This window comes from Globicephala melas, chromosome 5 (genome assembly GCF_963455315.2).
Source record: "Globicephala melas chromosome 5, mGloMel1.2, whole genome shotgun sequence".
Taxonomy (NCBI): Eukaryota; Metazoa; Chordata; class Mammalia; order Artiodactyla; family Delphinidae; genus Globicephala; species Globicephala melas.
Genome location: NC_083318.1, coordinates 126,748,804 through 127,325,519, shown reverse-complemented (window position 1 = coordinate 127,325,519; position 576,716 = coordinate 126,748,804). Strand labels below are relative to the sequence as shown.

General features: G+C 37.9%; 4 protein-coding genes and 1 long non-coding RNA gene across 13 annotated transcripts in view; 3 read left to right on the top strand and 2 right to left on the bottom strand.

The window, feature by feature from the left end:
- GRID2 (glutamate ionotropic receptor delta type subunit 2) overlaps positions 1-152,778 on the top strand; it is a 1,390,615-nt gene extending 1,237,837 nt beyond the window's left edge. For 2 of the 3 annotated variants that reach the window (XM_060299787.1, XM_030865662.2), the window contains 2 exons: positions 114,026-114,266; positions 116,955-120,764. In XM_060299787.1, coding sequence (XP_060155770.1) covers positions 114,026-114,266; positions 116,955-117,377 — 664 coding nt within the window. In that variant the 3' untranslated portion in view covers positions 117,378-120,764. Of the gene's footprint in view, positions 1-114,025; positions 114,267-116,954; positions 120,765-143,758; positions 143,817-149,125 lie in introns of those variants that run through there. The other variant, XM_060299788.1, reaches the window with a different exon arrangement.
- Positions 152,779-169,445: 16,667 nt separating this feature from the next.
- ATOH1 (atonal bHLH transcription factor 1) lies at positions 169,446-170,540 on the top strand. The gene has a single exon (XM_030865783.2). It carries the CDS (start codon positions 169,482-169,484, stop codon positions 170,538-170,540), a length of 1,059 nt encoding a protein of 352 aa, XP_030721643.1. The 5' UTR covers positions 169,446-169,481.
- Positions 170,541-266,720: 96,180 nt separating this feature from the next.
- LOC115858086 (uncharacterized) lies at positions 266,721-439,156 on the bottom strand. Its single transcript, XR_009564122.1, has 4 exons — positions 438,719-439,156; positions 431,012-431,101; positions 294,642-294,729; positions 266,721-266,993 (listed from the first exon to the last, which is right to left on the bottom strand). It is a non-coding gene; the product is annotated as an uncharacterized lncRNA (long non-coding RNA).
- SMARCAD1 (SNF2 related chromatin remodeling ATPase with DExD box 1) lies at positions 438,852-509,661 on the top strand. 7 transcript variants are annotated; one of them, XR_011377491.1, is made up of 24 exons: positions 438,852-438,978; positions 439,595-439,833; positions 454,860-455,037; positions 462,275-462,446; positions 465,471-465,537; positions 470,042-470,145; positions 477,148-477,249; positions 478,233-478,314; positions 479,796-480,187; positions 488,931-489,130; positions 494,674-494,764; positions 497,261-497,360; positions 498,122-498,181; positions 498,291-498,366; positions 499,114-499,249; positions 499,790-499,927; positions 501,107-501,202; positions 501,299-501,416; positions 501,614-501,735; positions 502,781-502,969; positions 503,532-503,650; positions 504,540-504,722; positions 505,644-505,765; positions 507,441-509,661. XR_011377491.1 is itself a non-coding variant. In XM_070045610.1 (24 exons), exons 2-24 carry the CDS (start codon positions 439,644-439,646, stop codon positions 507,500-507,502), a joined length of 3,084 nt encoding a protein of 1,027 aa, XP_069901711.1. In that variant the 5' UTR covers positions 438,852-438,978; positions 439,595-439,643; the 3' UTR covers positions 507,503-509,657. The 7 variants fall into 7 exon arrangements, 6 of the variants coding, with proteins under 6 accessions (XP_069901711.1, XP_030721517.1, XP_030721516.1 ...); XM_070045610.1 differs by lacking the exon at positions 505,644-505,765 and adding an exon at positions 505,841-505,950 and having other exon boundaries at positions 470,045-470,145; positions 507,441-509,657; XM_030865657.2 differs by lacking the exon at positions 505,644-505,765 and adding an exon at positions 505,841-505,950 and having other exon boundaries at positions 507,441-509,657.
- Positions 509,662-513,255: 3,594 nt separating this feature from the next.
- On the bottom strand, positions 513,256-541,961 carry HPGDS (hematopoietic prostaglandin D synthase). Its single transcript, XM_030865655.2, has 5 exons — positions 541,829-541,961; positions 535,084-535,176; positions 529,699-529,808; positions 524,849-524,947; positions 513,256-513,543 (listed from the first exon to the last, which is right to left on the bottom strand). The coding sequence occupies exons 1-5, from the start codon at positions 541,959-541,961 to the stop codon at positions 513,379-513,381; spliced, it is 600 nt and encodes a 199-aa protein (XP_030721515.1). The 3' UTR covers positions 513,256-513,378.
- Positions 541,962-576,716: the final 34,755 nt, after the last annotated feature.

Here is a 576,716-nt window from a genome sequence, read left to right as displayed (position 1 = left end):
TCTCACACACCAGATAGTATTTTTTTAATTATATATACAGTTGACCCTTGAACAACATGGGTGTGAACTGCTCAGGCCCACTCATACACGGATTTTTTTTAATAGTACATACTATAGTACTACATGATTCACTGTTGGTTGAATCCAGGGATGCAGAATGGCAGACATGGAGGAACCTCAGATAAGGAGGAACCTAGGATACCCCTATAACATAAGTTACATGCAAATTTGCTACTATGAGGAAGGTCAGCACTGCTAACCCCACATTGTTCAAGGGTCAACTGTATATACCAACACTTACACACACGCACGCGCGCACACACATACACAGTGCTAAAACCAACTGATTTCATCACATTCACATTCTCTGTTCTAGATCAAGAAAAATAGATAGTTTAGATGCACATGTTTATATAAAGTAAGAAAATACGTTTGAGGAGCTGCAAAACCAGAGGGAACATTGAAGGTTCACTTTCAAAGGGAGATAATAGAAGAAAATACTAATATATGTTTATACATATATTTTTATTTAAGACAATAATATACATTTTAACATTTAAATGAAGGAAATCATTTTCTTTTCTCATGTAATATGCATATATTAAACAAGGAATAGCCTCTGGAAACCACTGAAAAGAATGTACTATTCATATTTCAAAGCAATCCCCCTTTAAAACATTTGTTTTAAATTTAGAATGCTGAATTTAGGGAACTTCAATGAAAGAGAAAAAGTGAGGTAGCTTTTTTGTCACTTTTCTCTGTTTCCTGAATCCTGATGGAGCTATTTTTATGACTAACATCCTGTGGGGTTTACCAATCACTCTGACTGCTGCTTCCAGTGGAGAACCAAAGTGATTTACATTTATTGCAGTATTTGGTCTAAATAAATGGAGGTATAAGTACCGTTGATGATATTTCCAGTATGTGAATATTTCAAAAATATTTATCATATATGCTACTATATGATTTGAGATTAGTTTTATTAATCTTGCAAAGCAGTAGCGAAATTTTACGAAAATGACAAGACTTTACCCTTAAGCACATAACATTCTCACTGCTGAACACAAACTCAGCCATCAGGCAGTGCAATCTCATGGAGTAGATTCTGAAGTGTTAACGTGATTCTGTTTTCCTTGTACTTACATCATACAGCATTTGGGGAACACTTCATCCAAGGTACAAGAGAGTACCGTTTATAAACAAGAATCTTCATTAGACTTTTTTGAGAAAAGTACTGAGGTACAGAGAAGATACATGACTAGTGCAAGACACAAAGCAGTATTTCAGCTGGATAATGAGTGTGCGACATTGGACCAAGCTGCTTTGCAGGAAGCAAGTTGGATTAGCTGTTAGATTAGATTTGTGCTGTTTCTAGATCTGAGTAAGTATCATTTCATTCAAAAGGCAGTTGTTTTCAAAAAGCATAGTTATTGTAGTGGTATAAATTAGGTGAGACTAAAGGCTGAGTTTATAACACAACATGGCAGAACTTAAAAGGTTAAATGTGTATTGCACTTCAAAGCACACATTCATGCACACACGTGGATGCACACACACTCAGGCACACACACACACACACACACACCCTCCAGAGTCAATTATAAGCCTCTCTCAAAAACACTCTTATTCCATTATACTTACATCACAGTTTTTCTATTCAAACGACCCATTTTACTCACCAGACTCAGCCCCAAGACATTTTTTACTGTTTTAAAAATTCAGTCTCCTTTTATTTTTATTTTTTTGCGGTATGCGGGCCTCTCACTGTTGTGGCCTCTCCCGTTGCGGAGCACAGGCTCCGGACACGCAGGCTCAGCGGCCATGGCTCACGGGCCCAGCCGCCCTGCGGCATGTGGGATCTTCCCGGACCAGGGCACGAACCCGTGTCCCCTGCATCGGCAGGCGGACTCTCAACCACTGCGCCACCAGGGAAGCCCTCAATCTCCTTTTAAAGGGAAAATTTGATATCATTGAGGATAATCAAAAATGTGCTACTTTTTTTATAGACCCTTAAAATACTGTAAGCATAGTAACAACATGGGAATAAGCACATGAGCTCCCATGATAACTATGTTGATAGAAGAAACAATTCATGAGACATGAATGCGACTCTGGCATGCATTTAGATAAACTCCCTAATTTTGCATATGTGAAACCAGGAAGGGAATTTGGGTGACTTGCCCACAGTCTAACCCTTGGTCAGGACATGCCCTGGGGATGACAAGTCCAGGCTGCCAGTCCAGTGTTCCATCCTACCCTGTTCTGTCAGTTCTCTTTGTTAAAAATTTTTAGCTCTAAAATTTATTAGTAAAATAAATGTTTTAAGAAGCACATTTATATCTTACATAAAGGAGCCAGGGATATTACTTAGTAAATACATTTAACAACTAGTACATCAGACTCAGCGCCAAGACATTTTTTACTGTTTTAAAAATTCAATCTCCTTTTATTTTTACTTTTTTATTTTTTTGCGGTACGTTGGCCTCTCACTGTTGTGGCCTTTCCCGTTGCAGAGCACAGGCTCCGGACGCACAGGCTCAGCGGCCGTGGCTCACGGGCCCAGCCGCTCTGCGGCACATGGGATCCACCCGGACCGGGGCACGAACCCGTGTCCCCTGCATCAGCTTTTTAAATTATCACTACTTTATAGACATGCAGAAAAAGTAGCACAAGTGACGGATAGAACGCTATGGATTATGTTATCCTTAACTTACAGAGAAACTATACTATAGCCTAAGATAATAGTTAACATTCATTAAAGGCTTACTATGAGCCAACCAGGTGCTACCTAAGTGCCCTAACTATACTAAGTCATTCAATCCTCCTAATAACTATAAAAGGTAAATACCATGATTAACTTCCTTTTACAGATGAGGAAACTGAGTAACAGAAAAGCTGAGCAGTTTTCCAAGGACATAAAGCTAATAAGTTGCAGAGCCAGGTTTGAACTCATGCTGTCAAACACCGTAATGCCGTAGTTCCCACTCCCACTTCCCTAAACACACACACCCCCGTGTGCACCATGGTAGCAAGCATCCAAAGTGCCTTCATGCTGCTCCTGGAGCTGCCTTCTCTCACATTAAGATACTGAATGGCATTTTAGTTCCCCTGAAATTCAGGTAACTTTCAGAATCTTAAACAGCACGCCAGCAGAGTCTCCCATTATGCTGAGGGGGCAGATCCATTTGCAACTGAAGCTGCCTTGCATCAGCTGATCAGAAGTAAACAGTACAAGTATTGAAAATTGAAAGCTGTGGGAGGATACTGTAATTGTTTTCCCTCCCTTTTATCTTGTTTTGCTACAAATAGCTTAAGACTATACTTGGCCAAAACTTTAATTCTTCCTTCATGGAGGTTTTCATTCATCATGACTTTTTAATGGGAGGAATCCATAATTGCCTTTTATCCATCTCATTTCATAGTTCTTTAAGCAGCTAGAAAAAAACTAACTTCATAATTGGCCAGATTGACTAATCACATGTTGAATGCTAACTAATATGAAACAGAGCCTACAGTCATGCCTCGGTATCCACAAGGGATTGGTTACAGGACCCCCATGGATACCAAAATCCATGGATGCCCAAGTCCCTTATGTAAAATGGCATAATATTTTCAAATAACCTACACACATCCTCCCATATACTTTCTTTTTTTCTTTTTTTCTGCATACTTTAACTCATCTCAGGATTACTTATAATACCTAATACAATGTAGATGCTATGTAAATAGTTGTAAATACAATGTAAATGCTATGTAAATAGTTGCTGGCATACAACTAATTCAAGTTTTGATTTGGGGAACTTCCTGAAATTTATTTCCAAATATTTTTAATCTTTGGTTGGTTGAATCCGTGGGTGTAGAATACAGAAGGCTGGCTGTACTATTTCTGGAACTAAATTATGGCTAAGATAAAAATATAAGATTTCCATATGGAATAATATTTATGAGTCTATGTAGTCCAGAATAATATCTAACAGAGGCAACAATGATTCTTGTTTTAATGAGTATAGTTCCTTGCTTTAACTTCAAACAGAAATATACCTCAAAGCGTGCATTCACCTTTTTTCTTGATAATCCATTCTATACCTGTCACTTTATGAAGCTATTTATGTTTGAAATAATGTTAGTGACTATTTTAAATGATTGAAATTCAACATGTTTTTATTTTACATATTACTGGTCTCAGAAAATGTATATAAAAATTGTGCCTTGATGATGTTCTTACCAATGTTCCATGGTAAGACAGGGAGATATGATGGGAGGAGCCAGCACCCTGAAACTAAGTGTGGTGGGATTTCTGTTCCGATAAGGTTTTCAGTCTTTTTCCAAAATAATCTTTTTTATAGTAATATTTTTATTCTGATGATTTTAGTCAACTTTTTGTTTCTTTTCTATTAATTAACCAAGATCTATGTAGCACTCCCTATAAAAGTCAGCATGACCCTTCTGGGCAGTCTCTCATATTCTTTGAGCTAATCAACACCAATTTTACTAATATGAATCTCTTCTGTGTTTTTTAGCAACTGCAGAAATTTGTCAAACAGATTACCTCCCAGCCAAAATATATTCAGTAGAGCGTTGCTGAGTACTTCATTAAGACTGATGAGATAGGACAGAGCAGAACCCAGGGGCTCTGAATATCAGGGCAAGCTGTGTGGATTATGATATGGAGAGACATCGAAGAAATCAGTATAAAGACTAACCAGAATCAGAAGTGTGCTTTCTGATCAGTCTAGAAAGAATGTACGCAATGCAATAAAAAAGGAATTAACTAGAAAGGAGGATGCCAGTAGGAAGCCATTACTATATCTATAATATAAGCTCCAAGAAGGTAGGGGCTTTTGTCTGCTTTATTCAGAGGTTTATTCCAAGCGTCTACAAGAAAGCCTACCACATAGCAGATGTTTGATAAATATTAGTTGAATGAATGGGTGAATGAATCACTAAGGAAAAGTAAAAGACACGAACTAAAGACAATAGAAATGGCAGGAAACAGAGAGACATTGTAGGGGTGATGTTGGCTATTGGCTAGACACAGAGTTGAAGGAAAGGGAAACCAAACATGATTTTGAAATCCTTAGCCTTGCCCCAGATTGGAGATGGGGAAGTTATTCTCAGAAAAGAAGCCAGGAGCAAAAACTGATTTGAAAGTGGAAGTGCTCATTTTGATCTAGACGTGTTGAGTCTGAGACACTGGACAGTGGTGCATCCATACAGGGAAATGTAGAGACTCTGACAGACAAATGACAGTGCGGGGTGAGAGCTTGAGGGAGAGGCTGGAAGGATAGATACAGATTTGGACAAACTCTCCATTAAGATAATGAAAGCCAGAGACATAGCCCATGGAAAGGACATAGAGATAAGGAAAAAAAGGTTGAGGCCAAAACTTGCTTTCAAATGTTCCTTTTTTGCTTTTTTCTCCTTTCCATTCCACAGTCACTATCCTAATTGAATCTCAGCACACTGTGTCACGATTATCCCTTTCTCTCCAAACCTACCCAAATCTTATGCATTCTGTGGTTTCCAACTCCTGACCCATCCTCAGCATAAGTCTTCCTAGCAAATTCAGCTCTAATCAAGCCCTTCATTGTGTTTCTATATTTTATCTTCTCTGTACCACATATGTCACTTTTTTGTTAATCATTTCTTGTGTTCATACTTCTTCAAATATGTTCTAAGTTCTTAGCTTGCAAAAAAATTGCAAAACTTATGCCTTTTTAAAATTTTTCCATAATAAATAGTTATGTAGTACATATTCAACAGGTTCTTAAGTAATGTTTCAGGGGGGAAATATAGTCCTACTCTCACTTGCAATTACTAACACAAGCAACTTACTAGAGAATAGGAATAATGTTTATTCATTCAACCAACAAATATTTGTTGAGCAGCTTAGTGCTTGATACTGTTTTGTTTTTCTAGAGATAAAATAGTGAAAAAGATTAACAGGTTTTGCTTTCCTGGAGCTTACATTATTCTGGAGAGTTGAAGGAGGAAACATACGATAATAAGAGAACAAAGAAATTGGATAATTTCTTTTTGGAAAACATGCAATAAAGAAAATATAACTCAGACAGATAATAAAGATGGATCAGTATGGGTCACAGAAAACCTTTCTAGGGAGGCAATGTTTAATTACGTTCTTGAATGTAAAGTGTGTAGGGAGAGTATTCTGTGCGTAGGTAACAACAAATATGAAAGCTCTGAAGTTAGAAACAGCTTGGAATGTTTAAAGAATGACAAGGAGTCCATGGTGGCTCAGAGTGAACAAACAAGAGAATAGTATGAAAGGAGATTGAAGAATTAGTTGAGCCCAGTTGTATTATAGAACCTTGAGAAAACATAGTAAAGACTACAAATGTTTTCCAAATAAGAAAGGCAAGCCATTGGAATTTTTCAAAGAGGAGTATTTATTACCCCTAGTTGTTAAAATAAAGAAAAAAATATGGTGGGAGGGAGGCCAGTAGAGGCAGTGAACAAAAGTGAATGTAGGAAGATAAGTTAGGACTAGTAAAGATAGTCCAGGAGAGAGATGATGGTGGTCGTTCTAGGGTAGTATAACTGAGATGGGGAAGAGTGACAGGTTCCTGCCTTTCGTAGCTATAAGACTCATAGGACTGGCAAATGGTATGAATGTGATGGGGGAGGCAAAGGGAGGAATCAGTATAACTTTTTCTTCTGAACAAATAAGTGGTACCATTAACTGACTTGGTCAAGCATGAACCAAAAGTAAGTTAAAAACCAGAAGAATTAAGACTTTGGCCTTGGGTTTGGTAAGCTTGATGATATTAAACTGGAACTTAGCTTTTTGTGAAATTTAGGAAAGAAGACAAAATAATAAGAATTCCAGTTTGACAGGTAGAAGGTGCTAGTTATGAAAGACATACACTGGTTGAATTACATTTGGGTTTGATGATTTCAGAGATTACTTCAGTCGTAATTAGAAAAAGATGCTTAAATGATTTGTGATATCCACTGAAATGGGTGGGAAAAGAATAGAAGCAGAAAAAGATAGTCAACTTTTATAAAGATACTAAAATCTAGTAATAACAATAGAAAGTGATTTACTTATATAAACTCCAAGTTACATTTTCTTAAGGAAAGAAATTTATCTCACATAGCAAGACGTCTAGCAGTAGATGTCTTCAAATGTGGTTGATTCGGAGGTTCAGCGAGGGCAGTGTTTTCAAGGACCAAGGCTCTTTCCACCTCTCCACTCTCCATCCTTGGTGGAGTGAGATAAGACTGTCCTCAGACTGACCTGCCTTGTGATGAAGGAGGCTTACGCAGCAATAGGGACAATGTGCTTCCCTGTTTCCATTCAGAAGAAGAGAATGAGCAATCTCTCCTCTCAAGCATGAAAACAAATCTGTCCCTTCTGCTTAATTAGTTCATCTTAGGTCATATTTTTACCCCTGGAGTGAGCAGATCCCCTTGAGAACATATACTCATAGCTCAGACTGTCTGTCTAATAGGGTGGAAGGGATGCTGGAGAGTCAACTCTAATGTCCCTTACAGCAAATCTGAAAGAAGAATTAACAGATACTGGAGAATATAAGGAACAAAAGAGAAAGAATCAATACCCATACTACCCATAATAATACTATCGTTTATTGCACATCTGTTTTGTGCTGGTCATTCTTCTAAATCTTTCCTATACACTGACCCGTTTAATCTTCACAACACCCCAAGAGATAGGTGCTATTATCACCTCATTGTACAGTCAAGGAAACTGACATGTAGAAGCATTAAGTAAACCGCTCACGTTGTCGTTAATAAATGGCTGAACTGGGATTTGAACCCTGGCTCTGGAGGTCATGCCCTTAAACAGAAAGAGGTGTGATACCATAGACTCAACTGGAAAACTGTAAATAGGAACATGGGAAGGGGAGCCCCATGGAAAGGAAGAGTAGGCTATTCGTTTTACACGTGTTGAATTTGTAGTGACATCAAGAGTTCTACCTGAAAACTGTTGAAAGTATGAAAGGAGATTGGATAAACTGGAGAAGAGAGATGTAAATTTAGGATTTATCAATACAAAGGAAAAAGGGGGAAAAAATCAAGACCTAATATGTGCAGCCAAAAGAAATCCAAGCCCCGAGGGTTGTTATTGATTGTTGATTTCCTTCCACTTCAACAACCAAGAGTTCTTCCTAAACAGCCAGCGTCACTTTGTGTAACCGCTGTATTGATCATATCACACATTTTTTTTTTACAATATAAAAACTGTATATATTTAAAGTATACAGTTTAGGTTTTGACATATACACCTGTGGAACCATCACCACAGTTAAGATAATGAAGAAAAAATTTTTTAAAGTAGCACTAGGAAAGAAGTGACTTGAAAAGTGCCTAGTGAGTAATGATGGCAAATGACGCCGTCTCTATAACCTCAGAATCTACACCAGTCCTGAAACAGAGTTGGTGCTTGATAACTGTTTCTTAAATGAGTACAGGAACTGCTGCTCTAGACTGCCTGCACCATGTTCATGGTTTTCTGTAACGGCGGTTCTCAAACTTGAGCAAGCATCCAGATTCCCTGGTGGGCCTGATAAAACACAGATTTCTGGGCCCCGGCCCCAGAGTGTCTGACTCAGGAGGTGTGCATAATTTACATTGCTAACAAGTTCCAGCGGAAGCTTTTGCTGCTACTTCATAGAGTGAGTCCTCACTTGGGGCCCTGCTTCTCTAATACACGGGCTCTGACAGCCTTGTTGTGTACTATTCTCATTCTCTCCCTTGCATCTTTTGTCCTGCCTCTTTACTCTATTCCCCCTTTTTCCATTGTTGATCTTCATATTCAATCATGTACAAATCACTTACAATCTGTATTATCTCATTTGATTCTTGTAAAACCTCACTGAGGGAAGGATTATTGTAGCTATTTTATAGATTAAGGAACTAGGGTTTAGAGAGCACAAAGGAAAAATACTTTGGTGTTGACTCTATAAACCTAAATTATATAGTGGGATGACCAGTTAAAGTTATAACGTCTTTTTGCACTTCTTCCTCACTTCCACTTGTTGATTTCCTTCCACTTCAACAACCAAGAGCTCTTCCTAAACAGCCAACGTCACTTTTTGTAACTGCTGTATTGATCATATCACACAAGTTTTTTTTTTACAATATAAAAACTATATATTTAAAGTATACAGTTTAGGTTTGACATATACACCTCTGGAACCATCACCACAATTAAGATAATGAAGAAAATTTTTTTTAAGTAGCACTAAACATACTGCAAAAAGAACACTTGTTTACAATATGAGAGCTGGAATAAGACAAGAGAGCAGGTCTTTGTTGAACCTCAGCTGGGAATACATAGCAGGCAACTTTTTATTTTTAAATCCTTTTGTGGTTGTTCCTTTTGTCTCTCTGGAATCTTTGTTATTAATCAGCTGGTTTCTCTGTAACTTCATCCGGTGTTTTGAACAGTGCTTTGCCTATAGAGACTTAACAAAATAATATTAACTGGTGTATTGGATAGAAGTCTTCCAGATTTTCACCTAAGCCTACCTCCTAATTGGCCATTATCTTTATCCCAATAAAATATTGCAATATCTTATTTCTTTTCTTTTGTTAGCAAAATAACTTCTTGAAAGTAGAAACTTTGCCTCTTATAGTCACTAAATTTTATCCAGTTTGCAAGGAGGGTGACGAAAAATTTACTAATAAAATAGATTTTATTTTTGCTTATAGAAGGAAAACAGCAAGTTCCCTACTATATGTTCAAGGCTATATTCCAGTGTTTTCCCTCTGCATGACATCATAAAGTCCACAGGTCCCTTGTTAACCTAAAATCACATAGCCATAGACTCTTGAAACTACAAGAGTCATAATTTGTCATCGTTTCACAACCATCTTTATCCAGGTCGTGAGGAAACAAAATCCCTGAGATGAGAGATGAATGCGCCATAGTCATAATCTGGCAGAGTTTGAGTTACAGAAAATTCCAGATTTCCCTGCTATCAGTCTTGTGACTTTCTTCTGCCCCTAAAATCCTCATCTAGTTCCAAAACTTTGAGATGTCTGAAGGCAAAGTAGATATGTAAGCTTTGAATCAGGCACTATGAAGACAAAAAGGAAACAGAAGCGATAAAAAGGATCCCATAAGGCGGTTCTTGTCTAACTTCTCCCCACCTCTCCCAACTCATCGTGTACCTCTTTCTTCCCCACTACCTGTATCCCAAGGTACAGGCCTGTTCCTGGTGCCTGCTTCTGCCTCCGGGCCTGCATTCCTGCACTCACCTCTTCTTTAACTCCTACTCTACTCCCCGCCTCAGTTTAAATGGCCTGCTCATAGGTGAGATCCAGTCTCTTTTGTCAACTTCAGGTGCCTTTCCACAAACAGATACCAGCTCTGAACAGATGTTCACTGGCCCATTGTAAAGTGAAAAAAAAAAAGGGGGGTGGACAATGTAGTCAAATCTTAACTCAATGAATTCAGTTTAAAGAGTTGTCTTTTGTTCTGAGATTATATCCATCTTATATTTGGAGAATTAAATGTCCTATCATTTAGGAAATGAGCACAGATTTCTTTTAATGTCCTCACTTAAAATAAAAATTGAGCAGCCTTGGTCAAATCCCCTAAATACTTACTTTCTGAAATTTAAAAGTCAGAATTGCATATCCCTTACTCAAAATGACTGTGGAGGAGCAAAGGTGGGGAAGAGAGACCAAAAAAACCATAATAAATATGTAAGCAACTTGTACACAACCCTCAGTCTTATTTCCTTTTTAAAGCAACTCAGTGCTTTAAAAACTCAGAACTGTTTCACGGTACTATGTGAAACGCAGGCGTTTCTAAGCCGATGCTGCTGACTGCTTTCACATTCCTTACATTTAAAACAAAAATTCCTTTGGGATGTTTTATGCAGAATTCTGTGTCCTACTTTAAATCTAAGAACTTTTTGTACACAACAGAGAGGCTCCACAATGAAACACCTGGTCAATAGCAGTTTTGAATTCTTAAGCTGTCCTTTCTTTTGTATTTTTACACTTTGGAAATCCATGCAACTGCTGTTAGGCAGAACATGGAATGGGGGACCTTGCATTAACTCAGTATTCCCAATTGTATGCCTATTTCGATACAGTCACACCACAGGACCAATATGAAAAATAAGTTTAAAATGCAATAAAAATGTTAAGGAATTTCCTGGCGGTTCAGTGGTTAGGACACAGCACTTTCACTGCCAGGGCCTGGGGTTGGATCCCTGGTTGGGAACTAAGATCCTGCAAGCCATGCGGTGTGGCCAAAAAAATAAATAAAATACAATAAAAATTTTAAAGTTAACCTAAAAGGAAAATTCATGCTGAAATCAGTGGAATTAGCCATATATGGTATACCTAATATGTTTCAAGTTAATGTAAATTGATTTGAAAAGAGAAGAAAAAAAACGCAAACTAGCAATGCTTCATTCCATTCAACAAGTGTTTATTAACCACCTGCTGTGTGCCAGACACTATGGTAAGCAGTGGATCTATAGCTGTGAACTACACACAGTCCCAGCCTCCAAGCTGCTTACTCTCTAGAAGGAAAGGTAAAAAAGTAAAAGGAATCTTTTCTGTTCAGTGTGATTTGTGTTCTGGGCACACAGGCAATAAATATAGAATTCTGGTGAAATGTATCAGGAAGGGGAAACGGATGCTGAACAATTTAAAGAGCAATTGAATTCGGTTGATATTATGGGCTGAATTGTGTCTTCCCAAAACTCCTTTGTTTCGGTTCTAATCCCCAGTACCTCAGAATGTGATTGCATTTGAAGATAAGGTAATTACGGTTAAGTGAAGTCACTAGGGCAAGCGCAATCCAATCTGATTGATGACCTCATAAGAAGAGGAGATTAGGACTCAAACACATACAGGAAAGACCATATGAAGATACAGTAGAGAAGCCATCTACCAGCCAAGGAGAGAGGCCTCAGAAGAAATCAACCCTGCTGACTCCTTGATCTAGGACTTCTAGTCTTCAGAACTACAAGAAAATTAATTTCTGTGGCTTAAGCCCCCCAGTCTTTGGTACTTTGTTATGGCAGCCCTAGCAGATTAATACAGTTGCTGAAATAAAGTACATACTATACGACAGAAGGAACAGGAGGAAGAGGCACCCTGTGGACTGAATGTGACTGAGGGAGTGGCAGCAAAGGAGCCTAGCGAGGTGCACGGGGGGTCACTGGGGGGAAATCTCCGCCACCTCCGCCACGGCCTGAGAAGCCTAGTCAAAGAGTTGAGGCTCCATCCTGAGGGTGACAGGACCCCATCAGAGGCTTTTCACGTGAGATTAGGTATAAAAATCTTACATTTTATAAACTGTACTCTGCCTGCTGTGTTGATTATTGATTATCTGGAAGCAAGACTCTAGCAGCTGAGAGACCAATATGAAATTTATTGCAGTAATCCAAATGAGAGATGATAGTGACCTAAAATACATTGAAATGGAGAAAAAAGTAATCTTGTGACATGAAAGAACAAAGTGGAGCAAAACAAACAAAAACAGCTATAGGACAAAAGATGAGGACAAAGATGTTAGAACAATCTCTGGGCCTCCTCCACAACTATCACATTTCCACCCCAGTGGTTAAGTCTTCTCAAAGTAGCCACATTTACACTGGCAGAGAAGGCAAATTCCATTTTTATGAGGTAATATATTTGGCAACATCTCCTAAGGCACCTGCCAACACCAGTGTATCTCAGGCTTGGACTCTTGAACTCTGAGATCTGAGAACACTAAATTCATTCACACTTCTAAAAAGAACATGGATTGAGGCATATTCTATAATATCTATATTTATAACACTGCCCAGCAGTGTTCTGTTTTGTATGTGTGAAAATTGCCAATGGAATGTTCACGAACCCTCTTAATGTGTACCTCTAACCTTGACACCCCTGAGGAATAATAAGCTACGTTCTAAATATATAGTTAGCTAAGAGAAAGAAGTAGAGGGGAAGAGAGAAGAGGAAGGTGGGAAAATGGGGGAAAAGAGAGAGAGGTTTCTGGCTTGGGGTGTTTTTTTTTTGTTTTCCACGATTTGACTGCTTTGTCAGGCTCTCTCTAAACAGCCTACTTTTAGTGCAAAAGGATGTGGCTTATCTCTTGGATGAGAGTCCAGTCCCTGCAGAACCTAGATGAAATTGATGTTTCTGATTTTATTAGGAGCTTTGCACGAGGGTAAACAGGAGTTAGCAAGAAATAATGTAAAGTCAGCGAGTCTCAACACATGTGAAAACTTTATTTGCCATCTCTGCAATGTTCAAATATTAGAAGGATTTATTTTTATTATCCGTTTCTTCAACGTACTCCATTTTAAATGTCAGTTAGCTTTTAAAAATAAGGATACGTTTTAGCAAATTGCCTTTTTCTTTTATTTCCTGGGTGTTCCTTAATAAGTGGGTTTATTGTAGCGCAGACGTCTGTCTGTCCAGCAGCCAGCCTGAAACATCCTGTGTTCAGTGATCACATCCTCTCTCATCATATTTCCCAACTGCCCCTTAGTGCTTTGTCTTCTTCTTCAACACTGTGTGACTTCCCAAACCAGAAGGTTTTCAAGGGAACATCACTTCATTGTGCTTCCTGAGGAAGCCCAAGCACAAAGAAATGATAAAGCTCTGGCCCCTGCTTTATTCATAAAACACTTTGCAAAGTCCATTTAGTAATTTGCCATTGTAACCACTGGCACCCAGGGCTTTCAGGGCCCGCTTCTGACACTGTATTTAGTTCATTCTTTGACTGTTCAGCTAAAAACTTCCATTTGTATGCATTTATTCTGCTTCACACATTATGTTATCAGTCACTTTCAATATTTCAAAGTCACAGCAGGCTTTTTCTGACACACATTTGTCAGAATGAACGGCCTTGATTGCTATTATTATAGACTACAGTGCCTGAGTAAGGGGAAAAGCATATATAGTACCAGAATATTGAAACTGCCTGATAAAACAATAGAGATACGAGAGAATAAAAATAGAATAAATGCATATAAATGGATGCTTTAAAAGGCCAGGAAAATGTAGGATTATAAAGTAGGCATATAGAGTTTAAAACCCATGAAGAAAAATGTAACAAAATATTTTTTGAAGAAGATAAGGAACCGATTGAAAGTCTCACTGTCCCAGTGTCGGCAGATTAAGTGGATATCACAAACTTCTCTTCAGTAATCAGGGATTCAAATAGGCTCAGTTGTGGATGCTGCTTTTGAATTTTAGCATGAAATCTACTACTGAATAACAAAGAACTTTAAAAAATACATGCTTCAACCAAAAATAAATTTAATGAAAGCTATAAGGAACGAACTGGAACTCCAGACCCATTACTGCTTTACTGTTCTTGATAGACTACTAAGCATATCACCCAGCAGAAGACCTGTGTCCTATTTGCCTGCACGTTACTTCACTTTTTGTCTTTAACAAGACTTCAGAACTGCATACTAAAGAAGAATCATGGAAATCTATTTTAGAGGCACAGAACACCAGTATCTAGGGGTGGGCCTCCTTAGAAATCCTTAAATTTCAAGTCACATAAAAACTGAAATAAAAAATAAGCCACGGGCTTCCCTGGTGGCACAGTGGTTGAGAGTCCGCCTGCCGAGGCAGGGGACACGGGTTCGTGCCCCGGTCCGGGAAGATACCACATACCGCGGAGCGGCTGGGCCCGTGAGCCATGGCCTCTGAGCCTGCGCGTCCGGAGCCTGTGCTCCGCAAGGGGAGAGGCCACAGCAGTGAGAGGCCCGCGTACCGCAAAAAAAAAAAAAAAAAAAAAAAAAGCCACAATAATTAGTATACCAAATATCTTTTCAAAAGTGAATTAATAGAATACAGAAATCTGAAGCATTTTAATTAATGCCAAAGGTGAGAAAAACAGAAAATGCTAAGTTATATTGCTCTTTTCTTTAGGACATTTATATAGGTTTATGAATTTATCTCAGCTCATATATTCCTCAACATATTTTTCTAAGTAGTATTCAAGAAATTATGGTAGATGTAGAAAACGTCCATCTAACAGACCCACAGTTTGGAAACCCAAAATTATAAGAAATTATAAACCACCCCCAAAAAAAGCCAAAAGATCTAGGTCATTATCTGTTTACTCTATTTCCAGAAATAAGCTCTAATTCCTTCTAAAGAAATTATGTTTAATCTGAATGTTACTTAAAGCCCTGAAATGAGGGATTGCTATTTTAATTCTGCTTGAATCCTTATAATTGAATGTCAAAATCACATTTAAAAAAATTTTAGGCAGATTAAATTATTCTAATTCTCTCATCATCTCACCTATTCATTGTCATGAACTTTTTACAAATATTAATAGTTTGGGGTATTTATTATTCTTCAGGGATCATCTAACTATAAGCATAACTCTAGATTTATATGCAGAAAAGATTACAGTGAAATACACACTGATAGAATTCAGAAATTTTTTTTTAATTTGAGAAATATGTTTATTAGCATAATTTCAACATTCATAAATAAGTATTCTATTAAAAGAATACCCACAGATATAGAAAACAAACTTATGGTTACCAAAGGAGAAAAGTGGCAAGGGATAAATTGGAAGTTTGAGATTAACATATGCACACTACTATATATAAAATAGATAACCAACAAGGAGCTACTGTATAGCACAGGGAACTATACTCAATATTGTGTAATAACCCATAAGGGAGAAGAATCTAAAAAAATAGATATATATAACTGAAACACTTTGCTGTACACCTAAAACTAACACAACATTGTATATCAACTACACTTCAATTTAAAAAAATAATAATAAAGCAAAAAAAAAAACCCTGTAGAATATTAAAGTAAGTCTTGAGATTTTAAAATAAAAAAGTCACGATGACTCAGAAAGTTTACATAATATATCATAAAAATATTTTAAATACATAGCTACATAACTTCACTGTATCCAACAAATTTAAAGCATTAACAATTTTGTTAAAATATCTATTTTATTTTATAATAATAAGGATTATTATTTCTATAGGCAATCATTTCTCTCTGAGGGGGAAAAAAAGGTTTACTGCAGTCAGTAGTCATTCTAGTAAAGTGTTTCTCTTCCTAATTAATGTGTTCGGAGGGATAAATATATTCTGTTTACATGCAAAAAATTTAAATTCATTTTCCATTGAAGAACTAAATATTTTCAATCTTAATCACATTCCACAATCTATGGAGATATTAAAAATAACAAGTGCCATAAATTGTGAAGACTGGGGGACTTGAAAAACCCCTAAAATGTATTGTGATTTATTTGTATTAATTAACCCAGTTACTATTTTTGAAAAATCGTTGTCAGCTTAGAATGACTACTAGTGATTGTTATAAATAAAATTAATTTAGTCTGTTCATCAACATGCAGTACCTTTATCAAATAAAACGAAGTATATGCAGAGATTATGCAGTGGAAATTTTAAGGTAAATCACCAATAAACAGAAAATTGAGGTTTTTAGCAGATTTGCTCATTACAAAATTAAATGCCTCATCTGCATACACGTCACACTTTCCACCAACTCATATACCCTCCTTCACACACACACACACACACACACACTGCTCACTACATTCCACACTTCCAGTCATCCAAGTCCCTCCCTATATTTGATTCATAATTACCAAACCAAAAAGGACAGCTCTGAAAAGGCGAGGCAACTAACTCTAGCTGTCATTTCAATAAAAAGTTCAATTTTCATTAGACCTTTTTACACTACCCACTGCTTCAGAAAAGTTCATCTGATCATCTTTGTTCAGGTACTTTTGAAGGTGTGATTTTTCCCATAGATGTGTTACTGCCCCATGTGGAGAAAGGTTTCAGTATATTGTCAGTTGGTGTGCTTTGGGCCTGTGGTATGTATAGAAGTCTGGCCTCTGAATACCTTTATCTAGGGGAATATACATTGAAAACGATAACACCTATTTAAAAATAAGAAATTCTTCTTAACTAGCCCTATCTTCATGTGATATTTTATTCATATTCTTATCCCCTTTCATATACTAATATTTCTTTATAATTCTGTGCTTCTACTTCTTTCTTGTCTTGTATCTTAGTAGAAACTCATTTTAACTTATCCTTGTAGTAATTATAATTATACTTCAATGTGTTTAGAATATTGTAAATCATATATAATGCTTAGGACATTGTATGTGTTTACAGACATTGAGTGAACACTGACATTAACTGTAAATCAACCAAATGACTTTGAACCCATTATGGATGAAGAGATCCCACCAAACCATAAAATTTTTCTGTACTATCAATATTCCATCGTGGCAGTATTTGATTTGGTAGGACAGAAATGCCTTCTACCATAGTGTCTTTCCTGGATGAAAAAAATAAAGATGGCACACTCTTTAATTCAACCATGTACTCAAAGGCTTAAGCACAGATTTAGGGGAAAATATCTGATCTCTCATTTCTAATCACCTCCGCCCCAACTTCAAAGAACTCATATCCAGAGCACTGGTTCTTATTTGTTTGTTTATTTACTGGGATAGAGTTCTTATTCAAAATGTTCTACTTAAGTCTCTCCTTGGGGGACCATCTGGAAGCTACACTGAGGGCGGAAATCTATAGTTGGATTGCCTAAGGTACAAATTTCTTGTAGAACCTAAACAGCTGCCAGTTTACTTTTGAGGGCAATCAGGATGTTCATTAGTAACTGAGTTGAAGTAACTGAGAGGAACTTCATTGGTACCGAGTCAGTGACCTGGATCGCTTTCAGAATAAGCATTGAGCTGAAATGGACGATTCATTTCTACTTCCACTGGGATACTGTACCAAAAGGTTGTGGCTCTTACCTTCTTCTAACAGTGGTAGGGATTTTCAGGAGCAGAAAACAAGGCTTTATGTTTGCCATTTGTATCTCAGGGTAATTTTTTATATGATTTTAAAAGAGCATGAGATAAACCCTGTATTTTAGGCTAACCTATGGGACGGATTCCAACTCCTTCATTTGATAGGTAATTGAAATATGATGACAGTACACTGTGGTGAATCAAAGGTTTCAGAAGTGGAGAAGGAAATTAAAAAATAGATCTGGAGCATGGTCAGTAGAAGTTGGTATACTTCAGTAGTTATTAAAGTGGTGTTAGTATTGAGTATTGAAATAATACCACTTTAATAATTTTAATAGCAAAAGCCTATATAGGGCATATGATAGCCAGGCACTATTCAAAAAGCTTTATGTATTTTGTCCTCACAACTACCCTATTTTACAGATGAAAAAGCTGGAGATTACAAAGAGGTTAAGTGACTTTCCCAAGATCATACAAGTAGTACGTGATAGAACTGGTATTTAAACCTTGACAAGTCTGCCTCCAGAGTCAGTGCTCTTAATCACTGTACTCTATTACTAGTCCGGAAAGCTGGTGAAATAGGCCACCAAGATTATACAGATGGTCCCCAACACAATGGTTCAACTTACCAGTTTTTCAGCTTTACAGTGGTGTAAGCGGTATGCATTCAGTAGAAACCATACTTGGAATTTTGAATTTTGTATCTTCCTGGGCTCTCAATATGCAGTCTGATACCCTCTCGTGATGCTGGGCAGCAACAGCAAACCACAGCTCCCAGTCAGCCATGCATTCATGAGGGTAAACAACCGATACACTTAAAACCATTCTGTACCCATACAACCATTCTGTTTTTCACTTTCAGTACTGTAATCAATAAATTACATGGGATATTCAACACTTTGATACAAAATAGGCTTTGTGTTAGATGATTTTGCCCAACTGTAGCCTAATGTTAAGTGTTCTGAGTATGTTGGATGTATGTCTGAGAAGCTGGAGGTTGAATGAATCACCAATGGCCAATGATTTAATCAGTCATGCCTGTGTAATGAAGCCTTCTTAAAAACCCAAAAGGACAGGGCTTCCAGGTTGGTGAACATGTGCAGATTTGGGGAGAGTGGTGTGCAAAGAGCATGGAATCTCCATGCCCTTTCCCCATACGTTGCCCTGTGCACCTCTTTCATCTGGCTGTCCCTGAGTTACATCCTTTTATACTAAACTGGTGATCCAGTAAGTAAACCATTTCTCTGAGTTCTGTAAGCTACCCTAGCAAATTAATCAAACCCAAGGAGGGGTGTTATTGGAAACTCCAATCTATAGTCAGTCAGTCAGAAGCACAGATGACAACCTGGACTTGCAGTTGGCATCTGAAGGGACACAGGGGCAGTCTTATAAACTGAACCCTTAACGTGAGGAATCTGATGCTATCTCCAGGTAGATAGTGTCAGAATTGAGTTGAATTACAGGACACCCAGCTGGTGTTTGAAAATTGTTTGTTGTTATGGGAAAAACCCACACACACACTAACATCAGAATTGGTGACCAGAATCATTCAGCTGCCTCCAGGGAAAGAATTACTCATAAGGGATGGGGAGTCTCAGCCCAATAGCAACGTCCTCGTTATCAGGGGCCAAGAACAATTTTAGTATTTCACCATACTCAGTCTCCAGTGAATTTTTTCAAATAGGAAATCTGAACCAAGCAAGTAAAATAACTATTTTTACCCAAAATTTGTGCAGGAATTCGAGAGCACATGTTAACAAAGCTTTTCGACCAGTTAACAGAGAATGACACAATGGATAAGGTATTCTCCTCACTTCTATGGAGACCCCAGGGCACTGGAGCATTCAGTGAAACAGAGGCGCTAGCAGACATAAGGCAAAGCCCACCCAACAGCAGTAGCAGACCTCAGAGCAGAGAGACAGTCTAGCACAGCAACCTAGACAGTAGCCTGGCAGCAGCTACTGGGTGGAGGAGGCACATTTATCAGACTTTTAGGTCTGAAGGCCTTAGGATCAGGCAGAAAAATGCAAGAATTGGAGAACTGGCTGCGAAAACTACAGGAGCCCATGGAAAACTTTCACAAGTTATTCCCAAAACGAAAGGAAACTTAAAGATGCTGGAGGTCTCACACTTATGGGTGGGGATGAGCCAGATGACTACTTCTTGTATTCAAAAGTGTTATCACACCTTCATCCCTCGTTGGTATAGGCTGGAAAAAAAAAAAAAAAGACAACAGATTACATATGCATCCACAAATCATTAATCATCTTTTCTGTATATTTTATGGATATGGTCATAATGTCATATTTAACTTAAAAAATGTTATACATACTAAAATTCAGTTTGTCAAAAAGAAATACCTGAAATGAAAAGATAAAATGTTAATTTGATAGATGTCATGCCTTAAAAAGGGGTGATGGATGGAGGGTTATATTCCATTTTTTAAGCTTTTTAGATTTTGCGTTTTGCCATAAATTTCTTCACACTAGATGATTGGCAGACTAGACTAAGACATCAAGAAGAGGAGAGGTAATGAAGATTCATAGGCAGAGTGCAGACCCAAACTTAGCTGAGTCATCAGTGGGAATTTCCATTCCTTTCTCAATCTCTTTTAAATTTTAAATTAGACTTCACTATTAAGAAGACTCGGTACTGAGGATATAGAAACTAATTCTCAAATTGAAAACCTTATCAAGATAAGAGATTTGACCCTTCTGTACTATATGATTTTAAAGGCTATAATGGCCTCTTTTCACAATAGAATCTGATTTACTGAAAAGTAGCTTTAATATATGACTCATTATTTTACATTTACAATACCAGCATTATTATGATAATACTGTCAAAAATAATATCATTGATTCTTCTTTTTATGATCCAGAGTTGGAGGTCTTTGTAAAAAAAAAATGAGGACTCTGGAATAATTAGAGTTGAATTTTAGAACATTATCCATATGAATTATTTCTAACAAAGGGTATTCTCATGTGACAAGCAGGGGAATCTTGTATTTCTAGCTACAATTACTCAGTGGTTTAATGTCAGTTAGAATGCTATCTCAGTCAAAATAGCTCCTATATATGTAAAATTATGGTTATTTCCCAAATTATACTGTTTTTTCAACTGAAGCAATGTTTAAATGCTGTGATTTTGACTTGCCAGGAGGCACAGGTAGTCACATAAACAAGTTTCATATTGAAAGGCAGTGCTTGCAGTCAGAAAAAAAAGAACATTTTCTATAATTTTGTAATGAGAGAAAAAAGTAAGAAAGACTTTAATTCAAATGGATATTTGTGCATTAGAAATTACTGTGGACTAAATAACTTGTTATACACACTACTCATAAAATAGATTACTAATAAGGACCTACTGTATAGCATGGGGAACTCTACTCAATACTGTATAATGGCCTATATGGGAAAAGAATCTAAAAGAGAGTGGATATATGTATAAGTATAACTGATTCACTTTGCTGTACAGCAGAAACTAACACAACATTGTCAGCTATACTCCAATAAAAAATAAATAAATAATTTATTATTTGAGTTGAAACACCTATCAAGAAGTGGGAGAAATACTCTTTATTGAATGGGCCAGTAGCCATGGACCTGCCCCTCAACTTGTAATCAAAAGTTTTTTTTCTTCTTTTGTATTTTTGTTTTTAAACACCTTTATTGGAGTATAATTGCTTTACAATGGTGTGTTAGTTTCTGCTTTATAACAAAGTGAATCAGCTATACATATACATATATCCCCATATCTCCTGCCTGTTGCATCTGCCTCCTACCCTCCCTATCCCACCCCTCTAGGTGGTCCAAAGCACCAAAGTGATCTCCCTGTGCTACGTGGCTGCTTTCTGCTAGATATCTATTTTACATTTGGTAGTGTATATATGTCCATGCCACTCTCTCACTTTGTCCCAGTTTACCATTCCCCCTCCCCATGCCCGCAAGTCCATTCTCGACATCTGCGTTTTTTTTCCTGTCCTGCCTCTAGGTTCTTCAGAACCAATTTTTTTCTTTTTCAGATTCCATGTATATGTGTTAGCATATGGTATGTGTTTTTCTCTTTCTGACTTACTTCACTCTGTATGACATACCCTAGGTCCATCCACCTCACTACAAATAACTCAATTTCATTTCTTTTTATGGCTGAGTAATATTCCATTGTATATATGTGCCACTTCTTCTTTATCCATTCATCTGTCAGTGGACACTTAGGTTACTTCCGTGTCCTGGCTATTGTAAATGGAGCTAAAATGAACATTGTGGTACATGAGTGTTTTTGAATTATAGTTTTCTCAGGGTATATGCCCAGTAGTGGGATTGCTGGGTCGTATGGTAGTTCTATTTATAGTTTTTTAAGGAACCTCCATACTGTTCTCCATAGTGGCTGTATTAATTTACATTCCCACCAAAAGTGCAAGAGGGTTCCCTTTTCTCCACACCTGCTCCAGTATTTACTGTTTGTAGATTTTTTGATGACGGCCATTCTAACTGGTGTCAGGTGTTACCACATTGTAGTTTTGATTTGCATTTCTCTAATAATTAGTGATGTTGAGCATCCTTTCATATGTTTGTTGGCAATCTGTATATCTTTGGAGAAATGTCTGTTTAGGTCTTCTGCCCATTTTTGGATTGGGTTGTTTGGTTTTTTGATATTGAGCTACATGAGCTGCTTGTAAATTTTCAAGATTAATCCTTTGTCAGTTGCTTCATTTGCGAACATTTTCTCCCATTCTGAGAGCTGTCTTTTCGTCTTGTTCATGCTTTCCTTTGCTGTGCAAAAGCGTTTAAGTTTCATTAGGTCCCAGTTGTTTATTTTTGTTTTTATTTCCATTTCTCTAAGAGGTGGGTCAAAAAGGATCTTGCTGTGATTTATATCATTGAGTGTTCTGCCTATGTTTTCCTCTAACTGTTTCATGGTGTCTGGCCATACATTTAGGTCTTTAATCCATTTTGAGTTTATTTTTGTGTATAGTGTTAGAGAGTGTTCTAATTTCTTTCTTTTACATGTAGCTTTCCAGTTTTCCCAGCACCATTTATTGAAGAGGCTGTCTATTCTTCATTGTATAATCTTGCCTCCTTTATCAAAAATAAGGTGACCATATCTGCGTGGGTTTATCTCTGGGCTTTCTATCCTGTTCCATTGATCTATATTTCTGTTTTTGTGCCAGTACCATACTGTCTTGATTACTGTAGCTTTGTAGTATAATCTAAAGTCAGGGAGCCTGATTCCTCCAGCTGCATTTTTGTTTCTCAAGATTGCTTTCGCTATTCGGGGTCTTTTGTGTTTCCATACAAATTGTGAAATTTTTTTTTCTAGTTCTGTGAAAAATGCCACTGGTAGTTTCATAGGGATTGCATTGAATCTGTACATTGCTTTGGCTAGTATGGTCATTTTCACAATGTTGATTATTCCAATACAAGAACATGGTATACCTCTCCATCTGTTTGTATCATCTTTAATTTCTTTCATCAATGTTATACAGTTTTCTGTATACAGGTCTTTTGTCTCCTTAGGTAGGGTTATTCCTAGGTATTTTACTCTTTTTCTTGCAATGGTAAATTGGAGTGTTTCCTTAATTTCTCTTTCAGATTTTTCATCATTAGTGTTTAGGAATGCACGTGATTTCTGTGCATTAATTTTATATCCTCCTACTTTACCAAATTCATTGATTAGCTCTAGTAGTTTTCTGGGAGCATCTTTAGCATTGTTTATGTATAGTATCATGTCATCTGCAAACAGTGACAGCTTTATTTCTTCTTTTCCAGTTTGGATTCCTTTTATTTCTTTTCCTTCTCTGATTGCTGTGGGTAAAAATTCCAAAACTATGTTGAATAATACTGGTGTGAGTGAGCATCCTATCTTGTTCCTGATTTTAGAGGAAACGGTTTCAGTTTTTCATCATTGAGAGCACTGTTGCCTGTGGGTTTGTCATATATGGCCTTTATTATGTTGGGGTAAGTTCCCTCTATGCCTACTTCTGGAAGGTTTTTATCATAAGTGGGTGGTGAATTTTTTCGAAAGCTTTTTCTGCATCTTTGAGATGATCATATAGTTTTTCTCCTTCAGTTTGTTAATAGAGTTTATCACATTGAGTGATTTGTGTATATTGAAGAATCCTTGCATTCCTGAGATAAACCCCACTTGATCATGGTGTATGATCCTTTTAATGTGCTGTTGGATTCTGTTTGCTAGTATTTTGTTGAGGATTTTTGCACCTATGTTCATCAGAGATATTGGCCTGTAGTTTTCTTTCTTTGTGATATCCTTGTATGGTTTTGGTATCAGGGTGATGGTGGCCTCGTAGAATGAGTTTGGGAGTGTTCCTCCCTCTGCTATATTTTGGAAGAGTTTGAGAAGGATAAATGTTTGATAGAATTCGCCTGTGAAGCCATCTGGTCCTGGGCTTTTGTTTGTTGGAAGATTTTTAATCACAGTTCCAATTTCAGTGCTTGTGATTGGTCTGTTCATATTTTCTACTTCTTCCTGATTCAGTCCTGATAGGTTGTGCATTTCTAAGAATTTGTCCATTTCTTCCAGGTTGTCCATTTTATTGGCATAGAGTTGCTTGTAGTAATCTCTCATGATCTTTTTAATTTCTGCAGTGTCAGTTGTTACTTCATTTTCATTTCTAATTCTATTGATTTGAGTTTTCTCCCTTTTTTCTTGATGAGTCTGGCTAATGGTTTATCAATTTTGTTTATCTTCCCAAAGAACCAGCTTTTAGTCATATTGATCTTTGCTATCGTTTCCTTCATTTCTTTTTCATTTATTTCTGATCTGATTTTTATGATTTCTTTCCTTCTGCTACATTGGGGTTTTTTCTTCTTTCTCTAATTGCTTTATGTGCAAGGTTAGGTTGTTTATTTGAGATGTTTCCTGTTTCGTAAGGTAGGATTGTATTGCTATAAACTTCCCTCTTAGAACTGCTTTTGCTGCATCCCATAGATTTTGGATCGTCGTGTCTCCATTGTCATTTGTTTCTAGGTATTTTTTTATTTCCTCTTTGATTTCTTCAGTGATCACTTCGTTATTAAGTAGTGTATTGTTTAGACTCCATGGGTTTGTATTTTTTACAGATCTTTTCCTGTAATTGATATCTAGTCTCATAGCGTTGTGGTCAGAAGAGATACTTGATACAATTTCAGTTTTCTTAAATTTACCAAGGCTTGATTTGTGACCCAAGATGTGATCTATCCTGGAGAATGTTCCATGAGCACTTGAGAAAAATGTGTATTCTGTTGTTTTTGGATGGAATGTCCTATAAGTATCAATTAAGTCCATCTTGTTTAATGTATCATTTAAAGCTTGTGTTTCGTTACTGATTTTCATTTTGGATGATCTGTCCATGGGTGAAAGTGGGGTGTTTAAGTCCCCTACTATGAATGTGCTACTGTTGATTTCCCCTTTTATGGCTGTTAGTAATTGCCTTATGTATTGAGGTGCTCCTATGTTGGGTGCATAAATATTTACAATTGTTATATCTTCTTCTTGGATCGATCCCTTGATCATTATGTAGTGTCCTTCTTTGTCTCTTCTCATAGTGTTTATTTTAAAGTCTATTTTGTCTGATATGAGAATTGCTACTCCAGCTTTCTTTTGGTTTCCATTTGCATGAAATATCTTTTTCCATCTCCTCACTTTCAGTCTGTATGTGTCTCTAGGTCTGAAGTGGGTCTCTTGTAGACCGCAAATATATGGGTCTTGTTTTTGTATCCATTCAGCCAATCTGTGTCTTTTGGTGGGAGCATTTAGTTCATTTACATTTAAGGTAATTATCGATATGTATGTTCCTATTCCCATATTCTTAATTGTTTTGGATTCGTTATTATAGGTCTTTTCCTTTTGTGTTTCTTGCCTAGAGAAGTTCCTTTAGCAGTTGTTGTAGAGCTGGTTTGGTGGTGCTGAACTCTCTCAGCTTTTGCTTGTCTGTAAAGGTTTTAATTTCTCCATCAAATCTGAATGAGATCCTCGCTGGGTAGGGTAATCTTGGTTGCAGGTTTTTCTCCTTCGGCAGTTTCAGTATGTCCTGCCACTCCCTTCTGTCTTGCAGAGTTTCTGCTGAAATATCAGCTGTTAACCTTATGGGGATTCCCTTGTGTGTTATTTGTTGTTTTTCCCTTGCTGCTTTTAATATGTTTTCTTTGTATTTAATTTTTGACAGTTTGATTAATATGTGTCTTGGCGTATTTCTCCTTGGATTTATCCTGTATGGGACTCTCTGTGCTTCCTGGACTTGATTAACTCTTTCCTTTCCCATATTAGGGGAGTTTTCAACTATAATCTCTTCAAATATTTTCTCAGTCCCTTTCTTTTTCTCTTCTTCTTCTGGAACCCCTGTAATTCGAATGCTGGTGCGTTTGATGTTGTCCCAGAGGTCTCTGAGACTGTCCTCAGTTCTCTTCATTCTTTTTTCTTTATTCTGCTCTGCAGTAGTTATTTCCACTATTTTATCTTCCAGGTCACTTATCCGTTCTTCTGCCTCAGTTATTCTGCTATTGATCCCATCTAGAGTATTTTTAATTTCATTTATTGTGTTGTTCATCGTTGTTTCTTTCATCTTTAGTTCTTCTAGGTCCTTGTTAAATGTTTCTTGCATTTTGTCTATTCTATTTCCAAGATTTTGGATCATCTTTACTATCATTACTCTGAATTATTTTTCAGGTAGACTGCCTAGTTCCTCTTCATTTGTTAGGTCTGGTGGGTTTTTATCTTGCTCCTTCATCTGCTGTGTGTTTTTCTGTCTTCTCATTTTGCTTATCTTACTGTGTTTGGGGTCTCCTTTTTGCAGGCTGCAGGTTCGTAGTTCCTGTTGTTTTTGGTGTCTGTCCCCAGTGGCTAAGGTTGGTTCAGTGGGTTGTGTAGGCTTCCTGGTGGAGGGGACTAGTGCCTGTGTTGTGGTGGATGAGGGTGGATCTTGTCTTTCTGGTGGGCAGGTCCACGTCTGGTGGTGTGTTTTGGGGTGTCTGTGGACTTATTATGACTTTAGGCAGCCTCTCTGCTAATGGGTGGGGTTGTGTTCCTGTCTTGCTAGTTGTTTGGCATAGGATGTCCAGCACTGTAGCTTTCTGGTCGTTGAGTGAAGCTGGGTGCTGGTGTTGAGATGGAGATCTCTGGGAGATTTTCGCCGTTTGATATTATGTGGAGCTGGGAGGTCTCTTGTGGACCAGTGTCCTGAAGTTGGCTCTCCGTCCTCAGAGGCACAGCACTGACTCCTGGCTGCTGCACCAAGAGCCTTTCATCCGCATGGCTCAGCATAAAAGGGAGAAAAACTAGAAAGAAAGAATTAGTAGAAGTAGAAAGAAAGGAGGGAAGGGAGGGAGGGAGGAAGGAAGGAGGGAAGGAAGGAAAAAAAGAAAGGAGATAAAGTAAAATAAAATAAAGGTAAAATATAATTAATTATTTTAAAGTTATTAAAATAAAAAAAATATTAAGAGAAAAAAATACAAAAAAAGAACGGACGGATAGAACCCTAGGACAAATGGTGGAAGCAAAGCTATACAGACAAAATCTCACACAGAAGCATACACATACACACTCACAAAAAGAGGAAAAGGGGAAAAAATAATAAATCTTGCTCTCAAAGTCCACCTCCTTAATTTGGGATGATTGGTTGTCTATTCAGGTATTCCACAGCTGCAGGTACATCAAGTTGATTGTGGAGCTTTAATCCGCTGCTCCTGAGGCTGCTGGGAGAGATTTCCCTTTCTCTTCTTTGTTCTCACAGCTCCCAGGGGCTCAGCTTTGGATTTGGCCCCGCCTCTGCGTGTGTCTGTTCTTCGCTCAGACAGGACGGGGTTAAAGGAGCCGCTGATTCGGGAGCTCTGGCTCACTCAAGCCGGGGAGGGGGATGGGGAGGGAGGGGCACGGCGTGCGGGGCGGGCCTGCGGCGGCAGAGGCCGGCGTGACGTTGCACCAGCGTGAGGCACGCCGTGCGTTCTCCCGGAGGAGTTGACCCTGGATCCCGTGACCCTGGCCGAGGCGGGCTGCACAGGCTCCCCGGAATGGGGGTGTGGACAGTGACCTGTGCTCGCATCCAGGCTTCTCGGTGGCGGCAGCAGCAGCCTTGGCGTCTCATGCCCGTCTCTGCGGTCCGCGCTTTTAGCCGCGGCTCGCGCCCGTCTCTGGAGCTCCTTTAAGCAGCGCTCTTAATCCCCTCTCCTCGCGCACCAGGAAACAAAGAGGTAAGAAAAAGTCTCTTGCCTCTTTGGCAGGTCCAGACTTTTCCCCGGACTCCCTCCCGGCTAGCCGTGGCGCAGTAACCCCCTGCAGGCTGTGTTCACGCTGCCAGCCCCAGTCCTCTCCCTGCGCTCAGACCCAAGCCCGAGCCTCAGCTCCCAGCCCCGCCCGCCCCGGCGGGTGAGCAGACAAGCCTCTGGGGCTGGTGAGTGCCGGTCGGCCCTGACCCTCTGTGCGGGAATCTCTCGCTTTGCCCTCTGCACCCGTGTTGCTGCGCTCTCCTACGCGGCTCTGAAGCTCCCCCCTCCGCCATCCGCAGTCTCCGCCCACGAAGGGGCTTCGTAGTGTGTTGAAACTTTTCCTCCTTCGCAGCTCCCTCCCACTGGTGCAGGTGCCGTCACTATTCTTTTGTCTCTGTTTATTCTTTTTTCTTTTGCCCTACCCAGGTACGTGGGGGGTTTCTTGCCTTTTGGGAGGTCTGAGGTCTTCTGCCGGCGTTCAGTAGGTGTTCTGTAGGAGTTGTTCCATGTGTAGATGTATTTCTGGTGTATCTGTGGAGAGGAAGGTGATCTCCGCGTCTTGCTCTTCCGTCATCTTCCCGGAAGCCTCTGGAGTCTCAAATTTTTGAGGAGGACCAGAGCTGACAAGATTCAAAATTAGTACCGGGAATGAGCGGAGATTAAGGTCATTGAAATCGCAGAGATCCAGGCCCAGTCTGGGTGTTCAAATGAGTCATTAACATAGATGTATAAATCTTTTTCTCACTGTTGTGGCCTCTCCCGTTGCGGAGCACAGGCTCCGGACGCGCAGGCCCAGCGGCCACGGCTCACGGGCCCAGCCGCTCCGCGGCATGTGGGATCTTCCCGTGAACCCGTGTTCCCTGCATCGGCAGGCGGACTCTCAACCACTGTGCCACCAGGGAAGCCCCTATTTATTCTTTTTTCTTTTGCCCTCCGCAGTTACGTGGGGGGTTTCTTGCCTTTTGGGAGGTCTGAGGTCTTCTGCCAGCGTTCAGTAGGTGTCTTGTAGGAGTTGTTCCACATGTAGATGTATTTCTGATGTATTTTGGGGGAGGAAGGTGATCTCCATGTCTTACTCCTCTGCCATCTTGCAGGTCTCTCTCTAAACAGAAGTTTCAAAAAATAAGAATCAAATTTTTAAATTATGACTATGTCAAGAGCTGTGAAGGGTCTGAGATTTATCCTACTTGCAAGTACCTAGTTAGCCCTGCCATAGTTGCATAGATACTGACAGAAGACATGAGGCTCCTGGCTCAGAAATGAAGAACTTTATTACTCATGGCAGAGTGAGCAGCATGCGCTTCATGTTTTCAGGTTTTCCTTGCCCCCAAGTCCGATGGAGATAATGCAGACACAGGCCCAGTGGAATACTGCCCACACAGTGGGTTTAGTAATCTCCAGTCTTACACAGACACAAACCTGCCCAAACTTTGCTGAAGAAAGAGACATTATATCTGTTATTCAGTCAGAAAAGAAATCTGCCTCTATGTCCCAAGGCTGTCTGCTAGACAGATATCCATGAAAAGAGTCCAGGACAAAAGGTATCACAAGACATGTTAAAAACGAAATGGAAAATTGCTCCTCAACAAAATATTTTAATAGAACCTCATTATTCACAATTTGGTACTTGAGAATTCCTTTACTGAAATGTATGTGTAATCCTAAAATCAATACTTGCCACACTTTCACATGCAGACCTGGGCAGAGTGGGAAAAAGTTGAGTGGCCTGACACTCAGGTTCCCAGCAAAGGCCAAACAAGGGGACTCACGGCCATCTTGTTTTAGTTCTTATACAGTAAACAAATGTCTTTTCTGTTGTATACTTAGTGTCATGTTCTTTGCATTTTTGTGCACTTTTTTCAGTAATTTTGCTGTTTAAAATGGCCTTGAAGAGTGCTGAAGTACTGTCTAGTATTCCTAAGTACAAGAAGGCTATGGTGTGTCTTATGGAGAAAATAAGTGTGTTAGATAAGCTTCATTCAGGCCTAAGTTATAGTGATGTTGGCAGTGAGTTCGAAGTTAATGAATCGAAAGTATTAAATACGATGTCTTTAAACTGAAACAGTCATAAAACAAGGTTGTGCATTGATCTGTTGACGGAAGCGCTGTGCCCAGAGGCTCACAACATTTTCACATACATTTTCAGGCTCACAATAATCCTGTAGTTCCCCTAGGAATAAGAGTTCAGTATTCACTAACTCAGTGTACGTTGCAACGTTATGGACCATCACTGCTGTGAGTAATGAGAATCAGCTGGACGGTCAGTCACAAATGGCGGCAGCCGCACTTCCACTCTTGCACACTTACAGCCTCAACAAAACAGCAAGAGAGATCTTGTAAAACTTAAGCAAAATCATAGCTCAACTCTGTTCAGATGTTCTCCACTGACTTTCCCCTCTCAGAATCTAAAGCAAACTTATCTCAGTGGTCCTGCAGCATCTTCATTCCGCATCTTGCCTGTGTAGCCTCTGGCTGTAGCTTCTTCCGCTCTCCCCCTTGCTCATTCTGCTTCAGCCACCCTGCTTCCTTGCTGTTTATGGGACAGACAGTTTCCTGCTTCGAGACCTCTGCCCTTACTTTTCCTCTGTCTAGAAAGCTCTTGTTCTTTTTCCAGATATCTAAATCACGTATTCCCTCTTCTCTTTCAGGTCTTTGCTAAAATCTCACCTTCCCATTGAGGCCATCACTGACCAACCTACTTAAAATTGCAAGCGTGTCCCTCCCAACCCTGATACTCCCCATACCCTTTCTCTGCTTTATTGCTCTCCGTGGCACTACCACCATCTGATATAGTATAAATTTACATGTGCATTTGTTCATCTGTATCCTTCCCCAAATATGCAGGGATTATTATTGTCTGTTTTACTCATGGCTGTATACCCAGAACCTAGAACAATGCCTGCCTCACAAGAGATTTTTATTCAATAAGTATTTATTGAGTAAATGAAATAAAAGTCTCTTGGAGTTTTCAGTGACTTTCTTTTTTGCAGTACGGTAAGCTTTACCTTAATCTGCTCCTAAAGAAAGCTCCTGAGAAAATTTCTTCAAAACAGATAAATTAACAGTGAGAGAGGCAGAGCTCAAAAGACTTGCTCAGGCTCAGCAAGGGGAGAAAGCTAATTGGGAAAAGGTAGCAGAGTATTTTCAAGCTGTCTTGAAAAGAGAGGAATGGCAAACCTCTTCATTTTTCACATTGACAAAAAATGTTTTTAGCAGCATGAGAATTGATATTAGTTTTTAAAATAACAATTTAAAAAAAACCCTACTCAGAAAAGTGCTGTTGTCTGTCTAATTTCTTTGTACAATAGTATCAAATCAAACGAATCCCTTATGAAGGAAGAAGAGAGTGCTTTTTCTTTAGAAAACAAAACAATTAGAGTCTAGCTAAACTGCCCACAAAACATGAACTGTTTCATTTAACTAACTGAGAGCACAGCTTAATTCCTAAATAAGGAAGCAATCGCTGTTAATAGAAGGCAAGCCCCTCACAAGCATGTTTCTCTCTGCCCTAAACAGATATGGAGAGAACTCATGGTGCTTCATTCAGCGTGTTGCAGCAGACAGCCACAGATAAAGGGAACAAATACCAGGCGAACTTTGAAAAAGATGGTTTGGTTTGGTGTTAAGGCTAATCCTGAGTTTTCCCATCAGGTGGTTTTCTCATGCTGTTGTAATCCAAATTTCTCCAGACCTCACCAACTGGGGAGTGTAACCAAGGCCACATCATCTATAAGAACTTCAAATTCACTAACCTAATGCCCCACGGAACATAGGACCTCTGGCCTCCCTTCAATGTTTCATGCAGTTATTATATGGGATTCCTTAGGTGGGTTATTTTGGGTGCTCATGAAGAGTCCTCTCAAGACGTTCCACCTGCTAGTGTCCCCCAAACCAACTGAGAGGAGCATTTTGGCTGCCCAAGCTCAAACATAAGAACACACATCAAGGGACTTCCCTGGCAGTCCAGTGGTTAAGACTTTGCCTTCCAATGCAGGGAGTGCAGGTTCGATCCCTGGTCAGGGAGCTAAGATCCCACATGACTTGGGGCCAAAAGGCCAAAACATAAAATAGAAGCAATATTGTAACAAATTCAATAAAGACTTTTTAAAAAAATGGTCCACATCAAAAAAAAAAAAAAGAACGCACATCAACACCAAGGGTATCAACCCTTGAGAGTCAAAGCAGAACCAGTTTTCCCATAGTCCTCACTACCCTGAGCCATGCTGCAGCGCAAGTAAGAATGCTGCTCTTCTGAGCTGGGTCACACTTGGATGTTATGAGAGCAGCACTTCTGTCTGCTTCTGCTGGCAACCTCTCTGTGTAAAGGACTCGAACAGGTATGCATTTTGGCAGACTCAGGAACATGCATACATACATATATACATACATCTGTACATGTATATAATATAATATGACCCTGAAGTAAGAGCTATAAGATATAGACAATGCACTACTGGAAGACAAAAGAGAGGACTCAAGAAGGAAAGGCTTCATGATGGAAGGGGCATATATGTAGACCTCAGTCTATAGGTAGTCTATGTGTATCATTATTATTATTTAATTCATGGCTAGAAAGTCTCTTTCCTCAGTCCCCCTGATCCCTGTATTTCAAGAAGATTTACTTTGGTCTATGCTATTTGGGATAACCTTTTTTCATATATCACCTGGTTTAAAAAATATTTCTGATCAAAAATACCCTGCTTTTATGGAAACTGCATTCTAGTACTCTAAAGAAACTGCATTTATGGAAACTGCATTCTAGTGCTCTAAAGAACAATGATGAAGGGAAGGGGAAAGATGGTAGGGTGAGATGTGGGTCAGTGGTTAATAATTTATATAGAGTGGTCAAAGGTAGACTTTAATTAAGTGACATGCAAACAGAATCCTGAAGACAGTGAAAGGAACAAGACATGTAGATATCTAGGGAAGAGCATTCCAGACACAGGGGCTAGCAATGCAAAGGCCCTGAGGTGGGCATAATTAGCATGCTCAAGGAATAGAAAAGATATAGAGCACGGTGTGTAAGAGGTCAAGTGGTAGGAGTTGCAGTCAAAGAGGTAGCCCAGAGCCAGATCACATACAACTTTATAAGCCAATATCAGGACTTTGCTTTTTTTATAATCTTTTTTTATTGAGATATAATTGACATATTAGTTTCATGTACACAGCATCATTCAACATTTGGATATATCACAAAATGATCACCACCGTGAGTCTAGCTAACATGAATCACCACACATAGCTACAGTTTTTTTCCTTGGGATGAGAACTTTTAAGATCTGCTCTCTTAGCAACTTTCAAATATACAAAACAGTATTTTTTTTTTTATTTGCTGTATGCAGGCCTCTCACTGTTGTGGCCTCTCCCGTTGCAGAGCACAGGCTCCAGACGCGCAGGCCCAGCAGCCATAGCTCACGGGCCCAGCTGCCCTGCGGCATGCGGGATCTTCCCAGACCGGGGCACGAACCCATGTCCCCTGCATCGACAGGTGGACTCTCAACCACTGCGCCACCAGGGAAGCCCCAAAACAGTATTTTTAACTCTAGTCATGATGCTGTGCATTACACCTCCATGACTTTATTTTATAAGTGGAAGTTTGTACCTCTTGACCCCCTTTACCCATTTCACTCACTCCCACTTCCCACCTTTGGCAAGCACCCACTTGATCTGTTCTCTGTATCTATGAGCTCAGTTTTTTTGTTTTGCTTTTTGTTTGTTTCCTTTTTTTTTAGCTTTTATATATAAGTGAGGTCATATAGTATCTGTCTTTCTCTGTTTGACTTATTTCACGTAGCATAATGCCCTCAAGATCCATCCATGTTATCATAAATGGCAAAATTTCATTCTTTTATATGGCTGAATTATATATATATAATTATATATATATTTGTGTATACATATACACAAATATATGTATGTGTGTGTGTGTATATCTATCTCACATTTTCTTTATCCATTCTTCCATTGATGGACACTTAGGTTGTGTCCATATCTTGGCTTTTGTAAATAATGCTGCAGTGAACATGGGGGTACAGATATCTTTTCAAATAAGTGTTTTTATTTTCTTCAGATAAATACCTAGAAGTGGAATTGCTGGATAATATGGATTTTGCATTTACTTTGAGAGAGATAGACATTAGAAAATTTTGAGCAGAGAAATGGTGCTGTCTAAATCAAGGTTTAAAAAGATCACAGTGAATGCTTTGTTATGGCAAACTACAACGGACAAAGTGGAAGCAGGGAGACTGGTTAAGAGGCTTGTGTAACGTATGATAGTGACTTGGATCATAAGGGAAGGGGTGAAGGGTATATAAAGTGGTCTGATGCTGCATAGATAAGACAGAACTTGCTAACAGATTGGATGTGGGGTTTGAAAGAAAGAGAAGAGTCAAGTGTGACTCCAAGGCTGTTGGTCTGAACAACTAGGAGGGTAGAGTTGTCATTTAATGGGATGGGAAACCTACAGGAGGAACGTGCTGGGGCAGATGAAGACATGAAAATAGAGAAATCAGTTCTGGAAAGTAGGATCTTTGAGGCTTTGGAGTTCACCTGATTTGGGTTAGATCTGCTCTTGCTTTGCAGTTCATTAGTTACACAATCTTCAGCATTAACTCAGCTCTTCTGAGGCTCAGTTTCCTCACCTGTATCATGAGGATAATAGAACCCAAGGTGAAGGATAGTTGTTGTGAAGATTCAACAGAGAGCAGATATAAAGTACCTAAAACACAGATTTTAATAGACGCTAAAATACAACAAAACCGTGTGTGTGTGTATAATTCATAAATGGGGTTTATCATAATCTTTGTGAAATTAGGTGTGAGGTTTCTTATGGCACTGTGAGAATTACTTGCGGAAAATTTTCTAAGATTGTGTTTTAATTAGATGAACTCTAAACACTTAAGAAAGGAGATCCTTATCCCGTATCATTCAGTATTTATGTTTATCATAGCAATGTGTCCTTTACTTTTTAGCTCCTTTTCTGGCTTTACTATTCACAGTATGCTGTGCTCTTTCATAGATGTTTTAGTTTTTTTCTCAACTTGGCCAGAAAGCTAAAGTCACTCTGGTAGACTTCTGTACAAACCAGTAAGTGCTCTCTTACAGTAAGTGCTCTCTTGGTTTTATTCTTTTGGAATTTATATAGTGCCTCAGATCACCAAGGCATCAAGATACTATTCTGATTTGTTTGTTTCCTGTTCTCCAAAATTATTAACTTATACCCTCCTTCCTAAACATCTTGTTTACTTTTAAATAGATTATTATTTTATGTTGGATAGTGTCTGGTAGAACTGTCCTGAATTAAAAACTGAGTAAATATCTTTATTCTCAGAAGAAGAGACTGACCTGACATATTTCCCCGACAGGCGATAGGGTTTTGATTCTGGCTCAGTCACTCCATCTCCAACATCAGGGCCTGTCAGCTGCCAGCATTTCCTAGATACGAGTTTCCTCAAACCGCACTTCACTGGGTCCTTACCTCACTCATCCTTCCCACTCGCTCACAAGATACCCTTCAGTTCCATTTAAGGTGGGGTTTTTATACACACCTGTCCTCCATTATTCTCACAAAGCTAGGCCACGGACAGCAGTAAGGACTGCTTCGCTACCTGTGTGTTCCGTCAACTCAAAATCAGTTATTTGTTGTTATGCTTGACACCTAAGTCAGGTGCCAGCAGCGTACCTTTTAAAGCTGTTTTGATAACTCTAAGTGCTCTGAGGTTTACATTCATTAAGTTATTTGAATGTACCACGTTTTTTGTATCTTCCTGAAGATTTCTCCCCTTAAATGTCCATCTTAATTTACTACCATGGCCATATCTGTTTTACCCTTGACCTCACTTTTGAGGTACTCCCTGAATTTACTTGTCACCATACTTTTTATTACTTCTGCCTGAAATATCTCTATTCCTCACCCACGTAAAGTTTTACTCAGTTTCCAAGACTCAGTTCTAATACTGCTTCTTCCTTAAAGTCACTTCATTTGGCACTGACTCACCCCTACTCCACTTATCAGGGTAACTCTTGTAACAGAGTGCTAGTGTGCGTGTCCCCAATTGACCATAAGCCTCCAAAGGGCAGGCACAATAATTTACCAAAAATTCCTTGAATGTAGTAGATGGTCAGTAAATGTCTGTTGACATAATATGCTTCCTTTCTTAATGTGTCTGTATTTTTTATCCGCTTTGTCTTCATTGTCAACATTGTTCTAGCATAAGAGTCCATGTCAGTTTTTTTGCTGCTAAACACAGTTTCAGTAATTCAACAAGTGTGAGCATCTTCTATATGACTTTTAACGAATTTGGACTTAGGAATGCAGTGAATTAATGCATAATCCCTTCCTTAGAGAAGCTTACAGTATGGAAGGAAAAACTGACAAGTAAATAATATATACCATGATGGCAGTGACATTTTTCACAGTGGTATTTGAGCAGCTAAAGAGGTTCAGAGGCTCTCATTATGTGGGGTTTGGGTGAACTGAAGGGTATAATCAATATGTTAAGCACCTAGAACAGCCCTGCATGTGGAAGGCACAGAATAAATGCTGTTTGTTGAATAAATTATATGGTGGCAGCTAAAAGGTAAGTTCAGAGAACAGTAACAGGGCATGGCTGCTGGTGAGGCACTTTCAGTGCACTGTGATGTTGATATGGCTTTCCTGCCTTACTGTAGACCTCAGCTTTCAGTCACTTACACCCTCAGTTGAGGACTCCCTGGGTCTCATCTAAAAAAAATGATGAAAAGAATAAGACTAAATCGTTTCCCAGATGACTAAGATAGCTTCCTTCTAGCAGTTTCCAGAATCTCCCTGCCAAAAACAGCTACCTTTAAAAATGGACCTGCAGCATTAATGTAAGAAAGAAGGAAAGAAACAGTTATTATGAAATCATTTTTAAATATTAGAATACGTCTTCAAATGATTGTCAAAGTTTAGTTTGGTATCAGATGTTCTAATTTTATGTGTAATTATATAAACTTTTCATTCATTAGTTAGTAATTTACTTATTAATTGAACAAACATCTATTGAAAACCTATTATGTGATGATTTCTTTCCCAGGATCCAGAGATACAAAGACAAATAAGATGACCCTTGCCTCCAATTAGCTTATCCCAATGGATTGAAAAGCAAAATAAATAAAACAATTCAGTATATCATTGTAAGAGTTAAGTCAGAGGTGTCCATGGGTTTTTAAATAGAAAAGAAGAGCATCTAAATCAGGCTTGGAGGCAAAAGAAGGGTTTTTTGAAAGAAATGATGTGCTTAAACTGATTGAAGGACAAAGACAGGTTAACGTGACATAACTACTAGACAGTAGAACCGTTTGACCAAGTACATCCAGGTTCCATTATAACAGTTAGATTTTCTTCCTTTTTTAAAATCTGTGCTCTTCCTGGCCTTAAATGATAATCAGCAGGAAACACCTATGGAGAAGACTTATCTCTCCTGCCTTTGAAGAAGCACAATTCTAACATGAAGTACCTTTTATGGGCTTAAATGATCAAAAGAAAAGCCTGCTGAGATGGGTTTCATAGGAGGAGTGGCTTTAAGAGTTGAGAGTCCTAGGATAAACCATCTGTCTGTCACCAGACAGGTGCTATGAAAATAAATCACTGTTACTTCTATTTCCTGAAAATGCACTCTTTTACCAGGTTTTACGTGAATGTACTGATTAATATTTCAGCCATAAAGCTTACAAGGTAACATTCTCATATGAATATCCTAATAGCTTTTATTCTATGACAAAGATGGGATTGAGGAACTGAATTTGAACCACATAACCATTGTTTCTTTTGTTTAAATTCACCACGTGAAATAAGATTTAACATAATACCAGGTAAGACTAGCACAGTGCTTTGAGATGGACTCCAAATATTTCTCACTGAGTAATTTAAAACCAGTGGTATATTGTATGCCTGTTTCTTTTTAAGATAATAAAATGTGGCAATACCTTTCACCTTTATTATCCTTAAGACATTTTCTTAAACTTTAGATGCTTAAAAAATCAACATCTTTCTCTTTATTCTTATACAAACCGGAGACACCATGAATTGTTATGCATTAACTATGGCCAATAATAGCTTTGTAATATTTTAGTGTTCTGCCATCTTCTGGTAATTTTTATAATTCTTCATATACCTAAAGCTTTCGCCTCAAATTTTTTTTTTAAATTTAGTTATTAATTTTGGCTGTGTTGGGTCTTCATTGCCGTGCACAGGCTTTCTCTAGTTGCGGTGAGCGGGGGCTACTCTTTGTTGCGGTGCGCAAGCTTCACATTGCGGTGGCTTCTCTTGCTGTGGAGCACAGGCTGTAGGCACGCAGGCTTCAGTAGTTGTGGCATGTGGGCTCAGTAGTTGTGGCTCGTGAGCTATAGAGCTCAGGCTCAGTAGTTGTGGTGCACGGGCTTAGTTGCTCTGTGGCATGTGGAATCTTCCCGGGCCAGGGCTTGAACCCGTGTCCCTTGCATTGGTAGGCAGATTCTTAACCACTGCGCCACCAGGGAAGCCCTCCCCTCAAATTTTATACACTTCCCTGTCTTTATAAAGAGAATATTTTAATCTGGGATGATCATTATGAAAATGTATTCTTTCACACTGCTTTAATACTATGATACCATTAGGTATTACTGAGATGTACATAATTTTCTCCTACATTCAATGACCTTTGAATTCTTTTATCTGATTTTCATATTGTTGCTTTTTCTTTGCTATCAGACTGTTTGTCCTCACTTTTTATAGTTGGTATTTTCACCTCCCCTTTCAACACTCCCTGTTATAATATGCTATTTCAAATGCAGTTTATTTCAGCAAATGTTAATTGAGGATATACTATGTATAAGTCACTGTATTAAGTGCTGGGTATTCAAAGATAAATAAAACATGGTCTCAGCCTTTAAAGAGCAAAAAAAAAAAATAGAGATGTAAAAAAATAATTACAGTTCTGTGTGAGAATTGCGATGGATTGGATTTTATTCTATGGACAATGTAGTTTGTTTCTCCCAGGCCTTGCCAATGTGGGGTGACCCAAGACAGAACTGAAGGGTTCAACATCAGTGGGCCAGGGAAGAATTCAAAGCAGAGTTGTTTGCAGTGCATCTCCTATAGATAAAGATACCTGCTATAAAAAAAATAAGGATAAACTTGTAAGAATTTTGTCAAAAATCAGGAGAAATTACTCTTAGTAAGATCAAGGACACTATTTTGGTTCATGAGCTTTGCATACTTACTTGTGACCTCTGTTCTGACCACTTGGGGTCTTATTTTGCTAACTTTCTGTTTCTACAGCAGGTACAGAATAGTTTGGAATGCTCTATGAGTGAAATCCCAGTGAGTGAAATGTTAATGCATTTATTGTGAGAATTTGTTTTATATTATACCTATCACATTTTATTATAGCACATCATATTTTATCGTCCTGACCTATCACATATCACTATCACATAGCATTTTCTAATGAGAAAAAAATTCAAAAATATATGAGACATACAGATAGCCTCTGAGTTGATGTGGGGTCATGTTTCTAAATACACTTTCTGTATGAAAAAAATGTGTGTTTATGATAGAATCATATGCTTGAACCTTATAATGCATAGAAAATATGTCTCTCAGCATTAGATAGTCAACCTACCAAAAATTTCTGGTAGCAAACATATTCTTGTCTTTTCATATTTAAAATAGAATTATTTGCATAATGTGTACTATAATAAATATTGGCCAGTTTATTATCATTATCATTCAAAATAACATGCTACCAGACTTACTTTAGAACCCTGATGAAATTCCTACGTATTTTGAAAAAATTTTAGTCCTATGCATGAAATTAACTACACTGTTATTACAGCAAAAAATAATAATGAAACAGTAATATATTCAGTCTTTGAGCTGGCTGAATTTCAATTTAACCTCAAGATTAGACCTCTGTCTACTTCACCCCATTCCCTTGCATAACAGTCACATAACACCCCTACCAGTTAACATCTTTTATTTCACGTAATTATTTTCAAGAGGCTGGGTGGAAAAGGTATACATCAGTTTTTCCAGGTAGTACATATAGTTTGAAGTTACTACCTCTCAAAATTTTTGTATTTCCAGTCCACATTTCTTTTCCTGGGATCCCACCCTCCCTGCACCTCCTCTATTACATGTGCAGATAAGAAAATCACTACTATAAAATTTGAAGATGATTTGGGGCTGGAAAATTTTCGAAGCACTAGTCACTAATTGGCTATTGTGACTGTTTTCAAATCCCAATGAAATGTAATTTCCAGCAGTATAACTTTTTGGTGAACTCTCCAGGATAAACTAGTGGCAAAATGTTACCTTAGTGATTAGAGTCATGTAGAGTTTTTGCATATAAGTTTGCCAAAAATAATGATTTTTTTACATTTACGGCAGTTATCATAAACCATTCTTCCCTTGGGCTTCTTACAGTTCTGGAACAATTATTTATTGGAACCAATGTTGATATGGTTTTGTTCTTCTCAGCCTTAATATCTGATTATGTCAGGAGACTATTTCTATGAACCCCGAAACCCAAGGTGATACTAAGCTGAATTTAAGGAAACTGAGATCCTATAATGAAATCATGTCTCTTAGCATAATACTGTTTCCTGTCCGATAGCAAAGACCCAAGAGGGAGCAGAAAAAGTTATATGGTTTCTAACATACTGATAAAGAGAATAGCAGCTATCAGCAGTGGCCAGACCATCACCGCACTCCACCTGCACCACATAAAAAATCCTGGCCCCATAAGACGTAGCGTCATGATTTATCACAAACAAAACTTTGAATGTCCAGAAGCTGAATTACTTGCTTGTTTAATAAGTGGGTTACACTGATACTTCCACATAATATTCAGAGTCCTAGGGTACTTCAGTGTCTGCTCCTAGAGGCAAGAAAAAGGCTGGTGTAGTAGTCAGGGTTCTCCAGAGAAACAGAATTAATTATATATTAGAGAGATTTTGAAGAATTGGCTCATGCAATTGTGAAGGCTGAGAAGTCACAATATCTGCCATCTGCAAGCTGGAGACCTAGGAAAGCCAGCAGTGTAATTCAGTCCAAGTTCAGAGGCCCGAGAACCAGGGCATCCAATAGTGTAAATCCCACTCCAGGAGAGGAAGATGAGATAGATGTCCCAGCTCAAGCAATGAGGCAGGAACAAAGGCAAATTCCTCCTTCCTCTGCCTTTTTGTTCTATTTAGACCTTCAGTGGACTGGATGATGCCCACCCACATGGGGGGGGGGGAGCAATAACTTTACAGAATCCACTCATTCAAATGCTAGTCTCCTCCAGAAACACATTCACAGACACATCCAGAAATAATATTTTATCTGGGCACCCTGTGGCCAGTCAAGGTGACACATAAAAAATTAACCATCACAGATGGCAAAAGTGAATTCTAGGCAATTCATCCACATGTTTCTACTAAAAACAAGTCTATTTTTATTTATTTTAGATAAACTCATTTTCCACATAGATATCATCTTTAAAAGAATTCACTGCTAATATCATTTGAAAGTCTCTCTGAGTCTATGCAATGGGAACACACCATTAGAACAAACAATATGAAAAAATTAGCAAGAATCAAAATCTTTCAGGCAGACCAGTCTTTGATGAAGGAAGCCCAGTGTGCATTTGCTTTATAATCAAACATTTTAAGAGGGCTTCCCTGGTGGCGCAGTGGTTGAGAGTCCGCCTGCCGATACAGGGGACACAGGTTCGTGCCCCGGTCCAAGAAGATCCCACATGCCGCGGAGCGGCTGGGCCCGTGAGCCATGGCCGCTGAGCCTGTGCGTCCGGAGCCTGTGCTCCGCAACGGGAGAGGCCACAACAGTGAGAGGCCCGCGTACCGCAAAAAAAAAAAAAAAATTCTAAGAGAGTGTGTATGAATATATGAGTAATGAGACCTGAGAAGAAACAATAAGATAGGAATAGAAGGCAATTATTTTGGTTTTGGTTTTGGTTTTGCCATAGAAACTAGGGTAAAAAAATCAAAGTATCCAAGGCAAATACCCCCAATTTGAAACTATACTTCTGAGTCTTTTCATAGGGAAGATGCTGAGACTTTGGCAAAAGGGTATAATAAAACTGCGTTCAGCGTGCCTCATCATGTTTTGCTGTTGCAGAAACTTGTAAGTAGAATGAAGTTCTAAAACCCTGTGTATTGATGAGGAGGGTTTATGTCCAAACTTCAGACGTAGACAATTTGGTGCACATGGAAGGATTTTCCTTTAAGCGTGACAGCCTAAGGAAGTTAAATGTGTTATCCAAAAGGCTTTTCCCCCCAGTTTAAGTATTCAGAAGTCTCAAGACATGAGCTCTACGTTAACTGCATGGCATAGAGGCCTATTACAAACTCGGTCAGCCTCTGCCCAGGGCAGTACAATGGAAAGAACCCTACACTAAGAATACCTGGGTATGAGTTCTGCCACTGCACTTTACTAGTTGTGTGGCCTTGATACGTCATTTGATTTCTCTGAGATGCAGTTTTCCCCTCTCTAAAATTACGGTAATAATTCCTTTCTACCTCACAGAAGTGTTTGTCAAAGTTCAATGGTATTGACATGTACACATTGCTATATTTAAAATGGATAACCAACAAGGTCCTACTGTATAGCACAGGGAACTCTGCTCAATATTCTGTAACAGGCTAATTGGGAAAAGAATTTGAAAAAGAGTAGATACATGTATATGTATGACTGAATCACTTTGATGTACACCTGAACCTAACACAACATTGTTAATCAACTATATTCCAATATAAAATAAAAGTTTAAAAAAAAATTCAATGAGATTAAGAACATGAAAGCTAAATATAAACAGAAAAACAGTATATATTGATATATTAGCTCTTATTAAAATGCGTCAGAGTTCTATTATCCTTAAACCCAAGCAAGAAAGACCCCTGCCCTGAGCCCTGCTCTTTCAAGTCCCCCTTCTGGCCGCCTTTTTGCCACTTTCCTTCCCACCAGTTGAGGAGTTTGCAGAGTCAAGGGGGTATGTCCACCAGAAGCCTATGCATTCCTTCTAGACCATATTCCAAGTATGCAGACCCTATAATTATTTATCCAAACTGTCCTGATCCCATTTTCTGCACCCATAGACCACTTAACCTCAGTCCATTCCCTGAGGGGGAACCATACCACTGGTGCAACTCCCTAGGCCCAAGGGTGGCCAAGGGATGGCTGTCTGTGGGGTGTGGATAGAGGGTGGATGTGCACTTAGCAGGGCCACGTGCATACTGGTAAGGCCCTCACGGTGCAGGAAAGAGCTGGACGTGGAAAGAGAAGGGGGTCGTGAAGCTGCCATTGAAGAACATATTTTAAAATTCGATAGCTTGACATAACTTTAAATATTTAGAAATGCACTATACCAGGCTCTGTTTCTACTTTTGCCTCAAACTCCACAAATATTAACTGTTTCACAGTTACCATCATAAGTCATTTCATGGATTTGCACCGTATTCCCACACATACTTTTTTCTAATTTTAGGACTAATTATTTGTTGTTAAATATTTTACCCTGGAGAAGAAAATATACTACTATGTACTGAAATCTTTTTTGAGTTCTTTAGTCTGGGCAAAATCCCAACCATTTCTCCATTATTATGCCACCTGCTGGGCTCTTGCTTACACTGCAACTGTCTAACCAATGTGTAGGTATGCTGAAGATTTCATACTGGGATGGTGTTGGCGGAGAGACACAATCTTTTTCTCACATCAGCTTGAAAAATAAAAAAATTATAATCTCTTTTTCTTTGGTAGCCAAAGATAACCTCCTTTTTAAAAATGTTGAATATAATAAAAGGATGATAAGGAGACTGCATAGTTAAAGCTTTATACCTAAATCGTCTCTATGTCGAATCTCTGTAATGGTTTTGTGGCTTATCTGTAAATAGCATAGAATACTATTTATCAGCAGAAGAACTAGTTTAAATTACTTTCAGTCTTGATGAAATGTGAAGAGACTGAAGTACACTACACATTGGCGTTTGTACAATTGGCAGCTTGGCAAATAGCGGCAATATCCACCTTCCTGTATTTATCACGTAGTTGACTAGCCCAAGATATTAAACAGAGCAAGTATGTCAGGTAATCAGCTTTTTTCATTAAAATTGATACTATCATTTTTATTCTTCAGTGCTTCCCCGCATCAGGAAGTCCTGTGTATACTAGAAGCGCCCAAAAAATGTGGAAAATCTACTACAAATATTTTGTTAAGCAGAAAATTATTTTAGTTGCCCCTATTTAACTTCAAAGATTATGTCAAAATGTTCAATACCTTTCCATCTCAATGCAAAAACTTCACAATTGTTGCCATATCCTGCCTTTGTACGGAACCTTTTTTTTCCAAGATTGTACTTCCATATCTATTTTCTCATTTTTGCATCGTGACAATCCTACATGTTAAGTAACACATAACACAAACATCTCACAGTCACCTTAATGTTTTCACTAACCATCTCCTATTTTCTTTTTATCCATCATTCCTTGGCAATTGAGCCATTCCAAATAATTCTAATGGATATAGACATCTTCTCTTGTCCAAATCTTTGAGCTGTCTTTTAAACAAGGCCAACTCATACATGAAACAAGCCACAGACATTTGATTAAAAACAGCCTTGGATATTCTAATCCTTTGTTAAGCGATGGTCCACAGGGGTCGCACACTCAAATGCCTCCAAGGAGCAGCAGTTAACGAAACTTACGCAGTGCACCACTAGGCTGTTTTTTTTGGTTTGTTTATTTTTTGTTTTTTTGTTTTTTTTGCGGTACGCGAGCCTCTCACTGCTGTGGCCTCTCCCGTTGCGGAGCACAGGCTCCGGACGCGCAGGCCCAGCGGCCATGGCTCACGGGCCCAGCCGCTCCGTGGCACGTGGGATCTTCCCGGACCGGAGCACGAACTCGTGTCCCCTGCATCGGCAGGCAGACTCTCAACCACTGCGCCACCAGGGAAGCCCCCTAGGCTGTTTTTGTATGCTCAAACTCCACATTTGTCTAGTTATTATATTGCTTTTCAAATTCTTTGGGTAGTACCACATCTCAGAGCACCATCTCGTGACCCCACCCCTTCTAGCTGTCCTTGCCCTCGCCTTTCCTTACATCTCCTTCTTCAACCCTGCATATTTTTCAAACTCATGGCTTTAGGCTTTATCTTCCATTCTGGACTCCAGAACTGTCCCTTGATTCATGCTATATTGGGTTTCTACAGCTTTGACAGTTTGGCTTTTTCAGACAGAATTTGCAATACCCTCTAGCTGCGTTTCTACTTTTGCTTCTAGGTATTGTCCTCTGAAGTACAGAGCCAAAATTAATTACATCTGTCTTAACTACAAGCATCTGGTGGGCCTGCTGTATGCTCTGACCCCCTGTCTACCACCCATGCTTGTGAGAGAAAGATTGATCATCCCAACCCTTACTAAAATCTATCACTACTTTAAGTATTCAGGTTCATTTCCAATTTCCATAGCCAGGCCATGTTTGAATGATATACTTTAGCATATAGCACTCAGGTACAATGGTCTACAGTCTCCAGGATTAATCCTTTTTCTTTAAAAGTAAAAAAATTAATGGGCACAAATTTTGCCCTGTTTTGGGTGTCAAACCCTTTTTCTGTAATCAGTGATCAGTATGAATATATAAGAACTCATTAACATTTCATTCCCTGTTTTGATTTAAATTTAAACTTTCCCATCGTAGATTATCAACAGAATGTCTGATCACATTTGACCTTTCAGGGCATAAAACTTAATTTTTTTCAGATTCCTCTAAATATTATGAAGCATAATAGGTCATCTCACTGTTATCTTTTCTTATGGGAAATTTAATTCATTTAAAGAAAAATGTCCAAATGATATCTCAGTAATCTATGAAGAAGTAAATGAATATATTTTCTTTATTGCCAGTGAGGATCAACAAAACAGATTTGCAATTTTAAAAAATGGTTCACCTATATATTAACTGTATCTCCTATATAATTAGAGCTTTCTTATGCTCAAAATTTCTTAAGGAATGTGTTAGAGATAGATAGTTGGGTGGATAGATAGACTTATCTCAATTTATCAGTATGTTTTATTACATGGGACTTAGATATTACCCTATAATAACTGATAAAAAGGGATCTTTTATATGTAAGATATAATTAATGAAATCAAAGTGGTTTTGGCTAATTTTTCAACTCTTTTAAACATCTCACAGGCAGCATAGACCTATCACATGGCAGGTGTGTGTGTGTGTGTGTTTGTTTCTCTCCTACATATCAAAAGTAGTAACTTGGTTACAGAAGGAGATAAGTCTGGAGTAACTTGGAAAAGACCTTGACTTAAATAACTGAAATTATATCACACTATATAATAGTCTTTTAACAGATAGCCTATCACCTGAAAGTCACTTAGTGCATAATAGTAATTTATGGATAGTAGTTATTAAGAGTAACTTATACCATAATGGTGCCATTTCTGTAAGTTTTTTGTTTTTTGGGGGTTTTTTTGGGTTTTTTTTTGCGGTACACAGGCCTCTCACTGTTGTGGCCTCTCCCGTTGTGGAGCACAGGCTCCAGACGCACAGGCTCAGTGGCCATGGCTCACGGGCCCAGCCGCTCTGCGGCATGTGGGATCTTCCCAGACCGGGGCACAAACCCGTGTCCCCTGCATCGGGAGGCGGACTCTCAACCACTGCGCCACCAGGGAAGCCCTCTGTAAGTATTTTAATAACAAAAGGTATCTGGCTCTTGTAGTTATACTGATAACTGAGATTTATTGAGCACTTACTATGTATTAAATTTAATTTCGTAGCCACCCTCTGAAATAAGTACTATTACTACCCTCTCATTTTGTGGATAAGGATAGTAATAGTACTTATTTCAGAGGGTGGTTCAGTGGATTCAGAGCTCATGTGTATATCCACTCTACTCTCCTATTTTTCAAGAGTGGTGAAAGACTTAAAAGAGAAAGGGGATGGGGTGGGGGGAAATGGCCCATCTCTCAAACTTTGTTTTAAGCATTACTCACTTACTAAGCTTCTAAAGATTTTATACTTGTTCATAGATTATACATGTTATATTTTCAAGGTTAAATTGCAAAGTAAAAATGGTACTGTACAAGCAATAGTAATAGCTTATATTTTCCACCCCAAAGCATTTCCTAACCAGAGGTTGGAAGCACTGTTCACGCATCACTGAAAAATAGCTCCCTTCAACTGAATAATGCTAATATTTATTAGCAATTAATAGCCTCAGACAAGACAGCATTTTCAAATTCAAGAGCAATCTGAAGTAAGCAGAATGTGAATATACCACAGAAGAGTTACCGTATTTCAAAATAAAATGTTCAGCACCTTACACACCACAGTTCCTTAGTATTGATTGCTACTAATGCCAGAGCAGATAGACCAATGGGACTTTTATTTTTATGCGTGAAAATGGTTCTTGAGAACCTGTAACCTTGGACAAATCAATTAACCCTCTATGTTCATGATCCACTTAATGCCAAGAATGTGTTGAGTAAATTAGTGTTTGTAAAAGTATAAAATTCTTAAGCATATGCTAAAATGGAAATGTAAAAAATTAACTTCAGGAACCAAATGGAGCTCAAAATCAATTTTCAGTTTTCTCGAAATTCCTAAACCATCCTATATAACAAAAAGATAGAGTAAATAACTTTGTTAAATTTTTTTGTATATAAAGAAGAAAGTCCTGTGACTTCATTGATGACACTGGAATTTGAGAAATACAGACTCGATGTAGACATGGCAGTCTGACTCTGCTGGTTTTTTATGGCTTCTGTTCACACACAAATGGTAGCCCCTGCCGCCCCCTTACCATGAACAGCACAAATTGTGGGAGCTTGTGACATGGTACAATGATAACCTAAATTTAATTTTTTAACTTTCAAAATAAAATCACTACTAACTGTTTCAGAAGAAAAAACTCTAGATTAAAAACTTAAGAAAATATGATTCAACATATCTCTCCCATTAGTAAGAATATAGATTTCTAACATATTTAAGATAATAAATTTCTAACATTTTTAAGATGTTACCTTTAAAAAGCTCTCTAGTACTTGTTCTCATCAGCATAGCCTTTTCTCCCTGTCTCTTCTTTGACATTTGAATTGTCTACCATTTCCACACATGGGCCTACTCCTATCCTATGTTCTAACCCTGCTCTGCTCTCAAGTCATATCCCACCAAGCATCTGCATTCTTGAAGAATAACTGACGTGTTTTCATGATATTTGAAGCTTTGTCTATTTAAATAAAACAAAGATGTGAGATTCAGAGGAAGTTTTACTCTTTGACTAGAAATCACTGTAAGATTAAAAAAAGCAAGTTTTTAAATATGATCCTATGGGACTAGAAAGATAAACTTAGCCAAAATTTTATTATTATTATTTTTTTAATGGTACGCGGGCCTCTCACTGCCGTGGCCTCTCCCATTGCGGAGCACAGGCTCCAGACGCGCAGGCCCAGCGGCCATGGCTTACGGGCCCAGCCGCTCCGCGGCATGTGGGATCCTCCCGGACCAGGGCACGAACCCATGTCCCCTGCATCGGCAGGTGGACTCAACCACTGCGCCACCAGGGAAGCCCCTAAAATGCTGTACTTTAAAAAGGTAAAATGTAGGGAGTTATGGAGTGGGATGAGCAGTTTGCAGTTTTAAAAAGGGTATTCAGGGAAGGTTTTCTTGACGAGATGGCATGTGAATGAAGTCTTGAAGGAAATGTGGAGGTGGACCTCGCAGACATCCGGCAGAAGAATGTTCCAAACAGGGCTCTCCTAGCGAGTTGGGAGTATATCTAGTGTGCTGAAGATAAAGCAAAGAGACTAGTGCAGCTGGAGCGGAGAGAGCAGGGAAGAAGAGAAGTAGAGGAAGAGATGAGAGGTAATCACGGGCCAGACAGTATGAGGCTGGACCCCTGTAAAAATATTGGCTTTCACTCTGAGTGAAATGCGGAACCACTGTGGGATTTTGAGCACAGAGGAGACATGATCTGGCTGCTGCATTGAAAAAAGGCCGAAAGTGGAAAGGATAGAAGCTGGGAAAACAGTTAGGAGGCTATTGTGATAATCTGGATGAAAGATGATGTTATCTTGGACATGGATAGTACCAGTGGAGATAGTGAGAAGTGCTCAGAGTCTGGATATATTTGAATGTTGATAGCTGATGGGTTGGATGTGGGGTCTGAGAGAGAGAAGTGTGTGATAAGAGAAAGGATGTCTCTCAAGTGTTGCGGTCTTCACACCTGGAAAATGGAGCACTACCAGGAGGCATGGGGAAGACTGCAGGAAGACTGGGTTGTGGTGGGCTGAGGGAGAATGATCAGGAGCTCAGTTTCAGACACAGGAAGTTTGAAATGCCTATTAGAATCCCAATACAGATGTCTTAGGCAGTTGATTAAATAAGCCTGGAGTTCTAGGGAGAGGTCCTAGCTGGAAATATAAACGTGAGAGTTATCAGCAAAAGAGAAGAGGGCCAAGGACTGAGCTCTGAGGCACTCCCACCTTAAGAGGTGAGATCAAAAGTCAGTACAAAGGACACCAAGAAGGACGGCCAGGGAAACAGAAGAAAAACAAGGTGATGTAGCATCCTAGAAGCTAGTTAAAAAAAAAGGAAATTCAAAGAAGGATTGATTTAACGAGTAGGATTTAGAATTGACCACTGGATTGATAATGTGGAAGGGTCACTGTTGTCCTCAACCAGAGAAGTTTTGAAAGAATGGTGGGGATGAAGACCAAACTAGTCTGATTAAAATGAGTTTAAGAGAAAATTGAGATAATAAGTATAGACATATACATAGACAACTTTTTAAAGTATTTCTTTTACAAAAAGGAAGAAATAGGGTGGTAGCTAGAAGGGGAATTGGGATCAAGGATACATTTTAAGATGAAAAATTGCTGATATGTATATATGCTAATGGAAATGATCTCATAGAGAGGGAAAGGCTGATGATGTAGGAGAGGAAAATAATCAGGCAAGAAGAAAATCTTAACAATAAGATGAGGCACTGGCCTTTGATGGAAAGAGTGACACTTCCATATTGTAAGAGAAGGGAAGAAGGGGCATTTATGCAAGTGTAACTGATCTGGATGACAGAAAGATGAAGGAGTCCATATCTGATCGTTTCTTTTTGTCAACGTAGTATAAAATGAGGTCAGCAGTTAAGAACGTGGGGATAAAAAGGGTCTCAAAGATTTGATTATAAAATTTCTATCTCAGAAAGTAGAAACAATCCTACTAAAAAAGTGCAGTATGTTCTTTTCCCCTGTCTATAAAGCCACAGTGTAGATCCCTAAACTTGGTGGAATAGTACTTCACCTTCTGGTAGAGTAGTAATAAGGGTTGTGTTGAGTTTCCTTTGGCCAAAACATATATTTCCAGCTCTATCTCTGCACTCCTAGTTCCAGCCAGGTTATTACTATTACCCGGTTCCGGATCAGGGATCCAACCCGAGCACCGTGTGGTGGAAGCCTGGAGTCCTCACCAATGGACTGCCATGGAAGTCCCCAGAAGACTTTTTTAGACATTTTCTCCTAATCATCCTTTCCCTCCATGAAGATTTTATTTTTTCCCTAATATTTATTTATTTATATATAAATATATATAAATATATTTATATTTATATATAAATATATTTTATATATATATAAATATATAATATTTATTTATTTATAAATAAATATTTATTTATTTAGGGGTAAACACACCATGCTGCCTTTGGTGCCTCCTCATCTAGGCTCTCATGCTCTCCCATCAGACTGGACTGCTGTCCGTCAACAATGCCTTGTCCATCTGGACGTATTCTTCTACTTCTTCCTGTGTGTCCCCGCTGCTACTTGACACATACTTGCTAGAATTAATTGATAATCCTATATTCCTGGCACTATAGAGACATTTTATATATGTTATCTCATTAAATCTTGATAATAACCTCGAAAGGTAGATTATTTTATCCTAATTTTGCAACACATCTCAGTACATTGGCTCAGTAATTCAACATCTTGACACCTTGTGGAAAAGAGGTGGAATACTTTGTTCTACAATAGTGGGAGAGGTAATGTATTCGTTTGCTAGGGCTGCCATACCAAATACTACAGACTGGGTGGCTTAAACAACAGAAATTTTTTTTCTTACAGTTCTGGAAGCTAAAAGTCCAAGATCAAGGTGTTGGCAGGGGTGGATTCTTCTGACGCTTCTCTTCTTGCCTTGTACATGGTTATCTTCTCCCTGTGTCTTCACCTGGTTTTCCCTCTGCACATTCTGTATCCTAACTTAATCTTCTTACAAGGATATCAGCCATATTGGTTTAGGGCCCATCCTAATGACCTCATTTTTTTTTTTTTTTTTTTTTATGCGGTACGCAGGCCTCTAAGTGTTGTGGCCTCTCCCATTGCGGAGCACAGGCTCCGGACGCGCAGGCTCAGCGGCCATGGCTCACGGGCCCAGCCCCTCCGCGGCATGTGGGATCCTCCCAGACCGGGGCACGAACCCGTGTCCCCTGCATCGGCAGGCGGACTCTCAATCACTGCGCCACCAGGGAAGCCCTAATGACCTCATTTTAGCTTAATTCCCTATTTAAAAATACTACCTCCAAATACAGTCACGTTCTAAGGTACAGGGGGTTGTGATTTTAACATGAATTGGGGGGTGGGCACAGTTCAGCCCATAAAGGTGGTAACAGCATGAAAAGTAGAATACTGAAGTATAGTATTGTTATGCTGTAAAATTAGTGTAACAAACTTAGTCACTTACTCTAGCTTGCCGCAAGACCATGAGTCTGTTATTTAGCCTCAGTTTTCTCATCTGTATGATGGATAGAATAATGTTATTGTAGTGGTTAAATACGATCTTTCCATTCTTTATTCTTTCATTCAACAAATGCTTATTGGGAGACTACTGCGTTCCAGACATAGCACTAGATATCTGTGGATGCAAATACCTAATAACTGCCTTAAGGAGCCTCTGGGAAAGAATTCAGTTGTACCACAGTACCTGGCATATGATACGTACTTAATAAGTCGTTTTTGGTAAATATATGATTAACAAATAAATTTGCATATCAAAGGTAGTTTTCCCATTGTTTCTTCTTCCTACTCAACCCATTGCCCTTCCTGTCAGTGGAACTTTATTTCTGTGATACTGCTCTCCCAAGCACTGCTATGCTCTCACTCCTACTTAATCCTGCCCTATTCCCTGGCCACATACCCCCACCAACTTCCTCATTTGTCTCTTCCCCAGAGCCCCCAGAACCTTCTACTCTATTATTATCAAGGTCCCATATATCTTTACTCTTTCACTTCAGTCAGTCTTCTGCCTCCTCATTCTGATTTAAAGCTTACTTCCTACATATGGCGTCTCTTCCTTTGAGGCACTCAAGCACAGGCCTCTGGGTCTTTCAATCCAGACACGAGTGCAGTTTCAATCCTTTACACATCCTCCATTGACTTATCTCCTTGGCCTTAACAATTTTTGAAGCCCGTGACCTTACAGTACAAACACCTGGTCAGACTATTCCTTCCCAATCCTTGTCACCTTCCAGATATTTCTCCATGTTCTAAAGATAACGGTTGTGTGATGAATCAAAATATTTCCTTCTCCTCTTCCATTTTCTTACATGACTTTAATGTTGGTGACCCATTAAACTGTCCTCAGAGTAATGTCATCTCTTTATATCTGGTGACCTTCTTTTTTATTTCACCTCAAGTACTCACACATACATGATAGTATCGTGAATTCTGGGAGATGCTCACCTCCCAGATCTCAAACTCCAAATATTTGTATCAAAGAAATGTCAAAAATGGTGACTGACTGAGTGCTATGAAGGGGCATTGGAGGTTGGAAATACTTTGGTGCATTTTTCGTAAGCGAGGCTCTTAGCCTCAACTTGGTACATTTTTAAAAATTCACCCAGAATTTACCTAACACTGTCTTCATGTGGGACTGGCTTATATTGACATAACTCAGAGTAAATCAAAATGCAGCGAGAGTAATTTATGGTGAGAAGCAAAGAACTAAGCCACAGTGCTTATGTCCAATCACCAATGCACATTTCTTCTGTACAAGTTAAAGAATGACTGCAAGTTTGCTTTTATAACTACTAGAGGAACCAGAGGGAAATGAACCATAATGACCACCATGCTGGAATTAAGTTAGCTTCGTACACCATCTCCTGCCAGGTTCTGTGTTAGATTGTGCTGAGAATCACGAATATGTTGTCATTCTTTGGCTCTGTTTCTCTATCTATATATGTCAGTCCTTCAGCAGACAGTTACTAGAGAAGGGATCAAGCCGGTTGATCAGGAGACAGCTGGAGAGCACTGGAGGAGGAGAAGTGCTCATTCTGCCATTTCTCAGACGTGTGTCCCTCAACAAGTCATTTAACCTTTCCAAGACACTGACCTCCTCAACTGTAAGAAGGAGATAATGCCATCTTCCTCTTACTGGTTATGTGGCCATTTAATGAAATTATTTGGAAATGTGCTGTAATTTTCAGAGCTCAGAGAGGGAGCAAGGAGGTGATTTGGCTATTTCATAAAACTCCTGCAAGGACTCTGAGCCTTTTCCCAAAAAGTTTAACTGTAAAATATCTTAGACAAAACTGTGTGAGGAAATGCAAATACATACTGTCTTTTTACTCTGCTGTTGGGTAATAAAGCCAAATTATAATTAAATACCTTTATGTCTAACCAATTGTTCTTTGGCCACTAGGATAGTTGTACTTCAGAAATAATGAATGAGTCGGGCAACATATTCCAGATTTTTCCCAAAATTACGGAGTATAACCTATTTGAGATGTTACACTGACCACATCTTTCACCATTTTACAACATTCATTCTTTACCTCAGCTGACCCTCACATTTGCCCTCTTCCAACACTGCATTCTCTTCATTTCTTTCCTTTACTTGTCTTGGTACCTCTCTGAAAGTACCACTCCACTTCTACGTCAGCTGTCACCATTTCCTCATTTCACATTCAGTTTCATCCACTCTCAATAATGAACTTCACCACTACTAAAACTTCCCTCTGCAAACACAGAAAGGACTTCCTGATTGTCTCACCCAATGCTGCCTTCGTAGTACTCATGCTGTTTGACATTGCTGCAGGATTTGTTCCTTCTTGAAACTCTCTCCTTTCTTGGCATTTACAGCAATGAATAGAATTGAACTGACACTGACATAAAAGAATGAGTGAGGCTAAAATCTTTGAGATTGTCTTAAAATATTAGTGAAACCTTTCAAATAACTGCCAAATTCCACATCCACTTTTCATATCAAATTTGAAACTAAAAGTGCAGCTGTCCCCCCTCCTGTCAAAACGCCCTCAACATCTTCTGAGATCCTCCTCGAAATGTCAGTTTTAGCCACAAAGCTTTTTCTGTTCCAATTAATCGCTCCCTCTTCTATAATCCCAAATTTTTACTTTTATTGCAAACATATATCATATACCAACTTATAGCATTTTAACTGTGTGTAAATATGACTTCACAGGCTTATACAAAGATCATGCAGATGCAATGCTCTCCAGACTACAGTTACTCAAGAATGAATTTTTGAAGGAAGAACTCAGATTTCACTAACCCATTGTACCTTATTCTTTCTAAGCATTACATTATTCCAAAACCACTAACATTATTGTAAGGAAATGAAGATATGAACCTTAGGACTGTTCAGTGGTTTTATAAATGATCAGCAACTCCACTTTGGATATTTGAAGTACTCTGGGTTTACAGAATTTGGAGACAGATTTTAGTGTGATGATTTTAATGAAAGTGAGTACAAGTACTTCTAACATTTTTAGGATTTCATGACTGAATTAGAGTAAACACTTGTTTCTATAAGCGGTGGGAAACAATTCTTTTCTGAAAAGTTGACTTGTTTGCTGGCTGTCGGTCAAAATCCTTCATGCATTATGGTTGAAGAATGCACATTGATAGGTTCATCATCCTGTTTCTTATGAGCAAGAAACAGAGAGTTTGTAGGCTACATGTCAAGTTTAAGAACGCAGGTTATAATCTAGTGCCAAAAGACAGACATGGCCAATGACTGTCACATTCACTTGAGACTTCAGGGATTTGCTCTGTTGAGTTCATTTTGCACCTAAGTGCTTTCATTAGAAGTCAAGGTGGATTTCTTCCAGGCCAGAATTCAGTTACCGTCCATATTTTAACTTACCATCAAGGGGAAGATGTAGTGACAAATGCTATAGTATATGACTCAATTACTTCAAAAAGAAACACCATTCTTCCTTTATTTTCTATCTAAAAATTGTCTGGGTTCTACTCATATTAGAACTATGCTTACTATAAAAGTTTACAAAATATTTTTGGTCACTGTAGTTTTAAAACTCTTAATTATGCTTTTCCTGTACTGATACATATCCCAGGAAAAGCAATTAGATATTTCATTTCAATTTTTCGCCATATGCTTTTATAAACTACTATATGGATCATTTCACCTCCTGCAAAATGATTATTGGAATCACTTTCATATGCATGTTTGTCTTATTCTGTTACATTTGATATTTATACTAACAACCCATCAATACAGTAAATTAGTACATGTAACTAACAAGCATGTACAAGATTAACTGACTTATAACAACATTTAACAGACCAATACAGCAGCTTGTCTCGGTGGATTTAATAAAGCACACTTATCCACAGTGTCTGAGAAAAACAGAAGAGACTCTCATATATATTTATTATTTACATAATAAGAACATGAAAATACATATGTGAAAGTCAATGTGGGTTCTGTTTCTATTCACAAGAGTGCAATGTGCTAACTGAAGTGATAACTTGAACAGAAGTTTCATTAAAGACAAAGGCACTTTGGTTTTTAGGTTCTGAAATAGGTCTATTAAGAAAGCAAAATTATGCTTAAAGATTAATTAATGATAGACTAACATTATAAAATGTTGTAATGTTACATTGTAGTAAATTTCAACTTCATTAGGAATAAGCTAAGTTTCAAAGGTTTTCATTTTAAACTTTTTGTTTAATGTTTAAAGAAGTCTGTGTTAGTGTGACTTCAAAAGTATTCATCACCGGGTTATTTAAGGGTCACGTTTATAACTGTCCTCTAAGAGAATTCTGTTCAGCAGAAATAAGATGATACGATTTGTTAAAAGCAGATACTTTAGTGGCAGGCAAACCTGGGTTCCAGTCCTACTTCCACCACTTATTGTGTGACTTAAGGGAAGTTCCTAGATCTCCCTAAGGCTTAATTCCCTCACTTGCAAATAAGTGACCATAACAACTCTTGCTTTTAGTGGTTGTTAAGAAAACTATATGAGAAAGTGATAATTAGAGTGACTCTCATGTAAGTATTAGCTTATCTATTTGTCAACACGTTACTATTATCATCTTGTCAATATCTGTTACTGTTATTATTGACATTTATTAATATTAATGCAGCACCAATGAAGAAATAGTCTATCCGAAGAAATACTGCAATAAACACTTGCAAGTATTGCAAGAAATTTAAAGAAATTCTCTTTAAGAAGAGAATTACCTTTTTAAAATATATATACAGAGAGAGAGGGGTGTCTAAGTCAAAGAAGGTGCAGGTAAATCATTTAGAATGTGTTCAGTAGCTTTGGTGAAATAAAAACAATTCAACAGCTAAGACACAATTTGGACATGTCAAAACTGTTAACCTTAATGTAACCCTTTTTTAATGGGTTAATTAAGGTATTGCTACCCTTAAGGAGGGTGAAGTATATGTTCTCTTAAAGTTTCTTAAAGACTGAAATTGTGGGAAGGACAGAGGTGCTGCACGTTTCTTATGCCAGAACTATGCTGGACATTGATTCATCAGGAGAGTCCCACAAGATATTACTGTCTATATTTTGAAAATGAAAACCTGAAGTTCAAAATGGCCACGTAGCTTGCCCAGATGTCACATAGCTGGTCAGTTGAAGAAGCGAACATTAAAACCCAGATTTCTCTAAGCCCTTCATAGTGCTGTCTTTAGCTGTGTGGTAGTATGATTCTGAAGGTGAGAGAACCCTCGTTTTGAGAAGTAGAGTCCTGGAATAGAAAAGTTAAAGATCTGAAGAAGGCTCTTGTGTTTTATTCAAAAAATTTTTTCCATATTACTGGTCCTAATTTATGATGTAAAGTTCAAGGCATTACATGACATTCAAACTTTTCTCTCTTTTGATATGGTACAAAACCTCGTGAACCAGGACTCCAGTATTTCAATATCAGCTAGACATGCATTCTGAAGTATGATGCATGTTATCGGAAGCTAGACTTCTAACTAACTCGGATTCAATGACTTTCTGTATATAAGTCCTCATTCAACTGGATTGAATGTGTCAGGCAGAAGTTTATAGCACAGTGGAAGACAAGAGATTTGTCAGCAGCAAGACTCTAGAAAATCAGCAGGATTAAGTATACTATTTCTTTTAAAAATTATTCAAAGGTAGTTTAAAGTCTGTGCTCTGATTATAATTCCCTCATGTCTCACTTTACATTTGGATAACTTTCAGTTCTCTAAGTGTATGACATTATGAATTACTCTAGTATCTAGTGGGTTTTTCCTGCACTTTCCTAGACAGGAAAGTGGAGAAAATTCTACATATAAACTATATTATACATAGCTTCATTGACATATACTAATAAAACTCGTCCTAACGCTGAAAGGACTTTTCTGTAATTTTTCATTAATATATCTCTTCAGCAATTTCAGTTTCACTATGATGAAATCAGTCTTGAACATTTTAATTAACGCAATTGTCATTTTAAAAAATCACCTTAGAGGGCTTCCCTAGTGGCGCAGTGGTTGAGAGTCCGCCTGCTGAAGCAGGGGACACGGGTTCGTGCCCCAGTCCGGGAAGATCCCACATGCCGCGGAGCGGCTGGGCCCGTAAGCCATGGCCGCTGGGCCTGCGCGTCCGGAGCCTGTGCTCCACAACGGGAGAGGCCGCAACAGTGAGAGGCCCGCGTACCGCAAAAATCACCTTAGAGAACTTCTGAATAAGAAAGATGGCTATTGTAATTTGTGAATGACACAGCTAGAGTGCCAAAGAGTAGCTCATTCCGTGCTTCGTCACTCCTTCTCCGGGGTACATTAACAATGTCTTTTCAAGGGCTTGATTATAGTTTAAAAAGGAGATAATTCTAGGAAGAAAATATTTTTGAAGCAATTCCTCTCTTCTTTTCCTCACCCCCGGCTCCGCGCCCCCAGGCAACTTTATCTAAGTGTTCAGCACATGATCTAAGCACATGAAATAGTCTTGCTGCTTAAGCAAATGAGGCGTTAAGGCTGTTTTGTATTTCTGTGGGTGATCAGTGTTTGTACTGACAGTGCAGCGGTGCCTGCTGCTTGAGATGAGGATAGGAAGGGCGGTTTGGAAGGGGATTGTGGGGTTGCCCCATGATGAATCTGCTTCATCTTCGAGTGACTCCGTATGCTCTTGTGAAGCTACCAATTCTTTCTCTTGCTTTTTTTTCCTTCTCCTTTTAATGCCAAGATGAATTTATCCTGGATTGCTGCTCCAAAAGGCTGACACCATTGAATATGAAGGTGTCATTGGAAAATGAACCATAGCAAATTCTTAGTAAGCAAACTTCACAGAGAGTTATCGTTTTTGACATTTAGATATAGATTTATCCCTAGTGAAAGAAGCTTCTTCCTTCAGTCTATGCATGCTTAGAAGAATAAGGAGTAAAAAGTAATTTGATTGGTATTAAATATATTTTATTCCTTGCTATATTGAGCAATCATATCACATCCCTTCTCTACTTCCATCTACCGGGAAACTTGGAAAAGGAATGATTTGAAATCAAGAACTTTATTTCTGAAAGCGTATGAATGATCTTAGAGCTAAAGCTTACAGTGCTATCTGGAGGAGAGTTAAAATCTGACTTCCATGAAAACTTCCTTGAAATCATTTGTGTGTGGGGAAAAAAAATTATAAACCCTGTAGAATGCATGCTAGAAAAACAATTGCTAAAAATGCACCAAAGGAGTCATTTCAGACTGATTCCTTTTATAAAAATCAGTATATCCCAGGAACTCACTTTCTACATTAGAGCAAGTAATGCTTACAAAGCAATTTTATATTTTCTGACTTAGTTAAAGTAAAGAATGTGGGAATTTGATCTATGATGATTATTACAATTTGTTATCGTTAACACAGAAAAGATATGCCATTTTGTTAAATTCAAGATTATTAACTTTTTTCTCTTTATAAGTCCTTAATAAAAATTCCTCAATGGGTATTGTTTTAAAAATGTATAAGACTGAAAGTGTAAGACATTTTATTAATCTGTATTTTACAAAGGAAACCTATATTTAGAAGTGCATTAAGCAGTCTGACATATAATTTGGTCTTATAGTTCTAGCTGTAAGCAACTTCTATATGGCATTCATTAACTAACTTTATTAGAGTATTCCCAAAGAACAGTCATTCCTTGCCACATTGATGCTATATTAGATGTTTTATTATTAAATTGATTCTTATTTCTCCAAATGAATATTAATAATGTAAACATTTCAAAAGTTTTAACTCTAGGTATATCCTACTCAACGTAATTGACCTGTTATAAATAAACTTCTTGTGAATAGATTCCATACACCAAAGAAGCCTAGATTTAAAGGGATCCTGTATTCAGTTATTTTATAAAACATATAATTATTTTTCATAGTAATTATTAAATTGAATATGTATCTAGTTAGTTTCCCTAAATTTGAATTAATTAGAATATTTTACTCTCATTCACCTACCCATCCATTGCCAAATCCTGTTGATGCTACCTCAGTTATATTTATCAGATCTATCCAAAAAGTGGAGAGAATCAAGTAACAAAAGCCCATGTACTCAGCAGCCTGCTTAAGAAATCGAACATTGTAAATAAAAAGCCTTAACTGTAGTCCTACATGAATCCTCTTCTCCTTTCTCTCCCTAGAGGTAACCTCTATGCTGAATTTGGTGCTTTTCATAGCCATGCATATTTATAAACATGCACTATTTATTAATATATTCATAAACAATGTATTGTGCCTTTGCAAATTGGTACCAAACTGTATACACGGTTGTGCAACTTGTAAATTACTCTTAACATGATGTTTTTGAAATGTATCCATGTTGATATATAGGTAGATCTAGTCCATTTACATTAACAGCTCTGTAGTATTCCAATATAGGAGTGCGTAAGAATGTGCTTATTATTTTATTGATGGGTGCTTGTATTGCTTCCAACTTTTTGCTATTACCATAATGCTGAAATGAACATTCTTGTACTTACGTCCTTTGGCAAGAGTATAAGAGTTTATCTGAGAGAATATACTTGAATTGAAAAGTCTGAGTTCGTGGCAGGCGTTTCTTCAACATTTTGGGCAAATAGCTTCCCAAAGCCTATCAAGAGATACTGCCCCAGTGGTTATGGGAGTAAATTGCTCTTTCATATTGTGCACCCAAGCAAGGATTCTAGACACTGAGCGTATGGCAATAAACCAAATATATAAAACTTTCTGCCTAAGTGGAGCTTGCATTCAAATATGAGTATTAAAGGGTTTGGGACTGACATGTACACACAGCTATATTTAAAATGGATAACCAACAAGGACCTACTGTAGAGCACAGGGAACTCTGCTCAATACTCTGTAATAACCTAAATGGGAAAAGAATTTGAAAAAGAATAGATACATGTATAACTGAATCACTTTGCTGTACACCTGAAACTAACACAACATTGTTCATCACCTGTACTCTAATATAAAATAAATATTTAAAAAAACAGATATGGGTATTAAAGAAATAAAATACATAGTACGTCAAATGGGAGAAGTACTGTAAATAACAATAAAGCAAGAAAGAGGGATAGAGACTGATAGAATGAGAGATGAATCTTTAAATAGATCAGAGAAAACTGTCCTGAGAAAGTGAAAAAAGAAGTAAAGGGGGTAAAGAAAAAACCAAAAATCCTCACTAATATCACTACTACCACACTTTTTAATTTGTGTTAAGTGAAATGGAAGTGAAAAGATTTCTCATTGTGATTTTTAGTTTGGTTTTTTTCTTAGATGGAGCATATTTTCGTATGTTAGTTTTCCATTTGGATTTTCTCTATTGTTAATTGCTTGTTAATTTCTTTACCCAATTTTGTACTGGATTACTTGCCTATTTCTTACTAAATAAGAGAATTCTTTTCATATTTTAGAGATACCATTCCTTTGTTGTTGTTGTTGTTGTGTGTGTGTGTGTGTGTGTGTTGCAAATATCTTCCACCATTTTGTGGTTTAACTCTTCACTCTTTGAGATTATCTTTTCATGCACAGAAGTTCTAATTTTATAGTCATTTCTTTCATTGAATTTATCAATCTTTTCCTTTATGGTTTGTACTTGTGTCTGAAATCCTACCCTATCTTAAATATTTCTTCCAAATAGTCTCATTTTTATTGATCTTTAATCTCTGTAGAATCTATTTTTGAGTACGGTGTGAGATAGTGATCCAATTTAAGTTTTTTTCCATGTGAATAACAAATTATCCTGTCATCGTGGTTACTTTTTTAAAGTACAGATTTTATCTCCACTTAAATGCCATTCGCAGAATTTCTTGACCATTCCTGCTGAGTTGTATCCCACTTTTATGTGCAGCAACACCCTATAATTCTCCTTTTTAGAACTCAAAATGATTTTAAATTATTGATTATTCATTTAATTATTTGTTTCATTTCTAGTTTCACCCTGTCCACTCTCCAAAACTATAAACTTCATGAAGATATAAACCATCTCTTACTTAAAACTATAACCTCAGTCCCAACATGGTACCTAGCTCAGAATAAGTGACTCTAAGTGTGTTCAATGAACACATAAACAAATTTCATTTCAGTAATATGTGAGATTAAAGTTGCATTGATTTCTGGCACCTCAAGTTTTTAATAAGACTGAAAATAACCATAAATTTTCCAATATTTATGTGATCCTGAATAAACTGCCACATGTGGCTAGTGGTGCCCCTATTAGCCAGCGTGGTTCTAGAATTACACTCAAAGTGGTCTTGACCAGCAAAACAGGCACCACCTGCGAGCTTGGTAGAGACACAGAATCTCGGACCTCACCCCAGACCTGCTGAGTTAGAATCTGCATTTTATCAAATCCCCAGGGCTGCATCCCCAGAACACAATGAAGTTTGAGAAACACTGGTTTTGAAGACTTTCAGGTAGCCAGACCACAAGTCAGTATGGCGTGACTACACACCATCTATGTTTCTTTATTGAACATAAACAATTATCAATATGAACAACTTATTTTGGAGGGGGGGGCTCCCACTGGTCCTGTTCTCTTGCAAGTGGCATGGATGAGTGATGAGGTAATCCCTGGTTTGATCCTTAACTGGACCAATTGAGTTCTACCCCATTCAGAGCTTCGTAGTAGGTGCTACAGCGTGAGGGTGAGCAGGTGTTCGCTGGCTGTGTGGACTTCGAGAGAGAGTACTATTTGGGTGTCTGTCACCGATTAGTTGTGTCTCCATGTTGGAGAGCATGAACCCTCTGGGTATATTTCCCCATCTGCAAATAGCATAGTGGTTCTTGGGATTCCTAGCCAGCCTTGTGGTGTTCTCATGAAATGAGCCATATGTAATCAGATGAACCATATATAATAGGATTTGCCCTTTCTTCACTTTCAATTAAAAATTTTTTTTTAAATTTTGAATAGATAATACAGTCGCATGTTGTGACACTCCGAAGATATAAAAGGATATATTGTATAGTGAGAAATAAGACCCAGTCTTCAAAGAGGCATCAATGGTACCAGTTTTCTGGGATTTTTCAAGAGGCAGTTTATGCGCACACCAGGAATTACTTCTGTATGACCTTCCCATCCTCTTCTTACTTAACAAAACCACCTTGCATTTTGCCCTTTCAATTAAAAATGTGCCTCAGACATTGGCCATGTCAATATATAAAGAGTTTCCTCACTTCTTTTTCACAATTACACAATATTCCATTGTATGAATGTACCACAACTTACTTAACCAGGCTGCTCCCAATTTTTATTTCTCATTTTTCCCATTTAACCAGTGATTCAGTGAGTATTTTACATGTGTATGAGGATATCTCATATGTAACTTGTTAATTTAAAGGATTTTATTATAAATACTTGACATTATTAAAAAAAAAAACCTCAGTATAAATATTTGACTTTTTCTTAAAGGCTGCCATTCATATAACTAGGCCTTTCACCCCAACTTGAAAAGAGATGAGAAATACCATAGGTATGCAAGTCAGTAAGGTATGTAAACGCTGTGACCGGAGCAGCGTGTCCCCTGCCTCCCACCTAACCAATGTATCTACATCTACATAACTGTAAATGCACCTCTTTCATTAATTCAAGAGTTTTTTTGACCCCTTGGTTTCTAGAAATCAATAGTCAACTTTCAAATAGAATCAAATGAGTCAAACTTAGGGAAAATTGGGAAATTTTTTCCAGCTAGACAAGGATTCTCTCATGATCCTGGGGGTATTATTTCTTTAGAGTTGGAATAGAATATGCATTAATCTTTCCTTTTCAATAAAGAATATAAGTTCATTTCAGAGCCAGTTGCTCACCATTCTAGCCTAGAGTACATTAAGGTTTCTGGAATTCTGAGCTGTCAATTTTGGACATTTTTAATCTTCTCTTTGAGAGTGTTGCTTCTTTTTCATTTCCTGTCTTTTTAAAAATAGCTGGAGAGTTGAGGTGGGCTTTGTAACTTAAACAAACTTTAAAATAAAATAAAACCTAAGTTGCCCAGTCATTGTTCTAAGCAGTGTGGACAAAATGGTGAAAAAAAGGAACGCAAAATCCCTGCATTGATGACGCTTATATTGTCCCAGAGAGGTACATTATAAAAGAAATAAAATGACCATATTTGATAATGTTAGCTAGTAATAAAAATAAGCAGGGTAATGGGATAGTGACAAGAAGGGTGCTATTTTAGATAGAGCCCCCCATTAGAAGAAGGTATACCTTAGTCGAGAGATTCACTCTGTTTTACTATACAAGGCTCAAGAGCAAATCTTGTGAACAGTCCCAATTCACTTGGATCAAAGCTTCCCATTTAAAGCTCTCATTTAACTCTCTCCTGTTCTCTCTACATTTTTCACACAATTCCATTTTCTCCATGTATATGTTTTTATGAGTTAATACTGAATCCTCAGTCTATATTGGTATCCATGTACTTTGCCATCTTTTCAACCTTCTTACTTCTTAAATATGTGCTCATTTGCATACAGTACATAATTCTGTATACCTGGAGTTATTTAAGTGTGCATATACAAGAGTACAAGAGTAAGCATGTGTACATAAACATGTAGGCAAGAGAAATGGAACTTTGTGAACACACACACATGCATTAGGGATAAGCAATAAGGAAATGGTGAGGAAAACAACTATGCTGAGCTTTGTTGTATATTTCTAAAATAATTATTTAGTAAAATTGAATTATCATTGCAGAGCCAAAACACAATTGAAGCCAGAAGTCAGAAATGTTCCTGTGGGTCAGCTGTGGCTATGCTGTAATCTATGAAAAAAATCACTCCACATATTCCAGACACATAATTAAATATTTCAGCACCACTGTCAACTGAATGTATTATGCACTTAAACAACATTGGGTAAAAAAAACAATAATTAGAATAATAGTATCAGTTTTATGCTGGTCATACTTAATGCAGCTTTTAAATGTTATCTGCTTAAAATAGACAGCCACTACTTAAAATATGTATGAATATGGGCTTCCCTGGTGGCACAGTGGTTGAGAGTCCGCCTGCCGATATAGGGGACGCGGGTTCGTGCCCCGGTCCGGGAAGATCCCACATGCCGCGGAGCGGCTGGGCCCGTGAGCCGTGGCCACTGAGCCTGCGCGTCCGGAGCCTGTGCTCCGCAACGGGAGAGGCCGCAACAGTGAGAGGCCAGCGTACCGAGAAAATAAATAGATAAATTAATTAATTAAATAAAATATGTATGAATACTTTCACCTTTTAAAACCAAGTACATACTTAAATATTAGTATAGCTTTCCCTCTTTCTCTAGTACTAGACTTTCTACCTTGCCTTATATCTACTGAATTTCTCTTCAATTTCAATATGAATTTAAAATCTGTTACTCAGAAAGAATTTACATATACACAATGGAACTTTATAAATGTATTCAACAAAAGGATTGCAGGATCAATGTAATTTTTTTCCTTTAGATTATGACTAATAAAACCTGGTTCAGGTCAAAATAAAACTAAAGTTCTTTTTATCGATACTTAAGAAGTATGCAGTGAAAATTATTCAGTCTCAACTAGATAAAGGATCCTTTACAAAGTGCTTTATCAACTTCAATAATTAAAAGATTTCCTGCTAACTATTCAGTGAGTCTTCTTTGTAAGCTCTGCTTTGCAGAGTCAGTTCTTCCTACCTCTTCCTTTGAAAAGTCTAATTAAATTGGGAAGTTTTTTTTTCTATTCATTCTGTTTTTGCCATATTGGATACAGATACAAAAATGACTAAATTACAATACTGATTCTTTTTTCATTCTTATTCTGTTGGGACTTTATGGGAAGGTAGGAGGAGGTATATTTTCCCAGTTTGAGTTTTTTAAGTTGATCTCTTATTGTCACGTTCAGTGTTAAATATCTTTGGGGTTAATGACGTAATAGGAATGACTTCTTCCCTGATGCCTGTATTGATGCTGTAATAGGTTTTTTAGAATAATTGACTAGTGAAGAATTGAAACTGAACATTCAGAGCCCTTACATTCCCCTTGTGAGCGTTATTTAAGCACTGTTACACTATCTTTTTAAAAAATGTATTTGCTGTAGTGTTAAAAGAAATTTGAATGAAAAAAGTCTACCGTTTTCCTACCTTCCTGACACATTTCTTTATTTTTATGTGTCTATTTATATTCACAAACATATATACTGAAGAGCATCATAATTATATACTTTATCGGTGTTTTGTCTCCTTATTCCAATTATAAATTCTAGGCAGTAACTATCTTTGAAAAGGTGACTTATGTCTTTCATAGAATCAAGTTCTGGGATAAAGAATCCCAGTTATTTTGATTGTTAGAATGGAGGGCAGTTTAAAGGTTAAAGCAATTCAATCATAATTCAATGAGAACATTCTGGGCATTGCTACTTGCTATTTTGAGGGAGTTATAATTATAGAGTAAGAGACAGATATATATGCAAGGGACTCTTCAATGTAAGAAAGAATATGATGGTTGTTAAAACAGAATACAAAGTATTTCAGAAGCGTAGTACTTTGTAGTTGACCCATGTAAAACTTCTGGAAGATTTCAAAATAAAGTACATACAGATTCATGCTTGTATGTGTGCACCTGCATGTATTTCCAGGGGGAAAACTTCATGAATAAAGTTATGGAGACGAAAATGACATTTTCAGTCATGTTTGGACATGGAGAAGGAAGAGAGACATTCTAGCACTCTACCAGTCGCTCTCTATCAGTTAAAGAACTGCTCAAACAGACCTCTGAGAATAGCCATTCTGAATAAAAAGCAATGGAGCAATACTCCATGCTCAAGCAAAGTTCCAGTAATTTAATGGTCAGAAATCTTAAGTTGATGCATTTTAAGGAAAGCCCAGGATATCTCCCTGGATGGTATAGTTTGCTTTAATTTTATTCTAACTTCCATGAGGGCACAGACTTTTTCTCTTTTGTTTATTCTTTCAAAGCACTTAGAACAGTACCTGGTACAGAGTAGGTACTCAATAAATATTGATTAGACAGATTTTGAAATTCCACACAGAAATTTTAGTTTCAATCCATGCCTCATAGTCAACCAAGAAAAACTAAGACAACTGGTAAGAGTCATGGACTGAATTTTTAAAAATAGATTTATAGGAGTCAGTGCAGTACAGAGGATAAAACACAAAACTGGAAGTCAGGACACAGGTTCTACCTTTAATAACCAGCTGTAAAACAGTGGTCAAGTCACTTAATCTCTCTAATATCTCCATCTGACTGACATCCTTTCTGGTTCTCAAATTCTATGAATCTATTCTCAGCCCCATGCATAACTCTTAATTAAAAATTCATAGACGATTACCCAAGCTTTTCGTGCATCAAATTGACCCTGTGCTAAGGATAAATCATTGCTGATCATGGAAGCTTAAATGAGGAAATATAAAAATTCTTTGAAAGCCTTTGGATGATAATATTTATATAAGGTTGAAGGAAATGTGACAGTTCCATTCAGTTATGTAATATTTTTATTTCCCAGAAGTTTGCAACCTTGATAATACATTGCAAATATTTTAGATTAACATAAGCACCTAAAAGAGACAAGAATGTTTACGGTTTATTTTCCTCCCTGTAGATCTAGCTAAATTCTATTGACGTTGGGTTGAACCTACTTAACTCAATCTTCTAAATTTGACAAGAGGAACAGAAGAATTGATGCAAATGTATATGGATTAAGCAAATGCAAGGTTATTTTTCCTAGTCTTGGGTTAGAATAAAACCAAAAGACAATGGTAGAATTTATTTTAATCCAAGGGATTTGTTTTCTTAAATGTGAAAGACTGCTGAATTCTCTAAATCCTAGTCTTTCTATTAATAAAACAAATATTTTTCCCTTGACCATATCAGATCTATTATGGTATTTTGGATTTTCATTCTCCATTCATAGCAGTAGGGCAATTTTCACTCACAAGGCAGTGTTATTATGTATCTTCAGGCAGTGAAAAATTATGAAGTACCAGTCAGATGCATAGGTAAATCCATGGTAAATCAGTCTTAAGATTTACCATGAAACTTAGAGTTTCACCCCACATTTAACAACACAAGTAATAATAATGATGATGTCATATCCATGCATCACTAGACCTACAAACAAATATTAGCTGGGACACCCTCCACCTGGCTCTAATAATCTGGATAAGATGCACAAAAGCCGAGTTACTAACCCAGATACATCGTTCAGTATGCCATGGGCAGTTAGGTCCAGCAGACAGAAAAATCATCTATTCCCGAGCATTCCTGCCTAGCCTGATCGGCTCCCTGAAGTTTGCCATTCACTCTCAGCTACTCTTCCTCTGCTTCATCTGAAACTGTAGATTTCTCTTCCTGGTCTCAGCTGCTGTCTCTATGCCTCAGACTACATGTTTGACTTCCTACTACCACACGTTATTCTTTGGTGAAGTCTGTTTTACCATGGGATCATTAAAGACCACATTTCTCAGAAGGAAATATACCCTGCTTTTGAGTATAACATTTGATTTTAAGGATACAAAGGAACAAAGTCCAGTAGTTGGTTTGGAGAGTTAGAACCCAGCAAAAATAACTGCAAAAAGAAGACAAAAGAACACATAGAAGAACTTTCCAATGCGGGCAGTTCATTCCCTAGTAGTAGCTCTCTGTCTTATCCTAAATAATAGGCAGACTCAATCAACTTTTGGTGCAGTACTAAAGAGGATGGGGAGCAATGATTTGTATCAGTCAAGTCTTTAGACGGTCCAAAAACCTTATCTTCATCTCATCCCCTGCCATAATTTTAGACCAAACATACTAAAGGACTGTATAATTTGCTAATTTCGTTTTACCATCTTTTATTTCCTCTGCTCATCCTCTGAATAGAATAATAATTAGTGAAATTGCCAGGAAGTAAATACAGAACAAGAGAGGGAAATGGCCACGGACGGTTACTGGGCATTTTCTACGCATCAGGCACTGGTGCTGAGGATTTAGGGTACACTGACATTAGGCATCTGCACTCTTCACAGACTGACCTCATTAAAGGAACTGTGCTTGCAGGAGACAAACTGCAAACCCTCTCATGCTTAGTCACCTAAGAATCATCCAAACCTGACCTTTCTTTGTTGCTCAAAGTCAAAAGGGCAAAAAAGAGAAAAGTTTAACCACTTCATAATAATCTCTTAAGACACAGAGTTTCGCGTAAACGTAAGTTACCTCAAACATCTGTACAGCTGCCGAGATAAATGATAGCTTTGATGGGTTTATAGGCCTCCTCGAGTGCTTTGTGTTTACAGACCATAGCAAGAGCAAAGTCGTTGTTTCTTTCCTCCCGGTGAACTGTCTGTGGGATTTACAGGGTGAACACAAGATGTAATGTTTGCATCCTGAGATTTGCCAGTAAAGCAGACTTCAAATCCTTTATTATTCTCCATTTTTTAAAAATTCAGATCATTGCGATTACACTCCATTATTCAATGGAGTCTTACAGGAAACCAAAGACTTTGTTTTCAATGACTGATGACAGTTAAACTTTGTGGAGTCTTAAACTGTATAGTGTATATTTCAGAAGTCTTTCTCAGTATGTTTTACAAGTTGTGGTGGTATTTTTGAACCTAACAAAAATGATTCATGTAGCTCTTAAACTTAGCACAGTTAAAGGGACAGATTGTACCAAAAAAATGTGTAAGTTAGGTAATGTATGGATTGAAGTATCAATAAAAATTGAAGACATTTTTCATAAACTTAAATTCTCTGAATTGGCTGGTTGGAACTTGGTTACTGGGCAATCTGGCAGTAATCACCATGCACTAAAAGTTTTTATATTTCAGGAAAGTCTAGGTTAACAATTGCCAAATATTCAGGTATAATAAAAGAGATAGTTTTTAGTCCTCAGTTTTGAATTAGTCCTCAGTTTTGAAGTCAGGATGCATAGTTTCAAATCCCAACTCCACTGCTGGTGAGCTGTTGATCTTACCAAGTCTTTGATGCTTCAACTCCTTCCTCTGTAAAATGGGGTAATAGTGGTATCTACTCTGTATGGTTGCTCTGAGTAAATTCAGTAGTTTGGCTAGTCAATCAGTGTAACAACAGCAAATGTTTAATACCCGCCTTCTATTTGTCAAGCACTCTCTGAAATACCAAGGATTCCTAGTTGAACAAGACACAAAACTTGTCTCTAGCAGTCATAGACTATAGAATCTTCTCAACTTTTTAAATAAATTTATTTATTTGTTTTTATTTTTGGCTGTGTTAGGTCTTCACTGCTGTGCGCGGGCTTTCTCTAGCTGCAGAGAGCGGGGGCTACTCTTCATTGCGGTGCACGGGCTTCTCATTGTCGTGGCTTCTCTTGTTGCAGAGCATGGGCTCTAGGCATGCAGGCTTCAGTAGTTGTGGCACCCAGGCTCAGTAGTTGTGGCTCGCGGGCTCTAGAGCGCAGGCTCAGTAGTTGTGGCGCATGGAATTAGTTGCTCCACGGCATGTGGGATCTTCCCGGGCCAGGGATTGAACCCGTTTCCCTTGCAATGGCAGCAGGATTCTTAACCACTGCGCCACCAGGGAAGCCCTCAATTTTTATTATACCAACTAAAATAAAAGACTGACAACCAATTAAAGGCAGATCACCCTCTTCACATGTCTGTGATTTGATTTATCTCTTTGAAGGGAGAATCCATTTTAAAGAACTTAGTACCACCAGTTCCAAGACTCTCTGTCAACAGATAAACAGTCCCTCCACTAGAATTAGCCTCCTTGCTAATGGCAGTTTCAAGCAGTAAAAAAAAAAAAAAAAATTACTGTTGACATGTGAATAATGAAGACATGGTATATATTTAAAAGAACCAAAATGGGTCCCACAGAAGTTCGGCTATCATCCAAACTCACTTTGTTTTCAAACTTCTGTAATATTCATAAAGGAGAGATATCCCTGGCTTTAACACACACCCCCATGCTATTTGCAAGAAGCCATGTTCGCCAGGTAAAATGTTCAAGCAGATGCTGGACAGCAGTCTTCCAGAGGCGGAGTAAAGACCATCTCTGCCATGGGAAGGAATGCTAGACGGGGTAGCCAACCTCCCTTACAGAACTAAGATCATGATTTGATGGCCTATAATTTTCATATTGGGTGGTAGGTTTATGCTTTTTAACTTAAATATATGTTGCACATATTCTTTTGTAGGTATCAAATGTTTTATAATAAAAAATTATTTTTTGAGAACATGTATATACCTAACTCATGGAATATACTACTAGGAAGCCATCGAAATAACCCAAAGTTCTCTGTCATTTCTCTGTTCTACAGCCCGTACTGGGTTGTCTCTTGATCCTTTAATCAAAGCCTTGTAATTACCAGGAAAGAGACAGTGTGGATAAAGGAAAGAAAAAGCTGAGAGAGGAGCCAGTGTGGAGATAAGAAGGATGAGAGTTGTTGTTGGTCTAGTTCTCCAGTGGGGGAGGAAGGAGTCATCACTGCAGATGTTCTGGGGTCCCCATGAGAATGTCTGAGAGCTAAAGCAGAGGGCATTTAGGCAGCAACAGGTTTAAAGATCCACTGAATGAAATACCCAAATCCGTTAGTAGATTGTAATCTATGGGCTAGAGATCCAGGATGGGACAAGACTGAAAACCTATAGGTTCAGATATGCAGAAGACCTCTGGATTCCCAGGTATTGCCAGAATCACACCATCTTTGTTTTCCAACCATGTTATCTTTCCTTTTCTATACCATTTCTTCTGCCTGGGACACTCTTTCCTCCTCCCCTGCCCTTTCTTGTTAACACTTACTAATATCATTTCCTAATACATTTCCTCAGAGAAGCATTTTCCAAAGCACCAAGCCAGGCTAGGGGTTTCTTTTGAACGTGCTCTGCAGCACTCTGCACTTTGATTCCTGGTACTCAACCTGCGTGCAAGTAAATGTTCATATTTAACATCTGTCTCTAAAATTGTGTGTGCGCAAGTGACAGGACAGCAGAGACTGTGCTTTCCTATTCACCCCTTGGACCTCTAAGGCCTAATACAGAGCCTGGCAGATAAGAAGTACTCAAGAAGTGTTTATTAAATTTACGAACGATGAGTGAGTGACTGAATGAATAGATGAATAAGTTATCTCTGGGACATCCAAGCAGATATATCTCAGAGAGGGTCAGAATTATCTTTCTGAGCTCAGGAGAGAGATTAGAGCTGGCATTAAAGATTGAAGAGTCACCAGCTTCCAAGAGGTGATGAAATTCATAGGGGAGAGTAAATATAAACCTCCTAGGAAGAGTGAAAGTGCACAAGACTGGAGACAGACAAGGAATGTGGACCCCGTGAAAGTAATTCAGAAACTTGCTCAGAAAGTCTGGTGCAGTCTGGATAGTAGTTAAGAGCTCAGATTGCTTTACTCAAACAGACTGACTTTTAATCCTAGCTCCAGTCCTTACTTTGTGAACCAAGTAAGTGTCAGGAGCTCAGCGAGCTGGAGAGAGCTGAGCTGCCCAGTGTCAAAATAGCTGGTTGAAGCAACAAGCCAAAAATGAGAGTACCAAGTAGCCAAGCCTGTAACATCACTTACTGCAGCAGGGTACGCAAGAGGCCAAATGGAAGAAAGTATGGTCCTTCCTCCCCTCCCCGCCCCTCTCCCATGCCCCCTTCCATTTTCCCACAGGGAAGGGTTCACTAGTCACGGATCGGATAGATCAGCACAGATGCTGGGTCATTTTATGGCTAAAACGTCCCCAAATAAAAGGCTCCCACAGTTTTATGGACCTGGGGGCTGGAGAGAGGGTGAGGAGAAAGGGCTAGGAGTGGAAAAGCATTGAGTAGTGAGTCAGAGTGGTGGACAGTGTCTTCAGGGTGCCCCCTCCTTCCCCCAAAAGGCGGTTTCAGCAGAGAGGCTGGAGGGGGGTCTCCACTGAAGGCCAGAATAAGGGTACTGAGCTAAGAAGGCAGAGATGCAGAAGAGCGTGGCCAGCCAGGCCGGCCTCAGCCCTTGACTGCGCTCCTCTCAGAGGCTACAGTATATTGGCTGGGTACCAGGTCTGGTGTAGAGAGGGCGGCTTTCCTCTGTGAAGCCTGCGAGGTAAAGCCTTCGTTAACTGCCTACGGTTGGCCCCAAAACATGACTCATTGGTGTTTGGCCAGGAGCGAAACTCCTCAGTAAGTTTCTTGAACTCTACGTCTCAGTTTCCTGACCTACACCCGCCTCGTGGATTGTTGCAAAAACTTAGCTGCCTGCCTGACCTCTATGCGGTGCTCCATAGATGAGAACAACATAGGAGCAAGTTAGATGAGAGGGAGTTTACTGGGGCTAAGAGAGAAGAGGCCGAGAAGGTCACGACTGAAAATTATCTGTTCAGTCAACACCAGAGTCATTAGTGCCCTCTGCAGAGTAATTTCCATGCAGTAAAGATGATGAACATCAGAGTGCAAAAAGTGATCAGCAAATAGGAGGTAAGGGAGAAGAGATAGCAAGGACCACTCACAGACTTAGAGAATGAACGTATAGTTACCAGGGCGGAAGGGTGGAGGGAAGGGAGAGTTAAGGGGTTTGGGATTGACATGTACACACGGCTATATTTAAAATGGATAACCAACAAGGACGTACCGTAAGAGCACAGGGAACTCTGCTCAATACTCTGTAGTAACCTAAATGGGAAAAGAATTTGCAAAAGAATAGATACGTGTGTATGTATAACTGAATCACTTTGCTGTACATCTGAAACTAACACAACATTGTAAATCAGCTGTAATACAATATAAAATTAAAAGTTTTAAAAAAGAGAGAGATGGCAACTATCAACTAGTCTGAGGAGATATTGGTAACAGTGAGTGCCTATTTGCAGCTGATGAAGATATACAGGGCAGGGCAGGGAAGAGAAGATGCCCCAGCACTGAGCATGAGGCCCTCTGAGGGGAACCCTGGGGGATGGCAGCTTCTAGTCGTGCAGGGACACAGCCTGGATGTAAGCGCTGGGCCTGCGGTTTGCAGCCTCCTTCCAGATGTGCAGGCTTCCTTTCAGGATCTCCCCACTTACCCTTTATTCCACCTAAATAACCATGCACTTTCCACCGCGACCAGCCCTCTTTCTATTCATCTGCCAACTTTGATCCCACAAAGCCTGAGCTGTGAGAGTCCTTATTCCTATCGGCTCACTGTCTCTATAGCAAGCTTCGCCTCTGCTCAGCAGACTGAGAAAACGTCACAAGTTCATGTTCACGTCAGAATCCAGCAGGGAATGATCTCTTCTCTCCTCCCGCCCTAACCACAAATAAACACTACATAATTTATTACATATTTGTACTTTTTTGAGACTAGAGGCAAACCGTGGTTCATCTCTAAACACTGACCCATCAAGAGAAATTAGCTATTATTCTAAAGAGGCGAAAAAACATCAAATTCCTACTTCGGTACTAAGACTAAAGAAGAATGCTAACATGCATATTGCAGACTTTCCATGGAGGATGTGAATCCGTAGCCTAGTGAGGCCCAGGTAATGGGATTTACTGTACTCTTTATGTGAGAATACTATTTCCAGGGCTTTCAGGTACATTTAGTACAAAGGCTTTTCCTTGTACTAAAATACCGAGAGACACATGAAGCTCAGTAACTCTTAAAGTTGTAGCTTCGATCATCCAGATTTTTGCATGAGAGAGGATGCAGAAGAAAGCAGCAGAACTGCTGTAAACTATTATGTGAAATAATTTAATCACATTCAACTCAGTAGGTCTACGCCTGCTGCCATTCCTTTGCTGATCCTTAAGTAGACTATCATTTTCTGCCTCTACTGTTTACAGGAATACATTTTATTTCAAAAGCAAGGTTTTTCTTGGCACTCAACTCACCCATGACTTTATCGATGAATATTTTTTGATGTTATAACTCAACTCTTTGTGTGGCTGAAATGGCCAAGCCTCTTTTATGTTGTTGTTCTTATTTTTCCCCCGTCAAGCATTCTGACTGCTGCTGTCAAAATCTCATAATAAATGAAGATTTCTCCCACCGTGGACCTCTTATAACCATGGCAACTCCATCAGCAGCTAACGGCCACGTTGCAAACATGCTTTTGAAAAGGACAGCTTCTCACACTGCTGTAGTACAAATGTCCTTTTCTTACCTTTTCTCCATAAGGATGCTAAGAAAACACATCCCAAGTAAACATTTGCTTTCTCATGCACATGTGGGGCTACTTTTTTAAAAAAAATCAAGAAAGTAGAAGAAAAACTACAAATAAAAGAGGAAGATCTCTTGGAAAGTATAGCACTAAAGGGGGAAAAGATGCTGATGGCTTGGCAGCATTAACAACATATTTTTACTATTTTTACAACTGAAATCAATGTGGTTATTCCTAAGATTTTGAGAATCTTTATTGCTGTTACTCCACCGTCAACCAGGGAGGATTTCTAGAATGCTTGTTTTAGATTTCATTTGTCTCTCTGAACAATTGGTCACTTTTAGGTAATGCAACCATGTGCATCTATGTACAGATACTGCTATATCTTGTTTCCATAAGATGGACACTTTTAGGCTCTTCTTTATGCCTTGAAAGAACCCCAGCGTAGAATCAGCATGTGGATCCTTCAGCTTGCCTTGCAAGTGTTCCCACAGTGCCAAAATAGGAATTCCTGCCCAAGCCCCGCTCTCAGACACTCCAAGATGCTCTGGCTTTCTTGTTTATAAGGTAGTCCCAAAACAGTCTATTAGAGAAATTTTCCCTAGATACCTGCTTCTGAAGCAGCCTGCTTATAAAATAAAGGAGGATATTTTCCACTTTAATTTCCCATCATGGAAATATAGACATTTAAATAGATCTCTCTAGCTCTACCTACCTACCAGCCTACCTATCTATCTACCTACTTAATGTCCCATGGAAAGGGACTTCCCCAGATCTCAAAGAATTCAGAGATTGAGGCTGTTTTTCTTTTCAGTTTTCCTTCAACTATCAATAATGATCAATAACTATCCACAGATTAGAACTCAGCATCAGGTTTCCAGATATGGCAGGATTTGTCAGTGCCATCTACACGGATATCTGGTACATTTCATCACTGTAAATAATCATCTCCCTCTGAGGTTTTCAGAATTAAGTGGTCTCTGTAGGGCTGACATAGGAATAAGGATGTCCCAGGCCACAGAGCAAGCAGCAAAGCCAATTTTCATTAACCATTACTACCATTTGAATTTTACCTTACCCCAAACCATTTTTTAACTCTTCCAAAAGGTTTTCTCTCTATGTAAAAGTCCTTTAATCAGTTGAATAGGCTTAAGAGTTAAGACCTCCTTAGATTTGCATCAGAGCTTTGATTCTTTCTGCTGGGAAACTGTGGGCAAGTTATTCAAACTACCTTAATCTCAAGGCATTAATTTGTAAAAACCAGACTGATAATAGTTCTCCCTCAGAGGATAGCTGGGAAGAATAATTGACTTAACACATATGAGAGCACCCAGCTTTGTAACCGAAAGAAACTAAATTCTTCATGAATCATTTTTCCCCTTTCTTTTCCATCATTCCTGACTCTCACTCTCTCCTGTTTCTTAGAAGAACTAGTTATAAGATTAGGTTCATATTCCTTATTTGCTCATCTATTTTATAAGCCACTTTCATAAGTATGTAAAATTATTTGCTTTCTGCTAAGGTAAGATACGTTGAACTGTAGACAGTGCAAGATTGTCAGTGGTGAGTTTTTGGTTTTCCTTAATCAAACAAAACGCTATAAAATTTGATAATATACATAAGATCACTACCATAAAAATCGCACAGCCTTTCTCAAATAAAATTAAATTTGAAATCACAAAACATCGTTTCCTTTTGGAACTGGTTCACCAAGTTTCCGTAGTGGAATGAACTTGGAGAATCCCATCAGTGAAGCCCAGACAACAATCTGTGGTCTGATCTTATTTACCTTGGTGGTGGGAATGTATCAGGCTAGTAAGAAAACAAATTGTAACAAATAAAGATGTCAGGATGCTCTATAGGAGAAGTTTCTTTTACATCTTTTTTAAAGGCAAACTTCGGAGAAAGTTCCACAGAAAACATTGCAAACCATTAATTTTTGCCCTGACAAAGAAACTTTCATCCTTTGGAAGGTAGCAGAATAAATGGGAAGGTTTTAATAAAATATTTTATGTGGCTACAAAAGCAACACTAAACATAAATAAATAAGTCTTTGCCACCAACTCATTTTAAAGTGTTGTCATCCGAGTACAATGATGCTGCAGTATGCAGGTACGGTGTGTAACTTTTGGAAATACCAGTAAAGTCTGAGTTAATGAAATACTCCTGCCTGTCATCCTGAGACTAAGACGCATTATCAAATTGCAAGCAGGTGTTGTCAAATCAGAATCCAGGGCTGCTGGCTCAGTGAGAGGCAAAACCTGAATAATGAGTTTGGAAGGAAAAATATAAAAGAAGACCAAAGGAAAAAGAATGTTCTCTCACTAAGCAAATCGAATCAGTGTACAAAGCCACCATTTCTCTAAATATTCATTTGACTACACAAAGGAATCACTTGTGTTCATCCAGTATTTCCTGGTAGCCTCGGACCTTAGTTAATCAAATAGAATTTTTGCCTTTCTGTCATTACCTCAATCTCCAATACTTAAGACAACCTGAAGAAAGTGATATGTATACAACCAACCAGTTACTTTCCACATGTAACTTTTTTTCATTCAGTGGCCAAATCTTCTGTTGGAAGAAGAAATAAAATCACCAACAATTTATTGAAGTCCTTTTATTTCCTAGATATGGAGCCCTACATAGGACTAGATACAAAACCTAATATTGCTTCTTTGGGAAATGTACTTTTTCCTGCATTAATCAATGTAACCCGGGTTTTGTATAAAAACAATGAAAATGTTCCCATCTCAGATTATGATTTAAAATATAAAAGGCATAAATGATAAGTTCTCTTAGAGAACATAAGCACATTTTCTTCAGAGCAATGTTGGCACTGCCTGATCAATAGAATAATGTTTTCTTCTATATTACGGTAATTCATTTGGTAAAAACAAGGTCAGGATGGGCCAACCCACTTGACTACTATAGTGAAAACCTAAAATTTGTTACTGTGTTCTCAGCTAAGTATTGAGGAACAGTAAACTTTTCCTTTTCTGTCTTTTTTGTTGTTGTTCATGATGACATCCACTGACATATCCCTCACATTCTGTGCACTATGCTTGGAGAGTACCAACTCCACAGAGAATGGGAAAAAGAAAGAGTAGAAAAATTATCTTGCAATTTAGAATAATCTGAGAGCTGAGGTCATATTTCTGTTTTTTCAAAAAAAAAGGATGAAAGGCATTGGTTGTCTAGGGAAAAATTCTGTTTGTTAAACACAATTAGACAGTACTTCCAAAACTTACCTTTCCAAGAGGCTCCTGAGCTTGCTTGTTTTGGCCAAAGTTACACATGACAATGATTAGCTCATAGTAGATACTCGATAAATAATGCATTAATCAGTGAGCATTACCTAATAGAATGTAGTTCATTCTTCAAGACCTAATACAGCACTTACTCTGATGATAGGCACTGCCCTAGGCATCCTATAAATGTCATAAATGTTACTCATATACTCCTTGTAACAGTCCCAGGGGATGTGTTCTATTACTGTCTTCATCTTACAAATGAGGAAAACAGAGCAAAGAGAAGCTGTTTGTCCAAAGCCACACAGCTGATGATAGCTGATGAGAGTCCAAAGCCAGACTTTTGAATTCTGCTTCCTGAGTCAGTGCCTTAATCCCCATTCAGCATGCTGCCTCCGTGTGATGTTTTGCAGGAGTTAGCCCCGTCCAAATTGCAGTTTGATTCACCTATGTTAGGTTCCTGAAAGTTATCTTGGTAGTCATTCAGAATTGTAGTCTAATGGGGCTTCTAAAATAACCACGGATTTCTGTCTTCCCTTTCATGTGATCCTCGCTGCCAGTGGAAAGGATACTGGATTTTTTTTTAGTAGTTTAGGATATTTATATTAAGTCTAAGAGAAATAAGAGCCTGAAGGGAATAGCCCTAATTTTTAGATTGTGTTTATGGTAAATCTATAGGCTGGGTCCTTATTATTGCCCAGATTTGCTCAAAAAAAAAAAAAAATATATATATATATATTTAAATATGTATGTGTGTTTGTGTGTGTGTGTGTGTATGTGTGTATATATATATATATATATATATATATATATATATATGAGCCCCAAAACTGAGACTGTGGATGAACTTTGATTTCAGGAGCTTAGAAGGGCCGCCAGATCATCATCATCATTGAGGTAATAGATTGAGCTTTGGAGTCAGACAAATTTGGGGTTGTATCCTTGCCCTGCCATTTACCATCTTGTGTGGCTTTAGGCACGTTCTTAATTTCTCAGCACCTAATGATCCTTAGCTGTAAAATGGAGATGATAGTGTAATTTCTTAGGGTTATTTGGAGAATTTTATACATGGGTTCATAGTAAAAGCTCAAAAAATGTTACTTCCTTTCCCTTTATAGTGATACTATTATGACTATAATTATCTTTCCAAGTAAAATAAGGGCTTCATGACAAGTTATCTCTGTCTGCAAATTTCCGCAAAGAATTTTTTTAAGATACCAAAGATTTTGCAAGAAGTGACTTTCAATAACTTTCGATATATATGCTCTCTCTATAAGTATAGATCTGTATACAGATATAAGGGACGGAATGGATTGCCATGATCCTACCTTCTACATCTTAAATCTCCACCACTAGATTTGAATCAAACAAAAATACAAATGGTATTATCACCAGAAAGTCACATTTAAAATGTTTGAATTTCCATTAGCATGTTGAACATTAATTAAGCATTCAGGTTATTTAGTTTAGGTAATAGTAAATTTCACCCTGCAAAGGCACTTTTATTAGTGTTTCCCCCCAATGGCCATTGTTTTGAAAGATTTTTCTCTCTCTGGAAAACTGAATGTTTCAGTAATAGTTTAGTTTTTGTTTTTATTCATTGAAATCATATATGCATATATAGTCAGGTTTTTTCTCAGCATAAAACCATAATGTTCCCACACTAAGTTGATATAACTCCAACAAGAAGCAAAGAAACTTGACGTATTTGTTCTTCTTTATAGTCTTTTTGAAGGTTAATTGTTGTACACTCTATTAATTTTTATCAATATTCAGTTTATATCCCTGATGAAAGATTATGTGTCCCAGTCCTGTTAAACTCGGGTGTGGCCATATGACTTGTTTTGGCCAAAAACATGGAACAATTCCAGGTGTAAGGTTTAAGAGGAGAGCCTTGAGCTGAGACCTGAATAGTTAATAGGTATTAGCCAAGCACAGAGTGAAGAGAACTTATTCTAAACCGATGAAATGCCATGTGATAAGCCTTTGGAAAGAGACTGTAAAATTCAAACCTTTATACCAGTGTAATTAGAGAGTTAGAAAGACAGTTGGAGAGTGAGATGGATAAGGCTGCAGAGGTGGCAAGGGAGTCAGATCTCCCAAGCTGGTTGGTCATATCAATGATTTTATATTTTATACCAAGTGCCAATGTGAAGCTATATAAGGGTTATAAGCCTGGCAATAACATATGACTTAGATTTGTAAAGAGCTCTCAGGATTTTGTGTGCAGAGCAAACTGAGAGGGAGATAATGGAACCTTTCAAACTAGATGAAAAGCTAATGTGGTAATCCAGGCTGGAATTGATAGTGGCTTGACCCAGAGCAGTAGCTGTGGAAATGCAAGAAGTGGATGTATTTTAAATATATATAAAAGGGCAGACTTAAAAGATGCTGAGTAGATGTATGCATAATAGACTGATGATAGAATGTACAGATGGAAGAAGAAGGAGTGAAGGATGACTTTGGGGTTCCAGATTAAGCGACTGGGTGGAAGAGACTCCATATATGGCAAAGGGGATGACTTGCAGATGTGCCCAGTTGGAGAAGAAAGTCAAATATATTCAGACTGAGGACATAATGTGGAGAACCCACATTATGGTGCTTAGAGAAGCCATCTGGACAGGGGACAGTTGGTGCTTAGAGAAGCCATCTGGACAGGGGACAACAAATTTGGATTTATAACATGTAGATGGTACTTAACGCTGTGAGAATGAATGAGATGATTTAAAAAGAAAGGACAGAAGAAGAGAACAGAAAGGCACCTGGGACACAGGTCTGAGTAACTCTAATATTTGGTCAGACAGAGAAGGAGAAATGTGACAGGAAGACTGAAAACAATAGAAAGTTTTAATAAAGATGGAGTAATTGCTTCCCACTGGAAAGCACTTAACGTCTTTAGCTCTGAGGCTTTATGATGAGTTTCTTTTCCTAAAGGAGAACAGCCTTCCATAGGTTCTGAGCCACTCAGTCAAGGAGCTGGAGACTGGCCTCAGGGGATGGTGGAGGCGGGGTGGTCACAGCCTTCTCAGTGGGGCTTGGAGAAACTTCAGCTACTTCACAGTTTTTATTTAAGACTAAGACATTTCTTTATTGCCCATGAAGCTTCCTCTATAGAAAAGACATTAACTGTCACTCTGTATGTTTCATTTAACACACTAGTATGCCTAGACTCGGTTTATCTCTTTCTAGACGCTACACCAGCAATTTGGGTCACTTGCACACAGTAGGTACAGTTTCTTCAACTATAGCCTCGTGCTTCATAAAGCGACCTCGGTATAGAAATCACCTTGGTTTTTTCCCCTCACATAGGGTAGATAGTTTCACCTTCCTCAGACTGCAGTTTCCACTCTTCTTATAGTTGCAGATTGCCCTTCTCAACAGGCCTGTAAGAATTCCTAAAGGGGAAAAAACGTGGAGATTATTCCATTTTTAAGCGGTAACAAATTAGATGTGTTGTTTCCAGTCTGGTCACTTAGCTCTCCTTGCCTTGATATAGAGCACATACTTTGAAGGACTCCTAATTTGGAGGAAAAGTAGTCACTCTTCCCTAAAACAATGCCACTTCTCCCATCCTACCCAGTTAAGGGGACAGCACCTACTAACAAACTTATTTCAGGAAATTCAGCCCCTAGGAATCATGTTGGTGATCGCCTCCAACCCTGGCCTAGTTGACTCAGCATGAACACCTCTGATTTTCCCTTGGCTATACTGACTCATTCTCTGCCATAGTCTGCCCTGGCCTCCTTCCCCTAGCCAGGACCCTCAGAGAGTGGAACTCATAATGCCTAATAAATACCAAGAGCTTAACAAATATTAGTTCCCTCCTCTTCTGCCTAGCTGCAAGGCTGCTTGACCTGCTTACTGTCCTAATTCTGAACTGTTATAAATGCTGGTAATAAGGGCCATTCTCAGATTCACTCTTAATATTTAATACTCATAATAACTCTATAAAATTCACCTTCATGAAAATGTCATCCTACCTTCTGTTTAGGCAGAAACTTTCTTGAAAGGAAAGTTTTAAGTTACTCTTGATTGAAGCTTTATTGATTGAAATACCTCAGAGCTCAGGCAGCAACCCTACTTCCCAATAAGCCAGGCGAAATCCTGGGGAGCTGTTGGGAACTGGCCTCTCCACTGTCCACATTCTGGTCAGACTTAGTTCTCTAATCCACGTAGAACAGCTGTCTCCTTTGGCCACTTCTATTGTCCCAGTCACTTTTCTTTCAGAAAAAGACTTTTAGAGATGTTATTCAGGGCCAATCTGGCTATGATCCTAGCCTCAGACCTTTTGAGACAAAGTATATAGATATAAATGTTTATTATTTATGTTACTATCAGACAACAGGTTATCTCATTGGCTATTATGCCTGAATTTTCTTCTTAAAATCAGAAATCACATTTCCCACAGAGTTAGTATACATATATTTCTAATGGGATAGAATAATACAGCCATAATCCACTTTGCTATATAGTATAATGGGAGGGACCAGGGGAAGAAGTTTCGATTCTAAGGACCTGAATTCCAGTCTTGGTTCTATCATATGTTTGTTTGAGTGAAACTTAAGTTTTCAGAGCTTCAGTTCATTTTTCTCTCTCTTCTACTTACCTGAACGGACTGGTTATAAAGCTGAATTAATATATTTGAAAGCAATGAAAATATAAATTACTGATAATTTAGTGATTGTATAGTTTCAGCCAACTACTCCTATATGTTAAGGCTTACTTTAGTTCCTGTTTCAACCACACTTTGCCCAAAAGGAAGAGAATGATCTAGATCAGTGATTCTCACACCTGACTGATTTCACCTGCAAAACTTTAAAATATATAAAGATTCTCAGGCTCTACTTACCAAGGTTTTGATTCAGTGGACATGGATATAGTCCCAGGAGACTATTTTTTTTTTAAAGTTTCTCAAGTAAAATGTTGCAGCTTTTTTGGAAGAAGTTAGCAATGGGTGTTAACATTTTACCCTGAGACCTGGTAATTTTACTTCTAGAAATTTATCCTAGCAATATACTTGAACACGTGTAGAAAGATATACATACAAGGATTTTTACTGCAGCTTTGTTTATACTTTAAAAAACCACTGGATGAAAAAAAAAAAAAAACACCATTGGATGTCCTTCAATAGGAGACTGTTTAAATAAACCATGGCATGTCCGTACAGTTGAATGAAATGCTGACCTTGACAGATGTGCAAGGCTGCATTATTTTTAAATTTTAAAAAGCAAATCATACAACAGCTTTATAATACAGCAGCCTTCTTAGTGAAATGTAAGAAGTGCTTGTAGTGTGTACGTATTCATGTATGGGTTTGTAAGAGACACCCATTGAACTGTTAGTAGAGGTCAAAACTGAGAAATTGGTTTGTGAAAGAAAGCAAAGGAAGTGTAGGACTTCTACTTTTTAATGTTTACATTTCCTTTTATAGTTTTTTCCTTACAGCATAAGAGTATTCCATTAAAAAAAAAAAAAAATCCCAGGTGACTCTGGTGAGCAGTCCCATCCAAACAACTACTGATTAAGAAGCATGTTAATCTCCTCTATCTGTCCTCCTTTATTACTACTCTTATAACTTTTAAGCTATATTATTCATGATGTTCTACATTTTATCATGGTCAGTTTCATCACTCAGCCCTTCCTGAATCTCCCTAGTGTATATCCCAAGTACGAATTTGTTCGTTCATCCAGTTTATGAATATATACCCAGGGCTTTTGCCCAGGAAGTGCCAAGTGCTGTTCAAGGCATTAGCAACAAACCAGACTACACGTCCTGCCCTCGTGAACTGAGAATCCCAACTTCTCCGAGCCTCAGCCCCTTCACCTGGAAAATGGATATATCATTTCAAACATAGTGTATTTTCTCATAGAGTTTTCTGGGGATGAAAGTAAATAATGTGTGTAAAGCAGCATAAAGTCTCACATCATAGAAGTGCTGAGTAATTCTAAGCTGTAGTAATTTTCACTGTTGTCATCATCATTAATTTTTCATGGCCAACTGTTTGATCCATTGTAAATTCTCTGGGGGAAAAAAACGTACAAACACTAAATTTCATATTAAGAATGTTATTGTTGGTGTTGTAAACAATTTGAAGTACATCTGCCCCAGTAAATCACAGCAGATTTTAGAAGGCTTAGTGAAAAACAGAGTAGAAGTCAATTCAGTAAGAGGGGAAACGTTGCCTCTTAGTTATTTAAGGCATTCCTCAGCCACAGAACTCTAATTTCCTTGTTTTAACAAAGTAGATTACACAGCAGAGCCCAATGTGCATTTATAACAACATGTGACATTTTGTTCATGTCAGTGAGGATGAGAATCTCTTTTGGGGGTAAGAATACCAAAGAGCAGTGAGTGACCCCTTAATCCTAATAGCAGATACTCCTATGAGTAGGAACCACAGTTTGTGAAGCTTGGGAAATGAACTTCTCTTTACATTTGCACCTGAACTTAAAAAGTACAAAACATGGGCTAAGCCGGTTTGAGCTTCTCTTTTTGTACTGACTCAGAAGCTAAATGTGGAGCCAGGTTCAACTATCCAATTAAATGTATTGTTTAAAAATGAAAACAATTATAGTGAAACTGAAAATTGCAATTGCTTTAGCTATGTATGTTTGTTTTTCTTTTTTCCTTTTTCGTTTTCATTGTTGTTGACAGAGCTAACTCTTCTTTCAGCAAAGCAAGAAACAGAAAAAAGCATTAAACAGTGATTATTAGTGGACTCTCTGGCACAGCCCCCAGTCAGGTTAGCTGACCCCTGCGCTTACTGCAGGTCCTTGATTGATTCTGTCCACTCTGAAAGGAAACCCCAATAGAACTACTGTGAGAATGTAACAGTGCACCAGAAAATTCTCCATGGAAATATATAGGTCTTTGGTATATTCTAAAAGCTAATATTTAAACTGAGAAAGAATAAAGGATAAGCAATATCCTCAAGTTCATAGGTCATAAAAATTATTTTGTGGGAGTATAAAATACATAACAACACATAACAAATATGTATTGCGTAACAAAATGCCTAGTGCTTGCACTAGGAAATAGCTGCACAAGTGAATACAATGCAATGGCTGCTCTTAAAAAGCAACGCTGTTGCAGCCACAGTCACATAAAGCTGCAGGGTAGGAATGCTTTATTCCGTGCCTTATGTATGGTACCCTAGCTGGGTTACTCTGGTGACTTGGTTGAATAGTAGCCACAAGGCAGGAGAGTCAACTGCAACATGTACAGACCAATATACATTTTATTTTCTACAGATTCTTGAACTTCAGGTTTTACATTTGGGTTGCAGTCTTCTCAAGAACAGTTGTTTCAAGGCATGTGTTCACTGCTGGATTTAGTCTCAGCAGGACTACCAAGATATAAAGAAATATAAAAAATTGAATGAAGACGACCCAAAGCATTTTGGTAGTGTCAGGGAGAAAGACATTTTCCTCATCCCTTCCAGGTTCTTCTGGCTGGCCTAAGAGTTAAATTGACACGAGTCAGATTAACAGAAGAAAATCACACAAAAGCTTAATAACATGTACGTATGGGAGAAACCCAGGAAAACTGAGTAAATAGCCAAAATGGCTGAAACCTTCCCCTTTAATACCAAAAGAGGATGTTAGGATAGTGGTTTGGGACTTCAAAGGGGAGGAAGGCAATTCATATGAAAATGGAAAAGCTAATGTTTGGTGAGCAAGTGTTTGCAGAGCCTCGCAGACACAATGGGATGCAGAGCAGACTCTGATCTCGAGGCCCCGCTAGCCCATATTCTTTGCAGATGTCTCTGGTAATAGGTATATCCCAGGAACAGGCCCTCGATCTGAATTTTTTTAGGCAGTTAGAGGAAAGGTCAAAGTTTCTTCCTGAGTCTTTCGGTCCTTGATTGTTTTCACCTCGAAATAATCTGCACACTAAAGAGACATTTTGAAGTAGCAAAGTTTGCTTCCTGCAGGAATCATGACAATTGTGTTTTATGTTTGGTGTGAATGTTATTTAAACCAATCAATGCAGTATATTGCAACAGATCATTTTCAACTAAGATATTCTTTTCAGACCTTTTCTGTTACACAGTGAGGCTGTTTCATTTGCTTAGTCTAGTGATTAAAATGGGCTTTTGGTCTAGTGGTTATATCCATTGTTATTATTCTATTTGGTCAACTCTGTTTCTCACTTGAAAATTCCCTAAGAAAGTAATGCTCTTTGATAGATGCAAGTGTTGGCAAACAGTCCAGGTTTTTTACAAGGGGATGGAAGAGAGTATTTTTTTACTCTTACCTTGTTTGTGTGTATGTGTGTGGTGTTATGTAAGACAAGAGTCTATCCTTCTCAAGCTACATCGAGCAAAAGGTACATAATCCTTAAAAAAAGAAAAGCAACTGTGACATGACATCCATTAGATCTGATCATAACACTTCTTGAAAGATTTATCCAACGTCCCCTTATTCCACTGAAGTAAAGTTGGAAGCAGTTGTTTAAAAGCATATGTAATTTAATAGGAGGTCAAAACAATGCCTGTCTATAAATAATTTTCTTCTTCCATTCTGCTCAGTTTAACTGTGAAAGAAATTAATTTTTTTAAAGAGTTGGAAGACTGTTCTAAAATATATATCTCCTTCTGACCCCTGGAATTTTCTGAGCAAGTTATTATAGACTCCACACATGACTCCCATGTGTAGCTCTTCTCTCAGCTGTAATATTACATTGGTGTGATTATTTGATTAATGCCAATTCCTGCCCCTCTCCACCAGGGCTAAATGCTTGGTGAGAGCAGGGGCCACATCCTGTTGCCTGTTATTGTTCCCAGCACCAGCTTAGTGCCTAGCGTGTAGTAGCTGCTCAGTGATTACTTGTTAAGTTAACTTTATGCCATATAAGGCACTTTGGAAAAAGTGGGTAATCACCCTTTGACTTAGTTTTACTCTTTTTATAAATCTAATCACCTTATATACACAAAACTGCTGTACATATCTGTTTTTCAAGTAGAGTGTTACATGTAAAATGTCTTAAGTCATTCAGAGAAATCACATACTGAAAACCAAAGTTAATTTCTTATATTATCAAATATAAAATTGATTAAAAACTATCTGATATTTAAAATCATTTATTCTAAAGACATTCCAAAAAATTAAGACACTTTATTAATTTTCACAGTGTCACCATTAGAAAGGTGCTGTCTTTTATGTTGCATAGGAAATGTTTTCTACTGTATTTGGTTATATTGGGTGTTGGATTAGCAGGTTTTCTTGGGTATATGATGTCTAACAACTTAAAAACTGTTTCATAAATGTTTAGAAAAATTTAGAAGTACAAAAAGTATAACCAAAAACATTTATTTGCCATCAAGAAAAGATGATCTGTAAAGTTACTCACAATTTCACCAAAAAAGTGATTGAGTTTATTCTGAAGTCAGAGATGCTGTGAGGGTCTGTATCTATAGTCACCTAAGAACTTGGTAACTGATGTACGTATAGAGTATCATGGGTATCAATCCTGAAAACTCCATAAATTATAAGTGTGGTCAACAGTTAATTTGTGGGATTTTTTTAAGTGTAAATTACTCCTGTGAAAAGCAACATCAATAGAATTTTTTTTTTTTTTTACCCAGAAGTAGTCCGTAAGATTCCACAAACTGAAAGGCAGAATAGAATTTTGGAACAAGAATTTCTCTGCATCCTTCAGATGACTCCTTGGGGAGTATTGAGGAGGCCAGTTGTAATTAGTTGGAACTTCTCTCTGAACAGGATTCCAGAGCCACTTCTGCCAGGGAGAAAAATGCCCAAAGGCATTAAATGATTATAGGACTCTAAACCAAGATTTTGTTTAAAGGCATGTACATAAGCTGGCAAGCATACTTGCCTCTGAACACCCTATGGTTTTTTCATTTCTACTATTCTTAACCCCCCAAAGTAACTTCAATGTATGCCAAATGACCCGTTCCACTTCTTGCAAGGTCTGACATGACGTGGAACCTGACAGAAATGAGGGCATAAGGCAAGGAGGAGTCCTGAATTACTTTTCTTGGTTTTTTGTTGTTTTGTTTTGTTTTCTGTCATGTTAAAGAAAAGGCACAAAGGAAATCATAAATCACTGTGATAAATGCATTGTATCTTCATATTTCGTTGTAGTTGTCAAGAATTCCTGCCAAGTAAATAAATGTTAAGTAAACGAGAGCAACCATTGGATAGGTACAGGTATACTTCAGCTCCAGTCACATTTGGCCCCAACTCAAAGTACTACCTTTGTCCTGGTGGCTTTCTTCACTCTATTAGGTGGGTTAGATAAAGTGGATGGGGGCAGGCATAACCTTTTATTTTTCCTTAATTGTGTGTGTGTGTGTGTGTTTGTGTGTGTGTGTTTCTATCAGAGACAGAGACAAAGAGTGGTGAGGTTTTTAAAGCCATTTCAGCTTCATTTTGATAGTTTTAAATTTGCTCTTTGGTGTCGTTCAAAATGTTCTAGTCTCCTCTGTGATTCACAGCCTTTAGATGTTTTACCATATTAGAAGACAGCTCATCAAAGATGCAAGACATAAAGGAAAAAATCATTTACAAAATAAGATACGGAGTAGGAAGGAGGGAGAGCTGTGGTTGGGGCGATTTTCAAGGGGGAAGATGAAAGTTCAGTGACTGATGGGAAAATAATCACCGTTAGTTCCCAGGCTTCACGGACCTGGCCTGTCCATCACATCTCTGCTTCTTCTCGCTCTTAGAATCAAGTACATGAGGAGGTGGGAGAGGCAGTGGCACTGAGCCTCCTGCAGCTAATGAAGGGACTAGAGAGGCAAACTGAAGCTACTGTCCTAACACCACCATGCTTCCTGGGTGCCTCTCCTTCTCCTGAAATGTTGTGCGCCCTTTCTCTGTGTCTCAAGCTTGGAGCCTCAGTTCAAAAAGCCACCTCCTTTATAACACTCTCTTTGATCACTTTTGCCGAAGTGACCACACCTCCTTCTACAGAACTAAATCATGGTTTGCTTTTGTTGTTGTTGTTTTAGGCTGCACGGTGCAGCTTGCCGTGTCTCGGTTCCCTGACCAGGGATTGAACCTGGGCCATGGCAGTGAAAGCACTGAGTCCTAACCACTGGACCACCAGGGAATTCCCTTGGTTCTTTTTTTTTTTTTTAACATCTTTATTGTGGTATAATTGCTTTACAATGGTGTGTTAGTTTCTGCTTTATAACAAAGTGAATCAGTCATACATAAACATATGTTCCCATATGTCTTCCCTCTTGCATCTCCCTCCCTCCCACCCTCTCCATCCCACCCCTCCAGGCTGTCACAAAGCACCGAGCCAATATCCCTGTGCCATGCGGCTGCTTCCCACTAGCTATCTACCTTACTACGTTTGTTAGTGTGTATATGTCCATGAGTCTCTCTCGCCCTGTCACAGCTCACCCTTCCCCCTCCCCATAACCTCAAGTCCGTTCTCTAGGAGGTCTGCGTCTTTATTCCTGCCTTACCCCTAGGTTCTTCATGACATTTTTTTTTCTTAAATTCCATATATATGTGTTAGCATACGGTATTTGTCTTTTTCTTTCTGACTTACTTCACTCTGTATGACAGACTCTAGGTCTATCCACCTCATTACAAATAGCTCCGTTTCGTTTCTTTTTATGGCTGAGTAATATTCCATTGTATATATGTGCCACATCTTCTTTATCCATTCATCCGATGATGGGCACTTAGGTTGTTTCCATCTCCGGGCTATTGTAAATAGAGCTGCAGTGAACATTTTGGTACATGACTCTTTTTGAATTTTGGTTTTCTCAGGGTATATGCCCAGTAGTGGGATTGCTGGGTCATATGGTAGTTCTATTTGTAGTTTTTTAAGGAACCTCCATACTGTTCTCCATAGTGGCTGAACCAATTCACATTCCCACCAGCAGTGCAAGAGTGTTCCCTTTTCTCCACACCCTCTCCAGCATTTATTTTTTCTAGATTTTTTGATGATGGCCATTCTGACTGGTGTGAGATGATATCTCATTGTAGTTTTGATGTGCATTTCTCTAATGATTAATGATGTTGAGCACTCTTTCATGTGTTTGTTGGCAGTCTGTATATCTTCTTTGGAGAAAAGTCTATTTAGGTCTTCTGCCTATTTTTGGATTGGGTTGTTTGGTTTTTTGTTATTGAGCTGCATGAGCTGCTTGTAAATTTTGGAGATTAATCCTTTGTCAGTTGCTTCATTTGCAAATATTTTCTCCCATTCTGATGGTTGTCTTTTGGTCTTGTTTATGGTTTCCTTTGCTGTGCAAAAGCTTTGAAGTTTCATTAGGTCCCATTTGTTTATTTTTGTTTTTATTTCCATTACTCTAGGAGGTGGGTCAGAAAGGATCTTGCTGTGATTTATGTTATAGAGTGTTCTGCCTATGTTTTCCTCCAAGAGTTTGATAGTTTCTGGCCTTACGTTTAGGTCTTTAATCCATTATGAGCTTATTTTTGTGTATGGTGTTAGGGAGTGATCTAATCTCATACTTTTAAAAGTACCTGTCCAGTTTTCCCAGCACCACTTATTGAAGAGGCTGTCCTTTCTCCACTGTACATTCCTGCCACCTTTATCAAAGATAAGGTGTCCATATGTGCATGGGTTTATCTCTGGGCTTTCTATCCTGTTCCATTGATCTTTCTGTTTTTGTGCCAGTACCATACCATCTTGATAACTGTAGCTTTGTAGTATAGTCTGAAGTCAGGGAGCCTGATTCCTCCAGTTCCTTTTTTCGTTCTCAAGATTGCCTTGGCTATTCGGGGTCTTTTGTGTTTCCATACAAATTGTGAAATTTTTTTTTCTAGTTCTGTGAAAAATGCCAGTGGTAGTTTGATAGGGATTGCATTGAATCTATAGATTGCTTTGGGTAGTAGAGTCATTTTCACAATGTTGATTCTTCCAATCCAAGAACATGGTATATCTCTCCATCTATTTGTATCATCTTTAATTTCTTTCATCAGTGTCTTATAATTTTCTGCATACAGGTCTTTTGTCTCCTTAGGTAGCTTTATTCCTAGATATTTTATTCTTTTTGTTGCAATGGTAAATGGGAGTGTTTTCTTGATTTCACTTTCAGATTTTTCATCATTAGTATATAGGAATGCCAGAGATTTCTGTGCATTAATTTTGTATCCTGCCACTTTACCAAATTCATTGATTAGCTCTAGTAGTTTTCTGGTAGCATCTTTAGGATTCTCTATGTATAGGATCATGTCATCTGCAAACAGTGACAGCTTTACTACTTCTTTTCCGATTTGGATTCCTTTTATTTCCTTTTCTTCTCTGATTGCTGTGGCTAAAACTTCCAAAACTATGTTGACGGTGAGAGTGGGCAAACTTGTCTTGTTCCTGATCTTAGTGGAAATGCTTTCAGTCTTTCACCATTGAGGATGATGTTTGCTGTGGGCTTGTCATATATGGCCTTTATTATGTTGAGGAAAGTTCCCTCTGTGCCTACTTTCTGCAGGGTTTTTATCATAAATGGGTGTTGAATTTTGTCAAAAGCTTTCTCTGCATCTATTGAGATGATCATATGGTTTTTCTCCTTCAATTTGTTAATATGGTGTATCACATTGATAGATTTGCGTATATTGGAGAATCCTTGCATTCCTGGAATAAACCCCACTTGATCATGGTGTATGATCCTTTTAATGTGCTGTTGGATTCCGTTTGCTAGTATTTTGTTGAGGATTTTTGCATCTATGTTCATCAGTGATATTGGCCTGTAGTTTTCTTTCTTTGTGACATCCTTGTCTGGTTTTGGTATCAAGGTGATGGTGGCCTCGTAGAAGGAGTTTGGGAGTGTTCCTCCCTCTGCTATATTTTGGAAGAGTTTGAGAAGGATAGGTGTTAGCTCTTCTCTAAATGTTTGATAGAATTCGCCTGTGAAGCCATCTGGTCCTGGGCTTTTGTTTGTTGGAAGATTTTTAATCACAGTTTCAATTTCAGTGCTTGTGATTGGTCTGTTCATATTTTCTATTTCTTCCTGATTCAGTCTTGGCAGGTTGTGCATTTCTAACAATTTGTCCATTTCTTCCAGGTTGTCCATTTTATTGGCATAGAGTTGCTTGTAGTAATCTCTCATGATCTTCTTTATTTCTGCAGTGTCAGTTGTTACCTCTCCTTTTTCATTTCTAATTCTATTGATTTGAGTCTTCTCCCTTTTTTTCTTGATGAGTCTGGCTAGTGGTTTATCTATTTTATCTTCTCAAAGAACCAGCTTTTAGTTTTATTGATCTTTGCTATTGTTTCCTTCATTTCTTTTTCATTTATTTCTGATCTGATTTTTATGATTTCTTTCCTTCTGCTAGCTTTGGGGTGTTTTTGTTTTTCTTTCTCTAATTGCTTGAGGTGCAAGGTTAGGTTGTTTATTCGAGATGTTTCCTGCTTCTTAAGGTGGGCTTGTATTGCTATAAACTTCCCCCTTAGAACTGCTTTTGCTGCATCCCATAGATTTTGGGTCGTTGTGTCTCCATTGTCATTTGTTTCTAGGTATTTTTTGATTTCCTCTTTGATTTCTTCAGTGATCACTTCATTATTAAGTAGTGTATTGTTTAGCCTCCATGTGTTTGTATTTTTTACAGATCTTTTCCTGTAATTGATATCTAGTCTCATGGCGTTGTGGTCAGAAAAGATACTTGATACAATTTCAATTTTCTTAAATTTACAAGGCTTGATTTGTGACCCAAGATATAATCTATCCTGGAGAATGTTCCATGAGCACTTGAGAAAAATGTGTATTGTTGTTTTTGGATGGAGTGTCCTATAAATATCAATTAAGTCCATCTTGTTTAATGTATCATTTAAAGCTTGTGTTTCCTTATTTATTTTCATTTTGGATGATCTGTCCATGGCTGAAAGTGGGGTGTTTAAGTCCCCTACTATGAATGTGTTACTGTTGATTTCCCCTTTTATAGCTGTTAGTATTTGCCTTATGTATTGAGGTGCTCCTATGTTGGGTGCATAAATATTTACAATTGTTATATCTTCTTCTTGGATCGATCCCTTGATCATAATGTAGTGTCCTTCTTTGTCTCTTTTAATAGTCCTTACTTTAAAGTCTATTTTGTCTGATATGAGAATTGCTACTCCAGCTTTCTTTTGGTTTCCATTTGCATGGAATATCTTTTTCCATCCCCTCACTTTCAGTCTGTATGTGTCTCTAGTTCTGAAGTGGGTCTCTTGTAGACAGCATATACAAGGGTCTTGTTTTTGTATCCATTCAGCTAATCTGTGTCTTTTGATGGGAGCATTTAGTCCATTTACATTTAAGGTAATTATAGATATGTATGTTCCTATTCCCATTTTCTAAATTGTTTTGGGTTCGTTATTATAGGTCTTTTCCTTCTCTTGTGTTTCTTGCCTAGAGAAGATCCTTTAGCATTTGTTGTAAAGCTGGTTTGGTGGTGCTGAATTCTCTCAGCTTTTGCTTGTCTGTAAAGGTTTTAATTTCTCCATCAAATCTGAATGAGATCCTTGCTGGGTAGAGTAGTCTTGGCTGCAGGTTTTTCTCCTTCATCACTTTCAATATGTCCTGCCACTCCTTTCTGGCTTGCAGAGTTTCTGCTGAAAGATCAGCGTTAACCTTATGGGGATTCCCTTGTGTGTTATTTGTTGTTTTTCCCTTGCTGCTTTTAATATGTTTTCTTTGTATTTAATTTTTGACAGTTTGATTAATATGTGTCTTGGCGTATTTCTCCTTGTATTTATCCTGTATGGGACTCTCTGTGCTTCCTGGACTTGATTAACTATTTCCTTTCCCATATTAGGGAAGTTTTCAACTATAATCTCTTCAAATATTTTCTCAGTCCCTTTCTTTTTCTCTTCTTCTTCTGGAACCCCTATAATTCGAATGTTGGTGCGTTTAATGTTGTCCCAGAGGTCTCTGAGACTGTCCTCAGTTCTTTTCATTCTTTTTTCTTTATTCTGCTCTGCAGTAGTTATTTCCACTATTTTATCTTCCAGGTCACTTATCTGTTCTTCTGCCTCAGTTATTCTGCTATTGATCCCATCTAGAGTACTTTTAATTTCATTTATTGTGTTGTTCATCGTTGCTTGTTTCATCTTTAGTTCTTCTAGGTCCTTGTTAACTGTTTCTTGCATTTTGTCCATTCTATTTCCAAGATTTCAGATCATCCTTACTATCATTATTCTGAATTCTTTTTCAGGTAAGCTGCCTATTTCCTCTTCATTTGTTAGGTCTGGTGCATTTTTATCTTGCTCCTTTATCTGCTGTGTGTTTTTCTGTCTTCTCATTTTGCTTATCTTACTGTGTTTGGGGTCTCCTTTTTGCAGACTGCAGGTTCGTAGTTCCCGCTGTTTTTGATGTCTGTCTCCAGTGGCTAAGGTTGATTCAGTGGGTTGTGTAGGCTTCCTGGTGGAGGGGACTAGTGCCTGTGTTGTGGTGGATGAGGCTGGATCTTGTCTCTTAGTGGGCAGGTTCACGTCTGGTGGTGTGTTTTGGGGTGTCTGTGGCCTTACTATGATTTTAGGCAGCTTCTCTGCTAATGGCTGGGGTTGTGTTCCTGTTTTGATAGTTGTTTGGCATAGGTTGTCCAGCACTGTGGCTTGCTGGTCGTTGAGTGAAGCTGGGTGCTGGTGTTAAGATGGAGGTCTCTGGGAGATTTTCGCCGTTTCATATTATGTGGAGCTGGGAGGTCTCTTGTGGACCAGTGTCCTGAAGTTGGCTCTCCTACCTCAGAGGCAGAGCCCTGACTCCTGGCTGGAGCACCAAGAGCCTTTCATCCACACGGCTCAGAATAAAGGAAAAAAAATAAAGGGAATTAGTAAAAGTATGAGGAAAGAAAGAAGGGAAGGAGGGAGGGAGGAAGGAAGGAGGGAAAGAAGGAAAAAAGACAGACAGAAAGAAAGAAGATACAGTAAAAATAAAATAAAGTATAATAAAGTTATTGAATTAAAAAATTCTTATTTAGAAAAAAAAGGGACGGATAGAACCTTAGGACAAATGTTGGAAGCAAAGCTATACAGACAAAATCTTACACAGAAGCATACACATACACCCTCACTAAAAGAGGTAAAGGGGGGAAAAATCATAAATCTTGCTGTCAGAGACCACCTCCTCAATTTCGGATGATTCGTTGTCTAAAGGAGGGAAGGAAGGAAGTAAAGAAAGAAAGAAAGAACAAAGGTAAAGTATAATAACGTTATTAAAATTAAAATTAAGAAAAAAATTTTTTAAAAAAAACCATGGACGGATAGAACCCTAGGACAAATGGTGGAAGCAAGACTATACAGATAAGATCTCACACAGAAGCATACACATACACACTCACAAAAAGAGGAATAGGGAAAAAAATCATAGATCTTGCTCCTAAAGTCCACTTCCTTAATTTGGGATGATTGGTTGTCTATTCAGGTATTCCACAGATGCAGGTACATCAAGTTGATTGTGGAGCTTTAATCCGCTGCTTCTGAGGCTGCTGGGAGAGATTTCCCTTTCTCTTCTTTGTTCTCACAGCTCCCAGGGGCTCAGCTTTGGATTTGGCCCCGCCTCTGCGTGTAGGTCGCTGGAGGGCGTCTGTTTTTTGCTCAGACAGGACGGGGTTAAAGGAGCTGCTGATTCGGGGGCTCTGGCGCACTCAAGCCGGCCGGGAGGGAGGGGCACGGAGTGCGGGGCGGGCCTGCGGCGGCAAAGTCCAGCATGACTTTGCACCAGCCTGAGGCCCGCCGTGCGTTCTCCCGGGGAAGTTGTCCCTGGATCCCGGGACCCTGGCAGTGGCGGGCTGCACAGGCTTCGCGGAAGAGGGGTGTGGAGAGTGACCTGTGCTCGCACACAGGCCCCTTGGTGGCCGCAGCAGCAGCCTTAGCGTCTCCCGCCCGTCCGCGCTTTTAGCCGTGGCTCGCGCCCGTCTCTGGAGCTCCTTTAAGCAGCGTTTTAAACCCCTCTCCTCGCGCACCAGGAAACAAAGAGGGAAGAAAAAGTCTCTTACCTCTTCGGCGGGTGCACACTTTTCCCCGGACTCCCTCCTGGCTAGCCGTGGTGCACGAACCCCTTCAGGCTATGTTCAAGCCGCCAAGCCCAGTCCTCTGCCTGCGCTCAGTCCGAAACCGAAACCCGAGCCTCAGAGCCTCAGCTCGCAGCCCCGCCCGCCCCGGCGGGTGAGCAGACAAGCCTCTCGGGCTGGTGAGTTCCGGTCGGCACCGATCCTCTGTGCGGGAATCTCCCCGCTTTGCCCTCCGCACCCGTTGCTGTGCTCTCCTCCGCGGCTTCGAAGCTCCCCCCTCCGCCTCCCGCAGTCTCCGCCCGCGAAGGGGCTTCCTAGTGTGTGGAAACTTTTCCTCCTTCACAGCTCCCTCCCACTGGTGCAAGTGCCGTCCCTATTCTTTTGTCTCTGTTCTTTTTTTCTTTTGCCCTACCCAGGTACGTGGGGAGTTTCTTGCCTTTTGGGAGGTCTGAGGTCTTCTGCCAGCCTTCAATAGGTGTTCTGTAGTTGTTCCACTTGTAGATGTATTTCTGGTGTATCTGTGGGGAGGAAGGTCATTTCCGCGTCTTACTCTTACGCCATCTTCAAGGTCCCCCCTCCCTTGGTTCTTTAATGAACCTCTACAAGGCTCTCTTTGTGTAGGCTTTGTGTTCTCCTTCCCCTGCCAAAAATAAAACAAACCCCAAAACAACAGTCTTTAAGCTGTATGACCTCACACAAATTACTCCACTTCCGGGCTTCCCTGGTGGTGCAGTGGTTGAGAGTCCGCCTGCCGATGCAGGGGACGTGGGTTCGTGCCCCGGTCCGGGAAGATCCCATGTGCTGCGGAGCAGCTGGGCCCATGAGCCATGGCTGAGCCTGCGCCTGCGCGTCCGGAGCCTGTGCTCCGCAACGGGAGAGGCCACAGCAGTGAGAGGCCCGCGTACCGCAAAAAAAAAAAAAAAAAATTACTCCACTTCCCTGTTCCTGGGTTTCTAAATATACAAAATGTATAAAATCGGTAACAACCTCAGAGGATGGTTTTGAGACTTAACATAAGCGAATCACTATAAAGTGAACAATGCAAGAAACTATGTTATTATTACTGCCTACAGCCAGCTGGTGAGCACATATTCCGTAGTTTCCCTTCCTAAATTTTACCTTTCCTTCAGCGTAATCATGGATGCATCCTATGTGCAAACTACTGTGGTAAGTACTGCCGAGTACATAAAGGTCCCTAACACACCACCACCTGACCTGAGGATCCTGCAATCCTTTGGAAGAAGTAAAACAAGTCACTTTAACGAAAGCCGTTAGAAAATTGTAAGCAAACTTCTAGAGAGAGTTCAGGCGATAGATAAATCAGTGATTTCCCCACACCAGCGTGATCATCAGAATCTCCTGGGGAAAGTGCTGTTTAAAAACATAGATTCCCAGATCCTGGGGAATCCCTAGAATAGTCACGTATATTAATAGCTGGAGGAGATAAAGCCTTTTGGTTAAAAGTAACCTTGACCAAGAGTAAGGATACTTTTTCTAAGAATCAGGGTGAAGGAGGAGTGATGTCATTTAAAAGACATAAGGGCGTTTCTACCCAGTGGCTTAATCTTCCCGATAAAGCAGGAAATAAGGTCCTCTACTGGGAATGAGACAGGTATAAGTGCGGTTCAGGGTTTGGGAATTGTGGAGAAGGTTGGAAGAGTTACCACAGGGGGGTGTGTTACAGGGATAACTAGAGGTGAATAAACTGAGGGTCCATTATGCTGCAATATTTCTTACTGAATTCCCAAGTCCAGTTATACCTGGGCTAAGGTCACTCTTCTCAAGTCCCCAATGCACTGGTATTGTCAATAAAGGTACATCTTTAATATTATGACAAGATTCAAGCATTGTGAATTCTGAGTATCAACTGACAAGCTTGTTTCTTCTGGCCAGTATAAAATTTAAAAATTGATCTCATAAAATATCTAGGAATCAGATTCTCATAAGTAACAATTCTACCCATTATGCTCTCTGTTGCTCTGTGGCTGGCATCTGAATATATGAACTCCCCAAGGGTGAGAATAAGACTTCATAATTAAACCTATGTTAGTGTCGCTTTTCATGTATTTTTCTTTTTTGTGAGTGAACTATTTTATTTCTCTCATTTTTCCACATCAAATTCTCAGTGCTCTAATGGGTCTCCCACAGTTCCAGGCAGTTATTGGTTCTTGGGGGAAAATGCTCCTGTGGTATTATTGATGGCAGCCTTCATGGGAAGGACAGTGATTTACTACGTTGCTCCCTGTGCAGCTGTGAATTTGCTGTACGGTGACAGCCTTCGGTGGCCTCCTTGGTCTCAACTTGACAAGAGACCTAGAGAGTGAGGTAGTTCTATTGAAATGAAAGTGTCCTCACCCCAAAGCACGTTCTGTCCCTCAAACTAAACCCAGGTTGGCAAGAGGTTGGTGGAAACATGGTTAAGAACAAAGTGAATGATGACACTGAAACTGAGGCTGTCCCTGCTGTCTCCACAAGGCCCCTGACCCCTGGCTTGGCCTCCTAAAAGCTTCACGCTGTCACCCTCACTACCTCCCTATTTTCCTAGGCTTTTCACAGCTGCCTGCGTCCTCACCCACAGTCTCAATACTTCACACTCTAACATTCTATGTATTTTCTTGGCTAAACTATCAGAATGAACATTGGACTCTAGGCAGCACTGTGGGAGCGGACTTAGCCCTTGTCTATGTCAGTGCTCATTTCTGAAAAAGAAGGTGGAAACCTAGAGCACGTGGGCTCTACAACGTCATCATAGATGCGCCACATGAGTCTTTATAATAATTACGATGATAGCTACCTGGTATCGAGAACTGAATACATGTCAGATACCATGCTAAGTACTTTGCATAGACAATACAATTTAAGTTTGGAATTATTTCATTAGAAAAACTGAAGCTCAGAGAGGTCATACCACTTTGCCTGTACCTACACAGAAAGTAATGGAACGAGGATTCCACCCAAGTTTGTCTAACTCTAATTACTCATACTCTTAACTACTACACTCTCCCCTTGCAAAAAAATCTCAGTCCTTAAATTGTTTTCCTTCCTTCATATTTCCTAAACCCTTCTCTGTACCTCACTCTCATTCTTTAACTTCTCTTTGATCACCAACCATTTATTATGTCTGTGACTTTCACCCACCCATATTTGCAAATGGTTTTGTAGGTAGAATTCGTATCATCCACTTCTTTTGTACCCACTAAAACACCTAGTGTATTGGTATCCTCAGTTTTTTTTACATAGATCACATCCTTAAATGAAAGTAATAAGACTGGCATGGGGTAGGAGCAGATGACGGGAGAGACTGAATAGTTACCATTGATCTCAGAGGGATGCTGGAACTCAGTCGCCCCGCCATCAATTATTACATATGATCTCCTTGGACGTTTTTTGCTCCACTTCCCATCTGCATGTTTATAGGCAGCCTTTGTCCAGAGCTGAAAGAAAATGGAAGCCAAATGTTAAAAAGAAAATTCAGAAACCTAGGAACTCTGCCCAGTGGTCTTAGGTAATGATCAGTGACATTAAGTGGTAACATCCTCGCTTGTCTCTCTACCATACTCTACCTATGTTGGCCCCAATACCAGCTTATCTTGTTCATGCATCTTAGACAAATTCTTATACGTGAAAGATCCTGGAGGATCTCTAGAGCTCTGTGGACCATCATGTGGACTCACCATCTGTGGACTCACTGAGAGGTAACTTGGCATCTAATGTAACAAGGACTCATTGTAATGTAACAAGGATTCTAACAGAAGCAATCCTTATGTTTTAATTTCCTCTGATTTGTGTTGCAGGTCACGCTTACTGTGAGAACTGGTTACGTGCACAAATGCCCTCTTTCTATTACAACTTCAAAGCACGTTCACTATAGTCTCGTACAGTGTAGCCTCTCCTAGAAAGTAAGCCAACAAGGGTATCAATAACTACAGAGTGGATCTGTTCCTCACATTACCCTTGTTGCTATGGTAGTGTGCCCATTTATTGTGTGTGGAATGCCATTACTTGCAGTGATCTGTATAGCTTGAGTTTTACCTCAGTGATCCCTCTGTCAGAGGGTTTTATCCTTTTTACTCAGCTAGAAACAAATAGACACAGCATAGCATCTTGTATTGTTAAAGATTCTTCACAATTTGCCAACATTCTGATGAATTTAGTTGCTGAAAAATATAACTGGCTATCCAAAAATGGGTAAATTGCACTCCACAATCATTCATCAAGGATCTTAGAAATATTTCAGATCCCCACTTAGCTAGGTTGTTTCCTTTCTAATTGGATTTGGAACAGATATGAAAGGCTGGTTATGTCAGGTTTGGGGTAAAGTAAAGAAATAGCAGGCTTTGCAAATGCCTCCATTTCATCCATACACACACATGGTTATTACAAAACCTATTTCTGCATGAAGAGACAGCCACACAGTCCCTGTGACAATTGTTATCGAGACTGAATGACACTCACTTTTTATCAAGCCTCTTCCCTGAGTTATTGAAGCCTCCCATAATATCATTAAGTAAGTAAACATTGCCGCACATAAAGCTCTTGCTATTACCGTGGAAAATGACAAGCAGCTCTCATGAGCTTGCACAGAAACTGTGGGTGTCAACATCCCTTTCACAACAGCAGCATATCCATGCCATTTCATTTTATCTCGACACCTAGACTCACGGAGAGATAGACTATTTCCTTTACATCTGTTGGCAAATTTTCTTTCTAATAACTGCTGAAAACTTCACTCCAGTAAGCAGTTAGTCCTGCTGGTTGAAGAAAATAGATACATTATCTGAGGTAATAGATAAGTCTCGTTAAGAAGATGGAATAGACTAACTCCCAGCATATCTCCCAGACAGACATGGGAAAGCTAAATTGTGAAACAGAGCAATAACACATCAATTATCCTTTCTGCACGGAATTACATGAGTCTCACTGCTACATAGCATATTATGTTATTTTTTATAAATAACCATTTATATCCAAGTATCTCTGTTTGCTGCCTCATAAAAAAAGACAGCTGTCCTTCTATTCAAATAAGAGTTATTCCTCAAACTACTTAAGGAATCCAAGTATTCTATTTAAAATGTATGTTCCTACTTATTAACATATGCCCAGAGAGTGAGTATTTAGTAGTAGCCTAAAAACAAATGCTACACATCTGATGATATTACAGTTTGAAAGAAAACTGGCTCCTACCAACTAAAGTAAAGCTAGCTATTGGCATTCAAAATAAAGGTTTTAGAGATCTTGTGTTGAATAATGATTTGTAATCAGTTTCAGTAGTTTCTCAGTTTTGTCATATCAGATTATCATGTGTGAATTACTTGAAAACAGTTTCATTTCTTGAGCAATTTAAATATCGCCCTCACACTTGTTTACACAATTAATGTTTACTTGCAAAGGTTTTTTTTAAATATGGCTGTAACATCCCCAACACAGAAATTTCACATCACAGGAGTTAATGGAAGTTTATAAATGAAAACTTTGTTTAATAAAGTAAATGATAAAGTAGAGGGCTTACTTGTTTTCATTTGTGGACTATGTAATGAAAACAAGATAATGACAAAAGAAATGCTTTGCAAATTATAAAGTGATATTTTAAAGAAGAAAGATACTTGTATGTATCCAAGTTTTTAAAACACCTTAGATACTGATAGGGAGAAGAAGCAGCATAAATTCTACAGGTTCTGAGTGTGAGACCAGTTCTATCCCAAACATCATTCAGAGAGAAAAAGGAGAGAAACTGCAGAATTGGAAAGGCCACTGAATAGGAAAGTTGTTCCTAAGTGACAGCTATACTCTGAAATCATGACACTTGCTCCTGTGCTTTGTTTCACAATCCATGCGTATTAGTCAGCCGGGGCTGCTCTAACCAAATACCACAGACTGGGTTGCTTAATCAACAGAAGCTTATTTCTCGTGGTTCTGAAAGCTGGAAGTCCCAGATCAAGGTGCCTACAAGGTAGGTTTCCTTATGAGGCCTCCTAGACAACACTTACTCCAAAGGTTGTCACTATACTGCCCATCGTTCCAAAACCAAAGTTTGGTGACCGTTTTTCACAGTGCCTTTCACTGCCCTTTGGGAATACATAATCACACTGCAGTGGAATCACACAGTAGTGTAATTGCACGTAATCATCCAAGAAAAAGTTCAGGGTTTTTTTCCCGTTTATAGAAATAGCATATTCAGGTTCATGATGGAAAGAAGTTAGAAAGTAGAACTCACTGTCTAAAATGTCTTAAATGAAGAGCCTCATTGTTTTTCTGTGGTTCTAGTCACTCTGAGAAAACTTTATGTTACGTGACTATCGTAATGCTCTCTACTAAAAAAATTAAAACACTTTTTCAGCAGAGCTGGAATAATGCTAAATATAACAAAATACACCTAAAAAGTCTGAATATTTTTTAATCCTTTAGACTTTCCATCTAAATATGGGTAAAACATAGTAAAATTGTACTATTATCAATGATCTAACTCATGGCTGAGAATTTTAATTAACTACACTGAATTTATCCACCAACTTTCATACAAATATACCTTTAGGTTTTTTAAAGTATATATCAGTGTACAACCTCTAAGTTAGAAGATGTTATTTGCATCATAAAAGAATTCACCAGTTAGTTATTAAAGTACCTACTACGAAAACAGGTCTTAGAATAATGAATTCCTTTCATATATTTAAGTTGTTATTCAAATGATCAAAAGTTCAGTGTTGGGCTTCCCTGGTGGCACAGTGGTTGAGAGTCCGCCTGCTGATGCAGGGGACACAGGTTCGTGCCCCAGTCCGGGAAGATCCCACATGGCGCGGAGCGGCTGGGCCCGTGAGCCATGGCCACTGAGCCTGCGCGTCCGGAGCCTGTGCTCCGCAAGGGGAGAGGCCACAACAGTGAGAGGCCCGCGTACCGCAAAAAAAAAAAAAAAAAATTGAAAAAAAAAAAAAAAGTTCAGTGTTTGTTTATGAACATATTCGTGAGAATGTTTGTTCATTCAAAAGTTTTCTTTTCGATAATCTTCTCTCTACTAGGCTGTATCAATCACAATCCTTAGCCACTTACTTACACACAGCGCACACATCAAGACCCCACTTATTTTAAGGTTTAGTTGTCAGGCTCAAAGATATGAAAATATTCATAAAACGTGTACAATACACTAAGCAAAATAAGTTTGACTTTATGACCCTTTTTCATAAACAGGCATTTGAAAGATCTGCGTAAGAAGATTTTTTATTGCCTGAAGAATGACTGTAAGCAGAAATGATCACTGCCAGTTTCTCACTGCAGAATGAAAGAATTTTTCCCCTTTACTCTATAACCTAAATATCACACTGAGCTTAAGGATGATGCTGACATTTTCAAAGATCACCGAAAGTGTTCTCTTTCCAGTTGCAATTATGCCCTCTATCTCAGTGGGAGCCATTGTCGGGTCTTTTCAGCTCTCTAGCATCTTTGTGGCTTGCTTTCATTATCCTGATTATCTATTCATTTGCTGCCCCAGCACTCATTTTATGAAAGATCATGTCTGCCATTTCCATAATGAGTGCTTGACTTTTACTGCCAGCATAAACACATAAAATATACAATAATTAAAGTTTACTAGTCACCAAAGTCTTGAGATCCATCATGTTGCTAATTTGATTTTTCAAGCAATTGCTTCCCTGTGAACAAGGCTGATTTTGCTCCCTTCGGCAGTGCAAGACTTGGGGTGGGAGGACATGACTCTAACCTAGAGAGAGCAATTTGAATGGGCACCATACATGTCAACTTTAAGGTTCGTCTTCAACCAAGTAACTTCTCTATAAAGTAACTCTTAGCACCAACAAAAATCTCATCAACATTTGAACGTAAAACTTATTTTGTGTTGAAGTTTAAATAATGCACAGTTTTCAAAATAGTTACATGTAATTCAATAAGTATTGTACCCTTTACGGGCTATTGTTTAAGGAAAATTTTCATCGGGCTAATAAAAACTATGGAAGTCTGCATAACATAAATTGAAACTTCACAACATGTTGACTTACACTGAGTAAGGACTTACTTATTTTGAACACACTGCCTCGTTCTGATCACATTGGCAAAGTCCCCAAAGTGCCTCATGATAATGAATTCATCTGACGTTTACTGTAATCGCAGACAGATTAATGAGCTCATGTGATATTCATGTGGCTCTCTAGGGACATCAGGATGTGTTACACGAAGTGTAATGTTTGTAAGTGGATACAATGGAATACATGTTATCCAAGGAACTTGAGTAGTCAATTCCTCAGCGAATAAAGTACCAGGAAATAAAGAGGCTGCTTCCAATTATACTGGTTTTCTTTAGGGATGCCAGACATCTTGACAACATATTCAAAAAAAGTACAGGAGCCAGAAGACCTGGGTTTGAGAGCTGGCTGGATTTCTTACCAGCTTTGCGACCTTGGGAAATTTTCTTCACCTCTTAGGCTCAATCTCCTCAGTTTTAAAATGAGAACTTAATAACATCAGCCTTCTTAAAGTTTTAGACAAACATAAAGAGTAGGGCGGGGAGTGGGGAGTGGTCAATCAATCATCCAATCAATCACTATAATTCCTTCCTCACAAGGTTATTTTAAGAAGTAAATCAAATGATATGCAATGTTTTTGATAAATGCCTTATAAACTTTGCAACATTATGCATGCATTTATTATTGTTACTCCTTTGGAAAATAGGTCTTCTGGATAAAGTTTACACTTTATTTCCCATACACAGAAAAATGAATGCCTTAGTTACTGCATAAGGACATGGAACACTGTTTTCTTAATAAGAAAACCAGATCTGACCAATTGACGATTTTATCAAATTATATTTTTCAAATTAGAAAGTGAGATAGCAAACCGAAGCAAGACAGGAAGCTTCTTTTTTATGCAAGTCCCTGTATGTGGCAGTCTTCAACAGTAACTGAGCTTGTAATTAAACCAAGCCCTGTTGATTCGGCCCTGTAGTGGGGAGGTGGGCAGGTCATTTCACCTCACCAGGCAGGAGTTAAATATGAACTCACCGCCCAGATCCCTTCCAGTCATGCTCATTAATCGTCTATAGTAACTCTTTACCAACCCTGAAAAACTTCTAATTAGTTTACAATACTTCTAGACATACATAATTAAAAACCACTTTTATATCTTTTGACTAAAAGAGATAACACCTTTCCTGCCTCATTCAGTTGTCTTACCCATTCTTAGTAAATCATAGTCACTTCCCTGGTATTTCTTTTAGCGGTATAGTATCTGTTCGTATCCTTTTGATTTCAAAATACAGCTTCCATCGCCTGGAAAATGACCCAGCAAATACCTCAGACAACAAATACTACCTGATCTTGAATAATTAAGGCAGTCACTCTTGGAACATGGGTGGTCCCAATTTCAGAATAAATGTTCAGATGCATGTTTTAGGATAATCAGAAAACCAAGGATATCCAAAATTCACTTGAATTATTATACTCTCATTGTTGATATACAGTGTGTATGCCCAATTCTTCCTCAAAATGGTCAAATACAAAATCAACATGATAACTCTGTACTCGTTTAACGGCACACATATTAATAGGAGGCATTACTACATATTATATGTAAATACGGAGCCAAAAGAACTGGAATAAGAGTCAAAACCTCTGGTTTTAAAACAGACTCTGATGCTTTCTAATGATGTGACTTTGGCCAAGTCACTTAAGCCCCTCTGAACGTCTTCGTCATCAGTGAAGTGGAAGCTTGTTGACCTCATGGAGTTATTTGCTATGGGATTTCTAATGTAGTCAGCAACTAGAGCCATCAGACCAAACTTGACTTGGGCCTGTTTCTGTGACTACAAAGGCAGGGTTGAGTAACTGCAACAGAGACCATGTGGCCCTCAAAGTCTAAACCATTGACTGGCCCCTAACAGAAAAGGTTTTCTGACCCCTGCTCTAAAAGGGGATACTTGTGAACTTATGTGAAATGCCATATTCACCTATATGATTTTTTTTCACCTATATGATTTTAAGCAATCACAGTGGATTGGATTTAAGTAAATGGCATTGGGCTCAAGTAACTGGAAGAAATAGTTAAAAGTTCAAATTAAACAAAAGAAATAGCTTCTAATAGCCTCCTTTGGGCTATCTGGTGTTATGGAGGTATTAGATGTTATCAATGAATATTTGTTGTGTCTCATACTCCTAACTGATCCTTTAGAGGTTTTACTCAAGGAAAAAAAACAACAACAAACGCCTGGTTCACAAGAAGTTGACAGAATTCTTTTTTACAACTCTGATGTTGAAGCAGTGGTAACAGGCATGCCAATCAGAGGGCCACCACTTAATCAAACGCTAAATCTGAATCTTTGAGAAGTGTTCTTGCTTCAGTCTAAGTTTACCTAAATTTTCCAAGACCAAAATGAAAGAAGTGATGAGTGAATGAAAAACCTTCTGAGCTGACATTTTTCTGAAAATCCTCTGCGTGCTATTATTAATCCTTCCTCAGTAACCATGGAGAGGAAAATCTTGTGAGCACCCAGCAAATGAATTTAATAATGTGGGTATTCCAGGTCAAAACAGATCCACTCGCTGTGTCAAAAAATACTTTTTTTTCAGTTATTCCCAAATTTCTTTCTCGGTGACAAGTAACATTAACATTATTAAGTAAAGAGACTCCTAAATATTTTTAATTTGGTTACATAAAACTCATAAGTATGTACCACATAAATGTTTTTGAGATGTTACAATAATGTATTTTCATCCTCACCAATCCCCACCTCTGAGTTGCCTCAGTACTTCCAAACTGAAGAAATGCTTGAGGTCTCACATCATAGAGTTTCTATCATTATGTAGCTAAAATTCCCTTTTACTCTGACAGGCCAAGAAGTTTGAAGACCTGGTGTGTAAGAAGGATATCCAGGAAAGAAAAGGAAAGCTGCCCCTCTTCTGGCCAGAGGTTTCCAGTGGAGGGCAAGGGATGGGAGACGGGCAAGAGAAGAGACAGATGTTAGGGAGATTAAAAGCCACAAGGGGGGCTTCCCTGGTGGCGCAGTGGTTGAGAGTCCGCCTGCTGATGCAGGGGACATGGGTTTGTGCCCCAGTCCGGGAGGATCCCACATGCCGCGGAGCGGCTGGGCCCGTGAGCCATGGCCGCTGAGCCAGCGCGTCCGGAGCCTGTGCTCCACAACAGGAGAAGCCACAGCAGTGAAAGGCCCGCGTACCAAAAGGAAAAAGAAAAACCCACAAGGGTAGAAGGCCTGATGCTTCCCTTCCCATTAGAGTTTCTGAACGGAGCTCCCTGGGCCCACCAGCATTTGCACCAACAAAGAAGACCTCAGATAGTTGAGAAGCTAGGGCTGCACATCGGGAAAAAGCAAAGAAAGGTTCAGTCTTCATTCCCAGGCCTCCCTTCCGTCCAAGTGGTAGGAATCCTGAGGTAGAGCACATGGACCACCCTTGGGACCCTCAGTGAGTGACAACGTGACACTGTAGTAGTGTCTAAAGGGCTACAGAATAGTCAGGGGCTGGATGAAGAAAATGGTAGAAGCTGAGAAAGGTGTACAACACCTCAGAGGTCAGGTCAACCGGGAGGAGGCCACAAGCCCTATAGAAGCTAAGAAAGACATTAGCCAAGTTTAGCAGACTTACTGCCTCTGCCGACTTTAGTAGCAGTTACTGTCTAAGGGCTGGGCCCAGGCCCAAGCAACCTCAAAGGAGACCTGCCAGAGCAGATCCAAGGACCAGCAAGAGGCAGAGCTCCCCGCACCAAACACCCACGTAGGAGACCTAATGTCATCCTCCGTGAATCCTGACGCCATCATGGAAAAGAGCAAGGGAAACAGGGAGGAATCAGAAAGGTGGAGTAATTGGTTCAAGTAAATTGGGCTAAAGCTAGAGACATGTTAAATTATTAGTGCTGATTAAATTTTAAATCGTAGAGCTAATTTTAGTTTGGTTCCCACTGCTCAGCCGGCCCATTCCTCCTGAGGAAAATCAATTACGTTCCAGAGAAAAGCTACATTTTCTTTGTACACCCAAATTGTGGTATGAATAAATTTGCAATCACACTACAATTATATCATGTGGTTGGGGGGAACATATTGATGACAGTTTTACTCGGAGTCTTAACAAATCTCTGAAGCGAAAAGAGGTCTTCTCCAAAGAGTTACACATTCGAGGCTGTGTAGAGTAACAGAGGGAAAAGCATCGAGGGACAGACCGGAGTTCCAGCCCCAACTCAACTATTTACTCTGTATCAGTCACTAAGAGAGTCATTTAATCTCTACAGCAGTGCTTCCCGACAGTTGTGTCTTAGATGATGTACTAGAATATTGCTAAAATATTGATCCCTTCGGCCCTCAGAACAGCCAAGGCAGGGCCTGCAGTGGCTGGAGCCCTGGCATTTCACCTCTGGCTGCAGAGAGCCTCTGATTACCCTAGCGTGGTGCGTAACTTATTTTTTGTGTCGAATGTGATGATCTGGAGGAATTATTGTTATCTCTGATTCAGTTTCCTCATCCGTAGATTGAGTGGAGGGAAGTAGAGAGAATAAATGATGTCTTCAGTCTTTTTATTCTAGTAGTTTGTGCTTCTGCGAACATGAGGGGGAATTCCAATTTCAAAAGAATCACAGGAATCCCTACATTACATGGTCTAAAATAAGGAATCCCTGCCCTTATTTTTTTTTAAATTTCTGATTACCCCTAAATTCTTTCCCAGCAGAAGCAACTAAAAAGTCAGCTGGCCTCTAACCAATATCTTTTTTTAAAGCTCAGCAGGAATTTAACTGTAAGAAAATTAACAAAATTAAAAAGGACCCTATAGACTGCTAATTCAAAGGCAAAATCAAAGTTACCTATGTGGGATTAGAAATTTGCATCCATCTTTCAGCAACCTGATTTTTCATAAAAAATTAATTTGAAAATCAGATTCTAGAGTAGTGATTAAGGATGATAAGTGATCAATAATTAATGTAAAAAAATGTAATTCTAACACATAAATGAGGCTTTATCTTCAAAGTAAGTAAAAAGCTTTTCAAGATAAACACCTCAAACCTGTTGAATATTTTTATTTGAATATGAAGGGAGGATCCTTTGCCTCCATGCTCCTTTCCCCTGAAATTTGCTCATTTCTATCAATAAAGAATTTAATGCAGGCAGGATTGATCTATTAGCCATTTTCAAATTGAAGCTAGGTTTTTATGGACTTCTAAGATTTTGCTCTTCAATGAGATTACAAATGTTTTAATACTTCTGGACAAAAGAAGGAAATGCAGTGTTTTGTCAGTGAATCATGAATCATTCACTGACTCATCTGGAAACAGAATTCTCCATTAAGAAGTATGTACCAGGGGCTTCCCTGGTGGCGCAGTGGTTGAGAGTCTGCCTGCCGATGCAGCAGACACGGGTTCGTGCCCCGGTCCGGGAAGATCCCACATGCCGCGGAGCGGCTGGGCTCGTGAGCCATGGCCGCTGAGCCTGGGCGTCTGGAGCCTGTGCTCTGCAACGGGAGAGGCCACAGCAGTGAGAGGCCCGTGTACCGCAAAAAAGAAAAAAGTATGTACCAGAACAGGTCCAGAGACAGAATGGTTGTCACACATGCTGACAATAATAATTCTAGCTTTTGCGTTTTGGTAGCCTACTAAGTGCCAAGCAATGAACAAGATGCTTTTGTTTATGGCCTCATTAATTCTCTCCATAGTAACTCTCCACAGTAAGCGTATAATCACTCTGGGGTAAAATGGTAGGAATTTTTCTGACTACACTCCAAAAAGAGGTTTTACACTTCCAGTTGTTCATCACAGTCTAACATCCAACTTTGTTTCTAATAGTTAAAGTGTTTACAGCACCAAGAAGTTTATACTTTAACGTTTCAAACCCACAGGTTAACCGTAACACTTTGCTCTCTATGAGCAAAGACTGCCATCTTGTGGAAGTTTCACATATAACAAAAACAATCATTACATGGAACTAGAATTTTTCTTTGTACGTGTTAAGAATTTTGCAGCTAGCTTTTTGCATTGTTACACACACACACACACACACCAGTGTTGCTTATAAATTAAAAGGCAAATCTTTCCTTTAAGTGCAATTAAGTCTCTTTTAAACATGCCAGAGCTTCTGAACCTTTGAAAAAAGAATCTCATTAATTATAAGGACTCATCCCATTATTCTTTAAGGCAGTGAATTAGATTTTGCTAAACTTTCTTTATCTAAACCTTAAATAGATTTTTTATATAATAAAGAGGGGGGTGTAGTAAGACCTTTCTGATGGAATTTCCAAGGAGCTTTAGATTGTGTGGTGAAAGTTTATAGCAGAGCTCTGCGCTTAGAGAACACTTTCATTTCCTTCCAACCCTTGTATTCCATGCCAGCCTGGGTTCCCGGAATTTGTTGTGGGCTAGTCAGAGTCTGACTGAGGAATCCTATGGCCCAATTTCTTTGTATTGATATATCCCCAAAGATGAGGTCTCCTGCAGTACCTCAGTCACCTGTGCTTCATGAGATCGACCATATAAAGACATCTTTGTGACATGATGATACTTGAAAGCACATAGAGAAATCTCTTTTCTTTTTCCCCTCAAAAACTCCTACCACCAGCTGAACCTAAACATTTACAATTAAACACATTCTTTGGCCCTTTACCATTTACGGCCTTTGGCCATTTAAGGCCCTTTACTCCTATGAGAATCAAAATGGGTGACACAGAGTATGTGTACTTCAATGATTATTTTTAAAACCAAATTATTTTCCAGGTGTAGAAATAATGACACATCGTAAGTGGTACCAGATACGACCGAGAAGAGAGAGTAAGCAATAATTGTTTCCTGAATGAACATGTGAACTAACGAAAGAATAAATCAGCATGAATTGAGGGTACTGAAATGATTTCAGTGTTGCCCAGGCCATTCTGGCTGGACGTACAGTTGTGGTTTAACATAAATTTTGTACCCAAGGAAATACCTTACATGAAACCACTCTTGAGATGTTTATTGAATGAATAGATGAATAGGAGGGAATGCAATAAAGAAGAAAATAGCATAATGATAAGAAAAAAGTAGAATGTGAGGGTAGAGTTCCTTTACCAAAAACTGTATTGAGCATATTAATATGTGGCTGCTCTGTGTTAGGAAGCATGGAAGATAATGAGAACATATTCTAGAAAGGGAAACAGACATTCATCAAGTAACCACATATAGTAATAAATGATGAGTGCAATGAAGAAAAACTCTTCGACTTCCACAGACAGTGACCAATATAGTGTGGCAAGAATAGGAGGACAGGGAAATTTGGGAGCTCATTTTGTGCCCAGATATATTCTCATTTAGAAGATGCTTCTGTAGTCTCCTTTTATTTTTTACATGTACCTATAAATTCAGATTAAAGAAGAATTCTTTCTTTTAGGGGTGACTATATTTTTTCTTTCAAGATATTCAGTGGTGCCCTGACTAGCTAGATCTTCAGGGAGGCAAATACCTATAGGGTTGGTTTCCTAATGTTATCTGAATGGTATTCATAGATAAGCCAAGCAAGCGACTTTGATGCTGTGATGACGTATGTGTGTGATGGTGCCACACATGCCCACGAGGAGTTGCTCCTTTTGGCTCAAGGCACTATTTCTCAAGTGTATTCCTCAAAATTTTAGCTCCATGGGTTATTAATGTATGTTATTTGGGGAGAAAAACAAGGAAAGGGGAATGAAAGACTAATTTGGGAAATGCTGACTCAAACAATCATACAAATTTTCTTTTCCACAGGTCTTCTCAAAGCCTTTAATAGGCTGCCTTTTTTTTGTAAATTGCCAAGAGGGTGTTTCTCAAAGTTGATGACCACAGGACCCTTTTTTTGCAGAAGCCCTCTGTACTAGTGTCCCTTGGAACACACTTCTGGAAATGCAAGTGACTTTATCTGGATAGGGCTGGGATAAGGGTGAAATGTAATCTGTTAATATTCATCATCATTTTAGTAAAGTCAGTTAATCAAATTTACTGCCCTTTTTGAACAACACACTGAAGGAACAGAACTTTAGACCCATCAATTTCATGAGAAAGACATCCAAGTTGTGGTGGAGGCTCCAGTGCACTGTTAGTCCTGGAATGTCAGCAGGGGGCGCTAGGGCTGAGGCTGCGGGAATACCCAGAGGTAGATGACAGGGACATGTCAAAAAGAGAAAGACAAATATCATGATCTCTCTCATATGCGGAATCAAAAAAAAAAAAAGATACAAAGGAACTTATTTACAAAAGAGAAACAACTCACAGACTTAGAGAACGAACTTATGGTTACGAGGGGAAAGGGGCGGGGCGATAGATTGGGAGTTTGGGACTGACATGTACACACTGCTATATCTAAAACAGTTAACGAACAAGGACCTACTGTATAGCACAGGGAACTCTGCTCAATACTCTGTAATAACCTAAATAGGAAAGAAATTTGAAAAAGAATAGATCCATGCATATGTATAACTGAATCACTTTGCTGCGCACCTGAAACTAACACAACGTTATAAATCAACTATGCTCCAATATCAAATAAAAGTTAAAGACTAACTCCCCATCATAGCCCCTAGGGCTAGTATACTCTCATTTAACTCTGGTTGAATGTCGATTATCATTGAACTCATAGACACGTGGATGACATGAAACCAGTAAAAAAGGTAAATTCATCACTGAAAGTGAGTTATTTACTCCTTCCAGGTAGGCTTAGTTCTCCCCTATAAAGTTTTAAGCAGTCTCTCCCTAAATAATCCAAGCGCCGGGGCAAGAGTGCACATACGGGTCCACATATCCTAAGTGTAACTGTGTAAAACTTGTAAATCAAGCTAAACATTGTTAGGTAAAATATGTTCTCTCCTCTTCTCTTGACAAGTATACCTTCATGACCCCAAGGGAGCCAGGTCTCAGTCTCTAACTGGTGACCAGCTAGGAGTTCTGCATTGACCCAGTGGCACTGGGAGTCAGCCTTCCACCTCCGGCTCTGTCCACACAGTGAGGGTCTCGCACACAGAGGTGTGCGCGCCTGAGCTTGCATGTCGAGTTGTCCACACCCCCCAAACCCCACCCTAGAGACCTGTGTACACCCATGGCTGTGAGATCTGCTCTCAGAAATCACACACAGGAATAGGCTTTTATGAGTCCTGGATGGGCAGGCACTCTGAGCTGTCTGGCCAGGAAGTCCTAGGGAACCGTGGGGATGGTGTGCACTCTGGACAGGCTCATGACCTTGGCCCTGACCATTCTGGCTATGTGAGAAAGGGCACAGCTGGAGAAGGGCCAAAACCAGGCAGGTCTTAGGTAGAGCCCAAGAGTGTTCGGAACTGAGAATAAAACCTCTATGAAAATCATACGTTTTAAAAGCTGCAGTCTTTGCAGTTATCCCCAGACCCTGGGAGTGAATAAAAGAAGGTATTTCTTATGTGAATGTGACCACTTCTGAAAGCCTCTGGTCAACTTTTCTTCTTGTTCTCCAAGGTAAGATTATTTCCCCTTTGGCATTAAAAGGAAACTAGATCAGTTGTGTGAAAAGCCCAAAACGATGTATTTTATCAACTTCAAACTTGTCCCAAGGCTTTCTTCCACACTGTGTTAAATAATAGAAGTCTTTTTAATTGAATTTCTTTGTGTGTAGCATATGCTGGGCGACATTATGCCAGCATCTCGCTCTAAGCAGCAAAACGTTCTTCATAAAAGCATTAAGATCCAGAGCGTCGTTCTGCATGTAGGGAAGGAACACAGAACTGCAGCAGCTTGAAACCACATAAAAACAGTGCCTCTGAAATGTAATTGTAAAATCACGTTGCAGGAAACCGGGGTTGAGGGTAATATTTAGGATTACAGAATGAAACAAAATAAATAAATAAAAATAGAAGAGGTGGGGGAAGACGAAAGGGAAGCAGGGAGGAGGGATGTAAGAAAGAAGGGAGGACGGCGTCGTGGCACAAGTCTGTCTGAAGAATCACTGCAATAATGTTTTGTGTGTCCTCGCATTCCACCTGCAGGCTAATCTCTATATTCATTTCCTCTTGACATCCACCGTCCTTTAGAGACAGGGTTATTAATGGATATGTTGTGGACTGAGGCAATACCTATGTCTGTAATAACACATGGTTGTGTGCTTTACCCCAAGGATCCTGGAGCTTCAGCAGAGTGGTGACATGGACATCCTGAAGCACAAATGGTGGCCCAAGAACGGCCAGTGTGACCTGTACTCCTCAGTGGACACGAAGCAGAAAGGAGGTGCCCTGGACATAAAGAGCTTTGCAGGGGTTTTTTGCATCCTGGCTGCGGGGATCGTCCTCTCCTGCTTTATAGCCATGCTGGAGACGTGGTGGAACAAGAGGAAAGGCTCCAGGGTCCCATCAAAAGAGGTACTTGACTGAAAGCTTCAGCGCCATGTTGAGCCCACAAGTAGGCTGTGCTTCCAGAGAGGTTAATCACAGGGAAGGGGATAATGGGTTGGGGGTGGTCTTTGTTTCTTCTTTCCTTGAAGAGTGAAAGTAAATCTGTGAAATGTAAAAATTGGTAAGACCAGTACCAATTTTCATTTTAAGACATCCCAGATCCATGAAGAGGAGACAATCGTGTTTGAAAGACTGACAATTTCATGAGCCATAATGGGCCTTGAAATTCTCCCAAATCTCAGGATAGACCTTAAGTCCATGATTTTTTTAAGGGCTGTGATTCCCTTGACCAGTTCACAAGGATGCTTATCACGTTAGTTCACATAGTTGTTTAACTTATAGGTAGATTACTTGTGTCTCTGAGATTCGGCCTAAGAAATGCAGTGTTACAGTAAAATAATGAGTTTTCTCTTCACCCCCAGGGACTGCTTCCCTCTGTCTGTCTGTAGACCTATGGAAGTGATCATGTTTTTATAGCTCTTTAATGGCTCTAGGCTTAACAAATCCACACGGTGGAATCTTCTAGAATTCCATAGTCCTCCTTTTCTCACAAGTCAGCTTAACTCCAGGGCCATATTAAAATTTTTCCAGAGCTTTGAAAGAATAATTTCAGAGTTACATGTATCTTTTAAAGTGCCCTGTGCCTTATTTTCATCCAGAAAAAAAAAAATGCGTGTTTATCAGAGACTATCTGAAGTTAAAAATAAACTACTTGATTTATTTATCTTATTTCCATTGGACCAAAAAGGTGAAAAATTTTTTATATAATGAAATCATATTCACTAAAGCTTCACAGATTGAAACGAAAACAACCTGAATTTGCTGAATGATTTGACTTTCTAGATAGTTTCAAAGAACAGCTTTGAACTTTCTGTAACTAGACCTTGGCTAACTGATGCCTAAGCAAATCCTGAGAGGATCTGCTTTACAGCACAAATAAAAATGACTTCTCATTTGCATATGAATTATTGCATGCTAATGTATTCTTTCAAACAGATTGTTTTCTAAAGTTGTCTGAGGATCCTTTCCTGCCACCTTACATGCAAAACTGATCAGCATCATTGATAAGGAAAAGCTTGGCTTAGCGAAGAGAAATCTTAGCTTCCTACCTGAGTGATCATACAGTCTAAATTAGTGGAGTATAAACTAAAAATTAATCAGGTTTTATTGTAGTGTTTTTTTTTTAATGGAATAAACTTCTGGTATCTCTACTGACATTGATTCAATGCAAAAGACCACATTAATGCAACATTATAGCCGAGGCTTCCTATTCTCAAAAATCTGGAAATTAAGGACTCCCCAAGCTCCTTACATTTTGAATTACTATATATGACATTAAATTTTTGCATTATTATATCTGTTGATGGATGACTATATTATAGTTGCTGTGGGAACCATAAAATTTTATCTTTCAACCCTCTAACATCTCAGTGATAATATTGCATTAATGGATATTTTTATTGGATTTTGAAATGAGAAAGGAGAAGGAAGAAAAGTGATGCACATCAAAATATTTTTCACTAAGGAGCACTATAATTGCACAATGAAAAAAATACATCCTCCATTCTAATTCATAGCAGCTAATCCAGATCGTATGAACAAATATTTTCTCCTCTTATGACTAATAGATATTTTTAAATCCTCATAAATTTAATTTATTGAACTTAGTGATAAATAAGACTGATGAAAAGGACAATTTTCTTGCCTGCCACTTTTATTTTTCAAATATTGGGCTTTAATGCTCACTTCTAGTGAAAATCCTAAGGGATTTACGAATTCGTTTCAACTCCAGAAATCTAAGGTGTTATACTCTTTTTCTTCATTAAGCACCTTCTTACTAAGACTCTATTAGTGTAGCTCAAAGCGTCTTTGATTTAGAGGCCATTTAGCATTAACGTGGCCCTAAACTGAAGCTGTCACTCACACGTCATGGCTTGAAGGGGTCTCTAAAGGCTCTCGTGCTGACCTTACAATATTGCCTCATTCAGGTACTAGATAGCTTGAGTGTATGAAGTCCCTCAATCAGAAACTGATTCTCTTGTGTTGAATGTTGCTCTCTGTAGACAATCTCACATATTTCTAGCCTAAAGAGAAATAACACTTTAACAGTCACTAACACTTTAGTGTGAACTAGCATATCAGATAATCTTGTATCACTTAATCTCCAAGAATGGAAAGTTAAGGTTAGGAGAAGGAGTGAAAGGAGCAAGTAGTCAAAGGAACAAAAACACAACTTGGAATGAGACACCCTGAAAAAGGAGGAAGCATGCATAAAGAAGAGGTGGGGAGGGGATGCGTGGCCAAAACCATACTTACTATGTGTATAATTTTGCCTGGGTCTGTCTCTGCTCTTGTAGAAGGCAATCACCCATCTAATTCTCCCATATTTTGTAGTTGCATGTGGCATATGCTCCTTTTAGAACTTTTATTGCAAGAAAAGTATAGATAACCTTATCTCAGAATCCTATTGGTACCCCCAGAACCTAGCACAGTGCCTGGCTCATATTAGGTGCTCAATAAATATTCGTTAAATGAATAAACCCCAAAGTTCAGTTCATTTACCTATCATGTTTGCTGAACTACTTTTTTTTTTTTTTTTTTTAACCATGAAGCTAGTACTGATGAGAACCTTATCTTCTTTTTCTTCATCTCCAGGATGACAAGGAAATTGACCTGGAGCACCTCCATAGACGTGTAAATAGCTTGTGCACAGATGACGACAGCCCCCATAAACAGTTTTCCACCTCGTCAATTGACTTGACCCCTCTGGACATTGACACTTTGCCAACACGACAAGCACTGGAGCAAATCAGTGATTTCAGGAACACTCATATTACCACAACAACCTTTATCCCAGAGCAGATCCAGACTCTTAGCCGTACACTGTCAGCTAAAGCTGCCTCTGGTTTCGCTTTTGGCAACGTGCCTGAGCACCGAACTGGCCCTTTTAGGCACAGGGCACCTAATGGGGGCTTTTTCAGGAGTCCTATAAAAACAATGTCATCTATTCCTTATCAACCAACTCCTACCCTGGGGCTCAATCTGGGTAATGATCCAGACCGAGGCACCTCCATATGAGCACCCAACAAAAGCTCTTCACTGTTTCTTTTGTAGGACTCCCTTTGCAAGGAGCGACTGTAATATTGTGGGACTAACATGGATGTAACATTTTTTTTTTTTAATCAGGAGTATTAGTAACAATTCTAGTTCTTTCTCTCTACCTTCTCCCTCCTCTCTCTCTCCTCTGTTTCTTTCTCTCTTTTCTTCCTGGACATTTCTCTCCACTTTTTTCATTACTCAATTGATTCCCCCAGAAGGTAGTATACTAGGATCCTATTAGTCCGCTTTTCATATACTGTACTTCAAGTATAGGAAACGTGCACTGAGTATACTAACAGTATATGCAGGATTAATTTTACATAAAGGCCTCTTCTGTAACATTTCTCTATTTTTAAAAGTATAATTGCAATAACGTCAGTCTTTTTACATTCTCCTGCTGCATCCATACCATGCTCCACTGCTGCTGAGTGTCCTTTAACTGTGGGCCAAAGGCAACCCCTGCAGTGTTTATAGAATAATCTAAAGACCATTCAGGCCACATAATATGAGAATGCAATTTTGTAGGATTACAAACAAGCCATTAATATGCTAGTCAAGACTACAGTTAAAACTACTCTTGCACTGCAACAGTGCATATGACCTTTATGCGATTGTACAGTATGAAAAGTGTTTTCTTATGTACAGTAAACTTTATCATACGGCAGCAGCCTCTACGGTGTTAAATAAACTAGTATCTCATATATACATATATATGCACCTATATAATGTGTATATATATTCAAAGGAGGCCATTGCTATTGCAATTCATTTAATAAAGCTTTAGTTTAAAACACAAGTGTTGTATACAGGAACTATGTATAGTGCAGGGGGTCTTTTCAGTTAGAAAAGGCAGGTTGCTTTAATGTTATTCTGACTCGCATTGTTTGCCAACAGAGAATATTTTATACTTTTGTTATTAAAACATCCGGGGCGACTTAATATTTGTTCCTAGATGTAACTCATTTGAATAGATTTTTGCATTTGTTATTCAGCACTGTATAAAGCTAACCTTGATAATTTTACTTTTAATTAATTATCTAAATGGAAAATGCTATTAGCTGAACCATGTCCACCACAGCACGGGGAGCTCTATACGAGTTTAAACGTAGATCATGGAAGGTTAATAAATTCTCTTCCAAAGCAGTAAGCCAATCAATACAGCTGTAGTTGGGGAGAGATAGGAGCCCTTAAGAAATATTGATGTGGCCTTAATTACTGTCATACATTACCCTAAAGAAGAAAATAGAGCAACCATACTGGGCTCTCAACTTCAGCCCCTTTTTTTATTCAGTTCTATTTGGAGGAGTTATGTGTTTTTTACATTAGTGCCAAGTGTATAGAAGGATAACAAGAAAAACAGTGCCTCTTTGTGCACAACCCTTTTTAAGGTAGCCTTCTTACCTGTTGGAAATGTAGAATGAACTTTGTTTGTAATCCTTAAATTAAAATGTGGTAAGTAGGAAGCAAGAACTTATCCTGTGTTTTTACGCAGCCATACACTAATTTTAATCAAATTCTTTCCGTGGCTAGGATTGGTATAGGAATCAACCTATGTGATTTGCTTTAGGAGAAATTAAAAAGTATATTCTTAAGGTATATTATACTTTGATGCTAATTCTGTTCTGGGAAGCATCTTGTCCTGTCACTGTTTTTGTACTAAATCTTCAAATATTGTCTACTGTGTAAGGCAGAAAAATTTCTTATCATGCAAAAACCATTTTGTTTCCAGGGTAACAAGTATCTAAGTGCATGCACAACTTGTTCTCCCTTGTAACATTCATGATCTCATTCACGACTCTGATTTTAAGACAAAAAGTCTTTTCAACAAGCTATATAGGGACATACCAGATGTTGCAGTGATTTTAGCTATCAACAAACTGTTAACCATGTACAATATTTAAAATAGGCCTATTTTGATGTATTGCCTATTATACAAATACACAAACCACTTTTTGGAGGCCTCAGTTACGAGTGGCAGAGCTTTCTGTGTATAATTTGTCTAAATAATTTGTCTAATAAAAATGTTTTCTAAACTTGCTCTCATACCATTGAAGTCTTAACTATACAATTTGAAAATGCTTACTCTCTCACAGATAGAACTGACTTTTTCTAAAAATTTATCTTGAATTAATTAAAGCATAAAACACATTAAGTTTTACTAGCAGAACGATGCCATGATGAGCGGCTCTCTAAAAACAGTAGCAAGTGATGTTCTAAACCGATGAAAAACTGCCTTTCTGCTATTTGAGACAGTTTGAACCAACGATACGTCTGTTTTCCTTTTTTGGGAAAGATTTATCCTGTTTCATGTAAACAATGCAGCCATTATAATAATAGCAGGATGAGCGTTTGTTACATTTTACAAAAAGAAAATTAAGGGTAATTATTAAACTTAGAATTGTGTATTAATAATTGCTTTGCTGTTGGCAAAATATTCATCATGCTGAATCTATTAATTTGGAAATTAACTGACTCCAAGATTATTTCTAATAGAGTGTTATTTTCTGCATTTGAACAATATTTAATTCTTCTAGCATTTAACTCACTCAGTGAATATATATCTGAAAATATATTCAATTTAGATTAAATTTCTGCTTTTCTATAATTCCATTAAAATGATTTTTAAATGTTGGATAGGAGGAAGTGTAGAGATCTAGACTATCATCTCCCTCATTTTACAAATAAGAGAACATAAGATGCTAAGAAGCTGTGACTCGTGCAAATGTTTGACAATCTGAGACTTAACACTGAGTCTTTTTTTTAAAACTCTACCATGCTTCAGTCACATCCACGCAGGTCCTAATGGGTTGTGAATTCACTGCAGAGATGGCTCAAGTACAATGCCTCCACCCACTCCTCTCTCGCCAAGTTTAGGCTGCAAATCTCTAGAACCGTCCTTCCTCATGGGGGACCAGTTAGAGCATCTGATTCAACTGCTCCTTTTACAGATGGGAAAGTGAACACCTCAAGCTACGTCAGGTCACAGCTAGTGGCAGAATTCAGGCCGTCCTGCTTCTGCCTGGCGCTCCTTCCTTTAGCCCATTGTTTGCCCTAGTTCTCACCACTTACACCAGCCTTGCTATTTCAGAACAAGACAAACCCCTTATGTCCACGAACGTTTATTCCAGTCAGAGGTCGAACTTATTCCCCTGGTGAATCGTTAAGAGAACTGGTTTTCACGTTCAGCCACATCAGAACTTATGCACAGCTTTGGTTTCATCATACATTAGAAAACTGTAAGAGCGTCTTTCTTCCTCATACACAGCAAGCTACAGGCAATTTGTTGTTTCCTCAATTATGTTATTTTTCATCTCTCTCAGTTTGGGACTGGTTGTCAACTGAATAAATACTTTAAAAAACAGACTTTGCTGAATGGTACTTTGCTTCATCAATTGGAAAAAAAAAGATGAGACAATCCATTTATCCTACATAATACCTTCTAAGCCACACCACTGGATAACAAATTATAAATATTCTATAATCGGAATTTTGGAATGGTGGAACACATGCTGGATTATGGATATAATAAATAAAGCAGCGCTAATAACTTTTGTGCTGGTAAACATAGGTTTTTAACCTTAAATACACATCTCATAATTGATAAAACACAGTGGGCTCACTAGAAATGGGCTTCCTTCTAGAGTGTTTTTATTTCTAAAAACAAATCCTTTATCCAGTCCTTGTGGTCAGATATTAATAAATGGCTAGCCATTATGACATTTTATAAAATCATTTCAACAAAGTTTAGTAAACACCCTCTCACGAGGTAGCATATATGAGCTCCCCTGTGTGGAAATGACTTAACCTGACATTGAAAAATTAGGAGATAAAGCTTTTTAGATTTGATAGATTTAATTCAGTTCTATTAGTGTTTACTGAAAACCTATTATGTAAAGCCACGGTGCTAAGCAGTTACACATCACATAAATGAAGACATACATTTGGGAATGGGTCTGCATGTGTTCTACCACCCAGGCCTTTCCTTGTCCCTCATCAACATGCAGGATACAGAGACCACCTTACAGACTTTCTGAGGTGGCAGAATTAGTCACCCCAAAACAGTACCATCCTCTTTGGGCCTGGGCAATCCAACTGACCGGACCAATCCATCCTGGTAGTTCTCATGAGCTGACTGAGTCTACCTTCCTAGATTCAGATTCCTTCCACAAACAAGACCTGAAAATCTCCCAAAATGCCAGACCATGAGGCCAAAGTTTCAAAAAATGTGAAAAATCACCCTAAGCCACAGGCAAACTGCTACCTAACCCCTTCTCATCCACACCTGCATGCGGCCACATCAGAGTGGCTCCTGCCCTCAGGTGTCCACCTCAGAACGATACACAACCATGTTCCCTCATTTTCTATCCCTGCAGGGCTCAGCCGTTGTGATGGTTAGAGCCATAGGGTTTCAGAAAACTTATTTCCAAGGGACCAAACACAGTAAGTCTCATTCAGGCTACTCTTCAACTTTCATAAACTTTTATTTGTATTGCAAATAAGGCTCCTAGTTGCCATTCCTATCGTTTAAGACGGAGGATACAATGTGACCTAGGATCCCCACGAAAGTCAAGTGTTTTACAGGCTGCTCACCATGAGGACAGCTTCCAACCCACACACGCTTTCAGAAGAACAGAAACGACGTGGCTTTGCTGTATTTTATGGCGCTGCATAGAGGCATGGAGCAGCGACCCCACCTCATGATTCAGCCCACCGGGGGGACAGAAACAGACTAAATGAGCTGCCTCTCCTTTTCTCACCTGGCTTTTCCTAATTTCTACTTTTTCAGTAGTGTTCATTTGTTTCCATGTAATATTAGTAACAAGGCAAAAATTGTTCAAATTTGAGAAAATTTTTCCTATCTAGGACCAAGTGTCATCTTTTGACTGATTCTGCCCATTTCTGGAGTTTCTTCTAGTGGAGACGAGAAACTGGCTGTTTCTTCCGCACATGTTACCTACGTTGTGCTATAGACGTAGCAGTCTAGCCTTTGTGAGGGATGAGGGCCTTTTTTCCTTTCGGAGAAACTCTATCCAGTCCAACCTCAGAATTGGCAGCATGTTCCAAGTTTTAAACTATCTGTGATATGATAGAAAATTCACAAACTTTTTAAGACAACATTAAGTTTCTTTAATTAAAAGCTAATTAAGCTTTAATAGCAGCTGCTTTAGAAGGAGAAGCAGATGTCACAAAATCAAAGTACAGTAAAATGTCAGAACCAGAGAATGGGCAGAAAACATTGCTTTCGATAAATATTTTGCCTGCCACAAGATTTGAAATATAAGTAGGAGGCAAACTTTAATTTTTAAAGTTGTTATATTTTATTTTTATATTGGTGCTACTGAAAAATTTTAGGAATCAGCCTATATCTCTGGCTATTTTTAATTAAAAAAATTAAATATTTGCTTATTCACTGCACAAAAGGTTCATAATGGGGGGGGTTGAGAATTATCCTAATGTGTAATAAAAAAAAAGGTTCAATTTGCAAAAATTTAAGTTATATAAAATGTTTCAGAATCACAGCCTCTTCATGAGGCAAGGGGTACCTATAGCTATTTCATACTAGGTAAATAAGGAGCTGATAGTCGATATTTAATTCCTCTTCAGAATTATATTAAAGTTGATCTTCAAGTTAATGCTAGCCTTCTATTAATATCTGTTTATATAAGTTGGCTATAAAACTTATTTTTAGAAATCAAAGCACTATAAAATTAAGTTGAAAATAAAGGTGTCACATGCCCAGCTGTCTAGTTTGACTTTTCCATTATAAAAATAGTTATTAATACTTAATATGCTCAAATACTTCTATAGGTGATGTTAAAAAACATTTTGAACATTAGTTGTTAGATGAAGTAGAGCTGCGTCATATATCTAATTGACATAATTGACATTAGATATCAAATGCAGAACTTTCATTCACACTTAATGGTTTTTAATGAATATAATACTTCTTTCTAAGTGAACATATTAAGAATAAAAATTAAAAAGAAGCAGTGCAGGGCTTCCCTGGTGGTGCAGTGGTTGAGAGTCTGCCTGCCGAAGCAGGGGGTGCAGGTTCGTGCCCTGGCCTGGGAAGATCCCACATGCTGCGGAGCGGCTGGGCCCATGAGCCATGGCCGCTGAGCCTGTGCGTCCGGAGCCCGTGCTCCGCAAGGGGGGAGAGGCCACAACAGTGAGAGGCAAAAAAAAAAAAAAAAAAGAAGCAGTGCAGCAAGATAGACATGTAACTGGGCCTTCCAGATTCAATTCTGCATAACTAAGCATCTTAAAACTTACTGCTCACTCTGATTTCTCCATGGAAATGTCATGGTAAAAATAATTGCCCATCATCTGAGTAACTCTCACACGTGTAGTCTCCAAAGCTTTTGGTGTGTCCCGTTAACATGGTAAGTCCTATAATACTGCTCAATCACCAGCAAAGAACATATTTTAATTCTTTCCTGTTCATCATCACTAAATGAAGTTTTTAATTCTTACTCCATAATAATGATTTTGTGTCTCTTTTTAAAAAACGAATATTAGTACATAGATATAAACTTTAGTAAGGCTGCGGAGAGAATATTAGGAACAAAACAATCACACAAGATCAATCAGTGCGTTGACTAGCACTACCTGAGCACCTACTATGAGCGAGGCACCTAGGGCAGAGCTTTCCTAAGTAGCATGCCAAGGCACACTCCTGGGCCAGCAAGGGTTCCAGGGTGCTGAGTTACTGGTGGCCCCGTCAATCAGGGTGGTGGAGTGGGCCCCTGGGCTGGAGCTCTGCCCATGTTCTTGTCACTTACAGCCGGACTTTGCTAAGACAGCTTCCAAAGCCGGAGAGACAAAATATACACATTTGAAAAGCTGAATAAAGACTCACGGTTTAAGTAACATCAGAAGACAAGAATATGAAATATTATGATACACAGTACATTTAATTGTCAAATGAGTGCTATCGAGAAAATAGTCTATGAGAAGAGAAGAAGAATGAGGCTGCGTGGCTTGACATGGTTTCATGGAATAAGTAGAAATTTAGCCTAATCATAGAGGAAAGGTCAGAAGAATACACAAGGGCCTCCAAGTGGAGGGTACGGTGCAATCAAAGCACAAGAACAGGAGAGAATGTTCAGAGGAGCAGTAGCCCACGATGTCTGGAATGTGGGTTTCATGTCAGGAAGTATCAGGAAGTAAAGCTCGGGTGAGACTGTGGGAAGCCTGTAGGCTGGCCTCAAGAGATTACACTATATCCGGTTCATTCATTCATGTATGTATTCGACATATGTTCGCTGAGGTTCTGCTGCGTGCAAGACACTATTCTAGGTGCTGGGGATACAACAGTAGACAAGACAGAAATCCCTGCCCTCATGGCATTTACAATCAACTGGAGGAGATAGACAATAAGCAGGATAAATAAGTAAAGTACGTCGTCTATTAGATGATAAGTGCTATAGAGGGAAACAAAGAGGAGGACCAGGAAGGCCAGAGTGAAAGTGGGGCTTTACTATTTGAAATACGGTAGGTAGGGGAGGCCTCACTGGTAAGTTGACATTTGACTGAAGCTTTTTTTGTTTGTTTGCGGTACGCGGGCCTCTCGCTGTTGTGGCCTCTCCCGTTGCGGAGCACAGGCTCCGGACGCGCAGGCTCAGCGGCCATGGCTCACGGGCCCAGCCGCTCCACGGCACGTGGGATCTTCCTGGACCGGGGCACGAACCCGTGTGCCCTGCATCGGCAGGCGGACTCTCAACCACTGCGCCACCAGGGAAGCCCAGCCCCCATTTTGAGTGTTATGGGAGAGTGGCATGTGGTGCCGGTTTCCGGCCACGCCTCCATTGGAATTTCAGCTTCTGAACCGTCAGCTGGTGGTCACAGAGGCTCACGACCTTGGCATGTTGGAGATTTCCATCGTGGGCATTGGGGAGCCACTGAAGATTTTCACTGAAGGAAAAACAGGCTCTTAAAGAGGTGGTTTAAAAAGATTAAGCTGGTAGTAATTCATGGAGTGGAACGGAAAAGAGACCAATTAAAACACGTGTGCAATAGTTCAGGTATGACCTGAACTCTGTGGTAGCCCAAAAAAGGAAGGACGGTGCAGATGGTAGATACATTCTGAAGGAAGAATCAAGAGAATGTAATGATTAACTGAAGACAGAGTATAAAAGAGAAAAATCAAATATGACTGATTTTTCAAATTTAGATGCGAGAAAAGTGGAATAAAATCTACCAAAAAGCGCTGAAGTCAGAAGAATATATTTTTTCTTTTGTTAATCTTCATTTTTTCTTAAGCTGGGAGGTTGAAGTAGAAGACATCACAGAATTGAGAACTGTTTGTTCTCCTTCATGTGAAGCTTGAATACTGGGTTCTTAACAGGTGGAGGGCACCTGAGGCATCATGTAGAGTCCATGGCTTTTTACCTGTGCTCCCCAGGTTCCTCAGGGTTTTCCTCAGGATTTCTGGGGATGCGGCCCTCTGGGCTTCAGTCAGAGCGCTCTGCTTTGATCTATTCACATGTTCGACTTCCGATGATTATTTCTCTCACCCTCCGAATGACGCATTACTGACAGATGACCAAGACCTCAATTCAGATGTTTTCTGAGGCAACCCACTGAAGCATTCAACAATTTTAACTGCCTAATTGTTAGATTATTCTTCTTACAGTTGATCTCTGGATAGTGTCAAAATTTGCCCCCTATCGGTTCTTTGAAATGCTACAGAACAAGCTTCATCCCTTTTTCTCACATGACATTTATCATGTTGCCCACACAGTGAATACCCAAAATTGACCAAACTATGATACAGTGACAGGGACTCAAATACCATAATGGCGGCTTGACATAGACCCAATATCTCCAAAGTCCTACTAAAGAGAGAAAGACCCGGGGCAAAGTTCCCTTGCATTTTAGGCTGGCTAGAACAACCATGGAGCAGACATACCTGAACAGAAATCCAAACATAATGTTCTAAATACAGGCTTGTCTTATAAAAAGAGCAAACTGAAATTAGCCCAAACATTACAAACACCTGCTCTGTGAAACACCTGCCAGTGTACTCGGCACCGTAAGTCAAATCAAATACTTGTGGAACCAACCATGCTTGGTTCCCATAATTGCTGTGTGCTTTTAGTCCTATTTCAAGAGAGTTCAGAAAGCATCGCTAACACAGTTAAGTGAACTGTAAGAGAATAAAAATTTAGGTGTGAAATACTCATCACCAATCCTATCCTTTTTGGGTGTTTAAAAGAAAAAAAAAAGGCGAGCTTTCAGCAAGCAGGTGCCATTGAAAAGACTAGTTTTGTCCTAGATGTTGTCTGCCAGCTTTAGCTCTCTCTCAACACGTAGGTTACGATAATGCTTCCCCTTTAAGAGGTCAAAGGTGATTTCCCAAGTCTAAGGAAAAAAATGCCTTTTATCAAATACAAAACCAGAAATCGGTAGTATGTGCCTTTACAACTTTAGAATAACTCTGGTAAAACCTGTTGTTCAAATTGTTTGAGAATATAATTCTTTGCAATTTACTCTTGCTCCAGTCTCACTTTTAAAGCCATAAATCACACAGTCACACATGTATACAATAATCTTTCTTTCCTCGAAAAGGAAATCGTACACATATGGCGTACACAGGTTATATTAAACATCTACACAGTGTAAGGATTTCAAGGTAGTTTTGCAGAGGCACATTTTCTGAATCACACTAAATAAAATCCATGGCATATATCTTCAGCTAGAATTATTTCAAATGCGGGGAAATTTAATCAATGCTCATCTCAAAATTAAGTTGCCAATTTCTGCCACAATTCCTATCCTTTGCGGGCCAATATTTATGTTCTCCTAAGCATAGCACCCATGCGGAGGGAGGGCATGCCGACCACGTGGAGGCACAGGGCTGGGCTCCATACACGTGTTTCACTCGGTTCTCATAATAACTCTGCAAATTTGCTCTTGCAGATGCTAATTGAACAGTTTAAAAACAAAACGAACGGAACAAAATCTATGACTCTGGAAAGTTAAGTAATTTGGCCAAGAACATACAATTAGTAAGTGACCCAACCAGAATTCAAACCTACAGCTCTCGAACTCGGAAACTCATGCCCTTCCACCACAACGGACTGCTCCTGGGATCAAAGAGAGATGGGAGGGAGGGGGCCATTTTCTGGTCCCTCAGGGCTGCAAAAGGCTTTGTACCCTACGGGGCTCCATAAAAATCAACTGGTCCTCACTAGCTGATACACTTTGGATACAGAAATTTCAAGCAGTAAAGAAAATATTCATAAAAGATGAATATAAATAATGCATGCAGCATAGTTGCCTAGAAAACGTAAACAGATTCCAAGAAAAACCCTGCAAAATTAGCATCTCCACCAGAGTCTGTGCAAAAACCAGCAAACCCGCCCAACCTTCTGCTTACCCTCTTTATCTCTGCTAATGGTGTCAGCGAACTTTCCGGTCTCCTTACCCTCTTTGTTAGAATTCCTGGGCTTCCCTGGTGGCGCAGTGGTTGAGTCCTTCTGCCAACGCAGGGGACACCGGTTCCTGCCCCGGGCCGGGAAGATCCCACACGCCGCGGAGCGGCTGGGCCCGTGAGCCATGGCCGCTGGGCCTGCGCGTCCGGGGCCTGCGCGTCCGGGGCCTGCGCGTCCGGAGGCTGCGCCCGTGAGCCATGGCTGCTGAGCCTGCGCGTCCGGAGCCTGCGCGTCCGGAGGCTGGGCCCGTGAGCCACGGCCGCTCAGCCTGCGCGTCCGGAAGCTGGGCCCGTGAGCCATGGCCGCTGAGCCTGCGCGTCCGGAGCCTGTGCGTCCGGAGGCTGGGCCCGTGAGCCATGGCCGCTGGGCCTGCGCGTCCGGAGCCTGCGCGTCCGGAGGCTGGGCCCGTGAGCCATGGCCGCTGAGCCTGCGCGTCCGGACCCTGTGCTCCGCAACGGGAGAGGCCACAAGAGTGAGAGGCCCGCGTACCGCAAAAAAAAAAAAAAAAAAAGAATTCCTTAAGTGGAAACATTAGAAAAACAAACCCGTATGGAGTCACCTTATATAATGCTCCACTACCTGACCCCCTTTTTTGCAGCCCTACAGCTACTGGACAAGTTTAAGTACATGTTAGCCTCTGTCTGGAAACACTACACTAGGTCTCCCAAGTGTTGCTCTTTTCCAGCTCACCTCCCTCCTACCCACCTTACTAGGTAATCTTACTAAGTGATTTTTCAAGTCAGGCAGCTCCATGATTTAATTTCTTCATGGTATTTCTATGGCCCACAAACCCAAGGCCAAGCACCTTAGCCAAGAATCTCTTCAAGCAGGAAGCATTAAGGCAGCCTTCACAAAGAAGCAATATTTGAGCCAAAGAGGTAGGATTTTGACAATTAGAGATATGAATGTAGGCTGTAAAAGCAATGTGCAAAGATGAAATGGGAAAATACACTTGACAAGTACTGGACCGGGAATAAGGCTATTTGGCTTGAAAGAGGGGGTTTATGGAGACAAACAGAAGATAAGGTAGTTGGTTGATACATTCAACAATTATATTCTGAGAGTTCATTATATACACGACAAGACGCTATGTACCGCAGTACGTATAAACATGCAAGACTCCCAAAGCTATTATGAAGAGATGTCATGTGTATGCGTAACTGCCACATAAGGCAGCGTATAATGTGTTCCATCACAATGATACAACTTATTATAGGAATTCAGAGAAGGGAGAGAAGGTTCTCCCCTAGAAAGCTTTTTATTGAAATACAGTGATTTTAAATTATATACTATAAGTACTTAAAAATAGTCCAGAATGTTTTGTGAATTCAGAAAAAGGCAAGATCTTTTCTCAACAGGGTGATAAAATGTCTTGGTGGAGAAGACAGTTTTGGAACTGGGCTTCAAAAAGAGTATAATTTCTACAAAGTAGAGAAAGACATTCTTAGGTAAAGGGAAAGATATAATCCAGCTCACAGAGGAGGAAAACACAAGATGCATCTGAGAAGGATCCAACACATGGCCCATGAAGAGCAGTAAGGACTTAAGGCCACAGAGCTACAGACATCAAACCCAACTTCCGACCTAATGTTTGAGTCTCATCCCGTTCACAATCTATTCCATTTTTGAACATCTGGGAACATTAGAAATATGACGGTGTTTACAGTCTACTGGGGAAAACAGGCAGGGACAAAAAACTGCAGTAAGTGCTGTCATAATGGAAATGCAGGGTGATTTGCAAACCCCGAGCTGGGATGGGAAAGCTCCCCTGTTGGGATTCCGAGCTAGACCTACAGGGAAACTGAGAGTCAACCAGGCAGAGGAGACCAGGGTCGTTTACACCAGGTGACCAGCATAGACGCAGACCTGAAGCCAGAGGGCAAGATTAGTTCCAGGGACTGAAAGAAGTAGCCTGAGCTGGAACTTAGAGGGAAAGGAGAATATCAAGAGAATAAAATGAAGAAGTAGGGAGCGGGCCTTGAAATGCTTCATAAGCCACCTTAAAGAATTTGTATTTTTAAGGAATAAAATTCTGGGCAACACGAGGGAGTCATTAAAGTGTTTAGAGTGGAGAAGTGACCTGATCATATTCTTATTTTAAAAACCACTTGAGCTGCCCTAGGAGAAAGTTTTGGAGTAGGAAAAGATCTGAGAAAGGTGGACCAGTTAGGAACCTCAAGGGGCAATCAAGGTAGAGTCCTAGTGTCTGGTAGTAGCAGCAGGGAAAGATGGAGGTGGAAAGATCCCAGAGAGAGTTGTGGCAGAAATGGGCCTGGGTGTGGGCTTCAGGTATTTTTTGAAGTATTTAGTATAAGTGAAATCGTTGCACGTAACAAAATCATCCAAGGAGTAAGAGGGTCTAGTTAGCAGAAGATAAGATCTGGGCATAGAACCCTGAGGAGGATGAACATTTGATCAAAAGATGGAAGAGTGTACTAGCTAAACGATCAAGGAAAACACTGTAAGAGTGAGTAGCCGGGTTTCCCTGGTGGCGCAGTGGTTGAGAGTCCACCTGCCGATGCAGGGGACACGGGTTCATGCCCCGGTCCGGGAAGATCCCCCATGCCGTGGAGCGGCTGGGCCCACGAGCCATGGCCGCTGAGCCTGCGCGTCCGGAGCCTGTGCTCCGCAATGGGAGAGGCCACAACAGTGAGAGGCCCGCATACAGCAAAAACAAAAACAAAAACAAACAAACAAAAAAAGGCAAAAAGGAATGAGATCCAGGACATGATTAGTTTTCAATAGGAGAAGGGATACATATTTTACTGTAACTGCATGACAGGGTGAAAGGATGAGTGTGAATGCAAGTAAATGTCTATGTTCGATTGCAGGATGAGAACCCTGTTGGAGTCTAGTTTTCATAAGATAGAGAAGGCAAATCATTGTGAGGGTCATGTGTCAGAGATTTTAGAAGAATAAGGAATGGAGAGCTCGCTAGAGCAACACAGTTGGACGGGTGTACAGCTTTGAGGGCTCAGCTGAGGTTGGGGGCCACGATAAGTCCTGTTCAGTTGTAAGGGGTTTTCTTGGATCATTCTCAGCAGCTTCTGTTTAGCCATAGGAAGACAGAGTTGGATTTAACCACAGCTGCAGATTTCACCTAATTATGAATAAACAGCAGAGCAATGACTCAATGTTACTAAAAAAAAGTTCATCTTAATGGGGTGTCGCAGTGGTCTAAGAAGTATAGAAGGAGGCCATATTAATGAGGGTAAATAATGCTACTTGCTATAAAAAATACCTCCCCCCAATCTCAGTGGCTTAATGTAATAGATTATTTTTTCACTCATATAAAGACCAGGAGAGGGTGGTCTTCCATCTGGCGCTTTAGGGCCGGGTTTGCATCTATCCAGTGGCTCTCATGCCCCAGGACTTTGCACCTCCTATGGACCTTCTGCATCCAGCTTGCAGAACAAGTAGGGAGAGAACACGGAGGATTGTGGGAGTTTTAATGCACCGGCTCTAGAAGTAGCACTCGTCACATCCACTCACAACCCACTGGCTTATCACAGGGCCACATGGAAACAGTTTTGCTAAGCTTCTGCCCTCACTGCCACAGAGGCACAGAGTCAGGTTAGGAAGCTTTGTAGTCCTGAGGCTAAACAAGACAAAAAGCAGTCCAAGTGAAAATGAAAGCACATTGATTTTTCTGAGAAAATCAATAGAATTTGGTGATGACTTAGATCAAGGATGATAAACAAGGTTCTGTCTAAAGCACAACATTAAAAAGAATTATGAGTTTAAAATCTAGGGTCAGTGAGACCTCCCCAAACCATCCTACTGAAAGTTATGACCCCTTCTTCCAACACTTCCCATCTCCTCTTACATGGCTCAGTTCATTTGCGTAGCACGTATGGTTTACTATGTGCCGTGTACTAACACAGTAAGTAATTTACTGACCTGGTATTGTCTTTCTCCTTCTGCTTGAATGTAAGCAAATTGAGGGCAGGCTCTTTCCTCGGTGCCTGAAACAGTGCCGGTGCCTGAAACAGGAGATATTTGGTTTTAAAAATATCATATTTGAAATGAAGGTAAAATATCCAGGTGGATATATTCAGCAAAACACTGAAAATGTAGAACCTGGGTTTAGCCAAAACATTCAGAATTGAAGTCTCCGGATATAAAGATACGAGCCTCAGGATAAGAAGATGGAAAGTCATTCAATGGGCAATGAAATTTTTGTGTAGCCAAATTATATGATCTAAGGGACATTTGAGGATAATTAATCTAGTGGCTTCCTGTTGGATAGAGTAACAATACCGCAACTTAATTCTGTCGAAAAAAAATTATGCCCAAAAGGAAAATCTTTAGTGCATTACTTAAATCAGTATCAGTGTGCTAATATAAGGTGTACCATACACACAAAAGAAATCCAAAACCTGTTTTCTCACAGTTCTGCTGAAAGACAATCAGCATCTCCGCCCTCTTGTGGTGGTTCTGGAGAGACACAGGCTGAGCCTTCAAGGTGCCCTGAATTGAACTGTTCCTTGACCACACAGTGGAAGAACAAATCGTCTTTGTATTATTCTGTATCTGTGTCCTTGGCGAACAGAGAAATCACCTTTTCTCCCTTCACAATCTTTCTCCTCCTCCTATCCGTCCTACCTCCCAAGTAATAGCTAAAACACATGGATAATAATAATACTGGGCAAAAATCTGAGTCAACAAAGTGCAAATGCTGGATGACTTAAAATGTCTATAATTCAAATTTTCAGTAAATAACCATTACATGATTTTTAATTGCTAGTCTAAATGTTTGTTTTTGAATTTCATCTAAATTAGCTATTATGAAACTTAATAGGAAATTAGTAAAAATAGTAATGCCATATTTACATGTAAAAATACTTAGAAATACTGAAGACAATATCCAAGCTCCACACCAACTAACGATTAGGGGCTTTTAATAAAGAAATTGCTAAAGGTTCCAGTGATTGCTTCACTTCATAAAACTGTTAGGCTGATGTTGAGCTAATGCTTCCTCCTATCTCATATACCAAAAGGGAACCTACCCAGTGACCCCAACATGATCGTGGTAAAAATCTATTCTCCAATCCACATACAGGACAAAAAAGTACATTCTTATGATATTTTTGATGTCACATTTTCCCAATTTTCTTCATAAAACATTGAGTGGAATTACAGTAAAACATTCTGTATAACCCCATATTTTTCTATCCCCATTAGAATAATATGGGACATACTGTACTATATTTTTAAAAAATTCAAATAAGACCAGTTTAAGAGCAGTTTTGGAGGGTAATTGTTATATAAAACTTAAATATGCATAGACTTTCCAAAATTGGTAAAATATGAGAATCTGAACCTCTAGAGAATTTTAGAAAATTCCAAACATTTTAACAAATATTAAAAAACTGAACAGTTTCCTTATAAATAATCAAAATATAAACAGCGATTTCCCTTGATTACTTTTTAGAATACACTACAATAAAATGAGCATGGATAATTCAGTATAAGTATCTAAAGTGACTATTTAGAATCTAAGAAAATTAGGTAAAATAAAAACAGTCTTCAGTTTACAAAGTGTTCATTTTCTGAAGTTCATTTACAAGTCACTTATTTTGAACACATGGTATATGATTCCATGGGGGAAAAAAGATATACATAATTGTTGTTTTTTAGGTTAGCCTTCAAAAAATGTTGTTTAACCATTAACATTATTGAAATATTTTTAATAAAATGTTTTAAAGGCATTACTTGTACATTAAATAGGTTCTTGTGCAAAGAGAAAATACAATAATATAAAAGTATAAAATTTTAAATATTTTGAGAATACTGGTATCCTGAGAAAATAGGTTAGTGGCATCATCAAAGACATTGAGTCTAAAGGCTAGGGTTCAAATCCATCATTTGTCAGCTGTGTTACCCAAGGCAAGTTACTCAGTGTCTCTGTGTTTCATTTTTTCATCTATAAAATGAAGATAGTAATAGGACATTCTTCATAGTATCCTGAAAGAACTTAATGTCTGATATTAAATGGAAAGCACTTGAAACCCTTTCCTCATTCACAGTAGGCTCAAAATAGTCTTACAATGTTATTATTCTGTACATATTTCTGTTTAATATAATAATATCTTTTAATTAATAAAAGCACCTGCTAATAGAGTGAAAAATATGGTGAAAGCTAAGACAATTCTTAGCTAAGACAATCTTTCAAGACAATTCTATGGAAGCCAAGAGATGTCAAAATGAAAATACATACACCACTCTGCTGCTTAGAAATTGTGTGCAATGTTGTGAAACTGCAACAGAAAGTTTAACAAATGCATATACTTCTTAAAACATTCAAATTTTAGAAGTAAAAATTTTATTCCAAAGAAAGCAAGCTTTTAAATATGCATTAAATTATCTCACCATGCCTTCAAGGTCAAATTGTCCTTCTGATTATATATTAAAATGTGTTTTATCTTAAACATCTCAGAGCTTTAAGAGCTCAAAGAAGTTTCAGTAACATTATAAAAAAACATATCCAAAGACAAGCTGAAAATCAGGGAGGTAAGCCTGTTTATAGAAGCTCTACCAAACTAACATTGAATTACAGGCTTTTAATGCTTTTAAAAAAAGGGGGCGGGGTCTTTCTATTTTCTATCAATAAAGGAAAAGAAAGACTGCTAACATTAGGAAGATTTTCATTTTTTATGGGTTGAGCCATTAAAAATATGTTCATTCTTCAAATTAAAATAGAAACATAAAAAGAGATGGAGGCAGTTTCTGACACCACAGACCTCTGATGTTAGCTGAAGTAGTGACAAATGCAGGGCTACACTGAGACAGTTCCTTCTTTTTCTTTCTCCAGTCGCTCATTAGGGAAGAGAAAACACTAACTTGCGCTCCTCTCTCATGTTGCGACTCCCTGCTGTCTTCTACAAGGCCAGATGGTGGCGCTGTGGCACCATTTGTCGAGATTTTAACATTGATTCGTTCTTCCATAAGTAACAGCGTTTTGGGAAAAGACTCAAGCCCTCTTTTGAAAAAGAAATTATTTTAAACGTACTTTATTCTTCTCTTTAGCGGTAGGTAAGCCCGACATTTAAGTCCTTTGGTTATTTTATTTTTTACTCTCTTTACAAGGATGTTTCTAAAACGTATAAATATAGTGACCTAGAGTGTACTTCCTAAAAAATTGACTAGGTGGTCATAGGGTATGTCGTTTTTCTCTTAGTGCATGAAAATAAAGATAGAAAGAAACGAATATATTTTGTCCACATTATTTTCAGATACCAATAATTTGGTACAACACCTCCTAACCCCAATCTACTGCCCAAATCTTCAGAAAAAGAAAGACTTTTCTCTTAAAAAATAAAAATAAAAAAAATATTTTTTAAAAATAAACAATTTTAATTCAATCCTCTTTCTAACCTCTCAGCGCTTGGTGGGAATGTTTGTTCCTCCTGACAGTGATGTTATGTGATGCACACATCCCCGCCTCTAAGTGCCCTTAACAGCTGACCTTGCTGATCTCATTCTTCTCGGAAGTCTAGGTTTCATCTAACTTACATCCCAAAGTTGAACAGTGAAAACTAAGTTGGTTGATGCAGAATTGTGAACTGGGCTGTTTTCTTCCCCATTTACGCTACTGTCCATATGCTTCTCCTTTTACCCTTGGCCTGCCCGGGACAAAAATCATGCTGGGCAACCCTACACTACTCCTTTCACCCCACCTCTGATGCCGAATGAAGTGCTGAATAAACAGCAGAAATCAATGCAACTCTTGGTACCAGGTCCAAGCAGACATATTGCAGGTGAAAACTGAAGCCCTAGAAGGAAAACACATTAGAAAAAGGCAATATGCAATTTTAGAGTCTATACAACAAGGCCGTCTGTGACCCATGTTATCTTGGTGAATGAGCGAGGGGAGGGAAGGTTTCACGAGAGCCCCCTATGAGTGCCCAGCTGGACGGGCCACCCTCCATCCACTACCACATCTACTGCTCCAGGGAGGCATTTCAAAGCACTGGGCTTCGGGTTTCACAGATTTTCCCACCTCTTCTAGATAAACTGTGAAGCAAGCTATATGTAATTTAGCTATAGTCTTCTACAACTACTGTTTTAACCTATTTTTTCCTATGGAAATTATATTATTTTCCAAATAAAACCTTATGCTGATTCCCAATATGCCAAACAAAATCAAAGCAGTATTTTCAACATATTTTGTACCTTAAAATTTATGAAATTTACTTATTAAAAAGCAATAAATGAGGAAAATGGTTGACTGTTCTAGACCAAAGTCTAAACATTCAACTTATTTTGGTGTTTTGATGGATCCACAAACAAAAGTAGTATAAGAAAGTGTCTACACCATAAAATTTGAGGGAAGCCATTTCTAACCTGCTTTGACAAAACCCTATTTCCCTATGAGACAAAAAAAAAAAAAAATTACAGTTGGAGTAATTGTATTCTAATAATAAAAATAAAGACATTCATCTATAACACACTTTAAAAGCCACTGTTCTAGAACAATGCCCTGACTTTTTTTTTTTTTTTGCCTTAATTCCATTTTGTTAGGCAATTTCCGATTTCTCCTGTGTTCGGAGTTGGTCATAAATGAGAGAGAATATTTTCCAACTTTGCTCTATGGGAGTTTCAACCACTATTGATGGTTGTCTATAATTTAACATGCCTTTTGAATTTCCATTATCTTAGTTCTAATTGTCTTATGAAATTGTAATACTGAGATGCACTTTAAAAAAATGATTTGAGAGACCATCTTTCCAAATTCCACAATGCTACTGAGTACTTTTGTGAACAGGACACATAATTCAAAAAGAATTTTCTGGTGAACAATGAGGTGGGGCTAAGCCTCAAAGCTTCAGGAGCTCCAAGGATGCAGGAAAAAGGAAAGGAAATATGATGAACGCTAAGTCCCCTCAGCATGCTTTCCTCACCCAGTTTTCTCATCTTGGCACTCTCCTCCAGAGCCTCCAAAATCAAAAGGGGAAAAGTGAGGTGAGAAGAGGGGAAATGCCAACGATCCTGCCTTTTGTTAGGGACCAGTTCTGGTTTCTCATCCTACACTAATGTGGAATTCTTTTAAAAGATAGAGGCTTTCTGATTTTTCCCATCTGCAGAAAAATAAATAATAATATGATTTACCTGGTTGCAGATTTTCTTTAGGGAGGCTGTGAAGAAGATGACAGAATACAATTTGTTTCCCTCATAAATGCTTCTCCAAACTATACAATCAAACAAGCAGAAATTCAATCAGGTTGTCCCTAACCCCGAGCATAAACGATAGGTTCCTTTTTACATGGCAGTGATAACGTCTGCAGAGTTTTATTTCCAAGGAGACAGGGCAGGATTTGCTGCTATGCAGACTGAATAATGTTGGAAGCCAACATCATGTCACATTTTGTGTGCACTTTCCAAAGATTAATCCAAGCGTTACAAATGGGACACAGACCGCCATTGTCCCAGGGACACTTTAATAACCCACACCTACAATATTCAACCTGTTGTTTGCATAGGGACAACTTTGGGACACAGAAACCCACCAGACTGACTTGAGGGAAGGATTCCTGGAGAGGCAGAGGCCCCGGCGCCACAGCACCTCCACATTTCATCCTTCGTGGCAAATGAGTCTGTTTGGAGTTTCTTTATGCTTGAGGATGGGGGTCACGCAGCTCGCTTTCTCCAAAGCACCTCAACAAGCATGCCTTAAATCTGCTGCCTGCTAACTCTGTTTCTTCCTCGCGTTGTACTTTCGGCAGGCTTTGCCAACTTGCGGATAATTTTTGATTTGTTTTGCATCATGCAGCTCAAATTAAGTAACATGGCACATGCCCTCAGGATTTAAAGTGTGCCTGGCCGGTTTCTGCTTTTATTTTTTTTCTCCCCATTCCCCTCCTTTCCTTACAATTCCTGGCATTTGTTGTTCTCCGAGGATATTCTTTGAGAATGGAAGACTCGGGAGAAAGCCTCAGTAGGAAAAGAGTGTGAAAGGTGGATGAGAATTACTCATGATTTCCACATTCCCCGATTCATCATCTTTAAGTACACCCATAAAATACTTCATTACTGTTAGAATCTTATTTACTTTAGAAGAAAATTCTAATGACTCAGTAGATCAGAATTCATAACTAAGCTCTACATTGAGTTTAAAACAGCAGTAACGTATTTTTCACATAAGGTGGTTTTGTACAGAGAGAAATAGTTGAGATTATGAGCAGAATCACAAATAGTTATGATACCTTTAATCCCTAGACATTTTGAACAGTATCAAGAAAATAATTTTTTTCTTTTCATAACACATTAGTATCTTAGTATATGGTAGCATGTCTGTAACAGAGGAAAAAGTTCAAAACCAAGAGGAATTTTTTAAGAAAAATGCCCTAGGGAAACCATATTAAGGCTAAAAGATTTACAGCAGCATCATGAAGATTCTGTGCATGTAGGATACATATAGTACTTATCAAAAGGAAACTATATGCAGTTAACTTAATTTCCACTTTAATAACAGGCTTCCATTATGTGAAAAATGACAAGAGAGGGAAGAGAGAAACTGAAAGCTAGCTGTACGCATTTTGCTCAAGGATTTGCTCCTGCAATTTAAACTTGGTCCTTGTTTAAATAAGTATCAATACGTCTGTAATAATATACCATTCCAAATTTACCTGTAGTGCTTGATGTAATTTTTTTAATTAAGAGTACTGTATTTCTTTAGTATAATATTTTTATTTTATTATCTTTCTTGTAACCAGGTGGTAAGTATAGGCTTCTTCTCCACCTCTGTAAATATTATTAACCTTGAGATATGACAATAATATGATCTACATAGGAAAGCGTGTATGATGCCATCGGTTGAGAGCCTTAAAAGCAAATATATTAATAGCAAGAGTTCGTGTGAAAACCCTGTGTCGACTGTTTCGCTTTTATAAGCTTAGTTTGAGGCGATAACGATACTCGCTGGCGGGGAAAGCGTCGTAGGAGCGTGTTCGGGTTTGCTCCGTGTCTCCCAAGGCTGCAGTAGAGCTGCTGACTAAGCTGCACTCCTTTTGGGAGTCAGGGTTTCTCTCCCAAGTTCACTTGTTGGAAGAACTCAGTTCCTTGCAGCTGTGGGACTGAGGCTCCTGTTTTCTTGCTACCACAGCTCCTTTGCACTTGGCCATTCCCACAGGGCCTCTCGGGCTTCAAGTCCCTCTGACTTCTGAAGGGGCCCAGTCCCTTGTACGGGCTCAGCTGGCTAGGTCAGGCCTAACCAGGTCATCTGACTTCTGAATGGCTCTAAGTTAACTGACTAGCAATCACAGCAGAGATAGTCCATCATAGTCAAAGGTCCCGCCTACACTCAAAGGGAGAGGATTACACAGAACTCACACCCCAGCATGTGGGAATTTTGAGGGCCATCTTAGAATTCTGCCTGCCACGCAGCTAATTCAGATAGCAAAAGTGTTGTGAAGGACATAAAGTAAAGCGTAGAGAAGGGAGGAACCCATTTAGATAGAGTGGTCAGAAAAGGCCTCCCTGGGGCAGTAATATTTGATCTGAGACTTGTAGGACACCGAGTGAACCTTCATGGGAATGCATTTCAAAAGGGTATTGTGTTGCTATTCAAATTCGATGAATGGTTATTACATCGTTATAATTCCACTTATATGTCGAAGTACATACTAATTTTTTGGAGATTTTTGTAACAAAGAAATTCCCACTCCTAATGCATAGTTTTAAATAAAACTTAATTTTTCTAGGAGCATTAATGTAGTTCCTGCAGGACAGAGAACCTGTGATATAGTTGAGCTATGAGCTGCCCCTCCTAGAAGCCCTGCAGAGAAATGTCTCAACAGCTATTCGTGGGGAGATGCCACGGGGATTTGCCCTTGGAAAGATGCAAAGAAATCCCCCTACAAACTAACAATTATAATTTACCATGGTGGTCATATGTCAAAACCACTTATGCACGATTTCAAAAAGCATTGTGGTAGGATATGTTTGAAATACGAATTTACGTTCTACTTTCTGCAGTTTTCCCTTCTTCCCAACTCCAAGCTCAAAACCAGGCCCTTCGTATTTCTTTTCAAAGTGGAAAGCAGGTGCTTTTTCTGCCTTTGGTACAAACTTAGGGTTATCAGAAAGATAATGTTAGGAGATCTGGAGAGACAGAGATGCCAGGGAGTTAGTCTGAAATAAGAAGGAAAGGGGACAAAATTTTCCCCAGAAAACAACAAAAAAGGGGAGAATGGGATGGACTGGGGAGAGAGAGACGTCAGTGAAAGAGGCTCTGAGAGGAGGTTCTGCAGTGCGGGACCCCAGTCTTTCCAAATAATCCTGCTTCTAAGGCAAGAACAGAAACAGCAAAGCCTCTGGACATCACAAGGCCCCTGACCTCAGCCTGGGATGTGGGCATCTTGTTAGAAAACCAGTGTGGACCCAGGACTAGTGACTGTGCCTACGGACTCAGGACCATGGTGCAAACTCAGCTGGAAGGCAGGTGGAGGAGAGCCTCAGTAATGACTGATTGGACTCCCTGGGTCAAGTTTAAATCACGCGTGAGTCTGTAGACCATGCGTTGTGCACAGGACACTGAGTACTTGCTTAGGCATCGGGTGCATAGGAAACCACCAGCAAATTCTGTCTTCAGTAAGCCACGTTCAAGAAGCAAAATTGCTCTTACATACGTTACTGACAACGTAGAATAAGTTTCGTTAGTTTAAATGGTTTGAAGCATTTCTGTACCTTAGAGATTTCAGTCTTCCTCTACCTTCTCAAATGCCACCTCCTGTGCTCTGAATGGATCGTGGTGTAGGAAGAAGACAGCTGGACCCATTAGCCGGAGTCCTGGGTTTATTCCTGCGGCAATCATTTATTCAGCGCTCTTTATTATCCAAGCATCCTGGGCTTCCAAAGATTAATAACACCAGCTCCTGCCTTTTATCTGAGAGTGGAGAAAAGTGAGAGAGACAGAGAAAAACAGGTTATGGGCAGTATGCACAGTGGTTACTCACCAAGGCTCAGAAATCAGAAAATAGGAGTTCAAATAGCTCTTCCACTGCTTAGCTGCCGGATCTTGGGCAAACCATTTGATGATCCTTAAACTCAGTTATCTCACCTACTAAATCGTTTCTACAATCAATGGAATCTACTAAGATTCCTGTCTCATGGTGGTGTTGTAGCTACGAGATGGCGTTTATGAAAGTTTATTATTCTAAATGAGTCATTGCAGTGCAATGTCTTAAATGCTATGGTATTGTGTTTATGTGACTCTATACGGATTCCTTCCGTCAACACATCTTCATTGAGCACCTACTATGGTGCTAGATCTGAGTGATAAAAGTCATGTAAACTCCCCAAGACTGCCACCTTGTAAACTGAGAGGTTTGGAATAGATGATCCCTAAAGTCCCTAAAAAACTGGTCATGAACAAGGGGAAACTGAAGAAAACATCAGCCCATTGTTCTTTTGTATAATTTTTTAGCCCATTGTTCTTTTAGAAAAATATTTAGATTACATCCACATAGACATATTGGGGGGATGGGGAAGACATAGAAACAAAAGAGCAGAAAACCTTCAATTGAGCCAAATAACTATTTTTAAAATAAATAAATTTTTTGGAAGCCACCCAATAACTAAAATTTTCAAAAATGGAATCATTTCACAATTCTAGTAGTAAAATAGAGATTATACAGTTATCTGGTAAATTTAATCAATAAAAGTAACCAATCAGTATGATTTGGATAGGTGTGACGTCTCCAGCATATCCTTTAACTCTTTATGTAATTAAAAGTTTAATTTAAAGCTGATTCACTTTGTCATAAAGCAGAAACTAAAACACCATTGTAAAGCAATTATACTCCAATAAAGATGTTAAAATTTTTTTTGATTACATTATAGCTTAAAAAAATAAAACAAAATAAAATCTGATTGAATTCAGTCAACTAATTTTCTTTTTTTTTTTTTTTGTGATACACGGGCCTCTCACTGTTGTGACCTCTCCCGTTGCAGAGCACAGGCTCCGGACGCACAGGCTTAGCGGCCATGGCTCACAGGCCCAGCCGCGCCACGACATGTGGGATCTTCCCGGACCGGGGCACGAACCCGTGTCTCGTGCATCAGCAGGCGGACTCTCAACCACTGCGCCACCAGGGAAATCCCTGGTCAACTAATTTCTAATCAGTTTTTATGTTTTGCTTTTGTTTAAAAAGAAAAATATTTGGAAAATTCATAGGTGTATGTTTTCCCAAGTGGTTTCTATAAACATGGCTGGAAAAATTTTCAGTGAGACACTAAGGAAAACTTACTTTAGGCATCAGTCAAATAAATGGAAACATTGCTAAGTCTAGAACTCGTCAGTCCATCTGAAAAGGCTAAATTTCTCTTAAATTTTGCATATTTTTAAAAATAAAAGCACTTGATTTCCCGGTTTGGGGTTAATATAAAGGATACACGTTAGTCAGATACCTGGCACGCCAGACTTCAATGCCATATTAGAGGTCAAAGATAGCACCTCTGAAGAAAAGAAGGAGAGGCAGAAAACAACTGTAACTATGGCAAAACAAGATTTCTAGCACCATTAAAATATATGATGTGACAATCGGTGTGATGTGTCACAGCAGTGATCCTGTGTCAACAGGGAAGCCCTGTGTGTTGCTCCTTCAAAACCTGTGGCTTTCCCTGACCTTTATAAACAGGTTGAGGACTTTATATGCCCCTTTGCATGCAGCCACTGCCATAAAGCTGGAAAGTGTTGCAATGTCCAATCTGTGTATCTTATCAAATTTAGGATCAGGGCTTCCCTGGTGGCACAGTGGTTGAGAGTCCGCCTGCTGATGCAGGGCACACGGGTTCATGTCCCGGTCCGGGAAGATCCCACATGCCGTGGAGCGGCTGAGCCCGTGAGCCATGGCCACTGAGCCTGCGCGTCCGGAGCCTGTGCTCTGCAACGGGAGAGGCCACAACAGTGAGAGGCCCGTGTACTGCAAAAAAAAAAATTTAGGATCAAATAATTTGGAAGCATCCAGTTTCTAGAAATGCTATGTAACATTAAGGAAAGAAGCAGGATTAGTATATGCTGCATCAGAAAGATAAAATCCTTATTTTGTACTCTTCTATGTGTATTTGTATTGTATTAAAGATTTGGTTTTGGTTTAAATAAAAGTCCCGTTAAACTTTCCTGGTAGCATTTAAATGAGTATCGTGAATCCCCAGTCTTTCCCATTGTCAAAAATTTTTTTCTTCCGTTATTCATAGATATTTGTACAAATATTCATAAGTAGTAACCCGGATACATGTGGAAAAAATTCAAGAGACATTGTAGTTATAAAAGTTATTTTATAACATTACCAATTTGTTAAAATTGTCGGCCCATATTATTGTTAAAAATTTGTATTTTACTAATATTTGAATAACTGAATCATTTTAGAAATCATTTTCTCTCTTTCTTTTAAGCTGTGGATATAGAGACCAAAGTTAAAAGAAATTGTGGCAATTAGCTGGTTGATTTTTCTAAGCATTAAGTATGTTGGAAAATGCTGGATGAATTCAGTGATATCACTATTTTCCCAGGAGTCAATGGGTAATGTCATTAGCACAAACACATAAATAGTGCTCAATACATTTACTAAACTGAATCTAATTTAATTGAAAATAATCAACTGTTTGCTGGTCAGATTTTTCCTAGATCCATTATTCAGTTAGTAGCATTCTATTTTTCAGTAGGCCAAGAATGAATTCATTTATACAGAAGTAAACAATATACCTAATTAATATAGATTGGTTTTCTAAAGCAATAAATTACCAAGTTTATAGTTAAGTTTGCTTTTCCAACTGTTTTGGTTTTAAAAATAAAAGACTTCTTTTAGAGACTTGGGTAAAAATTGAATTTATTATTTGAACATCTTAAAGTGATGTTTGTGTATCGGTAAACTTAAACTGCACTGATTTTCCTTATTTTCTGTTTTTTTTTTTAATTTTCAGTTCCAAGTTCTAATTCAGTGACATAGTCCTGAAAGATTTGCCACATAAAGTATAATATGTGAGTAAACAGAGCTATTTTAAATAAAACATAACACTATTTTATTAAATATTTTTAATTTATGAAAATAGAAATACTGATATGGGATATAAAATAATTAACTCCTTCTATCTAGACTTTCTATTACTAATATAGATGGTGCTTTCTAACACTAATATAGATGGTGCTTTCTAACAGCGATTTTACAATACTTATAACAGCATTTCTTTCAACTTCATAAACAAATAGAGAGTTAAAGCACTGCACTTTCTCACATCATTTTTAATAGGACCATGTGCCGTGGAAAATCTCAGATACATAGATGCTATAACAGCAGTGAAACAAAATAAACTAATTTATAAATTATAAGGGGAATTTGGTTAAACTAGCAAATATGCAGATGCTTATAGACATGTCTCAGGTTAAATTACTCTCATGGGCTCAATCCAGGTTAAAAAATCTCACCAAACGCCTACTTAGCAATTAAATTTTCTCGTATGTGTCCCTTTAAAATCATATCTGTAGGTTGTGTTGCGTGTTTGCCCTCCTCTTATGTGTTTTGATGCTTTTTTTGGAGAGAGAAAACCCAGCTTCTGAGCCTGAATCTTTCTGGCTATTACACAGTGGCCGTTTCAGACCTGTGTGCTGATGTTTCCGATTCCTGGGAAGTTCTCTTTGCCACAGGGCGTGCCCTGAAACACATCAAAAGAACCAAGTTCTACAAAAGAAAAAAGAAACTCAAGTAGGCTTGAACATACAAAGAGAGGGAGAAAGAGATGAGAAAGGGGCCAGGCAGAGTGTTGAATACAAAATGAGTTCAACCAACCCCAGGAGTTCTTCATCACTTACATTTATCTTATTCCGGGAGAGGGGCGTCAAAACCAGCCCTGACATAAACCACCCACTGCCATTGACTTTGACTCTGTGCGTGTGTGTGTGTGTGTGTGTGTGTGTGTGTGTGTGATGTGTATTGTACATAAAAGGAACAGATTACATGAGGAATCACTGTTACCTCACATGAGTAAAAAAAAAATTCAAAAAAGGAAAACCACTTAAAAACACACATTACCAAAGTCCTAAGGAAATAAACTTAGCATGATTTTCACTTAACTAATAGATAATGTTTATATGGAAATCTAATTGTGCACTGCTTTAACATCTTTGCTGCAGTATTTACACTGTACCTTCTGTCCTTTTATCATAAAGCGTGTGAGATTTTCCATTTCTACTTGGAATATTTTGCACATGTTTAATATCTCAGGGTCAAAACTCTTGGTTAAATCTCTGCAACAAGATAGTTTCTTTATGATAAATAAAACAACAATTAAAATGTAAATGGTCCAAAAAAGGGAAGGAATAAGAGAAATATTTTCTGAGTCTATACTACTTCCATCTTTGAAATTAATGCCCCTAAATTCTGACTTTTGGTGTTCTTTAAAAGTATTTCCTATTGATAAATCTTTCCAGCAAATTTTACTGTCCTGCTGGAATCGTCATCTTGGATGTCTGCACGAATTTTCTATAGATAGAAAGTGTAATGTCAGGTCTGACTGCCCTTAGTCCTGCAATGGAAAGGCCTTTAAATTTTGCTGGTTCAGAGGTAAGTAAATTACCATTGAATGGGAAGAGATAAACTTGAAAAAAAAGAGAAAGAGAGAGAGAGAGAGAGTGCTGTCAAAAAGACTTTTTTTATTAGCAAGATTTAGAAACATTACATAAGGGGCACCTTTAGGACTTCAGTTCAAGTTTTTGTTATCAAGAATGACTATTATAAAGTGTAGGCTCTAGACTTTTGATACATAAGAAGTCATAACCTAATGTGCTGATATTGGTTTCCTAATATCAATCAATTGAACAGTAGTGTGTATCTACCAATATTATGATATTTATTTTATTTTGTGCTTACCTGAGACTTTCTAATTTCTGCTTTACTGGGTTTGTATTACTTGAATGGCTCTAGATTCCTTGTACACTGTCATTATAGTATAATAATTATCATGTGTTGCTTTTGTTAATTGGTATTCAATAAAAAACTAAATTTTTTTAAAAAGATATTTGCAAAGGTCATAAGCACGTGTAGGTGAGTGTGTCAGGTTTTCTTAGTAGACGATGCCAAGCGTGGCTCCGACGGCCTCGCTTGAACAAAGAGCTTCAGTCAGCCGGCAGTCTGGAATGAAAAGGTAGAATCCCTGTGCCTGGTGTAGACTTGGCGGAATATGCCGCCAGACCTACAGTTATCTTTTCAACTCATTCATAGTCTCTTCCTCTGTTTCAGTTTTCTTCCATTTTCTTAAGCAAATAAAACCATTCAAAATTTCAAACAATTCAGAGTTTGAGGCAATCGTGTACTACTCTGATTTACCAGTAATATCAAAATAAAATTACATGCTTCCTCTCTCATTTCTACAATGAATTATCCAGAAAGACTGTCTTGAGTGAGAGCTCGCGCAAGAGAGAGAAACACAGAAGTGATTTAAAAAAAAAATCAAATAGGAGTTACAATTCTGAATGTTAATAGTCCTGGTCCAAGTTTTTTTCTGTCTTTAAAATCAGCTCCTTCTCAAAAATACCACTCAAATTTACCGTTTGATTTTATGCGATTGAAGTTTTTTTATGCATACCTTGTTTGTGATTAGCATTTAAACCACTGCAAAGTGTAAATACAACAATGGAACAAGAAGACAGAAGACTTTCCTAAAGATTAAAAACAAAAACAACATAGAACTCTACACCCACCACATCATATCCAGTCCCCAGGTGTTGTGTGTGATGTTTTCTAGGCAGTTACTAGAGCCTCAGTGAGTTGGTCAAAGTGAAAAGGGAGAAAAGCACCTCACAGCCTCTGTGTGGCCCTCAGAATCCTGCAGGTCAAATAATTCACTCTGACTGCAGGCATTACAAGCCGGAAGCTCAGGCTTGTCCACCAAGATGCCCCTGGGTGTTACGGTGTTCTTAGGAGGCAGTGGCTTGTCTTTGGGTCACAAGTCCAGGCCAGCATCTTAGGTGTGACCTCACCAGGCATTTCCTGGCTTCCTAAGGTGTCCTGTCTTCACAGGGGGAAGTTCTCCTCCACATGACTGATGGGGCTACAGTTCAAACAGTATATTAATAGGCCATTTGAACTACCAAGGACCAGATGCTAGGGATACAAAGGTGTTGGTTTCCAAAGATATGCAAATAAATAAAATATTCACCCTGGCATCAGTTAGATTATCACAGAAAATAGACAGTTAAGCAACTCATAATAATATACTAGGTAAGAACTCTAAAGAGGTATAGGAGAAAATTTTTTTTTAATTATACTGCTATATAGCCTTCTGTCCTTGAGTGGGAAGGCCTCAAGATATGTTAGAATTCAATGATTACAGTGTAACAAAGTATTGTTTGCCACACTACTTCATGCTTCTAGGAGTCACAGGGCCCTCAAAGTTTGTGTATTTTTGCCCTTAAGTAAAATTGGCCTCGACCTGTCAAAATTCTAGCTCTCCCCACAAAACCAGTGGCATCTCCTCTAAGATTTCTTCCTTCATTATTCCAGTATCTGATGTGCCTCTCTAGAACTACTATATCTATTAGTCCACATTACTTAACTTATTGCTTGTTTATATGGACTTTTCTGGTGTTTGACATTGTTTTGTGTATGACAGACTCATCTCCCTAACCAGATTCTGAGCCTACTAAAGGCAGAATTCATGCTTTAAACAAGTGCATTTCCTATTTTCCAAAGAACCCAGGTTAATTCTAAGACAATTATAATAACAAATAATTAGTAATTGGCTAATTCATTTATTTTTGGTGGGGAAAATGTATATTTTAAAAATAAGTATTTTTGTACATTACTTGCTAGTCCAGTATTCACTAAAATTTGTTCTGTGTAGCACCAGTTCTACAAAATGCTAATATTACTAAATTCCTAAATATTACTTAAAAACTTAACTCCACATAGAAATGTTGGGGACATACTGAGTTAAACATAGTTGAATAAGATTATTTACTACAAGACTTCCTAGAGTCTTTAAAATTTGTGTAATTTAAGTCTTCATAAGAGGTAGATATTATGCAGTGTTCCCCAAATCTTCTTAATGACAAAACCCATTTCTTAGAATTAGTGTTCACAGAGCTCACTTTGGGAAATGTCTTCTCAGGTCTTCGGAGCTGATTGCTAGTTTTAGCTCAGTGAGGCCATTTGCATTGCAGAAATAACTGGCTGTTTAATTCCATTAACTGGTAAGTGCTAACAATCCACTAATAATTTTTAGAAACACTTTTCTCTAAGTTCTAGAGCATTAGCAAAGATTTTGACAAAAAAATCTGGGCTCAAATTCTAACAAGAACATAGAGGAAGGATCACGCTGACCCCTCTGAAGCTGGCCAAAGCTAAGCGTCCCAATTTGTGCCTAGGTTCAAGACTCTTGCTGTTGATCTAAAGTTTTATGATTTTGTCATTTAATGGCTAAATTATGAGGTCTACCCCTTGGGTTTCAAGAAAGAGGGACTTTCCTTGTTTAAGAGCATATATTTAAATGGGTGGGTTAAAAATGCATGTAACAACATCGAATTTGATTGGCGGTTACAACTTCACTAGGATTTATATATTTATTATTTATTATTAGTGTTTTAAAGCCTATGCATGGTACGAAACTATCATTAAAAGTCAAGATCAGAGTTTCAAGATCTAAGGAGACAGGCTCCAGGGTATCGCATGTAAAAGTATATCAAGACCGGGGGCTTCCCTGGTGGCGCAGTGGTTGGGAGTCCGCCTGCCGATGCAGGGGACGCGGGTTCGTGCCCCGGTCCAGGAAGATCCCACATGCCGCGGAGCGGCTGGGCCCGTGAGCCATGGCCGCTGAGCCTGCGCGTCTCGAGCCTGTGCTCCGCAACGGGAGAGGCCACAGCAGTGAGAGGCTCGCGTACCGCAAAAAAAAAAAAAAAAAAAGAAAAAAAAGTATATCAAGACCAAGTTTGGTAGAAAGCTCTACTGACTCTCCATTTGAGATGCTAACTTTATTTTCAGGTGAAGATATCCAAGGCCTTGTGTAGTGTAAGCTACCAGTGTATCCTAATCCAGATCTGGGTGAACTTCAAGGCCCTCCCTGAAACAGATTCCACTGAAAGAGCAGGCAATATGCTATGCTTTCTTTTGGCTGCCTGGGGTCCAGAAAACCTATGAAGTCCTATGAGGTCTGCAATGGCTGTCATCATGCTACACTTTGTTTACAATGGACCTTTAAAGTGGAGCCAATGCCTTAGAAGTAGTAGCAGGACAATGGAAAGCCAGATCTTATCTGAAATCAATCTTGATGTGACCTTACGCCTTATTTTCCCCGCAGGCTTCATCCCTGCAGAATGAAACTACAACATCTGAAAGAAGGAATGCTTGGCCATTGAGGCCATGTTTGCAACTTGGCACCAGTACCTGGAGAAGCCAGGCATCCAGTCGTGGCCTGCACCAATCATCACACCTGGGAGGACCTCTGGAGGACCCATAACCTCTAGCAGCTCCAGGGCTGCTGATCTCTTTCCCACCTATCGATTTCAGGACCCACTTGATCCTGAGTGCCCAGAACTGGTGAGCTGATGTATTATACCCTAAGTTAAAAATTCTTACTTAAGTGGAACTCACCAGGTTGTGACACCCACAGATTTTTTCTGTAATCCACTCATAGAAAAGCAACAACGTGACTACTACTTTCAGCCACAGGTCGTGGGTCTTAGTGCAGCCGGCCCCTTCTTCTTGGAGGGATGCTTCTATGCAGTGGGCTCCTTGCCTATGTGTCATGGTCAGGAGCATTCACACTGAGGTCCAGGTCTGGACCACAGAAGCTTTGTCCTCCAGCTTCTACCTGTTCAAGGTTCAACACAGTATCAACTGTGGGTCTTGGGACTTCTGATGGCCAAGTGTCAAGAAGACAGACGTGGAGGACCGAGGAGAATGTGCCTTGGCAGAATTGAACCAGAAAAAGACTGAGGCCTCTCCCAACTTTTATTGAACCACTGGTGACTGTGATTAATCATCTTCAGAGAATTTTATCACAGAGCTCTCTCCATATTACTGAAACCATGTTATCTTCATATTTACCAAAATGAACCACATTTCTCCATGACAAGACACATTGCCTTCACCCCCAGTGGCCATCAAAAACCTACATTCTGCATGGATCCCTGACTAATGTAGAGCTACCAGTTTGAATCCACATCTATTAAATTTGTCATTGTAGACGAAGATCACTTGGATCATGAAATTACACCTTGGAATAGCAGTGCCTGTGTATACTACCCACCATCAAAATAACTGAGTCTTCCCTGTTCCTAGTTCCACATTCATCTAGTATACCTCTTCCAGGCAAATCAATCTCTTACAAGTAAAGTACGGAAGCATCCCATGAAACATCTCAATCCTCGGTGAATTTAAATAATTTTTATTGAGGATCTATTATGTGCCCAGAACTGTATTAAATTCTGATTATACAGTGATGAATATGTTACAGTGCTTGCCCCTAAGAAGTTTACATTCTAATGGGGAAGTCAAACAACTAAACAGAATGATCAGTGCTACAGCAGTGGGATGATGGCCACGAGAATCCCCTCATCTCTGATCTTTGACCACCCAGGAAGCTCCTAGCTGTCCAGGTTACTCAGACGATCTCCTAATATGCCAAAGCAACCCACAAGATTCAAGCCCATAAGCAGCAGTCCCCGGGGGAACCCCTGCTAGTGGTGATTGTATAGATTCTGGTTACTAATGTATCCTTTCTAAACCACCTGACTTTTAAACAAGTTAGGTGCTCACTTACTAAGCGCCTTCCCCATATGTCATCAAACTGGTAGCCCTCAGGTTGTAGCTGCTCGCAGGTGGAATCAAGCTGTGAATTTGGAAGACGTGGCTTCGAGTTTGGGTCCTGGCACTTATCATGACTGTGGGCAAATCACTTAAGCTCTCTAGTCTTTGGTGTCTTTCTTTGCAAAATAAAATTGAAAGTGTTATACACTATACCTACCTCACAGGGTTGTTGTGAGACTCCAGTGAAAATGTATGTGAAAGCACTTTGTAACTTTGTTATTTCTAATCACCCCATTTTCCATGGGCTCTTCCTCTTTCCTTCCAAATACAGTATTATAATTTACCAGAAGGAGGTATTCTTGCCACTTTCATGCAAGTGAATGGTACAAAGAAGATGAAGTACGTGCCCTCCTAGATATCTGGCTTCAGTGTAAGAATTCTGATGCCTCACAAGATGACAAGGATATAATCCAGAGGACCAAAGCCAGGACCCTATTGCCATATAGACATTCCACCATTAACACACCACTAGACCTGGACACCAGTCAGCCTTCTTGATGGAAGGCTTTCCCCAGGGTGATAGTAGAGAACCCCCTCTTGGCCCCAGAGAACTAGCCAGACAGCAATGATTCAGGGAGTCACCTGGGTTTTGGCTACTAAAGGAATCACCAGCCCCTCCAGTGGAGAGCATGCCTCCTAAGACAGAGTGAGAAGAGATTTGGTTATAAGGAGACACTGACCCAGATAAGCAAAACACAAGCCACCCCTGACTGCGTGATTTATTATAGCTGGGCTGGCAAGAAAAAATTCTAGACATTCATTTATAGCAAAGATTTGGTAACACATTCCTTCTTCAAGCACACTTTATCCCTCGGGCCAACCTGGCTCTTATCTCTCTGATTTTGACTTGTCTACTCCTTGTCTAACAGACCTGTGATAAGCTGTGTTCCTGGCTAACAAGTCTCATAACACACACACACACACACACACACACACACACAGAAGGAGGTATGTTTTCTATCCTACACACATGGCCAAGCCTTAGCCTAGCCTTCCAGTTCTGGTGATTCAAAATGGATTTTGGATTGGCTGATCTAATTTGAGTCCAGTCTCACTGGAACAGTCTATCCCAGGTTGAAATACTGACTCTATTTTGGTCCTGAGTAGAAGTTTAAATGGAGTACCTATGGAGCCATTGATACTCAACGATCCTCTAAGGAAAAAAAATGATTTTGTCTTTCTACATAGCTTCTATACCAGCTTCCCCAAAACTAAGAACATAGTAGCATGTAACTCCAGGAATAGCATAAAGTTTCTACAAAAGATCTCTTGAGTGAAGAGAATGCTGATTATATACCAAAAGATCAGATAGGATTGGCATCCCAGAAGCTCTAAAGTAAGATCTGAAGCCTGAAATAGAAAATTTCAACTATAACCCACTCCTCAGGCTCCCAGGGCAAGGAGAGAGGATTTTAGGAAAAATATTGATTGTGTCAGTTTCCAAACTATTTTTAAATGGGACGGAAAATAATTCACAGTCTCCTCCTAGCTATTTGTCAGAATAGCTGAATCTAATGTACCAAATCAGTGAACTGAGAAATTCACAAATCTTTTCTTAAGGGTATAACATTAAAATTTCATTTTAAGACTTTAAAAAAATCGAAAACAATTAAAACAGTGTTTTATAGTTTACAGTCCCCACTTGCCGTGGGAAGGGAGCCAGGGAGACTCAGAGTACCAGCCACCCAAGGTCAGAGGCACTGAGCCAATGGACCCTGCAAAGAGCAGGCCCATGCCAGGAAGAAAAGCTGTTGCTGAAATGACAGCCCAAGCTTATGAAATAAGATGAACTTCAGCTCATGGTAACTGAGAAGGAAGAACAAATCGGGAAAGAGATTAAGACGTCGGAATAGGTATCAGGACAAATACAACTGGTCAGGAAATGGAGTCACCTACAGACACATGATGTTTGTCTTACAGTAGCCTTTCTTATGAATCACAATGTTACATCCTAGTTTCCTTTTCAGAAGTAAAGTCCTCAGTATCACTGATGTAGCTCACATAGCCAGCCCCAGATAGAAAACCCTTCCTCACCCACAGACATACCTTTTATGATTTTGGTTGACATAATTTTCTTTTTCAGAGATTTTTAATTTTTTCATAAATCTTTGATGAATTATTTTATCAATAAAAATTTGTCAATGAATAATTTCCCTGGCTGAATTCTAATTCCTTCTTTGGTGATTAAAATTGGTAATAAAAATGAATTACTTGAATAGTTTGTCTGCCCTTGCCTGTCCAAGGCTATGTGAGAAAGAAAAGATATTCCCTCACAGATTACATGTAAGTGAGCTAGGAGCAGTTATAGCCAAACACCCAGGCAAGGGTAGCCAAGGGGATGTTTGATAGTGACACACAGTAAGCATTCCAGTTTAACTTTCATCTGCAAATTGTACCTCTGTCAGAGGCAGTCAGTTCTCTCACTGCCACATCAGGATGCGGATACTGCCTAGTGAGACACAGACACATAGGGTAGAAAAGAAAAAAACGCAGGCAGCGTTTTGCAGAAAGAGGTATCTGAATGCAGAGACTAGCCACTCCCCATCGCTGGCAGGAATGCCAGGCTTTTCAGAAACTCACATTAGAAGTTCCAGCAGCAGATGGAACCCGGCCAGTAGACACAATGGTGGGGCTCACGGGGAAGTTTCTGTAATTAAAGACTGAACTCTGAACACTTTCAAACAGACTAAGAACTCTCTCCTATTGGCAACAAAGACTGATTTTTTAAAAATTATTGCTCTTACTCTATTTGGTAAGGCATGAATGAGTTTGGGAAATAAAGGTAGTCAGTGGATTACGGCCCTGAGGTTAAGAATGAAGAAAGGTAATCTGATGGTACCGAGAGAGATCACAAGCTCCCTAGCATGAGAGACTGGAAGTTACTACATAGGAGCATCGCTGTGTGTCCTTTCCAGTGCGGTGTATATACAGTTACGCTGAAATTGACTGCCTAGTAAATTTGCAATTGGTTCTTATCTCTGTGTGAGTTCAGTTCTTCTTTGTTGAATCTTTTCATGGGGTTTATAAAGTTCAAAATTTATAAAGAACTTTTCAAAACTAACAGTGACCTGTTAGTATCTGAACCAGATACCGATAGTTACTATCAGCGTTCTAGAATGACCAAGCCAAATGAGCAGCAGCTCTTTAATCAATAAAATTTATTTCAAACAAAATCTATTCAAATCACACCAGGAAGATGTAATAATACTATCTCTGTCACAGCAGCCCCTAGTGGGAGTATAATCCCAAATTTCTCATCTTTCCCACAAAGCTAAATTTCTGTAAGCTGAAAATCTGCATAGAGAATACTATTATTTTACTAGAACAAAATTTGGCAGCAACTAAACCATTCTTTGTAGGAATTAGTAAAGTTAAACTCTTTGAGGGCATTCTTTCCTTCAATTTATGTAGATCGAGTGCCATCCATCTTCCAGACACTGTGTTAAGCAATGGACCTCGCATAGCAAAATCATGGAGTTCACACCCCAGGATCAGAAAAAGACATTAAACCAATAATCATACCAAATGAATGTGTAATTACTAACTGAGATTAATTCCCTGAAGGAAAGGAACAAGATACAATGAGAGGGTGTGACAAAGAAATCTGACCTGGTTTAGAAGGTTTACAGGAAGAAGTAAAAAGCTTGTGCTAAAGTAGGAACAATGAGTTGAAATTTGGGGTAGAGAGGTGGCGAGGATAGAACATATCAGGCAGAGAGACCAGCAAGCACTCTCCACTGAGAGAAAGCAAAGCTCCCTAAGAACTAAAAGCCAATGTGGCTGAAAGAACTGAAGTCTAAGGAGGGAGGGTGAGAGGGAGGGAGACGCAAGAGGGAAGAGATATGGGAACATATGTATATGTATAACTGATTCACTTTGTTATAAAGCAGAAACTAAGACACCATTGTAAAACAACTATACCCCAATAAAGATGTTTAAAAAAAAAAAAAAAAGAAGTCTAAGGGACTGGAGCCCTGAAAGCAAAGGTAAGAAGGTTGGGAGGAGAATCATAGAGGTGGGTAGAAACCAACCTATGGTTTAAGACGCCACACTAAGGAACTTGGTCTTCAGCCTAAAAGAATCCGGAAGCCCTTGCAGGTTTTAGCAAGAATCAAGTAATAAATTTGTTTGCCTTGCTGTGTTGTGTTGTACACATAGAGAGTGCTCAATATATGATTGGATGAATCTGGGAAAGTTGTTTTCCTCACAAAGTATCCCAGAGAACTATTATGATGTTTTCCTAGATCAAACTGATTATCAGAATTATAACTCAGAAACTTCCCCTTAGAGAGGTTTTCTGAGATTTATATTCAAGTGGTGGCAAGAGTGTCATTATTACAGCCTTATCATGTGCATAGTGCATTCAGGGATACTGTCTCTAAAACAGATACAACAATTATCCCAGTAACAGTCATACTGATGAAAATATTTTGGAAGCTTCCATGAGAGTAAATGAAGGGGTCATTACTATTTATATACTACTCTATAAGGGGCGGGAGCTCAATTTAGAATGAAAAGAGGTGATAAAAGAGCCTCAGAAACATAGAGATGCCCCTATTTGCGTGCACACCAATAGCACAGGAGGTTGCTGTCTCTCCTCCATCAGCCCTTCCTTCATTCCTGCCTTCAGAGATACCCAGTGCCTGCAGCAACTTCACTTCTGGGAACTAGGGCAGGAATTGGTCTTCTCCTTGGCTTTCCCTGCAGACTAGGGTATAGGCTTTCTCAATTCTGTTAAATCAGTTATCACTTGTCCGTTTCCATTTTGTAAAATTAGTTGACGTCTTTCCTTTTTTGTCTCTTTAGCTATTCTCTTTGTCCTGTGTTACACGTTTTGTGTCCTTTTTCTGTCATAATAATGATGTTTGAGGAGGGTATCTGTATGTTCAATCTGAGACAATTAACTAGAACTTTCTTATTGTTCTAATTTGCATTTCCTGGTTGAATATGTTTTTCATCTTTATAGACCATTTTTACTGCTCCTTCATGAATTACCTGCTCTTATCTTTTGGCTGTTTTTCTATCAGGAACTAGTCATTTCCTTATCAAGTTTAGTAATTCCTTTTTATATTATGCCTATTAACTCACTGTGTGTAAAATTTGTTGCAAATATTTTTTCCAATTTATCATTTACTTTTAACTTTTATGATTTTTGTACGTGAAAAATGTTTTCAGTTTTTATGTACTATAGTTTGTGGAACTCTTTTATTATTAAAAATCATTGTTCATTTAACATTTTAAATTATTTCATTAATTATTCAATCTTCCAGTGATTTTATGCATAGAATGCTGACTTAGCCTGATAGCAGTAAAACACTTACTTACATTACCTTCTAGATATGTTTAAAATTTCCCATTTTTACATTTAACTTTTAATTCGTCTGGAATTTATTCTGTCATGTAGGACAAGGAGAGATTTAAGAAATTAACTGAGAAATATAGTATGTACACCAGCAAATACATAAAATATAGACATAAATTATGAATAATTTAACAAGTAATTTAAAAGCAAATATCCATCCTACCACAATGTGAATTCTTGTCTAAGGATCTACTTTTGGGAGACTCCAAACTAAACTAATTCATCCTGGAAATGGTCTAGGAGGCATAACCTCAGATGGGTTTCTCTGGAATTGGATCACTCCCTGGCCAGATAGCAGCAAAGAGTGCATTGTTAGCGATAAGTGGGTTGCGGTGACCCCCGGCATGCGGTAAGGTTACTATTGCTAAGAGTCTCATCTGCGATGAGTTGGGATGCAGGAAGAGGAGGAGACACTGAGCTTGTGCAATATCTCTACCATTTGAGAGATACGGTGACAATGGTTGCCATAAAGGGCTGTAGATGTGGCAGGTGAAGTACCATGGATACATCACTGAAAGAAAATGGTGGGCTCAAGTCAGCCAACCACCAACTCAGGACACAATGTAAAATCCGGAAAACCTCTACGACACCCACGTTTATTGCCAGTACAGGCTGAATATCAGGCCTGATTATAAGAGTAGCAGAATTGCAGAGAAGACTTACACGGCCCTGGCAAATTTACCATGCTAAACTCGAGGTCCTGAGAGAGAAGAAGTGAGAAACTGAGGATGAAATGGGGACATATGGATCCCCATGTTCTGCTGAACTATCTAGGCCTCCTCAAGTGACCCACTTTCTTTTATTCAAGAATAGCCAACTCCCCTTGCCTGGAGACCATTCAGAGACCTCACAAGAGTAAGATGACTCACAAGATAATACTCGCCTTCATCAAGATTGGCCCCATTTTCTCATAGTTTGTAGGCGTTAAGGTCAAGTCTCAGCATGGCCCACCTGGGGAAGTACTGTTCTCATTTTGGAAGCAAAGGAACTATACACCAAAAGTTCTACAGTACCTAGGGGAACTCCCATAACTCAGGATTTTGTGTCCTAGAAGTCCAAATATTATGCTGGGATGGATTTCTTAAACTTGGAAGAAGCATTGACTTACAGTAAATAAGGTGGAAATGCCAGAACAGCTTTATCACAGTTTTAAGAAAGGGGGGAAAAGCTTAGAGAGAGAGAGGAGAACCTTGAATGGATTTAATGCTTAAGACCAGAGAGTTCATTAACTGACTATGTTTCCCAGGAAAGCCAAGAAGAAACTCTCTTCACTAAATCAAAAAGGAAAGTGCTAATGTGGGAATAATGCATTGTTGAGAAAATGCTGTGAATCTGTCCTTTTCAAGCTGGGATGTACCCTCAGGAATGCCGCCATACAATGAGCTCATCAGTGTCAACAAAATGAGAGGATTCTGGAATAGTAGAGGCCAGGTGTTGCCACTTAACTGTCAAAGTCAAGGTGGATGTAACTACTATATGGGGAAGCAAAGCCAGAATGGAAATCGGGGATCCTGACCCCCAGGGATCTGTGGCAATAGCCAATAGACTACAGCGTTTCCAGGGACACAGTAGGTGGATAGTTTTGTAGATGAATAATGGTCCTTTCAAAGAGGTCCACATCCTAGTTTCCTGGAACCTGTGAAGATATTACCTTACATGGCAAAAGGGACTTGCAGTGTGATTAAATTAAGAATCTTGGGATGGGGAGATTATGCTGGACTATCTGGGTGTGCCCAGAATAATAACAAGGTTCTTTGTAAGGTAAAGGAGGCAGGAGGCAGAATCAAATAAGGGGAAGTGACAACAGAAGCAGAGGTCAGAGAGAAAGAGCTTTAAAGATGCTATGATGCCGGCTTTGAAGATGGCAAAAAAGGCCGTGAGCTAAGATGGGCAGGCAGCTTCCAGAAACTGAAAAGGCAAGGAAATGGGTTCTCCCCGAGAGGCTTGAGAAAAACTATGGCTCTACGGACACCTCGACTTGGGCCCAGCAGAACTGATTTCAAACATTTAACTTCCAGAAATCTAAAGTAATGCGTTTGTATGGTTTCAAACCACTACGTTTGTAGTAATCTGTCGTGAGGGTGAGTTGTATTTACCGATCTGGCTAGGCTATCATACCCAGTTATTCAATCAAACGCTAATCTAGGTGCTGTTGTGAAGGTATTTTGTTAATATCCACAGTCAGTTTATAATTCTTTAAGTGAAGGATTTTGCCCTCGGTAATGCAGGTGGGCCTCATCCAACTTGTTGGAGGCCTGAAGACCAAAAATGGAGGTTTTCCAGAGAAGAAGAAATTCTGCCTCAAGCCCACAGCATGAGCTCCTGCCTGAGTGTCCAGGCTGCTGGTTTGCTCTACAGATTCCAGCCTTGTTATCCTCCACAAACTCATAAGCCAAATTCCTTAAAATTCATAAATGTATATAGAATCTCCTATTGATTCTGTTTCCCTGGATAACTCTGACCACAACATTTGTTGTATTAACAATAGGAAATGAATGTAGGTAGCTAACAATGGTATTGCTTGATCTATATAACAGAAAAGACCAAAAGAAGGTAGGTCAAAGATTGATGCCAGACATGAAAATAAAAAAATCACTAATCTCTTCCTAGTTTCTACAGTTGAGCAAGTTTGAGCCAATCAATGGAAAGGAATACCAATTCTTCCCTGAAGTACCCTCCAATTCTTTTGAAAATGGACCTAAACTAGGAAATAGGTCCTCTTGAAATGGACCTAAACCTGGGAAATACAATATAATATACCGAAGAAAGAAAAATGCACAGAACATTAAAGGTTTTGTTGAATAAAACGTGAGCTGACACTGATACCAGAAGAACCAAAATGCTATCATAGATCTTCCTTACAGTGGGAGCATTTCAAAGCCAGGCAGGTAAACAGAAGCTGCCCACGTTACCCTGAAAGGGGTCCAATGGGTGCAAAGACTATGGTCATTTCTCCACTTCCTAAGTGCAGGTTAGATGCATATTTTTAGCAACTGTTATAAACTGTTACATGTGCTCCCTAAACCTTGGATTAAAGCCCACAGTGGCAGAAGAGGCCAAGTGAAAGCTTCTGAAAGTACACTCCCTCCAAGATAGTAAATCAAAAACACGCCGCACACTGGGTGGAGCTACAGAGATTTGGTAGCACTCTCAAAAGTGTGCACCACCAGATGGCAGAGGAGTGGTCTGCATCATGTCCCTATTTAATTTGGCACTCCAACACCTGCAAAAATCAGATGGATCACAGCAGACGACAGTAGACTACTGTGAACCTAACCAAGTGGGAGCCCCAATCTCAGCTGCCAGGCAACTGTTGCACTTATTATGCAGCTATTGATCTGGAGGATTCACCAGGAAGGATGAGAAGAAGCAGTTCACATTCACTTGTCATGAATCACAGTACATTCATCATCTTGACCCGGTGTCATGTTAACATTCTTGTGATAAACGGACCTTGTTTACCTGGAACTTCTGCAGAACCTCATAGTGGCCCATCCTACTGATGACATCACGTTAACTGGAGCTGGGAAGCAGAAAGTAGCTTTGTAAGAAATGCCCTTGTGACGCATATGACAAAGATGCAGGATCCTGCCAAATTGATGATGTTTTTAGAATTTCAGAAGTTTGCGACATGCTAAGACATGCCCAAAGAAACTGGCAAGTTATTACTCCTCATACCTTTTAACACTAAGAAAAGCATAATGCCTCCTAGTCCTTTTTGGATTTTGGAGAAAGAAAATGCCACATTTAGAAATACAGCTCTGGTCTGTGACACAGAGTGAAGCAAGTCAGAAAGAGAGAGACAAATACTGTGTGCTAACACATATATATGGAATCTAAGAAAAAAAACATGTCATGAAGAACCTAGGGGTAAGACAGGAATAAAGACATAGACCTACTAGAGAATGGACTTGAGGATACGGGGAGGGGGAAGAGTAAGCTGTGACAAAGCGAGAGAGAGGCATGGACATATATACACTACCAAACGTAAGGTAGATAGCTAGTGGGAAGCAGCCACATAGCACAGGGAGATCAGCTCGGTGCTTTGTGACTGCCTGGAGGGGTGGGATAGGGAGGCTGGGAGGGAGGAAGACGCAAGAGGGAAGAGATATGGGGACGTATGTATATGTATAACTGATTCACTTCGTTATAAAGCAGAAACTATCACACCATTGTAAAGCAATTATACTCCAATAAAGATGTAAAAAAAAAGACGCATCTTGTTAGGATAAAGTGGCAACTTGCAAGCTTCTTACATGTACAACTGGTTTAACTTTCTTTGGTATGTAGTGTGAGGTACAGACTTTAGTTTTAAATGGGTGTGTAGTTTTCTAGGCATCCATTTTAAAGATTATACCTTGACTTGGTCACAATCAAACTTCCCAGACATACTTAGAACTATTTGTGGATATTCTTTTCTGTTTAATTTGTATATGTGCTCATTCATGTAGTAATGCTACAATGTTTCAATTGTAGTGGCTTTATAGTTAAGTTATATAGCTGCCTGCTAATTAACAGATACTCAACTTGTAATAAAGTTTAATACTTGTAAAAAAAAAAAAAGAAATACAGCTCTGACTTATTTATCAGTTGGCAGTTGACTCAGAAGCATGTAGTTTGGAGTAGGGCTTTGCAACAGAGTTAAGCTGTGGAACAAGCATCCTTGTCCCTAAGATCATGCGATTCAGCAGATCCCTTGCTGCTAGAGGTATTTGTGGAATATAAGGTTGCCATTTAGAGTCTTTTGCAAGCCCCAATAGAAAAGTCACAGCACAGACCTCTAAGGGCTTGGAACAAGGCTACGCCATCTGAAGCAGAGAACTAGTCGCCCTTCCAAACAGATCCTGGATGCTACTGGACTGAACTCCTAACCAAGGGGTATTAAGTGACTGTGCAGCTGGGACTGCTCACCTTGATCTGGATATCACATTAATCACAAGTTTGATGGGGGAAGGGGGGAGGGGGAATGGGGAGGGCATAGTAGCCATCCATCATATTGTGGAAATAGTACATTCTGGATCAGACCTAAGTAAGTTCAGGAGAGCATAAGTAAGTTATATGAACAGGTGTCCCAGACCCTTACATTACTCAGTTATATCAGTGTCTCATCTTTAGTGAGCTAACAGAAAAGGAACAGGTAACAAAGAAGGAAGAACTGAAGCCTGGTTCATGGATAGGGTGACTTGATATTTCTGCAAGCTGAAAATGGGCTGCTGTTGCACTACAGCTCGTCTCAGAGAATCCCTGAAAGACAGTGTTGAGGGGAAGTCCTGCATGGCTCACTTTACCATCAGGTGTCAATGAAGAAAGGAATGGCCTAAGGTAAGGATACACCCAGATTCCCGGGCAGTGGCTTGTGAATCAGGGACTTGTAGCGACTAAGACTGGAAGAGTGGAAACAAGGAGATATGAGGAGGAATCACGTAGATGGACCTTCAGGGGTGAACACAAAATGTGCAGATCTTTATGCCCTGTACCAGCGCCACCAGAGTCCACCTACCACAGGGGAAGCATGGGACAACCAGGTGATATACACGACTCATCCACTGGAAGTCATCCAGCTTCCGTTTTCAACTGCCCGGATGCTGAACAGAAAAACCTCACCGGCAGGGACAGGGGGTGACAGAGGGGAGATCAACATTAAATAAATAGTTACACAAAGTGCTGTTTGATAATGATTTTCAATACTAAAGGAAACAAATATAAGGTACCATGAAAGTGTAAAAGAGGGAACCAACCTTAATCTGGGGGATCAGAAAAGGCTTCCTTAGAAAGTAAGATCTAAAAGTCAAACAGGAGGTAGCTAGACAAAGGGGAGCCAGGCAAGAAAGGAAGAGTATAGTAGACAGCTGTGTGAAGGCCCTGAGATGGTAAGATGTTGGATACGTATGAGCAAAGAAAAGAAGACCGATTGGGCTTCCCTGGTGGCACACTGGTTGAGAGTCCGCCTGCCGATGCAGGGGACGTGGGCTCGTGCCCTGGTCCGGGAGGATCCCACATGCCGCGGAGCGGCTGGGCACGTGAGCCATGGCCGCTGAGTCTGCGCGTCCGGAGCCTGTGCTCCACAAAGGGAGAGGCCACAACAGTGAGAGGTCCGCGTACCGCAAAAAACAAACAAACAAACAAAAAAAGAAGACCGATTGGCTAAAATACCATAGGAGAGTAGAAGAGGAGGAGAGGCGAGGCAGAAGAGATATTGAGGGCCCAGTAAAGAAGGGCTCTTCAGTCCACGGTCAAAGATCCTTTGTTGCTATTGCTGTTCTTGACATTGTTGTTATAATAGCTCTTCATCCTTCTCTCTTTCTTTAGCTACCCCCTATTCAACTTTCAGGTCTTACTTCTTTAGGAAACATTCCCTGATTCCCCAGATTAGTGCTGGTTGTTAATGTCTGCGTTTATTTTAAGAGCAATGGAAACCATGAAAAAGGACCTGGAGATAGATAAGAATTTGGTAACGACTGGCATATAGATGATATGTGTAGAGTAAGGAAGTGAAAGCATGATCCCAAACCAACTAGAGGGAAAAATTTCCTTAAGAGAAATTACGAAGGAACAACCTGAGAAGTGGGGAGAAATAAGGGAGAAAAACATAGTGTCCTCAACTCAAGGGAAAAGAAAACTTTGCAAAGAATATTCTTAACTCTGTTAAAATTCGAAAAGGAGATCAATTAAGATATGGTCAATGGACAAATATATCCATTTGATTCAGCAACAGGAGAATCTACACCAACAAAAATTGGCAAATGCCAAAATCAAGGCTTAATTTATTGTTTTCTTGATTGTCTAGACTTAAAGTGATAGAGAAAATGTTAATAATGCAGCTTAAACTTAAAATTTTATCAATGTCTGTAGCCATTGCACTGTGAATAATAATTAGGAATAAAAAAAATTGAGCACATATTCTTCCTGTATTTGAAAATCATTATCCTAGTCAGCAAAAAAGTTGCTCACGTCATTAACTCTCAAGTGAATTCCAATACACATCCTCATTATCATTTCACTTTCATCTTATTCATTAACAGTAAATGAAAATATCAATCAGCATCTATGTAGGAACTATATTTTTTCATCAGTGAAACCATTAGTTAGTTATAGGTACAAGCATAACAAGAATCAATGAAAGTATTCTGTGAGAATCAATGGCTATAAGGAATTTACAATAAAAGTATCAAATATTACTATTTATAAATTGTGTGTCATACATGTTTCATGTCAATAAAATTTTTAATAAACTTATATAAGTATACATGCATGTTCTTTTTTCAGAGAGCCAACTGTCATACATTTACCAGCATACCACTATCCCTAACCATCACCAATAAGCATTAGAGAAATGCTCAGAACATAGCTATATAAATTAAAACAAATTCACAAATGTGACTTTGAAATAAAGAGATATCACAAAAATGAGAAGAAAGGAAAGTTAATGCAAATTAGCTGCCATAATGTGGTTCCTGTGGAGAGTCTAGATAGTTGACTTACAAATACAAATTTTGGAACACATGCCATTAGAAATAGCTTCAGAAACAGAAAGTCTGACTTTTCACTCATGATTTGCTAAATTGGTTCCGCTACTTTAACCTTCACATACAACTTTTAGAGCCTCTGCTATATTTATCTCATATTACTGAAAATGTCTCTTCCCTTCTTAGTTAAATAAAGAGGAATTGAAGTTTGCAAAGGAAACAGGGAAATTAACATGAAACAGAGGAATAAGGCGGTAGTTTTAACGTACTGTCCACAATTCATACTTCCAGGCCTAATTGCGCTGTCATTAGGTGTGGTCTTGACTTAGTAACCCACCTCTAATAACTAGAATACGGTAGAAATGACAGAATGTGTCTTCTGAATGTAGGTCTAAAAGATAGTACAGCTTTCATCTTTCTCTCTTGAATCATTCCCTCTCGATAAGCAAGGTGCCCATATGCCATAGGATACGTGAACAGCCGTATGGAAAGATCCACAGGGCACAAAACTGAGGCCTCCTGCCAACAGCCAGCGCTAACTCTCCAGCTATGTGAATAAAGCATCTGGGAAGTGGTTCCTCCAGTCCCAGTCAAGCCTTCAGATGCTAAAACCTGAGCTGACCTCTCGACTAAAACCTCTTGAGAAACCTTGAGCTAGAACCACCCAACTAAGCAGCCCCAGAATCTCCTACCCACAGAAATTGTGATGTAATAAATGCTTGTTGTTTAAACCACTAAGCTTGGGGGGAGGGATTTATTATGCCACAATAGATAACTGATATAGATACTATGGTCAATGAACCTTAGGCAAATTGAGGAACTATAACGAATGCAAATTTGAACTTCTCTAATAAGCCGTTAGTGTAGTAGTAGACCCAAAGACGCCTTGCTTTCACCTCCTTGCTGAAGGATAAATGGTGGTTCCAGAGGTGACAAGAGAAGAATTCTTAGAGAAGGAAGCATTTAGTCTAGACTTTGAAACTTAGGTTACATTTTAGTAAGTAGGACTGGATAACAGGTGTCTGGATTAGCATATTTGTGGTGACAGAATTTACAAGTTCTGAGAACTATAAAATAGCTTAATAAAGCATAGGAAAACTTCTAGAAAAATAGTTCTCAAAGTGAGACATCTCTTGGGGTGCTTATTTGAAATACAAGTCCTGGGTCCCTTTCACAAAATTGATTTGGTAGATTTAGCAGGGGCCCAGGAATCCATCTATTTAATGAATATCCCAAGTGATTAGTATGCACATAGATGATCCCTGAAATATAACATGAAAAACTGTGCAAAAGGAATAATGAAATCTCAGGCTAGAAACATAGGTTAGGACCAGATAACTGGGATTTAAAAGCTGAACTATGTGGTTGATATATGATACAGTGAGATGCCACTGCATTTTTAACAAGTTTTTATTATGAAAATTTTCACGTGCATGTAGAGCTAATGGTCATCACCCATATCTAGCGATTATCAAGATTTTTGTACATTTGCTTCATTTTTCCTTTTTCATAGTGTTGATCTTGCTAATAAAGTATCTCAAAGCAAATTATAAACATGTTATTTCACCCCTATATCTATCTAAATGTGACTCTGAAGGTATGGACAGCTTTTTAGATAACCATATTGCCTTTATCATACCTAGAAAAAATTAACAATAACTCATTGATATCACCTAATACTGAATTTATATTCACATTTCATCAATTGCCTTTAAAAAACAATCCTTTTACTATCGAATCCGAACCCACACAAGGTCCGCACATACAGCTTTTGGTGCTATATCTTGAGACTATCCTTCCTCACCTCCCTCCTTTTTTCTTCATGTCACAGACCTGGTGAAACTGAACATTTGTTCTATAGAATGTTACATGATGTGGGTTTGTCTTTTTGCATTCTCGTGATGCCATTTAACTTAATATGGTATCCCCCATATTTTAAATTCAGATTCATTTTCTTCTTTTTCTTAAGAATACTTCATAGGAGTCTGAGTACTTCATAATGCATGAGAAATCAGGAAGCACATAGTATCAGTGTCTTCTACTCTAAATGATGTGAAGATTGATGAATGGGTTCCAGTGGTGACAAACTGATCCTTCCATGGTCAAATTTCCCCAACAAACTTTGATCTAATTATGTCATTCATTGTGAATGATTGCTGAAATAAAATTTTTCATTAGGGGTTGCAAAATGTTGATTTGTCTGTCTTTTATTTCTTCTATCCTTATTAGATGGGATTATCCTGAAAAGAAATTTTCCTGATGAACTAAGGCAAGACCATCTGATTACTCTGAAATACCATTCTCATAGGAAAGATAATTCTTTCTCATAATTGCCAGTTGTTAAGGTAAGACTACAAACAATGGTGAAAACAAAACTTTCAGGGGTTTTTTGGGTTTGTTTGGTTGGCTGGTTGATTTTTTTTTTTTAATGTTTGTAACCTGATCAGAACACGGCTTAGGAGAATTCATCATGACTTTGACATTTTTATTTTAAATAACCTGTAGAAGGATGCATTTCAAGTTAATATTCAATTTTTAGCACCTCTTTTCAAAAATATTTATTTGGGTGTATCAGGTCTTAGTTGCGGTGAGCAGGCTCTTTGTTACGGCACACGGCCGTCTCTCTAGTTGTAGGACGTGGGCTCCAGAGCGTGCAGGCTCAGTAGTTGCGGCGCACAGGCTTTAGAACCCAAGGGCTTAGTTGCCCCACAGCAAGCGGGATCTTAGTTCCCTGACCGGGGCTCGAACGCGCATCCCCTTTGGAAGAATCCCCATTGGAAGGCGGATTCTTAACCACTGGAACACTAGGGAAGTCCCTCTTGGCACCTATTGAGAAATATTTTTTGACTTCTTATGAATTGAATAGTCATTAAAACCTGAGAATTCATAAACCCATTGGATACATACTCTACTGTGGCTGGGCAGAGCAACACTTCACTTAAAGTTTCAGCAATAACAACAGCCTCAACACTTGTATAATGCTTGGCTAGACATGAATTGGTAACTCCAGACATGCAAAGAACAAACTAAATATGACTATTTGGTTTGTTTACTTTTTATTTGACACAATTTCAAACTTACAGAAAAGTTGCAAGCATTATACAAGGAAATTTTTTACTATACTATTTGAGAATAAGCTGAATATTTTAGTGAGTATTACCTAAAAAGGAGAACATTCTCTTTTCTTACATGACCCCAATAAAGCCATCAAAGTCAGGAAATTAGCATTGCTACCATCCCTAGAATTAGCCCATTTTTTCAGGAACCCTGCATCTTTTTAGTGGGCAATTTATTTGGAAACTAAAATCTGAGAGCCAGATATGCTCATTGCTGAACCCAAGCCCTGAGAAGGAAAAGAGCTAGGGAATATATGTAGGAATGCACACCCACTCCACATTTATAATCTATGTTTATTCCTATATCATCTATTTTACATATTGAAAACCATAAATTCATATCAAAATCTCCAACTCAAATTCATCAGTACAGTTTTGTCCATTTCCATATTTGTAACTCCCTTCTCTGACAGTGAGAAACCTTACTCCTATTTTTCTCAAATGCTTTTTTTTTTTTTTTTTTTTTGCGGTACGCCGGCCTCTCACTGTTTTGGCCGCGCAGGCTCAGCGGCCATGGCTCACAGGCCTAGCTGCTCCGCGGCATGTGGGATCTTCCCGGACCGGGGCACGAACCCGTGTCTCCTGCATCGGTAGGCGGACTCTCATCCACTGCGCAACCAGGGAAGCCCCCACAAACGCTTATTTTTTTCATTAGTCCTTCCGTACGTAACTAATCCAGCTCTCCACACACAGAGAAGCCCTCCTCCTTCTGCTTAAACTGCCATACCCTATACTCAGGGGCTTCTGCCACCATCCAGCCCCTACAAACACATTACGTAGTGGAGTTGACATCCCGTGACAGGAAGCCTCTGCAGAGACACCCTCCTCATGCTACCCAGGCTCCAATCCCATGCACTGGGCCGCGTGTTCCACCCCCAGCTCAGATGCCTAGCTTCCTCTGCCCACCTGATGGAAAAGAAGGAAAGAAAAGGGAGGGTGAAGAAAAAGAGCTTCCTGTTTATTCTCAGGCCAAAAGAAATGTATTTCACCATGAACAACACACACACAGAGTCCATCTCCATAAAGCTATAGAAGATATATATATAGTCTATCTAAAACTAAATCCAGTCTAGTCCCAGAGATTCTTTTGCCCAAGGAGTTCTAAATGGCAGGTTAGATCAAGTCCCTGCGAATACTAGCAAGAACAACTTTTCAGTCGTTTCTGGGCACTGCAAAACCAGGTTCCACGGAGCTTTCTTTGCTGGCGTTTCTTTATCTTGTCCAGAGGACGAAACTCCTTTAGGGACGGCAGCCACCGCTAGTGCTAGGCACTAGCACCGGCGGGTAGCGTCCCACTGCCGCGCCGCAGGTAAGGTGCAGGAGAGCGCCCCGAGGCGGAGCGGGGTTGGGCGCCAGCAGGTGCGTGCCCGGGGCCAGGGCGTTTCTGATTGGCTTTTTGCTGTGACTCCCCCAGCTCCCCCCCCTCCCCTGCAGGCGCGGGAGGAGGGTGGTGCTCCCTCGGGAGACCGTGTCCCAGCTTCGTCCAGGACCTCCCGGGTTTCAGCGCTCCGGCCCGTGGCCACGGCGGGGCGGGGGTGGGGGGGGGATGTGACGGCGGGGAGAGCACACCCTAACTGAACAGATCTGGGGTGGAGGGAGTTAGGCTGTGGTTTCTCAGCGTTTGCCGGAGAAGCCTCGCGCCGTATTAAACCTGGGGCTCCTGAGTCAGAAGGGTAGGTAACTCCGGACTTCTGTACCTTGAGAGTGTTCAGTCAGAACTGCCCGGAACGCAGGCGCCTTTCCCTTTTCTTTGGGCACCCTCCCCTTGCTCCGCATTTAGTAAGGAGTCTTACCGTGGTTGCTGGAACTGTAGAATATCCCTGCCCTAACACTACTCAGCGGAGAGTTTCTTGCAGATTACTATCCTAGTTGGCCGCAGGGTGCTGGGAAAAGGGGACGGAGGGAATTTGGGGGCGAGGGGGTCTGGAATTTGGTACATTCTATAACTGTACCAGAGCTTTACTTTTCGTCAAGAAAAGGACTACATAAAGTCGATCTCGAGCGAGAGATGAAAAATGAGAAACGTATTCGGAGACAGCATTTTTTTAAAAAAAATCCTAACATTGATTTTAAATGGTGGACGTCATTTAGCAATTATATATCTATGAACACGTAGATTATGAAAGATTTTTATATACATACATGTATTATATGCATGCACATACAAGTATACGTAATGTCATATTATATATGGGAAATTTTAAATGTGTGGGCACAAACGGTGGGAGCTGCGATCCCAGCTTGAAGACAGCAAAGGGCAGGCGCGCTTCAATCCTCTCCCCGAGGGCCCTCCTCGCGCCAGGTGCGTCCAGCCTCGCCTGGAACCGCTCGCCCGCCCGCGGCCGCGCACTTCTGACCGGAATCGACTCGGCCTCCAGCCAAGAGTCCGCTCCGCATCCGCTCCCGCACTCCAGCAACTGGCGGGAGTGATACAACACCGGAGTCAAATTACAACCCGCAATTAACATATGAATTTACGAAGGAAAAAGAAAGGAGCAGGGAAGAAAGAAAAAAAAAAAAACCCTAGAGCGGGCGCCCGAGCGCTTGGTTAGCAGGAACTTTTCCCCGGGTGTAAAAACTCTTTGATTGGCTGCTCGCACGCGCCTGCCCGCGCCCTCCATTGGCTGAGCAGACACGCGACCGGCGCGAGGAGGGGGCTGGGAGAGGAGCGGGGGGAGACACACTGGCGCGTGCCGCTTTTTAAAGGGGCGCAGCGCCTTCAGCAACCGGAGAAGCTTCGTTGCACGCGACCTGGTGTGTGATCTCCGAGTGGGTGGGGGAGGGTTGAGGAGAAAAAAAAAAAAATAAGACATTGCAGTAGAGACCCGGGAAGGGTTTTTTTTGTTGAGCTTGTTTGCCAGCGGCTCCTCCAACCCTGCGCCTCCGAGCTTCTGCAGTGCAATGTCCCGCCTGCTGCATGCACAAGAGTGGGCTGAAGTGAAGGAGCTGGGGGACCACCACCGCCATCCCCAGCCGCACCACCTCCCGCAGCCGCCGCCATCACAGCCACCTGCGACCCTGCAGACGAGAGAGCATCCGGTCTATCCGGCCGAGCTGTCCCTCCTGGACAGCACCGACCCACGCGCCTGGCTGGCTCCCACTTTGCAGGGCATCTGCACGGCACGCGCCGCCCAGTACTTGCTCCATTCCCCAGAGCTGGGTGCCTCCGAGGCCGCGGCGCCCCGGGACGAGGCGGACGGCCGGGGAGAGCTGGTGAGAAGGAGCGGCGGCAGTGGCAGCAGCAAGAGCCCGGGGCCGGTGAAAGTGCGGGAACAGCTGTGCAAGCTGAAAGGCGGGGTGGTGGTAGACGAGCTGGGCTGCAGCCGCCAGCGTGCCCCTTCCAGCAAACAGGTGAACGGGGTGCAGAAGCAAAGGAGGCTGGCGGCCAACGCCAGGGAGCGACGCAGGATGCACGGGTTGAACCACGCCTTCGACCAGCTTCGCAACGTTATCCCGTCCTTCAACAACGACAAGAAGCTGTCCAAGTATGAGACCCTGCAGATGGCCCAGATCTACATTAACGCATTGTCCGAGCTGCTTCAAACGCCCAGCGGCGGGGACCAGCCACCGCCGCCGCCAGCATCATGCAAGAGCGGACACCACCAACTTCGCGCCGCCGTCCCCTACGAAGCAGGCGCGGGCACCGCGACCGCAGCGGGGACGCCGCCAGCCTCGGGAGTGGGGCAGCGGCCGACCCCGCCCGGAAGCTGCCGGACTCGCTTTTCGGCCCCGGCCTCCGCCGGAGGATACTCGATGCAGCTGGAAGCTCTGCACTTCTCGACTTTCGAGGACAGCGCCCTGACGGCGATGATGGCGCAAAAGAACTTGTCGCCTTCGCTGCCTGGGGGCATCCTGCAGCCAGTGCAGGAAGAAAGTAGCAAAACTTCGCCGCGGTCCCACAGAAGCGACGGAGAGTTTTCCCCCCATTCCCATTACAGTGACTCGGATGAGGCAAGTTAGGAAGGTGACAGAAACCCGGAAAACTGAGACAGAAACAAAATCACCCTTTCCCAGGGCGCGGAAAGCCCCGCGGGCAAAGATCCCCGCACCCTTTTAAATTTTGCTAAGCGATGGTCGTTGTTTAGCAACGGCTTGGCTTCAGATGGCAGCTACATTTGATGGTTTGCAAAAGCCGCCGCTGTTCCAAACTCCCTATCGTCCATATTGTTCGGTGAAAGCTTGCTGTTAAAGTTGGGTTCTTTCCTCCCACAGTCTGCTCCCCTTGTAGAGAGATAAGGTATAATTATATGTACTCATACATAGCATCATTATTCTAGTTCCCTGCTGCCAATACGCTGCTAAAACGTCGCATCTTCTTCTCTGTCACTGGTTTGTGTTTGATTTATTTTATACCCTGGGCATCCATCCCTGTGTGTTGCGCGCACTCACGTGTGGGAGAGTGAGTATTCCGAGGTTGTCTCCCAAAATGCATTATGAAACGCAAAGTTAATGCTTCCAAAGTGGATAACTTTTGACTATGGAACTGTCAGAAAGCAAGGAACTTTGAGGTTTCTATATCGTATAAACATACCCAGTATGTATATCGGACCGCGAGAACCTTGGCGTCTTTTAGGAAACTTGGCGCACGCACTTTATCAGCCGCTACTGCTGCGGCTCTGGGACAAACTCAACTGCCAATTGCAGACCAGTTTTGTTTCTGTTTTTAAAACACGGCCACTTACCCTTAAGCTCTTTGCAAATGTTTGTTTTTAAAAATTAAATAAAAAAACCACATCTAGTAGTGTCAAAAGCATTTGGTCAATTTTATTCTGCTTTGTTAATATTAGAAAACTTATTTATTATTGAGTGTTTGCTACCATTTCTACTTATCTTGGTTCGTTTTTTTTTTACGTTTTCTACTCGAGATCATTTTATTTTAATTTAGCAAAGCCAACTGCCATTGTTTTATGTATTCCTTTTGCAAATGATAAAAATAAACGTGAAAATAACTTCTATTTGTCACTTACTTATTTCATTCTAATATAAGCATTAAAAACAGTTTAAAATGACCTTGAAGATTTGGATTGTCTTCTATTAAATGCAAATTTGTGTGACCCAAGAGTTTTGAAGAAAAATTCCGTTACAGACCTTGTGCCTTCACATAGTACCAGAAATCCTATATAGAAAAGTGTTTAAGTCAATAATTAAATTGTGAGGTAAAACCTTTCCCAAACTTGCAGTACAATTGTGCCTTTAGAATCTCTCCAGGATCTTTCCATGCTTCCTTATTCCATTCCCAACAATTCCTGCAAGAAATTGAGATCTCTTAGGATCTAGCCAGGGGTAGTGAACTTTACCAGGATTAGCTATTTCACTTCATAAAAACTTTAGCCAGGCTGAAAGCTTTTCTTGTAGTTCAAATACACAACACAAGCTTTCTCTCCTTTCCTCCCTCTGTCTCTCACTTTCTCTCCTCTTTCTGGGGGGAGTGAGAGAGGCGGGGAGAGGAAAAGAGAACAATGGAAAAGAACTTGAGGGGAAAGGGGTATCAAGGCTCATTGATTCAATGAGCAGTTGTCCTAGGAAATCAATTTCCTGCAGTTGTCCTAGGAAATCATTGAGCTACACTCATTTTTTTTTTCTTTCCAAACAATTCTGCTTCTTCCAATGAAGATGATGTTTGCTTTAATTTTGTCCTTCTGACTTAATGCCTATGTAGAAAACATTTAACTACATTTTTGAGTCGGTCACAGAAACTAACAGTGCGCTCACTCTCACCTCAGGGTCCTCAGGAAAAGTATATTCTGGTTCTCAGGATCACAGATTTTGAAAAAGCCAATACAGCGCGTGTATGGGAGAGATCAGAAAGCAGACCTTTAAAAATGTTTTTGGCAAACGTGAGAGTAAAACTATTTGTTAAACTAAAAATTGGCCAAATTTCCACTGGTTAAACTTCGCTGGATTTGAGAGGTTGATTTTAAGCTAAATCCTTTGTATTTTGTGTCTACATTGAGGTAACAAATTGCGAGAACAGGGAAGCGGGGTGGGGGGAGGGCGCAGCGAGAGAGGGTTAGTTTAATTGCTCCTGCGTCCTCTTCTCCCTGCCAGCACCTTGAAAAAAAAGGAGAGCGCCACAAACTGGGTTTGCGGAAAAAGTAATGGGTGAGGGAGTACAGTTCTGGTCTTGAGCAGGGAACCGAGGAAGAAGCTATTAGCTGACCACCTAGGGATCCATGGCTTTCACCTGACCAAGGGAAGCCAGAGCCTCCGCCAGCACTCTGCGAGAGGTGAGCGGCGGCTCGTGACGCTTTCCAGGGGCAGAAACAATGCACCTGTCCCCTAGATAACCTTTTGCACCCAATGAGTTTGCCGTGCTCCCGATAAATATCAGGAATCTTCGGGCTGCTGAATAAATCAAGCGATTGCTTCTAACACATTTCCATTTCGCTCTCAATAAGCAGACTCAACAGGCATGGACATACAGCAACCCTGCAGAATGTGCACACACATAGTTATTTATAGTTTTTTGGCTTGGTTTTGCGTGCATGTGTGGATAGAAAGAGAGAAGAGGACCTAGAATGCTTTTACAACTCTTACGAATGAGTAGGGGAAGGACAGGACTAAGAAAAATAAAGCTGCGATATTTTTTTCCTCAAGGAAAATAATCTATATTTCATTTCCCAAAAGTTTCTGCTCCTTTTGTGTTAACCAGAGTTAAAAGCTTCTTACAAGTTATTCCTTTTCTTTTCATGGACTCGTAGAAATTTCAAAACTCTTCCTTGCCATCTTTTACAAATGAAGAAACGACTCCCCCTGAGTTGCCCCAAAATTACACAGCTTGAAAATGTCAATATCCAGAACTGAGCTTACTACTCCCACCCACTAGGTCAATGTGCTCACAAAATTTTCTCTAAGAAAATCGATAGTTAGGAGCTACAGCTATGTAAATGTTCAGGGGTCTTCCCCCTTGTACCCCAATGATAGATATTTATACTTTTAAATGTTAGTGGCATTATATATGAATTGGAGAAAATGCCAGCTTCATTCAATGGAATCACTTTCCATTTCTTCTGAAAAGAACAGCCATACAGAATATCAGATTGGAAATTCTATATCACACTGACTGAAAAGTGAGGATGAATTCTTCTGACCCATCAAGATATGCAGAAAAAAAGCCAAATTACTCTCTGATAAATTAAGTGTTCAAAGTTCAGATGAGGACTTTCACCTCTTTTCTTTTCTTTCCTTCATTCTATTACTTTCTTTCTTTTAACACTGGCATTTCTTTGAAAGAGATGTCCAATCACATTTCCATTTTAAGGTTCTGCTATGGAGTTTGCATAACAAACGTCTGGCAGCTCTGCTCTCTTACACTCCATTAACAAGCTGTAACATATAGCTGCAGGTTGCTATAATCTCATTAATATTTTGGAAACTTGAATATTGAGTATTTCTGAGCGCTCATTCCCCATATGCCAGACCACTCCTGCCATGCTGACTGGTTCCTTTCTCTCCATTATTAGCAATTAGCTTCTACCTTCCAAAGTCAGATCCAAGTATCCAAGATACTAGCAAAGGAATCAACTATGTGTGCACGTTAAGCATGCTTAATATCACCCAAACAAACAAAGAGGCAGCATTTCTTAAAGTAATGAAGATAGATAAATCGGGTTAGTCTTTGGCCAGGCTGCTGGTGCTTTCTGGAGTTTTATATACGTTAAACAGCTTGCTTCATATTCTGTCTTCCACCCCACCACCACTTTTATTTGTGGAGGATTTTGGCTCACCACACTTTTTGAAACGTATTTGATTTCACGGAAAACTGCAGGAAGTTTCTTTTTGGCAACTGTCAAGTTTAAACACTTCTCCGTGGTACCTTGTTCACTGGGGGTCCAGCTTGACCAGAAGAAAAAGGGGGGGTGGTTAATTTCCTTAATCTTAACCAAGGCAGGACCAAGGCTTTCATTAGGCCTTTCTATTGATTTTATAGATTTAAACCTGAGCCAAGTAAGCAGTCTTTCATTAAAAGGATATCTGGTAGTTACTTCTCCCCTCTGCTCATTTGAAAGTTCAAGACCCATTTGGCAACTGCAATCTAGACTTGTCAACTGCACTCTGGAAACCCCAGCAAGTCCTAGTGAGAGTTAAACGCGACCTCTCGTCGTTGGATCGCTTGCCGTCGGTGTTGCGAGATGCGGTGGGAGATGGGGGCTGGGAGGTAGTTGGAATCAAGGTGAAGTTTTCCTCGTTGCTTTTGACCCCTGCTCTCACCAGCCATCCTCCCCCCTAGGTCGGACAGAGTCCTGGACGCGGCCCATGGAGGTCCCTCCCCTTCTGCTAGGCCACTAGCAAGAAGAGGCTAACGGAGCGCAGAACGGGTTAAATCCTGGGATGCAGGGGAGAGGCCGGGGAGGAGGGAAGTCGGGGGAAGATAAAGAAAAGGACAGGAACCGAGAAGCGTGGAGGTGCTTTGCCGTAATGGGAGCGTTTCTTAATTAGAGGACGGCTGACAATAGAGGGGCTGGCAGAGACTCCTGGCCGCGGTGCCGAGCGTCTGGAGCGGAGCACGCGCTGTCAGCTGGTGAGCGCACTCTCCTTTCAGGCAGCTCCCCGGGGAGCTGCGCGGCCACATTTAACACCATCATCACCCCTCCCCGGCCTCCTCAACCTCGGCCTACTCCCCATCCGCGGCCTTCCTGGGCCCCCCACCGGCAGAACTCGCAGCAGCGAGCGTCTCTCGCCGCCTCCCGCGCCCGGCCCCGGCCCCTCTCCTCCCCCAGCTTCGCAGCGGGAGCCGCCACCGCCCACTGCCCCTCCCGGCAACCGGCCCGGCGAGGAGAGAAGGCGCGCAGAGCTAAAGCCAGGCGATGCCACGGGGAGGAAAGCTGGCGGCGGCGGCGGGCGAGCCGCGGGGTCGCCCGGGACGGACGGAGGCACCTGAAGCCGTGGAGCGGGACGGGGGAGCCGGCGCACCCTCCCTGCGGCGCCAAGGGCCTCGCGGACGCGCTGCGCGACTCTCCGGCCCAGGGCTTGCCCTGGAAGATGCGATCACCTCTTCTCGTCAAAGATTCAGTTCTTCAGTCCCCCGCTTATGCTAAAATATTCTATAGACTCTCTGTCTGTGGAGGCTGAGAGTTTAATTGGAAAGAGTGCACGGGCACTGTCTCTCACAATCCAGGGCTCAGACACAAGTATACGACTTTCTTTCCTGCCGCTCCTTGAGAAAAGCAGAACTAAGCATTTTGGAGCAAAGATTTGGGGCCTCTCTCCATTCCACAGTGCCTTTTGCTATTTCAGCCCTGCTTCCAAAAACAAGAGGCAAATAAAAGTGGGTCTTGCTGCCTAATCTCCAGGGAGCCTAGGCCCACGCTGCAAGCTCATACTTTTCTTCGGGGAAACCGGAAATTTCCCCCAAAGGCATGAAAAGCTAGATGCTCTCCAATATAAGTTTTCTGGTTTTGGTTTTAGTTTTAACAATTCTGATTAAAGAGTTACGTGATCTCATAAAGGAAATGGTGTTTTGATGGCCAGCAGGTTCACCAGGCCCAGCTATTCTCAGGATGAGGAAGGAAGGTGTGGGCTAGGATCTCAGGTGGCTATCTTGGGATTTCCCAATCCAAGGGAGGTAGTTGTTCTTTGAGACCACTAGCCACTTATTTTTCTCTTCCAAAGACAGTTGCTCACAATCCTTGTTGCTTTCTGCCCCTACAAACTCTTGTCTCTGTGGTGCTGGTGGGGGAAGGACTAGGATTGGCAGGGTCCTCAACCTGGGGGTGAGGTAGCTTTTTTTTTTCTTTTTTTTTTTTTTTTTTTTACAGTAGGCGGGCCTCTCACTGTTGTGGCCTCTCCCCTTGTGGAGCACAGGCTCAGCGGCCATGGCTCACGGGCCCAGCCGCTTCGCGACATGTGGGATCTTCCCGGACCGGGGCACGAACCCGTGTCCTCTGCATCGGCAGGCGGACTCTCAACCACTGCGCCACCAGGGAAGCCCGAGGTAGCATTTGAAGAAGGAGTAGGCATCATTTGTGGCCTTTGAATCTTAAAGGCCACAAAACTAAGAGACATCTGAAAACATAGGGCCACTAGTGGATCAGGAAAGTAGAAGGTCAGTTCTTTTCATATTTAATAACATGTATCTGCTTCTGGAAACAATCTAGCAAAAATATACAGTATTTTTTTTCCTAAAATTTCTTATAACCCAACAGATGTTGATTTGGTAGGTCAAAGAGTCATGCCAGGAAGCTTCCTACAGCACTCCCAGCTGAATCCGATGCAAGTGGAAAAAGGACGTTATGAAAAACACTGACCTACAGGAGTCTCTGACAGACCACGTTTTGAGATTTCCTATGGAAATGAACACTGGCTACAGTAATCCCCTTTTGCCTTCTTTTATGACACTCAGTCATTCTTCCAAGAAGAGAGAAGCAGGCAATTTAGCTTCTTGGAGCCCATGAACCTGACTTTGCTGCTTTCACCCTATGGGGCCTGGGACAATATGCTCTAGGCCTGAGGTATTTTAACTCTAAAGTGACACCAGCTGCCTTTGGAGGCATAAGGGCATCAGACAAGGAGGTACAAGACCTTTGCCTCCTGGCTCATGAGAGAAGCCAAAATCATAACCAGTGAATGCCTGTGAAAAGCAGGGAGCATGAATTTTCTCAGGCTACACAAACTCTAAGAGAAATAGGGGGACAGAGTCGGGGTGTCATGATGCCCTTAGTTTAAGTTTGGTAAACAAAGTCCGTAACAACTCAGCATGAGTTTAGAGGGCCATTGACTTCCAAGGAAGAGTCAGCCACCTGACCGAAAAAGTAATTGTTCCCTTGTGTTGATAATGGTAATCCCGAGAATACAGAGGAAAGAAATTTTATGATTTAGAAGGCAATGATCTCATGAAAGAGCAGGACTTCCTTTGGTGAATAATTCTTTTACTCCTTCCAAACTCTTTCTCCACTGTCTCTTATTCATGTTCCCCCATCTTCTCTTCTTCATCAATGAATAGGCACTTCCTGGGTGCTGATGGCAGAGTAGGACTGGGGTTAACCACCAGGAGAGGAACACAAAAATAATATAGAGCCTCTGCCCTTACAGAACGTAGAACTTGGTGGGATCTCAGAGTGAAACATGGAAAAGAAGCTTTGTGCCCTGGGTGAGAGTGGCATTCTTGCTACAAATGGGCCAACCAGCTTTGTAGTCTTATGCTGGCCATCAAATTATTTCATCCACAGTTCCAAGGGTACCCTGTTCATAGCCTTCATTGTTTCCTTCAAAACTAACAGAGATTCTGAGTGGTGTGAAACCCTCGGAGCTAATCTTCAAATCAACCACAATTCTAGTCCCTTCCTTTTGAACTCAGAGGATACCTTTATGTTGTTTTTTATAAAGTTGTTAGTGAGAGTGTAGTCATAAATTCATACCAGAAGAAACTGGGGCTCTGGGAGACATCAAATGGCCTGCTGAAGGTAACATAGCCTCAGCACCACAGAGACCAGAGTCACAGGTCTCCCTGAGTCGAGGGTCAGAGTTCTTTCTGCCAAATTTCACCTGCCTCGGGTGCATATTTTCAGCCAGTCACCTTACACCTGCCCCTCCTATTCTTGGTCAAACTTGCCGGTGATGGTGTTAGAGATTCCTAAACTCTTCCATTTTACACTTGCTCCAGAGAGAGAGAATTCTTTGGAGATGGCCACGAATCAGGCTCCAATTCAAGGTGACAGATTTAAGAGATAACTGGTTAGCGTAATTTTCAGTTAGAATGCCAGCTCTGTTCCTCTGATTCAGCTGATACTGGACCTGAGTGCTCTTATCCTGTATAGAAATTCATTTCTGCTCTCACCTGGACAAATTCATCCAAATACTAAACACACATGCAGGTTAGGGAATGAGACAAGAGAATGTTATATGAGGGTGTGTCCTGAAGAGTAATGGTCCCAAAGCACGTCATTTCCCCCAAGTTGTCACTCTATCTATGCTTGTAAGGTTGGTGAGAAAATGGGGCTATAATTTTTACTGTTTCTCTTGAAGGGTGAAGTAAATTAACCTGCTACATTTGTAGCTGTGGATTCATTCAATGATAACATGCATTTTTTATTCCCCTGGTCATCTGAGCTATCGGCTTTTTTCCCTTAAACCTTCTTCCAAGTAACATTTACCACTGCCTGATGGGTTCAATATCTGAAAAAATATCTCTTTGTTTTGAAAAGTTCTGTTCTCTACCTATCACAAATCAGTACTCCATTTTCTAACACTTCCATTCACTGGTTTAAAGCAATCTCTTGTGTATTGCTTGTGACTTAGATGCTTTCACAACCTGCCCCCCACCACAAAGAGTGAAGTGAGGACTAGGGCTGTTTGAGAAGCAGAAAATATTTCTAATCAAAAAGAGGAAAATTTGCAAGCGGTTACATAGGCCACATTTTAGGGCCAAGAAATAAAATTTGTACTTGCTGTCATGCCTAAATACGTTCCCACAGGCTACGTATCCCTCATTGCTCCTTCCCACCTGCATCCCAGGACAGCTCCTAAGGACTGAGTTCAGAGTCTTTTTTGCCAAGTCCTAAACCCAGACTGCTTCCTAACCTGTCCTGCATTATGGTATCATGTGACCCACCTAGCCAAACTCCCCTCCGCGCACACGCACTATTTTGGACTGTCTATATGACTCCTATTTCCAGAAAGGGAGTTCAAAGCTGTGACAAAGCATCTTTTCTACTTAGCCCTACTCTGAAAATGACCCTAAGGAGTTCACTATAGGCTAGGAGGCTGCTTTCCCAATATTCTGTTGTATGTGTCTCTCTTCTCATCCCTCCACTGTGTCCATTTTGCTATCAACAAAGAGAGGTGTGACCTACTCAAACCAAGGACATGGCTTTGTTTCAGTGTTTTCTTACATGTCCAAGGACTGGAGGGTGGGGCAGGGAGGCATATTTGCTCAGCCAAAGACTATATTAATGAGGAAGCCCAAGGCTTCTCAGGGCTATGGAAGGCGGGCGGGGGGGGGGGGGAGTAATTTAGTCGGGTCCTTTTGGGAGAGTCTCTGGAGCGCTTTCCCAGGTACCAGCCATTTTACATGTGGGTCCCTTTGGGTGTACCCCCCTCTCCACCCTCACGCTCCTGAGAAATAAAGAAGAAAGTAATTCATCTTGTTAACCAGGGCTTGTCCTCAAAATTCTGCTTTCACCTCTGAGCTCACCACTTCTGGGTGCCTCTCCAATCCTCCAAGATGTCATGAAGATTCATCCTTTTTCTTTTCTCCTGGAACCTCAAGCAAAGCTCTATATACTCCACTGAAATTGCTACTTTATTTTAAAGGGCCAGCCCCTTGAGGGTAGGAAGCCATATCTACTTTGACTTTGTCACTGTCCCGATGGTAGACAGATAGTACCCATGGAAGAGAGAAGTGAGAATCAAGGTCACCCAGGCCTCTGCGTGCTCTGCTGGGCCACAGAATCCCTTGTCTTGCTTTCTCTTTAAATTAGACTCATTAACTTGACTGCAGCCAACACCAGAACGTCTCTCTGTCTTGAAAACTCTTACAAGGCCTTTCTAACCGTTCTTCCTGCCCTTCTTTGACTTTTTTCCTAACCCCTGAGCTCCCCAGGCTGGGGTAAGTGCTACCACCTCTGTGTTCCGATGGTCCTTTTAATAAGTGCCGTTGTTAACTATTTGGGAAGCGCTTTTCCGTGAGCCCCTCGAATCAGAGCAAAGTATCCGAGCTCAGAGACCCCCCAGTAGGCCTTCCCGGGATTTATCTGAAACGATCAATGCCCCGAGGTCGTCTCGCAAAGATGCTTCCCGCGCTGACCCCGTGCGCTGGGGACCTGAGGACGCGCGGCCGCCGCTCCGGCCACACCGCGCGATCCCCGGAAGGCGGACGCGCCCTGCCAGCCTCTTGTCTCCCTCACTTTCCCTCGCTACCTGCGTTTTCCAGAGCATTAGTCCCTTCCGCGGACCGTCTTCCCTTCCTTCTTAGGAGCTCTCAAGGGCTTCTCATTCGTTCTCTGCTTTCAGTTGTCACGTCTCTATCACTCCCCCCAGCCCTTATAAGTCATCTCGTGGGCCCTTCCTCACGTTTTTCTTCCCCCACGTCCTCGCTCTTTGGTCCCCAGTACTGATCCTTGTGGCTAGTGATTTTATTTCGCGTCTCTGCTCCTTTACCAAAGCCTCTCTAACCTCATCGCTCTCCATTCCTCGGGTTTTCCCTCTTCGCCTCTCGCCTCCCGCGCTCAGGGCTGGACCCGAGCAGCCCCTGCGCTGCGTGGCGTGCATGACTGCACGGCTTCCTCCCAGCGGCGGGGCAGGGGTGATGCAAGTTCACACCTTGCAGAGATCGAAAACTCTGCAGCGCCTCCTGTAGGAGCGGCTGCGGGCATCTGCCCTGAACTCTGGCCCGGGAAGGGAGCAGAGGCGGGAAGCGCGGCTGGGCGAAGAGCTGGGGAAACCAGATCTCCTGTCGGTGTGAACTGCAGGTTTTCTCTCCCTGGGTTTTCTTCTCCCCTATTCTTTTTTCCCTCCCCTCTCTCTCCAGACGAAAAGCCCCAGCAGTGTTTCGTTGGCTGCGCTGTCGACTTTCGCCTCCTAATCTCGGTTAATCAACTCGGGATCACTGATGCAGGTCAGCACCAGCCCATCTGTTTGATCAAGAGTCAGAGATCTCTATTTCTTTTGCGGTCAGAATTCTTCCCCCGGGCAGGCACCTTGCTATAGTAACCTTCATTTAATACTCCCGTTATCGTTAGCATCAGAGCTCACCAACACGTCTTTGCTCGGAAGGATTCCTCCGCCGGCCTGCAATATTCACACGGCTTCAAGGAACGCCTTTTTCAAGTTCACCTTGACTGCCACCCAGAGAACTTGCTGCTGCTTTCAATACCGAATAGCCACTAGGCAATACACTTTTCAGGATGATTTCTCTCTAAAAACCATCCTCAGTTCTTTCTGTTTCTTTTCGTCGTGTACTCTTTTCAGTTTATTTTCATCTAGGCAATAAATGAAATTCTCCCAAAGACTCTGTCTTCAATCAATGGGAATAATTTTGGTCCATCATGCTGGTAAACTGGTTTGCAGGACATTTACAAAGAACAATAGAGGAAATGCAATGAACCATTCAGAACTGTGTCCTGAAGTTTACCAAGGTAATTGATCCTTTCACTGGCTGCTCCTGAATTTTTCAACAGTAAACTAGTTTCATCTCTAACTGATGGTTTCACCATTATATGTTTCACAGACAGCAGAAGATTTAAATAATTTCAAAATTTACTCCATAAGGAAGAAAAGAATGAATGCATAAGACATTTGGTTGAAATAATAATAATTGAAGAAATCAGAAGAGAGAGGGAGGGAAGGAGGGGGGGAGAGAGGGAAGGAGAGGGAGGGAGGGAGGGAGGGAGGGAGGGAGGGAGGGAGGGAGGGAGGGAGGGAGACAGAGAGAGAGAGAGAGAAGAGAGAGCGCTACTGCAAAACTTACAGAAGGGATTTGCACCTGTACGACTTGAGGTTGCTAATGTCTGCTCAAGTCTAGAGGTATTCACCAGGACAGCTGGCAAATAGGGGGTTAATCATTACAGAAAATGATGCATCATATCTTTTCAGTTTGCTTTATACAGAAGGGCAGTAAAGATTTACGCTTCAGGAGAAGGATAAAACTGGTATTTTCATCGTGTGGTTGCCTCCTTTGAAAGTTTAATTTCTAAGGAAACGTAGATCATCTATGTTATAGAACATCCCTAAAAGAACTCTGATTCTGGTGGAAGATTACCTTGATCTTCTTAGGCTATATGGAAACTTCTTAGATTTCTGAAAAGTTCTAACATCTAAGGCTTACGAGAGTACTGAACTACAGTAACGTTTTTAAAAGAAAATTCTCTAGATAGTTCATTAAATTAGGTAATTGTTTGGCTAAAATAGTTTACTTTCTTGCAGTGTTTAAAAAGGACAGTTTTATCCTCCAATAGTCCTAATTACTCCTAATCACATTTTAATTTAGATAAATTTAGCAAATGTTTTTTTCTCATAGAGACAATGCTTATTTCTTTCTTATATTTGTGGAAAATTAATTCATGGATATAAATAAGATAGGTATATCTTATTACTATATATCTCTCTGGTATTGTGTTTTCCAGTTCCAGTAAAGCAAGGTTGAAAGAGCGTTCTGTCACCAGCAAGTTATTAACAAAAATGGTATTCATTGCCATTCTGGTGTTAGGCAGCATCTGAAGCCCCCTGCAGTTCGATCCTGTGATTATTAACTCACTTCCCACCAGTATCTTATACAGGCCCATTATCTACTGTCAATATTTTTATAACCTATGAGGAGAAGTCCTGCTTATTTCCTGTTAGAAGGGCGGTAACAGGGTTTTTTCTTTTTTTTAAGTAGATAAATATGTACTCTACAAATATGTTTGACTGAGGAGGTAAAAAGGGAGGGAAAGGAGAACTTAGCATCTGCTGTCTCGCAGGCTCATTGTGTGGTTAATAATTGCTCCAGAATAGTTTTACAGGATGTAGGCTTTCAGAAACAAGGGTTACTGAAGGATCCAGGCCTGAAAACTTTTCAATCTGTTCATACACCAAATCCTAGGTAGTCGGTAAGGTTTTTGTTATTGTTGATGTTGTTGTTTTAACCAGCTTACCTCAGCATAAACCGTTTTGCTTTCCTTGCTTTGAGAAATCTCTTAAGGTACATTTTCCTGAAACAGTGAACTGGTGTGTGTTTTCCCCATTCAAGAGAATGGAGCTCCACAACATAATATTGTTATAGGGGTATATTATGAATACAAGGTTAGTGTTGTCAAGGCTCTACTTTGTATAAATAAACACTTTTTAAAGAGTAACCTTTAGTTCAAACTACGTACTTTAAAAAGTGACATTTATAACCTTCCTGTATTCTTTATCTCATGGCTACTCTGATCAGTTAATAGACGGAGGTAAATTATCACAGATATGGGATAACATGAAATATTGTGGTGCATCATGATATTTTTAATATAAATTATGACACATAATATTCCACTTTGAAAATTTTCAAGTTGAAAATATTTGTGTCAAGAGTTAGAAGTAGGGCTTCCCTGGTGGCGCAGTGGTTGAGAATCTGCCTGCTAATGCAGGGGACACGAGTTCGAGCCCTGGTCTGGGAGGATCCCACATGCCGTGGAGCAATTAGGCCCATGAGCCACAACTACTGAGCCTGCGCGTCTGGAGCCTGTGCTCCGCAACAAGAGAGGCCGCGATAGTGAGAGGCCCGCGCACCGCAATGAAGAGTGGCCCCCACTTGCCACAACTAGAGAAAACCCTTGCACAGAAACGAAGACCCAACACAGCAAAAATAAATTAATTAATTAATAAACTCCTACCCTCAACATCTTAAAAAAAAAAGAAGTAGAAGATTCTGTGTTTAGAGTTATATCTTTTTAAAAGAGCAGAGATGTGAAGTCCGTCAATCTAATTTTCATTCCTAATTTTCTCACTTATTAATTCTGTATACTTAGGGCAAAGTATTTACCTCTGTGAGCCTCAGTATCCTTATCTATACAAGAGGAAAGAACAGTTAAACCTGAGCTCCCTACCTCAGAGGTTGTTGTGAGAATCATATAAGATCACATATAAGATGTATATATGTATGTGTATATGTATATTTACATATGTATGTGTATATGCATTATATATTATATATTTTTATGATAACATATAAGATAACATATATGTGTCAGTCAGGTTATGCCAGGTTATGCTGTGGTAACAAAACCAAAATCTCAGTGACCTAAGCAACAAAATTTTATTTCTTGCTCATGATAAAAAACCATAACAAGTCAGTTGGGGCTTAGCTTGTGATCATTTAGGAACCCAGAATGATACAGTAGCCATCATCTGAAAAATTGCCAGATGCAGAGGGAAAGAAGGGTCTGGAGGCAATTATATCATCTGCTTGAAACTGGCATATATCACTTCTGTTCCTAATTCATTGCCTGGAACTAGACAAGGCCCCATCCAACCACAGAAAGGTCAGGAAGCACAAGCCTATTATGGAAGAGACCGGGACTATTCAGCGTACAGCGCTAGCTACCACCACACTTTGTGGGGAAAATTATAAATGGCAAAGTGCTTTACTGCTGAAAAGTGTTATTTATAAAAGTATACTGGGGATTTCTAGGAATTTGAGCCAACGTGAATTCATCTAAAATCAGTACTTTTGTGATTTAACTCTCTAAAGTGAACTTACTTGGAGGTCATTAAATTAAGTGGTATGGATATATCTCCTTGGAGTTACAGAAAACACTGATCCAGAGCGTCCTGACATGAAGCTTGACATTTTACTTGACTCCAAGCCAGATCACAGCTTTCCTAACATATAGGTCCTTAGACGTTCACTGAGACATCTAATTAAGAAAAAAAAAATAGGTCTTGATGCAACAATAGAATTTTTATTTTGCTCTTGAAGAGCAAAAATAGTGATTAATAATTGTTATATGTATCATTTATGGATAAATCAGTCATCTCCAAGACGAAATAGCAGTCAGATATAAGGGAGTAAGAAAGAGCCAATTTTAGTTAATATTACAAAGTGGAAAAAATATATTAAAGTGCCAATAACCTCTCCTTGGGAATATTTTTCATTGTGAAATTATGTGTCATTTCAGGTGGACTCGTTTTGCCTAAGATTTTAGAGCTGGTGTTGCAAATCCATGAGAGATGATGATGACCTGGATCAGGTAATTACTGTGAACAGCGAGGACTTGTCAAATTTTGGATCTAGTTTAAATGTATAGGCAACAGGATTGGCTGACATACCAAAAGTGAGGTGTGAGAGAAAGAAAGGGGACTAACAGCACATCAGAATTTTTGGTCTGAGCAATTGGAGGAATGCAGTTGCCATTAGCTGAGATGAAAAAGAGCAGATGAAACAGCTTGGGTGTGATGGGCAGTAGGCTTGGTTTGGTTGCAGTAAATCTTCTTTAAGGAGCTCTTAGTGACTCCTCTGCTGAGTATCCAGAAGGATTAATCTGTCTGAACAACAATAGAATGAAGGGCTTCCCTGGTGGCGCAGTGGTTGACAGTCTGCCTGCCAATGCAGGGGACACGGGTTCGTACCCCGGTCTGGGAAGATCCCACATGCCGCGGAGCGGCTGGGCCCGTGAGCCATGGCCGCTGAGCCTGCGCGTCCGGAGCCTGTGCTCCACAACAGAAGAGGACACAACGGTGAGAGGCCCGCGTACCGCAAAAAAAAAAAAAAAAAACTAGAACGAAGTTTAATTAACTTTAAAGAAGCAGTAGTTGAGAGAATCCAGTGTATCATTAGGAAACCTGGATTCTAATCACTTAATATTTAGGCATCTGGGTTCAAATCCTGACATCACCACTTACCATATGGTGTGACCTTGAATAAGTTACTTAACCTCTCCAGAAAGTTTTGTTTCTTCATTTGTCAAGTGGGTATAATAATTGTACTACTTCATAGATTTACCAGTATTGTGGGCTTAACACAGTGCATTGCACATGAGGCGCAGACAATAATTATTTGCCAGTATTTGCCAAACCAATAATATGATGTTTCTCTTTTGCTAGATTGAGAGGTACTGCGGTATCTCTCATTCTCCCTTTATTTGCTAACCCTAGCAAAGCATTTGGAATATAGTAACTGTTAAGTTAATGAGAACCTGCAGCTGAGTGGAGCTGAGAAAGGCTGGAACATACACCCCTTCCCTAGCACTGGCCATTAGTCATTATTCTAGCTAAACCCAGGTAGTAATCATGGAGACAGTTTTATATAGGTAATAGAGATTGAATACATCTCTGACTGTAGAGTTGTGAGGAAAGTTATGTCAGGTAAAAGGAAGAGCCCAAAGCAAAGCAAAGAAATGGAAAGATGTATGATACTCTCTCTGCTCAGATTTCTCAGCGCTTAATTAAATCTGTTTTGGCCTAAATACATTACTCATGTATATTTTCACACGAGACTAGTACCATCAAGATGGAAATATGAAAGAATGAATTAGAGTAACCTAAAAGGCTGTTGTGGAATTGGGATCGGACCTCTCGTCATTTCTCTGGTAAGCATGGACTCCTTGAATCTTAGTTCCTATATCTACTCAGACTTACAGGCTTGTTGTGAGGATCAAATGAAATTATTCATGTGAAATTTACTAATAACTTTACAAATCAATTTGTAAACTGCAAGGAACTATTAAAGTACGATGGAAATACCAAATTTGAGCAATAAATTGTGAATTAAGAGTACTTGAGAGGGACCTCCCTGCGGTCCAGTGGTTTAGACTCCGTGCTTCCACTGCAGGGGGCACACGTTCAATCCCTGGTAAGGGACTAAGATCCCACATGCTGTGTGGCGTGACCAAAAAAGAAACCAGTACTTGAGAAAGGTTTCAAGTAATAAGGAAGATGGAGTAAGCACACTCTACTCTGTCTCTCCCACTAAATGCACGTATAAATGCAGAAACAGCTATCTGAAGATGCTGAAGAGAAAATTTTAGCAGGAAGATTGGGGGAAATAGCCAGGATTTGAAGTTACACCAAACCAGTGGTGAATTCCTTATCTTTTTTTCTCCAGTATCACCTGGCATAAACTCAAGGGAAGCTCTAAATCCAGAAGTGTGCATGGGTGAAGAGCAAAAAAGCTCTAAGAAAAGCCCTTTCTTTCTGCAAAAAAGATTGTGGAAAAGAGGAATCCCATGGGTCAGAGAAAGGGGAGGAAATCTCCTGCTTTTAAAACTGTTTAAATTATTAGTTTTTCCTTTCTCCTGCCTTAGTCTCCAGATGGTGGTCATGGCCAGGGATGCACATAAAACTCTGAGGGAGGGGAATCCTCTCTATAATGAGAGAGTTATGGTCCCAACAGTATGGAGTGAATTCTCATTGCTTTTTTTCTTTCTCTGTCCTTTTGCTGCTTGGCAGTAAATGCTGACACAGTTGCGAGAAGAACATGGAGACAGAGGACACTAAAGTCTTAGTTTTCTGTACAGAGGACCAGAAAGGGAGGCCTGTGGGAGCCAGAAGGTGTTAGGCAGATCACTGTGAAGAGGAAAATCAAGAAATCAAACTCATAAAGTTGTGCATGTACTCCAGGGCTGACCTAAGAGCTGTGTACTCATGTATCTGACTTTAATTAGCATACCACTGGCTTTGACAACTGAGTTACAAAGTAGACCATTGCCTAGGTCCCAGACTGGAAACCAGCTGACATTCATCTGGTACTGATCTCAATAGCACTACAAACATTTTGAAAACTGAAATGACATTTGGACCACAAACCAAAGGGGGCAAATCAGAACTTGAAGCCTCCACCTAACCTGCTTGATTGTCTGTTGAAACAAACGCAATAATCAACTTTCCTCTTAAGACTTAAGCAAAACCCACAGTCAAACTACTATTCAATTCTGGATACAATTAAAAATTACTTGCCATATGAAGAATCAGGAAAATTTGAACTCACAAGGTAAAGGAAAATCAACAGATGATCTGATTATACAGATGTTGGAATTATCCAATGAAGACTGCAAAGAACCTATTATAACCATGCTTCATGAAGTTAGGGAGAATACTCTTGAAATAAATGAGAAACCTCAGCAAAGAAACAGAAGACATAAAGTAGAACAAAATACAATTGTAGAATTAAAATATTCAATAACTTAAAAATTACTTACTGGACAAGCTTAACAGCAAAATGGAGATGACAGAATAAAAAGTCAGCAAACTTAAAAAGTAGATCAGGAGAAATTACCCTAAATAACAGAGACCAAAAAAAAAAAAACCTGTAAAAAAAGTGAACAAAGCCTTGGGTCCCTATAGAACAATACCAAAAGGTCTGAATTTTGTGTCATCCGAGTACCAACAGGAGAGGAGAAAGAACATGGAGCAGAAAAAATACTGGAAAAATTCATGGTTGGAAACTTCCCAAATTTGACAAAGGACAGATTCTAGAGGCTCAGCAAATTCCAAACATGATAACTATAAAGAAATCATTGTCTAGATATCATAATCAAATTGCTGAACAGAAGAAAAGAAAAAAGAAGAATTCCTGAAAGCAACCAGAGAGAAGCAGTACCTTACCTTTAGGGTAACAATGATTTGAATGACTGGGTTTGTCATTAGAAACCATGTAAATAAGAAGGAAGTGGAATCTTCAAAGTGCTTAAAGAAAAGAACTGTCAACCAAGAATTCTATATCCAGAGCAAATATCCTTCAGAAATAAAGGAAAAATAAAGAAATTCTAAGATGAAGGGAAAATAAGAGAATTTATCACCACAGACCTGCTCTAGAAAATGCCAAAGGAAGTTTCTCAGACAGAACGGAGATAATACAAGATGAAAATTTGGACCATTAGAAATGAAGGAAGAGTAACAGAAATGGTAGAAGCTAGATAAACATAATAAATTATTCTTTCCTCTGAGTTCTTTCAAATATGTATATCAGTAAAAAGCAAAAAATATTGCTTTCAAAAAACATTGTCTTGATTGGATTTTCAGTGTATGTAGAAGTAATACATTTGACAACTACAACATAGATGAGAGAGGTAAAGGAACCTATAGGAATTTTCTACTTTTTCCTTTAATTGGTAAAATATTAATTCAACGTAATACAGTGAAAAGTTAAATATGTGTGTTGTAATCTTTACAGCAACCCTTAAGAAACAAAATTATATAAAGAGACAGTCAAAAACTCAATAGATATATTGGAATAATAAAACATATTAAAATAAGCCAAAGAAAGCAGTAAAGGGGAAACAGAAGCAAAACACAGAGGGAAAAGAAAACAGATAAAAAATGGTAGACCTAATTCCAAACATATCAATAATTTTATTAAGTATAAATAGTTCAAGAAGACAGAATAAAAGATAGAGGTTGTCAGAATGATTTTTTAAAGGCTTAGCTGTACAATGTCTATAAGAAATTTATTTTAAATATTATGATATTGGAAGGTAAAATATAAAATAATGGAAAAAGATATAACATGCAAACACTAATCAAAAGAAAGCTTCAGTGGCTATCTTAATCACAGACACAGTAGACTATAAAGCAAGGAAAATTACTAGGGATTAAGAGAAACATTACATAATAATAAAAAGGAACATTTACAGGAAGACATAAAAACTCCTAAAAATATATGCACCTAACATCAGAACTTCAAAATACATAAAGCCAAAGTGACAGAACTGAAACAAAAAAATCGACAAATCTGCAATTATACTTAGAAACTTCAACATTCCTGTCTCAATAATTGATAGAACAAGTAGACAGAGAAAATAGTAAGAATAGAAGTACTGAATAGCACTATTAACCAATTGGATCTGACTTCTGTAGAAAGTCCAAATCAATAAAAGCAGATTACGTATTTTCTCAAACGTACAAGGGGTATTCACTAAGTTAAGTCATATCCAGCATTACCCTGATGCCAAAACCAAAGATGGTGCCAGAAAATAAAACTAGAGACTACTATCCTTCATGAATATAGACAGAAAAATAATCAATAAAATGCTAACAAATCAAACCCATAAAAAGAGGAATAAACTACGCTCATTTGATATTTGAATATCAACCAATGTAATCCACCATACTAACAGGCAAAAGAAGAAAACCCATATAATTGTATCAATTAAAGCAGAAAAAGCATTTGACAAAATTCAACATCTCTTCATAATAAAAAATATGCAGTAAACTAGGAATAGAGGGGGGCTTTGTTAACCTGATAAAAGTCTTCTACCAAAAACACCTATAGCTAACAGCACGATTCTCGGTGAAACAATGAATGCTTTCCCCCATAAGACAGAGAATAAGGCAAGACTGACAATTCTCACCACTCTTATTCAACATTTTATTGGAAGTCCCAGCCCATGCAGTAAAGCCTGACAACAGATCAGAAAATAAGAATTAATCTGTCATTATTTATAGATAACATACTGTATATGTAAAAAATCTCATGGAATCAACAAAGAAGTTCTTAGAATTATTACGTGAGCTTAACAAGGTTGCAGGCTACAAGTTCAACACACAAAAATCAATCATGTTTGTATATACTATCAATGAACAATTGGAAGCTCAAGTTTTTTTTAAATAGAGCTCATAATACTTCCAAAAAATGAAATATTTCAGAATAAATCTAACAACTTCAAAACACTAATTAAAGAAATAAAAGAAAATCTAAATAAACTGAGAGACATAAACTGTGCATTGGAATAAAAAATGTAGTTAATATGTCACGTCTTCAAATTAATGTACAGATTTAACATAATACCAATCAAAATCCAAGTAGGAATTTTTGTAGATTTACACAAACTGATTCTAAATTTACATGGAATAACAAAGGAATTTGGACAGCCGAAACAATTTTTAAAAACTACCTGATTTTAAGAATTGTTATAACACTATTTTAATCCATAAATTGTGGTTTTGGCAAAAGGCTAACCACATAGATCCAGGGAACAGAATACAGCATCCAGAAATAGGCCCACACAGTTAAGGTCAACTGATTTTCACAAAGGTGCAAAGTTAATTCGATTGAGAAAGATGATGTTTTCAACAAATCTTGTCAGAGCAATTGGACATTCATGTGTAAAAAAAGAAAACAACCCTCGACTTAAAACATTACATCTTATGTCAAAATGAACTCAAACTGGATTGGAGCTATAAGCGTAACACATAAAACTATAAAATTTTTAGGAGAAAATCATCATGACCTAGGTTTAGGCAAAGAATTCTCAGAATCAACACTAAAAACATGATCTATAAAAGAAGAATATTGATAAATTGGAATTCATCAAAAGTAAATTTTTTCCCTGCAAAAGATACTATTAATAGAATGAAAAGACAAAGTAAAAACTGGAAGAAAATACTTGCAAATCATATATCCAATAAAGTATATTTGTGCAGAATACGTAAGAAGCTGTCTCAAAACCCAACAACAAGAAAAGAAATAATGAGTGTGATGGAATGATTCTGTATCCTGATTGTGGGGATGGTTATATGAATTCATACATGTGTTAAAACTCACAGAAATGCCATCAAAAAGTCAATCATTGTTTGTTCATTTAAAGAATAAAGAAAAGAAGTACTTAAAAAATACTAATTGTAATTCTAGAAAAATAATACTACTACCAGAGAAAGCAAATGAAGAGAGATGAAGGTCAACTCACCTTGGTGGTTCAAAGTGTATATACTATGGGTACTAAAGAGAAATTATAAGTCATATACCGTGGCTTTATTGTCATACCTCAGACCCCGTGAGAGAGGACAAAGTCTAGAACATTATGCTTACTGATCTTGAGGGCGACATTTGTTGGAAGAGTCCAGGTTTTAATAATAAATTAGCCAAAACATACACCAGTGTAATTTAACACATAAGCTCTAAGAAAATAGATTTTACCAAGAATCCTATGATTTTTAAAAAAGATATAGAGAACAAAGAAGACGTTCAGAAGAACACATCCATATGGTAGTTAGACAACAAGAAAGGTAGAAAAGCACATTGTATATTTTATTCTTTTATATCAAAGGGTTTGAGGGTGTGTGTGTGTGTGTGTGTGTGTGTGTGTGTGTACGTGTGTGTGTGTGTGTACTTGCTTTTTCTTTCTTACCAGACTCTCAATTTCTTGAGTACAAGAGCCAAGACAGAAGAGCCTTAGAGGTGGCGATCTCGTTAGGAGTATAAGGTGGAAGTGGAGTGGTCCTAATAGGGTATGTGTGTAGAATGTACTTTAAGATGTTAAATATAGTGCCTTTCCTTAGATTGCATGCTTATTTGGGGTAAGCGATGGCGAAAAACGGATATTGTGGTGGAGCTAACCACCCACTGACACTGTCAATTATAAGAAATATACTGGGGCTTCCCTGGTGGCGCAGTGGTTGAGAATCTGCCTGCCAATGCAGGGGACACGGGTTCGAGCCCTGGTCTGGGAAGATCCCACATGCCGCGGAGCAACTAGGCCCGTGAGCCACAACTACTGAGCCTGCGCATCTGGAGCCTGTGCTCCGCAACAAGAGAGGCCACCATAGTGAGAGGCCCGCGCACCGCGGTGAAGAGTGGCCCCCGCTCGCCGCAACTAGAGAAAGCCCTCGCACAGAAACGAAGACCCAACACAGCCATAAATAAATAAATAAATAATAAATAAAAAATTTTAAAAAGGCAAAATTCCTTTTAAAAAAAAGAAATATACTGTTCATGTTTGTACCCCCTGTAACGCTGAGCATACTGACTGGTACGTAATAAGTGCTTCATTTACATTGTTCAACTGAAATTGAGTAGAAACCTTCCTCCAATTCTAATTTGTCTCCTAAATTCTCAAAGAAAATCAGGTCATACGAGATAAGGTACAAAAGATGTTAAGAGTCAATCAAAGAATAATTCTATCCCTTGTGCCAAGTGTTGAAATAAGTCTGGTTCTCAATTAAACAAAGATATTGTTTAGGGTGAGCACAGAAAACTGAATTTTCCACGTCCTTGAAAGAAATTTCAACTGCAAAAAAAGCACAGTATCCTAAAATGTTCTAGACTGGGGCTTCCCTGATGGCGCAGTGGTTGGGAGTCTGCCTGCCGATGCAGGGGACACGGGTTCGTGCCCCGGTCTGGGAAGATCCCACATGCCACGGAGCGGTTGGGCCCGTGAGCCATGGCCGCTGAGCCTGCGCGTCCGGAGCCTGTGCTCCGCAACGGGAGAGGCCACAACAGTGAGAGGTCCGTGTTCCGCAAAAAAAAAAAAAAAAAAAAAAATGTTCTAGACTGATATTTACTGCTCAGACTCCTCAGAGAAAAAAAGCTTATTATATTAATAAAGACATTTTATTTTGAGGGTGAATGCTATTGTTTCACTAGAAGTCACAAAATGTTAATCAATTATGAATCCCAAGTTAAAATTTTTGAAACATGAAAACAATTTTTAATCAAGGCATTTCCTGAAGTATTTAAGTGAAGAAAAAAATGAACTTTGGATCTGTCCTTGCTTTGCCTGGATGATTAATTTCAATTTTTTTTTTTTTTTTTTGCTTTACACACCCTGCCATAAACTTTTTTATTTACACTTTATTGTAACTGACTTCATGTCACTTGATCTTGCTTAATAATAATCAGTTAACTGCAAGGGCAGGTGTTCTCAAGGATGTGGCCCTTCCATAGAGTGGTTCTAAACATTTTTTTAAAAAATCATCATAAAAAGCATAAAGATAAAACTCTCACTCTAGTGTCTAGCAGGGAATAAGATCTATCTATGCAAAGAAAGAGTCAAGGATGGAGAACTCAAAAGGTCAAAGTTAATAGTAACCTACCCATTCTAAATTTATTTGTTGCCCTTCTTTTTAATAGTTGTGTTTGATCCATCACACGTAGTGATGGCCTCTGCTAGCACCCTAATTTTTACATGGCTTTTGTTCTACCTTTTCATGTTATGTTTAGATGTTAAAAATTATGATTAAACTTTTGGTTGACTTTCTGCAGTTTGAGTCTGATTACTCATTTTCTGAGATCATGACAATAATCCATTTTCCTACTCTCTTCACCAATGAGCAAAATTATTTCTGCTTCCCTACTCAGTTTAGAAGTACATTCTCTCTCCTTTCATTATTTCATTTCACACACTTGAGTACCAAGTTCCCTCCAAACTGTGTTCCACTTCCATTCTTTCAGAATTCCTCACTCCAGTCTTCTTGTCACATCAGCTTCTTCAGGGCGGTCTGAGGCTCTCCTCAAAAGCTGCCCCCATTCTTCTCTTGGTGCTTCCTCCCACCAAATTACCACCATTATGAACAATCTTTAGATTAAACAAGGAAGATGCTGGGCATGGTTAGGAATTAATGTGTAATCTGGGAGAGCCTATCTAGCCATTACAATATTGACTTGGATTAATTTGTTAGCTATTTAATGTCTTGAAGCCATGACACACAGAAGCTAAAAGGAGAGGCTTGAACTAATCTGGTTCTCGGATCAACAGCGAGGCTGAGGATTAAAAGGAGAAGCATAATAAGGGGAGAGAGAGAAATGAAGATAGATTGAGAGAGTCTTAGTTGGTGATGATTAGGGTGATGGCAGTAGTTGGAGGAGTAGCATCATTATAGAAGTAACAGAAACAATTATCAAAAGGAAGGCAGATTCTGCTGCTCACAAAATAGAGGCCAGATGGTTCTCCTTAGGAGTGTTTTTTTTTGTTTGTTTGTTTGTTTTGCGGTACGCGGGCCTCTCGCTGTTGTGGCCTCTCCCGTTGCGGAGCACAGGCTCCGGACGCGCAGGCTCAGCGGCCATGGCTCACGGGCCCAGCCGCTCCGTGGCATGTGGGATCTTCCCGGACCGGGGCACGAACCCGTGTCCCCTGCATCGGCAGGCAGACTCTCAACCACTACGCCACCAGGGAAGCCCCTTAGGAGTGTTTTGATTTGAGAAAGCCCCTCTATCCAAAATCCCAACCCTAATAATCTTAGGGCCATTCACTGTGTTATTATTTTTAAATGAACTTCTTTGATTTTAGACATTTCCCTATTTAAATAAATATCCTGAGAATGTTGTTTATTATGCCAAAATATTATATTGATCCTTAATTTCACTTTTTGAATTAACTAGTTAAAAGCAATTCCACATATAATAGCCAACTTAATTAAGATGCTTTTGTATGCAAGGAACAGGAGTCTCCCTCAAAACAAATAATACACAAAGAAGGTCTTATGGGCTCACCTAACAGAGAAGCTCTGCGATCAGTGAGCGTTTGGTCATGAGGGTTTGATAAAATTTTTCAAAATTTTATCACGAATCTTCATCTCATCCTCTACAATTTTCTCAGCTCTCTCCACAAAGATAGGTTGACTTTGTTCCCTGTTTGCCTTCCCTAATGCAAACAATATAGCTCTCAGCAATTCACAGCCCTGCCTCCTTCCTCATTCACATCCAGAGGGAGAGAGTGGGTTTCCCCCAATAATAAAATAGAAGCCTTGAGCTCCACACTGATTGGACTAGATTAGGACACACACTTACCCTTGGGCCAATCATTTTGTCAAGGGAAATGATAATACCTTGAAAGACTTAAATCTTAGAGCCCATTTGTGCTACAATGAGACGAGGTCAACTATAGGGGAGACCAGTGCACTATGTAGACCTCATGATAGACTTTAATAGATGGAGAGAGAGGTCCAGAGCTGGGACACTCACTAAGGGTAGGCCTGAGAAAGGTCTTTTAGAGTCAAGTCCTATTTACTGGGTATCTCCTGAGGACAGCAGGCATCTGTCAGTGTAGGTGATGCCATGAAAGGAGAGAAGGAGAAGAGGTCTGTAAGCAGCATATTCCACTGTGGGACTCTATCTTTTCCAGCAGTAAACTCACATCATGGACACAACCTGCCACATTTTGAGCATAATGACCAGGGTGATTGTGCTGGGTCATTGAAAATCTGTGTCATCTACATCTAGAGTGAAGTTTCACTTGCCAGTCCAGTCCAGATCCTTCTGGAAGGCTTTCCTGATCCCCTGCACCATGGTGGAAATCATCACCCCACCATGGCTACCCCTCCACATACCTTCTCCAGAAGATGTCTCTTTGGTTCTGATATAATTCTGTCCGAATTCTACCTTTCCTTCTAGTCTGAAGTGAGCATATTTCTATATCACATTGAAGTTCGTTAAAAGCAACTAGGTTGCTTTCTCCTATTTCCAAAGAATTTTACCCTTACATTATCAATCCTAAAGACTTATAATCAGCCTGAACAAAGTTGGAGGTTGAAACCATTTTGCTTTTAAACACTTCATTTGCCAGAATAAATCCTCAAAATGATGAGTGCTAATAGCCCTTTTTAGTTAAACAGGACAAGCTCAACAGTGGTTTTATCCCCTGGCTGTACATTAGAAACACCTGGGTGCCTTGATCTTTCCTCAGACAACTCCGATTGAATTAGTCCAGAGTGAGAACTGGGCACCAACATTTTTTAAAAACACCCTTACTGAGATATATTTCACATATTATAAAATTCACCCATTTAAAGTAATATCTATTACATCCACAGAGTTGGCATTACCGACATTTATAATGCCCCCCCCACAAGAGTTCTAATATTCAGATAGATAGGGTTGAGAACCACTGAGCTAAAACAGATTGTTAGCCTTTGAGACAACCTAATAATCAACTGAACTGTAAGTTAAAAATTATTCTAAAAAATATTCCAGGCTTTCCCTGGTGGTGCAGTGATTAAGAGTCTGCCTGCCGATGCAGGGGACATGGGTTCGTGCCCCGGTCCGGGAGGATTCCACATGCCACGGAGCGGCTGGGCCCGTGAGCCATGGCCGCTGAGCCTGTGCATCCGGAGCCTGTGCTCCGCAATGGGAGAGGTCACAGCAGTGAGAGGCCCATGTAACACACACACACAAAAAAAAAAAAAAAAAAAAAATTCCAACATTGTATAGTCTTAACAAATTAATAGATATTATTTTTTAGATCAGTTTTAGGTTCAAAACAAAATTGAGTGGACAGTTACAGAGCTAAAATTATGTTTTTTTGTTTGTTTTTTAACATCTTTATTGGAGTATAGTTGCTTTACAATGGTGTGTTAGTTTCTGCTTTATAACAAAGTGAATCAGCTATACATATACACATATCCCCATCTCTCTTCCCTCTTGCATCTCCCTCCCTCCCACTCTCCCTATCCTACCCCTCTAGGTGGACACAAAGCACTGAGCTGATCTCCCTGTGCTATGTGGCTGCTTCCCACTAGTTATTTTACATTTGGTAGTGTATATATGTCTATGCCACTCTCTCACTTTGTCCCAGCTTACGCTTCCCCCTCCATGTGTCCTCAAGTCCATTCTCTACGTCTTTATTCCTGTCCTGCCCCTAGGTTCTTCAGAACTTTTTTTTTTTTAGATTCCATATATATGTGTTAGCATATGGTATTTGTTTTTCTCTTTCTGACTTACTTCACTCTGTATGACAGTCTCTAAGTCCATCCACCTCACTACAAATAACTCAATTTCGTTTCTTTTTAGGACTGAGTAATATTCCATTGTATATATGTGCCACATCTTCTTTATCTATTCATCTGTTGATGGACACTTAGGTTGCTTCCATAAAATTATGTTTTTTAACTATCAAATTCTCTAATTTAATTGGCATTCTTGGTCTGAGAGGAAACAGAAAAGTCTTTAATAACATTCCACGTTTTCTTAGGAAAAAATTCATAAAATGGTTATTCTCCCTGCAAAGAGTTACTTTGTATTCATTTAAAATATAAGGCAGGGCTTCCCTAGTGGCGCAGTGGTTGAGAATCTGCCTGCTAATGCATGGGACACGGGTTCGAGCCCTGGTCTGGGAGGATCCCACATGCCGCAGAGCAACTGGGCCTGTGAGCCACAACTACTGAGCCTGTGCATCTGGAGCCTGTGCTCTGCAACAAGAGAGGCCGCCATACTGAGAGGCCCGCGCACCGCGATGAAGAGTGACCCCCGCTTGCCACAACTAGAGAAAGCCCTCGCACAGAAACGAAGACGCAACACAGCAAAAATAAATTAATTAATTAATAAACTCCTACCCCCAACATCTTCTTTAAAAAAAATATATATATATATATGTGGCAAACCAGAATAAGGTTTTCTCTCTTTTTTAAAAAGTCTGTTTTAAAACTTACTGATCAACACTTTCCTAGCTCTCTTTTGTTGGAGAAATAAAGCACTCAAACAAAATTTTAGTGATAAATAACTGAAAATATCCAATATTAATCTAATTCCTACACATTCTTTTCTACCTTTGATATAAAAGATTTTAAAGTATTGTGTATGTGTATATATATGTATATATACAAACAGTATTGTCATTTGCTTTGAAAGAAATATTGATCGTCCTCAACTAAATTTGATTTACAGAACATTTGTAAACAGAAAAGTTTTGACATGGAATATTTAGTATAAAGTATGATCTAAACTGTCATAAAGAGAATGGTGATTACACTAGCAGTTTCTGAATCATATTAAAGGAAATAGACGTTTGTGTAGCCATTTGGTGAATTTAGACTGTATAGTCAACTACTTATTTCCAGGCTTCTTACCTCCAAGAGAAAAACATGCCCCTGGTAGCCACTGCCTCTTCAGTTTGGGCCCCAGAATGAAACTCATGGAACAGACCTGAACGTAACCCACAGTTTGAAGCAGAAACTGCCTACTAAACCGTAGACCGTTAAGTGAGAAGTAAATGTGTGTATTGTATGCCACTGAGAATTTGTGATTATTTTTACACAGAAAAAGCTAAAACAGATACATACACTAAGGCAGGGAACAACAGTAGTTGAAATACCTACTTGTTGGGGTGGAGGCGGGGTGTAGAGTATGATGGGATGGGATGGGATGGGATGGGAGTGAGCTCAATTCTGAGCATAGTGAATATGAGGTGCTGATGGAATTTCAAACAGTGATGCAGGAAGGGTAAGGAAGTCATCTGAACATATTTGGGAGTAAAAGACATGGAAGGGAATGGGATCTTTAGAGGAGAGAGAACATATATGTTCATGATGGTTATACTCTCTTTATATTACTTTTTTTTTTTTTTTTTTGTGGTACGCGGGCCTCTCACTGTTGTGGCCTCTCCCGTTGTGGAGCACAAACTCCGGATGCGCAGGCTCAGCAGCCATGGCTCACGGGCCCAGCCGCTCCGCGGCATGCGGGATCTTCCCGGACCGGGGCACGAACCCGTGTCCCCTGCATCGGCAGGCAGACTCTCAACCACTGCGCCACCAGGGAAGCCCTATATTACTCTTTTTATCAGTTTATAATTCTCCTCTTGTACCTCTTTGCCCTTGTTTTAACACACACACACACACACGTCTTGCTTTTTATTTTAATTACGTGCCTCAGTTGCTCCTTCCTTCCATCTCTATTTGGCCTCCTACTCCTTTTCTCCCTGATAACTCTTCCTGGTTAATCACACACAGAAAAGACGCGGGGGGCCTTCGCCACATTTTAAGGTAGAACGACAGGCTGGGGTCATAGCCCCTGCTCACCTCAGGGGAGCAGCTGGGACTTCTCTAGTCCTACAGCTTTTCAGTCCCAAAACATAAGGGCTGGGATTCCTTGCCTGGAGTACCGTCCTCAGCCCTCCTATGTCCCTAGGGTTGCACTTTCCCAGAGTGTGATGGGGACCTGCAGTTGCATCTTCCTTTAGATTCCCCTCAATAAATGCTCTTGCAAGGTTAATGTGTGTGTGGAATCGAATCATTCCACCTTTACTTGTTCGGCACTCACTCTCCCGCTTTTCCTCCTACCTTACTGGCAACACTATTTCAATCTTCTTTGCTAGTTCCTAATTATCCACCTGATTGCTAAATACCACAGTGGCCCAGGACTCAAGCTTCTTAACCTTTGGACTTCTCTACCTATGTTCACTCACTATGAGCTCCTCCAACCACATGACTTTCAATACTATTCATAATTGGTACCTCCAGTCTCTACCTCCTCCCTAATCCCCAGCCTCACCCAATGTCTACTTGACATTTCCATTTGGACGACTGATGGGCATCTCAACATAACATGTCAAAAACCAACCTCCTCATTGTCTGCCTACACATGCTGTATACGCAGTCCCCCCTCTTTTAGGCAATCTTTCCAGTTGTTCAGATTAAAAATCTTGCAGTCATCTGTGACTCTTCTTTTTCTTTCACATATCACACACAGTCATCAACCAAATCCTGTTGCTCTCCTTTCATAATATATCTGGAATACAACCACTGCCATCATCCCGTGTCTAAATTATAGTGATTACCTCTCCCTGGCTTCACCCTTCCCTCCGACAGTCCATTCTCAATACGGCAGCCGAGTGATCCTTCTGGAAACATAAGTCATTATCATGCCACCTCTCTACTCAAAACCCTCTAATGGTTTTTTGGTTTTGGTTTTATTTTTTACTCAGAGTAAACCTAAAGTTACTACAAAGGAACCAGGCCCTACACATTCTAACTTCCTGTTACTTCAGTGGTCTGATCTTGGAGCCCTCTAACCCTGTCCAGCAGTGAAGAGCTAAACGATCAACTCCTTAGGGCAGGCTCTGTCCTGTGGGTCTGTCGAATCAAAATCCTCATAGAGGTTTCATACCTTCTAAATGTGTCTGTAGCATGAAAATGGCATCTGGTCTCAGAGAATTTATTGCCAGGAATTACAAACTTAGCCTTGTGTATTATTGTGCTGTTATTATAATTATGAAGTTATACATGAATGGCTTCACTGTGGATGGTTGAGAATAAAAATGCTGCCAAGATTCCTAGTTCATATTTTGCTTTGGAGTCCGAGCCCTTGAAAATGTGGACTGTTCACATTTCTGTACGTTAATTTCTCCCAGTCGATAGCATGAAATGGAGCGAAATATCGTCAAGATTGGAAAATAAAAAATTTTAATAATTTCCCTTTAAGCGTGAACTCTTAACCTTGATTCAACTCTTGCCCACAGTCTTAAGTTGAACCTAAAAATGTTAACTCTGAAGGTGCAGGGTCAGAAACAGTACTTCTTACCACTAGTTTCTACCAATATTATATCTGGATAGCAGAGGCAGGGTTACCGTGCAACTAATCAAGCTTGAGCTTCAGGGACCCTCACTGGCATGGGCAGCTGTGGAGTGGCTGGGGGTTGCGGAGAGTTCCAGGTGGGGAAGCAAAGCCAGGTCACAATCAGGAAGCATTTCTATGTGCAAATTCAATACTACTGCACAAAGCCCGGATCTATCCCAGTGAATGGCTGTTTCTTATGAATGTTGTAGGTGGTTCACCCAGTTGCTACAGAATAAAAAATTGTCTGAGGTAACCAGATTTTTTGTCTTTTATTTATGAAGTCAAATCAAATGCCAAAATTACCACTGATATTTAACGGACTATTTTGTCATAATTTGAGGATTTTAACACGTCTTTTAGCACTCTGGGAAAAATCTTAATATATTAATTATGAAAAGTATTAGCATTTCTACTGCAGTTAGCGTAACATTATGTCTCCAAAAGAGAGTAACCTAGTCATTCTTATCTGAAAAATGTGGTACTACATGTGGCAACTGAATAACTCTAAACTGAAAAGTAGTAGAAAACTATTTTCAAGAGGATTATATGATTATTCATCATCTCCTCAAATCTTTATAATCATCCCATCATCAGAAAATGTTTAGAGCCTAAATATTTCAATAAAGTATTTAAATGGTTTGTAATTGTTATTTGGTTAAGCATTTCAAAACAAGATTGTTATTTATTCACTTATTAGTAATAATATCCTACAAAGGGTTTATATCCTTATTGATTTACCTTTTGCCTCTGAAAAAGCTTCTTAGCAGGTATTGTATGTTCCTTTAAAATTATTGCTGGCTGTAAAAGTGGGCACACACACGCCAGGGTGTGCATTAGGCAGCTTTTACAATGCTCCCCGGGTGTGCTAGGCCTCTGGGGCATAGAGCCAAAAGTGAAGCTGCCGTCATTCAACAGTATAAAATGCATACTGTGGTGTGTCATCGCAATTATTCCTTTTTATGACTGAAAAAAAGCTCCACCTTCCCTTCAGCGATTTTAAACATTAACCTTCCAGCTCTCAGAAGTACTGAAAATGGTTCAACTCTATGTTTTCCACGAACCAGATGTGGTTCATTAGCAACTCATCCCCCTCACCATGCAAACATTTTCATCCATTACAAATCCCAACTTCAAAATATGCAAGGATTTGTAAGAAAAATTTGTGGAAGAACTTTTTGAAGGTATATATTTTCTGTTAAACTGGCAAGCAAATCTGATAGGAGTATTTCCAAGAGTAAAATATTTTCTAAAGACTTGGGGTTTTCTTGGGGTGTTTCCATGACTTATACATTAATAGCTTTTATTTATAAAATTTTTTAAGATGAATAAACTCTTTCTAAATTGTTGGACTCATTTTAAAATGAAATCACTACTTCCCACAAACTTAACATCTAATAGTTGAGGGATTATCAAGGCAAATCCATAAAAACACTAGCAATGAGTTGTTTGCTAAGACTTTAAAGTTTACAAGTTAATACTCATTCTCAACTATTTTTCAACACAAGCTAGAGAAACGTGCAACAAATTCCATTTTGAATAAGAGGTACATCCCGAGGTTGAAATTATAAAAGAAGTACTTAGTGACATTGATGGGAATTGAGGAGTGACTGGTTGGATGAATCCAGAGGGAGACAGCTTAGAGCAATTTTACAGAAATACTACTGTTGCATAGAACTTTGCTGAAGAAAAAAAATGTTATATAAGGATGAGAAATGAGTATAACATTCTTAATAGAATTTATCATGGTAAAATATAATTGGGTGAGAAAGAGATTTTATACTGTCTTAAAGTTGGGAAGGCTACTAAGAAATCATTTGTTCAATTTTCTTATGTAAGGCAATCAGCTGGGTAGTTTTCCATAATCTCTTGGGATAGAATCCTTTAAAATAGTCATCCAGTTTCCCTTGAACACCTACTGTGGAAAATAAATAAATAAATAAACAAACCTCATTATTTTGTGTGGCATCCCCTTCCCCTGTTGAGTAGCTACCTAGGCTGGTATTCATAATGGGCTTAAATTTACTTTACTAGAATTTGGGCCTACCAGACTTTTTTTCTTCTGTTCGATAAAATAATATAAAGTCTACACTTCCAAGGGCTTTACACCTGTCAAACCTCTCCTCTGCATACTTTCTCCTCTGTTCTTTTTTTCCCTAGACCAACAAATCCAACTGCTGAATAATTTCTCATTCGACATTGTTGCGTGACCCCTACCGTATTCTTTGTATACGCCTTAAGTCTATAGTGTCTTTAAATTGGAGCACCCAGAGTTAGCCATAATTCTGCCTGGCACAATGGACTTTTACTTCTGTTGATGTTATTGACCACAGTAATACGCTTTTGAAGGAGCCAACATCTACATCGGCTTTCTTAAGATCTTAGTCACATCGTTGACTTTAAATTGAACTTTCAGTCAGATGAAATGATCAGGGCATTTTTTTTTTGCACAGGCTCCGGATGCGCAGGCTCAGCGGCCATGGCTCACGGGCCCAGCCGCTCCGCGGCATGTGGGATCCTCCCGGACCGGGGCACAAACCCGCGTCCCCTGCATCGGCAGGCGGACTCTCCACCACTGCGCCACCAGGGAAGCCTGATCAGGGCATTTTTAAAGAAATATTTTGTATGGCTACATTAGGTCATCTATACCTTATTCATGTGCAATCGATTTTTTTAACTTCAGTGTAGGATTTTACATCTAGGCTTATTTCATTGCATTCTTTTGTTCCATCCCTTCATTGCAGCCTGTAAAATTTTGATTTAATCATTGATAGATTAGCCAGACCACCTAGATTTATGCACTTACAAACATAATAGGACTGTCTTTCATGTAATCAGATATGTGCATACATGGAGCATGGACTTTAGAAACAATTTATCTGAGCCTCTATAAAATGGGAAAAAATGATGCTTACTTCATGAAGTCATAGTGAGGTTTAGATGAGATATTTTATGTAAAGTGCTTAAGGACAGTTTGTGGTACCTAATTTATATATTTTATTTTATTTTTTAATATATTTTAAATGTCAGTATTTCCTCCTCCACTCCAGGAGGTAGAAGCTAGCATAGTAATAGTAGAAGAAGCAAATGTGTTTTATCTCAAAAAATAGGAGTATTATTATCTCCTATTATTATCTCCTATTATCTCAGAAAATAGGAGAATTCAGAAACACTTGAAAATGAAAGCAGAGGATATGACTAGTATTGACTAATCACTGACGTATGTTAAAATTCATGGGCATCCATCTTATTTTTATGAAATGAGCAATTAAAACTACTGGATTTTGAGTTTAATAACAGGATTGAATCCATATTTGAAGTTGTTTGCTGGTACTCTATATGTATTTTATTGAGAAGAAACAAGGCTGGAGTTCAGACAGGCTGGTAACCACATTGAGCACACCTGGACCGCAATGCAGGGAAGCAGCCAGCAGGGAAAAATATTTTTTTCAGAAATTGAAAAAATGGCCACAGATGACTATGCATGTAATCAATCCATACACGATTATCAATCCATATACAAACATAAATCAATCCATATATACATAGCAAAACTTTTATTTGGTATCAGAGACACTGAGGTTGGAATTGTATCTCTTCTATCTCCCTTAACTTTGATAAAACTTTAACTACTTCACAATATTGGGGAGGGAGTGGAGATCTGAGCACACAGTATGATTTTCCTCAAGTTTGCATCATCTCACAACGGCCTTGGGCCTTAGGTATCATGACCCAGACAGCCTGGCATGGCCAAGAAGATAAAACATCCGTCAGTGCCAAGTTCTGCCTGAAGGGAGAAGTTCGGGCTTTAACTCGTTCATTTTAGTAATAATAGTAGTGAGTATTTATTGGGCACCTACTGTGTGCCATTGTTCTAACAACTTTATGGTATAATTTCACATAATCCTCACAACAATCCTCTGAGGCAGGATCTACCAAATTTCACCAAATGACATGAAGCACTGAGAGGTTAAATAACTTGCCTGAAGTCATATAGCTGCTAAGGGATGGAGCCAGGAAGTGAACCTGGACATTCTCTCTGTAGAGTCTGTTCTTTTAATCACTAAAATAAACTAGCCTCTAGGTCAGGATTCACTGTTTTCTGATGGTTAATAATCTTTGGTGCACCCTAGACCTTTTGGGGAACAATAAAAGTGTTGAAATTAATGAATAATTGTCCTCTGAATTAAGGAAAATAAAGCTAAAAAAGTTGGAACAAATAATGCATTTGTTCCATGTAAACAGAGCTGAGAAAAAACCATGTGAGAATATTGTTAAGGCTTGTAATGGAACATCCATTGTTTCTTTTTTTTAATTTTTTAAAATTTGGTTTTTTTATTAAGGTACAATTGGCATATACATCCATTGTTTCTTTTACCCATAATTTCTTCTTCCATTTGGAAGAGGACACAAACTTTTACTCTACCCTACCCTTCAGAAGCTCCACGATTCAAATAGGAATTGCCATCATTTTATTTCGCCCCATCTCCTGACTTTAATTATTGGTCCAGAGGTGAGCACCTCACTCAGACTGGACCAATCGCAGGAGTTAAATGCCCTCTCATAGTGATTTGTCTTGGACATGAGCACGTGACAAAAGCTAGGCCAAACTGGTATGCTTCCCTGCCTTTTAAAAATAGAGTAGTGAGGGCTTCCCTGGTGGCGCAGTGGTTGAGAGTCCGCCTGCCGATGCAGAGGGCACGGGTTCGTGCCCCAGTCTGGGAAGATCCCACATGCCGCGGAGCGGCTGGGCCCGTGAGCCATGGCCGCTGAGCCTGCGCGTCCGGAACCTGTGCTCCGCAACGGGAGAGGCCGCAACAGTGAGAGGCCCGCGTACCGCCAAAAAAAAAAAGAATAGTGAGTCCTGCTTGGAGTTCTCTCTTCTCCACAAAGGAGCATTTCAGAAGGAGCTTAAAAGCTGTTTGTAGCTCGGTCCCCCATATGAGAAGGTAATCATTCTTAGTAAGAGTAAAGCAAACACGTAGAGAGATGCAGAGGAAAATATGGAAAAAGGGAGAGAGAGAGTCATTACGACATTCAAATCCTCAGGTCTACATGTTCCTGACCTTTACACAATTTGCCTAGGTAAACCAGTAAATTCCCTTTTTGCCTAAACAGTTTGAGTTTAATTTCTGTCTCTTACAATCAAATGAGTCTTACTGCAAATACCACTTGGCTAAAATAGCCATACTCTCAGGCTTATTGAGGGTCTTATCCTAGGGCTAACTAAGGTTAGTAGAAAGCTGCCTACTTGGATATCAGAGTCTTGACTCCTCTTCAGATTCACTTTTACTGAGTTGCACCCCAGTGCTAAGTCCTTAGATTTAATCAAGGGTTTAAAGCAACTTACAAATAAATCATTCACAACACTGACGTTGCTGAAGATACTGTGTATCCCTTGGCCACCCCCCCCCATATAAAACTCCACAGGAGAATTTTTTCCAAAACGTAGACCAGAGCTTTGCTTCTCTTAAATGAACTGTTATGTTTTCAACTTACAGAGAAAAAGAGACATATGAATTAAAAGAAATCATATTCATTAAAATGGGATGGATAGGTCATTTTAGGAGACTTCCATAATACAGTGGAAGCACATTGATTTGGAGACAGACTCCTGGGTTTGAGTCCCTAAATTCAGCCTACACATTTCCCAGCTGAATGGTCTCTAGCAGATTACTTAGTCTCTCTGGACCTCAGTTTTCTCTTCTGTAAAATAGGGCTCTTAATATTAGCCTTAACTAGGTTAAAACGGTATTGTAAAAATACTTTGTAAATTGTAAAGCACTGTATCGATTTTTAGTTACATTGTCTCACAATCAAACTGGAATTTTCTCTTATACACAAGGTGATTTCTTTAGGAAGAAATCTTTTTGTTTTTCACCAGAAGTTTATACTGCTTAAAAAATAACATAATCCTACTCATCTTTAAAGAGCTTAAATTAAATCCTGGTCAGAACCATGAGTTGTAGCTCCATTTTACACTGGAGGCAAATAGAAGATTATGGAGAGGAAAAGGCAAGCAAGTCACTGAGGGCTGTAAAGGACAGCAAGACTATATGCAAATGAAAAGCTGGAGCTCTAGGCTGCCAGGTCTTTACTGGAAGGCAAAGCCACATCACGGACTTGACAACTCACTGTCTTTTCTCCTGCTGTTTGTTCAAAATCTGTACCCTGAGCCCACCCTAAAATACAAGGACTGAAGTTTTAAAAAGGAAGCTTCCTCTGTTGTTTGGCAAAGATCAATATTGAGAGTGAGGGGTAGTAATTGGCAACAGCGTCATTGATTTAGACCCCGAGCCGCATGCATTTTGTGTGCATCTATTGCTGATCCGTGGGACAGAGAGGGTGCAGAATTTAGTTTCTTCTTCTTTAACTGAGTGTTGCTTAGTTTTTCTGCCAGCGTTGCAAGAACACTGCTAAAAGGCACAAAAGCTCACGGAGGTGTCAAACAGCAGGGATGAGAGGCTGAGCTTTCCCTCATCCGTGAAGGAGTCAATTAAAGAACAAAGACAACTCTTGGGTTTTAAGATCACCAGTCCAAGTTGTTCCAGGATTCTCATGTGTATTTCCAGTTCAATCTCCTTATATTTCTTCTTTATTCCAAAAAAAAATGTAATGATGTGGTACTTTTTGTGCTTTTAAGAGCACAGTTATAAAACATTTAGTTTTTTCTTGTATTTTGTAACCCTGTGTGCTTCTGTTTAATCCTATCCCCATAGGAACTATTCTGAGATTAAACAACAACCGGTATCGGGAAAACTTTAAGGATAGCTCTCCAGTGCTTAACTAACATCATTTAAATCTCCTAGAAATTACATGTTCTAAGCTTTATCTTTCTTTCTGCTAATGATTTCTTGTGTGTTCAGGCACCCAGGGAGCTGAGAAGGAACAAAGCACACCCTCTGTCAAGAGCTCTTTCATTGTTGGTCAGATTAGGAATGACTTCAACTTCCTATGTCAAGTGCACACTGTAAACTAATCTTTGTTTCTGCAATTTAGATAAGATTATTTCAAGAGATGTCAGTTTCAGTATTGGATTTTCTTTCTTTCTTGGACTGGTGTTCTTTTTGGCCAATGATCTATGTGACTGTCATCTGACATAAATTTACCATATCTGAATTATATCTCGTGGGCTTATGCCAGGAGCAAAACGTTATTTGTTTTTATATCAATAGGTGAACTTTAAAGGTGTGTCTGTTGACTTTTTTGAACATCAACAAAGTACAGCAATATTCTTTGGTTTAGTTAATAAACTCCTAACTGAACACATGTGATGTGTGCAAACTGTCTTTAAAGACATACATACGTGTTCATTTCGTATTCATTTCCACTTTTCTCTAAATTTATATGTCAATTTTAAACAATATACTGGACTGTCATTATATGCCATTATCCTGACTCAATATTTAAGTGGCTACAAAGATAAATTCCATTTCAATTTAAAGGAAATGTCAGGAATATTTTTATGTTATATAGGCCAAGATTACCTCATATACTACTCATTCCATCATATATATTATCCATCAAATATATTATACCTGAAGCAGAAAGTATGCATGTCATTCAAATAAATATCTATAAAAATGAAACTAAAAGAAAAACTTAAAACAAAGGAGTAGTCACAACAACAGTCCTTGCTTGAGATCTCAGCTGGTCAATGAAGCCCAACAAAAAATATTACCTATTAATAGAACTAAATGTCTACCACAGATTTCAGGAGTGAAGCACTTTGCTTATTTCTAGGTTTAATTAGAGACAAAAACGACCAGAATGCAATAAATGTAAAATGAAACTCTAATCTTAAGATTAAAGGTGGAGGCTACAATATTCCTAGGCAGTAGATCTGATTTTAAAAGATATCTAAAATGTAAGGGAAACATAAATGAAAATGTAAATGAAGTGTCCCCTGTGTAATAAAGAACCTACAATTTAGTGTTTAAAATTATTAGCTGCCATAGTTGCTTACAGTTTTGTTGAAATTATATTATGTGTAGGTGAATCTGAAATAGGGTATTTGGAACTGCATATAATTCTTTTTTATCTACTAGTCATGTCTGAAAGCTAGAAAACTGTCATCAGAAAATTGGTTTCTTAGGAAAAGATCTTTCCAAAATTACCTATTTTTAGAAATTAAAATTAGATAGCCTGGTTGCATTAACAGAAGCATTAGGAGATGAAAATTAAATGTGGTTTGGGAAATAACTAAAGAATAAATTAACCTAAGAATCTTTCTACCTATATTCTAGATCCCATCTCAATTTTTCAGAAATCCTGTTCCATCAGTTATCGTCTCTTCCCTCAAATTTCACATCTAAAAACTAAACAAATAGATGAAAACCAGCATTCCACACTCTTGTTCTTCTCTATGTACTATCCTGGTTTTCACTCACATCTAAGTCTTCGTGATCATGGTATCTCCCCTGCCAGGTAGGTATTCTCATATCTAAGTCTTAATAATCTATACCCTTTAACTTTCCTCCACTTGTACTTCACTTCTCAACCCAATGCAACCTGACTTTGACACCATCACTGCACTGAAAGTTCACTCTGATGTTAAGGTAACCTCCAAAGTGACAAAGTTAGTGGATACTGTTAATCCTTAAATTCCTTGACCTCCAGACAGCTATTGAAACTCTAGGTTTTCAAGCCCCCAACACTCTCGCCTTGATTATCTTCATCTGCAGAGATTTCTTCTCATTCCTCTGTCAATTTTCTCTTCTTAAACAATCTAGTCTCATCAGGCAAGCTCATTTATATCAGCAACTTTATTTATCTTTCATATGCTAATGACTCCCACTTTTGTAATTCCACCCTCATCCTACTCCTAGGCTTCAGACCTAAACTGCTTTCATAATGATTTCAGGATGTCTTCATGTGGATGACATAACCATATCGAGCTGAACTCACCCAAATTCATTGTTTGTCCTCAGCTCCCTTCCAAGCCTTTTTGATTTCTATCCCCAATCTCTGTTAATAGTTCACAGCTTTGCAATGGTCTAAGCCAGAAGATTTTGGGTGATCCTTCTTTCCTCTCTCTCAAATTATTATTTACTAGATCACTAAAACCCTACTAATTATAGCCTTGACTTTGTCTAGCCCCATTGTCAATACCACAGTGCATACCATTACTTATAATAAATATTGCAAGGGAGATTGCCACAGTGGCTGAACTGGCCGGTTTTCTTCACCTCTTCATACTCCTGTCTGTCTGCACATTAATGACACTGTTATTTTTCTAGAAAAACAAAAGGTGGGCCCACCACAGTTCCAGGCTCCCCTGCTACCAACCTGTTTATACCATTTTGGCATTCTTTTGCCTGCAGGGGGCCAGCCAGTATTTCTGTTTATCACATAAATGCTTTACAATTAATCAGAAATCTGCCTGTTCTTCCAGCCTCATTTTCCATCTCTCTATATTTTCACCCTATTCTTTCACCTCTTTCCTTTGCTTTCTGAATGACCATTGGCAGCTCTAGATCTATATCATCCATAAGCTAGAAATCTCAGAGAAAAGAAAATCCCTCTTTCATACTTTCTCAGTAAAGTCCTGGGGAAGTTCTGAGTGGCTCTGCTTGAGTCATTTGACTGATGAACCAATCCGTGTGGCCAAGGGATTTCAGGGCTCTGATGAGTCAGGTTGGCTTGTGTGTCCACCTTTGTGGGGAGAAGTCTGCTCCACCTAAGTTTCATGGAATAGCTCTCTCATTATGAGCAGCTCTGTTTCCAGAATCACGGGAAGAAAATGGCTACCAAGGAACTGCTACAAGAAAAAGGAAGAGGTTGGGGAGGCCACACCATGTACTTTCTGGAAGCACAGGATGATTTCTTAGCACGGCACCTCCATTTCCCTCTTCAGCTCAAGTAAACAGGCATTCAGCTAGGGATAGGAAGTGAACTCCAGTCTTAATAAATCATTTTCTTTCTGAAAAATCACCATTTCCACCTAAGACATATTGTGGCGAAAGGGACTATATTGCGTAATTCTATCTTTATTTTTATGTTTTCTTTCAGTCTAATTGTTCCACATTCTATGTGGAAAAGGAGCACGCTTCAGAGTTAGGTGGGAATCAGTCACAGTCAGCTCCGGTCTTCCCTTTTACTTTCCCTACTCTTTTCCAACTTTCTACTCTCTTCCTTACTATAACCTCCTTATTCCAGTTCCCCAAACAAAAAAGTAAGCAAATAGTTCAATCAAATGGTATTGAATTCAGATTCAACAAATGTTATTGAGGACTTATCATGTACCACATGCCAAATCTCAAAAGTATGAATTGTGTATTACTGTTGTCCAGGTGATGTACCAGCTTATCAGGGGCCAGGAAAAAAAATAATTCTGAGATGTGCTCTGGCAGCTCTTAGGTGGCAAAATAGATGTTCATGGTATTCAGATAAATAAAATATATTTGTGTTTGGGTTTGTTTAAAATCTATTTTCCTGTGAACAGCACACAGCTCATGGGACTTGTTCCCCCGTTTGCCTCACACTTGTCCTTCTGTTCTCTCCATTCCTCTTTACCATTTTTCTTCTTTTCCCTATTTTCAGTTTCGTGGGAAAGGAAAAAATATAGTCTACCCTTGATTTTATTATAATTGTTATAGCCCTCTTTCCAACTCTTTTTAAAACCTTCTGAATCTTCCTTCCATTGTAAATAAATTCCCCTATTTCTTCAATATTTTTGCAGGATGACTTATCTGGAATATAACTCAGCATCGAGGACACCTCTCACATTGCATCTTTCTCCAGTGGGGGAAGCTCGTTTTCTCATCTTCCGTGAGCAACAGGACAAGAGGTGTTTACCCTTCTCCAGATTCCCCATCACCGTTATCACAGGATTACTGCATCATCCTTATGTAAAGGTACATAGGGGTTAAAATCGAAGGCTTTCGAGCCAGAATGCCTGAGTTGAAATTCTAACTCTGGCAGGTACCAGCTGTCTAACTACAAGCAAGTGATAATCAAGATTTATACATCTATGTTATGGCTTCCCTGGTGGCGCAGCAGTTGAGACTCCACCTGCCGATGCAGGGGACGCGGGTTCGTGCCCCGGTCCGGGAGGATCCCGCATGCCACGGAGCGGCTGGGCCCGTGAGCCATGGCCGCTGAGCCTGCGCGTCCGGAGCCTGTGCTCCACAATGGGAGAGGCCACAACAGTGAGAAAAAGATTTATACATCTATGTTAACGACTCATTTGAATACCTGGGCCAATCCAATACATTGGATCTCTGCGATTTCAATGACCTTAATCTCCGCTCATTCCCGGTACTAATTCTGAATCTTGTCAGCTCTGGTCCTCCTCAAAAATTTGAGACTCCGGAGGCTTCCGGGAAGATGACGCAAGAGTAAGACGCGGAGATCACCTTCCTCTCCACAGATACACCAGAAATACATCTACACATGGAACAACTCCTACAGAACACCTACTGAACGCCGGCATAAGACCTCAGACCTCCCAAAAGGCAAGAACCTCCCCCCCCCCACCCCGCACGTACCTGGGTAGGGCAAAAGAAAAAAGACTAAACAGAGACAAAAGAACAGGGACGGGGCCTGCACCAGTGGGAGGGGGCTGTGAAGGAGGAAAAGTTTCCACACACTAGGAAGCCCCTTCACGTGCGGAGACTGCGAGGGGCGGAGGGGGAAACTTCGGAGCCACAAAGGAGAGCGCAGCAACAGGGGTGCGGAGGGCAAAGCCGAGAGATTCCCGCACAGAGGGTCAGCGCCGACCGGCACTCACCAGCCCCAGAGGCTTGTCTGCTCACCCGCCGGGGCGGGCGGGGCTGGGAGCTGAGGCTCGGGCTTCGGTCCGACCGCAGGGAGAGGACTGGGGATGGCGGCGTGAACACAGCCTGCAGGGGGTTAGTGCGCCACGGCTAGCCGGGAGGGAGTCCGGGGAAAAGTCTGGAGCTGCCAGAGGCAACAGACTTTTTCTTACCTCTTTGTTTCCTGGTGGGCGAGGAGAGGGGATTAAGAGCGCTGCTTAGAGGAGCTCCAGAGACGGGCGCGAGCCGCGGCTAAAAGCGCGGACCCCAGAGACGGGCATGAGACGCCAAGGCTGCTGCTGCCGCCACCAAGAAGCCTGGGTGCGAGCACAGGTCACTATCCACACCCCCATTCCGGGGAGCCTGTGCAGCCCGCCACTGCCAGCGTCCCGGGATCCAGGGTCAACTCCTCCGGGAGAACGCACGGCGCGCCTCACGCTGATGCAACGTCACGCCGGCCTCTGACGCCGCAGGCCCGCCCCGCACGCCGTGCCCCTCCCTCCCCCTCGGCCTGAGTGAGCCAGAGCCCCCGAATCAGCGGCTCCTTTAACCCCGTCCGGTCTGAGCGAAGAACAGACGCCCTCCGGCGACCTACACGCAGAGGCGGGGCCAAATCCAAAGCTGAGCCGCTGGGAGCTGTGAGAACAAAGAAGACAAAGGGAAATCTCTCCCGGCAGCCTCAGAAGCAGTGGATTAAAGCTCCACAATCAACTTGATGTACCTGCAGCTGTGGAATACATGAATAGACAGCGAATCATCCCAAATTAAGGAGGTGGGCTTTGAGAGCAAGATTTATTATTTTTTCCCCTTTTCCTCTTTTTGTGAGTGTGTACGTGTATGCTTCTGTGTGAGATTTTGTCTGTATAATTTTGCTTCCACCATCTGTCCTAGGGTTCTACCCGTCCAGGATTTTTTGTTTTTTAAATTTTTTTTCTTTTTTTTTCTCTTAATAATTATTTTTTTATTTTAATAATTTTATTATATTTTATCTTACTTTATTTTATTTTACTTTATCTCCTTTCTTTTTTCCTTCCTTCCCTCCTTCCTTCCTCCCTCCCTCCCTCCCTCCTTTCTTTCTTTCTTTCTCTCTTTCTAATTCTACTAATTCTTTCTTTCTACTTTTTCTCCCTTTTATTCTGAGCCGTGTGGATGAAAGGCTCTTGGTGCAGCAGCCAGGAGTCAGTGCTGTGCCTCTGAGGTGGGAGAGCCAACTTCAGGACACTGGTCCACAAGAGACCTCCCAGCTCCACATAATATCAAACGGCGAAAATCTCCCAGAGATCTCCATCTCAACACCAGCAGCCAGCTTCACTCAACGACCAGAAAGCTACAGTGCTGGACATCCTATGCCAAACAACTAGCAAGACAGGAACACAACCCCACCCATTAGCAGAGAGGCTGCCTAAAATCATAATAAGTCCACAGACACCCCAAAACACACCACCAGACGTGGACCTGCCCACCAGAAAGACAAGATCCACCCTCATCCACCAGAACACAGGCACTAGTCCCCTCCACCAGGAGGCCTACACAACCCACTGAACCAACCTCAGCCACTGGGGACAGACATCAAAAACAACAGGAACTACGAACCTGCAGTCTGCAAAAAGGAGACCCCAAACACAGTAAGATAAGCAAAATGAGAAGACAGAAAACCACACAGCAGATGAAGAAGCAAGATAAAAACCCACCAGACCTAACAAATGAAGAGGAAATAGGCAGTCTACCTGAAAAAGAATTCAGAATAATGATAGTAAAGATGATCCAAAATCTTGGAAATAGAATACAGAAAATGCAAGAAACATTTAACAAGGACCTAGAAGAACTAAAGATGAAAAAACTGACAATGAACAACACAATAAATGAAATTTAAAATACTCTAGATGGGATCAATAGCAGAATAACTGAGGCGGAAGAATGGATAAGCAACATGGAAGATAAAATAGTGGAAATAACTACTGCAGAGCAGAATAAAGAAAAAAGAATGAAGAGAACTGAGGACAGTCTCAGAGACCTCTGGGACAACATCAAACGCACTAACATTCGAATTATAGGGGTTCCAGAAGAAGAAGAGAAAAAGAAAGGGACTGAGAAAATATTTGAAGAGATTATAGTTGAAAACTTCCCTAATATGGGAAAGGAAATAGTTAATCAAGTCCAGGAAGCACAGAGAGTCCCATACAGGATAAATCCAAGGAGAAATACGCCAAGACACATATTAATCAAACTGTCAAAAATTAAATACAAAGAAAGCATATTAAAAGCAGCAAGGGAAAAACAACAAATAACACACAAGGGAATCCCCATAAGGTTAACAGCTGATCTTTCAGCAGAAACTCTGCAAGCCAGAAGGGAGTGGCAGGACATATTGAAAGTGTTGAAGGAGAAAAACCTGCAACCAAGATTACTCTACCCAGCAAGGATCTCATTCAGATTTGATGGAGAAATTAAAACCTTTACAGACAAGCAAAAGCTGAGAGAGTTCAGCACCACCAAACCAGCTTTACAACAACTGCTAAAGGAACTTCTCTAGGCAAGAAACACAAGAGAAGGAAAAGACCTACAATAACGAACCCAAAACAATTAAGAAAATGGGAATAGGAACATACATATCGATAATTACCTTAAATGTAAATGGACTAAATGCTCCCACCAAAAGACACAGATTGGCTGAATGGATACAAAAAGAAGACCCATATATTTGCGGTCTACAAGAGACCCACTTCAGATCTAGAGACACATACAGACTGAAAGTGAGGGGATGGAAAAAGATATTTCATGCAAATGGAAACCAAAAGAAATCTGGAGTAGCAATTCTCATATCAGACAAAATAGACTTTAAAATAAAGACTATTAGAAGAGACAAAGATGGACACTACATAATGATCAAGGGATCGATCCAAGAAGAAGATATAACAATTGTAAATATTTATGTACCCAACATAGGAGCACCTCAATACATAAGGCAATTACTAACAGCCATAAAAGGGGAAATCAACAGTAACACATTCATAGTAGGGGACTTTAACACCTCACTTTCACCAATGGACAGATCATCCAAAATGAAAATAAATAAGGAGACACAAGCTTTAAATGATACATTAAACAAGATGGACTTAATTGATATTTATAAGGCATTCCATCCAAAAACAACAGAATACACATTTTTCTCAAGTGCTCATGGAACATTCTCCAGGATAGATCATATCTTGGGTCACAAATCAAGCCTTGGTAAATTTAAGAAAATTGAAATTGTATCAAGTATTTTTTCCGACCACAACACTATGAGACTAGATATCAATTACAGGAAAAGATCTGTAAAAAATACAAACACATGGAGGCTAAACAATACACTACTTAATAACGAAGTGATCACTGAAGAAATCGAAGAGGAAATAAAAAAATACCTGGAAACAAATGACAATGGAGACACGATGACCCAAAATCTATGGGATGCAGCAAAAGCAGTTCTAAGAGGGAAGTTTATAGCAACACAATCCTACCTTATGAAACGGGAAACATCTCAAATAAACAACCTAACCTTGCACCTAAAGCAATTAGAGAAAGAAGAACCAAAAAACCCCAAAGTTAGCAGAAGGAAAGAAATCATAAAAATCAGATCAGAAATAAATGAAAAAGAAATGAAGGAAACAACAGCAAAGATCAATATAACTAAAAGCTGGTTCTTTGAGAAAATAAACAAAATTGATAAACCATTAGCCAGACTCATCAAGAAAAAAAGGGAGAAAATTCAAATAAATAGAATTAGAAATGAAAAAGAAGTAACAACAGCAACTGCAGAAATACAAAAGATCATGAGGATTACTACAAGCAACTCTATGCCAATAAAATGGACAACCTGGAAGAAATCGACAAATTCTTAGAAATGCACAACCTGCCAAGACTGAACCAGGAAGAAATAGAAAATATGAACAGACCAATCACAAGCACTGAAATTGAAATCTGTGATTAAAAATCTTCCGACAAACAAAAGCCCAGGACCAGATGGCTTCACAGGCGAATTCTATCAATCATTTAGAGAAGAGCTAACACCTATCCTTCTCAAACTCTTCCAAAATATAGCAGAGGGAGGAACACTCCCAAACTCATTCTATGAGGCCACCATCACCCTGATACCAAAACCAGACAAGGATGTCACAAAGAAAGAAAACTACAGGCCAATATCACTGACGAACATAGATGCAGAAATCCTCAACAAAATACTAGCAAACAGAATCCAACAGCACATTAAATGATCATACACCATGATCAAGTGGGGTTTATTCCAGGAATGCAAGGATTCTTCAATATATGCAAATCATCAACGTGATACACCATATTAACAAACTGAAGTAGAAAAACCATATGATCACCTCAATAGATGCAGAGAAAGCTTTCGACAAAATTCAACACCCATTTATGATAACCCTGCAGAAAGTAGGCACAGAGGGAACTTTCCTCAACATAATAAAGGCCATATATGACAAACCCACAGCCAACATCATCCTCAGTGGTGAAAAACTGAAAGCATTTCCACTAAGATCAGGAACAAGACAAGGTTGCCCACTCTCACCACTCTTATTCAGCATAGTATTGGAAGTTATAGCCACAGCAATCAGAGAAGAAAAGGAAATAAAAGGAATACAAATCAGAAAAGAAGAAGTAAAGCAGTCACTGTTTGCAGATGACATGATACTATATATAGAGAATCCTAAAGATGCTACCAGAAAACTACTAGAGCTAATCAATGAATTTGGTAAAGTAGCAGGATACAAAATTAATGCACAGAAATCTCTTGCATTCCTATACACTAATGATGAAAAATCTGAAAGTGAAATCAAGAAAACACTTCCATTTACCATTTCAAGAAACAGAATAAAATATCTAGGAATAAACCTACCTAAGGAGACAAAAGGCCTGTATGCAGAAAATTATAAGACACTGATGAAAGAAATTAAAGATGATACAAATAGATGAAGAGATATACCATGTTCTTGGATTGGAAGAATCAACATTGTGAAAATGACTCTACTACCCAAAGCAATCTACAGATTCAATGCAATCCCTTTCAAACTACCACTAGCATTTTTCACAGAACTAGAAAAAAAACTTTCACAATTTGTATGGAAACACAAAAGACCCCGAATAGCCAAAGCAATCTTAAGAACGAAAAACGGAGCGAGAGGAATCAGGCTCCCTGACTTCAGACTATACTACAAAGCTACAGTAATCAAGACAGTATGGTACTGGCACAAAAACAGAAAGATAGATCAATGGAACAGGATAGAAAGCCCAGAGATAAACCCACACACATATGGTCACCTTACCTTTGATAAAGGAGGCAGGAATATACAGTGGAGAAATGACAGCCTCTTCAATAAGTGGTGCTGGGAAAACTGGACAGGTACATGTAAATGTATGAGATTAGGTCACTCCCTAACACCATACACAAAAATAAGCTCAAAATGGATTAAAGACCTAAATGTAAGGCCAGAAACTATCTAACTCTTAGAGGAAAACATAGGCAGAACACTCTATGACATAAATCACAGCAAGATCCTTTTTGACCCACCTCCTAGAGAAATGGAAATAAAAACAAAAATAAACCAGTGGGACCTAATGAAACTTCAAAGCTTTTGCACAGCAAAGGAAACCATAAACAAGACCAAAAGGCAACCCTCAGAATGGGAGAAAATATTTGCAAATGAAGCAACTGACAAAGGATTAATATCCAAAATTTATAAGCAGCTCATGCAGCTCAATAACAAAAAACCAAACAACCCAATCCAAAAATGGACAGAAGACCTAAATAGACATTTCTCCAAAGAAGATATTCAGACTGCCAACAAACACATGAAAGAATGCTCAACATCAGTAATCATTAGAGAAATGCAAATCAAAACTACAATGAGATATCATCTCACACCAGTCAGAATGGCCATCATCAAAAAATCTAGAAACAATAAATGCTGGTGAGGGTGTGGAGAAAAGGGAACCCACTTGCACTGCTGGTGGGAATGTAAGTTGATACAGCCACTGTGGAGAACAGTATGGAGGTTCCTTAAAAACTACAAATAGAACTACCATATGACCTAGCAATCCCACTACTGGGCATATACCCTGAGAAAACTATAATTCAAATAGAGTCATGTACCATAATCTTCATTGCAGCTCTATTTACAATAGCCTGGAGATGGAAACAACCTAATTGTCCATCATCAGATGAATGGATAAAGAAGATGTGGCACATATATACAGTGGAATATTACTCAGCCATAAAAAGAAACGAAATTGAGCTATTTGTAATGAGGTGGATAGACCTAGAGTCTGTCATACAGAGTGAAGTAAGTCAGAAAAAGAAAGACAAATACCGTATGCTAACACATATATATGGAATTTAAGGGGAAAAAATGTCATGAAGTACCTAGGGGTAAGACAGGAATAAAGACACAGACCTATTAGAGAATGGACTTGAGGATATGGGGAGGGGGAAGGGTAAGCTGTGACAAAGCGAGAGAGAGGCATGGAGATATATACACTACCAAACGTAAGGTAGATAGCTAGTGGGAAGCAGCCGCATAGCACAGGGAGATCAGCTCGGTGCTTTGTGACCTCCTAGAAGGGTGGGATAGGGAGGGTGGGGGGAGGGAGACGCAAGAGGGAAGAGATATGGGAACATATGTATATGTATAACTGATTCACTTTGTTATAAAGCAGAAACTAACACCCATTGTAAAGCAATTATACTCCAATAAAGATGTAAAAAAAAAAAAATTTGAGACTCCAAATACCCAACTTTTTACCTCTTTATACTCACTACCTGCTCTCATACAATGAAAGACCTTTACAATGAAAGTCCTTTGTTCTTATGATTTCTTCTACTCTTTCAGTCTCTTTCTAGCCTCTTACCCATCCCTGCATGGTTGGAAACTTCTGTTTGATCGTGAAAAGTATTGTTCCACTAGTCACACTGATGTTTGGGGATTTTTTAAGAGCATAAAAGCATCAACTAGGGCTTCCCTGGTGGCGCAGTGGTTGGGGGTCTACCTGCCGATGCAGGGGACACGGGTTTGTGCCCGGGTCCGGGAAGATCCCACATGCCGCGGAGCGGCTGGGCCCGTGAGCCATGGCCGCTGAGCCTGCGCGTCCGGAGCCTGTGATCTGCAACGGGAGAGGCCACAGCAGGGAGAGGCCCGCGTACTGCAAAAAAAAAAAAAAAAAAAAGCATCAACTAGAATATCCTTACTTTATTTTCATTTATTTCTTTTGTTGCCAAACTTGTACTTTATCCCCAGTAATATAAACTCAAGGCAGTGAAAGGAGTTGGTAATGGCATTTCTAGTACAAATGATATTTAAAATGACTATCTTGCCAACTTTGCTCAGTATTAGGGTAACTGAAAACTGTTCATAGATGAAGGAAAAAGGAAGAAAGTTATCCTTTTCCATTTACTTATTAGAGTGTGAGATTGCACTTGAATAATCATCACACACTGGAACACTGTCATGAAGTAAAACATTGACAAATAAATGAGGGTAAAAACGTACACAATGACAGTAAAAGAATATTAGAATTTCCTTTTTCATTCAATTATAATTTTGGCACCGTTGCTTATTTGATTCTTGGAAAACTAGGGCCAGATTTATGACTACCAAACAATCCACTTGGCTTTTGCAATTAACTTGAAATTCTACATTACTCTCTATTTCGATTATTCTCTTAAAATCAAACATATTACAACTATTTTGATTTTGAGATTGAAGTTGGACAATAGGTAAATGCATGTGAAACTCTAGTGTTGATACAAGTAAATCCTATTCCTGGCCTTCAAATTGTGTATTTTGAGAAAATGGCAGTAAATAGCACAAACTAAATCTTAAAATGGTTTTCTGGTAAAATATTTCATTACATACTTCACCTGTGTTACACCACTTGTTTACAGTAATAAAACTCACATGTGCTAGAGAATATTATCTATTGATATTTTAATCACTCTGCTTATCTTTCCATCCCCTCTTCTCCTCCCTATCTTTGAAGACTGTGTTTTAGAGCAGCGTAAGGGTTAGACTAAGAATGATGAGTCCCAGATAATGTTCTGGTCTTTTACAACTAAACAGCTATTGCATAGATTACCAGGAAGGTAGGGTTGTGGTCAAATCATGTATAGTCAATTCACCTAATATTTTTCTTCCTTGATATGTTAGCTTCTATCTGTTGGAAGCATGTGAAAACTTACCTATATTCTCAGCTCTTTGGAAACTTCACTACGAAAGTTTCACAATAACCTGGTATTATTTCTTTAAATTGTATATTTGATAGCATTCGAGTTGAGAAACATTTTTAACCCTGATGAAATTTCAGGGATGACTTTATGACCTGACAGTAACATAAATGGGTATGTTTTGAAAATAAAGAAAAATCTCTTAATTGCAAAGAGATTCCATGTATTTTCTTGAATGATTCTGATGAGGTCTGGCTCCTTCGTTTCATTAGAAAGGGGAGTGGGAATCAAAGGAGCTTGACAGTTGGTTGACGTGGATGCCTAGCTACTAAATCATTGCATTCATGCTAAGACCTCCTATGTGCTCCCATTAAATCCCATTCAGCTCATGAGGTAATATATGTACTGTAGCCTGTGGCTGGGTTAGCGCTGTTTTTTTTTTTTTCTCCCCTGTTAAATTCTCACAAACTCACATTCCTCTAGGCTTTCCTTTTAAGTTTTATATTTACTACGGTTAGATCTCAAAAAACAAATGTTGGGAAAAAAAGAAAGCTGTAGAAATATATTTACAGGGTGATATCATACTATGTATATATATATATATATTTTTTTAATATAAAATTGTATTTTAAAATACACACCAAGCTCATGATCATAGTTGCCTCTGGAAAGATTCAATGGTAATAGGACTGAGGTTGGTTGTCAAAGAGGATTTCAACTGCATCTGTAAAATGTTGTCATTGTTTTTAAGGCATGAAACCTCTTGATTTGGAAAGGGAGTGAGGTAGTGATAGAGTAGTGGTTAAGTATACTGGGTCTGGAGAGAGACTGCCTGTGTTTGAACCTGCCACTTACTACATGACCAGAGGAAAGTCACTGAACCTTCTAGTGCATCCGTTTCCTAATGAGTAAAATGGTGCTTAACAATAAATAGTTCCTACCTTACTGGCTTGTTGTGAGAAGTAAATGAGGTAATACAGGAAAAGTGTTTAGAATGGTTCTTAGAACACAGTAAGTATTCAATAAATTAATTAGTAATTTTTTTAATCTCAAATTTTTTTCTACAGGATTGTCTTTTTTAATTAAAAGAACCTTTAGGAAATAGATTTATTACTGGATAAATAGCAGCAATGTGCATATATAACAATTATAAACATGTTTAATTATTTACCGAAGCTGCAGGAGGGGAACTTCAGTAACATATTTCCATATTTCACTCCAAGTATTGAGGCCACTTTCAATTCTCTCTTCTATCCTCATTCTCAAGGATTCTCAGTAATTCAGCTGTCTGATCTTTCTGTCTTCTACTTTTTACAACATCTTTCTTCTTATTTCTGAATCTACATAGTACAACGCAAATAGCTCTGAACACAAGCACAGCAAGTCTGCATTTCTTCTTTGGCGACAGTAGCTTTAGTATTAACTGAAAGGCAGGGTAGATAATGTGACACGCGCTTTACTTTCAGCAGACTTGTTAATATCAGCTCTGAATTTTTCATGACGGCTTCGGTAACCTGTAGCCTGGAGCTGAAGCTCTGGGGGTTTCCACCACAAAGAGGTAGATCAGCTGAGCTCTCACTTCCCATCTGGCACTGGGTGACAGGGACAGTCAGGGGGGCTGCAGGAAACCTGAAGAAGAAGAAAGCTGATGTGGGACACCCATTGTAGTGCATCAAAGGCTAAACATGTGCTGTTGTATGGATGTATCTTTGAGACACTTGTTTATCACTGGCTTCAGAATCTACTTAGCCAATGTGTTTAACGTTAGAGTCACAAGAACAGCTGCCGCTCGTGTAAGTAATACCCTCATACGCAGTGGCATCCTGATTTGCCAAACCAGATTCAGGACCTCTCTGCAGTGAATGTTTGATGCTGTCTGGCATGCTTCTTATTTACCCACATAGGCAGGCGTACACGTGCAGGCACACACACAGACGCACACGATCACGATTCGGAGCTGTTTGAAATTGTAAACCATTTTAGCTCTGTCCCAAAAGTAACAAAATGATCTCAAAGTTCTCACAAAAGCTGTATTTTATGTCTGAAGGTCAAAAACAAAAAGTTTTTTGAAAGGGATCGGAGGCTCAAATGTAATCATATGTGGAAAGTCAAAAATAGTAAAAAAAATTTTTTAAGACAAAATTTGAGCATTTACCTTCCTTGAGTCTTATGGTGGTTCTATCATATTTACTGAAATATATAGTTGCCCACTTATTTGTAGAAAGTTGGATCCCTATATACTTGATTTTATTTTTAATAACTGTAACAATTCAGATTTGCTCTGGACACACCCAAACTGCAATTCTTAGAATGCAGGAGTATTTACAAGCACACCAGGAGGAAGCCAGTTCTCTTAATTGCAGTATTCTCTGGTCACACCCTTTGCTTCTGTTCTATCAAGAAAGAAGTTAAATAAATAATGCTTGGTTTGTACGTGGAAAAAAAATTTGTAGAGCTAATAATACTCCAGCCTTGAATGAAAAACAATGAAAAAGTAAATATATATGTTGCTACTATAATTTTTTTGGTAATTTTTCATCAACAGAAGGAACCAGGTCAACTTTTTGAACTAATTTTTATTTTGATCTTCTTCTTAAATTATGTTTCACTATTTTCAGTCTGCCACTCCAATATTTCTCTAACTTATAGATGCATTTCACTGTTGCTTCTTTGTGTCTGAAAGGGTGTTATTTTTAAAAGCTCATTAACATTTACTAGCATTCTAGCCTTTTCAAAGATCTAACAGAAGGTTGACTTTCAATATTAACATTATATTAAGACAGTATAACAAGGTGTACATTTATAGTTGTGTTAGTAACCAAAAAGTTGTATGATTTATTACAACAAAACAGTTAAAATATTAAGCAATTAACTTTACCATTATGAACTCAATACACTTTGATGATATTCTCCAACTATACAGTGACTTTGCTGAAACCTACATAAAAGTGTCCTCATGTTTATTTGTGCACAGTCCACAATGTTCACAATTATTGTAAAGGATTAGGATTGATGATTCAATAATTTGAAGAGTTTTTTCACTTTTTAAAACATTATTTTACTGCAAACGAATAATTAAGGGTTTAATCACTGAAACCAACCTATGTTTTTATAGCAAATGGAGAACTGAAGATTATCATTTTAGCTCTTGAACAAAAATTAGACTCCCTTGGCCATTCTCCCTACCTGTTTGGTTATTTTTGCTAAATAAAAAATTTGCCAAACTTAGTGGCTCAAAACAGCCTTTTTATTTTGCTCATGATTTCGTGGGTCCAAAATTCTGGAAGGGTTTGGCTGGTCAGTCCTCACTGGGGTCTCCCATGAGGTAGCATCAGAGGTAGGTGGGACTGAAGCTATCAAGGTTCACCTGTGCTGGACATCCAAGGTGGCTCACTCTTGGGGCTGGTACTTGATGCTGGCTGTCAACTGGGATCTCGGTTGCACTGGCAACCAGAACACCAATGCAAGGTCTCTTGAGCATGGCCTTGGCTTCCTCACGGCCCGGAGGCCTAAGCGTAGTTGGCTTTCTTACATGGCAGCTCACAGTTCCCAACACAAGTGTTCCAGTGACAAAGCTAAAAGCTGCCTTGGAATTCACAAAACAGCACTTCTGCTGAATTGTATTGGTTATGATTGAGTCTCCTAAGGCCAGACAAGATTCAAGGGGAGGGGATAGAGTGGCCACTTCTTAATAGGAAGATTGTAAAAGATTTGTGGACATATTTTAAAGCTACCACATTACCCTCCTTATGGATACTACCCACTTTATACTACAGATCATTTGAAAGACAACATGGAAATCCTACATCTTCACCATGAGCTCTATCAAAAGAATCTCACTTTAATCAATGTAGAGCTGAAATCACCCCAAATACCTTGTAGTAGCTGTGACAGTTGGCATTTTCCAAAAATGACCATAACGATATATCTAGTACACTCTGCTCTTTCAGAATCCTGCCACCACCCCATCAGGAGGTAGAATCTCCTTCTCCTTGCTTTGAAATCAGACAGGCCTTTGTGATGGCCTTGACAAACAGAATGCTGCAAAAGCGAAACTGCATGATTTCTAAGACTGGTTCACAAAAGGTGACTCAGTTTCTACCTGAGCTTCTGTCTTAGGAATGCTCACCCTTGGAACCCAGCCACCGTATGGTGAGGAAACCCAAACCATCTGTGGAGGCAGGTCAAGGTGTTCCAGCCGAGAGCTTCAGCTAAGGTCTCAGAGTCAACTGCGAGCCTTCAGGTGACTCCAGCCCCACCTTTGAGCCACTCTAGATGATGCTGAGTGCAACAGAGACAAGCTATTTCTGTCAAGCCTTTCCCCAGTTGAGATTCATGAGCAAATTAATGTTTTGGAGTGATTTGTTATACAATGATAGATAACCAGGATGAGTGATTTACCTCTACCCTGAGAGGCGGTATTTCATTTGAAATAAAAGAAATATCCAATTTGCAAATCAATCTTTGTTTACTCTCAAGAATAAGGTAGAAAATGCATTTCATGTATTTCTAGGAGTCAATAGAAATAAAGGCAGAATGGAATGGTTATCAATTCATAGACCCCCAGGCTAGTCTTCAATTACTGAAGAAACTTAGTGTGGTGAATTTAGTATTCAAGCTCTATGACACCCAACAACAGGTTTGTTTTAGAGCAGATTAATCAGAAACATGATGCTACATACCCAGTTAATCAGAGAGAAAGTTCTTTCCTTTGAGGAATTGTGTATGTGTGATGCAGCTACAGACAATCATTTATTAAGTTTTTATTGTGTTCTGGGCACTGTTCTGTGTGCTGGGAATACAGCAGTGAACAAAACAGTTGTCAGTCTCCTCACAGGCTTTATATTATGAGAAATGAATGGACATGAACAAATACATTATATATATAATGTCAGTTGGGGGTAAATGGAGGAAAATTCAGAGAAGGAAGATAGCAAGCCCAAGGATAGATGGAGGGAGATAATCACATATAGGGATGGGCAGGGAAAGCCTCACTGAGATGATGAGATTTCAACAAAAACCTGAAGGAAATGAGAGAGGCAGCAAAAAAGTTTTCTGGCCAAAGGATGTTTCAGGCAGAGGGAATAGAAAGAGTAGAGGCCCCAAAGCAATAGCAGTGATACAGTCTGGTAGAAGCAAGAAGGCCAGGATGTTGGAACCTAACCAAAGAAGAGCATAGTGGGAGATAAAGGAAGGAGAGAAGGAACCAGACTATCTAGAGCCTTCTAAGAAATTGTAAGAATTTACTCTATGTGAGAAATTAATCTGTTGGAAGGTTTGAGCAAAACAATGACATGATATTGGATCTAAAAGGAATCTTCTGGTGGCTGGAATGTGATTACACAGTAGGTTAAAGAGTGGAATAATCAGGCAAATGAAAATAGTGGTTTGGACAAAGATAATGATGGAGTGGTAAAGGGTGATTAAATCAGGATCTAGTTTGATGGTGGAAAACCAATAGATTTACTGATGGATTGAATTGGATATGCGTATGAGAGAAGTCAGAGATGACTCAAGATTTTCTAGAGTGAGCTACTAGAAGAATGAAGATGCCACTTTTTCAGATGGTGGATCCTGTAGGAGAAGATGCTTTGGTGGGCAGATCAGGAATTCTCTGGACATGTTAAATTTGAGATGTCTACTAGACATCCAGTTAGAGAACAATCTGGAGGTTAGTAGAAACATGGAATTATCAATTTGGGAGTTTTCAGTGTTTAGATGGTTCTTCAGGCTGGAAAATTTCATCAAGGAGTCTTCTGCTTTCTATGGGGACTGATGTAAATAGTCATAAAGGGCAGACGGATACTAATCCTGATACACTATTTCACAGATTAGGTATACCTGGAAAAAGAATTCTTTATCCTCATGAAGCATTAAGTGATAATAAAACTGACTTATCAGTAGATTTATTCTTTGAATTTGAACTCCACGGCATGGCCTATTTACAAAATGGCATTTGTATCTAGTATTTTCTTTGCCTGAATATATTCGCAATGTAGTGTTGTGGAAACAGTGCATTGCTGTTAATGCAGTTCAGTTGCTAGAATACAGTTTGTTTCTGTAACTCTCAAATAAAGTGTTTCTCTTGATAAGTGCTGTTGTCTACCACAAATAACATGCCCTGACAGACAGAAAGAAAGCAAGCAGAAATTGCAGGTTCTTGAAGTAAGCCAATGAATGTGCTTATTTGAATATAGTTAAATATATAACACATTATAATCAGAAATATCACGTTTGGTCTGATGCTTAGATCATCTTCAGCTTGCACACACAAGTGCAGTTGTTGCTATCTAAGCCACATTTCTTTTCTAGACTCAACAGTGCAAATTAAACCAGATGATCTAATGTAAATTATCTGTGTGCAAAATCTATAGAAAACACAAGGTTAAGAGTCCCCTTAATGACAGAACGTTGTCATAGGAGCTCTGTATCAGCCAACATTTACAAAGAGAGCAACTGTCAAAGAAGTGTAAGAGATGAGAATTGCCAAAGAGATCAGTCGCCTGACTGCTTTCCAATCAGTGAAAAAACTGCAAATTGAAGGACAGTGTTATAAAACTCTACGGAGGGACTTCCCTGGTGGAGCAGTGGTTGAGAATCCGCCTGCCAATGCAGGGGACATGGGTTCGAGCCCTGGTCCGGCAAGGTCCCACATGCCGCAGAGCTACTGAGCCCGCGCTCCACAACTACAGAAGCCCGCGCACTGCAACAAAGAGCAGCCCCCACTCTCCGCAACTAGAGAAAGCCCGCGCGCAGCAAAGAAGACCCAATGCAGCCAAAAATAAATAAATAAACAAACAAACTCTGTGGAGCTAAAACATAATTTTTAAAAGAATCTTTGTTGCTTATATATATGTTCTCATAGTTTTCTCATTGTGTTTGGAAAGTTTTTCAGAGTATGAGTTGCTAGACCTCAGGATGGGGTGAGGGGAGAGGTGCACATGGACAAATCAAGGTCATCATAAACATTCAACACCCCGAGAGAAAGACTGGGATTCACCTATTCACCCTTCCCTCTCTATTTAGCCCTGGTGGAGCTCAAGAGGGCAATGAGTTAAATTTCTTCGAGACAGCCTGGGGTTTTAGCTACTGTGAGGGACGGACTGGTGTTGGAAGCAGCTCTGAAAGAGTATGCCAATCTGAGCCTACTCTTCCTCAACACGAGGAAAGTGAATGAAAGTTAAATACACATACTTTTAAAGCCAGCAAGTTCATCGCAGGGTGACAAAAAGTTTAAAGTTAAAATACAAATTTGTATACTCTTATCTGAAAGTTTCAAACTTGTGAACGTAAAAAGAAAAAAAGTGACATTTTGTTGTACCCAGTTTATAAGGAATACTTTGGTAAAAAGCTAATATGCATGTGTTTATTTTGTCATGCACAGAGCACAAGGCATGTCATAATTCTATTTAACTGTGGCATGGCTTTGTACAAAAGATGTCACAGCATTATAATAAAAGCCACCAGATGTCACTGTTACAGATTCTATTCAGTCATACGCTAATCTGAAAATTTGTGAGCTTTTCATTGCTCAGTTTGAAGAAATTCTGGGTTATAATTTTGCCATCAAAGAAATATTGCACTTGGGCTTTCTTGTGGGGAATTTTTTCCCATGGGTCTTAACTTCTCTATAATTCTTTTTGGTTTTTTTTTTTTTTTTTTTTTTTACAGTGGCTCTAAACTCAATTAGGGAATAGGAAAGATTTTTCCACCAGGAAGATTTAGTATACACGAGTTGCTGTCAGAAGTCTTCCTTTGAGAGACTTTACACACAAACAGGACAACTCCTCAAAAAACTTGAAAGGTGGATTGGTTTGAAGGTGGACCAATCATTTCCCAGTCCTCTGATGCTTTGATTTCAGCAAGATCAAATATTCAGTAGAGAACTGGGTTTGGAGATCTTTCTGCCGTTAGCCTCTGTTTAGAAAACTAGCTTTACGTTACAGTGTGTGGTGAAGAAGATGATTAGTTTGGCACGTAAGTTAAGTATAGGCTCCACACCTCACGACACTTACTGTTAGATCAAAGACAAATTGACATGATTTGAGCAACATTTTACCTATTCTATGTATCTTATATACAGGCTTTAAACAGTACCCTCATGTAGACGATGTTCCTACCTTTTTAGTCTAAGTGAAATGAAAGATTTAATAACGAGAACTTCAGTCTAGGAAGCAGATTAATGAAACAGATTTTGGAGTATACTAGGGTTTGGAACATCTGGCAATTCACATCCTATATGGGAGAATTTATACCTTTTACAAATAGAGGCTTATTTAATGATGTGTTTGTGGTATGTGCTGAACCCAGGTTGACTGATTAAAATAAGGATCTCACAGGACCTCAGATGCAGGACCATTTTAAGGAACTCCTTTTTTTGTTTTTTTTTTTCCTTTTTAAAGAAAGGACCATGCACAGTAGATGGAAAAAGATTTCATCTCTTTATAAGTAGTAGTTAAGTCTCACGAAATTTATGTTGGTATGTTGCCATAGATCAGCAAAATCTATAAAGAAAAGGAAAGAAAAAATCCAGGAAAGTTTTGAGAAGTGAAAATGCCCCTCTCTGACATAGAAACAAGTAGCAACAGCCACAAACCTGTCTGTGTGCTTATGCCACTGTGGAATGTTGTTCAACATATGGAGAGCTTGGCCCTTTTGCTGTCAGCCCAGGGCAAGGGATGAATTATCCACGTAAAATCAAGTTCCTTCTTCAATAGATGCAAAATATTTTCTCCATGAGATGTCTAATAGTTTAGGAAAAAAGCCGTTGAGCAAAGAATTAAGAAACTGGCCTGATGTTGTTATATACAATTTTTAAAGTAAGTTTTCATGGTAGTTTAAAAAAAACAGGGGTAGGTTAACTTAAGATTTTCTTAGAAACATTATCATGAGTGTTTGTAAAAATCTCCCATTCTAGTCTTCTTTATTGGAAGAAATAAAGGCAGTAAAGAGAGGGAAGGATCACCATTCAGAGTTTACCTTATTTTTTTTTTCTATAAAGTCTTCTAGTTCCAAGCCAGTTATGCTTAAATTTCCAAAACAATTATTTTAAAAATTCAGTAATCAGGAACTGGGCTAGATTAAAATTATTGGCCTGTTTCTATTTCCTTGGGTTTCCCAGTCTTTTCACGGGGAGGAGGGAGGAAGCAGGGAGAGCGGTGCTGTTCAATCTGAAAAGGGACACACGTCTCTGATCTCCACTTGCAGTTCCCATTGGCCTTTTGGTTGTCACTGTTGTTTTGTTCAGGATCTAGTCTCCGTGATACTGATTGTGACAAATTAGGGAAATGTGTCAGAACAGGACACTTCACATGCTTAGAAATTAAGGTGAAATGCTCCCCAGATTAACATCTGCTTTGCTCTTAGAAGATAAGTCTGCAGGCGGAGTAAAGAGAATAAGTCCCTTTATAGCCAACTCCTTTCCATTCTTAGGTCTGTTCAAGAAATAGATGGGACTCTGTATTCTAGATGTCAGCTTGCTTGGTACAAAGCACAAAATCAAATGTGTGCCTAATCATTGAATCAGACGTGTTTTATCTTATTATGTCCTCTCAGCTCTCTTTGCTGTGATTTTCCATTGGTCTCCAAAACATACCAGCCTCAATTACCTTAGGGGCTATCAAACATAAACCTAGTTTCCACACTCTGTTTATCTCTGTGAAACTCACATCCACCTTTGAGTTATAAATGTAGGTGAACAAGGCCGAATAAAGAAAAGGAAAAACCTTAAAAAGTTTCATCCAGGGGTGAGACTGAACGCTGAGGGTATTCTGCTGTACACATTTCCACATATATTAGATTCCTGCAGATTGTCTTAGTTCAAGTGGTAGTTCAGATCTAAAATTTTCCACACAATTCCATTTGTAATGGAATGTTAGCAAGTACACGATTTAAAACATTTTTCTGAATTACATAATTTACAATGATCATGCTCTACTTATTTTCCCAAAACTCATGATTACAGCACAACTATCCTGAAATATCTTACTGGTAAAAGTATTCCTCGCCTCAGCTCCTCATTGTAAATATCTAGTTTCTTTGTGCTTTGGTAACACACTCCGTTGCCCACTTTGTGAACCAGTTCTTGGTCTTAAGTCTTTTTAGCTGCTATGGAAGCCTGGTTTTCTTGCTCAGTTGTCTGTTATTAACCTCTTCATTTTGCTTCTAGGATTAAACTACAGTGATGCTAGAAACTCTAAATCAGGGGTCTCCAACCCCCGGGCCGTGAACCGGTATTGGTCTGTGGCCTGTTAGGAACAGGGCGTCACAGCAGGAGGTAAGCGGCAGGCGGTGAGTGAAGCTTCATCTGCCGCTCCCCATTGCTCACATTACCACCTGAACCATCACTCTTCGCCCACCCCCACCCCCGATCCGTGGAAAAATTGTCTTCCACGAAACCGGTCCCTGGTGCCAAAAAGGTTGGGGACCGCTGCTCTAAATAGAAGCGACTACTGCACGGCCATGGGGTTGGGAGTTTGTTGCTACCTAAGCTGCTGCGTTTCTGGCATCAGTTTGGTGAGGGGAGCTGCTGGAGATTACTGGGGGGAAAGATTTAATCGCCCTCTCCCAGATCACTCACTGGATTAATCTTCTTAGGAAAAAGAAGAAGGCTGTGTCTACACTTTCCAGGAAGCAACCTGTTTGTAAATTCACCAAATAAAAGGACATTAGGCAAGAAAGGAAAGGTCAAAGACTAATACACTGAAAATCACTAGTGCCCAAATTCCAAACTGCTGTAACAAATTTAAGGCAATCACTAACCTCCTCAGAAAAGAAGATTCCAGGATTTGGGATGAAGCAGGAGCAGCTAGATCGAAAATCCTGACTTTTGTCCCTTGATTTCATCTTTCCCCTGGGATTTCCTAACTAATTTCACCTGCCACCATTATGATGGCCATTAGTAGAAGTGGTAGGGGGTGGTTATTGATTCCCATCAATCTTTTAATTCCTCACAACATGATTGAGGCCACGCTGGATCACTCTAACATGCAATTACTCGAGGCTAGAAGAATCTTAAAAGTGAGATAAAATGGCACAATACAAGGCAGTCTTTAAAATATAAGTTACCTAAATCCAGTTTTGAGGTTTCTTGAGCTGTGCTGTGTAATACAGTAGCTGTTAGCCACAAGTGTCAATTAAGTACTTAAATTAAACACAGTCCAAATTGAGATGTGCTGAAGGTATAAAATGCACACTGGATTTCAAAGACTTAACACAAAAAAAGAATGTAAAATTAATAATTTTTATATTGATTACATATTAAAATGATAATATCCGGACACATTAGGTAAGTTAAATAAAATACCCTATTAAAATTATTTTCATCTGTTTCTTTTACTGTAAAGTGGCTACTAGAAAATTTCAAATTACACATATGATTTGTAGTATATTTCTTTTGGACAGTGCTTTAGAGAAATGCTCTAGCAATATTTTTGCCTCGCTCCCAGCCTGCCACCTTTGTAGAAACTTTTAGGAATATATTGGCTTAGACTGGGGATTTTGAATGTAAGAAGACCTGGGTTTATATCTCAGTTCTCCGCTTACTACCTGAGTGACTTTGGACATATTACTGAAAACTCTCTGCTTCAATTGCTTCAGCTACAAAATAGGGATAATAACATTGTGTCCACTTGCATTATATGGTTACCGTGATGATTACACGAAACTATAAATTTCTTATTTGCCTCACATAAAGAATCATTTAGTTATAACTAGTGTTATTTATACTTAATTCCTATCCAGGGATTCTCCTCAGCATTCTTAGATTCATCATATCTAGATGAATCTAGAGAGTAATATCCCCTCACCCCCCTAAATAAATTATACCTTAGGTTTCTTGGATGGCTGACACCCAGAATGACACCTTTTCAAAAGAGACCAGGCTTAATAATGGAGATGTAATCTTATAGGCCATAGCTGGATGATCAACGTTCATATTAGAAATATGTACATATAGATATAGGACATATATAGTTGGTTCATTATATAAATTAGCAAAATAAATCATCTGTTTTTATAATTTTTATTGGAATATAGTTGATTCACAGTGTTGTGTTAGTTTTAGGTGTACAGCAAAGTGAATCAGTTATACATATAAAAATCATCTTATGTTGAAGAGGGAATTTGACATAAAATGTCATCAACTAGAGTGACTAAATATTGATATTTCATTGAATAAACTGTCTTGTTCTGTTTTTTAATGGAATTGTCTGAAATAGCCCAGTATTCAAAATCAGAATCAACAGAAAGAGTGTTTATAACAGAAAATATTATTTTACTCTTATAAAAACAAAACAAAGCAAAATGATGGCAGATCTGCATTTGGAACATTGCACACAATATTGTTTTCCAAGCCTAGAACAAGCGTAAGAGAGTATTAAGCTCACAGCAACTGAAATAATCAAGAAGAGAAAAGTGCTTCTGACTAACTATATAAAAAGAAAAACCCAAGTGTGGGAACATAAAACCTGTGAAGGTGATAATTAAATATTGGAGGTGCAGGTTTGAGTATGACTAAGGATATCACCTTACTTACTGAAGCCCCTGATTCTAAAACTAGTACACAACTCTAGAATTTGAAAAAGCCACTTTAATGCATATTAAATATTAAATGAGGCACCACTTAATTGGATACATTGCCCCAGGGATAATACAGCAAATAAAGTTTGAAAGGGGGTTTAAACTAATTGATGGATGCTTAAGCTATAATAGGATTTCTTTAAAGGAAAGTAGAGATGCTTTGGAAATTGTCTAGAAGGCTGCTATACCCTCCCCCTTCAACATGCTTTTGTGTCATTATTAGGCTCCTATCTTGGAATACGGACAGAAACTTCCTGGTTAACTATAACAGAAGAGACAGAAAGCAGGTATTTAGACCTTAAAGTAGACTTTAGAGAGGTAGCCACTTGGCTGCAGGAATGAAGAAGAAATGCAGTTCAGCAACTGGAGTTGACACAGATGTGGAAAAAGGCCACCAGGTGGGCTGTTTCAAGTGGTGTAACATACTTTTCCCTGTAGGCAGGTGGAGCCCAGTGGTGGTATATTGAGGAGAAGGCTACTAGAATCCAAGTCAGGGGACAGTGGTGATTAGATAGGGGCACCATAACAGCGTGCCCAGTGGTCAGGGACTGGATCCCAGGTTCTTCATGGTATAGAAGAGGAAGAGACAAAGGCTTGTAGGGGTAAGGCAGAGCATCGGTCCTAAATGGATTGTGGCTCTAGGCTAGTGGTTCTCAACTGGGAGTGATTTTGCTCCCCAGGGACATTTGGCAATGTGTGGAGACATTTTATATTGTCACTGTTGGGGGTGGGTGGGTACAACTGGCATCTAGTGGGTAGAGGCCAGGGGTGCCGCTAAACCTCCTACAATGTGTTGGACAGCCATCACCACAAATGTCCATCTGGCCCAAAATGTCAATGGTTGTGCTGTCTACTACTCTAGGCAGATTTCTGAGACAAAACTTGGACAGAGAACAATAACGCTGAAGTCCAAACTGGGTTATAAATTGGGAACCAGGTGCTGGTGCAAACTCGACTAAAAAGAGATCAGGATCCGCCTTGAAACAGTTATGACTTGATACAACATCCCCAGGGTTTAGGCTACAACTCCTATGAGGCAGTGTGGTATAGAGGAAAAAAGTAAACCTGTAAGTCTCTGTGGTTCAAAACAAGTTTTATAAGTTTGACTTCCTTGTGTCAGATTAACACAGCAGTTTCAGATCTGAGGGATATTGTGAAGATCATAAGGTAATATATCCAAAATGCCTACCACAGGACTTAAAACATAGCACTAGAATGGCAAGAAAGTTGCTGCGCATGATACAGAAATTATATCTGCCCTTGGCAAAGCAATGAAATATGCTGTGTCTAAGTCTAATGAACATTTATAAATACTCATACTCACCTTATTTGGCCTCTCAGCAATACTGATCACTGCAGTTGCCATGCTGCATTTTCGTTTTTTTCTTAACATCTTTATTGGAGTATAATTGCTTTACATCATTGTGTTAGTTTCTGCTGTATAACAAAGTAAATCAGCTATATGTATACATATATCCCCATAACCCCTCTCCCTTGCATCTCCCTCCCACCCTCCCTATCCCACCCCTCTAGGTGGTCAGAAAGCACCGAGCTGATCTCCCTGTGCTATGCAGCTGCTTCCCACTAGCTATCTATTTTGCATTTGGTAGTGTATATATGTCCATGCCACTCTCTCACTTCGTCCCAGCTTACCCTTCCCCCTCCCACTGTCCTCAAGTCCATTCTATACATCTGAGTGTTTATTCCCGTCCTGCCCCAAGGTTCTTCAGAACCTTTTTTTTTTTAGATGCCATAAATATGTGTTAGCATACGGTATTTTTTTTTCTCTTTCTGACTTACTTCACTCTGTATGACAGACTCTAGGTCCACCAACCTCACTACAAATAACTCAATTCCATTTCTTTTTATGCCATGCTGTTTTCTAATTGCTGCTCCCTTATCTGATTTCCCAACTAAATGCGCATAAGCTCCATAGGCGCAGGAATGGAGTCTCTCTAGTTCACTTGTAACCTAAATAAATAAAAAATAAAAATAAATTAAAAAGTTTCCAATAAATAAATGAACAAAACCTAGTTAAATAACCTCTAATCAACCAGAAGGCAGGAGTGCTATTGATTATACAGACTGCAGAATTCTTCTATGATGCCTATAGCGTCAGAAAGTTGTAGATCAATTTCAATCAAAAATCTCCTTTTCAGTGGCTCCATTCCTACTTGATTGTGGGACCCACTGAGTTGAATGCATATGCCCAGGGACTTCTCTAGGAAGCAGAGCTATGCCCATAGAGAATCTCTGCTTTTTAGATCAATAATTCTAAACACTAGAGAGAGCTGGGGAGATGGTTCCTGAAACCTCCCTCACTCTGAAAGAAAAGCACATTTCTAAGCGTTTGGATCTATAATAGTGACTTATTCAGCCTGGTTGTGCCAGGCATGGAGTAGGTACTGTAAACATTTGTTTAAATAAATTATTTAAAACTCAGAATATATTCAAATTCTCTTTTTCATAAAGTTTTAGAGATACTTATTTTCCTATATTCATAAAGCTACAATGCACAGAAGAAATAGTTTCTCATGAAATTCAATATGATATTTCCAAAGCTCTCAGGTACTTTGACAGCAAATTTATTTGAAACATTATAAGGATGTCAATAGTGTATGCAAATTCAACACATTTAACCTTTAAATTTATTGCATTAGACTTGTAGTTAAATAATTGAATATTACTATGCCTCATTAGGTTTGATTTTTTTTCTTCTGAGGTCAGTAAACCTAACTGTAGACCATAAAGTTGCCATCTACGAACAAGTACTGATCTATATATACACAGAAATGACTCCTGAATCCATATAACCTTGCAAGAATGTGCCTCCTTGTAGAAAGGAAATGTTATAATAAAAAGGGATAGTATATACATAAAAGTTACTTCTACATTTAAGGCAGCAGTTTGATTACCATTCAATTATAATCATCTCCTATACAAGTAGAAAGTAAAAGATTAAAAACTTTTCGTTAAGCTTTAAGAAAAGAAAGTTTTAAAGAAGCATTATTGGGACTTCCCTGGTGGCACAGTGGCTAAGACTCTGCGCTTTAAGCGCAGCGGGCCCAGGTTCGATCCCTGCTCAGGGAACTAGATCCCACACGCATGCCGCAATTAAGAGTTTGCACGCCACAACGAAGGAGCCTGCCTGCCGCAACTAAGACCCAGCACAACCAAAGAAACAGATAAAATAAATATTAAAAAATAAAAGAAGCATTATCATAACTCATTTGTTGAACATTTTATTTTACAAAACATTCTCTTACTCATGGCTTCATTTTAGACATTTAATATGGACATAATTCCTTATTAACTAAAATTGAACCACTATATTATTTAATACACCTTTCCTTTTTGTTTTTAAGGAGAAGCCTACGAGTTGGACAAAGTTAAAATCAGATGAGTTGTGAAATACAGTGCTCAATATTCCAAAGAAATATATAATTAAAGCTGATAAGATTAAAATCATTTTCCATTGTAGCTGTTCATATGCCATATGTTAAGGAGTTCCCTATATGGGAACACATAGTCTTAAAGCAGTATATATCTCATTACAACCCTCTTAAACTTTTCATTTAACAAGCAAACAAATAAAAAGGTATCTGATGCTTGAACTAAAGGTCAATGAAACAGTGAAGGCCCATGGGTCAAGCACAAAGAAGTCCCGGTGAAGTTGAACTTCACTGGGTCTGAGTCTAACTCGCCGTACGTAACCATAGTTAGCATAAGCTTTCTACACAGTTGGTAGCAATCAGATACATATTTAATGTGGTTTCATTATATCCTATAAATGCTGGCAATAGAATAATCTCCCCGGGGTATTCGGTGAATAATAGGAAAGAGAAAATGATGAGCACGTTTAGCACATGCACCCATAACCTCATGATAAAAGGCACCATTTCCCCCATACAGCACCTGTTGTCATAGCTGCTTTAATTACTTTTCATTGTAGTCGGCAGCCTGAAATATTTATCATGGAGCCTATAATTTCCCAAATCCAAAACTGAAATCTACCCAAGTGACTACAGGAACTGAAATTTTACTCACTGCTCCTACTTCTGTGCTTCACTTGCAACCTCAAAAGCTCTGAACAAAGTATCTTTGAGGGACGCTTCATTCAGTTAGGAGACCCGGTGCAGTACAAGATTACAATACGTTCACACGACATTCAACAGGCAGCGTATCCTATCACATTTTGATTGAAATAAAGACAGAAATCATTTCATTATTAAATAAGAAAACATTCAATGTGCTAAAATAAAAGATAAAGCAAATTTAAAGGTTTTTGTAAATAGGTACCAACTAAGAACATATTCAGTCAATATTTCTAGGATTTATTCTTCCCATCAGTTGAATATGAAATTAGGTTTGATTTTAGCACTCCTTCTCCAGTGAATTATTGGTTATAAATCCCATGCTTTGGCTATGTTCTTTTGATTGTGAAATATGTTGTCATCTAGAATAAAGACTTTTTTGCTGTCTTTATTAAAGATATAAAGATTGTTTTGCAGTCTCTTTTAATCTAATTTACTTAAAATGTATTTATATATACATATTCCTTACTATAGTGTACTGCTGTAATGCTACACAAACATTAACTCATTTAATCCTAATAACACTTCTATCAGGTAGCAACTGTTATTTTCTCTACTTTACAGCTGAAGAAACTGAATCACAAAGAGATCGAGGAATTTGCCTAGTCACTGAGGCCAGTTAGTGGCAGATCAGCGACTCAAACTCAGATAGTTTAGCCCCAGTATCTGTGTTCTTACCTTCTACATACTACAAGCCAATTTAATTTCCCAGGAAGGTCCTTATGAATAGAAAAATAATTTCACATAAACGTCATTAACTCAGTTTGTGAGTAAGAAGACCAGTTCCAATGACTGGATTAGCATAATCCAGGGTCAAAAATATATTTTGCATAGCAACCAAGTAAATATTCATGTCCACACACTGACACAAACATAACCAACGTGAAAGTTTCACAAATTAAGATTACCTTACTACATACATACTGTATTTCATTTTTAAAATGCTGCTTATAGACCAAGTCATTTGCTTTCACAATGTGCTAACATAGTGGTTCTCATACCTAGTTACCCATTAAAATTGTCTGTGGAGATTTTAAAACTAAGGAATGTGTGAGCCCCACTCCAATCAATTAAATTAGAATCTCTGCTGAATAGCGTTTTAAAAGCTATACAGGTGATACCAAGAAGCTGCCATGGTTGAGAATTTCTGCACTATTGAATCCAATATATTTAATGTGAAACACATTGGAGTAGATGAAACTGACAAGATGTATTGTTATTATCTCTAGTTGAATACAGGACTTTTGATTATTTTCCATTAGCATTAGTTTTGCATGCTATAAAGACCTATTAACTTCTTGAAGAGGTGTTAAAATATTTTATTTTCACAAGTAGCTTAATATTCATTCTTTAACATTATTTATACTGTTACCACCTAACATAACCTTTCTTAATTAGTAGATTTTGAATCAACAAGGTCTTTTTATTTACTTATTTATTTATTTTTGGCTGCATTGGGTCTTTGTTGCTGCACGCCAGCTTTCTCTAGTTGTGGTGAGCGAAGGCTTCTCTTCATTGCGGTGCGCAGGTTTCTCACTGCGGTGACTTCTCTTGTTGTGGAGCACAGGCTCTAAGTGCATGAACTCAGTAGTTGTGGTGCACGGGCTTAGTTGCTCTGTGACATGTGTGATCTTCCGGACCAGGGCTCGAACCCGTGTCCCCTGCATTGGCAGGTGGATTCTTAACCACTGCACCACCAGGGAAGTCTCCAACAAGGTCTTATTTAAAATATTTATCTATATGGCTGCGCTGGGTCTTAGTTGCAGCATGCATGTGGGATCTAGTTCCCTGACCAGGGATCAAATCCGGGCCCCTGCACTGGGAGCACGGAGTCTTAACGGCTGGACCACTGGGGAAGCCCCAACAAGGTCTTATTTTAAATGGGTGGTTAAATTATGGAAAGAAAACAGTGGCTCTTTGACCAAGATTGAATTAAGATGAGTAATTGTTTAGTTCAACACAAAACACGTGGCCTGGTTAATTCTATGTCCATCATTCCCTAATTTTATTCCATCCTTTCTCCCCCAAACCTTATGATGGTCTACAAGTGAAACATTAATATTACCAACTAATTTAAAGTTTAGCGTTTGCACAATGAATTGCCTTGTCGAAAAAGTGCTGTGGCTACCAAGTTTAATGTGCACATAACAACCTAGTTCTTAAAAGACAAGACCCGGGTCTGCTACCCACCTCACCTAACGTGCTGAAGTGGAGGGAAGCCACAGGCGCACGTGGAAGATCGCTAAAATGGGACAGACCAGAACAAGATTTGAGTCAGACGTTTGCCAAAATGGTCCCAGCTGTGCTAACGTGATTTTATTTTCTGTTTTTGATGTCCTATCATTGGTCCTTTCTTATTGTTGTGGTTTTATGGTTTTCGACCTAAACTGGCAGTACTTAAATTTCTCCGGTCAGCATTATTCTGTGTTCTCCACAATGAATGACTGTTCCAAATTTACAATTTCCATCAACTTTAAATTGTCTGTGTAGCTTCACCTCTCCAGAGAAAACAACGGCCAACACTGGCCTCCATTTTCAGCCTCCTCCATGTCAAAACTTCACTCTTACTTCCCGGGTGTCCTCCCCCTTAAGTCCCATTCGGTCCACTGTAGGCTCATTTCCCTTTCTCCTAAAGTCATCCGGGACTTCTGACTTGCCAAGTTCAACATCCTATTTTCAGAGATACCTCTCTTTTGCATAATGTAATATATCTTGTTAATTTACAACTCTTCTAATTTCTAATTTTTATCAATTGTCTTAATCCGAGCTAAAAATTTCCTTCATCCAATCTACAAAGAAAGGGTTTGGTTAGCAAATTAGCAGTAAAAATACCACATCTGAGGACATTTTAAACCTACTTAATTACCACAAACTATTTGTATGACTTTAACACACAACTTGTTAAATTAAGATGCGTGCTGCCAATAATGCCTTAGAACACCGAAACAATTTTCCGGAAGGATCTTTCTTTAGAAGGATTTTATTAGCATTATCACAAACTATTGTAAGTCCTTGAAAGTTAGAATACTACTTTTCTTCTAAGTATTTCTTTAATTTATTATGGGCCTTGCCTGTAATTAGTCCATGTCAGTGATGTTTACCCGCATTTATAAACGTCAAGCTTTTAAACAGAACCCCTTGGTATTTAAAGAATTATTCCAAGTAGGAATAACTTTATTTTATGTTTCTCCTCTAGCCTACATGGTGAGAAATAGTGACATCCTTCGGAGGCGCCATCTTACTTGTATTGCCCACATGTGTGTGAACTGTTTGTGTCAGTTACACTGCCCTGAACAGGAGGGCTAAAGCCAACTTCTTTCCTGACGGACAAGTCTAAGCCACTTCCCCAAACTTGAATATACTTGGAGAAGGAAAAAAAAAAAAAAAAAGGGAAAACACCAGGTGAGCCAGGCTGTTTTGTTTCCTATGTTTGCCAGGTTTGCGTGGATAGGGTGAGGTTCTCTTAAGTCAACAGAGTCTATGTCAAGGCAGCAAGAAGGTACACGTTGTGCCTCCTTCCACTGTGAGTTTACACTCACACAATTCTCTTCTCTAATCCCAGAGTAGCTCTAAGCAAAACCGTAGACACGTGGGGCCTCTAGGTGTTATCTAACACCCTCTAAAACAGCTGGGAACGCTTGGCAAGACTGCGGGGGACACCAAGAGGTTTCTGCTTTCTTCCTACCAGCCCCTGGAGTCATGTGTGGATCACCCCGATCGCTGCCCTTTAGATCACTGCCTCTATTCATGTGTATGTTTGGAGATGTTCCTTTGCTAGGAGCAGATTTCTGCATTCACCTCACTTTTATGATGGAGCTAATGAAGATGTGCAAACCTGGGAGACATCTGGTATTTGATGTTCCATTCTGCAAACCAAGACTAGGAATATATAGGAGCGCAGGACAACTATAAAAATGAGGTTGGCTTTACTGCTTTAACAGATAATGTAATAGACATAGGAGAGTGATACATCTTTTTAGTGGCACTTTGATATCAGGAACAGTATAACTGCAAACTGACTATTAGTTTTATTCTATTTCTCCCACTTTGTAGTGGTTTCAGTTATCTTACTTTGGCTTGTTTTGGTTTGGATTTTAACCTCAGATTAAGCCCCATGAAAGAAGGAAGCTTGAAACGCCATAACCTAAATTAGAGTTCTTCAACACTATTGACATTTTGGACTGAATTGCAAAAAGTCCCCTGGGGGCAAAATTGCACCAGTTGAGGACCACTGATCGAAGTCATAAAGAAATCAATAGTATTGAAGAATAATCACTTCCCCCCAGGTTCCTTCAAAATCAAAGTTGCTATCGAAAACTATTTAGGAGAGTAATTCAGTATGTACAATATTTAGGTTATTTTATTTTGCATGTATTACATCATCATTATACATGAAACTCAACTTTTCTCTCTATGTCAGTGTTGACCGCCTGAGTAACACCCACCCCCAAAGACAGGAGGCACTTTGCACAGGTCCCAGCAAAGCAGTCTGAGATGGGGCACGTGACTACGACTGCTGCTGTGGATTACGATGGTTACGATAATTTTAGCAAATTCCGCATAGAATAGTCTACGTGATTACAACTGTCAATAACATTATGCCCATTACTGGGCCTACCATTTTATATTTTGACGTTACAACTTTGAAATCAGTTGTGTATAGTCTGAGAGCAGGTAAATACCAGCTAAGGTGCACTGTGGCTTAATTTTCATGTACTTGTTATTTGGAGTTTTAAAAAGGTGTGAGTTTAGCTCAGAGCTTTGGCCTCAGTGGAGCATTGCATTACTAGTAACACTAGCAGATTTAATAAATAATGCCCCAAATGTACAAGGACTAAAACACAAGTTTATTTATTGCTCATATAAAACCCAAAATAGATATTCCTAATTGGTAACTGATTTCCTTCATGTGACGTTTTCAGTTCCTTCCATCGTGTGGCTTTGCCACATTTAACATATGCCTTCTAAAGGCACTCTGTTGTTTTACAGCAAACAGGCGGAAGAGGAAAGAACACGGAAAGTCACACGGGTTGGTTTTTATGGGCCAGCTGTATAAAATGAAGGGGTGGCAGTTGAAGGCTCAGATAAGGTGCCAGCTTAAGGGACATATGTTGAAGGATTTGGACTCTGCCCTCCAGGGTGCACATATGCATTGAACCAATGGCTGATAAACGATGCTGTGTCCCCAAGAGCTGCAATATACAAATCTGGAAAACCAAGATGTAGGATTACGATTTACCAGGGTTTCTCCTGACACTTCCATATTCAGTGGCTGCTTCAAGTGGGCAATAGCAGACTCCTCGTGCCAGAATGCCAACAAGCAGAGAATAGCATAACCAACGTTGATTCATGAGGAAATTACAGAAGGCGCTGTGGGCCCTCTTCATCCTTCCATGACCAGATAGCTGTGAGCGGACAACAGCAAAAACTCTGGTCCTTAAGAAAAAGTAACCAAGGGCTCAAAACACTTGAAGTTGGAGGTCACTCCACTGCAAGCAATCCAGGCTGCTAAGGTGCTATCGGAAAAGAGAGAAATCTAGAATAGGTGGTGCAGGAAGAAGATATTTGGTTATAATTACAACTCTGGGACAAACTGCAAGAGATGAACTGTAGCTTGCTTTGTTAATATTCTGGGAAATTGCATCTGGCCACTAGCTTGTAGAATTGGATTTGTATGCTTTTCCTCTCAGGAAAGGGATGGACTGTACCAGTTCCTTTTAATGACTACTCTAGATTCACACATACGTCTTTTCCAGTCAGAATGGCTGAAGCAGCTGCTTGTGTGTCATTGAGCCCATCTGCTGCCATTGCTATTGTCACTGCTTCAGACTGAGATGCAGGGCCACCTAATGGAGAGAGAACACCATGGCTGTGCACAGGCCTGCCCAGACCGTGGGGCCTCTGGGTCCCCTCGCAAATGCCTGCAAAAGTCAGGTGATGCAACCAGAAGCACATGGTAGTTAATGCCCCATGGGGGACACTTTTCCCAGTGGGAGACAGGGGATAGAAAGGAGTTCTTCCTCTTCCAGAACAGTGCTCAGTCTAGCATTAGTTTTGCATGGCCTCTCTGACAGTGTCCAGTGGGACAAGCAATTATTGGGCTGTAAAGAAGCTGTAGCATTCAGCTTCCTCTTCTGTTTTCTCCTTCCCTTTTTTATTTGTCCTTCCCCACCTCTCAACCTTCTCCCTTTCTTTCTCATTTCTTCCTCTCCCATTCCCTCCCCTTTCCCCTCTTTTTCTTCCCTTCCTAAACAGTTCAATCCAAAACTCATTATTTGGGGCTGAGCAAGATATGTGTCCACCCTAGGAGGTGTGGGGATAGATTGAGGAGAGAGAAGAAAATCCACGATGGCCCAGAGTGGAGTGTGGCACCTGGAAGTGGAGCCCTGGAGCCAATCAAAGTGAGGAGACCACCCATGAGGAGGTGGGGGAAAGCAGCAGCAAGTAAGATTGTGTCCATATGAGTAGGCTGCTCAAATAAAGATGATGGGAGCCACGTTCCTCACTGTCAGAGAGGGGAGTCACAAATACAGAAAGGCAGAAAACTAGATTAAGCCCCATGGTGTTCAACTGAAATTAGAAATCTAGGGGTGAAATCATGACTTTGAAGCTATATAGATAGATACAGAAATAAATATAGATGTGAACATGTATATGTATATGTATGTGTGTGTGTGTGTGTGTGTGTGTGTGTGTGTGTGTTCTCTAGCTCTGGCCACTGAGAGAGTCTAGGAGTTGAAACCCTCAAATAGCAATACAGACAATTAGGGCCCACACACTTTTTAAATATCACTCTTCACTATAAGGAATCAGCCCTCTTCGGAAGAATGGCTGGTTTCAAGGCTGGGGCTGAGAAAAAACGAGATGAACCTAGAACATCTTATTCTGCCAAAAGGTGAGAAAGTTCTTAAAAATGATGACGTTTCACCAAGACACAGAAGCCAGCTTGAAGGCATATACATAACACAGGCCAAATCTAGCATGATTTTAGCAACAAAATAAACAACAGTAATGAATTATAACCTATTGAATAAAACACATTCATGAGTCCATAATGATATATCAATGAAACATTTTCAATTTGATGAGGAACATTATCTCAAAGTAACTCACAACAAAATACTTATTAATTACAGAGTAAATAGTGGAGAAGCCTGAGAGTAACCACCTGATCACGTGATCAAAGTTAACCTCACCAATAATGCAAAAAATCAGAATTGTCACCACTTGATAGGATGCAATGAGAAGAACACAGAATCAATTCTGTGACATTCCTACCAAAGACGTAGAACCTGAAGGTAATCATGAGGAAACATCAGACACAGATTAAGGGAACTTCTACAAGATGACTGGCCTGTAATCTTCAAAAATGTTATGGTCTTGAAAATCAAGGAAAGACTGGGGAATTCGACTCCAAACTGAAAGAGGATAAAGAGACATGGCAACTAACAGCAACATGAGATGATAGACTGGATCCTTTTGCTATAAAAGATATACCAACTGGCACAACTGGCATAACTGAATGGAGTCTTGGGATTAGATGACAGCAATGCATCTGGAATGATTTTCTTGGTTTCGACGTTTACGTCATGGTTATGAAGGAGACTGTTGGAAATACACACTAAAGCACCTAAGGGTAATGGGCATTATGTTGGCAATTTACTCTCAACTAATGGTGGGGGAGGCCCTTATTCCAGTCTTGCAAATTTTCTGTTACTTTGAAATTGGTTCCAAATTAAGAAGAGGCAGAATAGCAGAAGCAGCAGAATCTGTGGCTGGGGTAACACTCTCCTCTGTATTTGCTCTCCCTTCCTTCCTGACTCACTCCCTTTTCCCTTTCTCCTGCTTCCTTCAGGCTCTGTAGTCTAGGGAACACTTTCTAAGTTACTGGGCAATTCACAGAATCTACGCTGGCTACCAGACCTATGGAATGTGAAGTGTTATAATAGAAAGTCCAATTGGAAACCTCTGTATCTACATATTTGTACCAAAATAGAAATTCATAGAAATATCTTATATCTGGTGAACTGCCATGAGACAGCAAAGTGACCTTGCAATCAGATACACCCATCATAAATGTGGGGATAGCTAATCCACGAAGCCATAAAGGTAGGCATGCACAGTAATATATCGTCTTGAGTGATAGTGATACATGAAAGAAGGGACTTGCACAGATCCTGGAGACACAATTAGGCTTCATAAGCAGATGCTCACACTACCAGAACTTCCATTCCTGGTGCACTGTTATTTCTCCTTTAATCCACACCTATGGTCTTATGAGACTTCATCATGACCAGCGGATAAGGAAGAAATAGGTTAAACTATGGGTTATGAACGGTTTTATATGATTTGAAGATACATACTAGAAGCAGGAGGCCCTGAAGTACATAGGGAAAGAAATATTTCTGATGAGAAGAAATTTTCAGGGTTACATTTGGCTGTCCACCCTACCTAGGAGAGTTGGCTAGAGTTATACATCCACATTAGTTCATGGACAGTGGTGGATGGTTTCATCAGATGATCAGGGACTTGGAAAGGATGACATTGGGGGACTAAGGAAAGGGAGATCCAAGGAATAGTTAAGTGTATGGACTTCTCAAAATCAGTGCAGTAGAGATTGGTTTGAGATGGCGGAGTAGAAGGACGTGCTCTCACTCCCTCTTGCAAAAGCACCAGGATCACAACTAAATGCTGAACAATCATTAACAGGAAGAACTCCCCAAAAAAGATACCCCACATCCAAAGACAAAGGAGAAGCCACAATGAGAGGGTAGGAGGGGCACCATCACAATAAAATCAAATCCCATAAACAATGGGTGGGTGACTCACAAACTGGAGAACACTTATACCACAGTAGTCCATCCACTGGAGTGAAGGTTCTGAGCCCCACATCAGGCTTCCCAACCCGGGGGTCCAGCAACAGGAGGAGGAATTCCCAGAGAATCAGACTTCGAAGGCTAGTGGGATTTGACTGGGGGACTTCAACAGGACTGGGAGAAACAGAGACTCCACTCTTGGAGGGCACACACAAAGTAGTGTGCACACTGGGACCCAGGGGAAGGAGCAGTGACCCCAGAGAAGACTGAACCAGACCTACCAGCTAGTGTTGGAGGGTCTCCTGCAGAGGTGGGGGGTGGCTGTGGCTCACCATGGGGACAAGGACACTGGCACCAGAAGTTCTGGGAAGTACTCCTTGACATGAGCCCTTCCGGAGTGCACCATTAGCCCCATCAAAGAGCCCAGGTAGGCTCCAGTGTTGGGTGCCTCAGGACAAACAAACAACAGGGAGAGAACCCAGCCCCACCCATCAGCAGACAAGCAGATTAAAGTTTTACTGAGCTCTGCCCACAAGAGCAACAGCCAGCTCTACCCACCACCAGTCCCTCCCATCAGGAAACTTGCACAAGACTCTTAGATAGCCTCATCCAGCAGAAGGCAGACAGCAGAAGCAAGAAGAACTACAATCCTGCAGCCTGTGGAACAAAAACCACATTCATAGAAAGACAGACAAGATGAAAAAGCAGAGGGCTATGTACCAGATGAAGGAACAAGATAAAACCCCAAGGCTTCCCTGGTGGTGCAGTGGTTGAGAGTCCGCCTGCTGATCCAGGGGACGTGGGTTCGTGCCCCAGTCCGGGAAGATCCCACATGCCGCGGAGCGGCTGGGCCCGTGAGCCATGGCCGCTGAGCCTGTGTGTCTGGAGCTTGTGCTCCACAATGGGAGAGGCCACAACAGTGAGAGGCCCGCGAACCGCAAAAAAAAAAAAAACTCAAAACAATTAAGTAAATGGAACATACATATCAATAATTACCTTAAACATGAATGGATTAAATGCTCCAACCAAAAGACAGGCTCGCTGAATGAATACACAAACAAGACCCATATATATGCTGTCTACAAGAGACCCACTTAAGACCTAGGGTCACATACAGACTGAAAGTGAGGGGATGGAAAAAAATATTCCATGCAAATGGAAATCAAAAGTAAGCTGGAGTAGCAATACTCATATCAGATAAAATAGACTTTAAAATAAAGAATGTTACAAGAGACAAGGAAGGACACTACATAATGATCAAGGGATCAATCCAAGAAGAAGATATAACAATTATAAATATATATGCACCCAACATAGGAGCACCTCAATACATAAGGCAACTGCTAACAGCTATAAAAGAGGAAATTGACAGTAACACAGTAAATAGTGGGCGACTTTAACCCCTCACTTAAACCAATGGACAGATCATCCAAACAGAAAATTAATAAGGAAACACAAGCTTTAAATGACACAATAGACCAGATAGATTTAATTGATATTTACAGGAAATTCCATCCAAAAACAGCAGATTACACTTTCTTCTCAAGTGTGCACGGAACATTCTCCAGGATAGATTACATCTTGCCTCACAAATCAAGCCTCAGTAAATTTAAGAAAATTGACATCATATCAAGCATCTTTTCTGACCACAATGCTATGAGATTAGAAATCAATTACAGGGAAAAAAACGTAAAAAACAAACACATGGAGGCTAAACAATACGTTACTAAATAACCAAGAGATCACTGAAGAAATCAAAGAGGAAATCAAAAAATACCTAGAGACAAATGACAATGAAAACATGATGATCCAAAACCTATGGGATGCAGCAAAAGCAGTTCTAAGAGGGAAGTTTATAGCAATACAAGCCTACCTTAAGAAACAAGAAAAATCTCAAATAAACAACCTAACCTTACACCTAAAGGAACTAGAGAAAGAAGAACAAACAAAACCCAAAGTTAGCAGAAGGAAAGAAATCATAAAGATCAGGTCAGAAATAAATGAAATAGAAACAAAGAAAACAATAGCAAAGGTCAATAAAACTAAAAGCTGGTTCTTTGAGAAGATAAACAAAATTGATAAACCATTAGCCAGACTCATCAAGAAAAACAGGGAGAGGACTCAAACCAATAAAATTAGAAATGAAAAAGGAGAGGTTACAACAGACACCTCAGAAATACAAAGCACCCTAAGAGACTACTACAAGCAACTCTATGCCAATAAAATGGACAATCTGGAAGAAATGGACAAATTCTTAGGAAGGTATAAACTTCCAAGCCTGAACCAGGAAGAAATAGAAAATATGAACAGACCAATCACAAGTAATGAAATTGAAATGGTGATTAAAAATCTTCCAACAAACAGAAGTCCAGGACCAGATGGCTTCACAGGTGAACTCTATCAAACATTTAGAGAAGAGCTAACACCTATCCTTCTCAAACTCTTCCAAAAATTTGCAGAGGAAGGAACATTCCCAAATGCATTCTATGAGGCCACCATCACCCTGTTACCAAAACCAGACAGAGATGTCATAAAAAGAGAAAACTATATACCAATACCACTGATGAATGCAGATGCAAAATTCCTCAACAAAATACTAGCAAACAGAATCCAAAAACACATTAAAAGGATCATACACTATGAGGAAGTGGGATTTATCCCAGGGATGCAAGGATTCTTCAATATACGTACATCAATCAATGTGATACACCATATTAACAAATTGAAGAATAAAAACCATATGATCATCTCAATAGATGCAGAAAATGCTTTTGACAAAATTCAGCACCGATTTATGATAAAAACTCTCCAGAAAGGGGGCATAGAGGCAACCTATCTCAACATAATAAAGGGCATATACGACAAACCCACAGCAAACATCATTCTCAATGGTGAAAAACTGAAAGCATTTCCTCTAAGATCAGGAACGAGACAAGGATGTCCACTCTCACCACTATTATTCAACATAGTTTTGGAAGTCCTAGCCACGGCATTCAGAGAAGAAAAAGAAATAAAAGGAATACAAATTCAAAAAGAAGAAGTGAAACCGTCACTGTTTGCAGATGACATGACACTATACATAGAGAATCCTAATGATGCCACCAGAAAACTACTAGAGCTAATCAATGAATCTGGTAAAGTTGCAGGATATAAAATTAATGCACAGAAATCACTTGCATTCCTATACAATAATGATGAAAAATCTGAAAGAGAAATTAAGGAAACACTCCCATTTACCACTGCAACAAAAAGAACAAAATAACTAGGAAAAAACCTACCTAGGGAGACAAAAGACCTGTATGCAGAAAACTATAAGACACTGATGAAAGAAATTAAAGATGATACCAACAAATGGAGAGATATACCATGTTCTTGGATTGGAAGAATCAATATTGTGAAAATGACTATACTACCCAAAGCTATCTACAGATTCAATGCAATCCATATCAAATTACCAATGGCATTTTTTACAGAACTAGAACAAAAAATCTCAAAATTTGTATGGAGACACAAAAGACCCTGAATAGCCAAAGCAGTCTTGAGCAAAAAAATGGAGCTGGAGGAACCAGACTCCCTGACTTCAGACTATACTACAAAGCTACAGTAATCAAGAGAATATGGTACTGGCACAAAAACAGAAATATAGATCAATGGGACAGGATAGAAAGCCCAGAGATAAACTCACGCACCTATGGTCAACTAATCTATGACAATGGAGGCAAGGATATACAATGGAGAAATGACAATCTCTTCAGTAAGTGGTGCTGGGAAAACTGGACAGCTACATGTAAAAGAATGACATTAGAACACTCCCTACCACCACACACAAAAATAAACTCAAAATGGATTCGAGACCTAAATGTAAGACCAGACACTGTAAAACTCTTAGAGGAAAACATAGGAAGAACATTCTTTGACATAAATCATGGTAAGATCTTTTTTGATCCACCTTCTAGAGTAATGGAAATAAAAACAAAAATAAACAAATGGGACCTAATGAAACTTAAAAGCTTTTGCAAAGCAAAGGAAACTACAAACAAGATGAAAAGACAGCCCTCAGAATGGGAGAAAATATTTGCAAACAAATCAAGAGACAAAGGATTAATTTCCAAAATATATAAACAATTCATGCAGCTCAATATTAAAAAAACAAACAACCCAATCCAAAAATGGGCAGAAGACCTAAATAGACATTTCTCCAAAGAAGACATACAGATGGCCAAGAAGCACATGAATAGCTGCTCAACATCACTAATTATTAGAGAAATGCAAATCAAAACTGCAATGAGGTATCACCTCACTACCAGTTAGAATGGGCATCATCAGAAAATCTACAAACAACAAATGCTGGAGAGGGTGTGGAGAAAAGGGAACCCTCTTACACTGTTGGTGGGAATGTAAGTTGATACAGCCACTATGGAGAACAGTATGGAGGTTCCTTAAAAAACTAAAAATAGAATTACCATATGACCCAGCAATCCCAATGCTGGGCATATACCCAGAGAAACCCATAATTCAAAACGACACATGCACTGCAATGTTCACTGCAACACTATTTATGATAGCCAGGTCATGGAAGTAACCTAAATGTGCATCGACAGACGAATGGATAAAGATGTGGTGCATATATACAATGGAATATTACTCAGTCATAAAAAGGAAGAAAATTGGGTCATTTGTAGAGATGTGAATGAATCTAGAGACTGTCATACAGAGTGAAGTAAGTCAGAAGAGAAAAACAAATACCGTATGCTAACACATATATATGGAATCTTAAAAAAAAAATAATGTCATGAAGAACCTAGGGGCAGGATGGGAATAAAGACACAGACCTACTAGAGAATGGACTTGAGGACAGTAGGAGGGGGAAGGGTAAGCTGGGACAAAGTGAGAGAGTGGTATGGACATATAAACACTATCAAATGTAAAACAGATAGCTAGTGGGAAGCAGACGCATAGCACAGGAAGATCAGCTCGGTGCTTTGTGACCACCTAGAGGGGTGGGATAGGGAGGGTGGGAGGGAGGGGACACAAGAGGGAAGAGATATGGGAACATATGTATATGTATTGCTGATTTACTTTGTTACAAAGCAGAAACTAACACACCATTGTAAAGCAATTATACTCCTATAAAGATGTTAAAAAATAATTGACTCAGAAAGAAGTATGATATCTGAATATATCTATATTCAGAGATTAAATAAGTAATTTAAAAACTTCCTATAAAGAAAAGCCTGACTTAGATAGCTTCACTGGTGAATTCTACCAACACTTAAGGAAGAATTAACACAAATACTTCACAAGTCTTCCGAAATATAGAAGAGGAGGGAATACTTCTGAACTCATTCTATGTTGCCAGTATTACCCTGATACCAAAACCAGGCCAAGGCATCACAAGAAAAGAAAACTACAGACCAATACCTGTTATGAATATAGATGCAAAAATCCTTAATAAAAAAAAAGCTTGAAAACTGAATCCAGCAACATATAAGAAGTATTACACACCGTGACCAAGTGGATTTATCTTAGCAATGCAAAGTTAGCTTAACATACAAAAGTCAATCAAGGTAGCATACTGTAATACTAGAATAAAGGACAAGAACCACGTGATCACCTTTATTGGTGGCGCAAATACATTTGACAAAATCCAAGACCCATTCATGATAAAAACTCTCAGAAAACTAAGAATAGAAAGAAACTTCCTCAACCTAATAAAGGGCATCTATGAAATACCTCTAGCTAACATCACATTTACTGGTGAAAGACTAGAATGCTTTCCCCTAAGATCAGGAAAAAGACAAGGATGTTCACTTTCATCACTTCTATTCAACATTTTACTGGCGGTTCTATCCAATTGGACAATTGGATTGAATTGCAATTCTATCCAATTGTTTTTCTTGTAATTAGGCAAGAAAAACAAATAAAAGTCATCCAGATTGAAAAGGAAGAAGTAAAACTATATCAGCTTGCAAATGACATCATCCTGTATATATAAAATTCTAAGAAAGCCATTAAAAATAAACAAAAAAACCCTCTTAGTACCATTAGATGAGTTCAGCAAGGTCTTTTTGGCAAGTGGTGCTGAAACAATTAGGTAGCCACATGCAAAAGGATAAAATTGTATCCTTACCTCACGTCATATACAAAAATTAACTAAAGTGGGTCAAAGACCTAAATGTAAGAGCTAAAACTCTTAGAAGAAAACATAGGGGTAAAACTTCATGACCTTGGATTTGGCAAAGAATTCTTAGATATGACACTAAAAGTATAAGCAACTAAGTTAAAGATAGATAAATTGGACATCAGCAAAATGCAACTTTTGTGTTTCAAGGGACATCACCAAGAAAGTGAAAAGACAGCCAACAGAATGGTAGAAAATATTTGTAAATCAGATAACTGATAAGGGACTTGTACTCAAAATATATAAAGAACTCTTAAAATTCAATGATAAAAAGACATTTAAAAATGGACAAAGGATTTGAATAGACATTTCTTCAAGGAATATATACAAATATCTGATAAGCACACAAAAAGATGCTGGGCATCATTAGTCATCAGGGAAATGCAAATCAATACCACAATGAGATACTACTTCCCACATACTAGGATGGCTAGAATCAAAATGTCCAATAATAATAAGTTTTGATGAGGAATGGAAAAGTCAGAACCCTCATACCCTACTTGCGGGAATGTAAAATGGTACAGCTGCTTCAAAATACAGTCTGGCAGTTCCTCAAATGATTAAACATAGAGCTGCCATATGACCAGCAATTTTACTTCTAAGTATATACCCAAGAAAATGAAAATACATGTTCACACAGAAACTTGTATATGAGTGTTTATAGCAGCATTTTTCAGAATAGTCAAAAGATGGAAATGACCCAAATGTCTGTCAACTGATGAATGGATGAACAAATGTGGTATGTCCATACAATGAAATATTATTTGGCCACCAGAAGGACTGAAGTACTGATACACACCAGATCATAAATGAACCTTGAAAATATTATGCTAAGTGAAAAAGTCAGTCATAGAACACTGTATATTATTTGGTTACATTCATATGAACGGACGATTTATGTTTTGATAAATGTTGCCTAATTTCCATGCATATTGCTCGTGGTAAAAAACCCAACCACAGACCTATTTCCCTCTCTCCTGCAAAATCTGGATATAACATTTAAATTTTTGCCAGTCTGGTGAACAAAAGACGGAATTCTCATTGTTTCCATTGCACGTTTTTACTCTTTGGTGAGGTAGAATTTATTTCCCTGTGTCTATTAGTTGTAAAAGAGCTATTCTTGTTGTTCATCCACTTTGCTGCTAGAATTCTTTGGCCAAATGTTTTTAGCTACAAGTAACAAAAACCCTCCTGAGCCCCAGATTAAAGATGGGAAAGAATTTATAGAAAGGATTCCACTTGGCTTATGGCCCTGAGGGCAGGAAAGGCAGGCATCCTGGTCTCCCAGATCTTGAACAAGTGTCTCCATCTGTATCTGACATCCACCTTCTTTCCCCTGAGAAAAAAGAAAAAGACTACTTGCCTGGCCTCATGTATGTTTTCTTCTCTTACTCAAAGATCATTCATAATAGTTCTTCAATCTAGGAAGAAATCTGCCCAGGCCAGCATAGTTAGGTGCATTCCGAGCGTTATCTTTCTTTACGGCGGCCTCTTCACCTAACATTATTTCTCCTATCCCTATCCTCTCCTCTTAATGAGATACAAATATGAAACAGAAAGTAAACAGAATTATAAAGCTGGAGGTAATTTTAAAGATCATGTAGACAGATACAAATATAAAATAGGAGGTGAATAGAATGATAAAACTGTAGAGCTGGATGGAATTTAAAGGTCAGGAAGCCCACTCCCCAGATTTCCATGATAAAGAAACTCAGGCTTAAGAGGCTAAATAATTGGCTCAAGCTTTAATTCCAAGTAAGTGAGCAGATCCAAGCCCTCAATCCCTCTGCTTTCTAAGTCCTGTTCTCTTTTCCTAATGTCCTAGGACTTCTGATTATATGTATATCAATCTATTCAGATTTCTTATTTAACAGGTGGTATTCAATAAAACTGGCACAAACTATCTGAATATATGTAACTCCTCATTACATAGAACTGTATGCTTAATCTCATTTTCTATTTATATCAATGAATATATACCTGTATAACTATGAAAATTAGAGCTTATTTATCAGCCTAAGATCTAAAAAAAAAAAATTATCTCTGGAAGACTGTGAGTTTTTATGTTCCTTAATCTAACTTCACAATTACAATCATTCAATGACTTTTACAGCTGGAAATAAAATTCGCCATACAATTATTTAATTGAAATAATGTAATAAAATTCCTTGTGTGACTTTTCACACATAAATCAATTGTCCCAATTATTCAGTTTTACTTCATCTCACAATTTTTTGCATGTACTTGTTAATAGTTGTGCTAGCCATCTGGACTGCCTAGAACATTGCTGCAGGGGATGACACGGACAGCAACTGTAGCTTGGTGGTATAAAACACACCTAGTGATTTGAGTTCTTAAATTTCAGCAGTTAAATCTCACATCAACAAAGATGATTTTCTTCTGAAAAAGTTTTCATACTCTAATAATATTTAGTTTTGTGACATGGATAGTTAAATAGAACAGCAAGTTAACTTTACAGTTGTAATTAATGTATCTTCAATTTGGGGAAAACCACTCTCACCATTTTGATTAAAGAAATATACTGATATTTCACAATATATTTATTAAAATAATATCACACATTTTCATGGATTTAGATTTAAATTGCTTATTTGGATGAAAAGATGAGCACTTTAGATATCCACAGGCCATCTTTTTTTCCAGTAAATTTTGTGGTTGTCATAGAAAAATTATCAAAATTGTCTCATATGTCATAAAATTTAACAAAAATCTACACTGAACACTCTTACTGTTATGTATAAGTTACCTTTGCATAGTGTATTCCAGCAGGCAACTAACCTCCTGAGGCTTATGAGGACCTTTATTTATATTTTGTATTACCTATATTTTCTATCACCCAAATAAAAAGTTGTGTTTTCATAAAATACCATCTGCTTATAATTTACGAGGTTTCACTGCAGCCTCTATGCACTTTGAGTGTTTGAATGCAGGTTTGAGCCTCAAATATAAACTTGGGATACATGTAGGCATTTTTTTAAATTGCCACTAGGAAATTAGACTTCTAGATTCTTTCACAAAAATCGTAGGTCCTGTTGGGCTTCTCTGAGAGTGTGTTGGTTTTCCAGCTATCCGAAATTGGACTTGTTCCCAGTAAGTTCCTAGGTCTTTACCTGATGGTCTTGAGATACCTAACTTTGGTTTAGTTGCCCATGAACTAGGGTCGAAAAGCAGCAGGGGGTTGATAACCCTGGTAGTTCAGTCTAATGCTCTGCCATTATGGAATTTCTCTGACCTGCTTCATGACAGTAGTCCAATCCTTCATGTAATCTCCTTTAATGTGTATGTTTTTAACAGATGGATCACTAAGCTTTTGATCTCTGAGGGCTAAACTGAGGCAGGTAGAATCAAGATTATTTACTGTTATAGTGTAACTGATATCTTTAATGGACTGGCTAAGTGATATTATGCCCCAGCTTATGAGATCTATACTAAATTAGTGAAGATATTCATATATCATACATTTATACAAGACATATATTCTGTCTTTCAAAGCACTACAAAGAAATGTAAAACATAAATTTGATGATATTAGTTGTCTTTCTCTTCATTGAGCATAAATGTGTAAGCCTATAATTGAAAAGGATTTTATTACGACAGTTCCACGAAGTCACATTACAGAAAAATATTTAAATGCCTGTTTTAAAAGTCCAAAAACAGTACCCAGTCAGATGCCTTTACCATTTGTAGTATTTTGAGGACCATGCTTATAGAAAATGAAGCAGTAGGGATAAAACAGACTTTGCCAAGAGAGGAACTGAAATTTACACTTCTAAAATACATTTTTTATGAATCAGAATACAATATTTTTGCCTTTGACTATTAAAAAATTTTATTTCTAACTTTGTTTGCTTCATTGCCATGCCTTTTTCATTGGAGATTTAAATTTAACCATAGGTTTTTTCCCCACACAAATGACATTTTAGGGCAAAGAATACACAGTGCTATAATCAGAAGATGAAATAAGTAGTGCACACTCTCTGATATAATGTCAGGCATGGTATTTTTATTCATAAAATAAATTCCTAGAGATTTGCTGGTTTGCAAACTTACTTCAAATGGTTGTAAAATGTCTGGAAGATAGAGAGTGCTATTCAAATGTTTGTGTGAATGTTTCAGGCCTTGCCACACCTTAAGGAAGAGGGAGTTTTTGGAAAAGGGTATTCTCCTTGTGTAGGTAAAAACGACTAATATATATTATGACTCACTCATTAGCAAATTGTTAGCAATTTATTCACAGAAATTTCCAGGCAAAGGATCTTGTAGAATTGCCCAGGAGATTCCTACAGGAAGTAATAAGTATTATTTCCATGTCTACTTACAAGATGAACTTAGTGAACTCAGGCCAAGAAGAGTATTTGTCTCTTGTAGTAACCATTCCAATGTAACCATCTACTGTTATGATCTCTTTTCCATTGTCTAATTAATGGCCTGTAGCAACAAAGGAAAGAAATATATATATAATATAGAAACTTTGATTTTTCTATACAAATTTGTATATTGAAATGATTCAAATTCTTAAGGTAGTGCAAAGTCCTAAAACTGTAATCAGTTATTGTCAATTTCAATCACCCAGAACACCTGTTGTATATCTATTTATATATCACTCTCTGTGCTAGGCATCCTTCTAAGTGCTTTACAAATACTTATCTACTTAATCCTTAGAAAAACTCTGTAAGGCAAATTCTGGCTTTATTCCCATTTTAAAGATAGAGAAACTGAGGCACACCAAGGTAAAGTAACTTTCTCAAAATACCCAGCTATTAAGGGCAGAGCCCCATACTATTCAGGCCAGCTGACTTCAGAGTCGGTGCCCTGAACCTCTTCCATGTGGCCTCTCAGGTTTTCTACCCTTCCTCTTCTGCTCCTCCCTGCATCTAAGAACATCAGATTCATTTATGAACAAGTGAGAATTTCTTTGTCAGAGAATGAAAGAAAATAGGGGAGGGGGGAGGGCACAAGACTGAAAGTCTAATAGAACAAGGCATGCATGCAAGGACTCTCCTCATTGTTGAATACTGAAAATGAAATCCCACTTGGGACACTTTCAATCACAGCCTCATGCTAATGTTTACTAGAGGTAATAAATATGTGATATAACTTCACACCTAGAAGTGAAGAAATCAGCATACCTACAAAGATGGGTGTGGTTCATAGGATGGAGCTATTCTCAAATATGGGACAAAGTGCGTGGGTTATATCACAGAAATGTGAGAAAGTTTCAGACTCTTTTGCCAGGATGCACATTGCCATAAACTAGAGACCAGAGATAAGCATAAAATAGATTAAATGCAGTAACCATAAAATTAAGATAACAATACCAACCTATATCTCAGAGATATTGTCATAGTAATTAATAAAATGACTATAAGCAAGGGAAAGAAGTCCTAAATTGAAAAATAGATGTCTCCTGATAATAAAAAAACATTTTATTCCTCCTTCCCATTTAAGGAGGAGCCACAGCAAAAAAAAATTCTTTTTAATATACAGCTGTCACTTTACTGGCTGCTTTTTCTCTATATGCATATTTCAAATGATATGAAGAATATTCATAAATGGACTAAAGTTACACTAATACAGCCATATATGCATGAACTGGGAAGATTAAGGTTTTGTGATTATAGCAAATGAATCTTTGAGCCTTAATCCAAAAGAAGGAATTCCTGGTAAAACTTATGACAGTTACTGGCCTAAATGAGTCCTAGAGACCTGAAAAAGTCTGTGCATCTCCAGAAATATTTACTGCAAAGAGAGGCATAGGAATGAGGGTCTGAAGTCCACTAAGTGTCCTCTACTATCTACTACAATAGGTTTAAAACCCTGCATCCTTGTCAGATAGAACACACAATTTACTACTTTGGTGATCCATTAAACCTTAGAGAGTCACACATGGCATTCAGATGCTTGTATAAAACAAACTGATTAGCAACATGACAATAGGGAAAGTGTCCTTTGCAACTGATTTTATAGCAGCTCTTCCTTGAGAGACAGGCCTGTCTGATTTTTTAGTTAAATTCTAAAGCCAGTTGGTGGGACCTCCCTGGTGGTCCAGTGGTTAAGACTCCATGCTCCCAATGCAGGGGTCCCGGGTTTGATCCCTGGTCAGGGAACTGGATCCTGCATGCCGCAGCTAAGACCCAGTTCAGCCAAATAAATAAATAATAAAGCCAGTTGGGACAAGAACATTTAGTCCAACAGTTATTAATCCTTCATGGGTGAGAATTATTTCTAAATTCTAAAATCTAGCACAGCTGATTTTGTAAATAAATAAATAATTTAATTTGCAAGTTTCATATAAATAATTATGTGAACTAATTATAAATAATTATGTGAACTAAAGTTGATGCTGGCAAAAGAAGACCCACTCTTTACATATTCTGGGGTTTTCTTTTTGAGAATGACATCTTTTACCTTTTTCTTACCTTTTACTTTTGGCTTAAACAAAGGAGAAAGGATTTTCTACGGTGCAGCTCAGATTTCTTCCAGTTAAACTTCTGCTTTAAGTGTCTTAACAAGAGATTTTAAAATCAGAAAGTTCGGTAGCAGTCTTAACAAATTCAATTATTCAATTCAATTATTTATGAATCATTTGTTACGTATATGATACACAGATGCTATGGAGGATACGGCGAAGACAGAATACTTTGTGAGATTTCCAGTTGAATGAGAGATAAAATCAAATCAAAAGCTAAGTAATAGAATAATATGTGTAGATTAAAATACCACTGGACCATACTAAGAGATTCCAACTGCAAGTGATTCATCTGTGCATTAAAATTTGAGAATCTCTTTTCTGAGAAACTGAGATATCATGATACTTTCAGACTATGTCAGATCATTGATGTGGTTTGCTGATAGTTAAAACACTTTCCCAAAATGCATATGGATTTGTTGCCATTAATAAGGTTCCCCCCCCCCCCGCCCCACGGTGGTAAAATTTTTCCCAAGATAGAATTTCTAATAGGCTTGATGGGAACACAAGCCAGAGTAGAATTCACTATTATCCATAAATAATCTTCATGCCAGCAGTATCTGATTCAGTGTCAGATAAATGGTTCAACAAGAATTTAGTGAAGAAAGATAACTGTATGAATGTGAGATGCTGAAGGCATCTTGATAGATATGTACCATAAAGACTGATTTGGCCGAAAGGAAAAGAGAGGCCACAGCAGATGGGAAAGAGTGTGGGCAAAGCCTTGAAGATGGAACTGCCCAAGGGATATAGGTGGAAGTGTGCCATGGGACAGGGGATGGAAGCAGGGAGGGATTAAGAATTAGAATTCACCAGGGACATAGAGAATAGACTGCTGGTTGCCTAGGGGTAGGAGGGTGGGAGAGGGCTGGATTAGGAGTTTGCGATTAGCAGATGTAAACTGGTATATATAGAATGGGTAAACAACAAGGTCCTACTATATATAGCACAGCGAAATATAGTCAATATCCTGTGATAAAACATAATGGAAAAGAATATGAAAAAGAATGTATATATATGTATAACTGAGTCACTTTGCTGTACAGAAGTAATTAACACGACATTGTAATTCAACTATACTTCAATAAAAAATAAAAGAAAAATTAGAATTTACTTACATCTGAGGAGCAGCATGACATTTACAATACATCCATATGCATACACACATACTTATATATGTATAATGTCTTCATTTATTTATATCTATAATGAAGAAACTAGACTAAATCATTGATTTGTCAATACATTAGGAATAAGCAGGGTGCCTGTTAAAATGATAGATTTCTAGGCCCTACCTCATAAGTGACAACTGCTGGGAATAGGGCCTGGGATCTTCAGTTTTATGAATTCTTTCCTGATTCTATTGCTCTGGAAAATTTGGGAATTTTTGGAACTTAATGAACTCTTCCAGCTTTAACATTTTAAGATTCTGTGTTTACGGAGCCAAAAGCAGAATTCTGGAACTGCGCGTTTGATACAATTTTGATGAGATTGAAAAAGGAGTTTGAGGCAAGTGTGTAAAAAACCAAGCTAAAGAGGTCATATACATTCTGGATACTATAGAAAGCCAAAGTCTGTTAGAAATTTTACCATTCTCAACATACATTTTTAACGTAAATATATAAATTCAGGCTGACTACTTTTTGTTGTTGTTGTTGTTGTACACGGGCCTCTCACTGTTGTGGCCTCTCCCGTTGCGGAGCACAGGCTCTGGACGCGCAGGCTCAGCGGCCATGGCTCACGGGCCCAGCCGCTCCACGGCATGTGGGATCCTCCCAGACCGGGGCACGAACCTGTGTCCCCTGCATCGGCAGGCGGACTCTCCACCACTGCGCCACCAGGGAAGCCCCAGGCTGACTACTTTTTAAACTATGGAGAGAAAGAACATACGATAAAATTTTGTTGTTTGTTTATTTTGGATATTATTGGAATGGATTAATATTATTTGTCCAACCTGCATATATATATGATATTTTGTTATCTGCCATCTGAACTTTTAAAAATTATAAGTCAGTACATTGGGTGGTAAGTTTTTTTGAAGCCACTCAGCATGTATCTTCTACATAATACTGTATATGTATGTTTCCTAAAGAATTCTTAAGAAAAAAGTATATATAACAAAAGTATATATACTTAGTGCCTCATAAACCATATTTTCCAAAGCTAGACATGATTCTGTCAGTGAAAATGTGATTTAATTGAGTGCTGCCTTCAAGTGGCATTCTCTACTGGATGTCATGGAGATATGCAAATGAAGTTAAGGACATTGTCCTCATTCTCAGAGAATTTGCAATATAATAGGGGAACAAAATGCAGATGAAAAGATATAACAACACATGCAAAGATGACATGGAAACAGGTACAAATTAATGTAACAAAAAATCAACGCTAAGAGAAATGGAATAATGGAATGATCAGTGTAGAGTAGAACCATTCAAGTGGTCTTGATGAAGAAAATTTATTTTAAATTGATGTTTGATAAAGGCACAAATATGGATCAAGAGACAAATAGTGGAAAGGATATTCTATTCAGACAGCATGGCAAGACCTCTGGAGAACAAAGGGTTAGAAGCAAGAGCAAGTAACTTAATATGATTGTTAAAAGATATAAAATTTGTGCCCAAATATAAAAATGTGATATATAATTCCCTTTGATTCTGTTTAGAATGAACCCTTAATCATCAAATCATGTATTTTTTCATTTCATGTAGGATAAGGAGACCTGTTATCAAGGATTCTGTGTAACTTCAGGGTTTCAACCTTCACTGAAAACCAGTGGCTAAAGAATATTGAAACACTGATAAAGTTTTTAAAAAAACAAGAGAGAAGTTTGACCTAAGAAGAACACTTTTAAAAGTGTGTCTACAATATCTTAAAAATACAACTGCATCCCTCTTGCTTTTACAGTTGGAGCATTGCAAGGATCAGTTCTAAAAGCACAGACAGCAGTTTTAAAAGATTATTCCAAGAAAATTTCTGGAAATCTAATGCAAAGTATGGATATATTCTTGTCTATAATATCTTTTTATTTTACTATAGAAATTCACGTTCATAGTTTAAAGATAAAATAGCACCGGAGACAGGTGAAGATTTAGTAATCTCATAAACACGTATCTCACCTCCACCCTCCTTTCTAATATACTTGTAATTGTTTGGTGAGATCAGTAGTCAGAGTTTACAGCATTGTGATTATGTAAAGACTGTATACTGCCAAGTATACTACAATTATGTTGGTGTTTCATAAGATTATTTTCCCTAGTTAATACCTAACTTCTTTTTGATTGGCCTGTTATGTGCCTATCTCTAATTTTCCCCAAAGATTCAAACAGACCTAGCAAAATTTTTTCCAAGTTTTCTACTACTTCAAATTGTCTATCCAGGAGATGTCAGTTCAGCTCCTCCATTCTCCTGCTCCACTGTAGACTGTCTTCTCTCTCCATCTATACACAGCCATCATCCTAATAATTCCCTTCACAATGTCTTCCCCTCTTTTCAGGGCTCCACCTCTTCCTTTTTCCTTTTTTTTGCGGTATGCGGGCCTCTCACTGTTGTGGCCTCTCCCGTTGCAGAGCACAGGCTCCGGACATGCAGGCTCGGTGGCCATGGCTCATGGGCCCAGCCGCTCCGCGGCATGTGGGATCTTCCCGGACCGGGGCACGAACCAGTGTCCCCTGCATCGGCAGGCGGACTCTCAACAACTGCGCCACCAGGGAAGCCCCTTTTTTTTTTTTTAAATTTTTTTTTTCTCTTCCTTTTTCTTGATCTACTCCCTCATTTTAGCTGAACATATCCTCCAGTCAATTCCTAGGAGAAACAAGGTGAATGGGAGGTCACTTTTTGAAACACTGAGAATTTGAAAATATCTTTATCCTCACACTTAATTGAGTGAGAATTATTTTTTCTTTCAATTGTAAGGGTATGGCTCTATTTTCTTCATACTTCAGTTTTGTTCTTGAGGTATCTAATGTCATTCTTATTTCTGATCTTTTATTCATGACCTGTTTTACCTTCAGGAAGACTTTAGGATTTTTTTTTATTCCTATTCTGAAAGTTTATGATGATATGCAATTATATGGATTTTCATTATATTAGGCACTTTTCATGGGAAGAAATTCAAATTTCAGCACTTTAAGATATTTTCTCTAGGGTCATTCAGAGTTTTCTATACACATTACTTCAGAAATGCTAGGAATAAAGGAAGTGACTGAGGATTCCACAGTTCAGTATGAAGATTTTCACTACATACCATGTTTTCATCCCTACCTCTCACCCCTGTACTCTTAAATGCCAGGTACCCCCTGGTCCTGATTAAAACTCTCCTCTCCTGAGATATGAGAAAGGGTCTATATTTATCCTTCACAGTACTTGACACCTTCAATTGGTGAATCTCTTATAGGTTCTGCATGGTGATTAATTACATCAGTAGGCCCCACTATAATCACTGAGATGGTAACCCAACTAATTCAGTTCTCATTCCTCTATCTAATGTCCAGCTTCAAAAAATTTATTGAAATCTCCCTTATGTTATTGTCCCATCTCCAATTCTTTAAGAAATACAGCAGAAAGAAGGAAATGGCAAAAAATAGTTAGATGATCTATAATACTTATCTCGTTCTTCTTGTGGTTTAAAGTTGTAGCTCTTAGATGTTTTTGTCCTTATTAGTTCTCAAGTATGAAAGCTATTCTGAATCACAGAATTATACAGCTAGAAGAGGTCTTGGAAATTAATTTTACAGATGAGTTAATGGCAGAAGCAGAAAGAGAATATTAGTTTCAGGACTCTCATTAATAGCATTATGTATATTAGCATAGAATATTTCCCTAAGTAAAATGAAGAAATGCATTGGACATGATACCAAGATAATTGAGAAGTGTAACTGCCTAAAAAGAATTTGAAGGAAAATGAAATTATAAACAACAAAGGGCTATTAACTTTAATGTACAAAGCATTATTTCAAACCCATTTAGCCCCAGAAAGAAATTTGTAATATAAAGTCAGCAAATAATTCAAAATAAAATAAAATGAGTACATAAATCAGGGTAAAAGCTAGGCTGATGTAATAAACAGGCCCAAAATACAGTGGCTTAAAGAACATAGTAATTAAGTTCTCTCTCTTATAACAGTCATGGGTGACAAAGTCCAAGTCAGCTGAGTGGTTTTGTTTCACACTATCATTCAGGAACACCGTTTTCTCCCATCTTGTAGTTCTGCAATTCCCAAACACATTGTCATAGGCTCACCCATGTTCTAGGGGAAAGACAGTGGAAAAAAAACCTCAGGGAAGTAGTCAGTCAGTGTTTTAAGGTCAAAATCCATAAGTGGCACATCCTTCTGTTTACACTGCTGATAATCTAGCCACAAAGTGAAACCTAGCTGCAAGGGGGGCTGGGGGATGAGGCCTGTAGCTGAGCAGACACATGGAAAAGAGAGGAACTACAGATCCATGCTGCAGAATGCAAGAAGGGATTTTGGTGGCAACTGGCTGCCTCTGATACAATGAGATACTACTTTTCAGGAATGCAATAAACAAATATCTCAAAATAATAGTATTCACTGTTAGCAAACATGAGCTGAAATGAGCACATTCATATGTTCATGGTGGAAGATTTTCTGGTGTAATCTTCCTGAAAAGCAACTTGGTGACGCTTATCAAAAACCTTAAAAATAGGGCTTCCCTGGTGGCGCAGTGGTTGAGAGTCCGCCTGCCGATGCAGGGGACACGGGTTCGTGCCCCGGTCTGGGAAGATCCCACATGCCGCGGAGCGCCTAGGCCCGTGAGCCATGGCCGCTGAGCCTGCGCGTCCGGAGCCTGTGCTCCGCAACAGGAGAGGCCACAACAGTGAGAGGCCTGCGCACAGTAAAAAAAAAAAAAAAAAAAAAAAGTATGACTGGACAATAGGCATAAATTGGGACTATCCCACAAAAGCCAGTAAAGGAGAAAAACAAAATCAGACAGGCCTTCAAGTCAACACTGAACATGAAAAATTCACTGAGCATTGCCTACGAATTACCGAAAAAAGACACTGTCACCTAATAAAAAAATTATACCTGGCTATTTTATCATCTAAGTATAAGAGTAAACCATTTTGAAAAAGAAACAACAATTAGATTAAGAACTTCATCCAAGTACAAGATGAATGAGGAAAAGGTGATAATGAATATTAATCCTATATAACCATAGGACCAAGAGTAACATGGATATAGGGTTATGATTACAGAATCAAGCGAAAATAGTATAAACTTTGATACTATAGAAATGAGATCTCTCACAAAAATTATACAGTGAAGCAGGTGAGAATCTGGGGAAAATATAACGCACACTGATAACCTCATCTTATGTAGCTGGGATTTAAGATATATCACTTAAAGGTAGAAAATAATATAATAGAGTCATAAGAACATGTAACAGTAAAATTAAACACTAAGAAAGTTATTATAACCAATCACAATGAATGGGAAAGAGATTGGGTAAAAGAATGGGAAGGAAAAAGAAATACCTAATTTTTTTTATTACTTATCGAAGGAAATTAACAGATACTATTTAAAATAGTAGAGGATTAAGAGTATTATGTAAAGTAATAGTTATAAATGTAATAAATAGAACACAAATGCAAACCTTCAAAACACTCAATCAAAATAATAAAAACAAACCAAAAAACTTTAAACTCACAAAAATATTTTAAAGCATAATGTAATATTATAGAAGTATGACACCAAAAGTACCTGTCATATCAACAAATGTCTAAATTAACCTATTAAAAGAAGAAAAATATTTTCAAATATATTTGCCTCTGGGTGTATACTTTTCACTTTGGGTGCTTCCTCAATTATGCCTTTTTAAAAGTCTTACAAAGGCAGTATGGACATAACATTCTAGGAGCTACATCACATGGCAAATGAAAGTGCTTGTGTTTGTGTGTCTTTCTGTGGATACATAAGGCCATGCTATGTGTGGGATATGACCTTTTATATAACATTGCTTTTGGGACACAATTAAATCTCACTTTAGAGTTATGTACATCTTTATGTTTGAAGGAGAGGCTTAGTTGGTTTGACCTGTGAAAGGTCTGAATCCATTTAAAAATGAGCCATTTTGTATACTCTATATTTTTATCCAATATTTCAATCAACAAACTACATGTTCCAAAAGCCACTAGAATTAATTTTTCATCGTCAGTAAAACTTTGGCAATAACCTCTTTTAGGAAGGGGTAACATTGACTGGGAAGCCCACTGAAATACCTGAACTCATGGTGGGCTTGCACAGTTTGCCCTTAGTATCATTACACTGATTTTCATCATGGGAATCATCTTGGCCCACCCTTCATAATATCCTTTATTAAATCTTGAAAATTAATTTTCACGGGTGACTGAGCTCAGTTAAATGGCTCTTATTTCAGGCCATTAAGGGATGCCAGCTTGTTAATGTGAAATATCAATTAAAACAAAAATTCCAAGCATTTCTTAAAGGAGTTTAGCTGCATTAAGAAATCCTGGAGAGTCTCCGAGTTAATTTGCTTCAAACATTTATTTCTTTTTCATTAACAAGGTTGGGACAACATCATGTAAGTGGTTAAATTTGTTTTTACTTAACGGATCACTGATTCTTCGTGGTCTTTTCAAATCCATTCCACCAATCAACTTTTCAAAAACAAGTTCTCAAAACACCTGCATACACATGCAAGTTTGTAACCTCAAAGAAAAAAGACAACTACAGAATTGCATACCCAAAATGAGATGTAAGACTGAGGGAATGTAGGCTGCAAACTGGAATTTGTGTCCAGGACCTGTTTCATCCAGAGCATTCTTTGATGCTGCAATTATTTTTCCAAGAAGTTCTTATTCTGAGGAAAGAAATAAAAAATTTGTTTCGTATTAACATTCTGACCCATGTTTACCATGTAAAGAGTAGTATTTATGATCTTCTTGCAGTATGTATGAAATGGCTAGGTCATCCGTATGAACCATTTAACCATATCATATATGGTTTTTTCCTGTTATTCATAAAATTATAAGCACAGTAATAAAAAGTTATCACATAGTGACTTTTAAATTAGATTAGCACTAAATTTTTCACCTTGAAACTTACAAAGTTTGCTACCCTGGACTAATACTTTGTATTTGTGCTTTGGGAATTTTCAAATAATTATTTTTTATCTCATTTATTTCTCACACGGCCTTGTAAGGCAGACAGAGCCAATATTATTTTCTCCATTTACCAGTGAGCAAACGAAGTCTCTCGGTGCTCAGCTGATGAAATCCAAGTCCCTAAGTCTCACCAGTCTGGGATCTTTTCCCCAAGCGTTGTCTCTCCTAAAGCTCACAAACCCACTACAATCTATTTAGAAAGTTCACACATAGTACAAGTTTGAAACAATTCTTAGGTTTCTTGGGAAAAAGTAGAAGAGAAGAGAAGTAAAATAAAGTATTATTTCTGTTAAAAACAGCAAGTTATTTTACAAGCAAAATAAGTTTATTCAGGGATAGAGGAGAATTGCAATTCTCTGTAGCAAAAACCATAGCCAAGTCCAGCAAACAAAGGAGAGTAACGTTACTTTATAGAGGAGAGGGAAAGGTTGGGAGGAGGTGTTTTGAATGAAAGTCCATCAGAGGAAAGTGAGAGTTCAGGCTAATGATGGTTTCCCAGTGGCTGAGTTGCAATGTTCCCACTGGTTGCACTTGTTGCTGGGCAAGCAGAAAATCTTCCTTCCTCTGCTGGGGTAGTCAAGTAGTAATCTTTTTCCTGTTGGAGATGCAAGGTATGTCTCTTCCTTCTTGGGGTCTGCAGATGGCAATGAGTGGTAGTGCGTGAGAGTTTCCCCTTCTGGATTCCCAACTCCATTTTATTTTTAATTATTTCTTTTTTATATAAATTTATTTATTTTTTAAATTTATTTTTGGCTGCGTTGGGTCTTCGTTGCTGCACGTGGGCTTTCTCTAGTTGCAGAGAGCAGGGGCTACTCTTCGTTGTGGTGCGCGGGTTTCTTATTGGAGTGGCTTCTCTTGTTGCGGAGCACGGGCTCTGGGTGCCCGTGCACCACTAGTTGTGGCACAGGGGGCTTAGTTGCTCCGCAGCATGTGGAATCTTCCCCGACCAGGGCTCGAACCCGTGTCCCCTGCATTGGCAGGCGGATTCTTAACCGCTGCGCCACCAGGGAAGTCGCCCCCCAACTCCCTTTTAAATGAGGTTTCCTTTATTCAGTTTCACATTCCCAATCAAGGAAGACATTCAGCACTGAAGAGCCTTTGAAACGTACTCTCACAAATCGAAATGTTTGTACCCTTGCCATAAGTGGCATCCAGGCTAATTATTGCTAACAACCCACAGAGGGAAAATTGTTACAGATTCACTGAGGACGGAAGCATTTTTTGGCTCTTCACTTTGTGCAGAAGGTTAAAAGAAAGATCTAACCAGCAACAAAGTTGTTATCTAGGCACAGAATATGTAAGTGCTTGCTGAAGTTTTCTTGCAGATGTTTGAATATATATGTTATAACAGGTATAGGAATTGCACTTTCTACCTACTAAAGATTTGTGATAAATGTGCTCATTTTCAGTTCCAATTCCAATTGCAATTTCATAATGGGGAAGTAAGATTTTTATGTCAAATAATTACATATCAGTAATAATCTTGTATTTCTTTGCTTTTACTTCCTATATTGACTCCCTATAAGGAATGGCTTCAAGTTTATCAAACTCTTTAAATCTGGATAACAGGTTACGTATTAAGGTAAAGATTTAAATCAAATGCTAGTTGAGGGAAATTTCTTAAATTTAGGGAAGGCTTTCCTATGCCTAAAGATGAGACTGCTTTGGACCAGACCTTCTTTGTTTTGGGTTGAGTCACTTGAATGGCCTCATTGTGTTATGTAAATGTAATGTTACCTGTATCCTTTGTCCTCCAGGAAGTTGTAACTAGACTATTTATGTTTGTTTACTTAGTGGTTTAGCAAAAGCCACCTCAGTAGAGCTGATTACTAGGGAGAGGTAGATGAATTTGTGTGAAGAGGCTTCAACCTCCTGGGAAAGGAAAAAAAAAAAAGGAAGTTCCAACCTCCACTGTTCCTACTTCTCAAAGTTCAGATTTGACGAGTCTTTTTGGTATAGAGTAGACCAGGGTGGCACAGAATAAGGCCCAGGTGTAGGACAGACGAAATAATCAAGTAAAATAAAATTTCCCTGAGAAAAGCAGGATTCTGGGCCAAAGACTAGAGATCCACAAAATGTCCAAAGATTTTTTTCAAGGAAAACTGTCAAGGAAAACACCTTCTGGATGATACTGGAAGCTCCACTGGGCATAGTCAGTCTAGCATGTTTCTGGGCACTGGGGAGCAACGGCTGACTGTGGGAATGTGAAAGAGCTGTAATGCTGGAGCTCAATGTGACAACTGTGGCCTGAATAAGATCTGGATCTGCAAGGACCATCCAACAGCAGTGGACCAACATCTGTTCCAACCCATCTTTAACAATGACCACTCCATGGCCAGGAGAAGTAAAAGCGAGAGAAAACTGATCTGTCCTCTTTTCTTCTTTTCACAGTGTTTGGAAGCAGACCGACTCTGATTGAGAAAGGCCTTGGAATTCTTAGATAATTCAAGAGTTGAGGGATTTTCAAGAGAAATTCACAGGCCAATGTTAGTTACTAACATTTAAATATAAAAATTTTCTATCAGCACTGTTGTCTACGGATCACCTTTCTAGAAATTTTTAGTGTAATAGACTCTTGGTTTTTTCTGATTTGTTTGAACTTACTAATAGTAATTTAAAAGTCTATGACATGAAATAATTTGTACTTTTGCTACGGCATTTGACTTGTCCCATTGCAAGAGCAGCGAGTAGAAATTAGTCACTTAGGTGTTGAGCACACTTAGCAGGCCATCCAGCATCTAGATGTATTTAACTGAGACTCATACATATTTTATGGAGAAAATTTAATGTTATAGCTGTTTTGTGAGTATAAAATCTCCTAAAATTTTTAAAAATAGATAAAAATAAGAATTTTCACATAAAATTCTCTTGGGGAAAAAAGAAAGTTCTCCAGAAAAAACAAAAACCATCTGAGGATCTTGCAACCCTGGGCTCAAATTCTGATTGTAAATTTCAGGTGGAGCTGAATACCAACTGCCTGCTTTAGACGTGGTATGTACCCTCTAGTTCACCACACCCCCATATCATTACTGACTGAGCCAGAGTGATACTTGCCATTTTCTTCACACACTGTGATTTTTATCGTGACACAAGTCCTGGATTTTGTATCCACCCTATTTATTCACAACAACTTATCTGGCACTGGAGTTCACGAGCTCTGTCCTAGACTCTGTCTTTTGGATGGTAGTTGTAACCTCAATTCCTTAGTATATTTCTAGTTCTCATCAGCAGAATGTCCTGCTGAATGAAGCCCACCTGATTTCTTCTCCACTCTACTCCTCTACTCTCTTCTACTCTTGTTCACAATTGTTGCAACTTGTTAACTAAAGAGTGGTCCAGGGATTTTGAATGTTCCCCCCGAAATCCTGCAGAAACTAAAGCCAAACAACACAAAGCAATTATTAGAGAAGCCCAGGTTGTAGGAAAGAGAGCTGTAATTCTTCCCCCCACCCATTAAATACAGACTCTTACTCCCTTTTCTTGGCTGTGCTCTGAAAATGGGGGAGGACCTGAGAAACACCAATACTGCTAGTTGAAAATTTAACTTTTAACATATTATTCTGATGAAAAGTAAAAATTTCCTCTTTTTTAAGAGGTTTTGACTTCAGATTGGAGGAAGTTAAGGAGACATGAGAAATAAACAGAATGTGAGATCCCTGAATAGATATTGGAACAGAGAAAGGATACTGATGAAAAAAATGAGGAAATTTGAATAAGACTTTTAGTTTAGTTAACATTGTTGTACTGATGTTACTTTCCTGGTTTGGATCATTGTACTGTGGTTACGTAAGATGTTACCGTTAGGGGAAGCTGGGCAAAAGTTATATAGGAACTCTGTTCTATTTTTGTGACTTGGTCTAAAATTATTTCAAAGTAAATGTTTTATCAATTTAAAAAAGATTTTATATTTTTCTTTTGATGCATCTGTTAAAAATATATATCTATGGTCTCAAAAAGAGTGAATATGTCAAATACTAAGCTCTAAACAGCACTGCAATATTTAGAAAAAGAAACCTGTACATTTGTGTAGAAAACCTTCTGTGACTGCATATACACTCCCGTGGCTATATATACACACTTTGCTAACAGTTGTTAGATTACCCATGGCCTGACTGTCCGCCTGGATTTCCAAGTAGCCCTATAGCCTTACCACATGTTGAATGGTTATATTACTCCATTTTAGTCTTTTATTATTAATTTTGTCTGGACCAGGTCCAGAGATAGTCACTGGCTCTTGAACACTATGTATTCTGTGTTCTACTGTAAGTCTTGCAGTGGGTCAGTTGCCCGAGCACTGCTCTTACCCTAATAGGAGGATCTAGCTGAGGCCGGCTGGTTTCATATATATGATACTCTAAGGGCTACTACCTTCTCCCTTAGATTCTCCACACCATTGTGAGTCAAATCTTTTTGTCACCAACATTGCTATTTGCTACCCCTACGTCTTCATTCGCTCATTAAGTATTTACGGAGCATCTATTATGTGTAATGCACTGGGCTAAGCACTGAGAATAGGGAAAGAAACACATTGGACATTGATCTTATCCTTATGGAACACATACACATACTTGGTGTGTGTACTTAGTGACTAAATAGTTGGCTATTTTTTCTTCCTTCCTCCCTTCTTTCCTTCCTCTTCCTTCCTTTTTTTTCTTTCATTTCAGATCTTGAATGATAACTTCTCTCTGGCTCCTAGAAGTATTTTTTAAAATTTATTTCAGGGGCTTCCCTGGTGGTGCAGTGGTTGAGGGTCTGCCTGCTAATGCAGGGGACACGGGTTTGAGCCCTGGTCTGGGAGGATCCCACATGCCACGGAGCAACTAGGCCCGTGAGCCACAACTACTGAGCCTGCGCGTCTGGAGCCTGTGCTCCGCAACAAGAGAGGCCACGATAGTGAGAGGCCCGCGTACCGCGATGAAGAGTGGCCCCCGCTTGCCACAACTAGAGAAAGCCCTCGCACAGAAACAAAGACGCAACACAGCCAAAATAAATAAATAAATAATAAACTCCTACCCCCAACATAAAAAAAAATTTATTTCAGCTCACCAATTTATTGTATAAAAGAATCCTGATTATATATGATTAGCTCAACTCTGCTATATTAGTATCTATAACTTTTGTTTTCGAAAAATATTGCATGATCAACAAGTTTCATTGTATACAGTTTGCCATTCAATCTAAAATTTGTATATTTGTGAGTGTGGATATAAACATGCAAAGACTTGGAGGCCCTGAGTCTTGCTCTTTTCAACAGCCTGCTTCCATGGCAACAGAATCTATTAGAAGCAACCTTGTCACCACAACTTTAGGTCCAAATAATTTCACAGAAAAGATAAAAAGGTATGTGGCAACTCTATCTTGCTCCATCTTTTACATAAAGTAATTTCTCAGAAATATGATCAGCACTTGAGACAACAGTGATTAAAAATTAAAAGGCCCCGAGAGAGAGAAAAAGACTATCCATAACAAGGATTTTGAAAGCTTAATGAAAGGTAGAAGAAAACATGATAGGACTGCAGTCTTTAAACTTTTTTGCACAGTGAACAATTGATCCAAAGTTTAAAATGTGAAGATTTAGATCGTCATTGGGAGACTAAAATGTTCATCCTTAAGGGTTTGTACTTACAGGCCCATGAAGAGAAAAAAAATTTCATCCATTAAGGTTGAAGAAATCCTAAATTTATGGTGTCATTTATTACCTGGGTCAGAAAATTAACTATGAGTGCAAATACTTCATTATGTCCTTTGAACTTTGAATGTCAGAGCACTTTCTCCAAAACAATAAAGGCAGAGGTGCCCTAGTAGGACACAGAATTGTCAGCCCAGCATTTTTGTTCTTGGTTCACTGGCTTTCCACATCTCTGTGCTCTAAAACACTGTGTTGATTTTGCTGAACTCCGTAGGTCATAGAGTCTTCTCATAAGGTTAAGGCCATAGAATTAATTCCTGTGTACATTAAGTTTTATGGTCACAGACAGCACCAAAATTTTCACTAGTCACAAGAAAGACTGGGCCAGCCAGCAAGACTAAAAACTTCATCTTCAAAACTGTTTACTGACGCCATCATAATGATTAAATATAAATAAGTACAATACATATTACCCATTTGTATTTAGTTTTATTTTATTAGGGGATGTGGCTCAGGTTGTGATTGTTTGGTCAATATATCCTCTTCAGAGATAAGGACAGAGTAATTTCTGTAAAGAGCAATGGACACAGGCTGGTCACTGGATATTCAATTTTAAAAATTTACTAATAATTTAAATAAATGTAACATGGGTATATATGCAATCGACATCTCATATTGTCTGATGTCCACAGCAATATACATAAAGTGAAAGATTTATATTCACTTTATAGAGACTTTAGGACTCTGTATTATTATTTTGTGAATTTCAAAATACACAGACAAATTTTAAAGAGTTTAAATAAAGCCTATAATAAACAAGTATTTATTTAACATTTATTGTGTACTAGGCACAAAGACTTGGGGAAGATGCAAAGACAAAAAAGAAAGCTAATCTCATCTTCTACTGTCTATCTGGGGAGTTGCCCTTGTAACACAGAAATAAGGAGGTGAATAAGGAAGGATGAATAGGGAAGTGCAGAGTATAGAGTGAATTGGTAGATAGATTTAGGATTTAAAGTTAGAGTATTAGGACTTAAATTTATAACATTAGAATCAAAGTTTTGGTGCTTTTAAATTCTGCCCCAGAAGCCTAGTTCATGGTAAAGTCTCTAGTGGCAAAAAAAAAAAAATCTACTTGCATTCTTGTAAGTATTTTTTTAATAAATGTCTTCCTCTACCAGAATGCAAGCTCCAAGAGCACAGAGACTGTCTACATCTAACTTAGCATAATCACTAGCAGGCAGTAAACCTTCCATAAATAATTGTGGACTGGTTGAAGAGAGCAAGCCAAGTGCAAAAGCTACTTTTTTGTTAAATTTCTTTTAATTTTTAAGCCTAGAATTTTTTAAAATTTCATTTTGATATATTATACTTGCAAAATGTTGCAAAAATACTACAGAGAATTCCCATATACCTTCCACCCATATCCCATAAATATTATCTTATATAACCACAGCACTATCATCAAAATCAAGAAATTAACATTAGAATCAACCTTAACATTAGGTAATACTATTATCTAATTTATAGACCTTATTCAAATTTAGCCAATTTACCCACTATGTCCTTTTTCTGGTTCAGGATTTAATCTATCATGACATGATGCACTTAGTTGTCCTGTCACTTTACTCTCCTGTAATCTGAAGCAGTTACTCAGCCTTTCTTTGTCTTTCGTGAACTTGACACTTTTAAGAATGCTAGCCAGTTATTTCTTAGAATGTTGCTCAATTGGAATTCATCTGATGTTTCCTCATGATTAAATTCAGATTATTCATTGTTGGTAAGAATACCACAGTAGTGATGTTGTGTCCTTCTCAGTGCATCATATCAGGAGGCACATGGTATCAATTTGTCCCATCATAGGTGATATTAACTTTGATCACATGATGAAGGTGTAAAACAGCTGACAGAGAACAGTATTTTGTTACAGCAGCCCAGACAGACTAAAATAAAAGAGATCCATGGCACACACAAAATACATTAAGACACTTTGTAGAACAATCAGGTATGAAACAAAAAGAAGAAAAAACATTCTCTTTCTAATCAGTTGATAAATTTACAACAATATAGGGCTCTTCAGAGTTTCTGTTTTATCTTGTGTCACTTTTGGTAGGTTGTATTTTTCAAAGAATTTATCAATTTCATCTAAGTTGTAGAAATAGTGACATAAAGTCGTTCATATATTCTCTTATTATCCTTTTAATGTCTATTAAGATCTATAGTGAAAGTCCCTCTTTATTCCTGATACACATATAATTTATGTCCCCTCTCTCTATTTCTTGATCCCTCTCGCTAGGAGCTTATCAATTGTGCTGATATTTCAAAACAACTAACTTAACTTTGTTAAATTTTTCAATTGTCTCCCTACTTTCCACTGATGTTATACCTTTCTTCTTTTCTCATTAAAACATTTAAAAGCTATAAATTTCTCTCTAAGCACTGCTTTAGCTGCACTGTACAATTTTTATAATTTTGTGATTTCATTATTAGTTTAAAATTGACTAGTGAATTCTTCTTTTACCCATAGCTATCTATCAGAAAAACTAGAAATAACAAGTGTTGGTGAGTATGTGGAGAAAAGGGAACACATGTTCACTTGTTGGTGGGAATGTAAATTCATGAAGCCACTATGGAAAACAGTATGGAGGTTCCTCAAAAAGATTAAAATTGAACTACCATATGATCCAGCAATTCTACTTCTGGGTTCTTATCCAAGGAAAAAGAAAATACTAACTTAAAAAGATATATGCACCCCCATCTTCACTGCAGCATTATTTGTAATCGTCAAGACATGGAAGCAATCTAAATGCCCATCAATGGATGAATGAATTCAAAAATTGTGTCATATGTATACAATAGGATATTATTCAGCCATTAAAATAAAGGAAATCCTGCCATATAGATCTATCTATCTATCTATCTATCTATCTATCTATCTATCTAGATACAGAGAACAGATTGGTGGTTGCTAGAGGCAGGCCAGGGGGTTGGGGGTGTGGAAAATTAGTCAACTGGGTTTTTTTCATTTAATCAACATTATAAAAATAAAGGATATTAAAAACTTTGTCATCAAATAAAAAATAATAAAGCAAGCAAGAAAAATACACTTCTTTCATGCTATGAAAAGTTGCTAAAAGCTTGTCTTTCCAATAATGGAAACTTGGAATTGATGTAATGGATAAAAGGAGCTTATGAAACATATATAGGCATTCTTGATAAAATAAAAATAAAAGCTTAAAAGATATTGCTTTTGGGGGCTTCCCTGGTGGCGCAGTGGTTGAGAGTCTGCCTGCCGATGCAGGGGACACGGGTTCGTGCCCCGGTCCGGGAAGATCCCACATGCCGCCGAGCGGCTGGGCCCGTGAGCCATGGCCGCTGAGCCTGCGCGTCCGGAGCCTGTGCTCCGCAACGGGAGAGGCCACAACAGTGAGAGGCCCGCATACGGCAAAAAAAAAAAAAAAAAGATATTGCTTTTGGTAAGGTAAAAAACTGTTTATTTTTTAATTCTGCTTTAGAAGACAGATGTTTTGCTCTTCTTGACTAGTAGATGCAAATACAGCTTAACTGTTTTCCAACAGGAAAAAAATTATATTCAGTATTTCTTTTATTTTTTCCTCTGTTATTTTAATTTTTTTTTTACTGGAGTATAGGTGCTTTACAATACTGTGTTAGTTTCTACTGTACAGCAAAGTGAATCAGCAATACATATGCATATACCTCCTCTTTTTTGGATTTCCTTCCCATTTAGGTCACTACAGAGCATGGAGTAGAGTCCCCTGTGCTCTACAGTAGGTTCTCATTAGTTATCTATTTTATACATAGTATCAATAGTGTATATATGTCAAAGACAAAGAATAGCATAAAAAGGATAAGTCATTGTCTTGCCATTCCTTTTGTGGTTCCCAGTTGACACATGTGGGCACATAGTTCACAGTGTAAATTGATATATTGATCTTTCAAATGATTACTTAAGAACCATCCATTTAAACTTGGACCATTCAAAAAATTTTCCTTCTCATTCATCAACAACAACAACAACAAAAGTTAATAAAAATCTTTCTGTGATGCCAGACTTTTCCTAGTGAAAATATATGGTTTGCCATAACCAAAGTAATTTCCTTTTGAAATCCAGGGTGTTCACGACTCCCACCAGTAGACACCGCTAAGTAATCCCTGTGAGTCATATGTGGCTGTGCAATCCTAGTCATGCTGTTAAGATAGCTGTCTCCTTGATGAGCATCAATGGCGTTGTGCAAATTTCTGAACAAATGTAAGGCTTACCCAGTGTCAAAGTGGGTAGTACCAATTTAAGAAAGGTGAGAATTTAGTAAGTCCTTTGAGACTGTCCAGAAAATACCTGAGAGATTTTTAAGAGTGTAACAAAGTAGAATGGAATTTCCCAGAGATGGTTGACTTAAGGAAAACCTCTTGGTCTCTTTTAGAAATTTGTCATTTGAGTAAAAATAAGATGCATGATTACTTTATCCCTAAGTGCCGATTAGGACCTCAAATAGTGCCTGGTGTCCATAAGCAAAAGTAATGACAAACTAGCTATAAAAATAATCTCAACCTTTAGATAAATTGTTGATCTTGATGTTTCTCTCTGTTGTGTTAAAAAAAAAATAGAAGTAGGTTATTTACTTCCAAATGTTGAGGGATTCTCTAAATATCTGATATTTTCACTACATATAGAAGTCTGGTCAGACAGGTTTCTTTCAGTGTCCTAAAGATATTGTTCCACTGTTTTCTGGACATTATTGTTTTTGATATTAAATCATTTGTATTCTTATTCTCCTGTATGTAATGTGTTTTTTTTCCTCTGGTAATATTTTCTCTTTACCTTTATTTTTCATTAACATGTGCCTAGGTTGGTTTTCTGTGTCTTTCTGCAGTAAGATTCTTAAATCAAAAATTAAGATCTTTTGAGCTATTATTTGTCAAATATTTTCCACTCTAACCATATGTTAAAGTTTTTGCTATTTCCCCACAGAAATTGAGGCTCAATTCATTTTCTTAAAAATCTTTATTTCTTCTGTTCTTCAGATTGAATAATTTCTGTTGATCTATCTTCAAGCTTACTGATGATTTCTTTGTCATCTTCAGTCTTCTGTTAAGCTTCCAGTATTTTTAAATTTCAGACATTTCCAGAATGGCCACCCTCAAAAAATCTATAAACAATAAATGCTGGAGAGGGTGTGGAGAAAAGGGAACCCTCTTGCACTGTTGGTGGGAATGTAAATTGATACAGCCACTATGGAGAACAATATGGAGGTTCCTTAAAAAGCTAAAAATAGAATTACCATATGACCCAGCAATCCCACTACTGGGCATATACCCTGAGAAAACTATAATTCAAAAAGAGTCATGTACCACAATGTTCACTGCAGCTCTATTTACAATAGCCAGGACATGGAAGCAACCTAAGTGTCCACCAACAGATGAATGGATAAAGTAGATGTGGCACATATATACAATGGAATATTACTCAGCCATAAAAAAAACGAAGTTGAGTTATTTGTAGTGAGGTGGATGGACCTAGAGTCTGTCATATAGAGTGAAGTAAGTCAGAAAGAGAAAAACAAATACCGTATGCTAACACATATATATGGCATCTAAAAAAAAAAAGAAAAAGAAAAAAAAAGGTTCTGAAGAACCTAGGGGCAGGACAGGGATAAAGACTCAGATGTAGAGAATGGACCTGAGGACACGGGGAGGGGGAAGGGTAAGCTGGGACAAAGTGACAGAATGGTATGGACATATATACACTACCAAATGTAAAACAGATAGCTAGTGGGAAGCAGCCACATAGCACAGGGAGATCAGCTCAGTGCTTTTTGACCACCTAGAGGGGTAGGAGGGAGACCCAAGGGTGAGGAGATATGGGGACATATGTATATGTATAGCTGACTCACTCTGTTATAAAGCAGAAACTAACACACCATTGTAAAGCAATTATACTCCAATAAAGATGTTAAAAAAATTTTTCAGACATTTCACATTTCAGTTCTATATTTTTTTTTTTTTTTTTTTTTGCGGTACGCGGGCCTCTCACTGTTGTGGCCCCTCCCGCTGCGGAGCACAGGCTCTGGACGCGCAGGCCCAGCGGCCATGGCTCTCAGGCCCAGCCGCTCCGCGGCATGTGGGATCTTCCTGGACCGGGGCATGAACCCATGTCCCCTGCATCGGCAAGGCAGACTCTCAACCACTGCGCCACCAGGGAAGCCCCTTGTTAGCTCTTTAAGGTCACATTTTCCTTTACGTCCTTAAACGTAGTTATAATAGCTGCTTTAAAATCCTTGTCTGATAATTCTAGCATCTGCATCATCTAAGAGTCTTTATTGATGACCTGTCCTCTTGAGTAAGGATTGCAATTTTCTGTTTCTTCATTTGTCTGGTTATTTGGAATTGTATTGTGTGAATGATATTCTGTAAATATATATTTTATCTTGTGAGTGATATATTGTAAAGATTCTGGATTTTCTTATATTCTTCCAAAAGCATTGTGGGTTTTGTTGTTGTTGCTGTTGTTGTCTCAGCAGACAGTTTATTTGACTGAACTCGAAATCCAAACTCTGTATCCCTGTAGAGTGAAGCAACTGAAAGCCTATTCAATTATTTTAGCCTTAGTTACTCCATACATGTGCAATTCAGGGGTCAGCCAGAGATAGTGGCAGATTTTATACTCAGAATTTGGGGGTATCCTGTGTTGATTTTCTCTTTTCCTATGTTTTATCCCTGTATTAATTTCCTAGAGCTGCCATAACAAAGTATTACAAACCGGTGGCTTAAAACAAGAATTTATTCTCTTACAGTTCTGGAGGCTAGAAGTCCAAAATCAAGGTATTGGCAAGGTTGGCTTCTTCTGGAGGCTCTGAGGAAGGATCTGGTCTATGCCTCTCTCATAGGATCTAGTGGTTGCCAACAACAGTTGGCATTGCTTGGTTTGTTGCTGCATAGTCCAATCTCTGCCTCCATCTTTACAAGGTCAGTTTTCCCTCTTTGTATGTCTGTGTCAAAATTTCCCTCTTCTTATAAAGACACTGTCATTGGATTAGGATCCATTGTAATTCAATATGATCTTACCTTAATTATATCTGCAAAGTGTCTATTTCCAAGTAAGGTCATACTCACAGATTCTGTGTGGAAATGAATTTTGAGGGAAACACTATCCAACCCAGTACATTCCCTTACTTCCCAATTGCTGTGGCGGTCTCAAACTCTATCCCCTAAGTCTTCAAGCCATTAAGACTACAGATTTCTATCCAAGTTTTAGGTGCTCCTTATGTCACTGAGTGGGCCTGCACTCAGTCAAAAAGCCACACACACAAAAAGAAACTCATAAGGGCTATTCCCTTCTTCCCAAAATCATGTCCCCTCCAGATTTTGCCTGCTTTTGATCTTATAAGAATTACGCCATCACATCTAGAGTAGACTCACCTGTTTTTCTAACAAGTTTAATAGAAAAAAATTAAGAATTAACATTTTGCTTCATGTTAAATAACATGTATGGATTATGCTATATTTTTAAACCATTACTTAACTCTAATATGTTAAATATTTCTACTTCATCACTTTGAAGTTGTTTTTCCCCATCAGAAAGCATGCACGGTATCTGATGAATAAAATATTAATAATAATAACATATTTATTACTGAATGTTACAATTACTCTTCTAAATGCCTTATATGTATTATTTCAGTAAATCTTCACATCAACATACAAGTTAGGCAGTAGTTTTACAGAAGAGAATTCACTTTAGAAATGAGGAAACTGAGGCCCAGGAGATTAGGTAGCATGTACCTGTTACACAGGTAGTATATGGTGAATTGTAAGAGCCCATGCGTATAGCCATTATGCAGTACTGCCTCCTAAAAACACAAATTGTTGTCTTTGACACTAGCTTGGATCATTATTAACCACAAAAAATTAGTTATTTATAAGGCTGCATTTGTCTAATTTTCCCTAATTTCTAGTGTGTTGTGTGAAGTAAATAGGAAGTAAATAGTAAATAAATATTGTAAATATATGATTTTATTAAATGGAATAGTTTAATTTCAGAATCAGAGTTTATTTCATATTTTTCATTTTTCTAGTTTATATGATTGATATATCAGAAATTCTTTAAGCACTAAAGCAAGTTCCAGAATTCTCAAACTTGTACATTCTCTTTTTAAATTTATCTACAAGGCAAGAAGTATAGGAAAATTAGATTCAATGCGATTAGTGCATACTCTGCAAATACTTGCATTATATTTTGTTATACCCTTAACTTTTATCATTGAGAAAAAATCCCTTTCTCTCTCTCTCCTCTCTCTCTCTCTCTCTCCCTCCCTCCCTCCCTCTCTTTCTCTGTCTCAGCTATTTGCTCTTATCATAAACATGACAAGCTGTAAGACATGAACAAGTGTGTACTTAAGCAAAATAGTTATTTCCTTAACTTGACTCAGCAAGGCACCCTAGAGATTAATACTGTTACTGATTTCACAGGTCTCTTGTGCATGTGAATTTCCATGAGATTCTATTCAACTGGTGTAACTAAGAAGAAAGAACAATGTTCCTCTATACAAGGTGGGTTTTGCATTGTCCCACACATAGCCTGCTGATGGCCGTGGGATGGCAAAGTCATCTTCATTAGACGGAATTTAATAGTGAATCAAAGTTCTTGTGGAGAATAGACTGATCTAAACTTTAGCCTCCCTCGGGTCCTGCTGAAAGATTAGAGGGAAAGAGTAGGGCCTTAGTAAGTTGAATGTATCAGATTGTTTTTCACTAATAGTTCTCTTGTAAAACTCTGAAAACCACCCAGTTTAACCCTTAAAAAAGGAGAAAGAAAAAGGAGTAGGATATGGGGAGGGAAAAAACTCAGATAGTATACTACGGGCATTGATTGCATTGATTTTTGAGATGTGCTGTTATCCCTGTAGCAAGTTCCACAGGTTGGATTATGTACTCATGACCAAAGTTTGTCCATCAGAAGTAAACCAGTTTTCATGCTACATTTAATAGTCCATGCCAGATGCAACAATGCTATAACTTTAATAAAAAGTTTATAAAATATAATTGCCTTTAAGTTTCGTTCTATGTTTGGAGATTCTGAGACTCAATCTAAGGGTGTAGCTCTTTGATAAAATCTTTTCAAAAATATTCTGAATCCAGGAAGAGTTAATGGTGGAAGGAAAAGGAGGAGCAGCAGAGGTAAAATGTATCAACCAGCACCTGTACAGCAGGATCAGACATAGTTAACAAGAAAAAAGGAAGGAGAAACAAATGTGTTAGGTGATCTTTAGTCTAAAGAAATCTCTGTTGGGCAACTGGGCGTTTTGCTCCTTGCCTTTTATTTCCAACTTCCTTTCAAAGAATTCGTTAAGTGAAAAGAGAGATGATGGCAGCTCAGTATATCAAAGCTCAGTTATCAGTTGGCTTATTCTAGTATCTTTAGTCTTTTGTGGATGCCTTATGATGTGTTGTGTGGTAACACTGGAAAGTCAATCTTATACCAGTGATTGCCACATAAATGTTAAGGAGTCTGAAAAAAAATCACAAAATAGAAATTGTTGCTCTCTCAGGTATAAAGTGGCACTGATAAGAATTAATGTATCCAAAAAGATTTGGGTAGGTTTCTTTTTCCTTTTTGTTGGGGGGACGGGGGTTGTGCAGAGGGATTGACTTATTTTTTAGTAGGGTGAGAAGGAATGTCTAAGAGAAAGAAAAAGGCATAATGGAGACTGTTTCATCATCAACTTTTTTAGAATTGGCTGTAAGCACGCTGTCCCGATTAATGACAAAACTAAATAAAAAGCTTACTGCCATGACAAAGAAATCTGTTTTCTGTAATATTTTTATCTTTAAAAATTCACAGGAACTCTTAAAAATTAAACCTCACTTTAAAATCAAAGTACACCTTTTGGGGGACAAATGTACTTTTGCTAAATCTATAACAGGAAGACTTTTAAAACCCTTGAAAGATAGTGTACTGCTCAGCAGGAGACACCCTCATAGGGATAGTGAAGAAAATTGAATGAAGGAAGGTACAGTTGTCACAGCTGTGGGTAGGAGTAAAGGAACCAGTAAGAGATGGTGAGTCAGCCAGGGACCAGCAACAGCAGGAACCCATCACCACTGGAAAGCTACTGGGCAAGTGGAAGAAGCAGTGTTTCCAGACCAAGTGAGAGCTCAGCCACATGAGAGGGACACGGCCATAGAGCCAAAGCCAGAGAGAGGGAAGAAATACCCTGATCTCTTTCTCCTCCTGTCCACTTATCTCCTGCTGTGCCTCCAGAAGCCAAACCCCTCCAGAAACCCAAATGAACTTAGTGCTGCTGTCTTCAAGGATCAGAACCTCCCCTTTCACCAGCCCAGGGCACAGACCAGAGCAGAGAGAGGAAGGAAATTGACAGTGCGGTTTGCAGATGCAAGACCAATGGAGATATTGAAAGAGAAATCACTTTTTATCAAAAGCCAAGAGAGCCTGAATCACAGTCCTTAACGCATGAGGAGTCAATTTTCTGTGACTGAGACTATATTCCTGACTATAGCCTCAGTAATGATCTCTTAGCTGTGATGGATCACAGGTTGAATGCAATCCTTTTTCAGGAAAAATATGTTTAAAAGAACGTGTAAAAAAGAAAAGAAAAAAGATGCATGAGATTTTCTTTATGGACAACTTTGTCCATAAAAAGGACAGGTGTAATCTGTTTTATTCAGGTTAACCATACTAATTCTTATTTTTATTTTGGTATAACTATATGAGTTCGTGTCTTTATTTTGTTATAGCTGTATGAGGTAGCATGACATATTTTCTTCAAAATCACTTTCATCTACTCCTTAGAATGTTTTAACACTGGGTAGCATTGCATATTGATTTTGGTCTGCAAATCTTCTCTAAGAGGGAACAATACTGCAATGAAGCCACTGTTTAGATGAAATGATCCCTCGGGAGATAGAAAATACACCATGCATCTAACACTTTATAGCTGAAAGGGACTTTAAAGATCAAGTCTAAACCTTTTATTTTGCAAGTGAGGACAAAATATAGACATAGTTGTAGTTTTCCTATTGCAATACAGTGCTGGGTTTTAGGGCTTAAGATCAGAACCCAGGTTTCCTGGCTCCTTATCTGGTTTTCCCATCTTCCCATGGTATATAGTTCTCATTTATATTCTTATTATATAGTCAGACCAATTTTATTTCAAGGAAATAATAAATTCCTTCCTAAAATTACCTGTACAAAAGTGCACTGAGAAGATGTACCTGTCACCTTAATGTTTCTCAGCCAAGATGTGAAGATACCATGCAGAGTAGAAACAATGTCCCTGTGGATTGTCAGAAGCTCTTAGAACTGCCTGTACTCATCTCTCTGTGAACCTTGGATCTGTCATAAGCCCACTGGCCAACTGTGCATTCAAAGGCTCAAGCTCCCTTGGCCTCATGTTTTCTCCACCAAACCTAGTTCATTATTTTGCAAGACCTATAAATGAAAGAATTTTACCTTGTGTTTTAACTCCATGAAAATAAATTGTCAGGGCTCACAAGGAGTTTCCTAGATATAAATCAATTCATTTGACTTTTGGTTCTGTCTTATCCTTTCACTTTGACACTCCTATTACTTAATCTGATCATTTGCTATTCTATTTCCTCTTTAATGTCTGCGATTTTTATCTATGTTGCCTTGCTTTGTTATACTTCCCTGCAGTAAGCAATGACATACAAATAGAGGACCCAACCTTTCAGGCAGGTGTGTGTTTGCTGTGTGCTTACAGATAGGTCACCAAAAGTCCATGCAAAATAGGGCACTTCACACGGCAGCAGAATTTCATCTGGAGTAACAGGTGTGTTGTAGAAGGGAACTGTAAAAGCCTCAGGTTGAACAATGGCTGTTGATGTTTGTCTATGTTTTATTCTTTCAGTTCACCTAATGGGTCATGTTATTGACATCTGAACTCTACAGAAATGGTCATGGAAACCTCTGTGCCTCGTGTTCCACTAGTATGGCGTTGATCTTCCTAGGACAAGATCACCAAGTGTTCTGCCTCCATTCCTCTCAAAATAAAAATTTGCAAATTTCAGCAATAAAATAGTTATTCAAGGAACATAGGAATATAAATGATTAGGCCTCTGGCAATAAAAGCTTAAAAAAGTTTCAGTCTTCTACTATGAGATTATAAAAGTAAAATAAATTAATATGTATTAAAGCAGGCGGTATTTGGAATGCGTTTTTTTTTTTAAATCTCCTCAATCAGAATAGTATTACATTTTAAAAAATACCCATTGTAAAGATTTTAAGGAGTGAAATAGACTTACATCTTTCTAGAATATCTTAAGTTCTTGCTCTTTATAAAGTGGGTTGGCAAATCTGTGGTTCTCAAATATTTGTTTGTGGACTAGGGCCAGTCTGTGGCAAAGATTTAACCAGTCTATATTGAAAAGAGAAAATAATAGTAAGGGAAAAGGAGAGAGATTAAGATTTCTAAAATGCCGAGCTTTCTTTCCTGAGGGAAGACCCAACTTTCCTCTAGGATTTTTTTTTTTTTTTTTTTTGCGGTACGCGGGCCTCTCACTGTTGCGGTCTCTCCCGTTGCCGGAGCACAGGCTCCGGACGCGCAGGCTCAGCGGCCATGGTTCACGGGCCCAGCCGCTCTGCGGCATGTGGGATCTTCCCGGAGCAGGGAACGAACCCGTGTCCCCTGCATCGGCAGGCGGACTCTCAACCACTGCGCCACCAGGGAAGCCATCCTCTAGGATTTTGCCAGTCTTTTCTTGGGGAGTTAAACGATTATGGTGATAAATGGAGGCTGATTTTTTAATGTCCTTACTTAACAGAAAGTAATTGACAAACCCATGTCAGTATTCTCTCTCACTCCTTTTTTTTAAATTTAAAATTGTTTACTGATCTGTGAAATGTACACACCTAGGAAGGTTCTTATAAGCCCTAAGATGCCAAAGCTGACTCTACTGAAGAGCCAATCAAATGTAGCTGAACTGTTCTATTTCTGATTTATCACAACTGTTGCTATCAATTCCAAATGCAGACAACTTGAAGATATCAATCCCTACCAATGGAAGGTGAATTGGAAATTTTAATCTTGTTAAAAATTACTCATACCTAGTCGGATTTTCCTCATTGTCCTCACTAGCTTTGTTAACTGTCTCCTTACTCTTCAACATGACCTCTCAGTTGTCTTTTCTATCAAATATTGACACTGGAATTTTCCAAATGATTCCAAATCATTACACACTGCTTATATTTATTTTATTCAACAGACCAATCCTTAAAAACGGAACAATTCTCTCCAAACCTCTAGCACTGAAGAACTGAAAGCACTGGCAGAAGTTAACAACTCAGGCAAGCAGGTGGTATGAGATAAGAAAGTGGCTTTCCTAATTATTAGGGGAAAAAAAAAGTACTGAGGCTCCTACATAAGGAATTATTTCCAAGTTCGCTACTCTGCTGGGAAAAATACCCCTGAGCCTTCTTTTTGCAGTTCACTGAAATTTATTTATGTGAAATTACTGACGGCCAAAGAGAAGAGCAAATAAATAGCTCTGAGCACTGTCTGCCTCACTCCACCCATCAGTGAAAGACCCTGAGTGTCCATCTTCCGGGGCCTGAAGAGACGAGGGAAAGCTTTGGATTGGCTTAATTCTTTGGGCTGAAAGTTCTTACAAATAAAGTTTGTGCCCCTCTCCGAGTCCTTGGACAGCCTGCACAGGGCCAGGACTTGAGGCAAACGAGGAGGCACTCACTCTAGGGCCCTGCAGGCTCAGGGTTGTCACTGTGCGACCTGCCCCTCTAAGCCTTGCCCTCCAGGGTTGCCTCATCCTGGTCCTGAGCCCACACGTTAATGCATTTGAGATTTGATAGCAAACCCCCAAACAACAGCATGGGTGGGCGTCAGGGGTGGGATTTATCTTGCTACACCTAAAGAATGAATTTAGGAGCGATGCCTGGTGGAGAATGGAAGGACCTTTCCTGCTTGTCAGCAATGAAGAATATAAAAAGCCACAAAGTTTTTATACCTTTCATGCATGTTTCACGATATCTTTTTTAATAACTTCTTTTCTTTATAGCTTAAAGATTGTCAGTATGTAAACAAATGCCCTTTCAAAAATGATTCAAAGGGCGCAATTTTTGGAAAGTATGTTTTCCTCAACCCTTCCCTCTCTGCCATTGAGAACTGTTAAGCCATAATCAGCAAACCCCTTTAGCCTTAACCTCTGTGCAGTTTCTGTGGTTCTTTACTTGAACTGAAGCATTTCCTCCAGGAGTCTATTCCTGCGTTAATCTGTCTTCCGAAAAGCAGCTCTAAAATGGGATTAAAGGCACAAAGATTTTCTCAAGGGTAATGCCCGGTTGAGAGAAAATGCAGAAGTAGCCAGCACAGGCTGGGAGAGCTGAGACTGTGGTGCAGGTATGACAGGGCACGAAGGAGAGAGAGAGGGAAGCAGACTAGACAGTCCTGCAGTCTAAGGACGGGTCTGCAAGGCCATCGAGGGCCCATGAGCAGTCCTATGTCTCCCTAGAGCTGCCTTTTGCCTTAGCATCACCCCTGCCGTACTTGGTCAGTGCTTGGGGCAGCCTGTGGGCAGCATGGTCCTGGTGCCAGAACCGGCTGCTGGGGCCCTTGGTTAGTTAATCTCCCTGTAGTTGGAGGTCTGCAAGGCACATTCTCATGGCCACCACAAGGCTAGCTGTGGCTTCTTAATCTTTCACACCCCTCATGCCTCAGAATTAGGACTGGTATCCCTTACTCCTCTGATAAAACTTTTGGACCATTCCTCCTCTACTTTCTTTTTAAGAACAAAATAAAACCATGAACTTATCAAAGCAAGCAAACAAACCAGAACAGCAGCTTTCAGACCCACGCCTCTTAGCGGGCCCATCCGCTGAGCACTCCTCGTTCACTGAACTTTGATATTGGACAGTGGTCTTCCCCACTCTAATTCTTTCCAACACAGCAGGTAAATTCAATACCTAGGCCTCTCAGTTTCTCATCTTCTTCATCATCATGACCTTCTCCTTTACCCATTCTTCCACACACCCTCAAAGGCCTGCTCAAATAGCACATTCTTAGGGAAGCCTTCTCAGAAACCCAACTTGATCGCATCCTCCTGTCCTGTACTTCACAGCATCTCTGCTGCTCATTCAGAGCTCAGTGAGTTTTGAACATATATGTTTAACCATGTTATTTGACTATTATCTTCTCTTTACCTTTAGTTCCATGAGGGCCAATTAAGTCTGTTCTGCTCTTTTCTTTATTCTTAGCATCTACAAGGTACCTGGCACATTGTAGATAGTTAATAGATATTTTTTGTATAACTAAATGACTAATAGACTAAATAAATGAATGAATGAGTAGATGCGAATTGAGTTATGTGAATGAATGTTGTTGCCAAGGGTTATGTCCGGCTAAATTTGAAATATATATAGCTATTAATGTAATTTAAAATTTCTGAAGAATTAAAAAAACTTTCTTCATTATTTTATAGCCTATTACATATTTTTTCAAAAAATTATGCTTCACTTTATCATCTAAATGACTTTGGATTTGTTTTTTATCTTAAACTACAAACGTCTTGACCACAATGTTCTTTACAAGTCATCTAAGGCTTCCTAGAAGTTCATAGCCCAGGGTCTTACACATAATAGAATTTACTATATACGGCATTAATTTGCAATGCATTAATTCAGCTTCTCTAAGATCTGGTGTTTTGTTTTGCCTAATGGAATTAACCATTTGTCTGATTTCTCTTCATTTGTTTTCACTGAGAGACATAGTTAACTTGACTTATACTTGGGGATTTATTTTCATCATAAGATGTTTATAAAGAATGCATCCATTTCTGATCTTTTATTTTTTTTTGGCTTGGTTTCTATTTTTCTGAGTTATTATGCTTTGATTTATTTTGTGTGTTTACTTTTTCAGGATTTAATTACAATTAAGTTTAAGGACCTAAGTGTAGATTTTCTACGACTGCCTCAGGAAGTTTTTGTTTGTTTGTTTGTTTGTTTGTGTTTTTTTTGCGGTACACGGGCCTCTCACTGTTGTGGCCTCTCCCGTTGCGGAGCACAGGCTCCGGACGCGCAGGCTCAGCGGCCATGGCTCACGGGCCCAGCCGCTCCGCGGCATGTGGGATATTCCCGGACCGGGGCACGAACCCGTGTCCTCTGCATCGGCAGGCGGACTCTCAACCACTGCGCCACCAGGGAAGCCCTCAGGAAGTTTTTTTAAACATGGGTGGAGTGCAGCACTATTTAAAGGAAAGTATAATATTTTGATCAGTTTCCCATATTTAATTTACATTTTTTTGAAGTTTGCTTTTTTAACAGTTTTATATATTAAATCAAAATATGTAATTACAAATATGACTGGCATCTTAGAAATTTTGCCTTGGAAATGAAAGTGTTCTGATCTTTATTATTCTTGGGTTTCCCGTCAGGTTTAATGCTAAAATTATTGTTTTATCCTACTATCTTATTTTCATCTATTTTCTCCTCTAATTTAGTCCAGCATTTGTCAATGTTTTTGTTCTCAGGACCTCTTTATATTCTTAAAAAGTATTGATGATTCCAAAGAGCTTTTGTTTGTGTGGGTTATATCTATCCATATTTATAATATTAGAAATTAAAACAGAAATATTTAAAATATTTATTTTTTCAATCATTTAAAGTAACAATAAACTCCGATATGCTAACATAAATAGTTTAATAAAATGAGTTATATTTTCCAAAACAGAAAAAAATACTGAGAAGAGTAGCATTGTTTTTCGTATTTGCAAATCTCTTAATAGAAAAGACCTGTTTCAAGAATCTAGCCTGGGGCTTCCCTGGTGGCGCAGAGGTTGAGAGTCCACCTGCCGATGCAGGGGACACGGGTTCGTGCCCCGGTCCGGGAGGATCCCACATGCCGCGGAGCGGCTGGGCCCGTGAGCCATGGCCGCTGAGCCTGCGCGTCCGGAGCCTGTGCTCCGCAACGGGAGAGGCCACAATGGTGAGAGGCCCACGTACCGCAAAAAAAAAAAAAGAAAAAAAAAAAAGAAACTAGCCTGGTGGTTACCAGCCAGGGGCGAGAGGGTGGGAGCGACTAGAGATATTGACCAAGGAGTACAAGCTTCCAGTTATAAGATGAATAAGTTCTGAGGATCTAATGTACAGCACAGTGATCAGAGTTAACAATACTGAATTATATACTTGAAAGTTGCTAGGAGAGTAGATCTTAAACATTCTCACCACAAAAAAGAAATGGTAATTATGTGACGTGATGCAGGTGTTAGCTAACGTTATGGTGATAATCATTTTGCAATATATAAGTGTATCAAATCAACATGCTGTACACCTTAAACTTACCCAATGTTAAATGTCCACTGCATCTTAATAAAGCTGGAAAAAAATTTTTAAAAATTTTTTAAGTGAGTAATGTATAGATTAAAAGAAAACAGCTCTTTCTAGTCATGCTGAAAGGTCAAGCAAAATCAGGAGTAAGCAGTGATCATTGAACTTAGCAATGTGATCCTGGGTCACACTGCTGATTCCTCACTGCTTCTCTCACCTGAGAAATTAAATATTTAGTTAGGCATCTCAAAAATATGGGAGTGTTTCTATTCTAACATAATCCATATGCCATAATAATCTTAAAGGTGGTCTGCCCTTACTTCTATCTTATTTCACATAAAAACACTAAGTCAGAAAATAAAAAAGTCATAAACCATATAATTACCAAACATCCATGGTCCTACACTTCTTAAAATGTTCTTCCTATTCTTATGCAACTCTCCTAGTGAGTTTATTCCTATAATCTTGTTTCCTTTTCTCCTACATATAACTAATAGTGCATTCCCTGTTTTTCATTAAGGCATGAAGATGAATGGACTTTTGATTTATGACTTTCAGGTTATTCGAACTTATGAAAGATTTTTTTATAGATAATCATAAAATTATGATTAAATAGAATTTGAGATTATATTAAACACATTTGTTGAAGTGCAGAATATCTCTATAAATAAAGTACTGAACTGATACATCTTTTAAAGTAAGCAAAAATAAGAAAAGTTTTAAGACAACTTGCATTATCATAGATACACTTTCAAGGAAACTTTTTCAATAATTTACTAATAAAGCATTTAAGTTACCAACAAATTGAAATAATCTAAAGTTAATCAAGGTTTGACATATAAAATATCTTTTCATGTAATTACTTTCCATAACTATATTATTTCTTGATTATTTTATTTATAAAATTATTTATAGCCCCTATATATTTACATAGAAAGATGTCCACAATATATTGTTGAGCAAAAAAAAAGCAGGTTTTAGAATAGTGTGATTAGTATTATTCCATTCAGGATTTTTAGAAATCTACATATATTACATGTATGTTTGCAAATATATGGGAGGAAACTGGGAGAATATATGTCAAATTATTGACATTATTTATAGTCCTAGTAAGGGGTTAAAAGAAAGGATTGTGTTTTATACACTTTTATATTGTTTGGGATTTGCCACTAATAAATACTATTTTCTATGTCTTTAAAATATATTAGATTGTCAAAAACAAAGTTTCTCCTTTCATTTTGACAAAGTATTTGTTTTAGTATATACATGTCTGTAACTTGGATTATACATACTTTTCATATATTAAAATATATATCAATAAATATTCTTGTTTTGGTAAGAAGAGGGTTTTTTTTAACAAATTAGAATCAGAATTTTAGGACTTCCGTTCTCTGGAGTTTTAAATAATCACAGCTGCACAGGTGCAAAAGCTACAAGACAGTGAATCAAGAATGATTGCTAGAGACAGCCTGCATATTTCTCTTAATGTAAAATCCTATTATGAAATAATACTTTGTGGTTCTCTGAAAATTGAAGAAACCAGTTGCAATCATTTAAGTTTTATGAGGTTTTTTAGTTAATTGCATTTTCCAGCTTTCTTATTAGTTGCATTGAGGTAAATCAAGATTTTGTTCTCCTGCTTTTAGTTCTATGTGCTTGTTTTCTAACATGTTGTCATAGAGATCAAGAAGAAAGAGACTTTATGTCTAGTGCCAATTTGTTCCAAAAATGAGACCAATTGTCACAAAAATACATAAAGTACCTCAAATTACCAATGACTTTCACCAAAAATCCAAATACAGTTATTACATATTATCAGTAATAATACAACTCTCATCTTTACTACCCTATACAAGAGACTGTTTTCTCAACTTTTTTAGTTTACCTTGAAAAAATTGTTGTGTAAAAAGCAAGGTGAAATGGCCGGCAGATCGTGTTCACTAGGACAAAGCAACATCTCACAGAAAACCTTTAACCTGCAAAACATCAACCTGCATCCTTTCACTTGTGAGAAGAGAGTCCAAGTGTCTGATGCAAGAAATCTAACAGGCAACAAGAACCCAGCACAATTAGAAACACAGCAGAGAAAGAGCATGCAATCAGCTGTAACTAACCATCTTTTCAAAGAAAAATTTCTTTGAATTCCAATCAAGACAGCTCTGTCTTGTAGACTGGGGATGATTTTGAGGGGTGGGCTCACGGGAATATTACTAATCCTCTAACTCACAGTAGCAAACCTCAATAGACTAGCCTTCCACACTACATGGCTCTGACTCAGCCATGGCAAATTCACTTATCCTGTTTCAGGCTAATTAAAATAAGTTTGTGGTAGCAATTTTACTGAAATTCTAGCTAACCTAAAGCAAAAGTAAATCGTAATATGCTATTTTCCTTATCTACTGAGTCGGAACCAATGCCAATTCTAGATTTGTCAAGAGTGCTCAGTACATTGATTATGCTTCCAAAAGCCAAATAATAAACATCTTTTAAATTATTTCACATGAGTAATATTGTTCACACACACCAGATTTCACCGAAAAGAAGCAAGGCACTTTTCCTTTTCTCCCGATCTGTAAATCAGTAAATATCCATGATATACAGAACACTCTGTCAACCACTGCATTTAGGTGAAGGGTGGGAATATTTATTCTTTTCCATTGTACCTTTAAAACATTTTTATCATGAGTATTTTTGTCAGTTAAATATAGCCTCGGTTGTTTTTTCAAAACATTACTTCTCTTGCAAATAGTCTCGGATAAAAAATATATACTCTTCTTATAAGTGATCCAAAGAAAACCTGTGATATCTTTGCCTTTCTCCGAGGGGGAAAAATGCCAATTTATTTTTCCTTTTATGGGGAAGATATACTCCTTCTATTCTGGAGATATTCATTCACACCATTTTCTAGTTGGTAAAACTCTGATTTTAAATATTTGACCATGTCAAAGTGAGAAATAAATTTACTAAATGGTACCTTGCTGCCTATTTCCTTATCAAAGTGTGTCAGCAAGAGTCCCATCAAGAAAAGAGCTAGGAAAGCAGAAACTGCTCTAGATATTTCTATCAGGAACCAGGTAATTCTTAGAAAAATGGCTCAGAGACTACTGCAAAATCTCATATCTCAGAAGTCCACACGCCTTCCTGCTGCTGCCAGAGGAAGGAAAACATGGCACCAACTTCTCTTCACCCTGCAGGTCTGATACAAATGCATCTCCTAGCAGACTCTAACTCAGAACATGGCTGGGAATGTAGTTCTTAAGTGTCCTGCTATCTCCATACAAAGGAGAACACAGCAGAGGGGAAATGATGCTAAATTGCTAACAGATAATATGTAGGTAGCAGGTAGGATTGAGGTGAAATCTGTCCCAGTGGTAATGTCCAAAGACGTTTAAGCTGTGATTTAACAACTCATTGTATAACTACTGAGATGAATAATAGTTATAATCCACTCTCAGTTATCCATTTAGGGAATTTTCCTCTTTGATCCTCCCATTTTTATTTCCTTGACCACTTGGATAGGGAATTTAAATCCCCTAAATACTTCCTAAATACTAATTTCAATGATCTAACAGATAAAAACCATAAATTAACTTACCATATACCTGTATCTACATTACTATATATCTATGGAGAGAATATACTAGGTGCAAGGCATGTACTGGAAGTCGCTCTGTCGGATGCAAAGATAGCCCCTGCCTTTCAAGTGTTCACAATTATTGGGAAGCGAAATGAAAATACAATCAATATAACTCAAGGCAGATTGTGTGCAACTAACAAGAGGCAAAAGAAGAAGTAGAGCAGGAGAGATTCCTATGAAGTAATAATGAGGAACTGGAGAAAGCCATGGGGAGGCAATGCTTTTTGAGGTGTAAGGATTCTGACAGATGGAATTGGAGTGAGGGGCATGCCAGAACAAGAAGCCAGAGTGAGCAAAGTGAAGAGGCTGAAGAACTTGCTAGCATTAAAGTAGCAACAGATACTACAACAGATGCCCACAGGGGCCAGCAGTGATGGAAATGAAGCAGCCTATGTGGAGACTGTGGCCAGAAAGTGAATGCACAAGCCACCTAAGGAATGTCCCTGGTGAAAACGTTGGCCCCGTGTTATCAGAGCTTCCATTGTTCAACCGAAGTGAAAACTCATATTCTAAAGTAAAACTCCAATTTTAAATTGTTAACACCTAATTAAAACAAAAACTAAAACAACTAAAGCCTGTTCAAATCAAATAAAACGCATCTATAGCCCATATATGGCCCCAGGGCCATCGATTTGCAACTTCTGGGTCAGATGCCCTCTACAACCCCATCCAAGGAATTCTGGTTTCAATTATGAACTTCATTGAATAATATATGTTCATCTTTTAAAATTATGCATATTAAGCCTTACCTCAGAAATCTTCTTCCTATAAATTGTGTGTCTTTGAGTTTCTTCATAAATCATTGTAGAGCTCTTTAGACTTTCATTTGCAAGGGGCCTAGAGTGATGTGGAGAAGTGACAAGAAAGGGAAAACAGAAAGAAGATAATTAGAAATGCAGATTCTACAGACATTTACCAGTGTAGCTAATATTTATCAGTCTCTGAGAATTGAAGACTGATGATTTTATTTATTTTCACTAAACAGGGAGAGAATAATGAAAATTGTTTGTAGTAGAGGAAATGTTGACTTTCTGGAATAATAATAATTAATTACATTAGCAGAGGTATACCCTGCTAATATACCCAATGAATATAGATATTTAAAATCCAGTCTACTGTAATGTTTCCTTCCATGTGTGGACATTCTTTATTTTCAAACATTGCTTATTAACTAATTATTTCCCCCAAACTGTGTGATCATACCATCATACATAACAAAAAAAAGGATAGTAATAACAGGGCATAGGTCAAGAAGTAAAAAAAAAAATGCCTAAAAAGTAGCCTTAGTGCTGTCTTGCTTTACAAGCAGTTTCAAACTGAGTTGAATGCTGTACCAGTGAAAAATCGATCTACGTTTTGTAAGAAATTTAACAAAAGACGCAAATAATATCGTAAGCCATTACATAAAGTTTCTACTTTCAATCAAACAGGCCAATGTTAATATTGAATTAACTATGTTAATACTTCTGATCACATAAGTCTTCTGTGTGTGATCTGCCACCAGGGGAAATCACATTTATCTGAATTTCAAGGAGGAGAGAACTCCTCAGGAGAATCTCTTTTAATAGTGTCGTTATGTACTCAGAAAACATTTCAGACTAGAAACTTGGATAGATATTTGAATTGGGCTTTTCCCAATAGTGGTGCTTTTTCAATAAGATAGCAGAGTAGCTAATGGAACATAATGAAAAAGATCAACAATAAAATCAACAATTTCAGAAAAAGAAAAAAACCACCTGACAATGTTCTCTTGGCTTACAGTTACCGCTTCACAGAACAAGCAGTGTAGAGTGTAGGTAAGCATACATACTTTCAGTCTCAGAACAAAGAATAAAAATCTAAAAAGGTAAAAATGAAAATGTGTGCTATTCCGCTGCAATGTGGCTGAGAGTTATAAAGGCCCTATGAACAATATTGAGTTTGTGGCGGCACAATCACATCACGAAAGATTTACTTTCACTCTGCAAACTCAATATAGGGCAATAACAGTCTATTACAAGCAGAGCAATACAACATCAAAGGAATGTTTAAAAGAACCAGACAGAACCTTTAAATCAACACAATTGGGTTATCTTCCCCCAAAGGAAGCACCATGGGAGAGCTCATAGCACGGTTTTTCAAGAGGTATTACTAATTTACCATAAGTTATATTTAATACACTTTTAAAATGTGTTTTGTAATCTTTCTCCACTTTTTAGAACACAGAGCAATAAATTAAAAGAGAAACAGTCCCCAAAGAGCAAGAGACTGGGAGAAAAAATGACAATAATTTTATTCTTTGGGGGTTTAACATTTCAAATAATTTTTCCAAGCTGAAAAGGCTGTATTGGATCTTTTCCTTCTCAATTTCAATAAGATTCTTTAAATATGAATCTAGAGGAATAATAGTAAATAAAATAATAGTAAGTTTCTACTATTTATATTTATAAAATTGATTCCAAATTCCATTAAAAATAGCAATATTCATCATAACATATTTGAAAACTAGTAAGACATCCTCTTTAACATCTCCAGTAAAGAAGTAAGCAATTTTATTCTGCCTTCTTATGACTGAAATGAACATTTGACAGGTTGAGTTTCTTATCCAGGTCATGTCAAAAATGGTAACAGAATTTATCGTGGAGTAGTACTATTCATTGCTGGCAGTTCTCAGGCATTTTCTCAGCATTTTACTATTTCCACATGCATTTCTATTTTTAATGTATATAATAGTGTGTTTCATTTAATAAAGTATTGATATAAGATATTATTTTTCTATGTATAAAGAGATGTTACTTTTCTATATGTAGAGCACGGGTTTTGTTGTTATAAACTTTAAATCCACGCATTTGTGGGAATAACCAAGTATCATCAAAACTTCGCCTCATCTATTAATGTCTGATATTTGCACACATAAAGTCATAAATTTCTATATGATGCTAATAGAACTGCTTCTCCAATTCTTTCAAAAGATTTTTGCCTTTTGTTTAGCATTTTTGTTTTGGCTTAAGTTATCCTGATTCATACCAGAGATATATATGCAAAAGGCTTTAAATTCTGGATAATTTGTATCTGTAATGGCTTTTCAGTACATGAATATTTTAGTACTGAAAACACACCCACAGCAGGTGCACGAAACTGCCTGTAACACATGGCATATGGGAAAGTACTAGGGTTTGTCCCTTTTGATATAGCACGGTTTTATTGGCATCATACTGTAAGATTTTGTAATAAATCAGATAGTGTATGGATTTATACTTATACGTCTGGTGTTGGAAAATATTTAATTCATGTTTATAATGTTTTTAATTTTATAACCAGCTTCCTAAATTTCTTTTCAATTGACCTTTGTGTCAAAACCATTTCATTTGAAATTGCCCATTACCAGATAATCTTTTCAGCTATCTGAGTTGTTTTGCCCTTTTTCTTTTTTGAAGCATGTTCTTTTTTAGAAGTCCATCCAACTTCTTCATACTAATATTGTGAATTTAAAGGCAAAACTCTGAACCATATTTGTTATACTTGTGCCCGGGCAGTAGAAATTAATTTCATCGGTTATTACATACCCTTGGTGAGGTTTTTGGAGTTCCATTATTTGAAACAATTGGTGTGAGTGTGATAGAATTTTCATATTTCATATTGATGTGATTAGGATATGTGTTCCCAACATGTGTTGGCAGGTTTAGCTTGTTAGCTTGTTTATAATCATCAGACCTGGTCCACTGAAATAATAACTAGGAATTCACATTTTTCCCCCATCCATTCAACCAATTCTCTCACTAAGATCCAATGTCCAACAAGAAGCTTCATGTCATACGCTGTTCCAATGTTATAAAAACAACCACACTGATATTTGTTCACTGCCTGATGTCAGCACAGTGGTTAAAAGAATATATACCCTGGAGTCAAACGTGACTTTGAAATTCTGCTCAACTACTTAATAGTCACGTGATTGTGTCTCAATTTCTCTTCTATAAACAGAGATAACAGTAATATTTATAGGTTGCTATAAGGATAAAATCAGATTTTGCTTATAAAATGCCTAGCTCTATGGCATATAGTATGTCCTCATGAGATGTTAGCTATTCTTACTGAAAAAATATGTTCAGAAATGCTCTGACACCTTCCAATTAGCGTCATGAGTATTACAAAGTTTACCCAACTATGGAACCTACTGGCTGTGATAAAACAAAATAAGAATGTTGACTCTTGTGCAGAGATTATAGGACCAACACCTGCTGCCTAACAGTAGTGGGACCCATACCAAGTATCAATGAATGAGTAACCACCCTAAATAGCTATCACAGTCATAAGGCAGTTGGTTCTATAGTCTAGATCTGTTTAAGAATTGAACCAAGTCACCTGCTGACTGTAACAGCCATTCAGAGGAGTGATATAAAATTTAATGTTAGTGATTATCTCTTATGATATAACATCATGTGTATATTGCTTTCCAAGACTTGCTTAAAGAACATTTTAGAAATGATACTCAGGGTTGTTTCAGTAATAGAAGTGAAGCACCATCTATTTTTACTAAATCATGGCCTGTAAAAAAAAAAACTGCAATTCAATGGCATCTAGCTCATCAATATTTTTAATTAAGGTAGAGAGGAGAATATGACTATTGTCAGAAACAGACAATTCATAGCAGTTGGCTTAACAGAAATTTTCTAAAAATAGATCATACTCTTTTAACAGTGAGGCTTGACATTAAAAATTACAATAAATGTATTATTAAGGTTTTATTAATTTTCTTTCAACATTTGTTATTAATTGACCAAATTTATGCTTGCGTTTTATTTGGGAATATTGCTTCTGCTGAACTGGTATGCCCCTTTTTGTCCTTAACCACTTCCTATAAAGTGGCAAAAGTAGACCATCCTTTCACTATTTTCTGGTTGACTGCCATATCTTAGGAAACACTCTTCTTCCCTCCCTAAGAAAATTCTATGAGTGGCACAGAAATATTTGAAGTTAACACCATCTTGGTAGGTACATTCATAGTTCATTAAATATATATTCATTTCTTTTATTTGTGATTACATGTATTTATTTGGCCTTACTCTGAGTCTGCTATTTTCCTTCAAATTCCCTGTAGGCAGAATTTATATTTCCTATCTTTTTTCTCCTATTTCCTCCATACTTGGTACAGCGCTCTTCAAAAGCACTTAAATATGGCATATAGTATGTACTCAAGAACATAACAAAGGATAGGATAGGTTTGTCTAGGATCCATTAAAAGATCAAGATGTCTTTAACGGCCTGAGTGGTTCAAATTCTCACACTTTATTATTATTTTTAAAAATTTTAATAGGGATCAAAACATTTTACTAAAGAATTGATACTACTCTGGTATATTCTCCCATATTGCCCAGCAAATATGAATAAGTTAATCAATAAATTAATGCATGAAGACAGATAAAAGAGTTCCAGGGTCTTTCTACAAATCACAGCCAATTAATGCAAACTAAGAATTTCTAGTTACCAATGGTCTTTGCGGCCTTCTCAAATACAAAACAAAATGTAAGTATTATATTACTTTATATCTCAATAGAAATTTACAAGCAGGGTGAGGTTCCCATTTATCCCCAATCTAGAGACGATGTTGATGATAAAAACAAGTCCAAGGACCTAAAACAAGTGAAATGTGGCCAATGACTTCAAAGAACCAATTCTAGGTTTACTATGCTTGTATCTGAGAGATATCTGGGATCCTGGATGTGTTAGAGGATGACCTCAGTCTGGGAATTAATCCCACCTAAACCCCCAATATTCCTCAAGATTAGACTAATCTCTTAAAATTTTGGGTGAGATGCCAGGATTTTTCAAATTAGGTGCTGACTAACTAATAAATACCCAACTACCCTTACTCCTTCCACAGCCTAAGGTGCCAGCCACACAGCTGCATATGATGGTATATGATAGATTCTACTTACCATCCATGTTCTATCCACTCTCTTCTCCTGTTACCCTTCCTAACAAAATTCTAGGAATCCTTCAAGATCTGGATAAAATATAATTTCTTTTCTCAATTATTTCAGGAGTCATTTCCAAACCTTACCATTCACATGCCCATCACCTCCCTCCCTTCAGCCTTTTGCTTATTCAACAAATATTATTTGAGCATCTATTATGCTCCAGGCACTCTTCTTTATACTTGGTCTGAGCCAAGCAGATAAAACTCCTGCCCTTGTAATGCCTAATTTCCTTTTTTTTTTCAGCATCCGAAATCTTTTTGCTTATGTGCTGCCGAAGCAAACACTGTAATGTTTAATTTCTAATGGAAGAATAATTAACTATTCTTTCTATGTTCTCACATTACATTATTATTGCATTTGTCACATTTATTGTAGATAGTTGTTTATATGTCTTTCTTACTGGATAGCAAGGACCAGATAACAATTATCTTTTCAATTTTTATCACCAGCACCCAGCACATTGCCTTGCACTATGACATAAGGGAAGAGGCAAAACATACTATACAGTTTGGAGGCTCCCTATTAAATTTGAATTTGCTCAATATTTATAATTTCGTTACCAATTGCTGCTTAAAAAACTAACCTAAAAAATTAGTTGCTTAAAACAATGCTCACAATTTTATAGGTCAGAAATTTGGAAAGGGCTCAGTGGGGTGGCTCATCTCTGATCCACATAGCTTCAGCTAAAGCTATGGTGGCTGAGGCTGGATTATTCTCTTTCGGGATGCCTTCTTCATTCACATTTTAGGTAACTTGCAGCAACTAGTTCTCCTCTCTCTCTCTCTTTCTCTCTCCCTCCCTTCCTCCCTCTCTCTTCACATAAGTTCTTATCCTTCAGGGCCTCTCCATGAGATATGGGCTTCCACAGCATGGTGGTCTCAAGATAGTCACACTGCTCACGCGGCGGATGGTTTCTAAGAGGTAGAAAGCAGAACTGCCAGGCCAGTTAAGGGCTACACCAGGAACTGGCCCTGCATCATTTTCTAATGGTCAAAACAGTCATGAAGACTGTCCAGATTTAAGGAGATAGAGAAATAGACACCACCTCTTGATGGTGGAGTGGCAGGTAGTACAGAGGGCAGTGGAATGACCATATTTTGGTGGTCATTGTAGAAAAATACTTTCTGCCATTATTTATGATAGATGTCTAATATGTCTAATCAGCCATAACGTGTTTAGGGGACATATCAGCATTGAAGTCAGATTTAAATTGTTACTGAGCAAAAATAACCTACTCCTATCTCAAAGATTTTATTTTCATATACTAAATGGGTGGTGATGAAAAACATTGAGCAAGCAAGAATTCTAACAACTTCTAATATCAATATTTTAAAAAACATATCTCAAAGTTATTAAAGGGGATTTACTTTTTCAAATTAAAAACATTTGATATCTCAATTTTGTTCCTTCTAAAACTTACACAATTTCGAGTTATTTCTTAGACATGTATTTCTCATTAACGTTCAACGCAACTGTACAGTTTTTTGGTTTTTTTTTGCGGTACGCGGGCCTTTCACTGTTGTGGCCTCTCCCGTTGCGGAGCACAGGCTCCGGACCCGCAGGCTCAGCGGCCATGGCTCACGGGCCCAGCCGCTCCGTGGCATGTGGGATCCTCCCGGACCGGGGCACGAACCCGTGTCCCCTGCATCGGCAGGTGGACTCTCAACCACTGCGCTACCAGGGAAGCCCCTTCTGTATAGTTTTTAGTTAAGATTACCCTTGATCCTTGTGCTAATTTGAGAAGGTTCCCCAAATCAATCCCAACAGGAACAAGTAGGCCAAGCACATGTCACCTCATTTTCTAGACCCCTTTCATAGTATAGTATATTATGTGCCCTGATATTTTTTTCCAGCTGCTTATAGTCCTTTGGGGAATTCAACCATTTATTATGGAAATAAGAAAACTGGCCACATAGTAGAAGGCTAAATAATTGTATTTGGGGGGGAAATTATGGGTATGAATATTCAATTATGGTTTTGTGAATGTATATCTGTGGTGTTTTAGTTTACGTCATCAACTTTGCATTATGATTGTACAGCAAGTTTTTCATTGCTCTTTTTACCCTATTCATGTTATAGTGTCTATAAAATAACACTTTATGTTAAAATCAATCTCTATGTGGTTTTAGTAATTCAAGGTGGCATTTATAATTTTCTTGTAATATGAATTAGTATGAGTTTACTTAAATGGTCAACAGCATTAATACAATGCAAAGCACTGCCATAATTCAGGTATAGAAACTCTGGTTTATTACTCAAGGTTGAAAGCCCCTTTACTTATAATTTTCCTTAATAAAACATTCAAATTGAAAAGAAGCCAAGTTCCCTGAGGAAACTACTGAAATGTCTCTACAGAGAAGAAAATCAACTACTGAAGCAGACATTTTTGAGAACCAAATTAAGAAATTTGGCCAGAAAAAAAGGCAGTGTGTATTTGGACCCAAGGAGTGGGTGAAATAATGCTGAAAGAACCCTGTTCACCCTCTGTGCATTTGCAACATTATAGGATGGGCTCCAGGAGTCCTGCCTTGCTGATATGCCACTCCTATGACCCATGCAAGGCATATGATGAGGGTGATGAGGATGTCTTTACTTCTAAGTGTGGTCATGTTTCTGTGTGCTGCCATTAATGGGTATTACCATAAACCAAGTCAATAATTTCACAATACTACTTGAAAACCAAGCTTCGTGGTAGTGCTTATAGCATAGCAATAAAATAAGTCTAGGGTGCGAGAGCTGAATTCTTCCTCTTATATTGCTTTACAAAGTTTTAAGCAAAATAATCAAAAAGAAAAAAGCATTATAAATTAGCTATACTTTTTTTGTTTCAATATTTTAAAAATATTTATTTATTTATGTATTCATGTATTTATTTGGCTGCAGCAGGTCTTAGTTGTGGCATGCAGGATCTTCAGTTGCAGCATGCAGGATCTTTAGTTGCAGCACTTGAACTCTTAGTTGTGGCATGTGGGATCTAATTTTCTGACCAGGGATCAAACCCAGGCCCCCTGCATTGGGAGTGCAGAGTCTTAGCCACTGGACCACCAGGGAAGTCCCTGTTTCAATATTTTTAAATCTAAGCTTTATGTCTTTCCTGAACATTCAGAATAATCGAGTTGAAATGATTTAGTGATCTCACAGCTCAGTTAAGTAAAATCTCAGGATATCTTCCATCTTATGAGTCTGTTAAAAATAGCCCTCTATTCTGTAGTAAACCATAATGGAAAAGACTATGAAAAAGTATATACATATATACACACACACTAGATCTTGGTCTCTAATACCACTTTGCAATAAAAGGAACCAGGGCTCCTTGAAGAAATGGCTGAGTCCAGAGCTGGCATAGGAAATACACAAGATCAGCCTAGAACATCTTGTTAGGCCAGAAGTAAGGAAGTGCTAAAAATAAATAAATAATGGAATATGTTACAAAGACTAGGGAGAAGCTTGAAGGTATTCCACTGATCAAATCAAGAGCAACTTGAACACAAAATAATTAAGTACACTAATGAATTATAAGCAATTCCAAAAAATTGGAAATCATGGTTCATATCAATAATAAATAAATAGGGGAGCAGGGAGTACTCTAGATTACATTAAAATGTTAAATGCCAACTGGTAAATGAGGAGGGAGTGCAAGATATGGAAAATCAGTATTGTGTAATCATCACAGTAAAGACTGGATCAGACAAGAATGATCAATGGAGAATATACTGGGAGAGAAATTTTGATGAAGAGCACATTACTTGCATAGTCTTAAAGGGTCTCACCATAGTTCCAAGGGAAAAATGATAATTATACAGTGGAGAAGCTAGACAATACATTGACTGGGTGATCAAAATTAACATCACCAATGAGGAGTATATAGGCATCATATGCCTTCAGATAAGATACTCTGAGAAGGCCATATGTCATCTATGTAGCATTCTGAGCAAAGAGGCTTAGAGAATATAAGCATAAGTTAATATTAGATAAATGCCAAATGAGGAACATTCTTTAAAAAATAAAAGATGGGAGATAGTAGTCTTCAAAAATGTAAACAGTAAAAAAAAAACAAATCAAGGTTATGGAAATGTTCTGGATTTTAAAAGACTGCCAATCAAAACTACGAGATATACCACTTCACATCAGTCAAAATGGCCATGATCAAAAAATCTACAAACAATAAATGCTGCAGAGAGTGTGAAGAAAAGGGAACCCTCCTACACTGTTGGTGGGAATGTAAATTGGTACAGCCACTATGGAGAACAGTATAGAGATTCCATTAAAAAATAAAAACAGAGCTACCATGTGATCCAGCAATCCCACTCCTGGGTATATATCTGGAGAAAAACATTGTTTGAAAGGATACATGCATCTCAATGTTCATTGCAGTGCTGTTTACAATAGCCAAGACATAGAAGCAACCTAAATGTCCATCAACAGATGAATGGGTAAAGAAGATGTGTAGATATATACAATAGAATATTACTCAGCCATTAAAAAGAATGAGGGTCTTCCCCAGCGGTCCAGTGGTTAAGACTCCACGCTTCCAATGCAGGGGGCACAGGTTCGATACCTGGTTGGGGAACTAAGATCCCGCATGCTGTGTGGTGTGGCCAAATAAATAAATAAATAATAAAAAGAATGAAATGAGCCCATTTGCAGCAAAATGGATGGACCTGGAGATTATCATACTAAGTGAAGTAAGTTAGAGAAAGACAAATATTATATGTTATTATATGTGGAATCTAAAAAAAAAATGATACAAATGAACTTATTTACAAAACAGAAACAGACTCATGGACTCAGAGAAGGAACTTATGGTTACCAGCGGGTAAGGGTGAGGGAGAGGGATAGATGGGAGTTTGGGATTGACATGTACACACTGCTCTATTTAAAACAGATAACCAACAAGGATCTACTGTATAGCACAGGGCACACAGCTCAATATTCTGTAATAACCCAAAGGGGAAAAGAATTTGAAAAATAACAGATACATGTATATGTATAACTGAATTACTTTGCTGTACACCTGAAACTAATACAACATTGTTAATCAACTATGCTCCAATATAAGATGAAAATTTTTAAAAAAGCAAGATTACAGACATGTTCTGGATGTTTAAAGAGTACAAAGACATGACAACTAGACGCAATACCATACCCTAGAGTGGATTATAAGATGGTAAGTGTGATAAAGGCATTCTATCGCTCTTAAATTTACTGAAGTTGTTAACTGAACTGTGGTTATGTAAGAGAATGTCCCTATTCTTAAGAAATATCCACAGAAGTATTAAGGCAGATGCAGAAAGAGGGTGAGAGAGAACTTGAGCCAATGATTAATCAAATGAGGTAAAATGACAATAAGAAGTGAATCTTTGTAACAAGTATCAGGATTTTATTTGAACTATACTTATTCTTTTTTTTAACATCTTTATTGGAGTATAATTGCTTTACAATGGTATGCTAGTTTCTGCTGTATAACAAAGTGAATCAGCTGTACATATACATATATCCCCATATCTCCTCCCTCTTGCGTCTCCCTCCCACCCCTCTTGAACTATACTTATTCTTGCAACTTTTTTGAAAGGTTGAAATTACTTCCAAATAAAAAGTTAAAAATAAAAAACCAGCTCTGCAGAAGCAGCATACACAAGAAGAAAAACATTTCTGTTTCCCACTGGCAAATTTACTCCAGCATGTAATGGAGTATGCCTAAAGCCATTATGCAGAAAACTAGGAATTATTGTGTGCCCACATCTCAGGTGAACTTGATTCCGATTAATGTAGTAGGCAGTCTTGGTAGTTAACTAAACTGCCTTCAAATCAAAGGCAGTGTAGTACAGGCCATGGGATTGGGTTAACTGTAAAAAACCTCGTTCTTAAGTCCCTAGGTGATACCTGACACACTCAAGCACTAACTTTGTAGGCTTGGTACAGAAGATAAGCAAAAAGTCACACAGTGGTTCCTCTGCATTTGGCCCAGCAGCCAAGTTTAAAAGGACAAACAGGCTGTACTGCATAGAAGGTGAAATGCTTAAATGTCAGAGAAGCATTGTTAGGACCTATCTGTATGCACAGAAACTATCATGTGTTCCAAAAAGAAGAGAGTACATTTCATGAAGGGAAATGAGAATAAAAGACTGTATCCTGTTTTACCATTCCCAGAAGACACAGAAAAAAATCTTTTAACAATTTAGATGTGTTGACTTTACTGACCTATGTATTGTGTCAGTCTCAAAACCAAGGGAAAATATACAAAGTGTTTACATATTTCTCATTTGAAGGCACAACAGGGAAGCCCATTGGCATTAGTCTTCACTTTTAAAGGTGGCATCTACTTTCTAATACATTTCAGTACATCCTTAAGAGCTATAAATCTTGACTGATTCTTTTGCCTTGTATGCTCTCCACTACAGACTTTTATGAAAGGCTGGTGAAAGATTTATTCCCTCTAAAAACACATTAGCTAAATAAAGCCTTTTTTTTGCTTGCTGAAGATACTTTTTTTGTTTTTCTTTTTATTTCATCTTCTTAAGTGTATTTCCTGTACAAATGGAATTATTTAGTTGAAATTATTTGTAAAATATTTATTATACAGTGACGAATAATTGATTTTTTGTCCTTTTCTCAATAAATTGAGATTCTTTGGATGAGATTGATAAGCTCTTCAAACTCAGGTGGAATTAACAGGGAGACGTTTTAAATAACTGAGAGTTGAAGTTGTCAGAAGTGGGACAAAGAATACTGACAGAGGAGGGGAGTTCTCTGGCTTGCTTGGATTGGGGGCTCAGTACTGCCACACAATATTAGGTACCCCTCTGTACCAGTTCTATATCAGTTTTGAAATATTTCTCACTTTATAAAGCTCTTTGTTCAAAACAGCAGGCTTCTTTTCTGTATCATCTTCTGTTTTTTTTTTTTTTAATGAGTGAGAAGATGGCAGTTTGGTTAATTCAATGAAGCAGATATGAAAGGGAAGAAAAGTTAGGGTCTTAAATTGCAGTCCTCTCTATTAAAAATACGTGGGGGCAGGGCTTTCCTGGTGGCCCGGTGGTTGAGAGTCTGCCTGCCGATGCAGGGGACACGGGTTCGTGCCCCGGTCCGGGAAGATCCCACATGCCGCGGAGCGGCTGGGCCCGTGAGCCATGGCTGCTGAGCCTGCGCGTCCGGAGCCTGTGCTCCGCAACGGGAGAGGCCACAACAGTGAGAGGCCCTCGTACCGCAAAAAAAAAAAAAAATGCGTGGGGCATTTTCTCCTAGGGCAAGTCATTACATTTCTTTAGATTTGTTTACTCTTATTTAAAACTTGCCAAACATAAAGAATTAAATTGTTGAAAGAGATTAAAACTATCAATATTTACATGAGTTTCATTTAAATGATAAGCAAATCCTAAGGAATATAGATCTCTGAGCCAGAACTCCCAGCTTTGTAGTTAAGTTTCCCTGAGTAAGTTACTTTGTTTCATTAAGTACTTGCCTCCTAAGTTTCGGAAAAGAGTAACTGAGATAATTAACAGGGCCTGATAAATAGTAAGTGTAAACAGTATTAGTTATTGGTGTTTTCACTACAATTATATGAAGAGCATTCTGTTGACCGTACATGTCATGGTAATGGATCTGCTCACACCACTTGAACTGTTCTTTCAAGACCCCTTGTCCCATCACTGTGTCCTTATTTTTCCCAGGTGCTATTATAGAGTCTCTAATACCTTTGGGGATTATAAATTTACATGTCTGGTTCTTCCTACTGAGGTAATAAACTCCTTCAGTGCAGAGATGATGTTCGTTTTGGCTCTGGACCTTAGAACAGAGCACAGCCTGCACTCCACCCAGAACTTGTTAACATTTATTAGGCACTAACCAGTGCTAGGCCCTGCTGTAAGTGTCTAACCAGTGTTATCTCAGTCTTGAATGTCATCTCATTCTACCTCTATGAGGTGGGGAGGATTACAGTATGATCTTAATTTACAGATGAGGAAACTGAGGCACTGAGAAGTTGAAAACTTGATGAAGGGCACACAGTAAAAGGTGAAGCTGGTGATTTGATACCAGCTGTCTTTCCAGAGAGCCTGCATGCTTATCCATCTTGCATATTGCCTCTTAGGGAATATGCAATATATATAAACACTCGGACGTGCTCCCATTCTTCTTAAACAAATGATAAGATCTCCTTAGGCAAATGGTATAACCAACAAACCACGTGAAACTAGCTGGGGCATATTCTGTACTTTGTTCTAAGCAGAATAAGACAAAAGGGTGCTCTTCTCCCTAGATTAAGTAGAGAGTATTTCTTAATCTTAAATGAGAAAATCGAATCCCAAGATTTTGTAAAATCGAATCTCTCACATGATTCGAGTTAACCATCCTCAGTCCAGGGGTTCTCATCTTTAACAAGCACCAGAATTACATAGAGGACTTGTTAAAACACAGATATGGAGACCCCATGCCCACAGTTTCTTATTTAGTATATCTGGAATATTTGAATTTCTAATAAGTTTCTTATAATGCTGATCTGGAGACCACACTGAAAAGCACTGTCCTAGTACAAAGCTCAACTTACAATTCTATGTTATGTGCCTTCACAATTCCTTGGTCCTTTACCTGAAGTCACACAACATTTACACATTTTTTTTAATGCACAATCATGCAGCCTGGCATTACATATACCTGACCATGATTTCCATTCATAAATTTAGGAAATTTCAGGGGATGACGTCAGCATCATAATGCAATGAGATGCTCCCTTGTCTCTCCCCTTCAATCTACAACTAGTAAAACATACATAATTCAACAAAGTTTCCTCTGTCTAAAACACCAGGACACCAGAGAGATCCACACATCTGTATATCTGAAGGGGGATGGGTGCTGGAACACACAGAGGAGGTGGAAACGGGGGAACAGGGGAGGTGGTGCCTGTGATCCCATCCCCTGGCTGTGGTAGCTGAGCCCTCAGACCGAAAGAACACAGCAGCAGCAGGAAAGGTGGTGCATGTGACCCCAGCCAAAGCAGCACCCATGGCTACAGGGAACCAGGCAGCAGTGGTAGCAGGGTTCATCCCTCCAGACACAGTAGCATCCACAACTCCAGCCCCTTCCCCCCACTTGCAGCCCACAAACGTGACAAACCCCAGACATGGCAGAGGTGCCCCAAGCCTGGCTCCCACCCTACCCTCCACCACCCTCCACCACCATGGCAGTGCCCAGGACCCAGGCCACCCCAGATGTCACAGAGGCACCTGCCATCCTAGTGCCCCAGGTGGCAACATCAGCAGCAGCAAGGCACATGCTACCCTGGAGGCACATGCTACCCTGGAGGCACACACCAACAAGGGCACCTGCAACACCTCTAGCAGAGGCAGTGGTGGGTAGGAAGTGCCAATTCTCAAATATAGCCAGAGGCAGCTCAGGAAGGGTGTGTGTTGGGGGGAAACTGTGATATAGCGCCACCTACTGGGAAAAAGAAAGGCCTCTACTGACTTGCTAATTGTCCGAATCAAAGTTAAAAAAGCTCTACCTAAATAAGAAAAGTGTTCACTACTTCAAATGTGCCAGCAGAAGAACAGCTCATCAAGTATCATGAAAAACCATGGTAACATGATATCACAAAAATAAAACGACAATTTTCCAGAAACCAAACTTAAAGTCACAGAATATTGTGTTCTGATAAAGAATTCAAAATAGCTGTCATGGAGAAACTCAATGAGCTACGAGAAAACTCAGAAAAGCAGTTCAAGGAGCTCAGGAATAAAATTAATGAAGAGAGTAAATACTTTACCAAAGATATTGAAGCTAAAAAAGAACCAAACAGAAATTCTGAAACAGAAGAAGTCAACAAATGATATGAAGAATGTGTTAGAAAGCACTGAAAATAGAGCAGGCTCAAAGACAGAAATCTAGAAATGATTCAGGTAGAAGAGAAAAGAAAACTAAGTATTTTAAAAATGAAAAATTTCTAGAACTATCTGACTGAATTCAGAAAGGCAGCACAAGGATAATATTTATCCCAGAAGGAGAAGAGAGGGATAAGGGAGCAGAAAGTTTATGTAAAGAAATAATAGTGGAAAACTTTCCAAACCTGGAGGAGAAACTGGATACATATGTTCACAAAGCTAAAAGAAGGCCTAATTACCTCAACACGAAAAGACTTCCTCTAAGACACATTATGTTAAACCTGTCAAAAGTCAGTGATAAAGAATCTTAAAGGCAGCCAAGGAAAAAGTCAGCAGCCTACAAAGTAACCTGCATTAGGCTATAAGCAGATTTCTCAGCAGAAACTCAACAGGCCAGGAGAGAGTGGAATGACAAACTCGATATATTGAAAATTTAGAAATTGTCGGCCAAGAACACTCTATCTGGCAAAGTTATGAAGGAGAAATAAAGGCCTTACCAGAGAGACAAAAACTGAGGGAGTTCATCACCACTAGACCCACTTTACAAGAAATCTTGAAAGGAGATCTTCTACTTAAAATGAAAAGGCAAAAATACACAAAACTTTGAGTAAGGTGATAGACAGACAGAATCAGAAAACTGCAACTCTGTATTAGAATAGGTTGTTAAACACTTAATTACAGCATAAAGGTTAAAGGGAAAGAAGAAAAATAACAATAGCTACCTCAATTGGGTAATAAACTTACAATATAAAAAAGTGATAACCTGAGATAACAAAAACATAAAAGGGGAAAAGGAAAAGTACGAAACCCATATAGGCAAATGGAGATACGATTCTATCAGAGGAAAAAGGACTATTTTATCTGAGACCTTTTATAAAAACCTCATGGTAACCACAAAATGTAAATTAGAGCAGAGACATGGAATATAAAACAAGAGGAAACTGAGAAAAATATCATGGAAAACCACCAAACTAAAATAGCAGACAGAAGTAGAAGGGAAAAAAATGGAGATATAGAGTGACCAGAAAACAAAAGATAAAAGACAGTACTAAGTCCTCATTTATTAATAATCACCCTAAGTGTAAATGAATTGAATCCACCAATCAAAAAACACAGAATCCACCAATCAAAAAACACAAAAAAGAAGACCCAACTATATGCTGCCTCCAGGAGACTCATCTCAGCTTTAAAGACAAACATAGGATCAAAGCGATGGGATGGAAGATGATACCCCAAGCAAATGGCAGCCAAAATAAAGTGGGTATAGCCATACTCATATCAATAAAGTAGACTTCAAGCCAAAACGGTAGAAAGGGACAAAGACAGACGTTATCATTCATCAAGAAGACCTAACATTTATTAATATATATGCACCTAATATAGCAGCACCAAAATATACAAAGCAATTATTAACAGACCTAAAGGAGAAGTTGACAGCAAAACAATAATAGTAGGGGACTTTAACATCTCATTTACATCAATGGATAGATCATTCAGACCAGAAGTCAACAAGGAAACAGCTGCCTTAAATGAAACATTATATCATATAGATTTAATAGACATATATAGAACATTCCATCCAAATGAGTAGCATACACATTCTTCTCAAGCACATATAGAGCATTCTCAATGATAGACCATATATTGGGACACAAAACAAGTCTCAATAAGCTTAAGAAGACTGAAATATCAAGCACCTTTTCCAACCACAATGGTTGAAAAATCACTAATACGTAGAGACTAAATAACATGCTACTAAACCACCATTGGATAGACAAAGAAAAATGAAAAATAAAAAAACACCTGAAGACAAATAAAAATGAAAATGTGACATACCAAAACCTATGGGATGCAGCAAAAGTGGTACTAATAGGGAAGTTTATAGCATACAGTTCTACACAAGAAACGAGAAAAAACTCAAATAAACAATCTAACATTAAATCTAAAGGAACTAGAAAGAGAAGAACAAAGCTCAAAGTCAGTAGAAAGAAAAACAAATAATAAAAATCAGAGGGGAAATAAATGAAATAGAGACTAAAAGGACAATAGAAAAGATCAGTGAATCTAAGAGCTGGTTGTTTGAAAAGATAAACACAATTGACAAAACTTTAACTAGACTAAGAGACAAAGAGAGAAGGCTCAGATAAATAAAACCAGAAACCAAAGAGAAATTATAACAGATACCAAATAAATGCAAAGGATTATAAGAGAATACCATGAACATCTATATGCCAATAAGTTGTACAGCCTGGAAGAAATGGATAAATTCCTAGAAACTTACAACCTTCCAAGTCTGAATCATAAGAAATAGAAAATCTGAATAGACTGATCACTAGTAAAGAGATTAAAACAGTAATCAAAAACCTCCCAAAACACAGAAGTCCAGGACCAGACAGCTTCACAGGTGAATTCTACCAAATATTCAAAGAAGATTTAATACCTATCCTCTTCAAACTCTTCCCAAAAATTGAAGAGGAGGGAATGCTTCCTAATTTATTTTACAAGGCCAACATTACCCTGACACCAAAACCAGACAAGGGCAACACAAAAAGAGAAAATTATGGGCCAATATCTCTGATAAATATAGATTAAAAATATCATCAATAAAATATTAGCAAATCAAATACAGCAATACATTAAAAGGCACATACACAATGATCAGGTGAGTTTTATTCCCTGGATGCAAGGATGGTTTGACATCCATAAATCAATCAACGTGATATACCACATTAACAAAATGAAGGATAAAAATCATATCATCATTTCAATAGATGCAGAGAAAGCATTTGACAAGATTCAATATCCATTTATGATAAAAAGTCTAAATAAAATAAGTATAGAATGAACATATCTCAACATACTAAAGGCCATGTATGACAAAGCCACAGCTAACATCATAGTCAATGGTGAAAAACTGAAAGCTATCCCTCTAAGATGAAGAACAAGACAAGGATGCCCACTCTTGCCACTGTTATTCAACATAGTATTAGATGTCCTAGCCAGAGCAATTAGTCAAAAAAAAAAAAAAAAAAAAAAAAAAAAAAGGTATCCAAATTAGAAAGGCAGGAAGTAAAACTGTCACAATTTGAAGATGACATTTTATATATAGAAAATCATACATATTCCACACACAAAAAATATTAGAACTAATGAATGAATTCAGTAAAGTTGCAGGGTACAAAATAAAAATACAAAAATTGGTTGCATTTCTATACATTAACAATGAAAGCAGAAAGAAAAACTAAGAAAACAATCCTATTTACAATCACAACAAAAAGAATTAAATACTTAGGAATAAACTTAACCAAGGAAGTGAAAGACCTATACACTGAAAACTAAAAGACATTTCCAAAAGAAATTAGAGAAGACACAAAGAAATTGAAAGATATTCTGTGCTCATGGATTGAAAGAATGAACATTGTTAAAATGTCCATATTACCTAAAGCAATTACAGTTTCAATGCAATCCCTATCAAAATTCCAATGACATTTTTCACAGAAATAGAACCAAAAAAAGTCCTAAAATTTGCATGCAACTACAGAAGACCTCAAATAGCCAAAGCGATCCTGAGAAAAAAGGACAAAGATGGAGTTATCACACACCCTGATTTCAAATTATACTACAAAGCTATAGTAATCAAAACTGCATGGCATTGGGGGGAAAAAAAGATCAATGGAACATAATTGAGAGCCCAGAAATAAACCCACTCATACATGGACAATTAATTCATGACAAAGGAGCCAAGAACATATTGGGTTGGCCAAATAGTTCGTTCGGGTTTTTCCATAATGTTATGGAAAAACCCGAACGAACTATTTGGCCAGCCCAATATAACAGACAAAAGATATTCCCTTCAATAAACAGTGTTGAGAAAACTGGACAGGTACATGAGAAGAATGAAACTGTACCACTTTCTTACACCACACACAAAAATGAACTCAAAATGGAAAGACTTGACTGTAAGAGCTGAAACCATAAAACTTTTAGAAGAAAACATAGGTAATACACTTTTTGACATTGATCTTAGCAATATCTTTCTGGATATGTCCCCCAGGCAAGGAAAACAGAAGCAAAAATAAACAAATGGAGCTACATTAAAATAAAAAGCTCTGCACAGCAAAGGAAACCATTAACAAAATGAAAAGACAATCTATCAAATGGTAGAAGATATTTGCAAATCATATATTTGATAAGGGGCTAATATCCAAAATACATAAAGAGCTCATATAACTCAAAAACAACAACAATAGGAAAAACAACTTTCTTAAAAAATGAGAAGAGGGTGTGAATAGACATTTTTCCAAAGAAGACATACAGATAACCAACAGGCACATGAAAAAATGTCCAAAATCACTAATTATTATGGAAATGCAAATCAAAGCCACCTCACACCTGTTAGAATGGCAATTTTCAAAAAGACAAGAAATAACAAATATTGGAGAGGATGTGAACAAAAAGGAATCCTCATACACTGTTGGTGGGAATGTAGATTGGTGCAGCCACTATGGAGAACAGTATAGAGATTCCTCAAAAAACTAAGAATAGAACTACCATATGATCCAGTTAACCCACTTCTGGGTATTTATCCAAAGAATACAGAAAACTAATTCGAAAAGATATAGGTACCCTTATGTTGATCACAGCATTATTTACAATAGCCAAAATATGGGAACAACCTAAATGGATAAAGAAGATATGGTGTATATATATATATATATACACATACATATATATATATATATATATACACACAATGGAATGCTACTTAGCCATATAAAAGATGAAATCTTGCCTTTGTGACAACATGGATGGGCCTTGAGGGCCTTATGCTAAGTGAAATAAGTCAGATGGAGAAAGACAAATCCATACGATATTACTCATATTTGGAATATAAATAAATAATAACAGACAAACAAACAAAACAGAACAAAAACACATAGATACAGAGAACAGATTAGTGGTAACCAGAGGGGAGGGCACAATGGGTAAAGGGGGTCAAGCGTACGGTGTCAGGTAGAAACTAAATTTTAGGTGCTGAGCATACTTCAGTGTATACAGAAGTTGAAATATAATGATATGCACACGAAACTTACAGGTTATAAACCAATGTTACCTCAATTTAAAAAATAAAAAGAAATGGTATTTCAGCATAATCTCTAGCTACACAACAGAGAGGCATATTCCACGTGTGCACCAAAATTGACAGAATGATTCAAATTCTCCCTGATATAAAGGAGAATAAAATCTGATAGGGAAATACAAGTTTGTCCACTGAACTCTTGGATTTTGTGTGAGAAAAGAGATAAAATGCTCCATGAACATTGCATGGATTATCCATTATATGGATGAGCACTATTCTAAGTAAAAAGCAGTGTGGCACTTCAGGCAGAATAACATTTTCAAGCTATAAATGATTTTTGGCCACCCTCACTTTGTTTTCCCTTTTCCTTTCCCTCATCCAGGCAGATGGTCTACTCTCAATTCACTGAGCTCTCAGTTCTCTACACTTCCAGAAGAGAGATTGTGCCACGATGGATAAATAGTTACTTATCAATCTTATTGCTTTGATTTCCTAAAGCCTAACCCCTTGAGACAATGCACGGTGCCTCCAAGGCAAAATCATGATGGGATTAGGGAGACCTCTCTCCCAAGACTTAAAAAAGTTTCCAGTATGGGAAGATGAAACACCAAGAGAAGGATACGAGAGCAGAGGTTTTGCGGGGTGGAGAGAAGTGCCCTGCACTCTGTCCCTGTGGAGCCAGAGAAGAAATGCTGCACAGAGCATTTACAAAGCTAGGCCACAGACACATTCATAGATTTCCATACTCTCATGCATATTAAAAGCACCAGAAAGATTTGCACATGGCGGGCTTCCCTGGTGGCGCAGTGGATAAGCGTCCGCCTGCCGATGCAGGGGACAGAAGTTCGTGCCCCGGTGCGGGAAGATCCCACATGCCGCGGAGCGGCTGGGCCCGTGAGCCATGGCCGGCGAGCCTGCGCGTCCGGAGCCTGTGCTCCGCAACGGGGGAGGCCACAACAGTGAGAGGCCTGCGTACCGCAAAAAAAAAAAAAAAAAAGATTTGCACATGGCAAAGCATAATGGAAAGTGATGGGGAGTGTCACCCAATTTGACAGAGGCCTGCCTGAGATGAGAAACGGGGCATCTAAGTGGTTAGCAACCTGTACAGGGGAATGAGAAGATACCATCAACCCCACAGATGATTTCTTGGTCAGCTATACCCCACCTCAAAACCTTGGACTATGTGACCCCATCCAACTTAACACACATCCCCCACAAGATGACAGAGAACCACAGACTGACCAAGATTAATTGCCCACAGCCCTCGAAATTAGCTCGTACAAATGAATTTGTGATCTGAGAATTATGTTCAATAACAACGTAGACAGGAAAGTCCTAAGCCTTTATACTTAGTAAGAAACCTTAAATAGTATCTACCATCTCATGGGGGAAAAAAGGTTTTAAGAATTCCAGAAAATATTTCTAGGAGCCAACATACTACTAGGAGTCAAAAATAGCGTAGATTCTTACAGAACCCCCTACTAGACGGATTGCATTATCTGCATCAGATATAGTTTTTCCTCTGCTTGTCAAAAAGTCTTTTCCATTTATGTCAATATTTAAGTCTTACAAAATGACAGAAACATATCTAAAATTCTGAGGGGTTATTTTAAAAATAGTGTCTTTGTGACATTGTTATTTTACTCTTCTCCATTTTCTTATATTCCATCCCAGGATAATACCAGGATGTAATTAGCACTGCACTTGGAGAATAATATATCCCAATATTGAGTATAAAATCATATCAAGTTTTAAACATTTTTATTATTAAGGGCAGTGATCCATAATAAGGCACATAGTTAAGTCTTATATAAAAGAATGTAGTCCATTTAATCCTTCCATTTTTAAAGGCTGTGAATTTTATTCATCACAAAATGCCATTGATTTTTAGCTTTTCCTTCTGGGATGCAAACAGTTTTCCTCTCTAATTTTTCAGCTAATTACTATCTTCTCCTCGCTGATTGGAGGACTTAAAATACAGTTACTGCCTGGGCTCTCTGACATCCAGGTAGACATCTTGGGAACACTGATGGAACTGATAACAGGCCATTTTATAGGGCCTTAAAAGCTACTCAAGAAACGAACAAGGTCCATTAGACTTTCTGTCATGCATATGATGGGGAAAAATATACCACCATAAGATCCACTCAATTGTCCCGCTGTGACAGCAGTAGCTATTGTGTGTGAGAGGTTTGGGGAAGGTGGCTCCACCTTGGTGTTTATGGTCTGCTGGCTAGTGGGAGTTTCGGTACGGCATCCTAACAGAAGGGGCTTTGTGATAGGCTATCAGTGACAAACAAGAACGACAACGTGCAGCCCAGTGGTTTTGACAAGAAGGAGAAGCTCAACAAAAGGAGAATGACCTGCTTCAGTTTCCCATTTCAGTCTAACATTTACTTCCTCACACAAAGCTTAGCTTGGTGTGTTGGTGTCCAAATCACATTTGAACCTTGTACAGAGTGATGAGAGTCGAGCTGAGATATTTTAAGTGGATTTCTTTTCTTTGTACCCTGCTTTGAACTGCTTTTAAACCTACAGATGTTTGGCAGAGTTGTCCAAACTAAGAAACTGAGAAAGAGAAACATGGAAAAGTATGTTCCCAAATTAATGTTTTGTTTTTACACATATGGTGTGTGCTAAATATATCCTAGAGCCCAGCCTTTGATGTATATATAATAATCTAATAAATAAGCTTCCTTTTTTTCTTATGAAAAAGACTGATTCTTCATCAAGATCTATATATAAACTCACTTCAATAAATATTTATTGAGCACCTACTACTCAATATTATACCGCATCTTGATGGGAGAGACAGATGCAAGGTAACCAATACATGGAAACTGAGACATGTAGCCAAATAATTACAAGGTATGATATACCTTGTAATCAATGCCGCATTCCCTATCAAGGCACTTCCAAGCTTTTCCCATATTCATTAACTCAACAATTCTACCGTCTCACCTTCTCACTTCTGACATGACATCATCTGTTACCTGAGAAAACCCAACATGAGAAAAGTCACTTCACCTGTCATCATATAGAAGTTATTTAAAAAAAAAAAAAAAAGATAACGTGTCAGAAAAGCAGTGTAGGTGCCTGTTCAAATGGAACCAGATGGAACCTAATGGAAACTAGAGCTAGTCCTCAGATTTAAAGTTAAAACTCAAATTCAGTGCTATAGCAACATATGAACATTCTCTTGTCTTACTCCTAATTTTTCCCATCACTTATTCCAACTTTTATTTCATTTTTATAGTCTCTTGAAAGGGAAAATAAAGGAAATGAGCAAGTTTTAGCCATACACTTTATGCCAAGCCCTGTGCTAGCATTTTAGATAATGTGTCTCATTTAATCCTCATCACACCCCTCTGAGGTCAGTAGTGTGATCCTCATACAGATCGGGACACTGAGACTCAGCAAGACCTCACAGCTAGATGGGATTCAAACGCATGTCTGCCTGAATAGAATGTTCTCTATGCAGGACACTGATACTCTATCAGTCTGGCTCCTTCCATTGTACATAGGACAGGAAAGGAATCAGGAAGGATGGTAGCTGCTTATGAATTACATCGAGTATTTCATACCTTTATTACTGACACATGTTCAAAAATTCCTTTCTTGGGCACTTCCCTGGTGGTGCAGTGGTTAAGACTCTGCGCTCCCAATGCAGGGGGCCCAGGTTCGATCCCTGGTCAGGGAACTAGATCCCACATGCATGCTGCAACTGAGTTCGCGTGCCACAACTAAAGAGCCCGCGTGCTGCAACTAAGGAGCTCACCTGCCGCAGCTAAGACCCGGCACAACCAAATAAATAAATAAATATTTTAAAAAATAATAATAATTCCTTTTTTAAAAAGCAGTCCTTAAAAAGTAGTCAATCTACTACCCTGCATCACTCCTTGCTTTCACTGCCCAATTTCATTTTTGAATAAAGACATTTTAAAGCACAGTTTTAGATTTAGAGCATAGTTGAGCAGATAATACATAACACTCCATGTAGCAACTCCCCCCTCCGCCCGTTTCCTCTATTATTAACATCTTGTTTTAGTGTGGTTGAGTTGTGAGCTCAAGGGGTTTTAACAAATGAATAGTGACATGCATTCATTGCTACAGTACCATCCAGAATAGTTTCACTACCCTAAAATCCCCTGTGCTTCACCTACTCATCCCTTTCTCCCCTTCCTCCCCCTGAGCCCCTGGCAGCCACAGACCTTTTTACTGTCTCTATAATTTTGTCTTTTCCAACATGTCATATAGTTGGAATCATACCATATGTAGCCTTTTCAGACTTGTTTCTTCCACTAAGCAATATGCATTTAAGATTCTGCCTTAGGGTCCTTAGGAGTCTTTTCAGGACTTGATAGCTCATTTTTTATTGCTCTAAATATCATTTTTTCAACACAAAATTGTAACACCTACAATATATCAGGACCCATGGTGAGTACTGAGGACACAGAGATGGATAGAACATAACCCCTACTCTCAAGGATCTTACTGCCTAGCATTAGGAGAAAGGTACATAAACACAAAAAGTAATAACATTTTATAGGTATTATAATAGAACAAAAGAAGGGCAAAGCGGGGAGAATTCACATTTACTCCTGGTGTAGTCAGGAATGGCTCCCTACAGCATTCGGTGTTTGAACTGAGGAATCAGTGACAGCCAAGACAGAGCACCGGGAGACAAGGTGAAGAGTTTTAGGTGGGACAGCAGGACATGTTTTGAGAGAGGCAAGGAGCCCAGCCAGAAGCTGGTAGACCTGGACGTGAACACGCTAACCTCTCAGATCCCATCTAGAGCCTGTATTCTCTCTCTCAGCTCCTTCGTGTCTCTCCTCAAATGTCACCTCACCAGAGGCCTACCCAGAACACCCTGGAGGAAAGAGAGCACCTCCCTCCCACCTTACACCCTTTTCTCCTTACCCTCCTTTTTCTCCAAAGCAAGTCTCAGCTTTAATATATTATTACTTTTATTTGCACGTGTATGGTCTCCTCCTCTCACCAGAATGTGTGGCCCTAGGAGCAGGGATTTTAGCTTTGTTCATGACTGGCCCACAGCAGGCCTGTGACAAGCATTTACTGAGTGAATGAATACACAGTGCAGTTCTGTCTGTGTCTGAGATGCTTCCTATAGGGAAAAATGCTATAAAAGAATGTATTAACTCTTACCGGTAAACAAGGGAACATTCTAACCCTAATTTACGTATTTCCAACAACAGCTATTAAATCCACAGTACTCTAATTCCCCAGATTCTAATATTGTTTTATTTCTCTACATTATATTGGAAAACAGAAAAAGGATACCAAGAGCTTTCAAAAATGTCAGATAACTTTACTGACCTTTACTGTCATTTTGACAAAACTTTTTTCTAATACTAATTCCAGGCCTGCTCTAATAAGTACTTCTTGCTACAAGAGAGTCTAGCATTTATTCAAAAAGAGGGTGTGTTAAGTTAAAAACTTAAATAATTACTCTAAAGAACAGCTGAAGATTGGCACCATTTTTTTTTTTTATTGCAGTACGCGGGCCTCTCACTGTTGTGGCCTCTCTCGTTGCGGAGCACAGGCTCCGGACCCGCAGGCTCAGCGGCCACGGCTCACAGGCCCAGCCACTCCGCGGCATGTGGGATCTTCCCGGACCGGGGCACGAACCCATGTCCCCTGCATCGGCAGGCGGACTCTCAACCACTGCGCCACCAGGGAAGCCCCCAAGTATATTTTTATACAGCACATCTTATGACCTTCAGGGTAAAACATTTTTAAATTCTCTCCTTCGGGGTTAGGTCTTGAGGGCTACAACTAGTGTACTTTCCACTGGGAACGCTGTCTTGGAGGGGGAGCGAGGAGCAAGGAAGCAGCATGTTCTGAGTACTACTGTGTGCAAAGTGCTTCAAACAGCACCACTCCCAGAAATGGCTAAAGCCTGAGCGCTGATTCAGCGATGAAAATCATGGGGAGGAGATGATTCTGTTGTGTGGCCACAGTGACTGTTTCGGTTTTGGACAGAGTTGCCCAAGGTATGACTTCTCCAGGGAGCATTTTATGAAAAGCACTGGCTTTCTTAATCCCCTGCCTTCTCAGTTCTTGGATCCTTTCTCCCATCTTTTTCTCTAGCCAACCTCATTCATCCATGTCCAATGCCATAACTCTAGACCTTGATATCCCTAATAAATATACCACAGCAAAAAGATCTTAATGTCAAGCTCCCACCTTTTTCACATGCATCTCTTCCCTCTCCTTCCCCTTCCCCAAAGCCAGTGCCAACAATTACTCAATTGAGTGGAGAGAAGTGAAGTGTTTTCCATTCCCATCATCTCACATCCTCATTTCTTACCTCTCCCAGTCTAGATCCCATGGATGATGATTACAATTTGCTTCTAACTCTTTAGTCCCTCTCTCCCTCTTTCCCATTTAATTATATCCCAACTCTGGTTAAACTCAACTCCCCACTTTCTTTGTACCTCTGCCCCAGAAGCTGAATGTTCCTGGAGAAAACCAACAAACATTGTAGATTGATCTTTCTCTAAATTTATGATCACTTATCTTAGAAGAGCACTTGGGAGTGCCCAGGAATCCTACTGCATTTCCCATTATTTGAAACAAGTTTCAGATCTTCTTTCTCTTCAAACCTTCACAACACCCTCCCCTCCACAGCTCATGAACTCATCTCATTATTCCCTGAGAAAAGAGTAGCAATCAGATGGGAACTCCTTCAACTTCCCACCACCAACTTTATTAACTTATCTGCATCTACACTCACATTCTCTGCCTTCCTCTTATTACAATGGAAAAAAAAATTTCCCAGTGCCTAAAAATGTCAACTCCTCCCCTTACTTTCTGGATTTCATCTCCTCTTCCCATGTTCAAGAAATTCAAGCCTGCAATTGTCCTGTGACTCTTCATGTATCATTAGATTCTCTCTGTCTACTGGATCATTCCAATAAACATAAGCATACAAATTATCCATTAGGAAAAAACCCTCCTTTTATCTCATGTTACCTTTCAATCATTACCTCATTTTTCTGACCCTTTCACAGCAAAACATATCAAGTGATGCCTAGATTTACTGACTTTCTTTTATCATCTCACCTTGTACCCCCAACCCACCCCAGTCAACTTTATCTCCCCTCTAACCACTGAAATTGTACTTGTCAAGGTCAAAATAATGTCCATGTTGTAAAATTCTTCCTCTAGACTCTGCTAAGATCTCATCCAGTCCCATGACTTTATTATCTGTGTGCTGTTGACTCTCCATTTTGAATCTCCAGCTCTGAACTCTCCCCCTGAGTTTCTAAACTTGTTTCTCTCCTTTGCTTCCCCAGCTAATAAAGAGCATCAACTTCCAACCATTTGTTCAAACAAAATTCCTAGAAGACATTCTTGACTCTTCTTTATCCCTTACTCCTCCTACATCACGTACACACATACTTCCTAAAAAAGCATCAAGTCTGGCCAGCTGTATCTCAAAAATATCCCCTTTGTCTGTCCACTTCTCTTCAGGTCTGCTGCTACCACGCATATCCATGCCACTGCCATCTTTTGCTTGTAGTACTGCAGTGGCTTCTAACCACTCTTCCTGCTTCTTTTTTAGAGCTTCCAAAATCTATTCTCCATACAGCAGTCCAAGTAACTTCCTACAATGTAAATAATGTAACGTTAAGTCCCTAAAAACTCACCAATGGCTTCGCTTTCCACTTAGAATCAATTGCAAATGTTTTTTTTTTGGTTTTGCTGAAATTTTTATGATCTAGCTGGGTTTATATCCCCAACCTCAGCCCATCCCACTCCACCTATTCCTCACTATGATCCAGCCACACAGGCTGGCCTTTCTCATATTCCTCAGGTTTCACAAACTCCTGCCCAACTCAAAGCCTTTGAAATGGCTTTTCTTTCTGCCTAGCATGCTCTATGTCAAGAAATGTCATTGCTAAATACCTTACCTAACAAGAATTTCCCCTCCAGTCACTATTATCAAATGACAATGTTTTATTTTTCTTATACAATTTATTAACTAAAATTATATTATAGCTTTATTTTGCCATCTGTTTTCCTCCCTCTAGAATGTGAACTTTATGACAACATGGATCTTGAATGCTATCTCACTCACTCTCTTATTCAACTTATTTAAAGCAGATATCCCACCAAATAAAAATGATCACAATTTTTTGTTGAATGAATAAATGGATACTGAAGCTCATTTGTTATTACTAAATAATATATAATACTAAATATCAAGATTAAGAGATCATTTTGCTCTTTCTGCCTTGGAATTAATGCTTGAAATCCAGTATTTGGGTTGTGATGTAAGACTTTGTACTTCAGAATTTCCAGGAAGGAGGACTTCCGGGAAGATGGCGGAAGAGTAAGACGCGGAGATCACCTTCCTCCCCACAGATACACCAGAAATACATCTACGCGTGGAACAACTCCTACGGAGCACCTACTGAACGCTGGCAGAAGACCTCAGACCTCCCAAAAGGCAAGGAACCCCCCACGTACCTGGTTAGGGCAAAAGAAAAAACTAAACAGAGACAAAAGGATAGGGACGGGTCCTGCACCAGCGGGAGAGAGCTGTGAAGGAGGAAAAGTGTCCACACACTAGGAAGCCCCTTCGCGGGTGGAGGCTTCGGGAGGCGGAGTGGGGGAGCTTGGGAGCCACGGAGGAGAGCACAGCAACAGGGGTGCGGAGGGCAAAGCGGACAGATTCCAGCGCAGAGGATCGGGCCGACCGGAACTCACCAGCCGAGAGGCTTGTCTGCTCGCCCGCGAGGGCGGGCGGGACTGGGAGCTGAGGCTCCGGCTTTTGTCGGAGCGCCGGGAGAGGACTGAGGTTGGCGGCGTGAACACAGCCTGCAGGGCGTTAGTGCACCGCGGCTAGCCGGGAGAGAGTCCGGGGAGAAGTCTGGACCAGCCGAAGAGGCAAGAGACTTTTACGTCCCTCTTTGTTTCCTGGTGCACGAGGAGAGGGGATTAAGAACGCTGCTTGAGAGAGCTCCAGGGACCGGCGCGAGCCGCGGCTAAAAGTGCGGAGCCCAGAGACAGACATGAGACGCTAAGGCCGCTGCTGCCGCCACCAGGAGGCCTGTGTGCGAACACAGGTCACTAGCCACACGCCCTTCCGGGGAGCCTGTGCAGCCCGCCACTGCCAGGGTCCCGGGATCCAGGGACAACTCCCCCGGGAGAACGCACGGCGCGCCTCAGGCTGCAACGTCACCCCGGCCTCTGCCGCTGCAGGCCCGCCCCACACTCCGTGACCCTCCCTACCCCCCGGCCTGAGTGAGCCAGAGCCTCCGAATCAGCGGCTCCTTTAACCCCGTCCTGTCTGAGCAAAGAACAGACGCCCTCCGGCGACCTACACGCACAGGCGGGGCCAAATCCAAAGCTGAGCCCCTGGGAGCTGTGAGAACAAAGAAGAGAAAGGGAAATCTCTCCCAGCAGCCTCAGAAGCAGTGGATTAAAGCTCCACAATCAACTTGATATACCCTGCATCTGTGGAATACCTGAATAGTCAAGGAATCATCCCAAATTAAGGAGCCCTGTGGATGAAAGGCTCTTGGTGCTGCAGCCAGGAGTCAGTGCTGTGCCTGTGAGGTGGGAGAGCCAACTTCAGGACACTGGTCCACAAGAGGCCTCCCAGCTGCACATAATATCAAACAGCAAAAATCTCCGAGAGATCTCCATCTCAACACCAGCACCCAGCTTCACTCAACGACCAGCAAGCTACAGTGCTGGACATCCTATGCCAAACAACTAGCAAGACAGGAACACAACCCCACCCATTAGCAGAGAGGCTGCCCAAAATCATAATAAGTCTACAGACACCCCAAAACACACCACCAGACGTGGACCTGCCCACCAGAAAGACAAGATCCAGCCTCATCCACCAGAACACAGGCACTAGTACCCTCCACCAGGAAGCCGACACAACCCACTGAACCAACCTTAGCCACTGGGGACAGACACAAAAAACAACAGGAACTACGAACCTTCAGCCTGCAAAAAAGGAGACCACAAACACAGTAAGATAAGCAAAATGAAAAGACAGAAAAACACACAGCAGATGAAGGAGCAAGATAAAAACCCACCAGACGTAACAAATGAAGAGGAAATAGGCAGCCTACCTGAAAAAGAATTCAGAATAATGATAGTAAGGTTGATCCGAAATCTTGGAGATAGAATGGACAATAGAATGGACAAAATGCAAGAATCAGTTAACAAGGACCTAGAAGAACTAAAGATGAAACAAGCAACGATGAACAACACAATAAATGAAATTAAAAGTACTCTAGATGGGATCAATAGCAGAATAACTGAGGCAGAAGAACGGATAAGTGACCTGGAAGATAAAATAGTGGAAATAACTACTGCAGAGCAGAATAAAGAAAAAAGAATGAAAAGAACTGAGGACAGTCTCAGAGACCTCTGGGACAACATTAAACGCACCAACATTTGAATTATAGGGGTTCCAGAAGAAGAAGAGAAAAAGAAAGGGACTGAGAAAATATTTGAAGAGATTATAGTTGAAAACTTCCCTAATATGGGAAAGGAAAGAGTTAATCAGGTCCAGGAAGCACAGAGAGTCCCATACAGGATAAATCCAAGGAGAAATACGCCAAGACACATATTAATCAAACTGTCAAAAATTAAATACAAAGAAAACATATTAAAAGCAGCAAGGGAAAAACAACAAATAACACACAAGGGAATCCCCATAAGGTTAACAGCTGACCTTTCAGCAGAAACTCTGCAAACCAGAAGGGAGTGGCAGGACATATTGAAAGTGTTGAAGGAGAAAAACCTGCAACCAAGATTACTCTACCCAGCAAGGATCTCATTCAGATTTGATGGAGAAATTAAAACCTTTACAGACAAGCAAAAGCTGAGAGAGTTCAGCACCACCAAACCAGCTCTACAACAACTGCTAAAGGAACTTCTCTAGGCAAGAAACACAAAAGAAGGAAAAGACCTACAATAACAAACCCAAAACAATTAAGAAAATGGGAATGGGAACACACATATCGATAATTACCTTAAATGTAAATGGACTAAATGCTCCCACCAAAAGACACAGATTGGCTGAATGGATACAAAAACAAGACCCATATATTTGCTGTCTACAAGAGACCCACTTCAGACCTAGAGACACATACAGACTGAAAGTAAGGGGATGGAAAAAGGTATTTCATGCAAATGGAAACCAAAAGAAAGCTGGAGTAGCAATTCTCATATAAGTTATATATATATATATATGTAGTTTGCTTGAGTGCAGTGTTTTTTGTTTTCTGTACTGAATTCATTAGCATGGGTCGGTATAAAATTTAGCATAGGTCAATATGTAATTTGTAAACTAATAAGGTCTTAAAAGTGAGGAATTAAGTCTTTTAAATTTAATTATTTATTGTAAAGAGCAGAATAGCATACATAAACAGGTGCCTAAGGAAAACTTGTATTCTAATATGGAACTCTCATGAACACCTTTTTTTTTTTCTTCTAACGGTATGATAGTAGGCCATTTGATTATTTTTATGGCTTTAACTTTACAACAATGAAATATTCGTAAATTTAAAAAAAAAAAAAAATTTCCAGGAAGGTTCACTGCAATAAAGACATACACCACTGTAAATTATTTTTTACGTTAAAATAAATATAAACACCTTTATATATATGTTTAAAAGTAATTGTGTGTGCAAATAATCTACAAATAATAGAAGTTAATCAATAAGCCTCAGGACTTGATAATTTTTCTATCTTTATTCCAACTACTATAAATTCCCCAGAGCTACAGCGAGTGTGCAGGCTCAGTAATTGCAGCACATGGGCTCTCTAGTTGTGGCACGTGGGCTCTAGAACACACAGCTTAGTTGTCACGTGGCATGTGGGATCTTAGTTCCCCAACCAGGGATCGAACCCACGTCCCCTACACTGGAAGGTGGATTCTTAACCCATGGACCATGAGGGAAGTCCCTCCAAGTTGACTTTTAACAAACATGGTAAAAAAAAAAAAAAAAAAAAAAAACCGTACCAGAACCTAAAAAGAAGAAAGAAACCTTCCTTGCAAAATTTACATGAAAAAGATTTACACTAGAGAAATTATTTCAGTATAATAATGTTGAAATGTAAAATAGAGAACACAACCTCTCTGTTGAAAAAAATGGTAAAAGGATTAATTTGGCTTACTTGAGTTTTCTTCAGAAAATACTTACATTGCAAGTTTATTTATACCTTTGTTTTTGATTAAGTGCAAATTCAAATATCCTTAAGGTCAGAACGGCAGAGTCAAAACAACGAGATCAAATAGTTCTATACTCAGAGGTAACTTGTCCTTTAAGCATAAACCAGAAAACCTTTCAATTTTTTGTCCAAGGAGGTAAAAAGGAGATCTATGAGGGAGTGGGGAAAATCCCCTGGTATTTTTTTCTTCCCATTCTCTCCCTTGGCCATGGGGGAAGGCATAGGCATGGAAAGTGTGCAGCAAAATATGTAACTAAAACCCAGTGTCCTAGCAAGATGACCAAGAAAGGGAAATTCTAGAAATCAGATGTGTTGGAGAGATCGAGAAGGGAAAAGAGCTCAAGAAAGTACCCAGTAGATTTGTGTATGAACTCCTAGACTTGATCTTGAGCTGCAAATGTATGGATCTGACCCTAAACAGAATACCAAAGGCTTTGAGAAATGAACTACAGGGTAGACAACTGCCCATATTCCAGACTCTCACTAAAAATAGAAGAGAGAACATTTTTCAATTGATTTAATGAGCTTAGAACTACGCTGATATGAGAACCAAACAAAGATATTACAAGAAAAGAAGACTATGGAAATTTTCATTCATGAAGAAATAAAGAATAAAAAAAAATGTAGAAAATAAAGGACACCAAAAGTTACCTCTTTGAGTATCTCATGAAAGTTGACAAATCTTCAGCTGGATGGATCAATAAAAAAGAAGAGAAGACTCAAATTAAAATCAGGATTGAAAGTAGGAATATTACTACTGAACTTACAGAAATAAAAAGGATTGAAATTAAATACTATGAACGAGTGTATGCCAATAAATTAGATAACCTAGATGAATAAACAAATTTCTAAAAATATACAAATCACCAACACTGAATCAAAAAATAGAAAATGTAAATAGACCAATAACAAGTAAAGATATCGAATCATAATCAAAAACTTTCCAACAAAGGAAAGCCCAGGAACAGATGGCAAGTTCTATCAAACATTAAAAGAAGAATGAACACCAATCCTTCTCAAACTCATCCAAAAGAACAGTGGAGGAAGGTACACTCTCTAACTCATTATATGAGGTCCATGTTATTCTGCCACCAAAGCCAAACAAAGACATCACAAGAAAAGAACACTACAGATCAATATCCCTTATGCATACAGATACAAAAATCCTCAACAGTATACAAACAAAGTGAACTCAGCAGCACATAAAAGGACTACACACCAGGATAAGTGGGATTCAGCCCAGGAATGCAAGGTTAAGCACATGAAAATCAATGTAATACACTACATTAATAAAATGAAGGGATAAAACATACATGATCAGCTCCATATATGCAGTAAAAACATTTTGCAAAATCCAACATCCTTTCATGATAACAAACAAACAAAACAAAACACTCAACAAACTAGAAATTGAAGGGAACTTCCTCAACCTTATAAAGTTCATGTACAAAAAACCACAGAGCTAACATTTTACCTAATGGTGAAAGACTGGATGTTTTCCCCCTAAGATCAGGAACAACAGAAGGATGTCCATTCTTGCCACTTCTATTCAACATTGTACTAGAGGTGGTAGCCAGTGCAATTAGGTAATAAAAAGAAATTAAAGGCATCTATCTCTATTCAAAGATGACATGATCTTATATATATATATGCACATATACATATTATAGATCACAATGACTATTAGAGTGCAAAACGAAGTGAGCAAAGTTGCAGGATACAAAAATCAGTTGTACTTTTATACACTAGGCATGAACAATCCAAAAATGAAATTAATACACAATTCTATTTACAGTATCATCAAAAAGAACATAATACTTAGGAATAAATTTAATCAAGGGAATGCAAGTCTTGTACATTGAAACCTACAAAGTATTATTCAAAGTACTTATAAAGGACCTAAGTATATTGAAGGCATCTGTGTTCATAGATGGGAAAACTTAATATTTGAGATAGCAGTATTCCTCAAACTGATCTATATATTCAGTGCAATCTCTATCAATATTCCAACAGCTTTTTTTTTTTCAGAAATGGAAATGCTGATCCTCAAATTCATATGGAAATGCAAGGGGCCTCAAACAGCCAAAACAATATTGGAAAAGAAATGCAAAGTTAGAGAAATTAAGGAAACACTCCCATTTACCACTGCAACAAAAAGAATAAAATACCTAGGAATAAATCTCCTACCTAAGGAGGCAAAAGGCCTGTATGCAGAAAACTATAAGACACCGATGGAAGAAATCAAAGACGATACAAACATATTCTTGGATTGGAATAATCGACATTGTGAAAATGACTATATTACCCAAAGCAATCTACAGATTCAGTGCAATCCCTATCAAATTACCAATGGCATTTTTCACAGAACTAGAACAAAAAATTTTACAATTTGTATGGAAACACAAAAGACCCCAAATAGCCAAAGCAATCTTGAGAAAGAAAAACGGAGCTGGAGAAATCAGGCTCCCTGACTTCAGACTATACTACAAAGCTACAGTAAACAAGACAGTATGGTACTGGCACAGAAACAGAAGTATAGATCAATGGAACAAGATAGAAAGCCCAGAGATAAACCCATGCATATATGGTCACTTTATCTTTGATAAAGGATGCAAGAATAAGTATGCTGGGAAAACTGGACAGCTACATGTAAAAGAATTAAATTAGAACACTCCCTAACACCATACACAAAAATAAACTCAAAATGGATTAAAGACCTAAATGTAAGGCTGGACACTATCAAACTCTTAGAGGAAAACATAGGCAGAACACTCTATGACATAAATCACAGCAAAATCCTTTTTGACCCACCTCCTAGAGAAATGGAAATAAAAACAAAAATAAACAAATGGGACCTAATGAAACTTCAAAGCTTTTGCACAGCAAAGGAAACAATAAACAAGACGAAAAGACAATCCTCAGAATGGGAGAAAATATTTGCAAACGAAGCAACTGACAAAGGATTAATCTCCAAAATATACAAGCAGCTCATGTAGCTCAATATCAAAAAAGCAAACAACCCAATCCAAAAATGGGCAGAAGACCTAAACAGACATTTCTCCAAAGAAGATATACAGACTGCCAACAAACACATGAAAGAACGCTCAACATCATTAATCATTAGAGAAATGCAAATCAAAACTACAATGAGGTATCATCTCACACCAGTCAGAATGGCCATCATCAAAAAATCTACAAACAATAAATGCTGGAGAGGGTGTGGAGAAAAGGGTACCCTCTTGCACTGTTGGTGGGAATGTAAATTGATATAGCCACTATGGAGAACAGTATGGAAATTCCTTAAAAAACTAAAAATAGAACTACCATACGACCCAGCAATCCCACTACTGGGCATATCCTCTGAGAAAACTGTAATTCAAAAAGAGTCATGTACCACAATGTTCATTGCAGTTCTATTTACAATAGCCAGGACATGGAAGCAACCTAAGTGTCCATTGACAGATGAATGAATAAAGAAGATGTGACACATATATACAATGGAATATTACTCAGCCATAAAAAGAAACGAAACTGAGTTATTTATAGTGAGATGGATGGACCCAGAGTCTATCATACAGAGTGAAGTAAGTCAGAAAGAGAAAAACAAATACCATATGCTAACACATATATATGGAATCTAAAATTTTTAAAAAATGGTTCTGAAGAACCTAGGGGCAGGACATGAACAAAGACGCAGACCTACCAGAGAATGGACTTGAGGACACGAGGAGGCAGAAGGGTAAGCTGGGACAAAGTGAGACAGTGTCATGGACTTATATACACTCCCAAATGTAAAATAGGTAGCTAGTGGGAAGCAGCCGCATAGCACAGGGAGATCAGCTCGGTGCTCTGTGACCACTTAGAGGGGTGGGATAGGGAGGGTGGGAGGGAGGGAGGCACAGGAGGGCAGAGATATGGGGATATATGCATATGTATAGCTGATTCACTTTGTTATAAAGCAGAAACTAACACACCATTGTAAAGCAATTATAATCCAATGAAGAAGTTAAAAGAAAAAATAGATCTAAATATAAAACATAAAATGTCAATGTGGTATACATAAACAATGGAATAGTACCCAGCCATAAAAAAGAATGAAATAATGCCATTTGCAGGAACATGGATGGACCTAGACATTCTCATACTAAGGCAGAAAGACAAATACCATATGGTATCACTTACATGTGGAATCTAAAATATGACATAAGTGAACTTATCTATGAAACAGAAACAGACTCACAGACACAGAGAACAGACTTGTGATTGTCAAGGGGGAGGGGGTGGGGGAGGAATGGATTGGGAGTTTGGGATTAGCAGATGCAAACTATTAAATATATGTATAACTGAATCACTTTACTGTACACCAGAAACTAACACAACATTGTAAATCAACTATACTTCAATAAAATAAAAAATTTTAAAAAACATATAAGTTCAAAATTTTTAGAAGAAAACACAGGAGAAAGTCTTCATGACCTGGCATTAGGAAAGAGTTGTTAGACATTACACCAAAAGTGCAATCTATAAAAGAATAAATTAATGGACTTTATCAAAATGTAAAACTTTGGCTCTGTGAAAGACAATATTAGGAGAATAAAAAGACAAGCTATAGACCAGAAAAAATATTTGCAAGTCATATATCTGACAAAGGATTTGTATCCAGAATTTATTCAAAAACCTCAAAGCTCAAGAATAAAACACAACCCCACCCACAAAAAGTGCAAAAAATTTGTTCAGACATATATACCAAAGAGGATGCACAATGATAAATAAGTACACAACAAGATGCTCAACATCATTAGACATTAAAGAAATGCAAATTAAATCTACAATGAGATATCATCACACACCTATCAGAATGGCTTAAAAAAAACCTGACCATACCAAGTGTCAACAAGAATGCTGGCCCACTGGAACTCATACATTGCTGGTGGCAAGGCTAAATGGTACAGCCACTTCGGTAAACAGTTTGGCAGTTTCCTTAAAAGCCAAATGTACACTTGTAATATGACCCAGGAACTGCACTCCTGGGCATTTATCCCAGAGAAATGAAAACACAAAAGCTGTCCATAAGTATTCCTAGTGACTACTAGAAATTTTAAAATTATATTCAAGGTTTGCACTGTATTGCTTTTAGATGGTGCAACTGTAGACTCTCATACTCAGCTGCCTGCTATACATCTCCTGCATGTTCCACAAGCATCTCAAACTCCATTTGATTTAATATGTCCATATGCTTCAAATTCAACTCACCATATTTTCCCTAAAATCCCTTTATGTTTCTTTTTTTTTTCTTGGCTACTCGCAGCTAGACACACCAGTTCAAGCAAAAAACTTAGTAGTCATCCTAGACTCTTAAATCACTCAACAGCTTATCAATCATCAGGTCTCATATTTTCTACCTCCTTAATCATTCTCAAATCTGTATACTATTCTGATTTTTACCACTATCTCTTTATTTCAACTCTTCTTATTCTAATCATTGCATAGCCCCTAACTACCCTCTTTACCCTTCCTCTCACCACACCAATTCCCATCTCCATCAATCTGTTATTCACTCTGATGGCAGACTAATTTTTCTGTAATTCAGTTATATCACTCTCCAACTCAAATTACTATAGTAGCTTCTTTGAAACTTTAAAAATAAAATTCAGACTCCAGAGCTTGACCTAAATAGACATTATGATGGTGTTTCTTGCCTCTGTGTTTTTAGACTGCTTTTTGTCTTGTCTGGACTATAATTCTCCAGCTTCATCATTTTAGCTCACTTATTAGTTATCTCAAATTTTACCTCCCAAGGAAATCCTCCTTAAGCTCCACTCCTCAAACATCCTGTAAATAACTTCATCTGCCATCACTTGAACTAGCTGCCTCTTATTTCATTTACCAGTATGTCCTGCCAAACTAGATTCTCTGAAATCAGGGTCATTTTGTTGTTGTTGTTACTTTATACATCCAAAACCTGACACCTAAAAGGTACTCAAAAAATATTTAATAACTTAATGAGACAGAGGCATCTTCCTCTTTCTTTCCTTTCTTTTCTTTCTTTCCTTCCTTCCTTCCTTCCTTTCTTCCCTCCTTCCTTCCTTTCTTTCTTTTCTCTTTCTTTCTTTCTTCCTTCCTTCCTTCCTTCCTTCCTTCCTTTCTTTCTTTCTTTCTTTCTTCTTTCCTTCTTTCTCTCTTTATTCAACCATATCTCTGGAGAATACAATTCATAGTCTGATAGAAGTGTCAGGCATGGGCAAATGATTGTAAAACAATGTAATAAGTGCTAGAAGAAGAGGAAGTGATAGTTTTATAGAGTTTTTGACATGTTTTCTATGTAAAACTTAGAATAGAGTTTTCCCTCTATGAAGAATTTTAAACACAATTTCCTATAAGAGGAAACTAAGAAGTGTTCAGTTCAGATCCGATGTTCCTCAGTTTTTGTTTACAGACTTATAAAGAACAAAGTTAGCCTCTTTCCTTGTCTGTCTTCCTTCGCATAAGCAGAGGCAGTAATTTATTTTAATCATGGATATTATTAGTTCTCAGTAATTTTTCAGTCTGTATTACTATTAATACCTATCTCATTGCAGCTAAGCTTAGAGGCAAATCTCCAAAAGTTATATTTTTAAGCTTTGCATTTCCATTTTGATAATTCACTTTTAAGACTGGAGTTCACTTGCAATCCCAATGTGTTCTTATTCAACTTGGGAAGTGTTCTTTTGGGTATATGGGTGCCAAGGCATAGATTCAACTCCCACATGGTAAAATTCATAATGAGTCTTTAATGTGCACTTTGATATTTAATACATGCCCAAAACCCCTATAAGGTATAAATACATCCCCACTAAGCATACAAGAAAAATGGAGTCAAGACAGATAAACTGGCTTACTAGTAGTAAGTAACAAACCAGAATCCAAACCTAGATCATGGAATTCCAACTCCAGTATTTTTTCCACAGCTTGTTTGGTGCTTTATCAACGCATCTTACCATCGAATGCGATAGCCAATGTGTTTTCACTATTACAAATTTGTTACCACAACAAACTAAACAACTCAAAGAGCACCCCAACTGCTACTTGACCTAAATTTCATTCTTGATATAAGATATTATTAAATGTCCCTTCAACCAGGCAAAGACCATTTTTCATACCCTAGTTAAGGATATTTACATTTATCTTAACATGCCCCATGTGTCTGTTTGATTGAACTTTTGTACTTACAAATGCACGATAAAAATACAAATGATCAAAATATGAATACCACAGCAATAAAAATCTGTTGGTCTATAAGAAAGAGGCTTGACTGCACCCTTAATCTTGATCAGAAACATACTAGCAGGAAAAGGCTTGCTTTTTGTTGATGTTGAAACTTATCTTAGTAACTGAGTTTTTTTCTGTAAGCTGTCAGCATTTATTCTGAACTGTGAATTACAACTGAAATCTTTGTAACAAATAAACAGAGGAGACACTGTCTAAATTGAGAGAGGATAGAGGGATAGAAAGGGAAAATGGGATGAATAATTAGATATATTAGATCAAACAGAAGAAAGTATATTTTATCCCATATTTCAAATAGCTATAACAGAGTTATTCCCTGTGTGATCCTTTTGTCTCTTTTATTTCTTCCCAGTATTCAATCACACTTTCAATACAAATTATCGTATTATTTTGCAGAAACACTTTGTGTCCCTTGGTGGATTTATTCAGATAATTAATGTTAAGAAAAGAATTACTGAAAGCAAATATTGCGAGAAATAATTTACAAAATGAAATTTATACACTTGAAAGCTGATTCCTACAAAAATGATTTGGCTCTATAAAAAAAGAAGCAATCCATCAGCTCCATAGACGCAGATATGGGCCTGATAGGATTTCTTTTTCACAGGAAATTACTGCTATGACTGATTCTTGTTAACCCTAGGGGGAAAGAAATCCAATGGCAAGGGCTAATCCGAGACTGAAACAGAATGTTCTATTGTCTGAAATGATTGTCTTTGTGTAGTGGTTGAAAGACAAATTAAATGTTAGAATCAAGTGAAATATTCATTTTCCCTCGTACTTCACGGGCGACCTCACTTTAACTGAATTACTACTAAGTGCCTTTGTCCCTGAACTCCTCTCACATCCTGATAATTAAATATATAACGCATACTTCATTTTTATTCAGACTCACAGTGGCAGACTGCCTGCTGGTGAGCGTTAATGTGCCCTGCCCTAGTGCCCTTGCCTAGCTGTGTTTGCTGGCTCAGCCATTCCCTCAAACCATCCCATGCTGCTAAGGACTGTGCCAGACACAAATCCCTGCCATGTGTTCCTGTCTCAGGTGGCTTTTTCTTGAGAGCTGTTACCAGCACCACACCCTCCCGGGAGGTTCTTACCAGCCCTAGTAGCAGGGTAGAGACAACATGAGAATATATACACCTAGTAGCTATGTTTTCTGGTTGTATTTATCTACTTGTATTCCCATGGGCTTATGAGAGCTGAGTAGACCATGTTATATCTTTCAGTTGAAACTGCAGAGGCCCAAAATATTTGTAAAAGTTAAGCCTTCTGCGTTTTTTTCCCTTATTTCCCAAGTTTACTACACAGGAAAATAGTATTTTTGAATGTCACAAATTGTTCTCAGTTTTCACCAGGAAGTTTGTCACATAATGAAACAGTGAACTGAAATCAACACCTTTGAAGATATATTTGATATATTTGAAGATATATTGAAATGAAGATATAAATGATAAATCATGACTCAGTGGTTTTTCTATAGGTTGAATAAATTACGCATTTAATTGTGACATAGCAGTGAAGCATGGGCTCTGGAGTTCAAAACCTGCCTACCCTCCAACAACTGGCTTTATGACATTGAGCAAAGTACTTAAACTACCTATGCCTATTTCCTCATCCTGCTAAATGAAGATAATCATAGTACCTACTTCCTACTGCTATTATGAGAATTAACTGAGCGAATACATGCACTGTCTCTTTCTTGGAGTTACACCTCCACAAGTGTTATTTCTTATAATTAGTAAGAATATTGTAAATGAAAAATAGTTCAACATATTAAGTTTGTAGATGCTATGGAGCCACAATATAGATTCCTGGATAATAACTTTCAAAAAAAATACTTCATGGTTACAGATTTATTTCAGGTGAGTTCTCAAATTATTTTTATTTTTTTCCCTTCTGCCTCTTAGATCTTATTCCTCAGAACTTGCTCATATAGCTATTATGAAAGAAGGAAGCTCCAGTTAAAGACAACAAGCCTATTCTAGAGTCATTAGTATTTATAGTGATGTAAGCTAACAAGTAGGCCTCCGTGTTAACTACTGGTACTATTACTTTGTGCTCCTCAGTACTGTCGCCCGTGGAATGAACCCACTGTTTCGAAAAATAAGACATGGGACTTTCCTGGTGGTCCAGTGGCTAAGACTCCGCACTCCCAATGCAAGGGGCCCGGGTTTGATCCCTGGTCAGGGAACTAGATACCATATGCTGCAACTAAGAGTTCATATGCTGCAACTAAAGATCCCGCATGCTGCAACTAAGACCCGGCGCAGCCAAATTATTTATTTATTTTTAAAAAAGAATATGAATCTTTAAAAAAGAAAAAAGACAGAAAGAAAAAGAAGACACCAAAGCAGTCAAGACAATTTTTAAAAGAATTCCTCCTTCTAGGTCCTACTTTCCCTACCACCATTTTATCTTTATTTATTGTCTTAGAAAATAGCCTGATAGCCTATTTCTGCTCACTTGATCAAGATGAAAACCCATATGACACTTGACAACTGTTAGAACATTTGTCAGTATACTGGTTATTTTTATGTTTTTCCTCTCTCTTAATATATCTATAATTTCTTGTTCTTGTTTTTGCTTAAAAGATAGAAATGGAAAGCATTCCACTGCATCCCAAAGAAAGTAAATGTTTTGTTTCTCCTAACATTTAGATTGTCAAGATAATATTCTATAACACAGAAGTAACTACAGACATTTTTCATATTTTTATGCTGAATTGATCTTGGTGTTTTCATCTCTGCCTAAAATTAATGCATCTGGTGAAATCAGGTTCTTCCTCTATCATACAACGTTTGTATGGTACAATGTAATGCTCAGAAGCCATCTTTTCAAATGCTTACTATTTAGGTTTAGTCTTCTTCATGAAATGAGTAGCTAGTGGTATCATTGTTCTTTTTTTAGACTGGTGAAATCAACATTTTCCTCATTTTACCTCCTGAATACAACCCTGATTAGACATTTGAAAGATATTTGCTTACAAAAATAAATGAATTCATTTTCCTCTCAATCATAAGTCAAATCTTCCGGGGAATCTTGCACTTTTTTCACTCTAACTATTCCTATTTTTTATTCAACATTTCAGAGAAAGTTGACTTTGATATTATAATGTCTGTGCCTAGTGATGGCTGGTTTTAAAAAAAACACCACAGAACTTCTAATGAGAACTTTCTGTGAAACAGAATTCAAAGTTGTTCAGTTGCTGACTAACTTCAGAGGTATTTAACTCATACTGATTCCCATGTCCCTATAAGGAACTTGTTTATTTTGATGTATAAACTATAGAAATAAGATAACTGAAACTGAAGGTGCTTATTTAAAGCAAGCCCTTTCTTCTAGCCCACCAGGCCATGGGGTGTCAGGTCCAATGCTGACCTTAGAGGTCCCTGTGGTAGCCAGATCTGCCTGGAATCACGTTTTATATTCTCACTTAAATGCTTATTTTACGTAGAGCCCATGCTTTCTTTTCCCCACAATTGTACACACATTTTGCATGGCTTCCTTTGAGACCTCAAACAATATCTCTCCCCAAAGGACTATTCTTATAGAAATACATACACCATGGGTTTGGTTTTTTATTAGCAGTTCTCTAACCTATAAGCTCTTTTTTTTTATTGTTTAAGGCGGTCATCCACTGCAATACTTAAATGCTTTGTATTTCACAGCCCCCATATACAGGTACAGATTTTATCATGCAAGAATTGTTTGTTACTTCTTGTACCCAGCAACAACAAAACAACTCTACCTCATAGAATTCTATACATATGTATTTCTCTTATTCATTGTGACTAGATCTACTTTAAGTTATGTTTTGTTTAAAAGAACAAAATGTGTGATGACAAAAATTAAAAACTGAGGGAATAAGTAGATTAATTAACTGGCAAAAAAAAAAATTAAATCCTCATTCCACTGCCTCTCTTTCTGTTAAAAGTTTCCACTAATGGAGAGTTTTTATTCTTTTTTCCTGGCATTGTGAGAAATAGAATTGTTTATTTTCTATAAAATAAAATTTAAAATCTGAAAGCAGTGTGTACATACACAGATATAGTATTTATGTTGTTTGCTTTTAATTATATTTTTTACTTCTGTTTTTGTCTTTCTCTGTGAACAACATTCAAATTTGCAAAGTGCTTCCAAAGACACTTGCTATCACATTTTCTCCTTAATTCTTTGCTGCCAACAGAATTTTGTTATTCAAAATATGTTAAAGGTGTACAACAATTAAAATTAATTTATAACTATATATATATTAAATCCATGTACTTTCATTTCAATGTGAAAAATATATAGGAATATTGAAAGTACTTATATTGCAAGATGGTCCCACATTCTCAAATACTTTTTACCATGACTATAGTTAACATACTCATTAAGAAAATTCCAGTAAACTTAAACCAGTATGATACCTGCACTGTGCTGTGACTTTCTCATGTCCTGGAAAAGCAAGACAAACTAAAGATCACTCTAATTTTATATACTATTATTAAATATACAGTAATGACATCATCTAATTTAAAATGTAGGATATTGTAATAAAATAGTTGTCATTTTTGCTTCATAAGCAAAATGTAATACGATTTTCTAATTTTATTTAGATTTGACTAACGTATTACCTTGAATTTATATATAGATTATTATCTTATGTGCACTACATCTTCTTTTCCTTATCCACTCACGTTTATATTTTATTTCATTGTTGCATTTCTTTAAGCCACCTAGAATGCTTTCTGAAATGAGGGATAGTATGATTAAATTAATTAAAGTACACTTTGAAATAAATAATCACTTTTCAAATGGAAAGGTAATAAACATATTAAGGTGGAGTAATTTTGTAATAAACTTATGAACTATAGAACAATATATCTTATAAAAGGAATCACCTTTTTAGTAAGAATTTATGCCCTACTAAAGTTGGTGTGTTTTCCTTCAGGGGGTTCTAAATTGTCCAGATTCTGGCTATGCAGTGACAACCTCCACCCAAACTAAAACCCAGAGCTGTGACAAGGAAACTCGGCCCGATGCTAATTGTATGTGATGTTCAGGCATCCTCAGCCGGATCATATGCTACAGCCACTACATTTCTGAATTCTAACACAGCAGGCAGGCTGAGAACGCACTCTTCAAGGCAGATGCTTCTCCCCCTCCAAGGACAGCAGGGTCTCCACCAAATAACCTCTTGCTCTGAGTTGTGGCTAGAGAGAACAAGAGATCCCCCAAGAAGAAGCAGCAGTCAGGCCCCGTTGAGCTGATAAGAGCATCAAATTCAAGGTATATACTGAGCAAAAGTGAAGGAAAGAAAATATCAAAAAGTTATCAAAACTTTTGAGCACATGAAATGTCTCATAGAGAGATTTTTCAATTTACTCTTCAGTAATAAAATTTTGTAACTGAGGATCAGCATCTTTCTAAAATAGAAATACATAAACTTTGTTTCAGAAACAACTAGTCTTGAAAGCACATAATTTATTTTGTATACCATCTGAAGGCTGTTGAAATCTCCCTGACAGTAACAGTTTGGCAAATAATAAGCCTGTGAAAAAATATGCCCTTTTTTCTAATTGGTATTCATAGTGAGGTTTCTATGCAAAAAAGAAAAAAAGAAGAAAAAGTAATCCAAACTAAATCGATTAAGGTATATGATCTATTGGGGCTTTGTTGAGACAATTTGGAATTCTTCTTTGAGAAAATGTAATAACCTATTAAATTAATAATCATATTTATTTGGCAAACCTTACTCTGAAGATATAAATCAGTCAGATGAGTGCCAGAAAAAGGCTGAGTTCTCTTTACGCTTTGCCTTTTATTGTCAATGCATTAACAATAGATGTTTGCTTGCTGCATTTAAAAGGTCTCTGATTTCGACAAAGGTTTATGTGAGATTTATTTTCTACAAATAACAGTGTTAAAGGACTTTGAAATAACTATCAACAATCACCTTAAACCAGTGCAACATGGGTTACTGACACCTGAAACTTCCATTCCTTATAAAATCACGATCTTCAAAAGTAGTGGCTATTGGATCACTTGTCTCTAAACGCCATCACTAAAAACAATAAGCTAGCTTCTCAACTCAAAGAGTTCTTTTCTTCTTTTGAATCTCACAGAACGAAAATCTGACCCACTATGTAAATACTCACTAGTACATCCTTTAAAATGTACATTGGATTGTATACAGTTTGTGCTTTGAGTTTTTTTTTTTTTTTCTTTTCTTTATCATGTCCAATAGAGATCTCTGAGAAGAGTAACTTAGCCCTTACAACACTACCATTTTCCAGGATGTCTGCCAAGTGAGTACTTAGGAGGATGGCCTTTGGGCTGGGAGGAGTATGTTATCCTCTCTCTGGGCACTAGACACAATCCAGGAGGCTCCCGGGAGGATAGGCTCTGTTATCTGATAGCTCTTTTCCATTTCTGACTAAATAGATGTCAGGAGTTTCCAAGGGGTTAATATTTCAATTTAGACCAATAAATACACTTCTGTAGCTGCTTCCTTGAACTTAGCATATCATATTTTTATTATTTTTAGTTTCTTATTCTCAGAAATGTGGATTCTATAATTGATTTCTTTAATTAAAAAAGAAAATGCATATTTTCACCCTTCATTGAATCCAATTAGCAACCTCCCAATGTTGCTCCATGTGAGTTTATAAGAAAAAGAGTGGTTCACTTTTTCCCTTTACAATTTATCACATTTTTAGGATTTGGGGGGCCTTGGGAATCCTATTTTGTCATAGTCATAGGTAATGTTTTTAAATAATATTTATCTTTTCTACATTTTGTCAATTTAATTTCCCCTTGGTTTATATCCTTTTTCAAAAGTCACTTTACACAACTCTTATTATATTTTATGACCCCAATCAAACATGGTGTGAACATCATAGCGACATGATTTAGGCCAAGGTTTGCAACCACTTTGCAATTGCTAAAATAACTTAGAGAATTTTATTCCAATACTGATGCCAGGGCCTCATCCCCGGAGATCCTAATTTAATACGTCTAGGTTGGGGCCCCAGGATGTTTCTTAAAAATAACTGTTGTAAGTGCTCTGGGTAACGCTAATGTGCAACTAAGGTTGAGAACCACTGACTTAGGGCCGAAAGAGGGACTTAGATGCCTTTCTTTGGGTTAGTGATTTCCAAAGGACAGAGTAAACTGTAAAAATGAAGCTTCACAAACTATAAAAAACAAACAAAAAACCAATCCTGTTTTAAGATTTAATGATGAAGTTTATAGCACGTTAAAACATATTCCCCACCACTCTAAGTATATGCTTCCCACTCCTAGCGGGTAATGGAGCTATTACCTAACTGCCTTGTCTCCTTTATTCCCTGTATTCTGAAAAATTCACAACCCCTTAACAATGGAATCAAGAAGCTGGGAAGAAAGAGGAGAACTTTTCAAGAGGGGGGAAGAGAAGGAAACTAACACTTGCTGAGCTAGATCTACCAGGAATCAGCATTGTCATTTTCTTTGTTTTCTTTAGTCCTTTCAACCACTGTGAGGTGTATGATATTACACCCACTTTATGGGTGAGAAAACTGCTTCAGAAAGATTGTGCAGTTTATCTAAGGTTACATCACCAAAAAAAGGTGAAGGAAGATTTCTTTTTTGTTGTTGTTGACCTTGCCACTGGAGCTGGGTTCTTATACAAGTTCTGTTGCCTTAGAGTTTGATTTCAAATTTTTCTTTCTCACAATATGATATTGCACACACACACACACACACACACACACACACACACACACACACACACGCACGCATTCACACAGCCTCTCCAAACTTTCTCTCAATCTGGGGAAGTGAGAGCTGTATGACCAGAGGAGGGTAGTAGAGGATGAGGAAGAATGTTTTAACTTTCTCTAGAGGGTAGAGTAAGTTAACCAGAGTAACCTAGGTTTTGTGGTTGAGTGACATGATGGAAGAACTTTCCTTTCTCCTGTCTGCTCTTCCTAATTTCCCATCTCTGTTTTTTGGAGATTGCGCTCCAGTTGGGAAATGGCGTCAGAGGGAGCTGTACTGAAGGAGAAGCCACTGCAGACACTCCAGTGTCAGCTGAGGTGCATTTTCCCTGTGTGCTGATAGACTCTCAAGTTCATGGTTTGCAATGTGCTGTAGCAGCTTTTTGTTTTCACTAAGTGTAAAATCGAGTGGTCATTTGTGTGGTGGCATGAAAATTCTAATGGCTTCAAGTCCCAAGATAATCACAAAGCTTCTGCTGAAGTATCCTTTCAAATCTCCCTTTCCTGTCTTCTTTTCCCATTCACCATTGCCAGTGAGGAATAACAAAACAAATCTTTGATCATTCCTTGGGGTTGGTGGAAATAACATGAACAGAATCTTGGTTTAGAAATCTTCCTTCACGGTCCGCCTGCCGATGCAGGGGACATGGATTCGTGCCCTGGTCCGGGAAGATCCCGCATGCCGCGGAGCGGCTGGGCCCGTGAGCCATGGCCGCTGAGCCTGCACGTCTGGAGCCTGTGCTCCGCAACGGGAGAGGCCACAACAGTGAGAGGCCCGCGTACCGCAAAAACAAAAAAAAAAAAAAAAGGAAAAAAGAAGAAAAAAAGAAGCTCACTGTCTAACAGAAGAAGCAAACATATAATAGGACATTTCAATAGAGATCATTACGAGCCACAATAGTGTTAAGGACTACGTAACATTGTGAGCCTGAAGAGGGAGTGTGGACTGAGAACACTTCACTTTCTGCAACTGGGTTTGAAAAATGAGTAAGAATTTCCCAGGTAGACACAAACACAAAGTTAACGTAAGAATGGGGACTATGTAAAGGAATAGAGGATGAAACCACATAGAACTACCTAAGCACCTACTGTTCACGTAAAATCAAGCATATGAGAGGCTCATATGGAATAATGGGATGAGGCCTAGGTGGAAGCCAGAAGTTTTGAATTTAAGGTCTGGCTCTGATATTCTGTAAATGTGTAACCCTGGGCAAGTCAGGCGCTCAGAGTTTCTGTTTCCTCTTTTGTAAAGCAGAGACAATAATGCCTGCACACAGAAATAGAGACACAGATGTAGAGAACAAACATATGGACACCAAGGGGGAAATGCGGGGTGGTGGGGGGGTGGGATGAATTGGGAGATTGGGATTGACATGGATACACTAATATGTATAAAATAGATAACTAATAAGAACCTGCTGGATAATAAATAAATAAAATACAATTCAAAAAAAAATAATGCCTGCACACGACAGTGAAGAAGTACCCAACCCAAAATTATATAGGTACCCAATCCAATCTTGGGGAGTGGTGCCTTTTCTTTTTAATTGAAGTATAGCTGGTTTACAATATTGCATTAGTTTCAGGTGTACAGCATAGTGATTCAGTTTTGTTTTGTTGCAGATTATATTCTATTATAGGTTATTACAAGATACGAAGTGGTGCCTTTTAAGGAAGAAAACTGAGAGGCTGAGATCTGAAAGATGAGGTGGGATAAAATGTCCAGACTGAGATAAGGCAAGGCTTGGAAGTGAAAGAGAAAATATGGCACTTTTGAAGAATGAAAAGTTTAATAAGCCTGGAACATGAAGGAACAATAGTGAAAACTGAGGCTGTAGTGGTAAGATCATGGAAAACCATGAGCTAGGACTTCAGTCGATGGGCTGGTGGTACACTGAAGCACTGAAGATTTTTTGTTTGTTTGTTTATGTTTTGCTTGTTTTTGTTTTGCTTTGATTTTAAAGCAGAGAAGTAGCTGGATTGGATTAGCTCTTTAGAATCTAAAATGGATTATGCTGCAAGCTGGGGAATTAATTGGAGGAGAGTTGAGCTGAACTCCAATATACCAAAGAGAGCACAGTCTCAGTCCATGAGGTGAGACTTGAAGGTGGGTTCAGCTAAGGTAGTAGAAGCGGAATATTCTGTTTTCTCTTCAGGTCACACAAATCTTTTGCCTTTTCCCCAGGTGTCATAAATATAGCTACTTCTTCTCACTGTTGACTTATCACATTGCAAAGGCTTCTATTCCTTGGCTTGGTTTTTGTTTCCTTACTTAATTTAACCTAGATTCATTTTTTAAATTTGTTTTTAATATCTTTTTCACATCCAAGTGGAAAATTATATAACTGTTTTGTAGCTACATAGCATATTAAGAGATGTGTATGAGTGTCCCATTTGTATTGACAACCAAAAGAAGTACAATATTTGTTCTCACTTACAGTGTCTGTAGACTTCAACAACTACTGAGCAACTTCTACACAAAGAAATGTTTTCACATCCTCTACTCCTTAATTAACTTGACAAACTAACATTTTCTGTTTTTATTGCTCTTTAGGGTATATGTTTTTATGCAATAAATACAAATTTTTGAAGATAGTAGCTGCACCGAGATTACACTTGCACTGCAAGAACAGGGTCATCAAGGTTATACCAAATTTCTCGGTGATGGATTATCCTAGACAGCATTTCCCCAAATCGTTATACAGTATGTCACAAGCAGGTCAAAGATCATGTTACTCTTCTGCTGCGGCCTCTATCTTGAGATGCTCACTCCCGCTCTGAGTTATGTTCCAGAAGAAGGCAAGAGAATTTACAGAGGTTTAAAAATAAGTCACACGAGAAGACCTAAGAATGCAGGCATCTAAACTGCAACTGAAACGTTGCCTAATATACATCAAGTATACTTCAAATGTAAGGCAAGCTAAGATATAAAATAACAGAATGTCAAATATTAAGTGAGGTGGGTCTCCTTGATTTGGCAAAGTGCAGAGTGCCTTCAAATTGATCCGTTACCTACAGAAAGTAAAACAATTATTTTGGCTAATGAGGAAACAGTGCTAAAAGAATGTTTCTTTCATTTCTAAGAATTATTGTTCTTTCTATGCTGTGCTCTTTTACTGTGACATAGCATGATCTCTCCCTCCTAACAATTCCATATGATTTAAAGCTCTTGCATATTAAACTATATTCCTTAATGTTATATAGAAATAAAATTTTAAATTAAAGTAAAAATATTAATTTGACATTTATTAATCTCATTTCACTTCAAAGTTATAAAAACGTATTTTGAAACTACTTCGGCAAACTATTTTTAATATAGTTCTAATAGCAGCTAGTCCAGTTGCATACAATAAATTTGAAAAACCCTTGAATTACAACACATAATACCACACATATATCTGCTAAATCTCACGTAATTCTTACTGAAATAGGAAAAATGCTTTCTTCACTTCTCAGCGACACAGTATATAAATTGCTGTGTCAATCAGTGTGTCAGAATTGCTCTTTTATCCCAATCTAGGAGGAAATAAGTTTTTTTCACCTATATTCCTAAACAACCAATGTTAATTTACATTATATTAATAATGTGTTAAAATCCTTAAATAAGTATTTATACCAATTTTATTTTTCTATCAAAATAAAACATAGCATTAGAAAAAAACTTCTAATTTCATGTTCTTTATTTTTATCATATTTTTCCTGCCAGAACTGAAAACACTAGCTATTTTATAAAGACTATATTAGTTTTGCCAATATAGAAACAATCTCTGTGCTTTCAAATTATAAAGAGATTAAATGTCAAAAATGAATGTATAAAGTCATCGAAGTGTTACTTATTTATCTTATTTAGGTATTATTAGACCCTACTTTGTTCTTTAAAAGAAGAGTTAAAGCAGCTCTTCAAAATGTGTAAGAAATCACTCATGTTATATTTTTTATTTATAGTATCTTATATGAAAATAAGAACGTAAATGTGTATGTGCTTTCAAGAGTGAGGAATCTCATCACTGAGTAACCATCAGAACGGTGTTTCTAAAAGAAGTTGAACCGCCCCTACTATGCCCAAGGGCGATCAACCTCCTCTAAGCTTTACATTTGAACTGAGTTAACCGAAAGCTGGTATTGACTAGACACTGTCCAGAAAAATAGAGAGGGCCTGCATGGGGGTGTGTTGGGGGATGCAGATATTGCAAAGCAGTCAGGAGCATAGACCAGGAGCAATTACTACCTCTTCAATCCCCGCTCTACCTTTTGCTACATGTATGATCTGGAGCAAACTATGTCAGCTTTCTAAACTTCAGTGTCCTAATCTATAGGTCAGAGCTAACACCTGTGCCTTTCTCTTAGGTTTATTATGAAGACTCAATGAGATAGTCCATGCACCACTTGATATAGTACTTAGCACAAATTATAACTAGGCCAAGTAGGGGATATGTTAATCAAACAAAAGACAAAAGACTAATGAAGTACAAAATCCCTTCCTGGCTGTAAAGTTCTAGAAGCCACTCACTTTTATCTCTCTGAGAACATTAATTCCGTAGTTAGTGAATGAGTAGAGCACATTTTCTCTACTGCAGTATCCAAATATATATATATAGAGAGAGAGAGAGAGAGAGAAAGATAGAGATAGATATAGATGCAAGTTAAGAGTGGAGTAGTAATTTAAACAAGTACCTCTCATTTGCTTTGTGAAGAAATAGAGTTGGTCCATTTTGAAAATGTAACAAGTGAAGAGAGAAGGAAGATAGTCGAAACCCCAGATCAGATTAATAGCAGGATTGCTCCGCTTATAACCTACAATGCAATTTGTTTATATTTGGAGATATAGAGTGTAAATTCAAGTGTAAAAAATAACTAATAATTCAATAGTAGGAAACTTGTTTTATTCAAATATCTCTGTGGGAGGTTTTGCCATATTATGCTTTATTCTTTGGGAGCAAAGATAATAATGGTAAGTAATTATAACGATTGACGTTACTATGTGACAGGAACTAAGCTAAGCACATGGCATACACTATCTAGTATAATTCCCATTAAAATCTTTTTATAAGGGCTCAGAAAAATTAAGTAATTTTCTTGTATTTGCAGTTATTAAGAGGTAGAACTAGGATTCAAATCCAGGAGTGATGAATTCCAAAAATCCTGCCCTTCCACTATGCCGCATAACTCCCAGCAATCACTGAACAACTTTGATTTTTCTGGTGACAAGATACTACTACTACCTATTCATTTGCCCTGGCCCCCAGGACCAAGGTGAGACAAGCGGTGTCACTGGGACCGCCCATGTTGTCAGTTCTGGGCACATTTATCGTACCTGTTTTAAGACATATTTTTTCTTCTTATGATGCGTAGAAGAATGATATCAAAGGGAAGATTAGTCTTTATATCCAAAACTAGACTATGGGAAATTTAGCCAACACCAGAAAATTAGCTAACCTCATGATTTTTACCCTAATTGTGTTACACAGAAATGATTTTTAATAAAATAGCAAATCCAGTTCCAAGATTGATTTGGTTTCTCAAATCTCTATTTCATGCTCAAGTACCAACTGTCTTCATTCCTTTTGAGATATCTGACCACGTGTACTGAAACTAATCATTTCCCTTCATACAGAGTGCTTTAAAGTAAGAGTTGCTAAAAAAAACTTTTGGTCATTTTCACCATCATCTGGGATCTGAGACAGTAACTTAAAGTAGATAGAGTGTTATTCCATGTCCAGTCTTTCTGTGTCAATCAGCACTTGCCTTTCACTTCAGGATAACAAAATGAGGGTGCCTAATTGTAATTCAAATATTTCTAAGTTCATCTCAGCCCATTTACAAAGAGTACAGATATGATTCTGACCATCAATAGATATGAAGTGTTGCTCAGTGTACATTTCTTATCATCACGTGGGCTAGCCCACAGAATCTGTAGCTTATTCTCAATGTTCAAAGCATAGCTTGTTTTGAGGCACCAAGATTTCTAAAAGTAAGCGGAAATGTAACTTAAAATCGCAACTAAAATTTCATAACTTAATGAACCTATTCCTGCACATTTTAGATGTTATCCTTTAAGCAGTAAACTAAATATTTATGCAATTGCAGCTGATTAAAAATAAGCTATTATTAATAAATATACAGGTAAAACATATAAAGATGGGCATAAGGAAATAACAGACTTTCTTGTGATTTGCATTCACCTTCTTATATTTAACATGTATTTATTGAGCCTCTAATATGTGCCAGGTATCATACTTGGCATTGAAGATATAGAAATGAACAAAGCAGATGTTATTTCTGTCCTTACACTGGCCTCCAATGTAAATGATAAAGAAGAAAGAGTACTATAAGTAAATTCCTTTATCATAAATAAAATGATGAAAACAGTGAAAATTTTAAAGTTGTCATTCATGTGAACTTATTGCCAGAAAACTGGAAATAAAACTCCAATGGGTCTTCATGCACCAGTATTTGTACTCATACAACAAAATTTAATAGAATTTTAAAATTTTATAGTAGAAGACATGTCAAATGCAGTTTACATTTCTCAGCCAGTAATTATATTTTCTTACAAGTGATTATTACATTTTTACAGACAGACACAACAAATAATAAGAGGTTTTATTTGAGAGGAGAAACAAGAATGGGGTCTTTTTTAGATGAAAGGGGTATAATAAATTTATGAGACCTCACATACAGCTACAATACAATAAATTAGAAGGATTAATAGAATTGTGAGCTACAGTAACCTGCCCTAGAGTAGAATGCCTATTTCATGGAGCTCGATAATAGTTTATCATTGACTCCATGGGAATTCCCACAATATATTAGCTGTGGTGTAACAATAAAGCACACACAGTAAGGGGCATGTCCCTTTTGACACACATTCTCTTCCCACACTTATTTTACCAGGGAAACAACTCTGGTGCAGTTTAATTAAACTGCACTGCAATGAATTAGTCCAGGTCTTAGCCCTCTGACAGAGAGGGGCCTGGCAGTACCACAGGGGTTTGCCCCCTTATGATACCAGAGAGACTTCAGAAAACCTGGGAAAAAAAAGTGTAGTGTCCCTCAAATGACAGTGTCACTGGGCAAGACTAGAGCTGTCAATCAGGTCACTTAAGGAAGCACTCACCCCCTTTGGAGAAGTTTTTATATTTCCCCATTTGTTGACTATGGATCAGTCTTTTGAGAAACATCTAAATGCCCTGGGAAGGTTATGTTCTATGGCCCTGGCTGGGGACAAGACCATCACTGCTCATTTTAAACAAAAATGGCCTTGTTATTTTAAAGTCCACTGTGCATTCATAGCTAGCTTTAGAAAAGCGAGCCAGAAAGTAAAACTGGAAATAAACTTAGGATGACGATGAGTTCAAATAGACTCTATTGGAAATAAGATATGAATAAAAACATTTTCGTTCGAAGTAAAAACTCTCCAGCTAAACATGATCTAGAATATCCAAGATGGGAGAGTATTACAGAAGATATGTTATTTCCCCAGAGTTTCTGATCAACAGAGTAGTAAGGTTACACCCCACCCCCATGACAAAGAAAATCTTAAATTATTGATGAATATTCTTATTTTATCTGAACACTGTTTATTAATTCATGAGGGTGTTTGGAATTGAAAAATAAAAATTCACAAAACAATTACATTTTTAATAACCGCTTCTAGCTAGACACATTGAATATTTAAGTGAACCAACACACAAAGACCTCAAAAGAATTTATTAGACAATGGCAATTAGATCTCTAATAACTTGGCTCCACTGGAATTACTGAGCTCTATTTAGATGCCAGACATGGCACCTTAGTGATGGGTATACCATGTCGCCACCCTGCCTTTGGCTGGGGACCCTGAGAAATGACAGCCCCATTAGGTGTCGTGTAAAGCAGCTGACCTCACACTCTCAGCACTTGATCTTTGCACTGCAAGTGACCATTTGTCACTGTTGCCCAGAGATGAAACTCAGGTGACTCAATGTCACCACTGCCTTTTCAAAAGAATGAGATAATTATGAGTTTTTTCTAAGCCTATGACAGAAGATGCAAATTTGCTTAGAAAAATAATAGGCAAATTAAAAGGAGTAGAATTTTTTACTCATAGGGAATATGCTTTCTAATCATTACAAAAATTATCTGGATTTGCAACTTTTTAACCAAAGGAAAGAAAGGAGAATTATGGCTGCCTGAAAACTTTTTCCTAAGTAGGTAATAGAGAATAAAAGTATTTCTACCAGAGCAAACATATTAACATAGAGCACTCACAGAGGCTTAATTACAGAAATATGATTTCGCTTTCCTTCTCAAACAAGGTCTAGAAAACCAGGCTTAGTTTTCTATAAATTGGGGTTCATATTATAGAAAAATTGCCACCACGATATTTTCAAGCTATGGGGATAATATTATTTCCTTTATTTGTTGTGCCTTAGAAGTCCCGGAATTTGAGCCCGTTAGTTAAGAGATAAGCTCCTCACATTTCCAGTCTTCTGGACCGTTTATCACCTCAGGTGATTCAGAAATCTCTGTGTTGATTTCAAAATAGTAGCTATTGTGTATTAGTGATCATTATTTGCAGGCACTGTTGCTAAGTGCTTTATATAGTATATTTTATGAGTGCTTCATTTTAATTCTCACTAGAAGCACAGGAGTTTGGTATTATCGTCATTTTATTGATATCAATAAAATGATATCGTCATTTTATTGATAAGCAAACTGAGAGTCAGAAAATTTATGTTATTTACCCATAAGCAACAGAATTAATAGGGAGCAGAGCTTGGATTCAAACTGAGTCTTTCTAACTGTAAAATAGATGGGTTAAATTTTTATCTACATTATCTCTCAAAATTAAAGTTTGGAGATCTTTTCTCACTAGTAAATATTTCCATACTATAATCTACTTGGGAAAAAGTCTAATTTTTTCAACCAGATTCTTAAGAGACTGAGTCAGCTTTTAACTCTCTAAAGCCATCCTATTAGGTAGTGACAGAGGCCAAAATATCGTTCTATTCGGGGAAGCCACTTTATTATTTAGACTGAACTTCGTTGTTCACGGGCATTGTGGTCTTGTTCCTTCTTCATGCACCTATGTCTCCACAGGAAGGGAAAAGTGGAAAGATTTTCTTTCCACTGGATATGCAACTCTGACACTGAAAACATTGCCTTAATTGTCAACAGAAGAAAAAACAGAAACTCAAACTTATGATAAGCTGCCTGTAACAATGCTCATCCCCATCATTACCTCCCGCTTCCCAGCCTAACCCTCGATTAGGAGAAATGGGATTTCTTTACAGCTGGAATGTATAATTTAATCACTTTTTAATTTATTGGAATTAAATAGCAAGAATAGCAAGACCTGTATTTTTGTGAATTCAGCATCTCAGTTTTAACATCCACAGGCCTTGTTTTCCCAATTTATTTTATATTCCCATATTTTCCCATTTTGTAGTATTTATGAAACAAAGTTTTGTATCATCCCTTGAACTTTTGGTTTTGTTTTTGTTTTTTTTGCGGTAGGCGGACCTCTCACTGTTGTGGCCTCTCCCGTTGCGGAGCACAGGCTCCAGACACGCAGGCTCAGCGGCCATGGCTCATGGGCCCAGCCGCTCCGCGACATGTGGGATCTTCCCGGACCGGGGCACAAACCCGTGTCCCCTGCATCGGCAGTCAGACTCTCAACCACTGCGCCACGAGGGAAACCCCCCTTGAACTTTTTATTTGTAAATGCCAAGCATATCAATGAAAAATAAATTTTTGACAATTTCAATATTTCCATATAATTAGAATATTTGGCTGACTTTAAATATGGTGGTCTATACCAACACCTTTTTAAAAAGTAAAATATAATATAAAAGTATTTTTTGAAAGGACTTTTTTTTTTTTTTGGTTGTGCCAGGACTTAGCTGCAAAAGGTGGGCTCCTTAGTTGCAGCACTGAGTGGTCCTTAGCTGCGGCTCGCAGGCTCCTTAGTTGTGGCATGCGAACTCTTAATTGCGGCATATGTGTGGGTTCTAGTTCCCCGACCAGGGATCAAACCCGGGTCCCCTGCATTGGGAGAGTGGAGTCCTAACCATGGCACCACCAGGGAAGTCCCTAAAAGTATTTTAAAATGCAAATATATGGAAAGACTTTAATGTATAGCTGATGTCAAATGAAAAAAAGGGAAACGACCAGGTACCAAGAGAGGAGCCAGAACAGGAAGCTTACAAGACACATGGAATCAGTCAGAGACATATGGGCGAGTTACATGACCAGAGGCTAAGGTTCCATTTTCCATGAAGGAACAAGCGATGTTGCCTTGAACCCAGGCATTGTAAGGAGGCAGAAACAAGACCTTTCCTGAAATTAAGCTCTCAAAGGGGATGCCTCTTCAGTGTAAGATAAGGACTCCACCCAAAAGTTCAAGAGACAAAAAAGGACACTGTCACTTCCAAGGGCTCTTCAAGGCTTAGAAAAATAAAAATTTATTTTCCATTCAGCCTGTGTTATCTTGGGGCATAGGAATCCTTAAGCCAAAAAGCATAAAAATTTATTTCCAACTCTTCAATTTTAAACAACTGGTAGAGGAAAATGCAAAGCTACTCTGAATTAGCACTACAGAATTCTAGATGACAGTTGTTTTCATTCAGCATGATTCTCTGGCCCTGGACAAATACACACACAATCATCAATAAAGCTGATCTAAACTCCAAAGTACAAATCCTAAGAGGAAATACTCCAACATGAATACAATAAGCAATACAACAAACGGGAGGGTTTAGAACCCATTTCAGGTAATAAGATAATATGAAACTATAAACTAAGTACATTTTAAATTATTGAGGGGATAATAAAAAGAACAAAAACTATAAGGAGAGAATAGAACATTATCTTAAAAATCAAGATACTGAAAAAATGAGTCTACTTCAGAATAAAAGAAAAAGGAAAATTTGGAATTAAATATGGAAATTAAAAATGTAGGGGACTTCCCTGGTGGTCCAGTGGTAACGAATCTGCCTCATAATGCAGAGGATGTGGGTTCGAATCTGCCTTATAATGCAGGGGATGTGGGTTTGATCCCTAAGATCCCACAGGCCACAGGGCAACTAAGCCTGCAGACCACAACTACAGAGCTTGTGCACCTCAACTAGAGAGCCTGCGTGCCACAAACTACAGAGCCCACACTCTCTGGAAACTGCATGCCACAACTACAGAGCCCATGTGCCCTGGAACCTGTGTGTCATAACTAGAGAGAGAAAACCCACATGCCACAACTACAGAGAAGCCCACTTGCTGCAACGAAAGATCCCACGTGCCTCAATGAAGATCCCATATGCTGCAACTAAGACCCAACATGGCCAAAAATAAAAAAATAAAATAATTTTTTTTAAATGTAAAGGATGAATTACATACATAGCAGAACACATGGAGCTGCAGGTTTAGATTAGAGAACTGGAAGATAATTCTGAAGAAACTACCCAGGGGTAATGTAGTAAGAGAAGTAAAGGAATAAGAAATATGAAAAAGAATAGAAGAAATACAGGAAATAAAATGTCTAACATATAGGATGTAGGAGTTCCAGGAGGAGAGAAACATATTCAACAAGATGATGTTTGATAATTCTCTGTAATTAATGAATGACAAGAATCATTTGATTTAAAAATCACAAAGAGCCCAAAGCACAATAACAAACATGAATCTACTTCAAACACTGCTTGCTGCAACTATAAAATATCAAAACAGAAAGAAAATATTAAAAGCAAACAGAAAGAAAAGATAGATCATCTGCAAAGGAATAAAAATTAGACTGTCAGTAGACTTACAGTGAGCTAAAATAGAGGCCAGAAAATAATGCTCAAGAAAAATAACTATCAACCTAGAATCCATAACCAGCTCAAATAGCACTCAAAGGCAAGGATGAACAGGTTATAGGAAATAAAAGGAATAGAGGAATAAGTTAAATGACATCATGAAGAAGTAATCAAAAAATTCAGTAAGTGGGACATTCTCAAAACAACTGGTCTGGTATCTTCAAAAAAAATCAACATCATGAAAATAAGAGAGGGATAGGCTCTATGCTAGATTAAGAAGATTTAAGGGTATAAGAAATAGATGCAGTGTGTAGTTTGGGTTGGATCCTGGTTTAAAAGAAGAGATTTTTAAAAATTGGAAACATGGACAAAATCTGAATATATACTGAGTATTAGTTGATATTAGAGAATTTTTAGTAAATGGTAATGAAATTTTATATATATTGGAGATATTCTTAGTTTAGAGAAGCATGTTGAAATCTTTGCAATTAGGGGTTAAGTAGCATGATGTCTGTAAATTTATTTGTAAGCTGTTTAGTTAAAGTGTGTGTGTGTGTGTGTGTGTGTGTGTGTGTAGAGAGTGCAAAAGAGGCAAAAAAAAGTTAACAAATTGTTTAGTCTAGATGATAGGCATATGGGTGTATATGGTTCTATTTTTCTACTTTTTTATATGTTTGAACTTTTCATAATAAAAAATCAGAGAGAAAGGATGAGGTAAAGATATTCATATTCAAAGACTGAGATTATTTTTTGTCACTCGCAAACCACACCAAAAGGTTTTGTAATAAATAAATTTTGGTAAGAAGGAAATTGAACTGAGGAAACAACGGTGAACAAATAAGATGGAAAGTAAATCAATAGAAACAATGAAAATAATGACTACTAGAGGGGGAGCAGGCAAAATCAACGATGGAAATAAAACACTCCCATCAAAATTTGAGAGGTGACTCAAGGAATGAATCTTAGACGTTTGTAAGAAATGTAAAGATATGTATTAACAAAAAGACTTTTAAACAAGTATGCATATTTTAAAAGGTGAGGCATTCATTGGAAGAACAGAAAAAAATTATTACTTCAAAGGAAGAATGAAACAAAGAAAATTATAAATCAAATCATTCCAATAGAAAGCAAAAGAAGAGCAACAAGAGAAAAGTAAATGGAAAATTAAATATAACATAGTATAAATAAACAAAAATACTCCAGTTATGGCAATAAGTATAAATGGCTTTAAATCACTAGTTAAAAGATCATCAGATTGAATGTTTAAAACTGTATCTATATGCTATTTATAAAATACATCAGCAATGATATGGATGAATTTCAAAAACATAATGTTGAGTTTTCTGAAAGTTGCAGAAAAATACTATGATACAAATTATATAAATGTTTAATACACACACAAAAACTAAAACTATAATACTCATACATACTACTATTCAGCAACAAAAAGAAACACACTTTTAGTCATTTTTGAAAAGACAAAATTACAAAATATTGGTTGCCAGGGGTTAGGTATGAGAGGATAGAGGGGAGCAGTTGGATGTGATTATAAAGGGTGTAACATGAGAGAGATCGTTGTGAAGATGGAATAATTCTGTACCTTGCAGTGGTGGTTATATCAATCTAAACTGTGGTAAAAATGACAGAACTTTATACATATGTTGTACCAATGTCATGTTCTGGTTTTGATATTGTACTATAGATACATAAGAGGTAACCATTGGGGGAAACTCAGTAAAGGGTACACAGGACCTCCCCGTACTATTGCTTACAATTCTTATGAGTCTAAAATAATTTTAAAATAAAAAGGTTTTTACAATACTATACCTGTTTTTAACTAAATATGTATATATTAAAAGTATAAAAACATCTTGGATTTATTTCAATTTTTCTGAATGTTACATGCTTGATACTTGATATTTACAAAGTAATAATAGCAGTGATGCAGAAGATAAGAATTGTAATAGCTTACAAACAAAAACGTTTGATCCTGGTATGGTATCAGAAAATAACATGCACAGGCAAATTAAACAAGATATTTAAAGATTCTTTAGTTTTGTGATAATTCTTAATTCATTTAACTCCAGTCTCAGAGACTCAGAAGGAATTGTGATATTCCAGTTTGAGCAGAGAACACAGGCAGTCCTGACTTTGCATGCTTCCCATACAAATGAATTTCAGTTACTATGGATTGGTTAAATAGTATCTGTCCTCCAACAACAATTCAAATTTCAGTTACCACAGTATTTGCAACATGAGTAACTGCACAAATTACAAACTTCCCTGCTCGCTCTTCAGGCCACAAATCACTACATAAATAAAAGATGTGCATCATGATCAGTGCACAATCACATCACTTCTTTTCAAAGTCTGTTGCTTGGTGATCGATCACTGAGCATGTGATCACTGAGTGCACAAACAGACAGTAAAGTGTGTAGTTGTGCTGTATTCTTGTTTCCCAGTGACAAACTTAAGTGACATTTTGCAAAAATAGATAATCGAAAGAGGAAATTGGCCAATAAAGATGAAAGTTCAACAAAGAAAAGTGGAAATGCTGGAAATTAGAATCAGACATAAGTGCAGGTATAGGAGGAATAATTGATCATGTGAATGTAGACACTGTCACCATTAGAGACTCCAGCAAGAGGAGCTTAGTGAAGGCAAACATAGTGGGAAATGGCCATAATGAAAAGACTGAATATGTCCCAGAGAAAGTGACTCCAGCAAAAAGCTTCACACAGAAGGAATTCTCAGAGATATTTCTCAATGCTGAAATGCACAGGATAAAATGTTGGAAGTTGATCCAAACTTTAAAATGAGTATAACGACTGAGCAACACACAGAAAGGATACTCACTCCTTATTGCAAATTATACACAAGAAGACAAGCATTGTTCAAACTATCTAAGTAAGTTTTTACAAATAAAACATAATTCTCAATATTTCTAAGTTTTATATTACAGTATACTAAATATTAGTTTTACTTTTTTTTGCTTGTCACTATACATGTATATACAGGTATAAACAACAGTAGGAGAGTTTTTAATGTTTTGACCAAAATGGTTAAAGATCACAGAACAATCACAATTTCTTCCCATTGATTTTAAGATTGTCTGCACAGTTAATTTTACTGCCTCACACTACTGTGCAAAGCAGTCTGCCTATATGTAAAGGTGATAATATACTTGCGCATAAATTGAGTAATGATTCCATTCCTCTTTAATACATTTTCTATATGACGTAGGAGATTAATAAGACAAACAGGGCTTACTTATGCTTCTCTACTGACCCTGTATGCTGTCATTTGACAATGAAATCCCCTTTTTAATGGTCCTTCACATATTTTTAAGCAATAGAACTCTTGCTTTAAATGAAATCTGAAGTGAAACAACAAATCAAGGTTGTACTTTTATTTTGCTTATAAAGCTAATTAATAAGAATTAAGATGAATTAATGACTACATGAGAACTACAGTCATTTCGACCTAAGCACCAATTTTTTCCTAAATGTTTTGTTCACTATTCAGAGATACACATAGATAAATAGCTGCAAATGCTACCAGTTCATTTCAAGGGTAGTTCAAGCTACCCTTGAAATTGCTGAATACTCTTCAATTAATCAGACAGGGATAGTTTGCCTATTTGAGTACGTGTGAAACTTAAAAAAAAAAAAAAACTTTAGATGGTCACTTTATTCCAAAATATGCACAAAAATTTTAAAAAGGGAAAGGACACAAAATAATTATCAGAATTATAAGTAAGAATTATTAAAGAAAGAGGTTTGTAGTAGCATTCTTTATAATAACTAAAATTTTTAATGGATTTGACTTAAATATCCAAATTTAGACGAATGATTGTGCAAAACACAGTAAGTTCAGAATGAAATATTAAGCATCCATGAAAAATTATGTTTAGGAAAAGTTTTAAACAATGAGAGGAAACGCACAGAATTTAAACAAAAAGACTATAAGATAACTGGGACTTCCCTTGCAGCTTTCATAAGAATGGTTAAGAATCTGCACTTCTGCTGCAGCGGGCAAGGGTTTGATCCCTGGTCAGGGAACAAAGATCCCGCATGCCACGTGGAGTGACAAAAAAACAACAACTATAAGATGATACATGTAATGCAGCTATGTTTTTTAAAATGTACTAAAATACCAAATAGCAATATAATGCTAACAATTGTCCCTGGAATGTAGAATTCTGAATGTTTGATTAATGGGTAAAAGGATTGATATTTGCATCTTTAGTTTTCAACACTTTCTAAACTATAAATTACAATAGATGTATTTTTAAATACTTCTCTAATAAAAATTGCATAAATCAAATAAGTTTCCCCTTCTGAACTAGAGGTGGTTCTCAAAACACCCTTGCAGCTTGGGCAACAAAGCAGAGATTCCTCTTGGTGAGGAACTTTTGAGAAAGCTTATCTATATCATATTTAGGCCCCATCCTCAGAGATTAAGCTCAGTAAGGAAAGACAGGAACCCATGATCCCCACCAAAGCAGCTGCCAGGAAGTCCTGCAGCAACTCTTCCCTGACCCCACTCCCACCCTCATCTCCTTGTACTCATAACGGAGAATTGGCCAGAATGGAATTTGCCTGTAGCTTTTGCATCACTTAATGTTTTGTAACAACTTAATATGGTGGAAAAATACTAAATCATTCCTTCTAAATTTGGTTATAGCTTATATAAATAAGACATCTTTGGTAAAACAGTATTATTTTATAAGGAAAGATCAGGACAAATGATTACTCTCTTAAAATACCAAACTATGTAAATAATCAAGTCAAACCAAATGAAAAGAAGCAAAATCAGAGAGGACAAAACATGATCAAGTATCAATTTACCCTAAGTCATTCTTTGGAGGTAGTGTATTTGAAAAACATTAGTATATAATGAACCTATGTGATATGTTTATAGTTTCATTATCATTAAGTTGAGGGTCTATTAAATAGTTCAATTTTATTTTTTACTGTAATTGTTTATTATAAAACATAGGCACATGATTTCTTAAATAAATTCAAATAGACTTAAAGCAGTAAAATAAAAATAAATATCTCCAACCTCAAGTCCTACTCTCTGGAGGTAAAATTATTAATTCCTTGGGTCACATTGCAGAAATTTTGGGGACATATACAAGAAAGCAAATACAAAAACATATTTATTTTATGCATGTGAGAAACATAATATACCTACTACATTATCTTTTCTCCCTTAAAAGTATACATTGGTAAATCTTCCATGTTAGCACATAAAAGTAAACTTCATTCTTCGTAACAGTTAAATGTTATTTCATACACAATTGTACTATTAGTTACTTAACAATTTCCTATTGATATATATTTAATTTCCTTCCAGTTCTTACATTACAATCTACTGAAATGATCATGCATGTATATTCAAGTAGGATGAATTCTTAGCAATAAAACTGCTAGGCCAAAGGCATATGTATTTTAATTGTTGAGAGATATTACCCAATTCCCATATACATATATAAGTTCACACTAACTAATACTCCCATGAACAGTATATAGGAATAAGTCTTTTCCCAAAACCTTATCTTGAAGCATTTTTCTCTGATTGCAAAGCATATACACTGTAAATAAATACAGTTTCATCCACAGTTAGCCATTACACCAGAAGATTTTGATCATGTATTCCTCCATGTTATTCTTACCATTGGAAGTGTTCACTTAGTTGTATAGTTGTTGAGTTTCTGGGTTTGGCATTAGCTATGGAATCTAGTAGTACTGGATTTTGACACCCTTATTGTAATGGAGGGAATAATTGTGTAATCTAATTTCTAGAATCTTAAATGTGTTAAAACTAACTTGGATGATACATCCAAATGTTGCCATTAAAGGAATGTTTTTCAAAAAAAAAAAGTAGTCATTCATTTTTGAATGATACTCTTTGATTTCCACTTATATTCTTTTTTTCAAAATATAATTTTAAAAACTTCTTAGTACTCTTCGTGCTCCCCAAAATGACTTTAAAATGTTTATCAGATATATTATCTCCCCCAAATACATAGTTTTCAAACCTTAGTAATGAAAAATTAACTTCCTAATTATTAGCAATGTAAAAATAAACAATGTCTTACCTGAAACTCTTAAACTTCTCCATACCACTCCTAAAAGCTCTACAAAGTAGAAGCTGTGAAACATATGGTGCATCCAAGAAAGAAATCTTTAAAATTTGGACACAAGCACAAAGTGGTGGCTCTTTTAGAAGAGCATTTTCTCCACTGCAAACCAGCTGTAGGCACAGTCTAGTTAATAGCCTTCAGAAAAGCTGTGCTGTGATATATTAATTTACACCTACTGTGCATTAAATGAGAAGCCAAAGGCCGCGTACTGGGCACATAACTTACTACCTCAACTTAAAACAGATATTCCATTTACTAGTAAAAATATTTAAGGTATGATGTCTGGGAATTTGTAAGGGAACAAACAAGTAAAGAGCCTGAGAATTTATGATATAATTAGTTAACCTACGATGCCAGAATATTCGTAATAAATACTGAAAGAAATTGTCAACTAGACATTAAAAATTTAATCAAATATTGGGACAATAGGTAATTACTAAAATTATAAAGGCCATAAGTCAATGTTTTCATACTAAATTTGTGAGTGTAGTTGACACCATCAAATCAGATATAGTAAAATGATTATTCTTATTCCATAAAGCAGTATTCTTGATTCTGCACTACTTTTTGAAATGGTCAAATCCTATGTCTCAGGAGCAAATTAGTATATAATTATAACTTTCTTATCAGAAATGTCTCATTTAATTGTGATAGCTGGGCTACTGTTACATGAGAAAACATATGAGAATAATGCTATGTTACTCACACTGTTGATGCCACCCATTCTGCTGACTACTTCATTTGCAGCAGCACATGAAGGTGGTTTCTGGAACACTGACAGCTCTAGAGAGTAAATAGCCTAGGAAGGAGACACCCTCATCCAATGGGTAAGGGAATCCGTCGATCAATGTCCCAGAATCCTAGCTTACTGCTGGATGATTTTGAAATGAGTTTCTCAGAGGGTCCCCAATGGAATGTGTCCACAGCAGTTACGCACACATTATGCATCCATTATTGCCTTTTCTCTCTTGCCTTTGTTTCCTAGGATGACTTCCCAAATAAATTAATTGCATCCAAGCTCTTGTCTCAAAGTATGATTTGGGGTAACCCAAGTTAAGAAAGCAGCTTAAATACAATAGAAATGTATTACTCTTTCTTGAAGCAATTCAGAGGTATATAGTTGAGGGCTGATAGGGTAACCCTGCCATCCTTGAAATGTTGCTTCTTTATCCAATTATAGTCCAAGGTGGCTGATCCACCTCTCCCCATCTCCCAGCCTGTGGAAAAGGGGAAAAAACAAAAAGTGCACTGACCACTCCTTTTAAGGGCACATCCTGGAAGTGGTACACAACATCTGAGTTCATGGAACTTTGGCCAGGACTTAGTCATACAGCTACAAGGGCTTCAAGGGTGACTGAGAAATGTCATCTCTGTTGTGCACTCTTGTACAAAGTTAAAATTCAGGAGTTCTGTTATTTAAGAAAGGGGGAAAACATCTTTGCAGCAAATACCTGCACCTTTATAATGTCCTATATTATCTTAAACCAATTGCATTTCATGTGATCATTGGTAGGGTTAGGTTTCAATCTGCCATCTTGATACTTGTTTTGTGTTTGTAGCATCTGTTCTTGATTCTCTTTTCCTCTTTCTTAAACTTCCTTTGGATTAATTCTTTTCTATGATTCCATTTATTTCTCCTTTTTCAGCTTTTTAGGTATAATTCTCAGTCTTATCCTTTTAGTGATAGCTTAAGGGCTTATAGCATCCATCTTTAACTTATCACTGTCTAACTTCAAGTAATATTATTCCACTTCACACATAGCATCAGAACCCTACAACAGTATACTTCCATTTCTCCCCTTTCAGCTTTTATGCTATTTTTGTCATACATTTTAGTTTTACATGTGAATAACTTCCACAATACATTATTATTAATTTTGTTTAGTCAGTTATCTTTTTTAAAACTTAATAAGAAAAAAACAAATATATTTACCTATGCAATTGGCGTTTCCAATGCCCTTTATTCCTTTGTGTAGATCGATATTTCTATCAGGTATCATTTTCCTTCTTCATGAGGGATTTCCTTTAGCATTTCTTGTACCACAAATCTACTGATAATAAATTCTTTCAGCTTTTAAATCTCTGAAAAAGTATCTCACTTTCATTTTTGAAAGACATTTTTGCTGGGTATAGAATTCTAGTTTTTTTTTCCAGTACCTTAAAGGCGCTGCTTTACTACATCAATTGAATTGTTTTTTGAAAAGAAATCTGCTGTTGTTCTTATTCTTTTCCCTCTATACATAACATGTCTTTTTTTTTCCTAGCTGCTTTCAAGATTTTTCTTGAAAATTTGGTTTTTCTTTAAAATCACTGGTTTTGAGCAACCTGATTATCATGTGCTATGGTATTATTTTCTTCATGTTTCTTGTGATTAGAGATTGTTGAGCTTCTTGGACATACAGCTTTATGGTTTCATCAAATTTGGAAAATTTCAGCCACTGTATCTTCAAATATGTTTTCTAAACTTTCCTTCAGGGACTTAAATTCCATATATATTTTTCTTGAAGCTGTTCTATAACAAACTGATACTCTATTCCTTTTTCTTTTTCTTTCTTTCTTAAAAATTTTTTCTTTATGTTTCACTTTGGATAGTTTTTATTTATATGTCTTCAACTTCACTAATATATTGTCCTGCAATATTTAGTTTGCTATTGTTTCCTCTGCTGTACTTTTCACGTCAAACATTGTAGTTTTCATCTCTAGGAACTTGATTTTTTTAAAAAATATTTTATGTCTCAACACATTTAGTCTTTCCTTTAGCTTTTTAAATTTATGGCATACATTGTAATAACTATTTTCATTTTCTCATCTGCTAATGACAACATCTGTGCCATTTTGGGTCTGTTTGGATTGATTTTTCTCCTCATATTGCATTATATTTTCCTGTTTCTTTGCATACCTGGTAATTTTTTATTGATCCCAGAAACTGTAAATGTTATCTTGTTGGTTGCTAGATATTTTTGTATTCCTATAAATATTTTTGAGTTTTGTTTAATCCTTTTTGGTCTTGCTTCTAAGATTTGTTAGGTGACACCAAAGCTGTGGTTAATCTAGGACTAAACTACCTACCTAATACTCTGTGAATTATAGGTTTTCTATTCTGGTTGATGGGAATAGGCTCTATTCCTGACACTATGTGAAGTTTGCTGCTGTTCCCTCTAATCTTTTTGGCTGGTTCCTTTTCTGGCTTCAGGCAGTGCCTTCATATGCATGTGCTGATCATACTCAGCTGAGTTCTCTAGGGCAACCCTCTGCAGAACTCTGGAAATCTGTTACAACCTTTGTAAAGGCTGAGCCACCCAGAGTGAAGAAAAGGATGTCCTACCTCTAAAACTAAAGGAGACTTTCACCCAGAAGAGGGGGAGAGCAAACTGATGTGGGTCACTAAGATGTAAAAAGTTTCCCTTATTTGTGCTCCCATCAACTGAGTCTGGAGTTCTAGGTATCAAGAACAGATATAAATACCAGGAAGCCTCACAAGAGGTGATAAATCACACATGGCAGTCACTGGCCCTTGAAACAGTGCCACAGTATCCCTCTCCAAGCTCTGAGGATAGATTATTAGACTACGATGGACATTTTGCAAGAGTCTACAAAAATCTTACTAGGGAATGTTGGATGGACAATGGACATTTTAACACCCTTAGATGAAGCCTAGAAACTATTAGTATAAATAGCATGTTTCAGCCTCCACCCTCAAAACCTATTTGTATCCATTATGTGCAGAAGATTTTTTCATTTTTCTTTGTTTTTTAGTTGAGAGAAGAAATGAAGAGTTCGGAATTGTTGCTGAACCCAGGACAGCATACAAGGACAGACAGGAAGGGATGAGTCCATCTGTCACTGAGACCAAAAAGCTAGTTTTTTTCCCCTCTGAGGTTCTGGGGAACAGTTAAGAGAATTTACTTTGAAAGATTTAGGACACAATCAAAGCTACTTTAGGGCTAAAAAGGAAAATATTCTATCTACCTCTTTATTGTGATAACGTTTTATCCCAGTAAAAGGAAAATTTAAAAAAAAATGATAACATAGGGCTTCCCTGGTGGCGCAGGACAATGTGAAGACACACAGGGAGAAGATGGCCATGTGACGGGAGTGATGCATCTACTAGTGGGAGTAGGAATATGCTAGATTGAAGGAGACTACTTAAATAGGAGACTAAATAGTCTTCTTTAATCTAATGATAACTATATGCAATGTGTAATCCTTGAATGGCCCCTGGATTGAAAGGGAGGAGAGCAGGACGGTGAGCAGGGAGGTAAGTAAAGAGGGAGGCAGAAAGAGATGAAGGAAAGCTCTATATATCTACATAAAGGGCATTTGGGTGACAACTGAGGACATCTGAACATGGACTATATTTAAAAACTATTATTATACTAATGTTAAATTCTTGGGAAAATAGTATTGAGATTTTATAGGAGAGTGTCTTTGCTTTTGGGAAACACACACTAAGACATTGAAGAATAAGATATGATGTCTGCAACTTACTTCAAAATAAAAACAACAAGAGATTTCAATACAAGGCATTAATCACAACATAATTTATAATAACAAAATAATGATTATAGTCGAAATGTTCACAGTTTAAATCTCTATATAATGAGGTTATATATATTAAAATACCTTTATGCTTTTAATTGGTTTTCCCTCAAGGAATTATTTAAGGGGAGCTTTTCCAAAAGGCTGCCTTTTCCAAATGACATAATTTTTAATGTGACTCCTTTGAAATATAAGAAGTACCAAAGAATCGCCAAATCTATTGCAAAGACCAGTAAGTTTTTTTTAAGACCAGTAAGTTTCTGAAGTAGCATTCCAATTTCTTATTGATCAATTCCTTCAGATTCAAGGGTTCCATGCAAACAAATCCATTGGCAAAAATGTGACAAAGAAACACATGATTGTTTCAAACTTTGCTCCCTGTTGTCAAAACACGGACTTAGTAGGAAAGAGAAATGAGACAGTGACTAGCCAAGTATGTACTATGTAGTTTAAGAAGGCTGAAACAGTAGATTTTTAAGACACTTTCAGATATTCTGGAATAGGTCAGACACTAAGCATTTATCAGCTAACGCCTTACTAGCAAAATGCAAGAAATATTCAAGAAGAGTAATCATGAGGAAGGAAAAATTAAGTCTGAAGCATAAAAAGTCATAAAGACAAACTTTTCCTACTACTCTCTTTTTTCTAGGACCAGTCCTGGCACCCATATAAAATTCTCTCTCTCTGGATTCCTTTTCATTGTACCCTGAACAATGATCTCATGTCATCTCTGGCATATGTGCATAGGTTACTGATTTGTTCTATCTCCCTGTTGCCAAACAATAGGAAGAGTAGAGAGAGTTGTCTTAGGTCTACAGATGGGACCATTTGGAGAGGCAGTTTTCCTGTGGAACCTGTCTTCTCTGACTGAAACCTATTCAATAAGACTGTTCATTCCTGACCTCCTGCCCCCTTGACACTGATCTGTCCTAAAGAGGATGCCAATATATTGTCTGTCAAATTTATATTAGAAAGCCATAGCATAAGGTCCCCATTTCTATATTGCACACAATGCTTTATGTCAAAGTTTGATAAACATGAAATCACATTTTCAAAGGTTAAAAAACAAGTGTCAGTCAGTCAAAAATAGTTGACCACTGTGAGTGTCTCACTGGTTGACCTTGAACTCTTCCATGACTCTGAGGTCAATGATATGTCATTAGAGGAGGAATTTCTTATAGATTTATGATAAGCTCACTTCTTTGACTAGGATCTTGACATTAGAAACAATTTTAAGTTGTCTATCTTCAAACACCTACCTAGTGAATGAAAACATAAAGCTATAAAGGGATCAATCGTCCTTTCAATTGTGCAATGAACTAACAACTTTCATGCAATGAAATTGATGTTAATAGGAGTTATATATGCATATCTACATATCTATGATACAAAGAACCCTAAGATTTCAATAGAATCTAAGACTCAATGAAAGAGACAAGAAGGTAGAAGAAAAAGAAATGTTCAGTATTTACCACAGACTCCATTTCCACCTGTATTTTAATTATCTATAATAAAAAAAAGTTAGCAGGTAGAATTACGCAAGCATCTTCAAAGGTCTGAAAGACTTGTGAAGTTCACTTTCATTATATTATGGCTATAGTAAACCATTTAAATATTGCTACTAGATTTCTAGTATGCCACACAAATATATTAATTAATGCTATCCAGAGATTGTCAGAGTCAGTTTTGAATGTGAAATACTAAGGGATTAAATATAACCCAGAAGAGGGTTACTCTGTTTAGATAGTAGAAAGTGCCATGTACAGTTTTTAATTACTCTCAAAATGTGGTTCTTTCCTAGAAATAATGTTTTGTTGGCTACTCTTTATTTGTTTGGCTGGTTTTGACTACCTTAAAAAGACAAAGAAAAGAAAGAAATTAAGTTGCATCTCCCTTTCTGCAGTTTCTCCAATATCAAACTTATGAGCAATCAGAGAAATTTTAAATGAATTGCACAGATCTGTTGCAGACATTCACAGATGATTATGACAAATATACTTTATTTTCATCCTTTGAATATTAGAAGTTTGCTTATTACCATGCTTCCAGAAATGCATAATGGACATAAAGTATATCTTGTAACTTCTTAACTATGATTTAAAAGAAAGTGATAACCACTTATCTATTCTCTGCTGTCCCTACATATTTAAGCTATGTGTTTCAAATGTTTTCAACCATATGATATTCTGTACTGTGTCTTTCATATCAGATGAATTATGACTAAAAATAACACCGGGCAGCTTTATTATTATTTAGCAAACACAGTTCTTTAACCCATTTTAGTTTCCAACTCAGATAATCAAGTTCATTACATTTTAGTGTCTATGTGCGTTTCCTTACTGCCGTTTGTTAAGACTTAAGTAAAGATGGTCACTGAGGGGAAGACAGCCCTTAAACCCTATACTTAGTAACTTTAGACTCACATCTACTTGCAGGAGAAATACATGACAGATCTATTGTTCTGTATTAGCAGGACATTGTCCAGTATATGAACACATGCAAACTACTCAGGAAGGCCTTTGAATATTTAAGGCAAGACACTAGTGGCTCATCCCAGTGGGAAACGCAGAAAAGGGGAACCTGATTAAATTTAATGTCATTGTCACTTTTTTTTCATTGCGAAGAATTATATAGGTAGCCATAGCTACCACACTGTTCAGACAGCATGACCACAATATTCCCCTCAGAGGTTGGCGTCAAGGACTGAATTATTCACTCAAAGAATGTGATTCATTGCTGGATGTGGTTCTTACAAGATTAAAAGAGTCATCAGTATATAAAATGCACATACATACTCTAGGGGCAAAAGTAAAACCACTGCAACCTTTCGATCACTGATTAGGCTTTGTAAGAATAATCTGTTAAAAATTATATCAATAAATATTTTTTAGTATAATTTGGACTGTGAGCCCAGGTCTCTCTCTTCTTTTCTAATTTAAAAATCATTTTGAAGTTAAGAAGTTTTCATATAAGTTGTTGGAGGAGTTTAGAACAAGACCTCTTATTCCTATTCCTTTTTAAAGGGAAGCTATTGAATCAATATTTAATTATGCTACTCTATGGTATGTAGCATCTCTGGGTAAAACCTGCTAGTTCATAAATGATTGCTTGTTCAGCATCACCAAGTGAGCATTATAATAATCTAACAATGTTTACCATATATGTTATCCTTTATCATCAAGTCTCTAAATTTACAATTTTCCTTGTCTTGGGTAAATATTTTCAAGTGTGCAAAGTCATTTCTAAACACGTATTTTACCTAGGTAAGTCAAATAAATATGTTTTTTAAAGCAAGATAGTTGAAAAATAAAATTTCAGATACTTTTCACTTACCTAATCAAATAATACCTCTCACAGAAGAAAACATGCTATTATTTAGCCACGTATGTTAAATTTCTGACCTCTTTTGCTAATATCAGGCCCTGCTCTTTAAAAGGCTATAGAAAAGTAAATGCTAGCTGCTGCATAAAGTAGTTCACCAAGGAAGTAATTGGTGGCTTTTGATAAACTCAGGGGACTAGTAACAAGCTTTCACTTGCAGAATGTCAGTTCATCAGTTCAAACTCAGTCCATACAGGCCTGACTGAAAGCCATGCCACCTGAGTGTCACTCACTGGAGTTTATAATATGAACTGGAGGCAGACTCGGTCTGATTAATGGTGGACACAAGTCCATAACCCAGCACCCACCATCATAATTGGCTCCCTCGTTTGAAGTCTCAGGAGACTGAATGGGCAGTGGAATTTGAACTACCAACTCATTCTGGTCTCACCAGGGAAAGATGAAGACTCCCTGGTGGGGCTGCTTGGAGAAGCTAGTAATGATGCTATTGTGCCTTAGACCTGTCCTATACATAAACAGAGAGCTTTCCTCTGTACAAGAACACACTTAAGCACCTATAAAACACCAAATAATTCATTCTGCATACACAGGGTTAAAGTAATGTTCTTTTATGATTGCCTTCAAAATAAAAATGTAAATGAGCTTCTTTATTTGTTTTAGTCTACTTTGTAACAATATTGTTAGAGAATATTAATTGTATTACAAAGAACTAAACTTGTACTCTTAAGTAAAACCTAATCACATTATCTTCTAGTAAAATTTTATTTACTGAAATGAAATTACATCTAGAGTTTTCTTAAATACAATCTTATTCCACAGCATGAAAACATGCTAATGTCAAATTCAGAGATCATAATTTCTTTCTATTAAAAAAATTCTGTGTAGATTCTACATATTGATTATTTAAATTCGATGCCCACAGAGATTATCACTTTATTGAAAGTTGGGTTGATTACCATGGGATTTATGAGAAGACAACTGTAAGCAGAGGAAGCCTTGGAGATGCAACTTTGCCCCTGAAATACCAAGGGATATTTTCCTCGGTGTAATGTTAAACAATGTGCCTTCAACAATAAACTGACAATGCCTTTCCTGAGGCTTGTGGTGTGGTCACGGTGTTGATCTTGTCTTTTCTTCTTAATGTGCTCCCATACCAGAGACACTACAATAGTCATTCACAAAAACTACAGTACAGAGAAGTTTAAGATGCTTCTTCTGTAATGTTTCTTTCTTCTATCTGCAGCTGGGGGGTTACAGCTGGTGTCTTGTTTTTTTGGTTACCTGAATGGATTTCCGCTTCTTAACTGTACCAGCTTGCCATTCTTTATGATGATAGGTTCAATCAGAATATTTTAGTGTCCTTTGGTTTCTGAGTTACCTCTCACTCTTTATACAGTTTTAAAACAAGTTTTGCTAATGTTGAACATTTTATTATTTAATGCCATCAGTGCTATTCCTTTATAATTATCTGAAACATTCTCATATAATAAAATGACTAATAGTTGCAAATAAAAATGATGGAAAAATGTTTAACTAAGGTCTATATGTAGGGGATTTTTCTTTTTAAATGGCTATCAACAGAAAAGAGGTTATTAAAAATGAAATTACCATTTCAGTTGAATTACCATTTCCTGATATTGCATCTGTAAATATAAGAAAAATGAGGCATAAAATAACTAAAATTAGGCTCGCTGCCTCTTAATCTATATTTTCCCTAGGAATAATGATTAAAAAGACTCAACACAAGGTCACTACCAGAACTGCCCAAAACCAGATATTAAAACACCACAAACTTGCGTGTCTTTAATGACTCTTTGACCTGCATGCTTGTAACAACAATAGCAAATATTTATGATGCCCTTACTATGTACCAGGCACCATACACAGTACCTTAAATTATCATATTAAATTAAGTCTCATATTATCAAATCTTTGAGGTAGGAACAAGTATGCCCATTACATAAATGAGGAAACTGGTGATTAGACAGGCTAAATAAATTGCCTAAGGTCCTCAGTGATCTAGACCTATTTGAACTCACACTGCTTGAGTTTAAAACTCTTTCTCTTAAAGGCTGCATTATACAGCCTCATCACAGTTATGTACACAACTGGATATTCATCAACTGTAGATTTTTTGATATACTACTATTTAAATGTTATCCCTTGGAGGATATCCCCTGGAATTTCTTAGTGTATTAGATTTGATTTGTTTTTGTTGACAAACTTAATATTTACCAGATATGTGACCTTGGGCATGTCATTTTTCTCTGTGAATCTCAACTCTCTCACCTCAAAAATGAGGTAAATGAACTAGATAGGTCTCTAAAAGTCTGTATCATTAGCTTCTGCTGCACAACAAACTATGCCAAAACTCCACGCTTAAACAAAAACTAACCATGTATTAGTGCATGATTTTGTGAGTGAGAAATTTGGGTTGAGCTCAGATGATGGTTCTTCTGCTAGACTGGGCTGGGTTCAATCATGTATACAGGGTAACCAACCATCTCAGTTGGCCTGGGAGTGAGCAGGTTCCTAGAACATGGGATTTTCAGCGCTAAAACTCAGAAAGTTCCAGGCAAACCAGGTTGAGTTGGCCATCCTACATGTACCTGTGGCCAGCTGGCATCCAAAGTTTCACTCACATGTGTGGAGACTGGCTGGCTATCGACTGATGCCACAAGGTAAGTGAGCCACAAATGTGACCATCCTGCCAGGATCATTCACATCATGGTGGATACAGGATTCTCAGGAGCAGCAGCAGAGGCCAGGCCCAATCAGCAAAGTCCCTGCTTGCTACTCTCCCATGGTTCAAAGTCAGTCACGTGGCTCAGATTCAACTAATGAAAAGGTAGATTCCATCTCTCTGTGGAAGGCTATACAAAGTTGCACTAAAAAAGAAACTAGGTATATAGAGGGATAGAACTTGTAACCATTTTTGCAATCTACTGCAAGATCATTTCCTGCCCTGAAATCGGGATTTCTGTGCTCATCCACATGCTCTATCTAAAAACATCCATGAGAGTAACAGAAGTTAAACAACAGAAATTATAGTCTCTCTGTGGCTATACTGCCCTGTGTAAACAATAGGGTTAATTAACTTGTCCCAGGACTGCTTAACCCACTTGACGAGCTTGCTTAGACCCGTGAAGTCAAGGGACTTGTTAAGACAAGGATTAAATATGCAATGATGATCTTCGTATCATCTTTTTTTCCTTAACTTCTGTTAACAGATTAAGTATGAAAAGCCATTCAAAACTGGGATTATGCACACTAAGTGGCATTTCTATATAGTTTTAGCTTGTGTGTTAAAAGGGCCCCAAAAGGGTCATGACTAAGAGTGTCTAAAGAGGGTCTAAACTGAGGGTAACAACAATTGTTTCTCAAATTAGAAAGATCTTTGTGAAATGAAGGAGGAAAAGGAAAGAAAAAGGTAGTTTTTCATAAAAGAAAATATACTGGATTATTTTAACAAATAGGGTATAAATATACATGCGTCATATACCCATACATGTATAAATTTATGCACATTGTGTACATAAGATGTATCTTCTTTTTACACTGTATTTGTATGGTATCTTATTTGCAATACAAGAGTTACACAAATAATGCAAATGAGTGAAATTAGAGAAGTAACTTTGTACAATAAGAAAAAAAACAAAGAATGAAGAAGAATATGGCAGAATGGAAGCAGATCTCCCTTTTAAAGTAAGAAACTATTGCTAACTTCTTGGTCTATCTGATTACTTCCAAGCAAAAAATTGGAGCCCAAAGTTCCATTTCGTTTTTAAAGGGAAGACAGAAATACACAATTTCTCAATTTTAAAATGTTTAAAACTGAATTTTAAGACAATTATTATTAGTGCAAGCTAATCCAGAGCTGAATTCAGGCCAGTCACCAGTTTCCAGTATCTGTAATAGTTGTTACTGTGGGTTATTTTATGTGCCAAAATATGAAGTTGGGACAAATATTTGGGGGAAATTTAGTGGTCTGTGAGTTTTCCAAGCATGGTGTACTTGTTATCTATTTCTATGTTATGTATTACCACAAATTTAGCATCTTATTATAACACATTTATTACCTCAACATTCCTGTGGTTTAGAAGTCCATCTTGGTGCAGATGGTTCTCTGTTCAACATTTCACTAGGCTGAAAACAAGGCACTGGCCAGGGCTACAATCTCATCTAAGGTTCGGGGTTCTTTTCCAAGCTTACTGGTTATTAGCAGAATTCAGTTCCTTGGCAAGTATAGAATTAAAGTTCTGCTTTCTTGCTGGCTGTCATGTGGAATCAGTCTCAGTTCCTAGAGGCATCCCACAGTTGCCTAACATATGCTGCTCTCTACAACATGGCAGTGTGCTTCTTCAAGTCCAGAAGGAAAATCTCTCCACGTCTTTTAAGAGCTCACCTGATTAGGTCAGACTCACCTCATGTAATCTCTCTTTTGATGAACTCAAACTCAATTGACTAGGGACCTTAATTATATCTGTAAGATCCCTTCTGACATATAATGAACATAATCACAGGAGTGCCATCCCACCATATTCCCAAATCCCACTCACGTACAAGGGGAAGGGATTACTCAGAATACGTACACCAGGGAGTGAAAATCTTGAGGGCCACCTTAGAACTCTGCCTACCAAATACAGGAAACACTAGTTTGGAGAATTTTGATCCTCTAGATTAATACTGAACATGTTTTGTCCCCTGATTCTCCAAAGAATTATCTTTATCAAGTTGTACCATTTCTATTCTTTTGTTGTGTCATTTGCTTTAAACGAAAAATTACCTAAGATAGTCTTTTAAAAAACTATCTCTTGTTTTGTAGGAATGATGAAATTATTGTCCAAACTATACTCTATGATCCCTTTAAGGAGCTCCATGTGAGAAATTTATTTTAAAGCTTGCTGGAGGGACTTCCCTGGTGGTCCAGTGGGTAAGACTCCATGTTCACAATGCAGGGGTCCCGGGTTCAATCCCTGGTTGAGGAACTAGATCCCACATGCATGCCACAACCAAGAGTTTTCATGCTACAACTGAGTCCGCATGCCGCAACTAAGAAGCCTGCATGCTGCAACTAACGATCCTGCATGCCACAACGAAGATCCTACGTGCTGCAATGCAACTAAGACCTGACGAAGCCAAAATAAATAAATAAATTTTTTTTTAAATAATAAAATAAAGCTTGTTAGGAGATATTTTGCCTTCCCTGAAGAAGCAAAAAAAAAAAAATTTCTCTCTTACATTAGAAATATATAATTGACTTTACCTGTCTTTTCTTTTGGCTGCCATGAACTTATAGCCAGATTTAAATGGGCCATTATTCTCTGTATACAGTGGATGGAGAATCCTCTCCATTCTTAAATTTGTATTCATATTTTTCTAGTTGGATTGTAATTCTTAATTTTATATATTTAATGTTTTTGTTGTGGTTAACTCAAATCAAAAAGGAGATACATGACAAATACATAGATTAGATAGATGAGCAGAGGACAGAAAAATAATAAAGATAGATAGAACAAATAAATAGTGATGAGAGAAAGAGATAAAATAAAGATCATGTATTCTTCACATTTTTAAGCTACCTATTCAATTCCATAAATGTATATATCTGTCATTGTACCAATATCTCACCATATTATTTTAACAGCATTATAACATACTTTATGGTCTAGCAGGGTCTTGTTTTCACACTGATATAATTCTTTTGCAAAAAAGTCAGTGATAAAATCCATAGTAATCAATTACTTTAATATTAGCATTTAATGCACACGAGTGAATCCCCTTTTTCCCTCTATTTCTATTCTCTTTGAACATGTTGGGTCTGATGCTTTATAAATGTAATACTACCAAAGTTTTGGAGGTACAGTGCTATTCTTGTTTACAATCATATTTCTCTAGATGCAGTAGACCAATTTTAAATTTACAGAGTCACTTATTTCTCATGCAGAATACTTCTATGTTGCATTTACACAACCATATTCTTGTTGTGGAATTAGACTGCATTCTTTTGTCACATGACATGTCTGCCTCATCAGAGGAAAAAGTTGTAGGAAAAAAAAAAAGGCTTAGTTCAAATAACTATAATTTATTTTGTTTTAAAATTTATTTTTACTTTTTCATATCCTCTTAAAACGTAAAAATATAATTTATAATTATTAATAATTAAAATAGATTATATAGACTACCAAGATAAATATTTCAACTGTGACTGTACACCAAGCCTTCCAAAATTAAGACAGTTACCTCCTAATAATGATTTAAGAAGAATATTGAAGTATTACAAATTTAAGATTCTGAAACATTCCCAATGAATTAAAGTATTTTCTCCCACCTCATAGAAATAGCTTATTTCAGGTCTGTGGCAGGGTAAGTAGAGAGGTGAATCTGGAATATTTTGTGCCAGAAAGCAAGGAAGTGCTCAAAGAATAATGGATTTATGTCAAAAGGACACAAGTGCCAGCTGAAAGAGGCTCCCACTGGCCAAATCTGACACAACATGTGCATCAGAAACAATTATAACAAATGCAATGGAGAAAAAAAATTGAGTCCATAATGTTACTCAAAATGGAGGAAGAGGTGGAGGTAGAGACGGAACACACTTCTTTACGGAAGAGTGACAAGTAATAAATAGAGCAGGAACGATAGGAAAATCATTAAATGGTAAAACTAGGGAAGGGTAATATGGGTGTCCACTGAACTATTCTCTTGGCTATTCTCCAGGTTAGAAAATTTTCAAAATTAAAAAATAAATTAATTAGTAATACAACAACAAAAGTATATTTAGGGCCCAGAATCGTAATTTGTTCTAGAAAATAAATAATATTTAGAGTTGGATATAGTTTAACTGATACCAATTCCAGAAAAACTAGGAAACAAGGAAACTCATTCTAAGATGCAGATAAGGATTTTGGAGTTTTCTTGAACAGCTGATATATACATTGTAGATTTATTAATTTGTTTAAATATTCAGAATTACAAGAACAACATATGTTCTTGTAGTCAAAATCTGGTCTAAAAATATATCCCGACATCTAGCATAAAAAATGCACTTGCATTACTTAAAAGTTTGGTTAAGATTCACAGTACCATGCCTAATTCAAAGTCTAGGCAGCATAGAGAAGGGAGGGAGTATAAGCTTTGGAGTCAGCCAAGCCTAGCTTTGAATCAGGCTCTGCTACTTGTTATCTGAACAATCTCATGTAAATTATATACTGTACTGAATCCTTGGTTTTCTTATCTATAAATAAAATGGATAGTCTACTTCAGAATTATTTTGAAGGCCAAAATGAAATAAATATGTAGAGCATCTATCCTATTGACTAGCATTCATTCTGTGTGACAAGCATTGCCCTGGGCCCAGGGACCCAGAAGTAACGAAAACAGAAAGATATCCACCTTCTCCTTTTGGAGCACATAGTCTAGCAGAAGAAAGAGAATAATCACACAAATTACTACATAATTATAATTTGGTAAATGATAAAAGAATATAATATGAGTATGTAACGTACACATAATAGACCATTATTATATATATATATATATACACACACACATATGCAGTTACACACATGCACATATACATATAACCATATACACATTTCTATCTAAGACTGATCAAACAGTCAATTAATCATTGACAAATCTGGAACCAGAACTTGAGCGCTTTCTCACTGATAATCTAACATTTCCTCCTTTTAAGTGTATACTTTAAAAAAGCAGTGTTTATTGAGAAGTTTAAATACCAGTTACATTCACATCACAATTCAATTTGTAATAGAATGTAAAAGATAATCAATAATGACTGAATCACAGATCTGGAAGGGAATAGGTCATATAATTAAGTTGTCATCTCCTGGGCAAGTTCTCACCTTAAAAAAATTTGAATCAGATATTCTCTTTTTTGTTTGTTTAAAATATATTTACTTCTGATACATACAACATGAACCTTGAAGACATTATGCTAAGTGAAATGAGCCATACACAAAAGTGTCTGGAGAGTTATGATTTAATGGGTATAGTATGGGATAATTTAAAAGTTCAGGAGATAGATAGTGGTGATGGTTGCACAACAGTGTGAATGTACTTAATGTCACTGAAATACACACTTAAACATGAATAAAATGGTAAATTTTGTTATGTATATTTTACTACAAATTGTAGTAAAATATACATAACAAAATTTACATATATATCTACAAAGCATTAAATTGTTAATATTTGTTATCTTTGAACAGAGATCATAGTGAAGAGAAATAGTTTCAGTTTCTGTATAACACATATCTCTTGTTTAAATTGCTCACATGTATGTATTACTTTTATAATGTGTAATAAATTTTTAAATAAAATTTACTTTCAGCATTAAATCCCTACAACTATATAAATATGGAAAGATAGTACATATAATATGCACAAAAGATAATACTGTCATACAAAAACTTTTTCAATTTAATTTTCTTTACTAATGAAGGGTAAAGAACAATAATATAAGAAATAAGGCGATGAAAAGGGCTGGCAGCACCTTAACACAAGTGTACTTCCAAGTCCTCTTACCAGGCCCCACCCTTTATACCCAGTGGCTCCCGTTGTTATGGCTAGGACAGAGAAGTCTTCCAGTGGAAATTAGATAAGTCTGCTCAGTGCTAACCTCCAGGGTGGACCTGAAGTGGGCAAGGAATCAGAAGAACTTGAGCATAGACCTGGGATGGAGAGAGACCGAGAAAGAACTCCAAAGAACTAATGATGATCCAAAAAGGAAAGTATTTCACATAGTATCTAGGTTCACCTACATATTTCTTGGAGAATTTGGTGAGAATGCTGCCTCACAACAAGGTATTGTTTGAGATAAACAAGTTCTAGTTCCAGGAGACAACCAAGCCAAACCCGAGTTTAGTGACAGTCTTAGAAGGAAGAGGAATTTTTCTTTGAGGGTAACTTAAACTTAAGGATCAGTCAAATCTTAAACTTAAGGGATGATCTACTAAAGACTTAACTTCTGTTTTTCACCACTTTTGTACAAATATTATATAAAGTCTCTTCATTGATCCTACTGACTGGTGGGGCATGAGGGAGGGTGCAGGCAGGAAAGAGAGAAGGTAGAGAAAGGTCTCCCCTGACCCAGTTAACACAAAAAGGCACGTGAGAACTCAAGATTTAGTCCTTTCTTATCTCCAAGAAAGATACAAAGGCCTTCGTGGGTTTCTAAGTTCTTCCCTTTATACTCAAAGGCCTGAAATGGGATGTGCATATAGTAGAAAGTCAATAAATACTACTCTTCTAACAATTACAATTAATCAAATTATTATTAAGAAATTCCTTCTACCAAGAGGTACAAACTACTATGTATAAAATAAATAAGCTACAAGGATATATTGTAAAGCATAGGAAATATAGCCAAAATTTTATAATAACTAGAAATGGAGTATAACCTATAAAAATTTTGAATCACTGTGTTGTACACCTGAAACTAATATTGTAAATTAACTATACTGCAATAAAAAAACAAAAAAATTCCTTCTACAATATACACATATCTATAGAAAAGCATTAATACTAACATATTCCAAGTTGAGACCTTTTGTTTAGATACCCATTAATATTCCTCTATTGTTTGAGGATTTGAACAATGAACATATTCTTCTATTAGAGTTTAAATTTCTTAAGATCTTACTGATTGTTTACGGAGAACGCTCCACCCTAAGACGCACACCAGGCTGCCTCCCTACACCCTTGAGCTAAATTTTAGCAGGATCCAGATACCAACATATTACAATCTTCATCAACATGCATTAGTTTATCTTAGCTCTAACTTGGAAAAGGAATTCTGAAGACTTCATTTATTACTCTCCACAGTGCTTAGAATGATACAAACCTTATTCTTAATGCTCAGTTATGTTTATTGTCTGTCAGTTTTTTTCTAGGTGAATTCTGATACAGGTACAATTTCCCTGAAAATGGAAGGGCCGAAGGTAAAGTTTGTCATTAAGGCAGAGTCTGTTTACTCTTAGAGTTCCATGGAAATAAATTACAGTACAAATTACAGTATCTTTACCATAATAACATTATTCAGATGAGGGAAAAAAATCTTTTTGAGGACTGAGCCTCTGGGTTTCCTTCATCTATAAACAGCCCTTTGGGCTTTCAGTACATACTCTTAAAGGCAATCATAAAGCAACTAGAATTAACAGCAATCTGTTCTTAGAGCAGATTTAGGAGGTGTCAAACATTATCTTGCTTTGTTCACTTGAGCCTCTTTCACAAAGCCACGTTCTTGTTGATCTGTTTCTCCTAGTTTCCTTTGGGAAGTCATCACGAATAGTGTACATTTCCCAGTAAATGGAATCTTTAACAAGAGATGCTATTTTTATGCACATGAAAAAAAATTACTAGAGAAACATGTGAAATGACAGAGAATTTACTTTGCTAACCTCCTATTATAGATATACAGATTTTCTAGATTGACAACTCAAAGCAAATTCTTTGATTTGTTTGTTTGTTGCTTTTGTTGTTGTTGTTTAGTGTGGTGATCTGTTTAGTTGGGTTTTTTCCTCCCCTATAGAATTTATTATTTTCTTCAATAAAGTGGCCAGTAAACTTAGTCAATCTTATGTCAGTGATCAAGAGTCTTTCATATAGGTTATCTTGAAAATAATATATCTGAATATTAATTCTCAAAACCTATTAATTTAGAAAAGAAAAAAATTGCAGACCAACTAGTAAATCTACTAGGTACACCAACAACTAAAGTCAGCTTAAGTGTAATTTTAAAAATTCACTGCAGATTCCTTGGTGATCAGATACGTGATCATATCCTCAAAATATTCTGAGAATAGGGAAAACAGTGTTATACAGTTGTAATTGTTCTAGGGAAGAATGCTCAGGTGACTAGTAATCTGGAGTAAGACAGACCATCACATGATTAACTACATTATGTATTTTATATCACCAAATGATAACCTCAGATTATACTCCCATAAAGATGCCATAATTGACAATTCACAGGTACATCAAATATTGTGACTCTAGCTGAGTATAAGTATTCTGAATACTCAGTAGTCCTGTGAGGTTTGTCTCATAGCATAGGAGCTTGTAAAATAATGCCTTACACTTCTTTACTTACTGGATTCTATTCATTTCATTATTGAATCCAGCTTACCAAGAATGTCAAAGGTTAATGAAAGATCTTTATTTTTTTCAGTTTTAATATTCTCTGAAAACAAATAAACAGTGCCCCTAAAGATAATTCAATTAGTGTTTCATTCAGTATAGTTCTCTACAAAGTTAAATTATAACTCTTTACTACATTTTTAGAAAACTGGGTTTTTTTCCTGCTTCTTCTTGAGAGGGGAAACAAGAATAAACATATATGAAAAAAGAGAAACAATAAATACACATGAAAAAGAACATGTAATTTTAAAAAATAAATAATGAAAGAGTCAAATGCAACCATCTTTAGCTGCCATAGACAAAAAGAAAACTCCAAAATGACTTGACCTTGAAAGTCAGTAAATATAAGCTCCCTGTACTCCTACAGAAGGATCTCAACAGAACTTTACAAGCTACTGATACTATGCAAATTTTGGATGATTTAGGCATATCAGTGGGGTAGGGATATCAGAAAGCAAATGTAAGGGAAAAGATAATTGAGTTAGGGTCCTGTTACCAGATACAATGGCATCTGCATAAAGCTTGCCAGAAGCCAAAGTACTGCTTTACTCTGCAAAGGAAGTGTGGCATCTAGTGGACGTTTCGTTTCTGCAATACCTTCCTATATTTTTCAGAGAAATAGATGTGATACAGAGTAGATCTTTGTGGTTTAACTGTCTTGTTTTTGTTATTGTTTTAAATAAGCCATGTTTTCATCTTCCATGTTAAGTATGACTTTTTTTATGCTAACTTGGCAATAAAATCAAGCAGTCCATATGAAAAAAAAATTGTTTAGAATCTATAGGTCTACAAAGTGATTCTTAGCTGAGTGTGTTTACTTTTTATTTTGAAAAATATCCCAATATGAGATTTTTCAATTATATTTACATGAAATAAAATCCTTTTTGTTTTTCCTGGAATATTAAGTTTCACAAAATGTGAAATGCTTTAAGAAAGTCAGAACAAAAATATTAGTATGTGAATGTACTGCTTCATAACATGAAAATCTTTCTCAAATCAGATAGTTCAAGTATAATAGAGATATTGCATTGAAATTCATAGAATTCTAAATACATGTTGAGTTTATTATAGAAAACAATATTTTCAAAATAAGGTATTTTAAATTACAAATCAGAAACAAATTTCGATCTTTGTTGATTTTAGTTACTCACTGATAAACGTTAGACATGGTTCCTGTAAAAACTTACTTCTGAATATTCGTTGTGACCCAAAATACATTAACTTACTACCATCTGAAGTCATATTTCAAAATTCACCTTTGCCCTCTTGTCAAATCAGTCAAGTGTTTTAAAAAACTTATAAGTGTACAACTTGGTATTTATTAAAAGTTAAACAACTTCAAAAGAGCTTAGTGCTTTTCTATGAATTGACTAAACTCTCAAGTTATCAAAAACCCTAGCCAACATTTTCCTCTACTCTAAAATATTTTTTGCCTGCTATTGATACCTCAATGTTTCCATAGGTTTGCTTATATGAAGTTAGCCTTTTAGCAATAGGAAACCTTGAAGAATAATTTGTGAATTTCAGGTAGGCAGTCTGAAATGGCTTGGGTTTTTCGCCACTTGGGGGAATAGAGGCATATACTTCTGTTCATGGCTTTGTTCCCCCCTAGTGGACATCAAGTAATACTGTAAATTAAAATTCTTACATAATATTCCAACGGTCAAAGTAATAGAGATTAGTTGTAGGTTCAGCTGAGGGAACTAAAGTAGTTATTTTCCTGTGATAGTTTTGAATCTTACAGTTCACACTTAACTTGTTATCTAACCATCCATTGTTTGAAATGTGGGTGAATGACCTTTAAAGAATCTATAAATCCATGAAGAAAATTATATACTTGCAAAGTTAATATTTTGATGATTTGAAAATTATTGAAATGAGACACTTATTTGGAAACGTTTTTTACTTATTTCCATGGTAGATAAATAATCATCCATACTTTGTTCCATGAGACTTTGTAAATTTAGGAAAACCCCTTTTTCCATTTCCTAAAAGGTACATCACTCTGAAGACCATGCAGCAGCTTATCAAGTGTACAATCACATTTCTTAAAGGGAAAGCTCTTCTTTCCCATATAATATACTCCTTAGCATATAATATTCCTTCCACACTATTCTAGAATACATGAATGAAAGAGAAAATAAAATGGAAAGAATCAGTGAATTTTTAATGTAATATTTGTGTTTAATAAAACTCTTAATAAAAGTTTAATAAAACTTTGAAAAAAAAGAAAGAGAAGGAGAGGAGAAAGATAGAGAGGGGAGGAGAGAAGTGAATGGAGTTGCTCTGCAACCTCAGGAAAAAAGGATTGCCCTGGTATAGGCATTTCAGCATTGTACTGTACAAATAGCCATGGCAAAACACAGCAACTTAACAAAAATGCATTCCACGTACATAGCTGCAAACAGCATCAGTAGCAATTATAAAAGGGTTTCTACAGATATTAAAAATGAAAGTTTTCCATAATGTCTAAAGCACTACATAAATATAAGGTAACATTTATAAGTATTGCTGTCTTCAGCAGCAGAGACAATAGCTAAGACTTACAGAATCTTACTTACAAACTGGTAAACACAATTTTAACTGGTATACATACATCACTTCATTTGAGCCTCACAACAACCCTATAAGGTGGGTTCTATTTTATCCTTATTTTGCATAAGAGAAAAACGAGGCACAGAGAAGTTAACTGCCCAAGGCCACACAATTAGAAGATGGTAAAGGAAAGATGAAGCCAGTAATCCTAGCTCCTAAATCTGTGTGCTTAACCTTTGAATCTCTTGAAAATTACATTGATGCTAACAACAGTAATGTCAATAAGAATCTGGTAAGCAAATATATCAAGTGCACACATTAGAACTAAATTATTATGACCTCAATTTGGGATAAATTCTACTTCAAAATTACAAACATCACTACCATACATTATAAGTATTGATACCGTCCTTTAGATTTATTCTTACATTTGAGAAAACAAACAGCAAAAATGCCCTCTTGCAGAATCAGCATATTGCTACAGATTAATATTTAGAATGAAAACAGAAAACTGACAAGCCTCTGTACCAACTTGTAACCAGAAAAAAATGTATTTAATCCAAGATACTCATTTATTCTTAAAAAAAATTTTTTAAAGCAATGAACTACTTATAACCTTTCAAAGCCATTGGATTAAAAGGAGATTTACCTTTTTCTTTAAAAACTGCTTGCATAAAGGTTTGGAAGTTCCCCACTTCTGGGTGATAAAAGGTGCAGGTTTATACAAATGTATTATTCTTGAGGGGATGTTTGGAAGTGCCCTGGTTATATCAAACGTTAAATAAATAGTACTAATTTCAAGATATTTCATGAAGTTACAAAAGGTCAAAATATCAAATCTTCCATAATAGCACCACTGATACATTTTAATACCAATCTTTGTAATATTCACCATCATCTTCCCCACAATGAAAATAATATCTTCCTATTTCATGATTAATTGATTAAGTTCTATCTTCTGTAATAATGTTAATTTTAGTGATATGATCTGATAAAAAGAATTACAGAGCTCAGGACTTCCCTGGCGGCGCAGTGGTTAAGAATCCACCTGCCAATGCAGGGGACACAGGTTCGATCCCTGGTCAGGAAAGATCTCACATGCTGCGGAGCAACTAAGCCCGTGCGCCACAACTACTGAGCCTGCACTCTAGAGCCCACAAGCCACAACTAGTGAGTCCAAGTGCCACAACTACAGAGCCTGCGTGCCACAACTAATGAAGCCCATGTGCCTAGAGCCCGTGGTCCACAAGAGAAGCCCACGTGCAGCAACAAAGAGTAGCCCCCGCTCACTGCAACTAGAGAAAGCCCATGCACAGCAACGAAGACTCGGTGCAGCCAAAAATAAATAAATTAATTAATTAAAAAAATTTTTTTAAATAAATAAATAAATGGAAAGACCTTGGGGGAAAAAAAAAGAATTACAGAGCTCAAAGTACATGAACTTCTTATACCAGGAAAGATAAAAATTGATCTTTCAGAAATTTCCTCTTTTGCAATTGATATGTTTCTGATTGCTTTACAAATGGGATTTTTTATTTTTAATAGACACCCCAAAACATAAATATCAATATATTAGAGCCAACACCAAAAATATCCCAACAGAGTAGGTTATTCAAAGAGTAAATGACCTATGGTATTAAAGGAAGTGAATAGAAGCCACAAAACTTAGGTACCCAGAACTGCTTTAGATGTTTAACTTATTATCTTATTTGGTGATTCTCAAACCTTGGCTACCAGCCCAGCAGCATAATCATCACTAGCATACTTGTTAGAAATGCAAATTCTCAGGCCCACATCAGAACTACTCAGTCTGAAACACTGAAGGTGGGGTTCAGCAATCAGTGTTTCAGTAAGCCTTCTAACCGTCCAATTTAATCCTCACAACGACCCTATGAAATTAATAATTTCTATATTTTATGAACAAAGGTTAAACAACATCCTAATGGTACCAAAAGAGAGAGAGAGAGATCCAACTGTGTGCTGTCTACAAAGGAAACATTTTAGATTCAAAGAGATAAACAGGTTTAAAGTAAAAAAGATGAAGAAATATATATAATATGCAATTAATAACCACAAGAGAGCTGTAGTGGGTACACTAATATCAGAATAGACTTTAAGACAAAACGTATCACTAGAGACAAAGAGTGGCATTTTAAGATAAAAGGGTCGATTCATTAAGATGATATAACAATTATAAACGTATGAACATCCAAAAAACTGAGCCCCAAAATATATGAAACAAAAATAACACAAATGAAGGGAGAAATACATAATTTAAGAATAATAATGGAGGCTTCAATACTCCACTCTTAATAATAAGGGGTAGAGCAACTAGACAGAAAATCAACATGGATATAGAAGATCTGGATAATACTAAAAACCAACTTGACTGAACTGACATATATAGCACACTCCAGACAACAAGAGCAGAGTAATTCTTAAGTGCACATGGAACATGCTCCCAGATACACCATATGTCAGACCATAAAGCAAGTCTTAATAAATTTAAAGATTAACATCATACAAAGTATGTTTTCTGACTATAAGGGGATTAAATTAGATATCAAAACAGTAAACAATATGGGATATCTACAAATACTTAGAAAATTTAAGCCGTACCTCTAAATAACCCATGTATCAATGAAGAAATCACAAGGGAAACAAGAAAATATTTTGAGCTGAATAAAAATGAAAACACAATATATCATATTTATGAAATGTTGCTAAATCAGTGTTTAGAGGGAAATAGCTGTAAATATGTATATTAGAAAGGAAACAGAAAAACTAAATAGATCTAGTAAGTAAAGAAATGGAACTAGTAATTAAAATTTTTACACACACAAAATAAATCCCATGCTCAGATGGCTTCGGTGATAAGTTCTTCCAAACATTTAAAGCAGCGGTCCCCAAATTTTTTGGCACCAGAAACCAGTTTCGTGGAAGACAAGTCCTCCACGGACCGGGGGTGGGGGGTGGGGGGTGGATGGTTCAGGTGGTAATGTGAACGATGGTTCAGGCGGTAATGCGAGCAATGGGAGCGGCAGATGAAGCTTTGTTTGCTCGCCTGCCACTCACCTCCTGCTGTGCGGCCCAGTTCCTAACAGGCCGAGGACCGATACCAGTCCATGGCCCGGGGGCTGGGGACTCCTCATTTAAAGAATACCAGCCTATGGGCTTCCCTGGTGGCGCAGTGGTTGAGAGTCCGCCTGCCGATGCAGGGGACACGGGTTCGTGCCCCGGTCTGGGAAGATCCCACATGCCGCGGAGTGGCTGGGCCCGTGAGCCATGGCCGCTGAGCCTGCGCGTCTGGAGCCTGTGCTCCGCAACGGGAGAGACCACAACAGCGAGAGGCCTGAAGAATACAACCCTTCATAAATTCTTCCAGAAAATAGAAAAGGAAGTAACACAGCTCATTCTAAAAGATGAGTATTATCTTTATATTAGAAAAAAAGAAAAGCTGACCAAGAAAAAGGGGAAATACAAATTACCAAAATCAGAAATGAAAGAGGAGACATCACTAACAGGTTTATAGAAATTTAAATTATCATAAGGAAATACTGTGAACAACTCTATGCCAACAAATTGGACAACGAAGATGAAATGGAAACATTTCTAAAAAGAACAAAAATGCTGTTACTGAAGTTAACTGAAGAAAAATAGAAAAACTGAATATACCTACAACAAATAAAGAAATTGAATTAGTAATTTGAAGTCTTCCCATAAAAAAGCTCAAGCCTAGGTGGCTTCACTGATAAATTATACCAACATTTAAAGAAGAAAGAATACCAATCTTTCCCAAAATTTTCCCAAAGACAGAGAAGGAAGCACTTTCCAGCTCATTCTATGAAACCATTATTATGCTGATACCAAAGCCAGACGAAGATATCACAAGAACACTACAAACCAATATCCCTCATGAATATACACATGAAAGCCCTCAACAATATATTAGCAAACAAAATCCAGGAAAATACGAGAAGGATAATGCACCATGACCAAGTGGGATTTAAACCCAGAATGCAAGGTTGGTTTAACATCCAAGTAGAAATTAATGTGATATCTATTAATAGAATAAAGAACAAAACACACATGATCCTCTTAAAAGATGCAAGGACTTAGAAAAAAATCCATTCATGTTAAAACAAAAACAAAGAAACTCTCAACAAGCTAGGAATAGAAGGGAACTTTCTTAACCTGATAAAAGGAATCCATGAAAAACCTACAGCTAACAGCACACTTAATAACTAAAAGACTGAATGCTCTCCCCCTAAGAACAAGGCAAGGATATCTGCTCTCACCACTTCTTTTCAACATTGTACTGGAGATTCTAACCAGGGTAATCAAGTGCTACAGACTAAATGTTTGTTTCGCCCTAAAATTCATATGTTAAAACCTGATCCCCAATGTGATAGCATTTGGAGATGGGGATTTTTTGGGAAGTGGATTTTCGCGGGATTAGTGCCCTAATAAGAGAGACCCCAGAGAGTTACCCTTGCCCATCCTGTGAAGAGCCAGAGAGAAGAGGGCTGTCTATGAACCAGGAAACTGGTCCTCACCAGATACCTAATCTGCCAGTGCCTTAACCTTGGCTCCAACCTCCAGAACTATGAGAAATAAATTGTTGTGTAAGCCACCCAGTTTATGGTATTTTTATTACAGCAGTCCAAACAGACTAAAACATCAGGCAAGGAAAAGAAATAGAGAGGGGCGGGAGAGAGAGAGAGAGAGAGAGAGAGAGAGAGAAAGGGAGGGAGGGAGGGAAAGAGGAAGGGAGGAAAGAAAAAGGAAGGAAGGAAGAATATCTCTAGAAGAAAGGAAGAAGTAAATTATTCACAGGCAACATGATCTAATGTGTAGAAAATTCCAAAGAATCCACAACAAAACTGTAAGAACTCAATGACAAGAAGACAAGCCAATTTAAAAATAGGTGAAATGGGAGTTCCTTGGCGGTCCAGTGGTTAGGACTCCATGCTTCCACTGCAGGGGGCACAGATTAGATCCCTGGTTGAGGAACTAAGATCCCACATGCCATGGCATGGGCAAAAAAATAAAATAAAATAAAAATAGGCAAAAGGCTTGAACAGACATTTCACCAAAGAAAATATATGAATGGCGGATAAACATATGAAAAGAGTCAACTAGTTATTAGGAAAATGCAAATTAAAATCACTTCACATCCGTAAGTATGGCTATAAAAAAGGCACAATGACGAATGTTGGAGAGGATACAGAGAAACTAGAACCCTCAAACTGCAGCCACTTCGAAAACCAGTTTGGCACTTTCTTGAAAATTAAACATAAATTTACCCTACAACTTGTATTTCTAGTTCCAAGTATCTACCCCTGAGAAATGGAAACATATATCCACACAAAGACTTGACCATGAATGTTTATAGTAGCATTACATAATTGCCAAAGTTGGAAAATTTTTAGATGATCATCAACTGGTAAAGGGATAAAATGTGGTATGTCCACATACTGAAATTCTATTTTGCAATAAAAAGAAACAAACTACTGAAACATATGAACCTCAAAATATTTTGCTAAATGAAAGAAGGTAGCCACAAAAGATCACATATCATAGGATTCTATTTATATTAAATGCCCAGAAAAGGCATACCTAGAGAAACTTAAAAAAATCAATTAGTGCTTGCCTGGGTTTGAGGAATGGGGATTGACTGCAGATGGACAGAAAGGAAATTTTGTAGGTAAAGGGAATGTCCTAAAGTTGGGTTGTGGTAATAGTTTCATAACTCTGTAAATTTACTCAAAAAAAATCATTGAATCATGCACTTAAAATGGATTGATTTTTGTGGTATGTAAATTATACCTCCAATCAAACTGTTAAAAAAAAATTATCTTGTTTCCACAGTAGGTGACGGACCTGGGATTTAAACTCGGGACTAACTTACCTTCAAATCTTTTATGTTTTCTTTTATGATGACTTAATTCCATAAAAAGTAGGCTTTTCAGATTTGGAAGTAGCTGAAAAGTGAAATATTTTAGCAAAAGGTACCTTCTAATAACAATTGGCTTGTAAGGCTTTTTTTCACATTTCCTTGCCAAAATACTTGCCTTTAAATTTTGATTAGTCAATGATTATTTGCAGGTTATTATCCTTAATTTGCTAACACTTTTACTAACAAAAAGGCATAGAAGAAAAATTTGAAGTTCAAAACATAACACACTTTTAAAAGTGATTTGTTTTCCTTTATTAAACAAAGTAACAGATCATATTAGCAGCCTACTCATCCTGATTTCTACTCTCTTCATTCTTACTTCTCGGAGCCAGAACATCACAGGCTGGGAGTGAGTCACCTTACCCAACACCTGCACGTAACAGGAGCACCCCAATACTAATTCCACTAAGATTTTTATCTAGCTCATTTTTCTACACCTCTAATGATCCTGGCTTAATATCTAAATATGGCAATATATCAGAAAAACACAGTTCATTTACAAAAAAAGAAGAAGAAAAATTGTTCTATGTTTCACAAAACAAAGTAAAGCAAATGTCTAATCCAATATTCATGACGCTCATTCTAGATGGCCTTTCCCTCCTTGAAAGTTTCTAACAGCTCTTTAAAGAAAACTCTGTCCCAGGCCCACCTCCTACACACACCCTTTCCCAACTACGTCCTAGTCATCCTTGTGGTCTTAGTTTAAAAGTTATTTCATTTAGTCATTCACTTATTTAAAACAAGAACAAAAAACGTACAACGTACCAAGTGCATACTAGAAGCAAGGTGATCTGCTGGGTTCTGAGAAACAAGTAGAAGACAAAAACCTTACAGTTTAAAAGCAATACATAATTATGTAATCTCTAATGCTATGGGGATCTATCTAATTTAAAATGGATGCTTCTGAAAGGCCTCTTGGTAAGTGACATTTAAACTGAAGTCTGAAGTATAAAAAGAGCAACCATCATGGTGAAGTGTGAGAAGGGTGGCCCAGACCAAAGGAGCAGCATTTTGAGGGAGGAAAGAGCCTAAAGCTTGGGAGGACCTGAAAAAAGCCCACTGTGGTTAGAACAGAGTAAGCAAAATGGAGGAAGGCATCCAGATGAAAGTGAAAAGGCAGATTAGGCCTTATAGGCCTCCTTGAGGATATTAGTTTTTATCCTAAGGACAACAGGAAGCCTCTGGTTTCAAACAGGTAAATAAAACCTAATTTACCTCGCAGAAAGATCTCCTTGTGGTGTGAAGATCGGATTAGGCTAATTAAATTAAGAATACTTAACCCCCAGATTACTAAAACAGATTATTAAAACCTTGTAACCTATTATTACTAAACCAGATTATTAAAACCATAATTTCTGGGGTCCTCAAATCTCTCCTCCTTGGTAGAAAGAGGAAGGTAATCTTTGGACTACTTCCCTCAGGGTATGACCTGTGATGATTGTGATTCTAACAATGTTTTGTTTATTTATTTTTTTAAAATCACAGGTCATGGTTTGGCTGCTACTGGACCCTACCCCGCCTTTGGTTGTATGCTTAAGGGTGCTGGAAAGCACTGATAAGTAAGCAGGATGCACACCACAACAGCATCACCAGAACATTGTCTTCCAGTAGAGGTTCTTCTGACATCTATTATCAAAACCACAGGTTAATACCCAACATATATAAACAGCGCATAAACTCAATATCAACAAAACAGACGACTCCATTTAAAAAATGGGCAGAAGACCGAAGAGACATTTTTCCAAAGAAGACATACAGATAGCCAACAGGTACATGAAAAGATGCTCAAGGTCAGTAATCATCAGAGAAATGCAAATCAAAACCACAATGAGGGGCTTCCCTGGTGGCGCAGTGGTTGAGAGTCTGCCTGCCGATGCAGGGGACACGGGTTCGTGCCCCGGTCCGGGAAGATCCTACATGCCGTGGAGCGGCTAGGCCCGTGAGCCATGGCCGCTGAGCCTGCGCGTCCGGAATCTATGCTCCGCAACGGGAGAGGCCACAACAGTGAGAGGCCCGTGTACTTCAAAAAAAAAACCACAATGAGATATCACCTCACTCCTGTCTGATGGCTATCAACAAAAAGACCACAAATAAAAATTGCTGGCAAAGATGTGGAGAAAAGGGAACTCTTGTACACTGTTGGTGGGAATGTAAATTGGCGCAGCTGCTGTGGAAAACAATATGGAGGTTCTTCAAAAAACTAAAAACAGAAGTACCATATGATCCAGCAATTCCACTCTTGGGTAGATAGCCAAAGAAAATAAAAACACTAATTTGAAAAGATACATACACCCCAATTTTCACAGCAGCATTATTTACAATAGCTAAAATATAGAAGCAACCTAAGTGTCCATCAACAGATAGATGGATAAAGAAGCTATGGGGTGTCTATACACACACACACACACACACACACACACACAGGAATATTATAAATCCATAAAAAAGAATAAAATGTTGTCATTTGCAACAACATGGATGGATTTGGAAGGCATTATGCTTATTTAAATAAGTCAGACAGAGAAAGACAAATGTTGTATATACCACTTTATATGGAATCTAAAAAGCAAAACAAACCAGTGAATGTAACAAAAAAGAACCAGACTCATATATATAGAAAACAAACTAGTGGTTACCAGTGGAGAGATGGAAGGAGAAAGAAGCAAGATAGGAGTAGGAGATTTAGAGGTAAAAACTATTATGTATGAATAAATAAGCTAAAGGACATATTGTACAGCACAGGGAATAGAGTCAACATTTTATAATAACTATAATTTTTAAAAATTGTGAAACACTATATTGTACACCTGAAACTTATGTAATATTGTAAATCAACTATACCTCAATTAAAAAAAAACTAGCATCTTATGAGGACCAGTGATTGATAATCAATGCAAAAATAGCCTGGAAGTTAAAAAAAAGTACTGTGTTTAATCTTTCATCTCTATCCCAAAGTCTTACAGGGGACCTCTTAAAAGTTCTATTTTTTATTATCTCACTTCAAGAGATGAGACTAGGACGGTGAGCAAATAGCATTATGCTTATAGATGTTATAAGAAAGTAGAATTAGGGACTTCCCTGGTGGCACAGTGGTTGAGAATCTGCCTGCCAATGCAGGCGACACTGGTTCAAGCCCTGGTCCAGGAAGATCCCACATGCCGTGGAGCAACTGGGCCCGTGTGCCACAACTACTGAGCCTGCACTCTAGAGCCCGTGAGCCACAACTACTGAAGCCTGTGTGCCACAACTACTGAAGTCCACACGCCTAGAGCCCATGCTCCGCAATGAGAAGCCTGCGCACCGCAACGAAGAGTAGCCCCCGCTTGCCGCAACTAGAGAAGGCCTGTGTGAAGCAACAAAGACCCAACGCAAGCAAAAATAAATAAATAAATAGTTATTAAAAAGAAAGCAGAATTAGAGATAACTGAAGGTTTAAAATATATGTTTTATGTGGGAAAATGTCATGCTTGGAATTGCTTCAAAATAATTTGACAGGAGGAGATAAAGATGAAGTTGATAATTGCTGAACCTGGATGCTGTATCCATGGGAGCTCATTACACTATTTTCTATTGTGCATATATTTGAAATTCTTCACAATAAAAAGCTTTTTAAAAATCCGTATGGGCCTTCCCTGGTGGCGCAGTGGTTGAGAGTCCGCCTGCCAATGCAGGGGACACAGGTTCGTGCCCCGGTCCTGGAGGATCCCACATGCTGTGGAGCAGCTGGGCCTGTGAGCCATGGCCGCTAAGCCTGCGTGTCCGGAGCCTGTGCTCTGCAATGGGAGATGCCACAACAGCAAGAGGCCCGCATACCACAAAAAAAAATATATAAATAAAATAAAATAAAATAAAATCCGTATGGATTAAGGAAGTGGAAATTCTCTCACATACTATTAATAAAAGCATATGTTGTCACAACCTTTTTAAAGTTAGTGTGGAAATAACGATTAAAAGTAAAAATTTTCTGAACAGCAAAGGAAGCCACTAACAAAATGAAAAGGCTACCTCCCAAATGGGAGAAAATATTTGCAAATCATATATCTGATACGGGGTTAATATCTAAAATATATAAAGAACTCAAAACTCAATAGCAAAAAAAAAAAAAATCCAATTAGAAAATGGGCAGAAGATCATTTTTCCAAAGATGCTCAACATCACTAATCATTAGAGAAATACAAATCAAAACCACAATGAGATACTACCTCATACCTGTTAGAATCATTATTATCAAAAAGGCAATAAATAACAAGTGTTGGAGAGGGTGTGGAGAAAAGGGAGCCCTCTCGCACTGTTGGTGGGAATGTAAATTTGTGCAGCCACTATGGAAAACAGTATGGAGGTTCCTCAAAATATTTAAAATAGAACTACCATATAATCCAGAAATTCCACTTTTGGGTGTTTATCTAAAGAAAACAAAAATGATAACTCGAAAATACACTTATGTTCACTGCAGTATTATTTATGATAGCCAAAATATGGAAATGACCTAAGTGTCTACTAATGGATTAATGGATGAAAAAGATTATATATATATATATATACACACACACACACACACACACGCATACACACACATATGCACACAGTGGAATACTACTCAGCCATTAAAAAAGGGAAATCTTGCCATTTGTGACAACACTGATGGATCTTGAGGGCATTAAGCTAAGTTAAATAAGTCAGACAGAGAAAGACAAATACCATATAATTTCACTTATATGTGGAAACTAAAAAATAAAGCAAAACCAAAATCACAGATAAAGAGAACAGAACGGTGGTTGCCAGAGAAGAGGGGCGAGTGGGTAAAACAGGTGAAGTGGGTCAAGAACTATAAACTTCCAGTTATAAATCCTTGGGATGTAATGTACAGCATGGCGACTATAGTCAATAATACTGTACAGCATATTTGAAAATTGCCAAGAGAGTAAATCCTAAAAGTTAACTTTACATGGTGACAGATAGTCACTAGATTTATTAAGATGATCACAGTGTATACAAATATCGAATATTATGTTGTACACCTGAAACCAATACCATGTTATATGTCAATTATACCTCAATAAAAAATTTTAATAGACCAATAGTTAATAAGATGAAGAAATACTGTAGTCATCTTTTTCAAGAGGTAAACTTATATGTACTAACCTAGAAATGGTCCATGTTAGATCATAAAGTGATTTTTAAATTGAAAACCAATATTATTGGCATTATGCACATGTCTATTATATACTCGTGTGTATAACTTTGGGGAGAAAAGTTGAAATGGATACAAATCAAATGTAGAGTGGTTAATGGAGCAAAGCTTTGTTTTCCTCCCTTATTGTAAATACTTTGTATTTTCTTAAGTAGTGGGATCATAGGTGGTTTTTATTTGTTGTACTTAAGATCACACACTCAGTGGCAAAATTGAGCAATACATCTCAGCAGTCTGGCTCCAGAGGCCCTGCTTTTAACTACTCACTAAACTGCCTTTATCTGCAGCAGTATATAAAATACAAACGAATAATCTTAGAAAATATTTTATTTAGTTCTTCCCTATCGTACCCAGAGTACCTCTACATTCCTGATTCCAAATATCTCTTACCATCCTTCAATCAAGAGTGCCTTTTCGGGGCTCCCCTGGTGGCGCAGTGGTTGGGAGTCCGCCTGCCGATGCGGGGGACGCCGGTTCGTGCCCCGGTCCGGGAGGATCCCGCGTGCCGCGGAGCGGCTGGGCCCGTGGGCCATGGCCGCTGGGCCTGCACGTCCGGAGCCTGCGCTCCGCGGCGGCACCGCAGCGGTGGGAGGCCCGGGTACCGCAAAAAAAATAAATAAATAAAATATAAAAAAATAAAAGAGTGCCTTTTGTTTCACAAAGTCTTAACCCATAACATTTCAGGCCCTGGTTAATCCCTCAGAGATCCATTTTACAGGAAGGAAAGAACAAGGAACTATTTACAGTGTTTTAAAATGTCACTGTTAATTGTGGTGCCCTTAAAATTACAACAACTTAGTTTGGGTGTGTAATTAAGCCAATTACCTTGAAAACACTACTGAAATTTTGAGCAGCAACCACTCCTCTGGCCTCCTTTGCTTGGCTTCCCTGCCACTGTTTGAAGCTTCTGTTTGAAGTGAGGAGGAAGAAGCATAGTAGCCTCTTTGTTGCAGAGCCACAGGTAAAAAAAACACTCTTGCTCAAAGGTGACAGGATCCCTTCATCATTAATCCCAGGATGACCGCCCCCCCAGCCCCGCCCCAAGAAATTCTTAGACTAAAAGGCTCTCATGTATATGCCTGTTAAAAACAAGTCTCTTTAGCCCTGTTCTTGTCTCTCTTTTCCTACCTCCTCTGGAATTTCTTCTTCCTTAAGGCACTTTATTTAAGTGAAGTCTCTTAGTTACATAAAGGAGGCAGAGAACATTTTCTTGCCTATCCAACTAAAAGAATCTTCTTGAAATGAGTTGAGATAGGATTAGTGAAAAAGAGAATACCTTCTGCCAAAGAAAGCAAAAAATTGTTTTAAATAGTGCCCAGAATTAATTAGATGGGCAGTTACATTACTAATTTTTTCCCTTATCTCCAGCAGCTTTTAAAAGACTGTGATTTACAAGGCATATTTTCTGGCCAAGATTTCTTTCATGGAAAATTTTGCTTTCCCTAGACAAAGTACATGAAAGGAATTTAAAGTACATGTAAGATTAAAGAGGTCCCAATTTTTTTTCAAAGCATATTTTTAAATTATCCTGACCTTTTCCATTTCTTTTTAACAACCTATTAGTTCAGAAACTTGTGCATCATGAATGCTTACCAACTTGAATCCGAAAATATCTTTGCTCTTGGGGTTCTGTGGAACATATATGTTCCACAACATATATGATGAATTACTTAAGATTGATATTGGTCTTACTTGTGATTTGGAGAATTAACTAAGTAACAATATATAAATCCCATGCACACCTATATGTAGATGAAAATGGTGGCTATCCTAAAAAAAATCTTCCCTAAAAAATATGCGCTGAGTTAGCACATACAGTGATACTATGATGCCAATAATGTTTACTGGATTCTTTCATCTACTAAAAAATTTTGAGGACTTTTCCCCATAGTGAAATGAATAGACAAACATTACCTGATCTTCGTGTTAAATAACTGAGGAACTGCCTCCCATGGCAGCCACTCCCCATAAGGACCACAATGAGATGAAAGTTTGACTGCAAAAAAGCACCCTATCAACCCCAACTGGTTCCAGGAAATGACCAGCCATGGAAAACCCTCCAGTCTTAACACTGAACAATCAATCCTTCCTATATTTTGAAATGACCCCAACTGCTCACCCGCTTACCGCCAACCAACAACTGCCAAATATACCTGAAAACCAACTAGAAAGTCTCCCCTGCTTCCAAAATTCCCACCTTAATAACTGCTTGCCAATCAGAGACTCTCAGAACTCTCTTTTCAAATGATAAACTCACGCCTTTCTGACACCATTGAAAGCCTGCTGAAATTAAAGTGATGGCAGGGGATTCCCTTGCTGTAGATTTATGAATAAACAGCCTTTGCTGATTTTGTCTTATGCTTATTTTTGTCTTTAACATAACTGTATATGATATTATGTATGTTAAACTAGCTCTTAATTACCACTGAATCTTTTTCTCTCTACCCCCAGTATCATTACTAATATCCTTATCATGCCTCACCTAGGGTGAAAAAAAGTCCAGGAGGTGATCTCTTTGCCTCTGGTGTGTTCTTCTCCTGCTGACCAAATAGTCTTGGTAGAAGGCAGATCTGTTCACACACTTTCCCTATTTTCATGGCACTCCAAGAGCTAACTATGGTGATAAACCCAGATGCTTTCCATGAAGAGGACTTACAGTAACAGGAGTAGTAGTACAATACTAAAGTTAAAATAAATGACTATATGTTAATTTATAATGTTTCCATTAACAGATCCTCTGAAAAGTACAGAAGATTTGTTGTCCTAGCTAAGAAATCTGAGATTCAAGAAAGCAAAGTGTCTTAGTCCATTCCGGCTGCTATAACAAAATACCATGGACTGGGTGGCTTATAGACAACAGAAACTTACTTCTCACAGTCTGGAGGCTGCAAGTCCGAGATCAAGGTGCCAGAACGGTCAGGTGAGGGCTCTCTTCTGGACCGCAGGCTTCTTGTATCCTCAGAGGGTGGAAGGAGCTAGAGAGCTCTGTGGGGTCTCTTTCATAAGAGCACTAATCCCAATCATGAGGGCTCCACCCCATGACCTAATCACCTCCAAAGGACACACCTACTAACAAACAACCATCACCTTTGGTGGTGAGGATTTCAATTTTTAAATTTCAGGGGAGACACAAACATTCAGACCATAGCAGCAAGTGAATTTACCCAAGATCACTTAGCTAGTTAAGTAGCAGAACCAGTCTGAACCTAGCTTTGCCAGATTCCAAGGTCCAGGCTTTACATTAAATGCCCTACCCTACAACCAATTAAACTATGGCTGTTTTTTCAATATGCCATGCTGGTTCACAGTTCTTTGCCTATGCACGTGCTTGGACTGCTCACATCTTACCATGAAATCTTCCCTCATCTTCACTCTCGCCAGGCAGAGATGATCATTCGCTCTTTGCATCACTGCTTTAGCTGAAACTTGCCTCTTTCATAGCCCTTATTAGTATTAGTATTTACATTAGTATTTCACTGGAGTATAAGCTCTTTGAGGACACAGAATTCGATTCCATTTCCTAGTAAAAGTTTGTTATTCTGACTTACCAATGATAGGAATTTTCAGAGAAAGGAGAATACTTAACTTTTTTTATAGTTCACTGGTGCTCTACAATAAAATAACAAAATGGAAATAGTAACTAGTAATTACCTCTAAGGGTTATTCTGAAAAAATCAGTTCTAAAACCTGACTGTATTTTGGAATCCCTTAGGAGATTGGGAAGATGTAAATATCCAGATCGGATGCCACATCTTCTGATTCATAATCTCTAAATGGGTAGCTCATAAACCTGTATGTATGTAGATCCCCAGGGCAACTAGATTTGGCAACCACAGAATTTAATGTTATAAACTATATAAACCCTTATGACAAGGCCTAGCCTATGGTAAACGCTCAACAAATGTTAGACTTTAAATGATAACACCTTACAAATGTCATACCACTTTTTTCTTTTTTTATACCACTTTATAATTTACGAAGCACTCACACAAGAATTATCCAATTTGATCTTCAGAACAATACAAGGATCAACATTAATCTCTACTGCCCCAAATTATTCAGGAGATTGTAATCACTTAAATGCTGTCTTCTTCAAATGAAATGAAATAGAGAGAAGGAAACCTCTTAAAAATAAGGTCTTCCATAGTCTGAAAAATATTCATCTGCTCTTGCAATGACATGTCGTCTACCATGACTCTTAACTTTGGGTAATCAGATCTCTAGCTTCTCTAAATGGTTTTCAGGAACTGGCATTAGGAAGTTGGTTTTTTTTGTTTGTTTTACATAGTGCTGGTTAGGTAACCAACACTTCTGTTACAAGGGATACCTTTATGGAAGATAAAAATGATCATTTAACCAAGAGAGTCCTAAACCTGTGCTTTGCAAGAAGGAAGAGTCTCAAAATGTTGAAAAAAGATGCTGCTAGAAATCTAACACAAAACTGTGCAATTCTACTAACTTCCTGGTACAATTCCAGAAAGCACTGAACAAATTCTTCCAGATCTTCGCTTCTGGAAGGCCCAGCAGGGCAGTCTAGAGGTGGTACTGAGAAATTAATAAGCATATACATCTGAAGTAGTGAGTGATCTTTGTCAATAAATGACTATAGAAAGCAGTCAATGAGACAAAAAAATAAAATATATAATAGTTTTGGTGTCAAATCAATAGTAAAGAATTCTGCTGTAATGCTAACAGGGGTGCAGAATCTCAGGAATATAGATATGGCAATTAAAAGGCATGATGGAGACTACTAATGCAATGCACCAGCTGGCAAAAAATGGCATGGGTGTAAAAGTCACATTACAGTAAAAATAATTGATTAGCTCTAGTAGTTTTCTGGTGGCATCTTTAGGATTATTTATGTATAGTATCATGTCATCTGCAAAGAGTGACTGTTTTACTTCTTCTTTTCCAATTAGGATTCCTTTTATTTCTTTTTCTTCTCTGACTGCTGTGGCTAAAACTTCCAAAACTACGCTGAATAATAGTGGTGAGAGTGCGCAACCTTGTTTTGTTCCTGATTTTAGAGGAAATGGTTTCAGTTTTTCACCATTGAGAATGATGTTGGCTGTGAGTTTGTCATATATGGCCATTATTATGTTGAGGTAGGTTCCCTCTATGCCCACTTTCTGGAGAGTTTTTATCATAAATGGGTGCTAAATTTTGTCAGAAGCTTTTTCTGCATCTATTGAGATGAGCATATGGTTTCTATCCTTCAATTTGTTAATATGGTGTATCACATTGATTGATTTGCATATATTGAAGAATCCTTGCTTTCCTGGGATAAATCCTACTTGATCATGGTGTATGATCCTTTTAATGTGCTGTTAGATTCTGTTTGCTAGTATTTTGTTGAGGTTTTTGCATCTATGTTCATCAGTGATACTGGCCTGTAGTTTTCTTTTTTTGTGACAGCTTTGTCTGGTTTTGGTATCAGGGTGGTGGTGGCCTCGTAGAATGAGTTTGGGAGTGTTCCTCCCTCTCCTATACTTTGGAAGAGTTTGAGAATGATAAGTGTTAGCTCTTTTCTAAATGTTTGATAGAATTCACCTGTGAAGCCATCTGGTCCTGGGCTTTTGTTTGTTGGAAGATTTTTAATCACAGTTTCAATTTCAGTACTTGTGGTTGGTCTGTTCATATTTTCTTTTTTTTTTAGAAGTGAATTAGTATTTTATTTATTTATTTACATCTTTATTGGTGTATAATTGCTTTACAATGGTGTGTTAGTTTCTGTTTTATAACAAAGTGACTCAGTTATACATATACATATGTTCCCATATCTCTTCCCTCTTGCATCTCCCTCCCCCCCACCCTCCCTATCCCACCCCTCTAGGTGGTCACAAAGCACCAAGCTGATCTCCCTGTGTTATGTGGCTGCTTCCCACTAGCTATCTATTTTACGTTTGGTAGTGTATATATGTCCATGCCACTCTCTCACTTTGTCACAGCTATTTTCCATTTCTTCCTGGTTCAGTCTTGGAAGGTTGTGCTTTTCTAAGAATTTGTCCATTTCTTCCAGGTTGTCCATTTTATTGGCATACACTTGCTTGTAGTAATCTCTCATGATCCTTTGTATTTCTGCAGTGTCAATTAATACTTCTTTTTTTAATACTTCTGTTTTTTACTTTCTAATTCTGTTGATTTCAGTCTTCTCCCTTTTTTGCTTGATGAGTCTGGCTAATGGTTTATCAATTTTGTTTATCTTCAGAAAGAACCAGTTTTTAGTTTTATTGATCTTTGCTATTATTTCCTTCATTTCTTTTTCATTTATGTCTGATTTGATCCTTATGATTTCTTTCCTTCTGCTAACTTTGGGTTTTTTTGTTCTTCTTTCTCTAATTGCTTTATGTGTAAAGTTGGGTTGTTTATTTGAGATTTTTCTTGTTTCTTGAGGTAGGCTTGTATTGCTATAAACTTCCCTCTTAGAACTGCTTTTGCTGCATCTCATAGGTTTTGGGCCATCGTGTTTTCATTGTCATTTGTTTCTAGGTAATTTTTGATTTCCTCTTTGATTTCTTCAGTGATCTCTTGGTTATTTAGCAGCGTATTGTTTAACCTCCATGTGCTTGTATCTTTTACAGTTTTTTTCCTGTAATTGACATCTAGTCTCATAGCGTTGTGTTGGAAAAGATACTTGATATGACTTCCATTTTCTTAAATTTACCGAGGCTTGATTTGTGACCCAAGATATGACCTATCCTGGAGAAAGTTCCATGAGCACTTGAGAAGAAAGTGTACTCTGTTGTTTTTGGATGGAATGCCCTATTCCTTAATAAGTTTTCTGCTTGATTTCTTTTCTTAAAATCTCAGGGCAGATGTGCAGCATTTTGGATGCTCAAGGTCTACTCTATTTTAGGAATTATAACATGACATTTTTACTGCTACTCCTCCTTGTTTGATACAGATGTCCTAATCCAAAAAGTGTTTAATAACAGTAAATTTAATAAAGGTGAATTAACATTCTTTAAACTAGTGAGCTGCCTTTCTGGTTAGGCTGAATTATAATTGTCCTGCCCTGTAAAGCCACATTTCAGCTCTATCACAATTTTGATGTCAAACCCATATAATCAAGCCTAGTGTGAATGCTAAAACATACCTGACAATTAAGGAGATGGTTTTATTCAGGCTACTATAATAGATCGTTCATTAATAAGGAACACCTGAAGGAAAAGGAAATGGGGTTTTACACAGCTAAAATATATAAAGGATTCACTGAGGGAGGAGGCGGGATGGGTCTTATCTAGGAGTATGTGAGAGCAGGTAGTCTTTTATTTCAGCCATTTCTTGGAACACAAGAGTGGGATGGAAGGGTCCAGTAACTCAGGACTCAGATGAAGCTCAATATTGTCAAGGCAATGACAATTGTTCAAGACAAATGAATGTCATTCAACCTGAAAAACTCAGAGCTGATCATAAACCTCCTAAGTAGGATGAAGCAAGGTCTGAGAAATAGTCTCTCAATGATTCTTGTTGGTATTATTTCTGTAAACTCAGTCGAACCATTTGTTGAGAGGTGGTAGCAAATGTCAATTGTTTTAGGGCCCTGGAGGCCCTAAAGACTTGGCATTTTAAAAGAGGGATGCCTTAAGGAAAAAGAGAAATATTAGTATAAAGAGCCAAGAGTTGAACCTTGAGGGTGTTGGGGCCCAGGGCAGGACACCTCAAAATGTGCCTCAATGACATTATTTTGAATTAAAGTTGCCTAAGAAAGACCTGATGTCAGAGGGACACGTTGACCCTCCTCTCTGGCTCCTTAAAAGCAGGAAATAAATTTCTGATATGAAAGTTACACTCCCTGCACCTGGAAGTAGAAGAACACTCTTATCACCAGAGTTAGGGAATTCTGTAGAGATCACTCTATAAACAAACCTTGTTACTTCTTTAATTTACTATACCAAGCCCAAACTCTGTTTAGATTCTTAATCAAGCATCCAAAGCCTAAGTTTCTTTGTCCTGTCAATTTCTCACAAATTTATTGTTTCTTTGTCTAAAAAATATAAAAGCTGCCTGCTTTGGCCGCTTCTTAGGTGCCACTTCTCTGAGACCTACGTGCACAGGAATTAGAATTTCCTTCTTTTTCTCCTATTAATCTGTCTTGTGTAAGTTTTATTATTAGTCCATCCATAAGAACTCAGAGGGGTAAGGGGGGAAATTTCCCCCTCCCCCAACAAGGGTAACCAGTCCAGGGAATTCCAAGAGGTTGCTGAGGACAATTTTTTGGTTATGCAGCACTACTTATTGAGTTTCATGCTCTCAAGCTAGGATGGCAATGCTCTTGGTGATGTTGCCCACAGTCTTGGTTACACCTTATATAAGAAGGACATGCTTGGCCCAAGCATCTCTCTGGACTTCCTTAGTGGTCCAGACAATGACTTGTTCAGTGAGAAATCCAGCCCACATACAGGCTGTTGCAGTGACAAGTCCTTCATGGGTTATATCAGGTCATCAGCCTTCAGCTAGCAGAGCCTCTTCCAATCCTGTAGAAAGGGTAGGCTGCAAGGCAGCCTAGAATTCTGGGGATTTGAGCAGTCAGCTTTCAGTTCCTCATGATGCGGAGTCAGGCGAAGGGAGAAAAACTGGAAAAAGTGTGGATGACTATAGTCAGATATTAAAGGAAACTTGCAGAATTTAAAATTTGGTAAGGATTGGGGATTGGTTCAAGACGGCAGAGTAGAAGGACATGCTCTCACCCCCTCTTGCGAGAACACCAGAATCAAAACTAACTGCTGAACAATCATCAACAGGAAGACATTGGAACTCACCAAAAAAGATACCCCCTATCCAAAGACAAAGGAGAAGCCACAATGAGACAGTAGGAGGGGCGCAATCACAATAAAATCAAATCCCATAACTGCTGGGTGGGTGACTCACAAACTGGGGAACACTTATACCACAGAAGTCCACCTACTGGAGTGAAGGTTCTCAGCCGTATGTCAGGCTTCCCAACCCAGGGTGCCGGCACTGGGAGGAGGAATTCCTAGAGAATCAGACTTTGAGGTTAGCAGGATTTGACTGCAGGATTTTGACAGGACTGGGGGAAACAGAGACTCCACTCTTGGAGGGCACACACAAAGTAGTGTGCACATCGGGCCCCAGAGGAAGGAGCAGTGACCCCATAGGAGACTGAACCAGAGCTAGGTGGGGGGTGGCTGTGTCTCACCGTGAGGACAAGGACACTGGCAACAGAAGTTCTTGGAAGTACCCCTTGGCATGAGCCCTTCCAGAGTCCACCATTAGCCCCACCAAAGAGCCCGGGTAGGCTCCAGTGTTGGGTTGCCTCAGGCCAAACAACCAACAAGGAGGGAACCCAGCCCCACCCATCAGCAGTCAAGCAGATTAAAGTTTTACTGAGCTCTGCCCAACAGAACAACAGTCAGCTCTACCCACCACCAGTCCCTCCCATCAGGAAACTTGCATACACCACTTAGATAGCCTCATCTACCAGAGGGCAGACAGCAGAAGCAAGAAGAACTACAATCCTGCAGCCTGTGGAACAAAAACCACATTCACAGAAAGACAGACAGATGAAAAGGCAGAGGGCTATGTACCAGATGAAGGAACAAGATAAAACCCCAGAAACACAATGAAATGAAGTGGAGATAGGCAACCTTCCAGAAGAATGCAGAATAAAGACAGTGAAGATGATCCAGGACCTCAGAAAAAGAATGGAGGCAAAGATCAAGAAGATGCAAGAAATGTTTAACAAAGATCTAGAAGAATTAAAGAACAAACAAACAGATATGAACAACACAATAACTGAAATGAAAAATACACTAGACGGAATCAATAGCAGAATAACTGAGGCAGAAGAACGGATAAGTGACCTGGAAGACAGAATGGTGGAATTAACTGCTCTGGAACAGAATAAAGAAAAAAAAATGAAAAGAAATGAAAACAGCTTAAGAGACCTCTAGGACAACGTTAAACACAACAATATTCGCATTATAGGGGTCCGCGAAGGAGAAGACAGAGAGAAAGGACCTGAGAAAATATTTGAAGAGATTATAGCCGAAAACTTCCCTAACATGGGAAAGGAAATAGCCACCCAAGTCCAGGAAGTGCAGAGAGTCCAATACAGGATAAATCCAAGGAGAAACACGCCAAGACACAGAGTAATCAAACTGACAAAAATTAAAGAGAAAGAAAAATTATTGAAAGCAGCAAGGGAAAAATGACAAAAAACATACAAGGGAACTCCCATAAGGTTAACACCTGATTTCTCAGCAGAAACTCTACAAGTCAGAAGGGAGTGGCATGATATACTTAAAGTGATGAAAGGGAAGAACCTACAACCAAGATTACTATACCCAGCAAGGTTCTCATTCAGATTCTATGGAGAATTCAAAAGCTTCACAGACAAGCAAAAGCTAAGATAATTCAGCACCATGAAACCAGCTCTACAACAAATGCTAAAGGAACTTCTCTAAGTGGGAAACACAAGAGAAGAAAAGAACTACAAAAACAAACCCAAAACAATTAAGTAAATGGTAATAGGAACATACATATCCATAATTACCTTAAACGTGAATGGATTAAATGCTCCAACCAAAAGACAGAGGCTTGCTGAATGGATACAAAAACAAGACTCATATATATGCTGTCTACAAGAGACCCACTTAAGAACTAGGGACACATATAGACTGAAGGTGAGGGGATGGAAAAAAATATTCCATGCATATGGAAATCAAAAGTAAGCTGGAGTAGCAATACTCATATCAGATAAAATAGACTTTAAAATAAAGAATGTTACAAGAGAAAAGGAAGGACACTACATGATGATCAAGGGATCAATCCAAGAAGAAGATATAACAATTATAAATATATATGCACCCAACATAGGAGCACCTCAATACATAAGGCAACTGCTAACAGCTATAAAAGAGGAAATCGACAGTAACACAGTAATAATAGGGGACTTTAACACCTCACTTACACCAATGGACAGATCATCCAAACAGAAAATTAATAAGGAAACACAACCTTTAAATGACACAATAGACCAAATAGATTTAATTGATATTTATAGGAAATTCCATCCAAAAACAGCAGATTACACTTTCTTCTCAAGTGCACACGGAACATTCTCCAGGATAGATCACATCTTGGGTCACAAATCAAGCCCCAGTAAATTTAAGAAAATTGAAATAATATCAAGCAACTTTTCAAACCACAATGCTTGAGATTAGAAATCAATTACAGGGAAAAAAATGTAAAAACCACAAACACATGGAGGCTAAACAATACGTTACTAAATAACAAAGAGATGACTGAAGAAATCAAAGAGGAAATCAAAAAATACGTAGAGACAAATGACAATGAAAACACGATGATCCAAAACCTATGGGATGTAGAAAAAGCAATTCTAAGAGGGAAGCTTATAGCCATACAAGCCTACCTCAATAAACAAGAAACATCTCAAATAAACAATCTAACCTTACACCTAAAAGAACTAGAGAAAGAAGAACAAACAAAACCCAAAGTTAACAGAAGGAAAGAAATCATAAAGATCAGAGCAAAAAAAAATGAAATAGAAACAAGGAAAACAATAGCAAAGATGAATAAAACTGAAAGCTGGTTCTTTGAGAACATAAACAAAATTGATAAACCATTAGCCAGACTCATCAAGAAAAAGAGGGAGAGGACTCAAATCAATAATATTAGAAATGAAAAAGGAGAAGTTACAACACACACTGCAGAAATACAAAGCATCCTAAGAGACTACTATACACAATTCTATGCCAATAAAATGGACAACCTGGAAGAAATGGACAAATTCTTAGAAAAGTGTAACCTTACAAGACTGATCCAGAAAGAAATAGAACATATGAACAGACCAATCACAAGTAATGAAATTGAAACTGTGATTAAAAATCTTCCAACAAACAAAAGTCCAGGACCGGATGGCTTCACAGGTGAATCCTATCAAACGTTTAGAGAAGAGCTAACACCTACCATTCTCAAACTCTTCCAAAAAATTGCAGAGGAAGGGACACTCCCAAACTCATTCTATGAGGCCACCATCACCCTGATACCAAAACCAGAGAAAGACACTACAAAAAAAGAAAATTACAGACCAATATCGCTGATGAATATCGATGCAAAAATCCTCAACAAAATACTAGCAAACAGAATGCAACATACACCATCATACACCATGATAAAGTGGGATTTATCCCAGGGATGCAAGGTTTCTTCAATATATGCAAATCAATCAATGTGATACATCGTATTAACAATTTGAAGAATAAAAACCATATGATCATCTCAATAGATGCAGAAAAAGCTTTTGACAAAATTCAACACCCATTTATGATAAAAACTCTCCAGAAAGTGGGCATAGAGGGAAGATTCCTCAACATAATAAAGACCATATACGACAAACTCACAGCAAACATCATTCTCAATGGTGAAAAACTGAAACCATTTCCTCTAAGATCAGGAACAAGACAAGGATGTCCACTCTCACCAGTATTATTCAACATAGTTTTACAAGTCCTAGCCATGGCAATCAGAGAAGAAAAAGAAAGAAAAAGGAACACAAATTGGAAAAGAAGAAGTGAAACTGTCACTGTTTGCAGATGACATGGTACTATACATAGAGAATCCTAATGATGCCACCAGAAAACTACTAGAGCTAATCAATGAATTTGGTAAAGTTGCAGGATACAAAATTAATGCACAGAAATCTCTTGCAATCCTATGCACTAATTATGAAAAATCTGAAAGAGAAGGTAAGGAAACACTCCCATTTACCATTGCAACAAAAATAATAAAATACCTAGCAATAAACCTACCTAGGGATACAAAAGACCTGTATTCAGAAAACTATAAGACACTGTTTAAAGAAATTAAAGATGATACTAACAGATGGAGAGATATACCATGTTCTTGGATTGGAAGAATCAATATTGTGAAAATAACTATACTACCCAAAGCAATCTACAGATTCAATGCAATCCCTGTCAAATTACCAATGGCATTTTTTACAGAACTGGAACAAAAAATCTTAAAATTTGTATGGAGACACAAAAGACCCCAAATAGCAAAAGCAGTCTTGAGGGGAAAAAATGGAGCTGGAGGAATCAGACTCCCTGACTTCCGACTATACTACAAAGCTACAGTAATCAAGACAATATGGTACTGGCAGAAAAACAGAAATATATATCAATGGAACAGAACAGAAAGCCGAGAGATAAACCCACGCACCTATGGTCAACTAATCTATGACAAAGGAGGCAAGGATATACAATGGAGAAAAAGTCCCTTCAATAAGTGGTGCTGGGAAAACTCCTACAGCTACATGTAAAAGAATGAAATTAGAATACTCCCTAACACCATACACAAAAATAAACTCAAAATGGATTCAAGACCTAAATGTAAGACTGGACACTCTGAAACTCTTAGAGGAAAACATAGGAAGAACACTCTTTGACATAAATCACAGCAAGATCTTTTCTGACCCACCTCCTAGAGTAATGGAAATAAAAACAAAAATAAAACAATGGGACCTAATGAAACTTAAAAGCCTTTTCAAACAAAGGAAACTACAAACAACACGAAAAGACAACCCTCAGAATGGGAGAAAATATTTGCAAACAAATCAACAGACAAAGAATTAATCTCCAAAATATATAAACAGCTCATGCAGCTCAATATTAAAAAAACAAACAACCCAATCCAAAAATGGGCAGAAGACCTAAATAGACATTTCTCCAAAGAGGATATACAGATGGTCAAGAAGCACATGAAAAGCTGCTCAACATCACTAATTATTAAGAGAAATGCAAATCAAAACTACAATGAGGTATCACCTCACACCAGTCAGAATGGCCATCATCAGAAATTCTACAAACAACAAATACTGGAGAGGGTGTGGAGAAAAGGGAACCCTCTTGAGCTGCTGGTGGGAATGTAAATTGATACAGCCACTATGGAGAACAGTATGGAGGTTCCTTAAGAAACTAAAAATAGAATTACCATATGACTCAGCAATCCCACTACTGGGCAAATACCCAAAGAAAACCATAATTCAAAAAGACACATGCACCCCAATGTTCATTGCAGCACTATTTACAATAGCCAGGTCATGGAAGCAACCTAAATGCCCATCAAGAGACGAATGGATAAACAAGATGTGGTACATATATACAATAGAATATTACTCAGCCATTAAAAGGAACGAAGTTGGGCATTTGTAAAGACATGGATGAATCTAGAGACTGTCATACAGAGTTTAGTCAGAAAGAGAAAAACAAATACCTCATATTAACGCATGTATGAGGAACCTAGAAAATGGTACAGATGAACTGGTTTGCAGGACAGAAATTGAGACTCAGATGTGGAGAACAAACATATGGACACCAAGGGGGGAAAGTGGCGGTGGGTGGGGGTGGTGGTGTGAACAATTGGGAGATTGTGATTGACATGTATCTACTGATGTGTATAAAATGGATGACTAATAAGAACCTGCTGTATAAAAAAATAAATAGAATAAAATTTAAGTAATAAATAAATAAATAAAATTTGGTAAGGATTGATAATTTTAGTGATGTAACAAAATCGAATCCAATTTACACGTAAGTACCCAAATTGGTTTTTCCACAGGGAAGGGATGGAAGCCATTTAAATCTCTGCCAGACAGACTTCTTCATCTGTAACATAGTTTTTGTCATATAATTTTTTTTTGATGTGTGGGGCTGTATTCCCGTATTACTGATTGTTTGGCTTGAGGCGTCCAGCACTGGAGTTTGCAGGCAATTGGGCAGAGCCGAGTCTTGGTACCGAGATGAGGACCTCTGGGAGATCTCACTCCGGTTAATATTCCCTGGGTCTAAGGTTTTCTGTTAGTCCAGTGGTTTGGACTCAGTGCTTCCATCACAGGAGCTCAGGCCCAACCCCTGGCGTGGGAACAAAGATCTCACAAGCCGTGCAGGACAGCAAAAGGAAAATTTCAAAAAGAGCAGTACAATAACAAAGAATAAAAAATAAAATAAAATTAGAAAAATAAAAAATATATTAGTAAAAATATGAGTGAAACAACAACAAGGTAAAACAGAAACACAACAGAAAAAAAGGGGGGGTAGAACAACCAAAAGGAGCAGAACAATAACAAAGAATAAAATTAGAAAGATAAAATATTTTTTAGAAAAAATAAAAGTATACATGAAACAACAACAACAAGGTAAAACAGAACCACAACAGAAAAAAAAGGAAGGGGGGGGCAGAAAAGGCCTTGGCTGTGGGGGGTGGGGTTTAGGCAGGGGTGGAGTTTAGGGCGGGGGGAGGGCCTAGGCCCAGGACCCATGTTGTGGGAAAAGGCAGCATGGCCAGACAGGCCCTCAGAGTGCAGAGTTTGGAGGTAAGGACCTGGGTGGGTGTGCGTGGGCGGGGCTTAGTCTCAGCGCAGCCAGAGGGAGCCTTGGAAGGCAGAGGATCAGGCCCGGGACCTCAGCAGGCTTCCCAGGGCCCAAGTGGTCAGGGGAAACAATGGCCACATTCTCTTCCGATCCTCTGATCTCCCAAGGGTCTCTCCCCATTCCCGTTGATCCCTTCACCATGGGTGGGCCCCTCTGAGCGTGGGAACCCCTTCCCTTCCACAGCCACCTCTCAGGGCACTGGTTGCATCCTGCCTCTGCTCCTCCCCCGCCACACATCCTACCCACTTGTTTGGAGGTTCCTCCCGTCCCCTTAGGTTTTTGTGGTCACCCACCAGTGCCTGGTAGGTGCCCTAGTTGTGAGGAGATGGAAACTCTGCATCCTCCTAGTCCACCATCTTGACTAAAACATGATGACCCAAAACCTATGGGATGCAGCAAAAGCAGTTCTAAGAGGGAAGTTTATAGCAATTCAATCTCACCTCAAGAAACAAGAAAAATCTCAAACAATCTAATCTTACATCTAAAGCAACTAGAAAAACAAGAACAAAGAAAACCCAAAGCTAGTAGAAGGAAAGAAATCATAAAGATCAGAGCAGAAATAAATGAAATAGAAATAAAGAAAACAATAGCAAAGATCAATAAAACTAAAAGTTGGTTGTTTGAAAAGATAAACAAAGTAGATAAACCTTTAGCCAGACTCATCAAGAAAAAAAGGGAGAGGATTCATATCAATAAAATTAGAAATGAAAAAGGAGAAATTACAACTGACACTGCAGAAATACAAAGGATCATAAGAGACTATCACAAGCAACTATATGCCAATAAAATGGACAAGCTGGAAGAAATGGACAAATTCTTGGAAAGGTACAACTTTCCAAGACTGAACCAGGAAGAATTAGAAAATATAAACAAATCAATCACAAGCAATGAAATTGAAACTGTAATTAAAAATCTTCCAACAAAAAACAGCCCAGGAACAAATGGCTTCACAGGTGAATTCTATCAAACATTTAGAGACGAGCTAATACCTATCTTTCTCAAAAAATATATGACAAACCCACAACAAACATCATTCTCAATGGTGAAAAACTGAAAGCATTTCCTCTAAGATCAGGAGCAAGACAAGGATGTCCACTCTCACCACTCTTATTCAACATAGTTTGGAAGTCCTAGCCACAGCAATCAGAGAAGAAAAAGAAATAAAAATAATCCAAATTGGAAAAGCAGAAGTAAGACTGTCACTGTTTGCAGATGACATTATACTATACCTAGAAAACCCTAAAGATGCCACCAGAAAACTCCTAGAATTAATCAATGAATTTTATTGTAAGGTTGCAGGATACAAAATTAATGCAGAAATCTCTTGCACTTCTATACACTAACAATGAAATATCAGAAAGAGAAATTAAGGAAACAATTCCATTTACCATTGCAACAAAAGGAATAAAATACCTAGGAATCAACCTACCAAAGGAGACAGAAGACTTGTACTCAGAAAATTATAAAACTCTAATGAAAGAAATCAAAGATGACACAAACAGACAAAGAGATATATCATGTTCCTGGATTGGAAGAATCAATATTGTGAAAATGACTATACTACCCAAAGCAATCTACAGGTTCAATGCAATCCTTATCAAATTACCAATGGCATTTTTCACAGAATTAGAAACAAAAATTCCACAGTTTGTATGGAAACACAAAAGACCCCAAATAGCCAAAGCAATATTGAGAAAGAAAAATGCAGCTGGAGGAATCAGGCTCCTTGACTTCAGACTATACTGCAAAGTTACAGTAATCAAGACAGTATGGTACTGGCACAAAAACAGAAATATAGATCAATGGTACAAGATAGAAAGCTCAGAGATAAACCACACACCTATGGTCAACTAGTCTATGACAAAGGAGGCAAGGATATACAATGGAGAAAAGACAGCCTCTTCAACAAGTGGTGCTGGGAAAAATGGACAGCTACATATAAAAGAATGAAATTAGAACACTACCTAAAACCATACACAAAATAAACTCAAAATGGGTTAAAAACCTAAATGTAAGACCAGTCACTATAAAACTGTTAGAGGAAAACACAGGAAAAAACACTCCTTGACATAAACCACAGCAAGATCTTTTCTGACCCACCTCCTAGAGTAATGAAGACAAAAATAAACAAATGAGACCTAATGAAACTTAAAAGCTTTTGCACAACAAAGGAAACCATAAACAAGACGAAAAGACAGCCCTCAGAATGGGAGAAAATATTTGCAAGCAAAGCAACAGACAAAGGATTAACCTCCAAAATACACAAACAGCTCTTGGAGCTCAATATCAAAAAAACAAACAACCCAATCCAAAAATGGGCAGAAGACCTAAACAGACATCTCTCCCAAGAGGACATACAGATGGTCATGGGGCACATGAAAGATTGTCAACAACCCTAATTAGAGAAATGCAAATCAAAACTACAATGAGGTATCACCTCACACCAGTCAGAATGGCCATCATCAGAAAATCTACAAACAACAAATGCTGGAAAGGGTGTGGAGAAAAGGGAACCCTCCTGCACAGCTGGTGGGAATGTAAATTGATACAGCCACTGTGGAGGACTGTATGGAGCTTCCCTAAAAAACTAAAAATAGAACTACCATATGACCCAGCAATCCCACTACTGGGCATATACCCAGAGAAAACCATAATTCAAAAAGACACATGCACCCCAATGTTCATTGCAGCACTATTTACAACAGCCAGGACATGGAAACAACCTAAACGTCCATCGACAGATGAATGGATAAAGAAGATGTGGTGAATATGCTCAGCCATAAAAAGGAATGAATTTGGGTCATTTGTAGAGATGTGGATGGACCTATAATCTGTGATACAGAGTGAAGTAAGTCAGAAAGAGAAAAACAAATATCGTATATGAACACATATATGTGGAATGTAGAAAAATGGTACAGATGAACCTATTTGCAGGGCAGGAATAGAAACACAGATGTAGAGAACGGATGTGTGGACACGGTGGGGAAGGGGAGGGTGTGATGAACTGTGAGATTAGGTTTGACATAAATACACCACCATGTGTAAAACAGATAGCTAGTGGGAACATGCTGTATAGCACAGCGAGCTCAGCTCGGTGCTCTGTGACACCTAAATGGGTGAGATGGGGGGCAGAGAGGGAGGTCCAAGAGGGAGGGGATATATGTATACATACAGCTGATTTACTTCACTATACAGCAGAAACTAATACAACCTTGCAAAGCAATTATACTGCAATAAAAAAAAAGCAGAGTCTACTAAACTGTTATGGGTTATAGATAGCTTAGGAGAAAACAAAAAGCAGTTTCTTATATATCCAAAAAACAGAATATTAAAACATAAACAATATTCCATATAAACATTACAATCTTCTCTCATTAGTCCATTTAATCCTATGTAACCAGTTCTTGTACTGCTTGATCTAGGGTTAGCAGTCTCATATACCCTCTGCTTCTTGACCGGAGTTCTGGAAATCCTGACTCAGTCTATTGGTATGGTGCCAAAGTTGTTTAAGCAATGCCACCAGAAGCCTGTACCCAATGATACCTGGCATCATCTTTTTCCACAGAGCACTGAGACAGTCCTTTGCTGATGGTGTATTAAGGCCTGTAGCTGATTGTAAGAGCTTTCAGGGGAGCATTAGAGAAAAACAAAGAACTATCTGTATATGACACATTTTAAATGACTATGGTTAAATTATTACTAATAATTTTCCAAAGTGAAAGATAAGAGTTCTTAAGAATTATGCAAGTGACAAAGAAATTTGGTTGTTTCTGTAGTATATAAAATAAGATAATAAAATCAATCCAGAAAAAATATTTTAGACAAAATATCTATAAACATAATGATTACCCTATTTTCAAGGATAAGTGGATATTACATCTAATTTATGAAAATGGCTGAACATAATCTTTATAAGAAAGAAAAAAACTTTGAATATACAATAATTCTGAGACATAAGATACCATGAATCCACCAAGCATATAGTTACAGAATATACCAAGAATATGTCAAAAATATCAAGTAAAAGGATTCTGTAAGTCTAGAGTAGGTCCTAATCATCTGTATAATAATTGGGACCTCCCAAAACTCATCAGTAAGTGATGTGAATCCCCAATTGAAAACCAATTGCCTAGAAAATGCCAGATTCAAATTAAAGAAGTAAAGTTGTGGCCAATATTTTTTTAAATAACTGAAATTAGGGGACTTCCCTGGTGATCCAGTGGTTAAGACTCTGCTTGCAGTGCAGGGGGCACAGGTTTGATCTCTGTGCTTGCGGTGCAGGGGGCACAGGACTCTGCTTGCAGTGCAGGGGGCACAGGAAAAAAGATCCCACGTGCATGCCATGTGGTGTGGCCAAAAAATAAATAAATAAATAAATAAATAATAAAAATAAATTAAATAACTGAAATTAGACTAATAATACTATATTGTTGTTGTCTGATATCAGGCAAAGCTATACCATAACTCTGATAAATAGAAACATATCATGGACAGTGAAGGTATTGACAATTCGCTTTGAACTTCCCATACAGCATACAATTTCTAAAATATTTATATAAATAACATTTTACCATACAAATTTAATTTAAGGAAGGCTAAGCATCTTTCTGATTTGGCCATTTCCCCTCTCCAACCCCACATTCCATTCAGCAACTATATGCCAAGAACAAATAAGGTCTCTGGGGATTCAAAAATAACAAGACACAACGGCTGTCTCCAGAAATCCTTGTCTTACAGTTTAGTGGGGAAAATACCCAGATGACAGTCAAGGAAGCACAGACTAGCTTTTCTGTGCCCAACTTGGGGAGGAATGAGGAGAATGAGAAAAGGGAAACAGATGAAGGGTTACATATGGCTCTTGGACAAATGATCCCTAAACTCAGTGGTTTGAAGAGTGAACAGGAGAAGAAAGAATCTGTGTAGACTTCTATTAAAAGAGCTAATGGAGTGAATAGATAGGAAGGTGGTGAAGCTGTCGACAAGAAACACGATCCTTGAAGAGACTGAAATCAAGAGCACAGATCAAGAATACTGAAATACAAGAGGGGAGTTAAATGTAGATAAAGTAGGAGGTAAATTCTTCCTTAATCAGTAGAATTTTCTCACTAGTGAGGTCATCTGCTGAATGTGATTCATTGTGATTCATACAGGAATTAGAGCATTTGAAGTGTGTTTGAAACAGTTGCCAAAGAAAACAGGAAAGAAAAAGAAAACTGTCCAAAGACTGTAAAAGGACTGTCTATTGGCAGTGATTCCCCTAGTAATATTGAAGATAAAATACTTCTGGAGGCACCGATCAGCACTATATGAAACCTTCTCTAGCAGGGTCAAAGAGCCACGGTGCTGGGTGGAGAAGGCAGATTGTGGCTGAGTACAGAAACACCTAAGATTTGGACTGGACTGAAGGATCACAAAACTAAGGAGGAATCAGAGTAGTGGATTTGGTGCAGTTAATAGCAGAAGTGGTGGGACGCTGTGAAATAGCTGAAGGATAGGACCATTTCAGCTCCTAATCTGAACCTAAAACATTACAAACAGGTCATTGTATTACATAACTTAATCCTCACATCAACCCTGTGAGGTAAAGTGGCATATTTCAGAAACTGTAGAATCCTAGATTTTGTTGAGAAAAGTATTCTTCCTAGAAATTTTTATTACACAAACTCTTTTGAACCAACATAGGTCAGAGGATATTTTGGTAATCAATTGCTTTTGTTATAATTCCATAGTGTAGATGGATCTGCTCTTACAGTACCTAATGATTAGGGTAATTTACTCAAACATGCTTTTTAAAGTATATTCAGTCCAACAATTGATGAATGGATAAATAAAATATGGTATAACCAAGCAATAGATATTATTTGATATTTTGTTTTTGATAATTTGTTATTTGATAATAAAAAAGAATGAAGTATTCATACATACTACAGTATGGATAAACTTTTAAAAAACAATTTGCTAGGTGAAAGAAGCCAGACACATATTGTGTGATTCCATTTATAAGAAATGTCCTGAAGAGGCAGACACAAAATGGATTAGTTGTTGCATAGGGCTGGAGGAAAGAGGGAAGGGGATGGGAAGTGCCAAGTAATGGGTTCAGGGTTTCTTTTAGTGCAGAAGAAAATGTTCTCAAAGTAGATTGTGGTGATGGCTGCACAACCCTGTGAATATACTAAAAAATACTGAATTGTATACTTTAAATGTTTAAATTATATGAAATGTGAATTACATATCGATAACGTTTTGAAAATTTTTATTCATGTAATGTTTAAGAGGATGAAAATGTACTAACAATTAAAAAATATGACAATTAACAATTTAATAAAATGTGTAATGAAATATTACAGAACCTGTATCTTCTATTAAAAATAATAATTATTAATCATAGCATGAGAAGGTGGTAAATCAGTTATATACCTAATTGATTTAGCAATATTATTTTTAAAATACTGTGATATTTTGATATAATACAGTCTGATCTTTTTTCTTGGAAACATGTTATCATGGAGACTGCCTTACAATTTATTTCATGTTACTTGTACTTCTATAATTTAACTGATTTAACACCAATTGTATTGAATTTTGCTCTATACTAATATTTTAATGTGACATTAATACTTTAACCTCTGGTTGGACCATACTTACAAAATTTTGCAGCTATTGGTTACTTTAACTACAAAATACTGCTGAATCATTTCATCAAAGATTTTAAATTTTCTTCAGCATGGATTCCTAACCATTAACTTCAAGATGTCCCTCAGCCATTTGGACAGATCATCTCCTCATCTCCTCGGAGCTTTTTTGCTGCTACATACTAGGGCCAAATCAGGTTTCCAAGCCAACTTTATTTCCATTCTTCTTAGTAGTCTTACTTTTTAATGCATTTATTCATTCAACAAATTTTTATTGAGCAGCTCTTACGTGACAGGCAGTAAAAATGTACTACCTCTGGAAGGTAAGAGTCCAGGAAAAATGTATAATTTAAAGAATAATTAAAAGAGTGTAGGTATTGTAGGAGCACATAGCAGGGAAACCTCAACAGGTAGAGGAGTCAGGCTATGGCATTTCAAAGAAGATGTCAAAGTTGAGACTTGAAAAATGAACAGAAATTAGGGAAGCTATTAATAAGTAGGGTAGTTCAAAGAAAAAAAGTATATTAAAAAGTTCAGAAATGAGTGACACCATCAAGCTTCCAAGGTAACTTCCTCACAGTTCAGAATAGTTTAAGAATTGAGTGCAAAGGAGATATGGCTAGAGAAAACGAAAAAGGTTTTCAAGTGCCTAATTAGCTGTTTTAAGGAATTTGGATCTTCTAAGGGCAATGGAAGTCTTAGAAGAGTTTCAAACTTTAAAACAAGATAAGGCCTGTGTTTTACAAAGATCGAGTAGCTTGTTGCTGTTTTTTTCCTTAAGGTACTTCTCAAAACCAGGAAACCTCCAAAATCCTTACAATCATGATTCCTATGGACTTCAGCTATTATTTCCAAATATTTGACGTTTTTCCCACTTGAAAAAGAGCTATCTCAAAGCAATAATGAGATCTGTTATCTAGCAGTCAATATGCATGGGGAGTTCTCTTGGCCAGCGCTTCTAGGTGCAACTGGGTCAAGGACAGAGAGTAAGAGCAACCCTTTTTAAAATTCTCACTTTGTGGAATGCTCTCCTTTAAAGAAATAATGGCACATATGCACCATGGAATATTATGCAATCACTAAAAGTAATGAATTAGAGCAACTGACACAGAAAGGACTCCAGGAGTAATTCTGATAAGAAATGCAAAATGCAGGTAAATATCTCCATAAACCCATTTTTGATAAACCATGACGTCCACTATATATATGTATGTGTATATTAATATATGTAGGTACAAGTTTATATATGGTTGAATACAATGTAACATGAGCCTTTATCACAGGATCTGAGTTGAGGAAATTCACTCTTACTCATTTAGTTCCCATTTCCTTTCGCTATATTCTTATATAAGCACACATTTCACCGCACAAAACAAAAAATAAGTAAAAAGAACCCCATCAACCAACCCCCACTAGGAATCTCAGATCAGTCCTGATTTTTTAATGAATGGGAATATATATATTCTGCCCACCCTTATCAAATGACTCTACTACGTTACTAACCTATCCTTTTCTTCACAATCAGCCACCTAATTACTGAAAGTGAGGATCTAAGGCATTTCCAGTTTGTCCATACATTCCAGAATTTTGATTTTTGTGGCACACTCCTTTCCTTCTACAACTGCTATTTAACATATATTAATATATATCAATTACCTTTAATGTATAAAAATTACTTTTATTTTTCTCATTATTCTTATAAATCATGTTTATTAGAGAAAATGCCAACCATTTTTTTTTTTTTTTTTTGCGGTACGCAGGCCTCTCACTGTTGTGGCCTCTCTCGTTGCGGAGCACAGGCTCCGGATGCGCAGGCTCAGCGGCCATGGCTCACGGGCCCAGCCGCTCCCCGGCATGCGGGATCTTCCCGGACCTGGGCACGAACCCGCGTCCCCCGCATTGGCAGGCGGACTCTCCACCACTGCGTCACCAGGGAAGCCCCCAACCATTTTTTATGTGTATATACATACACACATATGCAATTTTACAGAAAAGCATTAACTGAATCATAAATTCACAAGGTTTTTTCCCTAATGCTGACTGTTTTGCTTTTGTTTTTGCTGTTCTCCCCACATCCTTCCCTTATCTTGCACCAAAAATCAACGTTATAGAATAGTAATTCCAGACCTAACACTTTACACATTTACCATTATAATGGTTCAGAATGCTTTATACGTATCAACAATCTCACATGGCAGACACTATTGTCCAGATGTAATAAACAAGGAAACTGAGACAATCAATGATAAAGTAACTTGTCCAAGGTCCACAGGTGTTAAGTGGCAGGGACACACTTGAACCCAGGCAGTTGGACTCTACAGTCTATGTGTTAGCCACTATTCTAACCACCCCCCTTCTCAAATTAACATGGCCTTCCGTTTTTGTCTCCAATGCTCATGTTATCACAAGCAAATATATATAAACATGTACATACAATACTAATATACACATACATATATGAGTGGGAATGTGTGGTTTTGCTAAAAAACAGGGTTATAGAGACACTTTCCTACATTTTGTATTTCTTGCATACAAGCAGTCATCTTATTTTCAATACTGCAACAAACAATCTTTTACTATGTTCTTACTTACTGGTATTTTGTTTCTGTAATATAGATCCCAGTAGTGGAATTACCAAGTTGAAATAAATAAATAAATATGTATATGTAGTTTTATTTATAATTGATGTTGTCATACTGCATCATACAAAAAAAGCTGTATAATTTCACATTTCTAACAATAATATAACACTACATCCTTTCATTTCCACCAGCAATGGAAATTAGATTTTTACATATTCATTAATTAATTAGTTCTGAACAGATAACACATGCACATGGTTCAGTGTTGAGCAGATATACAACAGTATGCAGTAAAACAATCTGCCTTTTAGTCCTGGCCTTTTAGGCCAGTTTCCCTTCCTTGAAGTAAGTAATGGTGCCAATAAATTAACAAAGGTATTTCACGCACATACAAGCAAACACAAATATAAATTGTTTTTCCCCACCCTTTTGTTGACACATAAACCTACTGTACTTAATATTCTGTACCTTCTCATTTTTATTTCATAATGATACTTAAAGACCTTTCTATCATTAGCCTTTTTTGAGCCCATCACTTCATACATCTCCCTAAATATGTGTGTATGTACATTTATAATTGTACAAAAATAGATAATATTATATATGCTGTTTTGTCAACTTTTTGTTTTTTAATTAACTTTTTTATTGGAGTATAGTTGATTTACAGTGTTGTGTTAGTTTCAGGTGTACAGCAAAGTGAATAGTTGTACATATACATATATCCCCTTGTTTTTCGATTCTTTTCCCATATAGGCTATTGTAGAGTACTGAGTAGAGCTCCCTATGCTCTACAGTAGGTCCTTATTAGTTATCTATTTTATATATAGCAGTGTGCATATGTCAAATCTAATCTCCCAATTTATCCCTCCCCAATTTCCCCCTTGGTAACCATAAGTTTGTTTTCTACATCTGGGACTCAATTTCTGTTTTGTAAACTTTTTAATTGCAAGCTATACATTTGTCTCCCCCGAAAACACCTCAGCCTTCTTCATTTCAGTTGCTGGCAACTCCATACTTCAGTTGCTCAGATCAAAAACAATGAGGCATCCTTGATTCTTCTCTTTCTCTCACACCTCACTTTCATTCTGTCCAGGTATTTTGTTGGCTATACTTTTATAATCCATCTGGAATCCAACTACTTCTCATCACCTGCTCTGCTACAACCCTGGTCCAATCCAACATCTCTTGCCTAAATTACTGCAATGGTCATTAATGCAATGGAAGCCTCCTAAATGGTCTTCATCCTTCTACCCTTCTGTTTATTCTCAGTACTGCAGTGATACTTCTAAACACATAAGACAGATCATATAATTTCTCATAACCAAATCCTACAATTTCTCCCTATTATACTCTGTTTAAAAGCAAAAACTTTACAGTGGCCAAGGACTTAAATGACTCGTCCGGTTAGCTCTCTAACTTCTTTTCTCCTTGCCACCCACTCTGCTCCAGTTATGCTGGCCTCCTTGCTCTTCCTTAAAAATATCAGGCATGTTTGTAATTTAAGGCTTTTTACTAGTTGTTCCCTCTGCCTCTCCCTGATACTCTCATGGTTTACCACCTTGCCTTCCTGTCTTTAATAAAATCTCATTTTAACAATGAGACCTTCATCCTAGCCCTCCTTGTCCCCCTTAACTCCTCTACCTTACTTTTTTCCATAGACTTATCACCTTCTAATATGATATAATTTGTTGTTGTATTTATTTTTTTGATATTTTCCCCCAATAATGTAAGCTCCATGAGGACAGAGAACATTGTTTTGTTTATTGAAGTATCCCAAGTGCCTGGAACAGTGTCTGCCACATGGGAGGCACTAAATAAATGTGGGTTGAATAAATAAACATACAGAAGAGAACATAAATTATCTATCAATCAACCTATCTATACATGCATACATAGGTTCAGTTTAAAAATAATTAAAAAGCAAATAACTACTAACCACTCAAGTCAAGAAATAAAACATTATCAGCACTCCTGAAAATCCTTATGTGACCACCCAATCACATTCTCCTCTGTCATCATTCTTTTTTTGCCCCAATATATTTTTAATGCTTAGAAATTATTCATAGGGGACTTCCCTGGTGGCGCAGTGGTTAAGAATCCACCTGCCAACGCAGCAGACACGGGTTCGAGCCCTGGTCCGGGAAGATCCCACATGCCGCGGAGCAACTAAGCCTGTGCGCCACAACTACTGAGCCGCGTGCTGCAACCACTGACACCCACGCGCCTAGAGCCTGTGCTCCGCAACAAGAGAAGCCACCACAATGAGAAGCCAGTGCACCACAACGAAGAGTAGCCCCCGCTCACTGCAACTAGAGAAAGCCTGCGCGCAGCAATGAAGACCCAATGTAGCCAAAAATAAAATAAATAATTTTTTTAAATATTAAAAAAAGAAATTGTTCATAAAAATATTGATGGATCCTTTAAAGGTTAGATAAAACACAGCTGTGAATTCATATGATCCAGGTGCTTTGTTTAATGTAAGAGTTTAAATCACCTTTCCAATCACCTTTATGGTTGTTCTTTTCAGTGTTTCCTGTACTTCAGCATGCTTGTTAAAACACAGATTACTAAATCCTACTCCCAGGGTTTCTGATTTAGTGGGTCTGAGAATTTTACTTATAGCAAGTTCCTTGGTGATACTAATGCTGCTGACTGAAGGGCTACATCTTGAGAACCATTGGTCTCCATAAATAATCCATTTTTTCTAGGTTTTCAAATTTGTAGCCATGAAGTCTCACATAATGGTCTCAATGCTTTTCTACCTCCTGATCTATGGCAATATCTCCTTTTCATGTCTAACTTTGTATACCTTTGCTTTCTTTCATTTTTCCGTGGCCAGGTTCTGTTTTAACGGTCTCATCAAAGAAAAGATTTGGAATTTTTTTTCTATCGTATGTGTTTTATTACTATTTCTTTAATTTCAGCTTCTTGTTTGTTTAATTTCTTTATAATTTCTTTAGAAGATTATAAAATCCCTTTATTTCTCACCTTCAGGATTATTTTTTAAAGTTTTCTTCTGATAATTTAATGATGAGTGTGTCAAAGTTGTATTATAATCTTTCTGCAAGGGAAAAGCCAATTCAAAGGTGGTCTCTCAGTAAAAATGGCTGGAAGTAATTGTTTGCCTAAATACTCCACCAAAAAAATGTTTGGTATAATAAAGTCATTAGACTGTAATCTGGCAGTAAGCTGGGTAGATTTAACTGTTGGTTAAAATATACATATATTTAACTAATAAACTACATATATATATATGTAGCTGATGATTCAACAAGACCCCCAGTGATCCCTGCCTCCTGGTTCTCATACTCTCATTGTACTAGGATTAGTCTGTGGGACCAATGGAATACAGCAGAAGTGATGGCATGACAGGAATGATATGAGGTTATAAAAAACACTTCCAGGGCTTCCCTGGTGGCGCAGTGGTTGAGAATCCGCCTGCCGATGCAGGGGACGTGGGTTCGTGACCCGGTCCGGGAATATCCCACATGCTGCAGAGCGGCTGGGCCCGTGAGCCATGGCTGCTGAGCCTGTGCGTCTGGAGCCTGTGCTCCGCAACAGGAGAGGCCACAACAGTGAGAGGCCCGCGTACCGCAAAAAACAAACAAACAAACAAAAAAAACACTTCCATCTCCCTCTTTTTGGATCACTTGCTCTGGGGATGCTAGCTACCATAGCCAGACTCATTAGTAAGGGCCTGAAGCCTGCAAATAACCACATCAGCGAGTTTGGAAGTGGATCCTCCAGTCCTACTTGAGTCTTGAAATGACTACAGACTCAGATAAAAACCTGATTGCTTTCTCATGAGAAATACTGAGCCAGGATCATTTAGCTAAGTCACTTCCAGATTCCTTAACAATGTAAATGTTTGTAGTTTTAACCTACTATGTTTGGAGGATAATTTGTTGTGTGGGTAATAGTACACATATATTTTAAGTTATTGAAAATTTTCTACCAAGGCTTCTGGAACTCATAAAAGTATAATTTATATCAGCTAAAATAAATAGAAGAGGATGAAGAGTGGAAGATTATTAGAACATTAGAGTATTTTGAACTATTGTATATTTTCCTTTGCTGGACTCTAAATACTTGTGCAAGCAAAGGAATAGTAAGATTGCTATAGAAACAAGTAAGATTGCTATATATCACCCTTTCTCAGGTCCTCTACTATAGATAGTTAAGTGGGTTTAAACATTTAAGGATGTCTCTTTTTTTCTTCCTTATTTCATTTTTAAAAAAATTAATATTCAGGTAGAAACTCATCTGGGACTGACATATGGATTCTAGCTTACGATTTACAGCAATGCAGAACACGTACTTTTAATGACGTTCAACAGACTTTGGGGACAGGTCCTAACATATGTGCTGCAAATGTTTGTTTCCAAGACAATAATGATAACTATGTCAATTTCAAACAGGAATTTGTTAGAATGAGGCTCTGCGCCAGTATTTGTTGAAAAACTTAAAACAATCATGAATCAATGACCAAAAAGATACGATTCAAAGGAAACTGGCCTGACAAAAAAACTACTATCTCATACTGTTACATATTTTTTCTTAAATGCACTAAAATTTTTATTTTGAGTTTGTTTTAAACAAATCAGTGTATTTTAAAAATAATCCCTACATTATTAAAGCCATACTGTTTTATAGAAATCACAAGGAAGACAAACACAAAAAATTCTTAAGCAACAAATAGAAGTACAATAACTTTACAAAACTTAGAAGTCTGCAACAGAGCCCGTTAGCCACAAAATCCTGAAATGGAACACAAATATTTTTTCAAGCACTAGGAATCACTCAACTTAATGTTTTCATTTTCAGATAAGAACCAAAGTCATAATAATGGTAGACAGTACTTTACTGAGGGCTCATATATGCCAAACATATGCGCTCACCTAAACACCCACCCCTCCTCCTGATCTCCTCAATCTTGCTTTACCCTTTTCTTTCCAAAAGCAATGATCACTTTCTAATATACCACACAATTTACATATCGATTAGTCTAGTGTTAAGTGATTTATCTACTTTCATGCAGCCCAAGCTGGGATTAGAAACTAGATTTCCTTATACCCATTTGAACCAATCAATCCAGTCAAATATTTGTGTACCTATCATGCACCACAACAGAATCCATCCATAGGCCCAGTTGCTCCTTATCTTATAGGGCATATAAAATGCTTTGAGGAGAAAATTGTTTTAAAAATGATCCTAGGGACTTCCCTGGTGGTGCAGCAGTTAAGAATCCGCTTGCCAATGGAGGGGACACGGGTTTGAGCCCTGGTCGGGGAAGATCCCACATGCCATGGAGCAACTAAGCCTGTGCGCCACAACTACTGAGCCTGCGCTCTAGAGCCCCCAAGCCACAACTACTGAGCCTGCGTGCCACAACTATTGAAGCCTGTGCACCTAGAGCTCATGCTCCAAAACAAGAGAAGCCACCGCAATGAGAATCCCACATGCTGCAACGAAGAGTAGTCCCTGCTCGCCACAACTAGAGAAAGCCTGTGCACAGCAATGAAGACCCAACGCACCCAAAAATAAATAAATAAAATAAATTTTAAAATGATTCTAAATTTTTTATTGCTTAGAGCTTCTTTAAATATGAATACATATTAATTGCGAATTATTTTGTTATTTTAACGTACCCTTATATTCTATGATTCTCCTTCCTAAGTTGCAGAAATGAGTGAGATGAAATGTCCCTTGCAGAATCAGTTCTTTTATCTCAAAATGTTGTGACATTCACAGTTAACTGCATGATTAGGAACTGGAATTCAGACACAGTAAGACCTGTTTGGTTTGTGACTCACGCTATATAGATTTTGGGTGGCTTGGTGCCTCTGGCAGTTCAGACCTGTAATGACAAATCATTGCTGGAATAATGATTTTTTCCCTTCACTTCTGAAATCCTTCATCAAGTAAATAAGTACACTTAAATAGTTTCACTTATGTAGGCTGAATATGGCAAAAATAGATTTGGGATTATGCTGTTAACACACCTTTCCCAGAATTTTCACTAAAAGCTCACATTTAACCAATTACATTTTGATACCTACATTCCCCCTATAATTTAATCCCAGAACTCAACCCTAAGTGCAATATTAAAAGTGTTTGTATATCAAATTGTTAAAAGTACATTTATGTATTTCTTAACTATTTGTCATTTAATCCAATTAAACTTGGTGACTTTCAGTCTGAGCTCAAGTCATTCATTCCTTTGTTCCCAAAATATTTATAGAGCATCTATTTCGAAGAACACTTCAACAGGCTCTGACATGCAGCTTAGAATCTATGAGCAGTGACAGAGAATTATATAAGCAATTATAATACAGTGTGATAATGACATCTGATGGGGAATCACTGTATGATCTAAGAACACTGAGAATGATTGAGGGAGGGCATGAAAGTCAGTCAGCTAAATGACGTGGGTCGAGACATCACCAGAATGCAAGGAACAGTTTTTTAGGGCAAGAGAACAGTTTGTGTAAAGGCTAGGAACGGAGAGGGAGAACGGTGCATAGGAGGAACTGAAAGTTCAGGATGACTGCAGTGAGGACAGGAGGGTCTTGGCTGAAGATGAGATTGGAGAGGAACTCAAAGGTCAAGGGCCAGAACACAGAATCTTACGAACCATGTTAAAGATGTTGTACCATTTCCTGTAGCAATGGAGAGCCACATAAGTGTGTAAAGCTGATGTGATATTTCTGGAGAATGGATTGGAGACTGGCAGACCAGGTTTTGGGGTTAAAGTAGGAGGAGGAGGGACTTCCCTGGGGGTCCAGTGGGTAAGACTCCGCGCTCCCAATGCAGGGGGCCGGGGTTTGATCCCTGCTCAGGGAACTAGATCCCACGTGCTGCAACTAAGACACAGCACAGCCAAATAAATAAATAAATATTTTTAAATAAATAAATAAAACAGGAGGAATTAAAGATGTGAGGGATATTATCCAACTGAGGCTAATAAGTGTGGCATCTGAAATGGTGTTGAAGAATCTAATGATTTTGATAGGAAGGTATGGGAGCAGAAGAGATATTGCAGACAGAACACCCAAAATTCTTGAATTTAAGGGTAGTAATTTCCTATACTAAATAGGAATCAAAAGACTGTTGGGATGCGTGGCAAATACTGTTGACTGGCAATGTAAAAGCATTTCTAGTCCCCCCACCCCCCTTTTCTTTGTCACTTTCTACTACAGAGCTAGGAAAAGCAGATTCTCATTTTCCAGGCCTCCCTTTGATCTAAGGGTAGACATGTGACCCAGTTCTGTTCAATCAACTGATCAGGGCAATCTTCTGAGTGGCTTTCTAATAAGGAGGTAAGTGAAAAAAGAGAGCTCACTGCACTGCCCCTTCTCTTCTTGCTGTAAATGTGGATGTGGTGTTTGGAATTGTGTAGCCCTCTGACAAACAACCATAAGATGATAATATGTGGATGAAATCCTAAGAATGTTGGAGAAGAAGTTAGGAAAATCTGGGTCCTTGACGATATTTTGACCACTTCTGAGACCAACAACTAGCAGACTTCTTGTAAGGAAAACAATAAATGGCCTTATGATTGAAGCCATGTTAGTTTCTCTGCTTCTTACAGCAAAAGCATTCCTAACTAAAACAGGAAATAAGTGGGGGAAAGGAAGACAGGAAGAATAAATTGACACCAAGTTAAGACTTCTTGTTGTTACATAAAAGTGGTCTTCAGGTATGATTTTTGTAAAAGCAAGAAATGTTCTCCAATACAAAAACTGTCTCAAACTCAAACGCTGCAAATTCAGTTAACCTCCTTACTGGTTTGCTGATGATTCAAACTCAAGGCTTTCACTATGTAATTTAAAGTCAAATTTAAACTTTAACAACATATGGCAGAAACAACCACTGACAAAGTGTTAATGATAGATTATTTCATTAACTCAGGCATCCTGGAAAGGGATGCCTGAAGCTGGGGTACAAAAGCAGGAGGATTAGAATGTTGACCCTTACGCACACCTTGAACAGATCTTTGTCAGCCACACTTATCTTCACCCCCTTTTCAGAAGACACAGAAATGTGCATAATTTAGTGCCTATGTGCAGCTATTGCTTCCGGTCATGAAGTCTTATCCCATCTTCTTTGTTTGCCCTATTCCAACTCATCCTTTCAGGACCCAACTCAGTTATCATCTCCTTAATGTAGCATTTTCCAGTATCCACAAAGTTAGCTGTATGTCTTCTGTGCCACCAAACTATGTCATTGGCATATTTGTAATACATTCACCCTGTGGTAATATTCTGTTGACAAGCCTGTCTCCACCACTTGACAAGATCTTTTGCTGCAGGGACGGGATCTTACTGCCTCTGTATCCCTAGCACCAGGTATTGTTAAGTAGCTTATAAAACATAATATTATTGAGAGAGAAATTAAGTCAGTGGCTGGCAGGGCCTGGGGAAGGAGGGTGAAGACTGATAACAGGAAGACAAGAGGGAGCTTCTGGGGGTGATGAAAATGTATATCTTAGTGGTGGTGGTGGTTATATGACCACATATATTTGTCAAAACTCATCAAACAATACACCTAAAAGGAGTGAATTTCACTGTATGTAAATTATACCTCAATAAACATGCATTCTAAAAAATGATACAGGAATAAGACAGTGAACATGAATGAATGACAAACACAATAACGCATTTACCTGAGATTTAATTTCCTTTCTAGGGGTACTTACTTTTTTTAAGCACCATCTTAAACCAGGCCAATGCTTAGCACAAATAAAACCTGAACGGTGGGCATTATAGGTAAGACAATTAGATTTCTGAACAGAGGCACTTCTAGGAATTCCTTAAGTTATTCTATCTAATTTGCCTAAAGAGAAAAGTGACTGGTCAATTCTGTCATTCAAAGACAACTTTGCTATTGATTCTTATATAGTGCAAGTCATTCACAAATCATAAAAATAAAGTAATCCTTCCTAGTACACTAACTCAAAAATGCTTTTCCAATCAGTCTCAGAAGTATCTTATATTGATATTAAGAGGAGAAACCAGGTGTGCTATACAAATTTCAAATGGAGCCAAACTCTGAACTTATAAAATGTATAAAATATTTTATCTATGCTGTATTTTATCACATTAGATTTCTGATCTTTTTATACGTGTTTTAAGATTATGTATCTATCTAGAGAGTTACCCTTAAATACCTTTAAAATGGTGGTAACTGACAACAAATTAAACTGATTTTGAGTAGAGTTGTGATGGATTACTAACCTATCTTTCCCTCTATAAGGACTTAAGTTTAAATTTGTCTTAGAACATAAATTTAAACATTTATTACTTCTAATCACCAGTGAAAGGTGGTGTGTGTCTATACAGGTGTGTACACACAGCATCCATCTCACCCCTCATGAATTTCTCTGCTCAGAAAAGGCACAAACCTAAAATTAAAAGTGAAACATGAAACCTGGGTAGAGTGTCATTGTACATGAGTTGGGGCAATGTCTAGGATCACATAAAATTCACAGTTGTTTCATTTATTCTTGCTCAGATTTTTAACTTAGCATTTTCTACGGCACCTGTGGGGCAGTAGAAAACAGCCCATGTCTGTTTTCCAGTCTTACTTCTGCCTCTTACCAGCAAAGACGGTCTAGGTCACTTCCATTTCATCTTTCCCAAATTCTTCATTTATAAGATGCAAAAATAACATCTTCATGAATGTAATCAAGATTAAATTAATTGATATATCTTAATATGTTCCACAATTTTTATCCTGAATTCTTACTTACAGTCTGAAAAAATCAGTAACTTTATTGTAACTGGTCATAGCACAAGCTTGTCTACTGGTAGAATGAGGAGTGAACATTGGGAAATTTCAGATTTGTGTTCAATTTGACATATATTTATTAAGCATTTATTATAAACATGACCATTATAGTAGGCACCTGGGATACAACACAATTTCTGCTTCCTCACATTTGTTATAACATGACTAAGTATTATCCCTGTTTTACAGTGAGGAACTAAGGCTCAAAGAAAAAATACGCCAAATAATTACTTAATTGGACTATGTGATGATTGTTAAGTATAATGTAATTTTAAGTGCCTGGCATAGTTCTTGATTTTATAATTAATTATGAACTACATTAAAATGTCATCTAGGGAAAAATGAGTGGCCTTTCAAGCAGGTCTATACCATGATGTGGTTATCATGACAGCTTTGTGGGTCCAGAAATCCTGATCGATGGCTGTCATTATCCAAAGTTGATGTCATCATTTCCCCCAAACTAGTTCCTCCTCCTTTGTTCCCTATCTCAGGGAAACCAACATCAATGTAATTGTTTATCCCAGAATTCTCCTCCCCCTGCCACCAGCAATGCCCACTACATCTCCAACTTTCAACAAATCCTGCCAATTATATTTTATAATTTTGTTTCAAAATCCATCCTGTTTTCTCCACCTCCACCATCACTTCCTTGGTCTAGGGTCCACCCATATGACTTCATTTTATCTTAATTACATCTTTAAAATTCCTATCTCCAAATATAGTAACATTCTGAGATACCAGCGGTTAGGATGTCAACCTATGAATTTTTGGGAGACACAATTCAGCAGCCCATTACAACTAACTGCATTATGTCAAGAGGCACATAATGTCAAGTTCACCAGATCTCTGCATTGTAAGGATACAAACTTCCCTTTGTAATTAGCAAATCACCTGTGGGATGAAAACTTGAATACCTTGTGACTATCCTATTCCTCACCAACCTTTCACCCATTCATTTTGCCATCATCCATTAATGATTCTTGCCTACATTATTATTTTAAGTCTGCAAAGTAGTGGTTTAACAATTTTATCGTTCCTCTACATTTATTAGCGGTCATTCTTTTGTAAAGATAGGCCTTCATTCTTGCTGCACTCCAGCTCAATGTTTATAAACACCAGAGTCAACTTTCTTAACTGCAACTGCTTAAAAACCTTTGATCCTTTCTTCTGCCCTGGGGATTAAGTACATACTCCTTTATATGATCTCTAAAGGACTTCAGCCTTTCCCCTCCTTGTCACCACTTTATCTCCTTTACTGGTTTTTTGTACTCATCCTTCAGGACTCAGCTGTCACCTTCTCCCTAGCTTTCTCCAACAAATCATAAGAGCCCCTCTAGCACTGTATACTTTACTTTCACTATCATAGCATATACTATACTACTTTGTAATTCATGGTTAATTATCTCACTGACAGACTTTAAGCTATCTGAAAAAATATAAGAATCACATCAGTCTTGTTCATTCTCATATTTCCTAGCACCTCTCATAGTCCTTTGGTACAGAGTAGGCACACAATAATGATTAATTAATTACTGGGAGTTATGTAGTATATACAAATCTATGTACACTATAATTTATGACTAATTTATAGAATTTATAAGGATAATTTTAATTAAAAGTTATCTTTCACATAATTTGCTTACTGGAAGCCTAAGCCATTAGGTAAGATGAATTCCACTCTAAAAATAATAAATATTTACTTGGTATTAACTATTGGCCAGCTCCTGCCCTAAGCATGGATTATTTCAAATTTAATCCACAGAAATCCTCTGGTGTGGGTACTATTTTCTCTATATAACAGATAAGGAAATTGAGAGAATATCACACCGCTAGTAAACAAAAGAGATGGGATTTGAATCCAGGTGTCTTTAATTTCACAATGACTTTGTAATTTTTATTACTTTCTTATGAAGAGTTCATCTTCCCCATTATATCTGACTATAAATCTATCATCCATGACTATTTATTGAAGCCCATGTTTTTGGTTCAGTAAAGTTTCTACTTTCAAGAATACAGACATGTATGATGTAAGGCATTTATAATATTATCAAATACCTAAGTAGGAACAGTCCACAGACAACATACACTGCCCAAAAATGTAAAACATTAACATGTAATCTATTCCCAGAACTATGTTTTGACTAAGTCCAAGTAGATGTGGCAGTAAGAAGAATTTTGAATTATGTTTAATGTTTATTGAGTTTGAAGTGGTTGAAGGAAAGAACTTTTTTTGGGGGGGAATCTCTTTGTAAAGACCAATCCAAGAAGAAAAAAATATATGTACAGGATTGATTACAATGATCTAGTATGACTTAAATACACTGTGAGACATGACATCTGCAGAGTGGCAGATATAAAAGGATAATTTCCAGGTAAGAATTACTACAATAAAAATGAGATGCTGCAAGTACAAATATGGTAAAATTTGGACTTGGATGTGTGAGTTGAATGATTCAAAGTATCAAGCACCATCCTGACACTGTGGGTATGGACAACAACAAAACAGTTATAGAGTGCTGTGAAGAAATTGAATTGCAAGGACACTGGCAGAAAAAGTAAGGTCTTGTGTGTATGTGTGTGTGAACTCAATTTCCAGTTGAGAGTATCCTGACAGTTCTAAGACATGCATAAGTAGAAAAAAGAAGAGGAAGAAATTAGGATGAAAATAATCAAGTAAGGAAAAGTTACAACATGAGCTTTGCTCCTTAATGGGAAGTTACTGAAAAGCAAGCATTATGTACTTTATTTAGAATTTAAATCCTACCTTTTTCCAGAAAAACAATTACGATAGTTAACAAAATATAGCAGGTAATTATCAAAAAGGTGAAAATGCTCAATATTTTTAATCCCCTAAATTGGTAACGGCAGTTACTAGAGGTTTTATGTTCTAAAAGGCACATACAGGGATGGTATCACCATGGATTCCTCCAGAGTTATTAGGATTGAGGACCTCTTTGACAGAATTTCCTAATGTGAAGACCACAGAGTACTAGGGTGTCCATGAACCTCCTGAAATTACGTACAATCCATCGTGTGCATATGCAGCTTTCTGGAAGGCATTCCATAGTTTTTAAAAACTCAGATTCTCAAAAGAGGTTCATTACCATCCCCTTCACCTCCCCAAATTAAGAATGATTAATCTAGGAAAAGAAGTATTTGCTTACAAAGTGGTAATATTTGTGTTATTTTCCTGTTACCAAGGAAGAAAAATATATTTAGTTTTATGACTTGGCATCTTGTCTTTTCCGTTTCATATTTGCATGTGGGAGGTTAATTTACACAAGTTTCCATTACCAACCAGGTGTGGTTTACGTTTTTAAGATATCAGGTTTGCAAATCCCATTTTTAATCGCTGTTGCTGTTTATTATTTTGTTTGGTTTCTTTCTTTTTTTTTTTTTTTCTTTTTGGTACGCGGGCCTCTCACTGCCGTGGCCTCTCCCGCCGCGGAGCAGCAGACTTCGGACGCGCAGGCCCAGCGGCCACGACTCACGGGCCTAGCCGCTCCGCGGCATGCGGGATCCTCTGGGACCGGGGCACAAACCCGCATCCCCTGCATAGGCAGGCGAACTCTCAACCACTGCGCCACCAGGGAAGCCCTGTTTGGCTTCTTATTCAATTCAATTCAAATTTGGAAGGGTTGCTCCTTCCTCAAATTGCTTCATAGTTTTATTTTGGTAAATATAAAGAAAAAAAAATTCCAACAAAGCCTTTCCTCCTATTTAATGAAGAAATGTGAAGATTGTAGCAAACATTTTCACTGAGCCCATTTCAAAACTAACAAGTAATTAACAGGATTTTGGCAGCTGTATTAGTCAGAGTTCCATGAAGAAACAGAAACGATAGGATATACATATAAGTATACAGGAAGAGATTTACTATGAGAGATTGACTCACTCAATTTTGGAGGCTGAGAAGTCCCTCTGCAAGCTGGAAGTCCAGGAAAGCCGGTGGTGTGGTTCCAGTCCAAGACCCAAGTCTGAAGGCCTGAGAACAGGTGAGAAAGAAAGAAAGGATGGACGTCCTAGTTCAAGCAGACAGTGAATTGGCCTTTCTTCCACCATTTTGTTCGGTGCAGACCTTCAATGGATTGGATGATTGCCAAGGGCAATTTTCATTACTCAGTCTACCAATTCAAATGCTAATTTCTTCCAGAAAGACCCTCACAGACACACCCAGAAATAATGTTTTACCAGCTATCTGAGCATCTTTAGCCCAGTCAAACTGACACATAAGATTAACCATCACAGCAGCCCTACAAAAATATTTATTTTAATTTAAAAGGTGAATACTGGGACTTCCCTGGTGGTCCAGTGGTTAAGACTCTTCGCTTCCACTGCAGGGGGCACAGATTCTATCCCTGGTCGGTAACTAAGATCCTGCATGCCACACAGCACGACCAAAGTAAACAACAACAAAAAAAAGACAAAACAATATAAAAGGTAAATTCTATTCCCATAGGGACCCCTGAAGCGATAATTTATTTCCGACATCTTAGTCACCACATTTGAGTAGTCCTGCTGACAAAATTTTATTTTATGGTCTGTATTCTAGGAACTTTATCTTAACTACCATGTTGAATCATAAAAAGCATTTTAGTGGGAAGCAGCCGCATAGCACAGGGAGATCAGCTCGGTGCTTTGTGACCACCTAGAGGGGTGGGATAGAGAGGGTGGAAAGGAGGGAGACGCAAGAGGGAGAAGATATGGGAACATATGTATATGTATAACTGATTCACTTTGTTATAAAGCAGAAACTAGCACACCATTGTAAAGCAATTATACTCCAATAAAGTTGTAAAAAAAAAATAGGAGTTTAAAATCCCTAACTCATTACAGGAAACCTGAAATCCGTAAGAAGAGAATTTAGCTGGTGACAAGATCGGAAAATGTTTTTGAGTGAAAGTGCCTAGCATTATATTGCGTGTATATCTCAAGTTCAAATAGAATAGAATTGAACTGACATGGAGCAATGAGTGGGCAATAAAATGTAGATAGAACGAAAGCAGTTAAGATGAAACCAAATAAGATCCGTATTTTATCCCTCCCCCCCAAAAAAAAAAAAGCATTTTAATACAAACTAGAAATGATAATGCCTTTCTATGACTAAGTATATATTTCTAAAGAAGAGGTGCCTCTAATCTCATTTACATTACTGAGAAAGAAGAATTATATACTACTGTGGGAAATAATTCTTCTGGCAAAGAACGCAGAGAGAAAAATGTGACAACACGTAAACAAAATCTATCAAGTGTTGACTTTTGGACTCAGCTACTCCAAACTTGAGATGAATAAGAAATGAGCCTATGATTTCTAGACAGTTTCTGAGTCTTGATATTTTAAGAAGGGAAAATAAGGAATCTTTTAGTTCTAACTGAGAGAATCAGTACATTTGAGACAAAAATGTAGGAAAATGCTTGGATATGTTCCAGTTATCTATTACTGCATAACAAATCCACCCCCAGATTTAGTGGTTAGCCATTTTATTATATCTTATGATTTTGTAGGTCGGAAATTTCGGCCAGGCTTACGCAGTGATTCAATTTTATCATTTCTTTCTCATTTACTATTTCGAATACTTTCATAAAGAGACACTTTCCTTCAATCATTATTTGATTACTTAGTAGAGACCTTTATAGAGAAAAGGCAGGATGAAAGCATGATTCTTTTCCCATACTTTTTAGTTTTCATGATAATTGTCTCCTTTCTTTCTCTAAAGATAACCAGTATTTTTTAATATCAGAAAAACTCATAGATTTAAACATATTTAATGGCTTTCAAATAATTGCAATTTTTATATCTTATTGAAGTTCAAATTGCACCATCTTTGGCCTGTAGTAGGAGCCTCTTCAAGTTGACTCTTGAATCTTTTCGACATGATGTTAGTGGTCTTTGATAATTTCCTTGCTTTTTGGTATATGAAGACATTCCAGGCTCATTCTGTACATTTCCTCTCCCAGACTGGAATCTGTCCCTTTTTTCAAAAAGTCCTGGTTTCCTTTAGTGGTAAATGATATTTCAAGACCACAGTCTTGGAGGTAGGGATATGTGTTAGCCTAATCAGTTCCTAGGCCTTTCCAGTGAACACAAATAGGAAACCCACATACAATGCATTTATATATATATAGTGTGTATCAAACCTCATAAGTTCCTACAGATATTTTCAGTTCAAATAAAGGACCACTCTGCACTCTAGGATTTGCACTCTAACCTCTAACACATTTAGCTCCTTTCTTCTACTTGAGGATTCTGGTTCTCAAAGAAACAAGAAATGATAGAGTTATTCATTTGCTTTGCCCAATAATATACACATAACAGTCTAATACTAATACACTTACTGCAATACAATTACTAAAAAGCTAAGAAAGTATTTTTTTCATATGTTCCTACCATTCTCTCCCCATTTTAAGAGGTATGCATTGACAGATCATACAGCCATTAAATACTATACTCTTTGCCTTTGAAACTTCATATTGTCTTTGTTCTATAAATAACCATGTAGTTAGTGCTTGATATCTGTCCTCACTTCATTGTCTCTATTGACAGTTTGGTTTTATGAAGCTCATTTTCTAGTAGATTCTTCAGGAGTGCTCAAGAGAGCAATATCCACAGAGTTCTGGCATGACGTTGATAGCTTACCTGTGTCTTTATATTTGAAAGGCACTTTTGCTGAATATAAAATTCTTGGGTCACATTTTATTTCCATGAGCATCCTAAATACAATATTCCATTTTCTTCTGGCATGAAGACTTGCTGTTAAAAGTGTGTCTATAATATAATTTTCTTTCCCTTATAGGTCACTTGCTTGCTTCTGTCTAAATGTTCAAGGAATATTTAAAATTTTTCTTTAAAGTCTAAATTTTACTAGAATACGTCTTGGTGTTGGCCATCGGGTTGATATTCTTAGGTAAATGATGTACTCTTTCAATACATAGTTTCAAATCCTTGTAATTTTCAGGAAATGTTTTTTGAATTATAGTTTTGAGTTATTTCTTCCACACCTTTGCTTTGGCTTCCTTCTGTAGTGACTTCAATTATAATTATGTTGGATCTTCTTTGTTTATCTTCAATATTTATTATTTTCTCTTGAAATATCTTTGCCTTTATATTTTTAGTTTTAATTTTTTTAATCCTTTTCACCCTCTATTTCTCTTAAGGCATTATCTGTTATGTTGTTTATCTACGTGATACAACCAGTTTAATCTACCTTTCTAATTTTTTTTTTCTTTTACTTCTCTTCCTTTCTTGAGGTATGTCACCTCTTTCCTGAGATTTGTAAACTCTGGTTCATGTTGTTCTTCCATAGCATGTATCATTTTGAAGATACTCAGCTTATTTTAAAATTTATTTCTCGTTATCTGTATGCTTAGACATTTGGTCTAGTTATTAATATCTTTAACTCACTCAACAAGTATTTACTGAGTATGTACTATGTGCAAACAGTTATTGTAGCCTGAAGTTGAGCCACATTAGCCAATCAAGCTTATTGTTTTATGCAACTAAAATTTTGTAGGGGTTATGCAACAAAAAGTGGACTAGTACACCATATTTATAATTATTAAGTCCTAACTATCTTTAGTCTTAACAGAATACTTTTACACCATGAATTGTCCATTCTTGAAACCTTCATTTTTTTACCCTGTCAGCTGGATTTATGTCTTTAGGAACATTTTAAGGAAGATGTATTCCCAAGAAATAAAATTTGAAATTTTTTTCTTGCATAAATTAATAATATATATGAGATCTAGAAAATTACTGAGTCCCAATCTTTTCCCTCAAATCTTTGTAGATATTGCATAATTACCTTCAGGCATTTAGTTTAACGAACAAGTTTTTGACTGATTTTTTTTTGTCCCTTTGTAGGCTGTAGGGGGTTTTATGGTGGAAAAAAAATGCTTGCAAGACGTTGTTTTTAATTCTTGAAATTAAAAAATAATTCTTTAGGATATTTTTAGTAGATAGTCTCTTTTAATTGCTGCTGTCTTGAACCCAATGCACTCTTTCACTTGCAGACTAATGAAAACTCCTGAACATTTTCTATTATAGTTTTCATTATTTATTCTGGACATTTTCTTTGATTATATTAATTAATCAAAGGTTGTTTCTCAGTCTTCTGACTCCTGTATTTATCACTTCTTTAAATCTTATTGATTTCATCTCTTTGTTTTTTTCCCTATGCATTCTAGGAGAGAAGGTGGTTTTCAAATTTTTCTTCCATATCAATAATTAAATGTTTACAGTCACTTTTTTTAAATTGTTATGTTTACGGAGTTATAATTTATAAACAGTAAGATTAACTTCTTTTAAGTCTATATTTGAGTAAGATTTGACAAATTAGTCACCACCATAATCAGACCACTCTGGGAAAGAGCAGAGTGAGACAGGCAGAGGACCAAGGACTGAACTTTGGAGAATGACCATATTTAGGGTCAGAAGGAAGAAAAATCAGAGGACTGTTTTTCAGCCCCAACTCCTGCTATCATTCTAGAAGATTTCAGGTCCAAATAGAGAGTCCTTCCACTCTCTTGTGCCTGTTACGAGATACATTGTTTCTCCATCCCCCTCCCCCCACACCAAATTCATATGTTGAAATTCTAACCCCCAGTATCTCATAATGTGACTACACTTGGAGATAGGCTTTTTAAACCTATCTAAAGGTAATTAAGTTAAAGTATGGTCATTAAGTGGGCCCTAATCCAATAGGATGTGTCCTTTTCTTAAAAAAGGAAACTTGTACACAGACAAGTACAGACGGAAGACTATGTAAAGTTGGGGAGAAGACAGCCATCTATAAGCCAAAGTGAGAGGCTTAGAGCAGATCCTTCCCTCATGATCTTCAGAAGAAACCAACACTGCCAACACCTTGAAACTGGACTTCTAGCCTTCAGAGCTGTAAGAAAATAAACTTCTGCTGTGCAAGCAACCCTTTCTGTGGTACTTCGTTATGGCAGTCTGTGTTACTTTGTTATATACTCTCTTAATGTTTTGATCCATCATCAATCAAACTCCCAATCTTGGATCATCATTGTAATTCTCCCAGGTCAATGAATGCTGCAGAACCACCCCACACTTAGAACTGGGAGAGAACGCTTCCTATACTGGACCTAGTGCTTTACAGGGCTCAATTTGGCTCTTTTTCAGCTACATCCAGTCCCAAAGGGCAAGGAATCTGTGAGGGAGATGTTCACTCAGAACCTGTGCCTTGATGTTTAAAAAATGCTTTTGATAGTAGTGTGTATACGTTAATCCCAAACTCCTAATTTACCCCTCCCCCTATCTTTCCGCTTTGGTAACCATAAGTTTGTTTTCTACATCTGTGGATCTGTTTCATATATAAGTTCTTTTGTATCATATCACTTTTTTTTTTAGATTCCACACGTAAGTGATATCATATGATATTTGTCTTTCTCTGTCTGGCTTACTTTACTTAGTATGATAATCTCTAGGTCCATCCATGTTGCTGTAAATGGCATTATTTCATTCTTTTTTATGGCTGAGTAATATTTCATTATATATATATATATATATATACACATATAAAGCTACATATAAATAGATAACCAACAAGGACCTACTGCATAGCACAGAAAACTATACTCCACATTTTGTAATAACCTATAAGGGAAAAGAATCTGAAAAAGAATATATATATATATAAATACACACACACATACGTATAACTGAACCACTTTGCTGTACACCAGAAACTAATGCACATTATAAATCAACAATACTTCAATTAAAAATTTTAAAAAGTTTTAAAAAAACAAAAAATAAACATAAAAAAATAATTAAATAGTCATGAGCATTGTCAGTGAGAATGAACCAAAAACTTCAGCAAAAGTCACATACCTAATGAATATTTTATTCCTTAAAATAATAAAGTCAGTTCCTGACGCAGGGGGGAATGCTTTTGAGTACCTGGCTCTCAAAATTCTCTGCTCATAAGGCTCCAAAATGGCTAACAGTGATTTTTTCCCCAGGTCTTTTCTGCTGAGGGCCAATAGTGCGTCTAGTATCTATATCCTTAGACCCAGCAAAAAGGCCCCTAGGTCAGAGAGGTGATGGAGCAGTGGGGTGGGAGTAGGTTTGCCAAATTTAATACAGGGTACTTTGTTAAATTTGAATTTCAGACAAACAACACATAACTGTTTAGTATGAATAAGTTCCAAGTATTGCATGGGACATAATTATACTAAAAAAGTATTCGTTGTTTATCTAAAATTCAAATTTAACACAGCATACATTTTTAAAAATATGCCAACCCTAGGCAGGGTCAGACTTGGACATTTGAGGTGGGTGTCCATATGCATGAACACAAGGCCTCCAATGGTATCAAACTAAGTGGGAGGAGGTGACACAGGGAAGGCAGGATACATGTGCCGACCAATGCTCTTTGAATCTCCCACATTCTGACACATAGGAATTCTAAATTCAGCCTTGCTTTCCAGATCATTTTCAAAATAGGATGATAGAACGAACATATTATAATTTTACATTTTGTTAGCTCTTGTATTTATAATGTTTCAATATTTAGATATATGGTATGTGGGTCTCCATTTCCACTCTTGTCCCAGCTCTACAAAATGTCAAGGAGTTAGGACTGCTGCAGAAAATTGCCCTAAGAGGTCAACAGTATCATCAACCACAATTAAAAGATGGGGAAAGTGAGACTTAGAGATGTTATATACAATTTGCTCAAAGTCATTCAGCTAATGGAATCCATTTTCAATGCTAGATCTTTCTGAATATAAAGCAAATATTCCTTTTTTTCTATTACACGTACAGCATGGTGACTACAGTTAATCATACTGTATTGCATATTTGAAAGTGGCTAAGGGAGTAGATCTTAAAGCAAATATTTTTCAACACCAAAAATACTTTACTATTTATAAGTTGATGTAATCTTTGATCACATAATTTAACATGCATGCATAAATCTAGGGCATTTCATGGGATATTAAAGATAGGTACAATGGAAATCCCAATTGTTCAGTCGTTGACCCTGAATTTTATGGGCCTATACATTTAATTTTATAATAGTGCCCACATGTGATAAAATTGTGGGTTCGTGTTCTGCAATTCAAAACACTGATTTATAAACAGAGTGCTAATTTGAGTTTACAGTGACCAATGTATTTGGCAGAATAATGACTTGTAGTAATTCTTCTTCAAGGTAAATGCCAACCAGTGGATCAAATTACGACTCAGAAAATTGCCTGTTTAATATTAGAAGAAAGGGAGGAAATATTCTTAACGTAATATTTCCATTAAGATATCGGAATTAATTGTCATATTCCACTCTAGGAACAATCCAGCCAACAGTGCGGAGGCAGTTCATACGCTTTGAAGCTCAACATACCTGGGTTTTCCTCTTTACCAAATTAACTACTTAACATCTGCTGGCCTCAGTTTCCTTATTTTATAAAAACAGCCTTCTTGAGATTATACGTAAAGGCTTTAGAACAATGGTGTTATACTGTCGACATATTATGTAAATATTATAGATTATAATATATCATATATTATATTAAATATTATTATTAGGCTATATATTGTCATTGTGCTATTTATTATTGTTTTATTTAACAACTTTCTGGCTAACCTGAAGAAACAGGCCGCAAGCAAGCTCCCAGGGCAAAGAGGCGGGTATTGGCTACCATGACAACAGCGCGCGCCTAGACATTTTCCACTTACAAGTCGCTGAGGAAGAGAAAAGCCTAGGCTGCGTGTTGCGTCATCACTACGCGCTCATTAGGCTTCTCTGTTCCGTTTTAGAAGGTCCCGGCCCGGCTACCGTCGCTCCACGCCAGGAATTATTTTCGCTTTTTAACCTTTGTTACAGGGCACCGAGGCTGCAAGACCGTAAGTACCAAGGGAAGAGTGACACCGAGCGAGCGAGCGTTAAAAGAGGTGCCGCAGAACACTCCCCACTTCTGAACCTTCCCTGTGTTTTCTTGATCCTATCAGCTTCCTCTCAGCTGGGATCGCGCCGCGTCAACTTCCGGGCGGGTGCCCGCCAGCACGGCCTCCGCCGCTCCCCTCCTTTGGCCCCTTTGTGTCCCCGCAGTGTCGAGGCACGGGCCCTGGCACGTCCTTTTTCGAGGCAGGGAGCATCGTAGTGCAGAGAGCCTCTCACTGTGGGCGGGCGCGCCGCCCGCAGGGGGTTAGCGTGGGGAACGTGCCTGCGCGTGCTGGGGTAAGAGGAGGTTGCACGAGGGTCAGCGTGTGGTTCGAGGAAGGAGGGGCGGGGTGGGGGGGTGGGAAACGAAGGGGAGTGAAAAGAGCAATGGAAAATTTTAAAAGGATACCACTGTCCACCTGATTGTTGTGGCCTAACAATGAGGCGCTGCCATGATAGTCATCCTGAGCCACTGGCATGTTTGCGGGCTCTTAATTGCCTTCGGAATGAACTGCTGTGGCTTTGTATTTTATATTGATTTCATGGGCTCTTTTTTCTCTTTTTATTTTCTCCCTGCAGATAGTTCATTTAAAGCTCCCATCCCCACGAGGTGGTGGTTTCTACCAATATGAATCTTTTCAACCTGGACCGTTTTCGCTTTGAGAAAAGGAATAAGATTGAGGAAGCGCCCGAAGCAACCCCTCAACCCTCCCTGCCTGGCCCTTCTTCACCAATTTCTCTTAGTGCTGAAGAGGAGAATGCTGAAGGGGAAGTTAGCAGGGCAGGCACCCCTGATTCAGATATAACTGAAAAAACAGGTGAGTTACAGTGTTGCAAATTGATTCAGCATCAAGAGATAGAGAGGTTTTTTCGTTTGTTTGTTTTTTGGGGTTTTCTTTTTTGTTTTTTAAGAAGAAAGGCAGAAGAGCTTCTAATTTTTGTGCTTGATGTCATACATACTGATGCATTGTCCTTCACCATGCCCTTTTACATACAGCTTTGGGACTGCCAAAGGCACCATGTACCTACAACTGATTATCCTTCCATAGTTGTTCCGCTTTTATGGGAGTTCTTAGATTATGGCCCAATGATGGAAGCTAAAATCAGAATTTAGGTCAGAGTGGTAGCTAAGGGAGGAAGAACTAGGTGAGTCAGTCCTATGATAGACTTTGAGGATGTTATTGCCAGACGTTTACATTCATTCCAGTATTTCTGCAAAAAATATTGATCATCTGCTGTGAGTTAGACTTTATTCAGGGTGCCTGAACACAGCCTCTATGAGCAAATGAAGAGCAGATGACGTACAAATTTTGCCAACCACCTGACTTCCTGGAGCTCTCCAAAGTGCAAATGAATAATTGGTATTCTTCATTGTGAATGAACCATTTTTAACCTCTTCAGCTAATTGTTACGGAACAGTAGGATTTGAGAAGGAGTCAGAAATTAGCATTCCCATCTTAATCTGTGTTCTTCGAACAGTTAGTGATTAGAATATATATGATCTTTTACCGTGTTTTAGGCATAGCGGTGAGTGCTTCACATCCTCTTATTTAATTTGTACAACAAGCTTATAAGATATTATTATCACATTTTGCAGAAATGAGCCCCAGGGAGGTTAAATTGTTAGCAAGTTCGTAGAACCAGAGCTCAAATCCAAGCAGTCTAATTCCAAGTTATATTTTAATGTTTAATTCAGTAATACCTTTTTTTAGTGCAAAACTCAGTATTTCACAAGCAGCTTTTAAATTTCAAAATTGGTAATATATGTCTTCATCTTTGATATCCCCATTTTGTTTGCTACTCTTCTACTTAAATGTAGCAGTGAGGGCAGAGTCCCTACAAGTTATCATTAGAGTAATATTTTAAAATACTTTGGTGTAATTAGAAGTCAAATTTTGAAAGGCTTTGTTTATCTGAAGAGTTTTGAGCTTACCTGATTTCAAACCACTGGAGGATTTAAGCACTGGAGTGACATCCCTGTGTGCATTCTTTGAACAGATATTTGGTTTGCATAACGTGCTGTGGTTAATATCTAAACATCCAGGTACTTTAATATTTTAACAGTAAATATTTTAATCTGTTTCTTGTGTAGTTAGAGAGGGCAGGGAAGGCCAGGGTGTAGGCATGGGATTTTGAGTCCTTGGAAGCCTCTGCTTCTTCGTTTTAGTTAAATGGGACATTGGACAAGTCACTTAGATTATCTGAGATCCACAATTTTTTCACCTCTAAAATAAAAGCACTCTATAAACTGGAATTCAATGAAATGTTTTAGTTATTTATCAATATTAGTAATGTGAAAATTGTAAATCCTTTTTCTCATCAGAAGGTATTTTTCTGCTTTCCTCTTTTTTTCTAAGGAGACTTCACTCCATCTTTCTTTATTGGGACTTTTCATACGTAAATTACTCTTAAAATTGAGATTGTCTTTAGAAATCATATGGTCAGTCTTGATGACACTTGGAAATATGGAAGTCAGGTTTTTTTCAGGAATGGTGAGGGTTCATCCTACTAGAAATAGAGAGCTTTGCTTTTGGAAAAGATTATTTTAATTGATCCTGTGGATTTTTGAGAATCTTGAAAACTAAGGCAAAGTTGAGACTTTACATTGTAGATCCATGCAAGAATAGAAGGGCAAAATGATGAAAGAATCTTGTTTGGTAAAAACAATCAGCCTAGCAGTCATGAGTACTATGTATTGTTAAAGGGTAGAGTTTAAAGAGAGAGAAATCATTTAGGAAGCTCTCATAGTCCAAACTTAATGATGGCAGTACAGATAGAGAAGAACGAGGTATGAGAGATCACAGTAAGAAAGGGCAAGATTTTACAATTAGGTCGTTGTGTAGGAGTGAGATAAAAATGCATGTTAAGAATTTTAGTCTAAGTGATTGAGGGAAAAAAGGTAGTTCCGTACATTAGAATAGGTATGAAGTACCCACTGTAAGACGTTGGGCATGCCTTTAAAAATTCCAATGAGAATCAAAGGTCCTGCCCTCAATTTAGCAGTAGACCAAACGCAGCTTAACTTAGCATGGGGGAGGGAGATGCAGAATTGCACATTGGGCCTGTGCGGAGGTCAAGACACTGAAGTTGGATTTAAGATCAGACTGGATATGGACATTGGGAAATTGTCAGTGGGATATGAATATTGACCTTACTTTCTTTATCATCAACTAGTAACTTATTCTGTTATTTTGTGGGATGATGCTATATTTGTTTATTTAAAATAGTTTTAGGGTCTAAGTCAGCTTATAGGACAAAAATTGTATATGGTTAAAATTACCTGTAATCACTCTTTTTCAGTTAATCCTATTACTTTACATAATATGAGTTAAGATTTAATTTCCTACCCCTCTCCTTCAGTTACTGTGCCACAGATACACTGTTCCTTGAATATGCCAAACCCCATTCAGTCGTTCCTTCTTCCCATTTGCTCTTCCATCTGCCTCCAAGACGCTTTCTGTTGATACCTGCTTGTGACTCTGCTTTGTTCCATTAGGGCCTAGTGAAGTGTTACCCTTTTTTAGAAGGTCTTTTCTTGACCACTCTCTCTGAAGTAGCAACCACCGCCCTCCCCCCTTTAACTGTACTGTATTTTTCTATATACACTGCATTATGTATACGTGTCTCCCTTATTAGAATATAAGATCTGTAAGAGCAAAGACCTTGTTCATCTATCCATCCCCATTGCTCAGAACAGTGACTGACTGGTGTATAGTAGGCCCTCAGTAAATATGTGTTGAAAGAAGGAGTTTTGGATGATGATTAGGTGGTATTAGTCCTTTGTACACATTTTAAAAATATTCCTCCTCCTCTTTATGGTCTTGAAACAGTGCCGTAGCCATCAGTCATTCTTTAGTCATGGATACTTGAAACTACTTTTGATATAGGCCAGGCTCCCTTAATCCAACCTTTGGATATGAGGGCATACACTTAACCTGTGGTCACCTCCCCCTGCCTAGGTTTATTTTACTCTCACAGTGCCCAGAATTATCAATGGTTATTACTTACACTTTATTTCTCTTTTTTTATTTGACTTTTCTGGGAGCATAGCAGGTTTGGAGAGAATAAAGCAATGACAAATGAGTGTGACAGGAGAGAACCTACTATGTTTTACTCGTAAAGAATAAAAAGTTGAGCTAAGCATAATCCTCAGGGGATACCAAGAAGAAAGGATATGTAAATATATATAGTTAAAATAGCACAATGTGGTAACTCATAATAAGGGAAGATATTAAGCAGTGTAGAACCACAGTCTGATTCACAGTGATTAAATTATCCCTTCATTCTGTAGAGGATCAGGAAAAGTCATAGAGAGATCACTTTGAGTGGACCCTAAGCAATGACTCATTGCTTATTCAGTGAACTAGGGATGGAAATATATGTTGCCTTGGAGTGTAGTATGTAAATGGAATAGGTGAGGTTATCTAGGGAAGAGGAGGTGTAGGGCAGTATAGATGAAGCTGAAAAGATTTAGAAACAAAAACTGCTGGGTTGGGAGGGGCCTATATATGCTGTGCCAGGGAGGATGGACTTTATTTGGTACACAATATAGAGCATTTCAGTATGGGAAAAACATTAATGAAGATGTTGCCATAATTGAAGCCTAAATGTAGGGAAATGACAGTGGGGATGACAAAGGAGGCAGTTTAGGGAAGTTTTATATGGTATTTATTTGATGGTATTTGATGATCAGTTAAATGTGGAGGATTTAAAGGTAACTCACAGGTTCCTTGCTTGGACAGCTGAATGATGGGCACTGTCAACTGAATTAGGCAGTAGGATTAGGAGGAAGACACCAAAGCATGTTGAATTTGAGTTACCTCTTATATTTCAGTAGCAAGGTCTAGTAGAGGGTTGGACATTGGAGTTTGGAGCTCAGAGAGTGGTGGGAACCTGAGAAATCAACTTTGGAGTCATCCTTGTGGTAGTTACCAAAAAATGTCCTAAGCAAGATATATGGTAAGAAGCATCAATATTTAATGATGGACAGAGGAAGGGAAACCAATGAAAGATATAAAGGATGACTAGAACAGTCATAGAAAATGATAATGCCCTGGAAGTTAAAGATAGGAGAGTTTCCAGGGTGGTGTATAGTGAACAGTATCAAATGTTGCAGAGAGGTCAAGTTGGATCTGATCACAGACCACTTTCCTTGGAAATTAAAGTTCCTGTTGACCTTTAGCAGTTTCGGTAGAAAGCTGAGGGAGTGAAGACTACTCTTCCAAGACGGGAAAGAGAGAAACAGCTGGATGGGGAAGCAATGTCAAGAAAAGATGTTTGAGGAATGTTGAAAATTGAGCATCCAAGGGGAAGAAGCTTGGGGAGAGGAAAAGGATGAGGGAGGGGAGGTATCTGAAGACAGGCATCAAGGGGATGGGAGTGCGCACACAGCTGGACTATTTAACTTGGAATAAAGACACATATTATCCAGGGGAGGGGGAGTGAAAGAGAAAAATAGATGGGTTCATAGGTTATTATGGGGTTGGGTTGGAGGAAAGTTTCAGTATATGCTTGAAGAATTTCTTGATAAAATATATTCAGTCTTCTAAAGTGGTTGCTCTTTATATGTGGTTGTCATGTAGAAAGTAACCATTGTTAATAAGTGAGAGAAAAAAATTTTAATTATACCTGTTATCAGAAAAGATTTCCAGAGAGCAATGCTCTGCCACTTATGGATGGTATGATCTTGATTAAGACATTATCATTTTTGGATTTCACTTCCTTTGTGTAGATGTTCTCTGAAGTCCTTGCAAGCAGTAAAATGTATAAGATCCTTTGAATGAAGCTGAATATACCATTTTAGCCTTATGATCTGTAACCATCGGGTATTCCTTAGTCCTTTTTAAGTGTGTGTGGCCAAGATGTGAATCATCATTATATCTTTGGATAGAAATTTTGATTTCTTAATGTCTATTAGTGTTAGTTGAAAAGCAGTAATTGGTAAAAGGGTTAGTGCTCAGTTCTAATAGAAAGTACAGTGAGTCTAAATGTCTTAAGTACATTTTAAATGTACATTTTTTGTTTGTGTTTTCCTTCTCTACCTTTTTACTTTCCATGCTTGGCTATTTTCTTCAAAATAAAATGTTATATAAAAAAATTAAATGATTACAACAGTATGTAATGAAGAGAGACTCTTCTGTAATCCTCGTTTAGTGTTGGTATTCTTTTGTATTTTTTTCCTGCCTGTATATATTCTAGCTTTTTTTTTAGATAAAATAGTATTATGTACATACATATTGTAATGCAACTCACTATTAACTAAAAAGTAGATTTTTTATACTCTCCATGTCAGTTCATATAAAATATGCTGTACTTCAATTTTTTTTAGTGACCACAGTGTATCTTATTATACACAGATGTATTATAATTCATGTAGTTTCCTGTTTATAGACGTCGGTTGTTTTGGTTTATTTCTTCTTCTTTTTGTTGTTAAAAGAATGCTGTAGTGACCATCCTTTTGAATAGATATTTTTGCCTCTGTACAATCTGTGGAAGAATTCTGGGAAACGGAATTGTCAAATTAGAGGGAATATGAGTAATATTTTAGTAATTGCCAAATCACCCTACACAGAAGTTTTACCAATTTGCACCACACTACAGCTTGGTTTTCAGATGTCTGCTTTTTCATACCAGGCTAACATATTGCAAACATTTTTAATTTTTAAAGGGCTAATAAGCAATTAAATTGCATTATTCTTATTCTTTATTTTTAAGATTAAGTATGTTTTCATAAATGTTATTAGCAATTTGAACTTTTCCTGTGTTCCTTTTTCTCATTTTCTAATAAATGATTTATAAGTTTTTTAATTTTATTCTTTTAATTCTGTTTGTTGTTTGTGACAGAGAAGTTTTACGTTTTTATATGGTCAGTTTGTTCATCTTTTTCAAGGCTTACAGGTTTTAGGTCCTGATCTGACCTGGTAAAAGATTTGGTAAAAGAAAGCCATTCCCTACCACCACATTATAAATATATTCATCCATATTTTCTTCTATCACATCTGTGTTAATTTTCTTCTTAATTGTAGTAAAATGTACATACGTAAAATATGCAATAACTAGTTAAGTGTACAGGTCAAAGAGGGTTAAGTACATTCACATTGTTGTACACCCAATCTTTGGAACTCTTTTCATCTTAAACAATTAACAATTCATCTTAAACAAAACTGAAACTCTTTACCCCTTAAACAATTCCTTCTTACCCCCAGCAATCACCCTTATATCTTCTGTCTCTATGTACTTGACTACTCTAGGTACATTATAAAAGTAGAATCATACAGGATTTGTCTTTTGTTACTGCCTTAATTTCATTTTCCCTAATGTCTTCAAGATTCATCCACATTGTAACGTGTATCAGAATTTCCTCACTTTTTAAGGCTGAAGAATATTTCATTGTATATATACCTACATTTTATTATTCATTTGTGGATGACACTTGGGTTGCTTTCACTTTGGGGCTATTGTGAATAATGCTGCTGTGAAAATGAGTATACAAATATCTCTTCCAGACCCCGCTTTCAGTTCTTTTGGGTATACATCCAGAAATGGAATTGCTAGATCATACAGGAAACCACCATATATTTTCCATTTTACATTCCCACTAACAGTGCACAAGGGGTCCAGTTTCTCTCCATATCCTTGCCAACACTTGTTATTTTCTGTTTTTTTGTTTTGTTTTTTGGGGGTTTTTTTGTAGCCAAACTGATGGATATGAGTTGTTTTTTTTAATTTTTTTAAACCTTAACTTGCATCTGGAGTTTGTTATAAGGGCTAAAGAAAAGGTGATACCGTTTTCTCCTTTGTTCATTATTTATCATTTACTAGTCACTTATCCCAGAACCATTTATTGACGAATCCTTTTTCTTATATTTGAAATGTCATCGTTATAGGCATACCTCAGAGATACTGCGGGTTTGGTTCCAGACCACCATGATAAAGTATCACAGTAAAGCAAGTCACATGAATTTTTTGGTTTCCCAGTGCATATAAAAGTTATATTTATACTATACTATAGTCTTTTAAGTGTGCAGTAGCATTGTCTTAAACAATGTACGTACCTTAATTAAGAAGCACTTCATTGCTAAAAATTTTTATCCATCATCTGAGCCTTTGGTGAGTTGTAATGTCTTTGCTGGGGGAGGGTCTTGCCTCAATGTTAAGGGCTGCTGACTGCTCAGGGTGGTGGTTGCTGAGGCCTGGGGTGGCCATGGCAGCTTCTTAAAATAGGACCACAGTGACGTTTGCCGTATCAGTTGATTCTTTCACAAATGATTTCTCTATAGCATGCAGTGCTGTTTGATAACATTTTACCTACAGCAGAACTTCTTTCAAAACTGGAGTCAATCCTTCCAAACCCTGTCACTGCTTTATCAACTAAGTTTATGTAGTATTCTAAATACTTTGTTGTTATGTCAACAGTCTTCACAGCATCTTCACCAGGAGTAGATTTCATCTCAAGAAACTCCTTCCTTTGTTCATCCATAAGAAGCAACTTCTCCATTAAAGTTCTATCATGAGATTGCAGCAATTCAGTCACATCTTCAGGGGCCACTTCTCCTGAATTTTTTTTTCTTTCTTTCTTTCTTTTTTTTGGGGGGGCTGCTCTGCATGCAGTATTGGGATATTATTTCCCCAACCAGGGATCAAACCCGAGCCCCCTGCAGTAGAAGCTCAGTCTTAACCACTGGACTGCCAGGGAAGTCCCAAGGCACCACTTCTAATTCTAGTTCTCTGTTGTTTCTACCATATCTGCAGTTCATTCTTCCACTGAAGTCATCCATGAGGGTTGGAATCAACTTCTTCCAGCCTCCTGTTATGTTGATATTTTGACCTCTTCTCATGAATCACAACTATTCTTAATGGCATCTAGAATGGTGACTCCTTTCCAAAAGGTTTTCAATTGACTTTGCCCAGATCCATCACAGGAATTGCTATTGATGGCAGCTGTAGCCTTTTGGAAAATATTTCTTAAATAATAGGACTTTTAAGTCAAAAGTCCTTGATCCATGGGCTGCAGAATGGATATTGTGTTAGCAGGCATGAAAACATTAATCTCATTGTACATCTCTATCAGAGCTCTTAAGTGACCGGGTGCATTGTCAATGAGCAGTCATATTTTGAAAGGAATCTTTTTCCGAGCAGTAGGTCTCAACAGTGGGTTTAATGTATTCAGTATTTGGTGTTATAAACAGATGTACTGTCATCCAGACTTTTTTCCATTTATAGAGCACAGGCAGAGTAGATTTAGCATAATTCTTAAGGGCCCTAGGATTTTCAGAATGGTAAATTAGCATTGGCTTCAACTTAAAGTTACCAGCTGCATTAGCCCTTAACAGGAGAGTCAACTTGTCCTTTAAGCCAGGCATTGACTTCTCCTCTCTAGCTATGGAAGTCCTGGATGGCATCTTCTTCCATTAGAAGGCTGTTTGGCTTACATTGAAAACCTCTTCTTTAGTGTAGCCACCTTCATTAATTATCTTAGATCTTCTGGGTATCTTGCTGCAGCCTCTACATCAACACTTGCTGCTTCATCATGCACTCTTATGTTATGGAGACAGCTTCTTCAACCTTATGAACCAACCTCTGCTAGCTTCAAATTTTTTTTCTGCAGCTTCCTCACCTCTCTCAGCCTTCATAGAATGGAAAAGTTGGGGCCTTGCTCTGGATTAGGCTTTGACTTAAGGGAATGCTGTGGCTGGTTTAATCTTTTATCCAGGCCACTAAAACTTTCTCCATATAATAAGCAAAAGGCTGTTTGGCTTCTTATTTGTGTGTTCACTGGAGTAGCACTTTTAATTTCCTTCAACAACTTTTCCTTTGCATTCACAACTTGGCTAACTGGTGCAAGAGGCCTAGCTTTTGGCCTGTCTTGGCTTTCGACATGCCTTCTTACTAACCTTAATCATTTCTAGCTTTTGAAAGAGAGGAATGTGCAACTTTTCCTTTCACTTGAATACTTAGAGACCATTGGAGGGTTATTAATTGGCCTAATTTATTGTTGTTTCTTAAGGAATAGGGATGCTGGGGACTTCCCTGGTGGTCCAGTGGTTAAGACTCCACTCTCCCAATGCAGGGGACCCGGGTTTGATCCCTGGTCAGGGAACTAGATCCCGCATGCCGCAACTAAAGATCCCGCATGCCACAAGGAAGATCCTGCGTGCCACAACCAAGACCCAGCGCAGCCAAATAAATAAATTTTTTTTAAAAAAGGAGTAGGGAGGCTAGAAGAGAGGGAGAGTGATGAAGGAAGTGGCAGGTTGGTGCAGCAGTCAAAACACACATAACGTTTATCAGTTAAGTTTGCCATCTTATATGGGCGCTGTGTGGGCACCCAAAACAATTACAGTAGTAACATCAAAGATCATTGACCACAGATCACCATAGCAAATATCACAATAATGAAAAAGTTTGAAACACTGCAAGAATTACTACCAAAATGGTGTCAGTAAACTTGCTCAACACAGGGTTGCCACCAACCTTCAGTTTGTAAAACGCACAATATCTGCAAAGTGCAGTAAAAAAAGGTATGCCTGTATTGTAGATTTTGGTATGTTTTTGTTGTTTTTTCTTTTTGTTGTTGTTGTTTTTTCTTCAATAAAATGTTGAAGAAAGTTTAACCTTAAAGTTTAAAGAGGTGGTTTCTTTGTTTTTTCTTTTGTTTTTTGAATTTCCAAGTGACTGAAATTTTGCTTCAATGTTCTTACTAACATTTACTTCCAGTTTTCACTTTTTGTGACAGGAGAATGTGGTCTGTAGTATTTCTTTGATGAATTTACTGAGATTTTCTTTTTGGCCTACTACACAATTTCTGTAAAAGTTCAAGTGTACTTGAAAAGAGATATAATCTAACTGTAGATTTAATTATATGTCAGATAATAATGTTTTATTATTTGTATCATTTTTTTCAAACTGGATCACAAACATGTCATAAAGTCAGTTTCTTATATCCTAACTAAATGCATATAACTTTTTTTAATGGAGTAGAATAAATAGAAAATTATCAAAGTATCGCTTACAATAAAGCCTCTGAGACCTTTGTTTCAGTTATATATGTCTGTCTAGCAATCGATGTGTTTAGGGTCATAATCTACAATGGGTCTCTTACAGTGGGTTCCAATCAAAAATGTTTGAAAAACACCTTTCTGTATCTTAATTATTTTTGTGGTCTCTTCTCTATTAAGAGTTTAGACAAGAGAGTTAAAGCCTCATATTTGTCTCTATTGACTTTCTGCTTTATGTATCCTGCATTGTTTATGCATTTCATTATTAGAATGCAGTTGTACATATGCCAGTCATATTTTTATTGTAGATATAAATTCTGTTATTAAAAAGTACCTTTCAGGTTTAACACTTTGACATTATTAATAGCATGACTTTCCTTCCTTTACATTTTTTCTTTTTATCTTTATCTTTTCTTTTGGCCTAAACCTGAAATGTTTCTTCTTTCTCATTTTATGTTAGAGTAGTGTATTAGAAACTACCCTTCAATCTTGTATTCAATGTATACTTGGTCTTTTTCAAGAGCTTTCATCAGAGGTAGTTTGACTTATCTGAGATGCTAAAGGTCTTTCCCTATCTACTATGGCATTCAAATTAAAACAGTCAAGATTTTATAATCTATTATTTTGGTAATTAACCTTTCAAAGAGGCAAATATATGATGTGCTTTACTAGGTATTCAAAAGAACTGCCTTGAAAGTCAGTTGCCATGTTAGAGAATTGAACCATGTAGAGCAATATACAATTAGAATATCAAAAATGGCACACTTACATAAGTCTGCAGGACGGATATAAAGGTTTTTGTGTGTGTGGTTTTTTTTGAGAACTAGGTGTCTTTCTTTCTTTCTGGATGCACTGGGTCTCTTAGTTGTGGCTTGCAGTCTCCTTAGTTGTGTTTCACCAGCTCCTTAGTTGCAGCAGGCAGGCTCCTTAGTTGCGGCTCACGGGCTCCTTAGTTGTGGAATGTGAACTTCTAGTTGTGGCATGCATGTGGGATCTAGTTCCTTGGGCAGGGATCGAACCCGGGCCCCCTGCATTGGGAGTGCGGAGTCTTAACCACTATGCCACCAGGAAAGTCTCAGATATAAAGGTTTAAGTGTTTTCATTCTGCTTTGGGAGATCACCTTTATTTATAGATGACCTTTCATAATCTCCCAGTAGTGATTTTTTTGTTTGTTTTTTGAGTGGTTCTTGATCTTGGACCGCTTAGAAAGATAGAATCAGTAGCAGTTTTAAATCCTCATTTTGTTTCATGGTAGACTTAGATATGAGAATGGGTAAAAGTATACTGGAAACGTTCAGGGTATAAAATTGTCTTCTTGGGCTTCCCTGGTGGTGCAGTGGTTGAGAGTCCACCTGCTGATGCAGGGGACACGGGTTCGTGCCCCGGTCCGGGAAGATCCCACATGCCACAAAGCGGCTGGGCCCGTGAGCCTTGGCCGCTGTGCGTCCGGGGCCTGTGCTCCGCAACGGGAGAGGCCCACATACCGCAAAAAAAAAAAAAAAAAAAAATTGTCTTCTCATGCATACCACTAATGGGGAATTTCATTTGGAATTACCCCCTGGAACCTTGGAATCTTCTTGCATATGGTAATAATGTAGGTTCCCATTGCCTTTGGTAGAGAAAATATCATCTACTGTCTCTAAAACATAGGATTTTTTATTGTTTTTATTTGAAAGGATAGCTGTTTTCCCTCATGTTCCTTTAGCGTTTTGTTTATTCCTCTCGCATGGCACAAATTACGACTCACAACATTGCTACTTATGTACATGGCTACTTGGCTCCTATTATTAGTTTCTTTAGGGCAAGTGCAACTGTGACTGGCCTTTTTTTTCCTTCAGTACCCCCCACGTCCAGGCACAGTGCCTTCAATACAGAAGGCATTCGGCAAAGTCAGAATTATGTAGTAGCCCATGTCTTTATAATTGTTTCTACTTGTCACTGTTCTTCCCTTCATTTCTATATTTTTCTTTTTTGCTTCCTTCCTGTCTCCTTTGTGGTGCTGCTTAAAGTGCTTGTTTGCTTTGGGTCAGAAAGCATCATTGCATCAGGAATATCTTTTTGACCATTGGCTATTAGATATTTTTGCTGCTGTTTACTTCCAAAAATAGTCCAAACAAACAAATCTAAGCATTTCAGCACTGTTCTAATTCCAGATTATTGACTATATTGGTAAATTGATATTTTATATAGATAAGCTCTTACTGTTTCCCTTTAGTCCTCAAACCTTTGAGGTCCGTAAGACCCAAAAGGGTGTCCATAAGGTCAAAACTATTTCATAATAATATTAAGACATCACTTGCCTTTTTCACTATGTTGGTATTTGCACTGATGGTGCAAAAACAATGGTAGGTAAAAACTGCTAGTGCCCTAGCATGAATCAAGGCCAAGATTCCAAACTGTCATTGTATCCTTAAAATTTTTAAATACTAGTTTCACTTAAGAATGTTCTTGATGAAGCAGTAGTTTTTAATAAGATGAATATATAAAGTTCAAGAAACTCTAGTTCTCCTAGTACTCATTAATAGAATTTTTAGACACCCCCCACCATGCAGTAATACATTTAAATGGCCAGTTTGAAAAGCTTTTTTTTTTTTTTTTTTTGGCTGCATTGGGTCTTCGTTGCCGTGCGTGGGCTTTCTCTAGTTGCGGCGAGCGGGATCTACTCTTCACTGCGGTGCGTGGGCTTCTCATTGCAGTGGCCTCTCTAGTTGCGGAGCACAGGCTCTAGGGCACGTGGGCTTCAGTAGTTGCAGCACATGGGATCAGTAGTTGAGGCATGCAGGCTCAGTAGTTGCAGCACGCGGGCTCTAGGGTGCCTGGGCTTCAGTAGTTGTGGCTCGCGGGCTCTAGGGTGCCTGGGCTTCAGTAGTTGTGGCTCGCGGGCTCTAGGGTGCCTGGGCTTCAGTAGTTGTGGCTCGCGGGCTCTAGGGTGCCTGGGCTTCAGTAGTTGTGGCTCGCGGGCTCTAGAGTGCAGGGTCAGTAGTTGTGGCGCACAGATTTAGTTGCTCCACGACAGGTAGGATCTTCCTGGACCAGGGATCGAACGCGTGTCCCCTGCATTGGCAGGCAGATTCTTAACCACTGTGCCACCAGGGAAGTCCTTGAGTAAAGAAGCTTTTTAAAGAAAAGTGGACAATCCAAATCGTTTTGCGAAAGCCCTTTTCAAGTATAAGAAAGCAGGACACTTTTGTTAAACTGTTAAAATGATATGCATTAAGTTTAGGTCAAAGTTTTGATACAGTAAAGATCTAAATTCTTAGTTTTATGTGTGATTTGTGACATATCAGGAATACTATGTAAAAGCAGTGTCCCCAGTACCTTTATACTTATTTTACAGGAATTGGACTATAATTTTATTACTTTACATAATTATCAGAACTTGTAAATGTCTTCATACATATGACAGTTAACATAGCTGTGATTTGTTCCAGAGCAGAGTTTTTCACTCAGGGCACACTCAACATTTATAAAATTGTTCTTTTGGAACAATTTTGTGATTTGCTTTTCAGTAATGTTGCTAGGACTTCATTGCAGGAAGTAAAGTATTTTTTAGTTCACTCCAGGCGATTGGTTATATAGGCCTTGGTTAATGTTATTTACAAATATGACTCAGGAGCCTTATGATAATGATGGCTATCATTTCATGATTGTTAATGGGATCGAGGCCAAGAGTTTTGGGGGGGACTTGAGCATCCCTCAGTTTTGGTGTGGGGAGCAGGGAAGTCCTGGAACCAGTCCCCCCAAACCTCACAGATACTGAGGGGTGATGGTATTCACTAAACCAAGACACTGACTACTTTTACTTTAATATGAATTTCTTAAATCTGATCTCTCCTCAAGTGTATAATGGAGAATAATTTTAGAACTCAGCCCTTTGAAGAGAGGAGACCTCAATAGAATACTAATTTGTTTTGCATAGACGGGTGATGCCAACTTCATTAGTTTGTGAGGGCTGCTGTAACAAAATACCACAGACTGGGTGGTTTAACCAGCAGACGTTTATTTTCTGCCATATCTGGAAGTTAGAAGTCCAAGATGAAAGTGTTGGCTGGTTCAGTTTCTTGTAAGGCCTTTCTTCTTGGGCTGCAGGTGGCCACCTTCTCGCTGTGTGCTCACATCACCTTTCCTCCATGCACACACATCCTTGGTGTCTCTTATAAGGACATCAGTCCTTTTGGATTAGGTCACTAACCTAACTACCTTTTTTAAGTTAGTCACCTCTATGAAGGACCTATCTCCAAATACATTACATTCTGAGGTACTGGGAGTTGAAACTTCAACATAGGAATTTTGGAGGGGACATAATTTTGTCCATAACACTAACATTTGTGTAAGAGCTAATGTTTGTTGAATACTGGCTGTGTGCCCATTACTGAACTAAGTGCTTAATACATATCTTCTGATTTTATGTGCACATTAGCCCTGTGATTATTGGCATCTCTGTTTTACATCTGAGGATGCAGAGACTTAGATTAAGTAACTTAGCTGAGAGATGGGATTGAAATTCCAGTTGTTTGGGCTCTAGTGTCCTTGTTCTCTTAGGCAAGAACTGGGTACTAGGAAGCAAAAGCACAGAGAGAAAAGGGTTAAAATATAAAATACAAACCTGTTTTGCAGTGTCCACTAAGTTCTTGCTAGTAAGTAACCTGTGAATTGGAAAATCATTTAATGCCAGCCCTGGTTGACTATTAATGTTTTCTTTAAAACTTGGGAGGAATTTTTGGTTTTAGGATGGAAACAGTGAATGAAGCTAAAGATTTTTAGCACATGATTTGTAATTATCAAAAACAAATTTGCTTTATTTTCAAGTTATTCAAAATCCCTTTCTGCTTTTTCTCTTTTGCAGAAGATTCTAGTGTTCCAGAAACCCCAGAAAATGAAAGAAAAGCAAGTATATCATATTTCAAGAATCAAAGAGGAATTCAATATATTGATTTGTCTTCAGATAGTGAAGATGTTGTTTCCCCAGATTGCTCCAGTACAGTTCAAGAGAAAAAATTCAGCAAAGACACGGTGATTATAGTGTAAGCAACTTAATGGATTCATTATATTTGCATGTATAAGACTTTTTTTGAGAAAAAGTTACTTAAACTGAAAATTTTTGATGACTTCCCCCCTTTTTTGCCTTTTCCTGACCGCATCTTCATCATTTTTCCCTAACTTAAGAGATATAGAGAGATGTGCGTGCGCGTGTGTGTGTGTGTGCGCGCGCGTGTGTGTGAGTGAGAAAGAGAGAGAGACTCTGGATAACTGATATTTTTTTTTTTTCCGGCTGGGCCATGCGCTGTGGGATCTTAGTTCCCCAACCAGGGAGTGAACCCAGGCCACCAGGCCACGGCAGTAAAAGCACCAAGTCCTAAGTACTGGACCACCAGGGAACTCCCATGGTTCTGATTTTCAATAAAAAGTTCAGTGAGAGCAAATATTTAAGTTTTTCATTCTCCATAGATAATTATTTTCACAAGTACCTTCAGTCACCTGTAACTGCTTTCTGATTTGTTCTTGAATCCTAGAGTCAAATCATTTTAACATTTTTGGGACACATTCATTGAGCTAGCACGGAGCTTTGTATGTTAGATAGAAAAACAGTAAATAAATTAAAAATGCAGTATGTCAAATAATACATATGATGGGCAAACAGGAAGGGAAATACAGGGTTTGGGGCCGGGCTAAGGGCATGGTTTCTAAAGCGCATGGTTGGAAAAGGCTTCATTAAGAAGATGATGCTTGAGCAAAGACGTGAAGGAGCTAAAAAAGGGAGCCATGTGGATATGGTGGGAGGGGCATTGGGAGTAGCCTGTTTAATGACCCTGAAGTAGTATTTTGCCTGTTGTTTTTGAGGAAAGTGGGCGGCGGGGCCGGGGCTGGGGGTAGTGGTGGCTAATGATGCGAAGTGAAGGACCTAAGGTCACAAGGTGCGGAGTGGGATAGGGAAAGAGCTTTATCATGTTAAGCCCATAGGCTGTTTGGCTTTTATTCTGAACGAGATGGGAAGCTAAAGGAACATATTGAGCAGAGGAGTAAAATGATCTGATCTATATGTTTAAAAGTTTTTAAGGCTGTAGGGGAGTCGTAGTAGAAGTGTGAATACTGTTGTAATAACCAAGGCAAAAGATGGTGGAAGCTTAAACCATGCTAGTAGGTATAGGAGTGAATAATAAGTGGTTAGATTCTAAATATACTCTGAAGGTAGAGCAGAGAGGATTTATCGATGGATTTCAAATGGAATGGGAGAGACGGGAGTCAGGGATGACCCTAAGATATCTGACCTGAGCAACTGGAAGGATGGAGCCAACCCTAACTGGGATGAGGAATGCTGCCTTGGGTGCAGTGGGGGAGCGCCTTTCGCGGGAAAGACCAGCAGCTCAGTCTCGGACGTGCTGTGATTGAGGAGACTCTTAGGCATCTGAAGTGGGCTTGTCAGGTAGGCAGTTGGAGTTGTGACATTCGGGTTCTGGAGAGAGGTCAAGGTTCCACATCTGAATTTACGAGTTATCAGGATACTTGATATTAAGAGGTACATGATTAGATGAAATCAGTAAGAGACACTAGTGTAGCTGGAAAACAGAAGATCTCTTAGTTGAAGGACTTAGGCCAGGCGAACTCTAGATTCTAGGAACAGGAGATGAGAAGAAACTTACAGAAGACTCTTAAGAAGGAGCAGTCATTGAGGTAAGAAAAAAGTCAGAAGGTTGTGTGATCAGAAGCTAAGTGAAGAAAGTGTGGCAGAGGTGCAAGAGCTTAACACTGTCCACTCCCAAGATGAGGATTTCCTCTTAAAATGAACTTCTTTGTGTATATAAGCCCTGATGAACATGCCTTTATCCTGAATTTCACTATGAAATAAAAAATAGTGATGATCCTGTGTGGTAAATCCTAAGGAAAATTGATATTATATTAGCACTTCAAATTTTACTTTTTATTTTGAAAAAAATTTAAACTTACGGAAAAGTTGCAAGAATAATCAATTTCCACATCCTTTTAAAAAGATTAAGATTCACCCATTGTTAACATTTCCCCACGTTTGCTTGTCACCTTCTTCATAAAATAATAATTAGAATTATTACTGAAACCTTTGCCTCTAATAATTTCACGTTTATCTCCTAAGAACAAGGTCATTCTCTTACATAACAAGAGTAGCATTTCTTTTTTTTTTTTTTTTAATTTTTTTTTTTAATTTTTTTTTGGCCACACCTCGTGGCTTGCAGGATCTTAGTTCCCCAACCAGGGATCGAAGCTGAGCCCCATGAGTGAAAGCTCTGAGTCCTAACCACTGGACCGCCGGGGAATTCCCTCCAAAAGTAGCATTTCAAATTCACAAATACTGATTAACGTTGGTGCAGTAATATCATCTAATATATAGTCCGTATTTAAATTTTACCAGTTATCCCAATAATGTTCTTTATAGTAGTGCTACTCAGAGTACTGGTTTATCAGTAAGGAATGTGCCCTAGAATGTAAATTAATGTACTCATTCCTTCACCAAGAAAGTCTTGTAATGAAAAGAAAAAAAAAAAAAAAAAAACTGAACTAAGCAATGTGTTTTTCCTTCTGTTTTAAGTTCTTTATCTTGTCATGGATAGATAACAAACAGTTTGATTTCGAGGACTAGCAGTCAGTCCATGGATCATATTTTGAGTAGTACTTTATAGTAAAGTTTTTTCCAGCATCATACATTGGGTTTAGTTTTTCATGTGTCTTTAGTCTCGTTTAATCTGAAAGTTTCTCAGCCTTTTTGATTCTCATGATAATTGGCCTTTGAAGGTAACAAGCCAGGTTTTTTAGGATGTCTCTCAATTTCTGCATCCCTGTTGTTTCTTCATGATTAAATTTAGGTTAAGTGATAGGAGTTACATAAATGATTTTGTGTCCTCCTCAGTGTGTTATGTTAGGAGGCACACTGATAACCAGTTTGTCTCATTATTGGTGAAGTGAACTTAACCACTCAGAAGCCTGCCAGGTTTCTCCTATAAAGTTAACCATTTTCCCATTTTTAATGATTAAGTAATCTCTGATGAGATACTTTAAGACTGGGTAAGGATCCTCTTCCTTAGCAGACTTCCCTTCAATAGTTGTAGCATCTGTTGATGATTCTTGCCTGAATCCGTTATTACATTGGTAGTTGTGAAATGTGGTATTCTAACTAGCATTCTAGAATTTATACTTGCTATTCTACTATAGATAGTTTTCCCTTTTCTCCTTATTTATTCATATATTTATTTAGCACAGTGAATACAAAAATGGAATTATAGGTGCGTTTTTGCTCAACTGATTATAATCTATTACTATTATTACTCATTTTGATGCTGAAATTGCTCAGTTTTGGCAGGTGAGGGCCCCTTTACACAGACTCTGGATTTGAGAGGTTCCTATCATTTTTTGAGCCTTTCCCTTCTGGCGCAAGATGTTGCAGACTAGTGTTTTCCCTACTCCAAGCCTGAAATTAGAATTAACCATTTCTCCAAGTATCACTGGTTCCTTTTTAAAGGAATGGAATTTGGAAATCTGTGTACTGGTTGTGTCCTTCCTTTGCTATTGGGTGAAGCAGGGGATTATGTCATTGCCCTTTTAGCAAGAATGGGCTAGGATATAAGAGAACCAGAGAATGTTGTTTGTTTGTTTTTTAAATCATGAGTTTATAATAATATATTTCATTCTAATCTACTAATACAAGGCTCCTCCTTGCCTCTTCTCTATATTTCTTTCTCTGACAGTGAGAACTCTGCTTCCACCAATATCATTATATTTGCTAATTTGTTCAATCACTCAGTGTACATAAAATAGTTTCAGAATTGCTATAATCATGCTTCTTGACCATTAAGCTCACTATGAGTTTAATATTTGTTTATAAGTTTTATTTTGTCTTTAGATGAGGGTATGATTACAGTACTTGGCTTACTTATTTAAATTTTTCATTGTTATTCACTTGAAATGTAGTTCAGTTCATTAATTTCTATTTGTATTCCTTTTAGGGTTTTTCCCTTGTCCCTCGTTTTAAAAATTTTACTTTCAAATATTTAAAATATTAACATAGTGCCAAAAATTAAAACTCCATGTACAGTGTGCTTAGAGAAGTATTAACTTTCTGTCCTTCTCCTTCTGACCCTTTCCTCCTCCTACCTCAGAACTAACCAGTTTGTTTAGTTTCTAGTCATAATTTGTTTTTCTTTCGTTTATCTTTTCTTCTTGTTTCCTACACAGAAGATAGCACTGTGTCTTGTATTGTGTATGTATAGATATATATGTACATTTATTCTCTATTTTATTAACTTAGCAGTATATATATCCTGGAAATCATGTCAGCTCATAAAAATCTGTATTCTGTTTCACAACTCCATAGTACTGCATTGTGTGCACGTTCCACAGTTACAGTCATTACCCATGCATGGGCCTTTTTGGTTATCAGGATTTCTTAACCTTGACATTGTTGACGTTTTGGACTAGGTAGTTCTTTGTTGTGAGGGGCTGTCCTGTACGTTGTAGGATGTTTAGCAGAATCCCTGATCTCTACTGGCTAGATGCCAAGTAGCACCTCTCTAGTCAAGACAATCAAAAATGTCTCTAGACATTGCCACATGTCCTCTGGGGGCAGAATTGCCCCCCTTTTGAGAACCACTGATATAGATGCTAGGAACTCTGGCAATTGCTGCAATCTCTCAGGAAGCATTAATAGATAAGAGGAGCTGAAGACAGAATCCTAGGTGATACTGGCAGTTCAGGGAGGTGAAAAAAGTAAGAAAGCCTTGTACAGAGATTAAGGACAGGCTAAGAGGTCAAAGGAAAATCAGAAGTAATGATGCTGCAGAGCCCCTGGGGTGAGGGTTAGGGTAGGGCTGCCTTTTCAAAAAGCAACAGTGATGGGAACACAGAGGAGAAGACAACCAGTGAAAGGTTCGGGGTGTTCTGGTTTGTGTTTTTAAATCACGTTTGACATTTTAGAGGGTATTATTGCCCTTAGGACAGTTTCACCAAAGTGATGGGGCAGAAGATATAAGCCAGTAAGTTGAGAACGATATAGGAAACGCTGAAATAGAAAATCAGCCTTATAAAATTTGTGAAGGAGAGGAGAGTCTGCTTCTTTCACTGCTGTGTCCACAGTGCCTAGAACCCCTGGCACACTGAATGAAATGCAGTCTTGAATGCACTGCAGGCTTGGGAGGAAGAGCTTAAGGAGAGAAAAGATTCAGGAGAGAAGATGGTAGGCAGTTAAGAGGGCCCTGTAGGAAGTAGAAAGGGCTAGAATGAATCCCTTAGCACTGAGAAGGGACTTCAGCAGAAGGGAGTAACTTGATCTGAGACCGGATAAAAGAACGCAAAATGGTCATTCTTGTTCTTGTAGATTTTTTTCTTTTACTTTTAAAGCTTCAGTCACATAAGAAGATAAAATAATAGCTAATGAACACTTATATATACCACCTACCTTTAACAATTTTTAATGTTTTCCCTTGTTTCATTATTTCATTAATTATTATTATTAGCTGAAGTATCTTGAAGTAAATTAAAGATTTCTTCCCTTAATACTTGCTGTACATCCCACTTCCAAAAAACAAGTACTGTTATCAGTGAACAGTCTCTACATCATCTAATTCCCAGTTTATATTCAGATTCCATGTGTTTTGTAGCTAGTTTTTCAAAACAGAACCCAAATAAGGTACATATACTGCATTTGGATGTCATGACTCTTAACTATCTTTTGATCTTAAAATAGTCCACTCCCCTCCTCTCCTCTTTTTTAAGGATTTTAACTTACTGAAGAGGTCAAGTCTTTTAGACAAAATAGACCTTTCTGATTGTTTCTTCATGATGGTATTGAATTTATTCCTCTGTTATTTGTATTTCCTGTAAATTGGGCATTAAGTCCAAGGCATGATAAGATTCATTATCAACCTGAAGACTTACTACATCAGGGGCACCTAAGTTTGTCCCATGGAATGATGATGAATCTGATCACTTAGTTAAGGTCGTGATGGTCAGAAGAGCAAGGACCTTTAAAGTGCTTATCCAGTACAGGAATGGAAAAGGATTCAAACCTGAAAGCTTCCATGTTCTCAGTGAACTAAGACACAGAATCAGTTAGGGAGCGTGAATGTAGTGAGGCAGAGTGAAATTTTATGGAGATGAGTACATAAGGAATGAAAAGTCTGGGTGTAATGGAAAGGGAGATACATGTAATTGTCTTCAAATATTGAAGGACAGACAGAGTGTTAAAAGAAGAGATTTATTTTACCTTGTTACTTTAGAACGGTTTTTCAGAGCAAGGTTCAAGAAGTCAGCCTAGAATCTTGTTAAAATACATATTCTTCATCCTTCACAATCTGTTTTGATATGTTTTCAGGGGATTCTTAGGCATAACCGGTGCCCTAACAGGTACAGCTGAACTAACATGAAAAAGTATAGAGAAGTTATTAAAATACACGTCCTGGATATGTGTCTAAGAGACTGTCCAAGAATAGAATTAGCTGCATAGCAAAGTCTGCATTCTCTGGCGCTAGGAATATACTTAACTATATTTCTTTCTTTGATTTCTATAACTTCTGCCCATTTGTTATACTTATGCTTTTTGATCTTCAGAATGCTTACTGTGGTAGAAAACCAAAATTTCAAAATGAGATTTTTTTTTGTTTGGAAATACACGAGTGAAATTTGGCTCACAATGTCTTTTATATAGGATAAACATATGAAGTGAAATGTAATGAGGTTAAGTTAGTTGTTGTTGCGTGAAGCCTTATATAAAATAAGTGCTCCCTGTCTGCGGAAGAAGTGTTTTGTTCTTGGTAGACAGTCTGATATTGAATGGGGCCATTCCGATTTTAACACTTAGATTCTGATCACCTAGCTAGGATATGAAAATTCTTTTATCTTTGTACTAGTGTATGCTTCAGAATTTCTCAGGAGCAACATGACAGCACTCATCTTTTATTCAGGGTACAGGTGAAAAAGTAGGAAAGAGAAAGTGGGTGTGCAATGGATGAGTATGGATCTTAACAAAATAAGTGCAGGTTTTTGCTGTTCTTTTCTATTCCAGCCCAGATAATTTGAGATATGTTCAAAGGGTGCTGACTTTGGGAATGTAGATTTATATGCACAACTGTACTGAAATGAAAAAAGTCATTTTAATCTTTGACAGGTATAGATTGCATTTATTATTGAAAAGAACTGCAAATATACTGTATTTTATATATACACATATATACAATTATAATGAAATCACCTTAGTAATACATTAAAACACTGTTTTTTTCCCTCTGAAAATATTTTTAGTTCTGAGCCATCTGAAGATGAAGAGTCCCAAGGCCTTCCTACCATGGCAGGTAGAAATAATAATGATATTTCAGAATTGGAAGACCTTTCGGAATTGGAAGACCTTAAAGATGCTAAACTTCAGACCTTGAAGGAACTTTTTCCACAGAGAAGTGACAGTGATTTACTTAAGGTTATACCCCTTTATAGTAATTGGTTATTATAGTTGTATTGATGATTAAAATGTCTCCTATATCCAGTGCTGTATTTAGTGGATAGTCATTTTTCTAAAGATATCTTATGTTTGAAGATAATTATTAACTTTAATATTTAATAAAGGCAAATGCCAGAGATTTACTTGTTGAGTCTTATAGTAGGTGAGGTTTATTCACCTATAAATAGTACAATCTGGGCTTCTCTGTGTCTCACATAGGTTGTGAAGTTTTTTGTGTTTGAATAGTTCTAAAACGGGGACAACCTTCCTCCCCCCACCTCTCACTAGAAACTCAGAAATGTCAGGAGGCTTTTTTTCTTGTTTTCCCCCCGAAATAACAAGGAGTTGCTGTTCACATTTAGTGCATGTGACCAGGGATGCTAAACACCCTACAATACTGAGGACAGTCCTGCATAACAGAAGAATTGGCTGCCAATAGCACCCTTGCCGAGAAAGATTGATTGAACTATAGAAACAAAATAAGTGGCTGTAGTTGGACTGTTATAGGTATCTATGTCTTATTATAAGAGCAAATAAAAACTCACCATTCCATTAAGTTTTAGGTAGAGAATAAATCTCGGAAGGTTAGTAAATAGTTTATCCCTAGCTCTGCCACTTAGTAATTGAATGATCTTCGGGGAATCATTTAATTATAGGTGCATAGTTTTTTCGCCTTTGTATTTATCATCACCACCACCCACCTGCCCGACAGTTCCCCTTCCCCAAGCTGGTACCGTATCTGTGTGGGCTTGGCAGGTAACTCTGAAGTGGTGGACATTGGCACATACCCTTTCTAAGAGGGGTAGCTGCTCCTTAGCTTCGGTAAGATATGACCATGTGAAATCAATGACAGCCTGTTTTTATCGAATAATTCAGATTTTCAAATAAAGTGAAAAGACTGGATTTTTATTTTGTGTTGATCATCAATTTAACAGCTTTATTGAGATACAATTTACATGCCGTAAAGATCACCTATTTAAAGTGTATAATTTATTGGGTTTTAGCATATTTACAGAGTTGTGCAACCATCACCATAATCTAATTTTAGAACATCTTAATCATTCCAGAAAGAAACCTTGTACCTATTAGCAGTCACTCTCCATTTCCCTCCCCCAGTCCTAGACAACCACTAATTTCTGTCTTTATAGATTTGCCTATTCTGGACATTTCATATAAGTGGGAACATAGAATGTGTGATCTTTTATGACTGACTTCTTGCACTTAGTATAAGGTTTTGATGTTCTTTCATGTTGTATCGGTACTCATTCCTTTTTATGGTAACTAAAGAAAGACAAAACCAAAGATACCATTCAGGTCAAGCAAAATATGTCTGAACCAAAAATGGTCCTAGGCCTGCTAGTTTGAACTCTTTAAGTGTAGATTATATTATTCCTTTGTTCTCTGGTATATTTAATATGAAGCTTTTTTTCCCAGATCATTTTGATACCTTCTTACTGTTAGCTAAATGAAACTTTAATGGTATCTTGGGTCTATATTTTCCCCTTCTAGTAGCATAATTTGCCTCCCAATGGGTTTTTTTCCTAGAAAAAGAAGGAACAGATGTAGCCACTAGTAGCAACACTTAAAAGTGTTGGAAAGAACTTTCAGCAGAATAAACATGATGGAATAGTAAAATATTCAACATAAAGAAACAAATCTCAGTTTAAAAATACTTTAGCTTGATTGCCAGTTTTTCAGGTAGTTCAAGGGGATTTATTTCCTATAGAAACATTGATCTTTAATTTTATAATTACAGTGGAAAAATAGGATTGATCTCAATAAATGAACTTTGTATGTGTATTTCAGTAGTATCTGAAATCTTGGGAATTTAGCCTATCACTTGCTCAAAACAGCACTCTCTTGAAGTAATCTGGATTTCAAGTGATCTCCCATCATTTCAAAAGATTTAAAGGTGACATAGGTTACTCTACAGAGGCTTTTAGACCCACATAAAGTAATTTAGGAAGTTATAAAATATAAATTAGTCCTAGGCTTGATAAGAATATGCTTTGACTATTTTGAAAATGAGGGGCTTACAGGATATCTGAGGATCCAAGATGAGGAAAACTAGTATAGAAAAGAGCATTATCAATTTGTTTTGAGGCTATTTAATTTAATACAAAAATAACTTATTTTAAAAAGTGAGATCTTTTTAAAACAAGTAGCTCATTGGAAATACAGGAAACTATAGCAAGAGAAAAATATGGGGTAGTTTTTTCTGAAATCCAAAATGTTACAGAATAGTATAAAAAATAGTATTTTGAAACTTAATTATGTAAGCCATATATTAATATGTTCTTGAACAAAATCAAGCAATTTAATTTAGAGCAATTTAGAAATAGAGCAAATTTCAAGAGTCCTTTATCCCACTCAAGAAGTATTAGATTAAAAAAAAATTATGCCAGAATTGTGGTTTATTTTAAATATCTGTCAGTGTCTCTCGCTCTCTCCCTCCTTCCCTCCCTCTCTCCTTCTCCCCTCTCTTTCCCTCTCCTTCCCTTCCTTTCTCTCCCTCTCTCTTTCCTTCTCCTTCCCTTTCCCTCCCTCCCTCCCTCTCTCTCTCTCTCTCTCTCTCTCTCTCTCTCACACACACACACACACACACACACACACGCGCGCGCGCACACACACACACACACACACACACACACAGTGCCTGAACTCACTCATAGGTAGGAAGTTTTTGAGACTTTAGTGCACAGCCTTGCAATTAAAATAACAAAACCTTGAATACACTGTACATAGACTATGTTTTATTTTTTGCTTTAAAGTGGTGATAAATAAATCTAATATATTTTAAGATATGCTTAGGTAAGTTCAGACCTTTTAGATAAACCAGATTTTCTGAAAATTTATCATAGGATTTAATGAACTTAAGCTAATACGTATGTATATTTCTCCACTCTGTATATTTAATATATTCGTTCTTCAATGTTTGGTAACTTTGTGAAATAATTCTTAAAGTATTATTTTTAAAACATTAATCTTTTCTCATTTTGTTAGTTAATTGAATCAACCAGCACTATGGATGGAGCAATTGCTGCTGCCTTGCTGATGTTTGGTGATGCAGGTATGCCTGACTTTGTTTCAAGCCATGCTGACTTAACTAGTTATATAATAAATATCTTCTCATTTTAATATTACTCTTTAATTTACCAAGCTCCTTCATGAATTCTTAGAGGAACCTTAGGAGGTATTAACAGCTTCAGGGTTTTTAGATGAAAATTGTGAAGAGTAAGAAGTTTTAAAAAAAAAAAAAGGTTAAGGGAATTACCTGAGGTCATAAAGCTACTTGGGAACTGGATTTTCTAGGTTGATATTTTTTCCCCAAAAAAGGGAAGGGGGCAGTTTTTTCATTGGTAATTTTGCTTGTTCTCTATAGATCAAATCTCATATCAGTGAAGTTTTGGGAGGTATGTGTTCTTTCTTAAGTGTCCTTGCTAATTGCATTATAGTTTTATTTACATAAATCTGAGTCAGGAACATAATGTCTTAAGGAACGTCCTAGCTGGTAATCAGCATTCCTACATTTAGTAAATATTTACTCTGTAATCCAGGCTTAGAATACAAAAATAAATACATTTAATGGAGCTTGCATTATAAAAAACACCTCCAGTTATTTTTTTAGTAAATGCTATGTAGATTTTTTTTTTGTACATACCAAACAAGTAAAAATAACCTATAATCTCACTACCAAATAATTTAAGGAATGAAAGCAAACCTACACACTATTATACAACACACACACACATTAGATTACAGAATATGATTATAGTATTGGTTTACATTTTAAGAAAAATCATTTGATGATTTACCATGGATAACTTGTCAGTGCAATCAGATTTATCTAATGAAAAAATGCCTCCAAAACATTCCTCTGTAACTACTAATAAACAGTTTATTAACTGTTTCTCTGTTAATTCACATTTATGGTTACATTATTTCATTAACTGTAGTACAAAAGTAAATAGCCTTGTAAGTAAATCTTTATGTTATTATTTCTATAGGCTAAACTTCAAACTAGGATGCTGAATCAAAGGGTATGCACATTTTAAAATTGAACATGCACTTCAGTGTTAATTTTAAAAGTTCTGCCAATTTATGTGTCCATCGACAGTGTGAATGGGCGCCCGTTTTCCTAAGTGGGTAGTTATACAAAAATAGAAAACACCATAATGTGTTCTCATGGGCCCATCATCTTTCTTCAACAATTATCTACCTCATATTTACCCCCCTAAATAGATTGTATTGGAGTGGATCCAAAGATGATGATATTTTATCCACATGATCTCTCATTCATAACCAAATCATACAGTTCTTCCTTTTCCTTTACTTACTAGCTGTATAACCTTGGGCAGTGTTGCCTAACTTTTCTGTCTGTCTCCATTGCAGGAAAATAGTATGATAATAGTATCAAACTCTTAGATTGTTATGAAGAAGTGATAAAGTTATTGTAAATTTCTTATAGTGAGTGGCACATAGTTAGTACATGTTAGCCTTTCTTTGTTCTTAAGGGCCGTCTGATAATAGGAAATGGTACAGGAGAAGGTTGAGTGTGTCTTCATGACAGTATCCCTACTGTAAAAGTTCCTGAAAAATGGTAGGCTCAGTTAACATTTGTTGAGTTGCTAAATGGTTTGGGGCATTTTACATGTTCTTTCTTGTCTTCATAATATCTCAGTATTCCAGAATCTTTCCACTGAAAAATTTGTTGGATAACTTTATTCCACAGCAGTGTCTAATCTTTTTTCTCTTGAGCAATTTATGTCATTCCACTTTATTCATTAATTTAACAGATATTTATTGTGCATCTACTGTTGGATGCGAGATGCTATTTTAGGCACTGAGGGTACATGCCAAAACAAAATGGACAAAACCTCTGCCCTCATGGAGTTTACAGTCCTTATTAAGTTTGAACTTAAGCTGAGGTTTTTTTATTCTCATTCTTATACTAGACTGATATAATTTTTTTTTTTTTAGTGTTAAGTGTCAAATTACAAGGAAAGAAAAAAATCAGGTTTTTCTTGTTTTTTTTAAGTAAACTTCCATGCTTCCTCTTAGAATGGACAGGATAGTCATATATCAGTCATCCTTATCTTTAGACTAGTACACTTAGAGGTAATGTATAGAATGACAGCTTTGTCTCACCAACAAAAGGCCTGTAAGACATCTTGGACAGTTCCACAAATCTTGATGTTGAACATTGGTTTTACCACAAATTACAATCTTTTATAGACAGTATCATCCTGCATGTTAAACAATAAGGGTATCTTTTTTGCATCGCCTTCTGAAAGTTTTCATTTATGAATAAGTTATAAAAACAAAAATGTGTATCTGAAATTTTACCCTGCTTTAAAAGGTAAAAATATGAATTTACTGATGTTGTCAGGAGTCTAGCTATTTCTTCCATTTCTCTATATATGTATGAGTAGGCAAAACATTTTTATGTGACTGTCATCCTGTTATTTTTGCTGTTTTGTAACCTTCTTTATTTCTAAAAGTCTACTCAGTTCTTTGTAAAAGTGTATCCTGACTTGTGTAATAGCTTATTAATGGGCACTTAGATACTTAATTAAAAAATTTTTATGTACGCCTAAGCAAACATTCTCCATCAGTTTTGTAAATAAATTCCTAGAAGAAGAATTGTTGGACTGAAAGAAACACACATCTAAAATTCTGAGATGTATTATTTAGACTACCTTCCAGAAACACTGTTAACAATTTATAATGTTTAGAAGTGGCTCTTTGCCCACAGTCTGCTACAACTGTCCTTTTAATCTTAGGATGAATAAAAAAAGGGTACTTTATTTTACCTGTCTTTAGTTATTAATGAGGTTGACCATCTTTTCTCTTTTTTTTTCCTATTGAACTGCCTGTTTGTGTTCTTTGTTCATATTTTCTTTTTACAGTTTCATGTTTTACTTTTTATTTTAAATATTGAATTTAAGGAAAAAATATTTTTATTTGGGGTGTGAGGTACATGTCTAACCTACTTTTTTTCTGCCTGAAATTGATGATGGGTGCACCCCAAAAAAGGTGGGAATGTATGAGACATGTAATTGGGAAGTGGTATTTAACATAGAATATTAACTTGTTTTCTTTAGATATATGCACAATTTTTGGTTAATAATTATAAATATATATGTAGGTAACTAAGCATTGTGTGCTCTTATGTAACCTTTTGTACTAAATTTTTAGTTATGTGTTTTCTCCCACATATATTTGCAGATTTATGTCTGTAGCCATTTTATATACATGTAAAAATTTGATTCCATATTATTAACCACAGAAAGATACATAAACAGATACTTAGGGCTGAAGAATTCTTTATTGACCAAGAAAAAGCTTTTGTTCTTTTTAAGAAAGGATTAAACATGTCTAGGTGACATGGCATAAATCAACTAGTTTGAAGCTTTTTTTCAGACTTTGAATATTAGGATATTACTGATGGTATTCACTTAACCCCAGCATATATAGATGATAGAGTGGTGGTTATATTTTCCCCTTTTTAAAGTGGATGCTGGCAATTAGTTGGCATATGCAGAATGCACATTTACTTTATGAAACAAAGGGGAAAAAATTTAAGCATGCATACTTAAAGCATGTAATTACTATACACTGAAATGTTGATGGCATTCAGTTTTGTTATAGCCATATTATGAAATTTTCATGCTAACAGCTTAAAAGCTGTCATGTCTGTATTTATTTTCAGTATTATGTTTCTACAAGTTTTATTTCTAACAGCATAGTTAGATATAATTAATAGTTGATATAATTAATACTGAAATCTTAAACCTTTGTAAGCTTTCAGCAACTGCTTTCATACTAGCACTGCAGTATGTCTCTGGAATTTGCTCTCTGAAAGCGAAGGTACTGAAGAAGTATATGAATGTATACAAAGTAAAAATTACGCAACATAGCCTCTCCAGATCATGTAGATTGAGTTCTCTCAGTCATAACAGAATGTGCAGATTTCCTATTACTGTCATACAGCCCTCTCTTGTGTTATACTTTCTTGTTTTTAGGTTAAGAGCATTAATCGCTCGAGCTCTCTGTATCTCAGTTCCTCCTAATTTGTAAAATGAGTTTATACTTACTTTGTAGGTTTCTTGTGGAAAGTAAATGAACAGCAGTTTATAAAAGTCCCCTGCAAAGCCTGGTACAGTAGACAATTATTGACAATTATCCGATGCTATTCAGATAAGCTGATGGGCTCAATTTTTTTTTTTTCACTACTGAACATTCAGGCATTGGGGAGAACCTCTTCCTACTATAGAATTACTTTCAATTTAAAGATGTGTATTTTTAGCATTAAATAATGTGATGGTTTACAAATAAGTACATTTTTACAGTGATTTCTACTTCTGAAAGACTGAAAAGAGGCTCTGTTTATTTTTCCTTCAATTCAGTTAACATTTATTGAATGTATGTCATATGTAGAAGAAATTACATTGGGCCTGATGTCAAGAGAACTGTCTACAAGTATATTCATTATAGTAACATTTTTGCCTTTGTTTTGCATTAATGATTCTTATAATATCTGTGCAAACTTTGAATGTCCTTCTCTGTTTTAGAAGGTGGTGGACCTAGGAAAAGAAAATTATCTTCTTCTTCAGAGCCATTTGAGGAAGATGAATTTAATGATGATCAGTCTATGAAAAAGAAGAGATTGGATCAAGTGAGTTAATTTGAATTGCAACATCAAAATTAGTTGCTTAAGCACAGAATTTGTTGAGTCTGTGGACATACTAAAAATGCACCTCAGTGAATCAGTCTTCTCTCTTACAACTAAGAAAATTTATGGTTGCATCTCATTTGTGACTGGTTTTGCTTTCTTTTTAATTTATCCAGTGTTAGTTGCTTATTTCTGAGTTATAAAATTAACTTAAAAAATATTCTAGTGGTGTGGTAAAGTACCTTTTGGGGAAAATATACTTTAAATTTTATTTCATAAAATTTAGTAGATACATATGGTTGAACAACACTTACGTAAAACAGTTGTTACCAGTACCAGCACCATTTCATACTCCTCAGTGACAACTACTTATAATTCTTATAGATGACTCCTTTGATATTTAACTGCTTATCTAAAAATAATAGTGGTTATGCTTTTACTGGGTTATTCTAGTGTTCCATTAACTTTTCCTTTATGGAGTAGATCTACTAAGAGGCCTCCCAGTGAATCTAGACATAGTCCTCCCTGTCTGTATTCATGACAGCACAATTTCTTTTTGGTAATCAAAATCAGTCACCCCAACTAGCACAGTAACCTCCTCCTTTGCCTGTGATTTAGTGATGCACGAAGCCGTAAATAGCAGATGGCAATCTGTACCCTAATTTAATGGGATAGTTGTGTCCCTCCATAGAAGTATTCTTGCTTTGAGAACTAATAACGATAGGAAGTAAAAATTCTTTGAGTTTTAGGTGTGAGGAGCTACTAGTATAAGAGACTAGGCCCACGTTTTAGTTTACAGACCTACGTATAACGGCTGTAGAAGAAATAGCATCGTATTGATTGCTGGTTCAAAGCACTTACTTTGCTTGTACATCTGTTGAACAGCATGTTAGCCTTGTAAGGTGTTAGCAACAGGTTCACATTCTGAATTTTCATTGTGATACCACTGTTCTGTATGCCAGCTCCTTCTAGGTATTGAGGCACATGGTGAGATCAGTGAATTCCATGAATTCCAGTGAAATTAGCTCCCCTGGCCAGAAACGTTGACCGTTGTGTCACAGTGTACTGTGACTGTGTTAAGCTTTCTATATATCTGTATATGATGCATTAGTTTCCTAAGGACAGCGTAGCAAAGGACCACAAACTGAGTGGCTTAAACAACAGAAATATATTGTCTCACAGTTCTGGAAGCTAGAAGTACAAGATCTAGGCATCAGCAGGGTTGGTTCCTCCTAAAGGCTGTTCCATCCTTCTCTAACTCACTGATTAGAGTTGGATTTGAGGGGATAGAAAATGAGTTGTTGGAGAGCTAGAGTCCCACCCTGATGATCTAACCACAGAAGACTTGGAACAATTTGCTGCTGACGGCCATGTGGATGCAGATGATGATTTGCTGGCAGTCTTTGGTCTTCCTTGACTTGTAGATCTCTGCCTTATCTTCACAGTGTATGCTCCCTGTGTGCTTGTCCATCTCCAAATTTCCTCTTTTTATGGGGACACCGGTCATTGGATTAGGGGCCCACCCTAATGACCTCATTTTAACTTGATTACCTCAGTAATAATTACCTTAGACCCTGTCTCCAAATGAGGTCATATTCTGAGGTACTGGGCATTATTCAACATAAGACTTTTAGAGGGACACAATTCAATCCATAACTAATGTTGCCAAATCCAGGGGGGTAGGAAAGGCTAATCCATACTCAGAGTAGATTTCTGTTACTGTCCCTTTCATGATGAAAGGGGTCGAATTTAATCAACTTGCCACCAGACAGTTGACTACATCTCCCAAGGAATGGTGCTGTCATGGGAACTCATTGTTGGCCTCTGCTTTGGCAGGTCAGGTACTCACCAGTAGCAGTAGCTAGATAAATGTTGGGGTGAGAAAGTCTTACCTTGTTGATCTGTGTGCACAAACTTAGTCCATGTTGCCATGGCCGTTTGTATATAGACACGTTGAGCATGCATCCAAGCGCATCCAAGCATGCATCCAGTCTTATTTTGGTGTTCAAAGAATGAATCATCTTGTCCACGTGATTATTAAAAACTCCTATGCAATAGATACATTTGCCGAACATTCATATATGATGCTCTTACCCTTACATTCTATTCTCAGAAAAACTTCTAAGTCCAACCGTGTACCTCTTCCCCGATCTTCCACTCTTGTTCTTCTCCTTGGCTGTTGTCCATGGTATATCATTGATCTGTACCTCTAACCATCTTTTCTATACAAAATGGGCAATAAGTTGTACTGCCTGAAGTTGTGTACAGTGCTGCCGTCTTCAATGGGATTATATTGTAAGCAGTTGTTCACATTCAGCTGGTTCTAACAGTTATGTAAACTCTGTAAAAGAAGTTCAAGATTTTTCTCCCACTTTATCTGATCATAAAGAATTCTGCAAAGTGCAGTAGATATTGGTTGAAGGAGGCTTTTTTTCTTCTGCCTCCAAAAACCACCTCTCTCATACAGTCTCGTGGTAAAAATGTGTTAGCAGCATTTATGGCTTACTGTTTAAAGTGAACATTTAAGATACTAATTACTGTAATTGAAGGTGAGAATGCAGATATGGTTATAGAATTTTAGAAGAGATTTAACATTGGAGTGGCCATTGCCACCATTTTAGAAGCCTGGAGTGATGTAACAAAAGAGTGTTTGCATTATGTATCGTGGAAAATTTTTCTTGACTTGATTTTTGATTTTGAAGAACTTGAACCTTCAGAGAAATATTTTAAAATTCACAACAAGCTGTTGGTTTAGGAAAACAAGTTGGATTTGAGGGGATAGAAAATGAAGATGTAGACTTGGAACAATTTGCTGCTGAAGGCCATGTGGATGCAGATGATGATGATGACAGTGACAATGAAAATCAGAAGTTTACACCATGACAGATTAACAATAAAGTTATCAGGTGTTTTAAATGTTGTTGAAAACAGTTTTACTGTTTACTTCAGCCTTTTCTTTACTGAAGATAGTGGCTTTAATGCTGAACATAGTAGGAGAGTTGTTCATGGCATCCAGTTGAATCTTGAACCTAACAGGCAGCTGTATTTGTTTTATTTTTTTCTTAAATATATATATTTTTAAATTTATTTATCTTATCCTTTTTTTTTTTGGCTGCGTTGGGTCTTCATTGCTGCGCGTGGGCTTTCTCTAGTTGAGGCGAGCCGGGGCTACCCTTCATTGCAGTGCGCAGTCTTCTCATTGTGGTCTCTTGTTGCAGTTGCAGAGCACGGGCTATAGGCGTGCGGGCTTCAGTAGTTGTGGCACGTGGGCTCAGTAGTTGTGGCACACGGGCTTAGTTGCTCCACAGCATGTGGGATCTTCCTGGACCAGGGCTTGAACCCGTGTCCCCTGCACTGGCAGGCGATTCTTAACCACTGTACCACCAGGGAAGCCCCAGACAGCTTTAATATGAGAGGAGGAGGCTAGCAAAGTTAGCAGACATTTATTGATTTTATTTATTTGTTTATTTTTAAGTTAATATGTATATTTTCAGCCATACAGCAGAGATAGCACAAGGATAGTGAGTCACGCCTTTCCATAACTGGTCATTTTCAAATAACTGTTCATCTACCATTTCATAGTAACTCATAAGCTACAACTCTTGCAATGTTAACATCCCCAAGCAAACTTGAGTTCATATTTATTTTAGTATTTACGTATTTCTTAACCATTTAACGTGTAAAATTATGCTACCCTTCTTTTAAGGTTTCTTCCTTTGTTTAAATGTGTCACTAATGAAGTTTTTGAATGTTATACCTCTAACACAATTTTTCTTAAACATGGTAGCTTTTATTTTCATCATTTTGCACGTGCAATAATTTTTGGAAATGGATGTGTCATGTTATAGTGGAACAGATTGTAGTTGTCAGCAGAAGAGGACAGGACCTTTCTTTGAAGCCATATGGGTCTCTGCCATGATTTTCCTGTTGGGGATTTCCAGAGACTTCAATACAACATCCTTATGAGCCACAGATTCTTTGGGAATCACTGCATTTACTTACTGGTCACAAAACCCAAGTGGCAAAGGACCTTGCACTGCACTCTGGACCTGCTACAGAGCCTTGTCTTAATCTGGGCCCCATTCCTGACAGACTTAAGGGCTCTTCATAAACTGATCAGAGCGGCACACACTGTACTGAAGTATATATATACATTGCCTCCAGGATCCAAAGAAGCCCACTGAAGTGTTGTGCCTCTCTCTCAGAGGCACCAGTGCCAGCCATTTGTCGTCTTTTTTTTTTCCGGAGTGGAATTTGCAGCATGCTCCAGATTGGACCCCTGTATAATTCATGAAAGTGGTGGGCCCAGGATTTGAGGGTGGTTATTTTCTACTCTAGCATGCATGTTTCTTACTAAGGTCATCTAAAAATAGCCACTGCTTCCTGCTTATCAAGTCCAATCTGTGTGACGTCTTCAGTATAGAGGATCAAAGTGATATACTGTGGACTGTGCAAAACTATCAAAGTCCTTGAGTACTGTTTTATGAAAGAGAGATGGAGATTCACCATAGCTCTGAAAACAGTGAAGGTGTATCCATCACTGACCCTGCCCAGACAAAAGCAGATTGCTTCTACTAGTCTCTTCTAATTACTGCTAGAGTAATAGTCTCATAGTTATATTGATTTTCTCTAGTAAAATTAGCAGCTGGTATAGCAGCTACAGTTGGAGTCGTCACCTGTTTGTTTATGATAATCTAAACTAATTCTCTATGACCCATGCAGCTTTTGTATAGGCCACGGAGGCAAATTACCCTGAGATCTGGGATGATGGAGTCAGTCTCTGCAGTTACCTCAGAAATATGGTGTTGCTGCTGCTGCTTCTTCAGAGGGACAATGCTAGTGCCTTAGATTTGGTATTTTCTACAATTATGGCCCTTAATCCATGGGTCAAGGAGCTAATGTGGGATTTCTGGCAGTGACAAATTTGTCAGTTGCAACTTTGCATTCTGAACCCAGAAAAATAACCACAGGATTGATTCATAACCCCTGGACCCACTAAGACGATTTGAGCCCAAAGGTTGTGTATCACCTGGCTTCTGTAAAGCTCGCGCATAACCACTGAACTGCGTAGGTATTTTCAGTCACCAGGTGTTAGCAGAGCTGATAGAAGTGTGGGATCCGAGAGCAAAGAGCAAATCGGCACACGACCTACTGAATGTTTAATTTGTGCTGTCACATATTTAATTCCCAAAAGATATTTACTGTTTTCCAAATATTTTAACTTTTTTTCTTCAGGTGAAATTCACATAGCATAAAATTAACCATTAAAAATTCAGCGACATTTAGTACATTCACAGTGTTGTACAACTACCACTCCTATCTAGTCCCAAAACATTTTTATCACCCAGTAATAGCATGCTGTATTTTTTAAGCAGTTTCTCCCCATTCTCTTCTCCCCCTAGCCCCTGCCAACCACCAGTCAGTTTTTTCTGTCTCTGGATTTACCTATTCTGAGTATTTCATATACATGTCATCATAAAATATATGACCTTCTGTGTCTAGCTTCTTTCACTTAGCTTGATATATTTGAGGTTCATCCATGTTGTAGCATGTGTCAGTACTTCATTCCTTTTTTTAGGGCAGAATAATATTCAGTTTTATGTGCATACTACAATTTGTTTATTCATACTTTGATGACGTTTGACTCATTTCAAATCATGAATGTGCTATGTGAATGACTAAAGTTTAGGAAACACTTAGGTAATGGAAAAACACTGATCTAGGGTTAGACACCTAAGTTTCTATTTGTACCTCAGCTGGCTGTTATCCATCTGTGACCTTTAAAAGGATTGTTCTTCGAGTTTCAGTGTCTTCATCTGCAAAGCGAGGTTGGCGGTATGAATTTTTGATGGCTTTGAAATGCTTTCTCCAAATATTAATGTTTTATTATTCCCCTGCTCAAAATCCTCTTGCTTTCTGAATAAAGACTGACCTCAGTTTGGCACTCCAGACCTTTAAGCAATATTAGCGCTGGTCTAATTTTTAAGCTTTATAGCATATCCACGGTCTCTGTGCTGCAGCTGACACAGGCCACTTACTATGACAAAAACACATCTAGTTTTCTTCTTCCTACTCCTAACTTACATACCATCTTATGTCTCTGTTGTGTGGAACTTCATCTTATTCCTGTGTGCAAGAAAGGTATTGCTCACAATTTAAATATTTCTCTCTTAGTGAAATAAAAAAATAGTATTGTTGGATAAGAATGGAGGTAAAAGAGAAAGTATGAAACAGTGCTTTTCTCTCTCATGTTTGTATAGCTTGTGGTACAGTATCTTAGCAAAGTAGATAAATGCTTTTAGATTGACTAAAATGCAAGATTTTTCTTATATATGAGCCCAAGGAATCTTTTTTTGTTTAAATGTGGAATTTTAACCAGTTTCTTCAAATGAAGTTAAGTGACAGAGGAAAGAGATAGTGTGTATGAGTAGCCACAGTTCCCAAATTAATGTTTAATTTATACATTATTTAGTTTTGTATAAGTTTCTTTGTCATTGTGTCACTTTTGTTGTGACTGAGCAGTTAATATTTAAACCATTCAAGACTGAAGTAAAAGTAAACTTTTTTTCTCTCAGTATTTGAAATTTGTAGAGGATATGAAATTGTCAGCACGGATGAGGTGTTTTGGTTTGGTTTGGTTTGGTTCGGTTCTTCGGTTTTTGCCATTAGCTTGGAGAGACTTCAGTATACCTGAATTATTTCGAGTTAGTTTGAGGATCATTCTAGTTGTTTTAGCAGATTTAGCTTATTTTGAGCATTGTATGAGTGAAGTGTGAGTTATTGGATATGTAGTCAAGGTCTTTTGAGTGATCTTAAACCAGTAATATTTTTTATCCTTAAGATACAAATTTGTCAATTTTCACATGAACAAAAAGAAACATTTTTGGATTCTTCTTGATCGAATGTGAAAACTTCCAAATCAAGTCAAAATACAAATGTGATTGTCTTAAGACTGTTGTTATTGATGATATCTTAAATTGGTTCTCTTTTTTACCTCCCCATTAGGGAGAGGAGTCAAATGAGTCTGCAGAATCTAGCAGTAATTGGGAAAAACAGGAAAGTATTGTGTTGAAATTGCAAAAGGAATTTCCCAATTTTGATAAAGAGGTGAGTAGTCATGTGCAGAAATTTAATCAGTATGTACTAAATGTTTGTATTACAAAATAGTCTTTTGAGATCAACCATGTGAAAAGCTTAGGGTGAGTTTTGCACTGTTCTGATTAAATATTCTTATTTATCAATATTATAAAATATCTTTGTACTGCTAGTTTACATTATTTATTTACCTTATTTGCTAACTATAGTATCAGCATTATAATGGTAACATCATGTAATCATAACAGACATAACTGTAGTAACAACTGTCATCTCATATAAAATGCAGATCCTCTACAAAGCCATCTATAATCCCAAGTCACTTGTTTTAGCTTTCTTCATATTCTCATCCTTTAAATTTTTCATGAAGAATTTTAAAGTGTAATACTGTATTTCAGTGTCTTAATAAGCTTTGGTGTATTTGATAGATAGTAAAAATACTTTCAGGGTCAGTAAAGACCCATGCCAAGCATGCCAGTGCTAAAAATCCTTGTGTTTAATCACCTTATTGTACTTGAAAACACATTATTTGTTTAACATTGGGAATACATTTACACTTGTATTGATTTATTCAGTATATGTACAGGTAGTACATCTGCTAAATTCTGATGAGCTGAATGCAGAGTCTTGTTGCTGTACTGGTTCTTTGCATGTGTTCAAATTACATGTTTTGAAGTTGGCAGTTTATAAAAGCCTAGCTGCATGTTGCAGTTTAATTGAGCAAACATGTTTTCATACTCTAGTGTTCAGAGCACTTCATAGCAAGAGTAGAAATGCAAAAACTATCAAGCTTCCCTCCCTTTGAAGCAATTTACGAAAGTGAAATTAAATATACAGAAAGCATTTGTAAAGCAACATAAAAACAAGTGTGAAATAATCAGATATGAATTCTATTAAGTTTTCAGGTGATTTACGTATTTTTAAAAGAGCATAGAAGTTTTCAACAAGTTGTTAATTTTAGATTTTTAATAAAAAGATCAATGACTTATTTCTAGGAATTAAGGGAAGTACTCAAGGAACATGAATGGATGTACACAGAGGCTTTAGAATCTTTAAAAGTGTTTGCGGAAGACCAAGGTAATTATCTGTTCTATGTCATTACAGAAAATTCATATTTCCCAATATATTATATCTTAGTATATAAGAAAATAGTAAACCTATTAGCTAATAACCAGAGAATGGGATTGCACAAGATGTTAGAAACCAGTTCCCAGATGTTTTGGCCTGTTCTTTACTGCAGTGTAGAATGAAACAATAAACATTTTTTTCTATTTGGCTAACTTTTTTTTGATAGTTAAGTCTACTTATAAACTACCATGTTTTATTGAGTACAAAAGAAACATTTTTTTTTTTTTACATTTTAACAGCTCTTAGGAAAGATCTTACAATTGCTGGTGTCTTATAATCACTATAACGTAGATGTCCTAGCCTGCACTTACATGAATAGCAAAAGCACCAGTATCAGAAACTTATAAGGTGGTTATCACTGGCATGGAAGAAAGTCCCTGATCCCATAGTGGAACATTTTTAACGTTAGGAACCAAAGGGTAGAGAAGTAGCGGGGAGGAGTTGAATCACACATGTTTAGCAACATCCTTAAGAAGGCCAGCTTTTTAAAAGGCCAACACAATGGCTTTAGGTTTTTTGTTGTTTTTGTCTGTTTTTAATGAATTATTTTAGGAAATGCTACACAACAAATGCTCTCGATGGCACAGAGAATGATATTGTGTGGAGAAAAGAAAACCACCAATATCACCAATTCTGAGTCTGAAAAAAGAAGGGAAAGATTATGAATGTGAAGAAATGTGAAGAATATTCAATTTATTTTGCTTACTTTTTAATATGTGTACAAGAATGAATGTATGGTAATATGCAAGTCTAAAAACTTTTGGACTGAGTAAAACATAAACATTCTAAATAACAAAATACTGTGTTATAGAGTAACTGTTCGTATTTCTTACTAGTACATAAAATAAGTGTACCTTCGATCACAGGCATCTTAGAAATCCATGGAATATGGTAGTGTAATCAGTGATAAAGTAGTGGTGCTTTTTAATAACATATTTAAATGATTTTTGGTAATGATGAACCTAGAAGTGGGGATGGGTGATGGAAAAATTAGTCATATTGTGGATAGTTTTAGTTTAGGATGAGCATTATTTTTGCTACACCCATCAGTTTTGGCCTGGGGGTGTGGCTGCTAAATAACATCTGGGACATCTTATGTATATGCAGCTGCCATTTATATTCTCAGGATCTTTGATAGAAAATGAGGATTTATATTTAATTCGTTTAAGAAAGTTGTCACCTATTTTTGAAACTATTTCAATTCATTGTATAACTTCAGATTCTACTTCAGTATTTCTCTTTAAAGTGTATCAAGATTTAACAATAAATTATAGTTGAATTCTGTATTAAAAGAAGCATGAATACTTGTATAAATCATTTTCTTACTTGAAGTTTTATTTAATTTTATCTTTAATATAGTTATTTAATTTATATTAATTTATATTTAATTTATATCTTTCTAATGTAGTTATTTTTGTCTTTGTACACAGATATGCAATATGCTTCACCAAGTGAATTTCCAAATGGAAAAGAAGTTTCTTCAAGGAGTCAAAATTATCCTAAAAACGCAGCTAAAACAAAACTGAAACAGAAATGTTCCATGAAACCACAAAATGGTTTTAACAAGAAACGTAAAAAAACTGTATTTAATCCTAAAAGAGTTATTGAAGACTCTGAATATGATTCAGGTTCTGATGTCGGTAGTTCATTAGACGAGGACTATAGTAGTGGTGAAGAAGTGATGGAGGATGGCTATAAAGGTAAAATTCTTCACTTCCTTCAAGATGCTTCAATTGGTGAACTTACTTTGATTCCTCAGTGTTCTCAGAAAAAGGCTCAGAAGATAACAGAACTCCGGCCCTTTAATAGTTGGGAAGCTCTGGTAAGGCTACATTCTTTTGTTTTCCCCTGTGTGTGTGTATTTAATTCACAGTACCGTTTATAGTCAAGGCATCTTCAGCCCAGGGACGCATAGATGGGTGGCCTTATCCTGTGTAGAGTCAAACATTACTTTCATTCTAAGCCAATAGTATTTCAAATAGTGTCATATGACCTAATTTTGAATGAATTAAGGGGTGATTTTCCTGAAAAACCCCAAGCTGATTGGCTGGGCATACTGTCACTCATTCTTTTGCATAGAAACTTGGTTCATTTCACTGCAGAAGAAGAAATTAGAGCTTACATTTAGGAAGGAGTTGTTTGCTAGCCTGTTCTGATCTGTTTCTACTGAGACACAATGCAGAAAGCAAGAATGTGGCGGAAGTTTTACTACAACTACTTGAAGAGCAATAGCAACGTCCAGGGGAGCTCCATGATTTAAAATGCCAGCCTAAGTGTTTTATGCTTCACCACAAAGAAGCAATTGTTTATTTTATTTTTCTTTTAAAAGTGACAGCTCAATCTCTAACATGTTTTTCTTGGTTAAACAATACGGCCATTTTATGGAGTGTAGCAGGCTGCAGCGTTTTTAATTGGAAAGATAGAAAAGTGTGGAAGCCTAGAATTCAAGCGTTAGGTGAAGGGAAGGCATAAGCACTGGTAAGTACACTTTGCATGATCATTTTCTGGAATTTCATTTCCTGTAAACAAGTTTTATCTAAAATACCTGTATTTTGAGTTTCATAAATGTCAACAGTCAGCAAATCTTATTCATACGGAGAAATGTAAGAACTCTGTCTTTTAAAGTTTGCTTCATATTGTGAAAATGGGGGCTTTTATAGCATGGATTCTAAACAGGCCCTCCTGTGAAAGCAGTATGTGATTTTTTACAGCTTTAGAATGTGAAGTCACATCAATAGTGACTCTTGATGTTTTATGAATTTTTAGGAAGTTTTATTCCCTAACTTAGGGAGTAAAGTTGCTTTGTGATTAATCTTATACTTGGGACAAATCTATGTGAATCTAAGTTCCCTTGATGAGTATCTTGAAGTGGCAGGGTGGGAAGGTCCCTGAACAATGGTTGTAAATAGCATTTTCTAAAAAATTAAAATATTTGAAAAATATAGAAACAACATTACTAGTATTTCGTGGCTTTAAAAATAAATAAAGATATTCGTTTTGCCTAAAGCCTTTGCTTTTCCAGAGAACATCTGTCAAAGCAGGCCGTTTCAAAACTTGTTCGGCTTTGCCTAAGTGATTTATTTGTTAAAGTATTTGCTGAAGGGTGTTCTTGTTCTTCTTGTCTTCATTTTCTTCTTTCTTTTAATCTTTAATGGTCTCCTCTGTCATTACAGAGTTGGGTTGCTCGGGCTTGTTGGGATTCTAATTGACTTAATAAGGAATGCCCTTATCTGCACCAGTGTGTTTAGTCACTGTGACTACTTGCCCACGTATCTTATAGTAAAAAGTGAATTATACCAGAGTTATATGTGCCAGATGCTTTTAAAAATATTCAGTAACTTAACATGTAGAAAGCATATTTCCCCTACTAATTAATTGGCATAGTTTAAATTAGTCTTGACATGAATTTGGAGATTATGCATTATCTGCTGAAACCTCCTATAGCATCTTGCCCTCTTTCTGAAAGTTGAATACAGAGACTGTTTTTGCTAGCCATTCATCTAAATGTTGATTATTTTATGTAACAGTTAAAAAATAAACTTGCCACTTGAGTTTAGTGAATACAGGGCTTAGCTATTCTGAAAAAGTTAGTAAACACAAGTTCCTGGAAATGAACAGTTTAGCAAGTCAGTGTATATGAGTTTTGAGTTTTAATTTGTTTAGAACTTTCAGCTTTTGCTTTCATTTACTTTAGAATTTTGAATATGACTGATTTAAAGATCAATTTAATGTCTTAAAGTCATCAAAGGAAAGGTCAATATTATGTACATTTTGGTAAAAAAAAATTATATAACTCCTTCCCTATTAATCAGAGAGGCTTGCTAATGTACCTGTAAACTACTTCAAAAATAAATGAAAAAGCATTTACTTTTGTTTTCATAGCTACTGTTTTTAGAAATTCTTAAGAGAATTAATTGAAATTTTAATTTTGTTCCTCAGTCATACTTCAATGAAAATTACAAGGCATTATATATTAAGAACAAAGTGCAAATGTCTAGTAAACTCTTAACATTATTGTTGAATCTTATTAGTTTAGTCTTCAGGATTGGGGAATTTGGCAGAACTTTAAAACTCATTAATATTTCATTACAATGCATACTGAGCCAACAAATCAAAGTAAACACATATTTTAATTATGATTTTTTGCTAAAACGGAAGTCTCCATAACATTGATAGGTTAAATGTAATCATTGGTATTTCATTGTGTTATTTTATTATAAAATTAATTTGAATGTGAAAATTATTTTAGCAGTGCCTTTTAAAACAGAAGTTGAAACGTTGTGCATTATGATTATGACTTTATTGTCAAAGAATTACACTTTTAAAAAATTTAAATGCTCAGATATTCTAGTCACCCTTATTTACATGAGGAAAATTTGGTTATTTAATGAAATAAGTTCTTTATGTTAAGGGTATTTGTGTTTGCAGCTTTATACCCTTTTTAAAAATCAAAATCTAAATAGTGTTTGTCAGATTTTCTTCATAATTTTTCCATTTCTCTTATTTTTCTGCTTAATAGCAGTAAAGTATGTGCTTATGGTAAGAAATCACATCATTAAATCATGTAGACTTTGGAAACAAAGCCAGCCAAAATGTCATTAGTTTAAAAATGTGTACTGTTAATGTGCTAAAATTGGGGTTTTTGTTGCCAAATTTCACACATTTGATGGCATCAGTTCGCCAACCACTTACTGAATTTTTATCTAGCTTTGTGCAAAATAGGGTGGAGATGCTATTACGTCTATTATAATCTTATTATGTTGCATCTTTGTACTTTAATCAGAATCGTAGTATACTGATCAAATCAAGATTCATGAATAGCTCATTCATAAATAGCTCAATCTAAAAATTTTTCATATATGCATTTAGTTCCTTAACATTTAGATCAGCATAAATGCAGTTTTCTTTGATTGTTAACCGGCAACCCGGGTTTACCTCATGTGGAAACATTACTCGTCATTGTGCTGCTCCCGTCCACTAGTGACTTAGAGCACAGGTTTTCTTTTTTGCTTTATTGTAAAATGGCTGTCTAAATTTGTGACTCGAAGAATTGTAATGCATACTACTTCCTGATAGGGTGGCTTCAGTAAAGTGTGTGATTACTGTATTCAGGCTTTGTTTTCATTTTTGTTAAGTTTGATAAATATTTATTTTAAAATTATAAATGCATTTTGAGTACTTTGTAGGCTGCTCCCAGGTATTTATAGTATTTAAGACTCCTGTCCTCAATAATGTTACTTCTTAGGTGGGGAATTAAATCTGCTTTTAAACGATTTCCCCCTTCCTATAGAAATGCAAAATTATTTGTACTGTAAGAGTGACACATGGTGGCAAGAGATAGGTACTTCAGTCGGTGAGTGATTTAAAAAGATAAAGACCTTAAAGTAATAACGACTTTTTAATCAAAGAGATAGTTATCAGGGCCATGTTGACGTTCTTTTTTCATGTAATTATCCAGTTAAGTAGCAATTACTTTTTTTCTCTTTTTTTCCCTCTGAGAAAATAGCTTTATCATTTTTTTGAAGAACGATTTGTTTTCTTTGTCTAAAATTGAAACACTACATGCGAGAACAAAGAAGAAAATCAAGTTTAGCCAAAATTCTACCAAAGATACTTCCCACTTTAGACTTTATTGACCATCCATCTGTTTATGAATATGTTTGTATATTTCATATTATGTAATTAGGATCGTATTTGCTGTGCTCATCAACAACTTTAGATTTACTAGTGGATCCCGCATTTACAGAGTACTTTGTATTTCTTAGGTCTTGTTTTAGTGAAGCTAAGTAACTTACAGGATTGTTAAATGCTTTTTGTCTTCAGCAAGCAGTAACATAACAGTAGAGTGTTCTTACACCTTTCCTTAGGGGCAGACACCCATTTTCCCTGCCCCCCACACACCTAATAAAAGTGTTTTGGAATTAAATGTTGGGCTTCTTTTAATGTTTTTATTTTTTTATTATTTATGCGTGTATTTAGATCAAGATAAAAAATTCTACAGGCTTGTTCTCCCTGAAAATCCATATCCATCCCCTTCTCCAGCCTATTTCCTGTACTACAGATAACTGCTTCTACATCTTCTGTCTGATTCTTATCACTTCCATATCTAGGAATATAAAGATAATGCTTTTTTAAAATTTTTCAGTTGCAGGCCTTATCTTTTGACATGACATAGACATTATAGCATTGTGGTAGGATTAGCTCTCTTCTCGCTCTCTGTCTCACCTCACATGCCCATTTCCCATTCCCCAGTCCTATCAGTATGTTAATAATGCGGTAATTTTGAAAATCATTTTTTAGTATCTACATTGTTAAACTATGCAAATGCCTTTTATAGCTGAGCCATGTAATATACTACATGATTACTTTTTTTCCTTGCTCAGCATTTTGTTTTCCCTACTTACTAGTTGTCTTGGTTTTTCTGTTTTCTTAGTTTTGTATATACTTACTACTTCGGCTCTAAATTCTTCCCTAATTGTCTAAATTTCCCCTCAGTTTTTAGACACTTCAGATATTTTGTCAGTTTTATCTTCTTGGAAAAGTCTCTTCTGGAGTCTTATGACCTACGGTAGGGGAACAGCTGTGATATTGGAATTTCATTTCCCCAACATCCTGAGGAATGTTGTTTTTCTCTCTGTTGGTTCTCTTGTTTCGGAATTCCATTCATGCCTCTTTATTTATTCCCTTGGTTTTGTAAAAACCATACTTGAGGGTGAGTAAATAATATAGTGGAGCTAGATGGCCTGGTTTTGAATCCCAATTCTGACATTTTCTAGCAACTTACACGACCTTAAGCAAGTTCTTTCTCTGTTCCTGTATTTCTTCTTCTCTAAGTGGGGTGTAATTATGATACTGACCTCTGGAGAAGGCTAAGGATTAAATAAAGTTAAGTGCCCGTTCAATTGTCTGTCTCTTAAAAAATGTTAGCTGCAGATATCCACAATATTTTGTGTTGGAAGTTTTGTATATATTATTAGTGAAATGTTAAGAAACGATTATAGTTTTCTACTCTCCCCCAATATCAGTTCTAGTCATATTGAGTCAAACTTTTTTGGATCAAATCATTTTTCTCTCTCTCTCTTTTTTTTTTTTTTTTAATTTTTTTTTTCTCTCTCTCTTTTTTTTAACCCCCTCTGTGCTTTTAAACAGATTTATGACTGGTCACATTACCCACAATATATTAAGACTACATTTTTCAGCCTCCCTTTGGTAATTTGACAAATTCCTGTCCAGTGAGATATAAGCAGAAGTATACCACGATTTTGGGAAAGCGTCCTTAAAGGATCTCTTCTTCCTGTTGGTTGAGATGTCAGTGGGATGAGGACTCACATGTTGAGGATATTGAAGCAACAAAGTAGAAGAATTCTTTTTTTTTTTTTTTTGCGGTACGCAGGCCTCTCACTGCTGTGGCCTCTCCCATTGCAGAGCACAGGCTCCAGACGCGCAGGCTCAGCGGCCATGGCTCACAGGCCCAGCCGCTCCGCGGCATGTGGGATCTTCCCAGACCGGGGCACGAACCCGTGTCCCCTGCATCAGCAGGCGGACTCTCAACCACTGCGCCACCAGGGAAGCCCCCTAAAGTACTAGATAGATCTAAATTCTAATCCAGCAGCAATAATTTGGGTCATCTCTAATGTTGGTTGGTTTGTATGGAAAGAGAGGGTAAAGAGAGTTGGAAGCCTCACGGAGTTAAGTTGAAACTTTGACTTTAGAAATAACCAAAATGTCAAGTTCATTAAAAGTCTCAATCAAACTGTTGCAGCATCATGAAGTAAGAGTAAGAGTTGCTTTTTGCACACCCCTTCATTGCCCCTACAAAAATATCAAACATAAAAATTAGAATACTAAATGAACCCTCATGTACTCATCACCAGGTTCAGTTATCAGCTTATGTCTGATCTTGTTTCATCTATCCTCTCTGTTCCCCCCTCCCCATCTCCCTTTCCCTCTCTCTCTCCCTCTCTCCCCCCTCCCTCCCTCCCCCTCCCCCCTCCCTCCCTCCCCCTCCCCCCTTCCTGTAATATCTTTGGTGAAGAAACTGGATCATTTGTTCTATAGCTTCCCAGTCAGGGCTTTTCTGGTTATATTTTCTGTGGAATAAGGATTAGAATTAAATGCTCCCATCAGTACTATTACATGGTCGGTGGTATGTTCTTTCATCAGGAAACGGTGATGTCTGGTTGTTTCTTTTTTTTTTTAATGTATGTTTCTCTCTTCTCTAGGTTCTGACATACTGAATTGATCTTCCTTGAGTCAAAACAGTTCTTTCTGATTTCTGGACTTCCTAGATCCTAGATTATATTACTCTCCTTTTGAAAAGTACCCATGAAATTTTGTTTTTTCCCTTATAATACCAGTTAAGACTTAAAATTGTATGTTGCATGTCTTTCCCAATGACTATAAACCACACGAGGACAAGGGACTATGTCTGTATACCAGGTACTTTTTCACCAGCCAGGGTAGTACTTAACTACAAAAGAAAAGAAAAGAAACCAACAAAACAATGGCAGTTGGTTACAGAAAAAAGGGTTTTTGTTTTTTAACCTTTTATTTTATATAGGAGTATAGCCGATTAACAATGTTGTGATAGTTTCATGTGCACAGCAAAGTGACTGAGCCATACGTTTACATGCATCCATTCTCCCCCAAATTCTGCTCCCATCCAGGCTTCCACATAACATTGAGCAGAGTTCCCTGTGCTATACAGTAGGTCCTTGTTCGTTATCCATTTTAAATATAGTAGTGTGTACATATCAATCCCACCCTTCCCCCTCTGTTTTTTAACTTTTAAGGGTTTTTTTGTTTTGTTTTGGGAAGTACTAGTTTTAGTGAAAAGAGAAAAGCATAGACTTTGGAATCTTTTATCCTGCTTTGTGACCTTGGAAATTGAATCTTTATTCATCCAGAACTGGTGGACTGATCTTGCAGTTGTGAGAACTGCATGAGTTAGTGAATAAAAGACACCTAGTAGTTTCTGGCACATACAAAGCACACAATATATTGTTCCTTCTTTTTTTTTTCTGGTTATTCTCGTTGGTTCTCTCACACACAGCATATCACAAACACACTACCCCACAATAGGCATGAGATTGGTTTTTTGGCCTATAATTTTGGGGTTCCATTTAAAAATAAAAATATTTTAATTAAAAGTTCTACTAAAACCTCATTAAAATCTTCAAGGCACTGATTCTTACATATCTTGTTCTTTATGTTTACATCTTTTTCCCTGGAAAGTACAGAGTGGGAGATTACATTGTGATTATGAATGTTGTCCTTGTGAAAATATAAAGTAGTGTACAAATAACTTTTTATTTCATGATGCCATTTTGTGGCATGCTAAGTTTTTGGTTTGTTTTGTTTTTTATTCCTGCAGTACAGTAATAACATGGCTTTGGAATAGATGAGTAAGTTTCATTTCTACCAACCTACTCTAGGTTAGATGTGAAAAATACATGTTAGTATAAACTGCATTTTTTATGAAATTTTCTTAGTATATCCTTTGAGTATTGAATTTCTGTTGCTTGAGCTTCTCTGTGAACTTAGAAATACTGTGTTCATGGGGATTATTTAGAGCTATTAATGAGATTCTTGTCATAACTTGAAAGAATATGCTAAATACGATACTATGAATCAAAACCATGTGTGGCTTTATTCTAACAGATGGTTTTAGTTTAGTTTCCTTTGTTCTGGATTATGGTATTTTTCTTTTTGCCCAACAAACAGCTTTCAAATAGCTACTGGGCTTTTTTCTAATCCTTTACACTAAAAATATTTTTTTGTACAGTTCTTCAAGATATATTTTTTTCAGCTATCTATTTGGGAAAATTCTAATTCTGTTACAGCTTTTACCTTGTAAAGTATTCAGTGTCTCCTTTAGAAAAATAAATACAAATACATTTTGAAAGAAATTCTGAGTTTTCATACAAACCCATTTATATAAGTCTTGTATTGAATTTGATACTATTCTTAACTTTTATCAAATTATTGAATTGGTCACGGTATACTTTTGATTCACATAATATCTTTCCAAGTAGTAGTTGTCTCAGTTTAGAGAAAAATATCAAGTGACAAATAATAATTGGAGTTTTGAAAGCTTGAGGGGTTGTACTGTGATGATAGGGCAAAGTATGTTTTAGGAAAATTAATCTTATATTCATAGGAAGTGACAAAAATGGAGGCAAGAGATCTAGTATGCAGTTTTTATATTTGGCACTATTACCTTTGGTAATAGTCATAAATCCGAGGTTTTGAAGACAAAACCTGATAGGAGACATTAACAATTACTTTAGAGTTTCTCCCATAAGAAAACAGCTACCAGGGTCAAGGTAGCAAGCTTGGGATGGTGCGTTTTGAGGAAAAAGGTATGTTTTATTTCAACATGATGAGTTTGAGGTGACAGTGGGATTTATCAAAGTGAAACGTGAGAATGCAAATGCAGGTTCTCTTCACATTTGATTAAGGTCATTAGTAAAAGTTTAACAAACTTTTTTCCCTCACAGAGAAAGAAATTGGCTCCCTATTTACTAGATCTGAACTGTTAAATTATTTTTCTTTTCATGCCATAGTTCACAAAGATGTCCAAAACGAATGGCTTATCAGAAGATTTGATATGGCACTGTAAAACACTGATCCAAGAAAGGGATGTAGTTATAAGGCTTATGAACAAATGTGAAGACATTTCAAATAAATTGACAAAACAAGTTACCATGCTCACTGGAAATGGAGGTGGATGGAACATAGAACAACCCTCCATTCTAAACCAAAGGTAATACTTGTTGTATGTACCTATTCATTATTTTATCTCAGTTGTATAAAAATGTTGAATTTATTCCTGTATTGTGCCTAGGAAACTTAAATGTGCAAATGGTAGGAAAACTAATGTTTAAAAGGGAAACCCAGGGTTTCCTATAATGGCATGTAAGTGGTATATGAATTGTTTTTCATTGATCGTCACCCCCCCTCCCCGCAATCAGGATATTTTACTCCATTATCACATTGTAAATTAGAGGGAGGAGATATTATGGTCTTATGTAACCTATGTTTTCCTTGTCTGATGACAGATAATTTCATATATAATCACAGAAACTGAAAAGGTGGTTTTAGCTACCTCTTAATTTAGTGCTTCAGAGTCAGCTGCTCAACTGCATCAATGTAAAAATTTGTCTTAGTTCAGTTTCTTTTTGATCATAAGTGAAATGATTGAAGTATCCTATATATGCGATTAAATGCTTTCAAAAGCCCAAAATTTTTAATCTTTTTGAGGTAAAAACACATAAAAATTGAAAAGGACACTTTTATTAAATAGATTATATAAGGAAAAATTATAGAAAGTATATATTTAAAAAGTATATTCCCCAAACTGCTACTGTCAGTAAAATACCTTGTCCGAGTTGTTGCAAAAAATAAACACTAAATTGTTTTCACTAAAAAATTTGTCCAACAACCAGAATGTATGAAAACGGCGTTTTGTAATTGTGAACACCCCTCCTTTGCATGATGTTGGGATATGGCGGGCGGGACGTTGTTTTGAACTTCTTTTAAAAGTTTATTTTCAAGTTGTCTGGGAACTCAGGACTGTTCAGAATGCTTCCTTTTTTAAAAAAAAGTATAAAATTGTTTACTGTGATAATACATACAGAGGCAATAACATGGAAATAGTCGAAGTTGCTAAGGTCCGAGACTAGTTAGGATGATTTATGGTGTATCCATAGTCTGCAGTGTTATGTAATTTTTAAAATGAATTATTTCTGTTCAAAATATTTCTGATAGGTATTTAATAAGATTAGCACTAGGGTCTCATTAAAATTATTTACCTTAGTTGGTGATTTTATGTACTTCTGATATTTTTCTAAGTTAATGATCAAAGCATATTTGCTGATCATTGGTTAACTAAAAGTCAAGATATGAAAAAAAAATCAAGATATGGTTACTGGCCTTTAATAGTAAGCTACAATCTTTTCTGTGCCCTTCTAGGGTGCTATGGGATGGTGTAGGGAAACGTGATGCAGTTCCCACAAAGAAGCTCTTTTCTCTGTTGCATAGAAAGAACTATGACCATGTCAGCAAATTCATCTCCTAAAAGTGTAGTTGGAGCTGCTCCTTCTTGTTCTACAGCATTGGATATGGGGAGTTCTTCACTCTACAAGGCTTACCCAGTTGAGTCTACTTTATCGTAATTTGGAGTTTAAAAAATCAAGTGCTTTATTGCATCACTTAAAAAATTTCTCTCTTAAACCCACATCCACAAAGTCCTATTACTTGTAAATAGTATGATCAGGTAATAAAGCTATCCTTTTTATTAGACTGAGGAATTTTTAAATGAAATATTAAACAGGTGAGAAAAATAGTTTGGGGGGTTTTTTAGGTGCTTCTTGGATCTAGTCCCAAAGTACAACTTCTGAAAACCTGTATAGATAGTCTCTTTGGAGTTTATTTAAATGCACTTTTAGGGGGTGAAATTTGTTGTCTTGGTTTTTGTGTTTAGCCAATGTAAGTTGCACAAGCAACTTGCAGATTTTTACTTGGTATACTGGCCAAGCATAATGGCTGCTTAGTATAGAAACATTTGAAGTACTTTCCTTGCCCTGGGAAAGGATTTATTAGCACAGAGGAAAATATTAAACTATCCTGAAGAATAAGCTGTTGTGCTTTCGCTTAACAGAACAAATTCTTTATAGTAAAGTTTATTTTGAAGCAAAATTATATTAACTATTTTCCTATTAGAAATTTTTAAGAATTATAACAGAAGAAAAATAGCCTTTTAGAGGTAAAAGGAATACACACATGCTGTAACTCCCTGTTAAAAATAAAGTCTTTGCAAGGGAAAAAATTCTCATATGTATCTCAAAACCATTATATTCATAATGTTTATTTTAAAATGTCAAAACTAAAATTACCTTAAATTAAAATATAATACAGTGAGGAAATGTTAAAAAAAAAAAAACCTCAGTATTTCTCCTATTTTATTCCTATCATAGATGTAGCCATCTCTCAAGCTTTAGCGGTTTATCTAAAATTTATCAGCTTTAAACTGTTTTAACTGAAAAGGTTTCTCACATGTTCAGTATAAAATAATATTTAATTATGTGTTTCCTGTCTTCTTCTGGGCTAAATCTACTAAGGTTCTTGTGAACTTGTTCATCCTCAGCTTGACAGGATGTTTCTAAACAGTTACCGGGAAACCATTTGACAATGATGTGAATGCAAATCAGTAGTGCAGATGTGTTGACTAACTCAGAGTACTATGATAGAAATATTTTAGTAGTTTGGATACTACTATTAGTACAAACTGTTATTGTGGTAGTATTTTCAGCGTTCATGACATACTTGAGGGACATAAATTTTTGGTCAGCTAGCATCGCTAATCTGTTTCATATGAACTACTTGAAAAAGTTTCTGTAGCCCTGTATTTCTGCATTTTAAACTTAAATTTAGCACATTGTATATACTCCAGTTTTCTATTTCAGGCCTTTCTCACCTTTCAGAATAATTTTGATACTAGTTTTCTCTGACAGGAAATTTAAACCCCATTTAGTTTTCGCTCTGAAAAGAAATTATAGTAACTCTCTGGAAGGATTTTTTTTCCCCCGACAAAACAAGTAACTTTAAAATAACATGCTACCTCATTTTCTTTCATGACCTCAGAAAATCTTAAAATCACTTTTTTCCTTATTGGGAGGTAAGAAAACCTTCAGTTTAAAGATACCTGTAGTCCCCTTTTGAAAAGAGATCACTTACCTAATTCAAAAGGCCCAGGCTATAGTTCTTACCATTTGGATAACCCTGAGCAGATTACATTCTTATTTGTAAACTAGTGGGTGGGGTTCATATGCAATCACAAAAATTTTTAGAAAACTGTTGAATGTCAAAAGTAATGGAAGGTATGATTGTATAGCAGCTAAATATTAGCGCCTGCTAGAGAACGAATATAGTTGCCCTGTTTTAAAACTTGTCTTAACAAGGGAATTGGAAAGCTGTTTGCCAGAACTACATTTCCAGTGCTCCTCTGGCTTTCTGAAGAAAGGGTGTGTTGTGGGCAGCACTGTTGTGACACTAAGCAACAGAAAGTTACTTGTGATGTACATAAATCTAGCAGAGGAGCAAGTACACACACATACACACTTATATTTTTAAAACAAATACTTCAATATAACAGGTATTTAATGTCCTGATCAAAACAGCTACCATAGCTGCTTTGTGATTGTGGATGAAACAATTTTATTTGAATGAAAAATTCAGTGCTTCTCAAAATTTCCTCATCACTTTTTAAAATTTTATGTATAGTGAAGAATAATAGTTAGACTCGTTCCTCAACATGTGTTGGTGATAACATATATTCAGTAATTTTTGTTAAGAATATTTCTTGGCTATTTGTGATAAATTTACATTGGGGTAGCATGTTGGCCCTTGGGATGCATTTATAAGTGATGTAATATGCCTACCGTATCAAGTTTCATCATTTTCATGGAATGTGAACCTTAATGTGTGGGGGATGACTAAGACAGTAGGAAGGACTCGGGAAAATAATGAAAATTCTATTTAAAAATAGAAAGTGTCGACTGTAGAGTGGGTGGGTCAGAGAGAAAACTTTCATGTTTGCTGTTTAGTGATTAAGGGCTGAGCTCTGGATCAGAACTGGATTGGGTACCAGCTCTGCCACTGCAGACATGGATTTGGATAGCTGTGACCTTGGGCAAGTTACTTAACTTCTCTGAATCCCAGAGAGAATCTCTAAATCCCATCTCTAAATGGAGATGATGATAATAATAGTATCTACTTTATAATGTAGATTAAATAAAGTAATAATGCATGTAAAGCCCATGCATGTAAAGTATAGTGTCTAGAATTCCAATATTAGCATTTACTCTACCAGTATAGTAGAATTTATTTGGACCTGAAAATTAAAATGTCTATGATAATATTCTGTTTATTATTACTTTCATAGTGGCATAGAAATTATATTGGCCAAGAAGGCAAAGACATTGTAAAAAATGAACTGTAAAGTCTTCAGCAGTACTGCTGATTCTTCCTACCTATACTTTTAATTTTTTCAAATGAGAATTATTTTATAGATTGCGTACCCCACAGTTGAAACATAGATTCTGATTTAAGATGGATATCTTTCTACCTCACCTCTTTGATCCCTGTTCTAATTAAAGTGTCTTGATTTCAGAATTTGACCCCTTAACCATTTATCAGAGCCATTTATCAGACCCCTTCTCCCTGTGCAGATAGGATCTGTGTAACAGGAAATTAAGGGGATATGATAAAAGCTGTAGAGTGAGAAGCATGGCCTTGTCCTAAGTTTTTATGTTAATGTGGGGTTTATGCTTCCCAGTGAGTATAAGAATAAGCTTTTGCATGAGGTAGACTTTTATGAGTTAAAATCTTAGCCATAAGACTTTGTAGCTACGCAACCTCAGGCAACTTACTGAGCCTCGGGTTTTTTCATCTGTTAAAAAATAACTACCTTAATAGAATATTAAAAGATTGAATGAGGTGATGCTAGAAAATGATATTTTTGTATATCTGTATATAATAGATGTTCAGTAAATAACTGCTATTAGTTTTTAACCACTTGAACTTTTAGAAAAAACTAACCATTTCGTCCATTAGACCCCTTCCATGTTGCCATCCAAGCAAGTTGCTCCCAGGGATTAGTCTGTTCATGTGTTCACAAATTAAATAAGATTTTTGACACATGCCTGCTGCTTTCTACTCACTGGTCTTTATTGATGCCCTGCAAATTTACATTTATATGTAGTTCAAACATAAATACACACATACATACATACATCCTCCAGAATTATACATACCAGTGATATTAGAGGTGATTGGCATTCAGTCAGCAAGTTTTATTAAATCAGCCTGGCAAAGTAGCAAATTATGCATATGTTTTTGTTCTAATACTTTAAGTTCCTTACTGTGCTAATATTCAAATCAGTACATTTTTCTAGAATATAAATATTATATTAGTAATATGTTATCATTGTTAATATTCTGATCATTTGTGGAATTAATTTGGTGGCATTACATTATGACTGAATATGAAAATTTTTTGGTAATTCTTATTGCCAGAAACAACAAATACAGAATAAAATTTGAGAGGTTTTTTAAAATGTATTATGTTTTGCGTTCATTTTCTTAAGTAAGTGTAAATAGCTTTTAACAGTAAGTTAAAAGGTAAGACTGTAACTAGATACTTGAGTTTTTTTGTGCATTGTAAACCTAAACCTCTTCTCAGAAAACTAGTAGAAAAAACTAATAGAGGTATAAATCTATAATATCTGGTAACTCTCTCTTTACCAGTTTGTCACTCAAGCCCTATCAGAAGGTTGGTTTGAATTGGCTGGCATTGGTACATAAACATGGACTTAATGGCATTTTGGCAGATGAAATGGTAAGTAGTGCTCTATTTCTAGGATTTATCATTAATAGGCATCCTTGCTGTCATTCAAAAGATGAAAATTTCCCTTGTCCCTATTAGTTTACTGCTCTTACCAAGGTATAATCCCTCTCACTCCTCTCAGTTTTCTGTTGCTTATCTTAGTTCTAACCTCCTAACTTTCCCCTCAAAAATGAAAATAGGTTTTTTGTCTTTCTCATCAAATTAATAAATATATGTGTTTTGAAAATTAGATGTTACATAAAAATACACAGGAAAAAAACCAAAATCACACATAATCCTGCCATCTTAGAGTAAGTACTATTTTGGTATATATCTTTTTCCAGAATATTTTCTTTTGTAGGTGTGTGTGTATGCATATATACATACACATATACATATATATGTCATATTAAAAGAGATTTTACTACATGTGCTTTTCTGTAGCTCCCTTTAAAATTTATCATAGATACCTGTCCTTGTTAGTAAATAAATCTACACGTTTATCATCACCATCATTTCAGTCATTTTACTTTTATTAGATGTTTCTGAGTTTCTGTTCTTTTCCAGATCACATTTTGCTTGAAGGTAAGCTTAGGAAGTTCATTACAGCCAATAGTCCAACTAGAAACTTGACCTTTAATCTAACCTTTACCTTCCTTCCTCCAGCTATGCTTTTTAAAAAGTGTTTATTAAAAATGAGTAATGTTCAATGGAAAAAATGTTTGTTGAATATATGTATTACATTGTGTATTAGATTTCCAAAATAAAAATTAACAAAGGCAATAATCCTTGTTCTCTAGCTAGCTTCTAGTAAAATAATCTTTAGTTTTTCAAGACAGTTTCCACACATACCTCATACTGTCGTTAAAACAGAGATGCTATTTATCTAATATAAAAGTGAATAATATATGCAGAATTTCAAAATAGTTAGAAATTACATATAGAATGTAGAGTAGTACAGTTGTGGAAACTGGACTTGGAAATCAGATCTGGGTTCTGGGTACCAAATTTGCCTTTCGTGGGCTCTGTAATCCTTACCAAATGACCTAATTTCTCAGAGCCAATATTAATAAAACATAGGTAATTCCTGTATCATAAGATTATATTTGGTATCAAATGAGGTATATTATGTGAAACTGTTTTTGTAACCTGTAAAGTACAATATTTATGATAAGGTAGTGTCTGCTAGGGCTTCCCTAACAAAATACTAAAGACAGTGTGGCTTAAACAACAGAAACTTATTTCTCACAGTTCTGGAGGCTGGAAGTCTAAAATCAAGGTGTTGGCAGGTTTGGTTTCTCTTGAGGCTACTCTGTTTGGTTTGCAGATGGACACCTTGCTGTGTCCTCACATGGCTTTTTCTCTAGAAACATCCATCTCTTCTTTTATGATAGAAGTTGGGTCCCTACCCTTGTGACCCTATTTAACTTTACTTATCTCTTTAGAGGCTCTATCTCCAAATAAACCCCAGCATTGGGAGTTAGGGCTTCAACATGTTTGGGGTTGGAGGCAATTCACTTCCTAACACTTGGCAATGTTTAGCTCTCCTAAGGAGCTACTTTTCCTCAGGAGCCTTTTTTTTTTTTAATGCAATACTTTATTGGTGTATAATTTACTTGAAATAAAATGCACAAATGTTCAGCTTAGTGACTTTTTACATATATGTACACCCATCTGACCGTATGTGACATAAACATTTCCATCATCCCAGAAAGTTCCCTTATGCTCCTTTTCAGTCATTACCACCACTACTATTCTGACACCTATGACTATAGAATAATTTTTTTCTGATTTTGAACTTTATATAAATAGATTCATACAGTATGTACTGTTTGTTTCTGGTTCATTTGGTGCATAATAAAGTTACTAAGATTCATCCTCTTCTTACGTGTATCAGTAGTTTGTTTTTTGTTTTTTTTTTATTGGCTTGTGGTAGTTCATAGTATAAACATGCTACAATTTGTTTATCCGTTCTCCTATTGATGGCAATTTAGATTATTTCCAGTGCGTGGCTGTTATAGTAAATCTGCATCGATATTCTTACCCAAGTCTTTTTGTGGACATATGCTCTCATATCTCTTGAATATATTTTTAGGAGTAAAATTGCTGGGTAATAGGATAGGTATATGTTCCGCTCCAGTTAGTCATTGGAACATCATTCTCCATCCAGCCAGTATGTATTAAGTAGTTGCTTTATATTAACAGTTACCAAAATTACATCCTTTATATGCAAGCAGAGGTCTTCTATATCAATGTGTATTACATATTAACTAGCAGTTAAAATACATTCCTACCCTTAACTAAGTTGTAGTATCACTTGGAGATTGTGATCTGTTTTATGTGTTATTGAAAACTAAGAATATAGTAGAAATTCTCATAGAGTTGCATGGGGAATCATAAATAAATAAAACCAAAAGTATTCTTTTTCCTTTCATTTTCCCAATATTTATTTGGGTTTTTTGTTTGTTTTTAAATCTAGTATATTGTCTTTTAAACTTTTCGTTTTAGGGCCTGGGAAAAACTATTCAAGCGATTGCATTCCTAGCGTACCTCTATCAGGAGGGTAATAAAGGTCCTCATTTGATTGTTGTTCCAGCATCAACTATAGGTTTGTAATACTGTGGACAACTTTACTTGACTCAGTAGTATTTTATACAAGGGGGAGAAAAACCGTGTGTGTGTGTGTGTGTGTGTGTGTGTGTGTGTGTGTGTGTGTGGAAGAGATTTCTTAGTTTGTGAAGGTGAATATTCATTTCTTTGGTTTCCTTGCACTTTTCACCCCTTTGCATATGTGTGTTTGATTATACTGGAAGTCTTTTTAAAGAAAATAACTCCAATATAAGTGAGTTATTCAGCTTATTATACAGATTATCTATAAATTATTATAGATCATATACCATTTGAAAACATCAATTGTTTTCATAATACTTTTAAGTTGTTTTAATGAGTAATTTAAGAGAAACACTTTTGAATTTATAATTAAACATTTATTAAGAAAGAATGTATGCAGATCATCCCCACTCAAATTACTCTTTCATTCTTTCTCAATTGATTGAATGTAGACTAGAGTAAGAGAATGTATGTATGAATGTACCAAAAAAAAAAAAAATCCTCTTTAAATTGGAAATCAATAATCACCTATAAATATAATGGTTGGCCCTCTGCTCTTCATTTTGATGCCACCTCAAAATCTCAGTCATTTTAATCATCAAGCGTAAAATTGTGAAGAGTCTTGTGATTTTTAAAAATTATCTTCTATTATTTTATAAAAATAATTTCTGGGTAGAACTTCTCAGACTTTAGTGTTCATTTCAGTGCACACGTCTGCCTGTTGTAGCAGGTGCAAGTAATATCTCTTTTGTTTCATAGATAACTGGCTAAGGGAAGTTAATTTATGGTGTCCCACTTTAAAGGTGCTCTGTTACTATGGTAAGAATATGTCATTATGCTTTTAACTTTGGAGACCTCTTTAAAATCTTAGCATACAGTAAAGTACAATAAATACAATCAGCGTGTGTGTGTCATTTTTAAATTCTAGGTTCTCAAGAAGAACGTAAACAGATTAGATATAACATTCATAGTAAATACGAAGAATACAATGTAATCGTGACCACGTAAGTATTGAGAAAAAATTTTTTTGGAAAAAAAATTTTGTACATCCACCTAAATTTTTTTAAAATGTTTTAAAAATATTAGTAGTAAAATAAAGGAGAGTTTATGCTAAGAACTATGCAACAAAAGCAATAGAATGAGTTATGTTGAAGATTCAGGCATTTTTCAGTTTGGTGTATAATACCGTGATGGCAGTCTTTTGTTAATTCTATAGGAGGTCATGATTAAAAGAATTCATCGAAAATTCATCTTTTCTTAATAAAATGAACTCCATTTTCATATATAGTCTTGCTAGCTGCTGTTAACTCTTATTTCTTGGTTTCACTCTACTAGTTTAATAAAATGGTGTTATGTTCTTAACAGAAATGTCTTAGCTTCATGTTCTTTTTTCTACTGCTTCTTAAAATATAACAGTTCATAAAGCAAAGCGTGTAATAATTGCAGGTTACATATAAATTGTACCCAAATTGGCCTCTTCCTAGATGTGTAGAAGTTGTCTAATTACATTATAACATATGAATTGTCTTTTAACTGCATATTGCAGCTTTTGTAACTTGGTTACATGTACATCAATAATTTTGGATATAAGTACATCAATATTTATTTGAGTACCAACTGTGTCTAGTGTTATCTTTTAGCTACTGGCTATTAGAAATATGTACATAAAAATAATTTGTCAAAACATTAAATCTCACGAGTCCATGCTCTTAAAGGTATGATCTTAGAGATTGTTTTTTCTTTGGCAACAGGTATAATTGTGCAATCAGCAGTTCTGATGATCGTAGTCTGTTTCGTCGTCTGAAATTGAATTACGCAATTTTTGATGAGGGCCATATGCTGAAGAATATGGGCTCCATCCGCTACCAGCACCTTATGACAATTAATGTAAGAGAGTGTTCTGTGAATTTGTCCAATTATGATAAAATTTCAGATTATGTATTTTAATATATATAGTATTTTATATCAGAGACCAGCAATCTTTTTCTGTAAAGGACCAGGTAAGTAAATATTTCATGCTTTGTGGGCCATTCAGCTTCTCTCACTTGTTCTTTGCTTTTTCGTTTTTTTTCAAACACTGCATTTAAAATGTAAAAACCATTAGCTCATGAGCTTCAATTTGCCAACTTTTGTTCTATAGGACAAACTTCATGAATATCAGATATAATCTGTCTTCTTCCATTGCCTCATCAAAAAGTAATGTGGGAACACAAGTTACCTACTTAATAAAATGAGACTTAGTTTTACACATTCTACCTTAAAGTACAATATATGATAATTTTTCTAAATTACTTATCTTTTATGACAGAATGTTATATTACTAATAATGGTTTTAATTTTTTTCTCCCTCACTGAGGGGGAGAACAAGAAGGATGTGGATCTTTAAAAAAAAAAAAATACTAATCTAAAATTTACCTTTGTTCACAGGCAAATAACCGTTTGCTGCTCACAGGCACACCTGTGCAGAATAACCTGTTAGAACTCATGTCGCTGTTGAATTTTGTTATGCCGCACATGTTCAGTAGTAGCACCAGTGAAATACGAAGAATGTTTTCTTCTAAGACAGTAAGCATAAATTCATATTTTTTTCTCAACTGTCTTACTTTGCGTTTTACCCGGACCGTTTTTCTATTTTATCTCTTTTTCTTGTTTTCATGTAGCATATGTGCTATGAAATAAGTTTTAAGTAGTTGATATCCTATGTTCGGATGAGTTGGGAAGTCAGCCAGAATACAATAGGAAATAAATTGGTGGCTTCTATAATCATTGTCTAAAAGTTTTGGTTTTTAATATCCTAATTTTCTGAAGAATGACAATTTAAAATTAGTGGGTAGCTCAGATATATAGTATGTGAGCTACCATCTTCTTTATTAAAATTAGGTAAATTAGCATTTTTTAATAGGTAAACTATAAAACTGGGCAAAAGTAGAATATCCAGAAAATTCCCCCACTGGGAAATATGTTTTGAATTAAAACTCCATAAATTAAAAAGTAACAATTTCTAAAAGTCACAATAAGGAAATCCTATTTCAAAGAAAATCTGGTTAATTTTTTCCCTATTGCTTAGAAAAAGTAAGAGTGTAGTTTTCAAGAACTCTCATTTTCCAGTACAGCAATGGTAATATAGATTCTTGACACACCCAAATCACATGTATTCTGCGAGAATTTTCTGTGATAATCTTCTACTGCAAACTGACTGCCTTTCTAACTTTCACTAATGTATTCCATCCCACTTGATGGCCTAGCAGATCATAGGATGTGGAGGATTTCTTAGAATAAAATTCCTCTTCTCCAAAATTAACAGGTTTTGACTAGGAACCGTCCGATTTCTGTAGACCCGCACTAGCTTTCTTTTGGGACCATTTTCCACAAATAAATACAAGTTTTCTACTTATCTCTCTCTTCCCCTCCACCCAAACTATCTTAAACACACACATATTTTTTCAAGAGAGTTATCTATGTAATCAGTGATGACTTATTAGTTAATTACTTCTGAACACCATCCTAGTGCAGTTCAATTTCATTACCTCTGCAGAGTACACGATTACGTGTCACAAAACCTCAAAATACATGTGGAGCTTTAGGAAATATATTACAGCCCAGAATTCAAGTCCATCTAGAATGAATTGAGTTTCTCTGGGAAATAACTCAGATTGTAGTGAGAGAGATTTTCATGTTCTGTAATACTGTTATTGTGATCATTTAAATGAATAATTTAAAAGGTCATTTTCTTATTTTACTTAGAAATCAGCAGATGAGCAAACTATATATGAAAAGGAGAGAATAGCACATGCAAAACAAATTATAAAACCATTTATTCTCAGAAGAGTAAAAGAAGAGGTAACTCTTATCTGCATATTTTTATTATGATTGGTTTTTAAAAATCTGTTTTCTTCTGTATTTGAATGATCTGCTTCAACTGTTTTCCTTTCACAGGTTCTCAAGCAGCTACCCCCCAAGAAAGATCGAATTGAGTTGTGTGCAATGTCAGAGAAGCAGGAGCAACTCTATTTGGGTCTTTTCAACAGATTGAAAAAATCTATCAATAACATGGGTATAACCTGATTTTCACAATTTTATATGAAAAATAATTCTGTACTAGGGCTGCATTTTGTTTAGTCCTATGATAGTGGGATTTGCTCATTTTTTAAAATTAGTTGGAATTTGAAGAAATAGTTTTAAAACCTTTTGTTTGCATTGAGTTGTATTTCAACAAACAGCTATCAGCTTGTTGTTTTTAATGTGTTACAGAAAAAAACACAGAAATGTGCAATGTCATGATGCAGTTGAGAAAAATGGCCAATCATCCTTTATTACATCGCCAATATTACACAGCTGAAAAACTCAAGGAAATGTCTCAGCTTATGCTAAAGGTAAGGATTTTGTATTATGCTAAAACTAAGCTTTATTAACACCAATAAACATGAGGTTCATTGTTAGTCTAAAAATCAGACCATTGAACCTAGTAAGCATATTAATTAACCACGTATTTAAGAAAAACATTTTTAACACAGAGTTCAAAATAATTTAGGGGACATAAGAGCCAAGAAGGACTGACAGTCTACATCAAGAGTCAGCCAACTATGGCCTTAGGACCAAATATGACAATAGCTATTTCTACAAATAAAGTTTTGTTCTAACACAGCCACACCCTTTTGTTTCTTTGTTTTCTGTGACTGCTTTCTCAGTATGAGGGCAGAGTGGAGTAGAGTTGCAAAACATTATTTTGCCTACAGAGCCTAAAATATTTACAGGAAAAGTTTGCCAGCTCCTGGTCTGGACTTCCATAATACACTTCTTTTATTTATTTTTCACCAAAAATATTCATCAGATTGTATGTCCTGCATTATGAGGCATTTTTCTCCGTTTATTTTTTTCATTTTATTTCTTCTTTATTGTATTTTGTCTACAGTTTTAGCTGTTACTCTCTATTTTTGTCTCATTCTCCCTTAACCTACCCCTATTTCTCCTTGCAGATCATTGTGTTTAAAGCAACCATTTGCCTTTTTAAAATTTTTTATATTAGACTTACGGAAAATTTCAGACATGTAAAAGTAGAGAGAATTGTATAATGAAATCTTCTACGCATATGAAACCTTCACCCATTTTCTACAGTTATCATCTGGAATGACACAACTCTCTCTTGTTTCACCTCGAATCCTCTCCAGGATCATTTTGGACCAAATTCTAGACATTTCATCTGTAAATTTATCAGTGTGTTATCTCTAAAACAATAAGAACTTCCCCCCTTTATTGTATCTAAAAAAATGAATATCAATTTCCTTTGGTAAATCTGTTGCACTAAAATGTTTTATGATTTAGATATTTTATCAGATGTAAACAATTTTATTAGGTTGTTCTAATCATATTATAAATTATCTTCATTTTGAAGTATATATTGTTTTGTTTTGTTTTGAGGAACCTACACATTGTGAGGCTAACCCTGACCTGATCTTTGAAGATATGGAAGTTATGACAGACTTTGAATTACATGTACTTTGTAAACAGTATCGACACATTAATAACTTCCAGTTAGACATGGACTTGATTTTAGATTCTGGAAAATTTCGAGTTTTAGGCTGCATCTTGTCTGAATTGAAACAGAAGGTACTAAAGAAGAATACTGCTCCTTATATGTTTCCCCAGTTAGTTCAACTTCTTTGAAACAGTTCTGGCATGATTTGACTTTCTTGAAGCTTTAGACTGTGTTCTACATTCTTCTAGAAACTGGTGTTTGAGCATTTTTTGGATATATTTGGGCATATGTTTTCCTGATTACTCTTCTTCCATCTAACAGAAGTTAGTAGAATATATCTATATTGATGTTTTTAAAAAATAATTTTAATTGTCATTATTTCATAGGTGACAATCTATATAGTTGCTTCAAAATTAATATTTTGAAGATATTGATACTATGTAAAATAAATTAATACTACAATTTATATGTGAAATAGATTTGTAAGATCACAATCTAAGTAGTACTTAGTAGCTATTCCCATTAATTAGTCTTAAAAATAAATTTTAGGTCAAAGTTTAGAAGATAATTTACTTATACGTAATCTAAAATAAGAAACTTTAGCTATGATTGTTATTATTAAAGAAGCAGGTTTTCATTAGATACTTATAATTTTATTTTTTATGTGTCTAATTAATATATGTATTTCCACAGGGTGATAGAGTTGTATTATTTAGCCAATTTACCATGATGCTGGATATTTTAGAGGTTCTCTTAAAACATCATCAGCATAGGTACCTCAGATTAGATGGAAAGACTCAGATTTCTGAAAGGTTGGTATACTTTAGTTTCAGAAAATCTCTCCACCTTACCCTCAAATAAGAGTAAATGTTAGAATTTTAAATGTCTAGGGCATTTGATGGAATTGTATTGCTTTGAGTCTTACGTTTGGTTACTTTAAATCATTCATTAACTTAAGATGAAGAAAATTTAATTTTTGGTCTGAATCGTATACAAATATATTTTGAAACAACTACTAGAATTATATATTTGTCAGTGTTTTCTCTTTAAAAATCATTTTAAGTCTAAAACACTTTTATCTTTAAACCAAGGTTATCTTAAAATCTTGGGCTTTTCATATTTTAAGGGTAACTGAGTAAGTTTGAGTTTGTTTTCTTTTTTAATTCCCAGAGTTTAAAAAGATTGTCTTAGTTGAAATGCTTTTTCTAGTGTGTTTAAACTGCATCGTATCTTTGGTTTATTTTTTTTTATCAGCCAGAGTAAATTTTTTTTTTCCTGCATTAGAGTAAGAAAAGAAGTCTTGCTAAAAGAGAATACATCATTATAGTTTGATTTTGAGATTGATTTTGAGTTCATCGGGTATATTGTCTATGAGTCACAGCTGGCAGACTCTGAGAAGGTTAAAGATTGAATAGCTGTGTGCAGAATTTAGAAAAGCCAGAAGTCATTAAACAAAGGACAAAACAGTCCTTTAGCAATTAATCAAATCTGAATAGTTAGAGTTAGTAGGGAGATAAATGGTATAGAAAAGAAGTTGGTGAATTGGATAGGTCTTTTCAATAAAATAGCTACAGGAAAAATAACTAGAATGCCAAGAGCATGTATTTACATCTTCAAGTTTATTTTCCATGGGAAGTGATTGTTTTCAGTTTTAATTATATACCCTTTTGTGAGATTTAACCTAATACATTTGTCTTATAGGATTCATCTAATTGATGAGTTTAATACCGATATGGATATCTTTGTGTTTCTGCTGTCAACAAAAGCTGGTGGCCTAGGAATAAACCTGACTTCAGCAAATGTTGTTATACTTCACGATATTGACTGTAATCCTTACAATGACAAACAAGCAGAAGATAGATGCCATAGAGTAGGCCAGACTAAGTAAGTGTTTGCAGTTGAAATTTATTTGTAATCAAATGCTAGTCTAATTTGTATAGAACATTAGAATATGATCTGTCAGATGTCCTGCCTTAGTTTTTATATTTTCAGCAAAGCATGGCTTCCGCTGTATTTTATACCAACCAGTGTTGAATATGAACTCCACCATGTAATCTGTTCATATTCTAGTCATTAAAACAGGGACTTCCCTGGCAGTCCAGTGGTTAGGACTAGGTGCTTTCACTGCCGAGGGTTCAGGTTCAGCCCTGGTCAGGCAACTAGGATCCCACAAGCCATGTGGCGTGGCCAAAACAGTAAAAAATAAATAAAACCACCTCCCACCCCCAGTCCAAGTAGTTATGCAGCAAATGAAAACTAAGTATTACCAGTGGTCCAGCCCCTTTGAAAAAGATTAGTAATTACTAATTAGTAACTTGCTTGTTACACCATGTAAGAGCCAGATAGACTGGGTAATGTGCGTACGATTGCTACCTTGTTACCTCATAGGAAATAGATTATGTGAGCTGTAGATATTTTAGGTGAAGGTTAAATTAGACATTGGTCACAGGACATAAAGAGGTGAAAATACCTATAATTCAGCTCTGTTCTCACATGTAAACAGCAGACAATCAGTGTTTTCTTTGTGGAGTATTTTACTGTATTTCCAAAAGACATTGGTAAGTTCATTTATGAACCAAATATTTATCAGTACTTAAAGGTGGAACTAAAACCTCCCATGTAATCTTTATACTTTACTACACTTCCTTACTTTTTGTACTAAATTATTTCTTGGAACCTGATAAGCAAAGCATGTTCTTTTTAAAAATAGAATACCCTACCTCAACCCAGAGCTGTTTCTTGTAATACAGTTCTACCAGTAATTTTAAAGTACCGATATCTTTTTCTCATCTCTTGAATCAATAGGAAATGATGTTTAAAAGTGACGTGCTCAGAAAATGTCAATCTCAAGTAGTTTGAATAAAAGAATTTAAATTTATGGATGTATTTGTTAAACAATTTTCAAATTATTCTTATTGCATTCTAAGGTGAGTTATATCGTTTATATATATTAAGTAATTGTATATTATGTAACCAATGGACATATCTTGTATTTTCCTTAGAGAAGTACTAGTTATAAAATTAATAGGCCAAGGGACAATCGAAGAATCCATGCTAAAAATTAATCAACAGAAATTGAAACTAGAACAAGATATGACCACAGTAGATGAAGGTAAGTTATTTGTCAGCGTAAACTTTATTTATATGAAAAGGCATCAACTTAGCAGTAGCAAGGGGATAATAAAGATGGTTTGAGTCCTTAACTTGGCGTGCAGTTTAGGGATAGCGTGGGAGAATACAAGCATACTTACTTCAAAAGTACTACAATAACTAAGATCATTTTGCCAGAACTGATACAAACACTTTGATTTTGAAAAATTCTGTCTCTGACATCAAAATATCCCAGAAATAAATTAAAATTGGGTCTATAGTTTTAGCTACAATTTTATGATTTACTTACTAAGTAATATTTATGAATCCAAAGATTTAAAGTACATGGCATAATATTGTTATTAACTCTCACATTTATATTAACTTCATTTTGACGAGCCAAATACTCATTTCACTAGAGTGCAATAAAATGCATTTATTCAAAAATTGAATAATTTCAGATTAAAGAGCAGTTGGGTACTACAAACATTTGTCAAATAAGAGAATCCTCTCCATTTCCTCCATCTTTTTGAGGAGAATAATTTTTAAGGTTTTAAAAGTTTAAATTATATATGTATATATATATATATATATAAAATACATTCACATAGTTCAAAATTCCTAAGATATTAAAGGGCAAACAAAAGCCTCCTTATCACCCAGCTTCCCCAGAAAGATGACACATTAGGGTTTGCTTTTTTTTAATTGTATGACTAGTTGTTTCTGCGTCTTGCTTTTTTTATTTGCTGTTAAGTTTGGATTTCATGGGCTATTTTCAAATCTATGGACGAGCTTGGAGGCAAGCATGTCAGTGAATTCCCTGAGAGTTTATGCAGTAGTTTTTGTTCCTAATCATGTTTTTTACTGAAAGGAGAAGAGTAGATAAAAGTAGTCTCAAGTTTAGACTGTAACTGGGGTCTCTGTGGTGACACAGAGAGAGAGAGAGAGAGAGAGAGAGAGACCTGGATAAGTGTCTAGATACTGGGGTCTTGTTCAATTGAAAAAACAATTTTTTTAAGACAATGATTGTATCTTTGGACTGAAAATAAGTGTAGATGAAATGATTTCTGTTTGGTTGGATTTGGGAGTTTTGTCTTTATTTTCACTATTCAGATTGTTACATAAAAAAAAATTTTTTTTTGTATATTTTCTTTTATTCTCTTTTACACCTTGCATTGAATTTTTTGGTAAATGTTTTTATTTAGTGAACCTGAGGAGTAAGTACTATGTGCTGTATGAATAGGATATGATCCAAACTATATCTGCATATCTCTGTCAAATCAAAAACAGAAGCTGTAGACTGCTGTGCTGGCAATGTGAACACAAGCACAGAGGAAGTTGCCCTAACATATGTAGGAATACGGGAATATTTTTAACAGGGAGTGACACTGAATCAAACTGGGCCTTGAAAGATTATTAAGAATTTCACCAAAAGTAGAGAAAATTGGAGAGAAGAAATACATTTCATAAAATATTTTTATCAGAATTTTAACACCAGTTTCTGACCTGCAGGTGACGAAGGGAGTATGCCAGCAGATATAGCCACATTACTAAAAACATCAATGGGCCTGTGAAATAAGAATTGTTAATTCCTAACTGATGATGAAATATCAACTTGGTGCACTCAAGGACATTTACATTATGATGACCATGGGGTTTATGAACATTTATAACTTTTTATAATTTCCATATTACATTTCTCATAGTATGGACAACTTTTTTGCCACTAACTGAATTCTCCAGATGCTCACATGTGAAATTTCAAAAAAAAGCCACAGATACGTAGTCTTGAAGATGTTAAATAATCATTTTACAAAACAGTTTTCTGAATGGGGATTAGTTGGTGATTGTTTGTAACAAATACGCTAATGCTTTAGAAATGTCAGTATTTTTGTAATTATTTCTACCTCCAAATATATATATATATTGTCTTTCACTGGATAATATGTGTAGATTTTTACATGTGCCTTATTTGACAATGCTTATGTCTTGTTTTTGCTCGTCTCATTTGAAGTTCTTTTTTATTATGTTAAAGAATGCAGCTGTATAGATTATATAGCTTTCATTTTATTGCTATTTGAGACAGATGTTCACCACTGTCAACAAGAACTCAACATGAATTTAAAGGTGGCATTCCATATACTAACACCCCCAGGTCCTCCCAAGTACTTCTGTTAAAACAGATTTGTTTGGCTAGGCACTAAGTTGTTTTCCAGTGAATAGTAACTAAAGAAGCCCTTATCTTGCTCCATGGATTAATTCCTTCTGTTCATTTCCCAACTGCACTAATTGTGCTATTACTCTGCCTATTCTTGTGCATGTTTTCATTGATTTCCCTCTCCTGGCTTTTGCTTCTCTTGAAACTGTTGCCCAGTCATTTCTGCTCCAGTTCTCTTTACTCTCTAAATAGTAGTTTATTCCTGCCACATCTCCGCACATCAGCAAAATATTGGTGACATTTTTCTAGCCTGGCAGAACAGATTAACAGGCTATTTCACTTCAAAGCAGACTGAATGTGACTTCATTTCAAGGCAGCATTAGGTACTGCATGGAAATAGGTCATTAACTTTAAATTCTTATCAAAATATAACTTAGCAGTTTGCAGAATTTCCAGTATGGGACCTCCTAAAGAGAGCCATTGTTCAATTCCAAATCAGTGTGGGTGACAAAGTGAAATTTAGAAGAGGTAAAGTTGTCTACTTGATATTTAACTCTTTATTAAGTCTTTCTTTAAATTTTTGCCTGTCAGTCTATATTGCTGTTTTATTATACATCAGTTTCTTTGTATAACTTGTGAGTTTCATGTGTTTTGTTTTATTATGTAAATATTATTATAAATAAACTTATTTATAAATCAAAGATTTGTTAATTTTTGGAGATTATACTTTCAAGACCTCCTGACTTCCTAAGTTTTTAAGGTGATATAATCCTCGACTTAGAAGGCTAATGAAGCTCTTACATTGATTCTTCAGATACTGTAGACTCTGAAAGCTGATGAGTCAGTAGACTTAGCCAATCTTGCAAGTGTATTGAATATACTCAACACATTTTAGTGTAATGGGCTGAAGGGACCTGCAAATAGTATTAATACCTCCTTCTGCATCACAGTACCGAAATCGCTTAGTGAAATGTTGAGAATATTCTAAAAATCGCATAATGGATTTCTCATAACTTTCCTGTACTAATGTATCTTCAATGATAGGCTGTTTCTTTTGTTGTCGTTGTTAAATCCATATTTTTATTTTAATGAATGTAGTTGGGTTCTCCCTGTAATGCCATATTATGTTTTTGGCATAATAAAAATATTTGTGATCATAAGTTGTATTTTCGCACCCTTAGTAGTTTCTAAACTTTCATCCCTTTACCCTTAAAAATGCATAATATGGAAGGACTTCCCCGGTGGTGCAGTGGTTAAGAATCCACCTGCCAATGCAGGGGACACGGGTTCGAGCCCTGGTCCAGGAAGATCATACATACCGCGGAGCAACTAAGCCCGTGCACCACAACTACTGAGCCTGCGTGCCACAACTACTGAAGCCCATGCACTCTAGGGCCCACGTGCTACAACTACTGAAGCCCAGGTGCCTAGAGCCCGTGCTCCACAACAGGAGAAGCCATGGCAATGAGAAGCCCACACACCACAATGAAGAGTAGCCCCAGCTCAGCACAACTAGAGAAAGCCCACGCACAGCAACAAAGACCCAAAAAGAAAAAACCATAATATTGAGCACAAAAGAGATGCTATTGTGTGCTTAATATCGTCTCTTTCTCAGTAAACTGGTACTTATTACTTTGGGTGTATTCTCATTAGTCCCTTTATTGGACTGATGTCAGTAAATATCATAATCCATTGTCAGTAAAGAGCCTATGAAGCCACAGTTGTTGGAGTAGTATCTTGGCCGACTGAAGCAACTTATGTTTTTGTTGATACAGGTCACACACAGGTAGAAGACGTATGTGTTTTCATAACTGTATTTCTCACCCCATAGACTTGTAACTTTATACCAATAGATAATCTATGTTGAAACATTAATATTGCTCCTAGTTATTGGTGTTATTGTATAGTGATTAGATAGGAGCATCGGGAGACTTGGTTTCCATTTGTGTGACCTTAAGCAAGACACTTAAATGGTCCATAAAATTAAGGAATTGATTGTTTTAACTTCCCAAAAGGTATGGTTATTTTTCTGATTATAATATGCAGTTCCATTTCTACTCTGATTAATTCATGTTCTCTCACACTTGCTTACTTGCTCAGTGAGGAGATGTTTAATTTAGATATAGGATGGGGTAATGGAATGTGTTGTCCTTTCAGTGAACAAAAGATGACCTAAAGGTTATGATGATGCTATGATTGAAATATTTCCTTATAAAACATGCTGTGGTTGCATTTTCTGTTGGAATTATGATAATTATATGTAAACAAGTGGGGCTGATTATCTTAGAGTTTTCATAATTTAGATAAACATTGTATCTATCAGTTTTACTAAATTCTGTTTTCAGTAAAGTTTGTCAGAATGTAATTATGTGGAGGAAAATGAACGTGCATAAGAGGGAAGAAAAGTTTCTACCTTCATTAGAGTATTATTTGAATTTCTTCTGTGAAAGGTAAGTTTTTTCTTTAGACTGCCTTGATGACATGATTCAGCGCTTTGCAAATGAGAGTCGTTTATAACCTATTGTCATTTCTTAACAGCCACTGACAACGGTAAGAAGATGTAATCCAAAGAAGCAAGGTACTTGGGAAATACACTTTGTTTTTCTGTGTAATCCTTAATAATGTGTACAGTATTTAACTTCCTTTTCCTGAATTTCATAGAGCATTGTTGGGAGGAAAGAAGCACCTTCAACAAGGTCACACTTAGATGGACTTGACTTTTCTTTCTTCCTCCCCACAACCTCTCCCCCCTTTTTGCTTCTCAACTACATTCTCCTTCCTCTGCCCTGCAGTTCACGGATAAGGCCATCTATTTTGTTTATATGTTTCCTGATACAACATGACATACTAAGATTAGACTATTCAATATTAATAATATTAACAGGTAAATTGAACTAAAATGTGATGTTCCAATATAGTTATGGTTTAAAATAGGTTGGGATAATCTAAATATATAGTTATTTGGAAGATTTCTATATAAATGGCTTGTTTATATGGGCAGTTCTTGCACAGTAGTGTGGGACTGTAGAAATTATTCAAGTTGAAAGTGTGTAATCACTGGGGAAAATGATTCTTCCATGACCTTTAAGAATTTTGTCAGCACATTATAAATGTATAAGTGAACAAAATAGTAAAACTAATATTCAGTACACTGTAAAATATTAGAAACATTAAGGAAGTTTTATTTTTGTAAAAAAATTTATCAGAGTAGTTTGAACAGTACCTTCCTATAAAACTTGCAAGCACACATTTTTTTTTTTTTTTTTTTTTTTTTTTTGTCTCTTGGTAAATAGTCATAATCCTAAATTTGGATCAGCTTCCAACATTTTATTGCTCTTTCAATGTCATGAAATATCCCTATTCTTTTTTCTTTCTAAATAGACTTTATTTTTTCGAGGGGTTTTAGGTTCATAGCAAATTCAGCAGGAAGTACAAAGAGGTCCCATGTACCCCTGCTCCCACACAGACACACCTTCCCCACTATCAGCATCCTGCACCAGAATGGGACTTCGTTACAATCAGTGAAAATGCATTGACACGTCATAATCACCCAAAGTCCATAGATTACAGTAGGCTCCACTCTCGGTGGTGTACATTCTATGGGTTTGACAAATGAATCCATTATAGTATCATACAGAATAGTTTTACTGCCCTAAAAATCCATTTACGTTTCCTCCATATCTTTTCATGGCTTGATAGATCATTTCTTTTTAGCACTGAATAATGGTCTCTTGTTTGCATGTACCCCAACTTACGTATCCACTAACCTACTAAAGGATATTTTGGTTGCTTCTAGTTGTTGATACAGCTACCACAAACATTCATGTGCTGGTTTTCATGTGGACCTGTTTTCAACTCCTTTGGGCAGATACCAAAGAGTGTGATTACTGGATCATATGGTAAGAGCATTTTAGTTTTGTAAGAAACTGCCAAACTCTCTTCCAAGGTGTATGTGCTGTTTCGCATGCCTATCAGCAATGAAGAAAAGTTCCTGGGGCCCCACCAGAATGGGACATTTGGGTGGTGTCAGTATTTTGAATTTTTGCCATTCTCATAGGTAATGGTATCTCCTTGTTCCTATTTGCAATTCCATAGTGACATATGATGTTGAACATCTTTTCATATGCTTATTTGCCATCTGTATATCTTTGATGAGGTGTCTGTCCAGGTATTTTATCCATTTTGTAATCAGGTTTATTTTATTGTTGACTTTTAAGAGTTCTTTGTGTATTTTGGATAAAGTCCTTTTGCAAATGTTTTCTTCCTGTCTGTGGCTTGTCTTCTCTTTTTTTTTTTTTTTTTTGTATTGAAGTATAGTTGATGTACAATATCATATATGTTACAGGTGTACAGTATAGTGATTCACAATTTTTAGTTTTTTTATTCATTTTTACTGGGCTATAGTTGCTTTACATTGTCTTCTCATTCTTTTGATCTCAATTCTTATAACGTGAGGGGTTTTTTGCTAGTCTCACCTCCTCTGGGATATCTTCATCTCCTTTGTCACAACCCGTTTCCTCATTTATGTCAATAAGTTTGCCTTCACCAAGTTCTTCTGGCTGCATATCTAGAGCCTCTTGAACTGCAACAGCATCAACATTCTCGCAGCCAGCTCTTTCCATTTATGTTCAATTTGAATTTCCACCATTTTCACTTTTCATTTCTTTATTGCACTTTAATCTTTGTTGGTGAGTTCCCTTTTTCAATTATCCATTTTTGTAAAATGTCAAGTGGATTTATCACTAAGAAACAACACTTTGCTTTCTGTGCACGCATGACAGATGCGCAGTGATCAATCACTAACAGATTTTGAAAGAAGTGTCATGATTGCTCATATATCTATCTGTTATTTACATAGTGATTTGTGGACTGAAGAGCTAGCAGCAAAGTTTATACTTTATGCAGTTACTCAGTTAATATGGCGTGGAAACTGAAGTCCAAAGCTTTTCAGGGTTTTTTTTGGAAAATGTGTTATGTAACTAAACCATTGTGACTGAAATTCATGCATGTCAGAACTAGTGCAAAGCGAAGCCTGCCTGTATTTGAAACTATTTTTCTTCAGTTATAAATAAGGTGAAGCTACTCTGAATAAAAAGGATACTGGAAACAAAACCCTTTTCTCCCCCAGCCCCTTTTTTCCTTTTTTTTTGATAAGCAGAATATGGCAGAAGTGAAAGTCTTGATGGAGCTGGGGAGGGGAGTGTGCAGGTTATGCAGCACGCTGATGTAGCTTCGTATCTGATGAGAGTGATGCTGTGAAGAATAATGAAGTTTGGAGGCAGCAGGCATCACCTAGAGTTTGGTTTGGGGCCTTCTCATTATCCAGTTGGCTATGGCAGGAATGCTTTGGACTTTCTTACGTAATGTCACCAGCCTGGGATGGTTGTCCAACAAATCAGGTTTAAAGACCAAAAGTGTGGTACTGCAAATTTCCCAGTAGAAATCTGCCCAAGTTACCTAGTTTAAAGGAAACAAATTTTCATTAGAACATAAAAGGCCTAACTTCTTAATCTAAAAATAGTTTCTTTTTAATTCAAAATAATGTTATTACAAGAGCAGAATGCGTGTATTATAGAAAATTATAGATAATACCATACTCAAAACACACAGAGGTTACTCACATTAACACCTCTGTATATGGTATTTTTTTATGCATGTGTGTGTATTTTTACTAAAATGAGATCTTACAGTACATGCTCTTTTGTAACTTGATTCAATCTCCATCTCCCTGTGACAATACATTTTAATCTCATTTAACACACCATCATTACTTTTCCATCTGTTCCAAAAATGTCCTTTATAGGATAAAGCAGGATCCATTCCAGGACCATGCATTTCATCTGGTTATGTCCTTTAACTCTCAATTCAGAACAGTACCCTTTTTTTCCCCATGTCACTGAATTATTGAAGATTCCACACTAGTCCTGCAGAATGTCCTGTCTTCAGGATTTTTATGATTATTTCATCGGTTCCTTTATATTGCAGAGTAAAAAGGAAGAGAGTGCAAGTTATCTTTAGAGAGTTCATAGTTTCAAGTTACATATTTTTGGCTAGCATACATTATATTGAATCACATCAGAAGACATATGTCTGACCATTAGTGTAACCCTAAGATTGGCCACTGGACAGTATTAGGATGATGGCAGCATAGGCCTACTCTTGTATACCTGTTTTTTTTAATTTGTACACTTGTTTCGTGCTTTTATGACTAGATACTAATCTGGATGACATTACTTTTGTCTCCATATAAATCAGTCAAAGAATGAAGTTTAAATATGGATTATTCTTAGTTTTCCTTTTATTTGGAATTTAATAATGCTGATTTCTAGTGTTTTATGAACTTGCTTACTAAACACCTGTCAACTAGGAGAGTCTACTGGTTAGAGGATTCAGAGTTCAGGCAACAAATATTTATGGAGTACCTACTACGTGCCCTGTATAGGTCTGACTCCTGGGATTGACTAGAGAGCAAGATGTGATGCAAACCCCTTCTCTGGTGCAGCTTTTACTTCAGAAGCAGGAAGACAAACGTCAAGTGTGGTACGGGGGATCGGCCAAGATGGCAGAGTAGAAAGGCCCTGAGCTCACCTCCTCTTACAGGCACACCAAAGTCACAAGTGTCTGCAGAACAACCATAGATGAAGTAGACCAGAATCTACCAGAAAAGATCTTCTACAGCTAAAGACATAAAGAAGGAACCACACGAGATGGGTAGGTGGAGCTGACTCACAATATAATCCAGTCCCTTACCCCCAAGTGGGCAATCCACAAACAAGAATACTTATACTGCAGAGGTTCTCCTATAGGAGTGAGAGTTCTAAGCCCCATGTCAGGCCCCCCAGCCCAGGGGTCCTGCACCAGGAAGACAAACCCCCAGAGCATTTGGCTTTGAAGACCAGAAGGACTTAATTTTGGGAGTTCCAAAGAACTAGGGGAAATAGAAACTTCACACTTAAAGGGTGCCCATAAAATCTCACACCAGGACCCAGGGCAAAAGCAGCAATTTAATAGGGGCCTGACCTACTTGCTGGTCTTGGAGAGTCAAGGAGGCAGCTGCAGCTCAAACTAGAGACATAGAAACTGGCAGCAGCCATATTTGGCAGCTTTCTACCATGTAGGCACCATTGTAGGATCCTCCCTCCAGCTCATGAGTGCCAAGACCTGGCCCCATCCAACAGCCTGTAGGCAACAGTGCTGGGGAGCCTCAGACCAAAGAACTAACTGGGGGGGTGGGGGAGGACACAGCCCCACCCATCAACAGACAGGCTACCTAAAGACTTTCTGAGCCCAGAGCCACTCGAGACATGCCTCTAGACCTGGCCCTTCCCACTAGAGGGCCAAGACCCAGCTCCAGCCACCAATAGGCAGGTGCTGGCCTTGCGCTCAGGAAGCCTGCATTAGCCTCTAGACCAGACTCATCCAACCAGTGGGCAGACACCAGATGCAAGAAAACCACAATTCCACAGTTTCTGGACCCAGCCTGCCCACAGCAGGCCAGACCCTGCCCTGGGACCAGCTGGGCCCTGGCTCTGCCCACTAGCAGGCCAACACAAGCTGTGGGACACCCCAGACCCAACTGTATCAAGAACTGCCTCCCCCACCTCCACAGCAATCTGACACCAGCTCTAGGATCCCTGGGCCCTGCAGCAAGATTCCCACATTCCAGGACCAGTTGTGACTGCCAATAGTCCAGCACTAACCCCTGGACCTAGCTTCACCCACCAGTGGACAGGAACAGCCACAGAGTCTTCTGGATCCCGGCTCCATCCACCAGTGAGCCAGCACTAGCCCCAGGACCTCCTGGGGTTCTGAAATCAGCCCTCTTGTGACCAGGCCCCACTAACCAGCAGCCTCCATACAAGGCAAGGCCTGGCAACCAATAAGACTAGGGACAAACCAAGCCTACCAGACCACCCACATAGTCAGCCTGCTGGCCACAACAGAAAGCCCCTCACAGCCCTCCTGGGGAAACCCTAGAGCATATAGCTTGGGTGACAAAAGTGGAGTGCCCTGCTGGAACGCATAGGACGTCTCCTACAGAAGGCCACTTCTCCAAGTTTGGGAAATGTAACCTACCAGATACATAAAAATACAAATAGCAACCTAGACAAAATAAGGCAGCAGAGGAACATGCTCCAGACAAAGGAACAAGATAAAACCCTAGAAGAACTAAATGAATGGAGATAAGCAATCTACCCAAGAAAGAGTTCAGAGTAATGATCATAAAGAAGATCAATGAACTCAGAAGGAGAATTGATGCACAGAGAAGTTAGAAGTTTTTAACAAAGAGTTTGAATATAAAGAACAACCAAACAGAGATGAAGAATACAGTAACTAAAATGAACACACTAGAAGGAATAAACAGTAGACTAAATGATAACAGAGGAATGGATCAATGAGGTGGAAGACTGAGTAGTGGAAATCACTGATGCTGAACAGAAAAAAGAATGAAGAAACATGAGGACAGTTTAAGAGACCTCTGGGAAAACATCAAGTACACTAATATTCACATTATAGGGGTCCCAGAAGGAAAAGATAGAGAAAAGGGGGCTGAGAACATATTTGAAAACATAGTAGCTGAAAAATTCCCTAATCTGGGAAAGGAAACAGTTACCAAGTCCAGAAAGCACAGAGAGTACCATACAGGATGTGTGTTCTCAAAGAGGAACACACGAAGAGACGTTGTATTTAAAATTACAAAAAGTAAGGATAAAGAAAATATTAAAAGCAGCAAAGAGAAAGTGAAGAGTAACATACGAGGAAACACCCATAAGGCTGTCAGATGATTTTTCAGCAGAAACTCTGCAGGCCAGAAGGGAGGGGCACATTATATATAAATCCTCTCTCTCTCTATATATATATATAGTGATAAAAGGGGAAAACCTATAACCAAGAATATTCTCCCTAGCAAGCTCTCATTCCGATTTGATGGAGAGATCAAAAGCTTTACAGACAAGCAAAAGCTAAAAGAGTTTAGCCCCTCAAACGAGCTTTACAACAAATTTTAGTAAATTCTCTAGGCAAAAAAGATAAGGACACAACTAGAAACAGGAAAATTACAAAATGAAAAAGCTCACTGGTTTCAAACATACAATGAATGTAGGAAATCATCCACACACAAAGCTAGTAGGAATGTTAAAAGACAAACGTAGTGGGGACTTCCCTGGGATTCCAGTGGTTAAGACTCTGCCTTCCAATGCAGGAGGTGCAGGTTTGATCCCTGGTAGGGGAACTAAGATCCCACATGCTGTGGGGTGTGGCCAAAAAAAAAACTTAAAAAAAAAAACAGACAAAAGTAGTAAAATCATCAATGTCCACAAAAAGCAGTTGAGGGATACACAAAACACCTAGATGCAAAATATGATATCAAAAACAGTAATCATGAGGGAAGGAGAGTACAATTGCAGTGTTGTTAAAATGCATTTGAAATTAAGAGATCACAGCTTAAAACAATCATAAATATATACAGAGAGAGAGACTGCTATATAAAAACCTCATGGTAATCACAAACAAAAAATCTATAATAGAAAAGAAAAATGGAATCCAAACATAACACTAAAGATGGTAATCAAATCACAAGAGAAAAGAAAAAGGGAAGAAAGACCTACCAAAACAATTGATAAAATGGCAATGGGAACATACATATCAGTAATTACCTTAAATGTAAATAGACTAAATACTCCAACCAAAAGATACAGAGTTGCTGAATGGATCCAAAAACAAGACTCATATATATGCTGCCTGCAAGAGACTCACTTCAGATCTAAAGACACACAGACTGAAAGTGTGGGGATGGCAAAAGATATTCCATGCAAATGGAAATCAAAAGAAAGGCAGAGTAGCAATAGTTATATCAGACTTTAAAATAAAGACTTACGGGCTTCCCTGGTGGCGCAGTGGTTGAGAGTCCGCCTGCCAATGCAGGGGACACAGGTTCATGCCCTGGTCCGGGAAGATCCCACATGCCGCGGAGCGCCTGGAGCCGTGAGCCATGGCTGCTGAGCCTGCGCGTCCGGAGCCTGTGCTCCACAACGGGAGAGGCCACAGCGATGAGAGGCCCGCGTACAGCAAAAAATTAAAAAAATAAAAAAAATAAAGACTGTTACAAGAGACAAAGGACAGTACGTATTGATCAAGGGATCAAGCCAATAAGAAGATATAACAATTGTAACTATATATGCACCATGCACCCAACATAGGAGCACCTAAATACATAAGGCAAATATTAACAGACATAAAAGGAGAAATTGATATTTATAGAGCATTCCATTCAAAAGCAGCAGAATACACATTTTTTTCAAGTGCATATGAAACATTCTCCAGGATAGAACACATGCTAGACCACAAAACAAGCCTTGGTAAGTTTAAGAAAATTGAAATCATATCAAGCATCTTTCTGACCACAATGCTATGAGGCTAGAAATCAACTAGAAGAAAAAAAATGCAAAAAAACACAAACGTGGAGGCTAAACGATATGCTACTAAACAACTAATGGATCACTGAGGAAATCAAAAAATACCTAGAGATATATGAAAACAAAAGCACGACAATCCAAAACCTATGGGATGCAGAAAAAGCAGTTCTAAGAAGATTATAGTGATACAAGCTTACCTCAGAAAACAAGAAAAATCTCAACCTAAATTTGAACCTAAAAGAGATAGAGAAAAGAACAAACAAAACCCAAAGTTAGTAGAAGGAAAAAAATCAGATAAAGATCAGAGCAGAGATAAATGAAATAGAGACCAAAAAAATTAGAAAAGATCAATGAAACTAAGCCAGTTCTTTGAAAGATAAAACTGATAAAACTTTAGCCAGATTTATCAACAAAAAAAGGAAGAGGGCCCAAATCAATAAAATCAGAAATGAAAAAGAAGCTACAGCCAACATCACAGATATACAAAGGATTATAAGAGACCATTACAAACAACTATATGCAAATAAAATGGACAACCTAGAAGAAATGGACAAATTCTTACAAAGGTACAATCTCCCAAGACTAAACCAGGAAGAAGTAGAAAATATGAACAGACCAATTACCAGTACTGATATATGATATTTGTTTTTCTCTTTCTGACTTACTTCACTCTGTATGACAGATATACACATATATGTGGAATCTAGAAAAATGGTATAGATGACCTTAATTGCCAAGCAGAAATAGAGACACAAAGAACAAATCTATGGATACCAAGGGGGAAAGGAGTGGGGTGGGAGGAATTGGAAGATTAGGATTGACACATATATGCTATTGATACTATGTATAAAATAGACTACTGATGGGAACATAATGTATGGCACAGGGAACTCTACTTAATAAACTGAAGTGTCCTAAATGGAGGGGATATATGTATATGTATGGCTGATTCATTTTGCTGTGCAGTAGAAGCTAACACAACATTGTAAAGCAACTATGCTCCAATAAAAATTAATTTAAAATTTTACCAGTACTGAAACTGAATCAGTAATTTAAAAACTCCTAAGAAACAAAAGTCCAGGACCAGATGGCTTCACAGATGAATTCTACCAAAAATTTAGAGAAGAGTTAAAATCTATCCTTCTCAAACTATTCCAAAAATTTCTTGAGGAAGGAACACTTCTGAACTCATTCTATGTTGCCAACATCACCCCTATACCAAAACCAGACAAATATACTACAAAAAGAGAAAATTACAGGCTAATATCACTGATGAACATAGATGCAAAAATCCTCAACAAAATACTAGCAAAATACCAGAGATGCAAGGATTTTTCAGTATCCACAAATCAATCATCAGTGTGATACACCACATTAACAAATTGAAGAATAAAAACCATATAATCATTTCAATAGATGTAGAAAAAGTTTTTGACAAAACTCGACATCCATTTATGATAAAAACTCTCCAGAAAGTGGGCATAGAGGGAACCTACCTCAACATAATAAAGGCCACATATGACAAACCCACAGCTAACATCATACTCAATGGGGAAAACCTGAAAGCATTTCTTCTAAGATCAGGAGTAAGACAAGGATGCCCACTCTTGCCACTTTTATTCAACATAGTTTAGGAAGTCCTAGTCACAGCAATGAGATAAGTAAAAGAAATTAAAAGGAATACAAATTGGAAAGGAAGAAGTAAAGCTGTCACTGTTTGCAGATGACATGACACTCTACATAGAAATTCCTAAAGTCTCCACCAGAAAATACTAAAGCTCATCAATCAATTTGGTAAAGTTGCAGGATACAAAATTATTATACAGAAATCTGTTGCATTTATATACACTGAGTTATCAGAAAGAGAAATTAGGGAAACAGTCCCCTTTACCATCACATCAAAAAGAATAAAATACCTAGGAATAAACATACCTAAGGAGGTAAAAGACCTGTACTTGGAAAACTGTAAGACACTGATGAAAGAAATTGAAGATGACAGAAACAGATGGAAAGATATACTATATTCTTGGATGGAAGAATTAATATTGTTACAATGACCATATTACCCAAGGCAATCTACAGATTCAATAAAACCTCTATCAAAATACCAAGGCATTTTTCACAGAATTAGAACAATAATTTTTAAATTTGTATGGAAACACAAAAGACCCTGGATAGCTAAAACTATCTTGAGAAAGAAGAACAGAGCTGGAGGAATCACACGCTCTGGCTTTAGACTATAGTGCAAAGCTGCAGTAATCAAAACAGTATGGTACTGGCACAAAAACAGACACATTGATCAATGGAACAGAATAGAGAGCCCATAAACAAACCCACGCACTTATGGCCAATTAATCTATAACAAAGGAGGCAAGAATATACAATAGAGAAAAGACAGTCACTTCAACAAGTGGGTCTGGGAAAACTGGACAGCTACATGTAAAAGAATGAAATTAAAATATTCTTTAACACCATGTACAAAAATAAATTCAAAATGTATTAAAGACATAAATGTAAGACCAGAAACCATAAGACTCCTAGAGGAAAACATAGAATAATACAGTTAGACATAAATCATAGCAATATCTTTTGGATCTGTCTCCTAAAGCAGAGGAAATAAAAGCAAAGTTAAAATATGGGACCTAATTAAAAGCTTTTTGCACAGCAAAGGAAACTATTGACAAAATGAAAAGAACCTACTGAATGGGAGAAAATATTTGCAAATGACATGACTGATAAGGGGTTAATATCCAATGTATATAAACAGTTCATACAATTTAATAACAAAAAGACAATTAAAAAATGGGCAGAAGAACTGAATAGACATTTTTCCAAAGAGGACATGGAGATGGCCAACAGGCACATGAAAACATGCCCAACATCGCTAAGTATCAGGGAAATGCAAATCAAGACCACAATGAGATTATCACCTCACACCTGTCAAAATGGCTATCATCAAAAAGAACACAAATAACAAATGTTGGCGAGGATGTGGAGAAAAAGGAAAAGGGAACCCTCCTACACTGTTGGTGGGAATGTAAATTGGAGCAATCACTGTGGAAAACAGTAGGGAGGTTTGTCAAAAAACTAAAAATAGAACTACCATATGACCCAGCAATTCCCCTCCTGGGTACATATCTGGAAAAGATGAAAGCTCATCTGAAAAGATACATTCACCCCAATGTTCATACCAGCATTATTTGCAATTGCCAAGATAGGGAAGCAACCTAAGCAACCTATCCATCAACTGATGAATGGATAAAGAAGATGTGGTATACATATAAATGGAATACTACTTGGCCATAAAAAATGAAATTTTGCCATTTGCAGCAACATGGATGGACTTGGAGTATATTATGCTAAGTGAAATAAGTCTGACTGAGAAAGACAAATACTGTATGATATCACTTATATGCAGAATCTAAAAAATAGCACAGACTAGTGAATATAACAAAAAAGAAGCACACTCACAGATATAGAGAACAAACTAGTGGTTATCAGTGGGAAGAGGGAAGGGGGACGGGCAATATAGGAGTAGGTGATTAAGAGATAAAAAGTATTATGTATAAAATAAGCTATAAATGATATATTGTACACCATGGGGAATATAACGAATAATTTATAATAACTATAAATGGAGTATAATCTTTAAAATTTTGAATCACTATATTGTACACCAGTGACATACAATATTGTACATCAACTATACTTCAATTAAAAACAAAAAAAATCATAAAGTGATAAAGGTGATATAGACAAAGTAGAGTGATGAGAGGGATTCTCAAGGGATCAGGGAGAGAAGTCCTTTAAGAGGTGACATTTAAGCTAAGGCTTGAATGATGAAAAAAAGATCCAGACATGCAGTGATTTGGGGATTAAACATTTCAGGCAGAAGGAGGAGCAAGTGTAAAGGCTCTTAGGTGGGAGTATGACTTGTGTCCGAGGAAAAAACAAAACACCAGAGTGTTTGGGACACTTTGAGGAAGGGAGAGAGCACTAAGAGATGGGGTTAGGAGATAGGTTGCAAAGGAATTTTAATAAAAAGCAGAAGGAAAAGATATTTTACATTCTTAGAAATTGTTCAGTCAATAAGGGCAGAGAAAGGAACATAAAAGATACGGCAAGTTTGCTTCTCTGTCTCCTCAGGACTCAGCAGACAGTGATTAAAATAAGTCACAAGAGCATGTCAAAAAGCAGTATCTCGTCTCCTAGAATGGAGTCTCCTTGAAAGCAGGGACCCCAGCTTACCACAGCTTCTAAATCAGATTTAGATTTGATTTTTCTCTTGGCAAGACTACTTCATAGGCGGCAGTGCACTCCTCTGTCAGTAGGCCCGTAATGTCTGGTTCTCTCCTTTTTTGTGATATTAACAATTGTTGATAGTCAATGCTTAGATCCATTGATTCATCATGGGTTGGAAAATGGTGATGATTTATTTTAAACTCTCCTTGTTTGTTTATTTGTTTATTTATTTATTTATTTATTCATTGGCTACGCTGGGTCTCCGTGTGGCACTTGGGCTTTCTCCAGTTGCGGCGAGCAGGAGCTACTCTAGGTTGTGGTACACAGGCTTTAGTAGTTGCAGCACGCGGGCTCAGTAGTTGCAGCACGAGGGCCCCAGAGCACGTGGGCTCAGTAGTTGCGGTGCACAGGCTCCAGTAGTTGTGGCGCACTGCATGGGCTTAGTTGCTCTGCGACATGTGGGATTTTCCCAGATCAGGGATCAGACCTGTATCCCCTGCATTGGCAGGCAGATTCTTAACCACTGGACCACCAGGGAAGTCCTCTTTCCTTACTTATTAACTAGAATACCTTTATGTAGGCAGACTTTGTCCATCCATTTTTTTTTATCTTGAGGTATAATTGGCATAGGAATGGCACGATAAATGCTTTATTCAAACCCCTCAACTTTTTTGTTTTTAACAGTTTTCGGAATACAGACAGTCTCTGGCTTATGATGGTTCAGCTTACAATTTTTTGACTTTACCATGGTGCAAAAGTGACACATGTTCAGTAGAAACTGCACTTCGAATTTTGAAGTTTGATCTTTTCCCAGGTTAGTGATATGCTGTATGGTACTCTCTCATGATGCTGGGCAGTGGCAGTGAACCACATAATCAGGAGGGTAAACGACTAATACACTTACAATCATTCTGTACCCATACAACCATTCTGTCTTTTACTTTCACTACAATATTCAATAAATTACGTGAGATATTCAACACTTTATTATAAAGGCTTTGTGTTAGATTATTTTGCCCAAAACTGTTGGCTAATGTAAGTGTTCTGAGCAAATTTAAGGTGGGCTAGGCTAAGCTATGATACTTAGTAGGTTGGATGTATTTTTTGACTTACGATATTTTCAATTTACGATGGATTTATTGGGACATAATCCCATCATAAGTCAATGAAAATTTGTAATAATTTGGCTCCATAACATCTTCTAAAAGTCACCAATGAAGCTTTGTTTGGTTTTGAGGTGTGTGTGTGTGTGTATTTGGTGATGGTGGTTGTCATAAACTCATGGATTCATTCATTTTGATTTGTTTCAATCCATTGCAGTTAATATTCTTATTGTGGCTTGAATTTTCTCGTCTTTGGCCAGTGAGAGCTTCTACAAGTTGACTGCTAAGTCATTCTGACACAACTCTGGTGTTGTGTGTGGGGGGCGGGGGTTGTGATAATTTATTTGGTTCTATTATGTCAAAGTATTCCCGGCTCATATTTTACGTTTCCTGTCCCAAACTGAGAATGAGCTATTTCTCCAAGAAGTTCTGGTTACTTTTAGTATTTAGAGACCAGAATCTGGGTCCAAGGGGTGGCCAGAACAACTAGACTGGTAATTTTTTCGAGAAAAAGAGACACAAAATGCTTGTTGTCTTTACCTTAAGAAAAAGTACATCGTGAACTGAAACTGGTGTACAATAATTATTTTTTTGTCCCGAGAAAATATCTATAATGAGATGTATAGTCAAATCACTGTGTTTTTAAAAATGACAATGTTTCTTAAGATAGTGTTTCACTAATAGAGTCCACAGGTACTTCTCCACATACCCTGTGCACCAGTTTGACACAAGTTCATTTGTTTCACTTTGCTTTAGTTTGTCAGTGATAGCTTTTTAAAATGTTTTTGTTGTTGTTATATAATTATATAAAATATTTTAGTTCATGTTTCCAAAGTTAACTCCACTGAAAAAGTTTTATTCAGAGAAGTTTAGCTTTTGTCCCTGCTCTCTAACCTACTCCCTCCCTATGAGTAACACTTTTTTCAATACATTTTTATAAAGTTTTTGGTTTATCCATATATGTATATGCTTGTATTTTTTTAAGATGTAAAACATACTCACAGAGTTACCAATAAACCACTCTTTTTCCCCTAAGTATGTGTCTAAATCTTGCAGAAGATGAGATGCATCACATGTGAGTAGCTCCTTAAACATCTGATCCTAAGAGAGGGAGAAAAAAGATTCCTTTAAGCATAATAAGAAGAAAAACAAATGAGTTGAAGAGGAAGTAGATTTTTCCATCTTCTTTCTCCCACATGAGTTCAAAAAGGAAGTAGCTACCTGTTATTGGTGGTTGTTGCTTGCTTGTTTGTTTTTTTAAATGAATGGCATGGAGATTCAGGTCTGATTTTCTATAGATCTTATTCTTCCCTTTATTACTCATGGATTAAAAAATAAATATTGTCATCAGTTCTTATTGTTTCTTTGTATATAATGACTTAATATTTCATCAGTAAAATCTTTTCATGGTTTTTTATCTTAATTTTTGTTAATGAAAATTATTCCATTATGTTTTTACATTTCTAAAATTCCCTACCTTTTTTAGGCTCACTCCCTTTAAAGTGAAATAATTTAACTAAAGGTAAAGAAATTAATTTATTTTGTAAATAAAATTTATTTTGTAAGACTATTATTAATAAAATATTATTATTTTGTAAGATTCCTCCAGTTTAGCAGTCTTTCATCTCACAGTTACACTTAACGGGAAGTAATCCATAATAAATAGTAATGTTCTTGGGCAGATTTCCTCTGTTTGGCTTGACATTGTACCTTAGGGTGAGATTTCTCTGCCTTGACTATCATCTGTAAAATGAATCCAAGGTGCCCCCTTTTGATATAATATGTAAGATATTATTACAAACCAAATAATATCCTTGGGAAAAAATAACAGATATATCCATTTAAAAAAATTATCTTTGTGTTTTTACTTGAATCTTTGAAGACCAAATAATTTATTCATGGCCTCTTTCTTGGTAAGAGGTATTTATTTGTTTATATACAAAAATCAGGCTGGTTTGTATTGTGGATATGAAATGTAAGCCAAACTCAAAATATTATAAAATATACATATATCATTAATATTCACAAATGAATGAATACTATAAAATCTGTAATAAAATCAGCCTCTATTAAGATAAGTCAAATAGTGGATAAATCTCACCAATTTACTGATTTACTTCCTGTTACTATTATGACTTAGCTGGGTAATATAGATTATTATAACATAATGCCTTATATTTGTAGGGCCCAGTTTGCAAAAGCATCATTACAGATTTACGTAGGTTTGCCACATTTCAGGTACTGAAGGTTGGGAAGTTTGTCATTATTTTGACTTTACATGCTTTCCACGGTTCTACACCACCTTTGTACATAAGGTTCTCTCTCTATGGTTAATATATTCATAGTTCTAAATAAAATAGTGTGAATCCTTCAGCCCCTTCCACAGAATCTGTGAGCTAAGAGGCAATGGGCCCAGAAACACGTGACATTTCCCATAGCTTAGCTTAGATCAGCATCAGTTGGGGAGGTAATAGCCAGCTTGGCTGTCCTAGAATAGCTAGAAACAGGAGGGAGTTAAATGGAACAGGATGTAGATGCTGTACAGCTTTCCAGAAACTCCTGTGCGTTCACCTGGGTGATTCTGCTACTTTTTCTACTGTGCATTTCCACAGCTTAAGGTACACCAATGCTTTGTATATGCAGTGCCAGATAAAAATCTTATCTCTGTGCTCTTGAGTTCCTTAGCCCAGGTTCTCTTTATGTGTTTGGTGAGAATCATATCAGTCTAATGAAATGTAAATTGCTAAACAGCATAACCATTAGTATTTAAGAGTTATTTTAAAGAATACTCACCAAAATAACCTAAAGAAGATAAAATTTTCTTACATAGCCTTTTCTGATAAACCCTAGATAGCCATTCCTATACTTGGTGGACTCAGAAATTTCCTCCCACCTCCCCCAGAGAGTTATAAGGAAGGAGATTTTTGCACATTGAAAAGTCATTGCTATTGTATTCTATCAAATGACATTTAGAGGATTTAGGGAGGTTTGCATATTTCTCCAAAGCACCATTTTAAAATCCACACTGCCCAAATCGTTTAGGATTGGAAATGGGCCACTGCTGTTCCCTCAGTCCTGCTGATCCATCACCCTCCCCCCCCAACCCCCTGCCCTGTTCTTCAGATGAGGAAACTGAAACAGATGCATTGAATAACCACAGAAACACTAGTGATAAATTCAAGGATTATCAGTGTGACCAATGCTCAGAGACGTATTTTGCCTTTAAATTAATTTTTTTAAATTTTAAATTGGAAATGGAATTTTTAGCATGAAACATTTATAATTATGTGTACTCCATAGATTTTTAAAGAACATATAAGAAGAGGACTATTTTCACCGTTCATCCATCTTTACTGTATCAATATTCTGCTTTTGAAAATTTTATCTGACCACAAGGTGGCAGCAATGCAGCCCACTATGGAGAGACTAAGTAATGAGATGCAAAAGAACTGTGTATTTTTCATTGTATTCTGGCCAGGTCCTGCTTATTAATCAGATAGTCTAGCTATTCGCAATTATTTCTGCAACATGTTGTCCCTTCATATGATTTATTCATGAACTTGGAATATGTCCTGTGAATTTGTTTTTCTGAGGTAGGTAGCACGTAAGAGCACTGTTATTCTAATACAAAGGTAGAGTTCCCCTTATCATAAATGTTCAAAGAACATTTTCCTTTGGGAGAAAAGGAGAATGGAAAAATAGAGAAGTAGAGAAGGGCAAGCCCACATGGAACAAAAACCTTTAGATACTTTTTTCTAAATTGAGAATTATGCATCTACTTGTCTCTGCATTTATAAGGATATGTGAAATATAGATGTCATGTCTGACAAATAAAAGGAAAAACAATGAGCACTGAATTATATGAAAACACTATAATAACTAATATTTAGTGAATACTTTCCACCTAGCCATAGGTACTTATGCTACCATTTAATCCTCCCAACATACTTTGAAGCAGATTCTATGATATCCCTACTTTACAGACATAGAATGTGAAAATTTGATAGGGAGTTAACTGACAACTGGTAAAAAGAGAATCAGGATTCAAGCCTGGCAGTCTGACTCCAGAGCCCAAATGTATTTCTATCCTCAAAGATGAGTTTTTATTTAAGACTTTGTTCTGGTTAGTCAGGTATCTGTATATATACATATATGTGTGTGTCTCCCCACACACCTTACATTTATGTCAAGGAATCGGTAAATGTGAATACTTTTATGTTCCAAATATCTCTATTTAAATCAGAGGGTCCTAATTAAACAAAAAGTATTTAGAATAAATATGCTTAAGTAAGTTGATAAGACTGCCATTTGTTCTGTGCTGTAGCTTTTGGATACAGGCCTTAAGCCATAACATGTGCATAAATACTCCTGCACAGCTGTTTTGAATGGCTGCTACCACTGTGGCATTACATCCAGTGGTTAAGAACATGGAGTCCGAGCCAGAGTGTCTGGGATTTGAATTCCTTGTGTACCACTTACCAGCTAAGTAACCTTAGGTAAGTTATTTACACTACATGAACCTCAATTTCTTCATCTGGAAAATGAGGATAACAACAGTTTCCAAAATTTTACATGAAGAAGTCTTGAGGATAAGAGATACGAATACTGGAGATGTGTCCCAAGTAAACAAGGGAGTAAATAAAAACAGAGTACGTCATCCAGGAAACAGGACTCCAGCTCAAGAGAAAGACGTTCCTGGGATGGCAGTGAAGGAAAGTCCAATGATGACAGCTGTGCAAAATCCTAGACAGCTCTACAAAGGAGAATGGAAATCTCTGGCTCGATAGCTCCAAGAAAATGATGGAAACAGTAGATTATCTGATATCATTGACTTTTGTGAAAAATTGCATTGGCAGGCCATTGGGTAGTGTGGGAAGGTTCAGCAATAAAAGTAAAAAAGAATTAAGCAAATGAAAAAGAGACAATTACTAATTTGAGGAGGAAAGTGAGAAAGGAAATATAATCAAAGTATACCACGATGCACAGTTTTGTACAATATCTGCATAGGCATACTAATGTAATGACTGAATGTAGATTTCACCCCAATTTTTTTTTTTTTTTTTTTTTTTTGTGGTACGCGGGCTTCTCACTGTTGCGGCCTCTCCCGTTGCGGAGCACAGGCTCTGGACGTGCAGGCTCAGCGGCCATGGTGCCACGGGCCCAGCCACTCCGTGGCATGTGGGATCTTCCCAGACCGGGGCGCGAACCCGTGTCCCCTGCATTGGCAGGCGGACTCTCAACCACTGCGCCACTAGGGAAGCCCCCTCACCACAAAATTTTAATATTATATTAGGAGTTTGGGGGAAGGGAAGCAAAGAGAATGACTATGTAAGAGATAAATTCTAATTACTATTATAAGTCTATCAGAACTATCTAGGGCTTCCCTGGTGGCACAGTGGTTGAGAGTCCGCCTGCCGATGCAGGGGACACAGGTTCGCGCCCCGGTCCGGGAAGATCCCACATGCCACGGAGAGGCTGGGTCCATGCGCCATGGCCGCTGAGCCTGCGCTCCGCAACGGGAGAGGCCACAACAGTGAGAGGCCCAAACTGTCTAAAATTTGTGAATCAAAGAAAGCCATATTTACATATCCTATAGAAAATATGGAGATATATAAATCCTAAAGAAACAGCTAAAAGTGTTAAAATGAGGGTTGCATCTGAGGAAGGGTTAATATGAAGAGGTAAGGCTGGGAATCACTGTAGTAATTTGTTTTAAACTTTTTAATATAATTTGATATTTTAAAACTAGATGTATGTCTTACTTTGATAAAAAGGAACTTTGAAAAGCACCTAACATAATGTTTGGCAAGTGCATATGATTAATAGCAGTAACAGCAAACTGATCACATTACTTTTATATCTTGTTTTCTCTCTGCCCAAGGAAAACGAGACATGAAATCATCCAATGTGTCCACGACTGCATCAACTTGACATTGTTGCAATTCTGTTTTTCCAGCCAAATCTATGGAATAGAGACAGGCCATTTTATGCCCAAGAATATGCTCAATTTATTTTACTATAGTAAAACTTTTTAAAAAATAGGCAATATATTAATATGGTTCAAAAATTCAAAACAATATAAAACAGTGTCCAGTGAAGACTAACTTCCACTTCTGACCCATTCACTTCATTTTGCTTCCTTACCTACCTACCATATTGGTAACCATTTTCATTCATTTATTTTGTATTCTTCCATTGTTTCTTAATGAAAATAAGAATCGGTATCCCACTCAAAACGCACCTCCCCCATATATCCTAGAGGTCTTTTCTTACAAGTCCCTTAAGGGCATCCTTGCTCTTTTTTCAGGTACATGGGATTCCTTTAAGTGGAAGTGCCACAATTTATTTAACTAGCCTCAACTGATTAGGTTTGTTTCCAGTCTTTTGCTAGTGCAAGTGATACTACAATAAATAACCTGTACATACATTATCATTTATCTTGTAGAAAGAATTACTGTTACATGTGCAGATACTTTTTTGTCAGGAGCATTTGTCTGCTTCCTGGGAACTATAAGTTTAAAATAATAGAAGTGTTGTTTTTTTTCTTTACTGCCATTCGCTGACCATCATTTTGCTAAGGAATCATTCTAAAATGATTCAGTGTAGAAGCATTCTAAAATAGGTTGCATTTCAGCCAAGGGAACTGTCAACAAAATGAAAAGACAATCTACTGAATGGGAGAAAATATTTGCAAATGATATGACCGATAAGGGATTAATATCCAATGTATACAAACAGCTCATACAACTCAACATCTAAAGGACAAATAATCTAACTAAAAACTGGTTTGAAGAACTGAATAGATATTCTTCCAAAGAGGACATGCAGATGGCCAACAGGCACATGAAAAGATGCTCAACATCACTAGTCATCAGGGAAATGCAAATCAAAACCACAATGAGATATCACCTCACACCTGTCAAAATGGCTATCATCAAAAAGGACACAAGTAACAAATGTTGGCAAGGATGTGGAGAAAAAGAAAAAGGGAACCCTCCTACACTGTTGGTGGGAATGTAAATTGGAGCAGCCACTGTGGAAAACAGTAGGGAAGTTTGTCAAAAAACTAAAAACAGAACTACCATATGACCCAGCAATTCCCCTCCTGGGTACATATCTGGAAAAGATGAAAGCTCATCTGAAAAGATACATTCACCCCAATGTTCATACCAGCATTATTTGCAATTGCCAAGATAAGGAAGCAACCTAAGTGTCTATCAACAGATGAATGGATAAAGAAGATATGGTATATATATATATGTGTATATATATATATATATATATATATACACACAATGGAATATTACTCAGCCATAAAAAACAATGAAAGAATATTTGCCATTTGCAGCAACATGGATAGAATTAGAGGGTATTATGCTAAGTGAAATAAGTCAGACAGAGGAAGACAAATACTGTATGATATCACTTATATGTGGAATCTAAAAAGTACAATAAACTAGTGAATATAACAAAAAAGAAGCAGACTCACAGATATAGAGAACAAACTAGTGGTTACCAGTGGGGTAGGGGATTAAGAGGTACAAACTATTATGTATAACATAAGCTACAAGGATATATTGCACAACACAGGGAATATAGCCAATATTTTATTATAACTGTGAATGGAGTGTAACTTTAAAAATTGTGAATCACTATATTGTACGCCTATAACTTGTAACTTTAATAAAAAATAAAAATATAAAATAGGTTGCTTTTGTACAAATGTATGAATTTACTAAAAATCAAGGAACTGTATATACTGAAAATGGGTGAACTGTATGTAAATCACACCATAAAGCTATTAAAAGTGAAAGAAAATGCCTTAGTAATTAGCGTTCTTCTGTAAGCTATCTATATTTTCACGTGTGTGATGCTCAAAGACTGATTCTTCTTTCTGACCTTGAGAAATCCCTCTGAATTGTATCATAAGGTCTCTTCACTCATTTTCATCCCTACTTTGACTTCCACACTCAAGGCTTCAGCTGTCAATTTTATACAGATGACTCATTCAACATGTTTAGTCCCAAATTCCAGAGCCATATTCTCAGCTTCCTTTTTTTTTTTTTTGCGGTACGCGGGCCTCTCACTGTTGCGGCCTCTCCCGTTGCAGAGCACAGGCTGCGGACGCGCAGGCTCAGCAGCCATGGCTCACGGGCCCAGCTGCTCCGCAGCATGTGGGGTCTTCCCACACTGGGGCTCGAACCCGCGTCCCCTGCATCGGCAGGCAGACTCTCGACCACTGCGCCACCAGGGAAGCCCTCTCAGCTTCCTTTGGGATAGTTCTCTATGTATCCTTTGGGGTCGGCCGCAACTGGGGCTACAGCAGTGAACAAAGGAGATCAATTCCTTGCCTGCATGGCACTTACGGCTAACTGGGGAAGACAGACAATGGAAAGGATACTGCAAGTTAAGGAACTTTTTCTTTTAAGAAGAGGACGAGGAAGAGGATAAGGCCAAGGAGCTATGGGGATAAGGAGCTATGTCCAGGTGTCGTCTGCCTGGCCCTTACTCTCCTGCTCAAATAGACTTCCCTCCACATGCCAGTATGTCTTCTAACCCTAGGATGATTCTGTCTTCACAAACTTTCTCATATTTCCCAAATAGGCACCCCTGCAGTCATGCCAAACAAAGTCTGGCCAGAATAATCTTCCTAAGCTCATAGCCATGGTTACGTTGCTTTTCCAGATAAAAATTTAAAGTTGAAGTCAGACAGAGAAAGACAAACACTGTGTGATCTCACTCATATTGGAATCTTTAAAAATTACTGCTAATAACTAACTCAAAGATACAGAGAACAGATGGTTACCAGAGGCAGGAGCAGGGGTAGGGGCAGTAAAATGGGTGGAAGTGGTCAAAAGATACAAACTTCCAGTTAGAAGATAAATACGCCCTGGCGATGTAATGTACAGCATGGTGAGTATAGCTAAGAATACCATCTATTTGAAAGTGGCTAAGAGAGTAGTTCTTAAAAGTTCTCATCACAAGGAAAAAAATCTGTAACTATGTGAGGTGATGGATGTTAACTAGATTTACTGTGTGATCATTTAGCAATATATACATGTACTGAATCATTATGTCATACACCTGAAACTAATGTAATGTTATATGTGAATTATATCTCAATTTAAAAACAACTCTACAGGGGCTTCCCTGGTGGCGCAGTGGTTGAGAGTCCGCCTGCCGACTCAGGGGACACGGGTTCATGCCCTAGTCCGGGAAGATCCCACATGCCGCGGAGCGGCTGGGCCCGTGAGCCATGGCCGCTGAGCCTGCGCGTCCGGAGCCTGTGCTCTGCAACGGGAGAGGCCGCAACGGTAAGAGGCCCGTGTACCGCAAAAAAACCCCCCAAAAACTCTACAATTGTTTAAGGGATGACATTAATACTCTGGCTCTTTCTTACCAGAATCTATTTTTCCATCCCTTTCTCTTTCTGCTTCTGCTCCACCCAGCAAATTTTGAAGTTCTTTTCTTTTTCTCCTGCCATTTTTTCTGTCTGGAATGTTCTAGTCCAGAGATTCTCTAAGTGAGTTCCATGGACCAGCTGCATAAGCATCATCTGGGAAATTGGTAAGAATGCAAATTTCCCACCCTAGGCCTATTGAATCACAATCTCTGGAGACAAGGCTGAACAATCTGTTTTAATGAACCTCCAGGTGATCCTGATGCACATAAAATTTGAGAAACACTGCTCAAGTCCAGATATTTCTCTTGAAATTCTAGGTATCTTTTCAGGCTGAACTCAAATGTCATTTCCACTTCAAAGTCAAATTTCCATAGTCAGAAGTCATCTCCATCTCTTATATTTAGCTATCTATCTATCTATTTATTAATTTATTTGGCTCTGCTGGGTCTTAGCATATGGGATCTTTTTTTTTTTGGTTGCTGCATGTGAATTCTTAGTTGTGGCATGTGGGCTCTAGTTCCCTGACCAGGGATCGAACCCAGGCCCCCTGTACTGGGAGTGCAGAGGCTTAGCCACTGGACCACAAAGGAAGTCCCTCCATCTCTTTTAAACTTCCAAAAAATTTTGTTGGCTGAAATGTGTTAGTGTAACACAAATTTTTGTATTTTTAGCATACATACATTACTTTGGTCCAAAAATGAAGGTCTAGTAATTATGGCCCATTTTATTGGTAAGATAACCATGTCTCTCGGCCTTCCTGGGTGGCGCAGTGGTTGAGAATCTGCCTGCCAATGCAGGGGACACGGGTTTGAGCCCTGGTCTGGGAAGATCCCACATGCCGCTGAGCAACCGGGCCCATGAGCCACAACTACTGAGCCTGCGCATCTGGAGCCTCTGCTCCACAACAGGAGAGGCCGCGACAGTGAGAGGCCCGCGCACCGCGATGAAGAGTAGCCCCTGCTCGCCGCAACCAGAGAAAGCCCTCGCACAGAAACGAAGACCCAACGCAGCCAAATTAATTAATTAATTAATTAAACGAATTAAAAAAAAAAAAAGATAACCATGTCTCTACAGCTTGGATCATAGTGGTTTTGGGGGTAGCAAAGAGGGTGTCAGTGTCAGGAGTGGGACATGGTGATTCTGCAGATTATTTATAAAGAAAGGGTCTTTAAAAGAAGCCAAATGTAGCCTTTCACTCAAAAAGAGTGTTATGAGGGTGTGAGGGGAGAGAGAAGACAGCAGAGCATAAGATGGGGAAAGGCACCAGGCAAAGATGAGAACTAAGTTTCCCTTATTACTCCTCATCTCATCACGTTAGCGCATGCGCTAAATAAACAATCCGGTAGCCAACTACCCACTCAGGAGGCCTCAGATGGCACTTTATGGTGGCAAAGAAGACTCCCCTTCTATTTTTTTTAGCATGATTAGGATGAAAGACATTGGGTACATGATTTTAATAGTATGAGTCATTTCAGCCTCCCTATGCCACACGTATTTCCCATTAATTAACCTTCTCTGATAACCTGTGATACGCATGCTAGCAAAAGTTTGGGTTCAGACACATCTGTCTGCTTTTTCAGCTAAATTCCAATAAGGGATTGAGGACAAGGAAGTGTGGGGCAGGAGAGACTGCAGGCAGTATAAAATTAATTGTCTAGGGAACTCAGGGGAAATTAAACTGGTAGAGATGGTATATTTATACTTCTCTGGCACTGAATCCCATTCTCCTTTGCACTATATTTTAATCCCATTCAATAATAATGTTACTTAATATTGAATATATGCCATGTTTTTTTTCAGTTATCAAAAACTGTACACACAATAAATATATTACCTGTATTTTTGGTCAGATATCTTGCTATTGCTAGGCTCTGGTGAAGGTTCAATCCATCGACTTCCAAAATGGGAATTTTGCCAAATGGAAGAGCTTAAAATAAAATGAGCAAAAAATCAACTTCCAGAACAAAAGTTATAATACTTCCATTTTACTGATAATTGTGGAAATAAAACATGATAGTAACATCACAGAATTCTTGAATATTAATTCTAGAAGGGACATTAGGCATCCTCTAGTGGAATCTTTACATTTTACAAGTTTAAAAAAAGAGAGTTGTTAGAAAAAGAAACAGACTCACAGACATAGAGAACAAATGAGTGGCTACAAGTGGAGAGAGGGAAGAGGGGAGGGACAAGATAGAGGTGGGGGAGTAAGAGGTACAAACTATTAGGTATAAAATAAGCTACAAGGATATATTGTACAACATGGGGAATACAGCCAATATTTTATAATAACTATGAGTGGAGTATAACCTTTAAAAATTGTGCATCACTATACTGTACATCTGCAACTTATATAATATTGAACAGCGACTATACCCCAATTTTTTTAGAAAAGGGGAAAAGAAGAGTTGTTAGAAGAGCTGCTATAGACTTAGTGACAGAACTGGGTCTAAACCCCAAGTTTACAGTGATACTATCGATATATATTATATATTATCTCACATACTTACTATATAATTTTTTTAAACTTTTAAAGCCTTATTAAATTTTCAGTCCTCAGAGATTACATTAATTATTCTTTAAAACCATAGTCTGAGGAATATGAAGAGTTTGATATTGAGTTATGATAAGGAACTTAGCCAAATTCTTATTGATCATTTGAAGTATATAGTAAGCGACAAGCATATTTGTACAAATATAGGACAGATTCATAGCAGGTGTATTAATATTTATCTGTAAATCCTACTTTGTTTTCTTATCTAAACCTATTATATTTTTGTCAGAGAATAATTTATTATTCTTCATTATAGAAAAATTCTAAGTTGAAGATAAATAAAAATAATTCTACCACATAATGACAAATATTTTAATTGCTTTCCCATATATATATCAAAACAAAATCATAATGTATATATGTTTGTAAACCACTTTTTTAAATTTGATAATACCTTTTAAAATCTTTCTAAATCAATAAAACATCATTTTTTAAAGCATACATTTTGCCATATGAATTAATCACAATTTTCCCAACCAGTGCCTTAGGTTGGGACATATAATTATTTTGGAAAGAGGGAAAAGAATAAAGTGCCACTCATAATCCCACGACTGTAACACAACTACTAGAATCAACCTTCAAGTGTCTTTCGTTTGCACTGAATAAGTACAAGATGAACTACAGTTCACATCAGGAATAAAAACATCTTTGAACACTTACCTAATAAGTGTGCCAAGTCCTATTCCAGGTGTTTGAGATACTGCAGTGAGCAAAACAAAGTCCCAAATAAAACTGATACAAACTGTGATGCCTTATTTGAAGCAAAGTATGTAATCAAGAGGGAATTAACATGCCTGACATTTTGAGGGGTGCTTCCTTTTGTGCTAGGCATTGTACTAAATGTTTAACATGCCCATTCAGTCTTCTGCTACTTACAACAACCCTATGAAGTAGGTATTAACTACCATCTCATTTTATAAATGAGGAAATGAGGTGAAGAGAGGTTATAGAAATAGTCCAGATCACACACCTGATAGAGGTGAGAGCCAAGTGAGAGGTGAAATCCAGTTGGAACTCTTACTCAGCTGTTTTCTAGTTCTAAGAGCCATGTTTTTGAAAGACATTAAAAATCAGAGCAAGCCCAGAGGATAGTATCCAAGTTAGAGAGGGTCTGAAAATCACATGATATGAGGATTGGCTGAAGAACTTCTACCACTCTTCACTGAAGAGGACAGAACAAATGAAGTGGAACATAAACACCATCTCCAATATGACGTAGCTATCAAATGGAAAAATAATCTTACTTATTTGGACTATCTCTAAAATGCAGAATGAGAACCAAGAAGAAATTTTTAAAGGGCATATTTTAATTAATTAATTAATTTTTTGGTGGTGGGCTGCGTTAGGTCTTCGTTGCTGCGCGCGGGATTTTCCCCGGTTGCGGCGAGCGGGGGCTACTCTTCGTTGCGGTGCGCGGGCTTCTCATTGCGGTGGCTTCTCTTGTTGCAGAGCACGGACTCCGTAGTTGTGGCTCACGGGCTCTAGAGCGCAGGCTCAGTAGTTGTGGCGCAAGGGTGTAGTTGCCCCGCGGCATGTGGGATCTTGCCGGATCAGGGCTCGAACCTGTGTCCCCTGCATTGGCGGGCAGATTCTTAACCACTGCACCACCAGGGAAGTCCTAAAGGGCATATTTGAACTCAAGATGAAGAATAATTCTGTTACCTTTGGAGCTATTACAATGGAATGTGTTTTCTTATGAGGTGGTAAGCTTTCAGCTACTGGAAGCATTTTAGCCAAGCTTGGAATAATTGCTAACAATTGGAATATGGGCTGCATCTAACAAGAAGCAATTTAAGAAGACAAATGCTAAGTCCTTTATTTGGTTCCAGAAAAAAAGAATTTCATGGTGTTGGAGTTGTAACTTAACAGGAGCACCTGTCAAAAAGCTTTAAGAGATTTAGTGGTGCTGAATGCAAGGCCTCAGTATGATACGGCTGCCAACATAGCTACTGTGATCTTGGTAAAAACGTCTTAGAAATATGTCTACACTTGTGCCAGGAGTGATGGTCCCATTCTGCTCTGTGCTGTTCCTATGCTTGCAGGCACAGGCACTACACGTAAATTAGCAGACAGAGTCTAACAGAAGCTTGTTCTACTTGGGTGGTGAGCAAACCCAAACCAGGGGAAATAAATGGAACACTCCAGGAAGAGAAGAGAGTTGTCCTTTGAACCTAGATGTGATGGCGGATCTCAGACAGTCCATAGGAAATAGTACCTAAATCAAGAAGTAGAGTCAGGGGTGGGAAGGGTGCACTGAATTTCACAATAATGATCAGAGAAACGATCAAGGAAGCTCCAAAAGTTGACATCTAAATAGAGATACAGGTAATGAGTTACCTAGGGACTCAATTCTGAATTCAGCCAGAGACCTTCCTTATCTTCAGAGTTTTCATTAAAGTGACTATACTGCAATGTCTTTTTCTCTATGATGTCTTAAATTTACTAAATGTCTTATAATAACTGGATGTGAGAGAAAAAATAATTTGTTCTCCATGGATTAAAATGGTAAGTCCAAGACCAATGTATGAAAGCCACATGGAGGTAATTTCAATTTTGTATAAGGAAGATTCTTTTAAGTTTTCCTCCCTCTTCTTTCTGTTCTCCCTTTCCAGAATTTCATGGAGATGTTGGACCTCCTAAACTGGTTCATTCTCAATTTTCCTTATCTTTTTTCTCTTATTTTTCGTTTTTTTCCTATTGTGCTTTCTGGGGGATTTACTTAGTTTTCATCATTTTATTGATTTCTTTGTATCCGACATTCATTTCCAAGAACTTTTTGTCTCCGTACATCCCTTTAAGATTGTATAGAATATCTTCTCTTTTCTCTGAGGATTTTATATTTTTGAACTTGTTTTCTTGCTATACCGTCTTGACATCTCCAGAGGTGTTTGGTTTTAGGTCTGTTTTATATTAGAGAGTTTTCGCAAATATGGGTTAACTTTTGACTTGCCATTACTATTTAAAAGGGCAAAGAGGTAAACGCTCACTGGAACCTCAGTGTGCATAGGAGGGGCTTGCCCACAGATTGGGCTAGGCAAATTCATTGAGGGATCCCCATCTGTTCAGTATCTGTTAGACGTTTTTCTTAGACTGATCAGCTTCCCCAGAGAGAATTCCTCCCATTTCCTGTGTGAGGGATATTAGTCTGGTTGCCATTGATTGTAGAGCAGGGGAAAGGGCTGTTGGTCCCACCATCTAGTTTCTAGACTTCCACTGAATGCCATGTTTACTGTAGCATTGTGTCCGAGACATGCCTGGTGTCCTAGAATCCTCTGGTCCATCCTCCTGAAAGTAATCTCTATGCTTCTTCCAGGGAGAGAGAGGGAACTTGTGGTCATACTGCTTCTTCATATTTTTCCAGGCAACCCTGTATCAGCTCAGCTCTTAAAGTTATCTTTTGCAACCAATTCCTGACCCTCTGGAGGATCTCTGGGGTGATTTAGCTTGCCTTCTCCTCCTCCAGGCTTATATTTGAGCATCACTGGCCTTAATGGTAAGTCACCTTACCATTCTTTGACCGGTTTTCTAGCTTCCAGAATTTTGTGCTATCATATTTAAGGTTGATTTCTTTGTCCTTGGGGTGGTGGTGACTTTTTTTTAAGTACTTTAATGTTATTAAAGGAGAGATTAAACACATGTGTACAATCTACCAGGTTTGACCAGGAAGAAAATTTTAATAGAAATATCCAATGATATTCTAGATTATAGCAGAGGGGATGGTCATAGCGAGTTTCAAACACCAGAGAGCATCCCTAAATTGGACAGGAGACGATACCAGATACAATTTGTAATAGAAACTGCTTTTCAATATCTATTCTTTGCTTTTTTTCTCAAAGTAATAAAATCCTGGATTTTTAGCTGGGCAAATGGTTGTCCACAATAAAGTCAACGTTCCCCAGCTTCCTTCGTAGTAATGCATGACCACGTGACTAATTTCTTGCCAAACAGATATAACTGATGTGATGTGTGCAACTTCCTGGTCAGGCTGTTAAAAGGCAGAGGTATGTTCTCTTCCCTCTTCTGCACTTTCTGTGAGTTGGAATATGGAAGGAGGGTGAACTATTCACACTGTGTCAATAAGAACCCACTACGGGTGCAGATGAACAGAAATGAAAGAGCCTCATCATTGACAACATCATGGGGCAGAACTGCTATGCTAACTTGGGCTTTTATGCAAAAGAAATAAATTTTTCTCCTCTTTAAGCCATTTTTGTGTTGGGTGTATGTTAAAGCATTTGAAACTGTAGCTTAACCATCATTAACTTTAAGATCCCTTTCAATTCTAAGAATATGTGAAAACATTAAGAAAATGCAGTAATTCCATTTTTAATAACAATGAAAAGTTAAGGTAGAATAGGGTATAAAGAATACAAAGAACTTATATCTAAAAACTAAAAGGCAGAATTTGTTATATGTAATACCTCCACAACTTGCTACTCATCTTGACTTATTTAATGGATAAATTTAATATTCACCTATTTTATGTCCACAGAAGCTCATGTACAAATTCTGATATCAGAAGAAATGCTTGGATATTAAAGGTAAAGTTTCAGAAGAACAGGAAATAAGATATTCTATCCCATCGGAGAAGAGTTCTCTGATAAGAAAAGGAGTAATTACAGGGGCAATGACTTCAGAGAAACTCATGCTTCCAAAAGGCAAGTGGCAATACTTATTGTGAATACGTCAATTATCATGGTATTATTTTTGTTGGCATTATCTAGTGCAAATAACTTGGGCTATGGTATTAGATGGACCTGTGTTTGAAAATCAGCTGTACCTTGCTAGGGCTGTGAACTTGGAAAAAATACCTAAACTCTGTGTGCTTCCAACTATAAAATTAATAGTTAATCCAACTATGAAATAGAAACAATAATACATCCCGTGTTGACGTGTTAGAGAAATTAAATGAAATAGGGTCTGCAGACTATCCAGTTCTGATAGCCTACAAATGCTATATAGTTGTTTTCTTCAGCTTCATCTTTATCTGAAATTTTAATAATCTAGCGTAAAAATATAAATTTTAGACACTTAATATTTAGTATTTCCAGGGAACATGGCAAGCATCTAGAGGATGACTTACAACTTAACTGAAAACCACACACTTTTGTTTGTTTAATAATATTTCTAATTCTTCCTCACTGTCCTGAGTGCTAAGAAGCATGTTTTCATTGTGCTACCCGCCCAATTTGTAAATTTGCTCTTTCCTCTGATCATACAGACCCCAGTTTTGTTCACGTACCCACCCCTCTCTCATATGGTCACAAAGCCTCATGAAAACTGCTTCCATCCCCTACTTCAGAGGTGGACTAGATGATTCTAAGGTTCCTCCCACTCCCTTTGCCAATGATTGGTTCAGAAATGGACACGTGACCCAATCTGAGCCAGTGAAACATGAGAGGTTTGCTGAGGTCTCCTGGAAGGTTTTTCCTCATTCTTCTGGGAACACTTAAGGAAGCAGTGCTTTCTCCTCTAGCCTCTCAAAATTGCTTTTCAACACTGCGAGGCTGGAATTGCAGCAAACATATTGCTACCAGCTTCAAGATTTAGCCAACACGCTGAGGAGGAAAAATGGATAAAGCCATCCTTTGAAACCTGGCCTACTTCTGGATTTTCCGTTATGTGGTACAATTCATTTCCTTGTTATTTAAGCCCTCTGAGTTTTGTTTTCTGTTACAGCAGCTTATCTTATCTATCATCCAAATGTTATTGATATCTGAGCAAGCCCAGGCTAGTCCAATGGTCAAAAGTTTGACTTCAGTATTTCCTCCATTTCAGCTCTTCTGATAAAGCTTCATGTTGTGTTATTTTTATATGCCCTCTCTGTCAGTTTTGTGTTTTCACCTCAATAGGAAATTTTCTGGGTCACAGAGCATTTATTTAACTTGCCTGAACTGCTGCTTCTCAGTGTAAAGCTCCATGAGATTTAAAAACCTTTCTATTTTCCTTTCCCTGAGGAAAGACAAAAGGTTCTGGAAACATTTTCTCTACATACATTTCCATGAACTACATTTGTGCTACTTACTTGACTTGATTTCAGGCCAATCAGATTGTTCTATTCTGTGGTCTTCATACTTTATGTCCAAATATGCAAATATATAACGAATAATTTCTGCTCTCCCCCTCATATTAAAATAAGTGAGTTTATAGTTTGGCATGGTGCGATTCTGGAAGGAGAAAAATAGAGGAATTATTTTAACAGCCCTCTAGAGATGTTTCAACGTTTTTCTTGGAGGACTTTTTGAAAACTTTTTGGCATCTTCTGAGATAACGAGAGATATTAGAAGATATTTCAATACCAGAATTATAAATCACTACCCCAATAACATATGGAGAAAACTTGATAGAAATAAAATCTTGACTCTCTTTAAGAACTAGATGGAATATTCCAGTGAAATAATCAAATTCAAGTTTTATTTGTAAAAAGACATCGGAGTAATAGGGTATCTATATACCAAACTTCAGAGAATGGAGTCAAAAACTTTGCATTTTAAGAATTTTTTGTCCTGCCTTTAGACACATAATGAATGGTGTCGACATTTGGTTTGTTGTTTGCTTTGGTGACACAGCTGAGTTTGTGAGGACAGCTGGGTAAGGATTGCAAGAGCAGGGTACACACACAAGGCACGTAAAACCAGCCATGTCAACCTGTCATCTCCTCTCTTCCCTCCCCTGTTGCTTTTCCCTCAGAGAATCAAAAAGACTTGAAGAAATATTTCTCTCTTCTTTTGCTGCATCCATGCTGCTGGGTTTTATTGGGTTGCTTACACATACAAACACACCCCACCTTGGGGACCTCTGCTGGGATGGGACAATGGTGGGCATACTTGTTTATTCTCTCTATAGAGGAGCAAGGAAGAAAGAAAGCAAACATTTCTTAGAAAATTTGCTAAGGGCTTCCCTGGTGGTGCAGTGGTTGGGAGTCCGCCTGCCGATGCGGGGGACGTGGGTTCGTGCCCCGGTCCGGGAGGATCCCACATGCCGCAGAGCAGCTGGGCCCGTGAGCCATGGCCGCTGAGCTTGCGTGTCCGGAGCCTGTGCTCTACGACGGGAGGGGCCGCGGCAGTGGGAGGCCCACGTACCGCTAAAAAATAAATAAAATAAAATTTAAAAAGTTTGCTAAAACTGGCTATATTAGTTAGATGGAGGTCATTGTGAGTTTGTGATTTGTACTATTTCATTTCCATTGTTTATAAGCTTTACAGTTAATGATTTTAAGCACTAATAGTAGAATGTATTGTAATCTTATAATGATTAGGCAACTGAGAAAGAAACATTTTCATTTGAAGTTCAGTTCTTCCACTTAGTTTCTGTGTATCTTTGGCCTAGTCAACAAAATCTCTCTGAATTTCAAAGTATTTCAAAGTGCACTTTTTATAATTAGAGATACTAATATGGATTCGGGGTTTTAATGAGGTAACACATGCGAAGCATTTAGCACAATGCTAAACACTTAATTATTAGCTGTTAATAACTTTGAATTCATTCTATAGTCAAGAATAAACACCACGATTACATCACACTAAAAATTAATAATTATAGTAATTCAATAAAAATCATAAATAACACTTATTTAAAGAGGTGAGATTAAATACTTTATTCTCTACTAAGGAAGTCTTTCAGAGATATTAACAGAATATTAGATTAAAAGTTGAGCTCAGGGCTTCCCTGGAGGTGCAGTGGATAAGAATCTGCCCACCAATGCAGGGGACAGGGGTTCGAGCCCTGGTCCGGGAAGATCCCACATGTCGCAGAGCAACTAAGCCCGTGCGCCACAACTACTGAGCCTGCGCTCTAGAGCCCATGAGCCACACCTACTGAGCCTGCGTGCCGCAACCACTGAAGCCCGTGCTCCGCAACAAGAGAAGCCACAACGATTAGAAGGCCACGCACAGCAACAAAGAGTAGCCCCCACTCGCCGCAACTAAAGCCTGCACAGCAATACGTAAATAAAATAAATAAATTTCTTTAAAAAAAAAGTTGAGCTCAAGTCGCAAAACAAAATTCCATCTGAAGTCACACGACATAAAAGATCAAACACAAATCATAAAAATCTAGATTGCTAAGCTCATATCTCAAGTACATGTGTATCTCAAGTGTCTGTGGAAAGGACGACCAGAAATAACCGATTGCCTATCTAGACCCCCTCAGGATCCAGGAAATGATGGTGATGGTGATTCCTAGCGAATCCGTTTCTCTGGGCCTGGGTTTTCCATGTGTAGATATTGTGGAACGGGTGCTCCTTGTTAGAGACAGAGTCACCGTAACATTCCACGTCCTGTCCACTTCCATTAGCTAGTCTTGTCACCACCCAAGTGAACTGTGACACATGCCACACATCAGTACGTGAGGGGATGTTCTCTGTCAAGAATTCACTAGAGTAAACTAACGAAAATTCCAAGATTTACGGCCTCAAATTCCTTTGGAGGAGAAATGTATATAGGAAATTCACATCTGGGGCACTAAGTGAAGTGCACATCAGAACAATGAGACTGTTTTCCAAGTTTCTTGGAAATGCTGAGCTTAGAGATAGTGGGAAAGATGTGAGAACAGAAAAATAGTCAATAAAAAGTGTAAAGTAATGTTTCCTTCAGAAAAAAAACATTTTACAGAATCAGAATAAAGGGAACACTCTTATGTAGGAAATAAACGTAATTGTTACTGTTCCTTGGTCTATCTATTTTAAAGATTGAAAGAACAAAAACAGCTTTCAGAGTGGAAGTGTCCTTCTGAGTTGGAGTTTTTATTTGAAAAGCATTTTATGCAATTTTTTAATTGAGTTTTTTAAGTTGTCAGTGCTTCCAAAGAAATTATGTATTTCTTATCAATATTACATGTGTATATAGATTCATATATGTCCATAGGATCAACATTAAAAATTAAACATAACTTTTCCCATTTGGTCAAATACTACATAATTCTGCATGAAAATGAAGGGGTTGTTGCTTGTTGTTAATTTGCAAAAGCATGCTATTTTATATTGTATTTCATTCAAGTAAAGGAGACATTTAAAAATTCCTAGCCCAGGCTGGCAGCTGTCTATATTTCTCTGCAAATAGATCTTTAAATCTAAGATTTACCACAGGCCAATGGACATCTGGCAAATGCTTATCTTTCCTTCAAGAACATCCTTCAACTGTCATAACTCATTAATGAAGCTGTACTTGCACACCACATTTCTGTAGTTACTTGCATAATTATATTTTCTACTGAGCAAAAGTCTGGCTTCTTGATTTTTAAAGGTAGAAAACTCCAAACTTGAAGACTTTTGATTTTTTAGGATATAAGTGCACATTGTATAACACAAAAAAATAAATACTAAAGGTAAACACTGTTGGAAACATTTACTGACTCTAAAGATCCTATATTTTATAAGCTTTCGCATGAAAACTACCAGGAGGAATATTCCAAGTAAATGTTTCAATGGCCAATCAAAGCATAAGGAAATTTACATCAAAGTCTAAAGACAAGTACAAGAACATATTTTGTCCCTCATAGCATTTAGCAGTATATCTGTTAACAGTAAATCTCACTTTGCTAAAGCCTTTATTTCATAAGGATCATGAACTACAAGGATGAAGTTAAAACATATCCCTACCCCCGCCAAGGGATGCAGTGAGGATCAAGCTTAGGGTAGAGCAGGTGATGAAAAGGAATGACCAGTTCTGGAGGTACCCCTGCCACTTATTATCTGAGTGGCCTTGGGCAGGTCACTTGTTCCTGGCTTTACTTTCCTCACCTGTAAGATGGTAATGAAAATATTGTGTGTAAAGTACCAATACAGTGCTCCGTACTCTGTGACTTGATTGGACTCAAGATCATGTTCTTTGATAAACCTATTCTGCTGTAGGGACATAAAGAGTGAAAATTACATACAAAGAAGATAATAAAGTTAGAATTAAGAGCAAGATAAACGTTGCCTGGACCAAATGAACAGAAACAAAATACAGTGAGCAGGACACGGCATTCTGAGAGAGGCAGTGGGCAGCCAGGAGCTTAGCTTCTTCAGAATAAAGGGGAATAAAACCCCTCCACACAAGATGGCGGGTTGGAGGGTCATACTGCTTGAAACTAGAGCCTGGCAGGCTTTTATATAAAATGTGTGAAAGGTCAAATTGCAAAACTCTAGCAAAACTGATAAGGAGGAAAATATATGAAAAGTCACAGACAATTAAAATTCCAAATAAAAAGGGGTCATAATAGCAGATAAAATAGATTAAAAATCATAAGCTAACAGTACAAATAACTATCACTGACTCTGAACACTTAAATGGAAACACTGAGAAACACATAAACTAACACAATCAAATCAAAAAGAAACTAAACCCTGCATTTAACAAGGAGTAAAGAAACAGAATTGGTAATTAGTCACACCCATTAATGACACCAGGCCCAGATGATTTTACAGGTGAATTTTACTTAATCCTCAGGGGAAAGATAATCCTTATCTTTTACAAGTAGTTTCAAAGAATAGAAAAACGGAAAAAGTGCAAAGATGTTAAAAGAGGAAAATTATAGGGCTTCCCTGGTGACGCAGTGGTTGAGAGTCCGCCTGCCGATGCAGGGGACACGGGTTCGTGACCCGGTCTGGGAAGATCCCACATGCCGCGGAGCGGCTAGGCCCGTGAACCATGGCCGCTGGGCCTGGGCGTCCGGAGCCTGTGCTCCGCAGTGGGAGAGGCCACAACAGTGAGAGGCCCACGTACCGCAAAAAAAAAAAAAAGAGGAAAATTATAGACTAAGCTCACTTATAAACATCCTAAATAACTTATTAGCTATTCAAATTTAGTAGTGTATAAAAAGATATTAAATATAATGTGGGGCTGCACCCTGTAGGCCTGCAAGCCTTGTAGTTACCCGGCCTCTACAAGACCAAAGAAAGAGCCCAGAGTCAGTGACAGAAACATCAATGGTTATTGAACAGAGGATCTTACAGGTCTCAAGCGAAAGGTCCTGGAGAAACATCCCTCCTGTGTAATGCAGACGGCAACAGGACATAGCAACAATCTTTGCTGCTCAGGGGAGAAGGAGGCTACCATTTATAGGGGGAATTGACAACAGGTGGGCTCATCAGTTACCAGGGAAACCAGCGGCAGGGGCAGTGGGCAAGCACCTGGAGAGTTTCTGATTAAGCCGTATAATTAAGAGAACTGGATAGTCATGCGAGGGAAGGGGGGCCTGGTCGAGAAGGGGATGTACAAAGATCTTGAGTGGCTTGATCATACATGTCATGACAAGATGAGGCTTATCCCAGGAATACAAGATGTTTCAACACCAAAACATTCATCTGTATGATATACTACCTCAATAGATTAAAAGGGAAAAACTCTAAGCCATATTGTCTTCTCAACAGATGCTAAATAAATGCTTAATTAATAAGCATAAAATTAATCACTCATTTGTGATCAAAATTCTCAAAAAACCAAAAAACAAAGACAAACAAAAAACCCAAAGCTCTTAGTAAACTGGGAGTAAAAGAAAACTTCCTTCATCTAACAGAGTCTCTACAAAAAACAGAGCAAACGTCATACATAATGGGGAACAAAATGGAAGCATTTTCTTTAATGTGAGGAATAACCAGAAACCCCTCTTACCCCTATTTAACATGGTCCTGGATGGCCTGGCTAATTCAAGATTAGACAACAACAAATAACGCACGCAAGGAGTGGAAAGGAAGAGACAAAATTGTCCTTATTTGCAATAAAAAAGATTGTCTATATTCAAAATCCAAGAGACTCTACAGATAAATCTGATCCTAACTTTCAAGTGGAAAAATGCTAAGGACTAAAATAGCCAAGAAAAATTAAGAGAACAGAAGGAGAAGACCTGACCTACCAGATAGCAAGACATATATAAAGCCACATAATTACGGTAATGTGATGTTTGTTCAGGACCAGATATAGGGAGGTGCATGAAGTCTCGAAACAGAACCTCAGATATACGACAGACAAGATATTACAGTGGGGGCATAAAGGGACTAGACTAAAATGGTTTGAAGACAAAAGAGGAAAAATATACATAATGAGACCTTGACTTCCCATAATACATAGAAATAATACCCAGCTGGATTATAGACCTGAATATGATTTAATTGGCCTATGCAAATTCCAGTGTCATGCTGGTCTCTTACTTCCTGTTAGCTTCATTTCTGAGCCCTGCCACTGTCATTCTGTGTTAGGAATGCCATGTAGGGGAAGCTGTGTCTATTTCCTGAAATACTATAGAAACAAGAAGGAAAAAGTTTGATCGTGCTTAAGGATCTCCTTTACATCTAAAAGCTAACCACTGTTTTCCTCCCACTCCGAAGCAAACCATGTGAAGTTCCTGATTCAGCAGATAAATAAAAAGCTGACTTAGACTTCTTTTTGAAAAATAAGATATAGGGAATTCCCTGGTGGTCCAGTGGTTAGGGCTCTGCACTTCCACTGTAGGGGACATGGGTTCGATCCCTGGTCGGGGAACTAAGATCCCACAAGCCACGTGGCACGGCCAAAAAATAAATAAATAAAATAAATCATTTAAAAAAAAGAAAAAGAAAAAGGTATACAGTTTCTTAAGGAACATATGGATGGATGACTAGCAAATACCCTGGATAGGAACTTCCACATAGGAACTCATATGAATGTAGCCATTAAGTACGAAAGAAAATATAGCTTTTGATATATGCTAAACTAGTTTAGAAATTAACTATTTTACATAGAAAATAATAGTGTTTTCAAAAAATTCTACCTTGGGTATTTCCTTTCTTTCTCCTAGGTTTGTGGCTCTTTTTACTTTATATAACATGGATACATGTCAGCTGATTAACAAAAACAAAACACAGGAATGTTTAATCCCAGAAGCAATTTTCATGCAATGAACATACAAACTATCTTAATAAAACCATTTAATTTTAGCTAAGCCTTTATTCTAATCTGTATATTGCTATAAGAGCACAGTAAAACACAGTCTCAAAAATTCTAGGGTCTCTGCCAGAGAAGTGACAACAATCCAAATTCAGCTCTCTGGCAAAGGAGGCTAACGTTCAAATACTTTGTTATGCACCTTAAAGATTTCAGCAGGTATTTGAAAAAAGGGATAGAATTGTGCGAGTCATTTTGATGGACAGAAAGCTTACAAATAAGGAATTAAGTATTAACCATTTTACAATTCAATCCAATAACAGATTATAAGACAGTCACTCAGACAAGTATAGCATATGACAGTAATAAAAATAAACCTAAAATGCAGGGTGAAGACTATCTCATTTCTAATCTTTGTACAGTTCAATCAGATCACTTACTTAGGCTGTGTCTCTGTGGAGTCTCTAGTATCTTCTATGCTCTTGTACGTGACTGTATCTTGGGTTTATATGATGAGTAAGTTACGGTCACAAGCCAATGTGAGAAGAGGTGACTTACTGCCACCTAAGTCTCTTCCTTCATTTCTTAGATGAAATATGCCTGCCAAAAAGCGCAAGTCTGCAAAGACTTCTAGATATTCTTGGCCTTTTATAAGATCTCTGTGTAGAAATAACCTAAGGTGTTTGCATACAGTTGATAAAGTCAAAGTTATAGGTGCTGAAGTGTGCCTATAGCTACATGTTCATTTATTTTTCAAGTCTTAGAACCACAGGCCCTAGGGGAGAAAGAAAACGTGAGTGTATCTCTTTACAGATACACACATGGATTGCTTCCTGACTTCACTAGATCTGCTTGGCGAGCCTTTGGCTGACCACCTCGTCACTGGAGCTCTCCTCAAACAGACTCATCCTTTACCTGCTCGCTGTTCATTCATCACAGCATCTGACAACATAATGTATTTTATTGGTTCGTTCTCACCCTCCCCCAGTGGAATGTAAGCTCCACAAGGGCGAGCACTTCATTGTTTACTGTTGTGTCCTTAGTGTCCACAGGAGTGCCAGGCACATTATAAGCACTAACATATATTTGACGAATGAATGACCCCAATGTATATTTCCCCACAATTCATATTTTTACAAGGACTCTGTAAATTCTCATTGCTGGTAGTGTATTTCACTTACTATGTTTTCTTAGAAGGGCTGAAACTAAGTCTGCCTAAAACCAAGCTCCTTGACTGAGTTTGTAATTAATTTCTCAATCCAAAATTGTATTCCCCTTCTTGACCCCCTGACCGCAATGCTGTCCTAACAGAACACTCATCAACCAGAGTCAGATGACTAAGATTGCTGTTGTCGATAACATCATGACTGTACTAAAATGGCTATTATAGATATCATCATTGATGTACAAACTTAAGGTGGTTTTTCAAGGGCAAGGTGAGCTAACAGACCCCCGAGCGTGGACCACCTGGCCAGACACGTCCTATGACTCCCAAAACTATGATTAAGAAATGCCACAGAAATGGCATTAATTATAATTAATGGTTATAATTATTATAAAATAATTAATCAAAATTATTAATTAATAATTAATCCCAGCCTCTTTGTTCTTCCCCTTAAAAAATAAAAACCCTAACTCAAAGACCAAGTTGGAGAGATCTGAGGCTTGTCTCCCACTCCCTTGCTGGTGCCCCGCAATAAATCCTTCCTCTGATGCAAATTCTCACTGTCAGAGTTTGCCTTTCTGTGCTGTGGGCACATGAGCCCTTCGCTCCGTTTCAGGATCATGTGGTTTAAAGTAAACCTGGAGGGGAAGATTCGCCTACCTCTTGCTGATAATCCGATACAGATTAGTAACAAATGCTTAAATGTTTTAGAAATTTATTTTTCAGTCCTTAGTGCAGGAATTAATTCCAGCTACAATATTAGAACAGCACAGTGAAAAGATCCAGTGAAATACCTGTCTGGGCATTACTGAACCTGCAGATTATCCATGAAACATTTTAATGACAGTCTGGCTTTCAACTTCCAGAAAATGACACTCATAGGCAAGAAGAGCAACCTATAAATCACGTAATATTTCCTCTTCTAAGTGCTTTAAACTTTGAAAAGTGTCTTTTCATCCATTTATTGTAAATATAAGAAATGAAATTAAATATATTAGTCTGTAAAAAGTCTAATTTAGAAGACATAAGTACAGCCCCTTACCTGCCAAAAAGATACATGTAACTCAAAATCAAGTGCAAACGGAATGGAAGCTATACAAAATTAACACACTGTATTTGTTATCTTTCACTAAGTTTTAACTTACACTTTAAAAAAGTCTTTTTGTCCTCACCTCGATTATTTTTAATCCCCATTTTAAAGATAAGGAAACCGCGATACAAGATACAAGGAAATTAGATAAATTGGCCAGGAATTTGGGATGGGATAAGCTAGGATTAAAGCCTAGGCCTTCTGACGACACATTTAATACTCTTTCCCTACATAATGCTTCGGTGGAAAAAATATCAGATACGCACAAAAAATAGCACTTTCCTCATTTTCTGTAACAATTTTCTGCTTTACAACCCATTCTGCTTGGCTGGTGGAAAACAAATCATTGGTCAGGGGAGGGGTGGCCATTTGATCCTTGGTCATTGATCAACACGGGCTGACCTGGAGTCTGCCCACTGGCTTTGTGTGTGTGGCTTTCATACCAGCAGCACCCTGCTGCTTCTGCTACTTCCCTATCCTCCTTCTGCTCAAATGTGGCAGTTTAGTCACTTACAATGCTGCCTAAGGTTCCAGCTGCCCACCACCCAACACAACTATCCCTTCAATGTGGTCTTGCCACCTCCTGGGCAACACAGTAGGGTCCTAGCATCCCTCTAACTCAGGAACCACAGATTTCCCTCCCTCTCTTTCTATCCCCAACCCAGGTGGGGATACTGAAGAATCTCCTAGCCTACTACCAGCTGTGGTACTTTGGGCATGTTATTAACCTGTCTGTGCCTCGATTCCTTCATCTTTAGATGCAGATTTCCTCTACACCAAATATTTATTGAGTACCTAATCTTTGCCAAATACTGTTCTGGATAACAGAGGTAAAGCAGTAAACAAAAGAAGACAAAAGTCCTCACTGGCATGGAGCATTCTTACGATATTAGTAGTAACTCCCTCATAGGGTTCTGAGAGCATTTAATGAGTACATACCTATGTGCTTCAAGAGGCGTCTAAGCGTAGACACCTGTGAGTGGTAGCGATTGTTAATATCATTAGCAATTGTCTGAAGGGAGGACTGATTTCCTTCAAGCCTATGCTGACGGATTCTTGCCGTCTCGGTGCTTAGGTTTTGGAACTAAGAGCCAGGAGGAAAAGCAGTTGCTGGGCCACTTTTATTTTTCATGCTGCTTCATCCTCTCCCAAGGAAATATGCACAGAGCCAACTCTCTGTTTGAAGGGAGGGAAGAGAAAGGTGAGAAATGCAGGGTGAAAACCCCGTGTGGATCTCCATCTCACACTCTCCCCATGAGGCGGTTATCTCTTCAAGCCACGTGCCCTTCACGGACACCCTGTGCATCCAGATTGGACCCTGTGCGTCCAGATTGGACCATACGAGAAATAACTGTGAATAAATGTGACAATTTGTTGTCCACAATGTCCACACAATCACTGGAAGGACTATTACAATTTGATTGAATATATTTTCTCTAGCGGTTCCTATGTTGGAAAACTCTTACGACTCTCATATAATTAGCAAGTTCCCAACTGCTGCTCGAAACCCAACATTAACTCAGAGTCCAATTTTATTCTTGTTTTCCTTATTCTCCAACCTGGGTAGTAGTGTGGTCATACAAAGTACGAATGAGACTTCAGGTCTGGAGTACTGCCGGCTGGAGCCCTGGAATTGGAATCCCAGCCCTACTTCTTTCCAGCTCTGGAACCTTAGGCAGATCCCTCAGCGTCAGTTTCCTCCTCTGTAAAACAGTGATATAAAAATCATTCTTGGGCTTCTCTGGTGGCACAGTGGTTGAGAGTCCGCCTGCCGATGGCAGGGGACACGGGTTCGTGCCCCGGTCCGGGAGGAACCCACACGCCGCGGAGCAGCTGGGCCCATGAGCCATGGCCGCTGAGCCTGCGCATCCGGAGCCTGTGCTCAGCAAAGGAAGAGGCCACAGCAGTGAGAGGCCCGCGTACCGCAAAAAAAAAAAAAAAAAAAAAAAAATTATTATTTCTCAGAGTTGAAAGGATTAAACGGGCTAATATATTCAAGGCACTCTGCATTGCTTGGCAAGTGGTTTCTGCTTGATAAATATTACTGGTTATTACATATTTCTGTAATGGAAAAATAAATATAATATTTTAAAAATAGCTCACATTATTAGTTCCTCTTTATTTATTTTGGTAAAGGGGAAGTGTTCAACCAAACCCATTTCTACTTTTCTAGCTGCACTGTTGATGGAAAAACGAAGGAAGTCTCCAGAAGAAGATCACAGGGCTTCCTTCTCAGCTTCTAAAGCTTTTGGGTATATTTTACTTAATCGAACAATTTCCTTTTCACAGTCAGTTATTTGAGAAACTAAAAACATCTAAAACTAAAGTATTTAAACGTGGGATTGAGAAGGCAGGAAATGAAGAATGTTTCTTTTTCTCCTCCTTAACCTATTTGGGTAATTGAAATGTGCTTGCAAATTTTTAGTGTCGGTGTTTTCCCAGATTTCCACAGTGATAGCACTATTTTTCTTACCTGGCTCTTCAGGTACTGTGAAGAATAATACAGTAATTATCTCCAAGAATGTGAGTAGATGTTTTACTGCCTAGCCTTTTGGTGGAAAGAGGATTCCCAGATACAAGCGAATAATACTAATAAAAATAGCTAATATTTGTTCATTGCTTCCTGTGGGCTGGCATTGAACAAAGGGCTTGCCATGTATTATCTCATTTAATGCCCACAAAATAACGTCACAAATAGTTACATAACTTGACTGTGGCTACATAACGACTAGGGCTTGTCATGAAAGTATTTCTAGAAGTAAAATTTCTCAAACATTTGAATCTTATTCATGAGATTGCATCTTTACTCTTCTGTCAAGAATGGGGGCAATAAGCATTAAAACAGAGTAAGTTAACTTATTTTTCAAGATTTTTCCAGATTTAATTCCTGTCCCCTCTGCATCATCACAACACACACTAAGAGGAAGGACCATGCATTAAATCCCACCTCTGCCTCCACCCTGTCATTTAAACACAAAGCAGTTCACCTCCTCTCAGAATGTCAGTTCTAGGAAAGTAAGAGTAGGCCCCGTGACCTCCAAAGTCACTTTCTGCTCTATTGTTCAATAACATAATTTTCCCCTGAAGACATTTCTCTGTCTTACATGAAAACTAAGTCCAAAAGGACACAAAGTTCTGGATTGAGGGTTACAAGAACATAAGCTATTTTGTCCTCTAATCTAGCAGCAAAGACAAGATACTCAGATCAAAGGTAGGTCACCCTCTCTGATAATCCCAGGATGGATTTCCTATTTATAGGCACTAAAGTAATGCAGACGGGAGTGTAATTTAGGGAGAATTTTTTGGTGACAGTAAACCCTTTCCTAGAACTTATCGAGAAGCAAGCAGCCAAGCTGTATCTATTAAAATGATTTGCATATTTGGATTTTTTACATATTTTGAAAACATATTAATGCAAAGAGGTGTGTTTTTCTCATGAAATCTAGCAAAACAAGATTTTGGAGAAGAATGTATCCAAAAATTTCCAGGACTCTACAAAGGACTAATAACAGCAAACACTGATTATTTGTGCTAATCACGTACCTAGTACTAATGTTTTAATTTGTCAAATTCTCAAAGCAGCAGAGTCAATATTTTAGCCAGCTAGAGTGCCTTCAGAGTCTTTGCTATTAATCACTGCATTATATGGTCTCATAAATACATCACTAGAATGAAATATATTTCTATTATATTATTTAATATAAATGTATTTATAAATATATTAGAAATACAGTTTTAAATTTATATTAAATAAATTTTTTAAATATTTCTGTGTATGTTACTTATGTATTTGTTTATTTGTTATTTATATTTCTTAAATTTTTTTTTTTTATTTATTTTTATTTTTGGCTGTGTTGGGTCTTCGTTTCTGTGCGAGGGCTTTCTCTTGTTGTGGCGAGCGGGGGCCGCTCTTCATCGCGGTGTGCGGGCCTTTCACTATCGCGGCCTCTCTTATTGTGGGGCACAGGCTCCAGACACGCAGGCTCAGTAGTTGTGGCTCACGGGCCTAGTTGCTCTGCAGCATGTGGGATCTTCCCAGACCAGGGTTCGAACCCTTGTCCCCTGCATTGGCAGGCAGATTCTCAACCACTGCGCCACCAGGGAAGCCCTGTTATTTATATTTCTTACTCTATCAGGCTTCTATAATTTGCTGATACTATTTCTTAGTATTATTTAACTATCTTTAGCCTGGCCGTACATATCAAGCAAACTTCTGATCTAAATTCTTTCTCTTAAGCATGTTTTTGTTTTGGTTTTTTTTTCCATTTCATTCTAGAAATTGATTTTGCATGCCTTTGTATGAAATATGTAGGATTTCTAACAGAATCTTTCAGACTGACCTGTAATGCAAGGTGAGGAAATTGCTTAGAACAAAGGAAATCAGGAAATCTTGGTTTTACTGACACAACTAACATCTGCTGTCCTGTGTCTACAAGGGAAACAGAGCTCCAGTGAAAGGAGAATTCTAAGTGATGAATACAGAAATTAGATGAAGCTTCAATCCTTGGAGCACAGACTTATACAAGAATATAAACATAAATACAGTTTTTATAAGCAAAGGAGAAGCAGCTTTCATCTATAGCGAAGGAACAGAAAGATCCAGAAAACAATAAACAAAGTTATGCTAAAAAATTTTTTCTGGCCTCCAAGATACAGTTTCGCTACGTGACTACTTTGGTCCTTCATGAGCCTGAGCCATATGGAGAGAAAACATCAGTTGTTAAATGCTGGAACCTAGTCCACAAAGGCTGGAAATGGTATGTTTCCTGGCAGTATGTACATCTTGTTAATATAAACAGTTTCAATAGCTCATGGGAAGCTACAGGCCTCAATTAGGATGAAATACCATAGTCTGGAGGAAAAGACCCAGAATTGTTTCTAAGGCCTGGGGTTTCGAAGAATTTATATAAATGGTAAAAATTTGACATCTGTAGACTGATGTCACAACTGAAAGAAGATAGATAAATGTGATTCTGAAAAGAATTGAATGCTTCCTAAATGTTAAAACGATCCCGATGGCCCATGTAACAACGTCAGACACCACGGTGCTGTGATCACAGCATTTTTGTTTAATTGCTTGCAAGGGTAGTTTTGACCATTTGGCTATTCACTTCCTTTTCAAAATCCATTTGATTTCCTCTCAAAGTTCTATTTCTTTCAAAGAGAGCAACTGCCTCAATCAAATACTTGTGTTTAACCAAGGAATGAAAAGCACAAAGAAATGAGTAATTAACATGAGATTATCGCTCAATTGACGTTCACACAACCAACATGTATTGAACACTGGTACCAGCACTAGTAGATGTCTCCTGTAAAGATTTTTTTTTTTTATAACATGTGCTTTTGGGTGTCTGGTAAGAACACTTTAAAAGAAAACACTTTGTAAGACAATTTTCAGGTTTCCATCTCTATCTTAGATAAAAGATGCTTTGAGAGACAGGTGCAAGTATTCCCTTTCCCATGCAAATTTATCCCTCTACTGGTTATGCTGTTTGTTAAAAGGACCCAGTTCTCTATAATTTGATGCAACACTTGGAAAGATTTGCTAAACAGCTGACAGTAATTTTGTGATTTATTTGGCAAGTGTATTTTTAGTATATTCTAATAAATTATATTTTGGTTTTTTAGTGGTTCATGAAATATTGAGTGACCTAATTCCGTTTCCCAAAAGCCCAGAGTAAGGAGCAGATCTTAAATTAATGGAGACTTGCTAACTGCAGACATTTGGCGAGGCTCAATTTGAAAAGCCAGGTTTCTTTTCTACAAACGAATAGAAATTCATATGAAACTATGTTATATTGACTTAAACTTCATGTTAATATGCTACTATGTTTTTGTAAGTGTTCAGAATCAGATCTTTGTCTTTTATTTTATTTCTTTGAATGTAGTGGTAATCCTACCTCAATTTTAACTTTCTACTTGTTTTCCGTTTTAAAACAGCAGATAAGAGACGTATGCTCTGGGCAAAAGCAAAGTCTCTTCAGTTACACAGCTCGAGCAAAACTGCTCAGATGAGTATCAGCTACCAAGATTAAATCGCTGTTCATGGTTCATTTTATCAGTTTTTAGCAGATGCAAAGTATTACATTCTTTAAAAAAAAAATCAGAGCCATCTTTTATCTTTTACCGAAGTCAAAGGCATCTTTTAACACCCTATGAACTTCAAAAAGTGAAGTTTGAACTTAAGCTAGTTGAGTGTTTAGTTTTAGTTCTCATTCTTTGGATCCTATTCATTAAGCCCTATTTATAAATTCAAAGAATCAGATTAACAAAACTCCTGAAAAATGTGCTTTTAAAAGAACTGTGTCCCACCACCACCATACCCACTGCCACCACCACCACCACCAAAGAAAGAAACATTTAAAAAACAAGTATTGAAGCTTTTTCGTGCATTGTCTTAAAAGTTGTATAGTGGATGTGCTCAAATTAAATTTATAGATTGATCGCCTTTTCAGAAACTGAAAAATGAAATTCTTATACATCCTTTGCTTGAAGTTTTAAAAATTTTCTCTTTTTCATTATTCACGTCTAGTTTGAATCCTATCGTTTAAATTTCCAGACTTGTTCTTTCAAACAGCTGGTTAGGCATGACATATTAACAACACTTGTTAATATCCCCAAGCCCAACACTTGTTAATGTCCCCAAGACAGTGCAAGTATACAGAAGGTATAGTCAGAAAGGACAAGAAAAAGGGGAGGAGTCAAGCATATAGGAAACATTTCAAAAAATATTGTGGCAGACAGGCAGCAAGTTGGAGGAGAAGCACTTGATTAAATCCATGTAGTCAAGTAATGACCCAAGTTTCCCTAAAGGTGGGGAGGAAGACATATACTGAGGAGATGGCATCCCAATAACCCTGAAGAACCCACGAGACCCTAGGATCCTGGGACCCACAAAAGTGAACTTGAGATTCAGGGCAGAAAAAAGGGAATTGGTCAAAAGCCAGCAGAGAAAGCATTAGAGACCTGATTGCATTATTCTTTCTCAACCACCTCTGCCCACCACCAACTCCTCTGTCTTTAAAAGAAAAGGAGTGGAGAGGATCTTGAGGAAACAGAGGCTATGCAAGGTATGAGACAGAAAATCAAGTATTCTAACTATTGAATAATATTTTTATGATATATAGTTTTGGAAAATAATTTCCATAAAAATTGAAAGTGAGAATATTGCAATCAGTTCAAGTATCTGGTATGCTTATTTCATAATCGTGAGAGTTGTAGGGCTGTTTAAGACACACAGCAAGTTTGTAATACAGATCTTATCAGACCCATTGCACAGATGAGAAAATTAAGGCTTACAGAGATTAAGCCATTTACCCAAAATCAAACAGCTATTAGGTAGTGGTCCTAGTACTCAGACTCAGTGCTGTTGATTACAAGCCTAATGCTCTTACAACTACTCCAAAATGCTTCGAAAAGTTTTGGTTTACAACGACTCTGAACAAAAAGAAGATTCTTCAGGATAAAGAAAGATGTGTAATGGAATATTCCCTGCAATTTTAGAACTTCTAATTACTTCATTGTTTAATTAGATTGATGAATTTGAAATGTAAAGGCTGGTATAAATACTGTTGAATATTATTTTTTCCCTAAAGCTGCAAATACACAAAATTAAATTTAGAACTGCAAATTAAACTGAACAATGTGGGTCAATCCTTCCCAGTGTTTCTTGTCTTTTTTTCTGTTAGTCATTTCCTCTGACACTTGTTTTTCTCTGTGCCTATTATGTTCTAAACTCGTCTTCTGATGGAAGTTTTCCTGTGGTGAATAATTGAAACCAAAGTACCTAATATGATTTCTATCCATTTAAATATTAGCTTAATATTTTTTGTATTCTTTACTGACCTTTGCCAGGTTGTTCAAATACCAGTTTGCATAATCACATATTGATTCTGTATAGGAGTAGGTGATTTTGGAGAGCCATCCCTCAGGAGAGTTGGACTGAGGTGGGGTGTGGAGAATTGAGTAGGGTGGGTGCGGGCCTGGGTTTGCGGGAAGATCTGGAAGGAAAAACTTTACATCATGTCTTTTGTCCATCTGTCTCATCCAGCATTTTTAGGCAGGTTGAATATAATGAAAAGTCTATCGAGAACAACCGTAAACATGGGGAAAAATGCTTTGTGAAGAGCATATGCAAATGGGGGAGGGACAGTGTCACCCGGCATAAGTCAGATGACGTTAAGGATGGAGCTGAGGTCCTTGAACATGCTCCAGCCTCCATAGTCTGTTAGCGGCAACTGGGAAGCTGTTCCTCCGCCACCCCACTGCATGCCTGCCTGACTGGGAAGACCCTCAAAATTATGAGCCTGGGTCGACCACCTCAGGTCACTTTTTACTAGAAACTTCTGGAAAATGCTCAACATCAATTATACTGCACATCTTTTCCTTCCATGCTAGTTTCATAATATCTGCTAAACAGGCTTCTGACAAAGTGTGTTAAGTGCTAAGGTTTGCAAGCTCTGGGTAAAAAGCTATAAAAGTCAACCTTTTCAAAGGCCCACAATGAAACCCAAAAAGTTTGTTAAAATGAGGTGCCTGATAACCTTCCTTTTTTCATTTTTTCAGTTTTATCTTTATTTTTAATCTCATTTTTTCCTTCCTGTAGAGATATTTTTTAACATTTCACAGTAAAAGCACATTTTTTAGTGTGGAAAAGAAATTCATTACATTGGTGGTGGTAAATTTGTTACTTTATTGGTAAATTTAATCTACTACGTCACTGTGCAAAATTTGTGATTATATACCACAGATGAAATGATCAATTTAGCTCTGCCATGTATATAATGATAATATTCAGGCAAAAGCAAGACACCAAAAATTTTTATTCAATTCGTTTGGCCAATTTTTTCTTTTCTCCCATAGTAAATATTTGGTACATAAATTTTTGCACAATTTATTTTTAATTTTTAGAAGGGGAATTGCTGAGTAACTGGTTATATGCATTCTAAATGATAATACCCATTGCCAGACTGACATTCACAAACTCATTCTCCAGCTAATATGAGTTAATGTTAATTATTTTATTCTTTTTCAATCTTATGAGTAAAAACATCTCATAGTTGTTTTTTGTTTTGTTTTTTACTTTTAAAATCTTTTTATTGTAAAGTAAAATACATTCACAGAAAACCACACAGAACAAATGTGTATCTTAGTGCATTATAATAAGGTAAACACAATCCTAACTACTAAACAGATCAAGAAATACAACTTTGTCAGCCAACCCCTGTAATTTCCCCTTAACATACTCCTTCCCTTTAAAAGTAACCACTATCCTTACTTTTTATAGTAATCCTTCCTTGCATATGTTTGTGGTTTTATTATCCAACTAGGCATGTCTAAAAACTATAGCTTAGTCTTACCCTTTTTAAAAATTGATATGTTTCTATTTGTTTCAATTTTATTTATGTTTTATTGAGGTAACATTAGTCCATAACATCATATAGGTTTCATGTGGACAACATTATATTTCTACTTCTGTATACACGACAGCATGCTCACCACCAAAAATTTAGTTTCTACCCATTACCATACAGTTGATCCCATTTACCCATTTTACCCTCATCCCCTACCCCTTCTTCGGTAACCAATACTGTATTCTCTGTACCCACATGTTTTTGTTTGGTTTGGCTAATTCATTTATTTTGGTTTTCTGTTTCTTTGTTTGTTTTTTATAATACACATATGAGTGAAATCATATGGCATTTGTCTTTCTCTGTCTGACTTATTTCACTTAACATAATACACTCAAGGTCCATCCATGTTGTTACAAATAGCAAGATTTCATCTTTTTTATGACTGAGTAGAATTCCATTGTATATATGTACCACATCTTCTTTATTCATCCATCCATTGATCAACAGTTAGGTTGTTTCCATATCTTGGCTATTATTAATAATTCTGTAATGAGTATAAGGGTGCATGTATCTTTTTGAATTGGTGTTTTCATTTTCTTTAGATAAATACCCAGAAATGGGATAGATGGATGTTATGGTAGTTCTATTCTTAATTTTTTGAGAATCTCCATACTGTTTTCCATTGTGGCTATACCTATTTACACTCCCATCAACAGTGTGTGAGGGTTCCCTTTTCTCTACATCCTCTCCAACATCGTTATTCCTTGCCTTTTTATAACAGCCATTCTAATGGCCATGAGGTGATATCTCATTGTGGTTTTGCTTTGCATTTCCCATCCTTGTGGATTCACAGTAGACAGAGTGTAATTTCCCTCCATTTGACTTAGGACTTCACCATGTGATTTCCTGTGCCTAATGTAATACCAGCAGACATGATACAACCAGAGGCTTTAGAAGTGCTTGCACAGTTTGGATTTCCATTTTGTTCCCCTGCTCTCTGCCATAACGTCATGCCCTGGGTAGCCAGTGGTCCCAGAATGAAAACATAGAAAGCCTGAAGCAGAGCTACCCCAGCTGACCTGTAGACTTGTGAATGAGGATACTAAAATGTTTGTTGTTTTAAGCCACTGAGAATTTGTTATGCAGCATTATGGCAGCACTAGCTGACTAATACAGTGCTGTAAGCTCTTTCTCTAAATATCAATGTGATCCTGTCTGCTAATTACAAGAAGGGGAGGCATTTCAAAATAAAATAACATATAGAAAATATACTGTTTTTTTTCAAGAAAAAAGGTACTCCAGGAACACTCTGTCCATGAATAGTCACCAAGGTTGGCAAGAGAAGTAATAGCTTCCAGCAAACCAGCCAATGTAGCAGAGTGTATAAGAGGCCAAGCAGAACAATTAATATTTCTTCAAGAAATACCTAATAGTTATTGTATTAGTTAAGGTTCTCCAGAGAAACAGAATCAATAGGATTTATTTATTTAAAGAGATTTATTAGAAGGAATTGGCTCATGCAATTATGGAGGCTGCAAAGTCCAAAATCTTCAGGGTGGGCTGGCAGGCTGGAGACCCAGGAGAGGTGATGCTGCAATTCCAGTTCAAAGGTCATCTGCTATAGAATCAGAAGAGCCAGTGCTACAGATGAAGTCCAAAGGCCATCTGCTGGAGAATTCTTTCTTGCTCAAGAAAGCTGGTGTTTTTGTTCTATTCAGACCTTCCACTGATTGGATGAACCCAGCCACATGAGGTAAGGTAATCTGCTTTCTTCAAAATTTACCAATTTAAATGTTAATCTCATCCAAATCTTCCCTCACAGAAACACCTAGAATAATGTTTGTCCAAATACTAGGTACCCTGTGGGGCAGTCAAGCTGACACACAAAATTAACCATCACAGTCATTTTGAGATTAATATTGACCATCAGGCTAAATTTGGTATCTTGAGAGCAAATATGAATCCAGCGTACTCAGGGTAAATAGCAAGACAAGCCAGTTACAAAGGCATTGAAATCATCAACAAGAGGGAGACAGGAGTCCAATTAGGAGACCACACACCAGTTATCTTAACAGAGAGAATTTAAGAAATAGAAATACTCACTAGTTACGCGGGACCAAAAAGGCAAAAAATTACCTTAGAATACCACGGAGTTAGCATATGCAGGAAGCAGTTACCACTTCTGGCCTGGAGGAACAAAGGGAAAGAGGTTATTTAAACTTTTAAGCTTGAAGCAAATGTCCATGTTGCTGAAACTCAGACCCTTAAGTCCCTGGAGCTGGGAACACAGACCTCTAAGGAGTGCTGGGCAGGGGGAGTCAGCTGGAGTTAGTGTCCCTGAGCGGGCAAGGTGAGGCTGGCCTGTGAGTGTTCGAAAAACCAGGACCTGGAATCAAGGGCTACTACTGGAATGGACTGCCACTTTCAGAGTGAAGAAGTGTTGCTAGATGACACTCAGAGGTACAGCCAACAAGAAGAAACAGAAACTGTACGTTCCTCCTTCCTCCTCCAGTATGAGGTCTCCCTCTAGTGCCCTCTCCTGGCAGAGCCTAATAGGCCATAGCTGGAGGAAAAAGGTGGTTCAACCAACCCCAGTCCACTTCCAGCTGAGTAAAGCAGGGTGGGTTTGTAGCTGGGAGACATTAGCTTAATAATGGCTGTGACCTCCAGAGTGGAGTAGCTGCACCCAGGAAGATGCATGAGACAATCCATTAGGAAATGGGAAGAAATCTATTTGCATTTTTTTATCTAAAAAAATAAGAAAGAAAGAAAGCTTTATTAATTTTAAAGTGCATATTGATAGCGAAAGCTCTCTTTGGGAACATTAAAGGGAGAAAAATGAAAACAGAGAATGTTGCCAAGAGAAAACAAAAATCTAAACAAGACAGCAGGAGGGAAACTGGTCTGGCTAAAATGCAATGCACTTACACTTACATGTGCAGCGGCAAGAAAGAACTAATGCAGTAACTGAGAACCTTTTTGTACAAGTAAGTCATATTTGTACTAGTGGACACTAAAGAAAATCAGATAGGCTTTGTGGATTCCTAGTGTCCAAGTGTAACATTAAGTTGGTGTGAAAGAAGGATTCTCCCTATTTCTCTGTGGGATGCAGCATGGCTCCAGCACTCAGAAAACTGAAATATACACTCTGCCATTCCGCACACTCAAGATTTTTCAGCCACGGAAGCATCAGGACAAGCACTCTTGTCAAGGGCAGCACCGTGCTCACATTCTCTCACTGTTCAGCCACAGCAAAGAGAATAAAGAGACACTCCCTCAAGTTGTTTGTGCCACAGGCAGCAGCAACAAGGAAGCCAGGTCAGAAGAGCTGGAGTAGACTTCTTATACACAAGGTAGACACATGTTAGGGACACCTACAAAAACTGCAGGAGATTTGGGGAGTGGGAGACTAATAAATCAGTCAGACAGAGGAAGCACTGAACCTGTTAAATTTGCATAATTAATGTTAATGTGATCTCATTTGTACCCTCATGCTGGTGGTATCAAGAGATGTGTGTGTATGTGCGGGGGTGGGTAAGGGTTTATTTTTTCATTCTAGAAACATTTCTTGAGTTCCTTCTGTGTGACCGGCACTGTTCCAGAAATCAGTGGTACAGAGATGAACAAGGCTGACAAGATCCCTTCCTTCAAGAATTACACACCGGGACTTCCGGGGTGGCGCAGTGGTTGAGAATCCGCCTGCCGATGCAGGGGACAGGGGTTCCAGCCCTGGTCCGAGAAGATCCCACGTGCCACGGAGCAACTAAGCCCGTGAGCCACAACTACTGAGCCCACGTGCCACAACTACTGAAGCCCTCGCGCCTAGAGCCTGTGCTCTGCAACAAAATAAGCCTCCGCAATGAGAAGCCCGTGCACCGCATCGAAGAGTACCCCCTGCTCGCCGCAACTAGAGATAGCCCGCGCGCAGCAATGAAGACCCAATGCAGCCAACAATTAATTAATTAATTAATTTTTTTAAAAAAAGAATTACACACCTAAGGAGTCCCTCTGAAGTAGGAATGGCCTGGAACTTCAATTTCCTGACATGCTTGAGCTCTGTAGGTGTTACGGTTCATGTCGTCTAAGAATCCTCAATCTCTATGAACTGGCCCCTAAATTAGATTCAGAATCAAGGTAATCTCACCAAGTCTACAGCCAATTCTGTAATATTATAATGCCTGTTCCAAGCTAAACTCAAAGCACAAAGCTTTCCTCCAACTCAAGAAGTCATATATTAACTCCATTCTATACATAATATTTAGAGACCTGCTGTCATCTTGAAATGAAATATATGATTATCTAAGCTTGGTAGGAGAGTTGGACACATCAAACCATTGGTGTTCTCTTTTTCTCAATTTCTTCAGATGTAGCTTTTAAAAAATAGGGCCACTATGATAGTAGGTCTAAAAATTGTTTGATAAAGTGGAATAGTGATCACTCATGTGCATAATTGATATCACTATTTTTACACTGTGGAATTCTTACACTGCTTTACATTGGATGTAAATATAATCCAAGGTAACTTTCTGCTCATCAACACTGCTTTACATCTATTCCCAGTAGGGCTGTTTTCCAGTGCTCCCAAGTAGACAATTAAAGAACAGAATGAGCAAAGCATGCATTTGAACAAATTGAACTTATACTGCGAACTCAGATACACATTCTTTTAAGGAACTGTGAAATAATCAAAAGTTTCTTTAAAAAGACATTTTTAGGGCTTCCCTGGTGGCGCAGTGGTTGAGAGTCCGCCTGGCGATGCAGGGGACACGGGTTCGTGCCCTGGTCCGGGAAGATCCCACATGCCGCAGAGCGGCTGGGCCCGTGAGCCATGGCCGCTGAGCCTGCGCGTCCGGAGCCTGTGCTCCGCAAAGGGAGAGGCTGCAACAGTGAGAGGCCCGCGTACCGCCAAAAAAAAAAAAAAAAGCTCATCCTGAATAAAACCGAACTTGAAAATATTCTCCAGACTGAGTTTGAACTTTCGTCATATGTTATTTGGTTTGAGTCTTGAAAGACTACCATACCAGTGGTTCTTAGGTTCCTGCCAAAATCTTTCTGAGTGTCTTTGGCTTGGTTTTGAAGGATAACATTTATTGGCTACATAAAATATAACTCTTGTCCTTACTGACTCATTAAAATAAATGAATAAATAAACTGCCTAAATTGAGCTCAGTTTTGAATTAAAACTCATATCCTTAGCTCCAAGAAAATGCCTATTGCCTTTCTAGCATATGTGTTCAATACTTACATTTGTATTTGCCAAACTATTCCTCTAGAGATACCATATGACTGTTTCAATTGAAACACGTTGGACTTTATTTGATGTCCAAATCTTACAAAAAAATATTTGTATGGAAAACTGGTTAATGGTTCAATGTCCATGTTCAGGCCAAGGTATGTACACAGCTGAAATGATGTTCAGTTCTAGTCCATTGGGATCAATGTTCAATACAGAGTTGATGGTCCTATGATCCAGGAGATTATTGTCAAATACCTCAAGTAGATTCTCAAACCAACCAGGTGTATGTTTTTAATGTAAAACTGACCCCAACTTTTATCTGTCACCAACTCAGAATGTTGTTTTCCAGGATTTTTTCATGATAAGCCATAAGGTATTTTGCAGTAAGTCTAAGTTAATACATTGCTGAAAAGTTTATTTTGTTTTTATTTGAACAATTTTCTGTTATGAACAATTTAATATAATTCCAGCAGGTTATAGGTATTTTTATTAATGTAAATGTATTTTTAATTCTGATCATACATAAAGTGATTACTATCCAACTAAATTCAAAAGGCTTGGTGCAGAAGTAAGGTTTCAATTCTTGGTCAGTGATACTTATCTTAAGGGTTCTGCTTTTTTTGTTTTCCAAATACTACATTCTTCTGTAATGTAGCTTATGGCAAACATATAAGTACTGGCAGGCTATGCAGAATGTCAACATTAATGATGATTCTGGTCAATATTTCAATCAATAGTATCAAATAATCTCTGATTACATAGATCAATTCTTCAGAAAACCATGTTTGGCTTTTGTTTTGAAATGCAGTGGCTGCATTTTATGGTTTGATTAAGTTATTGTCCTTTATTTCCTCTTAATACCTATAGCTTCATAAATTACTGGCACCAGGCATTTTATAAATACTTCATATGAATTAATTTATTTAATCCTCACAACATTACTATGGGGTACGTTTTATTATTATTATCCCTATTTGATAAGCAAGGAAAATGAGCCTCAGAACTTGTCCATATGTTACAGCTAATAAATAAAAGAGTTAGGATTTGAACCCAGGAAGTCTGTCTTTAAAAGTATTGCTCTTAATCCCTAAATTATCATACAGGCACATCCTGATAAATTTCTGCCTGTATCTAGCTTCCTTTCTTGGCTTTGCCTCTTTGTACCTTATGCTCATGTATTATAAGGCTCTTGGTTGTTTTTGTTTTGTTTGGTTTTGGCCTTTACAATACTTATTTTAGTTGGTGAAAATTATATGGCAGAGGGGCTTCCCTGGTGGCGCAGTGGTTGAGAGTCCACCTGCCAATGCAGGGGACACGGGTTCGTGGCATGCTGCAGAGCAGCTGGGCCTGTGAACCATGGCCACTGAGCCTGCGCGTCCGGAGGCAAAAAAAAAAAATTATATGGCAGAGAGCAGAAGAATGTTCCTGACTACATTGTTTTGCTCTGAGTTGCTGGGTCTTGGTCTCCTTGTCAATTGTGACTAACAGTCAATGAGGATTGCCCAGGTGGCTTTGCCTTACAGAAATCAGCTTTTGCAGAAATGAATAGAATAAAAGATATTATAAATGTATTTTTGAAGTATTCCCTATGGAATTATTGCAATTCCATGTAAAGATAATCTAGGTGAGCACTGTAATAAATACAATAAAAGCTGAGGTCCAGCATCATTCATAATTTGTCTAGAGTAAGATGAGAGTTGACAGCAAGGCTGAGAGTAGAGGCTACTTCTTTTGACTCCCCATTTAGTGCTCTTTTCATTCTGACCTCAAGAATTCAGTCTAACACTGGGTGCAGGGAAGTAAAGAGACAGTTATACAACTGGGAATGTGTTAGAGGTGAGCACACAGGAAATGGAATCCAAATGGAGAGAGTAGAAAATGTTTCCCACAGGAGATGATACAGAACTTTAGAGTTGACCAGGTAAAGGGAAGGGGAGAATGCCCCCCAGCAGTGACAACAGCATATATAAAAATCTTGAATCTGTGAAAGTAGAGGACCTGTTCAGAGACTGCAAGTCACCCAAACGTCTGAGTGAGCTGGAGTGTGGGAAAGAGGACGCTAGATATCGAGAGGAGAAAAAGTAAGTGCCTACGATGCCATACTAAAGACTTAAAATTTTAGCCAAACTTCTTGGGATGACATTGGAAGATTTTATACAAAGAAGCATTACGGTTAGATTTGCATTTTAGAAAGAATACTCTGGCAGGAGAAGGCAAGGACACAAAGAGACGAGGAAACTTGCAATGCAATGGAGAGAAAATGCAAGTTCCAGAGAGTGAAGAAACAGTGATACTTTGGAAAACACATGCTGTAGGTGTCTGCTACATGACACCAAGACAGAAATGCAGAATGAGGAACACTCTAGGCATCACCTTGGTGAGCAGAGGTAACTGGGACATCCAAGTGGAGACACGTAGTTGGTATATGGTTTTGTGCCTCTGGAGCTCCGGAGAAGAGTCAAAAGAGAGCTAAAATGGGGTGATGGCTAGTCATCCATTCAGTCAACATCTAGTGAGCATTTACGAAGTGCCAGATACTGTGATAGGCTCTGGAATTCAGAGGTGAATTAAATCAAGCCCATCTTTGTCTCCCAGGTATTTATAGTTTGCAGAGGAGGCAGGAAAGGAAAGAATCATAGCTTCTACTATGCCACTGTGTCCAGAGCATGGTGGGGTATTCAGTTCTCTCTGGGCCAAGTTAATCTGATGCAGGACTGTGAAGTTATATTCTCAGTCCTTGAAAAAAGAATTTGCATAAATGGTAAAGCACTAACTTGCTCAGAAGTTTCCTTTGGCATTTGATTCTAATGAATAATGCTCACTGGTACGTTTATCTAAATTGTTGTTTCAGGAATAATAACAGTAGCTAACTTTATTGAGTATCTACTACATGTGAGGCTGTCCAGTCTTCTGAATATTTCAAATCTATTTTCTCATTTAATCCTTCCAAGGACCCCAGAAAGTTGGAACTATTATAATCTCTATGGTACACATGAGAGAATCAAATCACAGAAAAAGTAAGTAACTTACCCAAGGTCACCAATTAGAAAATGGCTGATCTAGGATTCAAGCATGACGATCCTGTATCTCCTCACAGGAAAAAATAAGAATAAGTTTCTTTAGGAAAGATAACAGAATGCTCTTCTATCATTAATTGTGTATTAATGTTGACTTTTGTTATTTTCCTCTTTTAAAAAATTATTTTCCTCTTTTAAAAAAATTTCGTTGTCATTTGTCTCTAGGTATTATTGTTTGGCCTGAATAAACACACCATACCTCTTCCTTTCTTTCATGTGAACTACCAGAATTTGGTAAAGTCTTTGTATTCCTCATGTCTGCGTGGAGACCTTACAGGATCTCTCTAAAAAGAAAGACCCTTTACAAAGATACTCAACTTTTTATAAAGAATTGGTTAGTAAAACATACCTATTGGGTAATTATTTTGACTGAGAGAAATATTGTAATGAAAAGTTATCATTCATTAAAGAAAAATCATTCAGCACTTACTCCTGGGTGTCAAGTACTGTCCTAGGCTCTAGAGATAAAAACTCACATAAAATATGGTTTCTGCCTACATGTTAGCAGGAAATAATGATTAAATCATTCACCTCTGGTTCCCAATAAAGATAACCTACCCACAGAACACACAGAGGGCATAACCCTTAGTGGTTGAAACTGGGGAAAGAAAAATCACACACATTTCTTAGCTAATACATACCATAATCACTTAGTTTGGTTTCCAAAATAAAGGCCGTTATTAGACCCTGAAAGCTTTTTAAAAATTTTTATCATTGATTTTCTGGGTAGTCCAGAAAGTATTACTTATAGCTTCACTCTTTTGTATAACACACCCTTAGCTTTTAGGACCTGGATCTACATTTTTGGGTGTATTTAATTGGAAGAATTTGAGAAGGATAGTTATTAGCTCTTCTCTAAATGTTTGAGAGCATTCGCCTGTGAAGCCATCTGGTCCTGGACTTTTGCTTGTTGGAAGATATTTAATCACAGTTTCGATTTCAGTGCTTGTGATTGGTCTGTTTATATTTGCTATTCCTTCCTGGTTCAGTCTCCCAAGGTTGTGCTTTTCTAAGAATTTGTTCATTTCTTCCAGGTTGTCCATTTTATTGGCATATAGTTGGTTGTAGTAATCCCTCATGATCCTTTGTATTTCTGCAGTGTCAGTTGTTACTTCTCCTTTTTCATTACTAATTCTATTGATTTGAGTCTTCTCCCTATTTTTCTTGATGAGTCTGGCTAATGGTTTATCAATTTTGTTTATCTTCTCAAGGAACCAGTTTTTAGTTTTATCCATCTTTGCTGTTGTTTCCTTCATTTCTTTTTCATTTATTTCTGATCTGATTTTTATGATTTCTTTCCTTCTGCTAATTTTGGGGGGTTTTTGTTCTTCTTTCTCTAAGTTTAGGTTAAACCTAAATAAGTTTAGGTTGTTTATCTGAGATTTTTCTTGTTTCTTGAGGTAGGATTGTATTGCTATAAACTTCCCTCTTAGAACTGCTTTGCTGAATCCCATAGGTTTTGGGTCATCGTGTTTTCGTTGTCATTTGTCTCTAGGTATTTTTTGATTTCCTCTTTGATTTCTTCAGTGATCTCTTGGTTATTTAGTAACGTACTGTTTAGCCTCCATGTGTTTGTGTTTTTTACATTTTTTCCCCTATAATTGATTTCTAGTCTCATAGCATTGTGGTTGGAAAAGATGCTTGATATGATTTCAATTTTCTTAGATTTACTGAGGCTTGATTTGTGACCCAAGATGTTATCTATCCTCAAGAATAGTCCATGTGCACTTGAGAAGAAAGTGTAATCTGCTGTTTTTGGATGGAATGTCCTATAAATATCATTGAAATCTATCTGGTCTATTGTGTCATTTAAACGTTGTGTTTCCTAATTAATTTTCTGTGGATGATCTGTCCATTGGTGAAGTGAGGTGTTAATGTCCCCCACTGTTATTGTGTTACAGTTGATTTCCTCTTTTATAGCTGTTAGCATTTGCCTTGTGTATTGAGGCACTCCTATGTTGGGTCTCATTTGTTAATTTTTGTTTTTATTTTCATTACTCTAGGAGGTGGGTCAAAAAAGATCCTGCTGTGATTTATGTCAAAGAGTGTCTGCCTATGTTTTCGTCTGAGAGTTTTATAGTGTCTGACCTTACCTTCAGGTCTTAATCCTATCTTGGAAACTCTTGACAAAACACTTTTTTTTTTAAATTTGGTGAAAGTGCCAGGGATTGATGACAAAACACTTTTTAATACAAAGATTTTAAACATTTCATAGAATTGTGTTTTCACAAATTTCATATTGTCTCTTTCTGAAATGAAAACTTCAGATCAGGTTTACAAGGAGCCCATGTGCTGACCACATTTCAAATATGTAGACAGGTTTCCTTATAAATCTCTCAGAAAACTCAGTTTTAGAATCATGAATATAGATGACATACTTCAATATTGACCATTTGGGAATGAGGCTTCCTTGAATCAAGGTAATACAAGAAGGTTAGAAGGAATTAGATTAGAACAGTGACTTTCCATTTCTAACCCACTTGACAATAGAAGGTTTTGAAATTAAGTAAGGAGTCTATCAAACACTAACTTTTTTCCGAATAAATAAAATATCGTACAAATATATGTATTAGTAATTCTCAGATTCATGTAGATGCTCTTAAAAGTAGTAAAATGTCCAAGTGTTGCTAAACTCAAGGCGGTTCTTGCCACTGCCTGTTCATCAGTTACTTTCAAGTGGAATGTGCATTAGACCCATTACCAGAGTCCAGCAAGAGAAGGAGTTGGTCTCACTGAAGGCAGATATGCCCTGGGATGTCCAGAAATCTCTTAATTGAAGCAAATAGTCTCCACTTGATATTCTCCATTTATCAGTGAGAATTGTTAGCCTTTCCTTCTACAGAAAGACATATCTTGATAATAGCTACAGAGATAAGTTCTCAGTCAAGTTACAGATGGTTGGCTTTGTTGACTGGAAGCTCAGCTACCCATGGATAAGCTTCCCTCATGGTGATTATCTGTATGACTCAGATTCTAAATAGCCTTGCTTCCATCTGTGTTGCAGCCTCTATAAACCTGTTGGGATACTCAGGTACTTCAGTTTGTTCTAATGCCCATGTTGGTGTTTGCTTAAACTGTATTTGAAGACCATTGAAACCCCTGGATACAGGCTTTTCTGCAAGAGTAAATCTGTGTTGTCAACCACTACTGTTGGGGCGAGTTTCCTTGAGTCTCTCCTGCTCTGGAGCATGGGTTTATTGCCATCCTTGGATTTACTGTTCCAGCCATTCAAGCGCCATACAGAGTCATAAAATTTCAAGAATGGACACCCAGTGGAAATGTTATCTAAAAGATAACATAGTTATTCATTTAAGAAAATAAAGTCCCTTCTTTCTGGAGAACTCCAACTTGTTTTTTGTTTCATTTGCCCTCTGCTTTAATTGAACTAACCATTCATCTTGAATATGTTAAGCTGTGACAGGTTTTTTTTTCCAGACAGAGTGTTAATGAACAAAATTGTTTTAAATTTTCAACTATCTATATTGGTGACCTGAAAACTAGGGCACACAAAGACTTCTCATGTGGGGTGTGAACATGGAAAGTTTTAAGGGAATCAATTTCCTTCATATATACTTTTCCTTAAAACTGATCTGCCTCAAGGAGTCATGCCAATTCTCCTCTCCCACTTTCCCTTTCACAGTATAAAAGTGAGGTGAGCAGTTCAGCCATACTGAATTTTACTATGTACATTGTGCCAGGGTGTAAACATTTCTGAGAGTGCCAAATATAGGGAAGGCTGAAAATATTGCTGTCAGTGAAGCCTTATTTGAGCAAAGCACCATAAATCCACAGTAGGACTTTATATATCCCTGATTTATACGTATTTCTGTGAGTGGTGTTAGAAATAGAGGTTTTGGCCCATGCTGGAATGTTCTGAATTTAGATATATTGTAGAGTAGGAGTAGCTAGAGTGATGACTTTTTTTGTTTAATGACAATTTTTCTCTCCCCTAATGATAGGCAACAGAAGTATATTTCATCTGAGGGACAGTGCAATGAGAACAAGCAAAGACAGCATCAGTAATGCCTACCAAAGGTGACAGTACATTATTTCATCCAGTCAGTGAATTCAGTTTCTTAAACTCTTCTCCTCCAATGATCTCGCACTTCATCCTACTTTAGCCATTAACTTCCAGGATCATAGATTAGACCCTGTCATTACCAGTAACTTCAACACCTCCACAGTCTCCCACTACCATACAAATTCACCCATCAATAAATGTAACCATATCCTCTGCTTTCCCACCTGATAGTATAGATAACTATCATGCTATGGTGGAAAACCAATTCCGCCACTTGGGCATAGCTCCCACCCTCTCTCTCCCTAGTCAAGAACTGAGACTAGCAATTCCACCTCTTCTCACATAATCAATTTTTTACCATCTACCAAATTTCCTATCAGTATCCAAACATGTTGAGGTTTTCTTTTTCTATCTTTAAAGTACACTATTTTTAACCTCACTCTGAAAACTACTATCCATTTTTTGCTCTCATTTCTAATAAGACGCCTCAAAAATTGTCTATACTCACTTCCCCTGATTCCTTTTCTCCAATTCTCTCCTTAACCTATGAAGTGCTACAAAGTTAGGCTTTCACCCAACATTACACCAAAAGTTTATTATAAAGTTCACTAATGACTCTCACAGTTATTAAATCCACTGATCATTTCGGCTTCATCTTCCTTGATCTATCAGTAAGGTTTAATATAGTAATTGATTAACCTTTCTTCCTTGAGATAAATTTTTCTCTTAGCTACATATCGCCTTGGTGTTCTTTCTCCCTCACTGGTCTCTCTTTCCCAGCCTCCTTTGTTTTTTCTTCCTCTTCACTCCAACCTCAAAATGTTGGTCCGCCATGTGACCCAGTCCTTGATCCTTGATTGTTCTCAACACACACACCCTTTGTGATCTCATTCAACCTCATGGCCTTAAATAACAGTCTATCATATTACCAATGACTCTCAATTGTACATTGCTATCCCAGTCCACTCTCTTGAACTTCAGGCTTATCTACAAACTTTATGATGTGTATATAGATTTATTTACATCAAAAGCCCAGAGCCATCCTTTACTCCTTCCTTTCTCTCATGTTGCACATTCAATGCATCTGGAAATCTTGTGACTCACCTTCCAACAAGTCCATAATCAGACTTCTCACTAGCCTTTTCTGAGACACCATCACGTCTCACTTGAATTGTTCGATACCCTCCTTACAGGTCTCCCTACTTCTACCTTTGCTGCTATACAGTCTATTTTCAACAAAGTGACCACAATGATCCTTTAAAAATGTTTGTATCTTTATGAGATGATAGATGTTATCTAAACTTAACTGTGATAACCATTTCGTGAGGTATGTAAGTCAAATTATTTTGCGGGGTCTTCCCTGGTGGCGCAGTGGTTGAGAGTCCGCCTGCCGATGCAGGGGACGCGGGTTCGTGCCCCAGTCTGGGAAGATCCCACATGCCTCGGAGCGGCTGGGCCCGTGAGCCATGGCCGCTGAGCCTGCACGTCTGGAGCCTGTGCTCCGCAACGGGAGAGGCCACAACAGTGAGAGGCCCGCGTAGCGCAAAAAAAAAAAAAAAAAATTATTTTGTGGTACACCTTAAACATATACAGTGCTGTATGTCAATTATATCTCAGTAAAACTGGAAGAAAAAATGCAGTTCAGGTCATGTTATTCCTGTCTTAAAACCCTCCAGTGCCCTCTTCCTCCATCTTACTCAGAGTTAAAACCAAAGTCCATATAATGGCGGCCAAGTTCCCTCAGGATCTGGCCTCCCACTGCCTCTCTGAATTCCTCTTTTACCTGTCCCTACTCCTTACCATATTCCAGAAACACCAGCACCCTTGAACATGCCCAGCAAGCTCCCATATTAGGGTCTGTGCACAGGATTTCTCCTTTGTCTGGAGTGATCTTCCAATTTCCCCCTTCCTTTTTTTTTTTTTTTGGCCATGCCACATGGCTCACAGGATATCAGTTCCACAAACAGGAATCAAACCTGTGCCCCCTCCAGTGGAAGCACGGAGTCCTAACCACTGGACCAACAGGGAATTCCTGACTTCTCCCTCTTTTAACACATTGCTCAAATCTTATTAATATTACAAACTTCCCAATGCATTCCCTTGCTTTTGCATTCCTGACCTCTATTTTTCCTCTTCTACTTTTTTTTTTCCATAGCACACATCACCTTCAAACATACTATTTAATTTCTTTATTATCTGTTTCTAAACTGTAAGCTCCTTGAAGGCAGGATCTTGGTTTTTGTTTACTGATGTGCCCCAAAAACATAGAATAGCACCTGTCCATAGAAGCTGCTCAAAAAAATATTTGTTAAAAAAATGAATAGAAATCCTCTAGGGGCTATGCAAACAAACAACTTTGAAAACCATTGATACGAATGATTTTCAATTTCATAAGGGAGCTGTAAGTTCAAATGAGACATGTCTAAAGAAAAACCTTATAACCTCAAATTATGGTTTCATTTTAAAAAATTCAACAGTGTTAAATTTGGAAACTGCTTTAAGTCATTTTGTGAAATGTAGGTCTGACTGAACACAAAGAGATACAGACTTCTTTTTTTTTTTTTTATGCGGTACGCAGGCCTCTTACTGTTGTGGCCTCTCTCATTGCGGAGCATAGGCTCCAGACGTGCAGGCTCAGCGGCCATGGCTCACGGGCCTAGCCGCTCCGCGGCATGTGGGATCTTCCCAGACCGGGGCACGAACCCATGTCCCCTCACTGGCAGGCAGACTCTCAACCACTGCGCCACTGGGGAAACCCGAGATACAGACTATTTTTCAACTCAGAGCAATGAGGTGATTGCTCTAATTCATGATCACTTTAAAATAGAGCATTCTCTGTAAGTCTGCCTTTGGAATAGGGAAGAGAACTTCCCTGGAAAGTTTCATATTCCGTAGTTATATGTTTTTTAAAGACAAAAATCAAGAATTGATTTCTTGCCTTGGTTTTAAAATGCTAATCTTTAGTATTTTTGGTTAACTGTAAATCCTGTCAGTAAGAGTCAATGCAGTGCCTGTCTTGCTACAAAAGAAAGGGGCTCTTTAGAAATTATAAAGCATTTAATGCCTCTTCCTTCCAAATACCCCTTAGAAACTGTAGGTTTAAAAGTTCAACAACTCTTGCCTCCAAAGAGTTAAATTTAATCATTAGAAAATCAACTGGCAAACACCTTACGAACAAAAGAATAATAAGAAGCATGGCTTTGTGGAAAAATAGCCTGTGGGACCAATCTAGCTTTTCTGGAGACCAGAATGACAGAACTAGTTAGAATAGGTGTAATTCATCTTGACTTGAATAGGATCACTGTGGGAATGGAAATTATGACCCCAGAAAAATACAGTCTGGCATGAACGTCAACTCCTCCTTTCAGTGATTTTTCTGTCAGACTATAGGCAAGCTTTCTGCACAGGCTGCTTTTTGTGGTTATGGTAAGAATTTCGTTGGCAACAGCTTGTAGCCACGGTTTGGTAGCACACAAGAGGAGTAAGATACTCTGACAAAACCCTGCTGCACAGCAGGCCAGCATACACCAAAGCCAATGGCAAAAGCTCACAGCGAGCCATTTCTCATCTGTCCACAGAAGGCAAAGAAAATGATGCTTGAGGAACAAACTCGGTGCAGCAGCAAAGCAGATTAACCCCCCAGACAGAAGATGTATGTGTGTTGCCCCCAAAGATTGCCTAGCTAATATTACTGTCCAATGGAAATATTTTCCTAGGGAAAAAATGAACAGTCCTCGAAGGTAACACTGACCTAGAAGCCAGATATTTTGTAGAGTTTAATCTAGTTGGGTTTATTTTCATATTTTATTTGATGATCACATTAATGGAATATAGAGCATATAAATTAAAATCATAGGTAATTTCAAATTAGAATAAGATATTTGCCATGACAATAAGATATTTTGTCCTAGCCAGAAAAAATGGAATTCAGTTTAAAGATTCATGTTCATAAAGTGATCCAAATACAGAAGAAAAATTACACTAAATTTAAGAATGTGTGGCGTAGCTAAAGAGAAGAGAGTAATCACAGAGAAGACAGATAATGACGTAGTAGAAATGCAGAATATTATTTAAAAGTGTATATGATACAGGATCTTAAGAACTTAGTTGTAACAGAGGAATGAAATTA

Excerpts from the sequence above, each read along its gene's own strand:
- ATOH1 (XM_030865783.2), top strand. The coding sequence starts at position 169,482 with ATGTCCCGCCTGCTGCATGCACAAGAGTGGGCTGAAGTGAAGGAGCTG.
- SMARCAD1 (XM_030865657.2), top strand. The coding sequence starts at position 439,644 with ATGAATCTTTTCAACCTGGACCGTTTTCGCTTTGAGAAAAGGAATAAG. Across the intron at positions 498,367-499,113 it reads TACAATGTAATCGTGACCAC|GTATAATTGTGCAATCAGCA; the intron begins GTAAGTATTGAG and ends CTTTGGCAACAG. Across the intron at positions 501,203-501,298 it reads TCAGAAGAGTAAAAGAAGAG|GTTCTCAAGCAGCTACCCCC; the intron begins GTAACTCTTATC and ends TTCCTTTCACAG.
- HPGDS (XM_030865655.2), bottom strand. The coding sequence starts at position 541,961 with ATGCCAAACTATAAACTCACTTATTTTAATATGAGGGGGAGAGCAGAA. Across the intron at positions 535,177-541,828 it reads TTGGCCTGAAATCAAGTCAA|CTCTTCCATTTGGCAAAATT; the intron begins GTAAGTAGCACA and ends TTTTATTTTAAG. Across the intron at positions 513,544-524,848 it reads AGTGGTTTATTGGTAACTCT|GTAACTTGGGCAGATTTCTA; the intron begins GTGAGTATGTTT and ends CCTTTAAACTAG.